The sequence below is a fragment of the Kogia breviceps genome, chromosome 12, assembly GCF_026419965.1.
Source record: "Kogia breviceps isolate mKogBre1 chromosome 12, mKogBre1 haplotype 1, whole genome shotgun sequence".
Lineage (NCBI taxonomy): Eukaryota > Metazoa > Chordata > Mammalia > Artiodactyla > Physeteridae > Kogia > Kogia breviceps.
In genome coordinates, this window is record NC_081321.1 from 34,105,856 (window position 1) to 34,593,442 (window position 487,587).

Below are 487,587 nucleotides of genomic sequence, written 5' to 3' on the forward strand. Positions count from 1 at the left end.
GGTTTTTTGCTGTTTGTTTGTTTTCATTTATCTTGAAGTTAACTTATTCATTCTGTTAATATATGTCATTGTTCTTTTTTCATTTATGTGTATACATTTTATTGATGTCTCTCTAGTCCTGCTTAAGTTTTTTGCCTTACATTCTAACTTCCACATGTTTTTCATTTATTTGTCCTTGCTTGATAACTCTTGAGCATCCATCATTGTTCTGATTGTTGTTGTTTAACATTCTCTGACACTTTGTCTTTAGAAAATCTGCTTAAGAAGCATATATTGGATTGGCCAAAAAGTTCGTTCGATTTTTTCCAAATGATGGTACAGAATATCCCAAATAAATTTTTGGCCAACCCAAATAGCTGTTGTTGTTGTTGTTTGAAAAAAATATATCTTTTTATTTAATTGAGGAATAAAATTGATTTTCTCTCAAATCCTAATTGTAGTTCTCATCTTGAGTTTTCTTTTTTTTTTTTTTGCTCATTGGTATGTATGTGTGGACGCATACACACTCACACATACAAATACATACAAACAACATATGGACCATTTATATTTTCCTTCAAACTTTGCAGAAATTTGGTAGTTATATAAACTGCTTCTAGTTCTACTAGTAATAAAATTTAAGTACTATAAAAACATTTTTAAATCTTGTTTTTTATAAATTTGAAATCCAGGAATGAAAAGGTTTAGGTTAATTCTACCCTATATAAGATGAGAAATCCAACATATTTTTTCCTCCCTGTCCACACCATACCCATTACTATTACTTGTTGATGTAACATAAGCTTTGCTTTCAAAATATTGTTATTAAATTGTTTACACAAGAGGGCTTCTCTTTCATGTTGTTTTGACTTGTAATTCACTTCTGTAGAATTCATAATAACAAAAATATTTAGATAACATGTTTTATTGATTTAATGTTCATTTATAATTTTACATTATGGCATATATATCTTCTATATGAAACATTATAGTGTGTATATTGTAAAACATTATAAAACACAGAATTCCAATCTCACCTTGTATTGTTTATTTCTAAATCTATAGTACTAGTAGAATTTGTTTTCTTCAAATGATCCTATGAGAAACTATGAGAGGAAGGAAAACTTCCTTACTCAATCTACAAGGCCAAAATACCGTGATACCAATACCATTCAAAGACATTACAGAAAAGAAAGCTACAGACCAATGCACTTTTTGAACTTAACTGCAAAATTCTTAAGAAAATGTTGCAAATAGAATCCAGAATAAGTTTTAACATTACTAAGTAGGGTTCATCCCAGGGATAGTTTTACAGGTTGATAAAGAATCAATGCAATTTAACATCTTAACAAACTAAAGAAAAAAAATATATATATATATATATTCTTCTAAGTAAATGTAGGAAAACCTTTCGGCAAAATTCAGCACTCATTCATGATACAGTAAACTAGGAATACAAGGAACTTCCTAAACTTCATGAACGCCATCAAACATAAATCCACAGCATCATACTTAATGGTTTTTTTCTATAATCAGGAACAAATCAAGGAAGTTAGCGCTTAGCCTTTTCACTCAATATTGTACTGGAATTCCTAGATGGGTTGGGAAAGTAGAAGTAAATCTATTTTTGTTCAAAAACAATATAATCAACTATGTAGAAAATCCTAAGGAAATCACCAAAAGAAACACATTAGTAATAGTAAGAGAGTTTAGCAAATTCATAGAATGTAAAATTAATATAAAACCCTCTTTTATTTCTAGGTACTAGCAAAAATTGGAAATTACAAATTTTAAATACCCTTTAGAACAGCATCAATAATATGAAATGTGTAGGAATAATTTAACAGAATATGTGCAAGACCTATACGTATACAGTACATGATAAAATATCACTGAGACAAGTTAAAGATCTAAATAAGTGGATAGATCATGTATATGGATTGGAAGACTTGATATTGTTATGATGCCATTTATCTCTATTTTGATCTATGGATTCAATTTAATTCCAGCCAAACTCCCAGAAAACTATATTATAGAATTTGAAAATTACATCTAAAATACATAGGGAAGGAAGTATGTCAATTAAGATGGTGGACTAGGAAGATACAAAACTCCCTCTCACAACCACATTGGAAATACATCTACATGTGGAACAATTCTCAATGAAAACTTAACTGTAGACTGGCAAAAAGACTCCTGTACAACCAAAGCTGTAAGAAAATCCACATGGAATTGTGTAGGAGGGGAAGAAAAGCCATTGGGTCAGGACCTGTGCCCCTGGGAGATGACTCAGAGGAAAAGGGAGATTATACAGGTAGAGATTTTCCTTGGGGATGGGGCAGTTTGAGACAAATACTGGGATCCCCAGCTCTAGGGTCTGACACAAGGAAGATGAGCCTAGTTGGTGAGTTAGAGGGCTTGTGGAACTAACAGGAGGCATATGGGAAGCCTGGACTCCACTCGTGAAGAGGGCACATATCCTTGCTTGCTCCCAAAGAAGGGTGGAGGGGGCAGATTGAAAATTGCATTAGTGGCTGGTATGTTTCCCACGACAGCCCAGGGTGGGCCTCTCCCAAGCCAAGTGAACGCTCAAGCTCCACTTGGGAGCTTGGCTGTGAGACACAGAAGCAGGTCAGACCCAAAGTGGTATCTGAGCAGGATGGGGGAAACCATTATTGGCAATTACATGGACAGTGCATCAGAAACATTACAGATTGCTGACAGAGAACCACCACAGCCCATGCCATGACACACAAAGAGTGCGCACACCAGCCCCTCTTGCTTCAGCACTGCTTCCCTCTGGGATAAAGATGCCAATTCTGGTAGGGGGAACACGTTTTTAAAGGGAACAGACCCAGCTCAGACCCAAACCTCACAGCTTCTCCTTCAGAACCTTCAGACCCACACCTGCCCCCAATAAGGCACTGATGGCCACTGAGTAGAGGAAAAGCTCCAGCTCATACCTGCCTCTGGCCCTAGCCCCTGCTTTTCCAGACCTACCTCCCACCAAGGCGATAGCTGGCAGCACACCCTGAGGAAAAATGTGACTTGTGTTCATGTCAAATCCAGCTCTCCCACCGAAGCCACTGGGCACACAGTGCCCAGTGTATAAGGATGTTCCCACATAAGGACACAACTTCAGACTGTCATAGGAAACGGTTTCACTTAATTTCACAAACAAGAGAAAGTTAAGCAAAATGAGAAGACAGAGAAATTTGTCTCAATTGAAAGAGCAAGAGAACCCCTGGAAAAACAACTAATAAAAAAGAAGTAGGCAGTCAGAAAAGACCAACAACAAGATGGCGGAAGAGTAAGACGCGGAGATCTCCTTCCTCCTCACAGATACATCAGAAATACATCTACACGTGGAACTTCTCCTATAGAACACCCACCGAACGCTGGCAGAAGACCTCAGACCTTCCAAAAGGCAAGAAACTCCCCACGTACCTGGGTAGGGCAAAAGAAAAAAGAATAAACAGAGACAAAGAATAGGGACGGGACCTGCACCTGTGGGAGGGAGCCATGAAGGAAGAAAGGTTCCCACACACTAGAAGCCCCTTCGCGGGCGGAGACTGCGGGTGGCGGAGGGGGAAGCTTCGGAGCCGCGGAGGAGAGCGCAGCCACAGGGTGCGGAGGTCAAAGCGGAGACATTCCCGCAGAGGATCGGTACCAGCCCGAGAGGCTTGTCTGCTCACCTTTGGGGCGGACGGGGGTTGGGAGCTGAGGCTCGGGCTTCAGTCGGATCCCAGGGAAAGGTCTGGAGTTGGCAGAGTGAAAACAGCCTGAAGGGGTTAGTGCACCACAGCTGGCCGGGAGGAAGTCCGGTTGAAGTCTGGAGCTGCCGAAGAGACAAGAGACCTCTTCTTCCCTCTTTGCTTCCTGGGGCGCTAGGAGAGGGGATTAAGCGCGCCGCTTAAAGGAGCTCCAGAAACGGGCGCGGTGCTGCCGAAGAGACAAGAGACTTTTTCTTGCCTCTTTGCTTCCTGGTGCGAGAGGAGAGGGGATTAAGGGCACCGCGTAAAGGAGCTCCAGAAACAGGTGCGAGCCGCGGCTGTCGGCACGGACAACAGAGACGGGTGTGGGACGCTAGGGTTGCTGCTGCCGCCACCAAGAGGCCTGTGTGCGAGCGTAGGTCACTCTCCACACTGCCCCTCCAGGGAGCCCGTGCAGCCCGCCACTGCCAGGGTCCCGGGATCCAGGGACAGCTTCCCCGGGAGAACGCGCGGCGCGCCTTGGGCTCGTGCAACGTCACGCTGGCCTCTGCCGCCGCGGGCTCGCCCCGCATCCGTGCCCCTCCCTCCACGGGAGAACGTGCGGCACGCCTCGGGGCGGGGCAGCGTCACGCTGGCCTCTTCCGCCGCGGGCTCGCCCCGCATCCGTGCCCCTCCCTCCACGGGAGAACGTGCGGCACGCCTCGGGGCGGGGCAGCGTCACGCCGGCCTCTGCCGCCGCGGGCTCGCCCCGCATCCGTGCCCCTCCCTCCCCCCGGCCTGTGCCAGAGCCCCCGAATCAGCTACTCCTTTAACCCCGTCCTGTCTGAGCGAAGGGCAGACGCCCTCAGATGACCTACACGCAGAGGCGGGGCCAAGTCCAAAGCTGAACCCTAGGAGCTGTGCAAAAAAAGAGGCGAGGGGGAGGTCTCTCCCAGCAGCCTCAGAAGCAGCGAATTACAGCTCCACAATCAACTTGAAGTGCCCTGCATCTGTGGAAAACCTGAATAGACAGTGAAATATCCTAAGTTGAGGAGGTGGACTTTGGGAGCAATATATACTATTATTTTCCCCTTTTTTCTTTTTGTGAGTGTGTATGTGTGTGCTGCTGTGTGAGATTTTGTCTTTATAGCTTCGCTTTCACCATTTGTCCTAGGGTTAGACCGACCCGTTTTTCTGTTTTTTTTTAATAGAAAATTTTCTTCTAAATAATTATTTTTAATTTTAATAACTATACTTTATCCTACTTTATTTTGTCTTCTCCCTTTCTTTCTTCCTTCCTTTCTTCCCTCCTTCCCTCCTTTCTTCTTCCCTTCTTTCCTCCCTTCCTTCCTCTCTTCCTTCCTCCCTTTCTTCCTCTCCTCCTTCCTTCCTTCCTTTCTTGCTTTCTTCCTTCCTTTCTTCCTTCCTCCCTTCCTTTCTTCCTTCCTTCCTTCCCTCCCTCCTTCCTTCCTTTTCTTTCCTTTCTATTTTTTCTCCCTTTTATTTTGAGCTGTGTGGATTAAAGGCTCTTGGCGCTCCAGCCAGGCACCAGGGCTGTGTCTCTGAGGTGGGAGAACCAACTTCAGGACACTGGTCCACAAGAGACCTCCCAGGTCCACGCAATATCAAATGGTGAAAATCTCCCAGAGATCTCCATCTCAACACCAAGACCCACCTTCACTCAAGGACCAGCAACGAACAGTGCTGGACACCCTATCCCCAACAAAGAGCAAGACAGGCCTACAGCCCCATCCATTAACAGAGAAGCTGCCTAAACTCATAATAAGGCTACCAACATCCCCAAACACACCACCAGACGTGGACCTGCCCACCAGAAAGAAAAGATCCAGCCTCATCCACCAGAACAGAGGCACTAGTCCCCCCAACCAGGAAACCTACTCAACCCACTGAACCAACCTTAGCCACTGGGGACAGCCACCAAAAACAACAGGAACTACGAACCTGCAGCCTGCAAAAAGGAGACCCCAAACACAGTAAGATAAGTGAAATGAGAAGACAGAAAAACACACAGCAGATGAGGAGCAAGATAAAAACACACCAGACCTAACAAATGAAGAGGAAATAGGCAGTCTACCTGAAAAAGAATACAGAATAATGATAGTAAAGATGATTCAAAATCTTGGAAATAGAATAGACAAATTGCAAGAAACAGTTAAGAAGGACCTAGAAGAAATAAAGAGGAAGCAAGCAATGATGAGCAACACAATAAATGAAATGAAAAATACTCTAGATGGGATCAATAGCAGAATAACTGAGGCAGAAGGACGGATAAGTGACCTGGAAGATAAAATACTGGAAATAACTACTGCAGAGCAGAATAAAGAAAAAAGAATGAAAAGAACTGAGGACAGTCTCAGAGACCTCTGGGACAACATTAAATGCACCAACATTCGAAATATAGGGGTCCCAGAAGATGAAGAGAAAAAGAAAGGGACTGAGAAAATATTTGAAGAGATTATAGTTGAAAACTACCCTAATATAGGAAAGGAAATAGTCAATCAAGTCCAGGAAGCACAGAGAGTCCCATACAGGATAAACCCAAGAATAAACACGCCAAGACACATAATAATCAAACTGTCAAAAATTGAATACAAAGAAAACATATTAAAAGCAGCAAGGGAAAAACAACAAATAACACACAAGGGAATCCCCATAAGGCTAACATCTGATCTTTCAGCAGAAACTCTACAAGCCAGAAGGGAGTGGCAGGACATATTTAAAGTGATGAAGGAAAAAAACCTACAACCAAGATTACTCTACCCAGCAAGGATCTCATTCAGATTTGATGGAGAAATTAAAACCTTTACAGACAAGCAAAAGCTGAGAGAGTTCAGCACCACCAAACCAGCTCTACAACAAATGCTAAAGGAACTTCTCTAGGCAAGAAACACGAGAGAAGGAAAAGACCTACAAGAACAACCCAAAACAATTAAGTAAATGGTAATAGGAACATACATATCGATAATTGCCTTAAATGTAAATGGATTAAATTCTCCCATCAAAAGACACAGACTGGCTGAATGGATACAAAAACAGGACCCATATATATGCTGTCTACAAGAGACCCACTTCAGACCTAGGGACACATACAGACTGAAAGGGGATGGAAAAAGATATTCCATGCAAATGGAAATCAGAAGAAAGCTGGAGTAGCAATTCTCATATCAGACAAAATAGACTTTAAAATAAAGATTATTACAAGAGACAAAGAAGGACACTACATAATGATGAAGGGATCGATCCATGAAGAAGATATAACAATTGTAAATATATATGCACCCAACATAGGAGCACCTCAGTACATAAGGCAAATACTAACAGCCATAAAAGGGGAAATCGACAGTAACACAATCATAGTAGGGGACATTAACACCCCACTTTCACCAATGGACAGATCATCCAAAATGAAAATAAATAAGGAAACACAAGCTTTAAATGATACATTACACAAGATGGACTTAATTGATATTTATAGGACATTCCATCCAAAACCAACAGAATACACATTTTTCTCAAGTGCTCATGGAACATTCTCCAGAATAGATCATATCTCGGGTCACAAATCTAGCCTTGGTAAATTTAAGAAAATTGAAATCATATCAAGTATCTTTTCTGACCACAATGCTATGAGACTAGATATCAATTACAGGAAAAGATCTGTAAAAAATACAAACACATGGAGGCTAAACAATATACTACTTAATAACGAAGTGATCACTGAGGAAATCAAAAAATACTTAGAAACAAATGACAATGGAGACACGATGTATCAAAATCTATAGGATGCAGCAAAAGCAATTCTAAGAGGGAAGTTTATAGTAATACAATACTACCTTAAGAAACAAGAAACATCTCGAATAAACAACCTAACTTTGCACCTAAAGCAATTAGAGAAAGAAGAACAAAAAAACCCCCCAAATTTAGCAGAAAAAAAGAAATCATAAAGATCAGATCAGAAATAGATGAAAAAGAAATGAAGGAAACCATAGCAAAGATCAATAAAAGTAAAAGCTGGTTCTTTGAGAAGATAAATAAAATTGATAAACCATTAGCCAGACTCATCAAGAATAAAAGGGAGAAGACTCAAATCAATAGAATTAGAAATGAAAAAGGAGATGTAACAACTGACACTGCAGAAATACAAAAGATTATTAGAGATTACTACAAGCAACTGTATGCCAATAAAATGGACAACCTGGAAGAAATGGACAAATTCTTAGAAATGCAGAAGCTGCCAAGACTGAACCAGGAAGAAATAGAAAATATGAACAGACCAATCACAAGCACTGAAATTGAAGCTGTGTTTAAAAATCTTCCAACAAACAAAAGCCCAGGACCAGATGGCTTCACAAGCGAATTCTATCAAACAGTTAGAGAAGAGCTAACACCTATCCTTCTCAAACTCTTCCAAAAGATAGCAGAGGGAGGAACACTCCCAAACTCATTCTATGAGGCCACCATCACCCTGATACCAAAACCAGACAAAGACGTCACAAAGAAAGAAAACTACAGGCTAATATCACTGATGAACATAGATGCAAAAATCCTCAACAAAATACTAGCAAACAGAATCCAACAGCACATTAAAAGGATCATACGCCATGATCAAGTGGGGTTTATTCCAGGAATGCAAGGATTCTTCAATGTACGCAAATCAATCAACGTGATACACCATATCAACAAACTGAAGGAGAAAAACCATATGATCATCTCAATAGATGCAGAGAAAGCTTTTGACAAAATTCAACACCAATTTATGATAAAAACCCTGCAGAAAGTAGGCATAGAGGGAACTTTCCTCAACATAATAAAGGCCATATATGACAAACCCACAGCCAGCATTGTTCTCAATGGTGAAAAACTGAAACCATTTCCACTAAGATCAGGAACAAGACAAGATTGCCCACTCTCACCACTCTTATTCAACCTAGTTTTGGAAGTTCTAGCCACAGCAATCAGAGAAAAAAAAAAAAAATAAAAGGAATCCAAATAGGAAAAGAAGAAGTAAAGCTGTCACTGTTTGCAGATGACATGATACTATACATAGAGAATCCTAAGGATGCTACCAGAAAACTACTAGAGCTAATCAATGAATTTGGTAAAGTAGCAGGATACAAAATTAATGCACAGAAATCTCTGGCATTCTTATACACTAATGATGAAAAATCTGAGAATGAAATTAAGAAAACACTCCCATTTACTGTTGCAACAAAAAGAATAAAATATCTAGGAATAAACCTACCTAAGGAGACAAAAGACTTGTATGCAGAAAACTATAAGACACTGATGAAAGAAATTAAAGATGATTCAAATAGGTGGAGAAATATACCATGTTCTTGGATTGGAAGAATCAACATTGTGAAAATGACTCTACTACCCAAAGCAATCTACAGATTCAATGCTATCCCTATCAAATTACCACTGGCATTTTTTACAGAACTAGAACAAAAAATTTCTCAATTTGTATGGAAACACAAAAGACCCCGAATAGCCAAAGCAATCTTGAGAACGAAAAATGGAGCTGGAGGAATCAGGCTCCCTGACTTCAGACTATACTACAAGGCCACAGTAATCAAGACAGTATGGTACTGGCACAAAAACAGAAATATAGATCAATGGAACAGGATAGAAAGCCCAGAGATAAACCCACACACATATGGTCACCTTATCTTTGATAAAGGAGGGAAGGGTATACAGTGGAGAAAAGACAGCCTGTTCAATAAGTGGTGCTGGGAAAACTGGACAGCTACCTGTAGAAGTATGAAATTAGAACACTCCCTAACACCACACACAAAAATAAACTCAAAATGGGTTAAAGACCTAAATGTAAGGCCAGACACTATCAAACTCTTAGAGGAAAACAGAGGCAGAACACTCTATGACATAAATCACAGCAAGATCCTTTTTGACCCATCTCCTAGAGAAATGGAAATAAAAACAAAAATAAACCAATGGGACCTAATGAAACTTAAAAGCTTTTGCACAGCAAAGGATACCATAAACAAGACCAAAAGACAACCTTCAGAATGGGAGAAAATATTTGCAAATGAAGCAACTGACAAAGGATTAATATCCAAAATTTATAAGCAACTCAGGCAGCTCAATAACAAAAAAACAAACAACCCAATCCAAAAATAGGCAGAAGAACTAAATAGACATTTCTCCAAAGAAGATATACAGATTGCCAACAAACACATGAAAGAATGCTCAACATCATTAATCATTCGAGAAATGCAAATCAAAACTACAATGAGATATCATCTCACACCGGTCAGATTGACCATCATCAAAAACTCTAGAAACAATAAATGCTGGAGAGAGTGTGGAGAAAAGGGAACCCGCTTGCACTGCTGGTGGGAATGTAAATTGATACAGCCACTATGGAGAACAGAATGGAGGTTCCTTAAAAAACCACAAATAGAACTACCATACGACCCAGCAATCCCACTACTGGGCATATACCCTGAGAAAACCATAATTCAAAAAGAGTCATGTTCCAAAATGTTCATTGCAGCTCTATTTACAATAGCCAGGACATGGAAGCAACCTAAGTGTCCATAACAGATGAATGGATAAAGAAGATGTGGCACATATATACAATGGAACATTACTCAGCCATAAAAAGAAATGAAACTGAGTTATATGTAGTGAGGTGGATGGACCTGGAGTCTGTCATACAGAGTGAAGTAAGTCGGAGAAAAACAAATATCGTATGCTAACACATATATATGGAATCTACGAAAAATAAATGTCATGAAGAGACTAGGGGTAGGATGGGAATAAAACACAGACCTACTAGAGCATGGACTTGAGGATATGGGGAGGGGGAAGGGTAAGCTGTGACGAAGTGATAGAGTGGTATGGACATATATGTACTACCAAATGTCAGGTGGATAGCTGGTGTGAAGCATCCGTATGGCACAGGGAGATCAGCTAGGTGGTTTGTGACCACCTAGAGGGGTGGGATAGGGAAGGTGGGAGGGAGGGAGATGCAAGAGGGAAGAAATATGGGATCATATGTATATGTATAACTGATTCACTTTGTTGTAAAGCAGGAACTAACACAGCATTGTAAAACAATTATACTCCAATAAAGGTGTTAAAAAAATGTCAATGAACTAAATGCACCAATCTACAGATATAGGCTGATTGAATTTAAAAAAAAACAAGATCATTCTATATATTGCTTACAAGACACTCATGTCAGAGATAAATACGCACGCAGGCTGAACATGAGGGGATGGAAAAAAATATTTCATGCAAATGCAAACAGAAAGCAGCAGTAGCAATACTTATAGCAAACAAAATAGTCTGTAAAACAAAGGTTATAACAAAAGACAAAGAAGGGAATTATATAATGATAAAGGGATCAATACAAGAAGAAAATGTTACATTCATTAACATATACACACGCAATATAGGAACACCTAAATATATAAAGCAAATATTAACAGACGTTAAGGGAGAATTTGACAATAATACAATAATAATAGGGGACTTTAATACCTCACATCAATGGACAGATTATTCAGACATAAAATCAATAAGGAAAGAGTGTGGTCTTAAATGATACAAATGATAAGTCCAAATGATTATTGGACTTAATAGATATTTACAGGACGTTACATCCCCAAATGGCATAATACACATTCTTTTCAAGTGCACATGGAACATTCTCCAGGATAGAAAACATACTAGACCATAAAACACGTCTCAAAATTTATTATTTTTTCTGACCACAACTGTATGAAACTAGAAATCAACTACAGAAAAAAAAAAATGTGAAAAAGACCAAACGTGGAGACTAAACAACATGCCACTAAAAAATCAGTGGGCCAAGAAAGAAACCACAGAATAAATCAGAAAATACCCCAAGACAAATGAAAATGGAAACACAACTTTCCAAAATCTATGGGATATAGCAAAAGCAGTTCTAAGATGGAAGTTTATAGTGATAGAGGCCTACCTCAAGAAACAAACAAACAAAAATCTCAAATAAGCTACCTAACTTAACATCTAAAAGAACTGGAAAAAGAAGAACAAACAAAGCCTAAGGAAGGAAGTAATAAAGATCAGAGAGGAAGTAAATAAAATAAAGACCAAAAGAACACAATAGATTAGATTAATGAAAGAAAAAGAAATCTCAATATAAATCTCAATATAAAATAATCTCAATAAATATATATTTTATAAAGTTTTAATGAATGGACAGATCACATTTTTGGTAATGATGGTGTAGGGAACACATTTGCAGAGGGGGTTTGGTCTAAATGTATTCAATTTAATTGAAACTTCTAGCACAATTTGTTACATTCAACAAGATCATTTATCAATACAAGGGCTGACCTCCACTTAAAAATAGGAAGTGCGGGCTTCCCTGGTGGCCCAGCAATGGAGAAACATTGCTGGGGAAACAAGAAGTATTCTAGTCACCAGCACTAATAAAATGAGTAAGTCAGCATGGACATGTGCAGGCAGTCTTGAGGGCCTGTGAATGCACCAAACTAAAAGAGAAGACACTTTGGCAAGATGAGAAAGTATGGGCAACATGCTTATAGAACTTGCAATAGAGCCTCTAGGAAGACACCAATAGTGATATTTACCCAACATCACTTTTAATTCTTTTTGTAAGCTTGCTGGTGGTTTTTTTTTTCTCCTTTTTTTAATTGAAATACAGTTGATTTACAATAATGTGTTAGTTTTAGGTGTACAGCAAAGTGATCCAATTATACACATTTTTTCAGATGATTTTCCATTATAGGTTATTCCAAGATATTCCCTGTGCTATACAGTAAATCCTTGTTGCTTATCCATTTTATACAAACCACTTTTAATTCTTTTAATTTTCTCCTTTCTCCTAAGAAGAGGTAAATAAAAGGCATTTGGTAATTGTTTTGTTTTGTTTTAAAGTAACAGCGATCTTGTTAGACTGCAAGTTTGACGGTGTGGGCTTATATGTCAGGTTCTACGAGTTCAGCTTTGTTCTTTCTACATGGGAATAATTCAGGGACTTCCCTGGTGGCACAGTGGTTAAGAATCCACCTGCCAATGCAGGGGACACTGGTTCGAGCCCTGGTCCAGGAAGATCACACAACTAAGCCCGTGTGCCACAACTACTGAACCTGTGCTCTAGAGTCTGGGAGCCTCAACTACTGAGCCCATGTGCCACAAACTACTGAAGCCCACGTGCCTAGAGCCCGTGCTCCACAGCAGGAGAAGCCACCGCAGTGAGAAGCCCACGAGACGCAAGGAAGAGTAGCCCCAGCTCGCTGCAGCTAGAGAAAGCCCGTGTGCAGCAAGGAAGACCCAATGCAGCAAAAAATAAATAAATTAATTTTTAAAAATAAATGGGAATAATTCAAAGAAACTCCTTGAAGTAAAGCTCAAAGTGAAACCAACTTCCCAAAGTACCAAGAAATATTATTCAGAAAAAACAAAACTGTAACATTTGATACAACTTACTTTGCCCAACTTCTTGAACCATATTAGTTTTATTAGTATTAAAAATTATAGTTGTGTCAGTTCTGCAGCTGATAGTGGTCTGGTCCAAACCAGAGTCAGTGGCAGCTGCAAAAATAAGGAAACATCTTGTCTGTTGCCACAAGAGGATTAGAGTGTAACTCATAGCAAGCCTGCTCTATGCAGACTCCCTCAGGTTTATCATGTAAAAATCAAAGTCACATGTCTCTACATGAGCCATGTTAGCTGAACAACTTCCAGCCTAACAAGCTGAAAAATGTAACCACAAAAACCATGAGGCTTTCTACATTTAAAGGACAAATGAGTGAGGCATTTTTTTCTTACAAGGCTGTTTCTACTACAGAAGTCTGTCCTATTCCTGCAGCTCTTAATTTCCTCCTTGCCCCTCATCAAAGATTCCCCAAGGAGACACTGGTTAGGAAGATACTTTCAACAATACAGACCTCTCCTCCAAAAGCAGTGCATTCTGCTCTTCTTTGGCCCTGCTGCTAATTCATAACCCCAAACTAGTGTTTTTCAAATGGTTTTGAACCCATAATCAAAGCAAGTAATTCATGTTCATCCAGATCCTGTATATACATATATAAAACTAAAGCAAAAGCTTCATGTAAAAATATTTACCCTTACTGCATATAATGAACTTGGATAATTTCTATTTTATTCTGTTTAATTTTGGTATTGTTGCTGCAGACCACCAAATTGACTTCATTACACACAAATATGCCATGACCCCCAGTTTATAAAGCAATGCCAAAGTTCAGTACATTTCATGTCCAGCTGTGCATAAAAATCAACTGGGGGGTCTTCTCAAAACAATAAGCCAGGGCTGGGGAAGAGGGAATGGAGAATGACGCCACTAAAGGAAGGCAGGCAATTTCTGCCAATTATTTGCTGTGTGACCTTGGATAAGTTACTTAACCTCTCTGAGTTTCAGTGTCTCCACCTGTCAAATGATGATAATAATAGAACCTCTCATACAGAGTTGTTGTGTGTATGAAATGACATAACACAGCAAAACACTGCTTTAAGTATGAAACGTGGTAAGAAGGCATTAATATTATTCTTAACAATCTTGCAACCATACTATTTCTCTGGTTGGGTTCCCTTACTGATGTCTAATGGGGATTTTTCACAATATGCCATAATTTGCCTTAAACACTGTGCCTTTGCTTGCATCAGAAGTGGATTAAAACTCAGTCACCTCATTAATACCTTGCCTTGTTACTAAACTGGAGGTACCTAAATAAGGTAGTTATGAGATGACTAAATCCTAACCTGACTTTGGCCCCCACTAAAGGTATTAATGAGGTGACCAGGTTTTAACCTGTTCTTGGCTTCATGTATATGGTTTTCAAAGCAGGTGAAAACCCATTTTCAAAAGGCTATTAAAACATCAAATCATGAGCCTAGTTTGGCTTTTTTTGTTTTGAACACGAATGAGAGATATAAAGGGAAGAACCAGACAGAGTTAATTAGAAACCTCTAATCTTAATCTTTTACATGGTCTTATACCAGTTTTTTCTGAAGAGCCATAGTAGATTGCAATTCACATTGTTTAAGTAAATATTTGGGCTTTTCCGGTGATTGATATCAAGTTAACACAGTAATATCCTAAATCCATAGGTCCTAAATTGAGCCAAGTAGCAAGTATTTATTGAAAAACTAACACTGACCACATTAAATGAAGTACTATGAGGATACTAAGAAAATGTAAAAGGTATTCTCTTCCCTCAAAGTGCTCACAGTCTGTTTGAGAAAAACTCTTTTAAAAAGATAGTACAGTTGACCTTTGAACAACACGGATCTGAACTGCAAGGATCCACTTATATGCAGATTTTTTTCAATAGTAAATACGACAGTACTTCAGGATCTGCGGTTAGGTGAATCCGCGAATGTGGAACGGCGGATACGGCAGAGCAGACTGTAAAGTTACACATGCATTTTAGGATCTGTGCTCCTAATCCCAGTGTTGTGCAGGGGTCAACTGTCTATTAATAGAAATTTAAGGCATAGTAAGGCCAACAGATCAGGGGATGATTGCCACTGAAAAGATAGTTTGTTACTCCTAGTCCTCACACAGAAGAGTCATGCAAGTTCATGGGGGTCACATGGGGAAGAATCGGAGATGAGGCAGGAAGAGGGGAAACTGTGCGTGAGAGGCTTTATTGTGGTTCCTGGGGGAAGGAACAGGGAGGCTTAGGATTAGCTAGTTTGGATAATTTTAGGATATTCAAGACACAGGAGCTGTCACTAGTTGTCTGGTACCCGGCCCAGTGTTGATTAGAGCAGGTGGATAATGGCCGGAGTGTGAGAAACTGATAAAGGAAGTGGTTGGGGTGTGGACGCTGGATTGGTTGGTTTGTATTTGAAAAGCACTCTTGCAGGTGTGTTCTTTACCATCGGTAGGAATTGGCTAAACCTGGGAGAGGCAGTCCCTCCAGGGTCGGCAAGGCCCCAGATGTCAAAGCCTCGGAATACAGAAAATAAAAGACATGCTGAATACAGAAATAACTCAAAACTTGGTAAGTATTAACAACACAGTGTACCACTAATACATGTATAATACACTAAAAGAATTGAAGAATTGAGAGAAATGGCTCTCAGACTTGGCAATATGCTGGAATCTCCTGGGGAATTACCGAAGTACTGCTTTTGAGACCCCATACCGGATTGTGACTTTAATTTGTCTAGGGTACAGCTGCACATCAGGATTTTTAATATGTAACCTAGGTTAAAAAGCACTGATTTAGAGCAAGAGTGAACAGTACAGGAAGAGACAGGCATATTTGGACCATTAATATCCTAAAGCTGGCCAGTTTATGCCTCATCTTCTGCAGTAGAGAGCAGGGAAAAGAGGATAGGAAAATAATAATGTTGTAGAGAATAATGGATCTAACATGTATTAAGTAACTGCTACGTGTCAAGTCCATGTTAGGTACTTCAAATACAATATGGAATTTTCTCCCTAGAACGATAAGAGAAAATATAATATAAAATTCCTTAATTTTACTGAAACTGAATTGAGTAACTGAAACAGTAAATGATATGCCTACAATCCACAGCTAATATGTTGATAAAATACATGTATCTTCTCTTCCAAATTATAATGTAGTTATTTCCAAATTATAAAATAGTTATTTTTTAAAGAAGAAATAATATTTTCTCCCCAAGTAACCAATACTTTTCCTATCTAATAACCCAAACATAAAATGTTTTCTTTATATCCAACTTTAATTACTTCTTGCCTTGACCAAATACAAATTGGTTTTATTGCAAAGAAATCTGTGAACCCTGACATAGTTGATATTTATAAATTTTTTCTGTCTAGCATCTTAATTTCTGTTAGGCTTCTGTACCATGCCCATCTCATTCGGTTATGGCTAGACTGGGAATGACAGTAGTGAGGGTCGTAGGACTGGAGGTAATTCAACCTTGGTACTCCAATATTTTATCTATAATGATTCGTCTAAGGGATGGTCACATGAGCTAAGCTGAGCTAATCAGAGTGCTTCAACTGACATTCCAAATGTAGATGCTGGAGAGAGAGTGCATCTATTCCTTGTGGATTGTAGGCTATAAGCATAGAGACCTGAGCTTCCTTGAGATTCTTTTTTTTTTCTTTTTTTTTTTTTTTTCCAGTACGCGGGCCTCTCACTGTTGTGGCCTCTCCCGTTGCGGAGCACAGGCTCCGGACGTGCAGGCTCAGCGACCATGGCTCACGGGCCCAGCCGCTCCACGGCATGTGGGATCTTCCCGGACCGGGGCACGAACCCGTGTCCCATGCATCGGCAGGTGGACTCTCAACCACTGCGCCACCAGGGAAGCCCTCCTTGAGATTCTGACTAAAGGTATGAGAGAATAAGGCCAACGGTAAGAGAGATGAAAAACAAATAGATGTTTAGATAGATCCAAGAGATGGATAAGCTTCTATTATTGTTTTAGCTTCTGGATTTAATCAGGCTTAAATGCAAACATCTCCACACACGGACTTAGTATTTGTACGAGCCAATAAATTTCCCTTTTACTTAAGAGGTTTTGAATTGGATTTCTGTCACTTGCAACTGTCACTTACACAATCAGATGTCTCCAAAAAAATACACATTACTGGGGACACAGTCCTGTTCAATTTAATGAATGTATACTCAAGAAGAGTTTGAACTAGGATCTGCTTTTCTTCTTATGTGGACAACTATTGCCTTTCAGTGTGAAGGTTCTCCAGATTAAAGTGTAAAATAAGACTGTACTACAAGTTCAAAATCTATGATATAATGGCCCATTACAGACAAAGACTAAGATCCCAATGACAAACCAGTCAGTCAGTCAAAATCAATTACTAATCATCTGCTGTGTGTCAAAAAATGTAAAATGTACTAGGAGGTTCCAAAGGTGTTCAGGGAGGGTCCAAAGATAAAAAGAACACATTACTACTCCCAGGAAGCTCACTGCTTCTGGGGAAAATATGGACGCAAAATAACCAGTGCTATAAGGTAATCAATACATGGTAAGTTGCCAAATGAGCAGTATGAAAATATTTTAGGGCTACATATGTTCAAAGGAATGAGCAATAGCTATTGGATGGAAGTGGTCAGGAACACTTTTTTGCTTTTTTTTTAAAGGAAGTATAACTTGACCAGTGCCTTGAAGAATGTGAAGACTTAACAGAGAGATACCTTTGCCAACAAAGAGAAAATCCCACATAACATACTTGGGTATATCAAGAGTCCAGTAGCAGACCAAAGGAAGTAGAATTTAATATAGCAGAAAATCATCTCTTTATCTCTACTCCCATAGTATTGTTTCTTGGTTATTATTCTTTAAAATGAAAAAAACAGATTTATTAAAAACATAAGTCACATACTCATTCAGACAGTCATGATTCTTGACTGATAGGGGTTTTAATTTATTTAGAAATTTCAGAAAATAAACAAGTCTTTGTTTTGATTAATAGCTATATAGGACAGAGCACCTATCTCAGATTAAGGAAAGTTAAAGTAAAATTCTTAGAAAAAGTAGCATCTAAACTAAAACTTTAGTAAATGCTGAGTAGAAGTTAGCAAAGATTCTGAAATGAGAAAAAGCATACATGTTGAATCAAAACATCAAAATGGTGATAGTGAGGAACCTGAAAGTGTAAAAAGGGCAACAAATGAACTTAAACTCTATGGAGAAAAAAAGTGCCATTCAGCAGCTGTGCTCCAAGAGCGTGGGCCTCTGGGGTTCCCTGAGACATTTTCAGAGAGTCCATGAAGTCACATAATTTTTGCAATAATACTGGTACATTATTTGCCTGTAATAGCTCATTTTCTCATAAGTGTACAGTGAAGTTTTCCACTGTACATTTGGGAAATCTACATAAAAGAATGAACCAGTATATTCCAAATAACAAATCATGATGTTACAAAAATTAGGCATAAAAAATACATTCAAGGTATAGACAGGCCAATGTAACAGACTACAAAAAAGTTCATGAATATGGTTTCAGATTCAATATGACAATTAATCTTTAAGAAACAACCACTTTTTGAAGTTTGATGTAGTATAAAAGAAGGATATTCACAATGATCTAAAATAACCATTAAAATGCTTCTCCTTTTCCCAGCTGTGTGAGACCCGATTTTCTTCATATACTGCAACCAAAATCACAGATCACAATGGATTTAATAAAGATGCAGATATGATAATCCCACTCTGTTAACCCAGACCTTTAAAAGATGTTCAAAAATGTAAAACAATTGTACTCTCATAACTACAGTTGATCTTTGAACAATGTGGAGGTTAATCCTCAGTATAATTTATAGTCGGCCCTCCATATCTATAGTTCCTCTGCATCTGTGGATTCAACCAATCAGACTGTGTAGTACTTTAGTGTTTACTATTGAAAAATATCTGTGTGTAAGAGGACCTGTGCAGTTCAAACCGTCATTGTTCAAGGGGCAACTGTAATTGTGTGGGGAATATAGTTACTCTTCATAAGAAAATGTTTATTACTGTTATTTAAAAAATAAGTTAATAAATATTTTATTTTTTTCTGTTTTAATTTCTAGTATAATATATAGAGACAGATAGAAGCCACATAAGCTCTTTAGGGTTCTTAATAATTTTTAAGAGTGTAAAGGGGTTCTGAGACCAAAAGTTTGAGAATGGTGGCCACAGAGTGTATCATGGGGATTCTGTTTCATATCTTTTTGCGATCTCTTCTTTTCCTGATCCTGTGTGTTTGATGAACATTCAGTAAACTCTCTCAATAAAAGTTGAGTCACTTCTTTCCTTTCATTTGGTCACTGTTTCCAACTGCCCATTGTTGTAAGCCTGAATGAATAAATGGATCTTGCTTTCACATCACTACTGCCTCTTTTTGTCCTGAATCCTCATTTCCCATGGATACTGTGTCAGAAGTAATAGCTGCTATTAAGACAATTGGACAACTGAAGAGAATCGTGGAAGGATCAATGAACAACATGGTCAAATTCACAAATGTGTCTGCTTCTGGGCAAAGCTCTTTGCCTTGATGAAAAACTTGAAATTGACTGGGGAGGCAGTGTTGCTTCCCTGTGGTTTGGAGTGTTTTACAGTATAAGAGGCAAAACTTTAAGAACATAAAAACATTAGAATATTTGAAGGCAGCAAAGTTATGACTTCTCCAACTCTGAACCAAATACTCGTGGAAAATATTATAATGACTAATCACCTTCAGAAGAAAAAAATTCTGATTTCTTCCTTTGCTTTGAAGTTTCTGATTATTTCTTGCTGCTTGCACCACATTTTGATCTTTGGATAAAGATGCTGTCCCCGGGCCCCTTTTCTTCTGAGGAACACCAGAAAAATCTGAAGACTTTTACCAGGATTTTATAGTTAACACTTGATGGCTAAAAGATTTCAGGAAAACTGTAAGCATCCACTCAGATGCAAAGCTCTATGGCCCTCTGCGGGAAGGTGGCCTGGACATGGAACAGAGTGGTGCTGGGGGCAAGAAGTGGCAGCTACATCAGGAACTCAGAGAGGGCTCTGCCTCTCACCTTTCTCCTGGCCTGAAGCATTCCTGTTCTTCTGGGCTCCAGCCCCCTTTTGGTGGGCTGGTTCAAGGGAGGCATTAGGTTGGCATTCCCATGAAAAGGGAACAGGCTTCTCCTTGGAACTGAGCTGAGACCATTCCATTGTTTTCAGTTATAAATTTGGGCAATTTTGACGCCATGTTATCAGTCGGAGGACATCTTTTCAAGTCAAAATCTACATGTGCCTAGTTTTGCTTTGAAAGAAGTCTTTCTCATTCTTTTTGAATAATTAGCATTATTTTTAAATGTTTGCTTATTTCAGATTGAATTAAAATCAAGTTCAGTAGGAAAGGATTTTTTTGTTTGTTCTTATTTGAATTTGCTAGTCAAAATTCCTTTAAAGTGATGTGCATAGTAATCTTCCAAAAATTATCTTTTCCTGCTTGCTTTTATTTATTAAAATGATATGCTGTGGCAATGTTATATATTATTTTTACATTTTTTCAATCCCTTTAAAATGCATTAAGGATTATTAAAGTCAATCCTTTAACAACTGAAAAAGTTATGTACAAGGTATATATGAAATACATGAGTGCCCTCTCTTGTCCACTTAAAAGTAAAGCAGTTTTAGTAATCAAAGGATTTTCTCTCTTTAGTGTCAGGAAACCAAATCAGCCATCTCTAATAATATAAGTTATTTGTCTTCCTTCTTTGAAAATGTGATGTATAAATATATGATATAGTTCCTTGAGAGGAATTTATTAGAGGATAATGAATTTTCAAGTGAACACAGCTTTTCTTACAAGTTAGAATGATAGCCTTTATAACACATTGATACCAGTTTTAATCCATTTTTTTTTAAATCTCAGAGGGCACATTGAATTCAAGCAAACCTAACTTTTAAAATGAGATTCATTTTCATTTTGACTGAAACTATTGCATTGTAAGCAAGTGCTAATTTTCCCAGAGAGTTAAATCTGTAAATAATAATGGTCTGTTTTTCACTTTTCTTTCTTTTTTTTTTTTTTTTTTTTGTGATACGCGGGCCTCTCACTGTTGCGGCCTCTCCCGTTGCAGAGCGCAGGCTCAGCGGCCATGGCTCACGGGCCCAGCAGCTCCGCGGCATGTGGGATCTTCCCGGACTGGGGCACGAACCCGTGTCCCCTGCATGGGCAGGCGGACTCTCAACCGCTGTGCCACCAGGGAAGTCCTTCACTTTTCTTAAACAACTGAAGGGAAAGCAACACAAATATACCTATTGTTTGGAGCCAATAATTCCTCATATTGCTGCTCACTGTTGGAGCTGCACAAACAGACATACTCTAGTGCTATGAATTGTAAAGAATATTTACTGTTTCTATAGCCCTACTATTTTCCTCAAGAGGCATTGAACCAGGCAAAATGTACAGAAGTCTTTGTGCTTGATCTGAAAGACCAAATTGGAGTAGAGATTTCGGGATAGAAAGACCTTAGATCAGAAGAAATTCAATGCTACCCTCCATGAGGATAATAAGGAATGCTCTGGTAAGTGTCAGGAGTCTTAGGCCATTTCAATTGCAACTCCTGAGTAAGAAAGCATTGGGCTCTGTATAGTTGCCTCCTAGAATCTCAAATGAGATAGTCTTCACCATAAATCCATCACATCCTGTGTAAAACATTTCCTGAAGGCAGGAAGGGAAGTTATATTTATGAGAGGGATTTTTGCAAGAGCAGCACAGGTTTCTAAGTCTAATAATCTAGACCCTAAGCTCTCATCACGCACTCCACCAGGATTTTACAATCTTGTCAAGTGTGCTGATTGCCATATGAGGTCCCTTAGTGCTACTGCCACTGCAAATGTTGTAGTGATTTCCACCAGGTGGTAGGTATACTGCTAAAGGATTGGGTTGGTCCACACTGAGTCTAGGAAGAGAGTCCCTCAATAGGTGGCTGAAGCTCTTTGCAGAATCTAGGATCACATGTTCAAGGATGATCTGATGTCCATCTCCTTCTCCGTATGCTGTGAATGATGCTGTCTGAATATTTTCCATATCCCAGTTTGATACGGATAGAGTAGGATAATTAAATAGCTAGCTTAGAAATCCCAATAGGAGATTAAAGGCAGAAAGGGAATGTGTGTGTGTGTGTGTGCGTGTGTGGTATGCGGGCCTCTCACTGTTGTGGCCTCTCCCGTTGCGGAGCACAGGCTCCGGACGCGCAGGCTCAGCGGCCATGGCTCACGGGCCCAGCCGCTCCGCGGCATGTGGGATCTTCCCGGACCCGGGCGCGAACCCGTGTCCCCTGCACCGGCAGGCGGATTCTCAACCACTGCGCCACCAGGGAAGCTCCCAGAAAGGGAATTTTATGAGAGTTTGGGAGACAGTTGTAAGCTAATGACCACTCAAGAAAAGAATCCAGTAACCAAGCAACAATCTACATATGTACTTAAAGTACAAGACAATAGATATGGGGTCTGAATCTTGTTACATGAAGTAAGGGAGTTACTGGTCCTTAAAGAGTAGCATTTCTGCATGTAGCCAAGACAAGAATATAGGCAAAAGGGGAAGGAAACTAGGTGAAAGGCACATTGTACTGAAACCTGAGATAATTACCATATTTTAGTATATGTTACCACCCTTCTGCTAGTATACATATGATTTAAATAGCGCCATGATAGTCCTGGTTAGACCACATAGGGTCAAAGGCGGAACTAATGATGGAAGCCTTGACGTCCACCCAAGAATGAGGAAGAAGGTGGTCTTCTCCCCTCCCCACTTTTTCTTTGATCATAAAAATGTAGCCCTCTCTGTTCTCAGGGCTGCTGTGCTCCCTTGCTGGCCCGCTTGTATCTTCACAAGCATCCTATGCTAATAAACTCACTCTTTGCCTGCCACTTTGCCTCACACTGAATTCTTTCTGTGACAAGACGAAAGGAACTGAGCTTCAGTAAGTCCTGAGGCCAGGTGAGTGGTTTCAATTAAAAGACAGTGGGTTTGAGTCTCCTCCTAAGTCAGGGACTGTGGGTTCAAGTCCCAATCTGTGGTGCGGCTGGCTTCTAGTCCCAGGAAGGAGTGCAGTTTCAATGTCACTAAAGAAGGTCTGAGAACTAGATCACTGGTCACCAGAATTGAATCTGATGTTGTGCCTTTATCAGGAAAATCCATTCAGTAACTAGGGGTATCTTCACAACTACGCTAAAAAACAGAACCTGTTAAACCATCACTATTTTACCCAGAGTGGTTAAGTAACTTCATCCATGGTAGTGGCTAAATTTACTAGATGGAGCTGGAATTTGAACCCAGAAGCCCAGGTCTAGAGTCTATGCTATACATTATTATAGCACTTCTCACCACACAAAATCTTACCTATTTTTCAAGGCTCTATTCATAAACTACATCCTTTCAGAAGCTTTCTTGTTTCTCTTAGACGATCATAACTTCTTCTGAACTTCCATAACACTATCTTTAATCTTTCTCTAATGTCAACTTGCTGCTGGTGGTTTTATTATTTATCTGTTTAAGTTTTTTCTCTCTAAACTGTAAGTTCCTCAGGGTGGTAGCCCTATATAATTCGTTTTTGTAGGAAAAGGCACTTACAAATTTGCTGGTAATTCAAGAAACAGCATTTTATACAAAGTTGGTGGATTTATAACCTCTCAACAATGTATTCATTTACTCTCCCAATATTTATTGAGATCCAAATGATATGGCAGGCCTATCTCTAGGGGCTACAGTGATAAATAAGCCAAACTGAAGGCAAATCTTTAAGATATAACTAATGGATTAAATGCAATAAGATTTCTAGTCACAAGTCTTCAATTCATGCACAACCTTACTATTAACGGTCAGGTATTAATAGAAAAGTAACTTGCTGGTCAACTTTACACCATTATTGACAGAATAACTCAGAGACTGTCTACTGTATGTGAGGAGCTTTCTGGGGAGCATTTTAGTATAAAAGTTAGAGGCAGGAATTATAGACAGAAAAAGGTAGCATATCATTTATACAACAGCAAGGAGCCAATAGTGCAAAGAATATAAAATTTTCTGATGTTTGAATATGGGTAGCCACTTGGAATTAGTTTCAGATGATTTTGCAAAAAAATGGCAGAAAGAGCACAGACCCTTGGAGTTTTTAACAAGAAAAAATGAACCAGGATCCAGAACTGTTTCATACATCAAATATCCTCTCTATGGGTTCAACTTGCCTGGGAAAGGTGAAACTTATTTAACATCATTACTTTCTGGGTTAATTTTTTTCCTTCAGAATTCTCTTTAAGGTGCTGTCCAGACCTGACCTTGTTTATCAGATAAGATTAAACCAAATAGCCTTAAGTTGTTTTGACCACTGATGAATGAGATTTGGAAAATGGCAGTCTGGAGTCCGTGAAAAATTGCAGTCACGTTAAGTTGATTGAGATTGCCTGTGGTACACTACTTTGACTTCTTCTATTTGTCCCATCTCAACAGATAACTTCCAGCAAATTCAAATTTGCAAAACAAATAAAATAATCTGACAGCTTGTAAGGGTGGGAAAGGATGTTGGCTCATTTCCCTAAAGACTTATCTCATAGAAAGGCCGTATATTATATGAAAAAGATATATAAGTCAACATTTCTCTGCCAGAAAAGGCAGCCAAAATTTTTATATTGTTCCAGAAAGAAAACGATCTTTCTGCAATTTCCATTTACTCCTTCCTTACCCAGACTTGACTCTTTCAGAGATGGAAATGCTATTGCAACATTTTCAGGAAGTGAGATTTAAAGTACAAGGAGGTTTCCTTGCACAAGACCCAAGCCTCCCCGCTTTTTCTCAGTTGAAACCTATTGTGGTCTTCAGCTTCTCTGCTCTCAGTTTTGGCTTCCTGGTTACCTATATCGTCTGTTTCTCTGCCTTGTCTGACCCTTCACCACGACACTGTGGTATTCATTGCAGTAACATGTGGGCCAGAATGAGCTCACACTGATTACCATAGAGCATGTAATGCCATAGGAATTTTATTATAATTGAGCAATAGTTCTTATATACCTATATAAAAAATTTATGTGGAAAGCAAATTACAGTGGAGTATTTCTCCAAGGCTCTTAATAACAGTATCTGTTTTTAGGAATTCTCTCTCCATGTTCGTGCTCTAAACTAATTAGCTCAATAGACTTGACAAGAAAAGGAATGAAAGAGGCAGAGCTGTTTAAGTTATTTCCAAAGCTGGGTTTATTATTAGTACTGTGTCCCTATTGTGCCACCCTAGAGCATCCAAAATAATTGGAGTAGAATAGATAGGAAACTAAACTGAACACCAATCATCTGCTAAATACATGTTTCGCCATCATTTTACCCTACCCCAACCCTCTTTATATATTCAGGTATAGGTAGAGTAAGCATTTAGTTCTCCTATTCAGTAGCTAACTGTGGATTGTTTTCTTGTTTGTTTCACCCTAAATAGAAGGCAGAAGAGGAGGACTATTCGGGTAGGTCTCAGGGTGGAGAGTAAAAAAAAGGAATTAATATTTATTTGTTCCTAATGAGATAATAAAATGTTCTTTACACATATACTCTTACTCAATGCTCATAACTAAGCCATGAGTTGCTTAAAATGGCCTTTTATAAATGAGCAACTGAGTCTTCAAGATGATAATGTGTCTCAATATACTGTTAATAATTTTTACCTGTTTAAATACTATGATTCCAAGCAGAGATTTATGCAATAGAAACTGTTTCTTTCTTCCCTCTACACTCTCCTCAAATCACTCCCCTGAACACATACACAAAAATACACAGACTCAGAAAATTGTATACCTATGCCACCAGGCTCAGGAAAGCCTATCATTCTAAAATGGAAATGCAGTTACTCATCTCAGTTAGTAACCCTTAATAAATAGTTTAGCCATCAATGTGATTAACTAATGAACCACCCTAAATGGTATTTCTTCGCCCTTTAAGGCTAGGTGTTGTCCTATTTTTTTCTCACAGTTCCACTTAGCCATCCCTACCCTCTCACACCACCCATTCTAGAATGAGTTGTCGTGGCCATGTTTGATGATTTTCCTATGGATTCTAATAATAAGTCAATTAGAGGGGGCCTAGTCTTGTGGAAATGACTTAGGTAACTCCCTCCACATAGTATGAGCCCAGTTGATGACAGTTGAGAACATTTGCTTTCTTTTCTTTGTTCATTTTGTTACTTCGACCGCAATCCAATGAACTCTTTCTTTCCTAATTAGTTGTCTGCTTGGCAGCTTATCAGCTTTGTCTCTTGCAAAGGAAATAGATCAAACAACTCTAGATCTTAGGAAACAACAAAGTTAAATCTTTTGAGGAGAGGTTAAAAATAGCTCAAACTGAATCTCTACTGGGCTTTGGGGAAGACTAAAATATGTTAATTTTTCTTTCAAATTGACTGGCTGGGTTCATTCTTTCTTTCTAGCATGGCAGTAAAGTGCATTATTATTATTTTTATTATTATTATTATCAATAACATGGCAGTGTCTAGATAAAGCAGGGCAATCCTAGTCAGGCTTTTCCACTCCTGGGTGAAGAGGAGCAAAATCGTTTGTTTTGTTAATATGGATTTTTCTCCACCAAGATAGTCCCCAGCTTGGTTCTTCCTAAATGTTATTAAACTTCACATTAAACAGCCTGTGTGTGTGGGTACAGAGCCCAGAAGCGCCTGACAGCTAATGAATAAGCATACACATTATTTCTAGCAAGGCTTTTTCAAGGGTATGAGGGAGCCTGAATACTTTTGGCAAAAAGACCCATTTATTTTGTTTAAAAAACACATATGCTCACATGGAAATGCAAGTAAACCTGCAGAGTGTCACGCCAATTCTTGAGTTTATAAATAGGTAAATCTCTAACAATTTTGCCTGAAGGATGTTAAAGGGACTCAACCCCATTAAATTCAGAGAAAATGTTCCTGCTGCATTTCCAGCTCCAAGCCCACAGTCAAGAGCCTGGTGTCACTTGTCCATCTCGGGCACTCTCCAGAGAACTTATCTCTTTTTCAAAACGCAAGGACTTCTGAATACAAAGTTCAAAGGTCTTTCCAAAGCACAGCCAGTTTAGCCCTTATTTGGAGAGAGAAATAATGTTAAAAAAATATCTCACAAAGACAGCAGGTATACCCAGTATAGAGTATGGAGTTAAATTTTCATTCCGTGTGTGTGTGTGTGTGTGTGTGTGTGTGTGTGTGTGTGTGTGTGTTTATCCTTATTTTGTATCTGTGGGCTTACATTGTTTTACTGCTGTATGAAACATACACATGCCTAGATTAAAGAGTTTACCTTCTTTTAGCATCATAGTGAAATGAAGGATTACTTACTACTTTTTGTCTCATTAATAATGAATTTATTATCCATCTTTCCATAATTTATCTGGGAGCTATAAGGCCACTGACAGCTAAAGATATTAGTACAGAAAGCTACCTACTCTAAATGTACAGCACAAAGTTTATTCATTCAAATAGTGTATATGAACTAATAAAACTAGAAGGGCAAGTGGGTATAAAATTTCATATATATATATGGAATTTTCAGAAACAAAGCCTACTCCTAACCACACCCTAATGCCTCCTGGTTTACCAGAGTAAGAGGGACCACTTTGGTAACTACTCCTTTTATGGATGGCTGAAACTTGCATCACCCACCAAACACAATGAAGCATTTGAGAGCTGACTTCCCGTAGCAAAGTGGACATGCTCAAAAGGGAGTCCAGGGCATTCATGGTTGGTGACTGTTCTGCAGACAATGTCCTAGGCTCATCTTTGCATCATCACCTTGGCACTGGACCTGTGATTAACAACCAGTCAGCCTGGGACTGTGAGCTTCTTGATGAGCTCTGTGCTTTAGAACAAAGCCATCATTCTAAGGAGTTGCTTAGTGTGTTATAATGAACTGAAAGAAGGCAGAAAGTAAAGGCAGAGAGATACAGGCACTCTGCTGGAAAGTGGGGTCATTAAAAATAATGAGCAGTCTTTCACTTCCTTCTTTTTATTAACTTTCTGCATAAGACAACCCGACACTTTATTTTTCAGCACAGTCTCTACTTTTACTAATATCCGTTAGCAGATGGCTAAAAAGTTTTCCAGAAAAAAATTATACCCCATAATATTTGGAAACACCCTGGAGAACACTCAGTGTCTTTTCCTTTCCCTTTTTTACTTTGTACATTTTAAAACTGGCTTTTCTAATAACTGCCTCTAAGCTAAACAAAAGTGTGCCATCCATCCTCACCTCTAAAATATCCAAAGGCAGCACTTCAGGGGAGAGTTGAAAGCACAAAGCAAGAACAAAGAAAAAGGCTTTAAATGCTCATCCTAAAGGACAATTCATTCCAAATTTCTCCCTCCAATTGCCCGTGCAGTACTAATTCATGTCTAGGAATCTCTAGGAATGGTTTCAATGCTTAATTATGGTATAGTTTTGCATTCAGAATTCTGATAGGAGAAGAGAAGCCTGAATTAACTGGATGGTTGGTCAAAGGCCAGAATTTTAGTCTTGAAGAGATTTTTTAGGCTGAATTATGAAATTTACTGCTCTGAGTTGGTACTTTGTTCCCTTGGAGACCTGCTGCCGTAGTGCCAAATAACAGAACTGAACTCTAATCGTTTTCCCTTGTAGTTAATAACTTAAGCCAAACTTTTGATCAAAGGGAAGAAAGCACAAAGCTAAGAACTAAGGAAATTATTGGCTTGACCAGAAGTCTCTGTGACCTGTGGATCCAAGTGACCCAGGCTTCTATTAATCAGAGAACAAGAGAGGAAATAGTGTTTGAGCACCTATTATATATCAGGCACCTGTCAGGTACTTTATTTACACTATTTCATTTAGTCCTCACATAAACCCCATTTTTATCCGTGGCATTTTTATCCATGAGTGATATATAGAAAGTTAGAATCCATTCTTTCATTACTTCATTCAAAAAGTATTTCTTGCACAATAACTTTGTTCCAGGCACTGTGTTAGATGCTGGGGATACAATAATAAACTAGACAGACACAGTGCTTGCCTTCACAGAGCTCCATGTTTAGCAGAGATGATAGATGTTGCATAAGTATTTACAAGCCTGATGAGCATTAGAGAAGAGGCAACAGGTGCTTAAGCATGTATAGAAAATAGAGAGATCATTTATTCAACCATTCAACACATGATTACTGGGCTCTCACAAGATGCACTAACTCTGAAGTCTACAGCAAACTTGGGAGACCAAGCAGTGGTTCCCAAACTTAGCTTGGGAAACCAGTAGTGACTCTTATGGAAATGTTCTATATCTGTGTTAATATGTGGACACGTGGCTATTGAACTCTGTGTAACAGAAGAACTGAATTTTTAAATTTCATTTAATTTAAATTAATTTAAAATTTATTTTTTATAGTTTTTAACATGATTTTTTCCTTTTATTGAAGTTTAGTTAATTTACAATGTTGTCTTAGTTTCAAGTGTATAGCAAAGTGATTCAGTTATACTTATATATACGTATATTTTCTTTTTCAGATTATTTCCCTTATAGGTTATGACAAATATTGAGTATAGTTTCCTATGCTATACAGTAGGTCCTTGTTTACCTCTTTTATATATAGTAGTGTGTATATGTAAATCCCAAACTCCTAATTTACCCTTCCCCCCCCCACCATGCTATCCCCTTCAGTTACCATAAGTTTGTTTTCTATGTCTGTGAGTCTATTTCTATTTTGTAAATAAGTTCATCTGTATCATTTTTTCTTAGATTCCACATATAAGTGATATCATATGGTATTTGTCTTTCTCTGTCTAACTTACTTCACTTAATATGATAATCTCTAGGTCCATCCATGTTGCTGCAAATGGCACTATTTCATTCTTTTTTTATGGCTGAGTAATATTCCATTGGAGATATATATATATATATATATATATATAGATAGATATATATATAGTTAGTTAGTTAGTTAGTTAGTAGCTACCATATTTGACAGTATAATTATAGATGATTCCCATGTGGCTGAAAGTATTTTAAACTTGCCTCCTCTGTCATTACATTTGGGAATTTGGGGGTATAAATCAGTCTAAGAAGCTTAAAGGAATTTGTTTCTGCTGGAGTCATATTGACTCCTCTAATATATAGGAGCCTTCCTTACATTTCTGGGGTGGTGCCAAGGAAGATATAAGGTAGCTCTAAGAAACCAAGTCCAATCTAGACTCCAATTAGATCCAGTCTGAAGTAGACCTGGATTAGTTCTTAAACTGAAAAGTTCTACTGGGTTTAGTCAATCAGAGATAAGCCAGCATTAGGCCATTTCAGCTAAGAACAGAATCCCACATTTCCCTGCAACATCTCAAAAATGATGGATCCCAAGCCCTGCTACAGTCCCGGTTAGAGATGAAAAGAGCAGGTTTGCCTCTGATTATCTCAGTTACCTATAGGGGAAGAGGATTTAGGTCCCGCCTGGAATAGGGTCAGAGCAGCAACTGAAGGAGGTATCACATTCATGCATATATACATGCCTTTGGGTGCTGGTGCCTCTATCAGACTTGGTGACCGTATGTGCTCGACACAATTGTGTTGTTAAAGAGTTCTAATCAGGGAATGAAGTAAAAGAAAGGATGATTTAAGCCTAAGTAAAAATGGAACTGAAATTGCTTTAGATCCTTTTGCCAAAGCACCTAATTTATCACTAGTGTTAAGTAAGGAAATGCTATCTATCAAGCAATAAATAAAATTAGTCTTGTCAGATATTTCATTATTCATGATAAAATGTATTACATTGCGTAAGCTCCCATATTTGGTGGGTCTCTTGGCCTCAGAGACACATCCTTTTGGCTCCAGACTACGTTTTAATAACATACAGTCTGATATCCTTCATATTTCCTCTTGGGTGGAACAACTTGTCTATTTTTCTTTGTCTCTGCTTTGGATCTATTGGATGCTACCTTCGTAGGCAGCCACTTGACCTCACATCCCCTAACTCTGAGATGATGACCAGTGCTTCTGATGTTACTGCACCTTATTACTCACTCAGGCCATTACTGACAGACTGCTGCCTCCTGGCCTGCCGTGGGATCTGGCAGCCACCTCAGGAAGCAACAGGAACTAGAGTCGTAATTATCTCTTGCTTTTTTCTTAAGGAAAGGAAAGGAATCAGACCATTAAAAATATGATACATATTGTATTTTAGTATGCTTGCTAGTTGCCAATTATCCTCTCAAAAATTGGTCTTACACAAGCACTATTCAAAAGAAAATTGGCCTGGGGCATGACTGACCTCAGATCATCTCATGAAGTAATAATAGCTCGCATTTATTGAAAGCCAGTAATGTGCTAAGATATTTATTACATACATTCACTTTTACATTCAGTTTTCACAACAACCAGTAAGGTAGGAAAAGTTATTCCTGTTTTTCAAGTGAAGATATACAACATCTATGAGTCTAAACAAGTAGTCTAAGTTTACACAGTTTGGAAGTCACAAACCTGTCTACCTCCTGTAGTCTGTGCTATTCCCATTTTGCCATTCTCTTTTCCTGTGATTAAGATCCCTGGGAAGAGAGAGAGAGAGAGAGAGAGAGAGAGAGAGGTGGGAATTGGGCGGGGGGCGGGGGGGGGGGACAGACGGGGAAGAATGCCAAGTTGCCTTATTTTATCAGGTTAGTAGAAAGTGATAAAGTGTTTTTCTTTCAATATATGTCCCTTACCTTTGCCTCATATAATACTAGGCACAAATGAGGTATTTCTTGAATGAAATAAATGTTTAAAAATATATTCCCAAAATATTCATTTGAAATATATTTTTCAGTGTACGTTATGAGCAAGCATTGCATTAAGTACTGGAGCACTGGGGAGAACAGGAAAGAAAAGGTCCCTGCCTTTGAAGGCTTAAAGTCTGGAGGAGAAGATAGAAAAAATAAGCACAGCAAGGAGCAACATGAATTCCAGGTGGTGCTGAGGACTATGAGGAAAGTAGAACAGAGTGATGTGATCTGATGCTCTAGAGTAAGCGTCAGGAGCTGGGGCACTAATTTAGTTGAGGCCGTCAGGCAGTGCTCGCTTTGGACTCAGAGCTGAATGTCAACAAGGAACCAACAAGATCTTGAGAAAAGTGTGCCGAACAAATGGGACATCATATTGCATGGGCAGTGAGGAAAGGGAAGGATCAGAGACACTGCCTGGAGTTTGGCTTCAGCAGCTGAGTAGGACATCAACAATTTACTGAGACTCGGGCTTCCCTGGTGGCGCAGTGGTTGAGAGTCTGCCTGCCGATGCAGGGGACATGGGTTCGAGCCCCGGTCTGGGAGGATCCCGCATGCCGCGATGCGGCTGGGCCCGCGAGCCAAAATCAATTACTGAGCCTGCGCGTCTGGAGCCTGTGCTCCGCAACGGGAGAGGCCACGATAGTGAGAGGCCTGCGCACCGCGATGAAGAGTGGACCCCACTTGCCGCAACTGGAGAAAGCCCTCGCACAGAAACGAAGACCCAGCGCAGCCAAAAATAAATAAATTTAAAAAAAAAAAACGATTTACTGAGACTGGAAGACTCGAAGGAAGCAAACAGTGTGAGGGCAAATAAAGAGTTCTATTTCATTTTCAAAAGGCATTTCTACACTTACTTTTGAGTTGTTTTTTTTTATTTTAATCAGGTAGACTTGAAATAAAATATTTTAATCCTGGTGATTTTATATGAAGATTTTATACATTTAGTGACCCCATCAAATATTTCCATTTTGAAACAAAAATTACAAGAAATGTTTATAATTATTCTTTTAAAATTTTAGCTCTATTTAATAAAAGCCATTCTGACAGGTGTGAGGTGATATCTCACTGTGGCTTTGATTTGCATTTCTCTAATAATTAGTGATATTGAGCATCTTTTCATGTGCTTGTTGGTCATCTCTATGTCTTCTTTTTTTAAAAAATAAATTTATTTATTCTTATTTATTTATTTTGGCTGTGTGGGGTCTTCATTGATGCGCCCCGGCTTTCTCTAGTTGCGGGGAGCGGGGACTACTCTTTGTTGTGGTGCGTGGGCTTCTCATTGAGGTGGCTTCTCTTGTTGTGGAGCACGGGCTCTAGGAGCACAGGTTTCAGTAGTTGTGGCACACGGGCTCAGTAGTTGTGGAACATGTGCTTAGTTGCTCCCCAGCATGTGGGATCTTCCTGGACCAGGGCTCGAACCCGTGCCCCCTGCATTGGCAGGTAGATTCCTAACCACTGCACCACCAGGGAAGCCCTCTGTCTTCTTTGGAGAAATGTCTATTCAGATCCTCTGCTCACTTTTTAATCAGATTATTCAGGGGTTTTTTGTTATTAAGTTGTATGAGTTCTTTATGTATTTTTGATATTAACCCCTTAATGGATATATGATTTTCAAATATCTTCTCCCATTCAGTAGGATTTGTTGATGGTTTCCAGAAATAGCAAATGTTGGCGAGGTTGTGGAGGAAATGAAAACTTCCTATGACGCTGGTGGAAATGTAAATTGGTACAGCCACTATGGAAAACAATATGAAGTTTCCTTTAAAAATTTAAAATAGAACTACCTTACAATCAGTTGTTCCACTTCTGGGAATTTATCTGAAAAAAACCCAAAAACACTAATTCAAAAAGATATTTGCACCCCAATGTTTGTTGCAGCACTATTTACAATTGCAAAGATATAAAAACATCCATTTATGGATGAATGGATAAAGAAGATGTGGTATATATATATATATATATATATATATATATATATGTATATATATATATATATATATATATATATATATATATATATACACACAGTGGAATACTACGCAGCCATAAAAAAGAAGGAAACCTTGACATTTGCAACAACATGGATGGATCTCAAGGGTCTTATGCTAAGTGAAACAAGTCAATCAGAGAAAGACTAGTACCATATGATTTCACTTATATAGGGAAGCGGAATAACAAAACAAATGAACAAAACTAAACTAAACTCATAGATACAGAGAACAGATAGGTGGTTATCAGAGGGGAGGGGTGGTAAAGGGAAGGGTGGTATGGAATAGGTGAAAAGGGGGATGGGTCATTTCTATAATGACAAATGGTAACCAGACTTATTGTGGTGATCACTTTGTAGTGTATACAAATATCAAATTATTATGTTGTATACCTGAAACTAATATAATATTATGCACCAATTTTACCTAGATTTTAAAAAAGAATAATAATGAACAAATAATAAAATTAGCTTTATTTTACACATTTTAATAAAGGAAAACAAATCTTTGGACATGTCATTTCTACTTTTTCAGGTTTTCTAAAGTAATTTTAACTCCTCAATTGTATCCTTGAACATATTTTTAAAGAAAGCTTGTGCTAAGTCAAAATTCAATTTTCTGTTTGATCTACTCAAAAGTGCATAAAAGGTCATAACAAAAATCTTATTTTTTTTGTGCTCCTGTGTTTCTTGGACTTGAAGATGACTAATAAAATCTTTTATTTTAAAAAATGAAGTGATTTTATAAAGTCAGTGCTGGAAGAAACAATATCCTAGTTACATTGTTACAATGCAATAATTGCTACAAAGGAGGCAAGAAGAAAGAGAACATCTATTCTGTGTGGGGAAAGGAGTCAAATCTCTTAACTCAGCCTTGGAAGATGAAGCATTTCCTTAGCAAGCAATTGTTAGGATTGTGGGAAGGGCAGTCTGGGCCAACAGAGACATAAAAGCTTGAATCTTTTTGACAACATAATTTGCCACGCGACTGGACAATTTAACATTCTCCAGGTATATGCACCTTAAAAGAAAAAAAAAAATCATTTGAAAGCCTTAAGGTCTGATCCGTCTTGATCTTTAGTTTTTATCAAAGTACCTTTGCTTTCCTAGTTTTAGGACTACTCCAGAACATCAGAGACGGTAGCAGAATCTTAAAGGTGGATTGACTTTTAAAGTCATTATATGTTACCTTAAAACTATTCCAAAGAAAGTATTTGATTTTAAACTTAATTATCCATATATTTGGAGAGATATTCATCTGCTTGTCAGAGCATTGACATTTGGCTGAAAGTTTTGTTCTTTAATCAGATATTTTAGTATTATGCAGTACTATCCTCTATAAATATATCATTTTAACATAAAATCCTTGTCATTGTAACTTTTCATGTACTTCGAGATTCCTATAAGTACAAAGCACATTGAGATGCAAACTTAATTTGAATATAAAGTGTATCTTAACTAGTTTCTGGACCTAATGATTTACTATCCTTAAGTTATTAGGATTACTGATTTTATTTAAAGATCATTATAATCTAAATAATTTAAAATATGAAGCCTGTATAACTTGGTCAATTTCTGCTGACTAGTAATTATATAATTTTAAATATATATTTATTAATAACAGTGGTCTACATAAATTCTAACTTCCCTTCTATACTTAGATTTAGCTGGTAGCCATTGTTTATAGAGTTTGATGATTTCTCCTCATTATCCTAATTGTGAGAGCAGGAAAGTATGCAAATTACCAGAAAAATCTCCTACTGATAAACTATGCAAATGAAACCTCAAGGGAGTGGATATATTCTTTTGTGCTATTAGTCAGTTGATTAAACTCTCCTAAAATGCAAGTTGACATGGGTGACCCCAGCTTTCAAGTCTCCAAAGAATCATTTATGTTGTCAGCAATGTAGCCAAGATAACAAATGCATATTCTCTGCGTTTAGTTTTAAAAGGCTGGAGACTTTTTAGTTATCCTTGCAAAGACCCCAGATTGTAGCCTATCTATCATACTACTTATAATAATATCATTAGAATCCCAGAGCAATACCTAGGGTGGCTGAACTGCTCAGCAGGCAATATTATAATAGATGAGCTTTCCAGACAACAGTTCTAAGAAAGAAAACCTGTTGGAAGAGAAAAGAGGAGAATTTCAAGTATTGTTTGTTTTCTTTTTCAACTTGGCTTTTCTACATGCTTTTTTCTGAGATGCCATTTGTGCATACAAATCCCTTCAGTTTATTTTTAAAACCCACACACGGAGATATTGTTTTGCTGTGGTTCATCCTAGTCAGTAGAGGCCCAAAGCCTCCTATTGTGAAAGGAAATGAAGGTTGGCTGGGTCTTTAAGAAGCCTCTGTATACACGTGGCTCCTTTTATCTCAAGCTTGTAATTGCTGTGATTCAACCCCAAGCAGATTTCCAAAAATAGCCTACTGACAAAATCCTCAGTAACCAACTCAAGATACATTAAAGAGGTTGGTCCCACAAATGAAGCAAAGTTAGTATTTATATTAAGAAGCAAAAGAACAAAGTCACTTTCTTCATTCACCTGAAGCTCCTTCAGATGTAACATGCTGAAGTCTTCCTACAACTAGGAGAGCGAATGCACTTTGATAAAGCGCAACAAAACATCAAGATGGATCAGATCCCAAGGCTTCCAAATGAATTTTTTTTTCTTTCAAGTTGCATATACCTGGAGAAGGTTAAATTGTCCAGTCGTGTGGCAGATATGTTCTTTCAGTAGAGAAATTGCTGTGTGCCTGGGTTGCCCGAGAATGCCCTTCCCCCAGCCATAATACTAGCTTGCTAAGGAAATGCTTTTTCTTCCAGGACTCTTATTCTTTGAGGAATAAGAGTCTCCTCAAATTTGATTCCCTTCTCGCAAGGGGTAGAGGACCATCTTCCTTCTTTCTACCTTTGTAGCAATTACTACAGTATAGTGTTACTGATTAGTAACCTGACCTCCAGATTAGAGTAGACTAAATTCCATGAGGGTGGACGCACTCTTGCCATGGTTGCATCCCTTGGGAACCTAAATACGTATTTGATGAACTGAGGAAGCATGGTCGGACCATGTGTTCAAATTTAGGTTCAGGAAACTGGATCACTCTAGTGCTGAGTCTGATGTCTTCTTATGATGATACGTTTTCTGACATCACAGTCGAGAGAGTACAAATTTGTCTACCCGGAATGGGGAATTTAACCACTTTGGAACTGCAGATGCTTCTCAGAAACAGTAGAGGAAACTAATAACTAAAGAAAGTGAACTGGAAAAGGAGGAAATAGTATTATCAGACAAAAGAGAGTAATGTGACATTTTAAAAATAAACTCACTATCAGCTCTTCACTGTGATTTTTAGAATATTTTGTGAGGTGAACAGATTTCCCCACCCTCCTTTATTCCTTTTTATACACTGTGTCTGCACATTGCCTAGGAAACAGTTAAAGTCTTGAGTTATTTGTGAGGGATTATTCCATCATTTTTTGTAGAAATATATTTTAAAAACCTATGTGAGACATTACTGCTCTTGTACATGGTCTAATGCCTATAATTACATGTAATTAAACATAGTTAACAACTGGAAATAAAAATTTAGTATAGAAACCAATTAACAAATCAAAAAAAAAATCTTAATCCCGCTTATTTTCCGAATAAACTAAGATATAGATAATATAGAATTGCCTACCAAATGATAGAAGTGGTAGTGCCACTACTTCATCAAATCATTCTAGTAAATTTTAAACCATTTCTTGAATTTTAGGAATAATTGATGTGCTCTTTGAGGCTATTGTCATCAGTTAAAAGATGTCCTATCTGAACTACAATTGCACATAGAAAGACTGATTTTTCCCCATTCAGTTGAAGGTATTAGGTTCAAGCTGGTTCTCTGCTGCTGCCAGCATGAAGCAGGGCAGGCAGTGCCTGGATCCAAACAGCCTGTCCCTCAACCCGCACCAACGTCACTGTCATCACGACTGTCTGCCCTGTCACGTGCCTTACCACCCTCGTCTATGCTGGGCCATTCCAGAGCAGGAGGTGGGCTGCAGATGCTTCTGCCAGCATCCACCTCAGTCTACACTGCAGCTGCTGAGGGTCACCCTCACCAGCACGCACTACTATGCAGCTTATTAGGTAGCACACGGGCTCAAGGTCTTAAATCATTCATCATCTGGTACGGAAGCCCTGTATTTCAATATTTTAATGGCTAGTATATTTGTAGTGGTGCTTAACAGCTGAATATCAGCCCTGCCTAGAATGTTCTAGTCTTTATAGATAACTAAATGATGGAAGTCTAATTCTCTTAAATTAGCCAAGTCATCCTCTCATTCTGCATCAGAATTTCTAGAAACTTGGCTTGGACAGTCAGGAACATGAAGTGAGAAAGCGAAATAGGCAACTACTTACACAGATCAATGAAACGAATCAAGTAACACTGAGCACTTAGTACAAATCAAGCACTGGGTATGTTTTATCTCATTCAGTCTTTATATTAAGTCTGTTTTGAGGAGCTTTAATCATTTTATAGCTGGGAAAGCTGAAGCATAGAGAAGTTAAGCAAATTACCCAAGGACTAATATCAATACTTCGGAAGAGGAAAAGGCAGAATTCACATCCTCACCATGTGTCTTCAGTCTGTTCTTTTAACTGCCGTTTATACTCTCTTCCTCTTAAATGATTGACGTATTTTCTCTAAATGATCATCTTGCTGTGGTGAAATAATAGAACTTTGATTTGATTTCTCGTTTAATCACTTGCTAGTTGAGCCCTTAGCAAAATTATTGTATCACTTGTAAGCAGCGATGTTCTCACCTTTAAATTGAAAGAGTAAAACCTTCCTCAAAACAGATATTATGAGAATTCAATAATATAAGGGAAAAAAAATGGTCGTATTGTACTTGGAACATAATAAGTCTTTAATGGATATCAATTCTTCTCTGTAAAGTGCCTCTCCTTAGCACTATGAGGGCAATGACCGTGGCTGGTTCATTGTTATAATGATAATCATACTCCCAATGTAACCCTCATAATGTGTCTAGAGTACTATTCTCAATCTTTTACTTACATTAATTCATTCAATCTCAGCTCCCTTCAATATGCATGAGATAATATTATTATTATCCCCATTTTACAGTCGAGAAAATAGGAGCAAGAGAATCAGGTAGCTTGCTCTAGGTCACCCGCAGAGAGAAAGTGTGGAGCCTGAACTTTCACCCAGACAGCCTGGCTCCAGAATCTGTGCTCTTAGCCACTGCATTCATTCTTAGGATTTACTAGGGTTTCAATAAACATTTGTAGAAGTAATGGATAATTCCTGAAATTCCACAATTATTATTTCTTTTGTTAGCTTTAAGACTTCTGACCCCTAAGTAATATGAAACCTAATGGTAGACTATTAAATTTTTTTTACTTGAACTATTATGCACTTGTTTATCGGTCCTATATGGCAAACAGATTTTGACAGGAAAGAGAAAGCATGACTAAGGAAGAGACCCAGTTAAGAATGTATATTAAAGTTGAGACTCCAAATTTGGGTTCCAAATTTTCAGCAAATGGATAAAATAAAACACAAATCAGAAAATACTTCAATTGCAATACATCTTCTGATCTGGATTGTCTCAGGAACACATCAAATATACTCAATAATTTAAAAATCTTAAGTACATCTTAGAAAAAGAACATTTCTGATAAAAAAATATCTTTGAATACTTCTACCTTGTCCTTCAATTTATTAAGAGTTTAAAATTTGTTCCTATATCATGTACAAGTAAGGCCATCTGGAAACTGTTAGACACAAATACTAATCTACTTAGTTCTTACTAAAAATAAATACATACTGTTTAATATGATTACTTAATCTCTATTATTTCTTTTGAGGATTTACACAAAATGTGTAAGTCCAAAACAAACTTCTAACTATCTTCAATGGTTTTTAAGAGATAAAGCTTCCCTGGTTAGATTTATTTTCTCTTTTTTATTGATATTATCAGTGAAATAATTCCATGCAATGAATTTGATACTATATTTTCTCACTTTTACTGTGTTGTTAAACCATGAATCTGACAAATGGGAAATAGGTTTAATTACATTATCCTTTACAGTGGTGAGAATTTCTTTTATACCTGAGAGATTGCCTAATCGACCAAAGTCACATAATTAGTAATTTGTGAGGATAAGAGTCATTTCAAGACCACGCCTGCAGTATGAACCTCTACATGTACGGCCAAATATCAGACTATTTAAAAAGTGTTTTGTGGAAAAGGGAAAGATCTGAAGACTGTTGAGCCTTGACATACTAATAACTTGAAAGTTGGCACACACTAATTTTTAAAGGAAGAGTTCTTCATAAGAGATGTAGGAAGGACTCTCTCTGTAGGTTTAATTTTGAACTCTTGGATGAAGAATAATCATCTTGCACTTCTTTGAAAATTAGCAAATAAGACACCAGGTACAACCTATTTTGAGCTTCAGAAATACTCTCAAGTGGGGAATTCAGTCATTTAATAAGACAGTAAACCATATACTGCTAAGATTATAAATTCTAAAGTTAGTCCTGGGGTGAGTCCTGCCACTATCTTTATTGAATCTCCTTTTAAATGTCCTCATCTTTAAAGCACTGCTGTAAAGATTAAATGAAGTAACACATGTAAAGTGTGTAATGCAGTGCCTGGCCAAAACACCTCCTCCAAATCTCCCATTTGCCAGCTATTTGACACTGGGCAATTCACGAACTTTGCTATGCCTCAATTTTAATTCTTACGAAAAAAAGGAAATACAATACAAATTTGGAAGATTTGTTATGAGAACTAGGAACCATATGTGCAAAAATTTCTGACATTTAGAAGGTACTTAATAATTAGTATTAAGAAAGTCTCATTTCTGCAACATATATTGGATATGTGTATAGTGTGTTATGTTGAAATTTTACTCAACAATTTAAAAAAGAGCTGTTGGCAAAGTTAAAACATAGCAGGCATAAATGAACTTGTGCTTCTGCAATGTTGATGTGTATTTGAATGAGCAAAATAGTTAAATAAATCCCTTTATTTTAGCTTAAATTTGTTCAGTTGCAATCAAATGCTAGTCCCAGACTAGAAACTGTTTTGGAAGGTTAGTCATTAAAATGATTTTTTTTTTAAGTATCTTCAAAAATTCCACATTATAGTAGAGGCACAAACTCTTCCTTGTGTGTTCTGAGTTAGTCAAGCAGGGCACTTTACGATTTCCAAGCAGTTTTCATATTTGTGTATTCTGGATATTCTCTCTGAAGCTTTTGAATTCTTTTTCTCACTTTTAGTCCCTCTGAGGTCTAGTCAAAATTACAATGATTTTTTTACTGTTTTTTACTGTTTTTATCCTAGTAAAACAGAATTTCTTGAAATCTTCCTTGTCATTTGTTAGTTTTACTTCTACTCAACACTATACTGTTTGGCAATGAGCACCATTTGAGCATGAAGAAACTTTTTTTTTTTTTTTTTTTTTTTTTGTGGTATGCGGGCCTCTCACTGTTGTGGCCTCTCCCATTGCAGAGCACAGGCTCCGGACGCGCAGGCTCAGCGGCCATGGCTCACGGGCCCAGCCGCTCCGCGGCATGTGGGATCTTCCCAGACCGGGGCACGAACCCGTGTCCCCTGCATCAGCAGGCGGATTCTCAACCACTGCGCCACCAGGGAAGCCCTGAAGAAACTTTTTAAAAGCTTGCTATTTTGTCGAAGACCATGGGAAAATTAATAAAAGTTTGACTTAAAAAATAAAAAGCATATGTTCTCCCAAAACTTAAGCAAGCAAAACATACACGCAAATCACAAACTGGTATGGTTTCAGGGTCAGTTCCTATATAGCTACAGATGGCCACAGAAGATCCAGATCTTTCATATCCATCCCAGAAGAGTGTCACAATGCACAAAGGTCCACTTGGATTGGGGCTTCATTGATGAGTTTGAGTTACTCACTCGTGCTTGAAATTGTGCCAGAGGGATGGACTCTGCTCACTGGCTTAGGCTGAGGTTACAACTCCATCTCTTAACTGGGCAATGGGGGCCATCAAACCACATGGTCAGAGAGTGGGAAAAGAGGTGGATCCCTAAGCCAGAATCAAGAACGAGGACCCCAGCATGACCAAAAATCAATATCAGTCATTGGACATTCATACTATTTACCAAACCAGTTCAAGTTTCTCTCCTGTGGCTAGCTGGTTAGGTCCAGAGGATAGGGTTCCCATTACAGCCCCTGACAGGCAATAGGCATTCAAACACTGCATTTACAGGCTTTGCTTCCTCCGATCTCTTCTCAACAACAGTCACGGTGACCTTGTAAGGGTACAAGTTAGACCATGTCAATCCCAGTGTCTTTCCAGCTCAAAGCCAAACTTACTCCAAATGACCCAAAGGGCCCTTCACAGTCTGGTCCCCCATTACCTCTCCGACCTCATGTCCTACTATCACCTAATCTTGTGCTCTGCTCCAGTCATGCTGGTCTCCTCACTCCTCACTGCTTCTCCAAAATGCCAGGCCTGTTGCAGGCATCCCTCTGCTTTGAGCACTCTTTCCTCAGACCAGCAAGGAGGAAAGAAGGCCCACTCCTTCTCGTCCCTCAGTAGCTGCTCAAATTCCCTTCAGTTAACCCTTCCCTGGCCAGCTTATCTCTGTTGTATCCACCCATGAACACCTGTTCCCTCTTTCCTGCTTTATTTTTCTCCATCGTCTTTAACTCCATCAAAAATACCTATGCTATTTTTATTATTATTATTATTATTATTATCCCATCACTAGACTATAAGCACTATGAGGTCAGGGGTGTTGGATGGTTTTTTTCAACACTCTATCCCCCAGCACCAGCATAGTACCAAGCACAAACGGATGCTCAATAAATATCCACTGAATAAACAGATGGTTCTTTCATTTATCCTCCAAGCCTTAGTGTGGGAAATGTTTCCTGTACATACTGTCTCCTGTACAGTCCTATTCTGTACTTCAGTAGCACTTTCTCCATCACTCTGGGCTCCATAATGTAGGTGCTGTTAACTTCACTCACTCTTATTTCCCCAGTGCCTGGCACAGAGGACATGCTCAATTAATAAGCAAATGAAGTTGAGGAAATGATGAATGTCCTGAGTATGGCATTAATAGTGAATGCTCAGAAAGATTTCAGGAAATTTTATATTGGTGTCAAATTGTCAGCTATTCCAAGCCAAGGCATGGAAACAACTGAAATGTCCATCTACAGTTGAATGAATGTAGAAGATGTGGCATATGTATACAATCGAATACTACTCAGCCATAAAAAGAATGAAATAATGCCATTTGCAGCGACTTGGATGGACTCAGAGATTATCATACTAAGTAAGCCAGAAAAAGAAAGCTAAATACCATATGATATTGCTTATATGTGGAATCTAAAATATGACACAAATGAACTTATCTACGAAACAGAAACAGACTCACAGACATAGAGAACAGACTTGTAGTTGTCAGTGGGAAGGGGGTGTGGGAGGGATGGATTGGGAGTTTGGGACAAGTAGATGCAAACTATTATATCTAGAATGGATAAACATCAAGGTCCTACTGTAGAGCACAGGGAACTATATTCAATATCCTGTGATAAACCATAATGGAAAATAATATGAAAAAGAATGTATACATATGTATAACTGAATCACTTTGCCATACGGCAGAAACTAACACAACACTGTAAATCAACTATACTTCAATAAAATAAATTTACAAAAAGATTGTCAGCTATTCCAGAGAGAAAAATAAGTCCACATGAAATCAAATATGGTTATCATTTTTTGGCTATTATATCATCTCACTCATGACAAGTTAGATGCATGTCCTGATAAGCCTATTTCAAATCAAACCAAAGACTCAGACTTTCTTTAGCCATTCATGTTTTCTAGTTTTTTTCAATGCCCTCATCCCTAGACACACACACACACACACACACACACACACACACACACACACACACACAAAACCTGAGATAGGTTTATCGTCTAGTATAGCATATTACAGCAATATATTCATTAACATAAACATACTGGCAGGGATTATAAGACTTCTAAGTCTCTGTTTTTTTGGCAGAATGTTCTGTGGAGTGGAGTAAGAGGCAGAAGCCTGAACTAACACAGGAGACGATGGGAGGGAGGAGGGAAAGGCCCAGAAGTGACACCCACACTCCCTGGGACCCCTTTGGCCCAGTACACCAGGCTGGCCTCCAGCATGACTCAATGTGAAGCCCCCTCAGAAGACTTGGCTGACGTGACTTCCTGCCACAGTCAGACTTGGCTCAGCTACTTGAACAGGCCAAAGCCTGCTAAAGAGCCCACTAGGAGAGTCCACATTCAGGAACTGGGGGAAGGGAGAGAGGAAATAAGTCAAGAACTGAAAGCTTCTGTTAAAACAACATTAATTCCCCATAAATGTCATCTTTTATCAACAGAGCTCACACTGAAGACTTGTGAAAGGTCTGAAATTTTTAAAAAGGTTTTTCTGTGCTGGACACTCTTCCATACCCACTATAAGACCCAGAATAATGTTAAGTTTCTAACAATCATGAACCTGAAGAATAGCAAAACTTCCAAAAAAAAAACAGTGAGTCAAGATAACCTGAAACAATTAAGTCTATTCCACCATGACTGTCTGTGAGTGGTTTGAAGGTACCTTGTTTGTTTGGATATTTGACTTCATTTTTAGAGGAAAAAATACATCTATAAATGTCAAATTAATTGGGACAAAAGCCAGTTACATATGGAATCACAGTGAGAAACACAGGTAGGTAGCTCAGAACATTAGCCTCCAAGACTGTTTTTAAAACCTCCTAGGTAAATACCGATGTTTAAAAATTGCAGTATTATGTACCTAGAGTACTGTGGAACTTCTTGATTTTCTTGGATGATGATGATGTTAATAAAGACTAATATTGAGTACTTACTATATGCTAAACAAGACACTCTGAGATGTCTATAACGTAGGTGTATTCTCATTATTCCCATTTAGCTGAGGGAAAGGAGGTACAGGAAATTTAAGAAGCTGTCCTTACACAGCCAGCAACCTGCAGAGCCAGGATTTAAACCCATACTGCCAGGATCCTGAGACCACAACATTCACAATCTCACTGTACTTCTCAGGGAATAACAGTCAATTTTTAGCTTGCAGATTAAGTAATTCCTGGGTTAGAAGCCAAGGATGGCGCTTAGGCATTCAAGGTACATCCTCCACCCTCTAAAAGAGCTCCATCTCGATTAAGTTATGGCCTGCTGGAAGTACGCTGGACCTTCTATATTTCCCTCCCAAATTCTCATTCTCTGATGACTTGTTATTTTTAGGTTGTTCTTGGCCATGGCTCTTTTTCATACTTTGGACTGTGACATTTGTTCTATTCAGCTCTCAAATCCTCCTATCATATTAAAAAAATGACTTTGCTTCACATTTTTTACATAGCTTATCTCTCAGAATAGGTTTGTTTAGGATTTGCTTTTCTCTATTCTGCTGCTGCGATAAGACAGTCTGGAGGACTAGAGTCCATTTGAATACTGACAATCCCATAAACAAATGTACCATATGCTAGAATGTGTAATGTCTTGAAGATACACTTTCGCCATGGGCTGTGACCAAGATTGCTTATCTTTAAGAAGATTCCAAGTGAAGATTTTATCATGATTTCTCAAAATGATTGAATACATCCTTAGGCCCTTCTCAAATCTCCTGATAAAATTATAATTCTTCACCAGGTGTCTGCAGCACCCAACTCGGAAAATGCTACCCTTTGGCTATTTAAACTTCATTGTATTGTAGGCTGGAGACTTATCCAGGTGCTGCCATATATCACCCAAACCAGCCATTGGACTGTTGGAGGAGATTAAGTAGCCACCATTGTCGGGCTTCTTTATGTCCCAGCTAACATATCATGAACAGTGGCACCATGACTCACTAAAGGGAGGAGGGGTGTCTCGATCATTGGTCTCTATCCAGACTCAGCCCCAAACTTAAAAGATAATTATGATTTTGCTTTTGGAATTAATTTAACAAAAACTTGTTAAGTGTAAATTATGGGGCTTCCCTGGTGGCGCAGTGGTTGAGAATCCGCCTGCCGATGCAGGGGACACGGGTTCGTGCCCTGGTCCGGGAAGATCCCACATGCCGCGGAGCAACTAAGCCCGTGAGCCATGGCCGCTAGGCCTGCGCGTCCGGAGCCTGTGCTCCGCAACGGGAGAAGCCACAACAGTGAGAGGCCCACATACCGCAAAAAAAAAAAAAAAAAAAGTGTGTAAATTATGCACAAAATAGTGTGGTAGGCTGTGGAGCTAAAAGAACAAATTATAATAATAAAAGTAGTAGTAATAATGGTTAATATTTTTAACTTCTTTCTGCGTTAAACTCTGGGCCAAGCACTACAAAATTGTAATTTCATTTGGTCCTCAAAACAACTCTATGACAATTATATTATAATGATCCTATCATCTCATTTCATAACGAGGAAACTGAGGCACAGTGCAGTAACCTGTCCGAAGTCACACAGCTAATATGCGAAGGGGCTGGATTCAAATTCCGACTTCAGTCTGAATCCAAGATCCTCACGTTGACCACTCCATACACACACACATTTATAGGATAGAGGGATCAAACAGATGTGGAAATAATTTTACTCCTGTCTACACTTATTCTTGCTCCATGAATTGTAAACGTCTCTCTGTCACAGATACTTTTCAGCTCCACCAGTGTGGGTGAAGTTAGAGTTTTGCACTATAGGATGCCAAGAGTTCAGCCACACTACTCAGTGCCACACTGAGCAGTATTTCAGACCTTCCTCCTAGGTTGTTATAGAGCAGCAGAACTCATAGAAGCATCTTTTCCATGACCACTATACCTTCAATTTTTTATTATAACTGTTGATGACTAGAGCCACACAGTGAAAGAAACAATGGCTGTTGTTTGCTTGTTTCCCACTGCAAATGCTGAAGTCGAGAGATGCAAATTATTTCTTCTCCCATCAGTGTTTCACCATGAGAGGTTCCCAACAGAATGTCACCTTAATTTAAAAGTTCTACCTAAGATGCAGGTGGCTACAGATTACTGGGCAATAAGGTCCTTCATTGGTAATGTTTTTTTTTTTTTTTTTTGCGGTATGTGGGCCTCTCACTGTTGTGGCCTCTCCCGTTGCGGAGCACAGGCTCCGGACGCGCAGGCCTAGCGGCCATGGCTCACGAGCTTAGTTGCTCCGCGGCATGTGGGATCTTCCCGGACCAGGGCACGACCCCGTGTCTCCTGCATCGGCAGGCGGATTCTCAACCACTGCGCCACCAGGGAAGCCCTATTGGTAATGTTTTTATTCCTTTTCAGTTATTGGAGCTGTTGGCTAAACCCTGGAATCACGGCCAGACAATAAACTGCCTTGCCGGCTATGCTGCAAAGTTTAGACTTGATAATTTATTTTATTCTAGTTTATTTATTTTATCTTTATTTATTTATTATTTATTGATATTTATTTTATTCTTGGTGCTCCAAGCCCTAGCACCATTTCTTTCCAAGATCTAGCCACACTCTTATACCTCCTAACATTTGATAAAGACGTTCTCCTTGACCAACCTTCAGTCAGTCTCCTCTGGGTTGTCTTTTTGTCTAGGTCCTGCCCTTGGGCTATGCCTTTGGCCTGCTTAGTCCAGTTTTAGCAAAAGTCCTGCTGAGTCAAATTAATGAAAATCCCTACCCTTCATATTTTATTAAACTGGCCTATCTTCAGCAAGAATTTTGTCAAGTCATGTTAGCCAGAATCACCTTAGCCTTGCTATTTACTTAGTAATTTTCCATCCACTGACCCCCCCACCCTGCTCCTTGGCTGTAAATCTACATTCACTCTTCTCAAATTGAGCTGAGCCCCAATCTCTCTTTCCAACTGCAAAACTCCCACTGCAGCTGGCCCTCTTGAAGAAACTTTTCCTTACCATCTTTAACAAATGTCATGAAAAACTTTTCATTAGAACTTTTAAAATACTGTTTTCTGTCACTAGAGCTGATTTTCATGTCTTTTCCTGCTTTCTGAAAAATACATGTTGGTAGGTTATTACCAGATGGACCAAACCCAGAAAATAGAGAAGACCAGATGAATTCTTAACATTCCATCTTCCTGCCTTAATCTGATCACTCAGATCATTCTTACAAGGGTCCTAAACCACATTAAAATTCTCCCTGGGGGGCATTTCTAACTGGTAATGAAATAAACAGGATGTGTTAGTTGTAATTCTAAAAGGCTTGCACAATTCAACTCTGATTTCTGTCAGTTAGTTTACCAAACTTTTTAGATTATAGGATTTTCCCCCAACATTCCTCCCTTTGGCCTCCTCCTCCTCCTCCCCTTCTTGTTCTTTTTTTTTCCTTCGAGAACTTCAAAAAATAGCAGCAAACTCATTCTATATAAACTCTTTCTAAAGTCTGCGTTTAATGCTGGCGTAAATTGGACAGACCCCTCTTACAAGGATATTTTCTGAGTAATTCCAACTTTCACAACAGGCAGATGTGAGTGGATTTTCTCCAGGCAAGCAAAGGATGAAAAAGAAAAATTCCAAAAAATTTTGGCATGTAAGTTTCTGAAACTATGATTTGATTTTCTATAATTATGAAAAATATCAAGCATCAAATATAAAGAATAATAAATAATCACACATTCACCTATAACCCAAATTCATCAGATTTTGGCATTTTCACCGTAATTGTTAAAGGTTTTTTTAAATAAAGTGTTTCAGATTGTTCAAGCCCATAGTGTATACTTTCTTCAGTTCACTTTCTTTCCCTCACAGATGTAACTACTATCTTAAATTTGTAGCTTACAATATCCATAAATACATTACACTTTCATTACAAATGGTATATTCATTAAAAATACATTATATCTTTTGCATGTCTTGAAAAAGTCTGTTCTGTATATATAATTTTTTGTACATTAAAAAAGCTATATACTGAATGTATAATTTGGTTAGTATGTTCTTTTTTTCAATTGATTTTTTTAATGTCTTTATTCAGTATAATTGCTTGACAATGTTGTGTTAGTTGCTGCTGTATAACAAAGTGAATCAGCTATATGTATACATACATTCTCATATCCCCTCCCTCTTGAACCACCCTCCCACTCTCCTTTTCCTACCCCTCTAGGTGGTCACAAAGCACCGAGCTGATCTCAATGTGCTATGCAGTTGCTTCCCACTAGCTATCTATTTTACATTTGGTAGCATATATATGTCAATGCTACTCTCTCACTTTTCCCCAGCTTCCCCTTCCCCCTCCCCATATCCTCAAGTCCACTCTCTACATCTGTGTTTTTATTCCTGTCCTACCCCTAGGTTCATCAGAACCATTTTTTTTTAGATTCCATATATATGTGTTAGCATATAGTATTTGTTTTTCTCTTTCTGACTTAACTTCACTCTGTATAGCAGTCTCTAAGTCTATCCACCTCACTACAAATAACTCAGTTTCGTTCCTTATTATGGCTGAGTAATATTCCACTGTATATATGTGCCACATCTTCTTTATCCATTCATATGTCGATGGACACTTAGGTTGCTTCCATGTTCTGGCTATTGTAAATAGTGCTGCAATGAACATTGTGGTGTGTGACTCTTATTGAATTATGGTTTTCTCAGGGTATATGCCCAGGAGTGGGATTGCTGGGTCATACGGTAGTTCTATTTTTAATTTTTTAAGGAACCTCCATACTGTTCTCCATAGTGGCTGTATCAATTTACATTCCCACCAACAGTGCAAGAGGATTCCCTTTTCTCCACACCCTCTCCAGCATTTATTGCTTGTAGATTTTTCGATGATGGCTGTTCTGACCAGTGTGAGGTGATACCTCTTTGTAGTTTTGATTTGCATTTCTGTAATGATTAGTGATGTTGGGCATCCTTTCATGTGTTTTTTGGAAATCTGTATAGCTTCTTTAGAGAAAGGTCTATTTAGATCTTCTGTGCATTTTTGGATTGAGTTGTTTGTTTTTTTAATATTGAGCTGCTTGTATATTTTGGAGATTAATCCTTTGTCCGTTTCTTCTTTGGCAAATATTTTCTCCCATTCTGATGGTTGTCTTTTCATGTTGTTTATGGTTTCCTTTGCTATGTAAAAGCTTTTAAGTTTCATTAGGTCTCATTTGTTTATTTTTGTTTTTATTTCCATTTCTCTAGGAGGTGGGTCAAAAAGGATCTTGCTGTGATTTATGTCATAGAGTGTTCTGCCTATGTTTTCCTCTAAGAGTTTTATAGTGTCTGGCCTTCTATTTAGGTCTTTAATACATTTTGAATTTATTTTTGTTATGGTGTTAGGAAGTTTTCTAATTTTGTTCCTTTACATGTGCTTTTCTTAGAATTTCTCCATTTTTTCCAGGTTGTCCATTTTATTGTAGTAATCTCTCATGATTCTTTGTATTTCTGCAGTGTCAGTTGTTACTTCTCCTTTTTCATTTCTAATTCTGTTGATTTGAGTCTTCTCCCTATTTTTATTAATGAGTCTGGCCAGTGGCTTATCAATTTTGTTTATCTTTTCAAAGAAGCAGCATTTAGTTTTATTGATCTCTGCTATTGTTTCCTTCACTTCTTTTTCATTGATTTCTGATCTGACCTTTATGTTTTCTCTGTTTTCACAGTCTGTATGTGTTCTTAGGTCTGAAGTGGGTCTCTTAAAGACAGCACATATACAGGTCTTGTTTTTGTATCCATTCAGCCAGTTTATGTCTTTTGGTTGGAGCATTTAATCCATTTACATTTAAGGTAATTATTGATATGTATGTTCCTATTACCATTTTCTCAATTGTTTTGGGTTTGTTTTTTTAGGTCTTTTCCTTCTCTGAGTTTCCTGCTAAGAGAAGTTCCTTTAGCATTTGTTGTAAAGCTGGTTTGGTGCTGCTGAATTCTCTTAACTTTGGCTTGTCTGTAAAGGTTTTAATTTCTCTGTTGAATCTGAATGAGATCCTTGCTAGGTACAGTAATCTTTGTTGTAGGTTTTTCCCTTTCATCACTTTAAATATGTCCTGCCATTCCCTTCTGGTTTTCAGCGTTTCTGCTGAAAGATCAGCTGTTAACCTTATTGGGATTCCCTGGTATGTTATTTGTTGCTTTTCCTGGGATTTATCCTGTATGGGACTCTCTGCACTTCCTGGACTGATTGACTATTTCCTTTCCCATGTTACGGAAGTTTTCAACTATAATCTCTTCAAATATTTTCTCAGACCCTTTCTTTTTCTCTTCTTCTGGGACCCCTATATTTTGAATGTTGTTGAGTTTAATGTTGTCCCAGAGGTCTCTGAGGCTGTTCTCAATTCTTTTCATTCCCTTTTCTTTATTCTGCTCAGCAGTAGTTATTTCCACTATTTTCTTTTCCAGGTCACTTATCCGTTCTTCTGCCTCAGTTATTCTGCTATTGATTCCTTCTAGAGAATTTTTAATTTCATTTACTGTGTGGTTCATCATTGTTTGTTTGCTCTTTAGTTCTTCTAGGTCCTTGTTAAATTTTTCTTGTATTTTCTCCATTCTATTTCCAAGATTTTTGATCATCTTTACTATCATTACTCTGAATTCTTTTTTAGGTAGGCTGCTTATTTCCTCTTCATTTGTTAGTTCTGGTGGGTTTTTAACTTGCTCCTTCATCTGCTGTGTATTTCTCTCTCTTCTCATTTTGCTTAACTTACTGTGTTTGGGGTCTCCTTTTCGCAGGCTGCAGGCTCATAGTTCCCGTTGTTTTTGGTGTCTGCCCCCAGTGGGTTAGGTTGGTTCAGTGACTGGTGTAGGCTTCCTATTAGAGGGGACTGGTGCCTGTTTTCAGGTTGATGAGGCTGGATCTTGACTTTCTGGTGGGCAGGACTGCGTCCGATGGTGTGTTTTGTGGTGTCTGTGAACTTAGTATGATTTTAAGCAGGCTTTCTGCTAATGGGTGGGGTTGTGTTCCTGTCTTGCTGGTTGTTTGGCATGGAGTGTCCAGCACTAGAGCTTGCTGGCAGTTGGGTGGAGCTGGGTCTTAGTGCTGAAACAGAGATCTCTGGGAGATCTCACACCAATTGATATTATGTGGGGTTGGGAGGTCTCTGGTGGTCCAATGTCCTGAACTTGTCTCTCCCACCTCTGAGTCTCAAGCCTGACACCAGGCCGAAGCACCCAGGCCCTGTCTACCACACAGCTCAGAAGAAAAGAAAGAAAAAAAACTAAAAAATAAAAATGAATAATTTTTTAAAATTAATTAATTAATTAAAATTAAAAAAACAAAATTATTAAAATAAAAAAGTAATTTAAAAAAGGAGAGCAACCAAACTGATAAACAAATCCACTAATGATAATAAGTGCTAGAAACTATACTAAGATAAACATAAAAATCAGAAACATTCAGTCACAGGCAGCAAACCCCAGTTTGCAATTGTTCCCAAAGTCCACCACCTCAATTTGGGAACATTTATTCTCTATTCAGGTATTCCACAGATGCAGGGTACATCAAGTTGATTGTGGAGATTTAATCCGCTGCTCCTGAGGCTGCTGGGAGAGATTTCCCTTTCTCTTCTTTGTTTGCACAGCTCCTGGGGTTCAGCTTTGGTTTTGGCCCCACCTCTGCATGTAGGTTGCCCTCAGCCTTCTGTTCCCACCCAGACAGGACGGGTTTAAAGCAGCAGTTGATTAGGGGGCTCTGGCTCACTCATGTCAGGGGGAGGGAAGGGTATAGCAGTTATAATTGGAATGCTGGGTGAGCCTGTGGCGGCAGAGGCTGGCATGAATTTGCAACATCCTGAGGCGTGCCGTGTGTTCTCCAGGGGAAGTTGTCCCTGGATCACAGGACCCTGGCCGTGGCAAGCTGCACAGACTCTGGAGGGTTGGGGGACAGGCACCTGTGGATAGTGACCTGTGCTTCCACACAGGATTCTTGGTGGCTGCAGCAGTAGCATTAGTGTTTCATGCCCATCTCTGGTGTCTGAGCTGATAGTCATAGCTTGCACCAATCTCTGGAGCTTGTTTAGGCGGTGCTCTGCCTTCTCTGGGCAGACAGGGAAGGAATCCCCTTTCCTTGCACACCCTAAAACAATGGTCTCTTGCCTCTTAGGCAGGTCCATACATTTCCTGGACTCCCCCCCCGGCTAGCTGTGATGCACTAGCCCCCTTCAGGCTGTGTTCACACAGCCAACCCCAGTCCTCTCCCTGGGATCTGACCTCCGAAGTCCAAGCCTCAGCTCCCAGCCCCCACCTGTCCCACTGGGTGAGCAGACAAGCCTCTCAGGCAAGTGAGTGCTGGTTGGCACTGATTCTCTGTGTGGGAATCTCTCCGCTTCGCCTTCTGCACAGCTGTTGCTGCACTCTCCTCTGTGGCTCTGAAGCTTCTTCCCTGCCACACCCCTGTCTCTGCCAGTGAAGGGGCTTCCTAGTGTGTGGAAACTTTTCCTCCTTCACAGATCCCTCCCAGATGTGCAGGTCCCATCCCTATTCTTTTGTCTTTTCTTTTTTCTTTTTCCCTACGCATGTACATGGGGATTATCTTGCCTTTTGGGAAGTCTGAAGTCTTCTGCCAACATTCAGTAGGTGTTCTGCAGGAGCTGTTCCACACGTAGATGTATTTTTCATGTATTTGTGGGGAGGAAGGTGATCTGCATGTCTTACTCTTCCGCCATCTTGAAGATCCCCTATTTGGGGTTGGTATGTTCTTTAATGTTCCTTATTGTTTTAAGCTCATTTTCTCCTGCTGATGGACATTTAGGTTGTTTTCAATTTTTTCCTATTGTAAATAGTTAGAACTTGGTGGTGCTCTCAAGTTAAACAATAACAATTTCACAGAACATAAACATCAAACAAGGCCATTCTGTGACTGTGATAGATCAGGACAAAAATCAGGAGTACTATGTAATTGTCTCTGAATATAGACTGAAACATGAACATTGTTCAAACAGCAAACATGACCAAACATTCCTCTCTCCTGGCTAATATGAATGACTGCTTCTCTTTTACCAGTTACAACTTTAGACTCATCCTAGACTTCCCTCCTTCTATATAAGATTTAACAAAATAATCATACAATTACTCCACTTCTGGATAACATCCCATTCAGAGCAAAGTCCCACTTCTTACATCTTCCCCCATAGCATCTACAGAAGCCTCAATCCACAACAAGTTCTTTCTGACCCTCTCTCACTGAGATGCCTCCCAGTTCACCATAGTGAGTGTTCTCCCCCAGTGCAACAAGTAAGAAACCCAAATCGTTCAACTTTAGGTATGTTCCTGGTGGCTTGAGACTAGAGAGACACTAATGAGGTTAAACATCTTTTCCCACATATGTTGGTAAGAATAACCATTGATGGTGAGAGATGACTTTGTTTACAAGATAATCAGAAGATGCCAAAGCTCTCTAGGATCTCCTTTTGGGTTGTTCTTTCATTTTTTTTCTGAATTGTCTATTAGTGTGATTTGACCATTTTTTATTGCATTGTTTTTCATTTTTTATGTATTTATAGCTTTTTTGTTATGTATTTATATTTTCTAGATATAAAAACTTTATAGATTGTACTAAAAATTGGTGTTTTTAATATTGTTATCTTTATGGATTTTTTTATGATCTATGATCTTTGTGACCTAAGAAATGCCTCCTATATAAAGGTCATAAATATATATTTTTTAAAATTTCGATTCTATTTCTAGTATCAAAGTTTTGTTTTTTTCACACTTTGGCCACAAATCTCCTAGAATTTATTTTATATATGGTAAGAGGTACTAATATGATTCCATTTTTTTCCACTCTGGATAACAAACTATTCTGATAAAATATAATGAACAGTCTTTCCTTTATCCATCCATAAATAAAGCTAGAACTGATATTTATCAAGTTTCCAAAGAAGTGTGGATTCAGTTTTTTATTCTATGTCATCCCATTTTTTTGTCTATCCCTCCACCAGTAAACACAGTTTTCATTACTACTATGTCCTATTCTTTCCTTCATAATGCTTATCATTTGTAATAAGTATGTTTTCTGTAATGTCTAACTCCCTCATTAGACTGTAAGTTCTGTGTGGTAAGCTCAGTGTTTTGCATAGCGCCTAACACACTGTAGAGAGTCACCATACATTTGCTGAATGAATGGATGAATGAGTGGAAGAATAAATAACATTAGAATATAACCATAATACTAAGCCAAATGATCTGGCTTTCAACTGCCTGTGGCCTCCTGCATGTCCAGGTCAGAACTCATCTAATTTAGGCAGATGACTCAGGTTCTATATATAAAGATCTTCCTGATTTATTTCTTCCTTGTTTTGCTATTTCTCAGAGAAAAGAGTTGCAAGTTAGTTCTTACTGCTGTATTTTGATCTCACCCCACCTGTATTTTATCAAAAATAAATACTTAAATTTTCATGCAAGTGAAGATTTTGTTTTGTATTTCATATCCTTCAAAAATTTCCCCAATATTTGTATCAACTTCTTCCTTTTTTTCATAATAATAATCTCTATAGTAGATGCTTACATAGTGAGTACATGGGCCAGGGTCTGATCTATAAGTTCTTTATATTAACTCATCCAATCCTAACAAATACCCATGTTGTGTGTGCACTTATTACAGCTAATCAAAGATGAGGACACTAAGGACAGAGAGTTTAAGCTGCTTCTCTAAGGTCACTCAGCTAGTATGTGGTTGAAACAGCATTTGAACTCAGGCAGTCTTGCTTTAAGGTTCATGCTCTTGGGGAAGGAGAAAAACCTAAATGTTTGTGTTCATAGCTTATTTTATATAGACATTGTCAATTATCTATTTTGGTTTTGTTTTTTTGTTTGTTTTTGTTTGTTTTTTATTGGAGTATAGTCATTTTACACTGCTGTGTCAGTTTCTGCTGTGCAGCAAAGTGAATCAGCCATATGTATACATATACAAATATCCCCTCTTTTTTGGATTTCCTTCCCATTTAAGTCACCACAGAGCACTGAGGTGAGTTCCCTGTGCTATACAGTAGGTTCTCATTAATTATTTATGTAGTGTATATATGTCAATCCCAGCCTCCCAATTAATCCCACCACCCTCCCTTCCCCCTTGGTAGAGACATTTGTTCTCTACATCTGCATCTCTATTTCTGCTTTGAAATGTATTTCTAATCAAATTATTTTCATAAAGATAACATTAATTACATAAGGGAGATATTCGAGGTTGGGTCTTGCTTCACTGGTGGAAGCTGTGGAGCTGGTCTCTCCAAGCCTGCTTAGTTATGGCTTGAAATCTTAAAGGAAGAAGATTCTTCCTCTTTCAGGATCTATATATTAAAAATTATCACTACACATGCACAGATACACATTACCATTTCTTCCGAATTATCTCTGTTTTCTCCAGAGTTGGATGTTCTCGAGTGTTCAACTGGCAAGCTTTCTTCTGCATAATATGGGCTGGGAGCTGGCAAGTGGAAAGAGCAGAATCAGTAACCCCCACCAACCCCACTAACCACCTTGCCCTCCCCTCACATAGCTTTTAATCTCTTTTAAAAGAGGTTTGTTTAGCTTGCTCTTAAGATCTTTGCACCCATGAAACTTGGGGTTGGAGTCAGATTGAGTCCCACTGGTTAATTTTTCAGAAAAATTTCAGTTGCACATCCATCTTTCAGTTGGGATTCCTCATAATCTCTGGACCACTGATGGCCCTGTGCTGTTATGGAATTATTTTCTTTAGTACACCTTTTTCTGTAATTTAATTGGGTTGAAGAGGAAGGTAAGTTTAACACGTTTTCTATCTGCCATCTTGAACTGGCAATCAGAATAGAAAAAATTTATGAATTCTTAAGAAAGACTTCAAATTTCCCTAGATATGTTACTTGACTTTTACATGTATAGACAAATGAATTTATAAATGAGTATCCCAAACAAAACAGAGCCATATTCTATCACATAACTGGAAGTATGCCAAAGATCACAAACTTGGTAGTATTTTCCAGGAGCTTTTCTTGGCTTCTCCATTGGTGGCAATATATTCTGCCACTTGCTTTCATTTTCATTTCATTTTAAAATAAATTCTCCAGGGTAGGATGACTTTTTTTTTTCCAGATAAGGTGAAACAATGAACAAAACATTTTTTTAAAGTATACTTATATAATAATATATATATATTTAAAATATATATCCATAGCCTTTAATATAGTTTGACTTATCACTCTCAAGGCAAAGTGGGAAATTATTTTTTAACTTTTTAAACTGATTATAAAAGTGGTTCGTGTTCATTATAGAAAATTGGGGAACACACACAAACATAATGAATGAAATAAAGTAAACATATCTCCTAATCTTATCATCAGAATGAGGAACTTCTTAAATCTCTGCTTGACCTGTGACTTCTCAAAGTATTTAATAATGGAACCAAGAAATTTATCAAAGATTTTGCTCATCTGCTTTTACTAATGATCAGTCAGTAAGCTGCTTTTCCAGGGTCATACAGAAAGCAGCCCTAATGAAGACTTTACAATTACTTTTTCTTTACCAAGGCATAACTTAGGCTCTAAAAGATTTGACAAACTGTAATTTTTTTATACACGCTCTCTTTACTTTTTTTTTTTTTTTTTTTTTTTTGGTCAAAATAGGGATTCTTCAGCCATTCTGTACTGACACTGAAAGTCAGCAATTCCAAACCTGGCTTGTCTGTATTTTTCCTCTTTTTGTTTGTGCAAGTAAGATTTGAAAAATGCATGTGGGTTTTGAAACTCCTGCTGTGCCAGCCACAATTTCCCATAAAACAGGGGAACATTTATTTGTGTATATGAAGTCTTGGACAGCAGTACTTGGTCAGAAGTGAGATAGATGTATGTATGCACAGCTGTTTGTGTTTAAGGACAGAATACAGACATAAATAAGGTTAGATATCCTTGGTTTGATGCTAGAACATTTTCATACACCATAGTCAAAGGAATATCTGTCATAACTGAAAACAAGGGGAAATTTATCAGGAACAGAGCACAGACCGCTTCCCCAGAGCCAGGATAAACAAAACCAATATGGGCCTATGAATCTATGGTCTTATAAAATAAACTTCATTGTACAAAAGAAAACCATCTTATTTATTCATAAAAATATTGTCAGATAGTACTGTCTTTCGTGAAATTAAAGACTAGAGGTAGATTTTTCTGGTTTGTCTGTAGCTATCAAAATTGCTATTATGTGTAAAGCTAATAACACTAGAAAAGAAAGCTCCGTGAAAGAACACCACTGCTGTCTTTGTCATTAAGTTTCCTTCCTTGGCTAAGACAGACTAACATCCTTTTCTTTTCCTATAAAAAAAAGTTTGTATTGAAACAAAACTGACAGTTCTTTTTTTTTTTTTTTTTTGGCTGCATTGTGTCTTCGCTGCTGCGCACGGACTTTCTTTAGTTGAGGCAAGCAGTGGCTACTCTTCATTGCGGTGCGAGAGCTTCTCAATGAAATGGCTTCTTTTGTGGTGGAACACGGGCTCTAGGCAAAAGGGCTTCAGCAGTTGTGGTGCACAGGCTTAGGTGGTCCCCTGCTCGTGGGATCTTCCCAGACCAGGGATCGAACCCATGTCCCCTGGATTGGCAGGTGGATTCTTAACCACTGTGCCACCAGGGAGGTTCCAAAACTGATACTTCTATAGTATATATCAGTGGCCAAATGATTCCCAAAAGATGTTTTCCTCTGCATGATACAAAAAGCACAGAATAAAAAATGACAAATCTGAGACTCAAGGTCACAGAGATTTCTAGAGATTCCTATAATTTGTTTTATGGGGTTGATGACCCTGAAGTTTGGGAAGTGTGCCTCAGGAAAAAGGCTAACAGGGAATTTTGCTAATTCATTTCTTTATTTTTATTCTAACTCTTTAGCTTAATCCAATTAAGAAACATTATTCACATTAAGTGCTACCTGGATAAAATAATTTACTTTTAAAGCAAAATTCATTCAAATAAATTTTTCTAATAGGTGGTATAAATAATACTTATTTTCATACTATATCTGCCAAGATTTTTGCATCTCAAATGCTCCCTTTCCTCTCCCCAGGTCTTCCCTTCAAGAAAATCCCTTTAAAAGCTTAGAGCAGCCCTTCAAAGTAACTACACACTTTGTTTAGAAGGTACTCTTGTTTTGATGAAAATCCTAAAACAACTCCTTTAAAGGGTTTGTTTAAAAGAATCCAAGACGCAGAGATATCCGTAGGACTGAAAAGCTACACTTTATTTACACAAGTGTGGACTCTGAAGAAATGTTTTGTTTTGTTTTCTTGTCAACCCAATAAATCATATTGAGAATCATGGGTGACTTACAATGTTCAAGACCCAAAGAAGACAATTTGGAGTAGTCCATCCTTTTAACCTCTGCTCTGATAACTTGGCCAGCATTAGCTTAAGCCATATGATGACAGCAGGAGATTAAAAGGTAGAATTGGCTGTTAGAATTTTTGCCTATGTAATTAAAGTATTTTACACTGTGTCTAAAAGTAGATAATTTTGCTAAGATTTTACATGTCTTCAAAAATTGTAAAATCTCTCTACTACATATATGCAGCACTTGTTAACATAATTTTAAGAACTACATATTTTGTGTCATCATAGGTACAGAGAAATGTAACAGGAAAACAATGAAAAGAGAATAAAATTATGAAGAAGTGAAAAGTCCTTTTCATTTATCTCATAGACTTGAAATTAATACAAGAAGCAGTGTTAGAAAGAAGTTCATACTGTAAAACAAAATGTGTTTTTTATTGCCATGGATATATGGTAACATCATAATTTGAAGGGCTAAAAATTACCTGAGAGTTGTATATTCTCAAGAGGAAACTTATTAAGTTAAATTATATTTTGTATAAACTTCTTAAAAGTGTCTGTTCAAATTTTCTGACTTTATTTTATTCTCAGTCTATTTTTAGAGTATAGTGTTAAGAATAAAGACTGAAGGCTACTAGCAGAGAAATAAAAGTCACAGATTTACGAAGTAAAATACTGTTGTGAGTCACAGGAAAAATCACGCACTATATGTTGATGCAATGATTTTTCCCAACACCTGCTTGTTGCCATGCCCGCCAGCATAACACCTACAGAACTGGATGACAATGGCTTGTTTTCTTGTCGGTCCCTAACCTTGAACTGTGAGCTCTACCAGGGAAAACAGGACCATATCTTAAGTCATCCTTTTATACTACCCGTTTGGACAATGTTAGTTTTGTAGAAGAAAGAGCCAGTTCTCCCACGTGAAAAATAAGAACAATACATCATAATCCATCTGATGGTGTCACCATTCCCAAGGGGGTTCCATGTGGAAATTTTAGGCCCAGGCACTCTTAACTTCTTCTTGGTATCACAGGACCATCATCACTTCATCCTGCTTCCATAAACATGCGTCCCAAATTCTCTTCTTTGGTCCACCCCACACACACACACACACACACACACACACACACACACACACACACACACACACACACACACACACACACACCATTCACTCTAAGATTTCTGAGTCATCAAGCAGAATAACTAGATTAAGCACAGACTTCTCCCCACTAGTGCCTGAGCAGCCTGGTGTGTTTGTCTCTAGACTCCCGTCAAGGGGCTACTTCCCCACCATGACCCCTCAGTGGCTTGGTTATCCAGCTCCTGGCCAATGAGATGTGAGTGTGATGGGAGAGAGTGACCAAGAATTCTGCCCATCTCATTATAAATGGAATATTCCAAGCATGCAGAAAATTTTACATAATGAAGTAATGAATATCTATATATAATCAACACTAGCCTTATTAAATCTCAACATTTTGCCATGTCTGCTTCAGATCTCTCTCTTTTTTGAAACATAAAGTAGAACGGATATGATGAAGCTCATCATGCCACCCACTTGGAACTCAGTCCACCTCTGCTCATGACATATATGAAGTTCAACATTATTCCACGTTTGGTGGGTATCATTTCCTCGCATGGCTTTGTACCCTTACTATATCCTAAATACATCCATCAATATTGTGTAGTATTGACTTGCTTGTTTTACACACATATATTAGTGTCATTTTTTACATTTAATTCTGCAACTCTTCTTTCTTTCAACATTATATGTTTGAGATTTATATTGATTTTGAGTTATTTCTATGTCTATACTCAGAAATATATAATAATTTAGAACCTAAAATGTGCTTTTTATAATGTTTATACATTCTAGAAAAATACACTCATTGTAAATAACTAAATCCCCAAAATATTGCATAGGCCTACAAAAGTACTTCAAAAGTATATCTTATTGCAAAATTAGACCCCACGTTTACCCATTTGCCAGTAAACAATTACTTTGTAGGAAACTTCCTCAAAAATGAACAAATTAGTTGACATATGAGACTGCATGGCATACTTATTCCTTACTTATAAGATACCAAGATTCTGTATAACTTTCAATATTCATCAGAATGATTTATAAAAAATAATTATTTCAACAAAAATGATTTTTTAAGTGAACAGGAAAAGGAGAAACTAAAAACATGCATACACGTTTATGCTATTAATAGTTGGAATGAAATACATTGACAATATTAATTGTAATTATTGAAATGCTGTCTGATACAGAAAAATATAATGAACTTACCTCAATTTATGTTAAAGATTATATCAAATATTATTTTTTTGAAAAAATAAGTAGCATACTGCTTAGATTTTCTGAATCAATTGTAAAACAACCACAAGAGGGAGCCTTGAGGGAAAAATACATCGAGTCACACACTTTGTTCCTATATAAGTGATACAATGATGGTCAAGAACCATGCATAAGAAGATGGTAGTGAACGGAAAGTGGAATATTGAACATGCTGATTTGTAAGCGCCATTAATGTGCTATCTAAAAACATATTGTTAATTTCTAACCGACAATATTTGTTAAATAGGCTTAGACCCTCCCTTTAACTTGCATATTACTATATTATATCAATATACTATTAGCAACAGCAATAATGATAAAAGCTACATCTTATTGAGCTTTTACTATATGCCAGACACTATAGATAGTGTCTGATAGTATACACATGAGGGGTTCCCTGGTGGTGCAGTAGTTAAGAATCTGTCTGCTAATGCAGGGGACATGGGTTCAAGCCCTGGTCCCGGGAAGATCCCATATGTAGCAGAGCAACCAAGCTCTTGAGCCACAACTATGGAAGCCCACGAGCCCTAGAGCCTGTGCTCTGCAACAAGAGAAGCCACCACAATAGAAGCCCACACAATGCAGCAATGCAACCAAGAGTAGCCCCACTCCCCACAACTAGAGAAAGCCCACACGCAGCAATGAAGACCCAATGCAGCCAAAAATAAATAAATTAATTAATTAAAAAAATAAAATAAAATAAAAATTTAACTGATACATATATAAGACAACCAGTATTTTGAATTTCAGATAAACAACAAATAATTTTTAATATAAGTACATCCCATGCAGAATTTGGGATCTACATATACTAATTATTTGCTGTTTATCTGAAATTTATATTTACCTGTCATCCTGTGTTTTAACTGACAGCCTTACTCTAAAACTGATCCAGAGTCTTAACTCTCTGTTATTTGACTCTCAAGAACTAGAAAGTCTGCCTTGGATGAAGAAAAGGACAACCACTATTTTGCTTGTCTAGACAAGCGAAGGTCAGTGGTCTGGGTCTCGTTGCCCCTTCAGCATCATCCAATAGTTCAGTGGTTCCCAAATTTTAGTGAGTGTAAATACCATCTAATGTGTTTATTGTAAATACACATTCTCCAACAGCCTTTGGCTAGGCCTAGAAGTGTACAATTTTAACAAGACTCCAGATGTTTCTGATGTAGGCAGTCCTTGGCTTGTTCCCTGAGAAACAGTGAAATAGCTGGCTTACTCAAGAAAAATGTAATGATACTGGAAAATGTGCTAGAAAAAGTAAAAATCATTTTAGGGGCAAGGTGGGCCACCCTATGAAGTCTGACTACAATTATTAGAAATGCAGTCTGAAAAAATATAAGCTGAAGAAAGATCTAATTGAACATCATGTTGTCATGACACGCAGCAGTCAATAATATTTTTTTAATGGAGTAACTAATTAAACCCAATGTGCATTTGATAGGCTACTACTGTTCTTCTGGACACTGGCCATGGGAATTAAGGCTGATATCCTTGAACATGCAATATATGTCAAAATTTAATATTTCCTTTTCTCCACTACTAAATTACTCATTTCCATGCAAAGTCTTCTCTTTTTAGGTGGGCCATTCAGGGCAGATGATTCAATTATTCTGACCTTCTTCCAGATTTTGAATTACTTACTGATCCAGAGAACCTTCATGCAGATTAAGAAATTAAAATGAGAACCAGTTTAAGTCAATGAGTGCAATTAAATGTTTTTCTGCTAAATGTTATAAAGGAGCTCAAATCCCAAGAAATCTTAGAAAGGTATCATTAAATTACTTTAAGAGTTCATCTGTCCACACGCTTTTAAATGTTGCCTGCAGGCATTCTAGTATCTATCTTTTGTGTGTGTGTGTGTGGTACACGGGCCTCTCATTGTTGTGGCCTCTCCCGTTGCGGAGCACAGGCTCCGGACGCGCAGGCTCAGCGGCCATGGCTCACAGGCCTATCCGCTCCACAGCATGTGGGATCTTCCCGGAATGGGGCACGAACCCGTGTCCCCTGCATCGGCAAGCGGACTCTCAACCACTGTGCCACCAGGGAAGCCCTAGTATCTATCTATTTAACCCTTATTGTTATTTCAGTAAGGTAATAACAATGAGGACAAGAACAAGAGAAGACATGTTAAACATGGAGAGGAAAGAGCAAATACTAAAGACATTTTAATGGTAGAATTAATAGCACTTGGAAATTTATTCAATATGTAGAAGGAGTACAATATCAATTTTTTTCTATTATGGCCATTATGATCATTTTATTAGTAATTCTATCTTGCTAAGTAGTATGACATGCATGTTCTTGGTATCTATTGGACTGTGAAGAATTCATTTTCTGTTTTTCTGTAATTAGGGGATGGCTTGATGATGGCTATTCTTTTAAGATGTTCACTTCCAGCAACAGTCTCATTGCCCCTGTTTTGCTGTTTTATCCCTCCTAAGAAGAACTGAATGCCACCAGTAGACAATAATTGATCAAGACATTTACATGAGTAATCTTAATTTTCTATATTATCCAAATACTTTTCTCAAGTTGTGTATACTGAAAGATAATGTTAAATAGGCTTAGACTTGCAGTAAATTTCAGAGCCATGGCTTAGTTAACTAGGCACAGCGAATCTCCAGAGATGATGAGGTGTGAATTATTTCCCAACCATAGTAGACACTGAAACCCTTTTTTTTCCTGAGGATCCTGTCATGGACTTGATGTTCCATCAAATACACACACACACACACACACACTCACTTAAAACTATGTATTCTGTCTATGTCAACATGATTTGGACTTAACAGCAGGAGACTTGCATAGCTGTTTTATTCCTCCACAAAGACATTTTGTTATATGTCATCTGCTTTTTTTCTGGATAGCTGAGTTGCTAGGCAAATGGCGTGGTGCTATTCTCTTCTTGCTAGGAATTATATAGTTCCATCAGTAGATAACATGTGTAATCCCAGCGACCTAGAGAATTCTGGGTTCTTTGAATTTCCACTTGAATTTTTTAATTGGCTTATCAATTTCTATAAAAATGCTTGTTCAGATTTTGAGTAGGATTGCATTGAATCTACATATTGGTTTAAGGAAGATTGCCAGGTTAACAAAATTGAATCTTCCAATTCATGAACATGGTCTTGCAATTCATGAAAATATCCCTCCACTTGTTTAAGTCATCTTTATTTCATAGTTTATTTTTCAGTTCTAAAATTTCCATTTGGTTCGCTCTTTTTTTTTTGGCTGAATTTCCACTTCTCCATTGAGACTTTTACCCCCTGAAAACATGTCTTTCAGTTTTTTTTCTGTTTTGGGTTTTATTTGTTTTACTTTATTGAGGATAGTTATAATATCACTTTAGAATCCTTGTCTGAAAATTTCAACATGTAATTCATCTTAGGTTCAGACTGGATGATTTTTTTTTTTTCTCTTGAGAATGTGTTTTTTTCTTGGTTTTTCATATTTTGGGTAATCTTCAGTGTATCCTGGGCTTTATGAATTTTAAGTTGTGAGGATTGTGAATTCTGTCCTTTTTCCCTGATGAACATTTGCTTTTAGCAAATAATTTTCTCCACTAGGCTTGAACTTCAAACATGGCTGGATTTCTTGAATGGCCTCTTTCATCTCAGTTCAGGTCTTTTGTCTTTAGCTGGACTGCCTTTGGCTCTGCTTCATGCGTGCATTGTTCAGGTGTCAGTCAAAAATGTAGGCAGACAGAATTTGGGGATCCACATTTTGGCTCTTATCCTTGTGAGGTTTACCCAGTCTCTTCAGTGGATCAGCTTTTGTGGCTACATGTTTCTAATTTCATTGGCCAGAGGGTCTGGGTCTTTCCACATGAGCCTCGACTCCTTCTGTGTGTATTTCCTGGACTGCACTTAGCCCAGGATAAGAGCCGCAGAGAGGGGAATTTACTTAGAGAATGCCCTCTGTTCCCTCCTTCAAGCGAGCATAGACTTCCCATCAGGTCTGTCTTCCCCTCACTGCCCAGTACCTTCAGGTTAACTGTTTTATGTGTTACTTCCAGGTTTTAAATTTTCCTGCAGATTTTTTTTCTAGTAGGGTCTTAGTCCATCACTCTAAGAAATAGAACTCCCTACCTAAAAATCTGTTCTTCCAAACTACAAAGACACCATTGAATCCACGAATTCATCTTGGATTTGTTTGACATACCATCTCTACCCCACTAAAGACAACTCCCTTAATTTCTGGTGAGTCCGACATGACTATATTCTCTCAATTATTCAGTGATGGTCATTCTTGAACATCTAGATTCCAGTAATTATTTATGTTGTCATGATATTATGTTCTTTGATGACCATCAGTATGGTCATCAAATGGTAAGGTTCAAAGGAATAAACTCCTGGTCATTGTTTTCAGAAGACTCAAAAAAAAAAAAAAAAAGGAGGGAAGCTGTATAGGTTTGACTCCAGTGAGATTTAGGAAGTTGCACAGGATCTATTTTCTCATGCTGCCCTTAACCTTTAGCTCTGATTTAGGTGTAGAGCCAGCTCTGACAAGTTTCCTCTTGAAGTCAATTTTAATCTCTCTTTTTATTTGGTGGATTCAACCAACTTACTCATTGCATATGTATTTTGTAAACTTTTACTTCTCCCTCCTAAATGTATTTTTTTCTCTGCTACTTATCTCTATTTCCTCTGTTTTATTCTCTTTTAATGGGCCACCCACAAAGCCAGTAGCCTACCTTTAATACAACTTCCTAACTGAGCAGTTTTTGAATCCCTCTTTCATTCTCAAATCTCTACCCATTATGGCAGAGACAGGTTACAGAAGTCTACGTTTCTTTCCTTCCTTGACATCATCCATTTTTCTCCAACAACTGACTTAGAGTTGTTCTTGAAATAGTGTAAATATTTGCTTAGGGTTTTATCCTAATATTCCACTCTATGAGACATTTGTGCTGATAAAACAGCAGGGACATGTCACAGAGAATTTTCTACATTCTACAACTTAACAACTAAAGAGAATCTTTATTTAATTAAAATTTTTTAATCTGTCTTATTTCCACTCATAAAAAACACTGAATTTCTCAGGGCCCTTATTTGCATTTCCATTTCCTTTACACTGATGATGCCTTGAATTCTTGACTAGACGTCATCAGAAAAGTCATTTTCTCTTGAGTATGAGTAACAAATGGAGTATGCCTCTTAGACATACTCTAGATTTCCTAAAAGTTTCAGAATGAAACAGGTCACTGCGAGGGCCATTATCCTGGAGTATCCAAACTCACACAGGTAATCAGAGAGGTCAGAAAGATACAAATCAGCCATCAATAATTATTTTTAATTTTTTTTTACGTAGGTCAAAATAAAGATAGTTTACAGTTCTATACGAACATAAGACAGTTCTACAGTACTTACTGTGTGCTAGACACTGTTCAAGCACTTTACTAATGATACTTGAAATATATACTCAAAGGGGAAACCTAATAGTAGGTTGGAATTAAAAATTTGGGCTGTTTTAGTAAGATCTGGGAATTAGTGGGGTGGGGCTGGGTAAGATGGCAGAAGTAAAATAAAGTTCTCCTCCCTCAATGAGGGAGTGTGGGAAAATAAAAATGTGCTAAAGGTCTTATCTTGGTGAGAAGATGCACAGCTGGGAATAAGAATGCCTTCATGTGTTGGGCAGTGGGTCAGTATCTTATTTTTGTTGAAGAGTGGAGAAATATGTGTTTGATCACAAGCATCAAAAAAGGAAAGGTGTTTCTGGGAAATTGACCTTCACTGCAGGCATGTAGCCAGAGTCTGCAGAACAGGCTGGTCAGGAAGGGTGGTGGGCGTTCAGGACCCAACCCTTTACAAGGAATTTCTCACACCTGGTCAGAGCCTTGCTCTCTGTGGGTGGTATCATTCACAGCTGTACACAATCTAAACATGCTAGCATCTTTTATGAGCTGCTTCTGATGGAACACAAGAACATAAAAATATTGTGACCTAAAGAAATTGCCTTGCTTTGAACTCTGGGCAAAGTTGTAAACATTGTTGACATTTCTTGATGTCAATTGGATTATGCTTTCTAGCATTCTTTCTTAATTGGTTTTGACTGAACTGAGACATACTGATGATTACAGTATTCTTAATAATTATGCCTACAATTGTCTAAAAGTCTTTAAGAAACTAGAGCACGCTACTAAAACTGCTTGAGATAAAAGTTAAAAATGACTTTAATATCTATGAACATGAAAAGCTAGAAGGAGAGAGTTTTAGGTAAAATCTGAAGAGTTTTATTTGTCTTTAATGTCCATTTCATATCCCTTGCCTGTTGAACTGGATGCTCTCTGAGCTATCACGCATTCTGTTCTTGTGTAGTGTTTGGAGTGTCCTTGGAGAGGGTTGGGATTTCCTTTTTACTTTTCATACAAAATTAGCACACTTAATGGAAACAGCACACCTATGTGCAACTCCAGCGTTTTCGTAAAGGGAAATGGAGAATTCACAATTGGGGAAAACACTAATTTGAACACTTTGTTTGATATGTCTATTTTAAGACAGGCATATTTAGTGGAAAGAGGGGAAAAGTATTAGTAAGTTCTTACATTATCGCAAAGTAAAAAAGACACTTACTCGAATTGGAAGTAGCAGCATGACTTATGAACTTCTGGGAAAAGGGAGCTAATTGGAATCGATTCAGCTTGTGATAGGCTACATGTCAGTAAGGATGCTTTACAAAAACAAAAAATATAAAGTACACTCGAGAAAAGTCATACCTACTGATGAGAGTGAAGGGATCAATGCCCAATGTCTACTAAAAGTAGAGAAGGTTCAGAGAACAAATCATTTCATTAACAACAATGATCAAGTATTTTGATATGTTTAATTGATATATCCTCTTCCTTATAATTCTGGTTGAGAAGTGAAAGGTAATAAGGAAACTAAGAACCAAAGAAGGAACGAAAGTAAAAGGAAAAGAAGGAAAGAAAAAGAGAAGAAAAGTCTTGCTGAGTTGACACAGATGGCATTTGGGGTCCTGGAATGGGTAACAAGAACAGTCTTCAGACAAAGTGAAGCCTGAGTCTGTTGAGGAGTACTCTGGGCTTTGGGGAAATTGATCTTTGTTTTGCCCAGTATCTCAGTAAACATTCTGGAATGTACTGGAATTGTTTATATCAGCCACCTTGTTCTGATGAGCAGGCCAGTTTTCAGGACAGCCAGATGTGAGGGAGATCAAGGAAGAAAGCCCTTGGGAGAATTACAAAAGGAGCTTCTCCTGGCTCATAGAATCTTCACTCCTTGTGAGTGATATCATTCACATTCCTTAGCTTTTGTCATTGAAAACATTTTACATCCTCTTCTCTTGACATCTCTCAGTCAATAACACCATTACCTCATTGTAACAAACATGATAAATTGTAACTGTTAGAAGAATAGACAGCAGAATTCACTTCTAAATTAACAACGGGAAATTTTTTTTTAAATAGCAAAGTCAAGTGCACAGAATACACAGAGAGCAGAAATAAGATCAAATATATTATTTAGAAAATTAAAAGTGATCAAGATTAATTCCCCTCTTAAAAGACTTGAGAGTAAGAGATTAGGAAAAAAGTAGGAGAGTAGGAAAAAAGTTTTAACAGAATATTTTTTTAAAAACCAACCTACTCCCTTTAATGTATAGGTGCATGTGTGTGTGTGCATGCATGTGTATGAAGAGAGTGAGCATGGGAGAGAAAGATGTTGCTTGCAAATATTAGACAATTGACAGTTTTAACATTTTACTGGTATAGATGCAAAATCAATTCATTATTTCGTCACAAACAAACCTAGATGAAATCAAAATAGTGGAGATTTTATAGACTGCATTTTTTTATCATAAATCAATTAAATAAAATATAAACAGGTAATGGGGAAACTTGATTATATGGAACAATATGGAAATTAAGAATTATCTTTCTAAGGAAACTCTAAATCACAAGCTAAAAACAAAAATTACAAAACTATACACAGAAAAAAGAAAACATTATACCAAAATCTCCACAGACAGCTACAACTGTATCAAATTTAAGGAAGGAATACAATGTAAAAATTAGGGAAAGACTGGCAAAATTAACCAAAAGAAAATACAGAGATAAAAATCAATATCAAAACTTGGAAAATGAGAAATAGGAATGAAAATATTTAAGAAAGTATAGATATACTCAATTGCATTATTTGAGAAGACCAGTTAGAAAACAACGATTTCTAGCAAGCTTGATTAAGGGAAATATGCAGAAAGAAAAATCATACAAGTTTAGAAATGAGAAGACATAATACAGTTAATACTATAAGAGTTATGAAAGAATATCATCTACAATCTATAATAGGCATTTTTAAGACCCAGAGGAAATTGATGATTTCTTTGTAAAATATAAAAATTGACCAAAGATGAGGTAGAATGCTTGCATAAACTGAAGGGATTTAAAATGTGTGGCAGTTTCCTTACTCTACGTATATCTATACCCTGGTCATTATGTATTTTTTTACCTCTTGACTTTGCCCTTGACCATAAGACTTTCTTTAACCAATAATATATGGGTGAAGGGCGAGTATGCCTGTCTGAGTCTAACATTTCAGAGGCTTCAGGTGTTTCTGCCCTCTCTCTTTGCCTCTGACACAGCCATGAAAAGGATATGGAGAAAAATAAGAAAAATAATTATAAGCTAGTTCCAAATATTTTTCTTTGGCTCACTAATTTTTAAATAATTCCTCTTATTTGATAACTTAGGGGAGATCTTTTTTTCAGTTGTTTAAAAATTTGCAGTCTAATGATAGCAAGTTCTAGTTTTGTTTCAAAGTTAGAATTTCTGATTTGTCTGCATCTTCTTTGATTTTATCATGTATAGAGATGTTCTGATGCAGAGATACTCATATAAAAACAAGTTCTGTTATGTCATATTCCATTTGTTTAGAAAGTATTTGAAATAAAATAAAAATTATTCTTGGAAAAAAAAATGATATATATACCCTGTATAGCCACCTCTCCAAGGAAGATGGTACAGAGGTGCCAGCCAAGCTCAGCAGAAATCAGTCTGTAGACAAGTACGCAAGGTCAGTGCAGATGAGCAGAGCTGTTCCAAATAATCTGCAGACCTGTAGGAATAAAACACGGCTGTTAAATCTTTGAGTTTTAGGTTGATTTATTACGCAAACAATCCTGAGTAAAAGCAAGCACATACCAATGTTATGAAAGTTCTTCCATCATAATTAGGGCATAAATACAAGGTTTCACAGCTGATTTTTCTCTAATCTTAAGAACAGGTAATTTCAGGATATATTGGATCTTTCCCTGACTATAGTAAAAGAATGTAAAGATTCTTAGTTCATTTATCAAGCCAGACACCTTATTACCAAAACTTGATATAGTACCAATTAAAGAGGAAGAGACAGAGAGACAGTGAAAGAGATATAAATAGAGAGAGGCAGAGAGAGAAAGGGGAGGGAAGAGAGAGAAAACTATAGGCCAATCTCATTATTAAATACACAGTGAAATTCATAAACACATTAGTTTAAAAATCTTATTAGTAACTCACAAAATTACCATTCAACTGACGAAGAACAGTTTGTCAAGGAATACAATTTTAGTTCAATTCTCTCTTCTGCTTCTGGCATACCAATTCTATATTTATTAGACTAACTGATAATGTCCTACAGCTTTTGAATGCTCTATTCTGTTTTCACTCTTTTTTTTCTCTTTGTGTTTCAGTTTGGGTAATATCTTCTGACCTATCTTCATGTTCTCTTATGCTTTCCTTAGCTTGTTGAGTCTACCAGTGGGCCCATCAAAGGCATTCCTCTTTCCTGTTATCATGCATTTCATTGCTAGAGTTTCCATTTGATTTTATTTCGATAAATGTACCATGTGTTCTTGAAAAAAATGTGGTTATGTTGCTGTTGGAAGTTATGTTCTACGCGTGTTCATTGCATCTTCTGTATCTTCCAGATCCAGTTGAGAAAGGTGTGTTAGAGTCTCCCACTAAGATTGCAAATCTGTCTGTTCCTTTCTTATGAAACTATAATTGGAGGCATCCAGATTTTACTGGCCGATATCATTGAAATATTCTTCTTAATCTTCAATAATGCTCCGTGCCTGAAAGTTTACATTTTCTTTTATAGGAATAGTCACATCAGCTTTCTTTTGGTATTTGTAAGGTATAGTTTTTTTATTTTTCCCTCTCATTGTCTTTTTGAACTTTCTGTGTACTTGTATTTAAGAGGCCTCTTGTAAGCTGCCTGTAATAATCTTTGGCTCTTTATTCAGTCTGACTAGTTTATTCTTTCACTTGAACCATGTAGGCCATTTGCTGATAGACATGCAGATGTATCTCCCACGTCTTCAAGAAAGGCCTGTTGCCCTGCTTCAGGGAGCATTACCAGCAGACTGCCTCCACCGTCAGCTACCTCAGGGTCTGCTTCAACTTCAGGGGAGCACTGCACCCCAAGTCTCCCTGCTTTGTCTAGTGCTGCATGCATTTGGAGATTGAGCAAGTTGAAAAGGCCTGGCCATTTCAACACAACATAAGACAACTCCTGTCCATCTACCCCGTTCTCCTCCCTTTGGGTCTTCCGTTTGTTCTAAGACATGGCCTAGGATGGAAGCCTGACAGACCTCTGTCACCTCAACCCTGACTGAGATCTAGCTCTGCTCTTCACACTTTCCAGACACCCTTCTAAATCTGTCAAATGTCTTGAGGGGGAGGCCTGTGGAATTCTTGGAGGCTGGTCTCTCTTTCCTCAGCCCTACAACACTAGGATACATTCATTCTGCCTTTAAGGCCTTTAGGACTAGCTCCTGGCCTTCTAAACAGAGCAGAATTTAGCAAATATGCTCTGGGGAAACAAACAAAAAAAAAACCAGTGAATTTGAGTCATCTCAATTTTCTAACTTGTCACACTAGACCCCTAAGCCAACAGCTTTGCTCATCTCTATTTTCCGCAGTGGGGGCTCTCTCTGCTTGGGAAACACCAAAGTTTGCCTGTGGCCGTGCTCAGAATCAGCAAAATCTCCAAGCAGAAACAAAGAAAACAGCTAGAGATCTTCCGCTCAGCTCAGGAGGCTTCCTCCTCTTTGAGATTTCAGTTGTTCTAATAATCCTTACTTAGATAGCTGTTCTGACGCTTTTAAAAATACGGTTGAAAACAAATTATCCAGCTTTTCTAGTTGTTACAGTAGGGACATTGGTTTGCCATATAGCATCCCACCAAAGTGGAAGACTCAGTTATCTCTTAAACCTTCTTTTAGTCTTGTCCTTCGTTGTGCATTCAGCTGACACATCCCATGGATTCCATTGCTGCAGTTTGCTTGGCTCTTCTGTCTTTTTCTTTCCATGGCCACCACTTTAGTTTGGTTACTCCAGGGTGATTCCAACATCACTAGTCTCTCCTGCACATCTCACTAGACTTCTCTGTAGACTAAACATTGTTAGGCGCAACTCTAATGATACTAATTTCCTGCTAGAATTTTCCCATGGCTTTTTGTCACAATTGAGTGTCAAGTTTTGTCCCAAGTTATTTCTTGTTTTATGATTCCTATTGCTTATGCTTCACGCAAACCAGACTATTTAGTGCTCCATTAACATACCCCGAAAATCAGCACTGCTTGCCCTTTGTCCAAGTTATACTTAGGCATTTTCCCTTTAAACATCTGCTTTAGAAATCCTACCCGTGATTCGAGTTACCATTTAAATGCTGCCTCTTTCATGAAAAGTTCTTTTATGCTCCAACAAGATCTCATGAATTTGCCTCCTCTACATCTTCCTGTTATGTAGATTTAACTTGTCTTTTGGTGCTTCCTAAATTCTGTCCAACATTATATTGATTTGGGTATCACCACTGCTAAAATGTAAAATTTCGAAGTCAGGGACCTATTTGTACTATCTGGTAAAATATACACTTATTAAGCACATTTTGCTCAACAAAGAATTATAAAATAAACATTGGTAAATGAACAAAAGAGTGAGTCACATAAATGATCAAAAATAAGCTGATGACAAATTGTATACAGATTTTCTAGTGTTAGGGACCTTTTCTCTCCCTTTTCCACTTTGTTTTTCACCATATTTCTGCAATATTCGGTGGGGGGTGGATATTCAGATTACCTGTAATGATTGCTTGGACCAAAGTCAACCTCCTCCTTGCCTCTTCTTTGTTAGCTTCAAAGCCATTGTACAGAGAGAGATAATTTGGAGCAAGTACAAAATATTCCACAAAGCAGCATAAAATGTTTATCTTAATTTATAGTCAATCTTAAAGTATAAAAATTCAGTATTTGTCCACAAAGTGCTTTCAGCACCTCAAAAGGATAACATAACCCAAATCCATTGTGTTGTTATCTTCAGTTTCTCACGTTATGAGGTCATGCTTATTACTCATGTAGTTGGATACTTTACATTTCTTACAAATCCTTCCCAGAAACAGCTCCACCCTAAATAAAACTGTTCAAAGTGAAGACTCTTAGTTTTAAAGTAAAAATAAGGAAATGATGAAACTTGGTAAAATGATCTTTTAAACCCCATTTGGAACAAAAGAGCATCAATGAGAAACTTTATAAATGATGCAGAGAAACATTTATTTCTGCATCAGCTAAACTCCTTTCTCTATCGCCTGCAAAGGATCAACTGTCATGTTCTATAAAACTCTGTGAGTCATATGAGTTTCCAACAAGCACTTATCATTGGCCGTCATCGACTGATGTGGACTTGAAGTTGGGGAAAACAAGCACAAAGGTCTCAAGCTTGAAATATTAATAATATAGTTGAAAGAGATTATAGCAGGAGGTCCTTCTCCCATCATTGAATAATCTGATATAAGCTATTTTGGTTGTATCTACATAAGAAAAAATAAATCTATTTAAATCAGTAAATCTGATTTTTTAAATGGGCAAATTAATAGCTAATTGAAGCTGTGTAGTCTGTACTTAATACATGTAAATTATGTAAATAAAACAATATATATGTTGTGATATGCATAATTTTAAATCCAGCACTCTCTATCTCTATACTCCAGGATTAAATTGAAAAGCAGCTGAGGATAAACAGCAAGGTCAAGGGTATGGACTCTGAAACCAGACTGCCTAGGTTCAAATCCCAGCTCAACAATTAATTATGTAGCCTTAAGCAAGTTAACTAAAATCAAGTTTCCCATAGATTGCTTACCTTGATAAGAGTGTTGGTTACTGGGTGTAAAAATTTATCAAACCCCATTTAACTGAACACTTAACAATCTGTGGATTTTATTTTATATAAATTACATCTCAGTTAAAAGGGAACAAAATTGTTTTAAAAGCATTTCTATAAGAAGGAAAAAAAATCACTCTGCTTATCACATATGTTTGTCATATGGATTAAATAAGACTGCATACAAAATGCCGCAGAAATCATAACTATTATCATTTCAATAAGTGATCAAAATTTTGCAAGGTAAATATTGCTCCTTTTTTGTTTTGAACTAATGAAGGAACAGTCTAGAAATGTGTACTAACTTGCCAAAAATTTGAAGCAGAGCATTAAATCTTGGTCTGCTGAAGGGCAGAGTTTTCTCCACTCTAAGAGAAAATTACAGTGTGGACTTTTTAAAGGAAGTTTAGCTGGATTGAATGAACAGTTAGTTAAGTGTAGATTCTGTCTTTTCTTGTAGTTTAACCATGGGAAAAGAGCTCAAAGTTTCAAATGTTTCCGTTTAAAATATTCTATTCACGGAAAATTTTAGTTTGAAGTTTACAATTGTAAACCTTATAATAGGGAGAGATAGTAACATTATGGACGATGGGAACTTCATTCTTCCTTTCTGCTGCTACCTGCTAAGGGAATATTTCGTTGTTTCAAATATGTTTAGAACTGGTACTTTTCAGACTGACAGCCTAATGGATGATACTACCAAACAGATAAAGAGACTCTATTTCTTCCTCAGGCATGTGGAGAAATGTACATAAACATATGAAATTGGCTGCAGACATGTTGGTTATATGGTTTGAATAAAAAGAAAACCACCATGAACTATATGGTGGCTTTCCAAATGACACATTGTAGGTTTCATCTAAAATTATTTATAATTCCTATATAAAATATTTCTGTAAAAAGTGTTTCCAAATTTCTGCTAAAGCACAGGTGAAGTTAGCTCCACTTTTTAGCTCATCACCTCTTGCCATATGATGAATGTAATCTTAAGAATTAAGAAACATTTTAAATAATAAAACATCAACTTTGATTCCATTAAGTATTGTGAATTCATTCATATCTTATGATTCGTTCTAGTTTTTGAAATTCTAACATTTTATAGAAATTATGTAAAAGGTTTGACTGTTTTTAGGGAAACCTCATTTAAAATACTTTTTAAAAAAATTATTTATTTATGTATTTATTTTTGGCTGTGTTGGGTCTTTGTTTCTGCACAAGGGCTTTCTCTAGTTGCGGTGAGCGGAGGTCATTCTTCATCATGCTGCGCGGGCCTTTCACTGTCGCGGCCTCTGTTGTTGCGGAGCGCAGGCTCCGGACGCGCAGGCGCAGCGGCCATGGCTCACGGGCCCAGCCGCTCCGTGGCCTGTGGGATCCTCCCAGACCAGGGCTCGAACCCGCGTCCCTGCATCGGCAGGCGGACTCTCAACCACTGCACCACCAGGGAAGGCCCTAAAATACTTTTTATATAGCTACATCTTAATATTAAAAAAATCATTATGCTTCCTTTAGTCAGTCATTAAAATACTACTAGCAATCACATTCAGAAAGAAAAAACCTGCTCTGTGATTGGTATACAAAGGCATCTGCAAAGAACTTTCAGTTTAGTGAGGGTAAACAGAATTTATACTGAAGTGACTATCATAAAAATCAGTTTTTTAAAATTTCATACTTTTTGCGGTACGTGGGCCTCTCACGGCTGTTGCCTCTCCCCTTGCGGAGCACGGGCTCCAGACGCGCAGGCTCAGCGGCCATGGCTCACGGGCCGAACCGCTTCGCGGCATATGGGATCTTCGCGGACCGGGGCACGAACCTGTGTGCCCTGCATCGGCAGGCGGATTCCCAACCACTGCGCCACCAGGGAAGCCCCTGAACTCACCTTTTTTTTTCTGCTGTACGCTGGCCTCACTGTTGTGGCCTCTCCCGTTGCGGAGCGCAGGTTCCGGACGCGCAGGCGCAGCGGCCATGGCTCACGGGCCGAACCGCTTCGCGGCATATGGGATCTTCGCGGACCGGGGCACGAACCTGTGTGCCCTGCATCGGCAGGCGGATTCCCAACCACTGCGCCACCAGGGAAGCCCCTGAACTCACCTTTTTTTTTCTGCTGTACGCTGGCCTCACTGTTGTGGCCTCTCCCGTTGCGGAGCGCAGGTTCCGGACGCGCAGGCGCAGCGGCCATGGCTCACGGGCCGAACCGCTCCGCGGCACTTGGGATCCTCACAGACCGGGACACGAATCCGCGTCCCCTGCATCGGCAGGCGGACTCCCAACCACTGCGCCACCAGGGAAGCCCTAAAAATCAACATTTAAGGACACCGTTTAACCCAAGAGCAGTGGGAGCAAAGCAAGAAAGATATTTCTGAAAAGGCAACTTATTCTGAATAGAGAAAGTTCAGATTTGAAAATCTTATCTTTGATACAATAAGGATATGGTAGATTTAACAGAGGGTGACCCGGAGAGAGGAACTAAAATAAGCAGAGACACAAGAATACAGGAGCAGGAACCCAAGGGTAGAAAAATAAACAAGAAGATTAATAGCAATTGGTTTAACTACACAGTTTAGGTAGTAGAGAACTGGGAGGTAAGTATCTGAAAGGATGGTTGGAGCCAGATTTTGAAGGTCTGAGAATGCTAAGATAAAGAGTTTGGACTTTTATTCCCCTCTGAAATCCGGGTTTTAGCATTGTTCTAAGCAGTGATTCTCAAAGTGTTGTCTAGGGAACCCTGGGGAGCCTCCATGAGGTTTTTAGAATCCATGAGGTCAAAACTATCTTCATAATAATACTAAGATATTAATATCATTCTCATTGCCTCAGGTTTACTGTGGAGTTTCCCATGATGTGTTACATCACAAAAGATTAAATGCAGAAGCAGAGGTAAGAATCCAGGTGTCTTTTCTTGAGCCAGACATTAAGGAGGTTTATAAAACATAAACCCATGCCATTTTTCTCAGTAACAGTGCTTTGTTTTGGAGAATATAGTTATTTTTTATAAGACTATGTAACTTACATTAACATGTAATGGCTTATTAAACTTATTTTATAATAAATTAATAAATATTTTTAAAGTTCTCCATTTTATTTCTGATATATAAATATACAGTATCAGTAGATAGAACTCATCTACATAAAAGCTCTTTGGAGTCTTCACCAATTTTTAAGAGTTTAAAGAGGTCCTGAAACAAAAGGTTTGAGAACCATTGCTGTAACAGTAACTTGGACTTGATACAGATTTTATCATGGCCTCTAGAGGACACATCCAGCTATGTCGTAAATGTGGGGAAATCTGATTCAGTCACCAAAATAAAAGGACATGATTTAAAAAAATTTTTAATAGCCCAGGAAATCCAAGAATATCATTTCAACATGTAATCAATGTAAAACTTGTTGAGATATCATGAATTCAAAAGAACATCATTGGAAATTCCACCGTCAATTCTTCTTGAGACTTCACTGAAGCTCTTTTATCAGAGGTGCCATATCCAGGTGCAGCTTGGTTGGCTTGGGCCAGGGTGTCCCGAGGTCTCCCTGCTTCAAATCACCTGGGCAACAGGCTTCTAAGGAAGATTCCTGGCTCTTACCCAGAACTTCCAATCATCTTTTGTGGAAGATCCCATCTGCATTCAATCAAGAGTCCCACTTGTTCTTAGGAGCACTGCCATTTAAAATTCTTGTTTTAGGATATTTATGGTGTACTTAACAAGTTTACAAAGAAGCATCAAAAAATGGTGGTTAAAACTCACCTGGAGTTGGACATTTCACTCAGCTGGAATTTCAGTCGCCACTGACATAGGTGTTTTTCCACTAGAAGGTATCTTGTTTTCAGGCAAAAATTGAGAAACCCTGACGTTTACAGAACTTGTCCAGAGAAAAAGAATTACTCATGGGTCCCTAGTGAGATCTAAATTCATCAGACACCACTCTGCCCTCATGGAAGAGGAAAGTGTGGATTAAACCTGAGCTTCTGAGACTTTAAGGTACAAGAGAATCACCAAAGATTGCAAAGCCTAAAATATTTATTATCTGATCATTTACAGAAAAAATTTGCTGTCTCCTGCTCTAAATCAGTGCTTTTTAAACATTAACAAATTAATCTTTCAGGGATCTTGTTAAAATGCAAATTCAGATTTGGTGGATCTGGAGTCAAGATTCTTATTTCTAATCAGCTCCCAGGCGATGCTGCTGGCCCACTGGCCACCTCAGAGCAGGTCTGAAATGCAGGACCTCAGGCTCCAACCTGCAGTCCCACTGAACTGGAAGCTGCATTTCACCAGGATCCATGGATGACCATCATGCCCATTAATGATTACACCAGAAGCACCGAAGTAGATTACAAAAAAAGAGAGTGACCTTTGACTTCAGACAAAGCAGAATCAGAATCCCTCTCTCTCATTAGGCATGGGGATGTCTGCATGCAACTCAAGCTCTCCAAATCCCTTTTTTTTCATCTCTAAAGTGGGGACAAGAATACTTTGTTCACCCACCTCACAACTGTTAGGAAAATCAAGTATGACAATGGAAACAATTTATAAATAACACTAACACATATTGAAGGTTTACTATATGCAAGCCATTATGGCAAATAATTTACAAATAAAAAGACTGAGGTTCAGAGAGGCAAAACAACTTGTTGGGAATCACATTGCCAACTAGAGCAGAGTCGAACTGGTACACAGTCCTGGCCAGTCGTTACCTGCTCCTGCACTTTTTATGACCATTTAATTGTGCCCCCTTGAGGGTCTTTCAGCCCTATTCAAATGCCTGTATTGGTGGTTTCTATTATTTTTTGCAATCATATTCCAAAATACATCTCCATGCATAAATGAAAGAAATCTACAGTCTGGGCCAATAGGGTAAATGCTGCAAACCATAGTGAACACACTTGACCTTGCCAAAAAGTCAAAAAGCAATGAAGTAAATAAAAATAGTCCTAACCCATGTCCTACGTTAGAGCAACTTTGTTTAATTAAGGTCAAGCTTCCAGAAATCCAGGAACAGTCAACTCTCATGATGAGTAAACCACATACTGAGGGAGATAGCGGTGTACACTGCTCAATTATATAGTTTCCTGGTCTTTGAAATCACCTTTGAGTATTGCTCTCAGGACAGTTTTGGCAGCAAAGCCTCCATCTGCTTATAATTTCCCTTGCATTTTCTTGGCTTTTTCAGTCCTTGCTGTTTTACCCAGCAGGAAGTCAAATTGGGTGAATCGTTTTCACCAGGCAGTCCCCATCTCTGCAACTCACTTTCATTTTCCCTTCCTGCCCTAAGTAGAAGGTCACAGCTGTCTTTGAAAGAGCACTTTATAAAAGATGCAACAGCATCCTCTACTGACTGTGGCTTACTATGTCAAAGAGGAAACAACTCACTTTAGTGTGATCTGGATCATTCTTTAGTGCATTTATCAGTGCTTTTTATTTTCTTATTTTAGGCTGTTTTGGAATGAAAATAAAACCTTGGTGTTTAAACTAATTTTTAAAACCACTTTATTGAGGTGTATGACTGACATAGAAAAAGCTGTACACATTTAATGTATGCAACTTGTTGAGTTGGGAAATAAGAATATGTCCATGAAATCATCACCCCGATCTATGCCATAAACATACCCATCAGATCCAAAAGTTTCCTTCTTCTCTCCTTATTATTATTTGTGATAAGAATGTTTAACATAAGATCTGCCCTCTTGAACCATCATACACTGTTGGTGGGAATGTAAATTGGTGTAGCCACTGTGGAAAACAGTATGGAGGTCGCTCAAAAAACTGAAAATAGAACTACCACCTGACCCAGCAATTTCACTCCTGGGTATATATCTGAAAACAACAAAAACACTAATTTAAAAAGATACATGCACCCCGATGTTCATAGCAGCATTATTTACAATTGCCAAGATATGGAAGCAACCTAAGTGCCAATCTACAGGTAAATGGATAATGAAGCTGTGGTATAGATATACTACTTAGCCATAAAAAAGAATGCAATTTTGCCATTTGCAGCAATATAGATGGACTTGGAGGGCATTATGCTAAGTGAAATAAGTCAGAGAAAGACAAAAGCTGTATGATATCACTTATATGCAGAATCTAAAAAAATACATGCTCGTGAATATAACAAAAACAAGCAGACTCACAGATATAGAGAACAAACTAGTGGTTACCAGTAGGCAGGGGAGAGGGGCAATATAGCAGTTAGGGGAGTGGGAAGTACAACTACTGGGTGTAAGATAGGCTCTTTGATGTATTGCACAATACAGGAAATATAGCTAACATTTTGTAATAACTGTAAATGGAAAGTAACCTTTAAAAACTGAATAAAAATTTTTAAAGTAAAAAGCCTCTCCACTATCCCTGAGACCCTAGGTTTCCAAAGAAGTACCCACCCCCATCTCTCAACACATATAACATGTTTGTATACTTTAAAACTAGTTCACAAAAGTATTAAAGTATTATACATGATCCCATGGGTCATGATAAAAGTGGTAATTACAGCTAACTTTTAAAAACTTATTGGAGAGAGGATTCTGGGAAAATGGCAGAGTAGGAATCATCAAGAATCTGTTTCCCTGCCTAGAAACCAATTGTACTGGCAGAACCATTTTGGATCTCTGGCATCTACTGAAGCTTTGCAACTTCCAGGGGAGGGCTTGGACAGTAAATTGTGATGAATTTTAGTCAATTTCACCTTTTAGTTCAACAGCAGCTACCCCGTACCCACTCCCCAGCCCCAAGGCAGAGAGCCATGGATATGTTCCTGCAACAGCTTGCACTCAGCTTGAGGAAGCCAGGGTGGGCAATAAGGACCTGTCCCGAAAATTGGGGGATCTATGTTGTGTTCACTGAGAGCTGCCTCTGATCATGACAATACAGACATGGAAGCAGGCAGTCATTGTTAAACACATCCCCACATACACACCCACCGTTGCAAGCCCCTCACCCTCAGGCTGAAGCAACTTCCAGGAGATTTAAAGGGCCAGATCTTTTTCCCTCCTTTACTTTTCTCCTTTAAGAAGCCAGACATTAAAGACAAAGACATTCAAGAGCAATTGCTTTTGAATTTATAAAGTCACTGTGAGTGGTTAGGGAAAGTCACAGGCTCAAGAAAGATCTGAGAAGACTTTAAACTTATACCCAGGTTTATTGTTGGCACAGAAACAGCCTATAACAGTCAAAACCAAGAGAGAAACAACAAAAATCAAACCCTGTGAAAAGGGAAGAATCTGATTACTAGAATTTCCACATAATTAAATTTAAATGTCCCATTTTCAACAAAAAACACACCAAAAAACACAGGAAGGTATGAACGATTCATTGGGGAAAAATAAACCAACAAAACTGCCCCTGAAAAAGACTAGATGGCAGATCTACTAGATATAGACCTTAGAACAACTGTCTGAAAGATGCTCAAAGAACTAAAGGAAGACATAAAGTTAAGAAAATGATGTATGACAAAATGAAAATATCAATAAAGACAGAGAAAACCTGAGAAGAAAATTTAAAAAAAATTCTAGAGTTGAAAATACAACAATTCAAAAGTAAAATACATGAGGGAAATTCAAAGGCAGATTTGAGTAGGCAAAATAACCCATGAACTTGAAGACAGGACAATTGAAATTATCAAGTCTGAGAAACAGAAGGAAAAACGCTTGAAAAAATGTGAACAGAGCCTAAGGGACCTGTGGCACACCATCAACAGACAACCATATGAACTGTGGGAGTCCCAGAAGAAGAAGAGAGAAAGGGACAGACAAGTTATCTGAAGAAATAATGGCCAGAAACTTCCCAAATCTGATGAGAGACATGAACAAAAGTATACAATAAGCTCAATGAACTCCAAGTAAGATGAACTAAAAGAGACCCACACTGACACACATAATCAAACTGTCCAATGCCAAAAACAAGGAAAGAATATTGAAAGCAGCAAGAGAGAATCAATTCATCACATTCAAGTGATCCTTGATAAGATTTTGGACAGATTTGTCATCAGAAACTTTGAAGTTCAGAAGGCAGTGGGCTAATATATTCAAAGTGTTAAGAGAACAAAAAGCTGTCAGCCAAGAATCCTATACCTGGCAAAACTGTCCTTCTAAAGTGAGGCAGATTAAGACATTTCCAGATAAACAAAAGATAAGGGAGTCTGTTACCACTAGACCTGCCCTGCAAAAAAATGCTATGAGTAGTCCTGAAGATTGAAATGAAAGAACACTAGCTAGTAACTTAGCTATAAGAAGAAATAAAGATGTCAATAAAGGTAAATAAATGATTCATTATAAAAGCTTGTATTACTGTAGAATTAGTTTGTAACTCCACTTTTTTCTACATGATTTAAGACTAATGCATTATGAAAATCAATTACTGGTTTATATTTTAGGTCTCACAAGGTATAAGATGTACTTTTGTGACATCAATAACTGAAAGACATGGGAAGGAGTTGTAAAGGAACAGAGTGTTTGAATGTTATTGAAGTTAAGCTAGTATAAATTTAGAGTGTTGAAACTTTAGAATATTAAATGTAATCCCCATGGTAACCACAAAGAAAATAGTTATAGAATATCAAAAAAAGGAAATAAGAAGGGAATTAAAACATTTTATTTAAAAAATTGACTAAACACAAAAGAAGACAGGAATTCAGGAAATAAGGGACACAAAAAGCACCATAAGGCATATAGAAAACAAATAGCAAATAACAGAGGTAAGTACTTACCAGTAATTACTCTAAATGTACATGAATTAAACTCTCCAATCAAAAGATAGAGATTGGAAGAATACATTAAGAAAACATGATATGCTGTCATGTCAACTATATGCTGTCTATAAGAGACTCACTTGAGTCTGAAGACACAAATAGGTTGAAAGTAAAAGGATGGAAAATAATATTTCATGCAAATACTAAACAAAAGACAGCAGGAAAAGCTATACTAATAGACAAAATAGACTTTAAATCAAAAAAAGGTATAAGAGACAAAGAAAACCATTATATATTAATGAGTTTCAATACATCAAAATATAATAATTAGAAACATTTATGCACCTAATAACAGACAATCAATATATATGAAGCATAAATGGACAAAATTGAAGGGAGGAATAGACATTTCCACAACAATAGATGGAGACTCCAATGCTCTACTCTCAATAGCAGATAGAACAATCAGACAGAAGGAAATAGAGGACTTATTACACAATAAACTGACTAAATCTAACAGACATATACAGAACACTCTATCTAACAACAACAGAACACACATTCTTCTCAACTTCACACGTGACATCTTCCAGCAAGGACCATATGTTAGGCCACAAATTAAGTCTACATAGGTTTAATAAGATAGATATCATACAGAGTATCTTTTAAGACCACAACAAGATGAAGTTAGAAATCAAAATAGAACTAAAACTGGAAAATGCACAAATTCGTGGAAATTAGACAACACACACTTTTTTTCTGTTTTTTTTGCGGTATGTGGGCCTCTCACTGTTGTGGCCTCTCCCGTTGCGGAGCACAGGCTCCGGACGCGCAGGCTCAGCGGCCATGGCTCACAGGCCCAGCCGCTCCGCGGCACGTGGGATCTTCCCGGACCGGGGCACGAACCCGTGTCCCCTGCATCGGCAGGCGGACTCTCAACCACTGCGCCACCAGGGAAGCCCAACAACACACTCTTAAACAACAAATGTATCAAAGAAAAAATCACAAGGGAAATTAGAAAATACTTAGAGATGAATTAAAATGAAGACACAATATATCAAAACTTATGGGACATAGCAAAAGCAATGCTAAAGAGGAAATTTATAAACACATTAGAAAAGAAGAAATAAATCAACAACCTAACTTTGCAACTTAAAGAACTAGAAAAAGAAGAACCAACTAAAAATAAAACTAGCAGAAGGAAGAAAATAATAAGGACTAGAGCAGAGATAAATAAAATAAATAACAGAAAAACAATAGAGAAAAATCAATAAAATCAGAAGTTGATTCTTTGAAAATATGAATGAAATTGAAAACTTTTAGTTGGATTGATTAAGAAAAAGAGAGTAAAATCAAGTAACTAAAATCAGAAATGAAAGTGGAGACACTACAACCAATAATAAATACAGACAATAAAAAGGATTATAAAACAGTAATATGAACAACTGTGTGGATCAAACTTGGATAACTTAGATGAAACGGACAAATCTGAGAAACACAAAACTTAACAAGACTGAGTCACAGAGATGTAGAAAACCTGATTAGACTGATAACCAGTTAGGAGATTGAGTCAGTAATCAAAAACATTCCAATAAATAAAATCCGTGAACCTAATGGCTTCACTTGTGAATTCCATCAAACATTTAAAGAAGAACTAACGAACACCAATCTTTCTCAAACTTCAAAAAAATATTTGAAGAGGAGAGAACACTTCCTAACATCTAACTCCTCATTCTCTAAGGCCAGCATTCTTCTGACGCCAAAGCCAAAGACACTACAAGAAAAGAAAACTATAGACAAATACACTTATGAACATTGATGCAAACTATGTAACAGGAAAAAATATTTGCAAATAAAGGACTAATATCCAGAATAAAACTCAACAACAACAAAAACAAATAACCTAATTAACAAATGGGCAAAGGACTTGAATAGACATTTCTCCAAAGAAGATATATGAATGGCTAATAAGCGCATGAAAAAGCTGCCAAAATTACTAACCATTAGGAAAACGCAAATCAAAACCACAATGAGATAGCACCTCAAACCCATTAGTATGGCTACTATCAAAAACATTAAAAATAACCACTGTTGAAGAAGATATGGAGAAATTGGAAATTTGGAAATATTGGAAATTCGTACTGTTTATGGAAAACAGTATGAAACAATATGATGGGTCCTCAAAAAAAAATAAACACAGAACTACCATATTATCAGCAATTCCACTTCTGGGTACACACCAAAAGAATTGAAAGTAGGGTCTCAAAGAAATTCTTGTACATCCATGTTGATGGCAGCGTTATTCACAATAGCTAAAACATGATAGTAACCCAATGTCCATTGACAGCTGAATGGATAAGCAATATATATGGTATATACAATGGAATATCATTAGCCTTAAAAAGGGAAGGAAATTCTGACACATGCTACAACATGGATGAACCTTAAATAGGGAGTTATTGTCTAGTGGGTACAATGTTTCAGTTTTGCAAGATGAAAAGAGTTCTGGAGATGAATGGTGGCAATGGTTGCACAAAATATGAATGTACTGAGTATCACTAAACTGTGTATTTTTTTTAATGGTTAAGGTGGTAAATACTGTGTAATGTGTATTTTACCACGATAAAAAAATTTTAAGCAAAAGAAATTTAACCCAATTTAAGAGGCTGACCTCGTACCAAAATTTTACAGATTAATATTTTCAGCCACAAAGTGAGAAAGATACTATAAACAGCTCAGATTTATAGTTGCAACCATGATGTTCAGGAAGATCTAGTGATTTTCCCAAGGTCACAGAGCTTACATAAGCAGCAGAACTGGAGTGCAGACTGTCAGAACCTGCTGTCTACTCGCTATAGTGCTTTTGAGGCTATTTTCTGTATTTAAAATGAGGGAATGTAGCTAATTTGGCACTTTCTACCATTCAAAGAATATTCACAAACATAAACTCATTTACTCTCACAATTTTTATGTTAGGAGGGCAAGCAATGCAATTTTTATTCTATCCATTTTACAATTTACAATACTGAGGTTGAGATTATGTGTTTTGTTATGACACCAGAAAGATACAAACTGGCAGAGTACATTAAAAACTCAGGTCTTCTTAACTACAAAACATTGTGAACAGAACCTATCTTTGCTTTGTTTCATAAACTGAACAGTTTCTGTGTAGTAAAAGTGAAAGAGTAGTGATCTATCCCCTTCTAGAACTATTTTTTACTCACAATTAAATATCAAATAGTTTTATTTATATAACAAATGTGGTAAAATGTTAAAAATTAGTGAATCCAGCTAAAGGACATATGAGAGCTACTTGTGCTATTCTTGCAGGGTTTTGTAAGTTTTAATTCTGTAAATTTTTATAGATGTTTAAAAATATGAAGGTATAGTCAGATAAATGCAAACTGAATAAACTGCCAACTAAGGCACCAGACACAATTTACACATATAAACTTTTAGAGTTGAAAAGTACCTTGGAAATTATTTATTCTAAATCCCTTATTTTACAGCTGAGGAAACAAACCTAAAGTTTAACGTTAACGCTATTTGTTAATATTAGAGCCTGGTCTAGAAATCTGAGGTGTCCCCGAACCCTTGCTCTCATCCTGAATTTCCTCTTTCTGTAGCATAAAGTTTCTCCAAAAAAATTATTGCATTAAAAACAATTTCTTTGGCTCCTGGAAGCCAAGGAAGATTCTACATTGTTAAGAATATTCTCAGATTGAAGTAGTGAAAAGAACACATGTATGTTTGTATGACAGAGATACAGATATGCATCTGATAAGGATATAGGTAACAGTGTTCAACCGGGTTAAAGAGAACTCAAAGACAGTTCAACTACTCCACTGCAAGCAATTCCTTCTCAAGCTCTTCAGAAAATTGCAGAGGAAAATTAATTTGACATTTTTTCTTTATCACACTGTGAAATAGTTAAGAGTGGCCAGCAGATGCCACTGTTGTCAGTTGTAAATAGTTTTTCACGGTTCAAATAAAGGAGATGTCATTACAGAAGGAAATAGGATAAGTGTAACAAAAATAATCGTGTTATCTTAAAAAAGATAAAGATTTTTGTTAACAAAAAGATTTTTGTTATTTTAACAAAAGTAATACATAATTGGATCTTATTATTTACCTTTAAGCAAAACATTTAATTAGACACTTAGCAACTAAAAGATATGAACTAAATTGTTCGAAAAAAATTAGCAAGGAAAACTGTAAGTCTTCTATGTTTGAAAAGAATAATCATGTTTAAAAATTAGACGTTGGGGCTTCCCTGGTGGTGCAGTGGTTGAGAGTCTGCCTGCTGATGCAGGGGACATGGGTTTGTGTCCTGGTCCCGGAGGATCCCACATGCCATGGAGCAGCTAGGCCCATGAGCCATGGCCACTGGGCCTGCATGTCCGGAGCCTGTGCTCCGCGATGGGAGAGGCCACAGCAGTGAGAAGCCCGCATACCACACACACACACACACACAAAAATTAGAAGCTGATGCAATCACCAATGTTGTTTAATAGCTATATTTAGTAGCCAAGATATAGCCTACTCTGATGAGAGGCATCAAGGAAGTGTAAAATAAAACATCAATTCTATTCTTTTTTGTTACTATTGAGACATTATAATAATAGTTTTGTATTTCTCAAGCCTACACTCAATGGTGAATAAGCTGTTACTACAAAATTGACTGTTAATTATGTTACTCTCTTATATTTCCATCAATATTCGTAGTGTTAAGTACTTTTAAAATAATTTAAAACATATTAATTAAAGCAGACCTACATGGCCTATTCCATGAGAAAAAATATGATGGCTATTGTTTACTTCTAGGCTGGCCTCCCAAATTCCACAGTGGAACATGATTGATCACTCCTGGAATCCCTGTATCTTCCTGAACATATTTTTGGGATGACTTTTTGCTTTTTTTAAAACATCAATCCCACCAAAAATCTGTAAATTATAGTTCAAATAGATTTTTTCATATATTTTCATGTGGATTTGAATTCCTGCATATTTTAATTAATTGACAAGAAAATATTAAATCTATGCTGTAGTCAACACTCTGATAGTTGCTGTGAAGGAGTCAAAAGAGAATAAACATAGTTTCTGTTCTTAAGCAAAGAATACAGTAGAATAAAAAGAAAGGTTTTGTGTCTGGACATATATGTACTATGCTAAATGTTTCTGCTGTTACACAAAATGATGTGTAAAATGGTGAGGTTTCATCAGATTGTTGTAAAGATTAAATTAGATAAGGATGTAAAGTATCCATATCTAATTTAATCTCTCAATATCAGGCACAAAATAGTCGCTAAGCCAGTGTCAGTTTTCACTCAAATAACTTTCTTGGAGAGCAGACAGAGTGAGTGTTCAAAACCCTAATCAAATACTAAGTAGAAATAATAAGTGATGTAAGAAAGGAATAGAATACATGAGAAATTAAAAATAAAGTGTTCCTGGCAGAATGGTCCAGAAAAATCTTGATGGAGGAGGTCATATTGAGCTAATACTTGAGAGAAATGTAAGCATTTAAAGTGTAGAATAATGTGAAATAATCTTATATAAGGTAGAGAAAGTGTGGGATAATATAGGTTAATCCCTGGGGCAAACATTAAAAAAATAAAACAAAGAAACCAACATAAAAAGAGAATATAAAATTGAATACAAAAATAAACAACTCAAAAGAAGGCAGAAAAGGAGGAACAATGGAAGAAAGAATGTATGAGACAAATAAAAGACAAATAACAAGAAGGTAGACTTAAATCCAACCATATCAATAATTGCATTAATTGTAAATGGTCTTAAATTCTTCAAGAAAAAACCAGATTGTCAAACTGGATTGAAAAAAATGAAAAAACACAGAACAATTCTATGCTATTTATAAAAGAAAATTTAAAGATATATGTTGATTAAAAATAAAGGATGGCAAAAGATATATCATGCAAACACTAATTAAAAGAAAGTTGAGATAGTTTTTTAAATACCAATGTAAACTTTAAGGAAGTAAGTATCACTAGAGATATATAGGAACATTTCATAAAGAGGGTCAATTCATTGAAAAGACATAGCACTCATAAACATGTATGTACCTAATAACAGAGTTTCTAAACTCATGAAAAAATCTGGCAGAATTAAAAGGAGAAATAGACAAATTCACAATTGTAGTTGAAGAATTTAACATTTGTAAGATTAATAGAATATTCCTATTAACATCCTATTAATATAATAGAAAAATTTAATCAATATGTGATCATTTTCAGTAATAGAATTTTTAAAAATTGACTCTACAATTAGAAAAATAACTCAATCAATATTATAATAATTGACACTACAATTAGAAAAACTGTATCTCTCAATAATTGATACTGCAATTAGAAAAAAGATACAGAAAATATTTGAATAATATGAAAAACTAACTTGACATAATTTACTTACATAAAACCTATACAAAATTACTGCAGAATACACATTATTTTCAAGTGCACATAAATATGTACCATGATAGACAATACTTTCAGCTATTGTCATAATATTTCATGGAACTCTCCCTCTCCCTTGCCAAATGCTATTCAGACATCAAAAGGAAAAGAACTCAAAAAATATATAATTGTGCTTGGCAATTAGAAATTCATTTGTGACTTTAGTGAAAGCAGTATCAATGAAATATTGAGGGCTGGAAACCAAGTTACAATGGGCCAACGCTTGAATGAAAGGTAAAGATGAAGAGAACATGAGGATAGCTGTTTCTCTTACGAAGTTTGACAGTGAAAGGAAGAGAGAGTGAATAGGGGTTGCAGAGGAGGACATATTTTTGTTTTAAACTATAAGAGAGGTGAACACAGTTTTTGGATGAAAAAAAAGGAGCCAGTAGAAAGAGAAAGGAAAAGGAGAGAGAATAATCCGCAGAGAAAAGTCCTGGGTAATTCAGAGTGGGAGGAAATCAAGAGCAGAGATGGGCAGATTGGCCTTTGATATGATCAGGGAAATCTTTTCCCCTTAAGGAGCAGGAAAAATAGATAAAATACATGTAGAGAGTGCTTCACTTTAAATGATAATAAACAGGTATAGAAAATTACTATACACTGCATAGTAATATTTGTAACTAAGGTACAGTGCAAAAAGCATGCTTTTTGATAAGAGATTCTCAAATGTTTTAAATCACATTCACATAAAACTGCTTGACTCCCTTATATGTTTGTTTCTTTCCTTTTTAATTTTATCTTATTGGGGGTGGAGTTTAGAGGGTGGGGAAAGGCAGGAAAGGTGGAGGACAGGAGAGGTAAAGTGAACAAAAAATAAATAAGCAATTCTCAGGAAAAGGAACCTAATAGCAAAAAATATATGAAAGGATCTTCATCCAACCTAGTAATTAAATAAATATAAATTCAAACAATGAAATACTATGCTCTGCCCCATAAGATCAGAAAAAAATTTCACATGTCACTGAGGATGTGGATACTCTAAAATTTTTACACCCTGCCAGTGGTAATTTAAATTGATTTAGCCCCTTTAGAAAGTAGTAATTTGGCAATTTCTAGGGAAGTTTAAGATGGATGGATGTAACATATTATTGTTCAAAAGAATCTACTCCCTCCCTTGGGAGAGGATTGTGAGTCCTCACTCATTTCCATATGTCTAGCCATACTGCACTGTAGAGGTAGTATATTTCCCTGCCCCATTGACTAGGATTTGGTCATGTGATTTAATTTGACCAATTGAATATGAGTATACACGGGTACCCCTTCTATGAACAGAAGCTTTTGAAGTCATTGCAAATTTTTGTCAGCCTCCTGCCCATTATTTCCATGAGAAGGGTATACACTGGACAGGAGCTGTTTCCATCCCAGCTACAACAATTTGAATAAAATCTTTTTAGAATTTCTGAAGTGATTTTAGAGTTATAGACTTTTTGGTGAAGAATTCTTTTTATTTTTTTAACCTGCAAGGAAAATGAAAACAAAGTCCTAATGTATCACACAGATATGTTTATTACTTAAATGTTTATAAATTATAAGATTTTACTTATGAATAAAAACATTTCTAGAAAATGTTACACATTTTGTAATAATGTTTGTAACTGGTTTCAGGCACATAGTGCAAAATACTTCTTTTCTGATACAGAGATCCCTAAATGTTTATCTAACCACATTGGCACAAAATTGCTTTAGTACCTTATATGGTACAATATACCCCTAATAAATCTTTGAAAAAGAAAAACTTTGTGGGTAAAACTAGTACACTACTGTTTACTGGCAAAAATCTACTAGTAGATTCAGTTTTCTTGGTTTATAAAGTAGGTTGCCATAGAAAAATATTATTTGTCTATGATTCTTTTTAAATCACATTATTATATAATACACAAATTATTCACCTGAAAAAAATCTCTTAATACCTGAGAATTTGTCCATGAATAGTTAATTTTTATACTATCTTTTATGTTCTGGCTTTGAGACACCTCAGATATGAAATAACTTGAACATCTCTAATAAAAATTTTGCAAATGTAAACATAATTTTATGTTTACCAAAATAGGATCTTCAACATGTCAATAATTCTTTTCTACTTGATTAATAAAATACAGTACTTCACTGTGAGAAAATTAATTTTTTAAGAGTAGACATATACCTATATAAGATCTATAAAGACATGATAGAATATAAACATTATAAAAACAATGTATTGCTCTTATAAGTACAATCAAATTAGAGGTAGGTGTTTTAAGTCAAATTCTACTATATCATATCTTCTTCTGTAGTATTCCCACAAAATTTCATATTTAGTATTTAACCAAAGAATATATTTTAAATACAAAATTATACCATAATTTAGGATGATATTTTTTAAGCACCATAATGCACAATTAAAAATTAAAGGAAACATAAAACAAGGTATCTAAGCTGTATCAGTAGAAAGTATAATGGCTATGTACTTTTTTGATGTGACTATTGATTTGCTATTCACCTGACAGATTCAATATGTTCATGGCAGTTTTAAATAAGTTCATTTTCCTAATTTTTACTTGATCCATTTTAACAAGTAGAATAAACATTCATTGTACAGTAGGATACCAGAGCAGAGATTTACATGTGTGTTTATAGGCATAATATAATTGTGGTCCAGTCCAAGCTGTTAAAAGTAATATTATCTTGATATAATTCAAGCATCCCTGTATACCCTACCATAAATTACGATATCCTTTTAAGGATCCAGATTAGAATCACATATCGTTCAGTTTATTTTGAAGGCCTTGAGAAATTAAGCAGTGATGTGACTCCCTGATGAGTGCCCTGAGAAAAAGGCACAGACATTTAGACATGGAAATCTCAGGAAGGGAAGAGTAAAGAAACAAGCACCAGCTATTTGCAGGTTCCAGAGAATGTCTCCTCTTTGGGACACACTTCCCATTTCTGAATGTTCATATTACGTGAATTGGGAGACCAGTAGTCATGTGAGGAATACACTTTCCACAGAACCCTCCACACCTGCCGTAGACTTTGGTTCCATCCTGAAGATAGGAAGAGGCAGAGATACAGGAGAATCTGTTACAAGCTAGTATCTGCGTGCACAGGGCAGAAAAAGCAAATGCTTTGAATCATGCGGTTGAAATAATTAGCCAAGGTTTCATACAACAATTACACTTGAGGTCAAAGATCATGCCATTTCAGGATTAGTTGAAATTTGTGGTCATGGGAATTAGATAATGTGAGATTCATATTATCTACTTAATGATTATAAACCACACTCTAATTTAGACAATTCATCTCAACCCACTTATTTTTCAACAAGATATCTATTTGCTTCAGTGAGTTTATTAAAACCTCTCCCAATCTGTTGTCCAGCATTGCCATGATTTTATATAAGATTCTCACAGACTAAATAAAAGAGAGATATTATGCAAACTTGACCTTAACTGAATCCAAGCCATATTAACCTCAAATATCTCCTGGAAGCATTAGAAACACAGCCTGAAGAAAATATTTAGAAAGTGATAAAATGGGGGGTGGCGGAGAATAAAACTGGACTGAAAGCAGGAATTATAATTAGACAAGGACTAAAAAGGGAGATTCTTCTTTTTTTAGGAAAGCAGAGCTGCTCACTGAGGAATGAGTGGGCAGAGGCTGGTGAAGAAGGTGGTCAGGACATACTAGACTTTCTTTCCAAACTGTCTTCCATCTTTAGGTCCAAAAGTCGAAAGGCATTTTGATAGGATAAAGCAAAAATAGCTTGAACTCCTGTAGTTTCTAGAAAAGGTAAGTTTTGCTTTGTTTTTGTTTTTGTAATCTAAGGAGGGAGGGTAGAGAAGGAAATTTTGGGTTCCTGCAACTTTTGAGGATGAAGAATATTTTAAGATCAGGGGTTTTTGAAGTTGCCTCTCCTTTCAGAGGCTTTCTAAACTCTAGCAGAGTCTGAGTAAACAGAGAAAGGAATGGCAGTAAAAATTCCAATTTATATACATTCCTGTTCACAAACGGATTATATAAGTAAACTCCTAATCTTGCTGAAATTTAATGGGAAATGAAAATATGCGTGCATTTCCATAAGTACATTTGGGTTTCACAAGTCTCAGTTTCACACCAGGCAACAGATCTCAGGAAATACCTTCATGTGCAAAATTTTTGATTGAGGGAGAAATTCTCAATTAAATAAACAAATAAATAATCTTTAGAATAGAACTTAAATAGAAGCAAAAGGAATGATTGTATTAAATATTCATTTTTACTGCTGCCCTCAGCCAGATCTCATTTCTCTAAAAGATACCTAAAAGCTGGATAAAGTCAGAACATCTCATTGCACTCTCTAAATTTTCTACTTGCTCAGAATATACTTTAACTAGGTCATTAATTTATTTCCATTCTTCTACCAAAAGGGATTAGACCAAAATTTGCCAAATAAATATTTAGAAATAGCCATTTTTAAAAAGCCTACTGCTTGCCCATATGATAGAAATAATACAAATTTAAATTCTTTAATTATAAATTGAAACACAATTGCATAATATTCAGAAATATCATGTTTTAGTCTCTGATTATTAGAAAATTGAATTTCATTTATAAGTAGTATTCATATAAATAGGAGTGTAACAGAAGTCACTTTTATCAAAAGAAAGAAAAATGATAAAACCTTAGAGTGGGCAGGGGGTTGTTGATGGTGCTGATTTATGTGCACTATAGGTGAGGATACTTATAATGTAGATCCTGATTTACTATCGATAGAATCATGCTATCTAAGACGTGATAGCTCCAAGTACTAGGAGCCATCTCATAAAGAGTATGTGCTAGTACACCATAGCAGCATCAAAATTAAATGGATTCTACTTTAGATAATACATGTGCTATCGGTAAAAAACAAATACCAACATTCTCTAGATAAAGGTAGACAGAGGAAAATATGCATACAACCATAAAAAATATTCCTAATTCTTGAAGAACCTATAAAGGATATTTGTTAAATGACAAATGGCTCCAACCTCAGCTCCATCACTAAATCAAAGTAGTGAGGTAAATAAACCAAAAAGTTACCTCTCACTTTGAAATATGAAAACCTACAAACCTTTAAGAATTAGAGTATAGCTAAAAGCACTACCTCTTTTTGAAGTACCTGCATCTCAAGCCATCAACCCCAAACTTGAGCTACTTCAATCTATATGCTCTGGCATTTGATTTCATGTTCAGATATCTATAGGCTAAACATGAATGTGTATGTATATAAAACCTACATAAGCACATGAATAAAAATGAACCCAATTCCATAATTTCATAAATTAATGTTATATTTCATTATATGTAATATAGCCCATCATATGCAATAACGCATTAGTCATTAACTGCATATAACTCTAAATTTAAAGTAGAGGACCTTTAATGCTAGTTCACAGCACAGAAGTATTTCAGACAGGTTTTTTGGTCCAGCAGGACTTACTTGTGATCTGTGAATGATGACAGAGGCATAAGTGCCCTGAGCAAGCCACTTTGCTGTACTGGATATCTTTATCCCAGTTCCAGCCAAATTAATGCTGAATTGTCCCTGGATTGAAAACAAAACAAAATAAAAATAGATAGAATTCATAAAATATTGAAGCATGCACTTGGCTGGAAACACCTGAATTGGAATGATATAAGAAAGAACTCGAATTGGTTTTCAAGATTCTTTCTTTAGAAAATGAAAGAATATTGATACAACCTTACACTAAAGAAAATGAACAGGCTAAAAAGACTTTTAAAATTGATTACAAATAAGTCTTCTCAATTACAAGAGACAACTGAAATAATACCAGATAATGTTATTTGTGCAAAAGTAATTCTGTCCAACACCAGGACTCTAGGGTTGACAGCTAGAGCTTATGCTCCTGTAGCAACAGCAAGTCCAGTCAGAAAGGGTGTTCACAGGGATTGATACCAACAAGACTTTAACATTTCTCCAGTTTCAATTTTTGACCCCTCATTGCTAATTTAATTAAACTTTAGGGCAGTGGTTGAGAATCCGCCTGCCAATGCAGCGACGCGGGTTCAATCCCTGGTCCTGGAAGATCCCACACGCCCGCACGCCTAGAGCCCGTACACTGCAGCAAGAGAAGCCACCACAATGAGAAGCCCATATGCAGCAACGAAGACCCAACACAGCCAAAAATGAATATTAAATAAATAAATTAATTTTTTTTAAAAAAACTTTAAATATCTGTTAATTAAGAAAGTGCCTGACTAAAATTGGTAAAATTTGTGGCACGTGTATATGATCTTGCAGTACAGAATTATACACTGAAAAGCTGAAGTACTTAATGAAAGCTAATTAAGCCTACTGCCAATGTTTAATATACATACAGATTTAGAGCGATATTAGGACAATCTTAGATCACATCACAATATCCTATGGCCTAAGACTCAGGAATCTTGAGCAAGACAGTGATAAAACATTAAAGATTATGTTATGTCAATGAAAATATTATCTTGTCATGAAAGCAAAGGCTAAATAGATTTCAAATATATTTATTATATGAATTATTACAACTGCTAAAAAATTATGTATCAGTTTAGTTTATTAAGTTAGATTTCTTAGGAATCTTATATACTTCTTATTTAAAATCAAAATAGAGATTCAAATACATTTATAATATAATGATAATATACGGAGAATTTTCCCCCAAACAGAAATAATTTTAGATAAATTTCAAAGAAAATTAATTGCTATATACATCATTTGGTTATGAAATTTAGAATATGACCTGTATGTTTGCTTCATTGATGTAGTTCTAGAGTCCAAAAGAAGGCCTAGGCACTCAGTAAGTGTTTTTAAATGGATGAATTAAGTGCAACATTATAAATATTAAATTTTAGCATTGTAAAAGTTAATACACAAATACACAGCTAAACCCTTCATGCTCGTGATAATGAATGACACTAAAGCTAGACACATCTGAATTTTATATTAGTAAATATTTGAATGAGAAGAAGTAATTCTAGGGATATATTCTATTGGTTAATACTTAGTCATCTGATACAGGTTTTGCTTCATCCCACCTTAACTCATAAATAGGCTTCTCACCAAATAAAAGAAATGGAACTATATTCTGTGGTGTAGGTTTCCTGTGACTAACCACTTACTGAGTGCCCCAGCTGGGGGAATGCAATGTTTTCACAACCGAATAGTCTACATTTGCATTTATTCTTTACCTCCCTGCTCAAGGTTGCTTGGAAGCATTCAGCTGGAAAGGAAAGACAAAAATCCAACTGACTGACGATGTCAGAGAGTGGCAGGGACATATACACACTACCAAATGTAAATTAGATAGCTAGTGGGAAGCTGCGGCATAGCACAGGGAGATCACCTCCAGGCTTTGTAACCACCTAGAGGGGTGGGATAGGGAGGGTGGGAGGGAGGGTGATGCAAGAGGGAAGAGATATGGGAACATATGTATATGTATAACTGATTCACTTTGTTGTAAAGGAGAAACTAACACACTATTGTAAAACAGTTATACTCAAATAAAGATGTTAAAAAAAAAAAATCCAACTGACTACAGTACTGAGAGACTTAGGTGGTCATTAACACAATGAGTTGGGTCTAGAAATATCTGCTGCTTTATTTCTCCAGACTAATTTTCATGAGCTTTGCTTATGAAAATCTTTAGTCCTTGTTCAAAAGCTACATAATACAATCTCAAAGAAATGGCAAAACAATTCAACTGAAATCTGAGATGATATTGACAGAGGTAAAAATACACTTCACTCATTTGTTTGAAATTAACTGAGTGGCAGACTCCCTATGAAGCACTACTGCAATACAGAGAGAGGTCTTGCTCCAGGTTTGAGAAGTGAAGCACAGATTGGTGGTTGCCAGAGGTAGGAGTTGGAGGGGGAAATGGGTGAGGGTGTTACAAGATAAATAAATCCTGGGGATTAATGTACAATATGGTAACTATAGTTAAGTGTACTGTACTGTATATTTGAAAGTTGCTAAGAGAGTAGATCTTAAAAGTTCTCATCACAAGAAAGAAAAAATTGGAACTATGTGAGGTGATGGATGTTAACTAAAACCATTGTGGTAATAATTTTTCAATATATACATAGTCAAATAATTATGTTGTACACCTTAAACTAATACAACGTTTAATGACAATTATATTTTAATAAAATGGAGGAAACTAAATCTGATATACACATACATAAATGTGATGCAATGTAGAGAATTATAGGTGCCATAAGAAAGATACTGGTACATTCCTATGGAACTTTAGAAGTAATAAATGATTGAATAATTGTATTAATTACTTATTTCAATTCCATTACTTTATTTAAGATTAAAATTTAAACCTCCTTAAACCTAATATTTAACTTGAAAAATTAGTTCAACATAGTATCAACCAAAAAATATGGTTTTTTGAAGTAGTATGAAATTTATCTCCTCTTGTACTCTCGACATTTTTTAGAAGAGGCCATCATAAGAAGTAAAATTCTAACAGCCAAATCACAAGTGGAAGGTAAGGTGATTCAAAAGGCCTAAGAATTCAACAAATTGGAATGTCTGCCCTTGAGTAATTAGCTGCATCAAAGGAAAAAGTAGTTATGGATACAAGACAGAGGGAAAGCACAGAAATAGATGCAAGTTTTAATGTTCCACTTCTTTGATTGACTGGTTGGTTCATATGTGCCCATTATATCATTAGGTTTTACAATTTTAAAGTTCGTTCCACATATTTTATTATGAGTGGGATCTATAGATCGAATGCAATTCCAATAAGAGAACTGATTCTAAAATTTATATCGAAAGACAAAGAAATTAAAATAATTAAAACAAGTTTAGGGCTTCCCTGGTGGCGCAGTGGTTGAGAATCCGCCTGCCGATGCAGGAGACACGGGTTCGTGCCCTGGTCCGGGAAGATCCCACATGCCGCGGAGCAACTAAGCCCGTGAGCCATGGCCGCTAGGCCTGCGCGTCCGGAGCCTGTGCTCCGCAACGGGAGAGGCCACAACAGTGAGAGGCCCGCATACCACAAAAAAAAAAAAAAAAAAAAAAAAAAAAAAAAAAAACAAGTTTGAAAAAAATAAATTTGAAGGACCCACACTACCTTGTTTGAACACTTATTATAATAAAGCTATCATAACCAAGACAGTGCTGTGTTGTTGAAGAGAGAGACATGTAGATCAATGGAACAGAGACAGATCAGAAATAGACCCACATAAATATGTGTAATATATATATATTTTTTTCTGGCCTCACCACGTGGCATATGGGATCTTAGTTCCCTGACCAGGAATCGAAGCCATGTCCCTGCATTGGAAGTGTAGATTCTTAACCACTGGACCACCAGAAAAGTCCCCTCCAACTGATTTTTGACAAAGGCAGAAAGGCAATTTACTGGAGAAAGCACTGTCTTTTCAACAAATGGTGTTAGGACAACTGGATGTCTACAGGCAAAACCCTTCTGACTTCATAAAAAATTAGTTCAAAATCAGTCATAGGTCTAGATGTAAAGCATAGAACTATAAAAAAATTTTTAAGAACACATAGAAGAAAATCTTTGTAACCTGGAGTAAGTCAAAGGCTCTTAAATATGACACTAAATGTACAACCCATAAAGGAAAAAAATGATAAATTTGACTTCATTAAAATTTAAAACTTCCACTCTGTGTAAGACAATTAAGAGAAAGAAAAGATAAGGTCCAGACCAGGAGAAAAAGACTTGGAAATGTTATATAAAACAAAAGACTTGTATCCAGACTACATAAAGAACCCTCAAAACTAAACAGTAAGGAACAATAAGGAAACAAACAACCTAATTTTAAAAATGAGCAAAAGACTTGGGCATACACTTCACCAAAGAGTATATACAGATGGCAAATAAGCACATGAAAGATACTTAACATTATTATCCATTAGTGGAATGAAAATTAAAACTACATTGAGCTACCACAGAAGTTGGGAAAACAAACAAAAAACTTGACAATACTAAGTGCTGACAAGGAAGATAATCAACTAGAAATTTAATCTTTGCTGGTGGGAATAAAAAACGGTACAGCCACTGTATCAAACAGTTTAGCAGTTTCCTATAAAGTTAAACATACACATATCATGTGACCCTACAATCTCACTCATAGGCATTTATCCCAGAGAAATGAAAATGTACATTCACACAAAAACCTGTATGTAAACGTGCATCTCAGTTCTATTTATAGTCTCCAAAAACTATAAACAATTCATTTTCTTCCAACACATGAACAAACCGTAGGACAGCTGTATGACATCCATTTGATGGAATCATGCTCAGCGATAAGGAAGAAAAAATTATTGACACATGCAAAAACACAGATGGACCTCAAAGGCATTATGTTGAGTGAAGGAAGTCAATCTCAAAAGGTTACATATTGTGTGATACCATGTATAAAACATTTCTATGTCATCCCAGAAAATGCAAAACTAAAGCAACAGAAAAAAGATCAGTGTGTACCAGGAGTTAGGTGGGAGGGAGGAACTGACTCCATGGAGGAAGTGTGAGGGAGCTGTTCTATATTCAGATTATGGTAAAACTAACATGAATCTGTATGTATGTTAAAACTGTATACTAATAAAGGCAATTTTATTGTTTTTTTTCAACTTAAGATGTGAATGAATATAACACCTATTTAAAGAAAAAAATTTCCAATTGACTTGCAAACAAAACCCAAGTACATGCTATATGTAAGAGACACACTTAAAGTGACTCTTAAAGGCCAAAATTAAAAGTATGTGCAAGAGTATACCAGGAAAATGTACATAAAAAGAGAAAAGGGGTAGCAAATCCTGATAAGGTAGAGTAGAATTCAAGTATGAAATCAGGAAAACATGACAAAGAAGTGCTAAAAACCATAATCCACAATGAAGACATAATATGTGAGTATTATGCATCAAATAACACAGCAACTTTTATGAAACAAAACTACAGGAGATGAAAGAAGACATAGGTAGAAACATCCTAATAAAAGGAAATTTAAATATACCACTTTTAATAACAAAATAGATTAAGCAGGCAAAAATAAGGAGAGAGATGATCTAAACAATATAAATAAAAGGGTAGATCTTATGCATATATATCAAACTCTACACTCTGATAATAAAGAATACACGTTCAAAATGTTTAAAAACTGGCTCTGAATACTCAAAATGGATGCTGGCCATGATCCTCTGGCATTGGTTATTTCTCTTGCTCTCATGTAATCAATGTTAATTACAAAACAGCTAAAGAGATACACATTGCGTCTTTCTTTTTAAGGCTCTGTGAAAATTACCGAACATTTTACTTCACTTTTGAGGTATATGTATATATATATATATATATATATATTCTAAAGTCACATCACACTCCTTAACTTCATCTTATATTACAATGTGGCAAAGTTTATTTTCCCTAGAGAGTGCCATATGGGTCCATTCTCTTTTTAGCATTCATGTCCTGGGGTGCCCTGTCATATGCAAACACAGAGGATATGGTTTTGAGGAATCCCAAACAACAGAATAAGTTCTTTCTGTGACATCAAACATCTGGAGAGTATTCATGCAAATCTTTTATAACTTAACACAGAATCTGGTTTATATATTTGACAGAATAGCTTCAAGAATACTGGACAGTTTGTATTTTTGGTAACAGTAACTTCAGGCACTTGAATACAGACTGAAAAAAATGGGCATACCTTTTTTTTTTTTTTTTTTTTTTTTTGTGGTACGCGGGCCTCCCACTGTTGTGGCCTCTCCCATTGCGGAGTGCAGGCTCTGGACGCGCAGGCTCAGCGGCCATGGCTCACGGGCCCAGCCGCTCTGCGGCACGTGGGATCTTCCACGGACCGGGGCACGAACCCGTGTCCCCTGCATTGGCAGGCGGATTCTCAACCACTGCGCCACCAGGGAAGCCCGGGCATATCTTTTTTTGACAGCACATACCTATGCCCAGTAACATCTAATTTTGGAAATAGAGCTTTGCATTCCAGAAATGCCAACTAAGTGGGGGAGCCATCTCACCTTGACTAGCAGAGAGGAGCATTTTATTACTACACTGGGGCTACCTCTGACTTCCTCAAGGATCTTGTACAGGTTGTTGACACAGAATGTCTGTTTCTCCAACTGTAAACTGGGGTTACACAGTTTATAACTATGTAACTTTCTCAAGATATTGTAGGGAAAAATGGGGTTACATAAAAATTGGAGTAATGGAGTTAGAAATTACTGAAAATATCTGTTTTATCATTTAAAAACTTGATTGTGCTAAGATCTCTTATTCTGATTTCATGCTCATTGAGAAATATACTGTTTATAATAATTAGTTTTCTGTTAAGATATTTTCTATAAGGAAAGTTTACTAATGAGATAAAAGGAATTTTGATTCCACTTGACAGTTATATTACTTATTTGTATATCAGTCTCCTGTGAATTTTGTTGATGTCTCATTGACCAGATTTATTCAATTCAACATGTAATGAAAAGGACCAGATTCCCAGAATTTCATGACCTTTCCAAGGTAATAGTACCTTGTAGCACACTCTTCATATCTCTAGGTGGCATCCTCAATTTACTTCCTTCTAACCATATCAAGTATATGACCAGAAGGCATTGATTAGGAGGAATATGGATTGTTGGACAAAGTTGACCGATCTTGACATGGGTTGGTCATTGGAGACTGAATAATCTCCATTTAAAAGGGTCAAAATGGAAAAGTTATTTTAAATATCCATATGTGAAAGAAAAGATTGTTTAAAGTGCTAAAAGTTTTAGATTACACATCCTTGACCTTAGAACAAGTGTTCAAAGAGACACAGTGTAAGACTTCAGAAGGGGGAGCTCACCAGGAAAAGCACAGTCCTGGGAAGAGAACTAAATAAAAGATGTAGGTCAGAGAGTCAACATTTTGGAGGGAGACCAATCATCTGGTAGGCCAACATGAGTGAAGCAGGGAAGGAGAAGAATGGACATGAATAGAGCTAACCAGGCTCAAAGATTGAATGAGAACCTGAGATTCCTCTGCAAAGCTATGTACCTTAAAAAATATAGCCAATAGAGGGAGTACATTTGGAATGGCTTTTGAGGAGACCTGTGGACTCTTTCTTCAGTGAAACAATAGAGAAAAATAGGAATAGAGGGGAACTTCCTCAACTTGATAAAGAACACTTACCAAAAATCTGTAGCTAACATTACAGTTAATGGTGAAAGACTGAATGCTTTCCCCCTAAGATCAGAAGCAATTAAAGCATGTCCACTATCACCACTCTTCAAAATAATGTTAGAAGTTCTAGACATACGTACTAGTATGATTCCACCTATATAACATCTTTGAAAAGACAATAATTATGGAAATGAAGACTAGATTAGTGGTTGCTAGGGGATAAGGTGAGGCTGGTGGTAGGAGGGAAGTAGTTGTCATTATAAAAGTTCTTGTGGGGCTTCCCTGATGGCACAGTGGTTAAGAATCCACCTGCCAGTGCAGGGGACATGGGTTCGATCCCTGGTCCGGAAAGATCGCACATGCCATGGAGCAACTAAGCCCATGTGCCACAACTACTGACCCTGCACTCTAGAGCCTGCGAGCCACAACTACTGAGCCTGCATGCCACAATTACTGAAGCCTGCGGGCCTAGAGCCTGTGCTCCGCAACAAGAGAAGCCACCACAATGAGAAGTCCATGAAACGCAATGAAGAGTAGCCCCTATTTGCCGCAACTAGAGAAAGCCTGCACACAGCAACGAAGACCCAACACAGCCAAAAATTAAATTAAATTAAATTTAAAAAAATAAAGTTCTTGTGGTGATAAAAATGTTCTGTATATTTGATGTAGAGATGTCAATATCCTAGTTGCGATATTATACTATAATCATGCAAGGTGTTACCATTTGGGGAAACTGGGTACATGGGATCTCTGTATTATCTCTTAGAACTACATGTCAGTCAACAGTTACCTCAAAATAAAATGTTTAATTTCAAATATAAAATACAAAATCATTTCAAGCCTCTTGAAATTGTCCTAAGGCTATACAAAAAAATGGAGAAACATTTATTCAGGAAAATCTATGAAATCTAGGTAAGAACAGTAAGCATCTGTGACATCTGCACCATGACCTGTCCTCTCTTCCCCCACCTCAGCAAGATGCTAGTTCTACTCTTCGTGGGTGCAGCTACGAACACAGGACTATATTTCCCCCAGCTCTCTGCTAGGGCTAAACTTTCTCCTAGGGTTTGTGGGGGGCGGCAGGGGGTGGGGGACACCAGCACTCCTTATCTCACCCAGTTTTGTGTTGCTGAAGCTGTCATAGAGGCAAGAATGGCAGAGAGTCTGAAGCTTCCTTCCACCACTCAGTCCCTACTCATAGATCAGAAGATCTGCCCCAGGCATGGCAGGCCAAGAACACAAGGCCTGAATCAGTCCCACTCAAAATCACTGGTAGGGCAGAAGTTCCTTGCTGAGTAAGGCAAGCCAAGAAGACCAGGGGATGTTGCCATTACCCAGCATTCTGCTTATAGACTGGGGATGTTACTCTGCAAAGTGGGTTCTACCCACTCAATCCACAGAATTGGTGCAAAGGTTCTTCCTTGGGGGAAAATCAAGCTGTAAGAACAGAAAGTTCCGTAGCTTTTCCTAAGGAGACTGAGATTATTTGGGATCGAACATGGGGAAATTTAAGCCTAAAGGGCATATTGAAAATAAGATTTTAGTTGTGTGCAGTTAAGAGGAAGATGAGGATAACTGGATGAGAGCAACAAGCCAAACGGTAGGTCAAAGCTCAGTTTATCAGAGAAAACCAGGGACAGAGACAGCCAAGAAGGGCTCCTCTTGAAGTCTGACCTGACCTCAAAGACTGACCTATAAGACTACCCTGGCGGGCTTCCCTGGTGGCACAGTGGTTGAGAATCCGCCTGCCAATGCAGGGGACGCGGGTTCGTGCCCCGGTCCGGGAGGATCCCACGTGCCGCGGAGCGGCTGGGCCCGTGAGCCATGGTCTCTGAGCCTGCGCGTCCGGAGCCTGTGCTCCGCAACGGGAGAGGCCACAACAGTGAGGCCCGCATACCACAAAAAAAAAAAAAAAAAAAAAAAAGACTACCCTGGCCAAGGGGCCTGAGTTTAATTGGATCAGACCACGTAGTAATTTATGCCTCCAGGATGTTATTGAAAGAACAGAGTGGTCATATACTAATTAGTGGAGGCTAAGAGCTGAGTGTGATATCAGTAGAGGCAGGCCGTAGAGGCAGGCCATCTAGATACTTCATCAAAGACAGGCCAACTAAAAACACTGTCATTCCAGGAGGATCAGTGTGACAGTGTACATGTGCAAGGCTGAGCCCTCCGAGGAGTGACATTAAGGGCTGCACACCACAGTGGAAATAGACGTCCCTGAAATAGCCCAGCCAAAGAGCTAAACAAATAAATAAGCAAGCAAACAACAAATCCTAGAGGGAAGGGGAAACTTAGTATCCACAGTTGCTAAAATATCTTATCTAAAATGCCCGGTTTTCAACAAAAAAATTGTGAAACATGCATAGAAACTGGAAAGGATGACTCATATACAGGGGAAAAGGCAACAGAAACTGTCTTTGAGAGGTTTCAGATGTCAGGCTAAGCAGATAAAGACTTAAAAGTACCTATTATAAATATGCCCAAAGAACTACAGAAAACTGTGTTTAAAAAAGTAAAGGAAGGTATGACAATAATGTCTCATCAAATAGAGACTATCAAAAAAGAAATAAAAATTATATTTATAAAAAGACCCAAAGGACAATTTCAGGAGTTGAAAAGTATAATAACCAAAATAATAAATTCACTAGAGCAGAGCGATCAGTAGATTTGAGTTGGCAGAAGAATCAGCAAACTTGGAAAGATATCAATAGTGATGAAACAATCTGAAAATAGAAAAAAGAATGAAGAAAAAATGAATAAAGCCTCAGAGAAATAAAGGGACGCCATTAAGTGCACCAACGCATGCACGATGGAAGTACCAAATAGAGCAGAGAATATATTTGAAGAAATAATGGCTGAAAACTGTTTAAATTTCATGAAATGCATTAATCTACACATCTAAGAAGCTCAACAGACTCCAAGTTAAGTAGACACAAAGAGATCCACATCCAGATATGTCACAGTAAAGACGTTGGAAAAAAAAAAAATCTGAAAGCTTCAAGAGAAAAATGACCACATACGTGGGAATCCCAGTAAGATAAATAGCTGAGTTCTAGAAGCCAGAGGACAGTGGAATGGCATATTTAAAGTGCTGAAAAATAAAAAATAAAAATAAAAATAAAAACTGTAAAACAATAATTTTCTAGGAATCAATCTTTCAAGAATGAATGCAAAATAAAGACATTCCCAGATAGACAAAACTGAGAGGATTTGTTATTAGTAGACATACTAGTTATTACTAGACATACTAAAGGAAGTTTTTCAGGCTGAAGTCAAGTGACATCAGACAATACAAAACAACCAAGGTGTACTAGTAGAGGTAATTGTAGTAACTAAAAAAGACACTATAATTGCATATTTCTTTTTCTTCATTCTGTTGTTTAAAAAGCAATTGTATAAACCAATATGTATGTAATTACACTACTGACCAGTATAATATAGAAATGTAGTATATTTGATAATAATGCCACAAATAAAGCAGATGGAAGCAAAGCTGTTTTGCAGTAATTAAATGACAGAAGAAATGAAGAGAACCAGAAATGCTAAATAAAAAGGCTCATGTAAAAAACTCAATGAGGGCTTCCCTGGTGGCGCAGTGGTTGAGAATCCGCCTGACGATGCAGGGGATACGGGTTCGTGCCCCGGTCCGGGAAGATCCCACGTGCCGCGGAGCGGCTGGGCCCGTGAGCCATGGCCGCTGAGCCTGCGCATCCGGAGCCTGTGCCCCGCAAAGGGAGAGGCCACAACAGTGAGAGGCCCGCGTACCACAAAAACCACAAAAAAAAAAAAAAAAAAAAAAAAAACTCAATGAAACATAAGTTCTCTCATTTCTTATCTCTAAAAGATATAAAATTATATAAAGTAACACTATAAAAATGTATTGTGGTTTATTACACAGGTAGGTGTATGGATAACAAATATAACAACCAAAAAAGAGAAGAGGAAAAAGAGTATATATAGGAGTAATGTTTCTATTTCACTGCAGTTAGGTAGTATAATTCTGGAGAAGATTCTGGAGTAGGGTTAAGATGTACATTGTAAGCCCTAGAGCAACCATTAAGAAAGCAATTTAAAATATAGTGAGAAAATTATTAAGGAAATTAAAATGTTACACTAGAAAATGTTCACTGAATAAAAAAAGCAGTAAAGAAGAGACAAAAACAGTATAAGACATATAAAAACAAAAAGTAAAATGGCAAAGATAAATCCAGACATATCAGTTATAACATTAAGCAATCCAATCAAAAGGCAGAGATTCAACAAAGTACTCCCTGTAGGAGACACTTTTAAGGTCCAAAAATATATATAGGTTAAAAGCAAATGGGATGAAAACATATATACCATGTACTATAAGCAGCATGAGTTGCCATTCTAATATCAGATAAATTAGACTTTAAAACAAACAAAAAAAATGGTACTACAAATAAAGAAGAACATTTTATAATGATATAACAGTCACTATATCAGGATATTATGACAATTACAAGCATACAGTCAGGTACAACAAAATCACAAAGTAAATAAATCTAATACAAAGTAAATGAAACAAAAGGATTGAAGTGAGAAGCAGACGATTCAACAATAATAGCTGTAAAGTTTCAGCAGATAGAATAACTAGGCAGAAGATCAACAAGGAAATGGAAGAGTTGAAAAATACTTTCAACCAACAAGGCCTGACAGACATCTACAGGACACTTCATCCAACAACAACAGAACACACATTCTTTCCAAGCACATACTGAACATTTTCCAGGAGGGCCATATGTTATGTATAAAACAAGCCTCAATAAATTTTAAAAGATTGAATAATACAAAATGTGTTTTCCAACCACAATGGAATGAAAGTAGAAATCAATAACAGAAGGAAATGTGGGAAATTCACAAATACATGGGACTTAAACACCACACTCCTAAATAACCAGTGAGTCAAATGAGGCACCACAAGTGATAATAGAAATTACTTTAAGATGAATGAAAATGAAGGTACAACATACCAAAACTTCAGGGATGCTGCAAAAGAAGAGCTTAAAGGAAAATTTACAGCTGCAAATGCCTATATTAAAAGAGAAAAAAGATCTCATACCAATGACCTAAACTTCCACCTTAAGCACTGAAAAAAAGGAGAGCAAATTAAATCTAAAGCAAGCAGAAGGAAAGAAATGATAACAAATAGAGTGGAAATTGATGAAACAAAGAAGAGAAAAATAACAGAGAAAAATCAACAAAATCAAAAGTTGGATTTTTGAAAAGAACAAAATTGACAAACCAAGAAAAGAGAGAGAGGAGCCTCAAGGCTCTGAAATCAGGAATCAGAGGGGACATGATTGTGAATCTCACAAGAATATAAAGGATTATATGGAATATTACAAACAATTACATGCCAACCAATTAGATAACTTTGGTGAAATAGACAAATTCCTAAAAGCAAAACAAAAAACATAAGCTTACCAAAACAGACTCAAGAAGAACTAGAAAATCTGAAAAGATCTACAGTAAGTAGACTGAATTAGTAAATAAAACAACCTTCACAAAGAAAAGCCCAAGCTCAGATGGCTTTGCTGGTGAATCCTACCAAACATTATTTTTTCACAAACTCTTCCAAAAAAGTAGAAGAGGAGGGGCCACTTCCCAATTTATTCTATGGAGTCAGTACTTCCCTGATACCAAAACCAGACAAGGACATCACAAAAAAAGAAAGTGATAGGCCAATATCTCTTCTGAATATAGATGAAAACCTAGCAACGTATGAAAAGGATTAGACCTCATGATCAAGTGGGATTTCCCCAGGAATGCAAGATTTTTTCAACTTACAAAAATCAATCAGTGTGACATACCATATCACTACAGTAATGGACAAGAACCACAGTATCATCACAACAGATGCAGAAGGAGCATTTGACAAAATCCAACTTATGATAAAACCACTTCAATTAGGAATAGAAGGGCACTTCCTCAATCTGATCAAAGGCATCTACAAAACTCATAGCTAACACACTCAATGATGAAGGACTGAATGCTTTCCCTATGAAATCAAGAAAAGGACAAGGATGTCCACTCTTGTCACTTCTACTCAACACTATCCTGGAAGTTTTAGCTAGTGTGATGAGGCAAGGTAAAGAAATAAAAGGCATCCAGATTGCAAAGGAAGAAGTAGAATCATTTGTGTGTGACATTACTATGTATACAGAATATCCTGGGGAATCCAATAAAAAACTATTACAACTAATAAATGAATTCAGCAAGGTTGCAGAATACAAGATCAATTTACAAAAGTATTGGCAAAAATTAGTGATTTATTGAGGCCTTGGATTTTTTGGGGGGTGGGGGTGGTCTCTTTATTGGCCAACTCTCCTTATCAAAAGTCTTCTTTATCTTGAGATGGAATCTTCTACCCCATTAATGTCTCCTTGAATAATACATACTGATGTCACTCCTCTTTCATGGAGCTCCTTACATATTTAATAGTAGTTATCATAACCTCCCACTATTTTCCTAGCTACCTTCTTCATTTTCCTAACATAACGAAATTTAAACCTTCCTTTTTTTCCTGATTGTCACCTTCTACTCCTAGATAGATTAAAAATTTATCTTTCCCAGACAGAAATTTTTAAGTAAGTATAATATTCCAGTGTCAAGTACAAATAAAACTTTTGGTCTCCATATTGTGTTTTGGTACCTTATGATTATACTGGGCCATTTAGAAATTACTACTTGGGGACTTGGGAACCAAGATGGTGGAGTAGAAGGATGTGTTCTCACTCCCTCTTGAGAGAGCACCAGGATCACAACTAGCTGCTGGACAATCATCGACAGGAGGACACTGAAACTCACCAAAAAAGATACCCCACATCCAAGGACAAAGGAGAAGCCACAGTGAGATGGTAGGAGGGGTGCAATCACAGTAAAATCAAGTCCCTTAACTGCTGGATGGGTGACTCACAGACTGCGAAATACTTATACCACAGAAGTTCACCCACTGGAGTGAAGGTTCTGAGCCCCATGTCAGGCTTCCCAACCTGGGGGTCCAGAAATGGGGGAGGAATTCCTAGAGAATCAGACTTTGAAGGCTACTGGGATTTGATTGCAGGACTTTGACAGGACTGGGGGAAACAGAGACTCCACTCGTGGAGGGCACACACAAAGTGTGTGTGTGTGTGTGTGTGTGTGTGTGTGTGTGTGTGCGCGCGCGCATCCGGACCCAGGGAAAGGAGCAGTGACCCCAGGGGGGACTGAACCAGACCTACCTGCTAGTGTTGGAGGGTCTCCTGTGGAGGCGAGGGGTGGCTGTGGCTCACCGTGGGGACAAGGACACTGGCAGTGGAAGTTCTGGGAAGTACTCCTTGGTGTGAACCCTCCAAGAGTCCACCATTAGCCCCATCAAATAGCCCAGGTAGTCTCCAGTGTTGGGTTGCCTCAGGCCAAACAACCAACAAGGAGGGAACCCAGCCCCACACATCAGCAGTCAAGCGGATTAAACTTTTACTGGGCTCCACTCACCAGAGCTACAGTCAGCTCTACCCACCACCAGTCCCTCCCATCAGGAAACTTGCATAAGTATCTTAGATAGCCTCATCCACCAGAGGGCAAAGAGCAGGAACAAGAAGAACTACAATCCTGCAGCCTGTGGAACAAAAACCATATTCACAGAAAGATGGACAAGACGAAAAGGCAGAGGGCTATGTACCAGATGAAGGAACAAGATAAAACCCCAGAAAAACAACTAAGTGATGTGGACATAGGCAACCTTCCATAAAAAAAATTCAAAATAATGATAGTGAAGATGATCCAGGACCTCGGAAAAAGAATGGAGGTAAAGATCGAGATGATGCAAGAAATGTTTAACAAAGACCTAGAAGAATTAAAGAACAAACAAACAAAGATGAACAATACAATAACTCAAATGAAAACTACACTAGAAGGAATCAATACCAGAATAACTGAGGCAGAAGAACGGATAAGTGACCTGGAAGACAGAATGATGGAATTCACTGCTGTGGAACAGAATAAAGAAAAAAGAATAAAAAGAAATGAAGACAGCCTAAGAGACCTCTGGGACAACATTAAACGCAACAACATTTGCATTATGGGGGTCCCAGAAGGAGAAGAGAGAGAGAAAGGACCAGAGAAAATGTTTGAAGAGATTATAGTCGAAAACTTCCCTAACATGGGAAAGGAAATAGCCACCCAAGTCCAAGAAGCGCAAAGAGACCCATACAGGATAAACCCAAGGAGAAACACGCCGAACACATAGTAATCAAATTGGCAAAAATTAAAGACAAAGAAAAATTATTAAAAGTAGCAAGGGAGGGCTTCCCTGGTGGCGCAGTGGTTGAGAGTCTGCCTGCCGATGCAGGGGACGTGGGTTTGTGCCCCGATCCAGGAAGATCCCACATGCCACAGAGTGGCGAGGCCCGTGAGCCATGGCCACTGAGCCTGCGTGTCAGAGCCTGTGCTCTGCAATGGGAGAGGCCACAATAGTGAGAGGCCTGTGTACCGCAAAAAGAAAAAAAGTAGCAAGGGAAAAATGAAAAATAACATACAAGGGATCTCCCATAACGTTAACAGCTGATTTCTCAGCACAAACTCTACAAGCCAGAAGGGAGTGGCATGATATACTTAAAGTGATGAAAGGGAAGAAACTACAACCAAGATTACTCTACCCAGCAAGGATCTCATTCAGATTCGATGGAGAAATCAAAAGCTTTACAGACAAGCAAAAGCTGAGAGAATTCAGCACCACCAAACCAGCTCTACAACAAATGCTAAAGGAACTTCTCTAAGTGGGAAAAACAAGAGAAGAAAAGGACCTACAAAAACCCAAAACAATTAAGAAAATGGTCATAGGAACATACATATCAATAATTACCTTAAATGTGAATGGATTAAATGCTCCAGCCAAAAGACACAAGTTTGCTGAAGGGATACAAAAACAAGACACATCTATATGCTGTCTACAAGAGACCCACTTCAGACCTAGGGACACATTCAGACTGAAAGTGAGGGGATGGAAAAAGATATCCCATGCAAATGGAAATCAAAAGAAAGGTGGAGTAGCAATACTCATATCAGATAAAGTAGACTTTAAAATACAGAGTGTTACAAGAGACAAGGAAGGACACTACATAATGATCAGAGGATGAATCCAAGAAGAAGATATAACAATTATAAATATATATGCACCCAACATAGGAGCACCTCAATATATAAGGGAACTGCTAACAGCTATAAAAGAGGAAATCGACAGTAACAAAATAATAGTGGGGGACTTTAAACCTCACTTACACCAATCAACATATCATCCAAAATGAAAATAAATAAGGAAACAGAAGCTTTAAGTGACACAATAGACCAAATAGATTTTATTAATATTTATAGGACATTCCATCCAAAACCAGCAGATTACACTTTATTTCAAGAGCGCACGGAACATTCTCCAGTATAGATCACATCTTGGGTCACAAATCAAGCCTCAGTAAATTTAAGAAAATTGAAATCATATCAAGCATCTTTTCTGACCACAACGCTATGCGATTAGAAATAAATTACAGGGAAAATAACTTAAAAAACACAAACACATGGAGGTTAAACAATACATTACTAAATAACCAAGAGATCACTGAAGAAATCAAAGAGGAACACAAAAAATACCTAGAGGCAAATGACAATGAAAATACGATGATCCAAAATTTATGGGATGCAGCAAAAGCAGTTCTAAGATGGAAGTTTATAGCTATACAAGCCTACCTCAAGAAATAAGAAAAATCTCAAATAAACAATCTACCCTTATACCTAAAGGAACTAGAGAAAGAATAAACAAAACCCAAAGTTAGTAGAAGGAAGGAAATCAAAAATATCAGAGCAGAAATAAATGAAATAGAAACAAACAATAGCAAAGATAAATAAAACTAAAAGCTGGTTCTTTGAGAAGATAAACAAAATTGATAAACCATTAGCCACACTCATCAAGAAAAAGAGGGAGAGGACTCAAATCAATAAAATTAGAAATGAAAAAGGAGAAGTTACAACAGACACTGCAGAAATACAAAGCATCCTAAGAGACTACTACATGCAACTCTATGCCAATAAAATGGACAACCTGTTAGAAATGGACAAATACTTAGAAAGGTATAACTTCCCAAGACTGAACCAGGAAGACATAGAAAATTTGAACAGGCCAATCACAAGCAATGAAATTGAAACTGTGATTAAAAATTTTCCAACAGGGGCTTCCCTGGTGGTGCAGTGGTTGAGAGTCCACCTGCCGATGCAGGGGACACGGGTTCATGGCCTGGTCCGGGAGGATCCCACATGCTGAGGAGTGGCTGGGTGGGCCTGTGAGCCATGGCTGCTGAGCCTGCACATCCGGAGCCTGTGCTCTGCAATGGGAGAGGCCACAACAGTGAGAGGCCCACATAATGAAAAAAAAAAAAAAAAAAAAAAAAAAAAAAAAAAAAAAAAAATCTTCCAACAAACAAAAGTCCACGACCAGATGGCTTCACAGGTGAATTCTATCAAACATTTAGAGAAAAGCTAACACCAATCCTTCTCAAACTCTTCCAAAAAATTGCGGAGGAAGGAACACTCCTAAACTCATTCTATGAGGCCACTATCACCTGGATACCAAAACCAGACAAAGATATTACAAAAAAAGAAAATTACAGACCAATATCACTGATGAATATAGATGTAAAAATCCTCAACAAAATACTAGCAAACAGAATCCTACAACACATTAAAAGGATCATACACCATGATCAAGTGGGATTTATCCCAGGGATGAAAGGATTCTTCAATATATGCAAATCAATCAATGTGATACACCATATTAACAAATTGAAGAAGCAAAACCGTATGATCTCTCAATAGATGCAGAAAAAGCTTCTGAAAAAATTCAACACCCATTTATGATAAAAACTCTCCTGAAAGTGGGCATAGAGGGAACCTACCTCAACATAATAAAGGCCATATATGACAAACCCACAACAAACATCATTCTCAATGGTGAAAAACTGAAAGCATTTCCTCCCAGATCAGGAACAAGGCAAGGATCTCCACTCTCCCCACTATTATTCAACATAGCTTTGGAAGTTCTAGCCACAGCAATCAGAGAAGAAAAAGAAATAAAAGGAATACAAAGTGGAAAAGAAGAAGTAAAACTGTCACTGTTTGCAGATGACATGATACTATACATAGAGAATCCTAAAGATGCAACCAGAAAACTACTAAAGCTAATCAATGAATTTGGTAAAGTTGCAGGATACAAAATTAACGCACAGAAATCTCTTGCATTCCTATACACTAATGATGACAAATCTGAAAGAAAAATTAAGGGAACAATCCCATTTACCATTGCGACAAAAAGAATAAAATACCTAGGAATAAACCTACCTAGGGAGACAAAAACCTGTATGCAGAAAATAATGACACTGATGAAAGAAATTAAAGATGATACCAACAGATAGAGAGATATACCATGTTCTTGGATTAGAAAAATCAATATTGTGAAATGACTATACTACCCAAAGCAATCTACAGATTCAGTGCAATCCCTATCAAATTACCAATGGCATTTTTTACAGAACTAGAACAAAAAATCTTAAAATTGTATGGAGACACAAAAGACTCCGAATAGCTAAAGCAGTCTTGAGGGAAAAAAACGGAGCTGGAGGAATCAGACTCCCTGACTTCAGATTATACTACAAAGCTACAGTAATCAAGACAATATGGTACTGGCACAAAAACGGAAACATAGATCAATGGAACAAGTTAGAAAGCCAAGAGGTAAACCCACACACCTATAGTCAATTAATCTATGACAAAGGAGGCAAGGATATACAATGGAGAAAAGACAGTCTCTTCAGTAAGTGGAGCTGGGAAAACTGGACAGCTACATGTAAAAGAGTGAAATTAGAACACTCCCTAACACCATACACAAAAATAAACTCAGAATGGATTAGAGACCTAAATGTAAGACTGGATACTCTAAAACTCTTAGAGGAAAACATAGAAAGAACAGTCTTTGACATAAATCACAGAAAGATCTTTTTTGATCCACCTCCTACAGTAATGGAAATAAAAACAAAAATAAACAAATGGGACCTAATGAAACTTCAAAGCTTTTGCACAGCAAAGGAAACCATAAACAAGACGAAAAGACAACCCTCAGAATGGGAGAAAGTGTTTGCAAACGAATCAACGGACAAAGGATTAATCTCCAAAATATATAAACAGCTCATGCAGCTCAATATTAAAGAAACAAACAACCCAATCCAAAAATGGGCAGAAGACCTAAATAGACATTTCTCCAAAGAAGACATACAGATGGCCAAGAAGCACATGAAAAGCTGCTCAACATCACTAATTATTAGAGAAATGCAAATCAAAACTACAATGAGGTATCACCTCACAAGGGTTAGAATGAGCATTATCAGAAAATCTACAAACAACAGGGCTTCCCTGGTGGTGCAGTGGTTGAGAGTCTGCCTGCCTATGCAGGGGACATGGGTTCGTGCCCTGGTACGGGAGGATCCCACATGCCGCAGAGCAGCTGGGCCCGTGAGCCATGGCCACTCAGCCTGCGTGTCTGGAGCCTGTGCTCCGCAACGGTAGAGGCCACAGCAGTGAGAGGCCTGCATACCGCAAAAAAAAAAAAAAAAAAAAATCTACAAACAACAAATGCTGGAGAGGGTGTGGAGAAAAGGGAACTCTCTTGCACTGTTGGTGGGAATGTAAATTGATACAGCCACTATGGAGAACAGTATGGAGGTTCCTTAAAAAACGAAAAATAGAATTACCATATGATCCAGCAATCCCACTACTGGGCATATACCCAGAGAAAACCATAATTCAAAAAGACACATGCACCCCTGTATTCATTGCAGCACTATTTACAATAGCCAGGTCATGGAAGCAACTTAAATGTCCATCGACAGATGAATGGATAAAGAAGATGTGGTACATATATACAATGGAATATTACTCAGCCATAAAAAGGAATGAATTTGGGTCATTTGTGGAGACATGGATGGATCTAGAGACTGTCATACAGAGTGAAGTAAGTCAGAAAGAGAAAAATATCGTATATTAATGCATATATGTGGAACCTAGAAAAATGGTACACATGAACCGGTTTGCAGGGCAGAAATTGAGACACAGATGTAGAGAACAAACGTATGGACACCAAGGGGGGAAAGTGGCAGGGGGTTGGGGGTGGTGGTGTGATGAATTGGGCGATTGGGATTGACATGTATACACTGATGTGTATAAAATTGATGACTAATAAGAACCTGCTGTATATATATATATATATATATATATATATATATATATATATATTATTCAAGTCATCTAATGACGGAATGACCCAGTTGATTGTATGACTGATTTGACCAATAACAGAGTGATGTGAGTAACAAAACAAACAAACAAACAAACAAAAAACAATTGATTTGCTTGGTTTGTTTATGGCTTATGAATAAAGAACTAAAGTGCTACCTAAGTAACTAGATAGGTAGATGGAGAAATAGATGGTTGGTAGATAAATCACTTCCCCCCAAAACATTAATGAGTGTACTATTTAGGATCTCTATCTTCAAAATTCCAATAAATCTCTTCTGCCCACCCCCCACACCCAACCCAACATATTCTTTTTTTAAATTTACATGTCTTATCTTCTCTCCTAGAGTAAAAGCTCATTGAGAGTTCAAACACTGAATAAATATTTACTGTTTAGTCAGTAAATACATCAGGCATTGAAGATATACATAGGAACCAGTTTCACCAGATGCTTACAGACTAGTGGAGGGAAATGACAAGTAAGCAAATGATTATAATAAGCTCATTATAGATATGATATTGGATGGATAAATAGATGAGAAAGAATGAATGGACACATTTCCCCAATTTGGTAGTTTGAATTTCTAAATCAATTCCAACCATGTGCTGAACAATCCCGAGGCATCTCCAATGCAGTGGCAGCTGGCAGAGAAGAAAGCAAAATATCAGGCAGGAACTAAAACCTCTTAATAGGATTTGCCCTGAAAACCTGGCATTTCATAAAGTAACAAAGTAAAGGCATTCTACCCTCTGCTCAAGTGGAGCACAGACATGTTTCCAATGCATCATATGAACCATAATGTCTTTGTTGTTCTTTAGCCTTAATTTAATTGTAAAGAAATGTGGTATCACATTTTGTTCCATGAAGAGGAAAATAATCCATGTATTATGCCAGCCAATAAAAATAACTCAATATGAAAAAAAGTGAAAAAGAAAAAAGAAATTACTACTTGGTCCACACTAGTTATATTGAACTCATGGTGGTTGAATAAAACACCTAGGTCTTTTTTATATGACATTGCCAGGTTCTACTTGCATTTCTGGACCTAATATTTATTTATTCCAGTTAACTTTTTTCATATTCATTTCAGCCTGTAGTTCTAGTGTCTTTTGTGCTCCTTTAAGTGTCCTTCTCTAATACAGAAAATGCCCTCTTTTTAGCATAAGCATACTTTCCATGTCATAGGATGAAAACTGTGAATGAGAAATTCTTAGAAGAGAGGGCTATGGCAAAAACCCTTTAGCTAGTTCTCTTCAAAATGAAATCGTTATTATAATTACTATCTCCTGGCCAGGATTTTTCATTAATCTATAAATCTACCTAATAATGGTATATTCACCTAGCTTATGTCTCTGTATCTTATCATAAAAAATGTTATTCACACAGACTTTATAAAATCCTATGTTAAAAAAATGAGATAGCAAATTTCTTCTAGGAAGCACACTTTGTACTGGAAAGCTCAAAGATGACATGAAAGGGTGTGCAAAGAGAACTCTGCGAAAGAAAGGATAAAAACATGAATAAAGACACGGAAATGTATTATTTTACAAGTAACAGAAAGTTATTCTGAGAATGTTACAGGCCCAGACAGCTAATATAACTGATGTTAGCAGCAGTGTATGAAAGTCACATGTTTGTGATCCATTCCTTTACCTTGTAACTTATGTCCATTCATTTCTATGGACTAAGTTGAAAGATTGAAAGTGATAAAGCATCATGGAAGGAGAAACAGGATCTAAAAATTTAAAATTCTTATTATTACACCCTTCAAACAAACCCAGTACTGGCAAAGATGCTTTTCCTCCAAAGTTTATCTATAACCTTTGAAATAAATTTCATGTCAGAAGTTTGCATTTTCTATTTACTTATGTGTCTTGCAGTATTTTGGTCAAGGAAGTGAATGAAGAGAAACAGTATTAACTTTACTCAGTGAGAAAAAATAATCAACTATGAAATACCTGTGGGCATCTGGCAGCACTATAGCAATCTCCAGCTGTGGCAAATGGAACTGCGTTTCCAAATACTGTCTGGGCAAAAAGTAGGTCTGTAGCTAAAAAATGATAAATGAAACTCCTTAGCACTGAGACATTGTATGTTTTCACATCTTCATTGCAAAACATGCAGTCTTCATATTACATTCTTAAATACATTCATATAACTAATCCAAAATTTTAAGCAAAAATGTTGGACAATTGTAGCACATAATAAAGATCAGGCTCTCAAATTTTTATTTCATATAAAAATGTTCACCTCATAAATTGTCCTAAAATATGACAGGGACATCTGTAACTAATCCAGATGTTTTAAAAGCTAAATAAATGCTCTATCATATTTTACATCATAGTGAATATCTAAAATAGATAAAGTGGCATCAAGGGGCAAAATTACAGAGGAAAAAACATTATTTAAAGATAAATTATGATAAAGCAACATATACGTGCTTATAGAGAGTATGCATATCAATTCATTTAGAGAATCCAAAAACACGAAGGTAAAAAGTGTGCCATTTTCTTTGATTTCTTATATTACTATTTCAATCTTTCTAATCTTACTTTTGCTAACGCTGTTAGCAAAATTTCTTGACTGGCAACAATGCTGGGGATTCCATATAAAGTATCAGAAAGAAAGAGTCATTGGCTCAAAATTAGGTTGGGAGGAACCTTAAAGGTTAGCTGATCCAATCACTTATTCATGCTTGAATCACTTAAATAACATCCCAACTAATGCTCATGCGGTCGGTGGCTCTCACCTATGCTAATGTTGTTTCAAATATCTTTCAGGAGGACTGCAAGATCACTGCATGCCCCCATGACGACGCCAGTCCCCTAGAGGCAATCCCCAAAGGGAGCATTTCTGGAAATATTTATCGTATCTCCAAGAGCAGCTTCCAAAGCCAGCAGGCCTTCCGTGGTGTGCCAGAGTCAGCTTGTACCAAATCATGAGAACCAATTGTGTGTGTCTCTTCCCAACCCCATGCATAATGGGCTCACGTTGGTAGCTTAAAATTGGCCGTGGTGGGAATATATACCCCATGGAAACTGGCAAAACCTACAAATCAAACTTTTTTTTTTTCCTGATTGTGAAGAGCTGGTTGTTAAACATTTATCCACACACCACTGCTTATGCATGGTACTTAGGGTTAGGCTGGGCAAACTGACACCATTTTCAAATTAGCCTTTGCTACTATCTCCTCCATCATTCCCTGGATAACCCACAGATAGCTCTCGCTTAACATGTCCAAAGCCAAATGCATTATCTTTTGCTCCAAACATATTCCCCATCTCATTGAACTATATCAGCATCTACCCAGTTATTTTGGAACTCTTTCTAAATATTCCATGCCACAACTCCCGATATTCCATCTGTTGGAAAATCATAGCGAGTACCTCTTTAATATTTCTCTCAGGTTCTCTATTCTGAACCAAGTCCCTAATTTAGGTCCTTATCACCTTCTATCTGAACTATTATATTAGCTTCCTAAATATCTTCATGGATACAATTTGTTCTCTCTCCAGCTGAGCCTGTTCCCTCCCCTGCTTATACTCTTACCCCAAAGGTCCCCATAACTTAAAAGATAAATTCAGTTGTATGGTTTAGTACACATTGTTCTTCATGATCTGCTTTCCGGGAACTTCTCTAATAAGCTGCTATATCCCCCAACCTCCATTCAATTTATGCTTAAACAAAACTGGACTACTCCTTATCCTCTAGTGGAACCAAAATGCTTCATCATTTCACGCTGTGTTCACTATGTCTCCTGCTGAAACTCCTTCTCCTCACTTTGGTTAATTCAAATTTGTCTTCAAGATTTCCTTAAGATAGCTTCTTGAGGAAAGTTGACTTTTATTCAGCAAATATTTATTTAGAACCTATTGCATATTGGGCATTATTATAAGTACTGTAAGAGCACAGTAGTGGATGACATAGGGGCCGATGGAACCTGAGTGCTACCAGAGAGAAACAAGTAATAGAGTAGATACTATCATATGTTATAGGTGATCATAGCTATAGAAAAAAAAAATAAAGCAGGAAAAGAATAAGAAGAAAGGGAGTTTAGGAGTGGAGAGGGTCCAGGATGAACTTATTGGGAGGGTGTATTTAAGCAGAGACCAGAAAGAAACTGAGGGGTAAACCCGACAGACAATCATTCTAGGCAGATAGAATAGAAAGTGCAAAGGCCTTAAGGAGGGGTGGAGGCCATGCTTGATGTATTCAAGAAACAGCAAAGGGACAAATGTGTCTGAACCAGATCGTGCAAGGGAGGAGTGTGGAGAGAAGGAGCAGAAAGGTAATGGAGGTGGGAAGGTCTTATTGAGTTTTATTGACCATCGGCAGGATTTTTAATCCTGTTATGAGTTAGATGGGAGATGTTTGGAGAGTTTCAAGCAGAGGTTGGGGTTATTAAAAAGATGAAATGAGACAATGTATAAGACAAGACACGGCTTACGTTTTAAGGGATCACTCTGGAGTCTCTATTGAGAAGAGAATCTAGGTTAGGAGTTGGGGAAAAGGTAAAAAGAAACCTGAGTGCTACCAGACTAAACAGGAATACCAGTCAGTAAGTATAAGAATCCAGGTGAAAGATAATGATATGGACTTGGCCCATGGTGATAGCAAATGAGATAATGTCAAAGTGGGATTTTGCGTGTGTCTTAGCTCAAGCTGCCCTAACAAACTAGCACAGACTGGGGGGCTTAAACAAAAGAAGTGCAGGTGCAAACACGGTCAAGTTCTGGTGAGAGCTCCCCTTCCTGGCTTGGAGATCGTTTTCTTGCCGTGTCCTCACATGGCAGAGAAAGAGAGTCCTGGTGTCTTTTCCTCTTTTTTTATAAGGGCATTCATCTTACAATTATGGCCACACCCTCATGAACTAATCTAGACCTAATTATCTCCCCAGGACCAAACACTGTCGCATTGAGGATTAGGGCTTCATCGTATGAATTATGCAGGACACAATACAGTGCACAGCAGCATGTATGTTAAAGATTCACCTGAGAGAACTTGATGATGGATGGCATGTAGGTGTGAGATAAAGGGTGGAGTTAAAGACATTGTTATGTTTTAGCGAGAGTAACTAGAAGTTGATAGTTGCCATTTACTGAAATGGTAAAAATTCGGGTAGAAGGACTGGTTCCTTTGTAGAGATGTGAATGGACCTAGAGTCTGTCATACAGAGTGAAGTAAGTCAGAAAGAGAAAAACAAATATCGTATATTAACGCATATATGTAGAATCTAGAAAAAGGGTACAGATGGACCTATCTCCAGGGCAGGAATAGAGACGCAGAATGAACATGTGGATACAGTGGGGGAAAGGGGAGGTGGGACAAATTGTGGGATTAGGAATGACATATATGCATTACCATGTGTAAAATAGATAGCTAGTGGGAACCTGCTATAAAGCACAGGAAGCTCATCTCAGTGCTCTGTGGTGACCTAGATGGGTGGGGTGGGGGGTGGGAGGGAGGTCCAAGAGGGAGGGGTTATATGTACACATATCACTGATTCACTTCACTGTACAGCATAAACTAACACAACATGGCAAAGCAATTATACTCTAATTTAAAAAAAAAGAAAGTTCAGTCTTGGATACATTGTCAGACGCATATTAGCCATTCACGTGGATATGCGGAGTAGGGAGTTGAATCTTGGAATTCAGGGCAGCAATCTGAATTAGAGATGTACATTTGGGACTGTCATTTAATAGATGGTATTTGAAATCTGTAAGTTGAAAGAGATCCTTAAGGGAATGACTGAGTCCTGAAGTTCTTCAATGCTCAGTGTTGTATAAGATGAAGAGTAACTAGCCAAGTTGAGAAACAGTGAGAAAGACGGGAGAAAGAGTGACCAAGACAGGAGCCAAATGATGAGAGTGAGAAGTCCTGGAAACCGAAGACTGCTGATGGATCAAGTGAAATGAAAATCAAGAATTTGTCATTGGAGTTAAAGAAATGGAAGAAGAGTTGGTGATGTAAGAGAAAAAGGAAAGTTTGCTGGAATAACGGTCCTGATTTGGTACAAAGCAAGGAGCTCAGGGCACAAGTAGAAAGGGTTGCCTCAGATGGCAGCAGAAATAGTTCATCCACAGTGACCAGAAGAGAAGGCAAAGTCTATAGGTCAAGGTTTAGGTCATCAGCAATGAGTGACTGGAGTGGAGGTATTAGAAAATTTAGAAGTTTGAAGCCAGAGGAGAAGCTGTGAGTCAGACATTGAGAAGAGCTGGGGAGGAATGGACCAGGGTCCGTGCAAGCTCAGGAGTCATGCATTTAAAGTAAGATCAGTCAGGAGGCTGTGTATTACTTGCCACATGCAAGATTCATGGTGCAAGTGCAGAGTAGGTGAAAGGTTTAATTTAATCAAGACTGGGGTTTTGGCACACACGTATGAGGAAGGAAAAGAGAGAGCAAGTGGAAAATGTATACATTTAACATTGTATCTTCAGAGCCCAGTCCAATGCCTGGCAAAATGGCAGGTTTGATAAATTAATGAAAGATAAAAGCTTACTAAACAGCAAATAAGTTCCCAAATGCCCATTATGTACTCAGCAATGCTGACACAACATATATTATTAAAAAATAACCATTGTTTATAGAACACCTACTACTTGCAAGGCATTTACTAGATATGTTACAAGTATTATCTCTTAATCCTAACATTAAAAAAAGAAAAAAAAAAGGAAAGAAAGCAGAAAGAAAGAAAGAAAAAAACCTGAGAGGCATCTTATTTTAGAGATGAGGGAATTTAGGCTTGAAGAGAGAGATGCCCTAGGTCACATGACTGGTAATTGGATGCAGAGGATTTACACTCAGCAATCTAACTCCAGAGTCTATGATCATAACCAAAGCCTTATAACACTTCCCCACTGCAGTAATTGTGGGTGTTCAGTAAATGGTAGCCACTATTACTGACAATAATAGTTCACCATCATATGACTGATTTAGAGATTATGTATTCATGCATTCACTGTCTCAACAAACATTATTTTGTTTCTTTTTGTGGTTTAGGTATTGTGCTAGGCCCTGGTGATTCAATTGTGATTTAGAGTTTCTGCTTCTGAAATGAACTTCTTTGCATTTTCATGTCACTATGTAATTTTCAGGAGGGCAGACAGCCTGATGCTCAGTGTATGTTAGGTTTCATAAAGTATATTTACTTTAACTTGACTGTACTATAAATTACTTCCTAGAAAGGCAGCAGGTCCATAATCTGGGATCTGTGGGTGGGACTTTATCTCCCTACAATGCCAGTTACTAACTGTATGAATTGGGCCAATCACTTAATTCTATAAGTGTATCTTAATTTCATCGCTGGCAACAATGTGATGAAATTTTGCCTTATCTAATATAGGGTTGTTAAAAAGATCAAATGATATAAAGTATAAGAAAATACTAGACAAACTGTCACCTGAAACTAGTGTTAATTATTACTTTAAGCCCTTGCAAAAAAGCTTATACAACTACATTGAAGATATTAACTTCCTTACTTTTAATGTAATTGAGGATCTTAAGGTAGACGGTTATATCTTGGAAGGGCAGGATCTTTACTATGACAGTATCCTTACTATCTTTCCTAATGACAGTGTCATTATCACTACATTTTTATTAAGGGTTCCCATGGTCCATTTCATTGCACTGGAACTATGTAGCTAATAACTTTTTAAAAAGAATTCTAAGTAACTATTGTACAATGCCAGGCCCTTCTCTATACCCTAGCTACCACATATACCATATAGTATATTGTTAGACTTGCGTTAGCAAGCAGATACTTTTCATTTTACAAATAGAGATTCAGCACTTACTTTTAATTTGCATGGAATTAAGATCAATTCTTAATTTGCTGAAAACAGTGTGTCCAGCAGCCAAGTAGTCATTTTTACATTCACAGTCTTGCCTCCTACTTCCATTAAAAGGACATTCATATGGATTTTGCAGTCTGTAACAACATTAAAATATTTTAGTATTAGATCCCGTATTAGACCATAATGCAGATAAATGGTAAACTTCGGAAGTGGGAAGGTAAAAGACACACTCTTCAATATTTTAGGGTCAACAAGTTAAATGTGAAAGAAGTAAAAATCACTCAACATGTTAAATGTCAAAGAAATACAAAATGAGCAATGGGAAATTCAAGACCAGTTTGTGAAAAAATAATTCAGCTGTATAGTTCTCCTAGCTTTTGTTACCGGAATTAATTTGATTTCTATGAAAATACACACAGGTCTTAAATTCTTCCCTCCTCTGTTGTCTCACTGCTCACCCATAGTATCATTCTTAGTCAGTCTCTCTGTGAGTACATGTTAATGCCCAAATATTTATTATTGAACAGGCATAGACAACATCTGGCTTAGGTCCTAATATGTCCACGTGTTCCTAAATTACTTGTCCCACTGGGAGCTATTCAAGTACCACTCTGAACTCTGGAACTTCGAATTCTCTTGAAGGACCATAAAAATGCACAGATAAGGCAAAACACAGCATATACCTAAAGCCGTACACTTCAGAGAAGTTGTCTTGTTCACCTTTGACCAATGATATATATTCCTTGGGGTTCTGCAAGTGCATGCCAGCACAATAGATCTAAAGAGAAAATGCAAAGATCCAGAAAAGCTTTCTTTCAAAGTCAACAGTCAATGTTAAAATCAAATAGGAACTGTCTTCATAATACCTTTATTATTCTTCCTTTAATGTTAAGGTAATAGTCACCATCCTTGGTAATGTTGTTTTTCACTTGGATTTCTTTACAGCTGGTAAATGTTTTACCTTCAAGGACAATTGAGTACAACTTATCAACAATGAACAAATTACGGACACCACATGAATATAACTCAGTTACACTAATATTGTTATACCCTGAGAAGAACAGACCTTTCCTTTTGTGGACTGTATGACTACTCTAAGTATTTGTTTTCATATTTTAATTAAAACTTCTTAGGAACGCTTAGGTTCTAGATTTTTGAAGTCCAGTACTTACAGTCATGGACATAACATTTCTCTTGAGCATCTGGTTTTAAACTCTTCAAACATAAGTCACTGGACCAACCATTGTCAGCTATGCATTCCACTCTTCTCTCCATTATCCCAACTCCACAAGTCACAGAGCACTGTGAACAGAGTAAAATTTGAAGGCGGAGTATATAATGGATAATAAGGCCAGTAAATACATATCTTCTCCTTTCAAACTAGGTCCTTTTGGAACAAACTGATGATCAATAATGGCTAGAATTACTGCAGACACAAAAATATCCTGGAGGCTAGAGAGTCGCAGATGGGGCTAATCCTTAAGAAACTGAATCTATTCTTTCTCAGTTACTGGCTTCTTTCCATTTATGTTGTATAGTTAGCCCAGCAGTATATTGTAAATCCTTGGAAATATTAATTAATGACGGTTATTCAGACTACTGAGTTTTTACTCATTGCTGTATGCTGAGTTTGCAAAGCAATATTTACTTGCTTTCTATCAATTAAATTGGAAATGGAATATGCTGCAAATAACCATACATTAGATTTATTTACTTTTTCACTTAACCAATAAGTATTGCTTAAGCGTCTATTCAAAATGGAAGCCACTGTGCCAGGCTCTCTGAGGAACAGAAACAAGTATTATTTATGGTCCCTGCTTAAGGCAGGTTATAGCAAACATAGAAAAAGAGATGATAACTGATAAATAACTGATAAAGTGATTGTTAGACAATAGGGGTATGAGACAACTCTGATATCTAGTTAGAGGTGCAGAACACTAGACATCCCACAACTAGAAAGTCTCATTCAGAAGATTTTAAATTCATAATTATATACTGACCTTGCTCCATTTTCCAACTTTCCAAGTGGCCATATGCAAACAGGTTCTAAAATTGCATTTGTAAACCTGAGGGGAAGGCAGCACCGGGCATTCTTGATAGTCTATAGGCCACAGCTCATGAAGCTTATATTTCTCAGTAGATGGGATCTCAATGCAATACGTAATCCTTTGTTGGTAACTAAATCCACAGTTACCTGCACACTGAAAAATACAATGTTACGAAGGGAGGAGAAGATGCCCTTAAACTTAACCAGGGTTAAGCACCACTACTTTCCAGGTGCTTAATATATACTATGTTATGGTATCCCCACAACAATCCTATTTGTTAGCCTCATTTACAGATGGGTAAACAAAAGTTCAGAGGTATTAGGCAACTTTCGCAGAGTTGTACCAGGATGGAAAGGATCCACATTCAGGATAGACTGTCTAGTTGCAGTGCCTATGTTTTTTTCTGTTTGTTCGTTTGTTTGTTTTCTGTTTTCTTGGTCACACTACATAAAATAGCTTAACTGAATGAAAATTTATCTCCTGATAAGCAGAGCTTTGGAGAAATGAAACATATCAAGGGTTCCTACCTGAAATAAAAGACATTTATTAGTCTTAATGTACTTGTAACTCTATATAAGTTTAGCATATATTTATCTCTATACATACAATGTGATGTGTACTACCATTTGACTAGAATAGGTCAGCGATCTAGATATGAATTAACGATCCAGAGAAAAAAATGGGCAAATAGATTTCTGACTCCAACAAAAAGGAGTAACAAGGAATAGAGTTACCATCTGACCTAAAACAACAAAAACACCTGAACAAAATATGTATTGATAAAATTATGGCTCTTAAGACACTGGACATTAGGCAATAAAGGACAGTGATCCCTGGGAGACAGAAACAAAGTGACCCTATAATTGCTCCAGCGTGGTGTCTTGAGAGAGCTTCCAGGTTTTGGAACAAGGAAAGGGATCCCAAGGGGACAGCAGAGTTCTGACCAGTGCAAACATGTGAGAACACCAACTGAGGCCAAGGGATGAACCAACTAAAAGACATATGGGGACGTCCCTGGGGGTCCAGTGGGTAAGACTCCGTGCTCCCATGCAGGGGGTCCAGGTTCGATCCCTGGTCGGGGAACTAGATCCCGCATGCATGCTACAACTAAAAGTCCACATGCCACAACTAAGAAGTCCGTATGCCACAACTGAAAGATCCTGCATGCCACAACAAAGATATCGTGTGCCTCAACTAAGACCTGGTGCAACATAAATAAATAAATAAGTATTTTTAAATAAATAAATGACATATGAATCACTGTATCTGGCACTCACACAGGACCAAATATAGTGTCTGTTCCCTTCATTCAGACTGGAAAACCTTATATACATGCAGCAATAGGTAGAGTACTCAAAAGGGTCTTGCCACAGTAGATGGGAATAGCTAACCCTAGACTAAACAATGCACTGATCTCTCATAAAAAATCTTAAGAGTAAGACAAGAAAAGATCACACTTCTTATAGACAAAATAACTGAATTCTGGAACAAAGCTCAAAATATATGTATAGAAATAAAAACTATCCAGTAGCCAACAAAGTAAAATTCATAATGCCTGGCATGCAATAAAAAATTAACTGACATGCAAAGAGGCAGGAAAATATAACCTATGATGAGGAGAAATATCCATCTATCAAAGCAGACCCCAAGGGGTGAGTGACATCGGTGAAAACAGCAGAGCAAGGACCTCTGAAAATGTTCTCTTCTATAAAGGCAATGAGAAAACTGACAGAAGTTGTGAAAAATCAACTTTTTCAGAGTTCTGTAAATTAACCAAAGCCTTGCAGCAATCCGGGAAGCATTTATTAAAGAAATAAGGCTAAATCTCAGTAAGAACAGTGAGCTTTGTGTGTTTTAGTTTGCCCTATTCCCATTCCCCCTCTTCAGCTCTATAGAAGGATTGAAAATCAACAGCCCTGCAAACATAGTGAAAAACAAAAGCATGGAAGCCACCAGAGGGATTGGACATCTTTCTAAGCGTCATTTCCAGAGAACTGTCATTATTTGAACTGTTTGGTGGTTTTCTGAAAGACCTCACTTGCAAGTCTCTATTTGACTTTACCCAGTGCTTGCCCAGTGCTAAAAGTCTTCTCCTTGGAGGCATTTTTGAACACAATTAAAGGCTATTGTTTAACTTTGCAGCTTCCAGAGGAAGTGGATAACAGTCAGGCAAGCAATGGGCTACCAAGAAAAGCTTAAAAGGAAAAGCTGGGAAAGGAGATATACACAGGGGCTTTAAAAACTCCAACAGAGTCATAGATAACTAGAACGCCATGGACATACATAAGGTTGTGCACATGTCTAGGGCTGTGTGCAAGCTTAGGAAATATCTGAGAAGTACCTACACTCTCATTTCTGGCTGATGTCAAGGCTCTGCTCAAGCAGGAAGTTAAGGTTAAGGAAGAGTTGTCAACTGCCTTATCTAGTGTTGAAGATGCCCACACATGCACACAGAGCCCCTTGGCAAAGACTGGAGATTACTGGTTCCAAGTATCTCAGGAAATCACTATCCAGTCATTAGTTGACAACTAATCAAATAGAGACTTTAGTGACCACATGAGACAAAGAATACAGACTTTACAGTTCGTTCAGAAAAGTCACTGAACAAACAAACAAACAAACAACAAACAGCAGTAACAACAAACTCTGGGAAGATGGGAGAACCTGTGTAGAAATCTGTGTATAGAAATCTATGTAGACCTATAACAAGTAAAGAGATTGAATTAATAAAAAAACTTCACACAAATAAAAACCCAGGACCAGAGCCTTCATTGGTGAATTCCCCCAAAAGTTTAAAGAAGAATTAGCACCCTCCCCCTCCAAAACACTTCCAAAGGATAGAATAGAAAAGAACACTTCCTAATTTGTCATATGAGGCCAGTATTTCCCTCATACCAAAACTAGGCAGACATAACAAGGAACGAAAACTACAGACCAATATCTCTTACGAATATAGATGTAAAAATCCTCAACAAAACACTAGCAAAACAATCCCAGAAGCAAATAAAAAGGATCATATACCATGACAAAGTAAGATTTATCCCAGGAATGTAACATTGTTTCAACATGTGAAATCAATCAATGGAATACATCATACAAACAGATGCATAAAGACCACACGAGCATCTCAATAGATGCAAACAAAGCATTTGACGAACTAACACATTTTCATTATACAAACACCAAGCAAATTAAGACTAGGAGGGTATGATAAAGAGAATCTACAAAAAAAAAAAATCCATAGCTAACCTATTCAATTATGAAAATTGAAAGTTTTCCTCTAAAGAGAAGGATATCTGTTTTTACCACTTCTACTCAACATTGTTTTGGAATTTCTAGCCAGGGAAACTAGGCAAGAAAACGAAGTAAAAGGCACCCAGATTTAAAGGAAGAAATAAAACTACCTGGATTTGCAAATGATATACTTCTGTATATAGAAAATGCTAAGTAATCCACACAAAAAAAGAACTGGACTCAATAAGTGTTTAACATACAAAAATCAATTCTATCTCTACACTATGAATGGACAAGCAGAAAATGAAATTAAGAGTATAATTTCATTTTCAGGAGCATAAAAAATAAAATTTTTAGGAACAAAATAAACCAAAAAAGTGTAAGATTTGTACAATGAAAACTATAAACTATAAAGCACCCTTGAAAGAAATTAATAAGACCTAAATAAATGGAAAGACATGTCAATTCACAGATTGGAAGACACTATTAAGATGGCAACATCCCTCAAACTGATCAAGAGTCAATGTAATCTCTAACAAAATCCTGGTTGGAGTTTACACAGAATATGACAAGTTGATCCTAAAATTTATATAGGAATGTAAGGGACATAGCATAAGCAAATAATCTTGAATAGGAGAAACAAAATTGGTTCTCTCACACTTCCTGATTTTAAAACTTACTATAAAACTACCTTACTATAAGACCAAGACTATGTGGTAACGATATAAGGATAGACACATAGATTAGGGAACTGAATTCAGAGTTCAAAAATAACTCTTCAGTAATAGATAATTCAATGAGGAAAGAACACTTTTTCCAAAAATTGTGTTGGAACACCTGGATAGCCACATGCAAAAGGATAAAGTTGGACCCCACTTCACATCATATACAAAAATTAATACAAAGTGGATTACAGACCTAAATGTATCAGCTAAAATTATAAAATTCTTAGAACAAAATATAAGTGTGAATCTTTGTAACCTTGGATGGGCAATAGTTTCTTAGAAATGATACCTAAAGTACAAGTGAACAGAAAAAATAAATTTGACCTCATCAAAATTAAATACATTTGTGCACAAAAGACACTATCAAGAAAGTGAAAAAGCAAGAGAAAAAGTTACAGCTGACACCACAGAAATACAAGGATCATAAAAGATTACTGCAAACAATTATATGCCAACTAATTAGATAACCTAGAAGACATGGGTAAATTTCTAGAAATGCACAAATTAGACAACCTAGAAGACATGGATAAATTTCTAGAAATGTTCAATCTCCCAAGACTGAACCAGGAAGAAATAGAAAATATGAACAGACCAATCTCATGCACTGAAATTGAAACTGTGATTTAAAAACTCCCAGAACAAACGTCCAGGACCTGATGGCTTCACAGGCGAGTTCTATCAAAAATTTAAAGAAAAGTCAACACCTATCCTTCTCAAAATATTCTAAAAAATTGCCAATGAAGGAACACTTCCAAATTCATTCTACAAGGCCAGCATTACCCTGATATCAAAACTAGACAAAGATATCACACACACACATACACACACACACACACACACACACACACACAAATACAGGTCAATATCACTGATGAACATAGATGCAAAAATCCTCAACAAAATATTAGCAAACCAAATTCAAGTGGGATTTAGTTCAGGGATGCAAGGATGGTTCAATATCCACAAATCAATCAACATGATATACCACATTAAGAAAATGAAGGATAAAAATCATATGATTATTTCAATAGTACAAGGAACATACCTCAATATAATAAAGGTTATATATGACAAACCCACAGCTAACATCACACTCAGTGATGACAAGTTGAAAGCTTTTCCTCGAAGACTTCCTCTAAGATCAAGAACAAGTCAAAGATCCCACTCTCACCACTTTTATTCAACATAGATTTGGAAGTTCTAGTTACAGCAGTCCAACAAGAAAAAGAGATAAAAGACATTCAAATTGGAAAGGAAGAAGCAAAACTGTAACCATTTGCAGATTACATGACATTATATATAGAAAACCCTAAAGACTCCACCAAAAACTATTGGAACTAACGAATGAATTCACTAAAGTTGTAGGATACAAAATCAATACACAGAAATCTGTTGCATTTCTATACACTAACAACAAACTATCTATTTAAAAGAAAAAATTTAAAAACCATTCCATTTACAATTGCATCAAAAGGAATAAAATACCTAGGAATAAATTTAACCAAGGAGGTGAAACACCTGTACTCTGCAAACTATAAGACATTGATGAAAGAATTGAAGATGACACAAGTAAATGGAAAGATACACCATGCTCATGGATTGGAAGAATTAATATTGTTACAATGTCCACACTACCCAAAGCAATCTATAGATTTAATGCAATTCCTATCAAAATACCAGTGGCATTTTTCACAGAATTAGAACAAAGAATCCAAAAATTTGAATGGAACCACAAAAGGCCTGGAATAGCCAAAGAAATCTTAAGAAAAAGAACAAACAAACAAACAAAAACCCAAAAAACCCCAAAGCTGGAGTTACCATGCTCTTGGATTTCAAACTGTATCATAAATCTATAGTAATCTAAGCTGTATGACATTGGCACAAAAACAGACACATAGCTGAATGGTACAGAACAGAGATCCCAGAAATAAACTCATGCTTATATGGTCAATTAATCTACAACACAAAGCTAGGAATGTACAATGGGGAAAAGACAACTGGATGATTTCCTTACACCATATACAAAAATAAACTCAAAATGACTAAAGATTTAAATGTAAGATCTGAAACCCTAAAACTCCTGGAAGAAATCATAGGTAATACGCTCTTTCACACCAATCTTGGCAGTATTTTCTTGTATACTTCTTCTCAGGCAAGGGCAACAAAAGCAGAAACAAACAAATGGGACCACATCACAATAAAAACCTTTGGCACAGCGAAGGAAACTATCAAAAAAGTGAAAAGACAGCCTACTGAATGGGATAATATATTTGCAATGATATATCGGATAAGGGGTTAATATCCAAAATATATAAAGAACTCACACAACTGAATATCCAGAAAAAGCAAACAATTCAGTTTAAAAATGGGCAGAGGATCTGAATAGATATTTTTCCAAGGAAGACATACAGATGGCCAACAGACACATGTAAAAATGCTCAACATCACTAATCATCAAGGAATTTCAAATAAAAACTGTGATATCATCTCACACCGGTCAGAATGGGCATCATCAGAAAATCTATAAACAATAAATGCTGGAGAGGGTGTGGAGAAAAGGGAACCCCCCTGCACTGCTGGTGGGTGTATAAATTGGTACAGCCACTATGGAAAATATTATGGCATTTCCTCAAAAAATCGCAAATGGGAATTACCATATGATCCAGCAAAATTCCACTTCTGGATATTTTCCTGAAGAAAACAAAAACACTAACTCAAAAAGATATATACACCCCAATATTTATTGCAGTATTGATTACAACATTCAAGATATGGAAGCAACCTACGTTTCCATAAATAGATGAATAAAGAAGCGATAGATAGATAGATAGATAGATAGACAGACAGATAGATAGACAGATACATGGATGATAGAGATAAGATATATGCTGTACCCCTTACACTTATACAGGGCTGTGCGTCAATTATATCTCAATAAAACCGGAAGAAAAAATTTTTTAAAGCAGCCAACTATGCAGGGACAGATGCCAAACCTTCCCTGGTAGTCGGTTTCAAAGTTGTCACCGCTTCAGAACTGCACCAGAGTTTAACATACACGTCGCTATTACTCTATGTGCACCATCCAACTGCCAGCGATTTTATCCCTTAGATTGATATGCACACCATCATCTGCTCCCATGTTCAAATTTAGACCCAGTTTCAACTGGGTCAAATTTGAAACTCAGCTGTGCTTTCCAGGAGCGAAAATTCTCAACTTCCTTTCTTTGCCTTACCTGTGATGAGTCTCCCGTTACCACAATATACTTGCAGGGAGGGTTTCTGCATTTTCTGATTGCAAGAGGCTTGGTTGAAGGATCGCAGAAACTTTCATTCACTTGCGTGTTTTGTGCACCCACGCACTTCACTTGCCGATGTGTCTCTCTTTTCTTACATGACGTTGAACACTAGAAATACAATGACGAAATGAAGAACACATTCTTTCACTGAAGGGGTGTCTGAAAGTTTACTTGACAATACTCACATCCAGCCACTCTCCCGCCACCCAACGGTACTGTATGCAGTCCCGACGCCAACATTTTCTCTGAAAATAAGGCCGCGTGGACTGATCACACTTTTCTTCCGCCACCCGACCAATGCCTCGCAGTCTGCAGTACACATCCCTTTGCTGAACTCCAGAGCCACAGGTCACAGAGCACTAGGAAGAAGGCCAAACGATTGGAATAGTTAACTAACAAAATTATGTAAAAATCGGGCTTCCCTGGTGGCGCAGTGGTTGAGAGTCCGCCTGCCGACGCAGGGGACGCGGGTTCGTTCCCCAGTCCGGGAAGATCCCACATGCCGCGGAGCGGCTGGGCCCGTGAGCCATGGCCGCTGAGCCTGCGCGTCCGGAGCCTGTGCTCCGCAAAGGGAGAGGCCACAACAGTGAGAGGCCCGCGTACCGCAAAAAAACAAACAAACAATTATGTAAAAATCGCAAAGTAGAGCAAAATCACACCATGCATTAGATAGAAAATACATGCAAGAAGTATTTTTAACATTGCCTGGTCTGGAGCACCTATACAAGTATACAAATAGATGTTCTTTATTGCAATACCTATTCAAGTCTTGTAGAAACTATGACCAGATACTCCATCCGAATTGATAGCTCTCTCTTCTGACTTAAAACATACTTAATATCTATAAAATTTACCACACAAACTATTCTACTACTACATTGCTTTTGAACATTATTTAAATATTGAAATTACACTGTATTCATAATCTCCCTCAAAGCAACAATAATTTCCAAGCTTGGGTTCTATCCATCTTTATACCTGCCGTCCCTGTTACAGCTTGGGGATCCAAACATTTGCTGATTTGTGGACTCGTGATTGTATTTCAGTGGAGAGGTGTTTTGGGAAACTGACCGTGTAAGCTTACAGTTTACTTAGACAACCTTGTCTTAGCCTCTCCTCTCACTTGTCTTATCTGTACAAAGAAGATTTTGTGTTATTTGTAAAATTTCACAGAACATGTCCCACACATTTATTCCTCGCAACAGCTCTACAAAGGAGGCGCCAGGGCTGAGGGCCCGGGACTTAGCTAAGAGATGTTAAGTCACTTGCCTGAGCTGCTACGTGAAGTCAGTGGCGAAGCAGGTTTAAGCCCACTTCTTTCTGACTGCAACCTTTGAGCTCTCCCCGTGCTTCCTCCACAGGATAAAGAAGGACTTGGCAACTTCTCAGGGCTTTTTCAACTCCGCAAGGCCAAGCCATAAAACAGAAGAGCCTGACCGCAACCAAGAGCTGGGATGCCAACATTTAAAAAGTGGGGAGGGCTTCCCTGGTGGCGCAGTGGTTGAGAGTCCGCCTGCCGATGCAGGGGGCACGGATTCGTGCCCCGGTCCGGGAAGATCCGACATGCCGCGGAGCGGCTGGGCCCGTGAGCCATGGCCGCTGCGCCTGCGCGTCAGGAGCCTGTGCGCAGCAACGCGAGAGGCCCGCGTACCGCAAAAAAAAAAAAAAAAAAAAAAAGTGGGGAGAACGTCTAAGGCTATTTATTTAATTTGTGAGCTTGGTTTTTATACTCTTTGTTATTCCAGAAGGGATTGGAGGTCATATTGAGTGTTACACGGGGCCTCATGGCTGTTCGCAACTGTGACAGCGTAAGGGTAAAAATTCAGGTTTTTCATTAAGGTCTCTTTCTGCAGGATTCACAGAGTCAGTGGTTGCTTTTTTCTCTAACAGTAAATATGTCTATGCAGAATATGGTTTCACCATGACTTTTAAAACACTTAAAGCCCGCAAAAGCTAAGAACTTAGTTCACCTGTTAGACTCAAGTTCCTCTTATAAACTCTTGCAACAATTTTACTCTAGTGGCACCTTTAAATTTAGTTTTCTGTCTTGTGTGTATAAGCGGCAACCACTGACTTAAAAGAGGATTTTTATATTTTTTTAACTTACAAAGAATATTATGCACATCTACATCGCTTACTTACATTGACCCTCATTTTATGCTTTAGCAGTTGAATTTTGACAACTCATTGAATGTTTTCACAAAAAAGACATGGCTCCTTTGTATGGAGATAATAATAACAACATGTGTATTTCGTGCAGGGCACAATATTAAGCAGACTAAGATGTCAGGATGTAGTTTAACTTATCGGAACCTCTGGTGAAAATGTTCAGTCTATACAATAAGGCTCCTGCAAACATTTTCCAGTAACAATTTCACAAATATAAACCATATTCGGAAAACTTCTTACTTCTAAACCTGAAAAAAAATTCCTGAAAACAAATTTCACGAAACACAATTCAGCGAGAAGTTCTTTCAGATAAATATCGTTTTCTACAGTTCAATAATCCACAGTGGCTGACTGATTCTTTGACCACAGCATGCATCTAGAAGAATCCACTGACATCATAGGGAGCTGCTATAATGGATCTCACCTTCAAAGGAAAAAAGAAAAAAAACTGGACTACGGCTTGGAAGAACACAGGTAACTTTTGTTTTCCAGCATTTTTTAGAGATACGAGTACAAGAGACTAAACTGATGTGATTTCAGGCCTGAACAGAGGAGAGAATTCATTGATTAAATGAAGTATTTCTTAGCCTCATGTCATTGATAACCCTAACTGCCAAGTCCAAGAGACACTTTTCAAGCCTTTTCTTAATTAATCTCACTGACACCTTCAGCACCAGTGACCACATTCTGTTGAGCCTTTCTGGCCTCTGTGATTGAAATCCCCTCTGGTTCCAGGTACTCTCCTCTTGTAGTCCTTAACTGACTCTATTTTCTCTGTTTAGCCTTTAAATGTTAGCGTCTTCCAGGGTTGTCTTTATAACTTGCTTCTCTTTATACCCTCTGAGCTCTTTCTGAGCAATCTCTTCTATGTCCCAGTAATTTCTAAATCTGTTCTCTCTAGCCTTGATCATAATTCTGAGCTCTCCATTTATATTTTCATGTATTTACAAGGAACTTTTCATGTATTGACAAGAATTTTCATGTATTTTCTACATAGATATGTCAAAGGCACCTCAAATCCAACATTTCCAAAGCCTAACTCATCGCCTTTGCCCATCAGCTCCTCTTCCGGGCTGCGGATGCTGTGAAGATATGATAATCACTCTTATGTCCAGCGACTTCTTAGAATGACCTCCCAAGGTACAGCTGTAACTCTAGAGTAGTCACCCTTATTCAACAGCTTTATTGAACCACATTTTTATAAGCATGTTAAATCTTATCTTTAAAAATCCAAGTAACTCATATGAAGGCAATGCGAGTCTATCATTACGAGTATGACACAAATAATTGATTGATTACACCACTGCATAATTTAACTCGGAGAGGAAATATCAGCCAAATTTCCTATCCATGCGTACATGTACTACAACACTGCATAGCCTGGTGCTTTAAAAACTTGACAGTGGAAGTGGAGAAGGTAAGTTTTAGCCAATCCACAGGTACTGTAGCTGTTTTAGCTACTCTAGAGCAGGGATGAAGAAATGTTAGAACATGCATCGCCAAAATGGGTTCATTAAGGCTAACTCACTCTGCTATTTAATAAACAATTATTTAAAATGTAATAGTAAAGTCCTTTCTTGATGCATTATTTATAATTTCTTGTTAATGGATTAAGGTTTTGATTTTATTACAGTCAGTTATTTGTAACTATAGTTTATTTCAAATGCATCAATACTGTAGCAGTAGTATTAGCAGTAGTACAGGATTTTGAGTTAGAAAAGACTCTAGGAATATCTAATTCCAATTCTTCTTCCATCCTGAAATCCATTTTACAGCAGTAGTGAATGAATGAATATCAAACCTACCCATACTTCCACAGCCTCATTATGAGTAAGTTCACTATATTCTGAAAGCAATCATTTCATTTTTGGGTGACTCTGCAGTTTTAGCAAATAATCTCCTATATTGAGCTGAAATATTCTTCCATAAACTTTACCCACTGTCTAGAACCTGTCCTCCTTATCAACATAGAACAAACTTTCATAGAACTTACTTTCATGTGAGAAAGTATAAAGGTGTGAGGCCTGGAAAGGGAGCAGCTATTTTATGACCATTAGGAGTTGATCAACAGAATCACAGAAATACCCATCCAGCACCCTGCCATTGTGGAGCTACTGAATCAAACTTAAATCTAGTGACCTTCTGGTCTTGTTATGTAAAGAATAAATGACTTTGAGTTCAAGCCACTAATAATCAGTGCTTTTCCTACTTGCAACAGAACACAGTGGAACTGATACAGAATAGTTATAACAATTCGATTGTGCTTCTCTGGGGATTTGGTAATTTGTCAAGACTTTTCTTACAGTGTGGGTCTCAGAATAGGTACTGCTCCAAAAATCTGACCAGAATTTATTAGTGCAAAATTTTGAACACTCTTCATGTATTTGTAGCCTAATATGTTGCTAGTGATTTAAGCAACTACACCATATTCAATACATGATTAATTAAACCCTCAGTTATTTTCCTAAGATATGTAAAACCCACATATATCTTAAATTTATGCAACAGACTTTTTATATAATAAAGAAGCCTGTAATGAACTCAACACAACATAGAAATTACGTTTCTGTTGAATGCATTTTTATGTGTCATCCAGCGACATTCTGCAATTGTTGACTTCAGGTGCCTTGTAAGAGGGGAGATACATTGCTAAGGAAGTAAAAGACATTGCTAAGGAAGTGTAAAGATGAGCTCGTATGAAATGATAACTATAAAATAATTATGACAGCAACTACAATAGGAAAGACTCAGACAAGTGTTCAAATGCTCACCCCCCGCCCCCCACCGCCTCCTGGCCTGTGTCCTGCACAAGCTATTCAGTACTTAAACCCTATAAGCTGTTGTTTCCTCATCTGCATAATGAATAATAGCTACAGTTGGGAAGAATACAGAAGTCTCTCAGCAGTGTCAGGAAGTGACTGTCCCTTGCTGCTTCCTTCCTATTCCCATTTTTTTTTCACTTTTCTTACAGAGATACAAATATTTTTGCCTTGAAAAGTTTCTCGACACATGCCTCAAACCAAAGAGTATCAGTTGTCTCAGCCCACTCGAAGATAGACTATCGTTAAGTGTCAAGAAAGATGATAAAGGAAGAGAGTGAACAGGCAGCATAGAAATTCAAAAACAGAATTGCTGGCACTAGCTAGAAAAGATTGAGAAGCATAGTTTACCCAGCCCCAGAACAAAAAGACATCCTCTCTGACCTTGGCCTCAGCCTGTCTTCCTGGAAGAAAACTCACTCAACCTGGGTGTAAAGATGAAAAGGCTCTGCATTCTTGGTCAGGGGCTGTGGGGACTTAAGATTCACTGTCTTTTTAGATTATAAAAGATATATATGTACACATCACAATTTTTTCAAATATGACTATATTTGAAATCAAATAGTTAAATCAAATATGATTTATATATGTATTTTGGAAATACAGAAAATATGGAATTACAGAAATACAAAATCACTTAACCATGTCAGCATTTAGCAAATAGTTTCCAAAAAAATTTTTTTTCACATTAGGTGTTTTGGGAAATGGGGGCACTAGCCGGTAGACTTGTGAGATTTTGGAACTCATATCACATCTGGTTCCAGCTCTGATCTTAAAATACTACAAAGAAAATAATGGGTCCCTGAAAAGAGGGACCAAGTAAGTGGCTGCTATCACGAGGCTCTAGATTCAATAGGGTTGCCTGAGATTCTTCAAGTATCTTTCTAAGCTGTCCGGCAGGTTTGCCATGATCAAGGGGAGGTGAGAATTCTGGATGATTTTTTTTTTTTTTCTGAGTATAAACACTACTTTTGGATGGCACTGAACTAAGCATGAGACCATGAGGATGCGAACACCCCATGTTAGAAGCTGCTATTCCCAAATGGGTAAAACTAGGTGAAAACAGAAACAAAAAGCCTGGTTCCAGAAATAAGAGGATGAGGCTTTTTTCTTTTTAAATGATTCCAGTATTTATTTTGCCTCTAAACGTGTACATCTGGACCCTAGGGACAAAGGACTCTATAGAGCAATGTTTGTTCCTGTTTGGCTGCAGTCATTAAAAAGCATTACTAAATCCTTTCATTAAAAAAAATATCAAATACCAAAGGAAGAGTGTTAACTTCAAAACTCATTTGAGTACCTCTGTGGTCACAGATGGCCAAATAAGTCTTTCCATTAGAGGTACAATGTAAAATAGTAATAAAATGAAATTATAGTGAGGGATTCTAGTAAAGCAATGTTACAATTTATGCAGTTGGAACAAAGTAGCAACCAAAGATTATCTTGTAACTACCTCTGAAATTACACTTCTGTTGAATATATTATTATATGCAGCTCACTGACAGCCTGCAATTGTTAACTTCATGTGGGTACGTTTTATAGAATAAATCAAAGCCAGCGACTTCACTAGTGGTCATTTGTTTCTGGCAGAGTTTGGGGGGCTGTGTGGGTGTATGAAGCTAATTGCTATGACAAGGAAAACCAATTCAAAGAAAAAAAGCCGACTCTGCACAAAAGCATTTGTGTTTTTTCTAGTCTTTACATATTCATATCGGTATCTTAGAAACCCCTGAAATACATTCCTTTAGTGAATCTTATATAATTGCAGAGTTGATGGCAAGCCAAGGACAAGTTGTTAGCACCCGTGATTGATTCACTGTTGTGGAGCTGGAGGTCAAGGGTCAGAAAGCGTCCCTCATGAATAGCAACCACAGCAGCTGCAGCAGCTGCAAGGCAGCCAAAGAATCCCGAGGATCAAAAGGGATGCTGGTGGCCGAAAAGCAGAGTCTCTTCCCACTTCCACTTCCATCCACCAGTGGCTTCTGCCTGTTGTCACTGACAGAAGCTAGGGGATAACTAACTGAGCGGTCAAGGGAGACAGGACAGACCCAGTGTTTCTGTTTTGAACGACTTTGTAGGTAGTAGTGGCATTCACTAAACAAGACAGGTTAATGGGATATCTTTTAAATAATGGCCTCTGCTAAATCAAAAAATTAATTTTTTTTTTTTTTTTTTTTGCGGTACGCGGGCCGCTCTCCGCTGTGGCCTCTCCCGTTGCGGAGCACAGGCTCCGGATGCGCAGGCGCAGTGGCCATGGCTCACGGGCCCAGCCGCTCCGCGGCACGTGGGATCTTCCCGGACCAGGGCACGAACCCGTGTCCCCTGCATCGGCAGGCGGACTCTCAACCACTGCGCCACCAGGGAAGCCCCACAAAATTAATTTTATTTACTGTACCAAAATTCAGGGCAGAAGTAAGTGCTCATATATATATTTTTTTGTTTTGAGAAGAAAAACAGAGACATGTTTGCCCCTAGTTTTCAGTCAAAGATGAACCACAATTCTCAACACCCTAACACTTGACAGAGGCTAGCTCTTCTACACAGAAACCTGAGATGCTCACTCAATTTGGAGGCTTTTTATTCAAAAATGACTAGAGCATGGCCTTGAGGATATGGGGGGGGGGTAAGCTGGGACGAAGCGAGAGCGGCATGGACATATATACACTACCAAACGTAGGGTGGATAGCTAGTGGGAAGCAGCCGCATAGCACAGGGAGATCAGCTCGGTGCTTTGTGACCACCTAGAGGGGTGGGAGGGAGGGAGACGCGAGAGGGAAGAGATATGGGAACATATGTCTATGTATAACTGATTCACTTTGTTGTAAAGCAGAAACTAACACACCATTGTAAAGCAATTATACTCCAATAAAGATGTTTAAAAAATAATAATAATGATGATGATGATGATGATGTGCTGACACTGTCACTTTAAAAGCTGGTGCTCCGCCGCCAAGGATCTGATCTCGCGGAGTGAAGGATGAAAACTTAGAGGCCCAGGGAAACCCCACTTCTAGCTCCTGTCTGAACCCCTATCTTCCTAACATAGCTCTAACAGACAGAGACAAGGAAGTTCCATCAGCAGAAGATGAGGTTCTTTTTCCCATCGTAGGACTAGCTCCTCTAAGACATGGATAAGTATACTGAGATACTGCTGAGAGCAGCCAGATAGCCTTGCTGAAAGCCTAGCCCCACTGAAATCAGGCCTCAGGAAATTATTCTAGTTAACGTTTCTGGCTTCATTTATAGCTTTTTCCTCTTTAATATTTCCCAGGCTAATATTTGCTGGACAACCACATTCAAATATATGGCTTTTGGGCTTCCCTGGTGGCGCAGTGGTTGACAGCCCGCCTGCCGATGCAGGGGACACGGGTTCGTGTCCCGGTCTGGGGGGATCCCATGTGCTGCGGAGCGGCTGGGCCCGTGAGCCATGGCTACTGAGCCTGTGCGTCCGGAGCCTGTGCTCCACAACGGGAGAGGCCACAACAGTGAGAGGCCTGCGTAACGCAAAAAAAAAAAAAAAAAAATATATATATATATATATATATATATATATATATATATATATATATATATATATATATATATAAACTGGCTTTCCCAGTTTAGATCTGGAGCTTACTTCCCTGAGTGTGCCAGAGCAAGTATCCATCACCCTTCTTTTATAAACTGAGTTTTCAGGCTTGGTCTCGTCTCTGCATCTGCTTCATTTTTGCTGAGTCATTCCAAGTGTGTCCACTCTGGCCTTAGACCAGCTGGGCTCCCTCGTTCTGTCATGTCCCTGACTCTTAAACCATCTCCAATTATGATCCGTCTGGAACTTACCAGTCCCTTTTCCAAGTTGCAAACTCGGCTCAAATCCAAGACTTTAGTGTGGAACTGAGGCAGTTACTAAACACCTCATCATGTATATTTTACTGTTAGGTCACCTGGAATAATATTATAATCATCAGCAGCCTCCCTAGTATTCAGTAGCAGAATTTCTTGTAAAGTTTACAACCACAGGAAAAAAAAATCAAAAGACTAATTTGTTATTAAGCTATGAACTTAGCAAACGTGTTAACACTGTACAATATTAATTCAGAGCATATAGAGCAAAAAAACTGTGTAATAGAATAAAACACATTTAGTAGAGTAAAACCTTCAAGGTTATTGAAAGCATACAGAATGAATTAAGATTTTCTTTGTAAATGCAAAACTACATATATAATCATGAAACATCTTACATACCTCCTTCCATCTTTTGGCTTTCCATGAAGGGCATCTGACAGATCTACAAGCTTTATGAGTTCGAGGTTTCTGTAGATGACTGCAATATTTTTCTTCTAATTTCCCGTGGAATTGGTCAACGCAAATCACCTCACGGTACTTTAAACCTTTACCACAAGGAGCTGAGCACTGGAAAATAAATATGAATGCACTTGATTCATTTTATCTTTACTAATTTATCTGCCAGAAGTGTAAAAGGAAGCAATCAAAACATCATCACTTTGATATTTCATCAAGCTCTACTTTGATATTTCTAATGAGAGAATTAAAAATTTGCCAATCTGCCCTCGAGCATCGCTGATATTGATATAATAAGGTATCCATTTATTCTTCAAAAAAGTATTGATTGTCTACCATATACCAAGCACTCTTCTGGCACATAAATGCTTTAAATCTTTTGAGGTTAAAGACCATCTGCAGCTAACTCCTGTTATCACACACATTTCAATAAAACTTGCTTTCAATTTTGTATGGTCGCCCCCTATTCAATTTTTAACCCCATATGTCTTGCCACAGTGCAAACTGTGCTTTGGATGTCAAAAACAAAACAAAACAAAAATCTCTCAATGTAGGAAGTTATGAGAAAGCAGAAAATTAATTTTTTTAAGGGCAATTCAGTTCAGGTTTGTTTTTTGCATCCATCTGGCAACTGTATGTCCCCACCATCAACCCTCCAAAATATTTAGTGAAACACAAACTACCTAAAATCTCTGTAAGGATATATGTAAAACAATGATCCGACTTCGTTTTTCAGCCAGTTGCCATTTTATGAGCAAGGCTAGTGCAGAGGAGAGGAAGGGCTTGGGCTCTGGCATTGAATACCAGCTCTGCCACTTACTACTTGGGTGACTTTAAGCATATTTCATCCCCTGGCCAAGCCTCGGTTTCTTCATTATAAAGTGATGATAATGCCACCAATATTAGTGGTTTATTATGAAGATTAACATGAGATATCTAATCCAGTCCTTTTACACAGGGTACATCTTTGGTGAATATTAGCTTCCTCTTCTACCATTTTCCTTCATATACTCTGAGGATGTCGCCAATTTTCAGCATGATATATGTACCAGCGAAAAGTTAAGCAAAGAAGACACAGATTCCAGATAACTCCTCTCATTCCTCTGAGACAGCTGGTTACATATGGTTTCATTTAGAAACAGATACTGAGTTCTGAGAACATCAGATAATATATTATGCATTTTATGTATATTATGAGTTCAAAGAGGGACTGATATAGAGTATTAGATGCTTAAAATATTTTAAATTTAAAAAATGAACAGTTTGGGGATAATTTACCTTTATATGTCATCTGCTATACTATTTCCCATTTGTGTAGGCAATTAATTTAACTTGGTGCCTTGATTATTAAGACACTACCGTATCTGAGATGTTCTCTTCCTGTTAATACCTACAGCTTCACATGCCACTTAGAACACACTTTAATTCAGCGTGAATCGCTAAGGGGTCTTGATAAACTGTATTACATGTACATTCTTTCCTGCTGTTTTTTTAAATTTTTTATTTTTGTATTGAAGTTAGTTGATTTACAATACTGTGTTAGTTTCAGGTGTATAGCACAGCAATTCAGATATATATAGAGATAGATATAGATATATACACACACACAGATGTATGTATATATATTTTCTTTTTCATATTCTTTTCCCCTATAGGATATTACAAAATATTGAGTATAATTCCCTGTGCTATACAGTAGGTCCTGTTGGTTATCTATATTATATATAGTAGCATGTAAACTTTAATTGCAACCTCCTAATTTATCCGTCCCCCCACTTCCCCCTTTGGTAACCATAAATTTGTTTTCTATGTCTGTGAGTCTATTTCTTTTTGGAAATAAGTTCATTTGTATATATTTTTTTCAGATTCCACATATAAGCAATATCATATGATATTTGTCTTTGTCTGGCTTACTTCACTTAGTACGATAATCTCTAGGCCCATCCATGTTGCTGCAAATGACATTGTTTCATTCTGAATGTGCCCGATCTCATCTTTCCTACTACTGACCTTCTCTTTCAGATCTACCTTTATGCTCTACTCCTCTTGGCCTCTTATCTTGGGCACTTCCCTGCCTGTTTCTTGACTACATTGCTTATTTTTCAAAGAGTGTAACATAGTTTATACTAAAAACATCACATACTAATGAGTACCAGGTATATATTATCTGGGACTATACATACATGTTCACACATACAAGAATGTTTTTCTCCTTGGTTGTGTAGTTTTTCTAACTTTTAAACTGTGACTTTTTGAACAAAGGAGGATTTATTACTCTCCCTGATAGTCCCTTGTAAAAAGTAATCATTATTGTGAATACTAATGATATGAGCCCAGTAGTACTTATGGAAGATGGAAAAATGTTTACTATTTTATTCACTCTATGAATATTATTGAGTTTCTGCCATATACCAAGAGTAGCATATAAATATAGATTCATTAACCATCTTTTGCCTTGACTTATCCTCAAAGTGCTTATAATCTAAATGACACCATTTATTAAATGAATAATGCCAGAGTACATCTTAAATAACATTAAATTCAATAAAAATCAGAATAACAATACTACAAGACAGTAAAATCCATAAAGATAATACAATAAAAATATTATTGAATTAAGAAAATAGTGAAAAATAGTCATTTCTTTATGGGATATTTGGTAAGCATTCAGGGAGAGGTGATATTCAAACTCAGTCTTGAAGATGTAGGTTTGTTAATGGACAAAGACAGATGGTCTTGTATATTTGTTTGATGTGCCTTATCTAATGGGCATTATCTAATGCCCATGTGTCTCTGTTTTGCAAAATTCTCATAGTTCTTTTATCAGTGCCAAGAATCCAAGAATCACACAGTAGACATGCAGTAAATTGTTGGTATTTCTGATAAGAATGACCAATTCATTTACGAAACTAAGTGACACAAGAAGAGACATTAAAGATTCTACTTTAGAATTGAACAATGCATTTCCTCTATAAGCAGCATTTGTGAGTGGAATGTAAACTGGGACATTACAGTTCACTACCAAAGTGAGGACTGTTTCTCACAAAACTGAATAGCCTCTCCTCATCTAACTGGAAGTCACCTTTTATTCTTTCTCTTCTTTGTTATTCTAATCTGTAACCAAAACTAGTGTTAAACATAATTTTAAACATATTGCTTCTTTATTTTTTTCAAGAACTGACGATGAATCTCTGTTGTCCTTAATACAATACGAAAACAAACCTCTTCCCTGCTTTCTTGATCCACCAAATTTCAGTCAACATCTCTTTCCAGCACGATATTCTGTTTCTTTTCAACACGCAACCTTTGCTCTATTTAGTATAACATAATTACTTTCTCTTTAGGGTGACATTTTCACTCACCACAGTGCCTGATTCATATTATTTCCTTTTACTTCGACTAATCAACTTGCCCTGGTGCTTTCTAAATAGTACTTATCCTTAAAGCTCTAAGTCCACCCCATGTCTAAGGTGAATACATATCAATCTTTCACTTCTCTGAAATCTTCTGTCTCTGCTTTTGGCACTTCATCATTTTCTATTTTTGTCACATACTTTATCCAAACTTCTAGAGGTCAAGGACCTTTTAGATCACCCACGTTGCCCACAAAGTGGAAGGTACAATAAATATCAGCTGATTAATTGATGTTGATTCTTGGTGCAAGCAGTTACTTGTTTTTATTAAACTCTAAAATAATTGATTAAAACAGTTTACTTTTCCATGCAATATATTTACTGGATATTAAACTCAAAGTCTTCTAGGAAAGATAGACAAAATGTATAAAATCAAAGAATTGCAAAGTAAATTATGCTTTCGTTACACTTTTAAAGTAGCGCTCTCTTTCCCCAAGATCTGAAAAGGAATAAGTACATTATTTTATCATGTCTGATGAATTCCATGTGGGGATTTAAGTAAAAGAGAACACATTATGCAAAGAATTATGTTTTGGTTGGAATGAAGCAGTCATAGAGTAGATAACTAGTGAAATGTTACCTTCCTTCTCTCAAACCACAATACATTCTGAGCTGTAAAGTTTCCACAAAATAGCTTATTTGGTAGAAAAACCCAAACATGGTCATTCTTTGCTCTGGGACCCCAGTAATTCTTTTCATTTTTGTTTTCCTCTATTTTATATCCCTGATACCATCCTATTCCCTAGAGGTTTTATCAACTGTATAATTTTTTTTGAACTTTTAAAAGTTTTACACAGCAGGTTCTTATTAATCTGTTTTATACATATCAGTGTATACATGTCAATCTCAATCTCCCAATGCATCCCACCACCACCACCACCTCACCCCTCTTTCCCGCCTTGGTGTCCATATGTTTATTCTCTATATCTGTGTCTCTATTTCTGCCTTGCAAACCGGTTCATCTGAACCATTTTTTTTATTAACTGTATAATTTATATCCAGCATTCTCATCAAAAAATTATTTTCTTTAAAATCATCTGTGTTATCCTTAGTTGACAGTCTTACTAACTAACTCTTGCTGAGATTTTTCCATGAATACGAGGGAGCAATAGCTATAGAAAGTGGTGACATTAAATGTAAGTAATCTGAATTGACTATTCTTATAAATTAGGTGAAGACACGCGCCTATTTAAGGAAAACAGGGCATTCAAAGCAAATGTAGAATTTGCAAGCCCTAAAAATAAAATAGAATATCCAGAATTGTGCAGGTTGACTAGAACATTCAGTCTCAAGATGGACAGTTGGAATTAATGAGTCCATTTTCACATGATTAACTTTGGAACAAGTCTATTCTTGTTTTTCAAATGAAGTTGTACATAATTACAGAATGATTACTTCTGATATTGGAAGTGTGGATTATTGCTTTGTTTGCATATAAGGATACTATAGAAGAATGAATGAATTGACAATTTGTGAGAAACTTGTTGTTACTTTAATTCTAGAAACTTAAATTGCAAGACAAAATAAAACAAGGAAATGAAGTTTACCTAGCTCCAGTTCCAGGAAATGGAAAACCGTGGTGTGTGTGTGTGTGTGTGTGTGTGTGTATTAGACTTTCATAAACTATAATGGTGATTGGGTCTCTATCCTCTCTGAAAGTAGTGGGAAACATACTGATATTGGGAGAATTAGTATGTACCCTAATTAACAATAAAATAGACCTGAAAAGTAACTGTTACACTATACCCTTGTCATGTATAAACTGCCTTTTACTGACAACAAACTGGGTAACTGTATGTAAGTTCTTTAATCTCACTCAACCTCTATTTTTGATATGTAATATTAGTAAAAGAATAACTATTTCATATAAATGTCTGGGTAAAGGTAAGGAGAAAGGAAATTTTTAAACGAGAGGAGGGGCCAAACTTAAAAAACTCTAAAGAATTTATAATGCTATAGCAAAATGTAAAAAAATATTAAAATTAATAAAGAATAAAAAGAATCTTGCAAAACTTAATGTTAATTATATGAAGGACAACCTTGAAAATGTCTCCTATAATGTAAAAGCGAATGGGAAGATGACATAGAGAGAGAATACTGTTTCCTGGAAAACACTCTGCTCATTCCCAGCTCACGACATTTGCACAGGTCATGTCCTCCAGTCCCAGCACCCTTCTTCCATTTCAATCCCTACATATTTTTCAGTGCTGAGTTTTAAATCTCATTCCCTCTGCAAAGCCTCCTTTGGCTGCTGGAGGATATCAGTCCAGGCTAGATTAGGTGTGGCTCTTACAGAGCTTTTATACCTCAATACCTGGTTACCTCTTCCCCTGTCTCTTTTCCCTGCTAGACTATAAATTCTACTGGGAATGGACTTATTGCAGGAAATCATGAAAAGCAGAAAGTACCCCAGAATCACTTGTTCCTAATTTAACGTGTTATGAGCCATTCTTCTTCTCAAAAGAAGAAATAATTCCATTGTACCATGAACCATAGTTCTGCTAAAATAATAATTACTTCACTGGTGCTACCTTAGCTGACTTTAGATGGTATGTTTTAAATTTAATGCTTAAATTACATAGTAATGGTCAGCCTCAATTTTAGCTATAAAGATCCCTTAGCTAGCTCTTTGAAAACCAGAGAAAAAAAGAAAAAAGAAAAGAACCTAAAGTTTGGTCTACTGAAAAACAAGTGAAGTCAAAGTTAAGAGTAAGAATTAATTATTCATGGGATCTATTTTAATTAAGTTTGACTAGAAAAGTAGCTAGGCAAAAAAAAAAAAAAAAAAGTAGCTAGACTAGAAATTTGGCTAGAAATGTCTATTTCACTTGCCACTGCATAGTGTCATCTATGGATGAAGGAGTATATTTTTGTTTCTATGTTCCTCACAAAAACTTTAGCTAAATAACTCTAAGAATAAGTACTAAAACGAATATTTGACATTTTATATTAGAAAATTATTATTAGAAACACTTAATATTAGAAAAGAGCTATAACATCAACTATAAATTCTACATTAAACATTTTTAATGATTATCAAGATAAGCAACCAATCAGTGAAAGCACAGGTTTTATAGAAAAACTTAGCAATTCACATAGATTCTCAGTTTTTTATTTAAAATTTCCTAATTAATTCAATATATAGCCTAAATAATTTCCAGTTCTCTAAATGGACTTCAATCAGTAAATTTGGCAATGACCCCATTGTTTAGAGTCAGCAGGGTCAGTTAGTCGTTCAAGGTCAATTAGTCGGAACTAGAAGTATCTTGTAACAATAAAACTACAGCTTCCTTAACATTCCTCTTCATTTGTTGATAAGGAAAATATTTAACATTAAACAAGTATTATCAAAATTTGATAATACTATTGTAAACATTTTATTCTATATTATGGTTTATCACAAACCATTTCAGGGATAGTTAAAAATAATGATATTCAGTTTTTCAGCTATCAGAAATAGCATAATTTGACTTAATTTTAGTTTTCCAATGTTGTTACTATGCAAAAAATGACTAACAAGAAAATACAAAACTGAATAAAAATAAGTGAGTTACTATTAATCAGTTTCACTTTGCTTTTCAGAATCTTTGGAATTTTCTGGTTGTTTTTTGAAACATAATCGTTAAGTCATCAAACAATCTAATGAAGAAACGAATTTTTACTTTATTTCTAGATGTCACATTATCTCTGTTTCCTGACAGCAAGGTCCGCAGTCATCTGTTGAAAATGTGAAAGCTCACAACTGGATGGCTGGGAGTCATGTCTATCCTATTGCTTACTGTATGACAGGTATTAGCTAAGACAACCAAGGAAAACCTGCTACCAAGTGACAAAGGGATTCACAGTCTTTTTGTTTTAGGAGAGCTAAACTCACAGAAATGCAATCATTACACATTACAAATCTAAGTCCAAATATATCTTCTCACTACAAACCAGAAATGCTTTCCATCAAGACAGGTGCAACTGAATAAGAAGTATCAATTTACAATGAATAAAATGGAGAGGTTTTGATTTAAACACAAACGTATCACAGTAGCTAAAACACAATCAGGTATTTGAAGTGTCTCTGTGGAAATAATTTGAGAGGATTAGTTGTGTTTTTCTTTGTCTTTATGGCAATTCCAAAAGTATCAATGAATTTCTCACTATAGGAACATGTATTATTTATCTTTGTTTTGACTTTTCAAAACTAAACGATGGTATGCTTCTATAGTAAAGTTAAATTTAAAATTTTTCATGGAAAATTTTTGATCAGAGCTATTTTGCCAGAGAATATTTGTAAACGACGTTTTGGTGATTATGTTAAATGTCTTTACAACACTCTTATGAAACAAACAAATTTCTATGAAATGACATATTACAAAGGGAAATGATAGAGTTTCAGGCCAAAACAGTCCAGAAATTAGATATTCTACGGAATAAAACACTATTGTGTGTATGCATCCATGGATATATATGTTGCATTTTTTCTTTCTGATTTTTAAGAAGCCTATTATAACATTCTCTAAATAAAATAAAGAGGCTAATCAAACAATCAGGCCACATCTAAACCCAGGAACAGCATGTTATTTTTTAAATTTCAGGAAGACAACGATAACTATCTATCTAAGAGAAAAGCCCCACTATAGAAAAAGCTTAGCTATGAGTTTTATATAACCATTAATACTTTGTAATTAAGGGCATTCCTTACGATGGTGAAATACTATTTTAAGTTGAGCTCCAAAATTATTAGAGAAGTAAAACATTAAAGTAGTTAGAGCAAAACAGCCAGAGTATAGCAGAGTAGGTTATCTCTCTGTTTAAAGAGAAGCAAAAAAATGACAAAAATATGCATATTAAGAGTAGAGTGTCAACTCTGTGAATATAGTACTGCTACTGTTCCTTTAATTCAATGCATATGTGCAGTAAGGAGTAAGATACTAAATCTTATCAACAGGGACCCCATTCATAGTATTTCCTGAAAGATTATACTTAGAGTTTTAAAGTTTAATGGAGTTTGAATATTTCCTTTTTAACCTGTTACAGACACCCTTTGACTATGCAGCTTTAATAATCCAAGACAGCATTTGGTTTTTAGAATATGTACTACTGAAATATTTCATTCAGTTGCATTGTATCTGATTATATTTAAAATCTGCAAATTTAGACATTTAAAATTTTTCAAGTCAGATTCATTTGCAAAGATGTTTGAGTCTCAACTTAAAGGACAAAGAAATATATGCTTAATAACAAACATATCCAGTAAGCTTTCACTACATTTATATTATTATAAAAATTATAATATTTTAATTTCTATTTCATGTTCTAAAAATTTTGGGGGGTATATATGTATATATTTACATACACACACAAAATGGATTTACAGTTCTAAGCTAATCAATGCAACACAATTATCTCATGTATAATTTATCTGGCTAATTCAATTGCAAGTAATATTTAAAGGTAATTTACTATAATATAATTATGGCTACGGAAAAATTTTGTGATTATTTTCACTTTCAAATATAAAACCTGGAGCAAAATTGCAATAACTCATGCAAGTACTTTATACAGAAAATTTCACTTACCATATACTGTTTTCCACACGTAAATATTAGGAAATTGGGATAAAAATCACCCCAGTATATGATAACTAAAATACTCAATTATTGGATTCATTTTCTTCAATAATAAGATTTGATAAACAATCCTTATAAACCTTCAAACATGAGTTACTGAACTCAGGTTTATTTTGCTAGAAGCAACAGTAAATGTAATTCTAATTCAAAATGTAAGCACTATTTGTAGCAAATAAAATTACTCAGGAAAAACTGGCATTAGTTTAAAGCTTGTAGATTATTCTTTCAACTTTCTGTCTAATAGTATAGTGTGTGTGCATTACAAAGGAGTAATGAACATTTCAGACTCCTCTGTAAAATCTCATCTAAAGAGTTCCTGTTCAGAGATTTTATTGACTCACTAACACAAATCTTAACAATTACATGGTATCAGGAAAAAAAATTGTTACTGTCAATATGAGAATAATATAACTCTTGTCTAATTTTAACAATTCTTTAGGGGCCATTATTGTGCATTTACTTTTTCTTGATGTCTTTATACAAATCACAACAACTGGGACGTTACTTTTGTTAGATGGTGTGGCATGTTCCGTGATCAAAACCCACATTTTAACCCCTGGGAGCTGCATTCAGAACCATGAGTGTCTGCTTTCCTGGATGGAACAAAGCAGAAAACTATTCAGTGTGGGTAGACCATAAAAAGGTAAAGAGGTCAGAAAAATAACTAAAGCATACCTTTAAAAAAATAGATAGACTTTCAAGGAATGACTTACTATGGTAACATTTACAAAATTCTTAAAATCAAGTGCCAACAGAATAGCAGGATTTACCATTTCAAGTTTCTACAAATGTTTTCATGCTAGCTGTGGGAGTTAACAGAAGTAAAGCCAAGAAGTTTGCTTTCAAGTAGGGTTATAAAGATCTGAAAAGGAATATGCACAGAGAACTCTCAGATGAGAAATAAAAAATGAGCTCTATGAAGGCTTTGATAAGGGAAAAGTCAGAGTTGAAATTAAAGGAGCGATACCCACTGCACCTATTTATGTCTATTTATCATATGCAATAAAATTTGTGAGGCAAAAATGTTTTCGGGATTAATTTTTCAGTGAACTTAAGCTAATTTTAAAATTATATTAATCAGATAAAGATTATTTATGTTAAAATTTAAGGCGGGGTTTTATAGGTTTTACTACTGAGGAGTGGAAGATAGAATAATAAAAAGGGCATGGGATTTGGAATCAGAGACCTACACTTGAACCTCAGTTGTCAGCAGTTGAACAGCCTTGGGCTAGATGCTTAACCTTCCTAGTCCTCAGTTTTCTCATCATAAAGTGGCAATAATAACACCTACACCTCAGGGTAGTTGTGAGATTAAAGGTGATAATGAATGAATGAACCTAGAACAGTGCTTGACACAATACTCTAAAGTCATATTAAACCTCCGTTCCCCTGTCTCTTTCTTCCTTTCCCAAATCCTCAGTTAAAAAAAAAAAAAAAAAGGTAGTGAAAATACAATCCATGGTATGGGTTTGGTTTCTCTATTAAACACTTGAATGGAACAGGGGCATGGTTCAACACTCATACATTTGTAGCTCATTCAGTAGTGAGAGAAGGAGGGTAACCACCTCAAGGGAATTCAGGTAAGACCCTATCTTGTTCCCCCTGTAAAAAATTACCAAGATGCTGAAAAACACATCAGACATACTTCAAGATATTTCAGAGTGGAGAGAAGGAAGAGAAAGTAAAATAGGAGGTGATTAGTCATATGGTCAAAAAAAAAAAACACCACAACCAACAAAAACCTAACCAGTTTCAGTTAAAAATGATGGAGTGACCATATGTGTTCATTTCCCCCTCCCTCCTTGATTTTTATTTCAACCCACAAAGTCAAAGCAAATAAAACAGACTGAAAGACGCAAAGAGAAAAGACCAATGTGAAGCAAGACAAACTTGTACCTACAAGACCTCTGAGCCACTTAGCACCTGGATGCAACAAGAAGGGCTACAGCTCCCGAGCTCCTCTTTAGGCAGATGAGGGGTTGATTCTTTGGAGAAATTAAATTGCGGGAGTTTCAGAGTTGGGGATGCTGGAGGAAGAATAAGGGAATTCTACACATTGAACTCTTGACCCTTAGTCTCTCTGCCCGGAGTACTCTTGCTCACTGGCAGGGCGTTCAAGGGTTCTTCTCTGAGAAACTGGGTCTCCAAGAGAAAAGACCTTAAACTATTGACTTACAAGGAATATCATCAGTCACTAGGTGCTCTCCAAACGCAGTTTCATATCAGTTCTCTAGTGCCTTACTCTTAAGTATGAATGAGCTGCAGAAAATTATCAACTTTTGAAAAGAAAGACTTCCATAGGACAACCAGAAAACCACTCTCACCCTTACCCAAAGAAAGGGTCCAAAGGATAAGGAGACCATAAGGAGAGAATCTCCCTTCAAAAACACAGTAATTAATATGAGAGAGAGAGAGAGAGACTTGATATTGTATGGACAAAAGAAGAATAGAATACTATGACCCCAAAGCAATTAGAATGCAAGAAAAGGCTTTGGATAATTAAATATGTAATAACATAAATAATTCAAGAGATGGTTTATACACTGACAAAGTTTCCCATCAAGTAAAACCAAATGACAGACAGAAAATAAGAGAATAAAAACAGAGAATTAGAGGATCAATTCAAGAATTCTAATATTCAACTAGAAAGAGTTCAAGAAAGAACAATGAAAATAGTTGCATAGATATTATCCAAGAAATAACAAAATTGATGTTCTCAGCACAAGTCTCCTTAATGAAAGGGCCTATAGAATGCCTAACAAACTGAATTTTAAACACACACAAACACTAAGTCACTTTATCATGCAATATCAGAACAACAGGGACAAGGATACCAAAAACTTCATTGGCATAGACATGAAGACAAAGGCACCTACAACAAATCAGGAGTCAGAATCACCAGACATCTCAGAATGCTAGAGGATAAGGTAATCACTTAAAAATTCAAGGAGGGAAATTATTTTCAAGCCAGAATTCTAAAACCAGCCAAATTATCAATGAAATATGAGGACTGACCAAAGACATTTTCAGATTTGCACAAAAGGAAAAACGTATCTCCCATTTTTCATCTTTCCAGAAGGTACAGGGAAAAGTGTTTTCACATGCAAGAGTAAATTAAAAACAAACAAACAAACATGTGATGCAAGAAAAAGTCATCAAAATTGAAATTGAGTGAAAAGACTTCACAGGATTAGAGAATGGTCAGCAAGGTTGTTTGTCCTGGCCAGATCAGAGGAGGACGAATGGGAGTCAGGGGGCTCTGGGAGGAGTCTAGGAAAGAGAAATATCTGAGTATTTAGAAAAAAACATTCATAGAGATTTTATATACCTGTTCAAGCACTTGAGAGAAAAAATAATAATTGGAACATTCAAAGCAAATTTTTAAAGGAAGCAATTATTAACTCTAGGAAAATCAAAGAGTTGTGCAAGAACGGAGCAGCGATTTAGGGACTTCCCTGGTGGCGCAGTGGTTAAGAATCCTCCTGCCAATTCAGGGGACACAGGTCCGAGCCCTGGTCCAGAAAGATCCCACATGCTGCAAAGCAACTAAGCCCCGTGCGCAAAAACTACTGAGACCGCATGCCTAGAGCCTGTGCTCTGCAGCGAGAGAAGTCACCTCAAGGAGAAGCCCGCGCACCGCAATGAAGAGTAGCCCCCCTTCACAGCAACTTGAGAAAACCCCCGTGCAGCAACGAAGACCCAACGCTGCCAAAAAATTAATTAATTAATTTTTCAAAAAGGAGCACAGTGCTTCAAAGTACACTATTTGGCTTCACACTGACGTAAGGAACACTAACTGTTGACTGAATCAAGATTTATTTTGAAGATAGAATTGTAGAATTAGCGGTCCATTTAGGAATTAAATAGTCAATCTCTATAAAAGGAAGTCAATAGGTAATTTTTTTTTTTTTTTGATGCATCAAGAAATAGCAGAGTAAGCCTGTTTGGAAATAAGGAAGTACATATCAGAAGACATAGATAAAAGGATTTAAAGATTAATTCTGGGTTAGGAAAGACTGCACCAAGAGATAGTTTTTTTTCTTTATTAGCATTTTAGCACCACTTATTTTTTTAACTATGTACATGTGTTACATTAATAAGACTATATTCAAAACTATAATCGATGATATTTAGTTCATTAATGGAGATCAATGCCAAACTGGGTGAGCTCTCTCTAGAGGTATGTGCTTGAGCTGTGGATCCACCTGGGTATGGAGGAGACTATTAATTACTTTATGAAGACATGAAATGCACGCTTCCCAATTTACTTGTGACATGAAGTTGGAAGGATTTATTTAAAAGTCAAATATGATAATTTAAATAAAAACTATATGAATGCAAACTACTGGAGAAAAAAATAGAAGTTCTATACTTTTACTTAAAAATATCTACTGCTAAGGAAAAATAAAATGATTAATAACAGTATCATATATTATACATATTAGGCTTTACTGATGTAAGATCAGTATAAAAAAAACTAGGTGACCACTAGGAACTGAAATTTGATGTAGTATTGATTATATTGGGCTCAGTGTTCATATCAAGGGTGGCAATATTCTTTTTACAGTTAGACCATTTTTGCTAATGAATGAAATTCTAGATGTCAGATTTTGAGAGAGAAGTAAAAAAAGGCGATTGCAATGATTAAAGAGTTGAACAAAATAAATATACTTAACCAGGAAAACAGAAAAATAGCTGCCTTCAAGTATTTACCGTGTAGAGGAGGAATTTGATGTATTCTTACTTCAGGGTGCAGAATGAGAGTTACAGAGGAATATTCCATAGATATCAACTTTACCTCAAAATAAAGAAGAGCAAACATATAATTTTCCTAAAAAGAAGTGGATTATGTTGTGTTATGTATGGCCTCCAACTTTAGAAAGGTTCATCAACATAGAAACTGTGTATAATTCAGATGAGAAACTTAGTAAATAATGTATGCTTTGTGTAGAAGGATAGGAAAGAGGAAATTGAAAGTCTCTCCCAATTTTAAAGGTATAATACCAAAAAATATAAGAAAACAGTATTTTTAAAACATTTCAAGAATCACAATAATTTAACTTTTTAGATATATATTTATGGGTTTATTTTAAAAGTTGTATTATTTACTCAAATGAGAAAATGCAAATTTCTGCACACCTGAATTACGGGACATCCATTGGTAGGAGAATATGCCATCCTTTACTTCTTAAGAAATTTCAAATAAATCTTACAGTTTTACATTGCTTCATTTACTATGACATAGGTATCTGAACGAAATCATGAAGTTATTCCCAGACTTTTAAATTTTAGTTTCGGATAAAATAGTTTTCAAAAAAGAATCTGCTTTTTATTATCATAGCCACAGCTAAAATCTTTCCAACTAATTTCTCTTTTAAAAACTTCTCTTGACTTTTCCTAAGCATTAAAATATATATACATGGAAACATTTTCCCAGTCGATAAGAAAGTGAGTTTTATTTATAAGTTTTCTCCATATTTTGACTTTAAAATAACTGTAAAAAATTCTCATAGTTTGAGAGTGACACAGGCATAAAATCTTGAAGACAATGTTTAATTTCATAAAATACAAAAAATGTCTCCAAAGCTCTCCTCAATATAAACCATAATCTTAAATGGCCTATTTAATTATATCTAAATAAATACCATATCCTTGTTAACATAATAGAAATTTGGATATTAGGATGATTTTCATGTATAAATTATGCATCAACAAAAATAACTAGACTTTCTACCAAAATATGCCCACACATTAAAGATGCTGAAATAAAAAATAAATGAGAATTCTAAACTTAATAAGGTCAGAAACCACATCTATAAATGTTTACTGAATAAATGAATGAATAACTGCTATGTAGGAAAAAAATGAGCAAATACATACAAACAAACATCACTTAAATATGCAGTTTATGTTATCTGAATGAGGTAGAGTTAAATGGCCTTTAATTCTACAAAAATTACGCAGAAAAGAAAGCTTCATGTAATTTAGATCTCTTTCTCCAAGATTTTTGTTGTTGTTTTACTGATTCTATGGGGTGCCTTGTGGATCAGCAGAGATAAGAAGCATCTCCTGGTTTCATCTAAAATTAAGATCTTGCCAATTTTAGCAACGAAATGCTGACTTGGAGACTGGAGCCCATATGAGCTCCTACTGTTCTTTTGAGCCTGGATGCTGAAGAAATGTCCACTGATGTGAGAGAAGCCAGGCCTGATTATCTTCCCTATACCTAGATCTGAAAACGTTCCTAAGGCCCATGAATAAACAGTCAAAAAGCTTCCCTCAGATGGAAGGAGGCAAACTCTGGTGGTAGAATATGGAGTCATTTTTTATTAGTGTGGCAGTAAAAAGTTCCTTTTATTCTTTCACCCTCCTATAATGAATATATTCTCACAGAGCACACATCACCATTTACACGGTACAATGTGCACATTTAAATTCTCACACTACATTTAATGATATCCCAGATTGATTAATCTTTAATCATACAAAATGCTTTCTGGTTCTACCTATTGAATATTATTATATTTGCATTTGTTTATGACGGGTAAAGTCTACTGTAAGAAAAAAACTTTTGTGAATATGTTTATACCCTGAAAAAATTACAGGCTACAAATAAAAATGGTTCTACTTTGGGCAAGCCTTTTTCTGACAATTTTAATAATTTCACCAAAGTTCTCTTCCCCAGAAGTCTGACTGCTTGCCACAGTATTTTCAATTCTGTTTTTATTTATATTTTGGAACTAGGTTAGAGTCATATTTTCTGCTATTAATAAATATCACATTAAAAGAAATGTTTGTCTCAAAAATTATGCTAGTCACCTCTTTAAATGTATTAATTTGTTGTTGCTTTAGTCTTTTTTTTATCCAGCTGTAATATCTTCTATCTCCTGATACATTTGTGTTTTTATCCTCCACACCTAGCACTATGCAACCATCATTAACACACACTAACTGCTATGTAAATATCTACTGAATGAATAACTTAAGAGAAATCCATGAAGATTATAAATTTTAAAGTCTGATAATATCAAGTGTTGAGAAGGATGTGGAGCAACTGTAATTCCCATACAACCCTTCAGAAAACTGTCTGTCAGTATTTACTAAACCAGAACCTAAGCATTAACCAAGATTCAACTCCTGTCTACCTATCCAACAGATGTGCATATACATGTTCACCAAAAACAGGTGTGAGAGATGTTCATAACAGCATTATTTGTAAACCCAAATTAAAAACAACTCCAATTGCTTGTCAACTGGAGAATATTCATATAAATTCATTAATTTATTCACATAACAAATTTATTCATACAGTACTAGAATGTAATAAGAAAATACAATTCCATGCAACGTGAATGAATCACACAAATGTAATATTGTGACTCTCACAAACAAATTCTCTAAGTTCCATTTATATAAAGTCCAAAGACAGGCAGACTTATCAGTGATATTTGATGTCAGAATATGGGTACCTTTGGGGGTATAGTGATTGCAAGGGGTATGTGGGGAAATTTCTGGGGTGCTGTTCTTGGTCTGGGTGCTGGCTACTCAGGTGTGTTCACTAAAATTCACTGAATTGTACCTTTATGATTGAAAATATTGCTGAATGTCACATTTCCTAAAAGTTTGAAGAAGAAGCCAAACTCTAGTCCGAACTGATTTCTTTCTTACACTAGAGTATTTTTGCTTCAGTAGATCTTGTTTCAGATTGTTCAATGTGTTATACTTATCTACTGCATTTGGATTTTTAGCTTTTTGAGGAAAGAGAATTAGTACTTATTATTGGATAAGTGATAATAGAAAGCAAAATACATTGAGTCTTTAAGTAACAGGCCCTATGCTAATCACTTTACCCATTGTCCATTTAATACTAAATAAAAAGTGTCCTCTTTCGGTAGGCACTATTATTATATTCCATGAAACAAAATCTTCAAAATGTTCAGTAACTTTCTAAAAGTCACTCAGTTAAATAATAGCAGTTTTAACTCAAACGTAGGCATTCTAACACCGCAACTCTTAATCACAAGATCTAGAATAGACTTACTATTAAAAGTTTCAGTAGGCTTAGGAATAATGATATTGCTTCAAATTCTTTTGGTAAATGAAAATTTACCTTTCTCTTGGTGAAGTCAAGATTATATTCTCTTACGTGAAACTAATACAAAGCCAAGTTATACACCGTCAAACGGGCCACTCAATCTGCAGTTTGTAATCATAGTAAATTCTTGACTCATTGCCCCAATTTTTTACTCTCTTCAAGCCCAAACTTAATGTACCTCAAAATTATCCAACATGACTTTTCTCAGCTTTATTATCTTGACCATACAGTATTTGATGAGATGTTCTCTTATACATCTTTTCCTCCCATTTGCAAAAAATAGTCCCATGAATCTCTCCTCTACCAGCTTCTTCTACTCCACTACAATTTGAGTGTTGTGAGTAATCCATAAATACGTGACGAGTAACTGAATGGTCTCTAAATCATCACTCTAAACTTTTAGAAGAGTCCCCTCTTGGACTTCTCATCTCCAGTCTCTCATATTTTCAATGTGTTTATACTTCATGATGAGAATTGCCTATGAATCTCCCTAAAACACTGCTGTGTTCCCACTCCAAAAAATTCAATGTTTTTTAACAAACTTAAAGAATTTTTCCATTTTTAAATTCTCTTCAGCATGATACTTATTGGTCCTTCTTGCTATGGCCCAATTCATATTTCGTATTTCTAACTTTATTCTTGTCCCTTGTCTCTCACAAGCCAACCTACACTAGTCAAATAATTACTTTTTCTGGCCTCTGGTTTTGCTCAGGATGATCTCCAACCTGGTTCCTCCTTTCCCACTCAAATCCTATCTGCCCATCAAGGCTTATGCCTTCTTCATAAAGCCTTACATTTCTCCAACTGGATGCACACTCTCTGACTTTCCATGACATCCGTTTCTGCCTTGTGATGTGTGTATATATTTATTTTTCCCTGGACTGTGAGTCCTTTTGAGTACAGTATGTCATTCTTATTCATCTTTAGCTTTCTTAGCCCAGTGCCTGTTACAGATGGGCTCTTAATAATCTCGAATGGATTGATGGGGATTAATTTTTGGCACCTCAGTGGCCACCATTCCCTTCATAGTTACCCCCAAAGTCTCTGAGTTTCCCGGGGTCCCAACTGCAAAATGTCAAAAGTTCAGGGAGATTGAAAATAGCTCAGAGCTGTCTTAGAGAATCACCTTAGAGCTCAGTTACAACTGATAGAGAAGAATTTGTTATGTGATCTACCAAAAGCTTTGTAATATATCGTTTAACTTTCACAAATATATAAATGTCATATGATGTATATTATATGATACCAGGGTTTTAGTACAAAGCTCATATCACAATAGGACATGATAGAGTACCTTCCTAGATATAGCCTACTAGATTTAGGTACACTGGTGAGTTTAAGTTTACCCAATCATGTGGGTAGGAGAGTACAACCAGGAAGCAGATGATGGTGTCTGTGAAAACAAATTACATAATTCCAATCTTTACTGTGTAACATATAAGGTCTTAGAGATATTACTGAATCTTTAAGTCCCAAGTATATCTCAGAGGCAAGGTGATTCAATGGAGTACCAAAAAACTTTTTTCATAGTCTCTGTTCACATTTGTTTTCATCTAAAGTAAGAAAATAAGCTTTACTGTATGGGGTTATATGTCAGCCTGGTATGTCATGCATATAATACCTTAGGTATCCTGGCAGGGAGATTATCATTTGCCACTCACTTTCAGTGCACCCACCACACTTCACACACACCCACTTAGGAAGATGAACAGATTATAGTACATGCATCAACTGATAACACTCTGATCAGATGAGTGCCGCGACACACTGCTCCTGCTGGTTTTTCAATTTTAAGTCACAGAGTTTTGCCGATTGTGTTCAGATTACCAAATGGGATCATGAAGATGAATTACTAATTTTTCTATTATGAAAAGAGGCTTGTTCCAAATTTGCTGATTTTCTCTATGATAAGGATTAAAATGTTATACCTGTCACTTAAACAAAGAGACTTATAATCTCTCCTTTAAGATAAAGGAGACATTTAAGATTGGATGAGAAAGCAACTGCTTTTGGAAAATCCTTCTAAGGAGAGAACATTTTGAAATGTTTGGAAGTGTTTCTAGTGTTATGGGACTTTGTTACCATAAGTATGCCAACGATCGATAAAAATTCTCCAGTGTATTTTTAAAACTTTGGAGCAAGATTTTCTAATATGTTTAAATTGCTTCCAAATCTTTCAAAGTTTCACTGTTTTAACAGCATTTGTTAAAATATAAAGATATAACCCCTTCCAGTACTTTTCAAGAAGCAAATGACAGATTGGAAAATGGAAATTTGTCACTTTTCAATAAAATTTTTAAAAATAACTGGTATGATCCAATGATTTCAAATCAATGACTAGTTTATAACAGGAACATCCAGTGATAAACTTTGCTATATGGAGGTATGCATTTAGCAAAATAATTTTTTCAGCAATGGAAGCTACATATTGGAATACACCAGACTTTTGAATTACTCTAACAGTACTGAAACAAGATTTTCAAACTAATGAAACATTCTACCACTTTTTAAACATGAGATGAGTACAATAATAGTTCCCTGAGAGAAAAACTTTATTATCCATAAAATTAAAAATATATTTAATATTAAATATTCATCTTATCCTTTTAAATTTATATGTTCTATAAATCACATTTATATATTAGTTTATGTTTGCAATGTATAGATATATAATAATATATAAGGGTATGTGAGCAAAATATTTTACTGAGAAATGTACATATGATTAAAAATTAGAAATTAATTGTCTAGAAAATGTCAAATAGATTCTTTAAAGTGTTAATGTTTGACTCTGTTGTAATTACATAGGAACTAAAATCTGATTCTGAGTCTACCGAAAGTTGACACAAAATTATAACAAAAAATTAGGGATCTAATAAATGCACTAATATTAACAATGCCTATATATCTCATAAAGCACATAGATATTGTAGAATACTGAGACTGTTCTTCTAAAACATCTAAAAATCTATTTCCAGAAATTCTTAAACATTCTGAAGCATTATGCCTGGGAAAATAGAATTACAATGGAAACATGACCATCCATTTTCTTCATATAAAGAAAAATATAGCAGTATCACCATTTCACGTTGACATGTGTTAGTTATTTTAAACTCTACATTCTAACTTCACTCAACCAAACACACTTACAAGTATCTTTTTTTACATTCTCATCATTAGATTATCTCCTTAAATTTTTCCTAAGTCACACAATTCAAACCTGCAAGGTCCATTTGCATCTCCAAAATTATTTTCAAAGCATCATAGCTAGGGCAAACTATACATCAGTCTACATTCTCCCTCTCGGTGATTCATGAAATCTATGCACACACACAGACAAAAGAAAAAGATGCTGTGATTAGGCAAAAACTAACCTATTCTTCTAGCACAGAGACTTAGACGCCCCTCATCTCTAGCCAGGTTATAATGGCATACCTCCTGCTAGTTAAGGCTTTCTAGAAGGATCTACTGGAATAATTACTATGCTGTCAAATACAATCCTTATTACCAATTCTTGGATAATTATAATCTATTGAGCCCCCAATATTATGAGTCTTCAATATTATAAATCACAAAGTTGTTACTGAAATAAGATAGGAATCCCATTCTGCTTCTAATCATCTGTTTATCTGGTACATTCACCACTAAACTGCAAACTCCTTGTACACAGGGATTGGGCCTGATTTACCTCTAGTGACTAACAATGCTGAACATGTAGGGGATGCTCATAATTTGGGGGAGAGTTGATGAATGTACCATAGAATGATATGGCAATATAATACATGGAAACATTATTTCAACAGATTTCTATGATAAATTGGAAATAAAATAAGATTTCCAGTCTGTTGCTATACTTGGGTGTGTCTTTTCCAAATTTACGAAAATAACCGATTACTATGGATTGTTCTACTGAACACTCCACTTTACAAAGAAGTGACAGTTTCTTGAAACCATTTCCCCACACATTACCTTGTTCCCCTGGCTGATTCTGGTCTTAGGAGCAGTGGAGCCAGTAACAAGTTCCTTCCCGAGTACATTCCACCTCGAGTGGGAGCTACAGTTTAAGAGGCTGCCCAAACCCCTCAGCTCAGTCCCTCAGTGTTCTTTTGTTACACAAAACTGTTAAATTGACAAACTGCAGATTTACTAGGTGTGTACAGCTACCCCATGCTCATTTCTGAAAGCGCCTCTATTTGTCACATTCCACTGTATCATATTAGAAATTTAGTGCTCTCTCTATCTATATATACACATATATATATTTTTTAACACAATGCTACAGGAGGGTATTATTTTAAAAAGAGACACTTGGGGAAAAGGACTATCATCAAGAGGGTTCAAGTATCAAGCTTTCCTTTTTAAAAAATAATTTTCTCATTTTTAGAGGAAAAAACAATCTTGAATGGGAAAAATACTCTCTTTACCTCTGTGTGATCATTATTAACCTCAGAACACAATGGAATACACATTATTTTCTTACCAAACATGAATTCATTTTATGTAGGGAATAAAAAAATATTCATTTTATGTAGGAATATTCTAGGAAAATAAGTCACTTAAATGAGGTTTAGGGGAAAATAAAGATAAGTTAATATAAATTTATTTAAAGAGCATTTGCTAGAATAGTTTATGCTACATGTAGTGTCCCTTACAATATAAAGGAGAAATAAAACTTTTACTTATCTTTTTTTTTTTTTTTTTTGTTTTGTTTTGCGGTATGCAGGCCTCTCACTGTTGTGGCCTCTCCCGTTGCGGAGCACAGGCTCCGGACGCGCAGGCGCAGCGGCCATGGCTCACGGGCCCAGCCGCTCCGCGGCACGTGGGATCCTCCCAGACCGGGGCACGAACCCGCGCCCCCTGCATCGGCAGGCGGACTCTCAACCACTGCGCCACCAGGGAAGCCCCTTACTTATCTTTTAAAGACTTCCCTGGGCATGAGCACATCTATTGTTAACTCACTAAATAAATCTGCTTACATCACAAATGTTTATTCATTATTTATAATATATGAAAAGAATATTAAAATTTCTATTATTTAAATATTGATAGCCAACAATAAATCTTATTTTTAAATACCAATGTTAGTTTCTAATAGGATTATCTGAAAAATAGCAGTAGCTTATACATATACTCAGTAAAATTATGAAAACATATACTATTCAACAATTAAAAGTTTAATAAGAAAAATTAACAATTTGTTATTTAAGAAAAATACATCAAAAGAAAAGAGGCATTCATTACAATACAGGATCTGTTCAGTGACTTAAAATATTTTAGGTATTGATCCAAGGAATAAAAATATAACATACATGTGAATTATGCAAAGCACAAAGCCACAACACATCATTAATAAGCAAGGGTTAAAATACAATCATTTCACATTGACTAATCACAAAAATGCAGTCATTAAATTAACAGACATACGTTAAGATGTATTTATTCCTTTCTTTAATCATGCTTGTAAATTATTACAACACAAGGTTTCCAACACGGAGAAAATTTAAATGTATATTTACAACTTTTTTCCTAGTTACATTTTAATGATTTAGCACTTGGTATTTTAATTTTGCTTTAAAATGAAAAGTGTTTAAGATTTCATGTCATTCATATATGTGTGTGTGTATATATATATAATATATATACACGTATATATATATATATATATATATATACACATACACATACATTTCTTAATTTTCTAACCTAGCAAATAGGATCTGAAATTAGAGTTATACATGAAAGAATATCAACCTGATATGTTAATTAGAGGTATTCTGAAATTTGGCTTATATGTAACAACACTGAAAGAGGTAAAGGGTTATATCTGGTTTTAACAACAAAACTTCAGATCCCTTAAACCCTTTTAATATAAAAGGCTAATTTAAGGAATAAAATTCTTCATATAATAAGAAATTCAGGTACTCTAATGATATATATTTACTTTATACCTATAAAAAGTTAATAAATAAAGTTTATAAAAATTCTGATATATACATCTACTGTGATTTTTAAATTTTTACCTTCAATTTATCAAAAAAATTATAGTTCTTTCCTAGTGCAAAGACTGAATTAGTCAATGAACTCCTTTGTGGAACAGACATGTATTAAACAATTGAAGACTTTTATATTTTTGTCTTACTATTTTGTAATTTGTGATTATTGTTTTCTTGGTCATTTGTCTTTTGTGAGGTTGAAAAAAGTTACCTCTACACAGGGTCTTTAATGAACATTCAGATTTCTCACTTATGACATCATTTACATACAAAAAAATAACATGACACAAATATATTGGAATGTAGTATTAGATATATTCCAATACAAGAAACATTGTGTGATGTTGTACACCTTAAACTTATACAATATGACCATATATATCTCAATAAAGCTGGGGAAAAATTATGTGAATACTACAGTGAATATGTAGAGAAGATTGATAAACATTAAGATATTTTAAAATGATATTTTAAACAAATGATCAAAAACATCTAAAACTGACCCCAAATGAATATTTGCAATTCTAATATGCTATAACTTTAAGTATATTTTACATTAAATTTTTAAAGTTTTATAATGTTATTAAATAGAACAGGAGTCAATAAGCTTTCCCCAGAAAGGACCAAATAGTAAATATTTCAGGCTTTGAGGGCCAGTCTCTATTGCAACTAATCAACTCTGCTTTGTAGTGCAAAAGCAGCCATAGATAATACATAAAAAATTGTGCATGACTGTGTCCCAATAAAACTTATTTACAAAAATAGGCAATGGGCCAGATTTCATAGTGTGCTGACCCCTGAAATAGAAAATCTGATTCAAAAGCACTTAATTTTAGGAACTTCAATATCTAGCACAAAGCAGGAGACATAGGTAAATGTCTAATGCTTCGTGAATTAATGAATTCATGAACGAGTGGGGAAAATAAAACCTTTGTGTCTGCTTTCCTAATTGAGGCAAAATTCCAAGAAGGCAATCTATGGATTAAGTCTTATTAAGAACTAGGCTTGCAAATTAAACCAATAAAATGAAAGAAAATGTAACAGAGATGTAGTAAGGAGAAAGTGAATTTCCAATCTAAAATGACTAACAAAAAATACCTTTATAGTGAGTTACTACAGTATTTCACATCTCTCCAACTAAACTATAAACTCCCTAGGGGTAAAAAATATGTCTTTATTATTACTGTAGCACAGTACTTAGGATATAGCAGATGGTCAGTGAACATTTTATTAAGTAAATATGTGAATGCTTTCCATAGCAAAATACGTTTTTTGTTAGTTCCTGAAAAAAAAAAGTAATGGCTCTCTACTTCTAATGCAGCAATTTAACTTTAAGATCCTCCTATAAAGTTAAAATGTTCTGTTGTTTTGTATCAGTCACGCTGACTCTAAAGATGAATTTCAGCCTGAACTGGAACTTGACCTGTTCTTCAAATAGCATGAATTGAAACAGGTTTACATTTCATCATAAAGCTTTGACTTGGGTAAAGTAAAACAAGTGTACACATAAGGGTTGGATATAAAACCAGCGTTATAATTATTTTCCAAATAAAGAACTGTTTAACTTTATAAATTTAATTATAAATAGATTATAGACTCCAATCAGTTGTTCACCTGAGAGAAGTATACTTAGTTGTTCATGACTTAAAATATCAAAAGTGACCAAAATGCTAATTTCAATATATTTATATATTACTTATTCTTCTAAGCCTGGTATTTGAAAAATACTAGAGGAAATTAATCATTCATAAATACTTAATGAATTTTGTCTATGGCTCCAACAAACATAAAAAATTAAAACAGCTCAAAACACAGTAACTCCACACAGTGGAAGAAATGAATATTCTTATAAACTACTATATAAATCATACTTTTCCATGATGTTATGTGACAAACTGTAAACAATTAATTTACTTTAAGTAAATTTCTCTATATTTTTCAATACAATATTTTCACATTTCCAAACAAAATACTAAGTTTAACAATGATAAAAACAAGAATGTTACTTGCTTTTAGATCAGTTATTGGACATTGACAGACAAAAGCCACAAACAGTTATATACTCAAACAAGACACAGCCTTAACTCGCCATTGTTATAAGCACAATGTTAACATTATGTACAAATGTAAATAGTAAAACATTTCCAATTAATTTGTGGGCAAGCCAAAGGTGTACTGGAGAAAGATACTTCCATTAGAATAGTGCTACGGTTCAAAATTCACTTATAAAAAAAATAAATACATATAAAATTATTATATATATATATGTATATATTACAGTACTTGAAATTGAATGATTCTTCTTTCAAACTATCAGGGCAAGAGGGACAACGGTCTGCTTTAAAAAAAATTAGAAGATAAAATGTGTGCATCACAATTTATGAAGAGAGGAAATTAAAGTAAAAGGAACATAGAAAAACAAAACAAAACAGAAGGATAAAAATAAGAATACTATCGTACCGATTTCCATGGTCCCCGATGCCACGATACATCATCAGGGCAAGCATGCACATGACATTGTACCACACTAGGTGGCTTGTTTAAGATTTCACAGTTTTGCTCTCGTGACATTTGGCCATTGGGAAATTGACATATTACGAATCGTGATTTTATTCCTCCTCCACATGTTTGTGTACACTAAAAATAAGAAGAAAAATCAAAACTATGTGGCTTCAAAAAGAATATTATATGGCTTTATTCAATGTTGAGTACATAATCAGTATTGCTAGAGTTTAAAGTTATCCTGTCTTATAATCTTATAATTATAAGAAATATAAAAGAATATATTTATATTCTTATATAAGAAATATAAGAATCCTTATAATTCTCAACATTTCTTCCTGGGTAAAAATGAAATCAAAGTTATGGTTCTATAATTTTTTTTAAAAAGACAAAATTTTGAGAATTGGTACTGTAAAGGGTATTAACTACATAATGTATGGTATCCTATCAAAAGATGACTGTGTAGCCATGAAAGCTAATAAGGGAAACCTAAAGTTATAAACATAGAAAGATGTTCAGTATATATATATATATATATTACATGAAAATAGCAGATGGCAAAGTGGCATGTATAGTATGAACCTATTTCTGGAACCCACACAGAACAAAAGTCTGGCAGGATATGTATCAAATGTTAAAAGTTCTTATCTTTTCACAATGTTTCCTTTTATTTGACTTTTCACTATGAGATTTAACTCAGAAATGAAAAAGTTACCTTCATTTTGGAAAACAGTAAAAGTACATTTTAAAGAGGTACTTGCTATTTATTAGCACCTGGTCAGAGTGTACCTTTAAACAATGATTTCCAAACTCCTTATGGAGAGAAAATATGTACTAAAGTCATTCAGCAAAAATATTTGACTAATTAAATTAGGTGGTTTGTTTTATTCAGCCAATGTAAGTCTTTCTTCTTTCTCATTCATAATGCCTATATATCACTCTAATTGTCTATCTTTATATCAGTCTAATTTTCTAAGAAATTAAAACAATAATATACTAGTTTTAGAGAGGTTTTAGTAGGTCACAGACCTATTGGCTAGCACAAAGGATTCTGTTAAAAATCTGGAGTATATATTTCCTATCATGAATGAGTGATTTATACCATGACACAATGTCTGTTAAAAGAACATATTTTTACTGACTCAATTAAAAAAATATTTTCTCTGTAGTACAGTGAAGTAAGATTATCCAACGGTAACAATATGAAGTGCTTAACTTTCAGTCTTGGGAGATGTCATAATCTCCACAAGTTTAGGAGACAGTATGACTTACTTCTCCCCAGCTTCCGTAGCTCCACCGTGGACAAGGCCCCGAATCACAGTGCTTTGACTCTGGGGGTTTGGAGGCTGCATTGCAGTAACTGGCACTTTGTCCATTTTCATCCTGGCAAACCACAACTCTACGCTGAATACCTCCAGCACAACTGCTAGAGCACTGAAAAGGATGGAACACAGGAACACACAAACTGCAGATTCCATGGCACAAAATTACATCAAAAAAAGAAACAACACAAAAAACAAACAGTACTTTGACTCAAATTCAAGCTCTCCACATTAAAACCCCCCTCGCTGGAATCATAATTTGAAGCGAGAATATCTGTCAAAAAACACTTGGGTTTGTTTTTTTTTAATACATAATGTGTTTTATTTAACCCAACATAACCAACACTTGGGTTTTAACTAGGGGTTTCATTAGAATTTGTTGATGGAAAGGTGAAGTTTTAAAGCTTGCAAAAGGAAATTCACCCTTGTCTTAAGTGTTAAGTAAAAAGGAATTAAAGTTTTCAGGTCTCACTAGGAAGGAAAAAAAAACCAAAAGATAATGTTAAGTTCCTAAACTTTCATATTGTTTTTCTTTATTTGGTATCTTTACTCTCATATGAAATATGAACCACAGTTGTACCTTTTCTAGTAATCATGATTTTATTCCAGCTTACTGCACTGCTATCAGAGTAATTTCTGGGTTTTTTGTTTTTTTTTTCTTCATAAACACTGGTAGTCTTAACACTTAAAAGATTTTCTTTAATTTTTATTATAATAAACTCTGAGACTGTTTTCAAGTGCATTCCTCTGTCATCATAATATCATATTACTGTATAATTCAATAAGAATTCTGGGGATTTGTAATCTGCATCAAAAATTGCTTAATCCTTTTAAGATGTAAACTACTGATCTTCAGAAAAATGTAGCATTAAAAGCATCTGACGTCATTACATACATATCTGTTACAAGGCCACATAACATAACAAAATTACAGAATTAGTAGAACTCAATAAAGAGGGCTTACTGATCCCCATGGTCCTGTTCTCCACTGGTTTCCTCTGATTGATGGATGGACCCCCTGATTTTGATTATCTTCTGCTTTGTGAGTTAATGGAAAATTCCTGCCTGGAAAATGGCTTGGCTGCTCAGAGGAACTCGGAAAGTGGCTGTATGTGGGAGGGCAGGCTGCCAGGTTACATTCTTGTTCTATCACAGGGCGGACTTCAGGGTCACAGTAATTCTCATTAATTGGCTGATGATAGCTGATGCATAAAACTTGTCGAGTCGTTTTTCCATGGCCACAGGAAGCTGAACACTGATCACAAATTCAGCCAATAAACTACATTATCTTAAATAGCAAGTATTATATTTAAATTTTTCATTTCATTTTTTTTCACATAAAAATACTTACAGGTGACCAATTCCCTGTTTGCCACTCTCCACAAGGGCTAAAACAGACAGCTATTTCAGCTGGTCGGGGTAAGTGGGCACAATATGATTCGTCTGCTATTCTATCGTGAGCATCACGACAGCTTACATAGCGGGCTTGATTCCCTCTTCCACAAGACACAGAGCACTAAAAAAATTGAATAATACCAAGGTGTTATACAGGACATTTCCACATCCCTTACACTTGGCCGTTGCTCAAATTTCTAAACCTCAAGTTTATTGAAAAAAGTTAAATTATAAATACTATCACCTAGCATCATTTCTGAGTCAAAGAAAGGGCAGTGAATATCCCAATGAGTTTAGAAAATAAATTTCATAAATCAGATATTTGTGATAATGAAACAAAATACTCAGCTTCTTGGAATACTGATTAGTTGATTGCCAAAATTTAAAAAAAATATTTTATATAAGAGAATCTTAAGATATCATTTAAGATAACTTTTTTTTTTTTTTTTTTTCGGTACGCGGGCCTCTCACTCCTGTGGCCTCTCCCGTTGCGGAGCACAGGCTCTGGACGCGCAGGCTTAGCAGCCATGGCTCACGGGCCCAGCCGCTCCGCGGCACGTGGGATCCTCCCGGACCCGGGCACGAACCCGTGTCCCCTGCATCGGTAGGCGGACTCCCAACCACTGCGCCACCAGGGAAGCCCTAAGATAACTTTTAAAGACCTAGGTAATAGAGTAGATAGGCTCTCATAATTAAAATATTCAGAGAATATATGAAACTTAAAAATAGATCTTTCATATATTTTCATATATCTTTCATATATTTAGTATATATTTTCATATATACTAAAGCAAGTATATACTATGAATAGATTAAAGCCTTCTGTTTAGAAATATAACATGAATATGTGGTAGTTTAAATAAAGGCTGATAAAAAGCCTATCACATCTGCTTCTCATAACAACCTGGGACATAAATATTATCATCCCCTGAACTGGTTTGCAAGGCAGAAATAGAGACACAGATGTAGAGAACAAACATATGGACACCAAGGGGGAAAGTGGGGTGGTGGTGGTGGTATGAATTGGGAGATTGGGATTGACATGTATATGCTAATATGTATAAAATAGATAACTAATAAGAACCTGCTATATAAAAAATAAAATAAAATAAAGTTAAAAAAATAATCAACAAATATTATCATCCCCATTTGGCAGATCAGAAAATAGAGCTAGAAAACTTAAATTTCTTCTCAGAGACACAGAGCCCTTGAAAGGCAGAACAGGATTTATTCATTAAATTATCTAATTCTAAACCTTAAATTCATCAAAATACCTGAGATTGAACGAATACGTTAATTTGGCAAATCTGTAGCAACTATTCTGTGGATGTCTGAAAGGCTCCATAGTAGAAACACTGTACCTCTTAAACGAATTCACTTACTGGGGTCCAAGAACCATATCGCCATTGTGCTATCTTTCCCATGGGAAGGGCTGGTAATGAAGTGGCCCCGATTTTCGGGATAATTGGGCAAGGTGTAACAATACAGTCCTGTTCAAAAGAAAAATGGGTCTCACAAACCATCAGTGAATTAATTAACATTCTGCTTTATACTAAATCCTATACTTCATTTCATCCTCCACATATATAAGAACATTTGCATACTAAACTACAAAGAAGCGATGTAAAGGTTTATATTTTTCAAAAGTACAAAATACTATCAAGGGCTAGGAGTGGATAGTATGACTCGGAAGGCTAAAGTTTGGATCATTCTGCCGGATGGTTGAAAAGAAAAGAGTAAGAGTCCTTCAAAAATACCACTAAGCTGAAACCTCCTGAATGAACACAGGATGCTCCCTTAAGCAGTACGACACGCTTTAGAGGTTCAGCCCTCTGCAGTTCAAAGGATGGAAATATAAGTTAAATGAGTGATCCAAGAGTTAAAAAAAATGCATCAATAAAGCTGGCAAAACCAAGGACAATATACTTTCTGATGCCCACATACCTTTTGTAAAAAATATTTATTTATTTATTTATTTGGCTGCGCCAGGTTTAGTTGTGGCATGCGGGATCTAGTTCCCTACCAGGGATCGAACCCAGGCCCCCTGCATTGGGAGCGTGGAGCCTTTGCCACTGGACCACCAGGGAAGTCCCCCACATACATTTTTAAGGCATAGAAGTTTAAGTGGAAAAAATACATATGGAAATAATTTTAACATATCAATAATCCTCCTGTGTCAAACATTTTTGTTTATAATCCATGAAGAGGTGTCCTTTACCTGCCTGTCACTTGGGCGACTAGCTCCATGGCACAGTCTATCATCTAGCACTGCACTAAGTAGCTCATTGACACATTTCACAGCACGCATCTGGTATCCCTGTCCACACGTGGCTGTGCACTGAAAGAATATAAGCAGATACCAAACACCATTGTTCAAAAATTACACAAACTTAATTTTCTTAGTGCATAGACAGTTAAGAATATACTTTCAGTAGATATTTTTATTAGTCCTTTATACCAGATTCTAGACTTAAAATGAGCAAATTGAACCAACACACATCTTTATTCGAATTTATGGAGATACTAATAAAATAGTGAAGTTAAAATGGACAATTATTATATCTTTAAAAAGTTATCATGTAACAATATCAATAGAAGCCTGATATTTTGGAGGCAGAGTCAATACAGTTTAGAGAAACTAAATACTTTTCAAAATCGACCTGGCGTATGCATGTCATTTAATACGCTAAGTAAATTTCAAAGAGATAAAGAAGGAAGAGCATAGGACAGAGTTAAAGGGCAGATGAAAGAAGGTTTCCCAGCAACTGTGGCACCTGCGTAGGATAATAAGCTGTCCATCCTCATCCAGAAGATTCCTAGCCACCTGTTTGGCAAAACTTCCCAACAATGCCTACTCTAAGTACAGTAAAGATAATAATTTAGACACTGAACATGAAAATGTCTATAGTTTAAATAAAGCTGATGAAAGCATACAAAATTTTTTATTGAAGTATAGTTGATTTAAAACATTATGTTAGTTTCTGGTGTATAGCAAAGTGATTCAGTTATTTACATATATATTCTTTTTCATATTATTTTCCTTTATGGTTTATTACAGGATATTGAATATGGTTCCTCATGAAAGCATAAAATTTGTAGCATTTTGCTTAACAAAACTGAATTAAAAAGCAAAGCTAGAATATTTACCACAGCAGCATTAGCAGTACTGACAAAATTGTGCAGGTAGGGATTTACATTTCAGGAATCTTTTTTCCAAAAAAAACACCCAAATTTAGATGCAGCCACTAAAGAGTGAATACACCACAACTTCTGTGTTATTCTGTAATGATGGATTAGAGCAGAAAAACCCTTATCATATACTCACAGAACCCCATGGTCCTACTTGCCAGGAAGCACATGCATGAAGCTCACATGGTCTCAGAGACTCAGGTTTGGTGCTTGGATCACAGAAGCCATCACTCAAGTGATCTTCATTCAGTTGACACCACACCTGCCGCTGCCTTGTTCCTTTTCCACATGTAACAAGACACTGTAAGAATACAACTGACCATTATTTTCAGCATTAGTCGGCACATATACCTACAAAATATATAATGAATGATCAATTTACATATTCAAATACAGTTGAAAGACCATTCCAAAGGACATTTTCCCTTCACTCCTCAGAAAAATCAGAGATATTCACGGGGTAAAATCAGCCATCCCAATCTTCTGCTGTCCAAATCCCAGTGCAACGTCCATTTGTTCCAGAAACAAACGTACAAAACTAACCTTAGAACAAGTGTATATCTCAGCCTACTGTGGACACTATGAAAGTGGCTATAGATTAAACACCAGTATGTCATTGTTGTCCAGATATTGTAAATAGTTAAAGAATGAACCATTTTTAAATGTTTTACTACCTTGATAAAGTTATTTACCACATGATAAAATAAATTGAAATATTTTTTTGAATTATACAGCCTTCGATTGCAAAGCTCTCCTACACAATGTTATAACAGTTCTAAGCCTCATGGGTTTAATGTTACCTCACTCCACTCACTAGTGGCCCAACTGGGACAGGAAAATTCATTGCAATTCTCAGTTGTCACTCGGGGAAGCTCCTGGCATTCTCTGTCAGCAAGACGGTGGCCAAAGTTATTTATACAGTAAGATTCTCGAGACCTCTCCCCTCCTCCACAACTCCTGGAACACTGATTAAAAAAAGAAAAGTGGTGACAAATGGATACAAAATAAAAATTTTAACAAAACTCTAGAGTGACAAGTATTTAATTAGAGGTAAAAATAAAGGAGCAACTTTTCTTAAGCAATCCTTTTCTTTGTACCTGGGACCATTCTGAGTAATGCCACCTTGTTAAGACACAGTCACCATGGCAGGGTTCTCGGGTCGGAGGTTTAAGCTGGTCACCGCAGTAGTGGTCATCTACTGGAACAGTATGACCTTTATGAATGGAATACTTCATACAGTGGATGTCCAATGACTTATATCCTTGACCACAAAGGGATGAACATTCACTTTTGCCAATGATGTGCCACCTGCAAAAAATGATGTTATTACACTTAGGAGGTGGGCCAATGAACACAATTTAAAAAGTCGATTCAGAGAAACTCATGCGTATCATTCATCTTTAAAATTTTGTTGCAATTAATGGACAAGCCACCTAAAAATATTTGATGTCTCACTGATTTAGGGATGAAAACTTCCTAGACATCACAGAGCCCAAACTTTCATTTTATAGATGAGAAAATGAAGACCAGAGGTGCTGTACATTCAAATGGTATGAGCGCCTGACTTGTCAGAAATCTTACTTTTTTCCAAATAAAATCTAACTTGCACTCCAAATACATAAACATGGAGTGTCTGGTTAAAGATGGAGGTAGGGAACCAGGCACTTGGAGGCAGCTTTGGAGGTCCTAGGAACCCCAAGCCTCCCACTAGACCTTTGAAAAAAACTAGTTGAGATCAAGGTTGCTCAATTACATAATGGAAGATTTAAGACTAGAACTGAATATATTTGACTCATCATCAGGGAGTGCCTCCCTATGCAACCTTTATTTGACTGAGGATCAGGGAATATCTGGGAATATGACTACATCAATAAAGATAAAGCCTTTACAGGTTGATAAACTTGGTTTTTGTAAGGCATATCACATTTTCTCATTAACTCAAGTAATCTATTTTTAGACATGTTTCCAGAGAAGACATTTTTTTTTTCCACAAGTAAGATCTGCCAGTTTGAGCCACGTTATCCCAATTACAGTCTAGCAATCTCTCAGACAATATGAGCGCACTAGTACAGCAGATAAGAGAATTCATGGAGTTCCTTTCCATCCCACCTGCATCTCAAGGGTTTCACTGTGCTTCACTCTACTCCAATGTAGAGGATGCGCCTTGTACAGGCTGTTCTGTCATTAGCCTTCTCTATAGGCCTTCAAACAACACCATAAATATATAAAAATTCTCATCCTTGCTGAGGGAAAGAAGTTCTGGCCATCCCTGAAAGTTGACTGTCACCTGCTACATGGGGATTATTGCTCTTAGCTTCACTCTAAGACCCATCACAGATAATCAAATATCAATAATTTTAGAAGAACAAACTTTCCTGCCACGATCTAGGATCACGTTCCTAATGTTTAATGGACAAAATACCGATAAGACATAGAAATCAATTTATTGATTCTCTAATCCTCAAACTTTAAAAGTTTATTGGTTCATGAGTTCGATGGGAATTATAGGATAGTGCTACAAATGTATTGTTTCAGATCTTTAAACCATAGGTTTTCAGATTACAGTTTTCCTGTATTTATTTTACAGACAAATTTGATTCGCTTTCTTACACAAAATATTGAGGCCTCTGTACTGGAATTCAGCAAATACTATGAGTAAAAACTCAAACCAATTGCCAAGTTTCACAATAAGTTAGTGAGTCTAAAGTTTTTTAACCGAAGGGGCAAAGGATAGACATTAATTACATGTCCACCCTGTGAGAGGCACTGCACTAGATGTTTACATCTTACCTCACTTACTGATTTTAATCTGGTTACATTATACATTATTTCTCTTTTACTTACCTTAGTTCACAGTCTGTATTGCACCTTTCAGTCACCAACAATGGAAGTGGTAAGTGGTCACATCTTTGATCAGACACTACCATATGATCACTCTTACGTACACAGGTAATTTTTCTTCTATGAAGACCTTGGCCAAAGCCAAATGAAAATTTAAAATTAAAGGAAAATTCACATAAGGAGATGTTGCATAATCATTTACTTCTCCTAATAGCCTGAAGGATTAAGCTAAGAAAGCAAAAAAAAAAAAAAAATTCCAACATAGCATACAAATAGGCTAGCATATTGATCTAGTCAGGATGACTTTCTGCAATAAGCAAGCTGAATCCTGAAACACTGAGGGTTTGCTTAGTAGAGAGACATAAGGAAAGGTGGGACAGGTGTGGAGTAGAAAGAAATCTATTCTAGCTGTATTGAAGGGTTGCTAGTAGAGAACTAAGTGGCCAGGGTCAGTGCTGATGATACAGGATACACAATACATGATACACAACAGCCCACCCCACCCCCACCCCCGTTCCCCATTATTTGCTTCCCTTTTCCCTGTAACAAAATTACACATCTCCACTTGCTACAGTGTTACTATAACTTCCTATAGGAGGAGCAGACTTCCCTGTCCATTGACATCAGGCTTATGCCAACCACCTGTAAGGGGATGTGACCTATTCCAGTTCCAAGCAGAAGCTCTGAAGGCCACTGTATGCTTCTGCCAACTCTCTTTCCCTTTTCCCTCCGTCTCTAAAACAGCCTTTCCCAGATGGGGTTGATCTTTCAGCCTGGAATCATGAATGAAAAAGGCAGCACGGACAGACTTTAGTTAATAATAATGGATCAATTGTAATAAATGTGCCACACAAACGCAAGATGATAATAATAGGGGAACTAGGGAGAGAGGGTATGGAAGAGGGGGGAATATGAAAATTGTCTGTACTTTCTGTTAACTTTTCTATAAACCTAAAACTGCTTTAAAAAAATAAAGTCTATTAATTTTTTGGAAAAATGACATGGATGCAGATACCAAGCTGAAGAAGAGTCAGAGCCAATTAGCAGCCAACACATAGTATGAGCGAGAAATAAACCTTTGTTGTTCTAAGTCATTGAGATTTGGCGGTTGTTTGTATGGGGCATAACCACAGCAAAAGCAAACTAAGAGAAGCCACAGGGGCCAGAGTACACAGAACTTTGCACTTTCTGCAATGAGGAGACAGGAACAAGTTTAAGCCATCAGTGCCATGATCAAATTACTGTTTTATCCAAGTTCATCTGTATACTTTCAGATAGTCAAACATGAACATGCATGTTTATCTCTGCTTCTTCCTAAATACCATCTAACTATAAAGAATTTTGAAAAGGCAAAAACTTGAAGGACCAAAAGAATAAAGAAGGAAACACAGTAGGCAAGAAAAGGAAATTCTGAATATGAAAAGAAGATGGAAATAACTATTTTAATAGAGCCAAGGAAGCTGAAATCTAAGGCTGTGGAGGAAGAAAGTAAGAAACAAACCATTCATGCCACAGAATCCAAGCAAAGTCCAGGAATCAAAAACACCAGGTTCCTCTAAAGAGGTGAATGTGTGAGGGGTAGGCCTGAAAAAATGGAGAAGTGACTGAACACTATTTATGAAGATCGGTCAGACTCCTACCTTCTCACTGAGAGCATCACTGTCCAATAAAAACATGATGTGAACCACATGTAATTTTACACTGTCTTGTAGTGACATTAAGAAGTAAAAATATAGAAGTATCCAAAATATCCAAATAGGATCATTTCCACCTGGTAGCAATATAAACATTATTGATGATGTATTTTACATTCTTTTTTCATACTAAATCTATAGAATTCATTGTGCATTTCATACTTATACCACATTTCAATGGGCTAGCCACATGTGGCTAGTGGCTACCATATTGGACAGCAAAGCTCTAGAGAAGGTGAACTTGAGGGCACAGACACAGCAGCTGAGGGAAGTTAGGGAGTTGTACTAAAAAGGGAAGTTGTACTAAAAATAGGGGTATTCAGTAAAAGTCCCATACTGAATGATGAGATCCAGGCCCACTGGGTTCTCCCTCCATTTCCCCCTGGCTCCAAGCCAATTTTTATGGCTTCTCCCGTGCCCTAACTGACCACCAGAAGATGGGAGAATTCCTCTCTTGGAAAACTCTTCAGCCCAAGAACAAAGGTCAAATGACAATGACATATGGGGCTTCTCCCCCAGTGACACAAGAAAGGGCTACTTAGAGATCCAATTACTCTATAATGAGGGGTGACTTATCTAACCCACACAGGACTTTCAGCTAGCATTTTAGTCTTAAATATGAACAAACAGCAAAGAATCAGCAGACACTTTAGGAAAGTCACTCACACAAAAGAGACCAAAAGAAGCAGAAGCAAAATAGAACTAAGATGAAATAGATATGTCCGGGAGAAGAAGAAACTTACACGACTAAGATTAATACTCTCAAGGACATGGGTATTGCATCCTTGAAACAAAAGCAAGCTGTTGAGAAGAAACATTAAGAAAACAATGTACATTTGGAGAGGAAATTAGGAGATAAGAGATCAGTCCAGGATGTTGGATATCCAGACAATACAAATTTTACAAAGACAGAAGAGAAAATTTAACGTGAAGAAATTATCAAAGAAATCATGCACAGAATTTCTCAAGTCAAAGAATCTATGTTTCCCAATTGGAATGCATCCTAATTACCTAGGAAAATAGACAAATAAAAAAGCCGCACGGACGCACATTGTCCTGATATTCTACACCACCAGAATTAAGGTGGGGAGAAACAAAACTTCCACACCAGGAAGTGTCATATCCAAGCACGGGAAATCAGAAAATGAGCCAGAAAACAAGATTTTCAACATTCTAAAGGAAAATAGTCTAGTTTAGAATTTTATATGAGCCAAGCTATCAATCCAATGCACGAATAGAATAATGCTATTTTCAGAGAGAAAAAAATTTCAAAAACCTGCCTCTCTTTCTCAGGACAGCACTGACAGATATGTTCCCCGCAATGGAGGAAATAAAAAGAGGAATTCATAGGATTTAGAACACAGGGAATCAAATACATAAAAAGGGGAAAGTGCACGATGACAGCCGTGTAACAGGCCTGAAAAGCAACACGGCCAAGTTAGAGCAGGAGAGAAGAGGGCCACAGGAGCAACAGATGAGGAAAAATAAAGGAAAATTGAAACTGATACATTGAATAATGTGCTTCAAAATATTAAGACAAAATTTATAGCGCTCACAAAAAGTTGGGGGACTGATGATTTTCAGTACACAGGGAAACAAGTACACAAAACTGAAGAAACTTCACTTTAAAGAAACCCCAAAGTTACACACACACGTCAAAGGAACTATAATCGTAGTATACGTTGTGGCAATTGAATTCATAGCTCCTTTCCTCCTGCACACAAGGGAGCTCTCCTGGTTCAGACTTCCAAACTATCTCAAAATGCCTCGTCCCACCTTTCATTTGGATCTTGTTATTTTTTATTTGGTGTTCCCCACATTTTAGAATGTTCTTTCACTCAACTGTTACTTAGATTTCTTCTAGCTTCCCATATCCACTGCCACAGACCAGCTTACCCACTTATGCTCGAATGCTTGTCCCAGCTCCCCAAACCGAAATTCTCTTCTATAAAGCATAACCCGGGCCTTTCGTCAAAATGAATTCCTCCATTTTCTGTGTTACCAAAGCTTTGTTCCCACTTATAGCATTGTCCCAGTCAGCGTGGCATCATCTGCTTCGGTCTCCCTCCCCGGAGACACTGCTCAAACAGGAATGCCCGCTTCCACGCTATCATCCGGGCACCCCTGTCCCGACACCACAGGACGAAGTCTGTGCCTTTTTCTGAACGGGATACCACAATTTCTTTGGCACCTTGAGGTCAGTTTGTTAAAATGTCCCGCATGTTCCCATCATCTGTGATCACTGCCTCTGGCCATCTACCTTCTCTCAGCTCTTTTCCATACTGTTCTGATCTGCCTCTCTTCTGACTCACTGCTCCCCTAATTGCCAAAACCTGTCTCTAGTCCCCATCGGAACTACCTTTCCATTCTACACAAACTTCCCTATATCTTCCCGTTTCACCTCCTCAAACTGCCCCCTCCATCTTTCCTGGGGTCTTCTCTGTGCATACCTGTAGCATCGCATTTACCATTTAAAACTAAGATGACCTATGCATGCCTCTGTTTTATCCATGTGACTTTAAAGCTTTAATGCAAAATCAGGGTCCTAATAATCCCAAACAAAGTAGCCCCTCAATAAACATTTACTGATTTGCACAAATGTAGCATCACACAACTAAGTATTCGTAATTACAGATTGCCCAAAGACACCAGTCTCTTCATTTGCTTTCTCTACTACAAATTTCGCTGTTTTTCCATCTCCCTCTGAATTCCTTTCAGTTACCCATCCATCAGTACAAACACATTTCCTTGTGGTCAGGGAAGGGAAATAAGAGAATGGGAGAGTGTTGACACCCCAACACTAAAAGAGGGAGATGGGTGGCTGGGAAAGTGTGTTGAGGGGAAAGGACAAGAGGGTGGGCATTTCACTGGGAAACAGAGTCCCAGTTAGAGAACCCCTCTGTGACGGCGAGAAAAAGAACAAGGACGTGATAGGGAAGAAGCAATGATGGAGAACGTTGAAAAGGGTAGAGATAAGGGAGGCTGTTAAGTGTAAGAACCAAAGAATAAGTGGGGAGAAAAGCAGGAAGAGAAAAAAGACAGAAAACCTCTGTATGTCTGTGTGGTGTGCATGAGTGGATTCCATAGGCAGCCAGACTCAAGAGCACCCCAAATTATACCAGCATGCAGAGCTGAACTTTTGTCTCTTTCATTTAATACCAGTGTACCTTGACACATTTTTGTACAGTCTTGCCATGGTCCATATGGGTTCCACGTGAACAGATCGCTCTTCTCTTCCATGGGGATATTGAAGGAATAACGTACATCAGGGTTGTACAGATTACCCACACATAAAACCTCAATAAAAATACAACGGAACACACCATTAATTCATAAAAGATACATTCTTAAAAGATATAATTTTTATGTTTAAAAATAAATGCAAAGCACTTAAGTAAGCGTCATACTTTACTAACATGATTCAAACTGTCTTGTTAACAACTACTGAGAATTTACCTGCAAAAGAAGTTCTTCTTCCAGCCGATCAGTACTATTAATTCTTTCAATCGAGTTGTTTGAACCACTGTATTCAAAAATAGCTCCTTGTACGTTGATTTCCTTTTTGGCCATACTTACAACAAAATTCCCATTCAAAAGAAAATTCCCTTGAGTGTCCGATAATGCTGTAAAACGACAGTGCTCATGAAACAGCAAAACCAGTCAACGGTACAGAAACATTTTTAACTTTTACAATTCACATCCTTTTTTTGAAATTAGAGAATATAAACATAAATTAATATGGAGGAAATAAACTTTATTTTACTGTAAAGTGGTATCTAAGCCATAAGCAAGGAAACTTCAGCACATCAGCCAAACACATGAAAATAAATTCACCCTATAATTTTTCTTTCTGAGAAGGTCATCTTCCACAAGGCGTGCAGCTCTGGGAGAGACAAACAAGAAGTGGGAAAACAGAAACAAGTCATGCACGAGCCTGCAGACAGATCAGTTAAATCAATCCTGGTCATCCATGGTGAGGAAAGAAAGGGCAGCCAGACTGCTGCAGCATTCCGTTAAAGCTTTTCTTGGAAAAAATGTACAAAGCTTCAACACTCTAGGGTCAATGTTCTAAAAGGCTATGCCTCTCCACTGCTCTCTCTGTAAACATCTGGATCTTCTTCATGGCAAGGCACTCATCACTGCTCACGCATATGTGAGTGACTGCTTTTCAGAATCCTCCTACCTCCCTCTCTGTTCTTACCCCGTCTTTTTTATTTTTATTTTATTTTTAAATTTTATTTATTTATTTTTAGGTACACGGGCCTCTCACTGTTGTGGCCTCTCCCGTTGCGGAGCACAGGCTCCAGACGCGCAGGCCCAGCGGCCATGGCTCACGGGCCCAGCCGCTCCGCGGCACGTGGGATCTTCCTGGACCGGGGCACGAACCCGTGTTCCCTGCATCAGCAGGCGGACTCCCAACCACCGCGCCACCAGGGAAGCCCCTTACCCCTTCTTATTCTCTCTTTTTCCCCAATGACAGGTATTAATATCAGCCTATCAAATATGTATCCGTATGTCTATCTATATACTAATATTTACATATGTATATAAGAGTATGTAACAATATGTATTCACGATTTGTTACTTTTTAAATGCAAAAAATACTTGGTGTCCACAGTGATGTGGTAGTAAAAAGACCACAGAATTTGGTATTAGAACAACTGGCTTAAATTCAAGTTGTTCCAATTAATTACTAAGTGATCTTGGATAAACTACTTGCTTCCTAATTGCATAACAGGAATAATAAAAATCTTACCTCACAGGCTTTTAATCGGAATCAAATTTGGAAAGTGTTTGTAAAAGTGTATAAACTGTAAAAAAGCACTGTGCTTTTTTTTTTAACTTTCAAGAGGATATATGATATTTTAAATTTTGCACTAATAAAAACTCCATATTAATAAAATACATTTTTGCTGCTTTACTTCTCAGTGGAATAACTGTTTTGGAAAACATTTGTTTGGTCTTCCAGGGAACCCCACCCAAAGCATACAAATTACCTATGATTAAACTTACTGAATACTACACACCTCAAAGCAACCATGAAGGGATTACTGCCAAAGACATTTGGTGTTTCTCTGTCTGTATGGACTATTGTGATTGTCTTTATACATTACACTGAATTCAATGAAGAACAAATAAAGTTCCACATTTATCCTATAAAATGAAAATCTGGACATTATCAGAAGAGGACAGGCCTATTTAAGGGACTACCAGTTACATTAAAACTAAAGGAAATAAACAAAACTTTACTGAGAAAAATTGTATACATTTCATTATTTTTAGTTACCAAAGCAAATTTCATAAATATAAATATTTTACAAGTCCATTCTAATGACTTCACATGTTTATTTTGCTCACTCCAATTTAGATTTTGATATTTCCATTAGTAGTTCTTTTACAAAGTATAGTGATACTTTATTGGTGAACATTTCCAAGTTTTAAACTTGGGCAGAACCAAATATCTATATTTGGATCCTAAGAGCGACATATTAAATTATCTACAACACGGCAGCATATATCGATGTATATGCAAAAGAGAAAGAATTGCAACTAAGTATAAAAAGTTAAAACATTTACATTTGATTTTCTTTGGGAAATTTTTTGCATTTTTTATAGAGGTGAAATTGACATAACATAGAATTAACCATTTTAAGCTGAAGAATTTGATAGCACTTAGTACATTCACAATGTTGTATAACCACCGCCTCTACTTAGTTCTAAAACTTTTTCATCATCCCAAAAGGAAAACCTGCATCCATTCAGCAGTCGTTCTCTTTACAATTGACTCTATAATGCCAAATATAATTCTTGAGGTAAGTTGTTCATTGTATATTCAGATTCCAAGTTAGAAGAGTTGATTACTTGGGCTAATATTTCACATTTCATTAATGTGAAGCAGGTACTTTCCCATTATCAGCCTTGCATCACCAGTTTGGTGAATTACGAATTAGTCAATATTAAGATATTTATCAGACACAAAGAAAAGGTTTGTAAAGCATTCTTTTCATCTCTGGGCCTAAGTGAAATTCTTTAAGCCTAAAAGCTAATTTCCAAAAATAAACAACAACTGAAATTTATACTCTAGAATTAGCTAAAGGACAATATACTATGACTATGCTCATTAACATCTAAAAATATGAAACCATAGTTCTCTTTCTGCCTTTCTGTAACATAAGAGCTTTGTAAAAGTTGTATTTAAAGACTTTTGCTACATGGTAAAGACATTTAAGAAAATTCTTTAAAACATTTAACCCCAAAGAGGTCTATAATTAATTTCAGATAAAGATAGAAGGATAGAGGATTTTATTCTAAATACACACACAACTTTAACTGAATATAACCTCTGGTTTTCTAAAACACCCTCATGGGAAAAAAAGTTTAATTTACTTTCCAGAATTTAGCTCAGGATTTTAAAAATAGGATATGGTGTGTAGCTCAAAAAGAAATCACGCATAGGGAGTCAGATGACTTAAGCCCAGTGTGAAATGAAATTGCATGTTTTTTCAAGGGGCTCTTCTTGCCTTCCAAGAATTTACAGCACCCACAGATCTCCCTGAAATTGCACACGAACCACATACTGGCTGCTGTTTAACTAAAAATGTTTACCCAGGTAATTGTCATCTTCTGGTTTTCCAGAATAGCTGTGCTGAAGAATATCAATGTTTGTTGCTCCTGGGGGAATTTTTACAACGACATTATAACCTGCAATAGAAGTTTACACATGTTAACTTTCCCCAAAAGCAGAACGGCCAGAAGGTTAGTACTGCTGAAAGAAAAATCTGAATAGCATAGCAGACTTAATTTCATTTTATCTTTGAAAGATGATATCGTGCTTATTCTTTTTGAATCACTGCCTTATATAAATTACTAAGGATTAAGAAAAAGTGGTTGTCGTCTAGAAATACAGTCTGGGATTCTTAAAGTGCATTTCTTAATTTCTCTTACTTCTAAAATTCTGACTATAGAATAAGAATGAAACTAGTATTTTAGCTCCTGAACTATTTAGTACACATATTCATTTTAAAATTTGACCAATACTTTTACATCTTATATTTCCTAATGGGGAAAAAAATTCTAAATGCTATTCACAAGTCCAGGAGATGTAAAAATAGTTGGTCATTGCTATATGCGTACACAGACTCAGTGAACAGCAAAATAATGAAAGTTAAAGAGAAACACTTTTCTTAAGCTTTTAGGTTCTAGTGTAAGCAAGAATCCCTATAGCTACCCCACAATTTTTACATTATTTTGCAAAGTCTACTAACAAATTATCAAGAGAAAAGTAAAAAGTTTACTCAAGAGAAATGAAAATATTTCTGTTTTATGAGACCAAATTCAACAACACTGGCACGTCTCAAAAGATGTGGAAACACTGTATCAAATATACATTAAACAAGAAGCAACGTTTTTCCTGCACTAAAACCACTCATGTCATAGTTTTCCAAATACTCTCAGGTTTTAAGTCAACAATTAATTTTGCTCTAGTGATATTATTCTAAGTTTTTCCTTTCCCTTTTTAGGTTTTTCCTCTTTTATTTAATACATAAACAAAAGGAGTTAAAATTTTTCATATGTACTGACTTGATAAATATAGAATGAACTTAAGAAAAGGAAGTTTTAAAAGAGCTTACGTTTGAAACCTTGATATGAGATTACCTTGCATGTTTTTAGAGCAGCCTTATTTATTTATATCTCTTTAAGATATCACACTTAAACATAAAGTGATAAATGGTCTGATTATTCTGTATACACTATATGCATATTGGGTGTAAGTTATAAGCCTACAAAAATAATTTTGACTCATGATTTTTTCACTATAAAATATCCCTACCAGCTCCAGTATTTATGTCTTTGCTGTTTTTTCAAGAAACCATTCCTAGGCATTGCAAATGTGACAAAATGAAGGCTACCACCAGGGGGCAGTAATGTGACAAACGCTATTCAGACCCTGCACGTGAGTTAAGATCTTTTTCCGTCTGCAAACTGATTAAGTCATAGTACAACTTTGTCAAGGTTAAATATATGATCCTAATTTGATGCATGTGGTTTTACACAGAAAAAAAAAGTTTTTCAGTGAATACAGACCAGACTTTGATAAATGTGTGCCATTGGTTACAAAAGGGGATCAAATATTTATGGCTCCTGTGAAATGATGAATCATAATAACTAGAAAAATAATGTCAAATTATCTAGTAACTCAGATTCATAAGCACGACCAGAGTACGAAATGTACTATGCTTTTCATATAGATAAAAATATAAATTGTGTTTTAAATTATACTGCTTTAATTGAAGCAATTCTTACTAACTTAAACAACTATGTTCAAAAATATGTGAATACAATTTAAAGCTGAACAATAAAGCTGTAATAAAAAATACATTTTTATTTTGCAAGGAAAGTTTAAAAAGCCTGCTTTTTATTACCATCAAAAGAAAAAATGTTTTCTCAGAAAATTTAATGGAGAATGTCTGACATATTGTATTCTCATAATAATTTTGAAGAAAAATGAAACCGTGGCCAAACATCAATTATATCTGTAATCCAGATACTTCCTGAAAAATCAAATGTAACACTAATTCCTGATTAGCATTGAAGTTAATGGTTTCATCCTTTACCTTCAATCAGTTTCAATATATCATCAATATGAAACACAATAGATAGGCCAGGTCATGCACAAAAAAATGTGGTTCAAATGATTAAAAATAATTGAAAGTGAATTTCCTGGAAAAATTATAAATAAATACAATACAAATTACAGGAAGAGCAGTAAAAACATTTCTTTAACTGGGGGACTATTCATACACCATTGTCAAGCTGCACTGCATTTACTCTAATAAATGCACCTAACAAATGTTTAAGGATCAGATTTGTCTTAAAGCAGGTAAATTCATTAATTCAATGATACATCTGGTATAAGATTTAATTAATCATTATGAACTAAGGTACAGAATAGACAAAACAATAACAAGCCATTACTATTATTCCTTCATTACATACTCCATTATCATACCCAAAGAGAAAATTAGAAAGAACTGCACAGCTCACCATAATGGGCATTGTTGAAGGCGCCTGCCATTGTCCTGCATGAGGAGTTATCCCCACCACACACTCCACATCTGTCTCTCCTGGCCTTGGAGTTTAATACGTGATCACAGCCAGCTTGCTTCAAAATACAATAATTACAGTGAACATCATAAAAAGGACTAATGAAAAGCATGGTGCTTTATAAACAAAGTTCTTTTCAAAAATATTCTTTCAATTAATAGGAGATTCAATACAACAGGGTTTTTCAGAATACTGATCTTGTTTGTACACCAGTATTTTCACACATCTGTTCACATGGTTGAAAAAGCAGTGGTTTTTAAAGGGTCATCCACATACTTCCTGCATCAAAATCACATGGCGTGGGATTTAAAAAGACAGATTCCCAGATTTTCTGAATTAAAATCCTTGGAGGTAAAAACCTAGGAATCCAGATTGTAACAAACACCGACAGTGATTCCCACATCCGTCATTTGAAAATCACTCTTTAAAGACACGTAATTCAAAAGGGACCAAAAGTAACACATTACAATAACTCCAAAAAGATGTCTTTCATGATTCACTTTTATCACTCATGACCTTAGAACTCTGGGAATTAAATGAGCACGTTTGAAAGAAACAATTTACTTCTTTAAAATTAATACCTAGCATAATAAACAATGATTATGAAAAAGAATGAATAAATAAATAAAGGTGAAAGTATACATGGTTTGTTCCAGGGCTTTGAAAGAACAAGTGCAGCTCTTCTCCACATAGATGGTGTCCTCTGCATACACTGCAGTAACATTTAGTTCTTTGGAATATTCCTTTAAATTTAGTGATCAGGAAAGTAAGAAAAATTCATAAGCCTCATGACGTTTTATTCACAAGGCAAATATTTCCAAAATGAAAATTTCATCCAGATATTTTCTGAAAGTAACATGCATCTTTATGTTCAGATACTTGTCATATTTTTTCATGGTATCTGACTTTCTGCTGTTAATTTAAATAAAACAAGTTTTTCAGGCCACCAAGTACCTTTTTTCTAGTATTTAATCTATTCCCAAAGTATAATTTAAGTTTCTCTGAGCATCTCATTAGCCCTTTGGGTGCAAGGCCTTTCTCACCTAGGTAACTGGTAATAGATGTTTAGTTATAGGGAGAAGAAATTTGTCCTATTAAGTTCCACTTAATGAAAGGAATGAGTTCACAAGATGACATTTGTATTCTTCAGACAGCATTCACTAACCTAGTTCTCAAACTCACCATCCATTTTTAAGATCACCATCTGCAATTTGCATGCTTTAATTCAGGTGCTCATCTGCTCTCACCTAGAATCCCGCTAAATGGCCTACCTTACTCCAATTTCCTAACAACCGAATACATTCTGAAGATTCTGACATGCAAATCGAATCACATCTCTTGCTTAACACTAAATCCTTGTATTACCAAGGACTTCAGGAAAAAATTTCATATAACAACCATCAGCTGATAGCTACCTCCAACCCTGGCCCCTTACTTCTTCACCTTTCTAAACCTACTTACCCTGATAATTAGCTCCAGACTCACACTCTCCAAGAGCAGTCCCCAAATCCTTTACCCACTTCCCCACAGAACAAGACACTCCTCCTACATCGTCCCCATGCCACCTTGCAGATGAGCCCATAGCACTGCATTCTAATTGTGTGTGTGCCTATCTCCCCCACAAATCTGTGTCCACATTGGCGGTAGGTGCTCTGTTCCATTCTTTCACCTTGGTGACTAGAATGGTATGTGACATCTAGCAGGTATTTGGTAAAAGTTTGCTGAATGTACGTAAGAAGTAAGAGAATAGAGAGAGGGAAGGGAGGATATCACTGCTTCTAACACTGAGGGGAAAAATGTCACCACAGCAGGGTCACATGCGAAGTAGCAGAAGGACTTTACAACCCTTGGGTCCTGATACGTTCCATCTTTTTAGGAAGCTGACCTCATCTTTCATCTTGATTTTAAGTGCCATAGGCAAAACAAAATCAGCAAACTCATGTTACTGCTTCATGAGTCACTCCTAATGATGGAGAATGGCCTAGTAATAGGCAGCCCGGTAGCAACCAAGGATGCTGCACTGAATTCTCAAGCACGTATCTGAAGTCATAGAAATAATATTTGGTTAGAGTTATAGAAGGAAAATAGTACTCTGAAAGTCATTTTAAATGTAGTAAGTTTACTTACCCGACACAGACCTTGAACACAGATGTCATTTGTTTCAGTTCCACAAGGAGTACCATCGGCAACCCTGTCCTTCAACTGGTAGAAGTTAGTGGTTCCAGCCACCCGACAATATAGTTTACAACGATCTTTCATGGCAACTGTAAGAAAAAGTCAAATTCTGGGTGTACGATAACACAGCTATGCGTTCCTATGTCTCAAAAATTTTTACATTAAAAAAAATTCTAGGACTTCCCTGGTGGCACAGCGGTTAAGAATCCGCCTGCCAATGCAGGGGACACGGGTTCGAGCCCTGGTCCGGGAAGATCCCACATGTCATGGAGGAACTAAGCCCGTGCGCCACAACTACTGAGCCTGCGCTCTAGAGTCCGAGGGGCCGCAACTACTGAGCCCATGTGCCACGACTACTGAAGCCCACACGCCTAGAGCCCGTGCTCCACAGCAAGAGAAGCCAGTGCAATGAGAAGCCCGTGCACTGCAACAAAGAGCAGCCCCCCTCACCACAACAAGAGAAAGCCCGCAGCAGCAATGAAGAACCAGCGCAGCCAAAAATAAATAAATAAATTTATTTTAAAAAATTCTAATTACTTACTCCCACTATACTTTGGAAGCCACCTCACGTTAGGGGACAGACCATGGATGTTGAAATGTTTACCATCAAAATCAGAGCACTGCTTCTCACGAAAGTCCTGCTTGCCTTTTGGACATGAATCAGTGTTACATGATCGAAATTTCATCCTGCGGCCCACACAGTACTTTCCTCCGTTTCTTGGCCTAGTCAAATTCATTACATTGTAAAGCACATCAGTACAAGATTATTTCTGCCATTTACATCTAAAACTCTTCCATTCCTTTCCAGGATCTGGAAAACCACTGATGTCCCACTAACACTTTTCGTTTTTAACAGAAGTATGTAACATGGTTGTGAAGCAATTCTGTGTTTAATGAACTGTAGAAAATACATTTTAACATGGACACTGTGGCCTGGAGGGCAGAAATGATGACTTATTCATGAGTAGATTAACTAATAAGGAGCTAACTAATGATGGGGATTTGTTTTAAAACCTCAAAAAAGGGTTTCTTCATTTTGGAGGTGGGGGGGACACATAGAGTGAACCAAAGATCATCAGAAAGGAAGGTGATAACGTGTTAAATTTTAAAAGAAGTATATATGCCTCTCTGTCGTGTATATCCTACTCATCACTCAGTTCAAAGAGCTTCATGGTATCAATCTATAGCCATCTATCTCTATATCATCTTATGCTGGAACATAAAAACTCTTTTGTCAGTGTTTTTCTTTTAATATGAAAACTTTCAGCATAATTTAGCTTTTCAAAAATTCAAATAAACTAAGTCGGATTTTATTCAAAGTATGTCACATTTCTGCATTAAAAAGTCTTCATATATATAACATATAATAACAGAAACATTATTTTTAAATTTTTATGGAATCCCTAAGTTCTTTTAAATAGTTTGGTGAGCAGGACCTATGCTTCAGTTCTTATTCAAACTAAAGACACTGAAGCATCTATAACATGAAAAGAAGAGAAAGAAAATATGACATGACAGATTATACCAAACAGTAAAAATACGGTAACAAAACTCCATATTTTATCCAGGAAAGCCAAAACATAGTCGAAAGGGGCTAGGATCTTTCAATAGAAGCACAGTAAAAGTAAAAATGCCATTATATTACCATCATTATTGACAACTATTTCTCAAATTTACACCAAATCAAAAAAGAAAGAAAATGGCTTGGTCTTGATTCAAATTCTCAAGACTATTTTAATTTACTTTTTTGTTTAAGGTCTGAATCTACCAAGATATAAAGTAACATGGCTTAAAGTACTCCAGAAGTTTTCTGAATCTCAGAAACTTACAGACTGACCTCCAGTTTTAGAAGTGAATGAAATTGATGTTTACTTTCTGGTGCCTTGAGATAATCTTAATTTACAGTGACATAAAAAAGACATACTCGGGCCGATTACAGAGCCTGGTTGTGCTTTTGATTCCACCTCCACATGTTCTTGAACAAGAACTGTAAGGTCCCCATGGTCCCCAATCGCCATCTACAGGACGTGTGTCCATTTCTTTGTTTACACATAGCCCATGGTGGCAATGCTATAAAAATAAAACAAAAAGAAATGATTCATGCATTATCTAATTAGGACATCGTAGTAATAATAACAATAGCACAAAGATCAGTAGAAAGAAAGGTATACAATTTTAAGCAAAATGTTATCAATTCAGAAATGAGATTACAGATGACACCACTTTGTGAATATTTCCTGAGTATCTATTGAGTAACTGTAAAAAGATCGACAGAATGTAAAAATGAATAGGAAGTTTACCTTGCCTATGAGATCTAGAGTCTCACTGGAGACGGAAGACCTACACATATGGGGAAAACTTAAATAGTATAATGAAAAACATTCTTGAAAAAGAAGCAAACAAATATTTGTTAATATAGTATTTGTCCATGCTCCTATTTTTTATGCAAAGATATCTATCACTCCCCATGCCTTAAGCTAACTTCCTGCTCTATCTCATTCAAAGTCTCAAAGACCACTTCATTCCTTGCTTTCATCAAGAAAGTAGAAATGTACAAAAGAATCTGCCCCAAATCTCCCACCATCCCTTCTACCCACCCCAAAGCATCTGTACCCAGTACTCAACCTTCCTGCCAATTAGTATACATGAAAAATCCAAAGTCAATCCCTCCACTGTGCACCTCATCTCATCTCTTCTCGCTACTCCAAACACCACTCCAGCAATTCTCCCATCTCTCCTACATCATCACTGCTCCAGTCACTACTACATGAAAGCTAATCAAAACACGGTCCATGCACGGATGCCAGTCTTTGAACTAGTCACTGTCAGTAGGGAGAAGAGGTATACAGAAGTTAAGAGTAAGCGTTCAGAAACTTTCAGAAGATTTTGACAGAGTAATTTTGTTTATTAAAGTTAATAATTTTAAAATTAGCTTATATTTGTTCCATTTGTAACTGTGGTAAAATACACATAACAAAATTTACTCTCAACCATTTTCAAGTGTACAGTTCAGTGGGATAAAGAACATTCACATTGTTGTGCAACCATCGCCATCTTTAAACAGAACTCTACTCCAAACTGAAACTCTGGACCCATTAAACAGTAACTCCCCATCCTCCCCTCCTCCCAGTCCCTGGCAACCACCATTCTACTCTGTTTCTATGAATGTAACTGCTCTGTATATCTCATATAATTGAAATCACACAGTAATTGTCTCTCTAGGATGGGCTTATTTCACTTAGCATAATGTCCTCAAGGTTAATCCATGTTGTAGCATGTGTCAGAACTTCCTTCCTTTGAAGACTGAATAATACTGCATTGTAGGTATATGTCACATTTTCGTTATCCATTCATCCGCTGATGGACACTTGTGTTGCTCCCATCTCTTGGTTATTGTGAATAATGCAACTCTGAATACGGGTGTGTGACTATCTCTCAGAGACCGTGTTTTCAATTCTTTTGGATATATACCCAGAAGTGTTTGTGTTGGGTCATCTATTTTTAATCTTTTTGAAGAACTACCATTTTGTTTTCCACAGAAAGAACTGGCTTACACTTTGAATGTCTTTTTTCATTCATTTTTATCATTTTGTGCAAGAGTATGTTTATAAATGACCAGAACTGTTTAAAACAGAAGACCGGTCCTTTATGAGAGATAGTTTGAGAAGCACTCCACTCATGCTCTTTAACTTCCAAACATACTCTTGTTTCTCCCACTTTAACAACAACAACGAACTTTTCTTAGATCTCATTTTCTTCACCAGTTATTGACCTGTTTTTCCTTGAAAGAGTTGTCTACGTTTGTTGTCTAACTCTCTCTGTCTATCATCATTCCACTATCCATGAACCTGCTCATGTGTACATCACCAGTGGCCTCCAGGACACCATGATGAACGGCCAGTTCTCAGTCTCTGCCTTCACTGATTTATGTGACACAGTATGTGACACAGCTGATCATTCTTCTTCTTTGATACATTTTTTCTTCTCTTGGTTTCCAGGGTTTGGCACACTCTTGGTTTTCTTTTGTCTTTAATGATGTCTCTTTTGCAGTTTCTTTTGCTATTTCTTCTTCTTTTTGACCTCTTAATGTCCCCGGGCTCAGATTGTAGTCCTTTATTCTTCTTTATCAACAGTCATTCTCAGTCCAGATCTCTCTCCTGAATTCTAGACTCTATAGACAGCTGCTTCCTCATCTTCATTTGAATGTCTAATAGCCACTTCAACTATAGCGCACCAACACTGAACTCTTGCCTTGGCCCCTCAAAATCTGCTGAGTTGACTCAGTTGATCAGCTAAAAACCTAGTCTTCTTATCTCTTCTTCCTCTAACATTCCATATCTAACACATTAGCAAATGCTCTAGTTCCTTCATAACCATACACAAAGTTGACTTTTAACCATCACCTGGTTTGAGCCACCAGCATCTCTCATCTCCATTATTTCAACAGCTCCCTGAGTACATCTCCTCCGTTTCTACTCTTGGCCCTTACAGTTTAGCTTCAACAATTGTCAGAATGGTCATGATCATTTTTTAACTTAGTTTAAAAATTAAGTCAAATTAGGTGACTCCTCTGCTCAAATCCTTCAATTATCTCACTTTGAGTAATACAACATTCTCACAATGGCCTGCAAGTTCTTCCAGTAACTTCCCATACATCTCTCTCTCTCTCTTCACTCCACTCCAGCCAAAATGTCTTCCTTGCTCTTCCTTGAATACTCCAGCAGTACTCCAGACTTAGGAGTTTGGCCATTCCCTTTTCCTGGAGCTCACTCCCCTGGGATGTCCTCAAAGCTAACTCCCTCACTTCCTTTAAAACAGCTCATTAGGCAACTTCCCATAAGATCGACCTTGACCACCATAGTTTAAAATGCAATCTGCCCTCTCCTACCACACAACTTCAATCTTTTTTCTGCTCTATTTCTCTCATTCATGGTACTATTATATTGTTCGTAATACTCCAGTCTTCACTAGAATACAAGCTCCAGGGGGGACAAGGTTCTTTTCTCTTTTGTTCATTGATGTATGCTGAGTGTCTAGAATAGTATCTGACATGTAGTAGGTCCTTGATACATTTTTGTTGAATGAATTAATCCTATAACCAAGACTATTAGCAGAAAAAAATGCTCTGTGCCCTCCATTAGAACAAATCATTCAATATGAGAAAGCCGTTATAAAAGTGAACAAAAACAAGCTCTCAGAATAGAATATACTATGTGCATATAAATTTTGTGGGCATCTTCCAGAAACATTTAAAGGTTCCTTGCATGTTCCTTATTTATTTATGTATTTCTGAGAGATCAAAGCATGAAAAAGATTGTTATACTATTCACCATGTAGTAAAATTAACTTATCATCAGATGGGTTCAGCATGTCTTCATGCAAATAGATTTACTACCAAAAGCATTTAACAGACATCTCACTCGTAAGATAGTCACAAGATAAAGGAACTAGAGGAGAGTGTTAAGGCCAAATTATAGGATATTTGTTTAAATTTTCCTTTTATAACAGGTCCATTTAATACTGAAAATGGCTAATGCATAGGGGCTCACTGTTTTTAATATATTCTTTTTAAAAGGGAATTTATACCTATCATGATCCACATTTTATCCCAAATGCCACCTCTACCTTTAATCTACATGGGCTTTACAGTAGGTTTCAGTATTTCATCATATTTACCTGAATTCCAGCAAACCCATGCCCTCCATACCATATCACTGGGGGAATATTTAAGTGGCTAATAAGTAAGTGAAAAGATGCTCAAAATTGATAATAATCACGATAAGGCAAGTTAAAATCACAATGAAATTCTATTTTGCACCCATCTAGAATGGCTAAAATTTTGTTACGGCTAATACTATCAAAAATTGGCAAGGAATTCAAAGCCACTCAAACTTTCATATTTACATTGTTTGGTAAGTCTAAAATGGTTCACATATTTTGGAAAATTGTTTGGTACTTTCTTATGAAGTTAAACACACACCTACCCTATGACCCAGAAATTCTACTCTAGGTATTTACTCAAGATAAATGCAAACATATGTCTACAAGAAGACTTATACAAGGATGCTCACAGCAGCTTTATTCATAAAAGCCAAAAACTGGTAATGACCCAAATATCCATCAACAGGAAAATGGTAAACAAATTATGGTGCAGCTGAATTACACTGCAACATAAAGGAATAAAGTACTGATGCCCACAACAATTTGAATGAAACTCCAAAACATTATGTTGAGAAAAAGAAGCTTGACCCACTCGCTCCTTGCCAAGACAAAGTATACTGTATAGTTTCATTTACTTAAAATCAAGAACACACAGGAATTAGGGCAAAGACGGTAGACCCTGAGCTCACCTCCTCCCATAGGCACACAAAAATTGCAACTATTTACAGAGCAACTATCAATGAGAATGACCTGAAGGCTAGCAGAAAAGATCTATAACTACAGATGTGAGGAAGGAACCGCAACGAGATGGGTAGCAGAGAACACAGTATCATTAAGACCCACACCCCTGGGTAGGCAACCCACAATCGAGAGGATAATTACTATTGCAGGGGTTCTCCCCAAGGACCCAGAGGTCCAAAACCCACATCAGGCTCCCCAGACTGGGAGTCCTGCACTGGGCAGACGAGCCCCACAATGTCTGGCTTTGAAGGCCAGCAAGGCTTACTTGCAGGAGAGCCAGAGGGCTGTAGGAAACAGAGACTGCACTCTTAGAAAGGCACACAAAAAAATCTCATATGCTCCAAGACTCAGGGAAGAAGCAGGAATTTGAAAGAAGCCTGGGTCAGACCCACTTGCTGATCTTGAAGAGCCTCCCAGAGAGGAAGAAAGCAACTGGGACTCACCCTGGAAACACAGACTCTGGCAGAAGACATTTTAGGGAACTCATCCTTCCACAAGGACACTGGTACTGGCAAGCACCATTTTTAATCCTCCTGCTAGCTTATTAGCATCAGGATCTGGCCCCACTCACCAGCCTGCTGGCACCAGTCCTGGAACGCCCAGCCTCTAGATCCCCAGAGACTTGCAACCAGCCATCAGACAAAGCTCCACCCACCAGGTTGCAGGAATCAGCCTTGGTACCCCCTGGGCCCTGGCCCTGCCACCTGCTGGCCTACATGGACTCTGGGACAAACAGGGCCCTGCAGCCATGGTCCTGGACAAGATTCAGCACACCAGTGGACCAGCACTAGCCCTGGGACTTACTGGACCTTAGCCCACCTACCAGCAAACTGACCAGCTCTAGGACCCCCAGGTCCCACAGTTAGAGACCCCAGAGCCCAGCTCCACCCACCATGGGTCACCACTAGCCCTGGGACCAGATTCACCCACTAATGGGAAGGTACCAGTGCCTGGACTCCCTGGACCCCACGGACACCATCCCTGGGAAGCACCATGGCCCCACAGCCAGCTGTCCTGGGATCCAGCCCCCCGCCCCCACCAGTGAGCTAGCACTAGGACCAAGCCTCTCCTAACCATGCAGCCAGCCGCACCAGGACCCAGCCATACCCACAAGTGGCCAGCAGCCTCCACACAAGGCAGACCCTGGCAACCAACAAGACCAAGACGACTGAAATCATATCAAGCATCTTTTCTGACCACAATCCTATGAGACCTGAAATCAACTACAAGAAAAATATTGTAAAATACATAAACATGTGGAGGCTAAACAACATGCTACTGAACAACCAATGGGTCACTGAAGAAATAAAAAATACCTGGAGACAAATGAAAATAAAAACACAGCAATCCAAAATCTATGGAACGTAGCAAATGCAGTTCTAAGGGGAATGTTTGTAGTGACACAAGCCTACCTCAGGAAACAAGAAAAATCTCAAGTAAATAACTTAACCTTATACCTAAAGGAACTAGGGTAAAAAGAACAAACAAAACTCAATGTTAGTAGAAGGAAAGAAATCATAAAGGCCAGAGAAGAAATTAATAAAATAGTTACAAAAAATAATAGAAAAGAACAATGAAACTAAGAGCTGGTTCTTTGAAAAGATAAACAAAATTGATTTATTCAGACCCATCAAGAAATAAAAGAGAAAGGGCTAAAATCAATAAAATCAGAAATGTAAAAGGAGAGGTTACAACTGATACGACAGAAACACAAGGGATCCTAAGAAAACACTATAAATGATTATATGCCAATAAAATGGACAATCTAGAAGAAATGGACAAATTCTTAGAAATATACAATCTCTCAAGACTAAATCCCAGGAAGAAAAAGAAAATATAGAAAATTACAGACCGGTATCACTGATGAACATAGATGCAAAAATCTTCAACAAAATATTAGCAAACTGAGTTCAACAATACATTAAAAGGATCATACACCATGATCAAGTGGGATTTATCTCAAGGATTCAATCATTCAATATCTGCAAATCAATAAATGTAATATACCACATTTCATTATCTTGGTGAACCCTATCACTTGACATCATGCTGGCAGATTTAGAAAAGTTCATGACTGATGCTAGAATGGCAAAGATGTAGTATGGTAAGCAGTTTATCTTGCAGTACAATGTATTTTAAACATTAACACCAATAAAGATCTGAAGAAGCCACTTAAAACTTTCAATTATACTTATCTGAATTTTTAGGATAAAATGTATACAATGGTAACATCCTTGAATTTGGGGGATTTGCTGTAATATCTATGGCTAGACTCATTTTTAATAACAAGACTATAATATGCTTAGATAACTAAATATCCATGTTATTATGTAACTATAATATCCATCTGCTAGATCTTGAAGAAAAGGGTAAAGCTAAAATTTTAATTCACTTGACAACATACTACATCAAACAATATGGCAAAAACATTAATTCAACTAGCAGAACAAAAGTTGACAGCAAAAAGGAAAAATGCTGAAACGCAGAGCAATCTCATCCTTGGATAATCTCTTGATACAAGACTCACCCTTCGAGAAAACCTACCATCCCAGGACCACAGTTTGTCCCATCTGCCAGTGGCATGTGTTGAGTGCGACAGCCCTTGTGAACTCCTTCTGCACTCGTGCACCAGAGACGCCTGCATTGTTTCTGCAGAGTAAGAAAAGGCAGGCAAGCAAGAGTGAAAAATAACACTGTAACCACGGAATCAATTCAGTATCCTGCATTGGTTTATAAGCTGATCCTAGGTACTTCCAGGTTTCATGGTCAGAGCGGGAAATAATCAGTAAAAAAACTTTGCTAAGTCAGTCCTAGTCATCAATTTTCCTCTAAACACATAAAATGGCAACATTTCATTTTTTAAAACTTTAGTATTATCATCAAACACTGAACAATGGAAGAGATGTCTTGGAGTAGAAGTATTCAAAATTATGTGAGACATTTTTCTCTCTTTGCAAGACATTTTTCTAAAGGACTTTTTGTTGTTAAATGTTATTCACAAGGAGTTTCCAAAAGTCCCTTTTGATCCAACAGTGGAATGTATGAATAATGTGCATAGAAATATTGTATAATGTATACTGGTTTCCTATTTTGTAAATATAATGCATACTTTCAACTTTTGAACAAGAGTTCTGAAGCTTTCACAAGATACGAAAATTCACAGAGGCTCACAGGAGCTATACCCAAGATAATCCCTTTTTGTTTCTGAATTTAAATTCAAAGTTCATTCAGTACCTAAGTCAGGTAGGAAAGAAATGTATCTTTTCTAACAAAAAATTAAGGTAAATCTTCCCTCCTCCAAAGTAGATGTTTAAAAACTTATAAAATTTGTAATTATAAATTTAAGATTTTAGGAATAATATTCACTGTACAGAACATGCTTTGTATGTCCCTGTGCTGACTGTTCAGTAACTTGCACTCATTCATTTATTCATACATTCCTTCATTCATTCACACATTCATTTATTCATTCATTCAACATGCAGTAAGCATTTATTTTCTGGTGCCTATTATGTGGCAGAGCCTGAACTGCACCCTGGGGAAATTTAAATGAATAAATAAGGCTGGATTTCTGGTCCGATGATCCTCACAATCTAGTAGTATAGTAAGCAATTTGGCAAAGTTGTATACAGGAATGAAGAAAATGGAATGAGTATTCTGCTTGGAAAAGTAAGGCATGGAGATTCACCAAAGTAGTGACGTTTATCCAATCTAAATCCTAAATTTAGCTTACCCTCAAAATAAGGTAAAATCTTGGTTATAGATTCAGTAAAAATGTTAACTCAGCTATTTTGGTGGAAATTTCAAGCATCTAACCTATGAAAAATCCTCAAAATAAATTATAGAGTAATAGTTTAATGAAAACTAAACAACAAGACCCAAATTTGATTCCTTTGGATTCAAATCTATATAAATTAAAATGTAGTCTCTGAGATTCCTGGGGCCTTTAATACAATTCATTATCAAAACACTTATATTTTCTTCTCCCACCCACAAAACAACATCATTTGAAAATAACTATTTGAATGCTTTTAATTTTCAGTAAGCTCTCTGTGACTCTGTTTTCTGACTGGGGATACTTTTTTAAGTCTCTTCCTGACAAACACTAAATTTTTCTAATACTTAAAAATTTTTAAGATATATTCAACACACTGTCCAAGAGAATAAATGTACACTTCAAAATGTAGTCAAACTACAACTTTATGGTAGTTTTCAAACAAAAGGACATAATTTTTCTTACCAAATAGGGACACACTTGTGATCCAGGACCAAACATGAGTTCACATTGCTTGTTTACGTCATACACTGATCCAGGAAGTTGTGAAGACAGATCATATATTCTTCCATTTGGTTTGTCAAGGAGGCATTCCCCATGACCAGTACTGTAACAATGACAGAAAACAAAGTATTGTAAATACATATGGATGCATTTCAGTATAAGATTCTTTATCACATTTTCTATAGTTCTGCACTTTCAAAGAGACTATCAGTATTTTTTCATAATTTAAAAACCAATTCACATGAAAGTCAGTATGAAAACCTCAGTTTATAAAGGACATTTTACATGTTTGTTCTCATTTGATCCCCACAACTGCCTTAAAGGTAAACATTTTTTAAAAAGAATAACAAATAAACAAAAATTCAACACAATATCATGTTTGAAACATACATTCCTATTTTGATCACACTACACTTTTGGTCTGCTTTCCTATCCAATAGCAATGCCCTATATCTAATGTCCAAATTGTCAAAATGTAAAAAGTAAAGTTTTCAGATCATCTGAGAAAGTATATTGATAGTTCTAAGTGACAACAAAACAAAGGAATTTCCAAAAGTGTTATGTGGTCTCCATCTCAAAGAGATTTTTTAGGAAAAGAATGTAAAGCAGAGTCAATAATGTCAGCTTCGGGAGTTTGCATTTGGGTCTCATCACTTCCCAGAATGCATGGTGTGAACAAGTTATTTAGTCTCCCTGAGCCTAAGTCTGTAAAATGAGAGTGGTAGTGTCTACCTTGCAAACTGCTATTGAAGTATATGATATAACATCTTTAAGGAGTTAGAAAAGTGGTAGATAGTGGTGAAAATGTGTATTTGCTATTCCTAGTTTGTCACAAAATGGGTAGTCTGCAGAAAACTTTGTGAAAATGTGCAGCCATTCTAATTGGGTTTAAAGCAGCAATTTATTCAATTGAAATAATTAGAAGAAATATCTTGGGGGGGATTTTTTACGGCTAGAGGGTATATTAAATTTTGTCCCAAAAATGAACATGTAATTTTTTAAATACCCATTGGCTAGAATCATATTACCCCCTTCCAAAAATAAGCACACCCACTGGTATTTTTAATCAATACCTCAGTCAGCAATTGAACAAAGCTATATGCAATCATGTATAGATCAGCAACTGTGTATTGTGCTTTCAAATCAAGTTCCCATATAAGGATAAATAGTCACTGCTGATTATAATTAAGGGATATATTTATACACATATATTCCAAAACATGGTTTCATTTATTCCTGTAGTTCTTGTAAAGATAGGTAACTAAAACTGCACAAATTGGTGATTAGAATATGTAGTAGAAAAAAATCAAACAGTATTGTGTTTATAAGAGCTTGGCCTTGCCTTTTGAACAAGTTTCAGTAAGTAGGATAGAAACACCATTTGGATAAGAAGTTGGGAAGCAAAGAAACCTAGTAGGAATTGAAGAGGCAAGGCAAGAACAATCTGGATCTGCCTCCTGTCTTGAGCTGGGAAGAGCCTCCAAAGAACCGGTAAACCTAGAGATTCCATATCCCTTCAGAGAACTATTTGTAATATTCATAGTTTGACTTTAGCTATTCTCTGCCCTTCAAGGGCACCTCAAACTTGAGCTAAACTCCTCTTAAACTATTACCTAGTAGCTTCTGAAAAAATTCAAACACACACAAGGAAGCTTTGATTCCCATTAAGTCTCCCCCTAAAAGAAGTTTTTCCCATAACAGAGAGCCCAAATAAAAAAGAAAATGATAGCTCGATCTGAACTGCCTCCCTGTACACCAAAAATATTAGTTAAGAATGAAATAATAAAATTCTTTTCTTGTTTTTAAACATCCATTTGTACAGTGAAAGTAAGCTTAAACAATAAAAAACTCAACAGAGATTGAACCACTCTAAAAGAACATACAAGTTTCAAATTTCATAATCTAATAAATGTTCAATTATTTAACTAAAGTAACATAAAATCACTTACTCTAGGAATTCAGTGATATATTTCTGACTACATTTTGACCAGGTCCAAGGACTTGTGTGGTAATTTAAAGTCGGAGCCATTACATGATACTGATGCTTAATTCCAGTTTCCTTACATTTAAAACTATCATCGTGTGGAACATTAAATCTAAAAATAAAAATAAACACTTAAAAAAGAATACTAAAATATGTATACAACATTAGAAACAGATCTCTTATATTTAAAGTATAATCTAAAATGCAGATAAATCTGATTACATCAGGATTTGTACTCTTGAACTCTCCATAAAGTATTGTAATGCTAGGGTTACCTTCATGTTTAGAAGAACATGATGTCTAAGAAACAGTAGATTATAACTTTGGTAAGTAGCACAGTCTGTTGACTTAGTATTCGAATTTAAACAATCAAAATATTTGGATTCTGGCTCACTTAATCACAATATGGACTTAGCATTAACATAAAAATAACTGTAGTTTCCAACACACATACCCTAGGAGATGTGTGTGAAAAGATTAGGTGAAGGCTCTACTACACTAAATTCCAGACTATTGACTATCGTTACAGTATCAAAAAAAAAAAAAAACCCACAAAAAACACTTCTTTAATTTCATATCACTCTATATTTCCCATCTATTTCATATGAAACAGCCTAAGTGCTCTTTCTGGTTTATAACCAATAAGTGATGATTTGATTGAAATGGAATAATAAAAATATTCCTAAAGGGCAACCAAATCTTCACAACAAAAGCAATGATATTAAATGATTAACTGGTCAGCAACAAATCCTACACATTCTTTTGAGGACCCCAGTAAAAACTCATATTTAGAAGAAACTACTTGATTCAGATCCTTGCCTGTCGAAATTTGTACTTAAATCAGTATTTTAATTAAACTACTTACCTATATTCTAAAGACATCTAAAGAGTTCCTCAGGAAGAAAATAAATGTCTAAGATGGTACCCCCTGCAAGAACACTCCTCTTCTCCTAGTTAGCACCAGTAGTAACCAGAAATCAGTGCTTTCCAGATGTTGCAATGCATGATGTACCTCAGGCAGGTTCCTGATCTGCCCCCACTTCAACAAACAATATAAAAATCTGAGTGTGCATCTTGTGGATGGTCATGAGATATAACCATGCTAAAGGGAACTGAAGAGGCACTAGTTTAATAAAAATGATCTCCACTTGAAATTATTCCAGCTGAATACTCTAATGATATTAAGCCATGACCAGGAAAATAAAATGTAGTCAAGAGAGGCAACTCTAGCCTCAATTCCTTATTAGCAGATAACCAAGAAATCAAAGGAGTACTGGGGGTACATTTGGGATCATTTTTCAGGGGATGAGTTTCAGAGGAGTTTCTGATTTTCTCTGGGAGCTCCAAGGGTATCATGGGAAATCATGGCCTCCACATTCTTAGAGCATAAAACCCCAGTAGAATTTTTAATAATGTAGGAACAGATAGGAGAATCTCAAATTAAAAAAAAAAAAACAGAAAAACCAAAAACTATGGAACTGGGAGGAAATTTTTTAAAAAATCTTTTAGTAATTAAGAAATTCCCACAGGCCACATCTTCTGCTGGGGCTCTGAGCTATAAAAGCAAGAAATGAATTGGTACTACAAATATTTGGGGGAGTTCCCCAGAACCAGGGGCCCCTGCAGGCCCTCCCATAAGATGGTAGAGCACAGTACCTGGTCATGTATAGGATAACAAGGGATAGAGGCCAGAAGTGCTTGTCATGTAATCCAATACAGTAAATGAAATAAAAGAATTCCCAAGCTCTAGTTCTTTGCTTAGTCTGTTGATCTGTGCAGCCTGTCTGACCTAACATAGATCACAAAAGAGCCACAGTTAGAATTTCAGGGGTGAAAATTACACTACTAATACTTTATAAAGATATAAAGGTGTTAATTACTCAATTGAAGATGGAATTTTAGACATTTGTGCAATGGTATTATAGAAGGCACGTTACTGAGGTGACAGAAGGTACTTACACATGCCCAAGCTCGTGTGCTATGGTAAAGGCAGCACTGAGTCCATTTTCTTCACTAATAGAGCAGCTCCGTAAAGGATCACACAGGGTACCTAATTCTGCTAAACCTGAAAAATTTCACGTTTGTATTTCAACAAAATGGGAAATACCAGAATCATAAAGAAAGCACTAAAGCATTTATCATTGGTGTTACTACTTAGAAATGAATGTAGTTGACTGTTAATATTGATTGCATGAACGTTTTCTAAGGTGAAGAAAAAAGAACAGAATGATTTGTCTGTAGTTGAAATCTTTAAAGCAAATTCTTGGATTCTTTTACTGAAGAAAATAATCCAAAATATGGGATAGGCAAACAATTTTTTAAAAAACAGAAAAACGAAAAGAACATTTATTACAGGAAGAATGAAGTTTTACGCCACGTTAGTGTGCGTAATAGGAAAGATAATAAATGTTTAAATTGGTAATAGCACTAATAAAGAAAATAGCACAGAACAATATAAATTATAAATTTTCTTTTATTTTTTAAAGTTTTGAAGCACCATACAATTATTCAATTACCATATGATAATTAAATGAGTAAAAATATGTTAAATGCTTAGAATAGTGCCTGAATTTAATATGTGTTAAATAAAACATGATAATGATATAATGACTGGAAGCACTTGATTTTGTAACCACTTCAGCAATGGGAAATGTATCACATGTCAAGATCTAGTCACTCATTTAAATAACAACGTGCAAATCTGCAACTCAAATTGCTGCTGAAAGAAGAAGACAGCATGAACTGGTTGGACACAAAAGACAGCAATAGGTACAATTGATACAGTCTTTTAGTCTAGAAAAAGAAATTCAAAATAAATGTTAATTATAATAATCCTACTCCATCATCAACCAAGTTAGCATTTCATTTTACTTTTCAACATAATACAATGGTTTTTGCTATTGCTAGCCTTCAATATTTGCCTGCAAATTTATCTGCTCTCCTACAATGATTCCTTTCATTAAAAAAAGATTATCATATATAAAATAACCAGTTTCTTACTGTAAAGTTTTGCATTTAGGAATTTCTTAATATAAAATAAATACTTATATTAGCTACTGTGTTTTAGCTCCCTCTTCCTATGTATTCTTTTAGTCATAAATGTTTAGTCATAAATGTCAAAATAAATTAAACACATTTCTTTCATGAATATGCTGGTGTTCCCTTGCCTTCATTAGTATTTTCAATTTTCCTAGTGGCTCAATTCCAGTGTATACATTTTCAGGACTGTGTATTTGGAACGCAATATTGACTCCACCTAAACTTTATTTTACATGCTTAAAGATAGATATATTCTAAACTGAACATTTTAGTCACGTGACATATCTGTAAAAATATGCATTGCATATGATTAGAGATCATGATGAAATATCTCCATAGGCATGACCAACAAAAATCAAAGTGAATGTATAGCCTTATGGTACCACACAGCTGGCTGAGGGTTTGTGCCTAGATTCACTCATGTTGATTAAGGGTTCTCTAAAACTGGGCAGAGATAGAATAAAGTAGCACAGGCCCAAATCTGACACAGATTCCCCATGTTTGGAAGTGCAAGAAGCTACACAGTCACCAATCCATCATGTTAAAGAATAAAAACCATTTTTTAACATACTTTATAAAACATGCTCAGAGACTAAGGTAACAGTACTTACAAAAGGATATATAAGCAGGAAACCTAGTAATTATTACCAACATCTTGTATTTGTCATTAAGAACTATACTTAGGGTGTGTTCAATTGAGGAGTTAAGAATAAAGGAGCAGCAGCTACTCAGGGGAGGATTTTTTGGGGCAATGGGAGTAGTATAAGAGAGCAAATCCAATTCCAAGAAACTATTGAATCCTCTCCTATGTCATGTTCTGCAAGTTCCCAAATAGAGGCACTTTTTGGACTCAGAACCCATTGCCTAAAATCCTGGCTGAGTCCCTGGGTGGAGATAGACCCTGTAAAACATCCGTGTGCCTGACAGGGACTTGGTGCTCCAGCCTGGGGTAAGGGCTGAACCTCTGATGTGGGAGAGCCATGTTCAGGACATTGGACCATCAGAGACCTCCTGGTCCCATGTAATATCAATCAGTGAGAGCTCTCCCAGAGATCTCTGTCTCAACGCTAAGACCCAGCTCTACCCAACACCAGGAAGCTCCAGTGATTGAAGCCGCATGCCAATCAACTAGCAAGACAGGAACACAACCCCACCCATTAGCAAAGAGGCTGCCTAAAATCATACTAAATTCACAGACACCACAAAACACACCACCAGATGTGGGCCTGTCCACCAGAAAGAAAACATCCAGCCCCATCCACCAGAACACAGGCACCAACCAGTCCTCTCCACCAAGCCAACAAAGGCCACTGAACCAACCTCACCCATTGGGGGCAGATACCCAAAACAACAGGAACTACGAACCTGTAGCCTGTGAAAAGGAGACCCCAAACACAGTAAGTTAAACAAAATGAGAAGACAGAGAAATATGTAGCAGATGAAGGAGCAAGGTAAACACCCACTAGACCGAACAAATGAAGAGGAAATAAGCAGTCTACCTGAAAAAGAATTCAGAGTAATGATAGTAAAGATGATCCAAAATCTTGGAAATAGAATGGTTAAATACAAAAACATTTAACAAGGACCTAGAAGAACTAAACAACAAACAAACAATGATGAACAACACAATAAATGAAATTTAAAATTCTCTAGAAGGACGCAATAGCAGAATAACTGAGGCAGAAGAACGGATAAGTGACCTGGAAGATAAAATAGTGGAAATAACTACCACAGAGCAGAGTAAAGAAAAAAGAATGAAAAGAATTGAGGACAGTCTCAGAGACCTCTGGGACAATATTAAATGCACCAACATTCGAATTATAGGGGTCCCAGAAGAAGAAGAGAAAAAGAAAAGGACTGAGAATATATTTGAAGAGATTAGAGTTGAAAACTTCCCTAACAGGGGAAAGGAAATAGTCAATCAAGTCCTGGAAGCACAGAGAGTCCCAACAGGATAAATCCAAGGAGAAGCATGCCAAGACACATATTAATCAAACTATCAAAAATTAAATACAAAGAAAAAATATTAAAAGCAGTAAGGGAAAAGCAACTAATAACATACAAGGGAATCCTCATAAGGTTAAGAGCTGATCTTTCAGCAGAAACTCTGCAAACCAGAAGGGAGTGGCAGGACATATTTAAAGTGATGAAAGGGAAAAACCTACAACCAAGATTACTCTACCCAGCAAGGATCTTATTCAGATTCGATGGAGAAATTAAAAACTTTAGAGACAAGCAAGTGAAGAGAATTCAGCACCACCAAACCAGCTTTACAACAAATGCTAAAGTAACTTCTTTAAGCAAGATACACAAGAAAAGGAAAACACCTACAAAAACAAAGCAAAAACAATTAAGAAAATGGTAATAGGAACATACATATTAATAATTACCTTAAATGTAAATGGATTAAATACTCCAACCAAAGACACAGACTGTCTGAATGGATACAAAAACAAGACCCGTATATATGCTGACTACAAGAGACCCACTTCAGACCTAGGGACACATATAGACTGAAAGTGAGGGGATAGAAAAATATATTCTATGCAAATTGAAATCAAAAGAAGCTGGAGTCACAATTCTCATACCAGACAAAGTAGATTTAAAAGTAAAGACTATAATAAGAGACGAAGAAGGACACTACACAGTGATAAAGGGATCAATCCAAGAGAAGATATAACAACTGTAAATATTTATCCACCCAACAAAGGAGCATCTCAATACATAAGGCAAATGCTAACAGCCATAAAAGAGGTAATTGACAGTAACACAATAATAGTAGGGAATTTAACACCCCACTTTCACCAAAGGACAGATCATCCAAAAGGAAGATAAATAAGGAAACACAGGTTTAAATGACACATTAAACAAGATGGGCTTAATTGATATTATAGGACATTCCATCCAAAAACAACAGAATGCACTTTCTACTCAAGTGCTCATGGAACATTCTCCAGGATAGATCATATCTTGGGTCTAAGCAAGCCTTGATAAATTTAAGAAACCTGAAATCATACCAACGACCTTTTCCAACCACAATGCTATGAGACTAAGCATCAATTACAGGAAAAAAAAAACTGTAAAAACTACAAACTCATGGAGGCTAAATGATATGCTACTAAATAACCAACAGATCACTGAAGAAATCAAAGAGGAAATCAAAAAATACCTATAAACAAATGACAATGAAAACACGATGACCCAAAACCTATAGGATGCAGCAAAAGCAGTTCTAAGAGGGAAGTTTATAGGAATACAATCCTACTTCAAGAAACAAGAAAAATCTCAAATAAACAACCTAACCTTACACCTAAAGCAATTAGAGAAAGAACAAAAAACCCCCCAAAGTTAGCACAAGGAAAGAAATAATAAAGATGAGATGAGAAATAAATGAAATAGAAACAAAGAAAACAATAGCAAAGACCAATAAAACTAAAAGCTGGTTCTCTGAGAAGATAAACAAACTTGATAAACCATTACCAGACTCATCAAGATAAAAAGGGAGAAGACTCAAATCAACAGAATTAGAAATGAAAAAGAAGTAGCAGCTGACACTGCACAAATACAAAGGATCATGAGAGATTACCACAACCAACTATATGCCAATAAAATGGACAATCTGGAAGAAATGGACAAATTCTTAGAAAGGCACAACCTTCTGAGACTGAACCAGGAAGAAATAGAAAATATAACGAAGCCAATCACAAGCACTGAAATTGAAACTGTGATTAAAAATCTTCCAACAAACAAAAGCCCAGGATCAGACGGCTTCACAGGCGAATTCTATCAAACATTTAGAGAAGAGATAACACCTATCATTCTCAAACTCTTCCAAACTATAGCAGAGGGAGGAACACTCCCAAACTCATTCTACAAGGCTAACATCATCCTGATATCAAAACCAGAGAAAGATGTCACAAAAAAAGAAAACTACAGGCCAATATCACTGATGAACATAGACACAAAAATTCTCAACAAAATACTAGCAAACAGAATCCAACAGCCCATTAAAAGGATCATACACCATGATCAAGTGGGGTTCATCCCAGGAATGCAGGATTCTTCAATATATGCAAATCAATCAATGTGATACACCATATTAACAAATTGAAGGATAAAAACCATATGAGAAAATAACACACCACTGTAAAGCAATTACATTCCAATAAAGATGTTTAAAAAACATATGATAATCTCAACAGATGCAGAAAAAGCTTTTGACAAAATTCAACATCCATTTATGATAAAAACGCTCCAGAAAGTAGGCATAGAGGGACCCACCTCAACATAATAAAGGCCATATATGACAAACCCACAGCCAACATTGTTCTCAATGGTGAAAAACTGAAACCATTTCCTCTAAAATCAGTAACAAGACAAAGGTGCCCACTCTCACCACTATTATTCAACATAGTTTTGGAAGTTTTAGCCACGGCAATCAGAGAAGAAAAAGAAATAAAAGGAATACAAAGTGGAAAAGAAGAAGTAAAACTGTCACTGTTTGCAGATGACATGATACTATGCATAGAGAATCCTAAAGATGCCAGCAGAAGACTCCTAGAGCTAATCAATGAATTTGGTAAAGTTGCAGGATACAAAAGTAATGCACAGAAATCTCTTGCATTCCTATACACTAATGATGAAAAATCTGAAGGAGAAATTAAGGGAACACTCCCATTTACCACTGCAACAAAAAAATAAAATACCTAGAAATAAACCTACCTTAGGAGACAAAAGACCAGTATGCAGAAAACTATAAGACACTGATGAAAGAAATTAAACATGATACAAACAGATGGAAAGATATACCACGTTCTTGGATTGGAAGAATCAATATTGTGAAAATGATTATACTACCGAAAGCAATCTACAGATTCAATGCAATCCCTATCAAACTACTAAGGACATTTTTCACAGGGCTAGAATAAAAAATTTCACAATTTGTACGGAAACACAAAAGACCCCGAATAGCCAAAGCAACATTGAGACCGAAAAACGGAGCAGGAGGAATCTGGCTCCCTGACTTCAAACTATACTACAAAGTGACAGTAATCAAGACAGTATGGTACCAGCACAAAAACAGAAATATAGATCAACGGAACAGGACAGAAAGCCCAGAGATAAACCCACACACATATGGTCACCTTATCTTTGATAAAGGAGGCAAGAATATATAGTGGAGAAAAGACAGCCTCTTCAAAAAGTAGTGCTGGGAAAACTGGACAGCTACATGTAAAAGAATGAAATTAGAACACTCCCTAACGCCATATACAAAAATAAACTCAAAATGGATTAAAGACCTAAAGGTAAGGCCAGACACTATCAAACACTTAGAGAAAACATAGGCAGAACACTCTATGACACAAATCATAGCAAGATCCTTTTTGACCCACCTCCTAGAGAAATGGAAATAAAAACAAAAATAAACAAATGGGACCTAATGAAACTTAAAAGTTTTGCACAGCAAAGGAAACCATAAAGAAGACCAAAAGACAAATCTCAGAATGGGAGAAAATATTTGGAAATGAAGCAACTGACAAAGGATTAATCTCCAAAATATACAAGCAGCTCATGCAGCTCAAAATCAAAAAAGCAAACAGCCCAATCCAAAATGGGTAGAAGACCTAAATATACATTTCTCCAGAGAAGATATACAGATTGCCAACAGACACATGAAAAGATGTTCAACATCACTAATCATTAGAGAAATGCAAATCAATACTACAATGAGATATCACCTCACATCAGTCAGAATGGCCATTATCAAAAAATCTACAAACAAATTCTGGAGAGGGTATAGAGAAAAGGCAACCCTCTTGTACTGTTAGTGGGAATGTAAATTGATACGGCCACTATGGAGAACATTATGGAGGTTCCTTAAAAGACTAAAAATAGAATGACCATATGACCCACCAATCCCACTACTGGGCATATACCCTGAGAAAACCATAATTCAAAAAGAGACATGTACCCCAATGTTCACTGCAGCAGTATATACAATAAGCCAGGACATGGAAGCAACCTAAGTGCCCATTGACAGATGAATGGATAAAGAAGATGTGGCACATATATACAATGGAATATTATTCAGCCATAAAAAGAAATGAAATTGAGTTATTTGTAGTGAGGTGGATGGACCTAGAGTCTGTCATACAGAGTGAAGTAAGTCAGAAAGAGAAAAACAAATACCATATGCTAATACATATATATGGAATCTAAAAAAAAAGAATGGTTCTGATGTACCTAGAGGCAGGACAGGAATAAAGATGCAGACAAACGTAGAGAATGGACTTGAGGACACAGGGAGGGGGAAGGGTAAGCTAGGATGAAGTAAGAGAGTAGCATTGACATATATACACTACTAAATGTTAAATAGATACCTAGTGGGAAGTAGCTGCATTGCACAGGGAGATCAGCTCGATTTTTTGTGACCACCTGGTGGGGTGGGATAGGGAGGGTGGGAGGGAGATGCGAGAGGGAGGGTAATGGGGATATACGTATACATATAGCTGATTCCCTTTGTTATACAGCAGAAAGTAATACAACATTGTAAAGAAATTATATTACCATAAAGATGTTAAAAGAAAACTATTCTTAGCTTGTTATTTTTTTCCACATATTTTAGATGGGAAAATAAAATACTAAATCTTGTATTAATATACGCTATGTAGCCTTGGGCAAATTATTTATCCTAATTTATAAAATTGAAATTATAGGTCTTACTTCATAGGTTTGTTGTGAAGATTAAATAAGTCCAATCATGTTAACCTTAATATAGTGTATGATACATAGTAGGCACTCAAATATATCAGCTATCATTATCATCACCATTACTCTTGATTTAAAGGATAATAGGAATACTTTTATTTTCACAGTCTATGTCTCTAGATATCACTATGATTTATGTGCACAGGAGTGGCTGAAAACTGCAAAAAAAGAATGGGGACCAGGAGACCACCCACTTCTACATGAATAGCCCAGAATGTCTAGCATTAAATCATTAAAAAATAGTAAGGTATGGCTAACATACTCATACTTACCTTTTAGTATAAAGATGTGACAACAAGGCATAGATAATGTAAGAAATATAACATATTCAATGGATTCTTCTTAGATGATTGACTCATAAAATCTGTCTACAAAGTCAGAGAATAGTTTGCAAGGAGAAGAGAATGGGGTCTGTTGTAAAACTTAGAGTAGCAGGTGCCTGTTTCCACATTTGTGGAAGATTAGAGTTTCTAGACAGTCCTCCTACCACAAAGAAACTAGACCAGTATTAAAAAGTGCTTTTTTAATGAATATTGACCTCACAGTGTACAAGAACTATCAAATCCCCACACCTCCAAAACCTAACATATATTCTCTCCCTGCCCATCTCATACCTATGCACGCATGCATAAATACATATAAACATTTATACCATGGGCTAAATTCTAATTGGTAAGCAATGAATAGTAGGGTTAGGAATTACTCTGAGGGAAAATACTGATAAAAGCAATATGATCCAGAGCTTGCTATAGGAAGTTTCAAGGTAGAGGATCTGATTCTGAATCCTCTGCCTTAAGTCAGGGACCTTGGTTAGTAACACCCTTTGGATTACAGCAAAAACAGCTGAAAATCCTCTCTAGAGGAAAGCACACACTTTTTAAGTGGTCCACCACTAACCTTATGGATTAATATTAAGTAAATATGAGCTTATGATCAGAGATCACCAAACATACAAACCAACAAGTCAGCATAAGAGAAAGTTAGCAGAAACCACATATTTGGCTATCAAATGTTTAGGATATGGGAATTGTCAAAGATGGTATATAAAATTACTCCAAATGAAATGTGTCAGTAAACATGAAAGGCAATTACAAATATAAGCAAATATAAAAAGAATAAACAAAATGAACACACAGATTTTGAGTAAGAACTAATTAGGATAGTTTAAATTGAAAAACATATGTTGAACTGGAAAATTCAGAGGACAGGTGAAATGCCAGATTAGATGCAGCCAAAGAGAAAAATAATAAAATGCATGTTAGAGCTGCTTGAATAAAGCATGAAGATAAAAAGAAATAAAAGCATGGAAAACAATTATAATAATTGTACATGGACTAACTTTGGTAGTTAAACAGAGATTACTATGGATGTTATTTTTAAAATCCAATTATATGTTGTTTCCAATAAAAACACTTGAAGTAACAGAACATTGGAAAATTGAAGGAAAAGATATCCAGCAAATACTAAACAAGAAAAAGTTGGGCTAGGTATAGTATTGCCAGACACAGTACTTTAAACATAAAGCTATACTGACTTTATTTTCTTTAAAAAGCATTATTAGAGATTTAAAAAAAAGTCACTACACAATTGTAAAAGGTTCAATTCAAACTTATATATGCCTAATAAGTTAGCCTGAAAAGAGATGAAACAAAAAATTTGAATACTGTAATTGTAAAAATTATAATGTAAAATTGAAAATGGAGAGAGTGTCAGAGATATATTCATGTTTCAAGTAAGTGACCTAGTAAGCCAAAAATTAGTAAATATATAGTTGATTTGAACAACATAATTGGCAAGTTTGATTTAACAGGTATATAGAAACCTGTATACCATAGTTAAAGCATATACATTCTGTTTAAACATACATGAAACATTTTTTATAACTGACCACAGAATAGACCATAGAGGTAATACCAAAAGATTTCAAAAAATGGGTATTGTATAGATCATGTTCTCCAACTACAGTGAAATTAAATTAGAATTTAATAAACAAAAAACAGTAAGTCTCAATATATTCATAAAATTTTAAATGCATTTCTAACTTAATAACTCAAAAAAGAAATCATGATGAATTTATACATACTTAGAATTTAGAATTTTAAATGACATGAAAAATACCCATCAAAATTTGTGGGACACAATAAAATGATACCTTGAAGTAAATTGTCTTAAACAATAAAATTAGAAAAGAAAAAATCCTGGATGTTATTGAGCTAACAGTCAGTTTACATTATACATAGAATAGCATGAGTAAATTAGAAGGAAAAGGAGAGAGAGAGAGCAGAAATTAATGAAATAAAAATGAGATTGAAAGCAAAGAGTTGATCCTTTAAAAAGACAAATGCAATAGACAATATTCCAGTGAAATTGGGCCATTATAAAGAAGTGTAAACAGATAATATCAGAAATAAAACAAGGCAAAAGTATAGCTATTGACAGAACTTAAAAGAAAATGCTATGAGAATAATTTAAGCTAATTAATTTTACTACTACTAAAAGAAATGGTGAGATATCTAGAAAAACACACTTTTTAAAATACCTTCAAAAATATTTTTTTAAAGTCTGATTACCATTGGAAAAATTAAATAGTTAAATATCTTTCCACAAAGGAAAGATGAAACCCAGATGGTATTCTAGGTGGGATCTCCCACGCTTTCAAGATATAGATCATTCCAACATTATATAAAATCTTCCAGAGAATGGGAAAAGAAATAATATACTTCCAACAAATTCTGTATGGTGAATAAAACCTTGGTATCAAAATTAGACAAATATAATCAAAGGAAGATGATTTCACTCCTGAAAATATATGCATGGAATGGAATCTAGCAGTGTGTTTTAAAAGAAAAAGGAAAAACCTTGATCAAGTTTGGTTTAGTGCTACAAAACTCATAAAAGGAATTCACTTGATTAAATTAATCATAAAATCATTTCAATATCTGCAAAATTTTTTCAATAAAAATACATACATTTTTTAAGTCTCAGAAAACTATGATGATAAGTTTATCTGCCAAGAACCTATGTAAAATATTATTCCTAATAGTGAAACTGCACAAGAATTCCTTTTAAAATCCAGGAAAAAAAGGCTACCATCATCATTTCTATTCAACATTCAACAAGGTTTTTGTCTTGCTTTAAGACAAAAGAAAGAAAAAGAGAAAAATGAAAGAAAGTTATAAGGATTGAAGAAGAGGAAGAATAATAGCCATAATTCACAAGTGATATAAATATCCAGGGGTAAATTATAAGGATTAATTAGAGTAATGAATCAGGTGGCTAGATTTAAAATCAGTCCAAAAAATCTAATGTATTTCTATCAATCAACATCATAGACCATACACTAATAAAAGAGGTAAATGAAAGTTGTGCATGACCAGCTTTGAAAGAAAATATTATATACTACTGAAAGAAATTTTAAAAAGACCTTCATAAATAGACAGATAATTGTTTTATAATGACTTGACATGCTGGTCTAAAATTTTTATGGAAGAGCAAAGGTCCAAGAATAGCCAAAATACTCTTGAAGAAAATTAGATGGAGTTATATCTCCTATGAATTATGATGATATATTATATAGCTATAAAATTTGAACTAATATGAAATTGGCACATGAACTAAATAAAAAGTATTGATTCGGCTTCCCTGGTGGCGCAGTGGTTGAGAGTCTGCCTGCCAGTGCAGGGGACATGGGTTCGTGCCCCGGTCCGGGAAGATCCCACATGCCACGGAGCGGCTGGACCCATGAGCCATGGCCGCTGAGCCTGTGCGTCCGGAGCCTGTGCTCCGCAACGGGAGAGGCCACAACAGTGAGAGCCCGCATAACGCAAAAGAAAAAAAAAAAAAAGAAGTATTGATTAATGAAACAGCGGGATGATTTGCACGTGCCAGTGCAAACAGAATCTTTATATACGGCATTGCGGATTCTAATGAAAGGAGGTGAACTAGTCAATGTGTGATCTGAGGAAACTGGACATCCATAGAGAAAAGGAACTTTAAAAACTAGATCCCTATTTGATACCACATCAAAAAATTATGCCAAATGGTTTAGAGATTTAAATGTGAAAAGACAAATTTTTAAATATTTACAAGAAAACAGGATAATACACTCAGACTTTTGAGCTACAGAAGGCTATAATTTCTTTAATAAGATACAAAATTGCTAAACCTAAAATTATAAATTCAGCTACAGCATACATTTTCACACACAAAAAACAATTAACACTAAGGAACAAATTATTAACAGATATTTACAATACATATAAACCAAAAAGAGTTTGGTATAAAGAAGTTATAAAGAACACTAAAAGGCAGTAAGAAAATGAAAAATACCACAGCAGAAAAATAGGCAATGTTTTTTTCATTTATTTCATTCCTCTCCAAAAAGGAAATATAAATGGCCAGTAAATATATAAAAAGATGTGCAAACTCATTAGTGACCAAGGAACTCAAAATTATTGCTATAATGAAATATATTAAATTTAGATTGGCAAAAATGAGAAATTTGAAGATCCTGGTATTAATAGTGATATAATCAAAATGAATGCTTATACACTATTGATTAAAGGTATAAATTGGTACCACTTTAGAAAATAATTTGGTATATCTTATAAAGTTAAACATGAGCACATTTAATGGTATGCAATTCTAACCGTAGGAATATGCCTTAGCCCTTATAATAAAGTTCATAACAGAAAACAACTGGAATCAGCCCAAATATTCACGGACAGGATATAGATATGTGAACTGTGGATGAAATATTGTACAGCAGTAAAAATGCATGAACTAAAGCTCAAAAATAAGCATAATCAAGCAATTTCTTTTAGGAATATATACATATATAATAACACTATTTTTCAAAAGATGAAAGGAACTGCCACATACAAAATTTATGCAGTTGGTTACCTCTTGGGGAAGTGCAAGGGAGAGAATAAGGACTTAGCACGGGTCATAGAACAGTACCGATAAATTTCTAATTCTTAAATCTGGTGGTGGATTCATGACTACTCTTTTTTTTTTTGCTTTAAATTTGCATATGTTTTTATGACTATTTTGTATGGATCAAATATTACACAATAAAACACTTTAAAATGTCAAGCTCTGAATAGCACTTGATATTTAGAAATTAATTGGTACATAAATATTAGCTCTTATTATTCTTTAAAACTTAGAGCAGAATCAAATAATAGTGACACTAACCATTAATAGTCAAAATGATTAATGTGCAAATTAAAAGGAAGATAATCGAAACATCATTTTAAATAATTCAGTAAACAATTATATAAGCTATATTTTATTTACCAAATAACTTACCTAATGTGTCACATTTCTCTCTAGCTCCACAAATGTCTTCCCTTAAAACAAAAGATTTTGAAGCATTTTCAGAAAATATTTTTGCAACTTGCCAAAACAAAGATAAAGAAGCTTTAACTATGACATGACTATTACCCTAAACCTAGAGTAATGCACCAGCTATATAAAAGAGATTGCTGTGAACAGCTGAAGCTTAACCAAGTTCAATGAAAAGCTTTCTAAGTGTATTTTTCTCCTCTCTGCCTTTATTTATGCAGTAGTATATGTAGTATACTCTTGATGTTTCAGTGCCTTTATGAACTTCAGCTATTATTCTCAGCTGCAAAATAATGATGTTCTCAGATGTTACCAAGTTGCTTAAACTTTTTCCTTCTTAAATTACTTAGTCCCTAAACATTCATTATGACAGTTCGCTAGTCTCCTTCCTCATGGTCTCCTCTTACAGCCCTTTTCCTCCCTCCCATCATTAATCTGTTATCTTCAGTCTTTGCTGCTTGGCCTCTACCTATAACCCAGGGCAGAACCATGGATTGGTAATAGAATACCCTGTATAAATTTGAGTCAATTCTGTTTTCATTTAGAAAAGAAATAAAGCACATGGACAATATGTCAGCTGCTTTACATGGACTAAAGGTTTTCATTTCAGGGTTCTAGAAAGCCAAAATTTCTCTGAGTCTGACCTTCAAGCAAAAGATTTTTCCCCCTTGGCCAAGCAACCAACCAAAACAAACAAAAAACTCAGGATCTAAATATTCTGGTAGCATGACTGTTGCTGAAACAAAGATGTGAATTAACAATGTATAGTGGTACATGTAAAATGGATACTCATTTTATAATAGCAGCAGCTGCATATAAATAAATATGTTTGAGAAAAACCCTAGCAAAAGCAGCCCAGTAATTAAGTCATGCATTGAGCATCAAAACAAGGAGCAGGGCTTCCCTGGTGGTGCAGTGGTTAAGAGTCTGCCTGCCGATGCAGGGGACACGGGTTCGTGCCCCGGTCCGGGAAGATCCCAAGTGCCGCGGAGCGGCTGGGCCCGTGAGCCATGGCCGCTGAGCCTGCGCATCCAGAGCCTGTGCTCCTCAACGGGAGAGGCCACAACAATGTATCGCAAAAAACAACAACAAGGAGCAGATAGATATTTTTAAGTATAGGAAGTCCAAAATAAATTCAAATGCTTTCTTTTCCAAGCGATTTAAAGGTCAAGTTAGGGAAGAAACAAAGCGTGTTCTCAGTTCCATACCTATATTAATTTCCAAGTAATTTTCCTAATTCTTACTCTGTCACTAATATAATAAGGAAGTTATCTTGTTTATGTCAAACCATTACTTAGCAACCTAACGTTGCTAATTTCCTAGGGAATCAGGCCAGTGTTCTGGTCTGAAAAAAGAAGAATGCTTTCATTCAATGGTATCCTTTGTAATACAAGTTCTCATAGAACGTTTCTATGTATTATCGATGAAGAATTAACGTAAGAAGAAGTACTGGTGATCACGCAGGAGATAAAGGGTAAACAATTTCTTTTCAAGGGTTATTTCTAGAACTGTACCTAGTGATAAGAACAGCAGTATCATGATGGGATGGGTGGGCATCATCAAGAACATTCTGAGTTTGCTGCCATAAACAGAAGTTGCGTAACGTGGTAGCTGCATTAAAACTGATGACTGGTCCTTCCTACACACAAAAAATCAGCAATTCAACATTACGTCAAAACATTCATGGCCTTTTTCCTTCCAAGCCTGTCAATGTTTATGCAATTCATTAAATAGCATTTTCACAGGCAAATGAAGAAGTGGTATCATCTCTCCCTCATATCTAAAACATATTTCAGCAATACTTAATAAAACACTGTGATCAAAACAGAATCAAATTAGACCTTCCAATATTGGGGATTGAAAAACTAACTTCTGAAAATTACTATGTTTTAAATCTTTCAACAGTAGGATTATAAAAGTGAATACCTGAATGTGAAACCTTAAATTTTTAAATTGTTTATTAATTTTTGTTACTTCCTCTGTTGTCATTCCATTTTGTTTCCATCATGACAGAAAAAGTTAACCCCACTCCTTTTCAGATCGAGTTTTGTAATATACATTTTTTAAATATCTCATTTCTAATAAGAGTTTCATGATCTCTCTCTATATTCCCGCTAAGAGCCTACTACAGCTAGGATTACTACTTTTAGAACTGTTTCTTACCTGTTCATCATGAATTATAACTAATTTTACAATTACTATGTTTATAAGATTTCCAATGCTTGAGTCCTTGTAGATCGCTGCAACCTGCAAGGAAAAAAGTGTAAGATTAGATGCCTAAAATGAATACCTTTTCTCACAAGTAAATTGAAACCAGTCTGAGCCAGAGCATCAATTCTCCAATTTAGCTGCACACTGGAATCTCCTAGGGAGCTTTTCACAAATCCCTAAGCTCAAGCCACATCCCTTATCAATTAAATTGGAATCCTAAGGGTTGAGACCCAGGCATCAGCATCTTTTAAAATTCCCTGGCTTTTTAATGATTCCAGTGTGAAGCCAAGTTTGAGAAACAGTATCCTAAATCTTGCTACTGAGATTCACTCATTGATCAGCAGCATCCATATCACCTACAGCTGATAAGAAACAAGGAATCTCAGGCCCCAGCCTGGACAGGTGAGTCAGAATCTATATTTTAACAAGACCCTCAAGTGATCTGAACACACGTTAGAGCTTGGAAAATACTGTTCTAGATGATTCAGCAAAACATTCACTAGATTCTGTGTCACAATCCACAATTTATGTGTCCATAATACACCATAAAAAGAAATATATAAGGTTTACCTGTTCTTTTCTGGCAGTTTTACCTAATCTTTCTGCCATGATTGCATACTTTCAACTCTGAATATGCTTATGGTTTTTAATTGTTTGGCACACTAGAATCCATGGAGACAAATTCATCAGAATCACACAAATAGCCATAGGAGAGGTCATGCTTCACAATCGGATCTTTCATTCTCCAAAACTGGAGAATGCAATTCTAGGAGGCACTCTGCATGGGCTTATAGTGAAGGTGCCATCCAATTCACTAGTTCATATCCTCATCTTGTAGCCACCATAGAGGCTTCCAGACAGCAGGGGTGTATTCCATGGCCAACACCTCTGCCTTGTACTCCTTATATCCTTTAGATATAACCTTCTGGACCTGGGCCACCTGTGCCATGAAAATTGCTTCTGAAATGTGGATCACCATCTCCTGAACCACTGCCCAAACCAAGACAGCAGAATTGGAGGTGCTACTTCTCTTGTTTATTTAATAATGTTCAGCAACTATTGCTTCCTTCGCTGGCCATAGACCCAGAGATAGGGAAGAGGACATGGTCCCTGACCTTGTGGAGCTTAACAGTTTCCTAGAAGTACCAGTAGTGGAGCACTCACCCTATCAGCCAAAGCTGCTTCAACACAATGAATAATATGACTGCTACTGTTGCTTCTAATGCCACATGGAGAAGCACCAGAACCAGAGCCAAAAGCATCACTGACCCTATAGTGTCAGCGTGAACTTAAATACACATTCCAGCACCTTTCCTATTGTTTTAGCTGTGCAGCCACAAATACAGGTTTGCTATCTTTATCTGCAGTGATGCCTTTGGTTCTAGCATTTTTTGGCAAGAGTGTTGGTCACCACAGTGGAGTTGAGAGTAAGTACAGTTAAGACAGGGACAGGCAGATGACTGGCTGTTTCAAGCTGGTCTGCCAGCTCTGCAGTATTGCTCATTTTAAAATCGGAGCTGTGGAAATCTATGGCTGAATTGATTAACATATATTTTAAAAGTTGCACGGAAAATGAATATATATTGTAGAAAACAAATTATACCCGTATTTGTGACTTCAGAGTTGTCCTCTGATCATGTGAAGTTAACAGTAGATGCTTTAACCAAGTCAAATTACAAGGTAAACAAAGTACCTCAAAGGTATGCACAAAGGCTCTTTTCCTCTAAAAATGAAAACCAGTTGTGAAGACTTGTCACAGGCCATCATGCATTACCAGTAGCTCAGAGAAGAGAGCTTAGGCGCTATAAAGTATATACATGGCTAATTACTCTACTCATTGCCTGAAATATGTTGACTACAAATGACAATCTGGATATTGAAATATTAGCTATAAAATATATAACCACAAAAATGTTTTCAGTTTCAGAAGGAAACAGACGTGGCACCTTTACTGAAAAGTGACCAACCTACCAGCTGGAATTTGGGAACCTCCTCCCAGTGTTCTGACAGTACGTTTTAAAATATATTACTATAACAAAATTTCTTTAAAATGTAACATTAGGGAAAAGATAATTCAAATTATTATGTAAGATGGGCAGTGTTATGAAGGAGAGTCCTCCAAATTAAACAGACCCAGGTTCAAATTCTAACTGCCACTTGTTGATAACACCTACTTACCAAGCTGCTATAAAGATTAAATGAGATGGTGTACAAAAAGCATTTAGATCAGGGCCTGGGTCATAGTGATCTATGATAGCTATTATTACTACTTTCAGAAGAAAAGGCATATGTTATACATAATGCTAATTCTAGTTCATTTGTTTCAAATTTCAATAGTTATCATAGAATGGCAAACTGAAAGCAAAGGATCCAAGAGCACAGTTTCATCCTTTCTTTCAATATTTATTGAATTATCTGTTGACTGTCAAATATTGTATTGCTTGCCTAACACACAAATGAATAAAGCATCATCTCTACCCTTCAAAAATTCAGTCTTGCAGGGGTAAAAGGTATAAAAACAGATGGTTCAGTTTAAATAATATTCATTTACACCCAAAAAAACCCCTCAGGTTGGTATTTTGCTTTTACACTAAAATGGCATGTGTCTTCAAGAAGGTCATCTTGCTCATTTAATTGTACGCACCTCCTATTGTTTTATGTATTGATCTTTATAATCTATGTGCTCACACTCTATACATACATACCTTTTACCACATTTGGATATTTAGAGGTGCTTTTATTGAATAACTATTCAATTAAGCTGAATTGTGAATCAGGCAGATGAATGACCAGAAGGCCCACTTGTTACTTCAGAGGTTTTCCCAATTAGCATGCACAACATGCTTCTCTTATCCCTAAAACTACCACCCCATATTAGGTCACCATAATGGTAGGGTATCCATGTTTGCTACTTCCTCATAAATACATAACTAGAAATAGTATTCATTGAATGTTTACTATGTGTGTGATGTGATCTAAGTTTAAATGTATTAATTGATCTAGTAATTCTCACAACAAATCCTATGAGCTAGAAACTATTGTATCCATTTTACGGATGAGAAAACTAAGGTACAGAGAAGTTAAGTAACGCACTCAAGGTTAGGTGGCTGGTAAGCAATGGAACAATTTCCATCTAAGGCAGTCTAGCTTCAGCTCTGACTACTTTACCTGATCTTATGGAACTTCAGTATTCTACCCTAGGTATTTCCTAATTAGCTCTTGGTACAAAAGTTATTTCAGAACCCTGATGTGGTTCATGCCCTAGCCCCTGACACTGTCCTGCTATAGTCACTTGAGCATGGCCTCAGAAGTCCTACACAGTCAGGAGACCTGGGTTTTAGTTCTAGCTCTTACCAGTTACAAGCCAGTTGTCTAACTCTAGAAATGGATGTATCTACTTTTTCTCTCAATACCACAACTGCATTGAGGTACTGGGCACCCTTGGTCACAGCGCCCTGGTGTGCTGGATTAGTATTTACCCGATGCTGTTGGGGAAGGGGTGTGAGAACATTGGTTTTAAAGAACAAAATCATTCCACGGTTTGAGAAAAGTTGAGTAAAAAAATTAAACAGATGCCTTCATGGAGTCTTGAATAGGCTAACATATACGCATAAATATTAAATCTACAAGAGAGGTGTTACGTGCAGCATCTCACACAACTACTTGGCCAAGTCCTCTTTTCCCTTTCATGGAACATGCCAAAGGACGAGTATCCCATCCCAGACTACACTGTAGGAACTGCTAGATTAGATTTCTAAGGTACCTTTTCTGTTTTATAAAACCATGAAATATTGTTAAATATTACCATAATCACTTTAGAGTGCTATATATTAGAAATTTTATTGATCCAGTTAAAATATATTCAATCTTTTATTCTTTTTTAAATCTTTTTTAAAATTTTTATTTTATTTACTTTTTTATACAGCAGGTCCTTATTAGTTATCCATTTTATACATATTAGTGTATACATGTCAATCCCAACCTCCCAATTCATTCCACCACCACCCCCGCCACCACTTTTGCCCCTTGATGTCCATACGTTTGTTCTCTACATCTGTGTCGCTATTTCTGTCCTGCAAACCAGTTCATCTGTACCATTTTTCTAAGTTCCACATATATGTGTTAATATACGATATTTGTTTTTCTCTTTCTGACTTACTTTACTGTGTATGACAGACTCTAGGTCCATCCACCTCACTACAAATAACTCAATTTCATTTCTTTTTATGGCTGAATAATATTCCATTGTATATATGTACCACATCTTCTTTATCCATTCATCTGTTGATGGACACTTAGGTTCCTTCCATGACCTGACTATTGTCAATAGTGCTGCAATGAACATTGGGGTGCATGTGCCTTTTTGAATTATGGTTTTTTCTGGGTATATGCCCAGTAGTGGGATTGCTGGGTCATATGGTAATTGTATTTTTAGTTTTTTAAGGAACCTCCATACTGTTCTCCATAGTGGCTGTATCAATTTACATTCCCACCAACAGTGCAAGAGGGTTCCCTTTTCTCCACACCCTCTCCAGCATTTGTTGTTTGTACATTTTCTGATGATGCCCATTCTAACTGCTGTGAGGTGATACCTCCCTGTAGTTTTGATTTGCATTTCTCTAATAATTAGTGATGTTGAGCAGTTTTTCATGTGCTTCTTGGCCATCTGTATGTCTTCTTTGGAGAAATGTCTATTTAAGCCTTCTGCCCATTTTTTGATTGGGTTGTTTGTTTTTTTAATATTGAACTGCATGAGCTGTTTATATGTTTTGTCTGTTGATTCATCCACAAATATTTTCTCCCATTGTGAGGGTTGTCTTTTCATCTTGTTTATGGTTTCCTTTGCTGTGTAAAAGCTTTTAAGTATCATTAGATCCCATTTGTTTATTTTTGCTTTTATTTCCATTACTCTAGCTGGTGGATCAAAAAAAGACCTTGCTGTGATTTATGTCAAATAGTGTTCTTCCTATGTTTTCCTCTAAGAGTTTTATAGTGTCCGGTCTTACATTTAGGTCTCTAATCCACTTTGAGTTTATTTTTGTGTATGGTGTTAGGGAGTGTTCTAATTTCATTCTTTTACATGTAGCTGTCCAGTTTTCCCAGCACCACTTACTGAAGAGACTGTCATTGCTCCATGCTTCCCTGCTTTGTCATAGATTAGTTGACCACAGGTGCATGGCTTTATCTCTGGCCTTTCTAACCTGTTCCATTGATCTGTATTTTTATTTTTGTGCCAGTATCATATTATCTTGATTACTGTAGCTTTGTAGTATAGTCTGAAGTCAGGTAGTCTGATTCCTCTAGCTCCGTTTTTTTCCCTCAAGAATGCTTTGGCTATTCAGGGTCTTTTGTGTTTCCATACAAATTTTAAGATTTTTTGTTCTAGTTCTGTAAAAATTGCCATTGGTAGTTTGATAGGGATTGCATTGAATCTGTAGATTGCTTTTGGTAGTAGAGTCATTTTCACAATATTGATTCTTCCAATCCAAGAACATGGTATTTCTCTCCATCTATTTGTATCATCTTTAATTTCTTTCATCAGTGTCTTATAGTTTTCTGCATACAGGACTTTTGTCTCCATAGGTAGGTTTATTCCTAGGTATTTTATTCTTTTTGTTGCAATGGTAAATGGGAGTGTTTCCTTAATTTCTCTTACAGATTTTTCACCATTTGTGTATAGGAATGCAAGAGATTTCTGTGCATTACTTTTGTATCCTGCAACTTTACCAAATTCATTGATTAGCTCTAGGAGTCTTCTGCTGGCATCTTTAGGATTCTCTATGTATAGTATCATGTCATCTGCAAACAGTGACAGTTTTACTTCTTCTTTTCCAATTTGTATTCCTTTTATTTCTTTTTCTTCTCTGATTGCCGTGGCTAAAACTTCCAAAACTATGTTGAATAATAGTGGTGAGAGTGGGCACCTTTGTCTTGTTACTGATCTTAGAGGAAATGCTTTCAGTTTTTCACCATTGAGAATGATGTTTGCTGTGGGTCTGTCATATATGGCCTTTATCATGTTGAGGTAGGTTCCCTCTATGCCCACTTTCTGGAGAGTTTTTATCATAATTGGGTGTTGACTTTTGTCAAAAGCTTTTTCTGCATCTATTGAGATGCTCATATGGATTTTATTCTTCAATTTGTTATTATGGTGTATCACATTGATTGATTTGCGTATATTGAAGAATCCTTGCATCCCTGGGATAAATCTCACTTGATCACAGTGTATGATCCTTTTAATGTGCTGTTGGATCTGTTTCCTAGTATTCTGTTCAGGATTTTTGCATATATTCATCAGTGATATTGGTCTGTAATTTTCTTTTTTTTGTAGTATCTTTCTCTGCTTTTGGTATCAGGGTGATGGTGGCCTCATGGAATGAGTTGGGAGTGTGACTTCCTCTGCAATTTTTTGGAAGAGTTTGAGAAGGATGGATGTTTGCTCTTCTCTAAATGTTTGATAGAAGTCACCTGTGAAGTCAACTGGTCCTGGACTTTTGTTTCTTGGAAGATTTTTAATCACAGTTTCAATTTCATTACTGGTGATTGGTCTGTTCATATTTTCTATTTCTTCCTGGTTCAGTCTTGGAAGCTTATACCCCTGTTAAGAATTTGTCCATTTCTTCCAGGTTGTCCATTTTATTGGCATAGAGTTGCTTGTAGTAGTCTCAGGATGGTTTGTATTTCTGCAGTGTCTGTTGTAAATTCTCCTTTTTCATTTCTAATTTTATTGATTTGAGTCCTCTCCCTTTTTTCTTAATGAGTCTGGCTAATGGTTTATCATTTTTTTTTAAATCTTCTCCAAGAACAAGCTTTTCGTTTTATTGATCTATTGTTTTCTTTGTTTCTATTTCATTTATTTCTGCTCTGATCTTTATGATTTCTTTCCTTCAGTTAACTTTGGGTTTTGTTTGTTCTTCTTTCTCTAGTTCCTTTAGGTGTAAGGTTAGATTTTTTGAGATTTTTCTTGTTTCTTGAGGTAGGCTTTTGTTATATATAAACTTCTCTCTTAGAACTGTTTTTGCTGCATCCCATAGGTTTTGGATCATCATGTTTTCATTGTAATTTGTCTCCAGCTATTTTTTTATTTCCTCTTTGATTTCTTCAATGAGCTTAGGTATTTAGTAACGTATTGTTTAGCCCCCATGTCTTTATGTTTTTTACGTGTTTTTTCCTGTAATTCATTTCTAATTTCATAGTGTTGTGGTCAGAAAAGATGCTTGATATGATCTCAATTTTCTTAATTTACTGAGGTTTGATTTGTGATCCAAGATGTGATCTATCCTGGAGAATGTTCCATGTGCACTTGAAAAGAAAATGTAACCTGCTGTTTTTGAATGGAATGTCCTATAAATATCAATTACATCTAGCTGATCTATTGTGTCATTTAAAGCTTGTGTTTCCTTATTAATTTTCTGTTTGGATGATCTGTCCATTGGTGTAAGTGAGGTGTTAAAGTCCCCCACTATTATTGTGTTACTGTTGATTTCCTCTTTAATAGCTGTTAGCAGTTGCCTTATGTATTGAGGTGCTCCTATGTTGGGTGCATATATATTTATAATTGTTATAACTTCATCTTGGATTGATCCCTTGATCATTATGTAGTGTCCTTCCTTGTCTCTTGTAACATTCTTTATTTTAAAGTCTATTTTATCTGATATGAGAATTGCTACTCCAGCTTTCTTTTTATTTCCATTTGCATGGAATATCTTTTTCCATCCCCTCACTTTCAGTCTGTATGCATCCCTAGGTCTGAAGTGGGTCTCTTGTAGATAGCATATATATTGGTCTTGTTTTTGTATACATTGAGCAGGCCTGTGTCTTTTGGTTGGAGCATTTAATCCATTCACGTTTAAGGTAATTATCCATATGTATGTTCCTATGACCTTTTTCTTAATTGTTCTGGGTTTGTTTTTGCAGGTCCTTTTCTTCTCTTGTGTTTCCCACTTAGAGAAGTTCCTTTAGCATTTGTTGTAGAGCTGGTTTGGTGGTGCTGAATTCTCTTAGGTTTTGCTTGTCTGTAAAGCTTTCGATTTCTCTGTCTAATCTGAATGAGGTCCTTGCCGGGTACAGTAACTTTGGTTGTAGGTTCTTCCCTTTCATCATTTAAAATATGTCATGCCACTTCCTTCTGTATTGTAGAGTTTCTGCTGAGAAATCAGCTGTTAATTTTATAGGAGTTCCCTTGCATGTTATTTGTCATTTTTCTCTTGTTGCTTTGAGTAATTTTTCTTTGTCTTTAATTTTTGTCAATTTGATTACTATGTGTCTCCATGTGTTTCTCCTTGGGTTTATCCTGCCTGGGACTCTCTGCACTTCCTGGACTTGGGTGGCTATTTCCTTTCCCATGTTAGAGAAGTTTTCGACTATAATCTCTTCAAATATTTTCTCGGGTACTTTCTCTCTCTCTTCTCCTTCTGGGACCCCTATAATGCGAATGTTGTTGCGTTTAATATTGTCCCAAAAGTCTCTTAGGCTGTCTTCATTTCTTTTCATTCTTTTTTCCTTATGCTGTTCCGTGGCAGTGAATTCCACCATTTTGCCTTCCAGGCCACTTCTCCGTTCTTCTGCCTCAGTTATTTTGCTATTGATTCCTTCTAGTGTAGTTTCCATTTCAGTTATTGTATTGTTCATCTCTGTTTGTTTGTTCTTTAATTCTTCTATGTGTTTGTTCTTTAATTCTTCTAGGTCTTTGTTAAATATTTCTTGCATCATCTCGATCTTTGCCCCCATTCTTTTTCCGAGGTCCTGGATCATCTTCATTATCATTACTCTGAATTCTTTTTCTGGAAGGTTGCCTATCTCCACTTCATTTAGTTGTTTTTCTGGGGTTTTATCTTGTTCCTTTGTCTGGTACACAGCCTTCTGCCTTTTCATCTTGTCTATCTTTGTGAATGTGGTTTTTGTTCCACAGGCTGCAGGATTGTAGTTCTTCTTGCTTCTGCTGTCTGCCCTCTGGTGGATGAGGTTATCTAAGAGGCTTGTGCAAGTTTCCTGATGGCAGGGACTAGTGGTGGGTAGAGCTGGCTGTTGCTCTGGTGGGCAGAGCTCAGTAAAAGTTTAATCTGCTTGTCTGCTGATGGGTGGGGCTGGGTTCCCTCCCTGTTGGTTGTTTGGCCTGAAGCAACCCAACACTGGAGCCTACCCAGCTCTTTGGTGGGACTAATGGTGGACTCTGGGAGGGCTCACACCAAGGAGTACTTACTTCCCAGAACTTCTGCTGTCAGTGTCCTTGTTCTCACAGTGAGCCACAGCCACCCCCCGCCTCTGCAGGAGATCCTCCAACAATAGCAGGTAGGTCTGGTTCAGTCTCCTATGGGGTCGCTGCTCCTTCCCCTGGGTCCCGATGCTCACACTACTTTGTGTGTGCCCTCCAAGAGTGGAGTCTCTGTTTCCCCCAGTCCTGTCGAAGTCCTGCAATCAAATCCTGCTAGCCTTCAAAGTCTGATTCTCTCAGAATTCTTCTCCCATTTCCGGAACCCCAGGTTGGGAAGCCTGACGTGGGGCTCAGAGCCTTCACTCCAGTTGGTGGACTTCTGTGGTATAAGTGTTCTCCAGTTTGTGAGTCACCCACCCAGCCATTTTATTTTGATTGCACCCCTCTTACTGTCTCACTGTGGCTTCTCCTTTTTCTTTGGATGTGGGGTATCTCTTTTGGTGAGATCCAGTGTCCTCCTGTCGAGGATTGTTCAGCAGTTAGTTGTGATTCTGGTGCTCCCGCAAGAGGGAGTGAGCGCACGTTCTTCAACTCTGCCATATTGAACCAATCCCCCAATCTTTTATTCTTTAAGTATTTGTTTCCCTGGCATATAGAATTCATATCGCTTTACAGTAGGTCTCATAAAATAGTAAACATTACTTCATAGATAATTAGCAACAGGAAAAGAAATGGTATGAATTGTTTAAATAGTTTAAGAAAATCCTAGGCAAAATAAAGTTCATGCAAAGAATGAAACAAATTATGTCACTAGTAACTGACCAACTATTTTGAAATAATTTCCAAATAGTGCTTCAGCAAATGTTCATACATGGCATGTTTAGAGACCACCTTCTTTATTATTTTAGCCATTTTTAAAAATTAAGATAATTGACATATGCCATTGTATTAGTTTTAGGTGTACAATGATTTGATATATATACATATTGCAAAATAACCACTACAATAAGTTTGGTTAACATCTGTCACCATACACAGTTGTAATTTTTTTTGTTATTATAAGAACTTTTCAGATCTACTCTCTTAGCAACTTTCAAATATACAATACAGTATTGTTAACTGTAGTCACCATGCTGTACATTACATTCCCAGGAGTAATTTATCTTATAACTGTATATCTTATAACTCTGACCACCTTCACCTTCAAAGTCATCTGTAAAGAACTGATTTTAATAAAGTGAACACATTTTTCTTACAGAGACCATTACTCTTATCAAAAAGATGTTTTCGTTTTTAAGTTAGAAAATGTCATTCTGCATATGCACAAAGTAAATATGTGCAAAGAATTAAGAACAGGTAGATCACTGAATTGAAGGGAAAGGTAACATAAATGGTTGAACATAAAGTACGAAAGTAAATCAATAGTTTTTTAGTGTGGTTGAAAATTTTCCCCATCCTAAATAACATCAGTAAAAGCAACTCAAAGAATTGAAAGCAACGATATTAAGTCAGTGTAATATAGATTAGGCTTTCTAGTTGATAAGTGTCTCTAATAGCAACTGTGTTTTAATAAATAGGGCTAATTCCTGAGAATCAAATGATGCTCTTGAAATTTACATTATTAAATCTGTAGCAAGGTGAATAGCATCAAGTCAAACCTTTGTAAACCTAAAGGGATGTGGAGTTTTCTGACACAGTAAGTATTTCCAAGATTAATTAAACAGTAAGTCATTGCACATCAAAATAAATCTGTTGAAAAAATAATAATGCGTGTAAAATTACATTTCAACCTGATCATGTCACCCAAATTCTCTAAGGATAAACGTTTTGGAATAGCAAATAATTGAACATCTCTGCTCATTTAACACACACTTTTTTCATTAGATATACTATACACCACATATGTGCTCTTCCCAGCTAATTTTAATGTTGTTTCCAGAAACTCTTTGAATAGAGATCACTAAGCTATTTTTGCAACATGAGTAAAGCACTCTAAAAGGCGAATTAAATCACACACATTATTTCGGTATCACTGCACTCAGATATTTTTAAATATCTGTTGAAAGCAAAGGAAAAGTTTGAGAAGAGAGCATAATTGTTTACTTTGTACTGGATGAGTAAGTGTAGATAATCCTCTTTCTACATTATGTATATAATCCATCTGCTCAATGCTGAAAGCATTCAGCAGTTTCCCCCACTATATCTGGAGCTCAACACAGAAACTCTTTCATCACTTTGAACTTTTCTTTATTTTATTTTATTATTTTTTTTGTGGTACGCAGGCCTCTCACTGTTGTGGAGCACAGGCTCCAGACTCACAGGCTCAGCGGCCATGGCTCACGGGCCTAGCCACTCTGCAGCATGTGGGATCTTCCAAGACTGGGGCACGAACCCGCGTCCCCTGCATTGGCAGGTGGACTCTCAACCACTGCGCCACCAGGGAAACCCTGAACTTTTCTTTAAATGGCTCTCAATCATATTCCAAGTCCAAATCACATATTCATGTCTTTTTCCTAAATTACTATGACCAAAAAACATTACCAATATCTCGAGTGTGTGCTTGAAATGCAGTTAATACCTTTTTAAAAATTAGGACAAAACATGCAAAACTTGAATGCCTTCTTCAATTGGAAACATCTGGGGACACTTATGTGGAGATAGTATTCCTCTTACTTCTTTAGAGCAATTTTGGAAATGGACTTCACAAGTGGAGATAAAACAAGTTGGATTAGATTTGACAATCTCTATGTAGTGTGACCAACTGTCCCAGTTTGCTCAGGACTAAGGGATTTCCAGAGACATGAGACTTTTAATACTAAAACTAAGAAAGTCTCAGGCAAAACAAGAGTCAGTCGACTCTTTATCCAAGTTTCCATTCACCTTTAACATGGTTTACATCTACAAATATAGCTATAATCACTTTTTCACTAATAAAATAACAATAACTGTCCAGAAACATAAAGTCTACTGACTTTCCTGCATCCTTATCTAAACATTCAACAAAAGAGAAAAAGAATAAAGAGAGCAAAAACCCCAGGTAATTTGAAGTCATCTGAAATTCGGCCTCTGAGGAGGAAAGCAAGTATGTATAAAACTAAGACTACCTCAAAAGAGAGATTTACCCTCCTGGATTTTTCCTCCTGCCCCATCTGTATTTGGAATGTTCCCCTATTCCTCAACCTGTGGCAGTATCTCCCTGTGAATGAAAGCTTAACACAAACCAACTGACTACATCTACAAACATCTCGTCTTAACTGAAATTGGCTCTCCTAGTGGGACTAAAAATCTAGGAAATGGTATGTGCATGCACTGGTCTTCTGTTTCAGGCAATCTCAGAAGCAGATTTACTTTCCATGAAGCAGAAGGTCGGCTTTGTCCTTGATGAACTCTGGCTTTAAAACTCCCATGGACACAAGGTACATCACAATATCTTCTAAACAGTGATTACATTGATTTTTATGTAAAATACAGATGACAAAACTTTTCAGAGGATGGCATCATCACCGAAACTATATTATTGAGAGCTATTTGAAAATTACCCTTGTGTTCCTTGACTTCTTCTAGTCATTCCTTCCAAAGCACTGATATGGGAGTTGTCACTTAAAATGCTACAAAACCTGTTGCATTTATAAAATCTAATATTTTCCTTCAGTATCTCTATCCCCTCCCCAGTTTTCTTAATGAGTATCTCCTTTAACCATTTAAAATTGTCAAGCTTATCCCACACTGTTCTATATAATTGATATAATTTCCTACATATCAATCGACATCCTCCATGTCAATGATCTCATTAGAATCCCTTCATAATGAGCATGCCACACGCATATCTAGATAATTACTTCAGATTTGGAAGTTAAAAAGTCATCAGAATAAATCTGTATGTATAGCTCTGTTGTCATTTTAAAAATTCAATTCAAGTAAACAAAAGACATCTATACTGTACAAATTTAGGAAAATCATTTTGGATCATCTCTGGTTTTTGTCTGCTACAATGTCATTTATTCCGAAAAAAGTATTACTTTAATCACTTGTTTACTCATTCTTTAACTAACTAATGAGTGCTCATTTCATATCAGATACTGTGTTTAGGCAGCAGAGACCATGTATTCTTAGCACTTACAAGAATTTAAGATAAAATGTTATACGTAAGGAAAATAACAAAGTCTTAGGATCTTTAAGTCACAATGAACTTAACTGGTGAGTTCTTGTTAAAGGAAATTTATAATAGCCTATATATGTGTCCTGGTCAAGTTTTTTTCTACCAAGTAAGCCTGAATTCCCTACCTGTGAATAGAGATACTTCTAGCCATGAGATATGTTCCAATATCCTGGATGTGTAAAAATAGGGGACCATATAATTCATCAACTAAACCAAGATACTCCTGAGAATGAAAGAGGTACTTTTAGTAATTACTTCAAAACAGCAGGACTTAATCCAGCCATGTCCCAGACAGTAGGTATATGTGTGTATATATGTATATGGGTGCCTATATACGTGCATGTATAGGACATAGAGTTCTACCACTAACACAGAACTGGTGTTCTTGACTGGCACTAGAATTCTGTTCTAACGATACTGGCACCACCATTGCTCAAAGAGATATTAACATCAGCTCAAAAGCTCTTATAGCTACTGTGATCTTATACCCCAAATTTGCTAAAGCAGCTCTATTAGTAATAGGTTATCTTTTTATTGCCATAATACTTTTATAACTTAAAATATCATGTGTCCCAATTTGATCTGGCAAATGCAGTAGTAGTAAAATTAGTATCCCCTCCTTCTGTGAAGAAATAAGATAAGGTTTAAAAATTCAGATTCAAAGGGCAAAAGATCAATTCTACTAAGATCTTCCCTGTCACTAGGGGGCAGAAGCCATTCATGTGATGAAGTAAAGATTCAAGCGATTTTCTGTAAGTGGTTTGTTTCAAAGATTTTAGATTTTTTAGAAAACAGTCCAAGTAACAGAATAGGATACTTGCTATATACATCTATTTAAACTAAATTTCAATGAAATATTTTTGGCTTAAATATAGATAATTTGCTTACATCTAAAGTTTGGGAAAACATTTTAATTAAATGTGAAAAAATATTATGTTAAACATTTTAGGAAATACAAAGGACCTGTTAAGTTTACTTACAATTGACATTAGAGTTAGTACGTAGTGCTGCAAATTCTGTCCATGGTGATGAACCATTTTAGCATCAGCTGTAACCATAACTTCCACGTATCTTGGATACGATAAAAAACGTTTTTTCCTGGAATGTAATTGATTTCTTTCATCTTCCAATGATATATTTTTTGAAGAGTCTCCTAAAACTATTTCCTCCTTTATATTAAGATCTTCACTCATGTCGCTGTGGTTATGAAAGGGTAAAGTGGTTTTCTTTATTTGACTTTCTGGTGGGGGAAGAATACAATAATGTGGAGTCATTAAGTTGGAGGTGACTCAAAATACTGCACAGAATAGAATAACCAAAAATATTGAATACTTACACACCTGCTTCCAATATGAAATAAAAGGACAAAAAGAAATTATTTTAAAGTGTTATACCATATTATCATAAGCATTACTACTCATAGTAATATAATGTTCACATTTTCATAGATTGCACTAACAAAACTGTATGTAGGTCTTATTTTAACAGCTATGACTATTCAAAACATATATTAACCACTGGGCAGAAAATAAAAACAAATCAAGGAGAACTTATGGTTTTTTTCAGTAGGTAAATTGGGTCCTCAAGCCACTGATTGCATCTAAACTCATTACAGAGAAATATTTTGTAGGATGAAAGTTCATAAAATACAGAAAAGAAACATACTTTTTGTTATACAACATGTGAAGAGCACCAACAGAAAATGAACCCATATAACAACAGACGGCTTTTCAAACCCAGATACTCAAATGTTGGTATAAATTGTATAATACTTGATTATATAAAATACCTGATTACTTTTATTACATTTGTTTATATATAAACACAGTGTTAAAACTGCTGAAACATTAGGGATTATTATGGCAACTACTTGAAGTCCTATGCATTTATAAAAGTCACTTCTAAATTCTTATTTGTGCTAATGGAAAAAAATTCATAGGCAGCATGAGTGTTTGTCCTATTTCCTTCTCTTTAAATTTATTCCTCTACCCTCTTTCTTATTTTTGTCTGATAATTGTTTAGTGAAACTATTTAGAACAGAAAAGTGGACCAAAGACATCAGGTAAGAAGAAATAAAAGGTCCTGAATAGCTCATAAGGCAAATCATCAATACCACAACAATCAAGATTTAGTTGTACTATAAGGATTAGACAAAATATAAAACTATATTACAGAAATAATTCATTTCACTTAAAATTAGCAGCAATCCTATGGTTGTCAAAAAAGAAACAAAAGTCCTTGAACAATGTTTCCACAGATGAACTACTTTTTCTAATTCTTAAAACCATCCTGCCTTTTAATGTTACTATGCTCTTAAGTTTTAAAATTTATCTCAATGGGAGATTGTGGGAATCTGGCAAACTGAATATACATTCCTAAAACTTTGTCCTGCCACATTTTTCCTAGGGTGATTCAACCACCAAAATATTCATGACTAATTATTAGACCCTGGAGAAGTTCCCAGATATATCTGATGAATACAAATCTCAGATTTATCAGAAAGAAGCTAAATATTCATGTTTTGATTTATTTTTTCATCCACTTTATTCATTCAAAATAAACTTGCATTGAGTACCTACTCTATGTCAGCAAACATTTAGAAACTGAGGAGCAAACAGCATCTAATAAGGCTTACGCTCTTGTGGGAAGAGAAAAAAATAACTGAACACATATTGAAGCACTTAATTTTACCTCAAATTTGTTCTTAAATAACAATTCAACCAAAAGACAAAAAAAGTGACTCAACCTTACCAAAATGGCTAAAACTTAAAAGACTGATAATACCAAATGTTGGTACAGCCACTTTGGAAAACTATCTGGCAATTTCTAAGTTAAGTTACACATGTACCCCACAGCCCTGCAATTACAAACATAGATACATACCTAAGAGAAGGAAAATATATGTCCACAAAACACTTGTATAAGAATGTCCATAGCATGACCAACATAGACACCAATGGAACAGAATAAAGAACCCAGAAATAAACCCTCACATATATGGTCAAATGATCTTTGACAACAGTGCCAAGGACACTCCATGGGGAAAAAATGGCTCCTCAACAAACGGTGTTGGGAAAACTAGATATCTCCATGTAGAAGAATGATATTAGACCTTGTCTTACAACATATATAAAAATTAACTCAAAATGGATTAAGATCTAAAGGAAAGACCTAAACCTTTGGAACTCCTAAAAGAAAACAGAGGAAAAGCTTCATGACAGTGGGTTTGGCAATGATGATTTGGATGTGACACCAAAGCACAGGCAATAAATACAAAAAATAGACAAATATGACTACAAACTTAAAAATGTATGTGCATTAAAGAACACAATCCACAGAGTGAAAATGCAACCTATTGAATGGGAGAAGATATTTGCAAATCATATCTGATAAGAAGTTAAGCAGGTAATATACAGAAAAAATATATGTATATATAAACTCTTACAACTCAATAAAAATAATCTTATTTCTTAAATGGTAAAAGGACTTGAATAGACATTTTACCAAAGAGAATATAAAAATTGACAACAAGCATATAAAAAAAGATGCTCAACATCCCTTATCATTAGAGAAATGCAAATCAAAACTACAAACAGATATCATTTCACACCCATTAGGATGGCAATTATTTAAAAAAAAAACAGAAAACAAGTGTCAGTGAGGATATGGAGAAATTGGAACCTTTGTGAACTGTTGGTAAGATTATAAAATGGTGCAACCACTATGGGTAACAGTATAAAAATACCTAAAAAATTTACATATAGAACTACCATATGATCCAGCAATTCTACATCTCAGTATATATCCAAACAAATTAAAAGTAATTTACAAAACTAACTGCCATTAAAATAATAGGACAGCTCTCATCACTATCATACAGTATTGTTTTGGTAATACTAAAGCAGTAAGACAATAAAATGAAATATACAGAATGAATATTAGGGAGAAAGTTTTCTTCACTATAGTTTTGATTTGATTTTGCAAATATAATTTTGCAAAGACAAATGGCTTTGGTAACTAAAAAAACCAAGAGATGCAATTTAAAACTTTTAAAACCAAGAATCCTCAGCACAGGAATAATTCAACAACAGAATGTTATGAGGCTGTGAAAAAAAAAAAGAATGAGGTCTATGTGTTTTTATAAAGAAGGATGTTCATGATGCATTTTTAAGTAAAAAGTGTAAGTGGCAGAACAATACGAATAGTACGTTCTCAGTTTTGTGAAAACAAACTGTCACAAAATATTGACATATACTCATAAAATTTTATAAAATGAGCCAAAAAGATATGGAAGTATATACCTCAAACTTTTAGCACTGGTCATATGGATAGGTGTGACTGAACAACTATTAAATTCTTTCATTAAATCTCACTGCCCTTTAAATCATTACAATGAATTTGTTTACTGTTTATTTTAATTACAATATTATTTTTTAAAACAGTATCTATAACTATTTTATAGGCTAAATGTTTTATCTCATTACCTTTTTTCTGATATTTATACTTAAGCAGTATAACAAATAATGATAATGTAACCTTTCCAAATACCCTAAATAAATGGACATTATTCAAAGCTCATTTGCCAATTCAATTACATTATTTCTATGCAGTGCTCGTCTTTCTATGTTCCATTGACTCAAATGTTTAAACAACATCTTGTCCTTTATTAATAACAAGTGTATTGTGACCCAAAACTAATTTAGACCAAACCACCACATCTCAAACACCATGCAACAATGATAATCTACTTACTAGAACATAAAATACTTAAAATTACATCAGTGAATATAACCCTTAAAACAGCACAGTGTATTCTAGAATGCAAGGAGATTAAATTATAATCTATAAGAATATAAACTACTAAAAAATTTGTCAAACAATAATGAAATTAGAAGCCCATAATTTGACTTGAATGTCTTACTGGCACCTCATACTCAAAATATATAACAATGAGGTAATTTTCTTTTCCCATTCCCAGTTTCCCCATTTGTATCAATGTGAGCAGTAACTTCCAAATACTATACTGACACTAAACTGTACACCACCATGGTGCTCTTCCTATCCTTCCTTTACTCTTTGCATCTGGTCACCAAGTTTTGCCACTTCTCCTTCAAAATACTCCCTGTATTGCTCCTGTTGGCAACAATATTGTTGCCTCTAACTTCATTCAGGTCTTTCTCACTTTAGAGCAACACTGCTGGAATCATAAATGCAAAATAAGAATCAGAGTCTCCAAATGGTCCCACCATCTTCAATCTCTTCTCCCTCCCATTCATCCTTCATTGGTATCCAAAAAGATTAATTTTTAGAAACATCTCTTTTATCTCACCCTTATTCAAGAAATTACAATGGATCCTCATTGCCCACAAGATGAAGTGCAAGCCCCTCCCCATCAGCCTACCACTAAACACAGTCACCCCCACTACCATCAAGCTGTACCCCTCCCTAACGCCTGGGAACACTGCTGGGTAATGTGTTCTGCCCTTTGTATGTGCTCAACAAATGTTCATGGAAAGAAGGGGAAAGGATTAGGAGAAAGAAAATGAGAATGATAGAAAGTTGGGGGTGATATGGAAAAAAGGAAGACAGAAGGAGAGAGACAGAAGAAAGGAATACACTGAGGAACAAGACAAAAGAGTTATCAGACCCAAACATCAGAGAAGGGGTAATACTAATCATGATGTGCAGCAGCAATTCAAAGACAAGAGAGATTGCCTTTGACTCTCCTAATATCAAGTACAACATTCACTCCAGTCTCTGTGCTGAGGCTGGAATTGATACTCATGCTCTGTATTTGACCAGATGAGTAAACAAATCTTATACTTCTCCAATAGCACCTAACCATCCATTTAAAAAATGATGGCATGGAATCAAATGAAGCCTATTCTAGACTATCAACATTTCAAACTACCTGTTAAATACCCAGGAGCACTCCCAGCTCAAAGAACTGGGTGTGCCTTGAAATAAAGGATGATCATAGCAGGTATACTGTGAAATCTAAATTATATTTTCTCATGGTTTAAACTGTTTTCTGGATCTATTAAATGTCCTATGCTGCAACCCTATTGAGTTTTCTTATTAATACTACTGACAGCAATAATGGCAAACATAATATCCAATGACTGCTTACAATGTACCAGGTACTTGTACATTTCACATAAATTATCTCTTATTATTAACAATAACTTTATAAGGTAAGTACTGTGATTATTTTCACTTTATATAGGAAGAAAGTGAGGAACAGGAGGGTCAAGTAAACTGCCCATCTAACATAGCTTATAAATATAATTCCAGACATATTTTTTAATAGTAGTATTCCATAACATAAAAACTTATAAAAATCTATAGCTCTCTGATTTGTCAATATTAGAAATCTCAACCACTATTATAGAATTATGGCACTTAGATTATGAAATATTTTACAGTGCTTTATTTAAAAGCAGTTCACAAGTTAATAATTAGAACTCCACCTACTAGTAATAAATATGCAGAAGATTATGGACTTGCCTGTGGCCAGCTGAAACCTGAAATATAAAAGAATCATTACGTCATTAGTCCTCATTGCATCCCTGAATCAGCTACTATTACAGTACACTTTTTAAAACAGAGATGTGACACAAGTTACATAAAATTTCAACAGCCACCAACTAAATAAGTGGCATAACAAGGAGATGAATTCATATTTCCTCCATATCAATTATTACATCTGAATTCCATATCACATGACTCTTCTAAAAGTCATATGTGGGTAATATATGCAGAATGTTAAGAATTTAGTAACCAAGGTCATAATGGAAACTCCTGCCTCCTACAAAATTAAAAGAGGAACTAGCTAGTCATATTAATGAAAATACTGGGTCTAGTCTTCTTTGCATTGAAGAATCATAGAGTTGAGCCAATCGACTTTGCATAGACTTGAGACAGACCTGGTACTGTCATTTTACTCTACTGGCCCTCAGAGAGAAAAAAAAAGGGCACTGGAAACCCCCAAATTACTCCCATTAATCCTATATCCAGCAAGAAACTCTAGTTCCTTCTGCTATGTGTGCTGACAGGGCAAAGGGCACACTGGTTAAATATTATAGAGTAAATACTCTTTCTTCTTCCATATTCTCAAGAAGTCAACCCTAGGGGCTTACTCTAAACGTATAGAAGACAATTTCCCTAACAAGCTGATCAAGGATTCTTGCATAGATCAAGAGCTGAGGGACTTCCCTGGTGGTCCAGTGGCTAAGACTTGGCGCTCCCAATGTAGGGGGCCCAGGTTCAATCCCTGGTCAGAGAATTAGATCCCACATGCTGCAACTAAGAGTTCTCATGCCACAGCTAAAGATCTCATGCATGCTGCAACTAAAGATCCCATATGCTGCAACTAAAGATCCCTCATGCTGCAACTAAGACCTGGTGCAGTCAAATAAATAAATAATTTTTTTTTAAAAAAAGAGTTGAAAACAGGCAATATTCATTCATAAATTCAAAACCTTTAAGTTTTTTTTAATGGAAAGGAATACACACCAGTTGTCTCTTTTCAGCTTTTGGCATCCCAACCTCTACACTTGATGGTTATAAAAGAGGAACACTTGTATTGCCCTTTGCATTTTGCGCCTTTTCGCATCTTCAAATCCTATCCCTCATCAGAAATTCTAAGCAAAGTGAGACTAAGACAAACTAACCAACCAACACAAATATCAGAAGAATTTAGATGGACAATTACATATATAACAATGGGATATTCCAAACTCCTACTCCATTACTGCTTGAAAAGGTGTTTGAAAATCTTATCAATGAGTTAAATTTATACCCTAGGAACTGAACATGTAAATGAAATGTATCATTTCATTCTTTAAAGAAAGATTAGTTATTCAGAATTCATGCTAAACACTACATATCACATTGATATGTAGTGAGTTTATTTTGCAAGGGTGCATGGCTGCTAAAATTAGAATATAGCATAACACTATTAAAATGGACATCAGTATGGAATTCTACCTTATCAATCTTATCTTGTTTTCAGATGAGCCTTCATGGCAAGCCACTCCTAAACCATATCCACTTACTATTATTTAACAGTAGATAACATAACTCCCTCTGTTTTTCAAACTTTGCATGAGTTGCTCCTAGAGCTGTTTCCCCACATTATCTGACAATCTGGTTCATGCGGAATCATTCCAGAACTGCCTTGAGGTAATTTTAAGTACTAAGCATTCTCAAACCTCTCCCAAAGTGCAAAGTTAGTTCAAAGTAGGCACTTATAAAAGCATTACGCCCTATTTGCTCTATCAATTCAAGTATTGATATAATGCTATTTTCTACACTAAGTAACTCATTAAAATCTTAGATGAGCACTTCCTTTTGTGTTATTAACTATAATTTATATCTTGGATATTTTTGGAAAATAAAGTTATAACTCATAAAAATCTAAAATGTAATCTAAGGTTATACTTAAACCCATTCCTTTTTTTTTTTTTTTTTTTTTTGTGGTACGCGGGCCTCTCACTGTTGTGGCCTCTCCCGTTGCGGAGCACAGGCTCCGGACGCGCAGGCTCAGCGGCCATGGCTCACGGGCCCAGCCGCTCCGCGGCACGTGGGATCTTCCCGGACCAGGGCACGAACCCGTGTCCCCTACATCGGCAGGCGGATTCTCAACCACTGCGCCACCAGGGAAGCCCCTTAAATCCATTCTTTATTCCAATGCTACTCTGGTCATTACAATTTATTTCTTAAACTATATATCTACTTCTCCTGACTCTAAAATTCCTGAAATAGCTTTGACTGAAAATAGAATTCTTATATGAAATATTCTTTGAACCTTTAATATTTGCTTGAAATATTTTTTAAAATAAGGAATATTAAAGGTGTTTTCCAAAGTAAATATAACACTGAAAAACTTAGAGATATAATTAAAAGATAGTCATTAAATGAATATAAAATGTTAAAAATTAAAATTTTATGTGATATCTTTTTAAAAATATTTATTTATTTATTTTTGGCTATGTTGGGTCTTCGTTCTGTGCGTGGGTTTTCTCCAGTTGCGGCGAGTGGGGGCCACTCTTCATCGCGGTGCGCGGGCCTCTCACTGTCGCGGCCTCTCCCGTTGCGGAGCACAGGCTCCAGACGCGCAGGCTCAGTAGTTGTGGCTCACGGGCCTAGCCGCTCCGCGGCATGTGGGATCTTGCCGGACTGGGGCACGAACCCGTGTGCCCTGCACTGGCAGGCGGATTCTTAACCACTGCGCCACCAGGGAAGCCCTATGTGATATCTTAATAGATATTATGGAATCAGTTTTTATTCACATTGCTTTTGTAAAAGCCTCTATTAAGTCCAGTATTTTTAGTTTTTGACAAAAGTGGGAAAAAATCCAACTTTGAAATTAGATAGATTGAACTCATATTTTCAAGCAGGTATTTTATTTTATGCTACACCTCAGAATTTAACAAATCACCACTTTTTGAAAGAATGTTTCCATCAATTTTACACAAGGAAGTGACTGTAACATCCAGGTACATTTGTATTTATGCAAAAGAAGTTGCAAACTGCAGCCTGACAGATCAGAGTGGGAAGGCAGTTTTTCTCTTCAGTTTTCTGGCTCTCTTCCAAGGAAGAAAAGCCCAAGGAAGAAGCCTTCTTGGGGTAGATCCAGAGACCTGGATGTTCTCCATATGAAACAGTGTATCTGTCACTGACCTGGCCATTGGCCCAACTTTCACTCTGGCAGTAATGATCTTCACAATAGTGGAACACAGGCTGAGATCAGCCAAGAACATAGCCTATCCTTGTGCAGTTTTCCCCTACATTTGTACTCATTGTGAGAGCAGCCCAGTCTCATGTCTCAATGTCTTTAAGCAGGGCTGCTTTTGAATGCTGCAATTCTGAATTGGATTTTAATTGCAAATAATTAGAATCTTGCACCCTCTTCATGAGGAAAGCATAATGTGACTCAACAGTAGCAAGTCAAAGATAAAAATTTACTTCACTAAGCATTTGCAGTTAAGTCATGTGTTCAGTAGACCAAAAGAAAACTAAAATGAGCTATCTGGCTGATTAGTAATCTAATACTTTAGATAGAAAATTTTACATTTATTGCTCTCCACAAACCTATTGACTTACTGACTTCTCTCCTTTACCTGCTGAGTAAATCTGAAAGAATATCAAGTGTATAAAACAAAAATGAGTATACAGCTCATATTCCATGGTCCATCATTTTAATCATTCTTTTCAATACGCCCTCATATTCCATGCTCTTTTCTATGCAAAAATGGAAAAATTACAAACCATATTCATTCATGAACATAGATGTAGAAAGTCTAAATAAAATATTAGCAAACCTAGTCTGATAAGAACCCAAGCCAGACTTGCCATTTGAGAATAAAATAACTGAGCAAAGGGGGAAAATATGATCACCTTGGTACATGCAGCATAAAATGTTTTGATAAAATTCAATATCCATTCATAATAAAAGTTCTTAATAAAGCAGGTGTTCAGGGGAACTTTCTTAATCAGATAAAAATTGATTTTTCTTCCTAAGAAAAGCATACATTTTGTTGTAGACATTGTACACATCAGAACAGGCCAAAAGCTTTCACTCCAAAATTGGTGATGAGGCAAGGATTTTCATCATTGCCATTTCCATTCAACATTGTTCTAGAAATCCTAGCCAGTGCATTAAGGCAAGAAAAGAAATAAAATGTTGAAATAATCTTTCAAAGGAAGAAATAAAACTGTCTTATATGACTGTTGATGTACAAAACCCAAAAGTATGAATAGATAAACTATTAGAATATATGAGCACAGTTGCTAAATATAAGATCAATATAGGGACTTCCCCAGTGGTGCAGTGGTTAAGAATCCACCTGCCAATGCAGGGGACATGGGTCCAAGCCCTGGTCCAGGAAGATCCCACATGCCACGGAGCAACTAAGCCTGTGTGCCACAACTACTGAGCCTGTACTCCAGAGCCTATGAGCCACAACTACTGAGCCCATGTGCCACAACTACTGAAACCCACGCGTCTAGAGCCCATGCTCTGCAACAAGAGAAGCCACCGCAATGAGAAGCCCATGCACTGCAATGAAGAGCAGCCCCTGCTGGCTGCAACTAGAGAAATCACACACGCAGCAACAAAGACCCAACGCAGCCAAAAATAAAATAAATTTTAAAAATAGAAAAATAAAGATCAATATAAAGTTTGCCTGCATTTTTATGTACAATTAGAAGATGAAATTTTAAAAATTATACCATTTACAATAGTGTCAAGACTGACCAAATACCCAGGAAGGAAACAAAGATACAAGACCTCTACAAAGAAATCTATAAAATATTAAATGGGAAATTAAGCAAGAGTATATGGATATGCCATACTGATGGATTAGAAAATGATATTAGAAAGATGTCACTGCTCCAAATTGATCTATTGATGCAATTAAATCCAATCAAAATCCCCTTTTTTCCTTTTGTGGAAAACAACAAGTTGATTCTAAATACATGTAGGGGCTTCCATGAACATACATGTAGGGGCTTCCCTGGTGGCACAGTGGTTGAGAATCTGCCTGCTAATGCAGGGGACACGGTTTCAAGCCCTGATCTGGGAGGATCCCACATGCCATGGAGCAACACTACTGAGCCTCCATGTCTGGAGCCTGTGCTCCGCAACAGGAGAGGCCGCGATAGTGAGAGGCCCACGCACCGCAATGAAGAGTGGCCCCCGCTTGCCACAACTAGAGAAAGCCCTCACACAGAAATGAAGACCCAACACAGCAAAGATAAATAAATTAATTAAAATTTTTTAAATAAAAATAAATAAAATACATATATGTAAATGTAAAGGATCATCTACATATATCAAGGACTTTTCCTACCACATTTCAAGACTTATAATAGAGCTATAATATTTTTAGGACTATTTTTAGCAACATTGTTTTTGGTGTTGGCACAACAACAGATATATAGACCAATGGAAGAAAAAATACTATGCAAAACAGATGGACATATAAGGATACTTTTCAGAATAAATGTTATGCTAAATGTTTTCAATTTCTATGAAATACCTCAATTAACTTTTACACAAAATAAACTTATTTACACTGCTTTTGGTAGTTTTATTAAGTCCACTATTTCTGGATTTTGACAAAAGGAATAAATCAAAGTTTGAAATTGATAGATTGAGCTCTTAATTGCAAAGATTTATTTTATTATATTTTATCTTTTATTTTATTTTATGCTACATTCCAAAGTTTAATATATCATCTTTTCTATGAAGGTTTTCACCATTGACAGGATTAGTCCTCAACAAGGAAAGCCTAAAGATAGTTCATCTAAGTCTCCTTAATAATACCTTAATTTTATGAGTTTTATTCCTGAAAATATTCTGGAACCCATTCCAGTCAGCACAACAGTTAGGGTCACCAATCATCTCTACTTTGCAAAATTCAATAATCAGTTCTAAATCTTCATGTTCTTTGAATTCTCAGCATAATTTAGCTAATTAATCAGTCCTACCTTTTTGAAAATTTTTTTCACTTGGCTTTGGGGCACACATTCCTCAGCGTTCTCTTTAATTATCACCCTGGCCTCTACTTTTCAGTCTTCCTAGTTTTCTCATCCCCCCAACTACTAACAATCGACATGCCCCATAGTACAGTCCTCAGACATTTTCTCTTCTCTATCGAATCCATTCCCTATGCAATTTCATACAAACTTACCTTTAAATATCATTTATGGTCTGACTCCCAAATTATTATCCCAAGCTCAGACTCCCCTACTGAGCTCCCAACTCATATTCTCTATTGCCTACCTGACTATTCTCCCTTTGGATACCTAATTGGCACCTTACATTCAAAATATCTAAAACCTATTTCCTGTTGTTCCCTCCTAACCTGTGGTTCCCTCAGACTTCCCCATCTTAGGAAGTGACAACACCATCCTTCCATTTGTTCAGGCAAAACAAACATAAAACTTAGAATTATCTGTGACAATTTATACTGTCAACCCTCACCCTCAACCCACCTATCAGCTTGACAATTAAAACGTACAGAGTGAGACCTTCAACATGGCAGAAGAGTAAGATGTGGAGATCACCTTCCTACTCACAAATACATCAGAAATACACATGCAGAACCACTCCTACAGAACACCCACTGAACACTGGCAGAAGACCTCAGACTTCCCAAAAGGCAAGAAACTCCCCACGTACCTGGGTAGGGCAAAAGAAAAAAGAGAAAACAGAGACAAAGAATAGGGACGGGACCTGCACCAGTGGGAAGGAGCCGTGAAGCAGGAAAGCTTCCCACACACTAGAAGCCCCTTCGTGGGCGAAGACTGCTGGGGGCGGAGGGGATGCTTTAGAGCCGCGGAGGAGAGTGCACTAACAGGGTGTGGAGGGCAAAGCGGAGAGATTCCAGCACAGAGGATTGGTGCCAACCAGCACTCACTAGCCCGAGACGCTTGTCTGCTCACCCGCCGGGGCAGGCGGGGACTGGGAGCTGAGGCTCAGGCTTCGGAGATAAGATCCCAGGGAGAGGACTGGAGGGCGTGAACACAGCCAGAAGGGGTTAGTGCACCACGGCTAGCCTGAGGGAGTTCAGAAGTCTGGAGCTGCCGAAGAGGCAAGAGACTTTTTCTTGCCTCTTTGATTCGCTGTGCTTGAGGAAAGGGGATTAAGAGCCCCGCTGAAAGGAGCTCCAGAGACGGGTGCGAGCTGCGGCTATCAGTGCAGACCCCAGAGACAGGAATGAGACGCTAAGGCTGCTGCTGCCGCCACCAAGAAGCCTGTGTGTGACCACAGGTCACTATGCACACCTCCCCTACCAGGAGCCTGTGCAGCCCGCCACTGCCAGGGTCCTGTGATCCAGGAGAACACACAGTGTGCCTCAGGCTGTTGCAACATCACTCCAGCCTCTGCTGCCACAGGCTCACCCCGCATTCGGTGCCCCTCCCTCCTCCCAGCCTGAGTGAACCAGAGCCCCCTAATCAGATGCTCCTTTAACCCCATCTTGTCTGAGAGGGGGAACAGATGCCCTCAGGTGACCTACATGCAGAGGAGGGACCAAATCCAAAGCAAAACCCCAGGAGCTGTGTGAACTAAGAAGGGAAAGGTAAATCTCTCCCAGCAGCCTCAGGAGCAGTGGATTAGATATCCACAATCAACTTGATGTACCCTGCATCTGTGGAATACCTGAATAGACAATGAATCATTCCAAATTAAGGCAGTGGAATTTGGGAGCAATGATATATATATATTTTTTTTTACTTTTTCTCTTTTTGTGAGTGTGTATGTGTATGCTTCCTTGTATGATTTTGTCTGTATAGCTTTGCTTTTACCATGTGTCCTACAGTTCGGTCTGTCCATTTTATTTATTTTTTATTTTTTAGTATAGTTTTTAGCACTTGTTATCATTGCTGGATTTGTTTTTTGGTTTGGTTGGTCTCTTCTTTCTTTCTTTTCTTAATTTTTAACTCTTTTTTATTTTAACAACTTTATTTTCTTTCTTTTTTTCTCCATTTTATTCGGAGCCGTGTGGATGACAGGGTCTTGGTGCTACAGTCAGATTTCAGGCCTGTGCCTCTGAGGTGGGAAAGCTGAGTTCAGGACATTGGTCCACCAGACACCTCCCGGCCCCACGTAATATCAAACGGTGAAAATCTCCCAGAGATCTCCATCTCAACACCAAGACCCAGCTCCAATCAACGACCAGCAAGCTACAATGCTGGACACTAGCAAGCATTGACACACAACTAGCAAGAAAGGAACACAACCCAACCCATTAGCAAAAAGGCTGCCTAAAATCATAATAAGGTCACAGACACCACAAAACACACCACCGGACACAGATCTGCCCACCACAAAGACAAGATACAGCCTCATCCACCAGAACACATGCACTAGTCCTCTCCACCAAGAAGCCTACACAACCCAATGAACCAACCTCAGCCACTAGGGGCAGACACCAAAAACAACAGGAACTATGAACCTGCAGCCTGCAAAAAGGAGACCCCAAACACAGTATGTTAAGCAAAATGAGAAGACAGAGAAACATACAGCAGATGAAGGAGCAAGGTAAAAACCCACAAGACCAAACAAATGAAGAGGAAATAGGCAGTCTACCTGAAAAAGAATTCATAATGATAGTAAAGATGATCCAAAATCTTGGTAATAGAATGGAGAAAATACAAGAAACATTTAACAAGGACCTAGAAGAACTAAAGAGCAAACAAACAATGATGAACAACACAATAAATGAAATTAAAACTTCTCTAGAAGGAATCAATAGCAGAATAACTGAGGCAGAAAAACGGATAAGTGACCTGGAAGAAAAAATAGTGGAAATAACTACTGCAGAGCAAGATAAAGAAAAAAGAATGAAAAGAATTGACGACAGTCTCAGAGAATTCTGGGACAACATTAAACACACAAACATTCAAATCATAGGGGTCCCAGAAGAGCAAAAGAAAGAGACTGAGAAAATATTTGAAGAAATTAGAGTTGAAAACTTCCCTAATATGGGAAAGGAAATAGTTAATCAAGTCCAGGAAGTGCAGAGAGTCCCATAAAGGATAAATCTAAGGAGAAACATGCCAACAAATATTAACCAAACTATCAAAAATTAAATAGAAAGAAAAAATATTAAAAGCAGCAAGGGAAAAACAACAAATAACACACAAGGGAATCCCCATACGGTTAACAGCTGATCTTTCAGCAGAAACTCTGCAAGCCAGAAGGGAGTGGCAGGACATATTTAAAGTGATGAAGGAGAAAAACCTACAACCAAGATTACTCTACCCATCAAGGAACTCATTCAGATTCGACAGAGAAATTAAAACCTTTACAGACAAGCAAAAGCTAAGAGAATTCAGCACACCAAACCAGCTCTACAACAAATGCTAAAGGAACTTCTCTAGGCAGGAAACACAAGAGAAGGAAAACACCTACATTAACAAACCCAAAACAATTAAGAAATAGTAATAAGAATATATATATCAATAATTACCTTAAATGTAAATGGATTAAATGCCCCAACCAAAAGACATAGACTGGCTGAATGGATACAAAAACAATACCTGTATATATGCTGTCTACAAGAGACCCACTTCAGATATAGGGACACATACAGACCGAAAGTGAGGGGATGAAAAAAGATATTCCATGCAAATGGAAATCAAAAGAAACCTGGAGTAGCAATTCTCATATCTGACAAAATAGACTTTAAAACAAAGACTATTACAAGAGACAAAGAAGGACACTATATAATGATAAAAGGATCAATCCAAGAGGAAGATATAATAATTGTAAATATTTATGCACCCAACATAGGAGCACCTCAATACATAAGGCAAATGCTAACAGCCATAAAAGGGGAAATCAACAGTAACACAATCATAGTAGGGGACATTTAACACCCCACTTTCACCGATGGACAGATCATCCAAAATGAAAATAAATAAGGAAACACAAGCTTTAAATGATACATTAAACAAGATGGACTTAATTGATATTTATAGAACACTCCATCCAAAAACAACAGAATACACTTTCTTCTCAAGTGCTCATGGAACATTCTCCGGGATAGATCATACCTTGATTCACAAATGAAGCCTTCATAAATTTAAGAAAATTGAAATTGTATCAAGTAACTTTTCCGAATACAATGCTATGAGACTAAACATCAATTACAGGGAAAAAATCTGTAAAAAATACAAACACATGGAGGCTAAACAATACACTACTTCATAACCAAGCGATCACTGAAGAAATCAAAGAGGAAATCAAAAAATACCTATAAACAAATGACAATGAAAACACGACGGCCCAAAACCTATGGGATGCAGCAAAAGCAGTTCTAAGAGGGAAGTTTATAGCAACACAATCTTACCTTAAGAAACAAGAAACATCTCAAATAAACAACCTAACCTTACACGTAAAGCAATTAGAGAAAGAAGAACAAAAAAACCCCAAAGTTAGCAGAAGGAAAGAAATTATAAAGACCAGATCAGAAATAAATGAAAAGAAATGAAGGAAACAATAGCAAAGATCAATAAAGCTAAAAGCTGGTTCTTTGAGAAGATAAAAAAAGTTGATAAACCATTAGCCAGACTCATCAAGAAAAAAAGGAGAAGACTCAAATCAATAGAATTAGAAATGAAAAAGGAAAAGTAACAACTGACATGGCAGAAAAACAAAGGATCATGAGAGATTACTACAAGCAACTCTATGCCAATAAAATGGACAACCTGGAAGAAATGGACAAATTCTTAGAAAATCACAACCTTCTGAGACTGAACCAGGAAGAAACAGAAAATATAAACAGATCAATCACAAGCACTGAAGTTGAAACTGTGATTAAAAATCTTCCAACAAACAAAAGCCCAGGACCAGATGGTTTCACAGGCAAATTCTATCAAACATTTAGAAAGAGCTAACATCTATCTTCCTCATACTCTTCTAAAATATAGCAGAGGGAGGAACACTCCCAAACTCATTCTACGAGGTCACCTTGATACCAAAACCAGACAAAGACGTCACAAAGAAAGAAAACTACAAGGCAACATCACTGATGAACATAGATGCAAAAATCCCCAACAAAATACTAGAAAACAAAATCCAACAGCACATTAAAAGGATCACATACCATGATCAAGTGGGGTTTATTCTAGGAATGCAAAGATTCTTCAATATACGCAAATCATTGTGATACACAGTATTAACAAACTGAAGAATAAAAACCATATGATCATCTCAATAGATTCAGAAAAAGCTTTTGACAAAATTCAACACCCATTTATGATAAAAACCCTCCAGAAAGTAGACAGAGAGGGAAGTTACCTCAACATAATAAAGGCCATATATGACAAACCCACAGCCAACATTGTTCTCAATGGTGAAAAACTGAAACCATTTCCACTAAGATCAGGAACAAGACAAGGCTGCCCACTCTCACCACTATTATTCAACATAGTTTCGAAGTTTTAGCCACAGCAGTCAGAGAAGAAAAAGAAATAAAAGGAATCCAAATTGGAAAAGAAGTAAACCTGTCACTGTTTGCAGATGACATGATAATATACATAGAGAATCCTAAAGATGCTACCAGAAAACTACTAGAGTTAATCAATGAATCTGGTAAAGTAGCAGGATACAAAATTAATGCACAGAAATCTCTTGCATTCCTATACACTAATGATGAAAAATCTGAAAGTAAAATTAAGGAAACACTCCCATTTACCACTGCAACAAAAAGAATAAAATACCTAGGAATGAACCTACCTAAGGAGACAAAAGACCTATATGCAGAAAATTATAAGACTCTGATGAAAGAAATTAAAGATGATACAAATGGAGAGATATACCATGTTCTTGGATTGGAAGAATCAACATTGTGAAAATGGCTATACTACCCAAAGCAATCTACAGATTCAATGCAATACCTATCAAACTACCACTGGCATTTTTCTGAGAACCAGAACAAAAAATTTCACAATTTGTATGGAAACACAAAAGACCCCGAATAGCCAAAGCAATATTGAGAAAGAAAAATGGAGCTAGAGGAATCAGGCTCCCTGACTTCAGAGTATACTACAAAACTACAGTAATCTAGACAGGATGGTACTGGCACAAAAACAGAAATATAGATCAATGGAACAGGATAGAAAGCCCAGAGATAAAGCCACGCACATATGGTCACCTTATCTTTGATAAAGGAGGCAAGAATATACAATGGAGAAAAGACAGCCTCTTCAATAAGTGGTGCTGTGAAAACTGTACAGCTTCATGTAAAAGAATGAAATTAGAACACTCCCTAGCACCATACACAAAAATAAACTCAAAATGGATTAAAGAACTAAATGTAAGGCCAGACACTATCAAACTCTTAGAGGAAAACATAGGCAGAACACTATGACATAAATCACAGCAAGATCCTTTTTGACCCACCTCCTAGAGAAATGGAAATAAAAACAAAAATAAACAAATGGAACCTAATGAAACTTAAAAGCTTTTGCACAGCAAAGGAAACCATAAACAAGATAAAAAGACAACCCTCAGAATGGGAGAAAATATTTGCAAATGAAGCAACTGACAAAGGATTAATCTCCAAAATTTATAAGCAACTCATGCAGCTCAATAACAAAAAAACAAACAACCCAATCCAAAAATGGGCAGAAGAACTAAATAGACATTTCTCCAAAGAAGATATACAGATTGCCAACAAACACATGAAAGAATGTTCAACAGCACTAATCATTAGAGAAATGCAAATCAAAACTCAACAAGATATCATCTCACACCAGTCAGAATGGCTATCATCAAAGAATCTACAAACAATAAATGCTGGAGAGGGTGTGGAGAAAAGGGAATCCTCTTGCACTGTTGGTGGGAATGTAAATTGATACAGCCACTATGGAGAACAGTATGGAGGTTCCTTAAAAAACCACAAATAGAACTACCATACAACCCAGCAATCCCACTACTGGGCATATACCCTGAGAAAACCATAATTCACAAAGAGTCATGTACCACAGTGTTCACTGCAGCTCTATTTACAATAGCCAGAACATGGAAGCAACCTAAGTGTCCATCAACAGATGAATGGATAAAGAAGATGTGGCACATGTATACAATGGAATATTACTCAGCCATAAAAAGAAACAAAATTGAGTTATCTGTAGTGAGGTGGATGGACCTAGAGTCTGTCATACAGAGTGAAGTTAAGTCAAAAAGAAAAAAACAAATACCGTATGCTAACACATATATATGGAATCTAAAAAAAAAAAAATGGTCATGAAGAACCTAGGGGCAGGATGGGAATAAAGATGCAGACCTACTAGAGAATGGACTTGAGGACACGGGGAGTGGGAAGGGTAAGCTGGGAGAAAGTGAGAGTGGCATGGACATATTTTCACTACCAAATGTAAAATCGATAGCTAGTGGGAAGCAGCCACATAACACAGGGAGATCAGCTCAGTGCTTTGTGACCACCTAGAGGGGTGGGATAGAGAGGGTGGGAGGGAGGGAGATGCAAGAGGGAGGGGATATGGGGATATATGTATATGTATAGCTGATTCACTTTGTTATAAAGCTTTACCATTGTAAAGCAATTGTACTCCAATAAAGATGTTTAATAAATTAATTAATTATTTAAGTAATTAAAATGTACAGAGTATGTGGCCACTTCTCACTAACTTCATGGCTATCACCCTAATTCAAGACATCATTTATCAACATGATTACTGCAATAGCCTCTAACCCTCTTTGCTTCTGCCCTTCTGCTAGCCTTACATCATTCCTTACAACAATCTGAGTGACCCCTTTAAAATGTAGGCTGATCAGGTCACTCTTATGTTCAAACTCCTACAGTGGTTTCCAGTGTTAAAGTTATAGCCAAAGCCATTACTGTGACTTACAATGTCCTATGGGTTGAGGTGGGTTCACCATGAACCTAAAACAGGTTAACTTCTGATCTCTTACTTACAAAGTCCCTTTCAAAGACTTTGAAGGAACCCAAGAAATTTTGTATTATAATTTCTCTATTATTTTTCTTAAAGAACCCCCCCCACCCTTTGTTTAATCTTTAGGCCCCACAACCTGGATCCACCTACAACTATAGGATCTAGCCTCCCACTACCACACTAACTTCATCTCCTACTACCGTCTCCCCCTCCCTCACAGCAACTGTATTTGTACAGGCTGGTCATGGTACGTGCTATGCAGCCCCAGCACCTTTGTAGCTTCAGTGAAGGAGGTACTCAATACATATTTTATAAATGAATGAACAAATGAATAAACAAACCCATGTTAGGGTAAAATTGAGACCTCATCCTCCAGAGTTATTTATGTAGAACAAGGACCAGAGTCTCCTCTTAGCAGTCAGCCTTCTTCTCCACTTATTAAATTCAACCCCACCCCAGAACGTGGAGCAGGGAAAACCTGCCCCCACACACTTCACCACTACACTCTACTTGCTTTTTCATTGTCCTTTCTTGTCCTAGCACACCACGAGATGGGAAACAGAAAGGGAAGGCTTTTTATTTATTGACCCTACACCATACATTTTCTCTTTCCAGTTGAACTATAAACCGAGTCCTCTAGGGCTAGCAGTGGGTATACTACTACAGTAAAAGATAAAGAATTCAGAAATGTCTTCTATTTTCTTGTTGCACAAATTTTGAAAGTCACAACCTGAATATTAGCTTAGTCTTTCTATTTGCATTCTCTGCAACCCCAAAATAAAAAACAGAGGTGTGGTCAGATAATCCAAGTTTGCTAGAATATATGTGAAATTACTGAATTTTCTGACAGTGGAAAAAATGAGTTAACTGAAAATTCTGGACAGTGTTACACTAAGAATAATATTACCAGTTCTCTTTCTTGTACCATAGCCTGTATTTTAGCAGTTAATAACTCAGTCCTCTACCCATTCTATGTCCTTCAACATGAAGTTCAGCTACTAACCTAATAATGTCAGAAATAACCCCTTCATTCTGTACTTATCAATTGTTGGCATCTCCTTTTGCAGTGCTCAAAAGCACTTTAAACACAATTTTTCTAACCCCAGTATCACAACTGTCCATCCTGTGTTTCTGCATGCTATGGTTTTCTCTACCCAGCATTTATTCACCTAACTTCTTAGAACAGTCCCCAGTTTCTCTTTGGGTATCTACCCCTGTCCATCCACTTAGTCTATAGTTCTAGTTACAGTGATCTGACCCCACCAGCAGGGTGGGTATGGCTGATTACAGCTCTGTCTCCATAACAGCAATTAACTCAGGCAAAGTCAGGTTAAACAAAATAATCAAACCCTATACCAGGAACTTTGTTTGAAGTACTGGGGGAGATGACTCCCAATATCTACTGGATGGGCGCTGAGTTAAAGCCCAAACACCCAATCCAGGTTTACACTGACCTTCACGATCTTTCGCCTGCTGACCTCCCCAACATCAGGTCATCTCACCATCTCCTGGCATCCCACAGTTTTTATTAATTACTTTTAGTTCCCACATGGTTCTAGTACTGCCTCATCTCCAGGTGTTTATACATGTTGTTGCTTCCATATGAAATAATTCTCACTGTCTCCCTGACTAATCCCTACTCTTCTTTTGAGTCTCAGATAATGAGTTATTTTCTCCAGTAAGCTTCTAGGACTTCCATATCTGAGTTAGGTTCTCTTTCTATGAGGCCCCAAATCATCTTCTGAATGAACCTCATCTTACACACCTACCTGTAAGCGATTATTTTAGTACTAACAATTCCTCAACTATTTACACAGCATTTATTATGTGCATAACATATTTCAATAGTATTAGTTACTGTGAGGAATGTAAATAAGGACATAAAATATAACCTCTTACTTTAAGGAGCATAAACAAAGAATCTTAAAACTGAGAGGTAGGATAACAGAGCACATAAGAAATTTTAAAACAATGTAAGGGGGCTTCCGTGGTGGCGCAGTGGTTGAGAGTCCGCCTGCCGATGCAGGGGACAGGGGTTCGTGCCCCGGTCCGGGAAGATCCCACATGCCGCGGAGCGGCTGGGCCCGTGAGCCATGGCCGCTGAGCCTGCGCGTCCGGAGTCTGTGCTCCGCAACGGGAGAGGCCGCAACAGTGAGAGGCCCGCGTACCACAAAAAAAAAAAAAAAAAAAAAAAAAAAAAAAAAAAAGCATGTAGTTTTTGGGTAGTCCTTCCTGGAAAGAACTATTGTTACCACAGTTAAAATATAGAGGATTTCAGTTACCTATCGTGATATATACATTTCAAAATACACCTGACAGACTGGATAAACATACCTTCTGGTTCCTAACATATTGGTTCCCTTCCTCATTTGCCCATTTCACACAATTCACCCAATGTGGGAATCATTAACTTCACTATAAGTAAAACTAGATAATACAAGACTTCACAAATAAAATAGGACTTCAAAGCTCTGGGAATTGCCACAGGCGTAATAATGCAACACAAAATAAGCATCGAGTATAGCAGACTGATTCTTCTCTTTGGAATGCATTCTTAAACACATGCACATTTCACAATTATGGCATAGCAGAGCACACAACTGGCAAAACAGGTCAGCTAATAAAATAACCCTGTACGTGTGGACAAACAATTGTCACAGCACCACAAGGTCTTCCCCTCACAGAAAACATGCATAAGTTGAGGATGATTATAGCTCAGAATTACTCTAAGGATCAGTGACATGTGAAGAGTGCTTTGAAAAGCACAGAACCATATATATGTATCTTCTAGTCCATAGCATTCATAGTCTCAAAATCTTAATAGGTCAAACTTCACAGTTTAGGATATTTCTTTGGTTTGGGATGAAATTTAACTTAAGAACATTACTATTACAATAAGACTGAAGAATAGCCACTTAGGAAAATCATAAACTACTTTCATGCACTTTAGAATACTGATGAACAAATAAAGCAAAACAGGAAAACCTGAGTGGGTGAGGCAAATAATTTGTTATTCAAATATAAATCAGTCTTTTCTAGTTAATTGAATAAGGCTTTATAAAGCAATACTTGTTACGTTTCCACTATAGCATGTGCTTGATTTAGACATAAATTTGGAAACCAAAACAATAAAGGCATCTTTTGGGGATGCAGGCGAACAGCGAGACAGAAGAGAGAATGGCTTAGGATTTAGATGTATTGAGTCTAAGATGCCGCTGGGACATGCAAGAAAATATCGGCATGAGGCAGTTGTAAACCTGAGATTTCATCTCAAGACAAACTGAATATAAACATTTTTAAGTTCTCTAACATTTAAGTTAGTAGTTAAAATTAGAGAAGTACAAAAAAATCACAGACTACATAAGAAATGGTGTAAACTGGTGGCCAAGAAGAGCACTTTAAAAAAATGTTTAACTTAGAAGATGGTACAGTGACAACCAGGAACTGAAATGGGAAGAAAGGTAAGAAAGAAAAGCAGCAAAGATGGACGCAAAGTGTGTCAGAGAAGCCAAAGTTGATCAAGAGTGAGAAATAATCCCCCCAAATGACATGGCAGTAAGCCTGAGAGAGATGACTGCTTTTGGCAAGTAGAAGCTCATAAGAGATCTTTGAGAGAGTAGTTTTAATAAAGGGTGGGCAAATGAGTGACATCACTATAGTCATTTCTATAAATATTTAGAAGCCTGAGCTAACTCTTAAAAATACCATTAACAAGTTATTAGTTCAAAATATTGGCCATTGTCATGGCCATATTTACAATCCTCTCTTCCTAGATTAATGGTACCTCCTTCTCTACCCACAAATTTATAAAATGTAATAAATGTCAGGAACCTTAGAAATCATTAAAAGGTTGCAAACTGGCAGCCAACGGGCAAAATTCAGCTCTCATGTTTCTAACTTTTTCCCCCCACTTAAAAAAAATCTTAGATTTTCAGCTTCTCTGTAAGATACAAAGGATCTGGGAATAATGGTCCCACACTTCCAATGCACCTTTTGCAAGAAGCATGTCTATTCCACTGCCCTAAGGACACCTCAATGTCCTAACGACACCTCACTTCACTCATTTCTGGTAACTGCGTTCCTGTATCTGTGAGGTATCTAAGACAGAAACTCCTAAACTTGTCTTAAATAGGAACCATTAAATTAATTAGCCATTCACTACCTACTCTAGGTTAAGACCCAGAGAGGTTAAGGTCTCAAAGTCAGTTAGAGAGCCAGAAGTAGATCTCTGTTCCCTGACTCCCAGCTTACTAAGTGAACCCTGGCTTCTGCTGACACTAAAGACTTCTGGGTTTCCCCAAACACATGCTGATTAATTATCTTTAAAGGAAAGGGAAATAATCTATATCTAAATATAATTTTATTAAGAAGACAATTCTCAGACACTCACAGAAATATCCAAATTGATCACTCACCAAAAAAAAAAAATCTTTACCATATCATCAAAATTGAAGACAATGCTTTAAGGAAATCATCTTTAATTTATTCTTTATGGGCACTTTACTTGTTTGACATGTCCTTTGCTGACAAGATAGCTGCTTTCTTGGATTCGGTCTTTCTGCCTTCAGTCTTTTCTTATTCAAATCCAAAGGTATCTTTAGAAATAATCTGCCAGCTGAGTAATACGTTATAAGAGAGGATGTCTCTGTTTTGGAAGTTCTTCATTTCCCCAGGGCTTATGGAATAGCCTACAAGACCCTTGGAGCCCTTTCGGTTGGCCTGTGTGCCTTCACGGCCTCATCTTTCCTTACATCCTACACTCTTCTTCACATACATCAGGACACTGAAGACACAAATACTATTGCCCCTTATCTAGAGGTCTGTCCTAACCAACTGGCTGTAGTTTTTGTAACTGATGAGTTGGCATTAATCACAGGACCAAACTAACAGCCAAAGATGTTTATATGTCTGCCACAGTCCAGCTTTCAACAAGCCCACTGAAACCGTATTACAAAGCTTCTGACCACAAACCACAAATCGTGATCAGTGCTTCACTTCCTGACCAACAGGAGACACCCTGTGTAACAACTTCCCATCACTGCAGAAACAAAGCCTTTGCCCATGCCTTTCCCTCCCTCCTTCACCTCCTGACCAAGCTGGGTGCTTCTCCATGAGACCCAGGGGGACATGTCCCCATCTCTTGGGGACTGTAAGTAATAAACTCTTCTTTCAAAGGCAGTTAGTTATCTCTATGTCTATCTTCTTAGCCTACTTAACTAAGACAAATCCCACAGATGTTTTAATATAAGCCCATCCTCCTTTTTTTTTTTTTCTTAGAAAATACCGATAAATCCTTCACAGTGAAGATTAAATGGTTTAAATGTCACCTCCTTGGTGAAACCCAGGGCAATTTTTGTTGCTCGGCCACTTGATCTGCTCCTAACACAGGTAGGGCAGCCTCTGCTCAGTTTTGCAATTTTTCTGTTTTTGTGTTCTTTTGTACCCATTGGGCTTGGAGAACCTAAATGAAGAGAAACACTCAAGTCTTACCCAGTTCCCTCCTTTATATTTATTAAGGACTCAATGAATAAATTTGCAATGGGAGAAAGTGAGCAAGACTCACCGGGTCCCCTGAAGAACACAGAGGAGCTCTGATCCGCCTTGGAGGATAAACAGCAGCAGAACCACACTTAGAATCCAGAGGTTTATTTTCATTTCTATCAGGCTTTTCAGGGCTTCCCTCTCCCTTGGGTTTTAATTTTGTCACTATGTGGTTGTTTGTTCATCTCATGGGTTTTATGGGCTTGTTTTGCTATTTCCACTGGATTTTACTTAGACTAAGTCTGATGTCTACCTGGGAACCTGGCATCCACAAAGGCTTAGGTTTGGCTACCAGATATAATTCGTATGGCCTCAAGGCACATGGTGAAATCTGATGTTAAAAACACCTTAATCTAATTCATCAAGGCTGAAGTCACTATGAATTACAACATTTTAGGGTTGTAATGAATTAAAATCAATAGAAATATGGTGGGGAAATGACCTTTCCTTTTCCAATGAATCCTTTTGGTTCATGTGCTAAATCTTTAGGCCTACCTATTTGAAGAATTCTCCTGAATGAAGGTTTACCTTTAGAATATGTAAGATTCTGCAAGTATTTCTGAACAACAATGTGTGAACTGGGGAAGAAGAAAAAAGCCTTTGATAACATTTTACTACTTACATTCATAACTCTCCATTTTTACTAACAAGATGATGATTAACAGGTAAGTATTTAGGCCACTAATTGATTGCCTTTTTTAGTGATTAAAATATGCATGTTAACTATACCTAAAAATGTAGGTAATTTAAGAACTGAAAAGAATGATACTACTTTTAACATTTTAGTAGATAAATGTTGTGGGAAATAATATCATGATTAAAAGTAAATCCCATAGCTTTCTACTTGCTTGTTATTTGTAGCTTTATAATAAATCTAACTTAGTATAAGTTTTTTGTTTTTTTAGACAAAAGGGCCTGGCTTTTCTTGAACCATTCTGTTTCTGATAATGAACACTGATTGTGAATGCAAAACCTTGCATATCATTATGTGAAACATTTATGCATTCAGAGTGTCTACTTGGTGGCTTTCTTCTTAAGAAGCTAAACAATTCATTAAACAAGCTGCTCCTGAATGGTAGATCAGAACAAGCATAAGCTGCCTTCTGTAGAATTCTATTGTGGAGCTGTACCCATTTGTGTTTTCTTTGAAGCCACAAAAATGAAACCCTTATGCTCATATTAAAAGCATAAGAAAGGCATCTATTGTGTCAATAGATTTAAAACACGGCCTTAGACACAGTGAGAACCACTCCAAAATGGCACTCTTATAATAGCAAAGGTTAAGAAGTGCATTCCCAGGGAAAACCTTCAAAGGCCTACATATCATTATATCCCAAAACAGATGGCATCGCAGTGTTTGGAACTATAGTTTATGGACACCTAAAATCTCAAATAAATCCTTTCTAATCCCACTCTTTTGTCCATATTTTGTACTTTGATGGTAACTGCAGGTGCTTTGCTCCGTTCTTCATAGAGTGACAGAGTGACAAAATGATACAGTGAAGATTCATGTACATATATGGACACAACTCTTAATACAACTTCTATGCAATGTACAAGTATTCTATTAGCAACAGACTTACACTTTATAGAAACTGGTAATTCCTAGATTCTAATTTATGATAAATCATTAGTCTGAATTTTATAAGAAATAATGAAAAAAGACACATCTCTCTCATATATTGCTGAAAATATAAACTGATAAAAACCACTTTGCAAAACAATGTGGAATTCTCTAGTATCTATGTGTATACTTTGGAAAAACTCAAACACAGGAGATGAAGACAAAAAAATTTCACAGAAGCATTGTTTATAATAGCAAAAAACTGCAAATAACCCAAAAGCTCATCAACAGGAAAATGGATATGTGAACTGTGATATACTCAGCAATGAAAATGAACAGCTGCTACATGTACCCACGTGGATGAACCTCAGAAACAATGCTAAGCAAAAAAGTCCCAGAAAACGATCTGCAATGCTTCCTTCATGCAAATTTAAAAGCATGCAAAATCGAGCAACATGATATTGTTACTTAGGTTCAGTTTTTTTTAATCATGTAAAATTCTGCTGAGAAAAATCATACTACTGTGACTAACAGACTGAAATAAAAGTTTTCTGATGCTTTGCTACAAATCTCGTATACAGTGGACCCTTGAACAACACAGGTTAGAATTGCGCGGGTCCACTTATGTGAGTTTTTTTCACTAAATTTGTACTACAGTACTACACGATCATGGTTGTTTGAATCCATGGATGGAGAACTGAATATCAGGAGGGCTGACTGTAAAGTTATACATGTATTTTCAACTGTGCAGGCATCAGTGCCCTTATCCACCATGCTGTTCAAGGGTCAACGCTACTGAACACATTTTTGGATTCAAATTTAGTCTGCAACAAAATTGCCTACGGATAATTTCTAATGGATCCTTATAGGTCAAGAAAATTTATTTAAAATATCATATATATCAATATTTAAGGAAAATATGTAAATTCTAACCTGAAAAAGATTTAAATAGTATCATATTTTTACTGGAAAGAGTTTTACTTCATAGTTTACCTGAAACTTCACAAGGCTTGTGAGACTGCAGAAAATAGTTCCTCTTTAATTCCTGTCTGTATATAAGATGTGGCTTGTTATGATCATCTTCATGTTCACTCCCATCTGCCCTCATTATAGGTTCTAAGAAATATTCACCATCATGTGCTTTAAATGTTCCCATCTGGAAATAAAGAAAATAAAAATTAATTTTCTTCTGTCACTAAGCAGAGAAAGCACGCTGTGCCACAGGTTAAAATGAGAGCCCAGAAACAAGACAGCCAGGAGTTCATCCACTAAATGCCATCAACTAAACATAATGCTTCTTTCCTGGCTCACTTCTCCCTCTTATGTATAAAGTCATGGAGACCAGATAATATTCCAATAAACCAAGGTGAAGTGACGGGTATTCCAGGTATAAAGAATAGCATAGGCAAAGGCATTAAAATGGCTAAAAGCTTTAGCACATTCTAGAAGTAAGAAAGCCTCTTTGGCTTGGTCTATATAAGGTAATAGAGTGAGACAAGACTTAAAAGGAAGGCTGGGCTCAGCTAAAAGATCTTGACTGTGACGCTAGCAATTTAGAATTTGTAAGCAATGGGGAGCCATTGAAGAGTTTTCCTGAATTCCAGAATCCAACATCCAACTTGCTTTTTGACACTTCCTAGTAGCATTCGCAACCTCAACATGTCCAAAGCCAAACTCTTTCTTTTCAGTCCAAACCTGCTATTTCTTCAATGCTCCCTCTTTCAGTAAATGGCAACAGTATTATTCAGATAGCTTAGGACAAAAATCCTTAGAGAGAAACCAAGGATGGGTCTCTCTCAAATCCCACATTCAATTCATCTGCAAATGTAAACGGCTCAACCTTCAAGGTATAACCGAAATCCAACCACTTCGCCCAAATTTTATTACTACACCCATGATCTAACCTAACTTTCTCTCCTTTCTGAACTAAATCAATAGCCCTCTATTGTCTCTATAGAGGAGTCACAGTAATTTTTAAGTGTAGATCACGTTGCTCTCGAATCAAAAGAACAAACAAAAACAAAAAAGTAACATGACTTTTCACGTCATTCAGTAAGGTTCAAATTCCTTACCATGGTCCACAATGTCCTGTGTGATCTGCCCACCCCTTTGCACCACCCGGTCCCTCCAAGCACACAGATGACCAACAGTTCTGACTTCACCTTCTCCCATTGGCTTATTCTTCTCGGCCCATTCTACAGCTCCATTCCTGATGTCTTTTGCTATTCCTCAGACATGACAAATATTCTCTCACCTCAGGACCTTTGCACTTTCTAAACCTGCCACTTTTCCCTGCTCGCTCCCACTATCACTTGTTTCAGGTCCCTACTCAACATTCATGACCCTATTTAAAAATGTTACCCAGCCTCCTACGTCTATCCCCACTATCCAATTTCATTTTTCTCCATAATGCTTATCACTACCTGATAGATTATTATTTATATTTGTTTCTTGTCTGATACCATCCACTAAAATATAAGTCCATGAGAGTAGAGCTTTGCCTGTATTCTTCTCTGCATGCCTATCCCACAGCGGATATTGGATAACATATATTAAAGGAATGAATAAGACTGTTAGACATGGAATTTAATCTAGTGACACTGTACGGTAGAATACTAGCAGTTATAAGATAGAGGCAATAGCCCAGAAGAGAGATAACAAAACCTGAATTATGATGACAGTGATGGTATAGCAGTTGGAAGAGAAAGATTACAAGATGTGAATGCCTGAGGAAAGCAGAAAAACAGACAGTGAGAGGCAGAACTTATGCTAGAGATAATTTTCTGGAAAAATATTATGTACCAAAATGACACCAGAAATGTTAAAAATCCAAACACAGACCCCTTTTCTACCAAACAATAGAAAAAGATGTCAGAGTTACATCACAAAAACTCCTGGCCTTGATGATTTCATAGAGAAATTCCACCAAACCTTGAAAGAGCAGATAATTCCACTGTTATTTGAACTGTTCCCAAAAATGAAAAAAATTCCAAGTTATTTTTATGAAGCTAGTGCAAACATATAGCAAAGCCTGGTAAAGACAGCACAAAACAAAACAACAACCCAGGAAAACAAAACAAATACAGGACAAGCTCACATATGTATATCAAGCTTAAAGTCCGAAACTGTATTAACAAAGAAAAGTCAGTAATGTGTGAAAAATACATGACGAGATGGAGTTTATCATAAGAATGTAACTATGGCTCAATATTGGAAGTCTTAATTCATCATAACCACTTACACAAATGGAAAAAAAATCACATGCCTTTTGAAAAAAATCACCAAACATTCTTGATCTTAAAAACATCAATAAAATATAAATAGGTAGATGCTCCCTTAACAAGATAAACTCTATCACAGCCCAAAGACAGTATCATGCATAACAAAGATACATGCAAGGCATTCCCACTTAGATCAGGAATATAAGGATGTCCAGTATCACCTGTCCTAGACAACAGAATTAGATAAAAGATTAGAAACATAAAATTGGAAAGGAAGAGTTAAAGCTTTCATCTTCATAGGTAACATCAGTGTATACCTTAACAAATAAGAACTAACTGAAAAACTACTATAAAAACTAAGTGAATTCAGTGAGAAAATACACAGGCTTCAATAATATTCATGTGTATAAAAAACAGTGAGAAGATACTATGGAGGAAGCAATCCAATTTACAAAAAAAAAAGGTTAAATGCCCAGGAATAAAACAAATTTGTCAGATTCCTGTAAAATGTCAAAGGCCTACTGGAGAGCAAAGGAAGAGAACTTAGAAACCACTTGCCATGTTCCTCAATATAACAAGATCTCAAAAAAATACCAACAGATTTTTTAACATGTAAACTGCTTCCAAAGTACATACAGAAAAAAGAAATAACCAAGACAATTATAAGAAAACAGTGAGGTGGGACTAGGCCTACAAGATATTAAAATATTATAAAGCCACATTAGTTAAAAACTCCAATGCTGGCACATGAGACCAACGGACCACTGAACTGAAAAGAAAGGCAAGCAATAAATCCTAAACCATAGGACTTAGTACTATTAGTATATAGACTGCATCTCAAATCAATGAGGAAAGAGTATATTTAATAAATAGATTGAGACATGTGGGCAGACATCTGGACAAAATACTTTGGATACATCCCACACAGAATAAATTCCAAAGGGTCAGTGATGTAAACTTTTGAAATAAAACTGTAACAGCACTAGAAGGTAACATGAGAGAATGCCCCTTTAATTTTGGAATAGGGAAGGTCATTCTAACCATGACTCAAAACCCATTTAAAAAATGTTAAACTTCACTCAGGAAGAACAGAAATAATACTAAACTGAGAAACCATTTTCACCCATGAGACTGGCAAAATTCTAAAAGTTTTATTACATACTTCAAATGTGTCTGTGGAAAAACGGGCACTCTGATACACAGCTGTTGAAAATATAAATTAGTGCAATCACAATGCAAAGCATTTAGCAATATCTATTGCAATTACAAATGTGTTTGTTCTTTAACACAGCAATTCCCCTTTTGAAAATTTATCCTACAGATACTGTACATTTCCACACATGTTGAGCTAACATAATTAAGGTTACTAACTATAGCACTGTTTTTAACAGCAAAATATTGGAACCAATTCAAAAGTCCACTGTTAAAGTATATTTACATAAACTATGGTATAACCATATAATGGAATATCTTGTTGTTATAGACAAAAAAGAATAAACATTTTATGTAGTGATATGGAAAGACCTCTAATACAATTATTATACCAAAATATAAAACTGTAAAACAGGATGTATAGTATACTACCATTTGTGTAATAAAGGAAGGATAAAAAACTAAATATTTCTATTTGCCTGGTTGCTACTAAAGAAATGCTAGAAGGATTCATTAGAAACAGTACAGGTAGAGGTGGGAGAAAGCAGATGGATTCAGGATGGACTAGGTATAGCATCCTTTTCACTTCAGGTACTTCATATACACTGTTCTCAATTCCCACCCTTCACCTCGTATTCCTGCCACAGCCCTTTGCCTGGTGGACTCCATCTCATCGTTCAAGTCTCAGCTTCAAATAGCAACTACTCAGAAAGTTTTTCCTTTACCAGCTAACTAGGGGACCACACCCCTACCCCTAATCCTGAAAATATATTACTTTTTTAGAGTTTACTACTGTTTGATTTCTTCAGAGCACTCACGATGTTGTATTTATATATTTGTTTGCTATTTATAACTGTTCTCCCTCATTAGACAGGCTTCATACAGGAAGAGACCTAGCCCTGAATTTACATTGCCTTATACAGTACCTGACACACAGCCAGCGTGGCACACAGTAAATATCTGTTAAACCAAGAAAGAGATATTTCCTACTTTTTGTAAACTCAGCTTATGTTGAGCAGAAAGAAGTAGGACAAATCTGGACACACAAACTGGAGCTAGAATATGAACTCTTGAATGTAGGGATGTTATAATAAAAAGAGTCCATAAGCAGGTGAGAAAAAAATTGCATTTTTATTACCATGAACCTATAATTGAAAGTTAGAATTTTCTTCAACTGTGAATGTAGGAAACAAATCCCAGTGATGTTGCCAGTAGAGAGCAGATATTTTCATCACATGAAGATGCTTGCCATCTCAAAATATTGTTTATGTTCAACAACTGTGTTATTAGACCTGCCATTAGATCTTATTTAATGTGGTAATAGGTAAAATTTTACATAACTATTTTTAATATCCTGATAACTGTATTTCAATAAAATTGGTTTATTTTGGCACTTGAAAACATTCTGAGAAGGGCTCCATTGGTGAATTATCAACAGGTTTGAAGAGAAATGGGAGGAGGAAGGAGAGTCAAAGCGATAACTTCAGAAGATTAAATAATATCTTTGTGCAGCTGCTAAGACAGCAAGGGATGACACGGAAAGACCTTGCACCCACTGGTAGTCAAGAGAGTGGAAAGAATCCCTCAAATGGTCAGCTCTGATAGATAAATCTCTTTCTCTAGTTTGGTGAGACTAAATCATCAAGGGTAGGCATTTATCATAATTTCAATAGCTAACTCGGATCTATACAGCAGACATCATTCATATACACTTATAATTTATTTCCACCTAATAATTGAGGTAAGTTATTATTATTATTATTATTTTTTATTTATTTATTTTTTTTTTGTGGTACGCGGGCCTCTCACTGTTGTGGCCTCTCCCGTTGCGGAGCACAGGCTCCGGACGCGCAGGCTCAGCGGCCATGGCTCACGGGCCCAGCCGCTCCGCGGCATGTGGGATCCTCCCGGACCGGGGCACGAACCCGTGTCCCCTGCATCGGCAGGCGGACTCCCAACCACTGCGCCACCAGGGAAGCCCGAGGTAAGTTATTATTATCCCCACTTTACAGGTGAGACGAATAAGGAACAGTGAGGTTAAGTACCTTCTCCAAGCCTTACACCTAGTAAGTGACAGGACCAAGATGTGAACCCAGTTAGGCTGGCTCCACAGTTCGTGCCTTCACCCAGTGCATTGTGCTAGTGATCATACACCAATTCTGATAAACCCTACAAGACAGCTGACAAATATTTAATGAGCAGGCAGAGTTCTAGGGGCTAGAGATACAGAGGTGAGCATGACGAAATCCCTGCCTTCAAAGAATTCATACTTATACGGGAAAAGACAGATAATAAAAATGTAATATGCCTGGTGGTAACAAGTACAATAAAGAAAATAAGGCAAAGGAGACAGAGAATCCCAGAGGGTGGGGGGAGGCACTCTAGGCTGAGGCTAGAACAACGAGGGGGTAGCCATGGAAAACTCTGGGAGAACACTGCAAACAGAAGAGCGGTGATTGAAAGGCCCTGTGATGGGGAAAAGCTTGACAGGTTCAAGTGACAGAGAACAGTGAGGCTGAAACTTTGCCAACAAGGGGATTCGCAGCAGAAGCTCAACAGGTAGGGGCAGGCTGCACTCATTATGCTTGACACTGGAAAGCACTCATCACGCCTCCGAATACACAAATGTACATTTACCTACATGTAAAACTTGGCAAGTTTCCACTTAGAAAAGCATATTTCTGTGAAAAGCCAATTCAGAAATGAATAACTAAATTATGGATGTTATGATAAGCACAGTTTCAGTGAATGAGGCTTCATTTTCATTTCTTAATTATCTTTAAATTATTTAGGGATAATAACTTTGAAATTGTTGCTTTAAATTCCATTGTAAAGAGCATATGTCAATCACTATTTTAACTGAGTAGTCACTGCAAGCTGTTTAAATGATTAGGGCAAATATAGTCAGAAATTCTTCTTTACATTCATAATTATTACCACATCAGCCTCTCCTTAAAGGTACCAAAGCCTTTACTATTTTTACAGTTCCCAAACCTAAAACATTGCCTGAGACATAGCAGGCACTCAACATATATCTGCAGAAATAAACATTTTTAAAAATAAATTTATCTATTTATTTTATTTTTGGCTGTGTTGGGTCTTGGTTACTTCAGGTGGGCTTTCTCTAGTTGCAGCGAGCTGGGGCTACTCTTCGTTGCGGTGTGTGGGCTTCTCATTGTGGTGGTTTCTCTTGTTGCGGAGCCTGGGCTCTAGGCACATGGGCTTCAGTAGTTGTGGCTTAGCTGCTCCGCGGCATGTGGAATCTTCCCGGACCAGGGCTCAAGCCCATGTCCCCTGCATTGGCAGGCAGATTCTTAACCACTGCGCCACCAGGGAAGCTCGAAATAAACCTTTTTGTAACATGGTAAAGTACCTGATTTTCCCCCCATATACCCTTTAGTAATCCTTTTTTTTTCCTCTAATATTCTTAAGTTACAATAGTTTAGGGACTTGTTTGAGATATAGTTACATGATTTTGTTTTCTTTTAATGCTGAAAAGTAAAATGTGTAGGTGCTCTTGGTTACATAATGTGCTAGTATATTAGGATTACACATTTTTAAAAGGTCTAAAAATTAAGGAAATTCCATCAGATATACTGAAATTCTAGTCTGTAAAACAGAAAAATTTATAAAGAATTCATCTATTTCTTAGATACTTTTCTAGTATATTTCATTCATTCTACCAGTGCTTATTTTCCAAATATAACTACAAATCACTTATTTTCAATACATACCAAAATTCCAGCTTTCTTTGCTTTCCTAGAAAAAATAGTTAACTATACTTAGAGGTAACAAAGACTACTTTTGAAACCTGAGTAAATGGACCCATGGGAAAAAAATCACTTTCTACCTTTTCTAAAAAGCATGCTGAGCAGAAGAAATGTGATAGCATCCTGGTAAAAGATACAAATAGGAATGAGGCAGCTTGTTACTCATCCCAAAACTATTTTGAATAATGTCACACTTCCCAAATAATACTGTAAATATATATATATCTTGAAAACTTTTTTTATATACCTTTTGGATCAAATCTGACTATGGGGTACTTCTATGATAATGTTCCAATAAACCCACACATGGGTCCAACCTGCACTCTCATGTGAAAGATGAATATAGTTGTATCAAGTCCATCAGCACTTCCTTTAGTCATGCTAGAACACTCTAGCCTGCTAATAATACTGCCTTTATACCTCAGAGGCCTTTTCTTCAACAAAACCTTATGCTTAAAAGAGTAACTTCAAGAAAAAATAATTTGTCCTCCAAGGGGTTTGTCCATATTTATCAATGAAGGACTTAAAAGCATTTTGCTTCCAGCAACTTTTCTATAAGCCACCCCACTGCAGAGGACTTTCTCTTCAAAAAATAAAAATATTAGAGCTTTGCCCAAAGGCTCCTAAGGAAGCACTTAATTTTTTTTTTTCAACTTGGAAAGGACCCTTGTAAGGCATTAGAGGACTTAATAAAACAGGTGGCTCGTAGAATTATATTTAGATCATGCCATATTTTTAGCAACCTGCCTATCTGCGGAGGAGCACTGCAATTTGATTCATGAGAAATGCCAATCAAATTCCAAAGTCTTTCTTTTGATGACTATTAAAAGTAGCATAACTAGTTTTCACTTGGGCAAGGGAAGCAATGATCTTCTATTTGCCAAGGCAGCAAGTGATTATGCAACTGGTTCCAATTTACTCTCATAGGTCAAAATTTTTATGTTTAGAGAATTTTTACACAACAGTTTTTCCAAAATGTTCTTATTTCAGTATTTTGACATTCATTCATATATTTTTCCCCTAAATACATGGCAAACACATGTATTATAGCCACAAACAATAATGTACTCTCAGATTTTATTAAAGGGTAAAAACAACAAGCACAAAATGTAAACCATTTGGACTCTTTTCCCAAATCATTTACAGTTATCACATGAGCACTGGCAGCTATAAAGCTAGTTCAAAATAAAGGTACTATTAAACAAGGCAATTAATTAGAGCCAATACTGAGAATTTATTTTAGTAACAGATTGCTCTCAACTATTAATAAAATTGGATTTTCATTTAAGGACTGAATCACTGGTAATTACTACCATGAAGACTAAAATGTTTAGTTTCTCAATCTTTAATCATATGTCATATTAGAATCAGCTTGATGCTATTTGTAATAAGAAAGCCTGAGTATGAGTCCTGGGTCTGCACTCATAGAAGCTTGGGCAAGCCACTTCATATCTCAAACCTCAGTTCCATTACTTATAAAACAAAACAAATAATTCTATCTACCTAACTTCCTTAGAAAGACAATGTGTGTTAAAATGATGTCAGTAACTGTTTTGAAAGTGAGTATATTTTGATATAGGATAGAAAAGTCTCCACTAAAAACACAAATGTTCCAGCTACCCTTTTTTACCCTAAGCAGAGTGTAAGTGTTATGTAATAAAAGATCATGAAGATTAACTCTGAGATTCATCTTTATTTTAGGGTACTCTGTTCAATGAAAAGATTCCCCTGACAGCTCCTCATTATAACACCACTGATCATATGTAGGAAATAGCGTATTATACATAGCACACATTGAAGGAATGAATCGATGATATGAAGAATATGTAATTGGCCACAGAAGCCGAAAGCAGAAGATTCATTGCAAAGTTTTTGAAAAGAGGGTCCTCTCTCCTCTAGTAGCATTATTTATTCCCCATTCCACAGGGCAATTCCAGATCTCCAGTATAAATGTGAGAGGAAACATTGCTGATACTCGCCTAAAAAGACACTGCTCTCTCACCATGTCCCTAGCCATGAGGGTCAAGAAAATAAGACAGACTCTGGACTCATCTACCCGAGATTCATGCAGCCAAATGACTCAGCTACATAAATAGTGTCCCAGCAACATCACTAACAGGGAGTAAATTCTGTAACATTTCTCTTTTTTGTAGGCACTGAGGTATGTTTGAAATCACATGAACTCACTAAAAGTGGAGAGAACCGTCAAAGAAATGGCCACGTTTCTTTGACCTGTGGGGTCCAGGTACTGGTTCTCAGGACAGCCTGTGCCGTCCTCTTACTAAAATATCTGCGAAGACATAAAGCCCAAAGTCATTATAACAATTAGAAATTTAAAACAGTAAGAAATGATAGAGAACTACTCTGTAGGTATATAATGGAAAGATGTTTATGGTATATTGTCAAAATGTTATAAAGCAATATTACTTAACAAAGATATATGTACACAACCTGGTCAGCTCTTTCTAGAGAAGATGGGGCAAAGAAAGGAAGGCTCAGGATGGATCTGGAAAGATGAGTAGGAGTTTAAGGCAAAGGACATTCTAGACAAAAAGAAAAGTAAATATAAATTCAAACCATTATGACGATGAAAGTAAACCTACGATAGAATCAAACAACTGTTTCTAGAATAGGTATCTCTTTCTTGCCACCTCTCCTGTTATTAACTTTCCTGGTTAATGGCTACAGGATCACTCAGTCATTTAAGTCAGAGTCTTTAGGGACCCAACTCTTCTCGCCACTGTAACCACATTACTTCCTGCGGCTCCCATTCCCTACCTTTACAGTGGGCTTCCTTACTGCCGTGGTGGCCTTCTCAGCGCCTCACTGCCTCCCCTGCTCCTTGCACAATGGTGCATAAGGGCAGACCCCTCCCAACACATCAAACTAACCCACCATCTACAGTCTAAGCCTTCATGCCTTCACACTACATTCCACGCCTTAACCTGACTTCAACCTTACCTTTCACCCTCACCTCCTAATCTACCCTAGTCTTCAGCTGCAGAGACCCACAAGAAGCCCTTGAATTTTCACATCCCCAAATGTTTCTTCATCCGTCAAAGTCCAGCTGAGAAGCCTCCTCCAGCCCAGGTCTCATAACCCTCTTACTCCCTCCTTCCTCAAAGTTCACCCAGCACTCCTCGTACTCCTCTGTTAACAGTATTTAACAGACTATTTTCACTGAGTGTGTGTACGTGTGCCCGGTGTCACTATGGGGTGGCCCTGAGAATGCTGAGCATAATTGACCAAGGACCCCCCACTCCAGGCTTTGAGATCCATCCGTGCTTGTGCCCCAAGCTGTATCTCCCACGCACCACTCCAGCCAGTAACTGAGTGTGGCAAGGATATGAAGAGGAAACTCATTCTTAGGAGGCAAGGGACCATTCTCCCAGGCAAATCTGGCTTGTGGGGGGCTTTGCTGAACCTTGCTTAGACTGCCCGGTAGCCTGGGATGCTTCTACCCAACATTTTTTTTTTTTTTTCCTGTGGTACGCGGGCCTCTCACTGTTGTGGCCTCTCCCGTTGCGGAGCACAGGCTCCGGACGCGCAGGCTCAGCGGCCATGGCTCACGGGCCCAGCCGCTCCGCGGCATGTGGGATCTTCCCGGATCCGGGCACGAACCCGCGTCCCCTGCATCGGCAGGCGGACTCTCAACCACTGCGCCACCAGGGAAGCCCCTACCCAACATTTTCATCCTCTCTTCACCTGTTTCAGACTCCACTGCTCGCTCCTTTTTTCTAACACAGACACTTCCCCTATTAAACTCTTTGCACATTTAATCCCACCTTGCCATCTGCTTCGTGGAGGACCTAGGCTAACACTCGAATGTTAAAGGTAGAGGCATAAGAAATTCTCCCTAGTGTTGTTTGAGTATCTGACTAAGTATAGGACTAACTAAAAGGGATCCTTATGAATTTTCCAACAAAAAAAATAAGAATACAGAATGGCATGTGTAATGACCTGAGGCTATGTGACTTCTGAGCAAATAGGAAGTTTAAAAAATAAAGTTTTCCAAGAAGACAAAAACCGGTAAAGACACTATTGATAGTTTCCATACATTTATTTCCTGTCTGAACATGGAGGTACTACAGCACCTAAATAATCAGTCATCAGAGGGCATTCGTGCCTGACATGCCGCAGAATGGTTCACGTGAGAAACTTCAAAAAAGTACACACAGCCACTGCAAGCTACTCCGTGAGAATACTGTATAAGCCAGATGCAATGTCTGGTTTTATGACATCTGGAAACTGTTTCTTTCAACCAAAAAGACTGCATTGATTCAAATCCCACCAAGAAACAGTGAAGCTAATTGTCTAGGCAGTCGGGTTAGTCCCTGAGGGCCTTTGGAAGAAGGGAACCCACCAGGTAATGTAAGAGAGCTGGTAGAGGGCCAGGGGTTGTTGGGAACAGCCTCTGTACAATCTACACATGCCATTCTGACAAGCATATGCCCCAAATATTACAACTTATGGAATACTGACCTCTACTTTGGCAAGAGTGTATCAACATCATGAGAAAATAAATAATATGACCATGAAAACAAAGTTGAGAGTTGAATCTAGAGATATTAACGCCTGATAACTATATATTCTGTGACTTTATCAATGAACTAAAAACAGAGTTTGATTAGCCATTATATTACATATAGGTAATTTTATGATTTGGCTCTATTTTCATATCCACTATAGATTTTAGAAATGTCAAAATAAATAATCAGAAATGTTTGAATTATGTGATAAATACTTACACTTAGAAGAAAGCAAAGTTACAGAGAAGGAAAGATTAGAAAAGCAAAAGTTATACCCACATGAAACAAAGAAAATTTCTGGCAGACTCAGCCCCTGTGGTTCTTGGGCTCAAAACACTTAAGAAAACTAAACAATACGAGTCATGGTTCAGTGGTTTCGTGAAAGAGAAAAACACGTAAATACTAAGACTTCTAGAAGTGGGGAAAAAAAGTAGCTTTGTAGAAATTAAAAGAAAACGTTAGTTTATATGTTTGAGGTTAATGCAACACTAGCAACTGAATGAAATCAATAAGTATGTTGTGATGTCAATTTTTTTAAGTGGTTGTATGTACAGAGATATTTGGAAAGTAGTAACTTGGTTTGTATTCCCTTCCTTTAAAAGTCACATTCCTCAGTAGCCACCAGAGAAAGGAAAGGTAGATGCTACCTCAAATGGGAAGATGGGGGGCTTCCCTGGTGGCGCAGTGGTTGAGAGTCCGCCTGCTGATGCAGGGGACGCGGGTTTGTGCCCCAGTCTGGGAAGATCCCACGTGCCGCGGAGCGGCTGGGCCCGTGAGCCACGGCCGCTGAGCCTGCGCGTCCGGAGCCTGTGCTCCGCGACGGGAGAGGCCACAACAGTGAGAGGCCCACGTACCACAAAATAAATAAATAAATAAATAATAAAAAAGGGAAGATGGAAGGGGCACAGCTCAAATGAATGAGATGTGAAAGGGGAACTCAGTGGATTCCAGGAAGAAAAGAACGATGGAGGCAAAGGATACGGGTGGGAAGATGTATGTGTGCTGACTTCTCCACTGGGGGTTTAAGGCCCTGGAGGCAGAAGGCATATTACATAGTTTAGGAGGACTGCCAAGAGAAGTGCTTTAGCATGCTATGTGGGAATCAAGGGAGGGACCTCTACAAGCCCCCCCCCGCCACCGACACACACACACACACACACACACACTCACTGAAATAAGAGGTGTGGCAGAATTTGGCGAAGGGAGGAATCAAGTCCCCCTAGACTTTCATATGCCATGAAGGGTCTCAGAGCCTTAGAGGCGTCTGGAAGATTACCAATGGCATCACCAAACCACCTTATGTGGAGAGAGCACTGCAGCAGGAGCTAAGTGATCCTATGTTGAAGGCTGCACATGCATCAGCCAGACAAGAAGCCAAATAGGTGTTGCATCCAGAACTCAGAGGGATACGCAGCAACAGAGAGAGCCCAGGTAGGAAAGAGTCAGTGAGCCCCAATTGAGCAAAGAAAAGCCACAAGTTCTCAGGCCCAGAATTCAACGGCTGGTGCCAAAAAAAATGCAAGGAGACTGAGGCACAAAGGACATCGGAGGCTAGAGGAACTGGAGGACAGCATGATTTCCCCACCTCCCTCCCAAACAATACAGAGGCCTCAGAACACTTTACTGCCCTATATGAGGTCAGTTTTCATCAAGGGTCAACATTTGCTTGAATCCAGCCATGACAATGAACATTAGCAGAAAAAAAAATGAGGAAGTCACACACTCATTCAATATATTCAGGAAAAGCATTTGATTAAGTACAACATCCATTCATGATTAAAAGCAAAACTAAAAGCAAAGAGCAACTAGCAAAAGAGAACTTCAATAGGACTGGCTCTAAAAATCCTTCAGTAAATCTCAACTTTAGTGTTTAATGGACTGACAAAAATCAAAGCTGAATGAATCATCACAGGCGCACACATGCAAAGTCACAAAGATGAGTTGGGAAGGAGCAGGGCTGGAAGTGAGTATTACTGACATCTTGGGCATTGTATCAAGGAGGATCTGCAACAACTCAGCTGGCCCAGGTTGTGGGTAACACAACTTTATCTGGATCTAAAGATTAATCTGAGACTAAAAAACAGGAATCTGATACAATAATAAATGGACTCTAAAACCTACCAGAACTTCCACCATTTGATGAAACTATTATTGTAAAGAGTGCTAAGGATAGAGTCGAGGTAGAAATAAAACAATCATAAATATACAGCTAATATCCGTTATAGTGCTAATATCACAAGGGAGAAAAATCAAAGAAATGTCACTAATCTCATCAGTGATTTAGACTTATAATTGGTCCTGATCATACTTCTAAAAGATTTTTAGATCCTGGTACCTCTAGTTACGTGTTGTATTACTGGAAACTTTCTATCTCTGCTGTGACTGATGTCCTCAACTCAGCCCTACACTTACAGAGAAATGGAGATAAAGCTGAGTTACATAGGTATGAAAATATGTTTTTAGATGTTAAATCAACTCTGATAATATCAGTAAGTCTACCTAAAGCAAAGTACATACATAAATCAAGTTAATAACGCATGAAAACTAGACAATTATATCCAAATCGACACAGTGACAGGAAAGGATGAATTCCTGTTATGACTTTAAAACATTTCCAACTGTTTTCTGATTTCAAAAAGGAGATATTGAATACTAATCTGAACTACACAAAAATTATGAATCAACAGAAACATCACTCCTAATAATGCTTCCCATCTGGAATTTTTTCCATGCCTTAAATACTAAATCAAGAAAACATACTGACCATGACAAATTTGTGGTAGTAAATCTAGAATTTTCTAGACAAACTAAACATTTTGAAAGGTTCTAGAAAAGAGAATATTTTTCTTTCCTTTGATGTGTAGATGGCTGTGTAAATATTAGTGTGTTTCTGCCATTCTGACGTTGCATTTTACACTTATCTACAGCCGAAAAGAAAACTGTCCAAGGCATATATATACATATACGTACTTATATATATATCAAGATAATAGCAGAAAAAAGAACAAAGAGATGTTCCAAATCTACTTAGTAATGACCAATACTCACACCCAGGAAGACATCTTACATCAATTACTCTGAAAGGAAGTATTACATTTGGCCTAGAGAGAACTGTTATCAATTTTCTACTTGATCAAAGAGTAAACAATGTTGATGTTCTGAAACTCATCTAAATTTGCCCAACAAAAGCTAGAATACTTGGAAAGAATCCTGTAGCCAAATTCTTAGTTGTTTCTTCTTCACCACATATTTATCAGAGGAGTTAATAAAGTGAGTCCATATATGTTTTAATGTAAGTGTTCTCAACCACAGGTTCCATGATCTTGGATGAGAAAGACATCTTTATATTCCCTAACCTCTGATACGTAACATTTCCTTCAATTATGATTGTAGGTAAAACCACAGACATTGTGACTTTGTTGGCAATAAAATAATAGCTACTTCAACTCTAATGTAATGTAATACGAAACTATCTGGATTGTTTATTTTCATTACCACTACAAAAGTATAGAAATAAGTAATCCCCTCCCCAATAGATATTATTTAACGCATTAATAAAGAAGGATATGACACCACAAATTCTAATACTTGTAACATTTTGATTACTGTTAGTATTTAAAAGGAAGCCAATTAAATAACATGTATGTTATTTTCCACATTTAAATTATGCTGAGAAGAGGCCCTGGGTTTCCCCTAGAGTGCTGAAAAGTTGACGGAAAAAAAAAAAAAAAGAGTTTAGAAGTTCTGTTTTAGAGGGAGAGAAACAAATAAAACACATAGAACCCAATATTTTATTTCATTTCCTCTCTCTGCAATGAGGTTTTTACAAAAACCACATCTTTTACTCTTGTCACTCTAATGATCATTTCTCATTTGCTGGCAACAGATCTTTGTAGATGCTCTACCTTTTTAAGTGCAGTGCATTTTAAACTGGCATATTCAACCTTTTCCCCATCTTATACTTCACAGATTGATGGCCATCCCCATAGTAGCAAAACAAAACAAAACAAAACAAAAAAACAAACAAAAACCCTTTCTTTTCAAACCTTTTCATCTATTCATTCATTCTCTTTTCATTCTATCATTCTTCATTCAAGGAATAAATTTAAGTAAATTCAGGGGAGTCTGCCTTAATAGATGGTCCAGAATGGGTGTGTCTGAACGAAGGAGGCTGTCGTCCTGCTGGAAATCACACTTCCTGTGTAGCAGAAAGCCACTCCCCACATCCCTGGCTAGCTCAGCATCTGACACTCTTTCTCGCAGCTTTGCACAGAAAGGTCAATTTTGCCCAGCGGGGAGAGACATGCTGATTCTCCAAACCCTCCTCCCCACTTCAAGGAAGGAGTGGCCTCTGGCTTGGGTTCATCTAGGTGTTAATCCCTCCGGTGGCCCACTCTGATCTCTTGGGTCAACCAACCGCCCATTCGGGAAAAGCCAATGCCCGGCTCCCTGAACTAGAAAGGATGGATCCCAAGAAAATGCCAAGGGACCCGAGGGCGCTTAGCTTACCAAGCCTCCACAAAGGCTGAAGACGGCTGTGTGATCCTCCCGAGCATTGACCTGGCCGCGGTAGAAGCAGTGGCGCAGGTCTGGGGGCGCCGTGCGGCGCTCCTCAGCCCGGAGCGCAGGGGCTCCCAAGTGCACCTCGGTGTAGCCGGCAGCCAGGAAGGCCGCGTCGGCGCTCAGGTTCAGCTGGAAGACCTGCCCGTAGGCGCGGATTCGGTAGTGGGTCCTGAACGGCGTGGGCTCCAGCGCCTCGGCGCTGCGCTTCCTCCGGCTGAAGTGGTGGCTCTTTGGGAACACTTCGCCGAACTCATTGACCCGCGCGGGGGTCACCACTTCGTAGGAGGCCAGTGTCCTCACCAAGGCTTCTGCAACCACAGAGATACGGCCGTTGAGCCCCTACCCGTTTCCAATTCCCCAGCGCCGAACTTCTTCAACCAAACGTCCCAGCCAGAGAGCCGAGGGCCCAGGTCCCCATACCCCCGGCGGGGTGCGACGAAAGAACACACGCTGGCGAGCGCGCGCGCACACACACACACGTGCGCTCTGTGAGTGTGCCTGCCTGCTTTCCCACACCCCCGATTCGCTCCACCCTCCCCAAGCACGGACCCTGACACTCAGGGCCCTCAGCAGCTCCTCCTTCCCGCGCCCCTCTTCGCCTCCCCGACGCCGCCAACTCGTGCCCAGAGGGCGCCCCCGCCACCCTGCCCCACGCGTCCCCGCCGCGTGGTCCCCGGAGGGAGACGTGTGACCCGCGCGCGATTCCTCGAAACACCGCGCAGCCGCAACCTCCGGGGATGCTTGAGGCTGACTGATCCCGGCGTCCCGAGAGCCCCGGCAGGGCCAGGGTGCCCCAGCGGGCAGAGCCGCTCCCCCCGCCTCCGTCCGCCCGTCCCACTCGGGCACGCGCCCCACCTCGCTGCTGAAGGAGCCCCGCGGTGACCTTACCCTGCCTGGGGTGGAAGTGAACTTCCCAAGACCTGGTGATGAAGAGCGAGAGCTGGTAGAGCAGCCCCGTCAGCCACTTGGCCACCCGCATGGTTCCACCGGGGGGGATCCCGACCGGAGAGGCCAACCAGAGACGCCCGCCGCCCCGCCGGCTTCCCCGCGCTCCGCTGCCTCTCCTCTCTCTCGCCCGCCGCTCTCCGCGCCGGCAGCCGCGGCGCCTCAGCAGCCTCCGGAGCAGCAGCCCCGGCCCCGGGCCGGCCCGTCGCGCCACACCGCCAGCCTCCGCTCGCTGAGCCACTGCTTCATCGCACTGCAGCCCCGCAGCCTCCGGCTCGCAGTCGGCAGCCTCGCTCCGCTTCCTGCGCCCGCACAGCCCTCAGAAACCCTCTCCTTGCGTCCAGCCCAGCGCGAGGAAGCGACCCGACCTAGCAGGAACAGTGCCAATATAGCCACCCCGGGCCTGGCGAGCTGGGGGGGAGAGCCCGCCCCCAGGGGCCAGACCCGGCCAATCAGCTGGAGGCGCGGCCCGGGCTCGCCCTCCGGCGCGCTGCCCGCCCCCAGCCCCTAGCCGCAAGCGGAGTGCGGTCGCCTAAGGCTCCCGCTGTGGGCGTGCAGCGTGGTGAGTAGCCCGAGGCCCAGTTGGACACCATCCCGGTACCCGTAAAACCAGGACTGATACAAGTTGCGCGGCCGAGGTCCAGATAGGGGATAGGTGTGTGAAGTTTTAGTTCTTACAATGAAATGGCAAGCATCAGAAGGAAAGTTTCTGTTATTTATGTTTCACGGTAATTTTAGGCTTCTCAAACAAGATAAAGTAAGCTACAGCGGGAAATTCTTGTAGGCAGAGGATGCTACCAGTGAAGCTTAATGGCCAGGCCTCATTTGCAAGGACCCCTGTGCACCCGAGGGGTTGTTGTGAGTTTCAGTGTTGGAGGGGAAAGCAAAGGTGAGGTTGCAATCAGCAAACACTTCTGGGTGAGAATTTCTGGCAGTTGCCAGAGAAAAAAGGATCTCAGTCTCCAAAGTTCCAGTAACTTATTGTGACTTTTTTCATTTTAGTATTCATTTTTGTACTTAATTTTGTATACAGGGCCCCCCAAAATTATATAAATGTCGAGCCTCACAAAACTTGGATCTGCCCCTGCCTGTGGGTCATTGTTTTTATGAGACTTTCTGCTGGTAGTTTCACAGTATTCATATGTCCTTTGTTTATAATATCCAAATGACCCCATGTATCCACAGTTATCCTCCTCAGCATTTATCGTAGCTCTGAATCCAGTTGAGTCATCTTGTGTCTGTTAAATTGGATAAACCTCAATGGCAGCAGAAAGCAGTCATCATTTCAGAGCTCCCTTCTCATTTCTCAAATCCACCTGTTTGACTTGCAGGTTCCATAATTGTTTCTCCCTATAACCAGTATGAAAAAAAAAAAAAAAATGAAGTGGAAGTGGTCAGATATTGTTGAAATCCAACCAAGGGAGAGAAAGAATATGAGTATAAAAATTAAAGGAATGGGCTTCCCTGGTGGCGCAGTGGTTGAGAATCTGCCTGCCAATGCAGGGGACACGGGTTCGTACCCCGGTCCGGGAAGATCCCACATGCCACGGAGCGGCTGAGCCCGTGAGCCATGGCCGCTGAGCCTGTGCGTCCGGAGCCTGTGCTCCGCAACGGGAGAGGCCACGACAGTGAGAGGCCCACGTACCACAAAAAAAAAAAAAAAAAAAAGTAAAGGAATTATATGGGTAACTCTTCACGAACACAAAGGAACACACTCTCAATTTAGTCCCTGGCTGCCCTTTCTCCTCTGAGCTCACAACAATGAAAATTCTGTTTGCTTTGAGTTGAGCTCTCATGACAGACCTCCTTACTTTTGTATCAAATGTGGAACAATCTTGTCCAAGGAAGAAGAGTTTCTTACTTTTGCCAAGGAAATTACCCAGATCTGTAATGGCAATTCTTCCACAATCTATCCCCTTCTTTTGTACCCCTTGCTCACAAGTGTCATTTTATTCATCACAGAATTACAGACTTCTCATGTTGTTTTTCTAATTTAATCCTACTGTTACTCTAAACAAAACAAAAATGGACTTGACCCACACTTGTCTGTTTAGTGGTTACCTTCAGTACACTGTAATTTAGAGTCATTCAACTACACTGCAGCTCTGAATGCATATTTACCTTAGGAGCTATGCCTACCTTCATACAAATAGCAGAAAATATCTGACTGCCGACTGCAGGCAAAGTAGATACTTCATTTCCATCACAGAATGTTTGCCACTCAAAGTAGTATTTGCAATGTGATATTTGATTTTCAACCTGCTCTAACTTTTTGGGAACAATGTTCTAAGAATAGGGCTGTTTTTCCCTGTTTTAATGAAGCGGGGAAATGTACGGGATTTGTATTTTATGTCATTATAATCTTTACAGTGTTCAGTAAAGCACATTATTTCCTTCATTTTATAGAAGGTAAATGTTACACAGTATCTAAGTAACTAACTAGATATCTACAAACCCTTTCTGACACCAAAGTTTTTTCATTATACTAGACTAGACCCATTACGATATTCACATTATTTGTCCCTCTTCCTTTCTCCTTCCCTACCAAGTGAAAATGTCATGAATAAGCTAATCTATGCCATTTAAATCAAGCGTTTCTCCACGTGGGCAATTATAGCTACCACTTATGGAATTCCTTTGACATACCAGGCACTGTACAAGGGACTTTAGAAAGGTTACCTCGTTTAATTTATGCATTCCCCCCAAGAGAAATTAAGTAAATCACCCCAAATCACACATCAAGTTAGACTCAAATCTCTTTGGTCTCAAATTCCATACTTTTTAAGAGTAGATTGTATTCTTCATACTAGCTCAAATCTCATTACAGTCGTAATCATCAATCAACAGTAAAATAGATCAATAGATTGTGATATATGCACACAGTGGAATGCTAGACTGAGAACATATAATCTACAGCTGCATGCAACAACATAAATGAATCTCACAAAAAATATTATTTAGAGAAAGACTTAGAGCCCCCCCGAAAAATATAGTGCACACAAAATGACTCAATCTATATGCAATATACAAAAGCAGGCAAAACTGCTCAATTTTATTAGAAGTGGCTAATTCTTAGGGTGGGGAGAATAGAGATTGGAATAAAGATGAGTGAGCTTCTAAGATGCTGGTACCATTTTGTTTCTCGATCTATGTTCTAGTTGAAGAGGTGGTGTGTGAAATTTTTTACATCTGCAGTCTTGTGTATTTTCATATCATAATGATATGTATCATTTTTCTGTGTATATATGCATGTAATAATATAATAAACATTTTTAAAGTAAAGTATTTGCTATGAAAAAAACACCACTATTACTTTACTATATGGAAAAAGTTTAAGAGAACTTCAGGTATTAAATATTAAAATAATCTTTTGAGGTAAATATTTATTTCCAGACACAATTTAATCGAATAACCAGGACCTATAACTAGAATCTCACGAGCCAAAAATGTCAAGAAAATTCTAACAAAATATCTTCCATGGCTATTGTCAGTCACTTAAGCTACTTATTCAATTTTTCTTTTAAAAATAAGAAAGGAAAGAAAGGTTCAACACAACAACAAAAAAGGAAAGAAAGAGGTGTATACATCCCTCCAAAGAACATGTTTTTATTTTATTAAAATATATTGCTAACTGCATGGTATTTAACTCATGACTTAGAAAAGGAAGAAAGGAGGGAAAGAAAGAAGGGAGAGAAAGAAAGAAAGAAAGAAAGAAAGAAAGAAAGAAAGAAAGAAAGAAAGAAAGAAAGAAAGAAAGAAAGAAAGAAAGAAAGAAAGAAAGAAAGAAAAGAAAGAAAGGAGAAAAGAGAGAAAGAAAGAAAGAGAAAGAGAGATAGAGGGAGGGAGGAAGGAAGGAAGAAAGAAAGGGAGAAGTGGGGGGGAGGGAAGGGAGAAAAAGGAAATCTAATAACTTTCCTTGAATTTTGAGGGATTCGTAAATAATTCACAGGTTTTCTTTTAAACCATGATGTACTAAGTTTACCCAAGAGAATGTAGAATTCTGATGGGCCTAATCATTATTTTACATCTAAAATGTTACTTTTTACCTTTTATACTATACTGTATATTAAGGTTCATAACCTGTTGGTTGTACAAATATTACAGGATTATTTGATAGAAGTATTTTTGACACAATGGATTCACATTGAATATATCAATTAAGTTTCTATAGAGAGTAATGATAATAGTCCATGAAAAATGAAATATAATTGGAAGTATCAACTGCTTTAAAAGGATGTTTTTCCAAACATTTACACAATTGTTTCTGTTTAAATGGCCTTTATATTTGGAATTCTGTAAAATATAATGAACTGATGTGTCTTGCTCCTGAAAATTGGTTTTCTGATCAACTATTCTTGAAAAGAAGTTCTTGTTCGTTTATGGTCTAAGATCCATATAGACAAAATGCTTCCTTCTAGACAAAGTATTAAATAAGTAATATATTGTTCATTTCATTTTGCTAATGAGACAAAATTTTAGCAATCTATTAGGGATAGAAAAGGTCAGGAAAAATTATTATCACTAAGATTTATTTAAAATTCTACACTAAGGCAAAGATATAATACATTTAGAAAAAGCAAGAATAACTTTCCTCTAAGGAGGTGTTAAATTGGAATTGGACACTGTGGCACATAACCAGTAGAGTTTTTCGCCAGGAAAAGAAAAAATGGCAGAAGATCAAAAAAAACACAGGAGCCAGTCTTGAAGTTTACCCCGGTGACATGATTGAATGCCAAATAAGGTGGAATGCCACCAGGATGGGGTGAAAATAAGGCAAGGAGACTCAGCAAACAAATGAAGGAAAGGATGGCATCATCCCAAGGACAGAAGAAGAAAGGAGTGCTCTTTCCCAGTCCAGCTTGAATTACAAAACTCTGGAAGCAATGGGAGGAGCTAATAATACAACTCTGTTCTAGCTGGGGAGGTGCCTGGCTAACATGATGATGACTGAGCAGTTTAAATATAAGACTCTACTGGTGTGTTTGCAAAGAGCCAAGTAAATGCCTTCACTCAGGAGAATATGACACCAAACAAAAATTCACCTGTGCCATTTTGTTTCAACATACATTACATTTTTCAAATATTATAACCATTTATTTTATAAAAATATGGACTAGTTAGACTGATACTCAAGGACATTGTCACACCAAAAAACAAATACGTCAGATCTCTTACTTAGCCTTTTGAGGTCTCAATGTGTTTTCTTACTGATAAATTATGAAGACTGGACTGGATCATTTCTGTGACCATTTACAAGCCTAACATTTTATGTCTCTGTAATTTTATGATTTGAAATAAAGTATAAAAAACACACAATCACCAGGGAGTGGAAGAGTTTGTGGACTGAAAAAGGTCAATATGAATGCTGGATATTCATTTTAAAGGGAGGGTTGCAAAACTGGACGATGCACTTTGGAATATAATACAGGAATTTGAAGAAATTTTTTATTCCTTTATGAAACAAAATAGGGTGGGAACCAAAAGCTGAAATCAATATTTTGGCATCCAGTGGAGGTCTATGAAGCTCAAATGAATTGCAGTAGTCAACCAAGTTTCACAAACAGGTTAGAGAGAAAAGTAGGCATTGCACAGCCATTTTTGAGATATTCTATAGAGGTAAGATTTATGGACACTGATTTTTTTAGTTCCATCCTTTTATATTGCACACAAATATAGAAAGAATTCCTTAACTATTAGGGTGATAAAAACTGAAATGGACTCAACAGAAATGCAGGGTCTCCATTACTTCATATACTCACCCGTGTAAACTGAGACCAAAAATATATTTCATGTAAAGGCATGTAGTTTTTACAGAAAATTAAAGTAAGAAAGACACTTTGAAGCAAGCATAATTTTATATTGTTTTTCGATTGTTTGCTTTTTCCTAACTTTATTTGCAGGTGCAGGAAAAATGGTTAGAAAAGTGTGTTTCAGAGCCCAATTATAAGCAATATGAGAAAATCACTTTACCTATTTTATTGCGGCATACTTTTCGTTAACCCATTGCCCAAGCTGCATATTTATTTACCAGACTTACTCTCAGTTGCGTAGTGAATGTATTCAAAACTCAAATACATTTCAAGGCCTCCACTGAGGACCTTAAATTTTTTTTTTTTTAGTGACTCTAAGAAAAATTCTTAAAAAGAATTTCAATCTGTTTTAAGAAAAAGTGATGATCCTTGTCACATAGTACAGTAAAACAAATATACTGTTTTGTTTAATTAACATTATAAATGAAAATATTCTTATTTTTGGAACGGTGAGCATAACCTCTCTATCTAACCATCTATCTACCACATGATTTGCTTGACCAAAATTATTCAATGTATATAATTAAAAGATAAAACCGTCTTCAGTCTGGCATAGCTAAACTAAGTGAACTCTTAGAAATCACTTTGAACGTATACTACATCTGCCCAAGGAATGCCTTACATAGCCTGCTTTCACTTATGTGGTCTTAGGTAAATACAATAGGTGCTATTCTAACTTTCCTTTACTTTTGAGGTGATGCTGAGAACACGCAAAATTTGTAGTATCCAAAATAGAAAAGTTGCTGAAATGAGGACCAGATATCATCTCTTACTGTCAATGTTTTCTCCATTCTTCCAGAAGGAAACAAAAATTCTAACATGCCCACTGAACATGAGGCATATGAAGTTGGAAATCTGGAAAATACCTAGATCCCCATTTCCTTGAGTGAATACAAAATAAGGAATGGTAAGTTGTTATCTTTTTTTTTTTTTTTTTTTTTTTTTTTTTTTTTTTTGGTGGTACGCAGGCCTCTCACTGTCGTGGCCTCTCCCGTTGTGGAGCACAGGCTCCAGACGTGCAGCCTCAGCGGCCATGGCTCACGGGCCCAGCCGCTCCGCGGCACGTGGGATCTTCCTGGACCGGGGCACGAACCCGTGTCCCTTGCATCGGCAGACGGATTCTCAACCACTGCGCCACCAGGGAAGCCCTAAGTTATCTATTTTTGACAGTAGCTTTCCAGGATCTGGATCAGACCTTAAAGCATTGAAATATTTATTAATTATTCTTGTTAGTGGTTTGTCTCACCTAATGTAAGCTACAGTGAAGGTAGGAGGAGCAGGGTGGGGAGCTCAGTCTATGTGTGAAATCACCATGGAAACCACATCTATGACTAATCAGTGAGAATTGGCAGGCACGGTTCTGCACTTATTATCACAAAGCCCCACATGTGAACTTGTTTAAATCCCCTCTCATTTTGTCTCTATTTTGAGTTAAAACAATACTCAGGGTTTTTATTTTTTCCAGAGTCGTCTCTGAGTGCTATGTAACCACAGATCCCCACCAGCCTCCCCTCTCAAAACTTGGCCCAGCATTTCTCAAAGCATATTGGAAACATCTATCATCTCACTCTCATTCCCTCTCTCTCTCCCCTCTCTCTCTTTCAATCTCTTTCCTCAGCCCCATATCTCTTTTTAATATAGGAACAAGGATAGAGATATGCCCACCTCTGTAGGATTGGTTAATCACAGCTGGAATTGGAAAAAGAGCTATTAGGATGGTTCATTTCAAGTTGCTGTCTGAAAGAATCAGGACAGAATGTTGAAATATGAAGCAAAATTAGATTACTTAAGAACCAAAGTATTTCCAGAAGGACAGGTGTAGTCAAGTAAGAAAGGGAGAAAGTCAAATAAAATGAGTGATAAATACCTATTGGATTTCACAAAAAAACGAAATCGTCGACAACCTTCATGGAGCTATTGCTATGAAATGGGAGTAGGATGAATGTGAACCAGGGGGGAGGGGGTGCAGACAGTGAGCTCAGAATGAAGTTCAAACAGCTTCATTATGAAGATAGAGTGGCATCTGAGAGACGCATGTTTGAAAAGGGCTTGTGTTTTCTAAACTTTTTAAAGACAAGTGTCTTGAGCACATTTAAAACCTGATAGGATGGAGCCGGGAGACAGTGAACAGTTGAAGATTGAGAGAAGAAAGAGGCAAGGATGGGATCCTGTGATGCAGTGGATGGCCTGGCCTTGGGCAGAAAGAGATACCCGGCTGCTAAAGGGTGGGTTACAACCCAGGTTAATATGTCAGTGTAGTGGCAGGAAGTTGAGGTATTCCACTTTCAGATTTCGACTTTCTCTGTGAGGTAAGTAAGTCACTTTCTGAAAAGGAAGGACACACGGCAGCAGATGAGAGGTATCAGGTAAGTTGAGAAGGTCTGAAAGGAAGGTTTTGGTCCTGATGAAGCCACAAAGGGAGATGCTGGGGGAAATATTGAAGGATGGCCAAGAAGCATTGAGAAGCCACCTAAGGTTGGAGAGTTTGTAGTGGCACCAGACCCATGTTTAGGCCATTTTCTTCAGCAGGACCTAGTCATCTAGTAGAAGAAATATTGAGGGAAAATAAAATAGCCTTCTAAAGTATTCCTAAGACTATACCACCTAGTAGAAATTACTTTTGCCAGCCTTAAAGACCAATTTAAATACATGCATACTCAAGCTTCCACAGGGCACCCAAGATCTGTCATATTTCTAGGTATTAATCACTGTAAACCTATTTGAGGCCAGGGATCATGCCTTTCTGACTTTGTGTCCCAAGGGCCTAACAGGGCCAAGCACATAGCAGACAATAAATGTTGATAAATATTTACTGAAGTCAGTGCTAAATGGATGGATTTCTTCAGTCTACTGTGAAAATAAAACACTGGCCACTTGTCTTCCAGACCAAAAGAAATAAGTATAAAGTAAAAGAAAGGTAGATTGCTTACTGGCAAATTGCATGTGGAAAGACATAAATGTACTTTCAGTTTATTACTAAAGACTATGTATTTAAAAGAGACCCAAGTACACTTACTAAAAGGAGATCATTGTATTTAATTCATGTGTCAGGAGAACAGTAGAAGGAGACAGTAGCCAAATGACAGAAGGCTGACCTCAGGAAACATGGCCAGTACAGATACAAATTTCATAGCCTCAGTTGATGATCCATGGACTTAATCATGAAACCAGAAATAATAGTAGGTAGTCATTATTAAAATAATATTCTGGGATGCTTATCATGTACCATGTTCTGGGCTCAGCACTTAGATGAATTCTCTAATCTTCACGACAACCCTGGGAGATGGGCACTATTAACATCTTCTTTTTGCACGTAGAGGAACAACACTTAGAGAGGTGAAATAATTTGCTCATGAGTACAGATCTGGTAAGTGGCAGAGCTCATATGGGTTTAGTTCTCTCTGTCACCAGAGTCTACTCTCTTCACCGTGCTATCTTCCCGTCCAGTGCAACCCTTCATTTGTCAAATGTGAAAACCAAGGCCCAGGGAATTAAGTGAGTTGTCTGTATTCACACACTGTTAATCGTTGATCCATGAGTAGAGCTCAGGTCTCTTCATCTCCAGCCCAATAATCTGTTACCCATTCTTCAAAGCCATAAACCCTGATACATTAATTCCTAGTATTTGAATATTTACCTGACTCCAGTTCATTGACTCAATGAACAAAATTTCCCCTTAGCTGAGTGACTGGATCCATTTTTGATCTTAACACTTTTGACCAAACTAAAGTGGATCTATTGTAATTCATCACTTAAATAGAGAACATATTTTTAACTCAGATATTTGAGAGAAATCCTGTCATAAGAATCTTCACTATTACCCCACTATTGTGATATGAGAGCAACAAGAAGAAAAGACCGTATAAGACTATGGTTAAGCAATAACCTCAAATCTTTAGATTTATTATTCATTTAATTTTCACAGTATTATATCACCAAAGATAGGTACAATTAGCACCCCATTTTTCCAGTTCAGGGAAGTGAAGTACTGAGCGTTCCTGTCATATGTCTAGGAAATGGCAGACTCCAAATTTGGATCTTGGCAATTCCTACTGAGAACCTTTCATTTGTATTCACATTTATGAATATAAAACAATGTTAAATAGGACCTCCATAAAGGACCTGTCATAACAGGACTTACCAACTGTTCCAGAAGCCACCACTTCTAATAGTCTATGGAAGATAAGGATAGAGATTCATTAGAGAGAAGTTCCCTCTAAGGGGGTTATTAGGATGAATTCCTAGTGATAGGGGCAGAGAGGAATCTTTGGATAGATTGGTGGGGGTGGCATACTCATAGGGAAAGTCAACAGGCATTTCATTCTCCAACTGGATGTTTCTTTCTAAGTGGGTAAACTGGATAAACCCCTTGGCTCATCCAGGGATAATACAGGAGTGAAGTAGAAGTGTCCTTGAGAGAACCTAATGAACCCCTGGTGTTTAGAGGGCAGAGAGTCTAGGTACGAGATGCACCTCGAACAGTTTGGAGGTGGCAGCTGGCTGCAGTTGCCTTTGGTGGCTAGGTGAGTAGAGAGAAGAGGGAGAGGTAGTGGGAAAGGCCGCTTGCATTTCCAGAGTTTGGCAGAACCTGGAGGCAGAACCCAGTCCTGGTGGGCCAAACAAATGTCACTGAAGTAAGCCAGATCCTAGCCTAAGAGAGTTGTCTGGTGGGGGAAGAGGATCCAGCAGAAAAGACTAGGGGGGTGGGGGGCGCTACCTCCAGGACAGAAGCTTGAAAAGCTGAAGGTTGCCCTGAAGGGTAAGCTGGAGAAAGTATCACCCATGACAGGGGATGGTACAATCTGGAGGTCCTGAGACCTTTGGGGGTGGGTCTCAGAGGAGCCACAGAAGAGCCTCCGATAGGAAGAGAAGCAGTCGGGCATCTGCCCTACAGGAACCATCAGCTGCCAAGGTAACAACAGCAGCATCAGTCAAAGAAGAGCAGCCCTTTCCCTCTACCTGAACTCCAAAATTATTTCCTGATTTATTTCCTCTGAATTCAGGCTACTTAATAAACTGGTCACTCTCAATCCACCATAGTTTCTTAACTGGTCACCTTATTTTCAGTCTAGCAGTTCTTTAATCCAACATTTACATTGCTTTCAAAAATATTTTTCAAAAAAATATTACTTCCTTGGTCTGGCCCTTTCATAATACTCCCTCCCTCCCAGTTAAGACTGAACTCTTCAGTATTCATGGAAGGGATTCAATAGTCTTTTTTCTGTATTCATTTTCCAGCACATGAGTGGTTTGACTTATATTTGGACCCACTATGAAGGGAAAAAATTTAATTGATTTCTGAGAATACATTTTAGTCCCCCAAAGTTCTGTGGATGGGTACTTTCATTTCTCCAAACTCACTATGGATGTCACAACTCTGTCTCTCAAGCGGAAATGCTTCCATAACCCCAATCAAAATCCAACCCACCCTTCAAAGCTCAGCTCAAATATCACATCTTAAATTGTTACCTGATTCCCCCAGTTGGAATCAGTTAGTCCTTGGTCTGTATCCTCCTGACCTTTTCTGTATTCTTTTGGTTTTGATCTTATTTCATTCTGTTTCATATTATAGTTAGCCATGGAGCAAGGGTGCATGACAAAAGCCCAAAATGTACATCCACTCTCAATTTCAATATATCAAGAAATAAAACAAGAAGGACTTGGAAGATTCTAGTTGCATGCAAGTTCAAGGAGTCTGCTTGAAGGAGAAGTGACTGAGACCCTTGAACAAGTCCAGAGTCAAGCAAACCTCCTGACCTAGGAGGAGTATGGTCTTTAGTTGAACCTGAGTGAGCAGGGCAGAGGTGGTAGGACTCAGTCCTGAGGCACCAGCAGAAGTGTGTCAGGGGGAGAACTTGAGGGATTCATAGTAAGCAGTATCAGTTCCCAACAACAGAGTTTAGAGGCCTCAGGTGAAGAGTTTTAAGAAATTGAGCCTAAGAAAGGGATTTTATCTCTAGGGCAGTACAAAGGATGCTATTTGGGAGCGAGTTAAGAGTTATTTCATTGGAGGGAAGAAGGCTATTTCTTACCTCAGCTGAAGATGAAAGTGACGGGGGGGGGGGAAGAAAGTATTGACAAGCATGAGGATATGGACATGGTATCAGAGGGAAGATGAGATTCGGTCTGTCCATGTGGGTGTGGTGAGAGGCCAAGTAACAAAGTGTGTGGGCTCAGTGTGTGCGCAGGCGCAGAGGAAAGGAGATCGGCAGGGCAGCCCTAACTGTGATATTGTGTGGTGTCAGTAGCCTCTGACGAATTAGAGAATCAATTTGGGATTAGAGAAACAACCTCTTGCGGCTGCAGGGGGACACTCTAAAGTCACAAGAAGCCTGTGTCAACCACTCCACCCGGGAAAGGGGTTTGGATTGGAGTTATCACCTACTTCTCACTCCTATGTCCCAGGACGGGAGAAACTGCATGTCAAGGGTTACAGCTGGAGACACTTAATAAATGTCTATTGCATCAATAAGGAAGTTGCCATCTTCTGTGGAAGATCTCATCGGTTCTTGCAAAACAGTGTGTCTGGCAATTCTCACTGTATCCTTAACTTTCCATAGAGTAGACACCTGTATCTCTGTCGGTTAAACATGGCCCTTTCCCCTTCCTCTAGTAAATGCAACCTCTTTGGCAGACCTGGTCCTCCCCTGCTCTAACTTTTGACAGTAGGAAGGTTGCCAGTCATGGTCACATGAACCAGGCTTGCCATTCAAACGGTCCCATTGTTTTAGCAACAGGGACTGGTGCGAAGGACTGGCGCAAGACTCAAACTCTGGTTAATCAGCATTTTTTCCATAGACGTGTTATATGCAGAAGCAGGGACCCTGTCTGTCCTCAGTGACGAAACTACCATGTTTACAACATTGGAGCTGTGGAGAAAGCCAGTGAGGAGGGGGAGAGAATGAAAGCCAGCAAAGACAAGCTCGGGGATGTGTGTATGTGTGTGTGTGTGTGTGTGTGTGTGTGTGTGTGTGTGTGTGTGTGTGTGTGTGTAGAGAGAGAGAGAGAGAGAAAGAGAGGCAGACAGAGAGTAGAGAAAAAAAATACAAGCTTTGTTAGGAAGGTAGTAATTATATTTTTCAGTGTACATTTTCTTTATTAACATTTTCCTGCTGTTTAAACAAAAATTATTTTTTAAATCAGAAGAAAACACAAACACATATTGGGAAGACACATGTGAATGTTTATCATCCTTTAGCTGATCCAGCCTCGCCCGACTTGCCTGTTTTTGACTGTTTATTTCCACTCTATCACCATGTGTGACACTAGTGAAGATTCTGGCTTCATAGTCCATATGCTGGAAGCTGCATTGTTTTCTGTAACACTCTGGGGTCCCACTATAAATATTTAAAGCATGTCAAGCTTGTTATCTACAAAGGAGATTCCGGGTAAGAAGTGAGCTCTAAAGCTCTCCTAGAACATTAGAGTGGGGTAAGAGAGTCATTATAAAATCATAAAGCTTTGTAAAATTCAGGCTGACTTCTTATTTTAGAAGTTGTTTTTGATTTTTCTCATATATCTTTCTTTGTATATCCTGTTTCTGACTAGATAGCCTTGCTTAATATTTCTAAAGGAGATCATCACACTGATTCTTAAAATCAAAGAACTTAAGGCAGAGGAATTTTTTTAAAAAAAGAAAAACTGGGGAGGAAAACTAAGCAAAGAATAAAATGTTAAGGAAAAGTAAATCAAAATTGTCACGAACACCAAGAGATTTGAAAGTTGAATTATTCAAGGCGGCACATTTTCTGGATTCCAGCTCTATGCTGCAAGAATTGGAAACAGATAACGGAGGCATTGTTACATATTTTTCACTGCTGCCACCAGAAAGCACCGCAGTCCCTGTCCTTACTGCCAGGACAAGAACCTTGCATGGAAAATAACATGCAGAGTCCCTAGTTTTGTTTTTAAGTGATAAAGACTCAACTTTAGATGTCTACAGAGAAGCTACTCCATCCAAAGATTTACCTAATCAATTTGTCTAATAATCTATCAGGGAAGACTTGCTTTATTATTTTTTTTTAAGTTGGGCACAATTGCAAGTGTAAAGACTGGATATAATAAGGCAGATCGTTTTAAAAAATGGATACAATTCCTATCATTTCTCTCCAACTTGTAATCTTTAAATTGACATTGCTCACATTTATCCAAAGATCGTGTAAATAATAGACTGTCTCCAAATTTAACTTTATTACAAAATTTGGTGCCTCCTAACCCCATATATTTTATAATTGAGACTTCAACAAAACACTGCAGTCACTCCTTTTCTTCTTTCCCTTCTTTTCAAATAAACTCCTTTTTGTTTTCTTTTGGAAATTTTTTTACCCCTCACTTCCACAGGACTATCCATGGGATTTATTTCTTACATGAAAGCAGAACTAGTCTCTGTGTGATTTGAAGGACCTTGTCCACAATGCTCTTTTTTTTTCTCTCCTCAGACTACTTTCTGTGAAGTCCTGCATCTCCAGAAAGCCACAGTTAAGCTGCTGGAAAATGCCTGAAGGGAGAGAGAAGAAGAGAGAAAGCCGGAGTGGGCCAGTCACTGTCTAGGAAGGGTAGACCCCAAAACAGAGTATCATGGCAATGCTCAGCAAAGGAATACCTGAAGAGTTGTAGTGGAGAGGTGAGTTCTTCTGCAGACTTAAGTGATGTAGAATAGGAGAAAACACTACTACAGAGCCTGGCAGAAGGAGATTTTGTACAGTGTTTCCTTCCTTAATGCTCTCGTTCCTGGTTGTCCACATAACAGAGAACAAGCCTGATGGGGGACACCGCTAAGACCCCCCTAAAGATGCGTAAACGTCCACATTTCCAACGAATCGGACTTAAGCTAACTCAGCATTGCGCTTTCAGCAGACTTGTCCTAGACAAGGCATGTCTAATGAAATAAGTTTGGAAGGACTAAAAGTTCCCACTCTATCTCTCAGCTAAAATTACATACAGATGCTGCTCCGTGCCTGTATTAACTTGTAACTATGAACAAATTATAAGGTTTTAAGATCACAGAAAAGTTTTTGAAGTTGAAAATAACCACTATTACAGACAAAATAACCTGTCACTTCTTTTAGAGTTCAGGGAAATAAAATGTGGGTAAGAAAATAAAACATTCTGGCTCCATACCAGAACATAACATTATACTCTCATACACTTCTAAAGTGCTTTAAGTGTCAGCAAGTGGCTGTTTGTTGAAATCCGTCTCCCTTAAAAATATTTAAGATCTTTTTGACTGACAGTACTGAGTGTCTGTTATACATTAGATTATATGTTAACTTTGCTCTAAAGAAAATAGCATCCAAACATTTATTTCTTCGGAATCAAACTTATACTTATTGCAAAACCCATCCACAGATCAAGGAAAGAAAAATATTTGATATGTTTAATGAAAAAAGCGACAACTATCTGTATTTTAATTCTGCAAGGTCATTATCAGTTTCCTAGTTTTTGTTATTTGAAAGAAATAACACACAGAGTTTAGAATCTGGGTATGATAATTTTACATTTCTGTCTGTAGATACTATATCTTATAATAATAAGGTTTTTAAGACACGTGTAAGTTCAGAAAAATGAGGCCTAATTATAATTTTATGCTGTGGTTTTGATAGTAGTGGTTTAATCATAAAGCATAAATAACTGATATGAAATTTAAAAGGAAGTGGTTTTCACCTACACTCTGGTTAATCAGAAAATATGCAATATTAGGTCTCAAAAGGGAGAAAACCAGTTTTCTTGAGATTTCTCTTCTGCAGCTGCATTCTACAGAGGCCTAAAAATCATTGAAATGAACTATCCCAAGGTTCAACCTAAGCCTTTTCTTTAAAGGACACACTGAGGGTAAATTTTTGAGCCTAATTATTATGCCACTTCAAATACACTCCTCCAGCGGAATCAGTGGGACACAGCTATCCACACACACGTTGAGCATCTCAAACGTCTACCCTTCTGACCCTTTTTAGCTCCTCTTCCTGCAAGCTGAGCCATTCTGGCTTTTACTTTCTTTATTCCCTCTTCCTACTCTCAAAGGGGAAAAATGAATGTGAAAGAAACTGAACCACAGTACCAAGTGCTTGGGCATATATACATAAGCAGATAGACTCTCTCATACCTAGATTTTTAAACTCCGTGTATAGTTTGTTTCAAATAATGAAAATCAGGAAAATAGTTTTTAACTTTCAAGAGCAATATAGGGCCCAATATGATATATCATATATGCCAGGAAATTCAGAGTCTGGGAGCACCTTCTGAAGATTAGAATTGATACATCAGGCCATTTAGCATACACATTATAACTGAATTTTGCCTTTGTGTTAATGAGTCTAATGCTTTTGGCTATTTTGGACTCATATTAATTGGTCTAAAGGTCAGGGGTTATAAGTTCTACCCTGACCTTAGAACCCTTTGTAACCTTAAGCAATTCATGTAAATGACCTGTTCTAAATCATTTGTCCCCTCATCTGTGAAGTAAGGAAGTTGGACCAAATCAGATTCTAACCTGTGGGTCAAAAACCTATTCAGGGTAATGGTGTTACTAAAAAGATTCAGATAAATCATACGTACAACTGAATAAATGCTACTAACACATGTGATACTAATGCTTCAAATGTGTGCAGATACTATTGCTCTTAATAAAATATAAATTCATTTAAAAGGCTTACTGAATTCAGAAAAGCATTTTGTTACTTTGCATTTGTAATATTAATCATCCAATAGCAAAATTACAACTGAAATTATGTGAGAGGTCCTACTAAAATGGTGAAATATGAAATTATGCCAGCTCTTTTCTTTTTTTTTTTTTTTTTTTTTTTTTTTTGCGGTATGCGGGCCTCTCACTGTTGTGGCCTCTCCCATTGCGGAACACAGGCTCCGGACGCGCAGGCCCAGCGGCCGTGGCTCACGGGCTTAGTTGCTCCGCGGCATGTGGGATCTTCCCGGACCAGGGCACGAACCCGTGTCCCCTGCATCGGCAGGCGGATTCTCAACCACTGCGCCACCAGGGAAGCCCTATGCCAGCTCTAAAACACTAAAAATCTGTGGAAAACAAATTCCATGCAGAATTCTTAGGCTGCTTTTTGGAAGGGCTATAGTAATGTAAAAACAGAGCTTATGGGCACCTCTTTGTCCTGTGGCCTGTTTTCTGCCTCACTAGTCAAAGGTGACCCTTACTGTGTATAGGACCGCGGATTCTAACCACAATGCTTTCAGACTCCAACTTAAGCTAGGAACACCAAAGACGTGAAACATGTCTATTTCTCCTTTTCAGAATTACCCAGGAAAATAATCTAGCCTGTAACAACTGCAACATTCTTCTTTGAACACAAAGCTTAGGCTATGAAATTCCATATTAGAAAATAGTTTTGAGACTTGACTTGAGAAATATGAAATAATTCCTTTAGAATAAAAGAAAGAGTATTGGAGAGATAATATATGTCTATGAAGTTAGTCTCATAGACACAGGAAAAACTATTTTCTGTATCCACTGTAATGCTTTGGGCATGATATTTTTTTTCTCGCTTTTTTTTCTTTCCTTAGTCTTATATGTGTCCAAAACTGAAAGTGAGCTAAAGTTCTTATTGGGCATACCAACTGATCGATTATCGAGATAATCAGAGTTCATCTGTCTTTCTCTGGTTGATTCTTCCATTGTCTTTATCTCTATTGTCTATATATCCTCACAATCCTTTCAATGGAATTTGCTCAGCTTTCCATACCTCGCAAATCTCAGTGCTCTGGATTCCTCTCAGCATCACTCAGAATGCTGATGCTTACCTTCTACCTACACTCTGATTTCTTACAGGTAGAGTTCATTTTGTCCCAATGAAAGCACCCATTTCCCACCCCTGATTGATTCCAGATCACTCCCTACTCAAATCCATTCTACTCCACCATCAGAATTGTTTTCTAAAATAGATTTGCTTACGTTAAAAACTGCAGGGACTTCCCTGGTGGCACAGTGGTTAAGAATCCACCTGCCAATGCAGGGGACACGGGTTCAAGCCCTGGTCCGGGAAGATCCCACATGCCGCGGAGCAACTAAGCCCGTGTGCCACAACTACTGAGCCTGCGCTCTAGGGCCCACGAGCTGCAACTACTGAGCCCGTGTGCCACAGCTACTGAACCCCACGTGCCTAGAGCCCTTGCTCCGCAACGAGAGAAGCCACCGCAATGAGAAACCCGGGAACTGCAAGGAAGAGCAGCCCCCTCTCGCCACAACGAGAGAAAAGCCCACGCAGCAACGAAGACCCAACGCAGCCAATAATAAATAAATAAATAAATTTTTAAAAATTTTTAAATAAAATAAAAACTGCACCCAAGTTTTAAAACATCTTAAATTACTCCCCGTTATCTTAGAGAGACGTTCCACACTACTTCATCTAGCCTACAAAGTTTCACAACCTGGAAGTGAGCCTCCTTTATAGCCACATCTCCAACCAGCTCAATCTTACTACTACACCATGATTTTTTTGTAACTCATTGTCTTTGCTACTGCTACTTAGTGTGTCTAGATTATTCTCTGTCTAAAGCCTCCCCAACCCTGTGTCCCTTCTTGTCAAGCTTTTATTTATTCTTCAAGATCCAGATTAAAATATTCACTCCGTTTTCAGCTTTTTCTTACTCCTTTCTCCTTAGTAGAATTGACTGAACTCTTCATGCACACTAACTGAACATCTGTGTGTGATATCATACTAGATACTGAGGGCACAAATGTTCATAACACGACAAATTCTTGTTTTCAGTGAGCTTTCAGACTGGTAAAGGATACAGTTCCAAAAAGAAATAAGTGCCACTTGGTGTGTCAGTTCTATGACAAATCAGTAGGTATACAACAGGGGATAAATAATGATCAAGAGGGGAGGGAGAGACCATCTAGTCAGTCATTCAGTTATTCATTCAGCCAACATTTATTGAGTGACCGTGATATGTCAGGCACTGCACTAAGGGCTGAGAGCATAAAGACAAATTAAAAGACATTCTTTATCTTGTAAAAGGCGAACAAGTAAATAAGCAATTATATGACAGTGAATATGGTAGACCGCCTCTAAAATAGCCCCTTGTAACAAGGAGTCTGACTCCAATTTCATTTTGCTGGTTGACCCCTGACAGCACTCATGCCCTATTCTCCCCCTTTCCTTTGTTCCATATCAGAGCAAGACAGTGAGAAAGCCTTGGGGCTCCATTCATTGGTGCTGGTGGAAAAGTTTAGACCATCCAAACCCCATTCCCGTGGGAATCCTCACCAAGGCCCCACCTCCTCACCACAATAAAAGCTAAAGCCACTGGCTTCTCTCTTCTCTCAAGACATTCCAGACTGGCTTTTATGCCTGCCCTACTTTCTTCAGAAAGACCCATTATGTGAGGAATAAATACCGTTGTGCCATCTTGGTGCATGTGTGGCATCATTAGTCTGGACGTGCGAACCAGTTATGGGTGGAGTTATTGCCTCCACCGGCCAACCACAGAGCATTCTCAGTGACCCCAGCCTGGGCGTTCCAGGCCTTGGATAATCCCCTCCATCTGAATGTGGGCTGAGCCTAGTGACTTGCTTCTCACAGACAGAATACAGCAAAAGTGATATATCCTATCACTTTAAAGGAGTTAGAGTAATAATCTGAGATTAGATTACAAAAGATTCTGTTTTCCCTCTTCTCCTCCTCTCTTGCTGTCTTACTCGCTCCGATGGAAGCCAGTTACCATGTTGTGATGTACCTATGAGGTCCACATAACAAAGAACTGAAAGAGGCCAGTGGTCAATAGCCAGTGAAGAACTGAGGCCCTCAGCCCATCAGACTATGTAGACCTGAACTGGTCAACACCAAAGTCAGGGAGCTTCAAAGAGGACCTTCCCCCAGTTGAACCTTCATATGAGACCACTGCTCTGACCAACACCTTGATTGTAACCTTATTAAAAAAAAACCAGCTGAGCCATGCCCAGATTCCTGACCCACAGAAACTGTGACATAATAAGTGTTCATTGTTTTAAGCCACTAGGTTTGGGGATAATTTGTTAAACATCAATAGATAACTAATACAAAGGAGTATTATAATGGTGAAAATACATAATGATAGTATGCTACTTCTGGACATCATGGGTAAAGCATGCAGACATGAGAAGCCTGGCAAATTTATGAAATGTATTGCTTAAGATAATTCAATGTTGCTGGGCTAGAGGGTTGGGGTAGGTTTTGTCTCCAGCTGAGCCTGGAGAGATGTACTAAACCAGGATAGGAGAGTGCCATATAAGGCCACGGGAAGTGGCAGAAAGGAGGCACTGAAGAATTCTAAACAGCACAACAACATGATCATATTGATGTAACTTGAGCCTGCGCTGTTTTCTTCTTCAGATTCAGACATGCCTGGACAGGTTTTGAGGGCTCAGTGGCCCAGGGCCTCAGCAGTCTGTTTGCATGAGTGATCAAGAAACATCCTGGAAGATAAGTCAATCGGTAAGAAGAGTTCCTAGGTCTCTTAAAGTCAGTGATGCAAGAGCCATGGCTCTAAGCTTAGCAACACAGTGTCGGCAGCTCTGACTATCCTTAATTCTAGTCCCTATAGATTGATGCCTGAGCCCCAAGAAGAAAGAACTGTAGTAACAAGCAAGGAATCTAAAAGGACTGTTTCACAAGATTCTCATGAGAATCTCAGATCCCAAGACAGTATCATCAAATCAACAGCAGTGGAGTCAGCAGATTTGGCAGGAAGAAATGTACTGGCTGCTTTGCAAGGACCTTGGCGCCTTAAACGTTGGACACCAGCATTGGCATCAGTGCCCTGGCGAAGACTCCAGATCTTTCAACAGAAAACATTATTCTCTTTTTTTCTTGAGGAGCCAGAACAAGAGAGAAGAAAAATAGCAGATGACAAAAAGATTTCTTGAGAGGACACACAGATCAGTACCAGCCTCCCAGGCTCCCATGTATGGGGAAGAATCTGAGGGGTCTAGGAGGTCTCAGTGGGAGGGGGTCAGTGAAATAAAAAGACAAACACTATTTTTTTTTCACTGCTCCTTTAAACTTTATTATAATATATTCTAAAGTCTAGCAAAATAGACGCTTAAAAAATATAAACTTTGCTCATTTATAACTATATATCTTTATATACTTAAATATCTAACATATACTTAAATATATAAATATAAATGAGTAATGTTTATAGCAAAAAAAAGGCTGTAAAACTGAAAATCCAATGCTACAGAGGGAACAAAAGTATATTTAAAGACATATTCTGACCCAGAGGAACTAATATGTCCTATGTTATGTAAACTCTTCTAAAGTATTCATTGTAGATAGAAAACTGCTCAATCATTATAAGATACTAGATACCAAAACCACCAACATGAGCGTGCACACACGCACAAACACTCTAAACAGTCCCATTTTTATACTTACATTCAAAATCTCCTAAATAATGTATTTTTAAAAATATGACAAGTAGTGAGCTAAATGTGTAATATATTTTGTAAAAATAAAAAGTTTCCCTAGAGTACATCTTCTTCCCCTCATTTCATGTTTCTGTATTTTGTTAGAATTTGTTAAATATAGATTAGAATTTGCCTGACATGTTATATTCAACTTCATTTTCAACTTTTTAAAAAGTTATGTGTCTCTTCAGAATAGTGTTTAACTGATTATTTTTGTTAGTTTTTTATTAACTCATTAGCTTGACTTTACCCAATTCAAAAGTGTCTGTCTTTGGAAGGGGAGAATTAATCCTTTTATATTTATTTTAATCCTTATCTGTTGATCCTATTTCTCTCATTTGTTTTTTCTGTAACAAACACTATTTTTAAATAATAAACTTTATTCTTCAGAACAGGTTAGATTTACAGAAAAATTGAGCAGGCAGTGCAGCGTTCCCACCACAGTTTCCCCTATTATTAACATCTTACATCAATATGGTACATTTATTACAATTAATTAACCAGTATTGATAAATGATTATTAACAGAAGTCCATAGTTTGTTCAGATTTCCTTAGTATTTACCCAATGTCCTTTTTCTATTCTACAATACCATCCAGGATACCATCCAGAATTACATTTAGTTGTCTGTCTCTTTAGGCTCCTCTTAGCTGTGACATTTTCTCAGACTTTCCTTATTTTCAATGACCTTAACAGTTTTGAGGAGGACTAGCCAGGTACATTGCAGGACTCCCCTCTATTGGATTTTTTCTGATGTTTTTCTCATGATTAGGCTAGCTAATGAGTTTTGGGGAGGAGAAATACTATTTTGATATTGATGTTGTGCACATTTTTTTGTCTCCACACTGCTTTGGCCTGGGAAATGTAAAATGTATTACATTTGTATCTTAGAAAAATCACTACTCTAGAAGAAATACGGAGTAGGGTCAAGAAACTAAGCTGCATGACCAACTTGAAGACTATTGCAATGATACAGATAAGATATAATAAAGATCTGGGCCAAGGCAACTATGGTGTGAAAAGAGTAGAAGGGAAAGATACAAGATGTGTTCAGAATGTAGAAATGGCATAATTCTCTAACCAATTGTCTGTGAATGGGAGGAGTCTGCAAAAGTAGCTGAGAAGAAATGGTTCAAAATGTGGAAGAAGACCAGAAAGAGCACAGTGCCAAAGCCAAAGAAAGAAAAAGTTTCAGGAAGGGTGCAGTAAGTCAAATTAAAGAGGACAAAGATGATCTTTCGGTTTGGAAATTAATAGTGTTTTTTTAAGTCAACGGCAGTAGCGTGATTGAAGGGGCTGGAAAGTGAATTGAATGTAAGGAAATTTTAAAAAATAGTATCAATATTCCAAGCATTCTGATTCTAAAGGAAAGAAGAATGATCAGAGAATGATCTAAAAGCTAGAGAGATATGTAGAATTGAGGACATTTACTGATATATGAGACAGGAGCATGTATTTGTAACTATATGGGGTAGAAGGAACAGATAAAAGAAGATTGAAAACATGGCAAAATGTAAAACTGGTCTTATAACAGATGAAAAGATGGGATCATTCATGATAATAACAGTTACACACACTGAGTATTTACCTAACCATTCCAGACACTAGGGTAGGGCTTCAATGCATTATTTGCATTAACCTTAACAATACTCCGAGGCGGTAAGTGTTATGATTGTCCTCATTTTATGGATGAAGAAACTAAGGCAGACAGCAGCGTGAGTCAAGACTTGAACCCAGGCAGATTAACTCTACTTGCTTAATCACTGTTACATATTGCATCTCCAAAGCCTGGGTGGTAGCCTGAAACAGCAGAAGAGGCATCTGTACGATGGAGGAAAGCAATTTTTGTGGGTGGCATATGGTGGCTGCATAATAAATATTTGTAGGATGAATGGAAGAATAACAGAGTGCAAATATAGATACGTAGCTATAGGAGCAGGAAGTTGATGGGGGGGGTCACACTTTACGATGCTGATTACATCAGCATCGATGAATTTGTAACACTTCATACATAAATAGTATAGCACTTGTTTCCTTATATTACAACTCTGTATTTCATCTCTGTGTCCTCACTTACCTGAAATCCCACTCCCTCAGCAAGGAGAGAGGTCAGGGCTGACCTATCCTTTGGATTCCCTAGGGCAGAAACGGAAAAGTCTTCAGAAGATGTCAGAGGCAAGGAAGAAGCAAAGCACGATGAGAAATTGAAATCCAATGAGCTGAAAATCAACGGTTCCCAAACAGATGGGAGAAGCAGAAGCAGGTCTGGAATCCAAGAGTGTGGAGCCAGGGATTTGAAATCCTGGGAATCAAGAACCAGAGCAGAGGCCTGGAAAACTGATCTCAACAGACGTCACTTTCTGAGTCTTACTTTTCGTTGCCAGTCATGGTGATGAATGGTCAAACTGGCTAGTTTAAAGGGTTGCAAGAGGTCAATATCTCCAGGTAGTGAACATCTTGGAGGCAGGGGCTATGTCTTTTTTACCCATAATTATGTCTCTAGCATCTGATACAGTGCCTGGCATAGAGAATGTGTTTTTAAGCTGATAGGATGTGTGGAGGGACTGATCAAGACCTAGGAGAACTAGAACTTCATTGATAAATATTACTGATGTGTGCCAGTATTTCTAGATCTCTTCCTACTCTTGGACGTACAGAATGATTATCTGTTGAACTTAATCAAAGCTGTCTAATTTGCTTCAGTCAATAAAATAGGAGTGGTGGCACTTTAAGGAAAAACACTGAATGGAACAGAACACTAATCATCTGTAAGTTTAGACTAAAATCTTTAGCTGGAGTAATTAGTGACTATTTAAATTATAGCATATTTGAATTTGAACTTGATAATTATGCTGAAACGTCAAGTGGATTTGCAGTATGTCCCTGGCTTATCATTAGACGTTATTGACACATATATAGTCCTATTTAAGACGATAAATGATTACCCTTCAAAGGGATCAATAATAGAATCATGATTCGTAAGTGTATTAATCATTCTTTCTAACTGCAGACATTCACAGTATTCCCAAACATTTTTACCGAGTACATATGCAACCCAGCTGCCTCTCTCTAGTCTTCAGGTTTCCCCAAGTGTACCAGTTAGCATTTGATCAGGGAAGTACAAATGCTATAACTGATATAGAATAAAGGATTTTTAAAAATATTTATTTATTTAGGCTGCACCAGATCTTAGTTGAGGCATGCAGGACCTTCATTGTGGCATGCGGGATCTTTTTTTTTTTTTTTTTTTTCTGGTTGCAGTATGCAGACTCTTAGCTGTGGCATGCATGCGGGATCTGTTGCCCTGATCAGGGATGGAACACGGCCCCCGATATTGGGAGCACAGTATTACCCACTGGACCACCAAGGAAGTTCCTAGAATAAGGAATTTTTGTATAGGGATTAGTCCTTATGAAATTGTGGGAGCTGATGAAGAAGTTAATGGAACACCTTTGCGCCTCTGGTAATAGGCCTGGAGTCACTATAGGTCAACGGTACCGCCAGTCTGGGTGTGAAATGGGACTGCGTGAGGGCAAAATGGTACCCAAAAGGACAAACTGGAAGTCACAGGTACATACTAGACCTCACATCTGTCTCCCACTGTCTCCAAACGTAAGATGAAGGTGACCCGAAGAAGAGGCTCATCCCCTTCTGCACAGAGCTGCACACCTGCCTGGCCCAGGACTCTAAGAAGCTGAAGGGAGACATGCAGGGAGCCGGAGGGGCTGCAGACCAGCTGTGGCCCCACACCAACACGCTGGGCCAGCAGATCAGCAACAATGCACACCAGCTTCACCAGTGCCTGGCACCCTCCACTGGCCCTTCAGAGCAGTCACTGCCGCTTCATGTGTGCCTTTCAAATCACACAAGAATTTCTCCTAGGTCAATCCTAACCTCAAAACATGCAGAAAAGGGAATTCTAGGAAATGTTATTTTAGATCAGCTGAGTTGACACGATGTAAAGTCACCGCACTAAGCAATGCTAACATGTCCTGCAAATTTGTGTCTGCCCCTCACACAGGACCCCCCATGCTCCAGAGTTTTGCAGGTCACCTCCTTTTGCCTCCCAAGTATTCTGCCAGGTTGTACTCATATCATCCCGTTCCCACTCCATGGTAGGCACAGCTAAGTCTCTGCTGAAATTATTGATACCCTGGAGTAATCGAATTATGGATCCAGCACTAAAGGTGGCCAAGGCCAACACACCTCCTTTTACTTCCACCCACCAATTGGAAACTCTAGATGTCAATGTCACCTTCAGTACCTAGATCAACCACCCACAGTACTAGACAAAGGAGAAAGAGTTTAAATTCCTAGCTCCGCATAGCTCCACACCCAGCTTCTGTTTCTGCCTCTGCCTCTGCCTTCCCCTCCTCAAAGCCCCGATGGGAACATGACAGTGGGAACACACAGTTCTTCAGGCAGAAAACCCCCTCCTGCAATCGCCAAGTGTGCTTGGGCCCCATGGCCCAGAGAAGGAAATAACAGTGGGCAATCCAGCAGGGTTCCCAAAGGCAGCTAAATTAGTCTTAAACAAAACCCTGCGTAGGATACCAAAGTGAAGTCACGTTAGTGTCATGCGATGTGTAGCCTGGTTATTTTGTTAGCTTTTCCTACAGTAAGATGAAGAAATCAGGTCTGCACTTTTCTGCTGCAGTCTAGTCTCATGACCTTGTAATGGCAGTGTCTAAGCAAAAATAGAATTCTCTCTCTCTCTCTCTCTCTCTCTCTCTCTCTGTCTCAATCTCTTTTTTCTCTCTCTGACACACACACACACACACACACACACACACACACACACACACACACACACACACATGCAAACACACACACCCCTGTCAAGAATAATCAATATTTTTAGACATTTGGCATCTTAAAAGCAGACTTGGTGGGATGGAGGAGAGATTCTGTCTTCAGTGTGGAATGGTTCTGCTAAAAATTACCAACTATTTAGTACTAAATAGAAGCTCTAACATCTCAGTGGAAGCATTTGCTTTCAAGTTCATGGTTGCTTCACTGTTTCCTCCAGGAACATTAAGTGGTATTTGTCTTACACTTGTGCAACTTAAGCTTTGTTTCTGGTGACTCCCATAACCTCCACCACCAAAGCAAAGTCTCTTCCACTGGTGACTTGCAGCTCTACCTCTAGATGGAGAAAACTGTGAGCAACTTTTAAAGGAGTCTTCCCTAGTTAAAAAAAATTGAAAAGTTCAGTCAGACATTCCATTGCCTATTCAATGCACCTCCTGACGGAGGTTATCCCTGAGCCTCGGTTTGTGAAATGGGGCTAATACCTTTCTTGAAGCGGAGTTATAAGAAAGAAATGATGCAAATTCCCTGACCGTCCAGTGGTTAGGAGTTTGTGCTTCTACTGCCGCGGCCTGGGTTCCATCCCTGGTCGGGGAACTAAGATCCCACAAGCTGCTCGACGTGGCCAAAAAAAAAAAAAAGAAATGCGATTCAATATAATATGCTCTTGACACAAACTTTGTATATATTAAGTACTCAATAAAGAAAGCTATTCAATTCACAGGCATGTATGTGAACAAACATATGTATGTATATGAATACATATCCTTATATATCATGTTACATATATCAGGAAAAAATAATTAGTGTTTCCATATTGAGCACATATGCGAAAAGGAAAGAAATTCATCTGTACAGGGAGTGGGAAATGTAGTGGAAAAGACAGAGGTATTGAGTGAGGAAAAGTTCAATGAAATAAGACAAACAGACACTCTATAAATTAACTGTAGCAAAATCCCATTTGTATTCCAATTTTGGATCTACCAACAGATATCCTTGAATAGTCTATATTATTTCAAATAAACCGAAATCAACTGCCCTTGAACTTTATTCCTACTGTAAAAAGAAATACTAAAATTTTGAGGCTAGTGAGTTCTAACAATTTTCCAAGGTTTCTCATAAGAACATATGGTTGTATGCTGTCTAATTTTTCACGTTATTTTAAGCTGCTCAATCATAGCATGTGTTTATTATGCTTAAATGTGAAAAGTTGAAACAATGTTAATTTTTTTCCTGGCCTTTCATATGGCTCAGATGTTTTTATTGTTTTCCTAAATACATTCAAGTCATATGGGGGGAATCTCTGTATTCACCATGTTTTTCACATTTAGCAAATTAATACAAATTATAAACCATTTGTTTCATGTTGCTAATGAATTCCTTCATGTGCCATGACTCACTGAATAATTACTGAGATCTTACTGGGTGCCAGGTATTGTTCTAGACTCTGGAGAAACAGAAACAAGTCTCAGTTTCTGATTCAAACAGATTTATTGAATCTGTTACTGGGGTAGACAAACATTGTTTCAATCACTGCACAATGTGATCAGAGGTAAATACACAATACTATGTGGTAAGGAAGGAAGTTACAAATATTCTATGGGGAACAGAGAGAAGTTAGAAAATAATGGTATGATAGAGGTGATATTTCAACTGGGTATGAAAAGAGAGGCACACATGGAAATAGTAGAAGAGGGTTTCAAGCAGAGAAAACGCATGAGAAGTGTCAGGGAGAGTGGAAAGATCATGAGTCCTGCTGGGTTAAGGCAAATGAGGTCCCAGGGGAGAGAACGAGGACCAGAGAGAAACCAACCCAGCAGGTACATTTGGAAGAATTTGCACTTTGTCCTGTCAGCACAGGACCCTTCAAGGATTTACTTTCAAAATACTGACTTAGTTCAAACATTCAAAAAGTGAAAATCAAAGAAAATGATATAGAACTGATATTTTCCTTGGTATTTCTTATTGGATTTTAACCTGTACACTACAATATTATACTAGGTTTCCAACCAATTTGAAACATATTAAAAAGGTCTGCTAATGAACTGTATGACAAAGGTTCAAAGTCAAGAAATTTTAACTGATCGGAGTCTGGGAGTAAGCTCAGAATAGGATACTGCTTCCACGTGAAAGTTCTCTCCATTGTTACACTGTGGAAAGACTTCGTCATTACACTGTGGAAAGTTTTCGAAGTGAAATATTCTTCTAGCTCATGTAATATTCAGGAGTCTTTTCCTTCCAGCTTACCTATCATCAGTGATTGTAAGCTATCTGTAAAGCTATATTTGTAATGATCCATTCCTGTAAAAAATGTAAATTAATATTTTTAAGAGTATAAGAACAATATTTCTTTTGGGGTGGTGAGGTGTCTGCATAGGAAAGATAGAAGAAATAACAGACTCAGGATTTCAAAGAGGCCAGGGACTGATTTATCAGAAGACATTAGAAGCAGAGTTGTATGTGCACATTTATATTGTGATACAAAGTCTTTGAATAAAAGACAAATAATTCCAAGCAATGTTTAAAACAACACCAGAAGCTAACACTCTCTAAAAAGAAGCAAGAAGCAGAATTTCTAAGAATTAAAATAAGAATGATCCTTCATTAATTTTAATTTTCTAGAAAAAGTCAAATCTATTTCAACTTATAACCACTTACATCCACTGGCTCTTATTAATTGACATAGATATGTTGTACATAGTTGTTATTAGACTATACATGCAAATTTGTATTTTTATTCACCTATTCTTCATATACTTCTATTCATACACAGTCATTTCTAATTACTATAATGTATTCTAATTAGGATCTCTACTGAACCAATTGCAGAAGGAATGTCTACCATTTCCATATAAAAAATCACCACCATTCATAATCAAGTTGGATTGCATCTCAAAGTACACTAGACCAAGAATTAAGAGACCATATTTTAGTCCCAGGTGTACTATTAATAATCCCAAGTAGCTTGCTGCAAACTACTTTTTCTCCTTCAAACTCCATTTTTCCAACTATAAAATAAAATGTTTAGAAGGAAGATCTAGGTATCTTCCAGGCCCCAGATGCAGATCCTGATACATAGTATTCATTCATTCATTTATTCACTTATTTATCCATTCAACTGATATTTGCTGGGTATCTTGTCTGTGTCAAGTGTTGGAGATACAGCACCTCACCTGGGATACACAATGGAAAAGACCATCAGGAGGCCCTACTCTCCTGGAATTTACATAGTCATGATGGGAGACAAATAATAAATCAACAAGTAAATGCAGTAATTTCACATAGCGACAAATGCCGGTAATATGATTAAGAATGTCTGATGAGGAGCAAGGATTTGGTTTGGGTACATGTGTATAGATTGATGTACAATGCATAATATACTTTGCCCCACAGTGCTTCATATTTGAGTAACGTTTAATTGCAACTTTCCTTACAATTAGATTTTTGTACCCACTGGTATTAACAGCAAAAATAGCTTATAGACATCTTATATATTGTTCTTTATACATTAGCTGCCCAATTTAGGCAAAATCCCTTTTAAAATATAATTATAATCTGGAGCATATAGACAGAATATTAACATAGAAGTAAAAAGATATTAGCTTTCCAGTCGGGCACTGAGTGGTTCATTGGATCATGTCTGGTAGCTCCGTGGATTGTTAACAGAGAACATGGAGGCTCCCAAAGGAGCCCGATGGTGTCATCGAGAGCAACTGGAATGAGATTGTTGATAACTCTGATGATATGAATTTAAAGGAGTCTCTTCTTCGAGGCATCTATGCTTATGGTTTTGAGAAGCCATCAGCTATTCAGCAGAGAGCTATTATCCCGTGTATTAAAGGGTATGATGTGATGGCTCAAGCTCCGTCAGGTACTGGCAAGACAGCCACATTTGCTATTTCCATCCTGCAACAGTTGGAGATTGAGTTCAAGGAGACCCAAGCACTAGTACTGGCCCCCACCAGAGATCTGGCTCAACAGATCCAAAAGGTAATTCTGGCACTTGGAGACTATATGGGAGCAACTTGTCATGCCTGCATTGGTGGAGCCAACGTTTGAAATGAAATGCAAAAACTTCAGGCTGAAGCACCACATACTGTTGTTGGTACACCAGGGAGAGTGTTTGATATGTTAAACAGAAGATATCTTTCTTCAAAATGGATCAAAATGTTTGTTTTGGATGAAGTAGATGAAATGCTGAGCCGAGGGTTTAAGGATCAAATCTATGAGATTTTCCAAAAATCAAATACAAGTATTCAGGAGGTGTTGCTTTCTGCCACAATGCCAACGGATGTGTTGGAAGTAACCAAAAAATTCATGAGAGATCCCATTCGAATTCTGGTGAAAAAGGAAGAATTGACCCTTGAAGAAATTAAACAGTTTTATGTTAATGTTGAAAGAGAGGAATGGAAGTTGGATACACTTTGTGACTTGTGAGAGACACTGACGATTACACAGGCTGTTATTTTTCTCAATACAGGCATAAGGTGGACTGGCTCACTGAGAAAATGCGTGCCAGGGATTTCACAGTTTCTGCTCTGCATGGTGACCTGGACCAGAAGGAAAGAGATGTTATCATGAGGCGATTCCGATCAGGGTGAAGCCGTGTTCTGATCACTACTGACTGGTTGGGGTCGATAGCAGCAGTTGATGACGAGATGGCACTCAGAAACGGCGTTGACGTAATTTAGGACGTGGAATCATAAGTGAAACAGCACACTGAATAAAGAGCGAAATTGGCAGAGGGGGTCGATTTGGGAGGAAAGGTGTGGCTATAAATTTTGCTACTGAAGAAGACAAGAGGATTCTTCGTGACATCGAGACTTTCTACAATACTACAGTGGAGGAAATGCCAATGAATGTGGCTGACCTTATTTAATTCCTGGGATGAGATCGTTTTGAATGCAGTGCTCGCTGTTGCTGATAGGCGATCACAACGTGCATTGTGCTTCTTTCTTTGGGAATATTTGAATCTTGTCTCGATGCTCATAATGGATCAGAAACACAGATTTTGATAGCAAAGCGACATTAGTCGTGAGCTCTTGTGAGGAGTCATTGGCTTTATCCTCTTTAGAGTTAGACTGTTGGGGTGGGTATAAAAGATGGGGTCTGTAAAATCATTCTTAGAAATTTATGTCCTACTTCTGTAGAAATGGTTGTATTAGATGTTCTCTATCATTTAATAATGTACTTGTGGACTAAAAGATATAAGTGTTGTATAAAATCAGCCAATTATGTTAAACTAGCATATCTGCCTTTATTGTGTTCATCATTAGCCTGAATAGAAAGGCCTTTAAAATTGATTTTTTTAGAAAGCATTTGGATGCATTTTGTTTGGTATTATATTTATTCAATAAAGTAGTTAATTAGTGCTAAGTGTGAACTGGACCCTGTTGCTAAGCCCCAGCAAGCAGTCATCCTAGATAGGGTTAAACGTTTACCCCAGTAAAATTGCCATATTGCACATGTCTTAATGAAGTTTGAATGTTAAATAAATTGTATATTCACTTAAAAAAAAGATATTAAAGTGAAAAAGGATATGAAAAGAGGGTCATTCAGTTGTTCATCGATGGGGCACCATGATAGGTGGTTAATACTTGCCATGTAGAGAAAGGAAGCATAAAAATAGAAGCAAGAAGACCAGGCTTACTGATATGATTTTGCATGGATTATGCACACTTATGTTTCAATTTTTTCTTTTATTAAATGATGAAAATATTTGTCCCTCTCTATTTTCCATTGAAGACATAAGGATAAATTTATAATTTCCCTAAATTTGAGATGCTATTTGCTACCATGTGCTTACTGAGTTTACAAAAGGCATATTCATCACTAAAGCAATCTGCATGTGCAATAACAGTCAAGTACAGCTTTGTTAGGATGGGTTTTGAAAGTCTGTATTAAGTCACTATACAGTGATTGCCATTTTAAAAATAAAAATCAAGTCTATGTTTTAGATCATACAGAAATCCCTAAAGTGGCTTTCCTCTTAGCTGATTTGGTGAACAAGTTCTGTATCTTACAAACATCTCACCTATAAACGACTTCAAATAGTACTGTGCAAAATGGAACAGAAATGCAAAATAATGGACAAATAGCTCAAACTGTGGTGATGAAAGATGTCTATTTCATTGATATACTTGTTCACATAGGAGATTTGGAAAATAATGTTAAATATGCCTCATTCTACCAGATTGCCACAGAGGAGTGGATGAAGATCTTTCCTTTACACGGACAACATATCAAATGTAAAAAACTTTTTTTTAATACGCCAAATTGTACCTCCCCTAAAACAAAGATTGGTTGGACCCAGAACACTAATCACACCAGCTTCTAAGCAGAACAGCTGCTGCCACATCAAGATGCTCTGGGCAGTGTAATAAAAATGAGTGGAATAAGCTGGCCTTTGCCAACGAACCTGTAACAATGTAACTGCAAAAAAAAATAAAATAAAAAATCCACCCAGTTTCCAAAAGTGACAAAATACTCTGAGAAAGTACCTGAAAGTCAGAGTTAAAGATACTACCACTACTTATTTAGAGGTAAAATTTCTCTTCCACAGTATGGAAATAAAGTATACACAATTAAACCATTTTAGATAAGATTTAATTACTTATATAGAAACTTTTAATCTCAAGATAATGAACATTTTTCAATCTGTTTAAAAAAAACAGTAAATAATGACCCACGGTACACTGAGGAAACTACTAAACAATCTTTAAAACAATTATTTGGTAATGATAAATGGTCTGGAAATAAAAGAACTTTTCTTTTAAGATAAAAGCTTCTAGTGATACTAGGTATCTTAAGATATAACAGGAAAACTTATTCCAACTTTAAAAAATGTATATATGATACGCAGAAGTGTCACACTGGCTATGTCATTAGAAACACAGAGCATTTTTCCACATGGCCCCATGACAGGCATAGCACAATTGTGTCCTGACCCCCAAGCTTTAAAACAGGACATTAGTGAGCAAGTGCTTCTCTTTCTTATCTTTCAGTCCTTTGCTCTTTGCTCAAGGTACACAGGCACAGCTGTCACAGCACAGACAAAGTTGTGGACAGGGGAAATGGTCTGGATAACATCAAACTGGCTATGCTACGACCAAAGATTGGGAAGAGCTGTCCAGTCACAGACATTTTGTGACGTGACTATGATCTTTCCCCGCCTTGGATCCAGAATCAATTTGCATCTTGTTTTTTAGATTAACTATGGAACATGAATTTACTCAGTGGAACTCTTTACTTCTGCTTCCAACTTGAGAGAACGCACTTTGCTCTAGTGGTCCTGGGATCCTCCAAACTGATGTGAATGGCTACAGTTCTGTGCATGGCAGTGATCTCAGTATGTGGCAGTAAGGGGCTACAAGTGTATTCTTCCCCGATTGTGGATGTAAAATAAATACAGAAAATGTCTTTTTAATCTTAAGACAATATCCTGTTTCACTGGCACACCTCCATGGCAATAGCAGAGACCAGCCTTCCAACACTGCATTAAATCTACGGAGCAAACATAACACATAAAAATTTTTGAAAAATAAAATGTGTTTTAACTCTCAAGGTATAACCAAATAATACTTGACGGTTGACACAGTGCACCTTTACTCACTCCTATTTCTTTTAATTTACTTTCACTGTCTTTTCCCTGTTCTCCATTATCTTCTTTTAAAGTATTCAAACTGCCCACATGGATTTTATAGTAGCTCAGTTTATATCAGTCATTAATGCTTCCTTAAAAACAGCGTAACTCATAGGAATCCTCATTACTTTTAACTTCACTGCTGTTGGTCAATCAACATCTTATAAATGCTACATGTCCTTGAAATATTTTTGTTAAGTTTTTGAAGATACAGAAGCACCAATGAAGAATGAAAGAAAGAAGAATAAACCCATGTGCTTGGGCAAAGAGTGTCAGGTATGTCGAGGTCCATAAGCAGCTTACCTGATTGCTGTTTTGACACCTACTGCAGAGACGTTGTGAAAGCTGACAAGATAACAGCCCACACATGTATGTCACCAAGCTGGGGTGGGAGGCAAATCAGATGCACTCTCGCTAGCCCTTAGAGCTTTGATTTTGTTGTTTGTGATGATTACAGGAATGGAGTCATTTGGTACTTATTGAAATATATATTAGTTTTAAAAGGATCAAAGTATGGGGGAGCAAACAGTGTGAATATACAATATAGTTACTATTTTGTGATTCAACAGATAAAAATTTGTCACCATAGAAATCAAATGTGCATTCTTCTCTGAGGATCCTATTAATGTAGGTATTCTCAAGATTTCAGCCTTCAATCCTCATTAATTCTTGACCTCACACTCTCCATAGGGAGTAGCTTCTGTTTTCATGGCTTCAGTTGCGTCACTAAACTGAATCTTCTCTTCCACCCAGTCCTCTCGCTTGGGCTCCAGACCCATATATGCAACTACTTGCCAAATCTCCCACATCTCTCCTACTTTTCATCTCTAAATCTGAATGAGTCCTTCCCTGTGTGCTTCTTTATTCAGTGTACTCTGTCCAGTGAATGTCACCACCATTCATCCAGTTATCAAGAGCAAAACTGAAGACCCTGACCCCCTCCTCCTCCTATACCACACCCCCGATACCATCAATTCTGGTATTTTTCCTATTTCTTTAATATTGTATCTATACGAGATGATGGATGTTCACTAAACCTATTGTGGTAATCCTTTCATAATGTAAGACAAATCACTCTGTTATACATCTTAAACTTATACAGTGCCGTATAAGTCAATTATATCTCAATAAAATATACATGTATATAAAAATATAGAAAAAACAAAATCAGCATAACCTATTATTCTATTCTTATACAGTGATTCCAGAATCTATCACTCTGTTCACCATGGGTGACAATGTAGTATCTATACACACATAAGGGTAAAGTTTTAAAGGCACTAAATTGGAAAAATTTGATTTGTTACAATTACAAATAAATAAATAAACAAATACATAAATAAAAGGAATCTATGCCTGCCATTCCACCTATGCTAAAGTGGTGGAAGAATGAGGAATCCTAAGCCCATTTACGACCTCTCTATGGCTATAATTATCTTAGAAAAACGCTTATTCCAATCCCTTTATTCTTATGGACTCAAGAGAGTCACCTTTAATAATCTAATGAAAATGTGTTTCATTTCTGAGCTCCTTTATTAGTTTGGACAAATCTCATCTGGCTCTATCTGCCCATAGAACTTGTCATCTTGGCTATACCCAGGTTAGGAAAAACTCAAGCCTGTAACAATTAATGGTATTTAGACTTTCTTCCTTTTTTCCCATCAGTTTTTTCATTCTTCTTATCCTTCTTTCCTTCCTTCTTTCCTTCCTTCCTTCCTCCCAATTACTTCTGAACCATTAATACAGTATCTCTTTGTTTAGAACAATTGCACAATCTAAACACTTACGAAGTATAATATCAGAAATTCCCTTGTACATTCTTCGAGCTTGGTGACCAGTGTCCTAAGAAGCGGTGACTGTAATTTTCCTTGTATCTGATGAGATGAGTTGGGATTAATGAATGTCAAAGGGTAAGGGTCAAGGGATAGAACACCCATTTTGCCAAAATCACTGTAGGAGTTTTCAATAGGGCAAATCTTTGTGTTGGAACCAACGTCCATTCATAAGAAACAGTAGACATTCTTTTTTTCATGATCTAATGGTGGAAATTCCCTGCATACTGGCCAGCAGTGAAGAAATGTTGCTTCAAGCAGAATTACTGATGCCTTTCCATTATACCATGTTAGGACTGCCAATGTAAAAACTTAGCTCAAAAACCCCACCCCCAAAAAAGGAGAGATCATGTGTCTTGAGAGCAAGTAAGGAAAGACAGAAAGAGCATTAACTACAAGTTGGGGAATCAGAGAGATAGTCCTGGGCTCTGCAACCCTCTAGCAATACTAGATGAGTACCTTCATGTCTTGAACCCTCATTTCTTTAACTGTGAAATGAGAACATTGGATTAAATGATCTTTAAAGCCCCTTCCACCTCTCACATCCTTTGTTCCATAGTTCATCATGAAAATGATTTCAAAGAAAAAAACAGTGGGATTTAAATAAAATAAATACATAGAAAAATGAGGAATATGAAGGAGGGTAGAGTGAAGAGTAGGATGAAATAGTTCCAAACTGCTTGATGGAATAAATACAGCTTTTTAAAAAAATGAATAAATGAGATCAATTTAACTGACAAATTCCTGCCATGCTTGTGGTCGATGAGTGTTCTAAGACAAACAGTATTTTCCCACTGGCAGGTCAGAACCTCCTCTGGTAATTCAGCTGAATTTCAGCACTGAACTTGGAACTCCACAGAACATAAGGGTGTGTTTTGGGGAGATAATGCGGATTCTTAGGAGGACTCACTGGAGATTCAAATGTTCTCTGTTCTGTTTCACAGAAGTGCTTGGTGGCAAATCCACAAGCACTGACCGTATTACTTGCTTTTTCTCATACTTTCTACCTAACTGAGGAGAGCCAAAAAAATAAAAAGTATCAGTGAGAGAGTTCTGTTACTAACTCCAAACTAGATGCTTACGGTTTGATACAAAAATTTAGTTTTTAATTTTATAATCTCATTCTTGAGTCTCCGAAGAATGAGAATTGAATGGAAAGGGTGTTCCTCCTCCCGTTTTTTCTTTCAGTGTAATCATTTTAGGAAAATTATTTTGCAATGCCGATTTTAAAACTTTCCCACTTAACTGCTCTTTCATTTCTGAGGCGCCTAAGCAACTCCCAAAGTTCAAAGATCACAGTTCTTTACAAGGCAGCTCAGTATAACGATTGTGTTCACACAGAGTGAACTGCAGTATTTCACGCTATTTCACAGTGGTAACTGTTGGCAAGGCAAAACTATTGGTAATCCTTTCCACAGGTGCAAAATCGCCTCTGTGTATGACATCACTAGATCTAACAGCAATCAAAATGCACGCTACCTTAACAAATCTATGTTTAAATGAATTGAGACTCAAAACGTCAAGATGACTGAAGTTCCACATGCTAACATCAAACGATCTTATTTATAGAAGGTGGGTATTAAACTTGTTTGCAACCTTGCATGAAATATGCATTAATATTAACTAATTTCATCTGACAGTGATTTATTTGGCTAGGATGCACAGTACTATGTACGTGCCAGGAAGACTGTTGTTTAATAAGCAGAAGAAAAATGGAGCTCATAAATGTTTGTGGAGGACTGGAATGTTCTACATTAAGACAAATTTCAGTGATGTATTATTTAACAATTATAACAACACTTTGGAATTTGAAGTGTCTGATGTACTGTATAATATAAAACTGTATACAAATACCCTCTGTTTTGAGACAAATTCAGTAGCTTCAGCCTCTCCACTGCCACCCAGAGGAGTTAAAAATCAACAACCAAGGAACATTTCTCCCGAGTCAGCATTAGGAGGAAATTATTCTGCTATAGGGTTTCTTCAGGAGTTTGTATTTGGAGACCATCAGCCAAAGGGTAGCAAAAAAAAATTTTAGGGGAAACTTTCAAGTGACTGAGAGATTGTCAACTGGAATTTGAACTTAACGAACGTGCTGGGTATAGGGTTTAAAGTCGCAGCCTAACACAGCTTTTCTTGGTGTAGGGTAGGAAATAGAGCTTCTCTAAGCATGACCCATTACTTAAATGCATGAAAGCACTGACTGGAACAGCTGAGTTTTTTCAAAGCTTTTACCCTTCAGTTAGTCTGGATAAAGTAACTTGTTTTAAAGTTAATTGTAGGTTGCTTTTAAATACAGTGTGAGGGGTCTCCAATTTATGATTCTCCTTTTCGTTTATTGCAAAGATAAAAGTGGAGTGTGTGTGTGTGTGTGTGTGTGTGTGTGTGTGTGTGTGTGGTATTTCAGTTGAAAGGCTTTTATACATTTATGTCCTGAGAGTACACTGATGGTCTTCTTAGCAAAGATATATTTTTGTTTTATTGATATGCTTCTGGATAATTCTCCATTCTTTCTTCATTTTAATGTGTGCTTTATGCATTTTTGGTCTTTTCAACACTCTTCAGTAGAGCTTGAACAGAAAAGGTGGGATAATCTGCCCCAACTTTTTTTAGTCTAATAAAAGTTGTTTTCATAAAAAGGCATTAAACGCCCATAACTGTCACTGCACAAGGCCAATGGAAGACAGAGATACAAATGTTATGGTTCTTATCTCCCATGAGGCTTACTATTTAATGTACATAATAAACATTAAATATGTATATTTATATTAGGGAGGAATACACACACTTGTATTTTTTTAGGGGAGTAAAGTCAAATTAATGTTTTAGAGTCAAGTTCTATTTTGTTTTTTTAAGGGAGAAACAAGGTTTGCTTTTGCTTGGTATAGAACTATAGGGAATGTCCATCCGTATTGTTTTATTTTTTAACTGTATTAAGGTATAAGTGAGGTAAATCTTCATATATTTAAAGTTTATAATTTAATCAGTTTTGACATAAGTATACACCTGTGAACACTCACTACAATCAAGAAAAACATTTCCATCACCTCCAAAAGTTTCCATATGCCCCTTGGTAATCCATCCCTCCCTTCATATGGTCCCTAGGCAATCATTGATCTTTCTATCCCTAAAAATTAGTTTGCATTTTCTAGGATATTATATAAATGAAATCATAGACCATGTACTTTATTTTACCCAGGTGTTTTCAAACAGTAGAATGATTTTGTGACTCACCAGTGTGGTTATGTGTATTGATAATATCTTCCTTTTTATTACTGAGTAGTATCCATTGTCTGGCTATACAGAAAACTGTGGAACCATTCTTTTGATAGGCATTTGGATTGGTTCCAGTTTGGGTCAGTTTTTAAAATCTTAGACATTTTTATGTGTGGGTTCTCATTGTGGGGTTTTGTTTGTTTGTTTTTGCAGTACGGGGGCCTCTCCTTGTTGTGGCCTCTCCCGTTGTGGAACACAGGCTCCGGACGCGCAGGCTCAGCGGCCACGGCTCACGGGCCCAGCCGTTCCGCGGCATGTGGGATCTTCCCGGACCGGGGCACGAACCCGTGTCCCCTGCATCTGCATCGGCAGGCGGACTCTCAACCACTGCGCCACCAGGGAAGCCCTATCTTATGTTTTGATTTGGGGTTTTTCTGGGTACTACTCAGAATGGATTGTTAAAATTTTGTTTTTCAATTGTTTGCTTCAATATGTAAGAATACAATTGACTTTTGCATATGAACTTTGTATCTTATGACATTGCTAAATTCATTTGTAAATTCTAGGAAATATTTTGTTGATCTCCTTAAGTTTTCTGCATAAATAATGGTAGCATTTGCAAATAGGGACAGATTTACTTTTTTGTTTTCAGCTTTTTAAGTCTTTTGTTTCTTTATTCTGTCTTTTTTCAATGGCTAGGACCCTACTCTAAAGATGAATAGAAGTGGTAAAATCAGGCAATGTCGGTTTGCTGCCAATCCCAGGGGGAAACAGTTCAGTTTTTCACCATTAAATGTCATGTTAAGCTGTAGGCTTTTCTGTTGATACTCTTTATTCATTTGATACAGCTCCTTACCATTCCTAGTTCTGAGACTATCATGAATGTATGTTGAATATTGTCAAAGCCTCCTTTGGCACTAATTAAGAGTCGTATGGATTTTCTCCTTTACTCTGTTAATATGGTGAATTTTGTTTATTGATTTTTTTTTAACATTAACTAGCCTTTCATTCATGGGAAAAGTTCTATTTGATCATAATGTCTTATCCTTTTTATCAATTGTTAGACTAATTTACTAATATCTTAAGAATTTTTGTGTGTCTCTTCATGAAACACTGTCACCATAATTTTACCTTTTCTAGAGTGTCATATAGTTGGAATTGTGTAGTATGTAACGTTTTTAGATTGGCTTCTTTCACTTACTAATATGAATTTGTTTCCCCCATGTTTTTTGATGGCTTGAAAGGTTATTTCTTTTTAGTATTAAATAATATTCCATAGTCTGGATGTACCACAGTTTACCCATTCACCTACTGAAGGACATCTCAATAGCTTCCAAGTTTTAGCAATTATGAATAAAGCTCCTATAAACATCTGTGTGCAGAATCGTGTAGATGTAAGTTTCAACTCCTAGGGTAAATACCAAAGAGCACAGTTGCTGGATTATACGGTAAAAGTATATTTACTTTTCTATGAAACTGCCAAACTGTCTTCTAAAGTGGCTGCACCATTTTGCATTCCCACCAGCAATGGATGAGAATTTCTGATGCTCCACGTCCTTGTCAGTATTTGGTGGTGTCAGTGTTTTGGATTTTGGTCATTCTAATAGGTATGTAATGGGATCTCATTCTTGTTTTAATTTGCAATTCCCAAATGATATATGATGTTGAAGATCCTTTCATATGCTTATTTGCCATCTGTATACCTTCACTGGTAATTGTCTATTCAGGTCCTTTGCCCATTTTTAACAGGGTTGTTTGTTTTCTTACTGTTGAGTTTTAAGAACTCTGTATATTTTCTTTCTTATTGAAGTATAGTTGATTTACAATATTATATTAATTTCAGATGTACAGCAGAGTGATTCAGTATTTTTCCAGATTATACTCCATTAAAAGTTATTACAAGATAATGGCTATAATTCCCTGTGCTATACAATATATCCCTTTTGCTTATCTATTTTATACATAGTGGTTTATATTTTCTAATCCCATACCCCTAATGTGCCCCACCCGTCTTCCCTCTCTCCAGTGGTAACCACTAGTTTTTTTTCTATACCTGTGAATCTGCTTCTGTTTTGCATATACTTCATTTGTGTTATTTTTCAGATTTCACAAATAAATGATATCATAAGTATTTGTCTTTCTCTGTCTAACTTATTTCACTAAATATATTATCTAGTTCCATCTACACTGCTGCAAGTGATGGAATTGCATTCTTTTTTTAGCCGAATAATATTCCATTATGTATATATATATATACCACATCTTCTTTATCCATTCATTTGTTGGTGGGTACTTGGGTTGCTTCCACATCTTGGCTATTGTAAACAGTGCTGCTATGAACATTGGGGTGCATGATCTTTCTGAATTAGTGTTTTCATTTTTTTCAGATATATACCCAGGAATAGAATTGCTGAATCATATAGTAGTTCAATTTTTAGTTTTATGAGGAACCTCCATACTGTTTACCGTAGAAGCTGCACCAATTACATTCTCTCCAACAGTGTACAATGGATCCCTTTTTTCCACAACCTCTCCAACAGTTATTTGTAGACTTTTTGTTGTTAGCCATTCTGACAGGTGTGAGGTGATATCTCATTGTTTTGATTTGCATTTCTCTAACAATTAGTGATGTTTAGCACCTTTTCATGTGCCTGTTAGCTATCTGTATGTCTTCTTTAGAAAAATGTCTATTCAAGTCTTCTGCCCATTTTTTGATTGGGTTGTTTGTATTTTCTTGTTGAGTTGTGTGAGCTTTTTATATATTTTGGATATTAACCTCTTGTCTGTAATATCATTTACAAATATTTTCTCCCATCCCATAGGTTGTCTTTTCATTTTGTCAATGGTTTCCTTTGCTGTGCAAAAGCTTTTAAGTTTAATTAGGTCCCATTCATTTATTTTTGCTTTTATTTCTTTTGCCTTTGGAGACATATCAAAAAATACAATTTATGTCAGAGTATTCTTCCTATGTTCTCTTCTAGGATTTTTATGGTTTCAGGTCTTACACTTAGGACTTTAGCTCATTTTGAGTTTATTTTTGTGTATGGTGTGAGGAAATGTTCTAATCTTATTGTTTTACATGTAGCTGTCCAGTTTTCCCAGCACCACTTGTTGAAGAGACTGTCTTTTCTCCATTGTATATTCTTGCCTCCTTTGTCATATATTAATTGACCACAGATGCATAGGTTTATTTCTGAGCTCTCTATTCTGTTTCATTGATCGATGTATCTGTTTTTGTTCCAGTACCAGGCTGTTTTGATTACTGTAGCTTTGTAGTATGGTCTGAAGTCAGGGAGCATGATACATCCAACTTTGGGTTTTTTTCTCAAGATTGCTTTGGCAATTCTAGGTCTTTTGTAGTTCCATATAAATTTTAAGATTATTTGTTATAGTTCTGTGAAAAATGTCATGAGTATTTTGATAGAGATTGCGTTAAATCTGTAGATTGCCTTGGGCAGTTTGGCCATTTTAACAATAGTAATTCTTCGAATCCAAGAGCAAGGGATATCTTTCCATTTCTTTGTATCACCTTCAATTTCTTTCATCACTGTTTGATAGTTTTCAGAGCCTAGGTCTTTCACCTCATTGGTTAAGTTTATTCCTAGGTATTTTATTCCTTTTGATGCTATTTTAAATGGAATTTTTTTTTACTTTATCTTTCTGGTAGTTTATTATTAGTGTATGGAAAAGTAACATATTTCTGTATACTAATGTTGTATCCTGCAACTTTTCTGAATTCATTTATTAGTTCTAATAGTTTTTGGGTGGAGACTTCAGGGTTTTCTATATAAAGTATCATGTCACCTCAAATGGTGACAGTTTTACTCCTTCAATTACAATTTGGATGCATTTTATTTCTGTCTTATCTGATTGCTGTGGCTAAGACTTCCAATAACATGTTAAATAGAATTGGCGAGAGTGGGCATCCTTGTCTTGTTCCTGAATTAGAGGAAAGGTTTTTCAGCTTTTCACTGTTCAGTATGATGCTAGTAGTGGGTTTGTCATAAATGGCCTTTATTATGTTGAAATATGTTCCCTCTATACCCACTCTGATGAGAGTTTTTAATCATGAATCAATGTTGTATTTTGCAAATGCTTTTTCTGCATCTATTGAGATGATCATGTAATTTTTATCTTTCCTTTTGTTAATGTGGTATATCACATTGATTCATTTGTGAATGTTGAACCATCCTTGTGTCCCTGGAATAAATCCAACTTGATCATGGTGTGTGATCCTTTTTATACATTGTCAGATTCGGTTTGCTAATATTTTGTTGAGGATTTTTGCATCTACATTCATCAATTATATTGGCCTGTAATTTTGGTTTTTTGTAGTGTCTTTGTCTGGTTTTGATGTCAGGGTAATAGTGGCCTTGTAGAATGAATTTGGGAGTGTTCCGTCCTCTTCAATTTTTGGAATAGTTTGAGAAGGATAGGTATTAGTTCTTCTTTATATGTTTGGTAGAATTTCCCTGTGGAGCTGCTGTTAACATTCTCTGCCTCTATGACTGTAGATGAAACAGTTACCTATTACAGTCTTGAAGGGGTGCTCTTATATGCGATTGTCCCAATACAGACGTTTGGTGGGAAGGCTGGATTTGACATGGACACCAGTTATGTTTCCCTCAGTCTGTGCTGGCAGTTATCACCTTGGTAAAGGGTGTGGCTGGGGTTGGGAGGACCAGTGCTGATGGTGGGTGTAAGGCAGAACTTCCTCTCTGCTTAGTGGCCATCACCGACCATCAAGTGTGGAGTCCGATCCCAAGTTGCTGGAGCAGAAGCCTTGAGTGTCAGGCTCAAACTAGTTTTGTTCCCTTTCATTGTATATTTCCCCTATCCCCACACCAGGACATTTGTCCCAGAGAGGAATGTTGAAGCAAGTGGGGTCCCTGCACAGACAGAGGTCCAATGCACTGCTTGTGTAGGCATCTGTAGCTCCATTCAGACACAGCCTTGGGTGCAAGCCCCTTTTGTATCTCACAGCCAGTCACTGCCCCCTGCCTCCACCACCCCCACCCTGCTGTGGAACTGCTTCACAGGGGTGGCAGGGACCCTCATGGACTCTCAGCGTGTGTCAGGAGGTTAGCTGTGGTACAGTGGTCACTGTCAGAGATCTTGGCAGCTTCTGAGGTGCTGCTTAAGTGCCAAAAATGGCTGCTGCCCCACCCCCAGCTCCACCCCAGGATCAGGTCACCTCTGCATCCCACAGTTGAGTCTTTTTCCTGGCTTCAGCTGACCCAGATCTAGTACCACACTGTGGCATGGAGAGAGCAGGACTGGAGCATTTGCTCAGCTTGGGCTAAGGTGTGTAGTGTGGCAGTCACAGGAAACCCAGCAGCTGCTATGGCAGACCTCTCTCCTTATGAGCAGAGTCCAGGTCTTTCCAGCCTTTCTATCCGACCCAGCAGTCCCTCAAACAGCCAAGGGGACTTGTCCATCTACATTGGACCCCAGGATTGGGATGCCCAATCTGTGGCTTAACCTGCTCACTGCCCAGAAGGGGTGTCTGCTCATGTAATCTCCCTGTTCCTACCAGGGGCACAGGTCCCTACCTGACCGCTTTTCTTCCCTTCCTACCCAATTACGTGTATATCTTTCTTACAGCCTTGGTTGTATAAGGGTTCTTCTGCCAGTTTCTGGTTGGTTTTCAGTAAGGATTATTCCACTCGTTGATGCATTTGTGATATGTTCGTTTGAGGAGGTGAGCTCCACATCTTTTTACTCTACCATCTTATCTCCAGCTTTACATATTTTGAATAATAGTACTTTCTTTACCAGATGTGTCTTTTGCAAATATTTTCTCCCAGTGTCTGGCTTTTCTTCTAATTATCTTGATATTGTCTTCTGAAGAGCAGAAGAATTTATTTTCAATGAGTCCAATTTATCGATTTTCTTTCATGAATCATGTCTCGTGTTGTATCTTTTTTTTTTTTTTTTTTTTTTTTGCGCGGTATGCGGGCCTCTCACTGTTGTGGCCTCTCCCGTTGCGGAGCACAGGCTCCGGACGCGCAGGCCCAGCGGCCATGGCTCACGGGCTCAGTTGCTCCGCGGCATGTGGGATCTTCCCGGACCAGGGCACGAACCCGTGTCTCCTGCATCGGCAGGCAGATTCTCAACCACTGCGCCACCAGGGAAGCCCTCGTGTTGTATCTTAAAAGGCATCATCATACCCAAGATCATCTAGATTTTCTCCTATGTTACCTTCTAGAAGTTTTATAGTTTTGCATTTTACATTTAAGTCTATGATCCCTTTTGAGTTAATTTTTATGAAGGGTGTAAGGTTTGTAGCTAGGTTGACTTTTTGCATGTGGATGCTCAGTTGTTCCAGCATAATTTGTTGAAAGACTATTTTTGTTCAGTTTCTTTTTGCCTTTGCTCCTTTGTCAGGTATCAGTTGCCTATGTTTAAGGAAGTCTATTTCTATGCTCTCTCTTCTGTTCCACTGATCTATTTGTTTGTCCTCTTGCCAATACAACACTGTCTTGATTATTGCAGCTTTACTGTTAAGTTTTGAAGTTTCCTAGTGGCAGACCTCCAACTTTGTACTTCTCCTTCAGTATTGAGTTGGCTATTCTGGTCTTTTGCGTCTCCATACAAACTTTAGAATCAGTCTGTTTATATCCACAAAATAACTTACTTGGATTTTGATTGGGATTCTGTTGAATCTCTAGATCAAGTTGGTAAGAACTGACATCTTGACAATATTATGTCTTACTATCCATGACCATGAAATATCTCTCCATTTATTTAGTTCTTCTTTGATATATTTAATAAGAGTTTTGCAGTTTTCCTCATATAGACCTTGTACATATTTTGTTAGATTTATACCTAAATATATCGTTTAGGGGAAAGGTAATGTAAATGGTAATGTGTTTTTAATCCCAACTTCCATTTGTTCATTGTCAGTATGTAGAAAACTGAATGACTTTTGTACATTAATCTTTTATCCTACAACTTCTGCTATAATCACTTATTAGTTCCATCAATTGTTTTGCTTTGTTGTTTTTATCAATTTTTTTGGATTTTCTACATAAACAATCATGTCATCTACAAAGACTGTTTTATTTCTTCCTTGCCATTCTGTATGGTTTTTATTTCAGTATGATATAGAAATGCAGTGATGATAGAGAACATCCTTGCTTTCTTCCTGAATTTAGCAGGATAGCTTCACATTTCTCCCTATTAAGTATGATGTTAGCTGCAGGGTTTTTTTGTAGATATTCTTTTTAAGGTAGAAGTTTCCCTCTCTTCCTATTTTGTCGAAAGTTTTTATCATGAATGGTTGTCGGATTTTACCAAATGCTTTTTCTGCATCTATTCCATATAATCATGTGATTTTTCTTTTCCAGTCTGTTACATGATGGATTACATTAATTTATTTTCAAATATTAAAACTAGACTTGCGGGCTTCCCTGGTGGCGCAGTGGTTGAGAGTCCGCCTGCCAATGCAGGGGACACAGGTTCATGCCCCGGTCCGGGAAGATCCCACGTGCCGCGGAGCGGCTGGGCCTGTGAGCCATGGCCGCTGAGCCTGCACGTCTAGAGCCTGTGCTCCGCAACGGGAGAGGCCACAACAGTGAGAGGCCTGCGTACAGAGAAAAAAAAAAAAACTAGACTTGCATAACTGAGATAAATCCTCCTTGGCTGTCATGCATAATCTTTTTTTATATTTTGTTAGATTCAATTTGCTAATGTTCTTGAGGGTTTTGAACTACTATTGTGTTACTGTCAATTTCTACCCTTATGTCTGTTAATATTTGCTTTATGTATTTAGGTGTCCTTATGTTGGGTGCATATACATTTACAATTGTTAATCTTTTTATTAGATTGATCCCTTGATCAGTATGTAATGTTCTTCTTTGTCTCTTACTATAGTCTTTGTTTTCAAGTCTATTTTATCTGAAATAAATACCCTTGCTTTCTTTTTATTTTCATTTGCATGGCATACCTTTTTCTATCCCCTCACTTTCATTCTGTATCCATTCAGCTATCTTTTGATTGGAGCACTTAGTCCATTAACATTTAACATAACTATTGATAGGTACTTACGTATTTCCATTTTATTAATTGTTAATTGTTCATGGGTTGTCTTTATAGTTCTTTTCTGTTGCTTTCTTCTTTTGCTCTCTTTCCTTGTGATTTGTTGACCGTCTTTAGTGTTATGTTCGGATTCTTTTCTCTTTATTGTGTGTATACCTGTTATAGATATTTGGTTTGTGGTTACCATAATGTATATATGTATGTGTGTCTGTGTATGCGTGTATGCGTGTATGCCTTAAGTTTGAATGCATTTTAACAACCCTGCATTTTCCTCCCCCTCCATTTACTGTTTTTGACATCATATTTTACATATTTTTATTTCGTGTATCCCTTAACTACTTATTGTGGACAGAGATGATTTTACTCCTTTTGTTTTTTAACCTTCCTGGTAACTTTATTATTGGTTTATCTACTACTTTTACTGTATGTTTACCTTTACCAATGAGATTTTTGTTTTGTAATTTTCATATTCCTAAAGCTGTGATCTTTTCTTTTCTGCTTAGACAAGTCAGTTTAACACTTTTGTAAAGCAGGTTTTGTGGTATTGAACTCTGTTAGCATTTGCTTGTCTGTAGAACTTTTGATCTCTTCTTCAAATCTGAATAACATCCATACTGGGTAGAGTATTCTTGGTTGTAGGCTTTTCCCTTTCATTACTGTCACTTCCTTCTGGCCTGCAGAGTTTCTGTGAAATGTCAGCTGATAGCCTTATGGGGTGGGGGTTCCCTTGTATGTAATTTGTTGTTTTACCCTCTCTTTATCTTTAGTTTTGCCATTTTAATTACAATGTGTCTTGATGTGGTCCTCTTTGGGTTGATCCTGTTTGGGACTCTCTGTGATTCCTGGACCTGGATGTCTGTTTTCTTTCCCAGGTTAAGGAAGTTTTCAGCTATTATGTCTTAAAATATGTTCTCTGCCCCCTTTTCTCTTCTCCTTCTGGGACCCCTATAAATGTAAATGTTAATAATGTTGATGTTGTCCCAGAGGTCTGTGGAACTATCTTCATTTTTTAAAATCTTTTTCTTTCTTCTATTCAGATTCAGTGATTTCCACTACTCTGTCTTCCAGTTTGCTGATCTGTTCCTCTGTATCATCTAAATCTACTGTTGATTCCATCTAGTGTATTTTTATTTCAGTTATTATATTCTTCAGCTCTGTTTGGTTCTTCTTTATATTTTCTTTTTGTCAAACTTCTTAGTGTGTTCATCCTTTCTTCTCCTGAGGTTTTGAGTATATTTCTGATCATTATCTTGAACTCTTTATTGGGTAAATTGCCTAGCATCACTCCACTTACTCCTGCTTCTTCGTTTGGAACATATTTCTCTGATGCCTCATTTTGCCTAATTCACTGTTTTTATTTCTATGTATTTGGTAGGTTGACTATGTTCTCTGATCTTGGAGATGTGGTCTTTTGTAGGAGACATCGTATTTGTCCAAGCAGCACTCTCCCCCTTGGTCACCAGAGCTACATGCTCTAGAAGTGCCTCCTATGTGGGCTGCATGGACACTTCTGTTGTGGTGGGCTGACTGTGGTGATCTGACAGACGTTGCTGGCCCCTGTCTGGTTACTTGCCAGGCCTTGCCTTGTGTGGAGCTGCTGGTGGGTGGGGCTGGGTCATGAGGTCACTGGCTGCAGAGAGTCAGGGGGCCCTGTGACTACTGCTGGCTCCTGGTGGTGTGACTGGCTTCCAGGCTGTGTGTCCCAAATCTGGTGTCAGCCCACTGGTAGACAGTACCAGTTCCTGACACAGCTAGCTGTTTGGCCCAAGGTGTCCAAGGTGTTGGCCTGCTGGTGGGTATACTGGGTCCTGACATGGCAGGCTGTGGGGCTGCAGTGGTTCCAATACTGGTGTCCATCTGCTGTTGTGTGTGTCTGGTGCCCAGGGGACTCCAGGGCTAGTGCCAGCCCACTGGTTGGTGAGACAGGTCCTGGGGTTAGTCCTGGCCCACTGGTGGGTGGAACTGGATCCTGAGGTATCTGGCTACAGGGCCCTGAGTGTCCTGGATTTGCTGTCTGCCCATTTTTGGGGGGGGTCAGGGTTCAGATGGTCCTGGGGCTAGTGCTGCCTTATTGGTGGGTGAAGCCAGGTCCCCGGATCTCTGGCTTCAAGGCCCTGGGGGTCCTGGAGCTGGTGTCAACCCATTGGTGGGTGGGGTGGGGTACCAGGGTTGCTGGAGATTCAGCGGGTTCAAAGGCAGCTGGCCTGCTGATCAGTGGGGGCTATGTCCCCCTCGGCTAGTTTCTGGGCCTGAGGCATCCCAGTTCTAGGTCAACAACAGGTCTCAGTGCTAATAAGCTAGAGGAGGATTCCAAAATAGCACTTGCCAGTACCAGTGTCCTAATAGTAGAACGAGCTCCCCAAGAGGGCTGCTGCCAGGGTCTCTGGTATTCTCCAAGATCACCAGGTGGGTGTGGCCCAGTCTCCTTTCAAACTACTGCTTCTGCCCTGTACACCTTTTAAGAGTGGAGTCTCTATTTCCTACAGCCCTCTGGCTCTCCCAAAAGTAAGCCCTACTGGCTTCAAAGTCACACATTCTGAGAGCTCATTTTCCCAGTGCAGGACCCCCAGGCTGAGGGGCCCAAAGTGGGGCTCAGACCCCTCACTCCCTGCGGAGAACCTCTGCAATTGAAATTATTCTCCCGTTTCTGGGTCACCCACCCAGGAGTATGAGTCTTGACTATACTGTGTCTCTGCCCCTCCTGCCCATCCACTATGTTTTCTTCTTTATATTTTTACTTGTAGAAGATCTTTTTCCCTAGTCTTCTGGTTTTTTTCATCAATAGTTTCTCTGTTGTAATTTTGGTTTGATCTTGAGAGAAGGAGAGCTCAGAGTCTTCCTACTCTACCATCTTGGCCATCCCTCACCTCTGACCTCATGTTTTTTATGAGAAAACTTCCATCATTCAAATCATTGTTCCTTATATGAACTGTGTTATTTTTGTTTGCCTACTTATAAGATTTAAATATTTTTTCTTTCCTGCAGTTGAGTATGATGTGTTTAAGTTTTATTTTCTTTGAGTTTATCTTGTTTAGGGGTTTACTGAGCTTATTAAATAGGTACATTTTTATCTTTTCCAAAATATGTAAAATTTCCAGCCATTATTTCTTCAAAAACGTTTACGTACTGCTCCATTCTCATTTTTCTCTCCATCTGGAACTCCAATCACATGTATGTTTGACCTTTTGATATTGTCACAGATGTTTTGCTTTATTTTTTTCCTCTCTGTTCTTCAAATTGCATAATATTTATTTCCCTATTTTCAAACTCCTCTGTCTTCTACATTCTGCCATGGAGCTCATGAAGGGAATTTTTTTTTAATTTAGAGATTCGAATTTTTTTTTTTTTTTTTTTTTTTTTTGCAGTATGTGGGCCTCTCACTGCTGTGGCCTCTCCTGCTGCGGAGCACAGGCTCCGGATGCGCAGGCTCCGGACATGCAGGCTCAGCGGCCATGGCCCATGGACCCAGCCGCTCTGCGGCATGTGGGATCTTCCTGGACCGAGGCATGAACCCGTGTCCCCTGCATTGGCAGGCGGGCTCTCAACCATTGCGCCACCAGGGAAGCCCGAGATTCTAATTTTTAATTTCTAAACTTTTCATTTAGTTCTTTTTTATAGTTTCTATTTCTCTGCTGGCAAATTCTATCTTTTATTCAATTATGTTTTCCTTTTTTCATAAAACATAGCTATAATAGCTGCTTTAAAATCTTTGTCTAATAATTTTAATACTTAGCATCTGTTGATCTTTGCCCTTGATAATTGTCCACGTTTTCCTGGTTGTATGCTGAATAATTTTGGATTGTATAATGGATATTGTGAATATCCATTATACAATGGACTCTAGTTCTTGTTATAATCCTCTGGAGCATGATGATTTTTATTTAGCAGGCAGTCAGGATGGTTAGGTTCAGACCACAAATTCTGCCTCACTTTTTGTGTGTGGTGGTTCAAATCTTGGTTCAGTTCTAAAACACACTTTTGCTGTTTGTTTGAGCCAGTCTACAGTAAAAAAAAAAAAAAAAAAGAGCCCAAGATATCTGCAGATTTATACACAGAGGTAAGGGATCCTCTTATCTGGTTCTCTCTGCTCTGAGAATCTCTCCTCACTCTCTAGCACCCAGAGCCTCCTTTGCTGGTTTTTCTGATTATAAAGATGGGCTTTCTATTTAAGTTTTAGCCCCTTATGCATCCACTCCATGACTTGCTGTTCTGTAACCAGGGTCCACCCTTGGGGCAAAGCATAAAAGGGAAAAAAAAGTGGGAAACATACCTGTGCCTTCTCTTTGACTCCATTCCTCTTACTTTTGTTTATTCTTAAGAGTCCTCTATTAGTCTTTTTTCCTAGTATTTTAGTTGTAATTAGTAGAAAATATGGGCTACAGTTGGCTTACATAACCATGCTGGACCCAGAAATCCTATCCTTATTGTTTAAATCAATGTTTCTCAAACAGTGGATCATGACCACTTCTGGATCATTTACTCGATTTAGTGGATTGTTGATTCACATTTTAAAAATTAAGTGTGTAAGTGATTAGTCTAGATTATATCTGATTGTGTCACATGTAATAAAAATAACTTATTTTATAAAAGTTTTACTTGCTTTTTATTCAACAAATATTTATTGAACACCTACTATGTTTCAAAAACTGTTTTCAATCATGGGGAGCATAGTAGTGAACATAATGTACAAACATGCATACTTATTTTTAAGTGGGTTGGAGGAAAAATATTTCTTAGAAGTTAGTATAGTCTATAGTAGGCACACAAATAAAAGAAAAAAAACTCTGCCATACCTGTTTAGTCTTGTGTAAAGGGATTCTGTGGGGAATATTGGGAAAGTGTGACAATTGCACCATATGGCAAGAAACAGAAATCTAAGTTTTCCAAGGAGGTGATCTGCAGCAATGCGAATGGTGGACCAAATTAGGACTAAGAGCAATTTAAAAAATAGCTACAGTGTCGGGTTTTTTACAGAGCTTACATAAACAAGTCTCTCCCCACCCCCAAAATGTACTGGTGGTTTTACACTGATTGTTTGTGAAGATAAAGATAAAGAGAGTTTACATCACATCATAGAATGGAAAGCTAGAACCACTGTTGCTAAAAATTCTTCTACCACCCCACAATCAGGAAGTCTCTACTGACTACATTTAAGAGTTGCAGGCCCTTGACACGGTGCCTGGTCTCTCTCTTTTCTCTCTCCCATATTCTTTTTTCTGCTACCCGCCCCCCAACATCACATTCCTGCTTATTTCTTATAGACAGCAATGTAAGTTTCCCTTCTTCAACTTCTTGTCTTCAACTTCTTGCCTCAGATCTGATAGTACATGAACTTCAGGACCCATTCTACAGCTTCTTATCACTCTACCCTCCCTTATCTAAAAAGCCTATTTTTCCTTTGCATTTGGGGTCTTGTTATGCTTTTAGGAGTCCCATTTTGGCTCTGTACTTGGGAAAGGAGCAACATAAGGCCCTATTGTCCTCATGTCCAAATAGTCCCCAGGAGTGGAAATCGGAGAAATGACAGTATGCTTTTCCCACTTCAAATGCCTCTGGTAACTTATTGGATAGCCTATATCTAAGTGGATCAGAGAATCACATGTAGTCGTACATGAGAGTATGTACATACAGTCATACATGCTTTTTTCCTATTCCAAATTTTGTTTGTTACAGACACTCTTGTTTTTAGTAGACATGCTCCTCACCTATTTCTGATATGGCATTATTATTGGGATGGGAAGCACAGCACCCATTCCATACATATAGCCGAGATCATTAAGGAACAGTTCCCTATAACCCACTTCCTCCATTCTCAAATTTTTTTCTCAACACAGCCCTAGGTCAGCCACTGCCAATCAATCAGTATTTAAACAGGAGATAAACTATATTTTCCTTTTCTTCTTTTGGTCATAACAAAAAACTTTCCCAGAAAGTTATGTTTTTGCCAGTTTTCACAAATGAATTTGCATTCCTATAAGGTAATTGCAGGAAGCAATGTCCATTCTAATTCTTTCAAGTTTCTCTAGGCACCATTTTCAATCATAAAGAAAACTAACTGAATATATGTAGCTAAAGTAAATGTACATTTAGACAAACACAAATATTCTTTTTGAAGAACAAATATTTCTTTCTAGTCTGCTTCTTTAAAAAAAAAGTGCAGATCTGGAAGCAATTTGGTAAATTTACTGCATGTAAATTATAATTAACTTTAGACAGAAATCATTTGTTTTCTTGAAAAGAGGTAGATAAACTCAAGGACGAGGGGATCAGGTTCAAATCTTAATTCTAGAGTTAAGTGAGGCAGAAAGAGATCCAGTGTGCCCTGCCAACTATAAATATATGTTAGGCTGTTTGAATTTCCATGTTACTGTCTACAATGCTACATTACTATATTGCAGTAACAAAATCTTACACATTTATAGCTTTGACTACACAGAGATTTTCTGAATATGATCATTTTAATTCAAGCTGCTCAGCATATAAAATTGAGGTGAATTAGAAAGTATGTACCATAAGCACCAAGCCTGAAAACGCGCTATCAAATTCAACCGAAGTTTGTTAATACGAGCATTAGTAAATTAAAAAAGAACACTGTTCAGGGAGTAAAATGGATGAATTGAAGCAGAAATTTAAATTCTGCTTTTAACAAATGGTGCTGTGGAATGCCTGTTCTATTCAGACTTCCCCCCTAGGAGGATCTTCTGTTGCTCACACTTTTTGCTGAGTGAACAATGGACCTTATACTTCTACCTCTCCACCCCACAGAAAGCTAGATAGGTGTGAACAATTAATGCTAAGGTAACACAACATTAAGTCCACCAGATGTCTACATCATAACTTGGTATAAAGATTACAGAGAAAAAGGTACAGCTAAGTCAATCAGATTTACCTTGGAAAGCTGAAAATAATAGATACGGAAGAAAATGCCAGGTGGTGATGAGCTGTGAAGTTGGAAGGTCAAGTGGACCCAAGGGTTAGAATATCCATTTGGACCATGAGTAAGAAAAATAACCAAAGATAATTTTGAGAGAAGCAGAGAGACAGAGAGAGAACAGAAGCATAGAGATAAGCAGATAATTGAGCAGCATCTAAAATAGAAAAAGTAGTTGCATCTCTCTGCCCATCAAGGAGTCTGAGATCATTGACTTTTTCCTGGGGACATCCCTCAAGGATGAGGTTTTGAAAATTGTGTCTGTGCAAAAGCAAACCTGAGCTGAGCAGTGGATAAGGTTCAAAGCACTTGTCACCACTGGGCACCCCAGTGGCCATATCAGTCTGGGTGCTAAGTGTTCCAAGGAGGTAACCACAGCCATCCATGGGACCATCATACTGTCCAAGATTTCCATTGCCCCTTTTCTAATACATTTTCATGTATCCATCTCATAAATACAGCACCTTGCCTGGAGGAGGTCAAAAGTACCTCCTTCCTCCTATTCTGGGCCCCATCCCCTCATGTCCCCTTAGATATTGCCTTACCATATATGCATCTCCTCACTCTTTTCACTCAGCCTAAATATATCACCAAATCTCTTCCATCTTAACTCTGCATCTAGCACTGCAGTTAGCACTGCATCTTCATGAAGCTAAGACTTGTTTTTTCCCCTCCTTTCTCAGTTAAGCATTTTGATAGCCTACGGATGTATCTACACTTCACACTTCTAATTAACCCCCCAGCCTACTGTGAGCTGGCTTCTACCTTCATTCCACGAAGCTCCTCTCACAATACCCTTGATCACCAACTCGCCAAATATAATGATCTCTTTTAAAACCTGAGCAGGATATTCTCCATTTACCTCACCAGTTTTACTCTCCATTCTTTTCCATTTTGCTTGTTGCTCAGGGAAGCTGACTTAGATAAACTACCTCAACTGCTCTTTTTTCTTCTGGCAACCAGTTGAGTTTTGTCAATGGGAGGCACTGTAGGAGGCCAGAATATATATATATATGTATGGGAGGTATATGTCAGGAGGTCCTCTTCTATAGCTGAATCTCTCAATCTCTCTCTCATTCTCTCTCTCTCTCTCTCTCTCTCAGACACACACACACACACACACACACACACACACACACACACACATACACACACATCTTAATTACCCCATCTGAAGGAGCCAGCTGTTTCCTGGTGAAACTCTGACCCATTCAAGTCCTTAAACTCCTTATCAAAATTGTCTTACGATAGAATTTGATACTGTTAAACAATCTCTTCCTTCTTGAGATCTTCCAATTTTTGAATTCTTAACTTTTTTACTGCTCATTCCAAACACACTTTATCCATTCCTCTTTCTCTGTTACTCTTTTTATGTTGGTGTTTCCCAAAGCCTGTTATATTTATTTCATGTTTTCACTAGGATATCTCAATTCAATATCCTAGCTTTAATACTCACCAAGACACAGTGTTTGGTATCTAGTGGGTAATCAATACATGTTTGCTGTATGAGTGAATGAACATGTATGCTGATGACTGCCAGATTTTATCTCTACTCCTGATCTCTCCCCGATCTACTTAATAAGTATTATTACTCTCTACTACATATCTCCATTTGGATGCCACACAAACATCTCCAACTCAATATGTTCAAAACTGGATTAATTATCTTTATCTCCAAATCTTGTTTCTTGTGTCTCTTATCTTAGTTAATACCAACCTATGCACCTAATTGCTCAATTCAGAGATATAGGCGTCATTTAAACAACCACCTGATTCCACACTTTGCTCCCTAAGTCTTGTCAACTCCACCATATTAGGTCCTCTCTTCTCCATACCTTATTCTCTATCTGCTAGTCTTCATCAATGACCTCAAGTTCTCTCATCTGACTAGTGCAATGTTTTCTTACCCATGTCTCCTTGACTCCTGCTTTATTCCTTTCCAAGCTATCCTTGAAACAGCCTTCACGGTGATCCTTATATGTCACTTCTCTACTTAAAATGATTCAGTGGCTCTCATTTGCATGAACTTCTTGGTGGGCTCCTTACCTAACTTTCAAGCTTTTCATCTTTTACTTCCAACATGCACTTCACACTAAACAAGTTGTCATTACTCAAAATAACCCTTGTTGTTTCCTTGGCTAGAGTTTTCTTCCCAATTTTATCTTCCAAACTTCCTCGTATCATCTAAAACTCTACCTTAAAGTGATCTCCTCACTGATGCCTTTCTTCATTCTTCTTGTCTTAGCTAATACTTTGTAAATTATTATTATGACTCTGAATACATTGTGCTATCATTAATTACTTATTTATCTGTCTCACCCAAGAGACCGTAAGACCCTTGAAGCTACATCTTTATTTAGTTTGATGTCTGATATATAAATGGAATTCAATAAGTAAGTGTTAAATGAATTCATCTTCCAATTCCTGCTATTCTTATCCAAGGTTATCATTGAAATTGTGTTATGGGTTGAATTGTGTCCTCCCAAAATTCACATACTGAGGTCCTAATCCCCAGAACTTCAGAATGTAACCTTATTTGGAGACTGGGTCTTCACAAAGGTAAACAAGTTAAAAAGATCATTACGGTGGGCCCTAGTCTAATAAGACTGGTGTCGTCATAAAAAGGGAAAATCTTGGGACTTCCCTGGTTGCGCAGTGGTTAATAATCTGCCTGCCAATGCAGGGGACACAGGTTCGATCCCTGGTCTGGGAAGATCCACATGCCACGGAGCAACTAACCCCATGTGCCACAACTGCTGAGCCCATGCTCTGGAGCCCACGGGCCACAGCTGCTGAGCCCACATGCCACAACTACTGAAGCCCACATGCCTAGAGCCCCTGCTCCACAAGAAGAGAAGCCACTGCAATGAGAATACCGCGCACTGCAGTGAAGAGTAGCCCCCATTCACCACAACTAGAGAAAGCCCGTGTGCAGCAGCGAAGACCCAGCATAGCCAAAAAAACAAAAAGGGAAATCTTGATACAGAGACACAGATAGCAGAAAGATGATGTGAAGAAATGTAGAGAGAAGATGGCCAACTACAAGCCAAGGAGAGAGGCCTGGACAGAACCTTCCCTCACATACCTCGGAAGGAACCAACCCTGACAACACCTAGATTCTAGACTTCTAATCTCCAGAACTGTGACATAATAAGTCTCCAGAACTGTGACACAGTAAATTTCTGTTATATAAGCCACATAATCTATGATACTTTGTTATGACAGCACTAGAAAACTAATACATATTGCAGTTCAGCAATTATTTTTACACAAGTTTGTCTGTTTTTAATTTCCCATTTCTATTAAATCTTTAATCCCTTACCTGGACCCTTAGCAATTTTCACTGGGCCTGGAGTTGGCAGTGTTTTCATCATTAAAGCATTTCTCTGAATATCTTTTCCATTTAGTAAGTCAAAATACAACTACCAATGTAGTTGTTATACTTCTCCTATAAAATTTCTGGTGGATTTTGAAAATATTTCATTGAATTCAAATTCATAACTATGTTGCCTGAAACTTATTTTGCATTTCTCTGGCTCTACTAATTGTTTTCACCATATATTACTTTCCTCTTAGATATTTCCTCTCAAGTTAACCCGTCAATGTACCCTATATAACCTCTTCTCTCTGAAACCTTATCATTGACTCATTTCTCAGACATTGATTGAGAACCTATAGGGTTCAAGAAATTGTCACAAGTACACAGGGTGGTAAAAGAATAGGGCCATCACAAGAGGGAGAAGGGCTGGGAGAGGGATGGATTGGGAGTTTGGAATTAGCAGATGCAAACTATTATATATAGAGTGGATAAACAACAAGGTCCTACTCTTTAGCACAGGGAACTAAATTTGATATCCTGTGATAAACCATAATGGAAAAAATATGAAAAGAATGTGTGTATATATATATATGTATGTATGTATAACTGAATCACTTTGCTGTGCAGCAGAAATTGACACAACATTGTAAATCAACTATACTTCAATAAAATAAATTTTAAAAAAATAAATAATAGATAGTAAAGCAAAAAAAAGAATAGAGCTGTCAAATGTAGCCTTGACTACAAAAAGCATGCAAGCTAGCATAAGGGACAAAACAAATATGATAGAACTTGAAATTAAGACACATATGCCCAAAGATGTTTGCAATCCCCAAATACCAGAATATAATTTCATCAGTGACCTCCTAGCTAAAATGGATATAATAATACAAGCGTTGCAGTGTTGTTTTGACAATTAAATAAAATAAGATATCATAGGGAGCAGCACTGTTGCATTGAGGTGTGTAGATTCTGCGTGTCTGTCTAGAATTTCTTACCTGCCCAATGACTCATGCTCACACATCAGCCTTGAAGCACTCACAATTCAAAATGATACCTCAGCAAATATTATATGCCACGACCTTTTAAGTCTCCTTCAAAATGCTCAGATGCCAAGAGTTTGCCCTACTCAAATGGATACCATTAAAGCAACAAGGAGGGATTCAGAGGAAGGAGAAATCATATCTGCTTGTATTAGAAGACCCTAGGTTAAACAAAATTAAATAGCTTATTCATACAGGAATTTCAGAACTTTTACTAAGTGAATGTGAATTATGAATACTTCAGAAGGGTTATAGTATTATAGAATTTTCCCAATGTATATAATCACAAAGGTCTTTTTTCACAGAAGAAAACATGGGAAACTATTGCTCATAGAACTCAGCCTGGGAATTCTGCCTTGTAAAATAAATTTTAAACTCCTGTGCACAAATACCTTCTCAGTGTTGCTCAATTCTGTCTTTTTATTATTCTCTCTTATTATCTTTTTGGATCATCTTCACCCTAGGTTTGTAACCTGCTCTGCATTTCCACACTTTACATTCTTTTTTTGTTTGTTTTTTGACTGTGCCATACCACTTGTGGTAGCTTAGTTCCCCAACCAGGGATTGAACCCCGGGCCCATAGCAGTAAAAGCATCAAGTCCTAACCATTGGACCACAGGGCATTCGCTCCACACTTTACATTGTCACAGGTTCAACCTGCTTGACATGGCCATTCCTCCTCTCCCCACCACTTGAACCTTTCTGAGCACACAAGAAAATATACCTCATCACTCAAGACACTGAAAAAAATTATACTTCTTTTCCTCTGATGACTTTCTGTAAACTCAGGCAGAATTATTTCTTGTCCTTTCCTCTATACTTTAATTGAATATTGAACCTATCTACAGTCTAGCATACTTCATGCGTAGAAATTACTTCTTTGTGGCTATTTTCCTTACTGGGCTGTTACCTCCCTAGAGGCTAGAATTGAATTGAATTCTTTTTTCCATAGCTAGGACTCAGCAGTTGCTGGCTCATGCAGTATCTTCTCAATCCATACTAATTAAATGAAAGGATTAGATAATTGAAGTTAAACAACACAAATATATGGAATTTGTCAGTCAGGTTTTGACTATCAATGATTGCCATCTGGCAAGTGCAAACTGAAAAAAGGAAAAGTTAGGATCTGACCGGGAGTTTTAGAGAAGTTGTAAATGTCTGACTGACATAGCTGGCGGCCATAGGAAGCAGGCTGTGAAAAGAAAGAAGGAATTAAAGAGATGATAAAATGAGAGAATTAAGGGAAGTCGAAGGATTCAAGAATCAATGAGTACTCAGCACAGGTTCAGTAGGTCCCAAGATTAGAAAGATAATGCACATGGGGTCAGAATTAGAGTTTAAGATTTTAAAATGAAGGTAGAAATGCAACAGACCTGTGTAAAGATTTGGAGAAGCTGCAGAATTTAGGACTAATCAGTGAGAATTAGAGGAGAGGCAAATTCCAGCTTAATCCAAACAAGAATTATTCAAGCTCTATGCAGTTGGATGGGAAAAATGGGATGGACATGTAAATCATTGTAGATGGCGAGATTCCAATGTAACTATATATAAAGTGGAGACGGTAAGTACATCGTGATCTAACTACTTAAATCACTGTGGAAGGAAAGAGATGGTCCTAGAAGTTAATAGATGGTGTTGCTGACAATGGGAAGAAAATAATAAAAGGAAATGGTATAAACCTCAAAAAAAGAGAAGTTGTGTATTGACAGTGGCAGAGGGAATGCTGTTTTCTTCTTCAGACCTAATGAATTAACATGGAAGAGGAAGATAATTCAATTCAAGGACTTCCTCAGTCAAGGGGAAAAGAAGCTTATTAGTGAAGCTTCTCTGAGGAGGTGAGAATTGTCAGTGTAAAGAACACATGCAAATACATGCAGCAAAATATTAGCAGGTTTGTCTGAGACGACATTGGCAGATTTACTTAGGTGAAGTTGAAAATACTTCACTATTCTGTATCAGAATGAAGAATCTGGAGGTGAATTTTTTGCCTATAAAAGTACGGTGTGGAATATCAAAAAGTATTCTAATACTTAATAATTAACTTTAATAATTTTTGTTTATAAGTTACTTTTTGGTATTTTGTTTTAAAGTCAAAGTACTTGGGTTCCTTGAAATATCTGAGCTAATCTAAAAAATCAGTCATAAAAGCATTTATCATAAATTTAGGAGGGATACTGACAAATTGGGAAGTGTTCCTGGTAAATGTGACTATAGGGTTGAAAGGATCTAGGGATCAATGTTACATGAAAAATGGTTTTGAAGTATGTATGCATAATATATAAAAGTCAAGCAGAGGCATAATATGTATCTTCACATATTTAAAGGACTTTTCTGTGAGTGAGATTAGATGTTCAAAGAATCTTAGAAGACAGAACAAACATTGATCTGTGGTAGTATCATTCCTATAGGCAGATCATGACTTGATAAAAATTAAAACTTACAAAATTTTTTAAATAAAAAAAAATTTTAAAGGAAAAACTTTTGAAAAGTAGCACTGGAAAACAAATTGGCCATCTTGAGAGGTAGCTGACTTCCCGAAGGGAGAGCTGCCTAACAAAAATGCCAAAATATGAGGATTACATTATTATGGTTTTTTGTGGGGTTTTTTTTGCCATGGCACGAGGCTTGCAGGATCTTAGTTCCGTGGCCAGGAACCCATGCCCCTTGCAGTGGAAGCGCAGAGCCCTAACCACTGGTCTGCCAGGGAATTCCCTATTATGTATTATTATATGATTCTCACATTGGGATATGGTTAGATTAGATGACAGTTAAAGCCCTTTTACACTCAAGTTCCAGGTTCAATAGTACTATATGTTTAGAAATCTGTTTTACATTTTAAACAAAATTAAATTAAGCCAAGAACTTTAGGGAGCCAAGTACATATTTTATAAGCTCCCTTTTACTTTAGTGAAATGTTTAAGCAGGTTGAAATATAAATAAGTTTATTTTAAACATACTTGGTTTTTAAAAGGATGTTTTTTTCAACCAAGCCTGGTTCTTAAAAGAATGAAAAATATTAGTGACTGATGTTTGTTAAATGGATTTGGAGAAAATCAACTCATGATTCATTTAAGTGAATTTGAAGAGGTTGACTAATGTTTTTATACTTTCTGTCTAGACTAGAAGTTTCAAAAGCATACCTGTGACTCCCCAAGCCTCTGCTAAATTATGTCTGGTAAGACGGTTTTGTAAGAAGAAGAAAAAAATCATCATCTGCAATACCCACAAGTATGAATCTGGAGACTGGGGAGACCGAGAGTCATCATTGTGTGTGATTCCAGCAGAGCTTCCAAAGAGCTTTTGGCCTTTGTGCCAGTACAGAATGTATATTCCAGAAGGAGCTCAGGGAGGGGTGATTGTGGGAAGGAAAAAAAAAAACGTATGTACCATCTGTTAGTTTCCACTCCATAAAATCTCACCACCCTTCTTCATAAATCAATTCCAGGGGCCCTGAGTCTTTCTCTTCCCTTGCCACTCCCAACATTTGAGGGTCTGTCTTTCTCTCAGTTTAACATTTGAGAAAGACTGGTGTTCAAGCAGTAATACTGAGTGTATTCGTTGTGTTTTAAACTAAAATGCAATAGAGTTATTTTAACTTATCTGATTGGATAACTACTGATTCATTTACTGGAAACCTGTTCATTCCAAGGTTGCCGTATTATAGAAATTAGTAGAATAATCCTTTCAGTAATTAAAACTGTTGGTAGTGATCTTTAAACTTTGGTCTTCGGCAGTTGAACAGTTATATCAAAGAAACTGTATTGGTTCTTTACGATATATGACATAAAACCTAAAGGGTCTTAAGTCCACCTACACCATCTGCCAGAACCCTGCCTTTAAGTCACCCATTAGTTCTCGAGGCAAAAGGTAGACTCTTTGTTCTTGGTTTCCTAAAAGATCTTTGTTTCTCCCTCACCCTGGAATCATCATTTGGCTGGGCGGGATGCAGCACTGCACAGAATAGGTCCACAGGTTCTAGGAAAGGCTTTTCCTCTGCTGTAAATAAGCTTGTCATCCAAAGGAGACCATGAGACAAGAGCATTAAATACAGGCAATGTTAATACAGATATATGAGCACTTATCGCTGAATTGCAACGGTCATTCAGAGGTAACAAGTCTTCTCGATTTGCTTTGCTCATTCTTCTTATACCATTTCTACTCTCCTAGTCCCTGAAATGTTCTCAAATTGATAAACTGAGAGAGAACGAAAGATATAACCAGATCATAAATCACTGGAGTTTCTTTTTTGCCTCTAGCATAAAATAAATGGGTTGGATTAGAGGGTCATGAATACCCTTTCAGGTTGTGACATAGTTGGATTCTACATGTACAAATGTAGTCGGCACATAATCCCTCTCTCTCATCTTTCCTCTCTGCTTTTCTCCTTCCCTCTTGTTCTCTCTTTCTGTCATACATATTTATTTTGTACAATAAAAATGACACATCCATTTTTGACAACAGCAACAATTTTAAAAAACTACTTAGGGGCTTCCCTGGTGGCGCAGTGGTTGAGAATCCGCCTGCCGATGCAGGAGACACGGGTTCGTGCCCCGGTCCGGGAAGATCCCACATGCCGCGGAGCGGCTGGGCCCGTGAGCCATGGCCGCCGAGCCTGCGCGTCCGGAGCCTGTGCTCCGCAACGGGAGAGGCCACAACGGTGAGAGGCCTGCATACCGCAAAAAAAAAAAAAACTACTTAATCTTTAGGCTAGTCTGACATTTTTATCCAGAGGCATTTTTTTCCCTAAGTGAATATTCTTGTGGTATATTTACATATATAATCTACTAATTAATATAAATATATATGTCATGTATAAATACATGTGTGTGTATCATGGTACACATATAATGTGGTTGTGAAGAGAGTATACTACACAAAGGCTAATGTCAAATGTGGGTCAACATCCCTATTCACCCCAGAAGGAACATCAGAGTCTGCCCAGAGAAAGGAAAAGTCTAATAGCTTAGTCATTTCAGTAGCCTTCCTGAGGATTATCACAACTCTCCTTGTCTCCAGGATTGAGATTCAGAGCAGTGGTTAGGTCAATCTAGGGATTTTATTCTAATGGACACTGACCACCCATAACACTTTCTCTGTCCTCACAGAAAAATGAGATAAATTTTCAGCTCCCTTGTAAAAGTGGCAATCCTGAATTAAGAGTCCGCAAGTGCCCCATGAAACTTTCAGGACTGGTTTCAGGGGGTTTGGGAACATTTAAGAGTAGTATTAACCCAGGCCCAGCCACTCCACTTCCAAGAATTATACCAGTCCAAGCACTTGCTCTCCTGGAAGGTTGGACCCCATGTGCTCACAAAAATTTGTGCTGCTTCTTAATGCTGAGTGTTTGGAAGGAAGGTGAGAATTGAAGTATGCAGAAGCATGTGAACATGCTAATCTAGCCCATTAATTAGAAAAGTCCTGGAAGGCTGGCAAAGCACAGGGAACAATCAGTTAAATGATTCATACAAAATGAATCTCAAATAATTTTGTATTTCATACACGTAAGGACAGTTATCTTCTCTCAAACATGTTAAATGTTATTAACTCATTAAAACTATCTGGATAATATAATGGAATATAAATAAATACCTTGGGCTAAATTAATAGCAGTTGACTGGACTGCAATAAAATGGACCCTTACAAAAAGGCACAGGATAATCTGTTTATAGGAAATTTCATCAACTCCAAGAAAGCCTTATTTAGTAATGGATATACCACTGTAGAAAAGAAGAGATCATATAGAAAGTTTCATTCAGCAAATCTCAGTAGCCCAAATACTTGTAGATATATTAAATTTTCTGACTCTGAGGGTTTTAACAAACTTTGCCTTACATTCTAACATCTTGTACGTTTGTAATAATATATATTCCTGAGAGAGATATTTAAATTTCACTACAGCAAAACAAAGAAAGCTTTTCTAATCAAACAAACCACATTATAAGCATGCTTTGGAAATTAAGCAAATTTTATAGAATTGTTGGATTAGACTGGCCTTTAATTATAGCAGAACTATTACTTCTGTAATGATTAAATTATGGGTCATCAGCATTTCCTTACATTTAGTAATTAATAACTTGATCAGGAAATTTTACTTTCAGCTAAGTCTTGATAAGAAATAGCCATAACTGAATTATGAAAGCAGTAAAAACAACCTCAGGGAAGATGCAGCCAAAATTCCTAGAATTTTCTAGGAATTCAGTTTTTATACCTTTTGCATTGGTGTCCATTTCAGGTTCATATTGGTTAATTTTAGGTTGTTAGTACTTAATACAAGCTGTGCTAATATGTCATTCCTATTATAATCAAGTTCAAAATAACTTCAAAAATAAGATTTTTATAAGTTTCCTTTAACATTTTGTACATAGAAATGGTTAGCAGTGACAGAGTGAAACTATATTAGACATACAGTGATTATAGAAAAAAATAGATTATCAATTTGTTATTTCAATGTCACAACCAATGTACTGTTTCCATTTGTTGCACTGTTTATTGGATGAAACAACTGGCTTTGAAGCTTTTGTTTTAAAAAAAGCACAATCATATGAAGAAGTCAACATGATATTTGGAACATATTATTATAATATTTAAAGCAGAACTAATTTTAAACTACAAAATTCTTTCAAACTATTTTGGCTTTCTAGGAAATATATTTTTTTAATTGCTTGTGAATAAATTACATATTCTCCCAGGGAGCAATTAAAGTATTAACTATATGTTTTAAACTGATTTTAATAATGGTTAGATTAAATATTGAATAACATAAGAACGGTACTATGTCCAAAGGCAAGGGAAATTATTTTTTAACTTCTCTCCTTTAATGCCACCATGAGAGAGAATGTCTTAAATACTATTAAGTACTGCCTTACAGAAATATCAACTGTGTTATAGTCATCCTTATACTGTCCTACAGTAACATGAGGATAGTGACTTAAATATCTAAATCTTGTAAAGTTTGTGGTTAAATTTGAAATATGGCTGCCCTAAGTTCTGAAACTTCAGACAATTGAGTGAACTGTCCCAAATTAGTCACTGAATGTCCCCTGTATATGGAAATGAGATATAGAGTTTGTGCTCTCTTCCCAAAGTTTTCCAATGTTTCCTGATCACATAGTTTACTTACTTAGCAATTTGGAGGAGTAAGGTGGTAAAGAGAAGGTCCCAGGAAGATATTGTAAAATATCCCATGCTAAAAAGATTATGTGCTTTAGGCTTGACAAATGTGAAGTGACATCTGCCGGCCCTTTTGTAGAAACAGATAAAGGAACTGGTTCATCAAGAAAAAAGAATTCTTACCAGGAACCACTGAGAGGAACAACACATCATCTAAAAAGAAGCAGGGTTAAGCAAGTGAGTCATACATATTGCTTCAGGAGATGAAAGGCAATGGTTTTTAATTCATTTTATGTAGACCACAGATAAGGAATCTTCTAGATCAAAGCATAGTAACATAATGGAAACTAGTTGAATACAACTGGATCTAAAACGTCTGTCAAGGGTTTAATGTGCAAAAATGAAATACTTTGATTCTACTAGATGATCTTTAAAGACTCTTTCAGCTGTATTATCATGTAATACTGTATTATGAAACAAGAACCAAAATGACATGTATCTCTTCATGCTGGTACTTTCTAATGTCAAAAAAAAGAAAGTGTGTCTTGCCTAGCCATGAAAAACTGGGCTCTGGCAAATGGCTGGAGTATAAGGACTTTATATTACATTAGATTTTCAAATGCTGTATCATTTTCAGGCAAGTCTGCATTAGTTTTAACGTTCAAATGTGCCAATCATCAGAGAAAATGTTCACTATTTTAATATTAATTGGGTCATTGAGTCTATTAAAATTTGTTAAATAAACTTCAACTACCAGGCTCATATCTTTGTAATATTTTTTTCATTGTGTTGCAGTTGTTTTACACGTGAAGCAAAGAATCCTATTGGTGGTGGTACCCACCACAGAATAAATAGGTAACTTTGTTTTGTGAGCACTCATTAAGTGGTCTCCATAGTGATGAAAGAATAGGAGCCATGGGCCCCATTATTCTAGCCAAAGGATAAATTACTTGAAAGAGATAGATCTTCCTTATTCTGTGGAGAATCACTTACATCAACTCCCTTAGGTATGTAAATGTTTGCCTAGCAGTGCCATGGTCCTGTCAGAAACATACTATAAAAGTGTTTTTGGTTTTGAGGGATTTTCTGAAAAGTTGCCACACTCAGGTGTGGAACAAGTTAGTTACTTGGGAAGATCTGGCCTGCAAGGAGGCCCCAGGATACTTTGAAAACTAGAAGACCCCAGAACTATGCTAAGGAGGAACTGGAGACTTGAAGAGGGGAAGATTGGGCCTTTGCGCTTGCTGCTTAAAAGCGCTAAAATGCTGCAGCCTGCGGACAGGCTGGAGAATAGTATTTATAGCCCAGAGTAGGTGTTACAAACTCAGAACCCTAAACACGTACATTACCTGAGTGATGAGCACTGGAGGGCCTGCCTCATGTAAAAGGGGTAGCTGCTTGTTTTTGCCAGAGGAAGTGTTTTCACCTAGAAATGCCAGCCTTTCTGATTTTTTTCAGAAAACCCAGAAATGTTCATGTGAAAACTCTGTTTTTAAATGAAGCCAATGAATTTATGATTTTATTAAAACACTAGGAGGTGCCATACAAAGCAAGTCTACAGGGTGAGGGGGTGGATTCAGCTGAGAGTGGCTTATATGCAGTATCTAGTGTAAAGGGCACTTTGGTTACACATGGATTGTCTCACAACTGGACTGTGAACTCCTGGAGGAAGGACCTTGTCTTCAGTATCCAAAAATGTCCAGGACCATAGCCTGTGCTTAACACAGTTTCAGTTCACACAAAAGTATTTTCATATATAATATGTTGACACCACTAAACAGTTCATTTGTAGGGGAATTGTAGAGGAGCATCTGGCGGAAGGAACCCCCTGGTTTCCTGATTTTCAGAGCCCATCCACAGGAATCTAAATTTTGCTTGCTTATTAGGGGTCTTGGACCCAAGTTCAAGTCCCTTCCCCCAGCCAGAGTTTCCTTCTCACCCAATCTCTGGCCTTACCTTACCATCTTCATTCCCACTCTTCCTGCAGTTGTGGAAGGTGATATGTTGTTGGGGATGACAGATGACACATTAGGGAGGTCAGTGGGGTGAGGGGAAAAGATGGGAGGGAGTCACATGCATTGGGTGAGCCCTTCCTTTATTTCCATTGGATTAGAAACTGAAATCAAAAATCTTTCCCAAAAGCTATTCCAGCCATCCACATAGTCATGTTTAGAAGTCTCAAAGTCAACTGTTTGTGATTACCTGGCCTAGGGTCAGGCAGAGAAAGTTAGGAGGGAAAATGCCTGGAGGACTCTTGCCTGGGGCCTAGGAACATTCTCACTCATAAACGATTCCACCTGCCTCCAAAGGAGGCAAAGCCTGCACAAGCCATTGTTAGAAAGCTTTTGTTTTCTGGCTCCCTGGAAATGGACTCTACTTTTTAATATGTAAATCTGTTGATCAGATTTTCAAACACATTTTCAATACTAAATAAGTAAGAATGTCTGTAAAGATGGCTACACATGAAAAAATTTGGCTACACTGAGAGTTGTCTGTTAGAATAAGATATATTAAAAGAAGAAATCCATTAACTTGAGGGGTGATGATATTTCTTATCATCTCAGAAGTCTGTCCTTGGCTTTGTTTTTTTTTTCACCTATCACACCATGCACTCTCCCTAAGTAATATTCTTCACCTCTGTGGTTTCAATAACTATCTACAGGCTCATGACAGCCAGATATTTGAGTCTCTGTCCCACAGACCAAACCACATACTAAATCACTTTTGACCCATGATATTTACACATCTCACTTTTGTTCATTCCTCACATTGCAGTTTGCTAGCACTTTCTCTGATGGATTGTCTCTGACCTTCTAAGACTGGTTCTGGTCTCTTTCCTATGTACTTCTGTTTTACCCTTCATTTACTCCTATCACAGAATTTATCCTATTCATATGTTCATTCAATCAATCAATAATTATTGAACTTTAGGTGCTTGGAATATAAAGGTAAGTAAATACAGACAAGGTCTGTGCTGAGAAGCAGTCAAGTATAAAAGAAAGAAAATTGAATAAGCACCATGAAAGGAAATATTACAACAATAATAACCATTACAAAAAAGAGACACATGGTGTTGTGAGAGAATAAAATATGGATATTTGAACTAATTAAGAAGATAAGGGAAGGGAATTTGATAAATATAAGTTAACAGGACAAAAGGGGAAGAAATAGACTTTTTGTAGGTAGAACAGTATGTTGTATTCTTTTATAAGTGCTGATTGACTTAGTCTCTCCCATTCCACTGGGAACTACTTGGGAGTAGGGACGTTATCTTATTTATGACTGTATTTTGAATGCTTGTAAAAGTGCCTGGCATATAGTAGATGCTCAATAAATATTTGTTGATTCTAGGCCAATATCAATATCTAAGTGGGTGCTGGATGATGAGTGATCCCACCAATAGAATTCTATGATACTACTCTAGGCCAGTATTTATGGAACTGTGATCTACAGATGACCTTCTGAGCTCCACCCCAGATCTACTGAATCAGAATTTCTATGAATGAAGTTATGAAGATGTGTATTTTTAGAAGTGACCCCCAAATGGTGTTTAAGTACCCTGATTTTTGAGACTCATTAGTCTAAGCCAAGAAAATGGCAATACCAGGAATTTAATTTGAATCAGAAACTTCACCAATGGCTGGGAATGCAGACAAAAGCTTCAATTACCTTTAGAAGGTAGGATGTCAACAGAGTTCCAACCACTTGAGCAACAGATTCATGGAAGAGTTCAATATCAAACAATGAAATGACAAGACATAACCCTACTCATTAACAGTAAACATTTATTGAGGACATACAACATCCCAGGCCCTATGCTGAATGATCTGCATGCACTGTGTGCTCTTCAACCTTACAACAACTGTATAATATAGCATTTTTATTATTCCCAAATAATAGATAAAGAAACTGGGGCACAGAAATATTCACTAAATTGCCCAAGATCACACAATTAGTAAGGCAGAATATTATATAAAGTCAGGCAATCAACTGCAATTCTCCAATTGCAGTCATGAAGAACCTTCTATTTATAGACTCAGCTCTGCTTGGCAAAGTAAGAACCAACAAAATAGAAGATCACCCTGGATCAATAGAATTTCCTGGTAATACTTGCTTTCCCAGAGGGGGACCCACACTAGCTCAACTTTCAGAATCAAGGAAGGCAATGCAACATCTAAAGTGCCTGGTTTACTGAACCCTTACATGACAGCCCATAGCAGTCCTTTCTTTGGAGACGTCACTCTTAACTGCTAAACACTGACCGTCAGTGACCTCAATATGGCAGGTATCCAAATCCTGGCTCTTCCAGGGTCCTTACTATTGAATAGTTCCCTGAAGCAGAAGGTCAGCTCCATTTTGTCCTCTTATTCACTCCTCAACCCCCACCAAGGGAAGCCTGTCTGCAGCCTCCCACTGCTGAGCTCTTGGTCCAGGGGAAATAGCAGCAACCCAGGCCAAGACCAGCCCTCTTCTGTGAGAAATTCGTCTATGCTTGCCAGACCAACAAGAGTGAGGGTCTCATACCCCTAGAAGCCCCAGATCTCTCTCTAATTTTCCCTTTCCCTGATCAGGTAGTCCAGAAGCAAATCAGCAAAATTATTTACAACCTATTAACAACGAGGAGAAAAAAGATTTCACTTCCTCCTCCATGCTACATCATTAATCTTTTATAAGTGATTATTTCAGAACACTTCCCCTTGATACTGAGGATTGGGAACAGCCCCTTCCTCTCAGCCTCTCTTCATGGACACCACTCTCATCAAAAGACTGATGACTCTTGTTCTCTCTTTGGCCTATTTTTACTTTAACTGCTGGGAGAGGAGGTGAAGGTGGTTATAGGTAATCTAGTTAATTAAGTAAGACCTGCAGGAAGGTGGCTAATCTTGACTTCCAGAAGCTCCTTGAATGTAGGATACAGGGATTTAGGAACTTTTCTTCTTAGCTTTTGGCCTTAGAAGAAATTCAAGGAAAGTGGGAAAAATCTCACTTGACATCCTGTTATGAGTTTATCTTGTTAAAAAAAAAAAAAAAAAGCTTCTCCATCCTACACTCCATTCTTTCTCAATGTATGGGAGTCTAGAATTTTATGGTGATAGAATAAACTGCATATACTGATATTTTACATTCCCATCTTGATTTTTCCTTTATTTCTTAAGTGTCAACCCAACCATGATTATAGACATGTGTTACTGGAGGAAAGTTACACCAAACCTGTTAATGCCATCAAAGAACTCCAATTCAAAACTGCCATGAGTTTAAGTAATAGACCACTTGCTTGGATTACCTTCACTCTCACTGAACATCAGTGAGGGCAGGGTGGGGGGAAATTGGTCTCTAACAAAATCAAGTCAAAATAAATAAGAACAGAGTCATTGAGAGTGTAGCCTGAAAACGGCCCTCTTTAGGTGGCATGCCTTGGCTTAAAAAATTGCCTCCCCCCAAGGTCATTTCTCATTCCAAGGTCAGTCCACATCCAGTGACTAACCTATATGGAGTGTAAAGTCTAGCTTCCTTGCCCCAACTCAGGATAATCTGAAGAACCACCTCAGTTCCAGAGCCTCCCCACTGCAAGTGTTGGCTGAGACACTCACTAGGACCATATTACAGCTCAACTTGTTTCTCTATCCACTTCTGCTTCTGTCACATCCCTTCTTCCTAGAAGAATATTCTCTAATAAATATCCCACATACTAGTCTCTTTTGAGTTCCTGAGAACCCAAACTGAGATATGGGTAGAGGTCAGAATGATAAAATGTTATGGGTTTCATAGGTTCTTTTGTTTAAATTCCTGAGAAAATACTATTTAGGGAAATATTTTGGAATACAAGTTAAGATGACAATTTCAGAAATTGGGTTTAGGGTCTGAAGAATATTTGGTTTAGATTTAAATAATCTCAAAAGGAATTATGGGAGATAAAAACAATTAGATTATTTTTAATGATAGCATTCTGTATGATTTCTATAATCTGTTGTTTAATGACATTATTTGTGTGATTTTTAAAAGGAAGATATTATATCAATGGATTCTGTCAAATAAATTAGAGGATTGTTTACTGGTGGAAAATCTAGAAGAACACATGTGAAAGAAAACCCAGCAGAGTACCTTCTGGCCCAGAAGAGAGAGCTGACTTGGTAAAGAGAGTTGCAGCTTTACGTAGACACCAAGATCCATAACACAAAACCATTGGAAGATCACCATCTGTTTCTCTAATTTGATCAAACACACAAGAAACCATGCAAGTATATTGGAATGATTTCTTTTTCTAGCAATATTTTGCAAGGAGATATCTAGGAAGTAAAACATGCTATATTAACACTTCTATATATCCATCAGAAGTTTTTATTATCTCCGGCCAAATAGATCTAATAAAGCTATTTCAAGGGCAAAATTAAAACATATTTCTAAGTAAAGGCATTGGTATAACAGTATATAGGTTGAATTTTCAAAGGACACATTACAAATTTGGTATTATATCATAGAGCAATTTTGTCCAATGTCCCGAGGAAAGGAAGAAATTTGCCTAGCTTATTTATTTATTTCCAATAATTTGTAATTTTACAGAGACTTAATAATTGGACACACTTCTTATAATTGGACACACTTCTTGGATTTATGTTTAATTGGAGTTATAGGAAAAACTGATAATTAAGCAACTTAAATATAATTTCCTGAAATAGTTTAGGTTTGTCCTTGCATCACAGCAGTTTGAATGGCCTTTGGTCAGATGGTATTTTCCTCAGGAACTTCCCAGAAATACTTCCTTTGAAAGAAATTTAATCTATCTACTAATTGTGTCATTTAAATTTATTTCTTGATTAGTGGAAAAAGTCTTCCAAATTTTCTTAAATGATGGTCACTTTCCTAGCTCCTAGAAATACATAAATATTTTTTATAAAATGTAAAATTCTGTCTGCAATATACATTTAAAAATGCAAAATAATCATACCCCTAAAATCATGACTGTATTATCAAATGAATGTTAATTTAAATTAGAAAGCCTAATTGTTCATTCATCCTTCTAATTAAAATGATATGATTAAAATATGTTCTGAAAAATATTATCTTATACTTTGATCTAGAGCAGTAAAGGTATGACTATTAAAATATGGTGATTGAACTCTACTTGTACTTTTTACGTATTTGTAATAATTGTGAATGATTAACTCAAATGAGATTTAATAACAAAATGAAATCCACAGTGGAGTTAACTTTGGCAAATACTTTTACTTTTATTATAACATCGGATATACCATCCATTAAAAAAGAGTAAGAGAACTAGTGTGTCACGGAGAACACACGGATTTCACTAATTAATAGCTTTCTGAATGTGGGCAATTTACTTCATTTCTAAACCTCAACTTCTTTATATAGAGATTGTAGCTCACAATGTGATGGTGAGATTAATGGGGGTAATATAAGTAGAGCACTTAGCACATATAAAATCCCTGGCCTGTAGTCAGGATTTTAAAAAATTATAACTGTCGTTAAATATATTTGCAGTCAAAACACCTGCAAGATTCCTGTTTCTATCATTAGCTATGAGTCCTAAGTCCTCTAACTTGTATTTTCATCATGAGGAATATGGGGCATTAATAATACCTGAATGGTCTTCTGTATAGGACTGTCTTGAGGATTAAATGAGATAGTATATATGAAAGTGAAATGTTAATCATAATGATCCTACTTTTTCAGATGAGGAAACTAAAGGCTAACAGTTGGAAGCAAACTGTCCAAGGCCACATTGCTAGCAAGTAGTAAAGCCAGGATTTGAAACCAAACCTTCAGTTCCTGAACCCAGGACTTGGTCGATTTCATTTTATCACACAGCTGCTTCTCATAAAGTTTTTAAGAACTTCCTTTGCATAGGCCAAGATTAGTCCCAGAGCCTGGGATAGGATTAAGCCAAAAAAAGAAGTGAAAGAGCCTCAGCTGCTGAGGTGAAAGGGCACGGGAGTGGAGAGTTGGGACAGCTAATATGCCAATCATTCTGTTTCTAATAATAGTTCTCCCAGTCTCCTGAATTCAATGCTCTGAAGTCAATCTTTGACTTTCCCTTTATCACCCACAGTTGTTTCCAAATCCAGCCATTTCTTCCTTTAGAAATGATTCCATTATCCACCTTTTTCTCCCCATTTCCACTGCTGTCACTTATGCATATTGCTTTGTGCCTGGATAAAGCAAACAGCCAGTTGGCTGGGCTGCTGTGCCCTTCCTCTGACAAGTTACCCTCAGCAATACTGCTAGATGACTCTTGCAAAGACATCACTTTTAAGAGTCATGAGAGCTGGGATTATCCAGAGGTGGGCTGGAGCTGGTTCACACCAGCTGGTGAGACCAGATTGTGCTCATCTCTTCTCAACTCTGAATTCTGTGTGAATAGCTTGAAACTGGCCATGGCGGGGGCACTGATACCACAGTAGTCAGTGAATACTACGAATCGGGGATCATTTTCCCCCAGGGAGCCAGTTGTTAAACATTTAGCAGCACTGACTCCATCTGACATATCCTCTCCTTAAAGGGACTCTGCACGGTGTCTCACACACTGTACTACTCAATAAATATATATGCTACAGAAATTATGTAAAAGCACTCTGCTCCTCCAATATCTGTACATGTCATTCATCACAATTCAGTCTAACTCTCTGCGGCCTAACTTTCTAGACCCATTTAATTTTGTCCTTTCTTATGAAATCGACATTTTTTCACTCTTCTGTAAGACCCATTCCACTTAAGCTGGTAAAGCCCCCACTGGCACTGGCGTGATTTATGATGAGCCCACTCCTTTGTGCCTCTGCTCACATTCTTCCTCCCACCTAGAAAGACTTCTCTTTCCCCTTTTACTTTTTCAAATCCTACTAGTTCTTTATGGCCCAGATCAAATTTCACATCTTCCCTGAGGCTTTGGATCATTCTCAAACCTTCCGATCTCTATACAGTTAGTTCATTCATTTGGCATGTGATCCCTTTGTATTCTTTCCGTAGCTATATCACAAATGCTTTGCAAGCAGTGTCTGTGTGGTTGGGTGTTTTATTTTGTTTGTATTTCCCAAATCAGGTAAATTTACAGTCAAATCCAAGAAGCTCATCTAGCCCAGTGGTTTCCAAACACTTTTCCATGGTCTGGTATTACTGTTCTGTTTCAAAACATTCTTCTCAGATAAATGCTGGGCTGTTCCTTTTGAAGCAGTTGGTGGCTGCACCACATTCACAGTCCTCAGTGAGAGAGGACCCACTGAAAGAGAAACAGTGAGCCCCCTTCCTGCAGACCTCACTGGCCAGTCATGCCAACTGTAGACAAAGGCCTGGCTTGGACTTTCTGTTTTCCCAGAATATGCCCAATAAAATAAAATAGATTTTTCTTTCTATTTATGGTCAGCATTCCATGTGAAACAGTATTTTCTAAGTTTGTGAAAAAACCACATAGTATAGGAAAAAAGCTGGATGAATAAGTTCTACTTATGATACATAATAAAACATAGATTCCCAAATTGACAGCTGTTCAAAAAATAATTACATATAGGAATGCCTTAAAATAAGCTATTATGTTATATATTTATACTTTTTTGTGTGTGTGTGTGGTACGCGGGCCTCTCACTGCTGCGGCCTCTCCGGTTGCGGAGCTCCAGACACTCAGGCTCAGCGGCCATGGCTCACGAGCCCAGCCGCTCTGCGGCATGTGGGATCCTCCCGGACCGGGGCACGAACCCGTGTCCCCTGCATCGACAGGAGAACTCTCAACCACTGCGCCACCAGGGCAGCCCTATATTTATACATTTTTAGTAATATTTGCACTCTGTGTGCCACGTATACAATGTGAGTGACACCTCCTGGAGATGTTCAATGCAGTGACCTTACATTGAATCTAACTGCTGGGCAATTAGGCAATCTGAGAAGTTAAAGGCCTAATTCAGGGCAATATGAGGTTTATAATGAGGGACTATTCATTCACCTGCAAATAAGACTCCATTTAGAGTACAGATGGTTGAATGTGTATGGTGTGGTTTGCTAAAAAAAACTCAGAGAATACAAAGATAAATCAGATAATGTTTTTTTCCTCACATTTCTTACCACCTAATGAGGGAGACAGGCCAGGAGGCTACACACTAATTGTAAAGCACTCACTATAACTACAGATTCACCAGGTCATCATTTATTACTTAAAATAATCAGTAAATTCATCATCATTTACTGAGATGCAGCACAATTAAGCAGTTAGAAACACACATGGGAGAAGAGTTTCTGGTTCTGGGGAAACTGTAAAACACACTGGAGGCACTTCACTTCCCAGAAATAGCCACATGCAAACATTTTATGAACTCTTAACCAACAGGTGAGGAAATTAATGCCAAATTTAAAGTTAGGTAGTAAAACGCTTGAATTACAATTCAAATTCAATTTGCTTCAACTGCATTAGATGATTTATGACAAAAACTGGAAATTTCAGAGGCTCACAAACAACATAAAATCAAGGTTTCAGTTTATCTCATAATTATCTTCTGCAGTCCAAGCACATTGACAGAATGAATCAAAATTTTAATATGCAGTGACATTTAGTTACCCTGCTAAAATAGGTACAAATATTTTGAGAAATTTGCCCAGAGACTCATAGGAAAAAGTACTGAAACAACAACAACAAAAAAAAGCCTTCTGTATTTGTTGCATTGTCCTTATACTATTTAATAGAGAAAACAAGAACTAAGATACCCAATAATTATGTATCCACCTCCGAAGTATTTAATGGAGCAACCTATCCTTTACATGTTGAGGTAGTTATATGCACATTATTCCATAATTATTTACTTCAGAACTAACACAGTAGTTATTTTAACTTCTTCTTTTTTTTGTTTTTTTTACTTTAGTATCCTATTGATTTGAGGCAGACTTTTCCTAAAAGAGGAATCCTGATCTTAATGATTCATTGACAACAATCAAAAAAATCATAATCTCCTCTCACTTTCAAGATAAATCAAAGGTAAAATCTATATACTTTACTTCTGCCACAACTCTCTACCTGTTTGACATGACCCTTTTGAAACGTGATCCAAAAAATAACCTTCCCCGATTTCACATAAAGGTACTAGGAAATGCTATAACAAACTGTCCAAAATAACTTATCAGAAACTCTGAGAAAAATAGACAGCTTTATTTTTACAAAATCTATTTTAAACTATAGGAACAAGAAAAAGTGATTCCACGAAAGTACACGAAGTATAAGTGAGTATAATTTCTCATCCTTTTGCTCCCTACAGCCTGAGATTTTAAAAAATGGAACAATAACAATTACCTGATTAACCCTAAAGAAAGAAGGAAAGGAGAGAAAAGGGAAAATAAAATACAAGAAAATAAATAAAAAATAGTTTTAAGCTAAATATACCAATAATTATCTTAATGTAAAAGAACTAAATACCACAATTATAAATCAAAGATCACTAGAATGAATTAAATAACAACTATATGCTTATAAGAGACACATCAAGACATAAAGATCCAAAAATTTTTTTTTAAGTACATAAAGATATATCACACAAACTGTAAGCAATATGCTTACACAGCTATACTTATATAGCTATATCACACAAAAAACTTTAAGGCAGAACTGTTACTAGAAATAGAGGCATTTCATTATGGTGGAAGTGTCAATCCATCAAAAAAAAAATGTAAAACTCAAATTTGTATGCATGTAGTAACACAGCCTCAAAGTATATAAAGCAAAATTTGATAAACACTAAAAGGAGAAACAAATATGTAATCATAAAGGTAGATTTTAATACTTACCTCAGCAATTGACAGAACAAGGACACACTCACACACACACACACACACACACACACACACACACACACACACACACAGTGAAGACATAGACAATTTGAATAACACAATTATCAAAATTGACCTAATTAGCATACATATAACACCTCACCCCAAACTTCAGAATATACATTACTTTTAAGTGCACATAAAACATTTACCAGAATTAACATATGCTAAGTAACAGAGCAAATCTCAACAAATTTAAAATGACTGAATTAACAGGGAGAAGTTCTACTACTACAGTAGGCCTGAGCTTGAAATCAATACCAAAAATACCATTTTTAAAACCTCAAATGTTTTGAAACTTAGGAATACACTTCTAAATAGCCCATGAGTTGAATAAGAAAGATCTGAATTTAAAAATATTTTGAGCTGAATCATAATGAATATATGATATTTCAAAGTTGTGCTATGCAAGTAGAGCTGTGCTTAAAGGAAAGCTTGTCTTTAAATGCTTATATTAGAAAAGAATAAAGGTTGCAATAGATTATCTAAGTATTCATCTTAGGAAGTTAGGAAAAGAAAAACAAATTAAACCCAAAGAAAGTAGAAGAAAGGAAATAATAAAAATAAGAGCAGAAATCAGTGAACTATAGTCAACAAAACCAAAAGTTTAATTCTTTGAAGAGACTAACAAAATTTGTAAATCTCTGAGAAGACTGACCAAGGAAAAAGAGAAAAAAGTACAAATTGCCTATATCAGGAATGATTTATATTTCCTACCAATATTTGAAGGTAATAAAAATTATCAAAAATGCCAATTAATTTTACATTTTAAATGAGATAGACAAATTTCTAGAAAAACACAGCTTATCAACACTGACAAAGAAGAAATAGAAACTTTGAAGAGTCCTATGTTTGTAAATATACATATATTTCCGTATCATTACATGAATTGAATAATAATAAAAATCCTCCCCCAAAGAAAAATCTAGTCACAGGTGGCTATTGGTGAATTTTACTAAGCATTTAAGAAATATTAATCTTACCCAAAATCTTCTCCAAAATAGGAAATAAGAAACACTTTCCAACTGGATGAAATTTGATAAGGAAAAAGAATGATGGAAATAGATTTTTAAAAATACCTTGGGAAAGTATGCATCATCAATAAACTTTAGACACAAATACACTTCTGTAATTTTTAGAAATTATTTTTACCTTGTCCTGATTTTGAACTTTAAACAGAGTTCAAAAAGAAGCTGCTTCTTGGTGTAACTCCATTTATACTAATAGAATAAAGGAATTCTGGGCTTCAATAAGACTTTATTGATCTCTTCTCCTTTCTTTTTACCTTCTCTCCTGACCGTGGGCTTTTCTCTCCTGTGTACAGAACATTTGATTGCCTTTCTCCCTCAAGACTCCCCCTCAACTCTGTCATTCCCTAGTGCCTTCCTTTAACCACCCGGACTTGAAAAATGAACCTAATCTTCCACCGCTAATTTCTCACGTCCCATTTTGTCTTGAAGCCTCAGCAACCTGATCTCCAACTGTATCATTCCACTCGAACTGCTTTCAGAAAAGTCACCAATAAACTCCAAATTGCCAGATGCAATGTAACCTTCTCGGTCTTCACTTTACTGGAACTTTCTGCTGCATTAAGATGGTCCACTTGCACTGTTTCTCCAAACTTTACTCCCTTGACCACCTTGACAATGATCTCTCCTGGCTTTCTAATCACTGTGTTTCTTTGGAGCCTTCCTCCTCTGATAATATATATCTAAGTAGATGCTCTGTTCAACTTTTTAATGTATGCAATATTTTTATTTATCAAAATAATTTCCATATCCACAATTTCTGTGCTAAAGCTTTAAAGAAACATTATATTTTTTAGGTTGGTTGAATATCACCTACTATTTTACTGCAAATGCACTTATTACCAAAAATTTAAATAGTCCAAAAAGTTAATTTATGTTATCAGAAATTCTAATTCAGTGAATTTGCCTGAAAATGAATCAATTAGAATTGCTTCCAACTCCACCGGTAGGTGGAGTTGAATTGAAACATTCTAAATGATTTTAAATGCATCTTAATGAGTTGTATTACTATTCTTAAAGTAAATAGCAATATTCAAAATCAGAAATAGCTACAAATTTAACCCCTCTCTTGCTCATCTTTTGAGCAAGGCTAGTAAGCTATCTGTTACTCTCTCTCTCAAACCCTTGAAGGAAAACCAGCTAACCACTATGGCTCCAACCTCATACACAGCACAGAGGCTGGGATAGATTCTTTCCAGAAAAAACTCAAAATTGGCCCTTTCTACACCTGAAGTAAGAACACAATTGTAATCTCCACCTAATAGCCCAAAGCCTTTCCTTTGTAGTCATTTTGGCCTGAATTAAACAACACATGAATATAGAAGTCAATAATTAAAGGGTAAGTACAGAATATGGACCAGGAGAGACCTGACAAATGTGGTAGAAAATTAGGACTTTTCTAAGTATCAGGAAAGTATTTAAATTAACTTGTCCTTTGGGGGAAAAAGTTGAAGAGCAGTTTTCACATTTGTCAAACACTTGTCTTGGATTACAGTGAGCTACTCACCTCACTATAAACTGTTAGTACATTTTAAAGTCCAAATGTGTCCTCAGATTAAGAAGCAAATGTTATATGCAAATAATCATGTTACCAAAACAAACCTGGGTCTGCTCACCTGAACTGCAGCAAAGCCAATCTATTGATACTAGGTTGTGGTGAAGGAAAGTACAGCATTTATTGCAAGTCCAAGCAAGGATAACAGGAAGCTAATGCTCAAAAGACTTGAACTTTCAGATGGCTTTCAGGGAAAGGTTTATAAAGGCAAAGTGAGGGAGGGGATCGCATGGTACCTGATCAGCCTGTGGATATTCTTCTGACTGGCTGGTAGTGAGGTAACAGGGTCTTATTTTGGGAGTCAACATTATCAGTCCTCAGACTCCAGCCAGTCTGGTGGCTATGTGCATATGGTCATTATGCAGTTAGCTTCTACCTGGTGGGGATTTTTTAGTATCTGCAAAACAACTCAGGGATGTGGCTCAGGATATTATCTATAGTTCTTGAGGAGGAACTAAAGGTCCTTGACTTTGTTTTATGGCTAAACTATTATTATTTTGTCTTCCTTGGCTACTTTCCTTTGTTTCTACATTTTCTCGCTTCTCTGATTAAATTTGCTCTTTGGAACTCAGGGAAGATCTAGGAGGCTAAAGTTTTCTACCAACAAGAGGCAGGGGAAACAGGGGTCTGTCCCCACAAAGGTCCTGCAGGGTCCTGCTCGGTTTCACATCTGTAAACTTAAGATAAAGGATTCTGGTAAATTCCCTGAAATCATTATTTAAATCAAACTGTAGAAATTTACAAAATAGTGAAATATATGTTGCATTCATCCAAATAAATCATTTCAGTTACTATTTTTCTACAGATTATAATCCCACATGTGCAGTCATTGACTCATCTCATAATTTACAGCCTACTGATTAATGATCTAGTCCACCACAAAATTGGAGAACACTAAACACCAAAATTTAGAATATTTATTTTAAATTACTTCATCTTTCTAAAAATATTTCAAAGATGTCTAACAAAAAATTACATTCTTTATTCTTTAGCTGACTTTATCTCTAGTTCTGATATAATCCTATCATTGAGTGAATATAAATCATTAAGGAATGAAAACTTTCTAAGTAGGAAAGAACTCATGAATGGAAAGGAACTTGTGTAGAAAGGTTATTCTACTTGGAAAGGAATAGCTAGGCTTTTAAATAAATCTTTGTGTTTTAAAGGACATGTTATTAAATTGAAATAGAATCTGTAACTCCTTCATTGTATTTCAGTTTAGGTAAAATTTCTTCACCAAATATGAGGACATTCTTATAAAGAATTCTCTTTATATATAAAATACCCAGCTGCCCTTTAAGCCCTTTAAGTCACTGTAAAAGAACGGGTCTATGAAGGGCAAATATGTGCATTGGCATGTAACTGGATCCTAAGAAGGAACTCAGTAATTTCAATTCAGATAAGTCTTAGTAGAATGAAGCATTTTGTAAAAATGCTGGTGCCTTGTTTAAAAAGGTCCACATACTCATAAGATAAAGACAGAATAAAGGATGCCATAATAGTGCTTACAGTGTCTGATTGAGGTAGATTTGAGCATTTACAAGAGGTGTTTGGACTGTCTGTTTCCCATTAATGATAGAACAAAGCACAAGAGGCAGCTACTACCTCTGCTTCCCCACCCACTTCAGTTCACCCCTGTCAATCTTAAGGGCAACAGATTGCTCTCTTAACTGACATGAACAGAAGGGCTCCACCACGAAACCTTATCTTTTGACAATGGCTTTCTGAAAACAGGATAAGATGAATGAGGCAGGAAAGAAAACTGAATCAGAGTATCATTTTGCTAACCCTAGCCTTGCCTTACTTCCATCCCAGCTTTCTTGTCTGGCCTTTAGCACAGAAGAGAATGGGCTAAATTTATCTAGGGTTCCTTTTCATACCCTTTCAACTCCCACACTCTTCTCTTTCCCATTCTTTCCAGTCACCACACCACAACCCCCTCCAAGGCAAATCCCTGTTTCCTATTAAAACTGACTTTCTCAGTTCTCAACTGCCAACAAACCCTTAAGTTCTTCCAAAATGGCTAAATTGAAGTAACAACTGTAATAAATTAATCTATTCTAATGGAGATGGATAGAAAAGCCTGAAACCACCCTCCATCCTCCTCAAATAAATAGATTTTAGCAATAATATGGAAGAGTAAAAGATACTTTCTGGCCAAACAGAGAAGGCAAAAACTGGGGAATTATGTGAAACGTGAATATCTTCTCCTCCTCTTTTCTCTTGTTATAATATAACTTATATTTTCTCTGTTAACTCCCATGGTAGGCATGCTGTTGTAGAGAAGTTAAGTACTAGAGTTTGAGACCCTCTCTGTAACTCACCAGGTGTATTTCCTAGAACAATGCATTTATCTTAAAACTTAGGCTCATCAACTCTAAATGGGGTTTATAAAAATATCTAATCATAAGATTGTGTGTATCAGATTGGTTTTTATATAAATTTAACAAATAATTTAATAGTCCTAACAGAAACCCCACCAGTTCCATTATCTCATTCTGACTTATGGGTCATGAGGATATTTTATTTTTTCTAGTTTTGGTCAGTAAGCAATCAGATTCTTTACTGCCACATTTTAAAATTTATTATAGCTTTCACTCTTTACAACTGATAATATTTCCCTAATGACTATGTGTGATACATGCTTTATAATAAATAACCAGGCAAGAATAACTAAAAGCAAGACCTCAGCATGTGGTCAAGCTGTCACTGATGAAATGGTTTGGCTTGTGTGAAGAAAAGATGGTTGAATTTCCAGACAGTCCAGGCAGCAAAGAAATTAAAGCTTAATAATATCTGCAACCTTTGGCATAGCTGGGGGAAACAAGGAAGAAATAGAGCAGATCCACCAACTTCCAGGAAAGCTATTAGAAAAGAGGAGGTTAATATTAAAGAAAGGGTTGGAAAGTTATAAAGTGGAAAGATAAAATCACGAATAGTGCCCAAATCCCTAAGGAGTCATAATAATGGCCCATGGTTAACCTTGACATGTAGCTGTTATGAAAGACAGATAGTCATAAGCTGACCTATACAGCAACGCTCACTGACAAAGTATAATTATCTATTTTATTTTAAAGCCTCCAAGAATCTTCTTCTCACTGATTATTAATCTAAATAATTTTTTTTTGGAAATAAAGAAAGTACAATGGCTGGCTAGCTCAAGGTCACACAGTCCTAAGAAAAACTAAGAAACAAATTTCTTACAACCATTTTTGATGTTGCTAAAAGAACAAGGATAATTTCATCTCCTTCAAACATCTCGTTTGGAACACATTCTTCACATTAATTTAAACATCTATAATCATGTTAGATGTCGGCTTCTCTCTTTAAAAAAATCTATTATCAGAAAAATGTGATTCCATTTAAATGTCAAAATAGATGAAAACTTATTTTTGAAATAGGGTCTCCTTCTCTATTCCTTATTTGCATGATAATATCACTTATCTTGAAGGGTCATGAACTCTTTTTATAAGAAAATAGTTCATGAGGATTCATGTCATCATCTGTGACCCATTATCTTTCTGAAAACATGCTGTAAGTGGACTAACACACTGACAACTTTGTTTTGACTATGAGAGATCATTTCAACTATTTTAAAAGGACATAAAGTATACGGTGGGATTAATAAAAAATGTGAGTGTAAAAGAGTTTCTTACAGCCTTTTTATAAAAATGAGCTTGTCTTTAGATAATATAAATCTTATTTTTATATCTTTCATCCAACAACTTCAATGTAAAAATTTATTGGTTTGTTTTTCTTCTATTTTAGACTTCAGGCAGAACTTGCTTTTACCTGAGGCTGAAGGCTCTCTTCTGTGTTTATTTCTGCTCTTTGAGCTATGAATACTGTCATATTTATCACAGAATATGGTCATGTTCTTTAATTGTGGAATTTTAGATTAATTGTTCAAGAGTTCATTAACAAGCTAAGGATTTACCAAAAATAGTGATTTTCTCCCAATAAGTAATCTCTTCAAATCTTGAAAATATATAATGAATTTGCAGATGTCTCAGGGAGAGAGTGGAGGATGAAAAAGCAGAACATCTGTGAGATCTTGGATATGATGACAGTTTTAAAAAATAGAATTAAGAACCAAGAAGATCAATAATGACACCACATAGAGTAAATATGCATTATTCAAGAATTCCTAGTATATTAGAACAGTGCAAATGGGGCCAGATAAAAAGTCTGTTAGGAGGTAGTAAGCCTCTTGTCCTCTTATGAAGTACAGATTAAAAATACATCTAGGGCCAAAAAGAAAAGAAAAATCACAAATTACAGTTACATTATACGTTGTTAAAGAAGATCTAGCATATCTGAGATGTGTCCTTACCTTTGTGATGTTGATATAAAAAAAAACTGTCAAGAAAATGTGGCAGAGTAGATCAGACACAGAAATTTAATCGAGCATTTTTCTGCAGCCAACAGATACACTAGTTTTAAATTTTGGAAATAAAAGTCTGGTAGATATTATGGTCAAGAACTGTGAAATGTCAGAGATTTTACTCTACTAGCAAGCTAATAAATCAGCCTGCCGCAGTTTCCTGGATGCTTGTAGAAGTCAGGAATCTCTGGAGTCAGAGACAAAGGAAAGTTTATTAGTCACTGCAACAGAGTGGCCTGAGTATCAGCATTTGTGCTGTGTCCCTGAGCCCCATCCCCACAGGTTGATGTACAGAGAGCCAGTGATGTCTGCATGTGTACTAGGTTACATTACAGGACTGGAATCCTGAACGTAGGGAATTCAAATGGTTCATCATGGGCTATAAGCCTGCCTGACCTGGTACCAAAGAATGACATATTTGTTATATCAGACAACAAACAAACCTGCCTTTTGCTTTGAAGGGAGATACTGTTTCTATCTTCCAAGGCCATTTGCTATACATGAGTCAGCACACATTTTTTTGTAAAGGGACAAATAGTAAATATGTTAGGCTTTGCAGGCCATATGGTCTCTGTTGCAATTACTCTACTGTTGCTACCGGACTGTAAAAGCAGAAACAGACAATATGTAAATAAATGGATATGGCAAATTCTAACAAAACTTTATTTACAACAACAGATGGCAAACCAAATTGATCCATGAGCCACCTCTGGTGTAAAAACATCCTCAAAAATATAGTATTAAACAAAGGCACTCAGTGTCTCTGCTCACAAGATATACAGAAATATGAGACTCATAAAGAACAACATGTCTCCCAACATTATGAAGCAGTTCTCAGGTATAATTAAAGGCTAGATATTTTACCTAATTATATATCTAGTGACATACCCACACAGGCACACACCACACATACAGAGGTAATAATATATCAGAGAAATATCACTGAAAATGACTGTATAAGCTAGTCATTAAAAACATTTACTCAATAAATGTTTTTTGAGCATCTACTATATGCCAGGTATTATTCTATGTGCTGGGAGGCAAAGGTGAACAAATCAATAGAATTTATATTATAGTGGCAGGAAAGAGATCATGTACAAATGAGCAAGTTAAGTGTAGACAAGTGCTGTGGAGAAAGGTAAACAGAATGGCTTAATATAAAACTTATTTCACTATATAAAATGAAAATACAATAAGCAGACTTATGCATATAAAATAAGCTGCTATGTGACAGAAGAGGCAAATGGGAAAGTGTGGAACAGTTCATATGTAATGTTTGAAAATTGGCTAACAAAATGGAAAAAATAAAATTATAATTTTATCTCAATAATACACACAAATAAAGCCTAGATATATTAATAACCTGAACAAAACATAAAATATCTGAGAACGTGAAGTATAGGTCAGGTTGTAGGGAAAGCTCTTCTTTCATATGCTTTCAGTAATACATGTCCATACAGAAGGATGCCTGTACCAGGATATTGCATATAATAGCAAAAAATAGAAATAAACATCCATAAATAAGGGAACAGATTAAATGTGGTACATATTTAAGATGAAATGCTGTAATTAAAAAAAATAGTGTTTTTAAGTATATCAATGCAACTTTATCCCAAAAACATTTTGAGTAAAAATAAGCTAAGTTGCAAAAATGACCAGAATAGCTTAACATCTTGGGGCTTACATATACACACCCACACAAAAACAATGCCACACATTTGCTATGGATGTACATGTATGGAAAGGTAAAAGTTTCTTAAAAGTACTAGAGGGCTTCCCTGGTGGCGCAGTGGTTGAGAGTCCGCCTGCCCATGCAGGGGACGCGGGTTCGTGCCCCGGTCCAGGAAGATCCCACATGCCGCGGAGCGGCTGGGCCCGTGAGCCATGGCTGCTGAGCCTGCACGTCCGGAGCCTGTGCTCCGCAGCGGGAGAGGCCACAGCGGTGAGAGGCCTGCGAACCGCAAACAAACAAACAAACAAAAAGTACTGGAAAGATAACACACTAAACATGGTGATGACCCCTAAGGGAATGTAGAGAGGGCTGGAACTGGGAGGAGACATCAAGTGGGATTTTAGCTCTATCCACAACATCCTAATTTAAATGGACTATATACTCATACATGTCGTAGGCTGAAAATGTCACCCCCCCATCAAAGATAGCAGATTCTAATCCCAGAACCTAAAAATGTTCTTTTATATAAAAAAGATTTTGTAGGTATGAATGAACTAAAGATTTTGAGATAAAGAGATTATCTTGCATTAGCTGGATGAGTTCTAAATGCAATCACAAGTATGTTTATAACAGAGAGGTAGAAGAGATTTGACACAGACACACAGAGAAGAAGGCAATAGGAAGACAGAACAGAGAGATGTGAAGATGTTGACTTTGAAGACTGGAGACATGCAGCCACAAGCCAAGCAATAGCAGCCCCCACCAGAAGCTAGAAGAGGCAAGGAATGGACTCCCTCTGAGAACATCCAATGGGGTCATGGAACTGAAAATATCTTATATTTTGGCCCAGTAAAACTGATTTCAGACATAGGTCCTCCAGAACTAGGACAGAATAAATTTCTATTGTTTTAAGTCATCCAGTGTGTGATAATTTGTTACAGCAGCCACAGCAAACTAATACTCTAGGTTACTTATATAATTTTTTTAAAGAATACACATAGAGAAAAGACCAAAAAAAAAGTCAAATGTTAACAACTATTAGTTCTGGGTCATGGGTTGTGAGTAATTATTAATTTCTTCCTTCTCTGAAGCTTCCAAGTTAAAAAAGGAAAAAGACAATGATAAATATCAGGACAAGGAAAACACAAAGTAGATTCACTCTGAGAAACTGTCAGAGAATTAGAGCATTTTGAAAATTTTACTTTGGAGCTAAATTTCTCAATTAGGGTATTAACTATAGAATCGGTTTAAAGATTATAAACTTCTCTAAGATGAACTAATATCACTAAATCTATGGCCATTGCCTCTAAATTAATTTAGTTCATATACAATTCCAAAGCCTCTGGTATACCTAGAAGAAAATCTACGTTCTCTGGAATATGCTCCAGGTCTCTTGGTTGTTTCCAGATACCTTGGAATTAGCATTCTGCAAGCAATGAGCTCAGTTTGGCATAGGGGTTTCTTTATCTAAGAAAGTCCTTAGCCTCTAGTAGAGAGCCTGAGGCTTGGGCTAAGCTTATACCTCGGTATATACTACTTATGCTGGTGGCTGCTGTCACTCCTTGGCTTGTAGTGGCATCACTCTAATCTTCATAGATATATTTTAGGTAATCAATTTGCATAAGGATTCTAAAATGTCCCAAGACTCTACCTGAGAAAGTACCTTTGATAAAGAGGCAAGTTTTTCTTGCCCACATTCCCTTTCATGATAGTCATTTTCCCCCTTACAAGGGAAAACATAATTCTCATCTATCCTAATCTTACTATAGTATAATGTTTCAGGAATTACCCTTAGCATGGATTATCATCCACAGATACATAATCTAATTAGGGGAACTGGCCCAATTTCCAACTCATTAAGAAATATATTACCAATAAAAGTTTATTTTTGTATTTACCATTCATTATCAAAACATGTACATTTTTTATTATTTTTGTATTCATAAAAATCATAATGATAACTTAATTCAGAAACTTTTTTACTTAAAAGCTGTATGGTCACAGGACATTAAAAAAAACCTAAATCCTAATTTATATACGTGTTTTTATGGCAAATAAGTGTGAGGGGGTGGGGCTTGTCTTAGTTTGCATCTACAAACAAGGGGAGTTGTGACTTCAACAGGGAGTGAGAATCCAAGTCATTGGGAGGAAGAGGAGGGAGAAAGAGGCAGGGAAGGAGGGTGACAAATGTACATGAGGGCTGGATTTGTTGTGCCCAATTCCTAAGAGACACAAGATGGGGAAGGGAAGTTATTTAAACCAACAACCTTGACTGTATAAAAGCAAAAGTGTATGTGTACTGGCGAAAGGGCTGAGTCTTCTCAGCACCAAGAGGCCTGACCTTAGATGTTTTAGCCATTCACTTTAACTTTCTATTACTTAAAACACACAGATCTCTCTGCTTATGTATTTGCTATTCTAAGAAATAAAAAATCTAAGAAATAAAATGTAGATCTAGTTTTAATTTTACTCTTGCAAAATAATTCATCCTCCAGATTTATATTTTGATGCTATGATCAAACTTCTCTGGCTTTAAAAGAACAAACAACCTAAATTTATAGCCTTATAGATGTTTAAGGATTTAGGAATACTGACTGTTTGATTAATCCTAAACTCTGCATTCAAGTATCCAAACATCTTGAAATATAAAGGGCATTTTCAACAGGAAGACAAATAATTACATTACCTTTAGTCTGGGCATTTGATCAAGAAGTTTCCTGTCACATTTGGGCAGGAATTTCTATTTAGATTACCAGTCAGATAGATGCCCTATCATCATTTTAATCAAGCTAACAACTCTTCAATCAAGGATACAATGAAATCAAAACACATACAGGAACATACATTTTATAAGTGGGAAAGACGCAGGTCATGACACAGTACAATAAACTGCTCTTAGGAGAAAGGCTCTCATTGTTTCTTTAATAAAATGAAAAAGTAAATTAAAAAACACTATAATTCATTTCAGGTATATCTTGCAGGGCTATAGCAACATGGTACCAGTCTATAAAGTAATTCACAATCTGTATTAGATTATATATACTTCCTAAATACTCCTGTGCGTTTTTTAAAATGATACCCTCCTACCTTTCTTCGGCTGCACTGATTCTTTCTTTTCCAAAGAGCAACATCTAGGAAATTTTATGCTCAAAATCAAATTACGTGAATCATGTATTTCTAGTAGTAACTAGTCAGAATACAACTACTCTTTTAGCTCTTGCATTGCTAGACCATGGCAATAATGATAAGAAAAGGCCTTTCCCTCTTGAAGACTGTCCCTAGCTTCACAGACCCTGAACTAGGAATTTGAGGCAGGAGTGCTTGCAGGTAGACAGAGAAGTAAAATAAGGCTAATTTTGGTGTTTCTCTAAATATCTGAACATACTTGCGTCAAGAGATAGCCAAGAGTCTGTTTCCCTACCTCTTAACCCTTAACTAATTCTTCACGCCAAGGATCCTGTGGCCTGGTTTCTATTGAAAAGTCGTTTAAAAATCCAGAGATGAAGTGTTTTCTTTTCTGGATGAAATGCTTTAAATTTTTATTTAAATAAATATTGTTATCCGCCAAGTAAAACATGCAGGTAATTCTTAGCTTTGAAAAGAAATTTAATTATCAAGGACAAAAGCTCCCTCTTTTTGTTGAAAAGCTGAACAGTTTTTCTACTGTTTCCTTTTAAGTGGAGGCCTCTCATAATGTTCCACCCTCAATAAGAAAACTCTGGGGTGTACCCATCAGCTCTGGGGACATCATTATTTTTCAGGATGATTGGTGATTAACAAATGCATTATATCATCAACTTGCATTTATTAAGTGCCCAAATGAACATAATGTTATGCTGCATGCTGTATGAAGCAAGTTAAATACACAGTCTCTACCCTCTAGAAGGAAATTATTTATATTTATCAGATAGCAACATGATGTAATCCATGGAGCATTGAATGAGAGCAGATTTTATTCATGAGAGTATCACTAACTGATATATATCCTTTAACTATTCCTTAGGAAAGAAAAATCAAGAACAGGAGGAATTACTTCTGTCTTTTGCCTAGGGATTCTGATAATGACTCTAAATCTCTGCTTCATGTCAGAAAGGGATAACCTAGCCACCATAAAATAAATTTTAGGAAAGCTATTTCATCCAGTAAATTAAGCTGGTTATAGCAGAGATTCCCAAAGAGTAGTAAACTTGTGATTATGTAAAAATAATTTTAGGTAGTACATAAAAGAACATTTTAATAATAATGTATTTATAGCAGTACATATTAGAAATGACTTATGTATTTTCTCCCTAAATCTTTGATATAAAATTTCCTTTTAGATAAATTTACTTAAGTTTAAAAAGTGATTATATTTAAAAAAATATATTAAATGGCATGCAGATATGGCAAGAGTCACGAAGGCAGAAAGAAAGATGACGAAGTTTGAGCTTAGCATGTAAGTAGCAAGAGAATAATGCCAAAATAGTCTGGCTGGCCTTTCACATAAAATTGTGTGTTTCGAAGTTGTGATGTTATTTTTTTCATAGAATCGTAACAGTTAAAACACTATGTAATCAAAACCTATGGAAACTGTTCATCAAATAACTCACAACTTACACACTAAGAAAACAGATACCATTGCCATTATGATATTATAAAAATAACAAAATACTCAGGAATGAATTTTAAAAAGGAAAAGCAAGGGGTGTACTGAAAACTAGAAAATATCATTGAGACATATTAAAGACCTAAAAAAATAGAAAGATAGCCTTTGTTCATGGATTGGAAGACTTGATATTGTCAAGATGTAATACTCCCCATATTGATCTACAGATTCAATGTAATTCCTAGGAAAATCCCCAGCTGGCTCTATGAAATAAGTAGACATGATGATTCTAAAATGTATATGGAAATGCAAGAGACCCAGGATAGACAAAACAATCTTGGAAGAGAAGAACCAAGTTGGAGAACTCACACTTCCTGATTTTAAACTTACTACAAATTTATAATAATCAAGACAGTGTGGTGCTGGCATAAAGTTAGACATACATCACTGGAATAGAATACAGAGTCCAAAAATAAACCCTTACATGGACTGATTTTTGGCAAAGTTGCCAAGAAAACTCAATGGGGAAAGAGTAGTCTTTTCAAAAAATTGTGCTGGGACAACTGGATATCCATATGCAAAAGAATGAAGTTAGATTCCTACCTCACACCATATTCAAAAATTGACACAAAATTCATCAAAGAACCAAATGTAAGCACTAGAAGTATACAACTCTTAGAAGAAAACAGAAGCACAAATCATTGTGACCTTGAATTAGGCATCAATTTCTTAGACGTGACACCAAAAGCACAAGCAACAAAATAAAATTTTTTAAAAACCGGATATATTGGATTTCATAAAAGTTAAAAACTTACATGCTCAAAAGACACTATCAAGAAAGTTAAAAGACAACCCATAGAATGGAAGAAAATATTTGTAAATCATATATCTCATAAGGGATTTGTATCTAGAATATAAAGAACACTTACAACTCAAAAATAAGAAGACAAATAATCCAAAAAAAGGGGGGCAAATGATCTGAATAGACACTTCACCAAAGAAAATATATAAATGGCCAACAAGCACATAGAATATGGGTCAACATCATTAATCATTAGAGAAATACAAATTGAAACCACAATGAAATGCCACAGCATATCTGCTAGAATGAGTATCAAAAAGAGAGATAATAAATAGTGGCAAAGATGTAGAGAAATTGAACACTCATACATTGCTAGTGGAAATATAAAATGTGAAGCTACTGTGGAAAAGGTTGGCATTTCCTCAAAAAGCTAAATATAGAGTTTCCACACGCTCCAGCAATTCCACTCCTAGGTATATAACCAAGGAAAATGAAGGCATATGTCTACACAAAATCTTACAGATGAACATTTACAGAAGCATTGTTCATAATAACCAAAAAGTAGAACTAACCCCAATGTTCCTTAGCTGATGGAATGGATAAACAAAATGTGATATACCCATACAATGAAATATTATTCATTCACAAAAAGGAATAAAGTGAAATGTGAAACTGAAATATGCTACAACATGGAAACATGTTGAAACCTTGAAAGCATTATGCTAAGTGAAAGAAGCCAGAAAAAAAAGCCACATATTGTATCGATATGATTCATTATATCAAATGTTCAGAAAAGGCAAATTCATACAGACAAAAAGAAGATTAGTGATTGCCAGGGGCTGGGATGAGGGACAGATTGGAAGTGATGGCTAATGGGTATATGGTTTGTTTGGGGGATGATGATGATGATATTCTGGAATTTGATAGTGGTGATGGTTCTATAACTTTGTGAATATACTTAACCCCCCTGAATTTTATATTTTTTAAAAGGATGAATTTTATGGTATGTGGATTACATCTCTATTTAAATAATATATATTACTAAACTAGTAGCATTAGTTCACATTTTTAAAAACATGAATTAGCTTTGTTTCATGTTTCACTAGAATGTTGTTTGAAGAATGAAAATAAGCCAGATTCCAATATCATGAATATATAACTAGTACTATATTAGTTTCTCACAGCTGCTATAACAAATTACCAGAAACCTTATAGCTTAAGACAGCCAAAATTTATTCTCTTGTAGTTCTGGAGTCTAGGAGTCTTAAATGAACATTTCAGCAAGACCATACTCCCTCAGGGGTCTCTAGAGGAGAATCCTTTCTCTTTTCCATCATCTGGTGGATGTCAACATCATCTTGTGGCCACATCATTCTAATCTTTGCCTCCGTGGTCACACTGTCTTCTCCTCTTTCATGTCAAAGTTCCTTCTGCCTCTCTCTTATAAGGTCACTTGTGATGGCATTTAGGGACTATCTAGATAATCCAGGATAACCTCCCTATCTCCCTTTTTCCATCTAAGGTAACATTCACAGGTTCCAGGGATTAGCACATGATATCTTTTGTAGCCATCGTTCCATTCATCCTACCTTCAGTACATTGCAGTGCTGAGAAATTTTAGTGCATCAGTATAATATAATACACCCACTGTTATGCTATATGAGGGCATTACTTTAAAAATGAATCTTTTTTAACAATCATAGCAACATTATTCAAGTAAAAGCTGTTTTTTGAAGTGGCCCTTCTGGAGGAAGAACACTCATTACCACTATACTGCTCTCGATCCATGTATTTTTGGAACTCCAATCTTGGAAATGTCTTTAGAATCACTTTCCAAGTCACCACAAAAATCAACCTTACTGTTGTATAATTACACACAATATAGCATTATTATCTACCTTATCCATTGTACTCACCCCTAGATAACTCCCATCTCTTTTAAAATATTAAATCTATCTGTTATTGTACAGCCCTGTTGATTTTACATATTCATTATAGAAAAAAGAGTTTTTAAGGAAAACTATCTCTCATCCTAGTCAATAATGAGCTGCTTGGTATATGACATATCCAGACATTTTTCTATGTAAGTGTATGTTTATGAAAATATTATCAAGCCACACATAGTCTTTTGTAAAAAGTAGTAAAAGCTATTTAAGTATAAGTTATTATTATTGTTAATATTATTATAACCTACTTTTTAATTTAAAATGTTAACATCTTTCCATATTAATATATATTAATATTTATATTAATATATAAAAATATTAATACAAACTAATATTAGTGGCTGCACAGAATTCCATTCTTGGTTTTACCACAACTTATTTAATCAATTCTTTGTTAGAGAGTTGCGTGTTTCAGATTTTCTTTTACTATTATCACTATGAAGTAATAAGCTACCTCAGACATAAATCTTTGTACACTTGTCCAGTTATTTCTTTTTAAAATATTTGTGGAATCTAAAAAACAATACAACTGAACTTATTTATAAAACAGAAACAAACCTACAGACATAGAAAACAAACTTATGGTTACCAAAGGGGAAAAGGAGGAGAGATAAATTAGGAGTATGGGATTAACAGACACACACTACCATAAATGAAATAAACAGCAAGGATTTTCTGTATAGCACAGGGAGCTATATTCAATATTTATAATGGAAAAATAATTGGCAAAAAGTATTTATATATATGTATAACTGAATCACTTTGCCATACACCTGAAACTAACACAATATTATAAATCAACTATATTTCATTTTTTAAAAATCTAAAAAAAAATTTGTGGAAAAGAAATTGCTAGGTCAAAGGTGGAATTTTTATACATCTTCCCAAATGGCCATCTGTATTTACTCCTCAAATATTGAGTGCCAAGCACGTCCCTAGCTCTACAGATAGTGTTCTAAGAATGTACATGTTGTATATGGTATGATAAAGACAGTGTGGCCACGAGAAGAAACAAAATGAGGCTTAGAAGGAAGTGTATTATATTCACCGAGAGGGGGGTTACCACATGTCACGCAGAGTCACAGGGGAGAATACCAGTGTTGGTCCGGAGGCAAAATAGACCCAGGGGAAAGTCAGCCAGAGCCTTGATTTCCTTGGCAAAGGCAAGAAGTATACAAGATTGACAAGATGCTTAGACTCAGGTAATTTACCCTCTACTAAAATGGATATACTTCAGACAAGTAAATAAAAGTATGATTTGTGTGTAAGAGAGGGAAGTACAGGGTGTTTTGGTTGCCTAGAAGAGGAGGCTCTCACTGTCCAGGGTTTCACAGTTTAAACATAAACTGAGGTCCTGAAGAGTAAGGGTTATGCAGGAAGAGTGAAAACAATACAGTTGATGAAACGGGCAAGATAGGAAATAATTGGATTTCCATATTATAGGAAATAAATGGAGTTGAATATGGCTGCTGTATATGTGACAGATAAAGGTTAATATTCTCAATACGTGAAGAATTCTTATAAATCAATAAGTGAAAGTCAAACATATCAGGAGAAGCAGACAATTCACCAAAAAAAAACCTAAAATATCAGATATTTTAGAAGTTCAGTCTCATTGGTAATTAAAGAATGCAATTAAAAAGTGAAAAAAATCTTAAAATGTGTTTTGCTTGGTATACCAACAATGCTTTAAAATAACTAGCATCTATAATTGGCAAGGGGCACTGTGGGTAACAATCCATGATGTTTAAGAGCTTGGGTTGGGAGCCACATTGCCTGGGTTCAAAACTCACCTCTCACCTATCAACTGTAAGAACTTTGGCAAGTTACTTTATTCTCTTAGTTTCAACATCTATAAAATAGTCCCAGTACAACCTCACAAGGTTATTGTGAGGTGAGGATTAAATAATATGTGTCGAGTTATTAGAGCAGCACCTGGTATATGATGAATGCCCTGTAAATTATGTTATTATTTTGTGACCCTGCCCAATGATTTTATGTGTACTGTATCCATATACTGAATCATAACAGATACCTGGGCTCATTTCCCATTGACTTGCCTAGTCTGACACCAATACAATACCACTTAGTTACATAATACATATTCATATAATACATGTTAATTGCTGAAGTATTATGTCAATATATTAAAATATATGTTAATGACAGGATAAATTCTCTGGTTATTACTCTAATTTTAAAAATTTTCCTGGCTATTTTTGCATGATTTTTTTCCTAAATGCACTTGAAAATCTTTAATTTTCAAATTCCAAAGTAAAATGCTCCAAAACAAGGCTTGGAATTGCACTTAATTAAATGGCATGCTGACAATATCGAGTCTTCCTATCCACGTATATGCTATTTCTCTTTATTTTACCCTTTCATCTTCCCACATAAATAAATACAACAACAGTTTTGTAACGTTGTTCACACAGGTCATGCAAGAGACAATACTTTGTGTGTGTGTGTGTTTGTGTACATGTATGTACATATTTATACACAAATACAATGTATTTATAAAACAAATTCTATAGGAAATTCCAAAACAAGTAATTCAATAATGTAGGAATAAGCATATAACTTCCCAAAATAACTCCACTAAAGGGGAAAAAGATTTATTTTAAAATATGAGTATATTTATCTAAACATTAATCCCATTTCTTTATAGTTAAATTATGTATTTTAATAACCTATACATACAAAGTGCTAAGAAATTCTGTTTTTTAAGTGAAAATCCTTGCTGGTTAATCTGACAAAATTATCATATACATCCACACACAGAAACACACCCACCTTTGTATTTCCTAATCTAGCTGATGGGTGCTCACAGAAGTACACGGATTATAGTCAATGCATTTCATGGCATTTGGATTTCTACTTGAAATATTTTGTTTACACTGGATAATCAATACATACAGAATGAAGGAACAAAATTTATCACGGTTCTTTTTTTTTTTCTTGTAGTACGCGGGCCTCTCACTGTTGTGGTCTCCCCTGTTGCGGAGCACTGGCTCCGGACGCGCAGGCTCAGTGGCCATGGCTCACGGGCCCAGCCGCTCCGCGGCATGTGGGATCTTCCCGGACCCGGGCACGAACCCGTGTCCCCTGCATCGGCAAGTGGAATCTCAACCACTGCGCCGCCAGGGAAGCCCAATCACGGTTCTTTACAAGAAGAAAATTCATTGATCATTCTTCTTCCAAAAAAAGGAAACTCTAACCCTAACCAAAAACACCTAATGATCTCTTATTAGAGAGAAAACAAAAGGGCAGTTTCTAGGTTCCAACACATGGACCAAAACAGGCTGGGCCAAAGTACCTAACTTCTATTCTGTGAAATAACAAATCCACGAAAAGTCCCTTAAGTCAAATGGGAGATCAGGCGAAATGTAACACAAATCAATGGCAAAAACTCCACAAAGTATATATAAACACTGTAGAGCAAGCAGAGGCAAACTTACCAGGAAGCTAAAGACACTTCAGGGCCTCGCCTTTGTACAGGCCACCTCCAAGACCCTGGAAGCGGCCCAATCAACGTGACCACTTGTTCACTTGTTTTAAGCTTGTAAAGATACTTTTAATTCCAATTCTTAAAGAACCCCCTCCCTCCCATATTACATATCCTTTTTAGGGAATTCCCTGGTGGTCCAGTGGTTAGGACTTGGCACATTTGGGGAGAAGCCTAATTTTATTGCACAAAATGTTAATGACCAACAAATAATACGTGTGTACTACAAAACACATACCAACATTATAAATTCCTAGAGATGGTAGAGGAAGAGACCAAGAAAGCCCTCTTTGTATTATCATCCCCCCTCGTTCTAAAACACAGCTGTTTCCAGAGGCAAAGAAAGGAAGGGAGTGGGCAGTAGATGCCTCACACTGTCCCTAAAGTTTTATTTTGCTTACATTCTCATAGCATGACAGATGAGAAAAATGCTAAGATTAATGAGAAAACGTAACCATTTAATAAATGACATCTGTTGGAAAGTAATCTTAGAGAATTCAATCTTTTGAAGTGAAAAAGCATTTAAAAAAAACTCTAAGCTTCCCTCCATAAAGTAAAATATAAATTGAGCAGAGTGCTTCTGGAGGGGAAAGAAGAGTGTAGCACATTTTTCTGTTCTCTTTAAACTTACATAGAATATAAGGTTCTGGACATTTCTTCCTCATTTTATAATTTATTCAATCACAATATGCAAACAGCAAAGAAATGCAAAATCTAACATTGTACGTTCAGTATTTATTGCAAAGATTGGTCTGCAACATGTTTATGCCTTCCTAATTCGTTTTGTGTTTTAATTGAGGTATAGTTGATTTACAATATTATATTAGTTTCAGGTGTACAACATAGTGATCCAAAATTTTTAGAGATTATACTCTATTTAAAGTTGTTGTAAAATATTGGCTATATTTCTTGTGATGTACAATATATCTTTGTAGCTTATTTATTTCGTACATAGTAGTCTGTACCTCTTAATCCCCTACTGCTATCTTGCCCCTACCTGCTTTCTTCTCCCCTCTGGTAACCACTAACTTTTTCTCTGTATCTATGAGTCTTTTTCTTTTTTTTTATTCACTAGTTTGTTTTATTTTTTAGATTCCACATATAAGTGATAACTTACAATATTTGTCTTTCTCTGACTTATTTCACTAAGCATAATACCCTCCAGGTCCATCTATGTTGTTGTGAATGGCAAAATTACATTTTTAATGGCTGAATAGTATTCCACTGTGTATTTATATGCAACACCTTCTCCTAATTCTCTTTGATACTAGCCCAACTAATCCTGACCTTCTGTTAAATGGTGTTCATCAGGATTTCTAGTTCAGCTGATCTGTTTCAAGCAGCTATCTTGTTCTCTTTTTCTTTTCCACATTCAAAGTAATAATGTAGGAATATAAAATTACTAAAATACTACTTTACTAAGAAGGTTTACTTTAACTTCAGATAACTTTGAGCAATTCTTTAAACTTGACCTGGTTTGGTAAATTAACAATTAGAACTTATGGCTAATGTTTTTACTACTTACTTTTTTTATATGTAAACACATATAATATGTAAACACATTGTGATTTTTTATATTAAAAATTTATGACTCCCTTGCAATAATCTCCAATGACTAATCAAAGTAATTAAATATTTCAATCTTTATTGTTTCCAGGGCATCCTTAACCTAAAGTAACTCACATATGGTGGTAGAGAATCCTTGTTGCCCATTCAATGTCCTCTCCTTCTTCCATAGTTAGAGAGCTTCTGACATTTTAGTTGGACGTATGGATGCCCAGAATATGAACTACATTTCCTGGTCTCCCTTGTTGCTCAATGTGGTATACTGAATTCTAGCTAATAACATGTAAGTTTCTTTACAAATACTTGGCCCACACCTTTTGCTCCTTTATTGGTCCTTTTTTCCCTTCTGCCTTAAAAATGTGGGTGGAGCAGCCAATTTGGACCATGAGTAGACCTTGGGAATGGAAATCTGTGTATTACAAAACAAGATAGGAAGAATCTTGTTCCCAAGGACTTTGTGGGATAAATCTCTTCGACAGCATTGCACTGTCCATTTTGGAATTTTACTTGAGAAGTAAATAAATTGTTCACTTATTTAAGCCATTGTTATTTTGCGTTTCTGTTACTGGCAACTGAACATTACCATATCTGATATATAATACTGCACCAGCTAATTTTCTTGGACATTTGTGCCAAGTACTAAGATCTCTCTCTAGCATGTATGTCATATTAAAATCTCAGTACAGATAAACAATTTTTGTACACTACTTACAAAGTTTATAATGGTAATGAATCTGTATTTATACCTGACCTAATGAATCTGTATTTATACCTGATAGCAAATAAGGCATACCTGAATTTACTACTGCTAGATACAGAAAAAGCAGCAAACACATTCAATGTAAAAACTTCCTCAGACCTGTTTTGGGAAGTTAAACTCTGCACATAAATTCCAATCAGATATGAGTTTTTAAAATCACCTTGTTATCAACTGTCCAATAATTTAGCTGCATCATAACTTTTGAGGAAAGAAACCAGATATATTGGAATAAATAAAATAATCAGATCCAAAAACAAGCCATGAAAAATAAATAGTGTGGTTGGTTGACCCTTTATTCATTTATTTGATCAATATTTATTAAACTTCTTCTTTGTATTATTTCCCATGCTGATTTATTCTTATACATAAATAAGACAATTCTCTACCAGGGCATTGCATTTTTATCTTTAAAAAGAAGCGTTTGTTTCATTATTGAACTAGAAACTATTACATCTTGCCCTTTTTAACTTATAACTAAAAATAAATCAGCCTTAGCAAGATCTGTTGAAAGCCTAAGGTAATAGTATAGTGAGGCTATTTAAGCCATTTCAATTCATATATTGAATGAAAATTTCAATAGTTACATTCCTCTTTCGTAATTGTAAATAATTTAATGTATTAATTCATTTGACAAAGTGTGTTGACACATGAGCATTCTTTTGATTTACTACTTGGTGTTATATTTGATTACATTGCAAAGCTGTGCTTTAAGAAAGAGCATTTCTCCTTACACATAAATGTGCAAGTTGTAGAATGACTAACCGGGGTAGTTAACCAGAGTTTAGATTGAAATAAAAAAGGATGGAGGTTACAGAGGCAGAACTAGGAATGTGGCCATAAGAGTTGTTACGGTTGTGACTAAGGAAAATCTAAGCAGGCAAAGATCCAGGTCAAGAAAATTAGCAAAGGCAGGCTGGAGTTGGCAAGTACCTTGGACCCTGATTAGAAATCAGTAAATCAGGAATCAGGGTTGATCTGAAGCTCTGCTAGAAGACTGAGAACAAAGATTAGAGATTCTGGGCAATACAAGATCAGAAACTAAAGCCAAATAGCTTAGCAGCAAGGGCTTACGTTCCCATTAGAAGGCTCTGAGCAAACAGGCATGGGTAATCAACAGTGAAAATGAGGTTTATCATTGAGCCAAGGAGTCTGTAGGTTTAGGGCTCCCCATATGTTTAACCCAGGGCTAGAATATATCTTATAGTAAGAGACTGGCCTGAAACTTCAGATACCCTTGGTTGGGAAGAAGGAGTAAGGGAATTGAAGAATTAGGAAATTCTTGATATAGGGATCCAAACTCCAGATATGTTAGACTTTCTCAAGCTAATTTATGAGCATGATAGAGTTTTATCAAATACAAGATTGCATCAGTTGTCAAATTAGGATCCCTTAAAACCAAGGGGTGGGCCAATTTAGTGAAGATCCTGGTACGACATTCTTCATCTGGTAGAATTAAGTATTGCTGACTAGTCTTGTACTTTCTCAAGCATAATGCATAAACTATATATAGTATTGGGAACCTGAAATACAACATTTGGTTTCAAATGTAAGAATATGGAGTTTTTTTTCTTTTAGGCTCTAGGCCTGATAGCTAAACCATGAAAGGGAAAACCCAAGAGGCTGAGGCACCTTGGATCATCACATCCACTGTGTTTTCATGCTACTATGAGAAAAAAGCAATCCATATACAGAGATAGGCAGTATCATGAGTTTCCTACATCAACAGAGAGAAAGAGACAGAGACAGAGAGAGAGAGAGAGAGTCTCAAATCTTTTACAGACAATGAGCCACACATTTATGCCAAAATCAGCTTATTTATCCCAATGTAGGATTGTAGTCTATCCAAGTTTTCATAGAAATTTCTATCTTACCCAAATTTTACCTACTCCTGAAATTCCATCATCTTTAAAACAAACTAAAATCCTAGTTTTTAAAATTTAGATTGATAAGAAGAGGCAGAGGTAGGGTTTTTTTTCAATCTACATAGTTACAGAGTGAACTCTAATTAACAATATGTGTGTGACTATGAACAGAAACATTTCAACTCATTCTGCTACAGTGAGCAGAGAAAAATAGTAAAGTTTGAACAAGCAATAGATAAAGGGACAATACTATAAGAAAATCAATAGAGCAAGATTCCTAAAAGGAAAAAAGAAAGAGAATAAAAAATCTAAAGTAAAGGGGTAAAATTACAAATGGGCTTTCAGACAAGCTGTAAGTACTCCAGGCAATGAAGGATGATTGAAGACTGGAATTTAAAACAGACTCAACCAACAAGAAACATATTTTGTAAGGAAGGACAGATGTAATGGCTTGAGGGGAAGAAAGGAAGTAAGCGACAGAGCAGTGAACATAAAAGAGTGACTCAGCTATGCAGTCACAGCAAGGTGATCAAGAGATGAGGTTGGAAAGTACAAAATGACTTTTCAAGTCAAGCAGGAAATTTCAAATTAATATCAGAGTCTGATTAGACATAGTGAAATGGTAGCTGATACAAAATTAACCCTCTCCTGTTCTTAAAAGTCTTGAGGTAGGAAGAGGGAAGTTTGCAGGGAAATGAACAGGGAGAAATTCAAAGAAATTAATAGCTGTTTACATGTGAGAAAAGTCCAAGTAGGAAAAGATTTTAAGCAAGAGAAAACTCATCAATCACCTAATTTAATACCATCAATGTGCAAAGAACTGCAGTGTAGATGAACACCCTTAGGTTCAAGCCTTTGTTCCACCTCATACATTATCATCTTATGCAAGATTCTGGCTTCTTTGAGCAAAAGGATCTTTGTCTATAAAGTGAGGGTAATAACACATATTTAATAGAATATTATCAAGATTAAATCCAATAAATTGTGCTAAAGTGCTATGTAAATGATACTTATTGAAAAATAGGAGTGGACGTTTATTTTACAGTAGTTTTAAGCAGAAGAGGAAATTGCTTAGAGAAGTTTTCTTATGCCCACAGGGAAACAGTGAGAGTACAGGGATTCACCCAAAGCAATCCAGCTAGAAAGTAAGTGATCCTAAAATACTTAGCTGTACTGCCTCAGTCCCTGATTTCAGGGAATTTGCAATCTAGTTGAGGGGGAAATATGTGGAATGTTAAATAATAAGACAACAAAAAAATGATCACAAAGGAACCCATGATCCATGTTAGATGAATGTTAGAGATTTGGTGGTTTATGCTGGAACATTCTTAGAAGAACTTCTGGAAGAGAAAAGACTTGAATCATGCTTATTAGGATGATTGGAATTGGCTAATCAAAATGAGGAATAAGAATAGAAGAAAACAGCAAAATAATAAGGCTAAAAATATAAAGCACAGATATTCAGATTACTTAGTCCATCTATGTTAAAGAGCTAAAAAATTAAAATGTAATAGAAATTTTAAATGCTGCTTACATGTCATTGAAACAGAAGAAAATAAGCTGCAAATAATGATTCAACTCCAATATATAGAATATATTGGATATAGAACATACAGAATAATATGAAACAATTTACTACTCGCTATTTGAGGGATGTTTAAAATACAGGACTATAGTACACTATATGCTAACCACAGACCAAAGAAACAATAAAAGAAAATGTAAGCCAAAATAAATACAGGCAAAATAATACTATTAAGAAATAACCTTATTTTAAAATATTGCTTCCTGATTTTAAGGCTTATTTTAGATTTAAGGTTCAATAAAATTCTATTCAGTTTCATAAATGCTTGTTTTCATTGGCCTTGAAAAAAGTTAGAAAGAGAAAAATCAAATCTTAGGACTTTTTTTATGCTATTGAAAAAACTGATAAATCTTTCCACAACATGGTCTAAGTATAAAAACTACATTGTATCATCTTCTTATTTTGTGGGAATTTTGAAAACTCTAAGTTGAAACTCAAAGTGGAAACACAAGTATAAAATATATAAGAGAAAAGGAAAGTGTGCTTAAGTTACAAGACCTTTAAGGTGCTCTTAGGGAGCATGGGTCTAGAACAATTCCTGCTCTCTTCATCTCTCTTCATCCCTCTTCTTCGCCCTTTTGACTCCTACCAAAAGTGTCAACTGTGAATGCTGCCTATTTTGCTAGAAATGTGAGAAATATTGTTCAAGTCGTCCCTGGGCAACTTTGGGGTAAGACCCTACCACGTTATTTCCAAAACATTTCTTCCATTAAAACATTTCTTATGAAAATGCAAACAGTATCTGGCAGGAGTAATACAGTCCACTATTAAAACTGTGATGAGCGTTTCATTATCAGCTTAGCTATCTATATTCCTAGTGGGACTTATATCCTCAGAGGATTTATTTGAGGGAATGGAAAGTTAAGATAGGCCTTGGCATGATTCATGTATTATTTAGGATTCTCTAGTAACAAGCAACAGAAACCAAACCTGGCTAATTTAAGTCAAAAGAAAACATAATGATATGAGCAGCTTACATGCCCTAAGGGAGAGCTGAACAACAAGGTTGGAAAAAGTGGAACACACAACCCCAGAAGGTCTTCCCAATCCCATGTGACCACAGCTGATCAGATATAAACAACAGTTTCTATCTCTCATTACCTCACTCAAGGGTCAGTGTCCCAGGAGAGCAATTGATTAGTCATATTTAAGTCACTTACCTTACTGTTGACACTACTGGGGAAGGTTAGAGGAAGTATTTGGCAGGAATAGCCAACAAACTTTTCTGGTTTTGGTAGAAGCAAATCAAGCACTTGGATTTCCATCATGTCAATACTGCACACAGCAAAAGATAGCTAATTTGGAAAGAACAAAACAGAGTGCCATTAGGAAAGGGCAATGGAGTCTCAGCAGCCAAAAAAAAAAAAAACAAAAACAAAATCAAATATAAAATGGGTACAACAGAGAGTCTTTATGGAGGGTTCTCAAGTGAAGCAACCCGGTATACCACGGAGTCTATAAAGAAATAACAGCTTCAAATTCATATTCATTCAATACATAGAACATACGTTATTAAAACAACTCATTAGTTACTGTTTGAGCAGTGGCAAAGACGACTGAAATTAGAATGTACTTAACCAGAAACCAAAATCTGATAAAAACGGTATGCTAAATAAAGACAACAGCATTAAAAAGAAATTTAATAGATAGTCCAAAAAAATAAAATAATAGTGGATAAGAACACAAACTCTGGAGCTAGCCTGTTTTTGTGACCCTAAAGGAGCTACTAAATCTCAAATAATTCATGTAACTTTGCATGCCATAAACTGTTTTGATCCCACAGACAAGCCAAAATTCTGGTGGCGTATGTAACATTTACAAATTGCCACATAAACTTGGGGTGCACATGAGGTCACTTCTTTATCTTTCCAGTGAATTGCTTAAGTCCATACCTGCCTTTTTAGTAGTAAGTTCAGCATCTCTCTTTGGGCTTCCTATTTCTCCTGAATTCTCCAAGATCCCTGGCTTTACCCACAAACTCAAAAGCCCTGATTACATCCTTTTCCTTCCGACAAGAATTCTTCTCAAAAATTATCCTAAGGAATGATATGTTCAGGTCTTGGTGATTCACCAGTATAAGGGAAACTCCCCAGCTGATTGTAAGATAATCACTTTCAACTTCTCTATTGAATCCACATTTTCTTTGAAATCAGGTTAAAGCACAATTTGCTTACTTTATACTTGCTAAGAAATCCTCATCTGTGAGTACCCATGCTAAGTTATATGAATTCCCATTAGCTTCTCAATACATGCAGAATAGAATCCATGGCCTGTAGGGCCCTTTGGGATCTGGCTCATATAGTCCTGAATCTTATCTCATACCCGTAACCCATTGCCCCAATAACACCAACCTTTTTCCCCCTTGAATATGCCAAACTCACATCCTGCTCAATGCCTTGGACTTGGCGTCCCCTTTGATGGCTTTCCCATGACCCTTCAAATGTCTGATCTAACTCTTCACTTCTTAATTTCAGTATCACCACCTCAGAGAGTCCTGCCTTAAATTCCCTATTTTCATTCTCTAATTGCATCACTTGATTCATTTCTTCTGTAACACTACTATTACAATTTATTTTTTGGCTTCTTTGTTTGCCACCTCCCACTAAGCAGGGCCCTTCTCTGTCTTATTCATTGCTGTTTCCAGCTCCTAGAAAAGTTCCTGAAACACAGTAGGCACTCAATAAATATTTTTAAATAAAATGAGCTAATCCATACAAAGCATAACTTTTTAATATCTGTTTCTTTATATCTGTGCTTTGAGAATCAAATAAGAAAAGAGCTTAGAAGAGCTCTCTGATACAGTACTATTACAAATATATAATTATAGTTGTACATAAAATATTAGAAGTAGAGAATAAGTTCTTAAGCAGTTACCAACTAGGCTGTAAGCTCTTCAAGGGCAGGAATTATATTATTATATAATTAAATATAATTATTTAATTATAAATAAAAAAATACACCTATTATCACTGTGTATTCCATGCTTGGCATAGTGTCTGCCATGTAAATAAATATTTGTTGAATGAACAGATGAATCCATGAGTGAGCACAGCATCTCTCTACTTCCAGAAAGACTTGCATATAGAAGGAATAAATTTAGCTGTAGTCCTTCAAAGGAAATTATACCGATATTATTGTTATGTTCATTTATTCATTCATAAGAATTGTTAAGTACCTACTATGTGCCAGACACTGTGCAAGATGTGGAGGATACAATGATAAAACAAGTAAACCAACCAATCAACAAAAAAATAATGTTCCTGCCTTCATGGATCTCATTGCATTGTGAGAGAGACATTAAGCAAGTAATCACAGAAATAAATTTATAGTTTCCAGTGAGATAAATGCTAGGAATGGATTTGAATTACTTTGGAAATTATTATCGATAACTATTTAAAAAGATGTTATAAAGTTTCTCAGACAGAACATATATTTTGGTTAGTAAAGAAAATAACTTTTTGAAGAGAGAGCTAGATACAAGAATATATGAAATAAATTAATATTTTTGGCTCATCCACATAGGTTTACTAAATTAAATTAACTACAGAACGATTCACATGTTCAAATATTTGTTTTCAGGGGAAATTTCCTCTTACTCCCCTCAACCTTAAGTCTGTCAGTTGCCTTTAAAGTAATCTGTATCTGAAATGTCTCTTCAAGCTGTCAAAATGAATATTTCCTCCTCTTAATGTGTTTTGGCTTAAATTCCTCCTAATTTGATATTAAGACCATGACTTCAACTCTCTGTTTGCATTTGCCTTTATTCACAGCCTTATATTTAACCGTTAAATATATTTGTTTTGGGTGAACTTGTTGCATATAGCATAAAGGCATAAAAAGTGATTTCTTTCTGGAAAAAACAACTTTTTTGGAATTAAGCCAGGATAAATGTATTGATATGACATATTTGGGTTCTCATTTCTATCCCAGATTATTTTCTAATTGAAAGTCTGTGTCCAGAGCCAAGATGGAGTTGGCCATGCAAGAGATCACTGTAAGAATAATGCCTGTGAAACTAAAGGTGAGAGGAAGATGTAGGATGGAAAAGCATTTGGACCGTGGTGGGTGGGAAACTTGAGAAAAGAGAAGAGAAAGCAAGGACAGCTGGGTAGCTGTCTGGGTATCCTCAGACTAGTGCAGCTCTGGCAACATCACGCCCAGTCTGGAGCGAGAGCTCTAGAGCAAAGACTGCCCATTGAGGGGTCTCTCCTTGGGCAGAATGTCCAGGCTCTGCTACCCATGTCATAACAAGCCACTGGCTGGAGCTGCAGAGAGAACACGTCAGCTCCAGTGCTGCAGCACATTCTGAAGACGCTACAGCTGGAGGCTATAGGCTAACAGCACGCCATATGGCAGGGTCATTTGTGCAGGAATATCTGAGTGAAAGAGCTCCATGGCTACCACAGACGCGTTATATTTTACTCAAGTATAATCTACCTACAGTGAAATGTACAGATCTTAAGTGTACACAGTCTAACAAGTTTTAACGCATTTATAAATCCATTTACCCCATCCCAAACAAGACACAGAATATTTCCTTCACACAAAAATTTCCCCTCCGGCCCTTAGATCCAAACCCCCTTGCTTCTGCTCCCACCGTACACACATACACACTGAAGCAACAACTGTTCTGATTTTTATTACCACGGTTTATGTTGCCTTCTTTGAATTTCATATAAATGGAAACACAGCACATGTCCTCTCTTTGTTCCTGGCTTCCCTCATGCAATACAATATTTTTGATACTCATCATGCTGTTGCATGTATCTTAAAATTTTTCTTTTATTGTCTGAATACACCACCATCTCTTTATCCATTTTCCTTTTATAGACGTTTGGGGGGTTTCCAGTTGCCGAAATAAATAAAGTCACTGTGAACAGTTTTGTACAACACTTTGTACACTTTTTGTGGATGTATTTTTCATTGATCTTTGATAAATAAATACTTAGGAATAGGATTGCTAAGTCATATGGTAGGGTACGTTTAAATATATGAAAAACTGCCAAATAGTTTTCTAAGTCGTTTGTACCATTTTTCACACAAACAGTTGGCTGTGTTTTGATTGTTATTTAATTAAATATACATACCAATTTGGGGTGAACTGACATCTTAACAAAATTGAGTCTTCCAGTCAATGAACAGCATATGTCCCAATTTTCTTAGGTTTTTTTTTTTTCCTTCTCCCAGAAATGTTTTAGTGTTAATGGTTTAGAGGACATGTAAGCCGTTGTTAAATATGTTCCTAAGTATTTCATGTTTTTATGCTATTGTAAATAGTATTGTTCTTAAAATACCATTGTTCAATTATTCATCCCTATTATCTAGAAATAAAGTTGACTTTTGTACATACATTGACTTTGTAGTTTGTGAACTGGCTAAAATCATTTATTAGTTCCAGCTGTTTGTTTTGTTCTTCTTGTAGATTTATGTATAAAATCATATTGTCTTCCAAAGATAAAAATTTAATTTTTCCTTTCCGAACTTTATGCATTTCTTTTCCTTGCTTTACCCTAGTGGCTAGAACCTCTAATATAACAAAACTGATGAGTGCAGACATCATTGCCTGTTTTCTGACCTTAAGAGAAACTGTTCTATATTTCACTATTAAGTTTACTCATTATGGATCACATTTTCTTGCTTCATTGAATGTTTTATTGTTTTAAATTTCATTGCCAACATTAAGTATAAAGGATCAGTATTATTTTAATTATTTCCCAGACAGTACAAATGTCTGCCTAATTTGGCTGCTGGAAAGAAAGGCTGTTTATTCTGATTCTCTCTAGGAGTTGAGTAGCTTTGCAGCTGGCCCACAGTTTTCGTTAGGGTGGGTTTACCTACCTTCAGATATGGAAGCTAACATGGTTCTCTGCTAACTATGAAGAACTCACCTCACCCCCGTACTCAGTCCATCATTCCTTCCTTGCATCCAAGACTATTTTATAATTCCATAGAAAGGTATAATTTTTATTTTGTCCCAGATTTTCTTGTTTCCACAAAGGTCTTTTATATCCTTTAACATCCTAACGATTAATATCTTGTGATTTCTTTTGTGTGTGTGTGTGTGTGTGTGTGTTCAAATATTTAGGAGAGTTCAATTTCGTTCTCCTTACTTTTTTTGTCCCTTGTATTCTTCTGTCTACTGCTTTTTGTGCTTGCTTCAATTTCATCTTCTTTTCTCTGATGGTTTTGTTTGTCTTCTGCACCTTTCTTGAAATCTGCTGTCTCAGGTTTCCTCTCCTCCTTCCTCTATCTTGTGTTATATTTCCTACGTTCTTTTCTTTCTTCTTCCATTTCTTTTTTGTCTTCTTTCACAGAAGTGACTGCTTTACCAAAAAATAAAATAAAAGCGTGTCACAATTTTTATCTTCATGTTCACTTTTTTGCAGGCTGTTGGTAAATTCTGCTGCTCTTTTCCAGAAGTTTATCTTTTTTCCCCACGTTTATCTTAGTGTTGAGACTGTGCCAGTTTCCTTTGCTACTCATTATTGAACGACTTGAATTTTCCTGGGCCAGCTATTTGCAGGAGGTTCTTGGTTAGGCAGGAGAGGCCAGGATAATCTTCCATGATTTATAACTCAAAGATGCTCTCTTGTTTCCTACAAATACAACATCATTATTTGAGATGCTTCGTTTGGCCTCAAACCACGTTTGGCAGTGTTTTTGCCACCAGCCTTACCTACCAAATTTTTGTCTTCAGGGTAGACCTGTCATATTTAGGAAAAGCCTTTCTTGCTTCTTCTGAGATCTGATGTTACTGAACCCTCTTGCCACTTTTTTTCCCATGTCCTACCATGCAACCTTTTTCAGATCTCAGCTGCTCTTGGCCGTTCTTACATGCACTTTAAATTTGCTTATCATATTGTTTGCTGGTTTAAAAAAATGCTGTTTTCCTTATTGCTTTTATATGATTTCCATTCAGGAAAAGGGGTAAAAGCCCATTTGCACAACCACATTCATATCACAAGTCACCTGAAGGTGTTTAGACCAGAGACCTAAGTTTAAGACTTATAAGACTTACTGTCTCTTGGATGACCTTAAACCCAATTATAAAAACAGTAACCAAGGATTTAAACTTTAAGTTCTCTAATTTGTCTTATTAAACACATGTGGAATATTTCCTAATAGCTCCTACTAGGAGAAATTCTATTCCACTGCAATTACTAGAGCAATTAAGCTGATTGCCAAAATACTTTACTTGATTTGTCACCTAGAAAGTGACTGCATGATAAAAATAAGCATTCTGACACGCCAGAAATAGGCAGAGAAAATTCTAAGATAGCCCCCCAGTTTTCCTTAGAGCATTAAAACATGGAGAAGAATACCTAGCAGAGTTAGATGAGCGAGGAGGGATTTATAAGTACAAGGATGTATTTCACTGTGAAATTAGAGTAGGCATTGAAGTTGAAGGCTGGCTCCTAGTGAGTTTTCTTCTGGGAACACTAAGAAACCATCAGTACAAAGGTCACAGAAGTATTTTATGAAGCCAACTACTTATGACTTTTTGTGTCTATGGAACTGATCAAGTCAGTTGTCAAATGCAGACTGAGAGCAGGGGGTATGAACAAAAAAGAAAGAGAAAAGTAAAGGAGAAACACACAAGGAAATAAATATGAGTAGTCATATTTATTATGCATGTATTTTCTAATATTTTTTGTTTTTAATATAGCCTTAAAAATGCAGAATGCAGAATGATCATATTCTCCTCCACTCTATCTGGCCCTATATAATGTAGTGTTCAGCCTCTTCCTGCACATGTAGAAAATGATATTTGTATCACACTAATGTAGGCTGGAAAGAATTTAGTATGAGTTAGTATGAGTATGTGAAAAAAAGTTATGAGTTAGTGAAAAAGAAATACTGCTTTTATATAATTATGATAAGAAACATAAAATAGACCTACTATGGAAGATATTAAATATTGAATACATATGAAGTTTCAAAATAAAGTATTTTCAAGATTTTAATAAGAAATTTGAGCTTGCTTCTCTGACCATAATGTTTTAATCATGGATTTTGTGTATGAAATAGCAACATCTGTACACCTCCTGGTCAAAACTTAACATTAAGAGAATAAGTGTTTGTGACAATGCCTAGAAAATAGTAAATACTATATATACATAACTGCATAAAATTTTGTGGGAAAAATTTTAAATCTTTTTTTTTACAATCATTCAAAGTTTACAACACTTGAAATTATGTTTGAAGAAGCTAACTCTTCCTATTCTTCTTGAAATATTCAATGTTAAAATTTTTCATGACAATGGAAATAATTCTTGTATTGAATCAAATGTCTGTTATCAAGTATATCAAACTAATCACAAAACTCTAACCTGTAGAGAACACATTGTTAGAGCAATCATCCTGCACCAAGTTTGGATGTTATAACTGTTTATATTCTTTTAGTATTATAGATATTATACCACACTGTTCCAATTTATCAAAGATTAAAATTAATCAGTTTATCCTTTTTTATAGCTAATACCACCTTAGATCATTAACCCCTATTAGTTCCCTCCCAGGTGCTATGTTTTAATTTATCATCCTTATTTAACCCACAAGATATTGTGGATATTATCATTTTATCAAGGCAATATTTGTTTATATTTAACCACATATTTACCACTTTTCCTGTTCATCATTCATTCCTCCACCTTAGGCTTTTGATTTGAGATCCTCTACCTTCTGCCTGAAGCTTGTTTTTGTTCTAATTTCCTCTGGTGAGAGTCAGTACTTAGTCGTAAACTTTCTCAGTTATTTCATTATATTCCATTGTTGCTCTGGAGGGTAAGCTATCACACAGCCTGAGAATAATCTTTACCCAGCCGCTTTTAAGATTTTTCTTTTTATTACTGATGTGCTGCATATTCACTATGATGTATCTCAATCTGGTTTTATTTTTATTTACACTACTGGGGATTCATTGGACTTTTGAAATCTGTATTGTAGTGTCTTATTAGTTCCAGATAACTCTCATCCACTATCTGTTCAACTATTGCCTTTACCTTATTCTTTCTCCTTTCCTTCAGATTCCAATTAAATGTATTTTGAATTTTCTCACTCTATCCTCCATGTCTCATCTCTGTAATTTTAAAAAATCTCATTGCTCCTTTCTGGTTTTTTTTAGGCCCAATTTACTAATTTGCTTTCAATTTTGTGTAATGTTATTAAACTCATGAGTTTTAAGTTTTGATTACTACATTTTCACTTCTAGAAAGTCCGTTGGTTGTTTTTCAAATATACTAGATTGTGTTGTAGCTTCTTGTTCCCTGCAGATTTTCAAGCTCGTCTCTTACTTCTTTAAAAATAGTTAAAATGAAGTCCATGTCTATTATTCTGAAGTCCTGCAGGTCTATTTATATTGTCTTTTGTTTCTGTTGACACTTATTCATGACACCTTGCTTTTTTTTCTGTGTTGCTTACTGTCTTTGAACATGTATGGGAAACCTGGGATGAAGGCAACTTCCTCAAGAGAACATTTGTGTTGGCTCTGTGACATGACCGGAGTCGCTACCACTTAATTTCAAACCAAGTTCATGGCTTAAGAGTCTCTGGATTCTGTAAGAAAAAGCATCTGAGTTTCAGCTCTGGCTCTGTGTTTCACCCTTCTCAAGGTTCTTAACTATATTCTATCTCTGTGTCCTCATCTATAAAATAAAAATAATGGTACTTATCCCATAGGTAAGTGCTTATTGGTAAGATGTAAAATGCTAAGCACATAGTGCCCAATGATTAACAGCCATTATCATTTTGTCACTTAGTGAGTCTTCCCCCAGGTTGCCTTAATGTCATAAAGTACTATTAATATTAATATACAGGTAAATTCAGAGATGGGCAGAAATTAAATAATCACTAGTTAAGCAAAGTGAACTGAGTCATTTTGCATTAGGAATCAGCAGAACAAAGAAGTTATCACCATGGGCCTTGAAAACAAAAAGAGCTAGGGTAAACTCTCTCTGCAACCTAGGGTAAGTGCTACTTAAACTCTTCAAGCCCTAGAATCTTCATTTGTAACGTGAGAATGGTTACATTCCCTGACAGCTTGTTCTGAGTTGTTAAGTGAAATTCTACAATGCATTTAATATTAAATCAAAAGCAGGCATTTTACAGGTAGTGATGACAAAGATGAAACCATTAAAATTATTTTGGCAATTCATGTAGAAGTGGAAAGGCATTATAATGAGTTCCAATTCTAACACTCTAAACTTTCTGTGAGGATAAAAGGCTATTTTAGAACTTTCCTGAGATACATATATTTACCAAGTAACTTTACTAAGGTGTGTTTGTGGTATTCATTCAGCATTTTTAAGCCTACTACATGTCAGGCACTGATGGGTACCTGAGGTATAAAGAAGAATGCCCTTAAATAGTTAGTAGTAGATGAGCCAGATATTCAATCAAATAAGTATAACATGATATGAACAGTACGAATGTTATGAGACTACAGATTTCACAGAGAAGACATTTATTTAACCTAAACATAGAGGACTTTCTGCCATGGAGAATGGGAGGTTGAGGTACAAAACATGGGAAAACTTGCTATATTTGGCAAGGAGCAAACAGAACTTAACCAAAAGGTATGTTTTACAGAGTAAGAGGCAGATAACATTTGAAAGATAATCTGAAACCATGCTGTACATGTCTACATGTGCTGTGTTTAGGAATTTGGACTTTCATTCCATAGGGGCTGGGAAGCCACTGAAATGTTATATGGTCTCAACACAATGACAGGATCAGATTTCTACTTTTTTTTGGGGGGGGGTCGGTAACTGACATGAGTATATATACAAAGATAGACCAGTTAGAGTGAAGAATGGGGGTGGTCAGTTAGAAAATTATCACAACAATCAAAACCAGAGAGAATATGTACATTAAAAACACAATCATCAAATGCTTCACTTTGAAATTAGTTTTCTCTTTCAATGCCTTGGAAGAATGTTCTTTGAATTCAGAATAACTGCTTCCCAGCTCTTCTATTGGTTCTTAAATGTGAAAAGTGCATTGTTATTATTTATATACCATAAAATCTATTAGATTTCCCTTAAGATATTTTACGGAAAAATTAGTTTCCTTTTGAAAATCATATGCAAAAAAAACCCCACCACATTTTATTATAACCTAAAGAAACTATAAAGGTTATTTATAGAAAGAGTCTTCATCTTCCCTTTCCAAAAAAGAACACTAGTCCTTTATGACCAGGGGTGGGGACAGGAACAATAATCAGCTAAGATTAACACCCTATTGTAGTGAAAGCTTCAGAATCCTGACATAACCAGTCTAAGAAAATGCCAGTAAGGCTTATCAGAAAAGGGTGACTTGGAATCAAAGCATAAAGAACTAAGTCCCTAACCCTCTCCACTCTCCACCCATCTTGCTACTCAAACACCCTCAGCTAAGGAGTGAGTGACCAGCTCTTTGCTCTCCTCCCTTTAAAAACAACCAAATAGCTCGTGTTTCAACTCCATGATTAAATTTCCTCTTTGTAACAGAAAATATTGGTAATTGAGTTGGATATTTAGGAAGGAAACTGAGACAGAAAAGACAATTTAATGTTTCTTATAATTTGCCATATTTTCCAATGTCTAAATATAATTTCATGGGTATTGTGACTTCTCTCCATGAGTAAAATTTTCCTTTAATAAGACAGGTCTGTGTACACAGCCAGAGTAAATTAGCTCCTGCCTCCCAGTTGCTGAGAAAATGAATTGCTTAAGAAGATTAGAGTTATTTTCTTTACTTAAAGGTATTCCTGACAACCCACACTGAAATTACACAAGATTAACTCTGCTAACACCATTTCCCATTCTTTAAACTATAGCTTTCGAGAAAGCAGCATTTAGACTGAATACTTCAAAGCATATTTTAAGAGGAGATCTCAAAATGCATGGAGATGCTAATACAGGTATCATTTAAAGATTCATGATGAGGTGCTGAGAGGCCAAGAAACCTACTATTCGTCATACAGTGAGCCATAAGTGAAATGCAAAGACGCTGCTTGTTTTTCCGTTCGCCATCTAGTGGTCTGTATACTCTTTTTCCAGACGGCATTTCAAATAAAATGGTATCTTCAAGGACATAACACTGTTAATCCCTCAAAGTCGGGGATATTATCTATTTGTCTTTCCCCATAGCATCTTACAGAGCGCCTTTAACTTAGGGGCACTCAAATGTTGGTGGATTATTATGTCATATATTTGGCATTGCTTTGTGGCCTATCAGAAATATGTAAAGCAGAAGGGCTTAGGAAAGAAAAGATTAAAACAGTACCACAAGACATCAAGCTATTTGTAAGAATCTTTCTGAATCTGAAAGCAAAACCCATAGCACAGGTAGTAAGCTTTATTTATATTAACCGACATTAGTACTGTTAAAATGTACAATGCAGAAATTTCTCTCTCTGGCAATACGTTGGCATGACCCACCAGAACCGTTCTGAAAAAAATACAATCATAATCCATCAGTTCCCTTCCCTTACCCTCTCTGAAGCTTCAGTATTCTTCAAGTATTCTTTAATTGATTGCAAAATTAATATACACATGTATTCTTATTTAAATACCCAAACATTTCAGAAGTAAATAAAGAAAAACATGAGAAGTCCTATTTCTCTTACTCCTATGTCTCCCTCCAACCTCTTCTCCTATCCTGACATTAACACAAGAAAATTCTGCACTGTTTTATGCAGCTTCATTTCTTCTTGGTCTCTTAAGGGTAGTTCCCAGGTGGAAAATATTGAGGCACACTGACCTAGATAGTTCTTAAAGATCTAAATTTGAATGCACTGCTGAATTCCCAGATTTAGAAATATGTAGTTCTTTCCACTTACAAAAAAATAAATAAAAGTGTGCTGAATTGTAAGTACTTTATGCTAAGACAGTCAGATCAGATCTCAAGGGAAATTCGTTAACCATTCAACTGTAAAACTTTCATCAGAGAGCACAGTAATGTAATATTAACTATAATAACGCAAGCTGACACTTATCAAGAATTTACTAGGTGCTGGGCACTGTTCTTAGTGTTTCATAAGATTTTCTAAAAGAAAATCCCTCTCAGTGAAATTTTAAGATATGGCATGTGATCATTAGTACTTGTGTTCATAGTATCTTGCATTTGTGTATTTTTCATTATTTTGTTTGATGCAGTACAGTCCTGGACTGAAATATGATTACTAACATTAGTTCACACCTGAGATCACAACAGAGAAATTCAGTGGGTTACTAAAGGGACACCCTAGTGCAGCGGTAGAGGCACTCTCTGAGATCAGGTACTCTCACTATTTCCCAAGCTTCAATCATTCATGTACTGCTGTCATAATTACTGCTATATCTATACTAGTAGTTCCTTACTACCTTTACACTGAGTTCCTCTTTTTAAAATTTATTTTTGAAAGAAACATCACATAAGTTGAAAACCACGATTATTTGCCATAAAAAAGGTAACTAGAAAAATAAACTCAATAAAACAAAGCAGTATTATGAAATTCTAGTTAGATATTGCTGCTTGTTGGTATTCCTGAGCCTCAGGCCTGCACAATCTCTGTTAAAAAGGTAAATCCAGCAAGCGATATATGTACACTCACTTCAGCCAGCTTTCTCCTTGTCTTAAACAGAATAGTTGATTAAGAGAGTATTGGGGAAAAAAATCCTCTCATTGTACTTTTTCAATGATATTTAATATTGTACCAGGTATCATCTAAAGTAACCCTCTCTTGCCCATCTTTGAGATGCAAGTCCCAAAATGTACTGGAAAATACCCCAAAATGATTTGGAAATTTCCTAAACGATCTCCTTTACTTTTATTTTGGTTTCAGAATCTCAAAAGGAATCTCATTTCTCTCAAGACCTGCTCCAATATGCCTATTAGTCAATATCAAGAAATAACAAGTTGGTAGAAATAGAACTTATTAACCAAAAAAACCTGTTTTCAGAAGGCAAATATTAGGTAGATGAAAGTAGTACTGCTCTAGGAAGCATAATCAAGTTCCCAAATAGCATCTTGTTTGACCTTGAATAGGTCAGTAAACTACTCAAATATTTTCTCATTTGCAAAAACAGGGAAAACACTACCCACCTACAGGGTGGGTACGTGGATTACAATGAGAGGAGTGGCACAACAGTCAGAAAAAATGTTACTTCGACCAAAGTTGCATATGACTTCAGTTTATTACAACTTACAAAAATCCAATGTTTTTATCTTAACAAAAAGATGTCCATTTGTTTTACCTTAGTAATCCTGAGGCACTATTGCTCAGTTTCAAATGCAACGTAGAAAATTAAAGCTAATCCAAAGATTCTTCCTCTGAAAGCCTGAAATGCTCCAGAAAACCTGCAAAAACCTAGGTGACTGCTCATCATTTGGTCCAAAGTCTATTCAAGTCCTTACTGAAAAGAAAAAAAAAAAAATTAACGTGGCAAATATTATTAGTATATAAAATAATTTTTCACATGAACAGTATCTGAATACATTTTATGGTGACCTGAAATAACTTTAGTGATCCTTTCTTTACACAGGGCCAAAGTACTAAATAAATAAATTAGAAAGATACCTAAAATTATAGTGCCATCTACAGGCAAAGAAAATACTATCAATGATGGCACATTTTTAATGATTTCATATTTTCTAATTGGTACCCAATGACTAAAAGAAAACTGGGATTTAATTATTTAGTAATTCACTTTCTGATTACATTTATAGGATATAATTTATCATATAAAATAAAGTTAAAACATTTCTAAATTTTTTTACTATTTAATATAGCATCATTTCATTTTCGATAAACATTAAGGCAATAAAGGTAATTTTTAAAATCCATGGTACCACAATCTGCAAATTTTGTGTCCTGAATTTATCATTAAAATATATAAAGACAAAAGAGGAACTTTCTAGTATTAAAAAAATTCCAAACATTCTATGATCTTAACAGAATGGCATTTGCATTTGTTTCTGTTCTCTTCCAAACTTGCGTTTGAGGACATTTATTTAACAATCACTGAACGCTAGGTACTTTTCTAAGCTGCTTTACATATATTAACTCAGTAAATCATCACAATAATCCTAAGAGGTAGGTTTATTACCATCCCTGTTTTATAGATGTTGAAACTGAAACACACAGAGCTTAAACAACTTGTCCAGGGCCACACTGCTAAGTGGCAGAGGCAAGCTTCAAACTAGGGCCGTCTGTCCCCAGTATGTAAGCTTTTAATCACTATGCGAAAGTGCCTCTCCTGTGGAAAAGCTGCATGCAGTGTATATACTGCCTTTGTGTTTTATATATATGGTTATATACATATATACGTGGTTTTGTGGGGCAACATTTTCTCACATACCTAAAACCTTCATCATCAACTTTAATAAGTAAATGTTTTGCCATCAAGTTGTTACATCTCATTTTACTTTTAGTTAGCTAATGCTGGACTTGCAAACTGTTTCTAATTTCTTTCTATATATATATAGAAATGCTGCACTAAGCAAATTTTGCATTGCATACAGTATTTTTCCTTCTTTGGAATTTTATTTCCTTATGCTAATATACCCAAAATGGTTTGACTGACTTAAGTATATAAAAGTGCCACATTACTAATATATAATACTCTTGACAGCTTTTTAAGTCATTATGTAATGCTACCAGCAATAAAAGAATGCTCAGATTTTCCCAATCAGTCTATCCCATTTGTCCCCAAATGTACCTGATGTAAAGTGGATAAGGATGGTTTGTGATGCGGGATAGTTAAACCAACAAATATAGAATTTTCAAAATGGGGCGGGCTTCTCTGGTGGCGCAGTGGTTGGGAGTCCGCCTGCCGATGCGGGGGACGCGGGTTCGTGTCCCAGTCCGGGAGGATCCCAAATGCCGCAGAGCGGCTGGGCCCGTGAGCCATGGCCGCTGAGCCTGCGCGTCCGGAGCCTGTGCTCCGCAGCGGGAGAGGCCACAACAGTGAGAGGCCCGCGTACCGCAAAAAAAAAAAAAAAAAAAACCAAAATGGGTAAAATGTTTTCTTCCTCCAGCAACGTAAAAAGGTGGAGATAATTCTACTGTTTGCTGCTTATGAGACTGGTGCTATCTTGATTCCTTAAGTGAGCCTCAAAAAGAATCAGTAACACCCAGTCCCTAGTAAGTGTCAGAGCTGGAGTCTGAATACAGATCAGTCTGACTCTTAAAATTTATGTTTTAGATGATAGAACAAAAATAACAAAAAAGTGGAGGGTCAATATATGTCAAGATAAAGAAACTGTAGGAAAAATTTTATTTCAATCTTCATCAAAGATTACTTACCTCATAAAGGGGTAAACTACCCTGGGGTAGCTATCATAAATAGAGGGATTATATTTTCCTGATGTACTGTTCTGATCAATAATTTCAAAAATAGGAAAGAATGGCAATAATTAACAAAATGTTTCATCTATCTTTCCAACCCTGTTTTCATTACAACCTAGTTTCATCGACATTCTAAGCAAGGAGCTTGAGGATATAAACATTACTCCAAAACTGTTTTCCTTTAATGTCATCTTCTTTAACGTCATCCTGCAGTATTGTATGCTCCTAATAGTCCAGAAAGACTGTAACTTTTATAGCACAGACTAAAGGTCACCGGGATATTAGATCATAGAAAGAACAAAGGCTTTGGAGTCTTCAACTCAGATGCTGCCACTTACTAGCTATACGTCCTCTGGAATGTTAGTATCAAATTCTTACTTCATCAGGATGTTGTGTAATTAAAGGAGATAACAATTATGATGCTCAAGAAACTTTAGCTCCCTTTCCTTTAAAAAGTGGCACATACACGATTATATTAAGGGGATCAGTTTTAAAAGTCATGCTTCATTATTTCCCTCAGACAAACTGTAGCATAACACGAAGCGTCAAGATCAAAAGAGATCAAAAGAGATAAAGTTGCTTCATCGATGTGGGAACCTTCCTTCATGACATCAATATCATGATCTTCTATTAGTTGGTATGAGAGATTACAGGGATGTTTCAAAATCTTTCTATAGCATCCTGGAACATTCAGTTTCAGAGTAGGTATTTTAAATCTACATGTCTGTAGTCCATCTCTGCTGAGTACTTCCTGGTACCATTTCCCTAGTTTGTTCTTTGGGTACTGAATATTGTATCCAAGCACTGGAAGAACCACCTGTGCAATGGAAGGGAAAAAAAAAAGATACGTGAAACAGCCTTCAGAAAAATATTTGAGCATATTTTAAATTTACTTTTATGACTGGGACCTGGATCTGTAAAAACAGACTCAGGATATCAACATTACAATCAGCCTAAAACATGCTATTGAGTATTACACTACTTTGATTCTTTTTAACAATGCCCAGAAAAGAGAAGAGCCAACTAAAATCAAGAAGGACTCTTAAGGGATTTCCCTGGTGGTCCGGTGGTTAAGAATCCGCCTTCCAATGTAGGAGACACAGGTTTGATCCCTGGTCGGGGAACTAAGATCCCACATGCCGCGGAGCAACTAAGCCCATGAGCCACAACTACTGAGCCTGCGCTCTAGAGCCCGCGAACCACAACTACCAAGCCACGTGCCACAACTACTGAAGCCCACGCGCCTAGAGCCTGTGATCCGCAACAAGAGAAGCCACTGCAATGAGAAGCCCGCACACTGAAATGAAGAGTAGACCCCGCTTGCCACAACTAGAGAAAGCCTGCGCGCAGCAACGAAGACCCAATGCGGCCAAAAGGTAGTCAGAAAAAGGAACAAGGTAAAAACCTCAAATACACACAACATGACTAAATTTCAAATTCGTAACGCTCACTGAAAGAAGCCAGACACAAAAGGCCATAAACCATATGATTCCATTTCTATGATACTCTTTCAAAGGCAAAACCATAGAACAGAAAAGAGCTGAGTCAGGGCTGGGGCAGGGGTGGGGGGTGACCACAAAGGGGCACAGGAAGTTTGGGGGAGATATGAAACTGTTCTTTATCTTGATTTTTGTGGTGGTCATATGACTGTATATGTATATCAAAACTCGCAGAACTGTAAACTGAGAAGAGTGAATTTTATTGTATATAAATTATACCTGAATTAAAAGTGGTGAAAAAAAGGAGCAAGGAAGGGAACTGGTTAATATATATTGTCTTTTGGGCACAATGTGTATATATAGATCTAAATGATACTAATTTTTAAGCAAGTTTACCTGATGTATTGCATATGCATTAGCTGATTCCTCTTCTTCAGTTACTAGATGAACCTATTTTTTTAAAAACATGATGAAAATACAGATGATTTTCAAATGTTCCAAATTCCCTCAATTTTCCCTAACTCTGTTATGTACAATTTGACTCCTTAGCTGAATATACATATACCCACACAAGATCTTTTCACAATTTCTTTCCAGAGGAGTAGACTACTTAAAAATTACAATGATTCTTCCTGCTTTAAGCCCTGATAACTCCATGGAAATACAAAGAGAACGGTGGGCAGCTAACACTCTGAAGCAACACATTCACCTCAGTTACCAACGATCTTTTTCTAAATTGCAAAGTTGTTTTTTCTTACTATCCTGAATCAAGAATCTGCCTCTGTGAGACCACCCAACCTCTGTCCCTAACAAATGTCATAATACTCTATGAGAAGTAGTGCTTCACAAAATGCGTTTCATAGACTAGTAATAGGTGTCACACATACAAGGCAAAAAAAAAAGAGGTGAGTGATAAGCTACGTTTGAGAAATGTTGCTCTAGGACAGAGAATAATTCTGATTTCTCCGGCACATGAAAGCTCAAGTATAAAGGCAGCTGTCATCATTCCATGAGGATTACAACAGCCTCAATTTCCTAAAGCATTCATCATGTAATATAATGTCTAGATCTTCTCTAAATCTGCTTGCTTTCTCAATCCTCCCTACTCTCTCCTTTCTTGGTTTTTCATTTTGGGTTTATTTGTTTGTTTACATGTAAATAACCCATTTTAACTGCTGCACTCAGAAATGGACATAACACTCCAGATGTGATCTGACCAAATACATGGGGCTATGATCTCTCTTGCATCATCACTTCCAGCTTTTTGTCTTTCACAAATTCATAAGCATACCTACAATGCTGCAATTTAGGCAATTTATGAAAATACTGAACAAACATGGTCAAGTACAGAGTACCATGTTTTGTCTTTAGAGAACTCCCTCCAGGTTGATATCAATCGATAAATTAACAAACATGATTTTGCTGTATGGCTGCTCTGCAAAGATGAATTCACCATTCTCATTGTCTAACTCATATTTCTCCATCTTGTTCACAAAAATATTATACGAGAATCTGCCAAGTCACTTGAAATTAAGATGCATCGGTAGTCCTAGTAATTCTATCAAAAAGGGACTCAGTTTCCTACAATTTTTAATGTAGATGCACAACATGACATGTTTGTTCTATATACCATTTATTAGAAATATTAGTTTGTCTTTTTCCTTTTCATATTTTATGTCTTTTTTGTTTGTTTTTTTTCTTTAACTTTTTATTTTATATTGGTGTAGAGTTGATTAACAATGCTATGTTAGTTTCAGGTGTACAGCAAAGTGATTCAGTTACACATATTTTATGTCTTGAGACTCCAATTCCTGCCTTTTCTTTTCTCAATGCTAACTAATAAAGTATAAATGATTGATCTTAAAAATATAGACACTTTTTGCTGCTAATAAAAGGAAACTCTGCAAAATGTAAAGGAGAAAATACTCTCTTTCCTACTACGTCTCCTGAAAGAAAAGCAGATTCAATCCTGATCACAAAACTATCCATGCAAATGTTACATGGAACAAAGAAGTCTTACAAGACACACGCATTTCAGAGATTATTGTTATATTTTGTCAAAGTGACCTTTAACTTCTGAAAATCTGAATTAGAAATGGCTGACCTACTAAATAATGTGTTGCCTAGGTAATATTTAAATGGACATGTTTTCTGAAAGGTGTTAAAAAAACTTGTGTTTTTTTCATTATTTATCAAAATGGAATCAACTGACATATCTCTTCCTCCACTCATATGAGGTAAAATAAAACCTACGATGCTGCTAGATTTTTTTTCTTAAACAGCTTCAGAGTCTGTGTCTCAGTTAAATGACCATTCTTAATGATTTATGCTCTTAGTGATCACTTTCTTATCTAAACAGTCATAAGCCATTCATAGAATAAAATAGTAAAGCAGACATCTTTGTTCTGGCTCACTCATCACTCAGCCTTTACTCCCTCTTTTCTGGTAGTGCACCTGCATTTTCCTGGGAGCTTCCCTCCCAGTTCTTAAATGTGGTTTGGATGGGATGGTTCCAGGAAGGAGCCCTTGGAACATAGGTTTTGCCAATCACATACTCCAGTCCACAATAACTGGTCTGGGGACATGTGACTCAAGCCAAGCCATTCCTAGACACTGAGGCTCATTTCCATGGCTTTGATTGAAACTGTTGGGAAAGAAAAGCCCTCTTTTCTGGAGAAGACACTGAGAATGGATCTAACAGAGAGTAAAGCAGAGCTGCAAGATAAAGCAAATGAGACGGATGATTTAGGACGCTGCTTAAGCCCCTTGATACAGCTGTGCCTTAATCAATCATGCACTTTTAGTTACGAGGGCCAAGAAATTCCTGTCTGTTTTCCTTAAGTTAGTCTGAGGTGGGTTTCTATTACTTGAAACCAAAAAAATCCTTAATTCATACATCTAGAACTCTGCCATTAATTTAGATCAAGCTTCCTTTATGGAACGTTCAGTCTATTTTTCTCCATTTTTGAAAAACTGGGCCGTGTCCTATCTCTAGATGCTGACACCTTTTCTACACTCCACAGTTTCTCTGGTAGGGACTAATCTGGGCTAGGAATCAGACAACAGATTAAGGGCTACCTATGTCATTTAATCTGTCTCCTCTCCAGCCTGGGTCTCAATTTCATTTCTATAAAATGGGAATTAGAAAAGAGGGTCTCTAAAATCCTTTTGTCCTCTAAAGGTCAATGATTTTATGTTATAGACAAAAGCACTACTCAAATCCCTTCATTAATTTTATAAATATATTTGTGAGACTGAATTAAGATCATGATGGAGGATACTCTGCTCTTTTTGCATTACAATACTATAAAATAAATTACCTTACATGATTTATGGAATTAAATTTCATTATTTAGTTCAATCCCACAGAGATTAAAATACTATAAAAAATACTAGTTGGATGTGGAGGAAATGGAAGGATCAATTTTCACAATACAAAATTATATTTCATTAATATAAATGCCTCTAAGATACTGTTAAGAGGGGAAAAAAGCAAGCTGTAAAGTCGCACCTATATAAAAGAAACGCACATGACATTACATACCCTATATACCATTATTATAAAAATCTTATTCTAAAGAATGTGTTCTTTAAAGGAAGGTTTACTATGTAACTTTCACTTCATACCACTATTTTTATTTTTCCATTCAATAGCATGTTAAGCGTCAGCTGACAGCAGAGTAGAAGCAGGAGATGAGCAAATATAAGTTTAAAGAAAAAAAAAAAAGGAAAGCATGTTTAGTTTTAAATTGTTTCTAAAATAGGGCTTCTGAAAATTAGTATTCCTGGTGTGGTAACTACTCTTGATGAAATGACACTTACTTTACTACTTGGTAAATGCTCATCATCAGTATCTTCATCCAAACAGACCAAATCACCCTCCACCACTCTTGATCCATAGGTTGCAAGTCTGTAAGATACTGCCTCATTCCAGATTTTGCTGCTATATGCATGAACGTAGAATATGCGCATGGAATGGGGGAAAGAGAACCACGCCTGGATACAGCCCTCCTCTGTCACGCCAAAGCGATGCAAGGACTCTAACAATGCTCTCTCCCGAACTCTGAATTCAGGCATCAGTGAAAGTGTGCCCTTAGCATCCTCTGAAAGAAAGTGAAGATCAGTTAGTCACTTTTATTTAAAGGCCAGTTACTAAGACCTTCACCGTGCTCTCGAAATGAGCTGAGCTATCTGGGGGACCTGAATATGAAGATGATGCTCAGCACCAACTATAAACCAGAGCTACACTTGAAGAGTTTTTTGTTTGTTTTTTGCGGCACGCGGGCCTCTAACTGTCGTGGCCTCTCCCGTTGTGGAGCACAGGCTCCAGACGCGTAGGCTCAGCAGTTGTGGCTCACAGGCCCAGCCGCTCCGCGGCACGTGGGATCTTCCCGGACCGGGGCACGAACCCGTGTCTCCCGCATCGGCAGGCGGACCCCCAACCACTGCGCCACCAGGGAAGCCCTGAAGAGGTTTTTTGTTTGTTTGTTTTTAATAAAGATCATTAATCATATGGCTCAATCGCTTTCCCTGATTTAAAAGGAGCACAACATTAGTAACTCCAGCTTCAGGATGGAGATAAACTAATTTGCAGTTATTTAGAGGATTTTTTTTTTTAAAGCATTACATAAACCCTTGAGCTTAGAGATTTTTAAAGAGCTATTCTAGACGTTTTACTGAGAATTTTTTGAATAAGAAAGGGTTGACATCTGGATCCTTCAAGTGTACCATTAGGTCTTGCTAGTAGGATGCTTTTTAAAATTAGGTTACTGGACTCCATGGCAAAGATGCTTATTCAGGAAGGGCCTTGGATTCAGCATTTTAATAAATGCACCAGGTTTCTTAAGCACACTAGAGTTTAAGAATCACTGCCAAAAGGAAATTATTTTCTCAGGACCCTACAATAGATGCAATTTTGAATTTTCCTTAGTATTACTTAGATTACTCATAACAATTTGAAATGCTCACACTGTTTACAGATTCTGGTGTGGCATAAAAATATTTTTCTCCTGTGAATCATTACATATAGGTAATATGTACAGAATTTAAAACAATGAATGGAGATATTTGAAAACTGATGTCCTTTATTTCAATGTAAGTGAAATTCATTATGCACGTATATGTCGATCATATATTTGAATGAATCTAAAATGCTACAGTTGCCATTATTGTTTAAATATAATTAATATTTATTCAGTATTCAGAACGTGCCAGGCACTATTTTAAAAGCATTGCTATCTATTATCTTATTTAAATCTCATAACAGTCTTTTAGGTACCATTATTAGCTTCAGTTTACAGATGAAGAAACTAAAAGAATGAAACTAAATGACTTGCACAAGACTATACAGCTGGGAAGTACTAAAGTTGAGAGTTAAACCCTCGTAGATTGACTCTAGAACCCACACTCGTAACAACTTTTTTTTAGTGCTTCTCATTAAGCATTCTAAATATATTGGGCTAAAGTTTTCAAAATCAGCAGTCAGGGCTAAATGGCAACTAGATCAAAAACAATGTACAAAGTATCAGATATAACAAATGTACTTTTATTTAGTTTATTTTTTCAGCCTCCTCTGATTGCAGTGAATTATACTTCCATCAATACCTAAATCCTTCGAGGATTTAGGCCAAGAAAAACTCAGAAAGCATCTTTTCCCTCACCCCTACCCCCAAGCAAGAATTAGAACAGACAAAAATCCCAGAGATCTGGCCAAAAATGGAGTGCCTAAGGCACATAATAAAAATGCTTAAATATACAATATATTACAGTCTATTTCTTATTGTATTTATGTTGTAATGAATGCCCTCCTGCTGACACAACACTTATATTATGTATCTGCACGGTTATGTATGGGGTAAAGAAACTTTTTAAGTACCAGTTTGAAGAAAATATTTCTTTGCTCTATTTACAGGATCATCCAAATCTTCTGGTGTAAGAAATAATTTTACAGCCTTCACCTTTAAAAACCAAACAAGCAAACATAGGTTAAATGAAAATGAAAACTTACTTACTTTTTTAAAAAAAGGTACAAATTGTCTGACATCTAACAAATGCCAGACATTTAACAAAGGAACAAGAATAAGCATGTCACATGATATTTTACATGGCATTTTTGTCTGTAAGTGTTCAAAAGTTAAACAATGTTAAATTTAAAATTAACCTCCTGTACAAAGCAACCTGATACATAGGTTTAAAATATTATGGACTGGAAAAGTGCTCTCCCCACCATTTCCACAGTTCTTCTTCTGTCACTCTTTGCCTCTATCATCAAACTATGAATGCAAGTATTAAGTGATGACATAAAACTCAGACTTAGCCAACAAAAATACACAACAAAAATAAGGGAAGGAACAAGCATAGGGGAATGGCAAGCCACTAATTTCATTTGTGTTCTCAAGTCTCAGAATTCTGTGGTCTTAAAAATAATTGCCAAAGTCATTTTTAAAAATTGCCAACTTTAATATTTTCTTTTAAAACCTAAATAGATTAAAAGATGCTCCTTTTTTTTTTTTTTTAAAAAAAAAAGGTATCTACTAGTTCCTATATATTATCACTGTCTCCAGCACAACTTACTTCTAAGTATGTGCCTTAGAGTAAGAAAGGATCTTAAAATAGGTCAAGCAACCTAATCTCCCACTCATTCTTCTGTTAACATTATTCATTCATTCAAACAAATACTATTAAGCATCTGCCATGTGCTAGGCACTGTGGAGATACCAGGGATAGAGTGTTGAGCAAGAGACTTGTGGGCTCCGTTTACCGGAAAAGATTAAATAAGCAATAATTATAAAATGTAGTCAAACCTGAGATGGGAAGTCTAGGAGGCTGTGCAGTCACAGGATAAGGGGAATTCACTAATTCTTGAGTAGTGGGATGAGAATTTAAATTGAGACATAAGGAATGTAAAGGTTGGGGAGGGCGTGCTTCAAGCAAAAGGAAAAGAAGAAAATCTGCCTTTCCAGCTGTGGGAGACAACCTCTAAGACAGGCCCCGATGGTCTCAAGCACCTGGTGCTCACGCCTGGGCAGTCCTCTACCATACTTATCAGGGTTGGTCTGCGTGACCGTGGAATACGGAAGTAGTGAAGGTCTGTCCCTCCCAAGATTAGGCTATGAAAGACACTGAAGTTTCTTCTTTCTTTTTTTATTCAATGAATATTTATTGAGTATGAATGAATGAAGAAAGGAATACATGCTCTATTTTTAAAGAAGTTTTATGAGGCTAAAATCTGTATCCTCTGAAAAGGAATTACTCCCCTCCATTTTACCAAACTGCAACTTTTTTCTCATTTCATTTCTCTGAAGGAATATTCTATTTCCTTTAGCAAAGAGAGCGTGTCAAGAGATATAGGACCCTACTTTTTTTTAACTTTTTATTTTATGTCAGATACAGTTGATTAACAATGTTGTGATAGTTGCAGGTATACAGCAAAGTGATACAGCTATACATATACATGTATCTATTCTTTTTCAAAGTCTTTTCCTATTTAGGTTGTTCCATAATATTGAGCAGAGTTCTCTGTGCTATACAGTAGGTCCTTGTTGGTTATCCATGAGCTTTCTGTTGTGGTCTCCCTCTCTCTCTCTGTCGTGCTCTTAGACTCCTCTCTCTGGGGGAAGCCATGCCACGAGTACCACTATGGCAAGAAACTCAAGGTTCCTGCCAACAACCATGAGAGTGAGCTTGGATGTAGATCCTCGGTACCCACTCAAGTTTTCAGAGACTACCCAAGCTGATAGATAACCGCAAATGCATGAGTGACCCTGATGCAAAAATGCCCAGCTAAGCTGCTCCCAGATTCCTGACCCTCAGAAATAGTGATATAATAAATGCTTGTGGTTTTAATCCACTAAGTTTTGGGGTAATTTGTTCCACAGCAATAACTGATAACTAATAGTCTACAAGTTAACAAATAATTAGGAGCATGGAATATGAAGTTTGAAAGAGGTAGTCATTGAAGGGGTAGCCAACCAGCTTTTGTTTAAATGTAATGATAACAAGAGGAATTTCCAGTTCTTGGGGTGGGGAGTGGCGGAGGAGGAAGCCCATTTCTTTGGTTAGAAAAATCTTTCTTACACTAGGCTAAAACTTGGCCCCCTGAATTTCTACCACTGTTAAAACCAGACAATTAACAGTCTAATCATATTTTTGAACATTCATCTACTATGAGCCTGACACTACACTAGGTTCTTTCACAAAAATTATCTCATTTACTTCTCACAAACATCTTGTAAAATACGTATTATGTCCATTTTACAGATAAGAAAACTGAGGCTGGGAAAATTAATTAACCTGCCTAGAGTGACATATTTGACAACTGGCAGAACTCAAACAGAACACATGATGCATTCTTCAGACCCCTAACTATTAAATTCTTCTTCCATATGATAAAATTTCCAATACTTTATAAGCTAATTCCCTCTTCAGAGTTTTCTCGGCTGAAAGAACACTGTTCAGTTAATCATTTCTCATCAATACAGTTTCTAGACCCTTTATCATATCAGTTATATCCCACTTGCTAAACTCCCTCTGAAATGTTAAGCCCAGACTGACTGCAGTTTTGCAGATGTGGTCTACATCACCAGCTGTCAACCTTATTTCCATGTGTAAGATGATGTTCACATGCACAGTGCTTCTCACAAGTGCTTTTACTATTCCTTTCTCTTCCACTCAAGAAAGCATATCAGAACACAAATGAGTAAGCATTACACTATTATATGAATAATACTACATTTGCTCAAATATATAATTTTCATAGTTTTGTAGTTTTTCTCTATTATGTGTACTGCAACCAGTGTGAAAATGTGTGTATATATAATATGTAATTATATATATATAATATACATTTTTTAAATATATAATATAATAACTGGGCGAATGTTGCTTATTTATGACATGCATTTTTAGTTTCGTTTGAAACTAGCCAGATTTTCTTTTTCAAATTTGCTATTCCTCTTAGTCTCTGCCATTGGGTGAATTCCTATCTTGCATAATATCTGATATCAGATTTCTCAAATTTGGGCGTAAGCTTTCTCAAAATCCTCTATTCAGCTCACTAAGAATTTGATGAATGCTGGTCAAGTCCCTGTTAGTCTCAAGCAGGTATTAAATACAGGGGCATCACATACAGTTTCCTTTGTTATAATGTGATACCAAGAATATAGTGGCTACTCAATAAACATGATGTAATGTATGGTATATGTATGTGGCGGTATAGCTGCATTTATATGCTGGATTAAGAAAGCAAGGAGCGGGCTTATGTAGTAAGGACAACTGACAAAACAGCTAAGTCCATACTTTTAAAGAATCCATACCATTTCACTCTTCAGCAAAGCCAATCCAATTTGGTCTGTGTGAACTTTCCTTCCCATCCCAAATCTCTGTGGTCCGTAGTAATTCACAAACCCTTTATTCTATAAATACAAAAAAAATCAATTAATTAAAAGTATATTGTTATGGACTGCATGCCTGTGAGCCACCAAAAGTCATATGTTGAAATCCTAACCTCCAATCTGATGGTGTTTGGAGGTGGGGATTTGGGGAGGTAATTAGGTCATGAGGATAGAGCCCTCATGAATAGGATTAGTGCCCTTATAAGAAATGGTGGTAGAACTAGCCCACTCTATTTCTGCAGTGTGTGAATACAATAAGAAGACCAGGCAGGAACCCTGATCTTAGACTTCCAGCCTCCAGAACTATGAGAAGTAATTTTCTCTTGTTTAAAACTCACCTAGTCTATGGTTCTTTGTTATAGCCCCAAACTAAGATAAAAATATACAATTATTGTGTCGGAATATGTAATCAAGTCTTCCTTGTTGTATTTATTTATTTATTTTTTAACATCTTTATTGGAGTATAACTGCTTTACAATGGTGTGTTAGTCTCTGCTTCACAACAAAGTGAATCAGTTATACATATACATATGTTCCCATATCTCTTCCCTCTTGCTTCTGCCTCCCTCCCACCCTCCCTATCCCACCCCTCTAGGTGGTCACAAAGCTCAGAGCTGATCTCCCTGTGCTATAAGGCTGCTTCCCACTAGCTATCTATTTTACATTTGGTAGTGTATATATGTCCATGCCACTCTCTCACTTCGTCACAGCTTACCCTTCCCCCTCCCCATATCCTCAAGTCCATACTCTTGTAGGTCTGTATTTATTTCAATAAAAGAATCTTGTAATTGGCAATACACACATGGATACCAAATGGCCTGAGAAACACTATACAGTTAAAATATAGAAAGGAAAAGAACAAATGATTAGAAGTTAGAAAATAAGTGAAAAACTTTAAAAATATGTCAGCTTTTCATTCACATTACTGAGGAGTTTTCTGGAATGTGGGACTCTTGGTGCTAAACTCATGAAAGTTCTGGGAAAACTGGGATGTACTGGTTACCTAGTACTGGATTTGCCTTTGCCCTCAAGCTCTTTCTGATTTTGAGACTTCTGCTGTCTGGAGATGCTTGAAATACAGAGCAGATTTTTTTTCAAACCCAGCAAGTCTTGGCTTCTTTATATATAATGGTTGGTTTTTCGATTATCTCAGTTTCTGAAAGCCTGGGCCAAGGCAATGGCATGGCATCACTTCAGCAGGAATAGAAAATTGTAATTTTACACTGCAACCATTAAAGACATTGGTCAGTGGTTAAACATGTTCTCACAAAGCAAACCCCAGGCCCAGATGGTTTCTTGAAAGACGAAAGAGTTCTCTACACTCACTCTATGCGGGAATATATATTCATTCAACAATGATTATCAAGCACCAACTCCAGGACTATTCAATAAAAGATGCTAAGATAATTTGTAATCAGCATGGTACACAAGAAACTGCGTCCTGACTTCATGCCACAGAGATCAACTGCAGATAGAATAAGTACTCCCTGTATTAAATCTCACAGTTAAATACTTTTAATTATTTCAAATTTGGAAAAATAACATTACACAATATCCTACAAACACCAGAAGAGTTTTAAGTACCCCTCCAAACTACTTAGGGTTGGTTATATAACAAAAGGTTTATAACCCTTTAAAACAAAACTCCAAAAACTTCTTATTTTCAGGACTTCTCAACTTCCTTCCCCTCATCATGAGAACCAAAGGAAAGTTGGCTAAATCTAAGATTATTCCTAGTGGGGATTTAAAAATGTATATGCATAAATACCAAATGAAAGTCTGGCAATAAATGCTATCAGAGTTTGGAAAACCCCACTCCCTTTTCTAAGGGATATCTTTTAAATAGTTTATCGGGGAAAAAAAAAAAAGAATCTTAGGTAGGTCTAGAAGAAAAGGAAAAAACAACCATATTAAGAGTATATAATCGGGGAATGCCTGTATATTTTAAAGATTTTTAAAATCTTTAGTTGGAAGATATTTTCCTGTTAGGCATGACATTGATTAAAACCTGATTTGTTTGTTTTCCTGCTGGAGAGGCATAAAATTGTGTAAAAAGGTCTTTGTGGTCAGAAACTTAGATCTGTGTTTCTCAGTGTTAGCTGTAGAGAAGAATCACTTAGGGAGGTTTTTTTTTTTTTAATGCTAATGCCTAAGCTGCATCCCCAAATGTTCTTATTTAATTGGTTTGGGAGAAGAGACAGACTGCTGAAATTTTTTAAAAGCACCCCAGGTTGAGAATTATGGGTCTAAATCAGGAGTTGGCAAACTATTAACTGGCCCACAAGTCAAATCTGGCCCAACACCTGTTTTTGTAAACAAGGTTTTATTAGAACATGGCCATGCTCATTCATTTACATATTGTCCATGGATGCTTCCACACAACAGCAGTAGAGTACCTGCAACAGAGACCATATGCCTACAAAATCACAAATATTTATTATCTGGCCCTTTACAGAAAAAAGTTTGCTGAACCCATAGTCTACATGATCAGAATGAAGGCTATGGTTGTATGTGCATATTTAGATGCCTGGCAAATGTCATTTAAAAACTTATGGTAAGTAATTTTTTACTGTAAGACAAAATATATATGATTTATCATTTGTATACACTGAAACAAAATTCAAAATTAGATTGAAAAGAAAAAAGATTCTGAAAAGTAATATAAAAACTATTTGCCAAAGATTTCTGAAAAGAATTACTAGACAAAGTTTCCCCCAAAATTAATCTCTTTGCCTGAAATACTACTCTATATGGCAGACACTAAAAAAAAAAAAAAAAAATCTGTCTTTTCATACAGATAGTTTTTACCCCCACACTGAGGAACACTATACAATTTTTTTTATTACACTAAAGTCGTGTTTTTTCGATACAAAAAAGTGTACTAAGAAGAAAAATTTTTAAATAAGTCAAATGGCCCTAACTATCATTTTAAAAAATAATTATACATGCATAAAAAGAAAAGGTACAAAAGAAAAAGAAAAATTTCCCTTCTTATCTCAATGTAAAGGGAGGGACTATGAAGATTTTCCTATAACACTCTACTTTAAAGTGCAGTTTGGGGACATCCTTGGTAGTCCAGTGGTTAAGAATCCGCCTTCCAATGCAGGGGACACGGGTTTGATCCCTGGTTGGGGAACTAAGATCCCACCTGCTGTGGGGCAACTGAGCCCGCTCACCACGACTAGAGAGCCTGCGCTCTCCAGAGCTCACGCACCACAACTAGAGAGAAGCCCACATGCCTCAATGAAAGGTCTCGAGTACAGCAACTAAGACCCAACTAAGCCAAATATAAATAAAATAATTTTTTTTTAAAGCGCAGTTTTCTTACCGTAACATTTTCTACTGCCTCCAAAATTCTCTCTCTCAGGTTTGCAGAATCATTTATTTGATTTTTTAAATTTCTGATGACAATATCAAAGTGATTTCCTTTGAGTTGACCAAGTCTAAGGGAATCATCTACAGACCGAATATTAAACACATTCATTCTTTTCTTTTCAATTTCTTTTTCAATATTTTTCAACCTATAAATGATAAATCATATAGACTCAGTTAAATCTTACATTTAAAAATTAGTTTAAATGCTTCAACATTAAAAAATTATGTTAAAAATGTCAAAAAATTAGTTTAAATAAAGTTTAAATGACAGTTGGCAGACAACCACTTATATCAGAATACGAAAACAAAAATTGGGGGAACTATTTCAAAAACACATCTTTCATTTATTTCAACAAATGTACACTAAAAACCCTTTATCATAGGATTATATTAAGAGTTATTTTAAGAACTGGAACACATATGCCTAATGCTACTACTCTATCTATGTAGCCTTCTGACTTCTTAGTTCAAGGGATAGAACCTCTTAACTGTTCTCTGCTCTTCCTGTCCTTAGACTTTGCTCCTTTCCTCCTCAGTCTCTCTTTCTCCAATGTTACCAAAAAACCACTAGTGCCAGAGGATTTTCCTAAATTCTGCTCTGAACACTTTCTTATTCAAATTTTCAATTTAATGTTAATAAATGTTAAATAAATTAGTCTGTATAATGAACATGACTCTGAAATATTTCATGACATAAATTTTCATTAAGAATACTAATTATTTTTATAAGTAAAATATAAATTACACATACAGTGCGATTTTCACGTATGTAAAAAATGGCTTTGTAGCATCTGTATGTAGCATAGTATTTGAAAAAAGACTGGAAGGAAATGGATCAAAATGTTATTGTGGTAATTTCTGAGTAAGAGAATTTTCAGTGACATTTAATTTCTTTTTTATTCTTTTTTCTATTTTCTAAATATTCTATAATAAACATGTATTTCTTCTAAATACACATATTATCTTCTAAATAATACATGTACTATCTTCTAAATAAACATGTATTATCTTCTAAATAGAGTTTTGTTTTGTTGTTCAATAGAGTTTTATTTCTAAATAGAGTTTACAGTTCTAAATAGGGTTTTGTTTTGTTCAACAACAAAACAAAACCCTATTTAGAAGATAATTATACTATTAATGCAGAATATGTTGCTGAGTAAGACTGTAATCAATTACTATTGATCGTGAGGTTAATATGCTCCCAGTATTATTCTGAGTTTTTGATGCAATAAGAAAATAAAGTCTGTCCTTTAAAGTAACATCTTATTACCTCTCTGGTGTCACTTTTCTAACAACCATTGCTTGATAAGTGATGGCTTTCTTGTCTTTAAGTCCTGCATAACTAAAATCCGAAGGAATCACTCCAAGTTTGATAGCTAAAAAACCAACAGCTTCAAACATTTCCAGATTTTCTTTTCGTAGGGTAAAGGCTGAAACAAAAACAATCCCCGATTACAAAAAAAGCAGCTAACATACATCAATTACATTCTTAGCAGACTGGCAGATCGTTATAATGAATCAAATCACTAGTTTAAATAATGAGTACTTTTTAATCAAAATACACCCAGTAAAATACAAAACCTCATGGATTTCAGCACTCATTTTTAAAATGCTAGTGGGCTCATTAAAGGCTTACAGAAAAAAAAAAAATCCAAATTCCCTGATCTGACGTTCATACTGGCCCCAGTCACACTGGCCCTAATCTACCCTTCCAGTCTCCGCGTGTGCCACTCCCACTCATATAACCTATAACCCTAACACAGAGAACTCCTCACAATCCTTGGATGGACTAAAGTCTTCATGTGCTCCCTCCATTTACTATTTGCCATACTTCTATTCATGCTTCAAGACCCAATGGCCACAGCGGTTCTGAACCCCTCAAATTCTTTCCAGGTTCTCAAGGCTGAATGCTCACAAAGCAGCAATCACGTTTGTCTTATTGACCATTGTATCTTCAGCCTAACACATAGTAAGTATTCAAGTATTTATTGAATGAATGAATAAATGAACTTTACAGGAAGTTAATTACTTAAATCTGCATGTCTCCACTAGCTGTCATTATCTATACTGTGACACTGAACACCATGTTATAATTTATCTCTTTAAAGTTTGTGCACCTCACGGACTGGGAGTTCCAGGCCAGCAAACCAGTAAATAAAACCATACTTGCTTCGTGGTAGCTGCTTCAAATGTCTACTAGATGAGAGGGTAGGAGTGAGGTTGCAGAAGAGGTAGGAGGAACAAGCACAGTAACGGCTACCAAAAAAGACCCCTAACTTGTTGGCCTATATAACCTGCCAACATTGACAGTAACAAAATACCTCAATCCTCAGCTCACCATATACATATAAGATGCTTCAAAGTACTGCCCTTTTCCCTCAAATCATGAAAAGGAAATTCAAAGTTTTCTGCAGAATAATTTCTATTCTGTTCACCTCTTGTAACTGTCATCAGCAGCTACATGGGTCTCTTTGAGGAGTGCTCTAAGAAAAATGAACATTTAACGTACATGTGACTCAGGAAGTAGAAGGATGTGAAATTTACCTATCTATCTATCTATCTCTGAACATATGAAATAGCTAAACAAAAGCTTGTAATATCTACACTTTAGAAATAATGCTGTTTAAAAGAAAGGGAAATATCTGTATGCTCTTTAGATCTCTATATAAATAACCTCGAAAATCATGAAAATAGCAAGTCTCAAAAATATGAAGAAAAACAGACATTTATGAAAACGTTTTTAAAATCAGCAATAATGCTTCAATATTTGTACATATTGTGAAATGATCACTACAAAAATTTTTTCCTTGTGATGAGAACTGTTAAGATCTACTCCTTTAGCAACTTTCAAATATACAACACAGCATCACCATGCTGTACATTATATCCCAAGACTTATTTATTTTATCACTGGGAGTCTGTACCTTTTGACCACCTTCATCGATAAATAAAATAGATTATTTTAAATAAATTCATATCTTTTAAAATTCATTTTACATTGCTAATAGGTTAAATATAATTAACACATAAACAAAAGCTGTTTGGGGTTCACAATAATTTATAAGAGCTATACTAGTCCTGGAACTGAAAAAATATAGTAGTCTTTCAAATATACCAAAACTATGGAATTAGACAGACACTACTAAGATATCTTAAAAGTGTTGCAGCAGCCTGGCTAGGAGGTACAAACTGTGAAAAACAGACCAAGAAAGTGTATTATATAAAGTAAGAAGGCTAGGAGAGCAACACTTAAAGTTTTAAAGTACACGTGTTTGATAACTAGAGTTCAATGTGTCAAATCTGTCCCTGACAATCTAGGCGTGTCACTCACAGGTCATTAGGCAAGCTCAGCCATCTAAGAAGGAGCCTCCAAATTGTTTGAGATTATGTCAGTTTGTTGCTGATTAGCTTTACTGCATAGGTATATTTTATCCACGAAGATACAGAATTTAGAATAGAAATATTTAAGATGATCAAATTCATGGTTTTTAGTATTTGTTATTGAATGTCTTACATACTTGGAATGTTTAAGGTAATGAAACTCAAGTAATTCCAATTAAAAATGTCTAATTGATTTAAACTTGTCTTTTTTATGTTGAAATCTCATTAAATTAGTAAATAATATTGGCGCATATAAGAAAATGTAAACATCACTAAATTTATGTTTAATTTATAAGACTTATAACATTTTCCTAATTACTTGGAATAAATGAAGTATTGAAAAAGAAAATCAACTATGCTAAATTTTAAAATTCAATTTGAGACTTCCACTTCTAGCACCATGTTGAAATAATTGGTACCAACCTTGAGCTCCCACTGTAAACAAATAGAAAACTAGACAAAACATATGAAACACCAGTCTTTGGACCCCAGACTAAAGGCATCACAGAACCGTGATCCAAAAGGAAAAGCAAACAAACGAGGTGAGTCTTAATATACCATGGTTTTCTAACTAGAGGTACTTTCTGAGCCAGGGAGGAGGAACCCAAGTAGAGCACAGTGGTCTTGCTGAGGCTGGAGTTCAAGAAGGCCCAGTGGGCTGGAATTCATAGGGCAGAGTAAGAGAATGTGTTCCAGAAATCTGCATAGGTGATCCCTTGAGTTCCCTGCTGATTAGTAATCTGCATGCCTAGAATTAAATGTTACATATCATTTATCTAGTGTTGTATAACAAGTTGCCCCAAACCCTACTGGCTTACAATGTTCACTTATCTCTCAGAACTTCTCTGGATCAGGAATTCAAGAGCACTGTGGTTTGGTGGTTCTAGATCAGGCTCTCTCAGGAGGCTGCAGCACAATGTGGCTAGGGCTGCAGTTACTCAAAACTCCTGACAGGAGGTGGAGGATCCATTTCCAAGGGGATCACTCACTCACGTGGCTGGCAAGTTGGTACTGGCTACTGGCGGAAGGCCTCAGTTCCTCTCCAAAGAGCTGCTTTAAGATCCTTAAAGTCTGGTAGCTAGCTTACCCCAGAGTGAGCAATCCAAGAACTGTGCGCAAAAAGTGCAGTACCTTTTATGACCTCGCCTTAGACATCACACACCATCACTTCTGTCATGTTCCATGTGTCACACCAGCTGCTGAGAGTCTTCTCAGATGTTGAGAACCTATCTTCTGGCTCTAATACTTTATGTCCCACCCCCATTCAAAATACACTCGTTCTTTCCCAATGCCCCAAAGACTCATCCCATTAAAACAGCAGCTCAAATTCTAGTAGTTTTCATCTCTATCAGGTCCAGTGTGGATAGGCTCCTTAAATACATAGTAGAGCTATATGACAGCACTAGCGTAAAGCCTACTCTAGACCTCTGTTAACAAAATTCAAGATGAAGCCTCAGATGGATCTGCAAACTACTTCCTACCTGCTAGAGCATGTTCAACACTCTCTAAAACAAGACAACAAAATCCAGACACTCAACACGATAACACTCACAATGTTCGACCTCCAAAAAATAGTACTGGACATGCAAAGAAGCAGGAAGATATGACCCATGAGCCAAATAAAAGTCAGTCAATAGAAACAGACCCAGAAACAACAGAGATGAAATTAGCAGACAAATATTTTTGAAAACCCATTAAAAACAGGCTTAAACTGCGCTCTAGAGCCCATGAGCCACAACTACTGAGCCCACGTGCCACAACTACTGAAGCCCATGTGCCTAGAGCCCGTGCTCCGCAACAAGAGAAGCCACCGGAATGAGAAGCCCACGCACTGCAAGGAAGAGTAGCCCCTGCTTGCAGCAGCTAGAGAAAGTCCATGCGCAGCAACAAAGACGCGATGCAGCCAAAAATAAATAAATAAATAAAAAATTTTTTAAAAAAAGGCTCAAAGATTATAGGAAAACATGAACATAACAATAAATTGAGGACCTAAGAAAACTAAATAAAACTTCTAGAGCTGAGAAATGCAATACCTAAAATGAAAATGTCATTGGACGCTTAAATTTTTCATACAATTCCTTTTTTAAAAAAGTGTCTGAGGGGCCTCCCTGGTGGCGCAGTGGTTGAGAGTCCACCTACCGATGCAGAGGATACGGGTTCGTGCCCCAGTCCGGGAGGATCCCACATGCCGCTGAGTGGCTGGGCCCGTGTGCCATGGCCGCTGGGCCTGTGCGTGCGGAGCCTGTGCTCTGCAACAGGAGAGGCCACAGCAGTGGGAGGCCCGAGTACAGCAAAAAAAAAAAAAAAAAAGCATCTAAGAAAACAGTATAGCACTACCTCAAAAAATTAAACATAGAATTACCTTATGATCCAGCAATTCCATTTTTGGGTATATAGCCAAAAGAACTGAAAACAGGAACTTAAACCAATATAGCCATGTTCATAGCCACATTATTCACAATAGCCAAAAGATGGAAGCAACTGTGTCCACTGGCAGATGAATGGATAAACAAAATAACAAGATGTATATATACATACAACAGAATATTATTCAGTCTTAAAAAGTAAAGAAATTCTAACACACACACACAACACAGGTAAACCTTATAAACCATAAGCCAAGTGAAATAAGCCAGTCACAAAAGGACAAATGTTGTATGATTCCACTTATATGAGATACCTAGAGTAGTCAAATTCAGAGACAGAAAGCAGAATGCTGGTGGTCAGTAGCTAGGGGAGAAGGGAATCGAGAGTTAGTGTCTAACAGACATAGAGTTTCAGTCTGAGGAGACGAATAGAGTCTGGAGATGGATGGCAGTGATAGTTGTACAACAATGTGAATGTACTTAATGCCATTAAACTGTACACTTAAACATGGTTAAAATGGTAAAGTTTATGGTATGTATATTTTGTAACAATTAAAAATAAAAGCTTTTTTTAAGCTTTCTATTTTTTAGGTAGGTCTACTTATTAAGGAATTTTTTTATATGAACTATTTTTTTTCTTACAAAAGGCTGGCCTAAGCAAAATCTGGGATAGGCAAAGTTTATCTTTGTCTTTTTCTTTGTTCTTGTACTTATAGGTATCCCAGTATCTTCATACTATCCTCTGGTGAACCATCAATTCCTCCCTTGAACATGTCCCTCCAGTTATTCATAGTTTTTGTAAAACTAATTTAAACTAATATATAAAATTTTCCACAATTTTTTGGTTCATTAATTCAAATACTGTTAGAATTTCAAGTAGTACAAAATCTATACCTGCTTAAATCACTGATCAGCAATTCTCTCCCCATGTGTAAAACTAGTTTTGTTTTTCCTTCAAAACAGATTTATCTGTTAACATTTATTGCATGCCTCATGTGTCAACTCCTATACTAGCAGCTTTTTCATGGAAAAGGTAAGTCACACAACTGGACAAATTTCCAAGACAGAAGACACCAATATTTGAAAAACGATTACATACTAAATATTTGCATTCCTTATTTCATCTAATCCTTAGAGTTATCATTGTGAATTAGGCTTTACTACTACCCCCTTTTTTTTTTTTTTTTTTTTTTTTTGCGGTATGCAGGCCTCTCACTGTTGTGGCCTCTCCCATTGCGGAGCACAGGCTCTGGACGTGCAGGCTCAGCGGCCATGGCTCACGGGCCCAGCCGCTCCGCGGCATGTGGGATCTTCCCGGACCAGGGCACGAACCCGTGTCTCCTGCATCGGCAGGCGGATTCTCAACCACTGCGCCACCAGGGAAGCCCTACTACTACCCCATTTTTAAAGTACAACCCAAAGTTATGAATTGTTAAGTAACTTGCCCATGGTATTATTCTTTCCAGTTTTACATTTATGGAAGCTAAGTCCTAAAGATATTAAAAAGTTCATAAATCTTTTTATAAACTGAAGTCGTAACATAAAATAAAACTCACATAGTTCCAAGGTCCAAACCAAACTCTTTCCACTTACATCACAGAGTTCCCTACATAGGACGACCTTGTTTCTGTGCCACACACATTTGTGCAAATCTGAGTTGCTGCTTTTATTTTAAATGCTGTGCTGTTTACTTATAAAACAGGACCATCTGAAACACTTGCCATCCTTCACGCAGGATACAGGCCAATTAAACCTGGTCAGCCAAACGTGCAGAGTGAGATTTCATCAGTTCCACTCCCTAGAAAGTGAATATATTCCCTAAGACAATGATTCTCAAAATGTGGTCCCCAGACCAGCAGGAAAAGGACCACCTGGGAACTTGTGAAAGACCTACCCCAAACATTCTAAATCAGAAACTCTGAGAATAGGGCTCAGAGGTCTCTCTCAACAAGCCCTTTTGGTGATTGTAACGCATGCTAAAATCTGAGAATCTCTTCTCTAAAAGACTGACAGCCAAAGGAAGGAACTCACTGTAAGTTTGCAGGTTCCCTACCTTGGGCAGTGAAGTCCAGCTGTTTTAGATTACAAGGTATTCACTTCCCCAAGCACAGCAAACAGATTCTACCTCTCTCCAAATACTTAATTTTAATTAAGATAACTCTCAAAATATGAAATCAAGATTCATCCCCATAAGACTTACTTAAATGCAAAGTACCTGCTTCAACTTTATACATTTGTGACTACGTTAACTATAAGTATCTGTGTTAACGCCATCAATAAGGTTAATTTTTACAACCAGTGTATTTTGAAAGACTTTCTCTTCCATCAAAAAAAAAGACCCATATATTGTTTCCAATATCTCTCTGGACAAGGCTATTTAATTCATTTGAAATTATTCAGCTTTCACACAACTTTAACTAAGTTTATCTAAGAAAATAATAATGATGTAATAAATTACCTGTGTATATAACTTTTCTTTCCTGGCATTCAGGAAGAGATCTTTTCCGGTGCTTGTGTGCTTTTTCCCGAAATCTTACTGTTATCACTACATTTGGATTATCAGCACTATAATTCGGTCCAGGAAAAGTTTTGGTTTCCACAAGATTTCCAAACTTTTTGTTGATAAAATGGTGGACAGCCTTTCTGTGATCTTTGTTTACATCAGGTTTAAAGGTAAATTTGGAATTTTCTTTCTTTGCATCCAAATATTTTAAAAAGTCAAATGCTTCTTCTTCAGATACCAAGTGACAGAGTTCTTTATACTCAAGATTTGGTTTGACAACAATTTCACTGTTTTTTCCTACAGTTATTAAAAAAGGAAATTTCTGCCTAATAGCACTATGCAAAATAGCCCTCTGGTTTTTGTCAAGGATTCTGCCTAATGAGAATTCAGGAGATGGTCCAATTAGTTCAGTTTTAGAATTCCATGTCTCTTTTACATCACAGGCAAACTGATTCAGTAATTCATTAGTTTTTTCATCTAACAAGGATCCTAATACATCACTGTTTTCTTCTTCACCTTTGGAAGTTCCATCTTCGACAGTATCTTCCTTTTCTGAACCAGACTCATAATTTTGGTCATCACCAGAGCACACAGCCAAAGTACTGACTTCTTGATTGCTTCTCTCTTCAAAGGATAAATTTTGAGGATCTAGTTTTGTTTTTTTAGCCAAATTATTTGGCCCAGGTAGTATTTTATTAACCTTGTAAATAGGTTCATCACTGGCTTTATTAACTAACTGTCCCTGTTCATCAATCTCAATAACAACAAAGTCACTTGGTGAGCTTTTTATGGTGCCATGAAATCCAACGTGATCCGTAATGAAACACAAAGAACTAAACCTGATTCTAAAATCTGTATCCTCTTCCATTCTTAAATAACAATGCCTATAAAAGAAACAAAGAGGTGGTCAATTACCAGAAAGAAAAATTCTGGATAACAAAAAAAGAAATAGGTTTGAAAGATTTATTTAATTCCCCTTCTCCCTCTCCCTTCCTGAGTCCCCTTAAAAGACATTACTAATCTAATTTATTTCTATATATAATGTGTATTTTGACTCTGTTATACTGAGATATCTGGTGATTTGCAACTTGACTCTTCACCCACTCCAGGCTTCCATCTATTAAAATTCCAGGATTAAAATGGGTTAAGTTTCAAGTTCACTTTTAAAATACCATCTGTAGGCCTACAAAGAAGAGACTAGAGTATACTCCTGTTTACAATGATTTGTCTGAACTCCATCCCTGAAAACTAAAATTTCCAGATAATTCCAGAGAATCTGTAGCTAGATATTTATATATGAAGAGATAGGGATGGAAGAAGGGATGAGAAGACAGGAAGAAATAGTCCAAATTGATAGATAAATGAAGCTCTAAAACCAACTTGCAATGTGATTAGGTTTCTAGGTAGGCTTAAATTAACCCTGGACCTTAAACCTTCTTGAAAGCCGGATACAAACTTTTACAGATACTAACTTTTGCGGCTGACCCAGAGGAAAATTCCAACCATCTCTCTCTGACATTAGAGAGAAAAAAACCTTTACAAACCTTCTTGAAGACAACTTCACTCATTCTTCACACAACCCATGGCTACCAGATGGAGATTCAGGAAAAGTAAAATGCTCAGGGGACCAGTACTACTCCGTTCTTTGTGTTAACTACACTCTCCAGGAAATTCATCATCATCTGGACCTTCACCCCATTTCTACAGTGTATTCTATTAATCTGAACCAATTTAGAAAACCACCTCCACACCATCCTTTCTATTATGTCATGTAGAAATCACAACAAATTCTCTATATCCTAAATTCCTAGGGAATATATAGGATATATTCATTTTTCCTCATTCCTTTATTTCCTGCACAGTTTCCCCAGTTTCTTGCCCTAATGAAACCTGGCTATTTTCCCCAAGCTGCTTCTTCTGTAGTCCTCTCATGTGAAGGCTATTTTTCCTTTCATACCCACCTTGGGATCTGGAGGCTGTAAATATTTTCTGTGTTTGCCACTGCTACTTCCAAACCATTTCTTCCTCCTCTACCTCCCCAAATCCCATTTCCTTGGACGTTCATGCCATCAGGCTGTACTATTTGCTGCCATACTCTTTCTGGTCCCAGGACAATTCTTCTTCATTCACTGATGACTTTAATACCAGGCTTAAAATCTACTATCCAGCATGACCTCCATGACCATCCATATGGATCATCCATTTAACATCACAGTCCCTCAGTTCCTCAATCTCAACCTCACACCATTTCCACTTCATCTTGGTCATAGCTTTGACCTTCTCATCACCAAAAGTTGCATCACCTTTAAGCATCCGGCTCTCTGATTATTCCTGCTGTCCTTTTGTCACCTCTACTTTAGGACTTCCATTCCAGAAGTTCTTACACACTGTGAAGGTCTCTAACCTCTACTTCTATTACTAGTCCACTATAGTCCTTTCTCCACAGTAGCCAGAATGATGATTTAAAAGGTAAATTAAATCTTATCACAACCCCTTTTTAAACCCTCTAATCACATTTATAATAAAATCCAAATTACTTACCCTGGCTTCCAAAGACTTCTAAGATCCTGGACTCTGTCTATTCTCCAAATTTATCTTGTACCTTTTTCCCATTATCCACTATACTCCAGCTTCACTGGCCTTCTTCAGTTCCTTTGTGCCAACTGTTCCTGTTGGTTAAATCAGTACTTCCTCAATAACATCCTCAAAGAGGTCTTCCTTGACCAATAATCCAGAGCAACCAGCAAGCCACTATTTTTCACAAAATCCTATTTAATTTTCTGCATAGCATTTCTGTCTCATAATTTTCTTCACTATTTATTGTATACCTCCCGCAACTAGAATGTTTGCTCCATGAGAACAAGAACCCTGTTGGCCTTATTCACTGATTATCTCACAATTATAACAGTGTCAAGCACATAGCAGGCACATGATCAATACTGATTGTTGAATAAACGAATCAGCTAGTACAAATAAAGAGCTGTAATAGTGAAAAGGAAGAAAGAAGAAAACACTTTTGCCTAGAATAATCAGTAAAAGCATAATGCAAGAAGTGGCCAAGTCTTCAAAACAGTTCAGGAGACAGAAATGAGGCAAAGACCTATCATAAGTGATGCACAAACAACATATGCAATGTGTTAGAGAAAACTGAAGAGCCCAGATACAGAGCAGTCGGAAAACGCTTTCGCGTTTTCTAGTACAGTTCTGGAAAATACAGCTGGATTAGTGTCGAACAAGGTAATACACTGAACACCTTGTCAGGGACTTAGAATCCACTGAGTGGTCAATGGACGGCCACTGGAGGTGTTTGAATAGGAAAATGACACAATCCAAAAAGATGTTTCAGTAAGATGACTGATAGCACTGAGCAGGATGAATCTGATAAAGAGTTAGAAGGAAAGCAATGAGACGTGATCAAGAGCTCAGCTGCTGGATTGGCCTTGGAAAGAATAATGACCTACTCTTTACCCAGTAAAAGGAAGAAGATATGAAGACATTCTAAGCCTTTACCCAGTAAAAGGAAGATATTAAGACATTCTCAGCTAGTGGCATAGGTAGAACAACTTGAGGAGAATACAATGATGAGGGAATTATTACAACCAAGCACCTCAGTAAGAGTGGAACCGTGCTGAAAGGCAGCCAAGGAACCCACGTGGAGTTAAGCACACACGTGCAGTGTTCCCAGGCAAGAGATGCGTTGAAGAGCTTGCGTGGCGGAGAGAGAGGGTAGTCTGGCTGACCCGAGGCTGGGGAAGTGCTGGCTAAGGGCAGAGTCTGGGAGGATGTTAAAAAAAAGGAGGCCAGGGCTTCCCTGGTGGCGCAGTGGTTGAGAGTCCGCCTGCCGATGCAGGGGACACGGGTTCGTGCCCCGATCCGGGAAGATCCCACATGCCGCGGAGCGGCTGGGCCCGTGAGCCATGGCCGCTGAGCCTGCGCGTCCGGAGCCTGTGCTCCGCAACGGGAGAGGCCACAGCAAGGAGAGGCCCGCGTACCGCAAAACACACACACACACACAGGCCCGCGTACCGCAAAACACACACACACACACACACACACACACACACACACACACACGCCAATAGCGCCTCCAGTTCCTTCCACTGCCGTTGGTACGCCTAACTCACTTCTACTTCCTACTTCCGCTCCCAACCAGCAGGACTAACGTCCCCTGCTGCGTAGCCTTCAGGCGCATTCAAAAGTACCCCGGACACAGCCAGCAGCTCCACTGGCTTCTTCCCCTCCCCCAGCCCCGCCTACCCCAAGGCGCGATACTAGCTCAGGTCGCCCTCCTCTCGGGGACAAAGGGTCACGGTCCCAATGCCTATCTTGTCATCACCCCATACACAAGCCCCACTTGGCGCAAGAAACTCAACCCTGTCTACCTCTTGTCCGGGTGAAGGCATTCCCCTCCACTACGCTGTGCGCATGACCGGAAGCCTTAAAATATTTAGCCCCCGACACGGACTATTTAAAGGGCCAGGCTCCCACTTAAGAAGAGCCTTAAAAGAGACCCGGAATTTCTCACGCTGGGGAGCCGCCTGGACGCACAAAGAGGAAGAGGGCGGGACGGGGATGGGGACGGGGCGGGCCTGGGGCCGGGCCTGGTCGGGGCCTGACGGGTTGGGCCTGCCCCAGCCGTTCCCAGGGCCCGGGTTCTTCGACCGCTGGCTCAGCCCCGCGGCGCCCCGCCCGCCCCCCGCTCCCGCTCCCCGCGCCTGGGCAGGTAAGGGATTCCGGCTGTGCGCGCCACCTTCTCCGCGAGGTGTCCGAGGTCCGCGTCCCGGCCTCGGCCACTCTGCCCCAGGGTTGTGGAGGGACGGTTCAGAAGGAAAATCGCCTTATCTTCAGCCCAAGTGAGAAAACGTAGAGGAAGTAGGTTGCGTGGGCAGCAGTTGCTCCAGGATGAAGACGTGGGTGGGTCCCCGGGGATCAGAAAGTTAGTGGTACCTGTGGAGGACCGTGGGGCGGGAAGAGACGTCACCTGGTGGCTCGGTCAGACCGCGCCTGGAATTTCTCAACTCGCGGGCGGTGTGTTCCGAGAACCCGTTTACGAAATGAAATATCTTTTCCTGAGAACCAGGAAGTAAGACCAGCACCCGGCGGAGATGCTCGCCGCGTGGAAAGCATTCCGAACCCCCCCGCCCGAAGATTCTAATTAGCTTGTCTGTCAGACTTCCAGGAACTTGGAAAGTGGAGCGGGGTTGTCAGTATCTTATCAGATGGGAAAAGTGTACAGACAGCCTGGAAACAAGAGGGGGAACGAAAGGATGAAAAGCAGGCCTCAGAAAGCATTTTAGCCATTTAGAATGGGAACAAATGGCTCTCTTAGTGCCTCAAAAACGTGTCTCCCCAAGGAGCCCAAAGCGGAGAATATTCAAAATTGTCTTTTCCCTTTCTGGGGGTAATCCTTGAAGAGATCTGTCAGAAAGTTCAGATTTCCTTAATTCTTCTGTTTGCACACTAAATATTCATTTGAAGTTTGCTTCCGACCTGTCCAAACAGAGCTCCTGAGCTTCCAGGCTAAACTCGCTCCTGCCACAGGCTTCTCCATCTCAGTACAGGTGCCATCTTCTCACCCTTCACATCAGCACACAGGATCCTGTGTGTTTTACCTCAGAAAATATCCATCATCCTAGGACTTCTACCTTCTCTGCTACCTCTCCGATCCAAGCCTCCAGCACCTCCCACCTGGATTACTGATGTACTGAACTAATTGGTCTCTTCCTGCTTCTCTGCCCTTACTTTAATATCCTTTATTCTCAGCAGCAGTCCCCGGTGACCTTTTAAGACATGAGTATAGAGTGTGTCTCTCCTCTTCTCAAAACCTCCACTATCTTTTCATCTCCCTCAGAAGATAAAGTCAATCCAAAGGCTATAGGGCCCGAGGGGACCTGGCCCCATTACCTCTCTCATCTATTCTGCTTTCCTGCCCCTCTTCTCCAGTGTTACTGTCTCCTTGCTGTTTTTCAGTGGATCCACTCCAGACCCTTCCATTTACGATTTCTTTTGCCCAGAAACCTTTCCCACAGATATCCCAGTGGCTAGCTTTCTCATTCCTTCAAACCTTTAATCAAACGGCACCTTCTTACTGAGGGCTGCTTTGACTACTCTATTTAAAATTAAAACCCTTTCTCAGTTCATTTTTTTTCTATTCCATTTGGCACCATCTAATGTGCTATAAAGCAAATGCTTGTTACCTGTCTTTCTCTATTAGAATATAAGCTCTGTGAATTCAGTTTTTTTTTTCTTACTTATGCTTTATCTCCAGGGACCTGGATCAATATCCAGTACAAAATAGAGACTCAGTAAATATTTGATGAATGTATAATATTTTGGCTTTTAAAAAATATATCCAAAATGTTTAAATACTTACCATTGAGATAAATCAATGTTTGAGAATGGTATGTGATGTTTAATTTATGGAATACCAGCACATATCCTATTTAAGAAGGGCAGCCCTATATAATTTTTTAGGTCTAGAAGGTATCATGAGCTTTTGTTCATAATGATGATATAGAGTTGTCCAAAAATATCGAGAATATTTTGCTTAAGAAAGCATGCATAGATGATGTATTTTAGGAAGGTTATAAGCATTTTAAAGATACTATGCTTGATAAAATAACACTCACCATGAAAAGCTTAGCTATGTTCTCAGACCTCTTAGTTCCACTCTTTCAGTTGTCCTTCACTGCTATTCTGAAAATTGAGCTTAAATACAATTATGCACATTTCTTTTTTTAAAAATGTGACATAAGAATAACTTCTGCCATACAATAGTCACTGCTACATTTTCTTTGATCACTTACTATTGATAGGATTAGGTGTTTGTTAATTTAAAATCTATACAGCAACTCTTAGGTAAGACCATCTCTGTTTTTCAGATGAAGAAACCAAAGTCCAGAGAAACTGAGTTATTGACCCTGGTCACAGTTGGCTTGTGGAAGAGCTACATTTGAACCCAGGCCCAGGCAACCTCAAAGTCCATCTTCCATCCACCCCTCTACACTCTCTTCTTCTGATCAGACTGTTAGTGAAGCACAATCTTAAAACTTTATTAATGCATTTCATATTAATTTTTTGAATTTCTATTTTGAACTGTACTTTGTTTGAGAATGTGCATGCAGATGGGAAGGCACTGGATTCCACAAGCAGATACTCGTTTTAGTATTATTTCTCAATGATCACCTTACCTCGTATTCTTGTCTGAGTTGTCTAGTGTGAAAATATGAATGGTTTTTCTTTACCATGAGAATTAATGGTATGAGAAAATAGTCATGAATATATTTATTTATTTGTAAGCAGTATATCCTGTTCCACTTCTATTAATCCTAAATGTACTGAAGTAAAATCTTTAATACTTTGAAAGAGATGACACTTTTTAATTTTTTCTGCACATATCATTTATTTTCATTATAGAAAATGCAGAAAAGTAAATGAAAACAAAACCACCATATAAATCACCATCAAGAGATAACCACAGTTAATATTTTGGTGTATGTTCTTCCAAATATGTGTTGGTGGTGATATATGGATGTATGTTTTAAGTAACATTTTAAATTCTGAAGTTTAGAACTTCCAGACTTAAATATATGGAGGAGTTGTTAGAAGGCCTTTCTTTTCTGGCATCCCTATGCTATCACCTTTGTTAGAAATCTGGATGCAGGAGAGTTACAGAATTTATCCCTGGTCTTCAGATAGACTGCTCTTATTCTCAATTCTTTGTATTTTAGCTCTAGCTTTTAGGATTACTAAGCAGTTCTACCTTTACTAGCTTTGTCAATCACATTGTACTTCTTAACAATGGAGAGAAATATAAGTAAATAAGAAATAGTAGTGTGAATGTAGCAACTGTAAAGTCTATAGGCACATGTGATTCCTTAATTTAAAAAATCAACCTTCTGGCATTCAGCACAAATATTCTGAGTAGCTGCTAAAGCTGAATTTGGTTGGGTCCCTGTCCAGGAGAGCACACCATCTAGGAAAGAAGGCAGACCAATAAATAATAAAATATGATAATTGTTATAATAGAAGAATAACCAGGTGACACTTTGGAGCAGAAGAGATGACTATCAGGAAAAGCCAATAATGCCTTTTGTGTTGAGCTTGAAGGAATAGTAGGCATTTACCAGGTGGCCCTCAAGGTGCTTGAGCGATTCTTAACCTAGCCCTGGATGACCTCACCTCCTGCTTCACAGAGAACATAACATTGTATAGGAATTCTCCCTCTTGCTTCAAATGTATCTGTATCCAAACCTCTGCTTCCCTCCTGTTAGATTCAGAAGAAGAGGTTTTCTTCTATTCAAGGTTGACCCCTTCACCTCTGTTTACTATCCGTTTCATATCTTCAACCAAGTTTTGTCTTAAAACAAACCTTAAACCAGCAGTTCTTAGAGAGTGGTTGGGGTCTCTGAGTCTCTTTCAAGAGGTTCGTAAGGTCGAAATCACGTATGGGTAAAAGATTCATTCAGAGTGCAATGGATTTTAATGTGACAAAGTTCATTGATATAGTTTCAGGTTACACACTGCAGCTAACTTTCAGGATATTGTCACTTATCAAGTTTTAGTATAGCATCAAAGAAAAATACTACTTTGTAAAATGGCTGTTAAAATACTGCTCCCTTTCCAACTATATGTCTATGTGAACCTGGACTTTCTTCATATACATTAACCCAAATGATATATTGCTGCAGATTGAATGCAGAAGCAGCTATTAGAATCCAGCTGTCTTCTATTAAGCTAAAAATTAAAGAGATTTGCAAAACTGTAAAAAAATTTCACTCATATTTTGGGGGGAAATATAGTTTTTATTAAAATATATTATGTATGGTAACATAGTACATTTATTATTTTAAATGAATTAATGAATAAGTAATTTTTCAATTTCTCAGTGTCAGTTTCTAATATGGTAAATATTGATAATATAACCAACATAAACAAAAGCTCTTTGGAGTCCACAGCAATTTTTAAGCGTGTAAAGGGTACGTAGTTTGAGAATTGCTCCTTTTCTTTCCTTTTTTTTTTCTTTCTTTCTTCCTTTCTTCCTTTCTCCTTCCCTTCATAGCCAGGCTTCCTGGAAAATGCATTTCTACCATGCACTAATTGTTCCACTAAAACAGTTCTTAAGTTACCCAAAGGCCTTCTGGTTACCCATCAGTATTTATTCGACCCCTCTGGGTCTTTTATACCAACCTATGGCTAATTCTAGAAATCTCTGGTATTCTACTGTCCTGGTTCTCTTCTTACCTCCACGACTCATCACTACTTTTAAAAGTTTTTTTTCCCTTTGTTCCTTCACATTATATATATTCCTAATAGGCAAGCTCATATTTCTTGTTGTTTCAACCAACTATTCATGTATGAATGTATGAGTATTCTTTACCAGAACCGGTCTCCTAAGCTCCAGACCATATATTTAGCTACTTAGTGCCAACTCCCCTAGGTGGCGCTAGAGGTAGATATTTCACATTTAACATGACCAGGACTGAGCACATTATTTCCTCTATCATCTACATAATTACCCAAGCTGAAAAAGCCAGGAATCAGCTTCTTTGTTTTCCTCAGTCTCCTTTCCCTCTAATATCCTGAAATTACTCTGATTTAGCCTCTTCTCTGTAGCTCCCATCACTTAGAACAAAGCCTGACATATATGTTTATTGAGTTTATGAATGAATGAAAGGACTAGTCTTTCTAGAAGAGAGAATGACATGAACAATGCATTGAGTTAGAGAAACAGGGTCATGTGGCATGAATTTTGGAGTCAGATATTGTTCAAGACCTAGCTCTTTCACTTATGACCTTTGTGAAACAGAGATGATAAAACGGCCTTAGTCACTGTGAGGATTAAGTGAAATATATAAACCACCTAGCATGGTCCTGGGCAAGAAATTCATTCATTCCTAACCCTTAACAACACCACTATCTACAAAGCGCTAGTAATGAGTTACATATTAGTGAATACAATGAGCATAGACCCTGAATTCATGGAGCTTGTAGTCTAACGGGGGAGACCATTAGTAAACAACTAAACAAATAAATATATGATGACAAATACATTGTGCAGTGATGAAAGATAATTCAGTTGAGAGTAGATGGTCCTACCTAGCTGTGGTCAAAGAAGGCCAAAGAGAAGAGAACGCTAATATAAGAGGCACACGATACAGGAAGACTTTTTGCTTCTTACTCTTCTGTGATGTCTGAATTTCATACCACATGAATCTATTCTTTATTCCCAAAATTAGTTATATTACACTTTAAAGATAAAAATACATAGGGGAGCAGGAGAGTAATTGACAGAAGAATATCTAAATCTATTTGTTTTGATTAATTAGAAGCGTGACCACCTGCTGAGAATGAGGGAGATGGAGATCAAATAAAACCACGTGGACAGAGCTAAAGGTGTGAAATATAGTCACCAAGGAGGATGAGCAAAGACAAGTGAAAGGACTAACAGCAGTGTTGAAGGCCCAATGGAAAAGGGTCCCCTAAATTTGTATTCATACCAGTCTGCTCAGTTACCTGGTTCTCCACAGCTGTATTCAGCAGGGCTGGTGTACAAGTAAAACTGAGATTTATCCCCGGCTACAGCTCTCCAGGGTGGAGTACCAGAAGAAAAGGGAGACTGAGGAAATAAAAGTTCTGTCTAGAGGGTAGTTTGGTGGTAAACCACAGCGTTTGCCTTAGTTGGGAATGAATTGTGATCAGGCAGATCTGATGGATTCAGAAATTGTGGCTGCACCAAGGAAGAACATGTTATGTAAAAAGTCAGTGGATAGACCATATCTTTTAATGCTGTACAAATTATTTCAAGACATTTTTTTTACTCTCACCAAAGAGTGTTGTATAAATGTTTAATAGTAAATAAATTTGGACGGAGAAAAATATTTTAAATTGAAAACTTTTTTCATAATAGATTTGATTCCTGAATGTGTTTACATTAATTTTTCTGAAAAAGTAAACTTTTTGCTCCCTTGTGTAAATTTCACTTGGAAAATGTTAGTGCCAGAACAAAAATAATCCTGTAATTTTTTCATTGATATTTAGAGATGGGGAAAGATGAAAATAGCAACTACCTGGCTTTGGAGTGTTCTTTTATTATGGTGTAATGAGTTCCCAACATTTCATAAGTTAGAGCAAAGTGTGATGTTTAAGCTTACAGATATAATCACTAAAGCCACTGTAAAATTTTAATGAGAATTTTCCATATTTTAGGAATAAAAGATGAACAAACCCATAACAGCATCAACATATGTGCGCTGCCTCAATCTTGGACTAATTAGAAAGCTGTCAGATTTTATTGATCCTCAGGAAGGATGGAAGAAGTTAGCAGTTGCTATTAAAAAACCATCTGGTGATGATAGATACAATCAATTTCACATAAGGTAACATGTAAAATTCTTTTTAAATTCTTACATCACAATCTAGAATGATTAATAGGTACAAATACTGTCTACTGCTGCAGTTCAGAAAATAAACCTCTCTCTAGGGGAGATAATGGTAGTAAATCACACACACCCTTTTTTTTTTTTTTTTGCAATTTTTGCTTCATTCTCCAGTATATCAGCTAGGTCAATATTGTGATATTGCAAATAAGTTTTTGAGGTTAAAATCAAGATTCCAACTTTTACTCTAAATTTCTGTTTGGCAAGCCAAGCCTAGTTCACTCTGCCTCGTACCTGTCATTTCCAGATTGAAGTAACATAAGAATATTTTTAAAATCTCTAGTAAAATTCTGGAGCCTAAAAGTGTGTGAGTCTCTAATTCACTTTAACAGTATATTTTAGGAATTCTTCAAATGTGACGTTTTAAAGTTGCTTGTACATGTACACATCTATGAATAGACTTCTTAGTTCTTAGCCAGGATTTTTCAACACTATCTTAAGATAATTTCCATCTTTCTATTTGTCTCTGCTTGATTAAGTGTAAGATATAAGTACACATTTTATTTTTGTCAGTTATTTCAGCCCAAATCTATGTCAAAATCTGTCTTTGGAAGCAAGGGGGAAAGAAATTTATTTGTGATTTTCAGCATTAACCTGAAAAAAACCTGAAGCCTTAGTTCCCATACTAGTCCTCTCAGGAAATGTTTTCTCATATGAAGGATGAGCATCTTAAATTACTTGGAAGAAGCTTAAGTTTAAACCTTGAAAACCATTTTTATAGACAGTTTGTTGATATTAACTATTTAAAACTTTGAGAGCATAGTCAAGGGAGTGGTAGTGAGGAGAAAAGACTCTTCTTTACAGAATAATGGCAGCAAATAATTATTGAAAGAATGATAGAACTAAAAAGTTACCAATTTACACCTACCAGTAATTGATTACGGAGGGCTCATCAACAAGTGCTAAAATCACAAGGCGAAAGGGTGTTGGTGAACAAGATATGCACACGATTTCAAAGTATTATCCACAGGTTATTTATGAATTGCAAAGGGGAAAGGTAGTTTTATAGAGAAAAAAATCTGAAGTACACCTCCTTAACCACGTAATCAAACTGGTGTCGTCAATAATGGTACAAACTGCAATTATGTGCCTCTGGATGTGATGCAGTGCAAAGGACACATTTTCATCTCTGTAGTGTTCTTGCCAACAGGTTTTCACCTGAATTTAATCGTGAGAGAGTAGTCAGACAAATCTAGACTGTGTGAATTCTACAAGGCATCTGACGTACACTCTGTAAAGTGAGCACACAGACACAGAGATGGAGAGGGTGAGAGCACAAACATGGCAAAATGTTATCCATCGGTCATTTGGTGAATCTAGGTGAAGTACAGATGGCTGTTCGTGGTATTATTCTTTCAACTTTTCTGTAGGTTTGAAATTTTTTGAAATAAAAAAATTTCAGGAAAAGCCAAGTTGCTCAAGTTTTTAAATGTTACTTTCAAAACTAGTTATTAAAGAAATTTTGAATGAAAAACTGCTCTGTGTTTTTCCCTCAATTTAACTGAAATATAGTTAAGAACTATATTTCTTAACTATAGAAATAAAACTATTTCTTAACTTGGGATAATTCTCCAAGTTTGTGTATATTCTATTTCTTCAAGCAGGCTGGTTTATTAAAAATCATATGGCTAACAGAGTGAGTATGTCATGGAGGGAAGTAATATAGCTTAGTAGGTTGAGAGTGTACCCTTCTGTCAAGTGAGATCTCAATTTGAATCTCAGTTTGTATACAGTTTATTGACAGTGTGGCTGTAGGCTGCTTACTTTACCTCTCATGCTTCCTCTTTGGTAAATTAGTATGATATTCATAGTGTTTTCGAGAGTTAAATGGGTTCATGTGTGTGCATCCTGTAACCCACTGTAAGTACACAGGGTATGTCAACTTATCATCACCTTCAGCATCGTTTTTCCTTCTGCCTGGGCTTCCCTGGTGGCACAGTGCTTGAGAGTCCACCTGCCGATGCAGGGGACGTGGGTTCGTGCTCTGGTCCGGGAGGATCCCACATGCCACGGAGCGGCTGGGCCCGTGAGCCATGGCCACTGAGCCTGCGTGTCCGGAGGCTGTGCTGCGCGACGGGAGAGGCCACAACAGTGAGAGGCCCGCGTACCGCAAAAAAAAAAAAAGTCATTTCCTTCTGCCTATCTTTCCTGTTCTCTGTAATTCTTGCTGATTCTCTTGCTGTATTGTAGGAAGTGCTCGGGGCTAGCCGGAGGGGGTGGGCGGGGGGCTGGGGGGAATAATTCCTATTTACGTGTTAACTCTGTTTACATACTAATCTTGTTTCTCTTTGACTTACTTTAAGGAGATTTGAAGCATTACTTCAAACTGGAAAAAGTCCCACTTGTGAATTACTGTTTGACTGGGGCACCACAAATTGCACAGTTGGTGATCTCGTGGATCTTTTGGTCCAAAATGAGTTTTTTGCCCCTGCAAGTCTTTTGCTACCAGGTAAACTGAGCATGTCTAGGGTTTCAGTAATTAGGGTGGAAAGACAAGTAGCAGAAATAGGAACATTTCTTCTGACTCTTACTTTTTTCTCATAGCAGATGAGCCTTACATTTAAGACTCCTTTTCATTCTTTCAACTCTCCCCAACTCTTTAGCAAGCACGCCAGACACTGCAGACTTGCTGCTAAGGAAATGGAGGCTTCAGGATTGAGTCTGATCCAGGTGGTTTTGTGCCAATAAGAAGTTTAGAACGATGAGAAAAAACTCTTGCTTTTTTTCACCCTCAACTCCCACTCTGATGGGATTCTGTGATCGTGAATTCCTTACATTGTGTTCCAGTGGGCTGGTGTCTAGTTGCCTTCCTCATAAGCTCCTTTTTCTCCCTTTGATGCCATTTACACCAGTGGTACTCACCCTTCAGAGAGCATAAGAATCGCCTGGAGTTCTTGTTAAACATGTAGCTTCCCAGGCTCTACTCTAGACCTCATCAGAATTCTCGAATTAGGTTCAAGGTCTAAGTTTGTAAACAAGTACTTCAGTGCTTCTGTTGCAGGTGGCTTATGAACCGCTTTTTGGAAACACTGCCTTACCCATCCTTATCAAAATTTACAAATTCTTACTAGGTAGCTTCTTGTGTAGTGCTGTGAAAATGTGGGGCTAACGTGTAGAAACTGGAATGATGTTAAGTGAACCAAGTTCCTAATTTAATTTTTTCATAAACACTTTTTCTAGTGGAGTGACAACTTGTATCTTATTTCATTTGTTAGATGCTGTTCCCAAAACTGTTAATACACTGCCTTCTAAAGTCACTGTAACAGTTCAGCAGAAACATATGTCCTTCTATGGCAAAGACAGGACATCTGTGATATCTGATGAGAATACTGAACAAAACTATATGCCACCTGACTCCTCATGTCCAGAAAATAGAAGTTTAGAAGTTAGTGATACACGTAAGTAACATTTGCAGTGCTTTCCACTAGTGGGTTTGTTATTAAGACCATCACTGCTTTAAAATCAATCTCTCCCTTTGTTTGTGCACTCTGGTAATAGCTCTTTTGTGGTTGTTTTTTCCCCCTGATTTATTAAGCACCATCTTCATTGTATTAGTCAGTGTTACAAGTGAGTAGGAGGCAAGAGGACATATGAACAACCACAGAAGCTATGAAAAAAAAAATATTTACATAACTTAACTTAAAAGGGTTATTTTACAAAGAAAATAAGTGACTAGAGTTTTAAGTGGAGGACCACCAAACAGAATTCTCAAGATAAACCTTAAAATTTGTATTTTAAAAATGGTTTTACTCTCTTCCACTGCACCTAATACAAAATTGTAAATATTTCCATATGTATGAAATATCCAAATTGAGAAAATACTGAAGTTATTAAAACCAGTTTCTTTTTTACTGAAGCCCTTTTTTTCTTATTCTGTTGACATTATAGGTTTTCACAGTTTTTCATTTCATGAATTGAAGGATGTCACAAATAACTTTGATGAACGACCCATTTCTGTCGGTGGTAACAAGATGGGAGAGGGAGGATTTGGAGTTGTGTATAAAGGCTATGTGAACAACAGGACTGTAGCAGTGAAGAAGCTTGCAGCAGTAAGTTATATTTCAGGAAGACAAAGAATTAGAGGAAGAGTTTCTTCTTAGTGTGTTATATAATAAATTTTAAATTACTCTTTAGGAAATATACGATTTCAGTGTGTATTTTCTTTAAATAAACATCATTCTAAGCTGGCAGTTCTTAACATTTAAAAATTTGTTGAAAGCTATGGACTCTGTCCCTATAAAAAATGTAGTTATATACACATACATACAATTATACATATAATTTGGGGAGATTCACAAAATAGAGAAGCTGAACTCTACACAGTGCTTCATGCATGATCAATATTAAAATGGTAAGATTATTTTTAAAATTTATAAAAATAGCTTCATTGTATTACTTTTCTCATTTAAAAATAAAGTTTAGAAAATATACAATAAGAAAAAATTTTTCTAATTCTTATCTACATCCTTTGTTCCCATTTCTATTAGAGTGTTTACCATTTACTTACCAATTTGTTATATTTTAAATCTATTGTTATATTCTAAAAATACCAATACAATACATATTTATACAATAAAGATAGTCACCCTTTGTCATATATGTTGCAAATGCTTTTGCAGGTCTTGTTTTTCTTTTTGCCTTCAAATTTGCTTATGTTTTCTATTACATTGAATTTTTTTTCAGAATGTTTATGCAGTGAAGTCTCATATTATTTAATTTTGTTCCCACAATGACTCAGTGAAGTTTATGTAGTTACATGGTTTATAAGGTTTTCTTCCTTCCACTCACCAGCCATGAGACCTTGAGCACATTGCTAATATTTCTAGTTCTCAGTTGTTATATAAAATGGGGAGAATGATGCCTTACTATTTTAAAGAAAGCAGAATTGGCCAGATGATCTTGTGTGCCCCTTTTAGCTTTAGGAGCCTTGGAGTTATTGTATTGTATTATACTGTATACTATTTTATTTTTTCAGATGGTTGACATTAGTACTGAAGAACTGAAACAACAGTTTGATCAAGAAATAAAAGTAATGGCAAAGTAAGTTAATCTGGCAGTGTGGTACTGTGGAAAAAAGCAGGACAAGGAGTAAGGGACCTGTTTCTTACCTAGAGTTTGCCATGAACTAGTGATATTTTCAAATATGTAAATTAAAATAGTTTAGAGAACTTGAAAGAACTTTGACTCTACAATTCTGTGACTACATATACTCTTTCGTATGTGTGTAGATTAAACAGCAGTCATTATTCTAAATCATGGGAAAATTACATGGAATTTCAACTAACTTCCATTATTGTGTTTTCTGCTCCCAAAGTTCACAAGAGATAAATTGTAGATATAATATGTATGTGCATATATGTGTAAATATATATATATATATATATATATATGACAAATAGTCCCTTTGATATAAGTTAACACCATAAGCCAGGGAAGTGTTATATGTAAGAATGTTTAGAAGGCATTGACTCAGTATGTTTGAAAATTGTTGGACATTATCAGGAAGGGAAGGATAAATAAATTAGGAAATTTATTCAATAATTATAGTGATTGATACTTGAGTATGTACAATAGACCAGAAACTGCAATGTATTAACCAATAATTGTTATAACACCCCCCACACCCACACATTTATTTTCCACTGAGATTTAGAAACATTAAAAACTTTGCCCAAGGCCACATAAGCAATAAATACATGGATTTCAAATCCGGATCTGTCTGACTCCAGAACTTGAGCTTTTGATCTAAATCCTTAATGGGATTTACCAATTTATTCTCATTAGACCCATTGCTGTACATCACCAATTCTAGTTGCTTAACTTCAAGAAAGAAAGAATAGACTGGAATTAATTCATTCACAGTAAAAATAATGCACACTGAAAAAACTAAAAAGCCTTCTGTTCAGGATTTGTTCTTCGTACCCCTAACCCCTCCTAAAAGTAACTTGTTCAAAATAGATAATCAGGAAAATATTTTTTAATAATAAAAGTCATCTCTTAAATATATCACTCAGAGATAACCACTGCTAGTATTTTGATATACTTGCTTCATGATGAGTGTGTAGCATTTTTCCCATATCATTAAAAATAATTTTAAAACATTTATAATTATTGTATAATATTATAGCATATATAAGGATTATATTTTATTTAACCATTACCCTTCTTGGTTTGTTTCTAATTTTCAGTATTACATATTAAATCTCCTTTAAATCTCTTTGTACGTAAATCTTTAAATACAAATCTGCTTATTTCATCTGGAGAGAGTCCTAGAAGAATTACTGGTTTTGAATGCATGAACTTTTTAAAGACTTTCTAAGTCTTTGTCCAAATGGCTTTGTAGATAAGTTATGATAATTTATACTTCTACCACCAATTTATTACAATTTCAGACTTCACTGCTACCTCACCACCATTAAATATTACTGCTAGTTTTTGATAAATACCAATCTCTGGACCTTGCTAGCAGAATAATCTTGGTCAAGTTTCTTACCTGTCTATTCATTCTTTCTTTTTAAATTTAATTTAATTTATTTTTTTATACAGCAGGGTTCTTATTAGTTATCTATTTTATGCATATTAGTGTATATATGTCAATCCGAATCTCCCAATTCATCCCACCATCACTACCCACCCCCCTCCTCTTTCCCCCCCTTGGTGTCCAAACGTTTGTTCTCTACATCTGTGTCTCTATTTCTGTCCTGCAAACTGGTTCATCTGTACCATTTTTCTAAGTTCCACATATATGTGTTAATATACAATATTTGTTTTTCAATTTCTGACTTACTTCACTCTGTATGACAGTCTCTAGATCCATCCGCATCTCTACAAATGACCCAATTTTGTTCCTTTTTATGGCTGAGTAATATTCCATTGTATATATGTACCACATCTTCTTTATCCATTCATTTCTCAGTGGGCATTTAGGTTGCTTCCAAGACCTGGCTATTGTAAATAGTGCTGCAATGAACATTGGGGTGCATGTGTCATTTTGAATTATGGTTTTCTCTGAGTATATGCCCAGTAGTGGGATTGCTGTGTCATATGATAATTCTATTTTTAGTTTTTTAAGGAACCTCTATACTGTTCTCCATAGTGGCTGTATCAATTTACATTCCCACCAACAGTGCAAGATGGTTCCCTTTTCTCCACACCCTCTCCAGCATTTGTTGTTTATAGATTTTCTGATGTTGCGCATTCTAACTGGTGTGAGGTGATACCTCATTGTAGTTTGGATTTGCATTTCTCTAATAATTAGTGATGTTGAGCAGCTTTTCATGTGCTTCTTGGCCATCTGTATGTCTTCTTTGGAGAAATGTCTATTTAGGTCTTCTGCCCATTTTTGGATTAGGTGTTTTGTTGTTGTTTTTTTGTGTGTGGTACACGGGCCTCTGACTGGTGCGGCCTCTCCCGTTGCGGAGCACAGGCCCAGGAGCCATGGCTCACGGGCCCAGCCACTCCGTGGCATGTGGGATCTTCCTGGACTGGGGCACGAACCTGTGTCCCCTGCATGAGCAGGTGGACTCTCAACCACTGAGCCACCAGGGAAGCCCTGTTTTTTTTTTAATATTGAGCTGCATGAGCTCTTTATATATTTTGGAGATTAATCCTTTGTCGGTTTATTCATTTGCAAATATTTTCGCCCATTCTGAGGGTTGTATTTTCGTCTTGTTTGTAGTTTGCTTTGCAAAAGCTTTCAAGTTTCATTAGGTCCCATTTGTTTATTTTTGTTTTACTTTCCATTACTCTAGGAGGTGGGTCAAAAAAGATCTTGCTGTGATTTATGTCAGAGTGTTCTTCCTATGTTTTCCTCCAAGAGTTTTATAGTATCTGTTCTTACATTTAGGTCTCGAATCCATTTTCAGTTTATTTTTGTGTATGGTGTTAGGGAGTGTTCTAATTTCATTCTTTTACATGTAGCTGTCCAGTTTTCCCAGCACCACTTATTGAAGAGACTGTCTTTTCTCCATTGTATATTGTTGCCTCCTTTGTCATAGATTATGTGACCATAGGTGCATAGGTTTATCTTTGGGCTTTCTATCCTGTTCCATTGATCTATGTTTCTAGTTTTTGTGCCAGTACCATATTGTCTTGATTACTGTAGCTTTGTAGTATAGTCTGAAGTCAGGGGATCTGATTCCCTTTTTTTCCCTCAAGACTACTTTGGCTATTCAGGGTCCTTTGTGTCTCCATAGAAATTTTAAGATTTTTTTGTTCTAGGTATGTAAAAAATGCCACTGGTAATTTGATAGGGATTGTATTGAATCTGTAGATTGCTTTGGGTAGTATACTCATCTTCACAATATTGATTCTTCCAGTCCAAGAACATGGTATATCTCTCCATCTGTTTGTGTCATCTTTGATTTCTTTTTTCAGTGTCTTATAGTTTTCTGCATACAGGTCTTTTGTCTCCCTAGGTAGGTTTATTCCTAGGTATTTTATTCTTTTGGTTGCAGTGGTAACTGGGAGTGTTTCCTTAATTTCTCTTTCTGATCTTTTGCTGTTAGTGTATTGGAAAGCAAGAGATTACTGTGCATTAATTTTGTATCCTGCAACTTTACCAAATTCATTGATTAGATCTAGTAGTTTTCTGATGGCATCTTTAGGATACTCTATGTATAGTATCATGTCATCTGCAAACAGTGACAGTTTTACTTCCTCTTTTCCAATTTGTATTCCATTTACTTCTTTTTCTTCTCTGATTGCCATGGCTAGGACTTCCAAAACTATGTTGAATAATAGTGGTGAGAGTAGATGTCCTTGTCTTGTTACTGATCTTAGAGGAAATGCTTTCAGTTTTTCACCATTGAGAATGATGTTTGCTGTGGGTTTGTCATATACGGCCTTTATTGTGTTGAGGTAGGTTCCCTCTATGCCCACTTTCTGGAGAGTTTTTATCATAAATGGGTATTGAATTTTTCAGAAGCTTTTTCTGCATCTATTGAGATGATAATATGGTTTTTCATCTTCAATTTGTTAATATGATGTATCACATTGATTGATTTGCATATATTGAAGAATCCTTTCATCCCTGGGATAAATCCCACTTGATCATGGTGTATGATCCTTTTAATCTGTTGTTGGATTCTATTTGCTAGTATTTTGTTGAGGATTTTTGCATCTATATTCATCAGTGATATTGGTCTGTAATTTTCTTTTTTTGTGATATCTTTGTCTGGTTTTGGTATCAGGGTGATAGTGGCCTCATAGAATGAGTTTGGGAGTGTTCCTTCCTCTGCAATTTTTTGGAAGAGTTTGAGAAGGATGGGTGTTACCTCTTCTTTAAATGTTTGATAGCATTCACCTGTGAAGCCATCTGGTCCTGGACTTTTGTTTTTTGGAAGATTTTTAATAGCACTTTCAATTTCATTACTTGTGATTGGTCTGTTTATATTTTCTATTTCTTCCTGGTTCAGTCTTAGAAGGTTGTACCTTTCTAAGAATTTGTCCCTTTCTTCCAGGTTGTCCATTTTATTGGCATAGAGTTGCTTGTAGTAGTCTCATATAATGCTTCATATTTCTGGGATGTCAGTTGTCACGTCTCCTTTTCCATTTCTAATTTTACTGATTTGAGTCCTCTCCCTCTTTTTCTTGATGAGTCTGGCTAAAGGTTTTTCAATTTTGTTTATCTTCTCAAAGAATCAGTTTTTAGTTTCATTGATCTTTGCTGTTGTTTACTTTGTTTCTATTTCATTTATTGCTGCTCTGATCTTTGTGATTTCTTTCCTTTTACTAACTTTGGGTTTTGCTTGTTCTTCTTTCTCTAGTTCCTTTAGGTGTAAGGCTAGACTGTTTATTTGAGATTTTTCTTGTTTCTTAAGGGAGGCTTGTATTGCTATAAACTTCTTTCTTAGAACTGCTTTTGCTGCATCCCATAAGTTTTGGATTGTCATGTTTTCATTGTAATTTGTCTCTACATATTTTTTGATTTCTGTGTTGATTTCTTCAGTGATCTCTTGGTTATTTAGTAACATATTGTTTAACCTCCACGTGTTTGTGTTTTTTACATTTTTTTCCCTGTAATTGGTTTCTAATCTAATAGCATTGTGGTCAGAAAAGATGCTTGATATTATTTCAGTTTTCTTAAATTTACTGAGGCTTAATTTGTGACCCAATATGTGATCTATTTTGGAGAATATTCCATGTGCACTTGAGAAGAAAGTGTATTCTGCTCTTTTTGGATGGAATGTCCTGTAAATATCAAGTAAATCTATCTGTTCTATTGTGTTATTTAAAGCTTGTGTTTCCTTATTAATTTTCTGTCTGGATGATCTGTCCATTGGTGTATGTGAGATTTTAAAGTCCCCCATTATTATTGTATTACTGTCAATTTCCTCTTTTATAGCTTTTAGCAGTTGCCTTATGTATTGAGGTGCTCCTATGTTGGATGCATATATACTTATAATTGTTATATATTCTTCTTGGATTGATCCCTTGATCATTACGTAGTGTCCTTCCTTGTCTCTTGTAACATTCTTTATTTTAAAGTCTTTTATCTGATATGAGTATTGCTACACCAGCTTTCTTTTGATTTCCATTTGCATGGAATATCTTCCTCCATCCCCTCACTTTCAGTCTGTATGTGTCCCTAGGTCTGAAGAGAGTCTCTTGTAGACAGCATATATATGGGTCTTCTTTTTGTATACATTCTTTGAGCCTGTGTCTTTTGGTTGGAGCATTTAATCCATTCATGTTTAAGGTAATTATCGATATGTACATTCCTATTACCATTTTCATAATTGTTATGGTTTATTTTTGTAGTCCTTTTCTTCTCTAGTGTTTCCCACTTAGAGTAGTTCCTTTAGCATTTTTTGTAGAGCTGGTTTGGTGGTGCTGAATTTTGTTAGCTTTTGCTTGTCTGTAAAGCTTTTGATTTCTCCATTGAATCTGAATGAGATCCTTACCAGGTGGAGTAATCTTGGATGTAGATTCTTCCCTTTCATCACTTTAAATATATCATGCTACTCCCTTCTGGCTTGTAGAATTTCTGCTGAGAAGTCAGCTGTTAACCTTATGGGAGTTCCCTTGTATGTTATTTGTCATTTTTCCCTTGTTGCTTTCAATAATTTTTCTTTGTCTTTACTTTTTGTCAGTTTGATTACTGTGTGTCTTGGCGTGTTTCTCCTTGGATTTATCCTGCCTGGGACTCTTTGTGCTTCCTGGACTTGGGTGGCTATTTCTTTTCCCATGTTAGGGAGGTTTTCGACTATAATCTCTTAAAATATTTTCTCAGGTCTTTTCTCTCTCTCTACTCCTTCTGGGACCCCTATAATGTGAATGTTGTTGCATTTAATGTTGTCCCAAAGGTATGTTAGTCTGTCTTCATTTCTTTTCATTCTTTTTTCTTTATTCTGTTCTGTGGCAGTGAATTCCACCATTCTGTCTTCCAGGTCACTTATCCGTTCTTCTGCCTCAGTTATTCTGCTATTGATTCCTTCAAGTGTAGTTTTCATTTCAGTTATTGTATTGTTCATCTCTGTTTGTTTGTTCTTTAATTCTTCTAGGTGTTTTTTCTTTAATTCTTCTAGGTCTTTGTTAAACATTTCTTGTATCTTCTCGATCTTTGCCTCCATTCTTTTTCCAAGGTCCTGGATCATCTTCACTATCATTATTCTGAATTTTTTTTTCTGGAAGGTTGCCTATCTCCACTTCAGTTAGTTGTTTTTCTGGGGTTTTATCTTGTTCCTTCATCTGGTACAAAGTCCTCTGCCTTTTAATTTTTGTCTGTCTTTCTGTGAATGTGGTTTTCCTTCCACAGGCTTCAGAATTGTAGTTATTCTTGCTTCTGCTGTCTGCCTTCTGGTGGATGAAGCTATCTAAGTGGCTTGTGCAAGCTTCCTGATGGGAGGGACTGGTGGTGGGTAGAGCTCAGTAAAACTTTAATCCACTTGTCTGCTGATGTGTGGGGCTGGATTCCCTCCCTGTTGGTTGTTTGGCCTGTGGTGGCCCAGCACTGGGGCCTCCCCGCCTCTTTGGTGGGGCTAATGGCAGACTCTGGGAGGGGTTACACCAAGGAGTACTTCCCAGAACTTCTGCTGCCAGTGTCCTTGTCCTCATGGTGAGCCACAGTCACCCCCCGCCTCTGCAGGAGATCCTCCAACACTAGCAGGTAGGTCTGGTTCAGTCTCCTATGGGGTCACTGCTCCTTCCCCTGGGTCCCAATTCACACACTTCTTTGCGTGTGCCCTCCAAGTGTGGAGTCTCCGTTTCCCCCAGTCCTGTTGAAGTCCTGCAGTCAAATCCCGCTAGCCTTCAAAGTCTGATTCTCTAGGAATTCCTCCTCCCGTCGCCAGACCCCCAGGTTGGGAAACCTGACATGGGGCTCAGAACCTTCACTCCAGTGGGTGGACTTCTGTGGTATAAGTGTTCTCCAGTTTGTGAGTCACCCACCCAGCAGTTATGTGATTTGATATTATTGTGATTGCGCTCCTCCTACATCTCATTGCAGCTTCTCCTTTGTCTTTGGACGTGGGGTATCTTTTTTGGTGAGTTCCAGTGTCTTCCTGTCATGGATTGTTCAGCAGTTAGTTGTGATTCCAGTGCTCTAGCAAGAGGAAGTCTATTCATTCTTAACCAAGTTTCTTAACTGTCTATTCATTAGTTTTCTCAACTGTAAAATGGGATAATGATTTCAATAATGAAATACTTCATTAAGTTATTGTAAGGATTAAATAAAACAAAGCAGGTAAATCACTTACCGCAGTGCCTTGTTAGTATAAATTCAGCAAATGTTATCTACTCATTTTTAAAATGTGCCAATTTGGTGGAAAATGGAGCACTTACTATCTTAATTTGCACTTCATAAACTGTTTCTGGGCTCTCATATATATTTGCTCATTTAATTCTCACAGCATTCATGTTACATAATACGTATTATTATCCACATTTACCAGGTAAAGTTGCTGAGGCTCAGTGAGGCTGTTAATTTGTGAAAGGTCACATTTCCAGGAGGTGGCAGAACTGGACTTTAACTTTATTTAGGACTTTGAACCCAGGTTTCTTTCTACTGTGCCACAGATGCCTGCAGTTTTGTTATACTTCAGCTCTATTTAGTTTTATTACTCTCAAGTATATAAAGAAACTCAAATTAGGTTATAAATAATCAGACATGATTAAAGATCAAAAATGTATAAATTAGATGTAATTAAAAATCAGATGTCTATGAATCAGTGCTTTGGAAGTGTGAAAGAATTCTTGAAAGGATTGTCATACAAGTTTCAACACACTTCTTGAAATCTTGTTTGTGCTGTCATTGAATATTATACAAAACAAAGGTAAACATCAGCCTAGTTCTTAATCAAACTATTACAAGTACCAATGATCTGAATTATTGAGCTTTTGCTATAAAATCAAAAGCAGTTTTGCTTCTAATGTTGATTAATATTGACTGAAAGGAGAACTGTTTGCAGAAAATTATAAGCAGTTATAATAAACATATATAATGATGTTAGAAACATATGTATCATATTACAGTGATATATAGCATATAATTATTTCTTGCTCTTTTTTTTTAAAGCTCTAAATTGAATAACTTATAACCTACAGCTAAATATATGTATGTATCATAATTATTTTGAGTGGAAAATTATTTGTCACAGGTGTCAACATGAAAACTTAGTAGAACTACTTGGTTTCTCAAGTGATGGAGATGACCTCTGCTTAGTGTATGTTTACATGCCCAATGGTTCATTGCTAGACAGACTGTCTTGCTTGGTAAGATGTTTGTTCATCACATTGTTAGGTTTTATGTTTCTGTGTTGGAATACTAATATTTACTTTGTGACAGGATCATTTAAACTGTATTAATCTTAATATTTTTCCTAGTCTGTGAAAACTATACAGTTGGTATGTAAACAACTGGAATTGCCTAGCAGGTGATAATCTAAAATGTAAAAATATCAGTCAAGGCTAGAATTTGAAGATGCTCTTATATTTTATCGTTAAATAAGAAATACTAATCCCCATTTGATCTTATTTAGAGATTATTTTTTAACAACTTAAAAAGTGATATTTGTAAATTCTTAGTAATGTAATATAATTGTCAGTAGCTGCTTAGAAAAAATCTTATATATTTTCATAGATTTTTTTTATCCTCCTCTTTTTTTTTAATTGGTTTGTTTCTTACTTCATAAGGATGATACTCCACCACTCTCTTGGTGCATAAGATGCAAGATTGCTCAGGGTGCAGCTAATGGCCTCAGTTATTTACATGAAAATCATCATATTCATAGAGATATTAAAAGGTAAATGCTACCTTTACAAAGCTTTAGGAAAACTGTCTTAAAGAATAATTTTATCTCACTCTTTCTGTTCACTATTCACATGCACGTCTTAACCTGGAGTACTCCATGAAAGCTCTCCTCACTAAGGATGTCTGTAATCTGCCTTATTTCAAACCCAGTGACCTATTTCCAGTATTCATCCTAATGTACCTTTTTAAAAAGAATAGTATGCTTTTCTGTTCTTCTTGACCATTTTTGCCATGTCAAGATTATTTTCCTTCTTATTTTCTGGATCACTGCTCTTTTCTGAATCACTTTCATCCTCCATGGGTGCATTTCAGTTATCTTTCTTGTTATGTATTTATTTAGTTAACAAATATTAGTTGAACACTTATGACATGATAGGTACTGTAGATGGTATAGTTAGCAAAAGTAGCATTTGTAGCATCTGACAGCAATCAAATAATCACAAAATAATAACAGAACTTTAGTGTATAGTCTATAGTATTAGTATAAAGAACAGTTCCCTGAGGAAATGATATTTAAGCTGAGATCCAAAGAATGAACAGGAAATAAGTAGGCACTATTTGAGGGCAGCCATAGAAAATGGGGAAAGAGCATTGCATTCTAGGAAGAAGGAACCACATATCTGAGACCAGTGTTGAAAGGGAACGTGGGAGCATGAAGAATTACAGGAAGTGAAATAAATGACTGAAGTGTGGAAATTCAAGGGGTGATTGATGTAAGATAAAATTATGGAAGTAGGCAGAGAGCTAAGCCCTGTAGGACCTAATAGACCAAAATAAGGACATTAATTTTATCACAGGTGTAATCAGATGCCATTGAAAAATTGTAAGTAGGAATGTGGCACCATATTTAAGTTTTGAGAAGATCACTTTGACTTGAGTGTAGAGAACAGTTTGTAAGGAGGGGTAGCTTGGAGCCTATCATAAAAGGCTTGGTGGTAGCAGTTCATATGAAGAGACATGAACAGATTTGAGAGCTTAAGATGGCAAGACTTGCTGATTCTTGGCTGCAGGGGCGTAAGGGAGAGTGACATATCAGGAGTGACACCAGGATTTATGGCTTCCAGTACTGCATTCTGGAATGATTGTGACATGATTCACTTACAGAGAAAGCACTGAAAGAGGACCAGGTTGGGGATGGAAAATTTGAGTTCTCTTTTGTGCATGTTGTGTTAGAGGTTCCTTTAAGATATAGAAGTGAGTAGAGATGTTAATCAGTGTGATGTACATGTTGGAGCTGAAAGAAGTCTGAGCTGAAGACATCAATTTGTGTATTACTTGCATATAGGTGTTAATTGAAGAGCTATCATATAGTTGTCTGCACTTTAAGAGAGAACTAGATTAGGAAAAGTTCCCAAGATTTAGTCCTGAGGAACTTCAAGACTTAATGGCCAAGTAGAAGAGAATGAGTCTGAAAAGGAATCTAAGAAAGTATTGCAAGTAAGCTGAAACCCAGGAGATTGTGGTATCCCTGAGAAAAAAGAAAGAGAGTTTCCCAAGGACTAGTCAAAAATGTCAGTTGGTTTTTTAGAGGTCAGGATGAGGACTGAAAAATATGGCATTTTAAAAAAATGTTTAAATGAGGCATTTGATTAGTGCCATGAAGTCATTAGTGACTTTATGGAGACCTCCTTCCATGTAGTAATTGGGTCAGAATTCAGGTAGTAGTTGAGCAGAGAGTGGGAGCGAGAGAACTGAGAGGTGAGTATAGACAGTCTGATAAGACGTTTAGCCCATGAAGGGGGATAGCTGGAAATCAGTGTGTCATTCTGGAAGCTTTTTTTTAAGATGGCAGAGACTAAAGCATGTTTTTGTGTCTATGGGAAGAAGGAGGTGATAGAACAGAAGAGAGAAATGAGATAATTTATAGCATAATGTTCCTGAGAATGTAGAAAGGAGTCCAAGTAGAGGGACTGGCCTCAGATAAGAGAAGAGACACCATCTCCCATCCCTTACACATTGATGTATTCCAGTTGGTGTGTTCTTACCTCATCATCTCTTTGGTTCATCCTACGTATTCCTGCTGAGTGATATATTGACTTTAACTTCTACTCTCAAATCTGTATCATTAGCCTCCAGTCCTATATTTGCAGTGTTTACAGACCAAATCACCCCACCGAGATGTCCCACAGCAGCCCCTAAGTCAACATGTCAGAATGCACTCGTTCCTCTTCCAACCCAAGTTCTTCCTTCTGTATTTCTTTCCTAATCAAATTAAGTCAGTATTCATCCTGTCTCCCAAGCTAAAGACTTTCTCATTCCCCGTGTCATACAAATTACAAAGTTCTATTGAGTGTGCCTCAAAATTTGCACCTCCTTTTTCTCCCCAGCCTTTATTTACACTCTATCTCTTGTTTGCTTTATTACAAACTTTCCTGGTCATCCTTTAACCAGTCTGTACCAGTTCTCATCTATGCACGACTATACTGACAGGTTGTGGTCCTAAAAATCAAGTCTGATAACATCATTTCCCAACTATGAAACCATTAGCTGCTTTCCTGCTGCTCACAGGATAAAGTTCAAATTCTCCTCATGTTCCACTGACACCAGTTTCTTCAAATTGATCATATGTTTTTATGTTTTCATCACTGTGTTCATGTTGCTCCATTTGCCTGAGATGCCTTTCTTTCCTTCATTTAACCTCAAATTGTAACAATCCTTCAAGACTATGCACTTTTCACCTTCTACTTGGAGTTTTCTGCAGTTCTTCCAGACACATGGTTGTTTTCTCAGCATTTTGTGCCTAATATCACCATTATGAATACTTACTGGATTTTAAAAAATTATTCCTATACCTTTGTTACAGACAAGATTTGAAGAGAGCCCCCAAGCCCAGCCCTGAGCTTAAATACTATAAAACATTGGGGGTCCTCAATAAAGTTTTATTGAATGAAAGTATGAGTGTAGGAGCACATGCATAAAATGAATGAATGAAGATCTTTTAGCCATATTCTTTGCTCTTCAGAAGATTTCAGATAATACCCCCCAAGAAATGAAATAAATAATTAAGATACTTTGGTTGAAAATTTGTTTTTAAATGAATTGGGATATTTTAGGGAAGGAATTAAGAAGGGTGCTTTAGGACACTTCGAGAGAAGTTACCTTGTAATAAATTATTTGTGAAATAATAAAAATATCTCTCACTAATATCAACAGTTTTATTTCACTTTTATTCTCCTCAGAATTTCCCTCAAGAAACAATAAGGAAAAGAAGACAATTTTATTTCTCTTTAGCTTTAATCTGAAATTCTCATTTATTTACACAAATTTCGGGCTTTTATGATGTATATTATAAAATGGGAAACTATAAATACAAACATTCACACACCTACTTAAGGAACTATTCAATTTGCTTGAAAAGAAAAACTTTTTTTCAGTGCAAATATCTTACTAGATGAAGACTTTACAGCCAAAATATCTGACTTTGGGCTTGCACGGGCTTCTGAGAAGTTTGCCCAAACAGTCCTGACAAGCAGAATTGTGGGAACAACAGCTTATATGGCACCAGAAGCTTTGCGAGGAGAAATAACAGCCAAATCTGACATCTACAGCTTTGGTGTGGTAAGTTTCATATATATATATATATATATATATACACACAGACACATACACACACATATAAAATTATAAAATTATATATATAATTAGTAACAATAATCATTCTGGCTCTACTTATGAAATTGAAATAGAATATTTTGAATACACCTATGTTGCTTAGCTCTCTTACATAAAGATTAAAATTGTTCACTTTAACCTCTAGTTAAATGAGAAAGTTATGCCAACTACTCTGAATTTGTAAAACTTTTAAATTGATTTCTGAAATTACTGCAAGAAATAATTTTTTGCCACATGAATTAGTATGAAACTTGAATTAATGCATAAAACAAATTGTGTCATACAGTATGCACTTTAGTGTCATGTTTTAAAAGTGAAATATTTTTTGAAGGAAATATGCTTTGGCATTTTCTGATCTACCAGTCTGTTCCTAATAACTTTTATGATGGTATGAGGAGTGGGTGGGAGTGGTTGGAGAAACTGGGTGCTTCTTTATCTTATTTATTCATATGTGTTTCATTTATGGATATTTATCTTCATAGTACTGTGAAGTTAAGGCACAGGGTTCTAGGATATGCCTGAGGTTTAGAAAATAATATTCTCCTAAGAACCAGAGAAAATTATTCTTGTGAAAAATCCTCTGCAAGACAGGAAAAGCAGTGTCCAGAACACATGTTGAGGGGGTGCTGATTGTTTAGTAAGTTGCCAGTAGAAAAGAACTGCTTGTGGGTATGGGTGGGATCCGAGGTGTCCGGGAAGAAAGAGTGGTGAGAAATGACCACAGCTCGTGTTCTTTCCGCTTTCATGCCTAAAGGGCATAATGCCGTGGGTGGAAATTGTTCATCAGATTTCATAATCAAGAGCCATGTTCCTTCTAGTTTCTGTATGTTGTCTTGAGTCATATTAATGGATTTTACTTTCTTCTTAGGTTTTACTAGAAATAATAACTGGACTTCCAGCTGTGGATGAACACCGTGAACCTCAGTTATTGGTAATTGAAAGATTTCATTTTTTCCAATCCTTTTCTCTTTGCATTTAGAATCTAAATTTCTGTGCATGAATTTGGCATCTAGAAATGTCATTTTCTATTGGCAGTCTTTATGTTGGCAACTACATAGTGGCATATGGAAAGAGCATCAAATATTTCTAATCTCAGCTCTGCCTTGAAATGTTTGTGAAGATTGGAAAAGACACTTATATATTCTATGTTCTAGTTTCTTTGTGTCTAAAATCACAATAGAGCTATATGATTTCTGAGGTCTCCTCCAGTATATTTTTATTTTGTTACTTTCATGGTGATTACTAACAGCAGAGAGGAAAAGCAACATTTGCTTCCTTTGAAATTTATATCAGAACAGAATTGCTAATAAAATTCTTTATCCATTTCTATTATGGAGTATTTTTTTAATAAAGTTACCATAGAAAACTTTACCTGTGTGTTATATTAGGCATTCATTGACAATTATATAAATAGACTAACTGAATGCTAAAACTATAGGAAAATTATGCCATGCCTTTTTTTTTCCTATATATTAAATTTTAAGAACTTGGAGAGTCTTCTAATAAAATTAAAGACTTACAGAAATACCTACTACCATATATAAGTTTTTCTTAAAATTAGTTAAATAACTACACTGATTTTATTCTAATTTATATGTTCTAATGGAACAAACCAGTGTGACAAATTCAGACAACATGTGTATACCAGATTATTTCCCTAGAATGAGGATTAGAAAGTCAAAAGGTATAATATATTTGCTCAAAGGCTTGGTGCCCTACTTTTAAGAAATACCATAAGTATAATATCTCTATATTACAATATTGCTATAAGTGTCCCTTATAAAACTATATATTATAAAGCTTTCCATGGGTTCCTGGATATGTAGTAATGAATATTACATGCTATATAATATTTCACATTAAAATATATTTATAAAACATAATTGTGAAAAGTTAATATTTTTGTAATATTTCATAATATTTTACAGTAGCACATAGTGAAATTTTGTCTTATCGAAGAAATAAAATCCTCTGTCCCATTGGTTCTTGGAGGTCAGGAAAGAAGCCTGGGCTGGAGTTACAATTTTTGAGCTGTTCGTGTACAGGCATGCCAAAGCTTTGTGTGTTGATTGGGTTATACAGAGAAAGTATGTAGATTAAAAATATAGGAGGAAAAAATTACTGCAAAATAGGGTTTTAAATGACAAACTTATTCTCTCATAGTTCTGGAAGCCGGAAGTCTGAAATAAAAATTTTGTCAGGGCTACATTCCCTCTGGAGACTCTAGGGGAGAGTCTTCCCTTGCCTCTTCCAGCTTCCAGTGGCTGTTGACATTCCTTGACTTGTACGCACATCCCTCCAATTTTTGCCTCTGTGATCACATTGTCTTCTCCTTTGTTTCTTTTTTTCTTCTTTCTGTCTCTTAAACAGATGCTTGTCATTGGATTTAGGGCCCACCTGGGTAATCCAGGATGATCTCACCTCAAAATGCTTAGCTTAATTACATCTGCAAAGACCTTTTCTCCAAATACAGTCACATTCACAGGTTCTGGGGATTAGGACTTGGACATATCTTTTGGGGGGCCACCGCTTTACACCACTACATCATCCTACTCCTCCACCTTTCTCCCTATTGATTATCTTTTCATCGTGGCCCTGCCCCCTTTCTCCTCCTCCCTCTTTCTCTTTGATTCAACAGTGTGAATACGCATAGAGAAGTGTGCCTGTGCAGGGAGGGGCTCTGCATTCAGAAGCTGGAATTGCATCATCAGAAGCACAGCAAAGAAGCAGACCTCCTTGTGCTGGCTGCCAGTAAATACTACTGAGTACATGAGAGCAATTAGCTCAGTCACATAAATACAAAAACCAATCGGCAAATGGCTGAAAGTTTCTAGGAGGGAGGTATATGTGTATGCATAAGTAAGTAAGTAAGTAAATAAACAGAGTTTCTCCTAGATGTCTTCAATTTTTAATAAGGTTACAACGGTAGATAGTAAACTAAGAGTAAATGTTATTATGATGCAGATTAAATAATTTAAATGTATTCTTTTATAATATAATTGATAAGTTAATTATAATATAAACATTTATATTTATTTATAAATACATTTAAAAATTTATCTGATTTGTTTCCCTTTTATTTGACACTCTTAAAGTTTTAACATTTGTCTTAAAGTTGGATATTAAAGAAGAAATTGAAGATGAAGAAAAGACAATTGAAGATTATATTGATACGAAGATGAATGACATTGATTCCACTTCCATTGAAACTATGTACTCTGTTGCCAGTCAATGTCTACATGAAAAGAAAAATAAAAGACCAGACATTAAGAAGGTAATTTTTTTATATATATATTTTAAAAGTGAAGGAGGTGGGGTTTGTCATTTTTTCCTAAGTGTACATTTCAAACCAACTATTTAATGTGGTTCTTTTTGTTTTTTCTATCTTTCTTTCTTTATAAAAGGTTCAACAACTGCTGCAAGAAATCACAGCTTCTTAAAACTTTACTGTAATAGACTCTTGGCTTTTTATATACAGCTATCTAAATCATTTTTTAAACTAAGATTTTTTTTGTAAGCATTCTTCTTTACCTTTTACAAGGCAGCATGATGAAGTGCAGTGGTTATTGAAGCTTGTGTAGAACCCCCAATATATAGAACAAACAAAAGTAGAGCCGCCATAGCAACACTTAGCCCTACTTTCACTCTGAGGTCTTACCATAATCCCTGAGATCTCCTTGGAACCTTACCAAACACAGTATGAAAACTCAGAATTAGCAAAAAAGAGGAATGAACTATACGGTGAAAAGACCCTGGGCTGAAGCCCGACTCCACTACTAATTTTCTGTAAAGCTTTCAGCAACCTCTTAGCTGCTTTGAACCTTGGTTTTTCACCTGTAACGTTGGACTAATTATCTACTGTGCCTTTCTGACAGGTAGTCATGAAAATCAAATGATGCAGAATATGTACAGGCACTTTGTAACTTGTAAAGTGATATAAAATTTAATGTTTACATAAATGATTATAAAATCCTATTACAGTCATTTGTTTATAGGGTCATGTTCACAGTGTCCTATTTTAAGCAATCATTCACCATAAGCCAATTATGCCCTGATGATACTCCCATGATGACATGGCCATTGTTAGATTATGTTATATGGCAAATTTGAAAGAATTTTGCAGATGCAGTTATAGTCCCTCATCAGCTGACTTTGACTGTCAATAAGGAGATGCTGCTTTGGGGGTTGGACCTAATAAGGTGAGCTTAGAAGAGCTTACAAGAAGTCCAAGAGATTCTCCTGTAGGCCTTGAAGTAAGCTACCATGTTGTAGGAAGGCCACATTGGCTAAGATCTATGGATGGCCTTTAGGAGATGAAAGCTACCTTCCAGCTATCAGCCAGCAAGAAAAAATTGGAACCTTCTTTGTACAGCCTCAAGAAACTGAATTCTTCCAACAACCTAAATTAGCTTAAAAGAGTGCTCCAAACTTCAGATGATACCATAGCCCCCGCTGACACCTAAATTTCGGCCTTGTGAGACCCTCAGTAGCAAACATGGACTTCTGTGCCTGGACATGCAGAATTGTGAGATAATAAATAAGTTGCTATAAGCCACCAAGTTTGTGGTAATTTTTTATGCAGCAATAGAAAATGAATACAGATATTCTCATGATGATTCTCCCATGGGTATACCCCATCATGTTCACAGGTTCTGTCCACAATACCAAGTATCTGCAATTATTCATTCATTCAATAATCTTGGTATCATTAGTTCTTTCATTAACACACTCAAAACAAGAGTATGTAGAGTGAGCTATAGTAGAAGATGATCATCCTCTATATTGTACTGTTTAGACCTTCCTAAATGCTTTCTTGGAAAACAGAGATAGTATTGTTTTCAAATCACCTTTATAAACTAAGCATTTAAGCAAAAAACATTTGCTAGTTGAAAAGCAAAATAAATAAAATGACTTGGTCACATTAATCTCAATAGGAACTCACATAATTTGAGGCACAGTATGGCTTATAACCCTGAAAATAATAATGTTATTTTAAAATATAATGAGGGACTTCCCTGGTGGTCCAGTGGTTAAGACTCCATGCTCCCAATTCAGGGGACACGGGTTCGATCCCTGGTTGGGGAACTAAGATCCCTCATGCCCCGTGGCATGGCCAAATAAAATAAAATAATTTTAAAAACTTTTTAATAAAATATAATGAATTAACTATTACTTGAAATAAAAGCATATATGTAAAATGCCATGGATGTAGCTGTGGTTACGGGCTGTGACCAAACCATATTAAAAATTTTTAAATGAGTAACCTGTTTCATTGATTTTGAAAATTTCACAGTATAATTTGGTAGATGTTTCCATTCCATCAAATGGAATTGATATCAGACTTTCCAAAATTAGGCATGGCTTCTCTCTCAGGATAAGACTGTACCTTAACTCTTTTGAGAGCCACAATACAGTCAATCCAAGATTCCAAAGCAAGATTCCACACTGTTTCATTCCTGATGGTGTGTGATGCATGGTGGACCCTTGAACTTGTGTGACTCACTTAACTCTAGGAATGAACAGCAGGGGGGTTGCCCTCAGCTTGCAGCTGAGCAGGACTTGACTAAAGTTCTGAGGAGAATAATGTACAGGCTCTTTTCACTGTTTCCTCAAGGCAGAATTTAATGGCCTGTGGTGACATCTACTTGAAGCATTTTCTTAACTGCATTTGGAATATACTTCTCCCTAATCTTTTATAGAAACAGAAAAAAAATAGATTTTTGAAAAAAATGTTTGACAGGTTTTGATGTGAACTTTTAACGTTGCCTCTAACAACTGATGATTGTGCAAACCAATAAGTAATGAGACCACAGTAGAGAACCACTGGCCTACCCCATCTCCAGAAAGAACAACTGCCTTTTCCGCCATATTTCTGACCCATTGATTTGCGAGCTAGCCAACTAAAAGTTTTTAATTCTGAATTTCTCTCAATATGTTCTATGAGGAACAAGCAGATAATAGGAACAATTAGTCAATGTTTTGCTTTACTTTTCTGATATATAATTAAGACAAATTTAAGACATTCTAAAGCATTTATTGCTCTGATCATTTTTTTCTTCTATAGCTATATAAAATGGCTATAGATCCCAGCTATCTATGATCCCATTTTTCACTTTCAAAACAAGCATATATTTTATTTTTTCCAACTTTATGACAGTATAATTGACAAATAAAAATTGTATGTACTTAAGGTGTTCAAAGTGATAGTTTGATATATATCCCTCAGTATCCCCAGGGCATTCATTCTGGGACCCCTGTGGATACCAAAATCTATAGATTCTCAAGTCCCTTATATAAAATGATATAGTATTTGCATATAACCTATGCACATCCTCCTGTATACTTTGAATCATCTTTAGATTACTTATAGCATCCAGTACAATGTAAATGTGATGTAAATAGTTGTAAATACAATGTAAACATGTAAATAGTTGCCAATGTGGCAAATTCATTTTGCTTTTTTGAACTTACTGGAATATTTTTTCAAATATTTTCAATCCACAGTTGGTTGAATCCACAGACACAGAACCCATGGATACAGGGGGCCAACTGTACATTGTGAAATGATTACCACAATCAAGCTAACTAACACATCCACCACCTAACATAGTTACCTTTTTAGTTATTTTGATGTGTTGAGGCTACTTAAGATCTACTGTCTTAGCAAATTTCAAGTATACAATGCAGTGTTACTAACTATAGTCACCATGCTGTACTTTAGATCCCCAAAACTTACTTATTTTGTAAACAAAAGTTTAACCCTTTGACCAATCTCTCCCCATACTCCTTTAAAGCTTGTACTATTCCACTATATGAATGGACACAATTAGGACTGGCTTTTTAATCATTCAAATTCTAGTCTCAAAAATAGTATGGAGGCAACAACAGTGAATCTCCAAAATTAATGCTAAGATTTCATTTCTCGGATGAAATTAGGAAAACTCATTTTATGAAATATTCTCACCTAAAACAAAAATCAGTAAATTAATTCATCAAATATTTATTCATTGTCTTCTGTGGTCCAGACACTTGTAAAAGTAATGTACATATCCAAAGTTCCTGTTCTCCAGGAGCTTGTTCTCAAGAGAAAGTCTCTGTTCAGATGGAGATGATAATATACAAGTAAATAAGTAAGACAATATCAGATAGTGATAAGTGTTAAGGAAACGTTAAAACTATGTATAGTGGGCTTCCCTGGTGGCGCAGTGGTTGAGAGTCTGCCTGCTGATGTGGGGGACACGGGTTCATGCCCCGGTCTGGGAGGATCCCACGTGCCACGGAGCGGCTAGGCCTGTGAGCCATGGCCACTGAGCCTGCGCATCCAGAGCCTGTGCTCCGCAACGGGAGAGGCCACAACAGTGAGAGGCCTGCATACCGCAAAAAAACCCAAAAACAAAATAACTATGTATTGTGATAGATTCCCTTGGCTAAGAATGTTTAACAACACCCAAGCTAAAAAAAAAAGGAAAGAAAGAAAAGAAAAGAAGGAAGGGAAGGAGGGAAGGGAGGAAGGAAGGGAGGGAGGGAGGAAGAAGGAGAGAGAGAGAGAGAGAGAGAGAGAGAGAAGAAGGGAGGGAGAGAGAGAGAGAGAGAGAGAGAGAGAAAGAAAGAAAGAAAAGAGAGAAAGAGAAAGGAAAAAAGAATGGAAAAAAGAAAAAGAAAAAAATGAAGGAAGGAACAAAAATGGAAAGAAGGAAGAAAAAGAAAGAAAAGAAAGAGAAAGAAAAAGGAAAGTAAGGCAGGCTACCAGTGTGTAGTCTCAGAAATGACTAGAATGTACTGTAACTTAAAAAAAATAATAAATCCTAAACTGAATCAAGTTTTATTTGCATGTTAGACTGTGTTATCAGAGACCTTTGGGTCAGCAATGATCCAAGAAGAAGACATTGTCACAAAGTTTCTACTACTATCCTGGGAAAAGGAATACTGTGTTTCAGATTATGTCAGATATTTTCCTCTACTGGATATTTATACATCAGGGTAATTTGGTGAAGATAGTGGTTAAAGTCATCTAATCTGTTTGCTTCACACTAATGCCATGTTTATCTGGCAGGCTTTTCTTTTCATTTTGATTTTTTGTCTGGATTTGCCTTTTGGAAGATAATGCACAGTGGCAAAGACTGTTATAACCTACGTATCAATTTCTATTACAGAATGTATTTTTATGATTAGTAAAATCACATTCTGGTTTATACTGAAGTCTTTTGAAAGTTTAGGTAGTATGAATTAAATCTTCAGAGATTGATCATCTCAGGCTGTCCCACAATGCTGATATCTAAACTCTAGACTGTGACTGGCCCCTTCTTCTGCGACAGCCATTCTAATTGCCAGATGGTGTCTTCACCTCTTTTAAGAATTAGAAAGGAGGTAATGCTACAGTGGCAATCATTTTGCAGTATATAAGTGTATCAAATCAACATGTTGTACACCGTAAATTTACACAGTATTATAATGTGGACGGACCTAGGGTCTGTCATACAGAGTGAAGTAAGTCACAAAGAGAAAAACGAATATCATATATTAATGCATATATGTGGAATCTAGAAAAATGGTACAGATGAACCTATTTGCAGGGCAGGAATAGAGACACAGACATAGAGAACAGGTGGGTGGACACAGAGGGGGAAGGGGAGGGTGGCATGAATTGGGAGATTAGGATTGACATATATACACTACCATGTGTAAAATAGATAGCTGGTGGGAACCTGCTGTATCGCATAGGGAGCTTAGCTCTGTGCTCTGTGATGACCTAGATGGGTGGGTTGGAGGGGGTTGGGAGGGAGTTCCAAGAGGGAGGGGATATATGTACACATATAGCTGATTCACTTCGTTGTACAGCAGAAATTAACAACATTGTAAAGCAATTATACTCCAATTAAAAACAAAAATAAAAGTTTAAATGAATACTACATTCTTAGCCCATCTTCCCCTTTATAAAATATCTAAATAATGATAGAACTTTTATAGTAAAGAGATGCATATCACCATTATATATCTTAGAGGAAGACTAGAATCCTTTAGAGCAATAACAGAGTTTGACTATTATAAGTTAATGAGTGGCCTTAAAACTGTTGGCATACTGACCAATATCTGTTTAAAAATAAATTCAATGTCACTTCCATTAGTGGCATGCATTGGTCAAATATTCTTAAATCAATTCATAAGTTAGTGGAGGGAACATGCTATATCTTACTCTGTTAAACATATTAGAAAGCCCTGCCATACCAAGATTCTTTTATTGCCAAGAAACATCAATAATAGCATCTGCCCTTAAATATACAGGCCTGGAAAATGGCAAAGGAGCTCTAAAAATTCTCCTCCCCATAAAAAAATTAGAAAAGGCTAGCAAAAATTGTCAAAATTGACTTTTTCAGAACTGAAAGCTAATCAAAGGTTTGCAGCAACTCCAAGAGCATTTCTTCAAGAAAACAGCTGAATCTCAGTAAGAACAACAAGCTTTGTGGCATTTTAACTTATGCTAGTCCTATCTGCTGCTTCCTAGCTCAGAGGTAGCCTTGAAAATAACAGCCCACATTTTTGGTACCAGAGGGAACAGAACAGAGCTGGAGCTCTTCAAAGCCTGGTTCTGAAAGAACTGTAATTATTTGACCTGTCTGGAGGTTCCCTGGAAGACCCCATTCAAAGGCTTATCTTTTTTGACCTGAGTAAAGCTAACCTAGCACTAAAAGCCTCTATGTGGAGTCATTTGTCAAAACCATTTACTGGCAAATGTTTTAATCATAGCTGCCTGAGGTGATGAATAACCACTGGGACGAACAATAGGCTAAAAAGCTTAAAAGGAAAAGCTGAAAAGAAGATGTGCATTATGGCTTTGAAAGTCTCCAATGTATTTGTGGGAACCCAGAAAGCCATGCACATATGTAAGACTGTGTGCATACTCAAAAAACCTGAGAAGGTCCTAAGCTCTAACCTCTGGCTGACCTTCAGGCTCTGTACAAGTAGGAAGTGAAAGCTAAGGCAGAGTCTAAACTGCCTGACTGAGTGTGGATGGTGTGTCTCAACATGAACACAAAGCCTGTAGCAAAAACTGGGGCATTTATTGGTTTCAGATGTTTAAGGAATCTCTGTCCATTCATTAGCTGATGTCTAAGCTGAGTTGAGATTTCAGTGGACACACATCACAAAAAATACAGACTTTACAAAATTAGCTCATAAAGTCACTAAATAAACAAAAACTAAAACAATTAGCAACAACAACAAACCTTGGGGAGGGGCAGTCTGATGTCCAGAGTTTCCACATTATATTATTTTAAATTCTCAGCTTTCAGTAAAAATATACTAGACATGCAAGGAACAGCAAAGTATGGCTCATACCCAGGAAAAAAGAAAGTCCATAGAAGCTGTACTTAAGGAAGCCCAGATGTTGTGCTTACTAGACAAAGACTTTAAATCAGCTATTTTAAATATGTACAAGAGTTAAAGGAAATTGTGGATAAAGAATTAAAGGAGACTGTGAGAACAGTGTCTTACCAAATAGATGATATCAATAAAGAGATATAAATTTAGAGAAGTTCCAAAGTTGAAAAGTACAATAACTGGAATGACAAATTCATCAGAGGGCCTAACTAGCAGATTTGAGCAGGCAAAAAAACAAAGAGTTATCAATCTTGAATAAATCAATTGAGGAACAGAATGAAAAAAGAAAGAAGAAAACTGAGCAGATCCTCAGAGACCTGCATGGTAGCTTCAAGGTAACCACCATATGTATAATGGCAGTTCCAGAGGAGAGGTGAGAAAGTACTGGAAAGAATATTTGAAGACTGAATGGCCAAAAACTTACCAAATTTTATGAAAAATATTAAGTCACACTACCAGGAAAGTAAGAACTGCAAGTAGAATCAACTCAAAGAGATCTTACTCTTAAACACAGAAAAATCAAAGACAATCTTGAAAGCAACAAGAAACAAGAGATTTAGCAGGTATAAGGGATCCTCAATAGGATTATTATCTGATTCTCCATCAGAAACCATGGAGATCAGAAGGCATGATATATTCAAGTGCTGAAAGAAAAAGAATTTCAACCAGTAATTCTAACAAAACAATCCTAAAATATTGAAGGAGAAAATAAGACATTCACAGATAAATAAAAGTTGAGAGAACTTGTCACAAGAAAATCTGCCCTTTGAGAAAAGAGGAAGTCCTTCAAGCTGAAATGAGAGAACACTAGAGACTAAATAAAATCCACAGGAAGAAATAAAAAGCACCAGTAAAGATACTACAAAGGTAAACATAAAAGACATTAAAATGTATTTTTTTTTCTGACTAAAGCAAATAATTATGCCATGAAGCAATAATTAAAAATCTGGGGCTTCTCTGGTGGCACAGTGGTTGAGAGTCTGCCTGCTGATGCAGGGGACACAGGTTCATGCCCCAGTCCGGGAAGACCCCACATGCCGCAGAGTGGTTGGGCCTGTGAGCCATGGCCACTGAGCCTGTGCGTCTGGAGCCTGTGCTCCACAATGGGAGAGGCCACAACAGTGAGAGGCCCATGTAATGCAAAAAAAAAAAAAAAAAAAAAAAATCTGTGTTGGCAGACACACAATGTGTAAAGATATAAATTGTATGACAGTAATGGTTCAAAGGAGGGGGCTGGGCACAGATCTACACAGGAACAAATTTTCTGTATATTACTGAAATTAAGTTTATATTACTCAAAGCTATATTTTTTATAAGTTAAGATGTTAATTGTAATCCCCAGGACAGCACTAAGAGAATAACTAAGAAAACATGGAAAAAGAAAGAACAAGAAAATTAAAATACATAGAATATATATATAAATTTGCCCCTCACTTCCTGCATTACTGCCTTCTTTTGGGTTATACATATCTTTATACATAATAATATATATTATAAAGTATTTATATTTATTATATATATGTTTATAATATATAACATGTTATATTTAATATATTAAATATTACATTATATTATAATATATATTAATATTGTGTATAAAATATATCAATATTATGTATAAAATATATACTATATTACATATATTTTATATAAATATATATTATAATAGATATATAATATATAAAAGTATATAACATTATATATAATATATTGCATATTACATATATTAATAAATATATTGTATTATACTATATTATATAAATAATATATGTATTGTATACTACATTATATATATAATATGTAATATAATATATATTTTTAAATATATGCATAATACATTATAATAAATATGTAATATAATATAACATACATATATATGTACTTTATATATAATAATATGTAATATAATATATTTTATAATATATATATTAAATATATAACATAATATATAATATATTGGGGTGGAGTCAAGATGGCAGAGTAGGAGTATGTGGAGTTTGAGTCTTCTCACAACTAGGGCACCTACTAGGTTCTGGTGGGGGACCTCAGACACCTAAGGGGATGGGAGGAATCTCCACACAACCAGGTAAGATATGGGAGGGAAGGGGGGGAGGGAAAGCAGAGGTGGGATGGGACCAGTGCCCCTGAGGGGGTGCTGGGGGAGGGGAGAGGTTCCCACGAGTGGAGCGGCCCACTCACAGCAAGGAGATCAGCAAGGACAGAGAGGGACCTTTGCAGGATCAGGGGATCAGAGAGGAATGTGACCAACATCTCCCCTGCCTGCTCAGGCCCTGGTGAGCCTGCTGGAGTCCCGAGTCTGAACCGTCACCCTTTGGGGCCCCTCCAGCCATGCAGGTCCTGGGCCTGAGCACAGAACGTACACAGGACCTGGCAGCCCAAGTGTGGCCCCTGACAGGGCCTCCTCTGGCCAAGTGGATCCAGGCAGGCCGAGCAGGCCTCCTGGCTGCACCAGCCCCTGTGGGTGTGCTTGTGGAGGCCGACACCCCAGTTGGTGTGCACGGGCACATGTGCTCTGGGCCAGTTTCAGGAAGAGATGTTGGTGAGAGGAATACGCAGAGGTAGGGCTGACACAGCAGGTCCAAAGACCTACCTAAAGATCTTGGAGGCCTACCAGGGAGGCAGGGGGAGGCTGTAGCTCACCACTGGGGCCAGGACACTAATTGAGGAGACACCAGGGTATTACTTTTTAAAAATCTTTTATTCTTATTTTATTTATTTATTTATTTATTTTATTTTTCTTTCTTTCTTTCTTTCTTTATTGCTGTTGTGGTTCTGTTTTGCTTTGTTTTTGTTTCATTCTTATTGTTATTTTTCCTAATATATTTTTTATTTTTATACTTTTATATTATTCTTTATTCTTTGTTATTGTTCTGCTCTTTTTTATTTGTTGATTTTTTTCTCTCTTTTTTTTTTTTTTTTTTTGCTGTGCCACATGGTTTGCAGCTTCTTGGTTCCCAGTCCAGTGGTTGGGCCTGAACTCCTGTAGTAAGAGCACTGAGTCCAAGCTGCTGGACCAGCAGAGAACATCAGGTCCGAGTGATATTAATCAGTGTGAGGTCTCCCGGAGGTCCTCATCTCGGCACCAAGACCTGGCTCCACCCAACTGCCTGCAAATTCCAATGCTGGACACCATAGGCCAAACAACCAGCAAGACAGGAACACAGCCCCACCCATCAAAAAAAAAAAAAAAAAAGACGACAAAAAAATATGTCACAGACAAAGGAGAAAGGTAAAAACCTACAAGACCAAATAAGTGAAAAGGAAATAGGCAAACTACCTGAAAAAGAATTCAGAATAATGATAGTAAAGATGATCCAAAATCTTGAAATAGAATGGAGGCATGGATCGAGAAAATATGACAAATGATTAACAAGGACCTAAAAGAACTAAAAAACAAACAGTGATGAACAACACAATGAATGAAATGGAAAATACACTAGAGGGAATCAATAGCAAAATAACTGAGACAGAAGAATTAATAAGTGAGCTGGAAGACAGAATGGTGGAAATGACTGCCAAGGAGCAGAATAATGAAAAAAGAATGAAAAGAAATAAGGACAGTCTCGGAGACCTCTGAGACAACATTAAATGAACCAACATTTGAATTATGAGTCCCAGAAGAAGAAGACAAAGAGAAAGGGTCTGAGAAAATATCTGATGAGATTACAGTCAAAAACCCTGTAACATGGGAAACGAAATAGCCATCCAAGCTCAGGAAGCACAAAGAGTCCCATACAGGATAAACGCAAGGAGAAACACACCCACACGCATATTAATCAAACTAACAAAAATTAAATTCAAAGAAAAAACACTGAAAGCAGCAAGGAAAAAGGAAAAAATAACATATAAGGGAATCCCCATAAAGTTATCAGCTGATCTTTCAGCAGAAACTCTGCAGGCCAGAAGGGAGTGGCAGGACATAATTAAAAGAATGAAAGGGAAAAACCTACAGCCAAGATTACTCCACCCAGCAAGGATCTCATTCAGACCTGACAGAGAAATCAAAACCTTTACAAGCAAGCAAAAGCTAAGGGAATTCAGCACCACCAAACCAGCCTTACAACAAATGCTAAAGGAACTTCTCTAGGTAGGAAACACAAGAAAAAAAAATAGACCTACAAAAACAAACTCAAAACAATAAAGAAAATGGTAATAGGAATATACATATAGATAATTATCTTAAATGCAAATGGCTTAAATGTTCCAACCAACAGACACAGACTGATTGAACAGAAACAAAACTAAGACTCATATATATGCTATCTACAAGAGACCCACTTCAGACCTAGAGACACATATAGACTGAAAGTGAGGGGCTGGAAGAATATATTCCATGCAAATGGAAATGAAAAGAAAGCTGGAGTAGCAATACTTATATGAGACAAAATAGACTTTAAAACAAAGACTGTTACAAGAGATAAGGAAGGACACTATTTAATGGTCAAGGGATCAATCCAAGAAGAAGATATAACAATTGTAAATATTTATGCACCCAACATAGGGCACCTCAATACATAAGGCAAATGCTAACAGCTATAAAAGGGGAAATCAACCGTAACACAATCATAGTAGGGGACTTTAACACCCCACTTTCATCAATGGACAGATCATCCAAACTGAAAATATATAAGGAAACACAAGCTTTAAATGACATTAAACAAGATGCACTTAATTGATATTTGTAGGACATTCCATCCAACAACAACAGAATACACTTTCTTCTCAAGTGCTCATGGAACATTCTCCAGGATAGATCTCATCTTGGGTGACAAATCAAGCCTCAGTAAATTTAAGAAAATTTAATTGTATCAAGCATCTTTTCTGACCACAACGCTATGAGATTAGAAAGCAATTACAGGAGAAATACTGTAAAAAACACAAACACATGGAGACTAAACAATATGCTACAAAATAACCAAGAGATCACTGAAGAAATCAAAGAGGAAATCAAAAACACATAGAAACAAATGACAATGAGAACACATGACCCAAAACCTATGGGATGCACCAAAAGCAGTCCTAAGAAAGAAGTTTACAGCAAACTAATCCTACCTCAAGAAAAAAGAAAAATCTCAAACAACCTAATCTTACACCTAAAGCAACTGGAGAAAGAACAAACAAAACCCAAAGTTAGTAGAAGGAAAGAAATCACAAAAATCAGAGCAGAAATAAATGAAATAGAAGTGAAGAAAACAGTAGCAAAAATTAATGAAACTAAAAGCTGGTTCTTTGACAAGATAAACAAAATAGGTAAACCTTTAGCAGACTCATCAAGAAAAAGAGGGAGAGGACTCAATAAAATTAGAAATGAAAAAGGAGAAGTTACAACTGACACTGCAGAAATACAAAAAATCATAAGAGACTACTACAAGCAACTCTATGCCAATAAAATGGACAACCTGGAAGAAAGGGACAAATTCTTAGAAAGGTACAACCTTCTAAGACTGAACCAGGAAGAAATAGAAAATATAAACAGACCAATCACAAGTAATGAAATTGAAACTGCTATTAAAAATCTTCCAAAAAACAAAAGTCCAGGACCAGATGGCTTCACAGGTGAATTCTATCAAACATTTATAGAAGAGCTGACACCTATCCTTCTCAAACTCTTCCCAAAAACTGCAGAGAAAGGAACACTCCCAAGCTCATTCTACAAGGCCACCATCACCCTGATAACAGAACCAGACAAAGATATCACAAAAAAAGAAAATTACAGACCAATATCACTGATGAACATAGACGTAAAAATCTTCCACAAATACTAGCAAACAGAATCCAACAAGATGATAAAAGGATCATACACCATGATCAAGTGGGATTTATCCCAGGGATGCAAGGACTCTTTAATCCATGCAAATCAATCAATGTGATACACCATATTAACAAATTAAAGAAGAAAAACTATATGATCATCTCAATAGATGCAGAAAAGCTTTTGATAAAATTCAACCCCCATTTATGATAAAAACTCTCCAGAAAGTGGGAATAGAGAGAACCAACCTCAACATACTAAAGGCCATATACAACAAACCCACAGCAAACATCATTCTCTGTGGTGAAAAACTGAAAGCATTTCCTCTAAGATCAGGAACAAGACAAGGATGTCCACTTTTGCCACTATTATTCAACATAGGTTTGAATATATTTTGGATAGGGGCAGTCCTAGCCCATGGGATTCAGAGAAAAAAGAGAAATAAAAGGAATCCAAATTGAAAAAGAAGTAAAACTGTCACTAGTTGCAGATGACATCATACTATACATAGGAAATCCTAAAGATGCCACCAGAAAACTACTAGAGCGAATCAATGAATCTGGTAAAGTGGCAGGATACAAAATTAATGTACGGAAATCTCCTGTATTCCTACACACTAACAACAAAAGATCAGAAGGAGAAATTAAGGGAACAATCCCAAATACCATAGCAACAAAAAGAATAAAATAACTAGGAATAAACCTACCTAAGGAGGTAAAAGACCTGTACTAAGAAAACTACAAGACAGTGATGAAAGAAATCAGAGATTACACAAACAGATGGAGAGATATATCATGTTCTTGGATTGCAAGAATCAATATTGTGAAAATGATTATACACTACCCAAAGTAATGTACAGTTTAAGTGCAATCCCTATCAAATCACCAGTGTCATTTTTCACAGAGTTAGAAGAAAATTTTCTACAATTTGTATAGAAACACAAAAGACCCCGAATAGCCAAAGCAATCATGATAAAGAAAAATGGAGTTGGAGGAATCAGGCTCCCTGACTTCAGACTATACTACAAAGCTACAGTAATCAAGACAGTATGGTACTGGAGCAGAAACAGAAATATGGCTCAATGGAACAGGATAGAAAGCCCAGAGATAAACCCACACACCTATGGTCACATAATCTATGACAAAGGAGGCAACAATATACAATGGAGAAAAGACAGTCTCTTCAATAAGTGATGCTGGGAAAACTGGACAGCTTCATATAAAATAATGAAATTAGAACACCCCTTAAGATGATATACAAAAATAAACTCAAAATGGATTAGAGACCTAAATGTAAGACTGGACACTATAAAACTCTTAGAGGAAAACATAGGAAGAACATTCTTTGACATAAATCACACCAAGATCTTTTTTGATCCACCTCCTAGAGTAATGGAAATAAAAGCAAAAATAAGCAAATGGGACCTAATCAAACTTAAAAGATTTTGCAGAAGAAAGAAAACCATAAACAACATGAAAAGACAACCTTCAGAATGGGAGAAAATATTTGCAAATGATGCAACTGACAAGGGATTAAGCTCCAAAACATACACACAGCTCATGCAGCTCAATATCAAAAAAACAAACCAATCAAAAATGGGCAGAAGACCTAAGTAGACATTTCTCCAAAGAAGACATACAGATGGCCAAGAGGCACATGAAAAGATGTTCAAAATCACTAATTATTAGAGAAATGCAGATCAAAATTCAATGATGTATCACCTCACTGGTCAGAATGGCCATTATCAAAAAATCTATTAAAAATAAATGCTGGAGAGGATGTGGAGCAAAGGGAACCCTCTTGTATTGTTGGTAGGAATATAAATTGATACAGCCACTATGGAGAACAGTATGGAGGTTCCTTAAAAACCTAAAAATAGAACTATCATCTGACCCAGCAATCCTATTACTGGGCATATACCCTGAGAAATCCATAATTCAAAAAGACACATGCACCCCAATGTTCATTGCAGCATTATTTACAATAGAAGGACATGGAGGCAACCTAAATGTCCATTGACAGATGAATGGATAAAGATGTGGTATATATATACAATGGAATATTACTCAGCCATAAAAAGGAACAAAAGTGGGTCATTTGCAGAGATGTGGATGGACTTAGACTCTGTCATACAGAGTGAAGTAAGTCAGAAAAAGAAAAACAAATATCATATATTAATGCATACATGTGGAATCTAGAAAAATGGTACATATGAACCTATCTGCAGGGCAGGAATAGAGATGCAGATGTAGATAACAGACATATGGACACAAGGTGGCGAAGGGGGGTGGGATGAATTGGGAGATTAGGATTGACATATATACACTACCATGTGTAATACAGATAGCTAGTAGGAACATGCTGTATAGCATAGGGAGCTCAGCTCAGTGCTCTGGCGTGACCAAGATGGGTGGGATGGGGGGGTGGGAGGGAGCTCCTAGATGGAGAGGATATATGCACACATATAGGTGATTCAGTTTGTTGTAGAGCGGAAATTAACACAACATTGTAAAATAACTATACCCCAATGAAAAATATATATAAGGCTAATATAATATATAACGTATATTTTATATAATATATAATATATACCATATAAATAAAATTAAATAATGTATATTATACATGTATATTATATAATATACATTATAAACATTATTAATATATATCATATATATTATATATTTATTACTATATATCAATTATATAAATATTATATAATAGATATGTAATATACATTATAATATACATATGACATATATATTTATATATTAATATCTCATATATAATATGTATATTATGAATAATATAATTTATACATATAATTTATATAATATAAATATGTGTAATATATAATTATATATTTTTATAATTAAACATATTTTATACATATAGATATATTATTATATTATATATAATATATAAATATATATTTTTACATTATATTTTTGTTTTCATATATATAATATATATATTATATTTTATAATATACATTATATACATTTTAGATATAAATGATTGACAATATATTAAAATTTATATATGTAATATATAATTATATATAATTATATCTTACATCATAATATATTACATATAATATATAGTATATTTACTGTATATAATATATAAAAATATATACTTTTTATTATATTATAATATATTAAAAGATAAAAATATATACTCTATATTATATTTTATGTATTAAAATATATAAAATTATATGTTATATTTTATATATAAAATACACACTATATTGTATAAATATATTTGGTATATATTATATTGTAATTTATTACATATTATAATATATATTATATAGTATAATTTATAAAAATATAAATATTCTCTCTAGGGGAGAATCCATTTCTGCTTCTTCCAGCATCTGCTGGCTGCCAGCCTTCTTAGTTTCTGGCCACAACATTCCAAGTTCTGCTTCCACCTTAACTTTACCTTCTCCTTTCTTTCTGTATTCAAATTTCCTCTTCCTCCTTCTTACATGTATACATATGATTTAGGCCCCACCCGGATAATCTTCTCATCTCAAACTCTTTAATTTAGTCATATTTGCAAATATCAATTTTTCAAATAAGCCAACATTTACAGGTTCCAGAAAATAGGACAAATCTCAATGAATTTCAAAATATTTAAATTGTACAAAGCATGTAGTCCAACCACAGGAGAATGAAATTAGAAATTAATAACAAAAGGAAATTTGGGGAATTCACCAATATGTGTAAATTAAACAAAACACTCTTAAATAGCCAATGAGTAAAGAAGAAATCATGAGGCAAATTATAAAATACTTTGAGAGGAATGAAAAACACACAACAAAACTCATGCAGCAAAAGCAGTGCCCAAAGTAGACACAAAAATTTCCCCCCAAAATTCTAGCAAGCTGAATCCAGCAACATATATATAGGATTACATAGCAAAACCAAGTAGAATTTATCCAGAAATGCAAAGTTGGTTCAGCATACAAAACTCAGTGACTATAAAACACCATTTAAATAGAATAAAAGACAAAACCCACATGATTATATCAATAGAGAAAGCATTTGACAAAATCCAACACTCACCGATTAAGAATAGAAGGTAACTTCCTCCATCTGATAAAGGCCATCTAAAACAAAATAAAACAAACACCCTCTCCCCCCAGTTAGTATCATATAGAATAGCCAAGAATAGCCAAAATATTATTTAAAAAAGAAGTACAAAGTTGAGGACTCACATTTCCCAGTTATGAAATTACAGTAATCAAAACAGTGTGATGCTGGCATAAGGACAGACATATAGATCAATGTCATAGAATTAATAGTCCAGAACTAAACTCTTACATGTATGGTCAATCATTTGCCAAGACCATTACATGGATGAAAGAATGGTTTTTTCAATTGATGGTGCTGGGACAATTGGATATCTACCTGGAAAAGAATGAGTAGGACCCTTACCTCACATCATATACAAAAATTAACTCAAAATGGGTGGAATACCTAAAGGTAAGAGCTAAAATTATAAAACTCTTAAAAGAGAACAGGTGTAAATATTTGTGACCCTGGATTAGGCAACTGTTTCTTAAATCTGACACCAAGAGTACAGAAAAAAACAGAAGGAAAAAAAAAGGATAAACTGGACTTCACCAAAATTCTAAACTTTTGTGTATCAAAGGACATCACCCAAGAAAGTGAAAAGACAATCAATAGAATGGCATATGTGAAAATAATGTGATTAGAATCTACTATCCAGAACATACAAAACACTCTTACAAGGCAATAATAAAAATAAAAATAATTTCAAGATAGGCAAAGGATCTGAATAGAAATTTCTCCAAGGAAGATATACAAATGGCCAATAAGCACATGAAAAGATGCTCAGCAGCATTAGTCATGCGGGAAATGCAAATCAAAACCACAATGAGATACCCCTATAGCTATTACAAATATTGGTGAAGATGTGGGGAAATTGGGAACTTTGTACATTGCTGATGGGAATGTAAATGGCGCAGCCATTGTGGAAAACAGATTGGTAGCTCTTTACAAAGTTAAACATAGAATTACCAATGACACAGCAATTCCACTCCTGGGTGTGTATCCAAAAGAACTGAACACAGGTACTAAAAAAATACATGTACACATCTGTTCATAGATTCTCCCAGAACTGGCAAATGGCCCCAAGGAAGTAGTAGCCCTACATACTGGGTTCATCTCTTTGGATTTATGTTTTCTCCCATATCTTCGTTCTATATTTCATCACTACCTTAGTAGCACACTGATGCCTTTGAGCAGAATTTTTCCCCTAGTTTTCCTCAGGGAAAGGTTTGATCTGAATTACCTGATATTTTCCTAGTTTAAGTAGAATAATATTGATTCTATCCTGGATACTCTTCTTTCTAGACCTTTGTATCTTATCTACTTATGGAGTTTCAAATATCATCCATATGCATAGATAGATTCTTGTAGTTCTCATCTTTAGCCAACCAGTCTGAAATATATTATACTTTTCTCCCAAACAACTGCACTTCCTGGAATTTCTTGAACATGACATCTGTGTATTTGGGCATATGGTCGTCCATCTTTCTATTCTGCTTCGAATGCTCTTCCCTCTGCTGTCCACCTGGCAAACTCATAACAGTTTTTAAAAATTCAATGCTGGTATCCACAGTCTTTTCTGATTCCCCATGCAAAAGTAGGTGCCTCTCTTCTGTGTTCCCATAGTATCCCAAGAATAATTAATAATAATAATGTTATGTACATTAATTTATAAACTTATAATTTTAAAAAATTATGTTTTTATTTATATGTTTTTATTAAATAATTATAAGGACTATTCAAAATGCTTCCCCTATATTAACTTATCTATCATAACAATACTATGAATCTGATAATATTATTATTCACATTTTATAAATGAGGAAATTGAAGTGCAGTAACTTGCCCAAGATTATGCAGCTATTAAATTGCAGAGCTGGAATTTTAACTCAGGCATCTGACATCAGTCTGTAACCTTTACTAGGCTCTCTGTCATCATATTGATCATAATCATCTTCTCTGTCATTTGCTGAGCTAACTGTTAATTCCAAGCATTATGTTAAGGGCATGATCACATTTTAGAGCTCTATAATGTAGGTCCCATTTTTTTCTTATTGAGGAAATTGATGCCCCCAAATTTAAGTAACTTCTCCCTTATGTTCATTGTGTTAGATTGCAATTCTCCATTCTTCCCTAGATCCATGCCCTTTGCAATATGGTTTTGTAATTCTTCCCATCAAGAGGTAAATTTCATTTCCCCAGTCCTTATATCCAGAATGGCCTTGGAACTTGCTGTGGTCAACAGACTGAAGGAAAAGTGACATTTCAGTTCCAAGCCTGGGCCTCCAGAGCCCCTGTGCACCACTTTTTTCTTTCTCTGTCATGGAACGCTGCCACTGCCATGAGAACAAGCCAGGGCTAACATGCTGCTGCTAAAACCATGCTCAGCAGAGACAAGTCATCTCGGATGAGGTCATCCCAGACCAGCCAACCTGCCAGCAGACCACAGATGTGAGAGAGGTCAGCCAACTGGAGACTTGTAGAAAATAATTGCTATTTTAAACCCCTACATCTGGGGGTAACTGGTCATGCATTAGCATGGTAGCAATAAACTGATTCAGTCATATAACCAGGAAGTGACAGTGTCTCTGTCTCTGTCTCTCTCTCTCTCTCACACACATACACACACACACACACACACACACACACACACACACACACACACACACACACACGTGCGCAGAAATATGACCCGTGTGCTCTTATCCATACAGCTTGATAATAGGAGACTAAGAAATTAATTTAACCCCCATTCATGAAGGCATGAATGTGGAGGAGGCACAGGGAAACCAGCACAGGACGTAAGGTAGGAAGGAAGAGGAGGGGACGGGCCTCGGAGAACTTTCTAACCCCCTCAAACTGACTTGCCCCCTCTCTGCCCCTTTCTTAAGAGACCCATCCCTCGACTCCTCCCTCTTCCCTCCCCCTCCCCTCCCCCTCCCCCAGACCTGGAGGATCCTTCAGAGGGAGGTTCAGACCTCTTTCACTTCCTTTGCTGGTGTAAGCCATGGTGGGTGCGTGCTTCAATGTGGGAAGTAGGTCTTTGAAGTTCCTGTTCTTTCCGTTCCCGAGTCTCTGGGGCTGAAAAGGAGGAAGAGATATTAGTTATCAGATTTTTTAAATGTAAATAAAATATACTCCCCCGCCCCCCACACACACACACCTCAGAAAAGCACCTCTTCCTGTTAAGCATCCAGAGGTTTATAAGGCACTACCGCCTGACTGAATTCTAGCAAATGCAGATGGTGGTAGATCAGCACTAGCCATTGAGTAGAACTTAGTCTTTGGTCTTTCCACAACAGTCAGCTGAATGAGGATCCCCACGGGAAGACACTTGCTGCTCAGGAATGAGTCAATACTGGAGTCTCCTGGGGTAGAATCTATAATCTTCCGAGGGCAAGAGGTTGTGTCAGTGTCTGCCCGGAAATACAGCAGCGGAGGCCAGAGCCTCCCACTGTGCTGAACCGACCACTGCTCCAACGTGCTCCCTTCCCCACTGTCCAAGGAAAGGTATTTATTCAACAAATAAAATATCCACTATGTCCTAGACACTTTTCCAGGTGCTGAGGATGCATCAATGAATAAAACCAAGTCTCTTTCCTCCATCAAACTTGTATTTTAGTGGAGGAGACAACCAATATATACAAAGATATATAATTCCTAAGTGCTTTGAGGAAAAATAAAGCAGGATTAAGGTGAGAGGACAGGGAGTACAATCAGACGGGGAGGTCAGGGAAGACCTTTCTGGGGAGATGACCCTTGAGCAGAGACCTGCATTAAGTGAGGGAGGAAGACATGTAGATATTGGGATAGAGTAAGCCAGTGTGAACTCAGCGTTCCTGAGGCGGCAATGTGCTTGGTCCTTCAGAGGTCCAGCCAGCAGCTGAGCTGAAGCAGACTGATCAAGGGAGGTGGAGATAGCCATGGGCCAAGTCATGCAGAAGTTAGTGGGCAAGAGTGAGGGCTAGATTTTATTCTATGTGACGTTACCTTTAATCATAACCACTATAGACCGACATACAGGAATACTTAGAAAGTTTGTTGACTGAATGGGAGGGGAACTCTCAGTTTATATCATTTACGACGAACTGTACCCAGTCATGGCTACACATGAAACATTTGTGTAACTATGACTCCTGGGCCCACTCACTCATCAAAATCTCTGGAGATGAAGCCCCAGAATCAGTACTTAACTCCAGTCCTCATAACATACGGCTGTATATGCAAAGAAAACGTGTGAAAGGATATATACCAAACTACAATAGGAACCTCAGGCACATGATTTTAGTTCTGAGTAGAAATGCCATAAAGAATTTAACTTTTAAAAATAGTTCTCAAAATCAGCCCTTTAAAGGACAGGTCTTGGTAAAACTGCTACCAAAGACATCCATCTTGTAATATAGCCCTAATAAAAAGGATCAATTTGATACTGAATTACAAACTGGAACGCGCTCAGTATTTGCTGGGTGAATGTCTTTTAACAGCTTAGTGTCAAGTATGTTGATCACCCTCTTTTACTGGGTGCTGCTATCACAGTAGGAACTAACTCATGACGTTTCCGTTATTGCTGCAGTAGTGGAAGAGTTCTAATCTACTAAAGCACTCGATTGACACAACTTGCTTAGGTTTCAAACTATTTAAAATCCTTTGTGATTTAAATAGGTTAATTAACAAATAGATGAACTAAACGGGATTTCTAACCTATTACCAGGTATTGCATTATGCAGACTTATCCAAACAAACAAAAAAAGGTTATACTAGAACCAACTTAGTACACAATTTAGAGAAAAAAATTTTATTGCAATATAAAACGCACTTATAAAATGTCCACAGAAGGCATGTAATTCTTCACTGCTATATAAATTCACTGAGAATACTTTATTCACCTTCTATTGTTATGATGACATCACCTAAAACATAAACGATGAGTTATACTCTATATCAAATGCATCATTGATTTTCAACAATCATTGGTTTAATAATAATTAGTTTAAGATTATATAATCACAACTATATTCTGGAATGTCCACTTACTTTCATGTAGTGTAATAGAGTTTAAGAGCATAATTGCACATGGATGGTAGAGAAAAACATTCACTACTAAATTAATTTATACCTTCATGACAGGTTAACTTTCTTCCTGACTGAAAATAACAGCTTCAGCAGCTTGGCCTATGGTTGACAGCACAGCTCCAGGATTCTCAATGCAGTAGTTTGTGTGTATGTGTGTCTGTGTGTGCACCCATGGAAAAACTTAAAATATATCTTTCATAAACAAGTGCAACATTACCATCAATTATTTTGCACTATACTCTGATTATTTGTAAACAAACAAAACCCCACACAAATACTCTTAATTCTAGAAAAAAAATCTGTCAACTCATAATTATTCTAACATGCTTTTAGTTGAACACACATTGAATTTCTGAAAGGTGCATATATTACCTTAGATAATAAAGTGTAAAAATGAGTGTTTCATATTTTATACTATGAAATGTACATTTCTGGTATTTGTTTTATGCAGCATAAAGTTTAGATCAAGAAACTCTAAATCCCGGATCCCCACAGTTCGTTTAGAAAAGTCCTCTAAATTATGGCTCTTGCAGCAGGCTTATCAAGATTAAACATGATGAAGTTTTCTAGCTCCCTCTATTTCAAGTATCAAAGAAAACAAGGCTCAAAATCTCTGTAGGTTGTAATTGAAAATGCAAAGCTTTAGAAAACAGTTAACTGTTTTGAAATAAGATATAAATTGAAACAAGATTCGTTTATCTGTGTTAGGCTGATGAGTACTAGGACTTTAAAATAATTTTGTTAAATCTGAATATTTCCCTATAAATATATGGTTTTAGAGAGAAATCAATCGATGTTTAAAACGTTTTCAATATTGTTGACTTTAGTTTTGCTTTTGAATGATATTCATTTAATATTCAATTGGACATAAATATTTGGTCTCACACGACATATAATGAAATGACTTACTTTTGAAATGGAAAATTTTTAGAGCACTAGAAAGAGCATTTACTAAAGCAGTTTAAACGTCTTTCAACATCATCAGAAATCCTGCAGTATATATCTGGTACCCTTAATGTTTCAGAGTGAGTTGATTTCCTGAAATTTTAATGCCATTTAAAAAACGAAAACGTCAAATAGAAAAGACTGCTGCAATAAAGCACTGTTTCTAAAAGTTGTAGACATGATCTCAGTCTGAGTGAGCACTGCTCTTCAGAGCACCTTTTCCTAGGCACATGAAGTTTTCAGCTTAGAAAATAATCTAATCTGGTCCTTAACATATTCATTAAATGGAATGAATATTTTAAGGTCTTTCTCTCTCCCTCAAAGAAAAAACAGTGATGTATCACCAAAGGGTAGTAAGAATTGTATCTTACTTTAGATTTTCTGGAATTGGCCCAACTCTATAAAATTTTAAGAACTATGTGAAAGTGTGGAATCATCTCTATGAAAACTGTGATGAAATTAAACATAATTATGTCGAACCCTTTTCTAGCTTTAATTCAAAAATAGAAATCATGAGTCTTCTATAACACTAATTTTAAAAACACACAGAAGTGAAAAGTGCTGATTTTCAAAAAGTACAATTTTTTCCCCTACGATACATCAACGTGGAATGATTTCAGTTCTCCTGTACTAAAAGCTGGACTTTTAAAAAAACTAGTATTGTAATATTTTTAATCAGTAGTGGCTTCAGTTTCAGCTGGACCCCTAATTAGTCTTCGAATTCCTCTTTTTCCTGAAGGACCTTTTGGTTTTGCAAAACTTTGTTTATGTGCATGCTGCTTGGGGTGTACTTCTTCATAAAGGAAGTCTGCAGTCAACTCATCCCCATTGTCTATCTCGATCTGTAAGAGATAAAATTAGCAAAGTGTGATGCAATGTGAGAAAACACAACATTCAAAACCCAATACAAGCAATGAGCCAGTTTTCAGGTGTGAATGCTCACCAATAAGTGCATAATACTCATTCCCGCAAGAGAGAACCGAGGACCATATGAAAATAGTTCACTTTCATCTTATTTGGGGGGAGGAGGAGGGAGCTCAATGAGTTGCTTGAATATATAATTAGCTATACTCATTTTCTATTTGGTTCACTCTTTCTTCTCCAATTTCACTAATGTTTAAAAGTAGTATACTAGGAATCACCATTATATTCTTAAGTTGTTCTGCTTTGGTACACTACATATTTTCAAGAAACATTACTCGTGGCCCTTTCATCACTTGGGTCACTTAAAATCACTCTATAACACGGGTTGGCAAACTATGGCCCGCAGGCCAAATCTGCTCAAGTTAAGAGCGTGTTTTACATTTTTAAAGGGTTGTAAAAACAAACAAAATAATAAAACAAAGAAGAATATGTGACAAAGACCATATGCGGCCTGGCAAAGCCTAAAATATTTACTATCTGGTCTTCTGGTACAAAAAGTCAGCCAGCCCCTGCTATAGAAAGTGATTCTTAAGAACTTAAAAAGCTCTTAAAGGGCTCAGTACCTAAATCACTGGTAATTTGTAAGGACCTGTGTTTTAAGAGTTGAAGGGCTCAAGAATAAACCATATCTTTTCCCATGCCTCACCTGCATTTAAGAAAATAAATTTAAGAAAACTTGTAACTTAGCTCCCAAAATTCATGTTTATGCCCATTCTCTCCTTTCCCAACAACTGGAAAGATTCTCAACCATCCCATGGTTCAGTTATAAATAGAGACTGTAGTTCCTTATTAATAAAGTCTTGAGACAATCACAAGTATGCAGCTTTACTAGCACCGTCCAGCAAAACTTTCTGCAATATGGAAATGTTCTCTAAATTCTGCACCATCCAATACAGTGCCATTGGCCACATGTGGCTAAAATAAGCACTTGAAATGTGGCTGGTGCTTTTGAGGAACTGAATTTTAAATTTTGTTTAATTTTTATGTATATTTAAATTTAAATAGCCACATGTAGCTTGTAGCTACATTTTAGAGAATACAGATCTACAGGGAGACTGGGGTCATGATAGGTCATCCTCAAGCACTTACAGGAGTTCCTAAGGATTTATGATGAGAATAAGAAAAAAAACTTTCATTTATAAACTACAATATATCACAAACTATATGAAAGACAATAAAAATGTAACAAAAACTGAAAAATTTAAATAGGTAGGTATTAAATATATTAATAAGATAAATTAGATTAAATAAATTAGATAAATAAATAGATAGGTAATTACCTTTCTAATGACATCCATTTGTAGTTGTCTTTCTACAATATCTAGCAGAGGGCTCTTGCAGCTAGAATACAGCATCCGTTCTCTTATACTGCATGTGTATCCAGGCATTGAATAAATAAAAACTGTAAATTAAAATAATAATAAATCCAATTAGCAGCATATCAATTAAAGAACATGCTAAACCTCATAAAGCTACAACTAAGCCCTCTGGCCAAGAAATAAGAAAGAATATAGTGATGAAATATCAATCAGCAAACTGAAAGTATTATGTTAAAAAAAAAAAGTATCATATACCTATAGACTCCAAATAGTCTCCTTCATGGGAATGTTTATACAGAAAGAAATGATAACGTGCTGAATCTCTGGGAATCCTCTTTGGCAAATCTTTTAGTTCTGTATTTATTGTGTTGGCCAAAATTATAATTTCATTTTTTATATCTATTTCCTGTCAATAACAAAATACATTTATTAAGGCAGATACACAGAAATTTAAAATTTATAAATTAAAAAACAAGGAGACAAGGGGACACACAATTTCACTTTTTCCACAGTGAATATATATTGCTTTTGTAGTTTAAAAAAAAGTGAATAAAAAATAAAAAGGATGCAAATAAAAAGATTTTAAATCCATTAAAAACAAACCTTATACAAGCCACAGATACCAAAAAGTGAAGCCATTTCATAATAATCATTATATCTCTTACCAACTGCACATAGTTGAGCTGTCTGTTATTCAATTTTTCCAAAGCCTGAAAAGCTTCTCGAGAAATAGGAAATGCTACTCCTTGTAGTGTTTGATGCTTAGTGTCCACACTCACGTCAGTTTGTACCTAGTACGACAGATTCAATTTACCGATGAAGTTTAGCATTTAGCAGTGTCAGATGGCAAAGAAAAGAAAACCCAACCTCTACAAAGTGAGGGTCATTCCATCCTTGCCCATTTTAATATAATTAAAATGAACACTTAAAACACTATGAACTTAAAAAGCAAATAATTTTCACATTTGTTTCAGGTTCTGCTAGCACTTTGTCAACATGCAGAGTGTATGCCACATTTTGATGAAAATGCCGAAAGTGAACATCTGAGTTCAGTGTGCAATGTTAGTGGGGCTTTGCTTATATGTTTGGTTTGCCACAATTGCCATGAGCTACGTAAGCTCTCTGAAGTGTCTTCAGATTACACTTTTAATTACAAAATTTTACTTGATAAAATTTATGAACAGTGTGGTATAAATACAGTATGCATAGAACTTTACTTTGTTCTGCTAGATATAAAATGCAACACAAACACCATGCACTGAGTTGAAAGGAGTACAAACAATATACAAAGACACAACACAGCTCAACAAATTATACTACTGCAGAAGTTCCAGACTTAGAGCTTTCATTACTAAGAACATGGGTGTGCACGTATCAGAAGAAGAGAAGAGTACGTCAAGCTTCCAATGCACATCTTTAAGACTTTTATACTCGGTAAATGACAGCATAGTATAGGGTCTCATTTGCAGTGTTGCAACAAAGTCAATAGAAATTTTACGTTAAAAAAAAATGAATGGAGATTCTACAGCATAAATGGTATTGGATAATGAAAACATCATAGAACATATGCAAATGCATACCCCAATAAGATCCTCTGGGTTCTGATTGCAAGGAATAAAACAAACTATCAAACTTGTAAAAAAAAAATCATGTAAAAATCCATACTCAAATAACTTGAGTTAAAATAATATAAAGATAGATCCTTGCTATCGGGTCAATATTAAATAATATTCAATCACTTTTCAGACTGATTCTTATTAGTCTGTTACTCAGACAAGTGAATAGTAGTTTCTGCTACTTGTTCTTTTCTATAAAATTCTGGTAGAAATACAGTAGCTATTCTAACTTAGAAGTGCTGCAATAAACACATTAGAAATATGATAAACTATAATATGGATGAAATTTATTGACTCTAATATGCTAAACAAGTACTCAAATAACCATCTCCCATATATATATATACACACACACCCATCCAAGTAATGTCCATAGAAGTTAATTTATAGAGCCTCTAGAAATCCTAAACACACTACAGCATTTATGTTTTACTCTCTTTAGTGGTCAGTATTCTCTGAAATAACAAAACAAACCTTCTTCAGGCAACCTCATTAGATATAATATCCCTCACACTAAATGGGTAACACATACTTTTCCCATTTATCGATATTTAGTATTCAAAGTACAAAGTTAAAAACAGTTGTACTTCTCACAGGAAGATTACTAATCTATAACTTACATTATAAAGACAGGAGAAAGCTATTTATGAAACTGACATGAAATTTAATATTCACTTTTAACTTTTTCCTGAAGACACACTGAGCGCAGTCTTATCTCTAAATTGAACAGAATAAATGTAAGCTATCTAACTTATTTATCCTCTAGTTACCTCTTCATCAATTAATTAAAAATACAATATTTTTAAGCACTTAAAACCTTGCAAGATTTCAAAATGGTAATAATACCTCATTAATTTTAATCTGTCGTAATTCTTCTTCAGCTGCAGTCAGTGGGCCAGGAGAAGACTGTGACAGCAAATATTTCTTATATCCATGAAATGACACATCTTCCTGTGAGCACAGAAACTGCCTGTTACTAGTTGTGAGGCTACTTAGGAAAACAAAATCATTAATTTAACAGAAAATATTTTAACTAAAAATAAATAGTAACAATAATTTTATTACTTCTTTTTTAAAAAATATTCTATTCTACAGGTTTCAAAAGTTTTAAGGGGATTAGCTACACTTCATTTCCTAAAGCCTTATAATTACTAGATCTTTTGTGTGAGTGTGATGGTGATAACGCCAGCCACATAACGAACCTGATCATGCTTCAAGTCTATAGGACAATTATAATTAACCTGGGGAAGCCTGCCCCACAGTTATTCAATAATCAACATATTCAGATTCTGAATTCTGTACCATAATGAATTATATAATTTCTCTATAATTATTCATAGAAAATAATTACAGTTCTTATTTAAAATAAAAAATATTCCCAAGAAGTTGACTTCTCATCAAAATTTTGTGGTTTGGAAGACTGAGAATAGAATTGAGAAACCAGGCCACTTCACAACTGATGTGAATAAGCAGAGGATACCCATCTAGTCTCGTTCGTGCTCTATCCACCAGAATATATTACTCCCTGAATCACAATAAAAGCTCTAAAAAACAAAAAACCTGTTCAAAAAATACACTGTAGTTTTCTTAATTTGGGTATATCTACATACATGTATTTACCATATAAATTTTATAATGAAGTAAATTCTTAATCATAACTTAACTAAATTTATTAATTAATCAACAATTACCCCAATTAATTATCAATCAATTTACCTGCCTCAATGTTCTAGTTCAATTAATACAGCTATTGCTTCCACAGCATAAGTATAAACGTCCAAAATACCTAAAATCTACTATGTCTTTATCTCCCCATCCTTAAAATGAAAAGGTTGAACTAAATGAGGGGTTGAACTAAATGATCTCCAAGGGATATTCTAGTGTTTGAAGACTAACAGAGGAGATTCCAACATATTTTAAAAGTGTAAGTATGATGTTTCAGTTAACTTGCATATCATATGAAACATAATATTTTCTCTTATTCTTTGTGTTTACCTATTCACCAGTCATAATTCACATTAACTATCCCATTACCTTGGTGCAACATGCAGAATCTACATAAAAGTATAAGTTTTGTACCTTTACTGTTCCAAACACTTCATCTTTAATGTGACCACCTCCAAACTCCTTTTTCAGAGTTGCTCTTGTTGCTGCATACAACATTTTTTGACGAACCTAGTAATTGTGAAAGTTTACTTATAAGTTTATAGATGAAAACTATCATTACAAAAGAAAGCACTTTATAAATGTATGAAAATCTTCAAGCACATTAAAAAGAAAATAAACCATGGCAAAGCTGAAGTCCGTTGACATAACATGCTAAAATATGTGTATACAAATAACCATCATAACATCAGCATCTAAAATATCAACAGCTACTAAAGAAGACTTCAATTTATTAGTCATATTTTTTGAAAAGTAGAAAAAAACTAAATTTTAGAAAATCATTCATTTTTTTTCAAAGTATAAAACGAATTCAGGAATTAAAAAAACTACTTAAAACACTTTTAAAATCATGGAAATGACGTAAACTTGATAATGACATTTTACTCAAAGCAAGTCTAGGTCAGACACTACTTATTTAGTTGTTTAAGAATCAAACAATCATGGCATAACTATGGCATAAACCATTCTCTGAGGGACAAAGTAGAAAAGAACTACAATATATACTATTATTAAAGAGTCTGACAGCATCTATGGAAAACTACTAAAGATAACTGCCAACCAATAGAAATCATTTCATAATTTTGCACTGTCAAATCCAGTATTTCTTTCAGACAGCATATACAGAATTAAATAGGAAGTGATAACTTTTGAGAATGATATCTACATAACTTTTAAAATTATTATTTTTCTACAAGAAACAAGAGAATTAATTTTTGAAATATTGGGTAGTATCCATATACCAGTTTTTTATTTTATTCTATTAATCAGTCTACTAACTCTCCTAAGAGAAATACTTGTTTGTGTATGCCCATCACTTGAATGGTAGCTATTGATAATATTTAATAAAATGTTCAGTTAGTTCTATAAGAATTATTTCAATTATTACTCTCAAAGTAGTAACCATTCTTCAGAGGTCCACAGAGTCATTTATAATTGCCACAAATTTTTAAATTTAAAATCAATAACTCTACTGATTTCAATCAAGGTCAAGATTTCTGAATCTAAGTACATTACCCCTGATTCTACATTACCAATCACAAGGATTTTTTCCATGATCATTCCCATCTATGAGATATGACTGTTGCTTCTTAACTTTCTCTTGGCCTAGGAATATTTCAGAAAAAAAATTTTCTAGCTTTTAATGTTAAATAAGTAACCAAAATATTACTTACATGAGAATGGTCTGGAGACCACGCAATGAATATCCATTCATATCCCTGGGCATTCTGAGAATCTAACCTGAATAATACGTAGCACGGTTGTTTGTCCTCCAACAGGGGTAAAACAAAGGAATCATAATCCTTATCCCAGGAATCTAAAGGCTGCCTACACGCTCCAATCACAAGTTTCTCTATGAAGAACAATTTTTAAAAGATATATAAATGGTTTAAAATGCCAAATGGTAGAATAATGAAAAATAGAAGAATAAATTAAGTTAGTTCTTAATTGCTATTATTCACATCAAAATATAGAAAGGGAAAAGGTTGTAACACAGAAAATAAATATAATAAAGTAATATTAAAAACAGATATAAAAATTATAACCAGCATAGTTAAAATAATGTTATAAACACAAGAAAGGAACATACAAAAATGATCATAAATAGTTGAGTTGGATGGCTAAAGAGAGGGTGATTATATTCTATTGTCCAAATATTTATGCTATAAATTATCAACAAAATATATTTAACTAAGTGTCCTACCACTCAAAGGTATAATTTCTTAAATTAAACACTGAATTGTACAGTTAAGAAATACTAAACACAGGTTTAGCTCCTATTTGGCCATAATGCTACAAATTTTAACATTTGTCCAGAAACATAAATGGGTACAGCCACTTTGAGGCATTATTGGGCGAATCAAGTAAAACTGTTAATGTACTCTGCATAATCTCTTGCACATATATACCAAGGTTTTCACTGCAGCACTATAAAATAACAGTGGAAACTAAAAATAGCTTAAATATTCATCAATAAGAGAATGGACATATAGTATGTGGCATAGTCATATTATACAATTCTATTCATATTTTAAAAGAATTAGTGAGCCCCTATCAAAACTAATTATAAAAGCAATGTTTACAGGAAAAGGAATGATGCAGAAAAAGATGTCAGTTTATGTGAACTTAAAAACTCAAAACAGCACTATATGTTATTTAGAGATACATATAAAAAACAGATTGAACAAAAATAAGGTTCTTATTATAGTTGCCTCAGGAGAAGGTCAGGAAGTAAAACTGTTTAAAGCAAATGTTCTTATATCACAACATTAAATTACAAAAGGCTTGAAGCAAATATGATAAAAATGTTAGCAGTTATTAATTTAAGAAGAGATGGAAGTATTTGTTATATTATTTATTATTCATAATTTCCTTATTTAAAAAATTTCTCAAAACAAAAATAAAACCAGAAAATAGTGATAGAGGAAATACTGTCATTTTCCTGCTGTAGAGATGTTAGTTATATAATCTTTTCCATTTTACTTACTTAACTAGTCAGTTAGGAAGTGATGATATTTAAAATTTTAATTCAATAGTTCTAAAATATGCTGCTTTCCAGTATGTTTATTCTTGTTGAGTGTGTTAATATATGTAGAACAACTGCCTATTTTTCAAACTATTTTGGTATTTTTAATATATAAGAGAAAATGGAAAGCAAATTAGATTTACTTCCAGTTTATGAAAGAACAAGATATTTTTCTAAAGCAAAATATTTAAGGTATTTAAGAAATTAGGTCAATGGAATATTTTAACATATTCATTTGAGATTAAGGAGTTATAATATTAATTATTCACACTCATATTAAAAGACTCTCCCACACAGTGAATTCCCCTACGTACAGCTTTATTTTGAAAGGATCAATTCATATTTTGTTACACTCTCAGAACTTTTTCCCATAACAAGAAAGGGGAATCATTTCTGCAGCAGACACTGCAATCAAGTTGAGAAAATGGGAGGGTTTAAAATCCTTCCTTTCTACCTCAGAACTAACTTTACTGAATAACAATTCACAAGTAATGTTTTTGTGTGTGGGATAATCACCTGTTACTGATTTTCATTCCAGAGATGCAAGCACTGATATTAGATACAAATTGTGGTACAGAAACTGAGACACAAAAAGTGTAAGAGGAAGATGTCACACCAAAAACAACACCTTTTTGTTTCCGTGAGAGTCAACTACAGAATGCAGAAAGTAAGGTAAGCAGGGGCCCGTAGGACATGTCCAAAATGTAGAGGAGCCAAGTTAACTAAAGGTGAGCGCTGAACCTGCTTCACATTTATTAATAGTCCAAATCACTGACAATGATTTAGAAGTTTAAAATACAACAGCCAATAATCCAAGGACAAACAACGTTTAAAAATGCTTAACTAACCATTTTCAATCGATATCTTCAGAAGTCTGTATTTTCCATTTCTTGCTCTGGCAAAAATATCTTTAACATCCTCACTTGCTGTGGAAAAAGATACAGAAAAGTAAACCTATTTTTAATACTTATGTATTAATACTTTCTAATGCTACTTGAATAGGGAAAAAATGAAATGTAATACAATGAAAAAATCTTGAAGATGCAGTATTCTCTTATCAGTAATTTAAATTACAAAAATTAAAAGGTGTAACAGTAGACATTGTATACAGCTAAGAAATATAAATATTAACATATTTTAAAAGTATATTAATTCTAACCTGTTGTACCTAGATAATTCCATAGCAGAAATTTACACTGGGAATGAATATATTAAAGTTTCTCAAACCCAATAATCACAAATCACAATTTTGAAAAACATCTTTATTTCTTGTTTGAAAAATGCTGAAAACCTGCTTTCACTCTCTTCTGGTCCAATTTCAAGCTTATAATAAACAAACACACCTCCTTCATCAATTCATTTTGTACATTTTCACCTTTAAATACAACAATTAATGTCAAATACCCTATCCTGATTAAAGAAAAAGACAACACAATTCATTCAAGCTCGTACTTCTGGTCATACTTCTCTAACTCATATTTCTTAAAAAGCTGGAGTAATCTCACTGAGCAAATATATATTTAATAACCTATCCCTTGTGCTCCTATTAAAACTTCAATTTCGTTCTAATTTTATTCTTGAGTTGTATATTGAGAGCAAGAACCACTGTTTAGTAGTGCTTCATAACGCTCAAGCATGAAAGTCAATAATTATATATATCAAAACTAACGCATATAAAACAATGCTTTTAGATTTGCGACTGTTTTGCTTGTATTTGTACGTGCAGGAGGTGTGGGGTGGTGTCACAGACCCTTACGAACAAAACACAATTAGACGTTCATCTGGGGAAAAGATTCGTTGTCCATTAACAGGAGGAGCTTGTGTTTACATTACAACTCGTTAAGTGATAGCGAGTAACCCGGGACGTATTATTTGATTCTGATGAGGTGAGCGCTTTCAGACCGCCCATTTTCAAACCAGTAAATAACACAGGTCAATTATAATTGCACATTCAACTGCCTGCCCGGGACGATTAAACGCAACCATACAGATCAAACTTTTCAGTTCCCTGGGTAGTATCTAAGAACAACCAAGACGCCCCATACTCAGGATACAGACAACGGTGATGTTCCAATTTTGGAAGAAAATGCGGAAGAGTTTGGGAAGCACCCTTACTAGAAATGAAAAAGATTCCCGCATCTTTCTTTTGATAATCCAAATCTTGTAACAACTCTAAAGCTGGACCGTGAAAAAAAAATTCGCCCGTATCTCGACAGCAAAAAGAGCCCCAATCGCCTCCACGGTTCCAGGTCTTCCCAGTCCGATAAAAAAGGGGAAAGTTGGGCTAACGGCGGCGGCGGCAGGCACGCCCCCTTCACCCCGGCCGCCGCGGAAAGCCATTTCCTTCGCTCCGGCGAATTTCGGGTCCATCGGCAACGTGGCGGCGGCTGGCCCGGGCTGGGAGGGTGGCAGGCCGGGAGCGCCCGGGACACGAGAGCGCGGAGAGGCGCAGAGGCCCGGCTTCTCCCCGAGACCGACTCCCTGTGCTCCGGGACCGACTCCGGCCCTGCCCATCCCACTGCCCGCCCGGCTCGCCGGTGGCCTCCCAGGAGCCCCTTCCCCGCAGGCAGCGCCGGCGCCGTTACCTTGGATGCCGGTCTGATGGGACATGGCGGCGGCCGCGGGTTCCCGGCTCCGGCGCTGAGTGCGGCGAGCGGCCCCGGCCGGCGGCTCCAGGAAGTGGCGGCTACTCCACCAGCCCCGCTACGTCATCAGCCTGCGACCCGACCCGCCCCGCCCCCGCTCCCGCCCCGCGAGGCCCGCGGCGTCCTCGGCCGCCCCCGTCGCTCTCGCCACAGGCCTCCTGACACCCGCGCCGTCTCCGCGCAGCCGGACTGCAGGTCCAGGGCCCCGGCCCTCAACTTCAGCTCTCTGCCGGGGGTCACAGTACACGGTATTTGCCACCGTTTCTACCCCTCCACCACGGTGAAACACTGCTGGCCTGGCAGAATGGCTTTGCCCTCTGGGGTCTGCACTCCAGCGACCCTGCCGACACCGCCTTTCACTGGTTCAGCAAGAACGTTGCTCAAAAACAGAAATGAACGTTTTACTGAACACACGTTTTCAGCTTTAAAAAGATGTGCATGATATCCTTCTTGGTTAACTCTTCCTGCAGTCTATACAGTTTAATGTAAAACGGTCACTCCCCGCCCTTTTTTTATAAAAAGAATTAATAGTCAGTCTCCCATGAAAATCCCCCACGCTTTTAAATTAAGTTACTCTCAGACTGTTAACTATCCTTTCTTTAGTTGGGCACATTTAGACACCAGGTTTTCCTTTCTCTTCATTCCAAAAAGAGCCACTGAGAGTGAGATTAGCTGACTTGAGTACTCCTGTGTGGTCAGTTCTATCATTGCAAACTATAATACTGCTCCGCTTCAGGTTGGCGGTTTATTCTTTAATCAGGTAATTACTCAGGATTCATTACAAACTCAGGATTCCTGAGTTTGTAAGGTAATAGCAGATATTATTAA

General features: G+C 36.8%; 4 protein-coding genes and 1 pseudogene across 34 annotated transcripts; 2 read left to right on the plus strand and 3 right to left on the minus strand.

Moving 5' to 3' along the window:
* Positions 1 to 91,188: 91,188 nt before the first annotated feature.
* On the minus strand, positions 91,189 to 279,425 carry ADAMTS20 (ADAM metallopeptidase with thrombospondin type 1 motif 20). 2 transcript variants are annotated; one of them, XM_059080523.2, is made up of 39 exons: positions 278,957 to 279,425; positions 278,015 to 278,376; positions 261,827 to 261,989; positions 234,276 to 234,535; positions 219,935 to 220,018; positions 219,286 to 219,410; positions 217,736 to 217,776; positions 204,578 to 204,683; positions 202,584 to 202,730; positions 200,596 to 200,737; positions 198,900 to 199,004; positions 191,878 to 192,023; positions 190,495 to 190,676; positions 189,906 to 190,042; positions 187,719 to 187,836; positions 185,280 to 185,375; positions 182,130 to 182,296; positions 181,841 to 181,970; positions 176,983 to 177,109; positions 175,236 to 175,446; positions 174,939 to 175,103; positions 174,275 to 174,439; positions 173,168 to 173,287; positions 172,332 to 172,439; positions 170,906 to 171,070; positions 170,519 to 170,809; positions 169,505 to 169,666; positions 168,191 to 168,367; positions 142,555 to 142,722; positions 133,525 to 133,698; positions 133,277 to 133,447; positions 126,037 to 126,237; positions 125,209 to 125,338; positions 124,903 to 124,997; positions 124,720 to 124,814; positions 124,037 to 124,170; positions 118,199 to 118,290; positions 95,197 to 95,301; positions 91,189 to 92,782 (listed from the first exon to the last, which is right to left on the minus strand). In XM_059080523.2, the coding sequence occupies exons 1-39, from the start codon at positions 279,045 to 279,047 to the stop codon at positions 92,693 to 92,695; spliced, it is 5,748 nt and encodes a 1,915-aa protein (XP_058936506.1). In that variant the 5' UTR covers positions 279,048 to 279,425; the 3' UTR covers positions 91,189 to 92,692. The 2 variants fall into 2 exon arrangements, with proteins under 2 accessions (XP_058936506.1, XP_066865201.1); XM_067009100.1 differs by lacking the exons at positions 217,736 to 217,776; positions 219,286 to 219,410; positions 219,935 to 220,018; ... (2 more) ...; positions 278,015 to 278,376; positions 278,957 to 279,425 and adding an exon at positions 204,275 to 204,407 and having other exon boundaries at positions 172,332 to 172,460; positions 204,578 to 204,643.
* Positions 278,296 to 425,021, minus strand: PUS7L (pseudouridine synthase 7 like). Of its 18 annotated transcripts, none has more exons than XM_067009109.1 (13): positions 424,394 to 424,442; positions 422,553 to 422,680; positions 419,967 to 420,895; positions 413,032 to 413,191; positions 411,715 to 411,907; positions 408,309 to 408,407; positions 404,870 to 404,951; positions 402,817 to 403,097; positions 399,391 to 399,444; positions 397,894 to 398,372; positions 395,463 to 395,621; positions 382,407 to 382,541; positions 278,296 to 278,376 (listed from the first exon to the last, which is right to left on the minus strand). In XM_067009109.1, exons 3-10 carry the CDS (start codon positions 420,877 to 420,879, stop codon positions 398,046 to 398,048), a joined length of 2,109 nt encoding a protein of 702 aa, XP_066865210.1. In that variant the 5' UTR covers positions 420,880 to 420,895; positions 422,553 to 422,680; positions 424,394 to 424,442; the 3' UTR covers positions 278,296 to 278,376; positions 382,407 to 382,541; positions 395,463 to 395,621; positions 397,894 to 398,045. The 18 variants fall into 18 exon arrangements, with proteins under 18 accessions (XP_066865210.1, XP_066865202.1, XP_066865214.1 ...); XM_067009101.1 differs by having other exon boundaries at positions 397,514 to 398,372; XM_067009113.1 differs by lacking the exon at positions 424,394 to 424,442 and adding an exon at positions 424,269 to 424,385 and having other exon boundaries at positions 397,514 to 398,372.
* On the plus strand, positions 308,733 to 309,981 carry LOC131766864 (eukaryotic initiation factor 4A-II-like; annotated as a pseudogene).
* On the plus strand, positions 424,468 to 472,009 carry IRAK4 (interleukin 1 receptor associated kinase 4). 10 transcript variants are annotated; one of them, XM_067009121.1, is made up of 13 exons: positions 424,539 to 424,734; positions 426,893 to 427,037; positions 431,220 to 431,389; positions 433,753 to 433,898; positions 434,665 to 434,847; positions 435,338 to 435,498; positions 436,425 to 436,489; positions 445,048 to 445,162; positions 445,583 to 445,692; positions 449,075 to 449,258; positions 450,181 to 450,243; positions 452,428 to 452,586; positions 455,817 to 457,024. In XM_067009121.1, exons 3-13 carry the CDS (start codon positions 431,229 to 431,231, stop codon positions 455,877 to 455,879), a joined length of 1,410 nt encoding a protein of 469 aa, XP_066865222.1. In that variant the 5' UTR covers positions 424,539 to 424,734; positions 426,893 to 427,037; positions 431,220 to 431,228; the 3' UTR covers positions 455,880 to 457,024. The 10 variants fall into 10 exon arrangements, with proteins under 10 accessions (XP_066865227.1, XP_066865225.1, XP_066865228.1 ...); XM_067009123.1 differs by lacking the exon at positions 455,817 to 457,024 and adding an exon at positions 452,717 to 453,871 and having other exon boundaries at positions 424,540 to 424,734; XM_059081616.2 differs by lacking the exons at positions 426,893 to 427,037; positions 455,817 to 457,024 and adding an exon at positions 452,717 to 453,871 and having other exon boundaries at positions 424,507 to 424,734.
* Positions 452,459 to 486,827, minus strand: TWF1 (twinfilin actin binding protein 1). 4 transcript variants are annotated; one of them, XR_010835792.1, is made up of 12 exons: positions 486,700 to 486,807; positions 484,963 to 485,040; positions 482,763 to 482,941; positions 481,504 to 481,599; positions 480,271 to 480,375; positions 478,474 to 478,599; positions 478,064 to 478,214; positions 477,770 to 477,891; positions 474,364 to 476,407; positions 472,526 to 472,628; positions 469,539 to 469,582; positions 452,459 to 452,547 (listed from the first exon to the last, which is right to left on the minus strand). XR_010835792.1 is itself a non-coding variant. In XM_067009128.1 (10 exons), exons 1-10 carry the CDS (start codon positions 486,722 to 486,724, stop codon positions 476,237 to 476,239), a joined length of 1,074 nt encoding a protein of 357 aa, XP_066865229.1. In that variant the 5' UTR covers positions 486,725 to 486,817; the 3' UTR covers positions 474,327 to 476,236. The 4 variants fall into 4 exon arrangements, 2 of the variants coding, with proteins under 2 accessions (XP_066865229.1, XP_058937606.1); XR_010835793.1 differs by lacking the exon at positions 469,539 to 469,582 and having other exon boundaries at positions 452,527 to 452,547; XM_067009128.1 differs by lacking the exons at positions 452,459 to 452,547; positions 469,539 to 469,582; positions 472,526 to 472,628 and adding an exon at positions 479,389 to 479,409 and having other exon boundaries at positions 474,327 to 476,407; positions 486,700 to 486,817.
* Between the last annotated feature and the right edge of the window lie 760 nt (positions 486,828 to 487,587).

Bases quoted from the DNA above. Each gene is read 5' to 3' on its own strand.
- ADAMTS20 (XM_059080523.2), bottom strand. From the start codon at position 279,047: ATGCGGGTGGCCAAGTGGCTGACGGGGCTGCTCTACCAGCTCTCGCTC. The intron at 219,411-219,934 runs GTAAGAAACAGT...TTTTGTGTGTAG, and splicing joins TTATAATTCATGATGAACAG to GAAGGACCAGTCATCAGTTT. The intron at 171,071-172,331 runs GTAAGTGAATTC...CAATTTTTTTAG, and splicing joins GATATGGTTCTTGGACCCCA to TGCTCTGTGTCTTGTGGAAG.
- PUS7L (XM_067009116.1), bottom strand. From the start codon at position 420,879: ATGGAAGAGGATACAGATTTTAGAATCAGGTTTAGTTCTTTGTGTTTC. The intron at 411,908-413,031 runs GTAATAAGATGT...TATCATTTATAG, and splicing joins AGAAAAGTGACACCAGAGAG to GTTGAAAAATATTGAAAAAG. The intron at 398,373-399,390 runs GTAAACTTGCTT...TCCATTGCACAG, and splicing joins ATGCATATGCAATACATCAG to GTGGTTCTTCCAGTGCTTGG.
- IRAK4 (XM_067009121.1), top strand. From the start codon at position 431,229: ATGAACAAACCCATAACAGCATCAACATATGTGCGCTGCCTCAATCTT. The intron at 435,499-436,424 runs GTAAGTTATATT...TTATTTTTTCAG, and splicing joins CAGTGAAGAAGCTTGCAGCA to ATGGTTGACATTAGTACTGA. The intron at 452,587-455,816 runs GTAATTTTTTTA...TTCAATCCACAG, and splicing joins AAAGACCAGACATTAAGAAG to TTGGTTGAATCCACAGACAC.
- TWF1 (XM_067009128.1), bottom strand. From the start codon at position 486,724: ATGTCCCATCAGACCGGCATCCAAG. The intron at 482,942-484,962 runs GTTAGTTAAGCA...TGTTCTTCATAG, and splicing joins GAAGATATCGATTGAAAATG to AGAAACTTGTGATTGGAGCG. The intron at 477,892-478,063 runs GTATATGATACT...TTTAATTTACAG, and splicing joins AGACTATTTGGAGTCTATAG to TTTTTATTTATTCAATGCCT.